Source organism: Scyliorhinus canicula, chromosome 12 (assembly GCF_902713615.1).
Source record: "Scyliorhinus canicula chromosome 12, sScyCan1.1, whole genome shotgun sequence".
Lineage (NCBI taxonomy): Eukaryota > Metazoa > Chordata > Chondrichthyes > Carcharhiniformes > Scyliorhinidae > Scyliorhinus > Scyliorhinus canicula.
The window spans coordinates 108,316,428-108,859,262 of NC_052157.1; the positions used below are offsets into that span (position 1 = coordinate 108,316,428).

General features: G+C 48.3%; 3 protein-coding genes and 1 pseudogene across 3 annotated transcripts in view; 1 reads left to right on the forward strand and 3 right to left on the reverse strand.

The window, feature by feature from the left end:
* The first annotated feature begins 32,148 nt into the window (after positions 1 to 32,148).
* LOC119975208 (ras-like protein family member 10B) lies at positions 32,149 to 274,118 on the forward strand. The gene is made up of 4 exons (XM_038814823.1): positions 32,149 to 32,432; positions 57,649 to 57,972; positions 187,425 to 187,549; positions 272,777 to 274,118. Exons 2-4 carry the CDS (start codon positions 57,757 to 57,759, stop codon positions 273,045 to 273,047), a joined length of 612 nt encoding a protein of 203 aa, XP_038670751.1. The 5' UTR covers positions 32,149 to 32,432; positions 57,649 to 57,756; the 3' UTR covers positions 273,048 to 274,118.
* On the reverse strand, positions 148,733 to 148,851 carry LOC119975334 (annotated as a pseudogene).
* Positions 274,119 to 293,307: 19,189 nt separating the features above from the next.
* On the reverse strand, positions 293,308 to 369,247 carry LOC119974889 (GAS2-like protein 2A). Its single transcript, XM_038814224.1, has 6 exons — positions 368,706 to 369,247; positions 336,417 to 336,658; positions 326,131 to 326,238; positions 322,267 to 322,363; positions 316,618 to 316,921; positions 293,308 to 296,789 (listed from the first exon to the last, which is right to left on the reverse strand). The coding sequence occupies exons 1-6, from the start codon at positions 369,070 to 369,072 to the stop codon at positions 294,983 to 294,985; spliced, it is 2,925 nt and encodes a 974-aa protein (XP_038670152.1). The 5' UTR covers positions 369,073 to 369,247; the 3' UTR covers positions 293,308 to 294,982.
* A 59,939-nt stretch (positions 369,248 to 429,186) lies between these two features.
* mmp28 (matrix metallopeptidase 28) overlaps positions 429,187 to 542,835 on the reverse strand; it is a 116,567-nt gene continuing 2,918 nt past the window's right edge. Inside the window, exons 2-8 of the mRNA XM_038814230.1 lie at positions 507,273 to 507,352; positions 490,240 to 490,427; positions 458,581 to 458,802; positions 451,510 to 451,755; positions 434,367 to 434,516; positions 432,493 to 432,660; positions 429,187 to 429,647 (exon numbers count right to left, since the gene is read on the reverse strand). Of these exons, the coding sequence (XP_038670158.1) occupies positions 429,244 to 429,647; positions 432,493 to 432,660; positions 434,367 to 434,516; positions 451,510 to 451,755; positions 458,581 to 458,802; positions 490,240 to 490,427; positions 507,273 to 507,352 (1,458 nt within the window). The 3' untranslated portion in view covers positions 429,187 to 429,243. The remainder of the gene's footprint in view (positions 429,648 to 432,492; positions 432,661 to 434,366; positions 434,517 to 451,509; positions 451,756 to 458,580; positions 458,803 to 490,239; positions 490,428 to 507,272; positions 507,353 to 542,835) is intronic.

Here is a 542,835-nt window from a genome sequence, read left to right on the forward strand (position 1 = left end):
CTGCTCCTCTCTCCCCGCTGCTGCTCCTCTCTCCCCGCTGCTGCTCCTCTCTCCCCGCTGCTGCTCCTCTCTCCCCGCTGCTGCTCCTCTCTCCCCGCTGCTGCTCCTCTCTCTCCGCTGCTGCTCCTCTCTCTCCGCTGCTGCTCCTCTCTCTCCGCTGCTGTGCCCCTCGCCCCGCAGCTCCTCCCTTCTCCCCGCTGCTGCTCCTCTCTCCCCGCTGCTGCTCCCCTCGCCCCCCGCTGCTGCTCCTCTCTCCCCGCTGCTGCTCATCTCCCCCCGCTGCTGCTCCTCTCCCCCCGCTGCTGCTCCTCTCCCCCCGCTGCTGCTCCTCTCCCCCGGCTGCTGCTCCTCTCCCCCCGCTGCTGCTCCTCTCCCCCCGCTGCTGCTCCTCTCCCCCCGCTGCTGCTCATCTCCCCCCGCTGCTGCTCCTCTCCCCCGCTGCTGCTCCTCTCCCCCCGCTGCTGCTCCTCTCCCCCCGCTGCTGCTCCTCTCCCCCCGCTGCTGCTCCTCTCCCCGCTGCTGCTCCTCTCCCCCCGCTGCTGCTCCTCTCTCCCCGCTGCTGCTCCCCTCTCCCCGCTGCTGCTCCTCTCCCCTGCTGCTGCTCCTCTCCCCGCTGCTGCTCCTCTCGCCCCACTGCTGCTCCTCTCTCTCCGCTGCTGCTCCTCTCTCCCCGCTGCTGCTCCTCTCTCCCCGCTGCTGCTCCCTCTCTCCCCGCTGCTGCCCCTCTCTCCCCGCTGCTGCTTCTCTCTCCTCGCTGCTGCTCCTCTCTCCCCGTTGCTGCTCCTCTTTCTCCGCTGCTGCACCTCTCTCCCCGCTGCTGCTCCTCTCTCCCCGCTGCTGCTCCTCTCTCCCCGCTGCTGCTCCTCTCTCCCCGCTGCTGCTCCTCTCTCCCCGCTGCTGCTGCTCTCTCCCCGCTGCTGCTCTCTCCCCGCTGCTGCTCCTCTCTCCCCGCTGCTGCTCCTCTCCCCTGCTGTTGCTCCTCTCCCCCGCTGCTGCTCCTCTCTCCCCGCTGCTGCTCCTCTCTCCCCACTGCTGCTCCTCTCTCCCCGCTGCTGCTCCCCTCTCCCTGCTGCTGCTCCCCTCTCCCTGCTGCTGCTCCTCTCTCCCCGCTGCTGCTCCTCTCCCCCCGCTGCTGCTTCTCTCTCTCTGCTGCTGCTCCTCTCTCCCCGCTGCTGCTGCTCTCTCCCCGCTGCTGCTGCTCTCTCCCCGCTGCTGCTGCTCTCTCCCCGCTGCTGCTCCTCTCTCCCCGCTGCTGCTCCTCTCTCCCCTCTGCTGCTCCTCTCGCCTCGCTGCTGCTCCTCTCTCCCCGCTGCTGCTCCTCTCTCCCCGCTGCTGCTCCTCTCTCCCCGCTGCTGCTCCTCTCTCCCCGCTGCTGCTCCTCTCGCCCCGCTGCTGCTCCTCTCTCCCCGCTGCTGCTCCTCTCTCCCCGCTGCTGCTCCTCTCTCCCCGCTGCTGCTCCTCTCTCCCCGCTGCTGCTTCTCTCTCTCCGCTGCTGCTCCTCTCTCTCCGCTGCTGCTCCTCTCTCTCCGCTGCTGCTCCTCTCTCCCCGCTGCTGCCCCTCTCTCCCCGCTGCTGCCCCTCTCTCTCCGCTGCTGCTCCTCTCTCCCCGCTGCTGCCCCTCTCTCCCCGCTGCTGCTTCTCTCTCCTCGCTGCTGCTCCTCTCTCCCCGCTGCTGCTCCTCTTTCTCCGCTGCTGCTCCTCTCTCCCCGCTGCTGCTCCTCTCTCCCCGCTGCTGCTGCTCTCTCCCCGCTGCTGCTGCTCTCTCCCCGCTGCTGCTCTCTCCCCGCTGCTGCTCTCTCCCCGCTGCTGCTCCTCTCTCCCCGCTGCTGCTCCTCTCCCCTGCTGCTGCTCCTCTCCCCTGTTGCTGCTCCTCTCTCCCCGCTGCTGCTCCTCTCTCCCCGCTGCTACACCTCTCTCCCCGCTGCTGCTGCTCTCTCCCCGCTGCTGCTCTCTCCCCGCTGCTGCTCTCTCCCCGCTGCTGCTCCTCTCTCCCCGCTGCTGCTCCTCTCCCCTGCTGCTGCTCCTCTCCCCTGCTGCTGCTCCTCTCTCCCCGCTGCTGCTCCTCTCTCCCCGCTGCTACACCTCTCTCCCCGCTGCTGCTCCTCTCTCCCCGCTGCTGCTCCTCTCTCCCCACTGCTGCTCCTCTCTCCCCGCTGCTGCTCCTCTCGCCCCGCTGCTGCTCCTCTCTCCCCGCTGCTGCTCCTCTCTCCCCGCTGGTGCTCCTCTCTCCCCGCTGGTGCTCCTCTCTCCCCGCTGGTGCTCCTCTCTCCCCGCTGCTGTTGCTCTCTCTCCGCTGCTGCTCCACTCGCCCCGCTGCTGCTCCTCTCTCCCCGCTGCTGCTCTCTCTCCGCTGCTGCTCCTTGCACCCTGCAGTGGGGCCAGAGGAGCAGGCGCGGGGGTGACAGAAGTACAGAGTGACTTTATTAAAAGGTAGATTTACGTTGTAATTCAGCTCGCCATGCAGTAAATGACATATTAGAAGCCAGAAACAACGTATCATAATGTAAATCTACAGAGGGAATCTAAGGAGTGGATGGCATGCGGAAGGGCGAGGGACTGAAAGCCTTTTTTCTTTTATCGCTACCCTCCCACTGAAAGCTCTAGAATATGAAGATTCAGTCTTCCAGTACCTAGTAAGAACTACTGGATGTGACCATGGGTGGGAAACTGTCTAATGAGTTTGTGAGGCCTATTGTATCTTCTATGCAGCGGACCTTGCGTTATTCAACACAAACCCAATCTTCATTCTGGAGACCTTAAAAAATAGTGATCAATGTTAGTATCAAATAGTGGCCAAATTTTGTGGTTAGTGACAAAGCAATGGCTCTTGCCTTTCACCTCACTGACAACTGCCCACAATGTATTTGTGGGCTTTCGAACACAGGCTTGTTTAAATCTGGCACCTGATTCAGTGCATACCCAACCAGGAAGCATTGGCATCCGAACAAGGCAAGAATCAGAGAGGCTCCTTCAAACAGGATTGAAGAATCTTCACTAAGTCTAAGCCGGGAATTATAAAGTGGGTTGTATAAATTAGATTTAAATCATGTACAGCAAACAGAATAAGGATTCAGAAAGAAAAACAGGATTGAAAGAGACGAGAGTGACATTATGATGTTTTGTATATCTCCAATGCTAATTAACCTCTGAAGGAATCTAACCTAAGAGTATTGAACGGGCGGGAACAGAGGGAAGTAGACCTTGGAAAATAGGAGACAGGTTTAGATAAAGGATCTGGATCGGCGCAGGATGGGAGGGCCGAAGGGCCTGTTACTGTGCTGTAATTTTCTTTGTTCTTTGAATGAGACTGCAGACTGATAAAATTATTATTTTTAGAGCCAGAGAGGTTCTTTGGCAAGAATAATCATGTTGTTAGTAATTCATTTACTCTGGAATGCATTAGGCTAATGGAGAACTAGTGGACAAGTGCCTCAAAGTCACACAGTTGCCTATCTCTCAACACTATGTCTTATCATTGAGGATTTTTATAAGTGAGGGGCAGCACGGTAGCATTGTGGACAGCACAATGGCTTCACAGCTCCAGGGTCCCAGGTTCGATTCCTGCTTGGGTCACTGTCTGTGCGGAGTCTGCACATCCTCCCTGTGTGTGCGTGAGTTTCCTCCGGGTGCTCCGGTTTCCTCCCACAGTCCAAAGATGTGCAGGTTAGGTGGATTGGCCATGATAAAATGCCCTTGGTGTTGGGTGGGGTTACTGGGTTATGGGGATAGGGTGGAGGTGTTGACCTTGGGTAGGGTGCTCTTTCCAAGAGCCGGTGCAGACTCGATGGGCCGAATGGCCTCCTTCTGCATTGTAAATTCTATGATCTATGATCTAATAAGTGCCGCTTGCGGTGGAGCAGGTTATCTTTGTCAGCACCTTCCAAATGTCCACATTCAGATATGCCTGTGTGGGCGTTGACGGTTCTGCCCAATATGCCCCATGATTACTGAACACTAACAACCTCACCCCATTATTTTCCCTGCAGAATCTGAGCCAATGAATCTGGCATATGGTAGAGATTGTGTTTCCTGTTAGTTCATATAAAATGTAGCTTTTTATTAATGCGCAGAGCAGCTATCATTGACAGAAGACATTTATTATAGTTTTTGACTCATGCTCACAAATTACAGCAGTCTGTCCAGGAAATGTTTGTCGAGTAGCGTCACCCAAATTGAATTAAGCCAAGGATACGGGGCAAATTCTAACTGTTTGCTCATCCTTCAAACCGCCTCACAGAATTGAGAAGTAATAACTGGAGTAAAAATAATGCTTTCAATATAAATGAGATGGAAATCTTTAAGTGGCTCAAAACAAATGAATGCCGCAGCATGGAAACAATGAGATTTGTGAGGTGTCGCAAGGCACTGAGGAGACATTGGTTGATTGAAAATGGGCTAGATTAGATTTCAAAATGCATTGGGCACACCACACAAAAGACGATTAGTTAAGTTCAGGGTTGAAAAAGGCATGTTTTATCAATGTCAGGAGTAAGTGTTGAGTGGGCTACAGGTCTGTGATTATGACCGCATTGAAGTTCTATCGTCTAGCAATTTGCACGAGTATAGTGTAAAGTTGTGTAATTTGTGGGCGGCACGGTGGTGCAGTGGCTAGCACGGTTGCTTCACATTTCCAGGATCCCAGGTTCGATTCCCCGCTGGGTCACTGTGCAGTGTCTGCATGTTCTCCCCATGTCTGTGTGGGTTTCCTCCGGGTGCTCTGGTTTCCTCCCACAGTCCAAAGACATGCAGGTTAGGTATATTGCTCTGTTTATCTGGTTCTAAATATAGCGGTCAATATGGTCGCCTTCCTTAATCCTAATTATGTTTTGCTCTAGAGTCGCCAGGTATCTTTCGATACCGCCACAAGGTTCAAACCCGAATACTGATCAAAGAACCAATGCACCAGTTAGTTAGTTCAAAGTCAATACTATTTATTTACACACACAGTAATATCTACTCATGCACAAAATACCACAAACTAAACTATCCCGAACACTAATGCCTATACTTAACTTCGGGTGCCCACTCAGCCAGAGGGACAATGGCCGTTGTTCGGATATGAGGCTGTTGGGTGCGAAGGTATACAGGAGAACAGCTAAGGTTGTCCATCTGATGGCGAGCATTGACCTTGGACTTACTTGCTTCTGGTGCAGCTGGTGGATGGGTCTCTGCGCTTCAAGAGCCGATTCCAAGAGAGTGATTCTCTCTTGGGAGCTTCTTCTTATACCTGAAGGGGGCTTCGCATGCATCTTCTTCTTATACCTGAAGGACGGGCCTTGAACTTGGCCCCAATTAATTGGACCGCATCTTGATCACTGGTATTGATCTCGACCAATAAAGGGGTGGGTGCCCTGATGGCTGGGCATGTCTTTGGTGGGCGTTGTCCTTGCTTTGTTTGTGTCTTTCTGGCACCGGGGTGTCTGCAATAGTATCGGTTACTTGAATGCCATTCCTTTGTTCCCGGAGACGGGCCATCAATATGCTAATTGACCTACAGTTTCAGTCTCGTCTGGGAGTTGCCTTCTCAATACGTATCCAGGCTCTGTGCTTGCCTGCTTTCTTAGCATTGTCCGTGTTTCCCTATAGTCTTTGCAAACATTCCTTTTGTATTCTGGAAGTGGCCATCCCAGATGGCTGCACTCCCTCCTTGTGATCCTCAACGCGAAGCGTGAAGGATCAAATTACTGCATCTTCTTTGTTCTCCTCTGAAGTCGGGCACCCATAAGCAAGGACAGGCCCCATACTACTCTGTCCTATGAAGGGAAACCTTTACCTAAATTACTTTATGTACATGCATCAATATAAAATCCTACAGGGCGCTATGACATTCAGGCATGCATTACAAAATTTAAAAAACTGGAACCTCTAACTATCCTTAACTAAACTATCCTCAATTAATCAAAAGAATTTACAACATTTTAAACTGTACAAATAGCAGCAACACAGGTCTCTCTGGCTTGGCAGACAAGCACAGAGTTTTACATTTCTTTTATTGGAACGAACAGAACACACACAAAAAAACCAGATGCACTTTAATTCACGAAAAGGGGTTGGGGGGTTTGTTGAAGTCCGACGCTAGGGGATCTGAATGTGTATCTCGGAGTGCGGGAGGCTTTCCTCCGCCATTTCCTCAGTCTTAGGGTCTGAACGACACTGCAGAGTATCGCAAGTACTAATAGTGATTCCACAATGTAGGATAGGGAATACATTATGAACTTGTCACACCAGATCGGTCTACTGGTTACTGTCTCGGGGTACAGTGTATGGCAGGGGTGTGTAACATTCACGGCCTGCGTGGTAGGGGTCAGGGGGTAGTGTCTGTGTGCAACTGGAGGGATCCCGCTAAGGTCCAACTGTAGAGCATGATGGTTGTCTTCATCTTTCCTTCTTTCTGTCTTCTTCCTTTCTTCTTCGGAGGGTCCGGAGTTCTATGGACACAAGCATAATATCTGTTATTATCTTGCTTAAGATCTCGTATGTCTGTCTGTCTATCCTTTATTGCCAATTACCCATTACAATTGATCACCATCTGTGACTCCCTCATTTTTTTTTTAACCAAATCTTTGAGACAAGACATCCGAGAAAAAACTGACACAGTGCGAGCCGTCTCGCAGCCTGTGTGATCTACGATCCCAGTGTCCGAGGATGTAAATAGCATCGGGATGCAACTGAAGGGTCGCCATAAACAAACATAAGAATTTTGAATTAAAAGTGCCAAAATGGGGTGCGTATGGGCCGCAGCGGGTAAGAATGGGTGGAATCCCCGGGTAGGACGGTGACCAGTGCCGATTGTGATCTACCCGAGCGTAGCTGACGAGGGGGTCCTCAGGCAGGGCGGGGACCAGTGCCATTACTCCACTGCCTGAGTGACCGGACAAGAACGGGTAAGAGTGTGGTTGCAGTTATGGCATCTCCTGCCTCGAAGCAGAAGAGCAGTTATGAACTGTTGTCTACGGACGAAATTGTTCCTTTAACTGCCAGCGGGCGCCAAAGGAGTGGTGTCGTGGGCCATGAAAACATTTGGCAAACAAATAACATTCAACATTGACAGTAACAAACATTTAAACAACAAACTAACATAACAAAATCGTGCAGGTTCCATCAGAAAGGACACCGTAAATCTCCATCGGTTCCTTTTTACCATCATGTGGACACCTCAGTGCTCTATAGCAAACAGAGTCACAAAGGGATTCGTTTGGTGGGAGTCAGACTCTAAATCATCATCTTCTCCCGGTTGCCATACTCTTGACTGGAGTAATCGTGCTAAAGCAGCTTGGGGCGCATTGGGGTCCATCTCATCATTCCGGATGAGCCTGAACAAATTGTCTCGGTGCCAGTATTTTGTATCAAGGTTGGAGGTGCCAGGAGCCAATCCATAATCGTCAGGCGGTGGGTCTGGATCTGGGCCTTTAATATACGTTATCTCGAAGGGGTCACTGGAATCATGTTCGGAGTCGCTGGGAGTGGGGCCTGGTGCAGGGGTGTAGGCGTAGCGTGGTTTGCTGTGGCTGTCGCTATCGCTACCACTGTCGCTGCTGGTTGGGGGAGGGGAGAGTCAGAGTCGTGCCTCAGAGGATGGAGGTGAAGTAGTGTCTGAGGATGGGCTGGACAGGTTGGGGGTGGGCAGGAAAAGGTCGTTCGTGGGCGGGGCATGTTCATCTGCTGCTGCAAGCGAGATGTGGTGTGAGTGGTTGTTCTGTGAGCCATGAGCCTTAAGCTGGTTGATGTGGAACCACACAGACTTGCCATTAGGATATGTCATCTTGTATACAGAGGGGCTGATTTTGTCAGAGTTGGAGTACGGTCTGCCAAATTTGGGGGCGAGGAATGAACTGGGGTTGTATTGGGCTAGCATGACTTGCTGCCCTACTACAAACTCCGTGGCGTGTACCGTCTTGTCAAAGCAAACTTTGCTTTGCTTCTTGCGGGTCCCAAGTCTGACAGCTGCTGCGAGTTGGACTGCCTTTACATTCTCAATAATCTGCTGTACATCTTTTTCATGCATGGGGCGGTGACTGCGGGGCTGGCCAAATCCAGTCCTAATAAATACTCTGTCCTTTCATGGGGTGTCCAGGGGGGTGTATCCTATGGACGTGGATACCGTGTTTCGAATGAACATTACTGCAAAGGGGAGAACTGTGTCCCAGCTGCTGTTGCACTATTTTTCTAAGGGTCACTTTCAAAGTTATGTTCATCCTTTCTATTATGCCGCTTGATTGGGGTGGTATGCGATATGGAACTTTTGTTTTATACCTAAATTGTAAGGACATTTTTCATTACATGTCCTGTAAAATGGGAGCCTTGATCGGACTCTATGCTGCGGGGAAGTCCCCATCTTGTAAAGATGTGCTGAGTGAGGATTTTAGATGTCGGGGAAGAACGATTATAGCTGCGAATTTTAATAATGCCATATTACCTATCTTTAGCTGTCTCTGGGATATTCCGGAGCAATGGGGCTGAGGGTAGGGGTTTTCCGTCTGCGGAAACGAATCCTCTTGATTCCCACAGGGGTAGGAATTTGGTTAAACTGTTACAGACATATAAACTGTCCGAATATATGTCGGCTGGGGTCGGGAACGAGTTGGGATGGTCTACAATGTACACTATGGCTGCCAGTTCTGCGGCCTGTGAGCCTAAGTGTCTGGGCAATTTTAACAAAATCTCTTCTAACGCGCATCCCTGTGCATCCTCTACATAGATACCACAACCGGTAATCCTTTTGCCATTTAAAACTGTGGAGGAGACATCCACATAGATTCTAAGGGGTGCGCATGTTTCTGTGGGCTGGGATCTCTGGGGTGAAGTTCCTGGTTTCGGGGGAGTTGACTTAGGTATAAAGGGTCCTGTATTGTGTTTAGTGGAGATGGTTTTGCATTTGTGTGGGGTGCCTGCATACTGTAAATTATCAGCGAGGAAGGTGTGGGTCTTTGTCCTCTTAACTGTTATGTCCCGTCCCTGTAAGAGAAGGGTCCAACGGGCTGCACGGATTTGGCTGACTGTGTCATCCTTAAGTCCCTAGTAGGAGTTGTGTAGGGGTGTGTTCAGTGAGAATGGTGATGGGGTTGAGTCCTGTAATGTAGGTGAAGTATTGTACTTCCCAAAAAACTGCGAGCAGGCGCCTTTCGCAGGCAGAAAATCCTTGCTCGACAGCATCTAACATGCGTGAGACGTATGCCATGGGTCCTAAACCATCATGTCTTTCGTGGAGGAGCACGGCCGAAAGGGTTCGGCCGGTGCTTGCAACTTCAATTGCATACGGGGAGAGTGGATCTGGGACATGTAGCGCGGGGGGCTGTGCTGAGGGCTCTTTTTAATGCATCCACAGCATCCGTGTGCTGTGGAAGCCATTCCCAAGGTGCTTGCTTCTTGAGAAGGTCGGATAGGGGCGCTGCCTTTGTGACTAAACCATCGATATGGTTTCTACAGTAGCCAACCAGTCCTAGAAATGAGCGGAGGGCTGTGCATTATGGGGCAGCGGCAATTTGACGATTGAGTCAATTCTTTTTTGCTCGATCTCACGTTTACCATGCGTGATTAGTGTACCTAAGTAAATCACCTTTTCCTGTAAAATCTGGGCCTTCTTGGGGTTCACTTTACATCCAATTTGTTGTAGGAGTCCTAATAGTTCATCGAGAAGCAAAATGTGCTCTTTCTTTGTGTCCGTCTGCAGAAGCAAGTCATCTACATATTGGACCAGACAATTGGTTCGGGAAAATTTTGCTAAACAATTTGCCAGCTGTCGGTGGAAAATGGAGGGGGAGTTGTGGAAGCCTTGTGGAAGGCATGTCCACGTATATTGCTGTCCCTGGAATGTGAAGGCGAATTTGTACTGGCCTGCTTTATCCAATGGAATGGACCAAAAGCCATTGCTAATGTCCAAAACCGATAAAATCTTTGACTGTAGTCCCTGTTTGAGCATGGTCTCGGGACTCATGGCTATGGTGGGGGCTGCTACTGCGGTTACTTTGTCTGGTGCCCGATAATTGATGGTCAGTCGCCATGATCCATCGGGTTTCCTTACAGGCCAAATCAGGGCGTTGTTCGTGGAGGCTACTGATCGGAGTACGCCTTGATCAAGCAGACTCTGTATCACTTTTGAGATTTCTCCCTCTGCTTCTTGGGGAAAACCATACTGCTTTTGGGGTCTGAGTCGAGACCTGTAATGTTCACTAAGCCAGCGATCTTTCCACAGTCGTGCTTATTCTGTGCAAATGCTGCTTTGTGTCGCTGCAGGACTCCCCTAACGTATTTGTCCTGACTAATGACTCTAGATTTAAACCAGAAGTCTCCTACTGCGCTGATCCTGGTTTTGTAATCTCCAACTGTGAGCGTGGCGGGGGCTCGTGTGGCCTTTGCAATCTTCCACACACATCTATTTACTGGGTCGAATGATAGATTGTGGGAGCTCATAAAGCCAATTCCTAAAATGTGTTCGGCTGTCTGGGGTAGGTCAACCAGAACTAGGGGATGTTTCGTTTTGATATTCCCTATCTGTATTGCTACAGGGGCTGTGATGTGTCCCTGCTGTAAGTGCCCTGTAAAACCACTGAGAGTAATGGTGTCCGTGGTGGGCCATGTGCCTCGCTGAAACATTGTGGAGGAATTTATCGTGGTACGGGACCCTCCTGTGTCCCAAAGAAATTCCATGGTGTGTTCCCGGACTGTGCCTCCAACTGCCGGTCTACCGGACTTGTCCCAAAGGGTGTCGCAGACCCAAGTTGGGGAGTCCGAACACTGTCAGTCGGTGCTGTTCATATCGTTATCTGAACGGGCGCTAACGCTGTGCATTGGCTTTGCCCTATTCCTTTTTAGGGTGCCTGTCTGCTGGTTTCTCTGCTGCTTCTGGAGGGCTTGACATTCTCGTGCGAAGTGCCCTAATTGGCCGTAATTATAACACTCCTGGGATTTGATCTGCTGTGGGCCGTTCCTTCCCTCATTTACCCATGAGGGGTTCTGGTGCGTCCTAACTGGATGCATGTCTGCCTGCTCTTCCTCTGCTCTATCGTACGCTGTTTTTCCCTGCATGGACTGTTCCCAAGCACGGGACAATCTTTTCAAAACCCATTTCTCATTGTGGGCCTCGTCTGAGGGGTCGTAATTTGCGCAAGCTCTCTGTCCTGCCTCTGTTGCATGAGAGACCAGGATGCGGGTCCATCTGGTCGCCTGCTGTTTTACTCGTGCAAAGAACTGGTGGGGGTCCGATGTGGGTAGGAATGATGTAATCTTCTCTCACGTGTCCCTTAATTGAGTGACGGTTAATGGGGTCGTGTACAGGAAATCTGGACCTCCGTCAGTTGTAGCCCTGCGCTGTGTGGTTACAGGGTTCATAGGGGTGTGTTCTGCCTGTGCAGTCGGGGGTTGGGGTGCTCTTCGTTTCTGGGGTTTGTCCTGTGTACATGTGCCATGTACATATCTGTATATATCATGTACTCCTGCCAGATGGGCCCGTTTTCTTGGTCTAACTGGGGTCCAAACATGCTCTGGACCCCATTTTGAACAGAAAGCAGGGATTGCAGTTCTGCAATTTGCTTCCGGCACTTTGCGTGGTCTACCGAGCTCTGCCTTTGTTCCATTGTGGAAGTGTGGAGTGCTCGTGGGGCTGCTTTTAAGTCGTTACACTGTTTCTGCAACTGCTCAACTTGTTGTTCAATTTCCTGTCTTACCAAGACCGCGCGTTGCGTGTTTTGGTAGGCCTTATCATAATGGGTCTGAAAACTACTCAGATGGGCGAGACAAGATTGGTGTGCCCGCTTGGCATCAGCCACCTCTTTGTCCCTCGCCGCTAACAGCTCTCTCAGTTCCCTGTTCTCTTTCTCAAATTCGCTCACATCTCCTTCACTATTCCTGTCTCTCTCCTCAATCTCTCTACAGAGCGTCCTAACGACCTCCTCTGTGCCTCGCAATTGTGCCAAGCAGGCCACGATTGCCATCAGCTTGCGAGCCTTCCCTAAGCTGCTCTTGTGAATCTCTGTCAGGTTCTCACACCAAGTATGCCCTATACTCCCGGGACCTGTTTCCTCATTAGCGCAGAATTCACTCCAAAGGGGCCAACCTTTCCCTTTGGGGTACTTTCTGATTTCCTCTTCCCATATGGGACACTGTCCGACTCTACTGGTTGCTGCGACCTCGTATTCCTGGGGTTCATAAGGCATTCCATTGCCTTCATTGCCATTTTTCTCTTGCTATCTCTGGGGTCTACTGAATTTGGAACAGGGAGTGATAAAGTGGTGATGTAAACACGGTTACGGCTTACACTAATTTCCGGCCTACAAACTCCCGACAGTTTTACGCAACAAAATCTCTCAGGTTTACCGTATATCCCTGTTAGTACGCATGCAAATAACACACTTCCGAATCTTGATGGTTTGATCAGTATTGGTTTGACGCTTGTGGGTTTTTTTCTTTTCCCAATTGAATTCTAATTCAAAGTTTGGGTTCTCTCGGAGTGACTAGGCAACTTCTAGGTCGAGTCCCGTCAGAGGTCGCCAGTAAATGTTGCTCTGTTTATCTGGTTCTAAATATAGTGGTCAATATGCCTTCCTTAATCCTAATTATGTTTTGCTCTAGAGTCGCCAGGTTCGATACCGCCACAAGGTTCAAACCCGAATACTGATCAAAGAACCAATGCACCAGTTAGTTAGTTCAAACTCAATACTATTTATTTGCACACTGTTATGGGAGCGGTGTTTTCAGAATCCCAAAATGTATCATGGAGTCCAACCAACCTCCCCCTTTAAGGTATTGTTGCTTTTGAAACACACTGCTTGTTCTCCAGGTGTGGTATTACAATTATGGACATGTGGGTTTTTAATCACAAAACAATATTTATTCCATGAACTCAACTTAACCTTTCAAATAAACATTGGATCACTTAACACCCCTTACTTCAAAGATAACCCCGAAAATAATACAAGACTAAATAATCCTTCAAAATGTTCCTTCAAATCGCCAAAAGACTTAACACCTGTAAACATAAAACATCAGGTTAAGACATTACTATTATGCGTTTAAATCACCCAAATGATTCAGATAGTCTTTCATGGCAGAGATCACAGCAGATCCAGCTTACTGCAAACACAGTTAAGAGGAAGAAGGAGACTTATGTAAGGCTACAATAGCATCATTTAAGATGTATCTAGACAGATATATGAACGGGCGGGGAACAGAGGGAAGTAGATCCTTGGAAAATAGGCGACAGGTTTAGATAAAGGATCTGGATAGGCACAGGCTGGGAGGGCCGAAGGGCCTGTTCCTGCGCTGTAATTTTCTTTGTTCTCTTTGTTCTTTGATCACTGACTTCAGGAAGCTTAGTACGGTACACGCCTCCATCTACATCAATGGCTCCGAAGTGGGGATGATCGATAGCTTTAATTTCCTGAGGGTCACCATCACCAGCAGTCTCTCCTGGTCCACTCACGTTGATGCTAAGTCAAGAAAGCCCACCAATGTCTCTACTTCCGACGGAAGCTAAAGTAATTTGGCATGTCTGCATCGATTCTGACAAACTTCTACAGAGTGCATCCTATCCAGCTGCATCACAGCCTGGTATGGCAACTGCTCGGCCCAAGATTGCAAGAAACTGCAGACTGTGGTGGACTCAGCCCAATGCATCACACAAGCTTGTCACCCTCCCATTGATTCTGTCTACACCTCCCGCTGCCTCAGGAAGGCAGACAGCATTATCAGAGACCCCTCCCATCCAGGCATTGCTTTCTTCCAGACCCCTCCATCAGGCAGAAGATACAGAAGTCTGAATACCCGCACATCCAGACATAGGAACAGATTCTTCCCCACAGCTACTAGACTCCTCAACGACTCTCCCTCAGACTGATCTATTCCCTGTAAGGCACTATTCATGATGCCCTATGCTGCTCCTGCTCATGCATTTGCTTTGTTTGGCCTTTGTTCCGCATTTTAAACAATTGCTTATTTGTCAATGCACTTTGTCAATTAGTCTTTTTGTCTACTGTGTACATGCTATGTACGTCCCTTTCTCTGCAGAAAAATACTTTTCACTGCACTTCGGTGCATGTAACAATAAATCAATCAATCATTCATACCAAACCTTTGTCACAATAAAATATATTCCAGTCGCCTTTGCAGAAACATCCTCAGACCCTGACACTGAACCACAAAAGGAGATGTGGTTCCATATGTGAAGTAAGGGGCTTTTCACAGTATCTTCATTTGAAGCCTACTTGTGACAATAAGCGATTTTCATTTCATTTCAATGTTTATGGAGTTTGGAGCTTAGACAGCTAAAATCACAGCTACTGAATGAAGTCAAGAGTGCATAAGAGGCCAGATTTCAAGAAATCGGAAAATATGTTTGAAGGATTCCTGAGCTGATTGTAAGTTTTACACTATTGTTTAAAATCAAAACTGACCCCCCAGAGATTCATCAGTGCAGGAAACAAACTTTCAAGTATGGCCGTGGGGATAGAATCCCTGTAATTATTCCAGACGTAATTGGATGTTGCAATGTCCAGGATTGAGGAGGGCGGGGGAAACTTCAGAGACTTTGTTCATGAACTAAGACAGGCTCAGATGAGTGGCATGGTGGCGCAGTGGTTAGCACTGTTACTTCACAACACCAGAGTCGCAGGTTCGATTCCCGGCTTGGGTCACTGTCTGTCTGGAGTCTGTACTTTCTCCCCCTGTCTGCGTGGGTTTCTGCCGGGTGCCCTGGTTTCCTCCCACAAGTCCCAAAAGACGTACTGGTTAGGTGAATGGCACATTCTGAATTCTCCCTCCGTGCACCCGAACAGGTGTCGGAATGTGGAGACTAGAGGATTTTCACAGTAACTTTATTGCAGTGTTAATGTAAGACACTAATAAAGATTAGAATCTTCTGATCATCTGAGATTTTATTTCCCTTTTCTGAATCAAACCCCCAAGGCTAACACAGGAAAACTGCGGAGTCTGTTAAAATCCACAAGTTTTTAAAATCTAGCTAGCATCACCTATCTCTGGATTGCTCTTTCCTCTTTCTATTGGTGGCATTCTGCACCGTGAGCTCCAGTTAGATTTCTCAATAAAACTTCCTGACATTAATACAATTCATTGCTATTATTATTCATGTTTTATATCTATCTTTACTGTCAACCCTTTTAGTTTAGTACAATTTAAATTAATATTAATAAATGTTAAGTTTATCACCACAAATACATTAGTGTCAAATATAAAATATTCAGGAGGGTTATGGTAGCTATCTTCTCCATTCAGGTGGCCTGAATAATGTGCACATTCCAGAATCCCCAGTGTTAATCCATCAAACTGAAGTCTACGGATCCCTCGAACAAAGTTTCAGCATGGGCACCTCCCCATCACCTGCTCAAGGGCAATTCAGGATTGGTGAGGAATGCTGGCTTAGCCAGCACCACCAACATCTCCTGAATGAATAAACAAAACATTGTACAGGATTGATGAATCAATGACTCAAGATATCTACTTGAACTTTATTGTGCATTGGCATTTAGTTGAGATTCAAATTGTAGGCACTAAATGATAGCCTTGTTTGCACTTGAGCATTGACCTGTATATCACACTGGAGGACATTTAACATCTAAGACTGCAACGGTTCAAAAAGGTTAGGTGGATTGGCCATGCTAAATTGCCCCTTGATGTCCAAAAGGTTGGATGGGGTTGCGGGAACAGGGTGAGGGATGGGGTGGGTAGGCCTGTATATGGGGGGCTCTTTCAGAGGGTTGGTGCAGACTCAATGGGTCGAATGGCCTGCTGCACTGTCAGAATTCTATGAAATAGGCTCACCTCCCCCTTCTCAAAGGCAATTAGGGATAGGTAATGAATGCTGGCCTAGCCAGCGATGCCCACATCCCCTGAACTAATAAAGAAAGATTGGTTACCGACCTGCTGCCTCTAGTAGCGAGATTATTGGAAATTCAGACACAAACTATCCACAGTTTGGCCATAGCTGATCAGAATGCAGGGTGCAGTACACACCTGAGTTTCTGTTCGGTCCTCTTGTTGGGCAAGATTCTCTGCAGGGAGTAAAACATTAGAAAATCTTCGCCAGAATATTAATCTCGGCTTGTCTCCAGCTATAAGCTTTCTAAAGATGATTGAGAGCCAGCAGCAAAGGTGCAGGTACCTCACGTTATTTTTACAAACTGGAAGCATGCTCTTTATTTAGCTCAAGGATCTGGGTTCACACTCAATCCGGACTGATGGGATGAAGGTTGCCCCTCTCTGTGGACTGGCAGAAGCCTGAACGAAATGAATTTGTGTCCAATCTCAACTCGCTCCCTAGCTCAAAACACATTCTGGAGTGTGATGTTAATTAGTCCTTTCAATCTGCCGCAGTCAGGGTGATTATTGTGGTGAGTGAAACAATTGCTGGTACAGAGAGAGCTGCGGCTCTGAATCTGGAGCTGTGTTGAGTTGCTGGATTACAAAGAAGGGAATTTTGCTCTCCCGTCAGCTGCTGTGTACCTAATTTGAGATTAAATATGGAAAATGTATTCCATTCATCACCACTAAAATCAGCTAAATCACACTTAGAAATCATCTGTAGAATTAGACTGAAACTGAGGAGAACATACAGTGGGCAATGTGGACTCTGCCCCTTTTACACCACCTGTTAATATCAGATGAGCCACCCATCATTGATCACTCCCATTGACTTTGATAAGAACATATATCAGGAGAGAGACATAATGAGCCATTGAATCTAAATGACCTGTTTTACACAATCAGAAACATCAACATTAATCACAGTGGCTTTTAAAGCTTCTTCTTGTTTAGTTTCCGATACCTTTTCCTGGGATGCCAACAACAGCCCAGTCCAGCTTTCTTCTGGCATCATGCCAGCCGATGAACTGATCTTCGCAATGGTCAAAAAGTGGTTCCCTGCACAATGTTCCTGGTCAGATTGGCCCAGTCTATGAGAGTTATGCACCTCATCCTGGAATTTTACAATCATGCAATCTAAAAGGCATGGTGGCACAGTGGTTAGCACTGCTGCCTCACAGCGCCGGGGACCAGGGTTCCATTCCGGCCTCGGGTGGCTGTCTGTGTAGAGTCTGCATATTCTCCCAGTGTCTGCGTGGGTTTCCTCCGGGTGCTCCGGTTTCCTCCCGCAGTCCAAAGATGTGCAGATTAGGTGGATTGGTCATTTTAAATTACCCCTAGGTGGGGTTACGGGGATAGGGTGAGGGGTTGGGCCTAGGTGGGGTGCACTTTCAGAGGGTCGGTGAAAACTCGATGGGCTGAATGGCCTTCTCCTGCACTGTATGAATTCTATGATAAAAGAGGCCATCATCCCACCATGCCTATGCCTGCTCTTTGAAAGAGCTCTCCAATTCATCCCTTTTCCCATAATCCAGCCCTTGCTTTTAAATTGTTTTTGTGCAATAGTTGACAGGCTGCTCATCCCCTGACTCTTACAGAGCTATTCGGGCTAAGGTCCAATTCCCTGATTTGTAATAAGGGGAGACTGTGGGGTTGAGGTAATGTCCCTGGACCAGAGGCCCTGGCGTCATATTTCAAATCCCATTTAAATTCAATTAATCGAATAAACTAGTCTCAATAAAGGTCACTATTACTGAGCTGCCATTATTATTGATTGTTGGAAAAACCCATCTGAATCACTAATATGCTTTAGGGAAGAAAACATGCCATTCTTACCTGGTCTGGCCTATGTGTGAATCCAGCCCCACAGCAATGTATTAGGATCCCGAACAAAAACCCAACTATTTTCAATTTGTGAAACTGTGAGGAAACATTACTGCACTACACGAGTGATAACACTGGTCAATAAGTATCTTTTATGTTAAACCAAATGTTAATTTAATCACAGAATTAATCAAATTAGCAACAAAGAATTCACTTTACAGTTAACAGTTCTTAAGTAAAAGATGAAATACTAACTTACTATCTAAACCTTGATGTGGAGATGCCGGCGTTGGACTGGGGTGAGCACAGTAAGAAGTCTTACAACACCAGGTTAAAGTCCAACAGGTTTGTTTCAAACACGAGCTTTCGGAGCACGGCTCCTTCTTCAGGTGAATGGAAAGGTGATGGTAAAATTCCATTCACCTGAAGAAGGAGCCGTGCTCCGAAAGCTCGTGTTTGAAACAAACCTGTTGGACTTTAACCTGGTGTTGTAAGACTTCTTACTATCTAAACCTGCCACTAAATTCCAATTAAGCAAACCAATATTTATTAAATAACACTCATGAATAAAGTTAATTAGGGTTTTACTTGCTTTTCTGTGTGCAGAATCTTTGGAGAGAACACCTTTCAGGACCAAACTGACATTTCAGACAGACCTGGCTCCTCCTATTAACTACATCATCTGTAGACATTATTTTGTTTCTTGACTTGTTCAGCCAGGACCAAATGCAATAACCTTCAAATGTTCTGCACCACAGGATTCCTTCAGACATAAACAACCTTCCATTAGCTAGCTAACTGTAAACAAGTAAATGGTTCTCAATGACTATTAGCAGAACATTTTACCTGCAAATCAATGATTACCTCACCTTTTATGGCACCTTAATCACAGCTCCAGCAGTCATACTGTCTGTACACATCTTAGCCCAGTTTTAATAATATTATTGAAAAAAATATAAAATATGACTATCCCTGACATTCATCACAAATGTAAGTGACTCCTAATGGCCCATCAAACCACACTTTCAAGGTCAAGGCAATTAAGAATAGGTTAAAAGCGCTCATGTCCCATTAAAGCAGGCATTTTCAAAGTTGGGGTCGTGACCCGCAGGTGCGTGGGTGTCGGGAGGATCGCGGAGCCGTCCGTCGCGGCGCTCCCCATTGCGCAAATTCACACGCAGCAGCCGGCTTTTAACAATGCCGGCTGTGAGAGGCCTTCAAAATGACGGCCGCGACCATATAAAAAATGCGGGCACACTGCTCATGCGCAGAACCACGTGGCTCTTTAAATACCAATAAGAAAAACTGATCAGCTAGCATTTAAAGGCAAGATTTCACCCAAAACGTGATGGTATATTTTTTGTAATTCTGTTATGAATTTCTTTTCTATTTCTGATCCCAAAACCGACTGAGCTACCAGCACCTAAGTAGCCAATTCCTGTGTTACACTGAATTACATTGAATATACCACCGCATTCGGCCAACCAGCCCATTTCCACATTTTTGCTTCATTCGGAACACAATTGAGCATGAGGCACTACTCATACCGGAGAGAAAACAAGTGGAGAAACAAAATAACATTCTGACCAGCCAACCAGCCCACATCTCAGAATTGAATGAAATGCAAATTGATACAGGAGCAAATACTTTATCCCTCCTGTCTTTCAAAATATGAAGCAGCTACTGGTCTGGCCAGGTGGACAGAAAAGCAGTAAATGGAATACAACCCAGGGAAGTATGAGGTGATGCATTTGGGGAGGTCAAGCAAGGCAAAGAATTACACAATTTATTTTTCAGGGGACCCATTTTTACCAACTAATGGTAGAAGGACAGGTTGTTAAGGTGGTTAAGAAAGCACCTGCAACCCTTCCATTTATTAGCCAAGGTAGGTTTGTGCAATTGGAGAAGCAGGAGAAGATTTATTTTTAAAGCAATGTAATCGTCCTGTCTGAAGGGAGGCAGAGAGCAGGTCACGCCCCCCGAACATTGACTTTGGGCGCCATTGCGATTCCTCCATTTTGTCAGCAGCAAACAAGGTAAGAGAAAATGGTAAGTCGCGAACGGCCGTCTTGAAGGTTGGTTGGCGTGGGTCGTGAAAGTTGGCTGGCATGGGTCCCGAAGGTTGGCCGGTTGGTAAAAATGGGTCCCCGAAAAAAAGTTTGAAAAATACAGCGTTAAAGCATAAATTAAGTTTTAAAATTTCAGCTGTTGATAACAGACATTCCTAGAATGAGATCATTAGAAATTATCCCACAGAGGCAGATTAGGTTAAACTGAGGATTCGCCATTTAGTTCAGCCAGCCCTTCCTCGAGAATTTGAATAATACATTTTATCCAACATTTTGAACAAAGACAAACAATAAAGTGAAAAGAAACGGCTTCATTTCGTCCAGCTGTGGGAAGCTGCCCAGCCTATCAGTTCTCCACAGTTGGCTGAGTTCCTGTCAGGTCTGTGAAATGACATTTCTGCTGATACCCGATCAATTCCTGATTGACTATCAGTGTTATGCTCTAGTTGTAGATGTTTTGATGAACCGGTTCGGACCCAGATACGTGCTTCCTGTTGACAACACATTAGCAGGGGCAGTAAAACCTCCAGACATCGCCCAACCCACTCTATCATCTCCATATTGGTACTCTGTTGTTCCCCTTTCACACCCCGCATCGTCTCAAGGAAATGATACAAACTCCCCTTCGAATTGGTGTTGGTCATCAATCGATTCATGAACAGACCCCAGACAATGACTTGTGTAAACTTTCGCAACCCAGTTGAAACTGCCAAAGAGACAGTAAGATGAGAGACACAGTTTGACCGTGTTTTTTATCCAACTGCTCCGACACGCAGGAACGAGTGGGTTTCGTTCGGTGAAGCTACAGGGGGTCCAGTATTGAGTTATGATTGTAGCTTCTGTTAGGTGATATTTTCAAACTGGTTACAAAATATAATGAAATCAAGTTAGGCATTTAAGTTAACAAAGCCAGTCATAACGAAGCTGGAGCTAGGAAAAAATCCATTTACGTTTGGGATTTGACCTCTTTAAAATATTCTTGGTTATGACTCATTGGGTTCCCAAGTATTACAAGGGACCCGGCCCCGATTAATTGTAGAACCAGGGAACTCAATAAAACCGATGGACACCAGAAGTTAAGCTGAACATATTTTTCCATCCACAACTTGAGAAGTACCCATGTGTTGTATTTATTGTAGTGATAGATTGAAATTAACCTGGTTAGCAACACTCTTTGGTGGGAATTAGGTCACCCAAGCAGGAGCTCAACTCTTTGGCAGGGAGTTTACATTTTTCATCCCAATCTTTCACGGGGCAAACCCTTAATCCATCTCCTTGCTTTCTCCAATCCAAACAATTCAAATTCAAGTTGAATCCAACTCCTGGTCTCCACAGGAGAGACATAATAGATCCAAGCTGACAAGAAAAGGCATCTCAACTTGGGCTTGATCTGCCGCTTTATCACGGAATTGGCTGCAATTGGTAAATTGGTCCATTAAGCACCAACCTCATCACGTTTTAGCCATTCAATCGCTCCATTATGTGAATTCGCAAACCTCAAACATTTGGGGAATCATTTGAAGAATTCCAGAACTAACCAATAAACCAATTTAAATATAGCTTCAATACACAGCAGAAACAATGCATCACCTTAGTTCCGATTTTAATAATCCCAGGAGGAACATAATCTGCAATATCAGGAAATCCTGAATGATGTCTCTGACAGTCAGGATAACAATCCTGTAACACAGATCCATAGAATCCCTACAGTGTAGCAGGAGGACAATCAACCCATCGAGTCTGCACTGACCATCTGAAAGAGCACCCTAACTAGGCCCACTTCCACATAACCTCAACTAACTGACACATCTTTGGACACTAAGGAGAAATTTAGCACGGCCAATCCACCTAGCCTGTACATCTTTGCACTGTGAGAGGAAACCGGAGCACCGGGAGGAAACCCACGCAAACGCGGAGAGAACTTACAAATGCCGCACAATCACCCCAGGCCAGAATCAAATCTGGGTCCCTGGCATTGTGAGGTGACAGTGCTAACCACTGTGCCACCATGCTGCCCCAGGTAATGAAACTGAGCAAAGACCCAGTAGAGCGGTTAAGTGCATAAATTGTACGGCAGTTCAGTTCAGTACTGAGGGGTTGTTGCATGGTCAGAGGTGTCATCTTTTGATGAGATATTAAACATTGAGCATAGAGCCACAGAGAGACCTGGACTTTCAGGTCCACAGATCTTTAAAAGTAGTTACACACGTGGAAACAGTGGTAAAGAATGCATATGGCATGCTTGCCTTCATAGGATGGGGTATCGAGTATAAAAGTTCGAAAATTATATTACGGCTATACAGGACCTTGGTTAGGCCACATTTGCAATTCTGTGTCCAATTTTGGTCACCACACTACCAGAAGGGCGTGGAGGCTTCGGAGAGAGTACAGAAAAAGTTTACCAGGATGTTGCCTGATATGGAGGGTTTTTGTTATGAGGAGATATTGAATAATCTGGGATTGTTCTCCCAAGAGAGATGGAGGCTGAGGGCCGACCTGATAAAAGTTTATAAAATTATTAGTAGTATAGATAGGGTGAACATTTGGAGGCTTTTTCCCAGGGCAGAATTGAAAATTACAGGGGGGACAAGTTCAAGGTGATGGGGGGTAGCTTCAGTGGAGATGTGCGGGGGGGGAGTTATTTCCACAGAGTGTGGTGTTGGCCTGGAATGCACTGCTAAGTGAGTAGTTGAGGCAGATACATTAGCGATCTTTAAGACTTACCTGGATAGGCACATGAAGAGACGGGGTATAGAAGGATACAGGTTAGATAGGACACATGATTGGCACAGGCTTGGAGGGCTAAAGGACCTGTTCCTGTGCTGTTTTGTTCTTTGTTCTTTTTATATGCCTGGTCTACCTGTTCATCATAATAATAATATTTTATTGTCACAAGTATAAGTTACTGTGAAAAGCTCCTAGTCACCACATTCTGGCGCCTGTTCGGGTAAGCTGGTACGGGAATTGAACTGCATTACAAACCAGCTATCTAGCCCACTGAGCTAAACCAGCTCTTAGCAAATTGAAGAAGAAACAGGATTGAACTGTTGCCCTGATCAGTTTACATTCAACGCAATCAAAACCAACTAGCTAGACATTAACAATCAAAACCAGATAACCAGGCATTAACTATCAAAACCAGATACCTGGTCCTCTATTCCATTTGTTGTTTGGGGGAATCCTGCTGTTTGCAAATGGGATTTATACTTCTAAAATAGTTCTTTGGATATGAAACAGTTGGGATATAAGGAAGTACTAAGATGTTGAATGAGTTACTTCTTTTCTTAGAATTTAGTTTATTGCCCTTAAAAAATAAAATAAACAAGACTCTAGATTCAAATCTATGCGGTTCACTTACAAATATGCTACATCTAACCATAGTGGGCGGGATTCACCATTCCCCGATGCCGATTTCGTAATTGGCGATTTGACGGCGAATCCCTTTTGACACCGAAATCGGGGGCGGCACTTGTTTGACACAGGTTTTGTATGATCCATCCCCTCCGAAATGGCATGATCGCGTTGCGCGCCGCACGCCATTGGGACGGCCTTAGCACGTCAGCTGAAGGCCCTCCACGATGCTCCGCCGCCAATGGGCTGTGCTCCCGACCGCGTGGTTGACGTGCGATCTCAGTGGTCGGGAACCCAGCATGGTGGCTGCGGACTGTGTCCAGCACCGCCACAGTCGGGCAGAAGCCGTGCTGCTGGCTGGGGGGGGGGGGGGGGGGACTTCCACGAGGGCTAGTGGACTGGTGGGGGTGCCAAGGGGGTGGCTAGGGGGACACTATCTGGCAGGTCAGGTCCTCGCACGGCCGGCATCATGTTTTACAGTGCATCCGCTGCAGGTCATCGCTGTGCGCATGCCACGGACCCAGGCATTCTCCAGATGTTTTTATCGTGGGAGCAGGAGTTTAACATGGCACGGCTGCTAGTCCCTCACCAGTTGCAGGATCTGTGAGGGGGGGGGGGGGAGGGGGAGGGGGGGCGCAGTCGATGATTCTTTTGACATAACATGCCAGTTTTATCTGCACTTGGGCTCAAAAACGGTGAATCCAGCCCAGCATCTCTGGACTGGATAAGGAGAAAAATTTAACCAGACTTTCAGTGTATGTTCCATGCTGTTAAGTGGTAATTTGGAGGATGTCAAATAAAACCAGGAAGAGACTCAGCCATGATGTATCCTGGGGGTGAATAGTCTGTCTATGTTCCCAAGTGAAGATTGGCCCCTTGGGAAAAAGGGATTGCAGAGCATTCACCATCTAAAGAACCATCACTCAGCAGCAATCTGTACTTCCAGTGGTGAGAAATAATGCAAGGATTTAATTCCTGCATTCCCTGAGCGATACAATCACTCAACCCCTCTTGTGTCTCCTGCTGACCAGATCAGTTGTTGTAATTACTGAGTGAAGAAACAGTCATGACTGAGTCACTTCTCATTTGCTCCGAACCACCTGAAGTGTGAGAGGCACAAACACATTCCAAAAAAATGGTTTCATGGACTCCAATTACTTTAAGTGTTATCCAATAGAAATGAAACCAGGGAGCTAAAGATATGTAATTAGCAGCTGTGAAGTAATTAACTCCACTCTTATGCAGACATTGAGACTAATTAAGTAACAGACAGAAACATTAAATATTCCTCTTTCCCTTCTCTAAATACTGCACAATCTAAATCTCTATTATGTTGGCTCCAGTCCAAATGTTTTCACCTTTTGTGTTTCTATTTAAGACTGAGGTGTTTACTTGATGGGTTGGAATTTTATACACTTCATTCAGTATTAATGGGGATTACATTTCCCACTTGTATCTTGGTTGCTGGCTTTCATCTAACCTGACCTGACAAAATTGTCTCTGCCCCTTATCTCGCCCTATGCAATTTTCAGGCAGTCTCTTCTGGGTATGCTCCACCAGTGCCCTTGACACGGCACAGATTGACAATCCCACTGGATTACAACGAGGGCTGAGGTGGGAGACTGAACTATTACTCTGGAGCAATATAAGGTTAACAGAGATCTGACAGAGTTACCTGGCCTGACTACCTGAACTTGACTGCTTGATGGGTAAAACATTTTCTGTACTCAGAATACTGTTTTTTTTTTTTTTATAAATTTAGATTAGCCAATTATTTTTTCCAATTAAGGAGCAATTTAGCATGGTCAATCCACCTACTCTGCACATTTTTGGGTTGTGGGGGCGAAACCCACGCAGACACGGGGAGAACGTGCAAACTCCACACGGACAGTGACCCAGAGCCGGGATCGAACCTGGGACCTCAGCGCCGTGAGGCGGTTATGCTAACCACTAGGCCACCGTGCTGCCCTTTCAGAATACTGTTGACCGGGCAACAGCCAAAGGATCAGGTGGACATTGCTCCAGAGACAGAGAGACAATTAGGGAGCTTGACCTCGCCAAACTTCCTTTTTAAAAGTTTTTTAAAATTTATAAATTTTTAAAAAATGTATTTTTAAAAATAAATTTAGAGTACCCAATAATTTTTTTTCCAATTAAGGGACAACTTATTGTGGCCAATCCATCTAACCTGCATATCTATGGGTTGTGGGGGTGAAACCCATGTAGACATGGGGAAAATTAACAAACTCCACACAGACAGTGACCCAGAGCTGGGATCAAACCTGGGTCCTCAGCGCCGTAGGCAGCAGTGCTAACCACTGCACCACCGTGCCGCCCTGCCAAGCTTTCAGTACTATTATTGGGAAGCTAATGTTGAAAAGGTTCTCCAGTGGTTTGGAGATTTGGATGAGCTTTGGGTTTGGGTGGAAGCAGAGTCTATGAGGGGAGCAAGGTTAGCGGCACTGGTATCAGGTCTTTTACAGGGTGTCAAAGAAATATTTGTCTAACTCGGTAATAGTCGCCACGTTAAAAATTTGGAGGCACCTCCACCATCATTTTACCTTGAAGGCCGCCTCCAGGCTGATCCCTATCTGTGTGAATCAGTTATTCGAACCTGCCAGGTCGGATGTGAAATTTAGGGAATGAAAGACTAGAGGTCTGGAGAAAGTGAGAGATTTATTTTTAGAAGATCAGTTCGCTAGCTTAGGAAGACTGAAGTAAACATGGGCTCACAGATGCTGATGGGTTCAGGTACCTCCAGGTACGCAGCTGGGTCAAAAAATACTTTTCAGCTTTTCTGATGAAGCAGCTTTCTACCTTGCTCGAGAGGATCTTATCCTGCTCTGGTTCAGAGGTGGCCAACACACCGGGTATGTACCAGCCGATGATTGGGAGGAGACAGCCTCTGTTGAGCGTGTGAAGGCAAAGTGGATGGAGCAGCTGGTTCCATTCTTGGAGGGGGAGGTTTGGAGTGAGGTACTGGGGAGGTGGGAACCAACACTTGTCCTGTGCGAGGTTGTCCCATCCAGCTGAAAGTGGTGTTACGAGCACACCTTATGAAGGCTAGAATGAGTCGATTTTTTGAAGAAGTGAATGATAGATGTCATAGATCATCATAGAATTTGCAGTGCAGAAGGAGGCCATTCGGCCCATCGAGACTGCACCGGCTCTTGGAAAGAGTACCCTACCCAAGGTCAACACCTCCACCCTATCCCCATAACCCAGTAACACCACCCAACACTAAGGACAATTTTGGACACTAAGGGCAATGTATCATGGCCAATCCACCTAACCTGCACATCTTTGGACTGTGGGAGGAAACCGGAGCACCCGGAGGAAACCCACGCAGACACGGGGAGGATATGCAAACTCCGCACAGACAGTGACCCAAGCAGGAATCAAATCTGGGACCCTGGAGCTGTGAAGCAATTGTGCTATCCACAATGCTACAGTGCTGCCCTGTGATCAGTGCTTGGGGGGTAAGGCACATCATGCGCACATGATCTGGTCATGCTCAAAGCCAGTGCACTTCTGGAAGTCCTTTTTTGAGACTATGTCGGTAATCTTGAATATTGGGTTGGAGCCTTGCCCTTTGGTGGTGATTTTTGGGGTTTCGGGATTGTTGGAACTCGGGATGGTGGCAGGGGCTGACGTCCTGTCCTTTGCCTCACTGGTGGCAAGGAGGCAGATCCTCATGGGCTGGAGATCGATTACACTGTTGTCACCGGCAACAGACGGGGGGGACTTTGGCCCATCGTGGGCCGGAGATTTCAGGCACCCACTGAGTCGTGGAACCCCGCCATTCTCTGACGTGGGCAGCGCGACTCACGCCGGGCTGGTTTTTACGGGGCGGGAGAATTAGGAGGATGGCGGGGGCGGGATTCACGCCGACCACCGGTGATTCTCCCACCCGGCGGGGGTCGGAGAATCCCGCCCCTGGTCCCACTCCAAATGTTGAAACACAGAATATAGGCTGACACTCCAATGCAGTAATGAGCGAGCGCTATCTTGCAGAGGTGCTTCTTCCAGATGAGATGTTAAATTGAGCTCCTGTTTGTTCATTCAGTTGAATAGAAAAAAATCTCATATACAATTTAGAAGAGCAGCAGAACGCTACCCAATGTCCTGGCCAATATTTACCCCTTAATTAACATCACAGAAACAGATTATCTGGTTAATAATCAAACTGCTGTTTGTGGGATCTTGCTCTACACAAGTTGACTGTCACATCATTGCAACCGCAATTGCAATTCGGAGGTACTTAGTTGGTCATGACAGGCTTTGGTATGTGCTGATGTTGTGAAAGTTGCTGTGCAATTACAAGTCTTCATTTTGGGCAGCTGCCTTCATTACTAGTCACCGCCTAGTACTCCTGAACAGCTTTTTGGCCACTTTAGTGCTTTCGCTGGCTTGGGTACCAGTTCTAATGGCCAAGCTCTGTTGTACAGTTCTATACCAGGTTCTACTAGTTCTACTAAAGAAGATGGGCACTGCTCTGAGAGCAACAGAATAGAAAGGTATATAATGTATAGAATTGGGAGAGAGAGCATTGGACGGGGAGCTATACAGTTAAAATGCTTTTTTGACCCATAAAACAATTATCTCCAGTTCACATCAGCGCACAAGGTTCCCAATAAAATATCCTGGCGACAGCCTTCGTTTAATTTCATCAATGAGAATTTATAATAGACATTCGGTTGCTATGCTACCCATTAGCAAGGGGAGAAGTTGCTATGTTACAAAGAATGAGGAGTGTAACTGACAAGAATGAAATATCAGACCTCCAGTCAGTTTTACTGGGCTTTCTGTGAGAGAGTAACATCATGGGGGACGTAAGTCTGAGAGCAACAGCTTCAGTCGGATGTAGACAGACAAGACAGTAAAATATCCCTGCGTGTACAATTCAAAGGTCATTTTCTATTTAGATGAACACATTTCGAAACGAGACAAAACCTGATGTGCTTTCCTGTCAACAAGGAGAATTGAGATGAAAAAGAGGAATCAATTTTACTCTCCAAGGCCGTTAGAGAAAGATTTATATTCATATATGCCACCTTTCACAACCCCTTTATCTCACTACTGGAGCGCAGTCACTGTTGTGATGTAGGAGATGTCCCAGCCAGTCTGCACACAACAAGCTTCTCCAAAACAGCCACGTGAGAATGAAAAATGAAAAATGAAAATCGTTTATTGTCACGAGTAGGCTTCAATGAAGTTACTGTGAAAAGCCCCTAGTCGCCACATTCCGGCGCCTGTCCGGGGATGCTGGTACGGGAATCGAACCGTGCTGCTGGCCTGCTTTAAGAGCCAGCGATTTAGCTCAGTGAGCTAAACCAGCCCCTGGTGAATGAGCAGAGAATCTGCAATGTTGATTGAGGGATAAATATTGACCAAGGGTGATACTGTCCTTCAATAAGGTGTCAGGGGATTTTTGTTTTTAACATCCGGTAAGTTCAGGTTTCAAAATTTCATCCAGAGATCAGCACCTCTGACAATGCGGCGGCGCCCCCCCCCCCCCCCAACCCCACAGTCGACATGCCATGTTTTGACTAAGGCACTACGCCCCAGAATAATGAGATGACCACTGGTTATTTTGGTGAATTGTAAAAGTTGGTCGAAGCAAGATTGGCATTTAGATTGGTTCTTTTATCAATAGTGATGTGGGATCTTTAGCGAGGATATTTCGAGATTAGATTGTTCGGGGCCGTTTTCCTAAACGCACGGATCCCGATAGAATGTGATCTCGGAACATGCTTGGTCTGTTGGCCCTGGGCAGGAGAAGCGAGGACAGTTATTTTCCCTTTGTTTTCTTCACAAGTCTCCTGATCGTTCCAAATGTGTTCAGCACAAAGCCTGGAAGCTGGCCAGGCCACTCCATCCAAAGGGACATTCTTCACCCAAGGCCATTTGGGTGATGGATAGGATTAATCAAAAGAAATTGAGCAGTATTTGATCTTCTGTTTAATTTGCTGGGGTTCGACATTGCTTCCAATCGGTATCTGCAAGAGACTGGCTCCTCATTGCAGAAGTGAATCTGAGTCAAACTCCTCTGTTAACACGGGGGCCGATGGACCAACTGCTTGCATTTACTTTCATTGAACCCGCGGCCACTCATTGAAGCATTCACTAGACTGAGTCTAACCGTGCCAGGAGCTCGCAGTGCGGAATGTAGTTCCCAAAAGAGACTGTAGCTGATAGAATCTGCAAGGTGTTCCTGCGATATCCAGCTCTTGTTCCCAATCTGAAATATTTCCTAGGGAATCGCTGATTTATATAGAGGAGACTGAGGGGGTGTTCTGACCCATTGGGGAGTGAAATGGACTTCGGCGTGGATACAGAAGAGTCGGGATTGCACCTCCCGCCTGTTAGATGACAAGATCCATTTTCAACACAGTAAAGCTGGCGAGTGGTGACACAATAGTTCGTGTTCCTTCTCAATTTCAGTTTCAATTTCACTTCCCACTGGGTTCCGACAACGCTCCAAGTTTATTCAGCCTCAAGCACCTTAACGTGACGTACCCGGTGTTCAGTAAGGGCAGAGGCGACCAACGTGTCTCCCAGAAACCAACTATAAATGTGTCTAAAATGTGGCTGGGATCAGTGCTTCCGTTTGTGAAATGAACGGGGATAAGTTTTGTCTAACTTTGGTGGGACATATTCCTGAAACCTCCATCATGACTCAGTACCTTTAACCGCCCTTCTCACTGAAAAAGCCCCCACCCCACCCCCAGTGTAACTCTGTAACTAATTAAACGTAAATGTTGAAATACATTTTTTTAAATCCCTACATTTGTTCCCGGATTTGCTCACAACAGACTCCAGGAAGTTAATATTTAACATGTGGAGTTTTCAGTCAATCACTCATCCATTCAGTCGAGAGAGTCGACAGCCTATGTTTATTGGACTTGGGTATCCTGTTGTCATTCAAGTCCCATTTCAGAGCTGGTGCTTTAGGCTGAACGCAGTGGGACATTCTGGAGTAGGAAACGAACTCTGCAGGAATGGCTGCTATTGAGCCAAAAATCGTTGTAAAGTTTCCTCTGGCTTTTTAAAAAAACTTGAGTAGGATTTTACTGGCCAAATATTTATTTCCATTCTTCTCTCCCCTTTCCTTCCCCTGCTGAAGGCGAGAGAGCGTGTCCAGATTTGACTCCACAGGAAACTCTCTCCCCCACAGATTTATGATTAGTTGGGCAACACTGTTGAACCCTCACCGGCTGCCCAACAATAGATATTGCGGTAGTTTGTGAAAAGGAAGCTAAAGTTCTTCCCTTTTCCTGGATCAGGTTTTGGGTTGACTACGCTAATTGGATATTTTCCCCGAGGTTCTGTCACATGACGTCTTGCTGCAAACCCCGGATCAACCCTCTCTGCAATATTTGAAATGAAATTAAATGAAAGTCGCTTATTGTCACGAGTAGGCTTCAATTAAGTTACTGTGAAAAGCCCCTAGTCGCCACATTCCTGCGCCTGTCCAGGGAGGCTGGTACGGGAATTGAACCTTGCTGCTGGCCTGTTTGGTCTGCTTTAAAAGCCAGCGATTTAGCTCAGTGAGCTAAACCAGCCCCTTTCATTACTACATGAATATGTTCAAAGAAGCTGAAAACTTTACATTACTTTGCTTTTTTTTTCACAAAAGAAACAGGAGATTCTATAACTCGAGGACTGTTGTTCTTGGCTTAAGGCTACCTCTGGCGCCAATTGCTACCCATGTGGTTACTTAGTTTCATGTAGACTAAGGATTGAACACATCTTTTCTATCGGGATGATTTAGGATCCTGCACAATGGTGTGATTATAGACGGAGCCATTTCTGCAACCAAAGATTAAGTTCTGAGTATATCCTGCGGACGTCACTACTGAGAAAGCATTTAGGACAGACTAACATCTTCATAAATACATAGATATAGTAGCAGAATTAGACCATTGGGCCCATCAAGTCTGCTCCGCCATTCTATCATGGCTGAGATGTTTCTCATCTGCTACCTACAATGCTACAGACCAAGAACTGGATTGCGAAATCAGCCAGAGCATCTCCGCCCTAGAACACATGACCTAGGAGCCTAAACATCTTCAATGTGATCATGGCTGATCCCATCCTGACCTCAACTCCACCATCCTACCCTTTCTCCATAACCCTTCAACTCATTACCAATTAAAAATCTGTCTAATGCCTCCTTAAATTTACTCACTGCCCCTGCATCCACCAGGGTAACAAATTCCACAGATTCACAACCTTTTGGGAGAAATAGTTTTTCCTCAAATCTGTTTTAAATTTGCTGTCTCTTATTTTGAGATTGGGACCTCTGGTTCTAGAATGTGCCACAAGAGGAAGCATCAGCTCCACCTCTACTTTATCCATAGCTTTTAGCAACTTATATACCTCAATTAGATCTCCACTCATGCTTCTAAACTCCAGAGAGTATTCGCCTCATATAGAATAATTAAGTACAGAGCAGGGATATTCTGCCCCTTATTCCAACGTTTATTATTCCAACTCTATTAAAGAGCCATTGCATTATTAACAGTCTACCACCCTTGGGCGTTTTCCTTTTCAATTATTATTTTTCCAATTCTCCGTTTGAAAGTTACTTTTGGATCTGCTTCCACCAACCTTTCACACACAGCTTGGCTCAGTTGGTGCCAATACTACCTCTGAGTAGAGTCACAGCCCTCTGTGGGGTACTGAGCTGATAATGCGGTGCAGTACTGTGGGATGCTGTTGGTTGGAGGTGTTGTTTTTTGGAAAAGATATTACAATGAGTATTTTTGCTTCGTTTAGAGGAGTGGGGAGTTCGCCCATCTCTTGCTCGATATTCCTTCTTCAACCATCAACACTAAAAAACAGACCGTTTGGCTATTTGGGTGCAAATTAGCGACTACGTAACAGCAATAATCACCATTTTAAACGTAAGACGTTCTAGGGGTGTGATAAACACCCGTTTCTCCTACCCCCGGCACACGCCACAAAAGCTGGAAAATTGAAATGAGTGTTGGGCATAATATGGTTTAGATCAAACATTTGTTGGAAAGTTTGATCTGGCCGGCTTTAGGACCACGGGGAATCTTTAGTTCCCGATTGAAGCAGCGTGCGTTCGTGAACAGGAGACGGGAATTCACCAATAAAACCTTAGAGCGCCATTCTCGCTCAAGGCAGGACAGCAAAGGAAAAATCACACTATTCCTTCACTTGAATAATCTAACCAAAGGATTCAGACACGGCACTGACGGGGTTTAAATCCCATTTGTTCATCGATTTTCCAAGGATCTGTCATTGATATTCTCATGGAAAGAATCCTCATTCTGGGAGTATTGGCTTTGTCCAGCAGGTGCCTCTCGCCTCCTGATCTCAAACTCCAGCGGTAACTGAGGACAAACGGTAAGAACTTTAGCAGATTCCTGAGGATACCTCTGTTCCTTGGGGAGATTTGCAAGGTTGGCGATTAGAGAGCTGAATGCAGATTTAGTGCATTTCTGGTAACTGGGCTGCACATTCCCTTTCCATATTAAACCGTTTACCAGTATCTAACTCAGAGCATTGACAGCCGAAAGAAAGTTTTCTGTTAACTGTAGTTAATGTTAGTATAGAAAAAATATTTCTATCACAGCGAAAAAAACCAAATCAGAATGAAGTGTTATGATAATATGGAATGTAACCGTGTCTCTGTGTGTTTTTTGTATAATCTGTGGATCGATTTGAGATGTTTACTCTGCAATAGTGCACATCTATAGTCAATGTATGTGGTTAGGTCTGTATCTATGTTCTTCTGTATGTGCAGTTTTATGTCGGTATATATCCTTGTCTGCGTTTATCACTGTCTGTGTAAATGTATGTTTATGTTTGCATTCGTTCATGTACTTGTCTGTCCGTGCTTCCATGAATATCTGAGTATGTATGTTGATGGGTGTTTGTGAACATATCTTTGCAATGGACCGATAAGGAAAGGGTGCTGTGTCTCCTGTGGCGTTCAATTTTAAAACCGAGTGCTTCATCGGAAGGCCGCTGTCGGTTTAAATTACAGACGTCAGTTGCTAACCAATAAACTGATCTTGGTGGTGAAATTTGTACTGGCCATACATTGACCGTGGTGTTAACCATAGAGCGGAGCGGCCGCTAACTTTGGAGCTGACCGTGGTGCTGAATTTAGCGCAGAGCGGCCGTGACCTGTGGAGCTGAGCATCTAGCTGAACATGGAGCAGAGCGGCGGCAACTATGGAACTGACCTTGGTGCTGAACATAGCGCGGAGTGTCCGCTAACTATGGAGCTCACCACGGTGCTGAATATAGCGCTGAGCGGTCCCTAACTATGGAGTTGACCATGGTGCAGACCATCCATAAACCATAGTGCTATCCGTGGTGCTAGCCGAGGTGCTGAATCCAGCACCCCCTCTCCGCTCGAAAACCCCAGACCTGCCTTTTTCACTACTGGAGCTGAGCTTTTGCCATTACATAATCAGAAATAGATGGTTAAACCCACTGTTATTGATAATTTTATTAATACATTATCTGCTTATTATTGATGCAGATTTGGAAGAGGGTAGAAAACTTGAATCTATAAAGTTAAACATCACAAATCATTTTCGAATTGGTCAGAATCCTTTTGGTAACTAACACGGATGCAACTGCAGGTTATTTCATATCGGGAAGGAAGAGAGGTACTGCACAAAACGGAGTATTTATTGGAGTAGTTTGCGAGTACATTGTCTCTGGAAATGAAACTGGACTTTCTTGTTCTGAATATAGCGTAGCTGTGTTTCGCATAATTTTACACGTTGTTATAATTAGCACACGAGTGATATAAAAATACTCCAGTTGCAAGCAGCAACCACTACACAGTTCTCATAGTGTCCCGCCTATTTATAGTTCCCAAGGCTGTTGTCTCTATATCTTATTTGGTGCACTATTTGTTATTATAGCTTAAGGGTTATTTAGGTGTGTGCGAGTGTTTCGATACACGCCTATATATTGTTTGTGTCCTTGCATTTATCATTCGTTAGCCTGCTGAGGATTTCAAGTGTTACATGTTAGTATTATTTATGTAATCCCATTGGTAAGGAACAGATGGGCAGGGCAAGTAGAGACAGGGGTTAAAATCAGAAAGTGAAGCAATATCTATGCCCGCATATAGCCGTCGCAAGGCTATTTTTAGTCATGGTCTAATAACAGACTCATCGTTTAACCTTTTGGGGGTACTAGTAACACATGAATAACAATTGAACAGGATATGAGGAGTTGTTTAAGATAATAACGCAATCATTGTCTCTGGATCCATTATCTTTTGGTAATTCCGGTTTACATTCTGAATGAACACAATCTGTTGTTTAGATTGTAGACGGCATATGGATATCAGAGTTGGTGCTGAGAGGGAAATTGCATTAAATGATACTGTTTCCGCGCTGTGGGTGATTTTCCCGCTGTTGAAGATGAGGGTTAAATGGGGCCGAGCAGAAAATAGCAACTGCAGCATCCGCTGAGCTTTGAAAAGCATTTTCTGCCCTGAGATCATTGACCTTATTAGCACTAACAACCTGCTGTTAGTTAATTGCCCACTGTTAATAAATGCCAATTAAGGGCTTGTCCAGGGATGCTCATGGTAATTGGAGCTGGGTGAAATAACTTCTTCAACGGGAGCCCATGCGCCCTGGCTGAGTCAGGATTATGTTTAATATCATGGTGTTTGTGATTAGATTCGAATTTTGAAACTATTGGTGCCCTAAATCAGACAGTTACTAATAAGCATTCTAGACAACATAACATTCAATTAATTACATTTATTGTGCACCAAAGTATGGAAACCTGATGTTCCACGCAGAGGGTATATGTAGACCTGATGGTGAAAGCCATATTTTACAACGTAGATTTTGCATCACAAAAACAAGGCATTGTCTCAAAAGGTTGGTTACACAGTAGTTGAGCCTCCTGTCACTATTTTCTTCATGTGATCTTATAATAATCTTTTACTGTCACAATTAGGCTTACATTAACACTGTAATGAAGTTACTGTGAAAATCCCTTCGGCGCCACACTCCAGCACCTGTACGGGTACACTGAGGGAGAATTCAGAATGCCCAAATTACCTAACAATGCATGTTTCCGGACTTGTGACAGGAAACCGGAGCACCCGGAGGAAACCCACACAGACACTGGGATAACGTGCAGATTCCACATAGACAGTGACCCAAGCCGGGAATCGAACTGGGACCCTGGTGCTGTGAGGCAACAGTGCTAGAATAGTTACAGAACAGAAGGCGATCATTCAGCCCATCACAGCTGTGCTAGCTTCCTTTAAGAGTTACTCACATACTCATACTCCTGTATCTTTGCACCATCTCACCATCTCCCTGCAATATTGTTCCTCTTGAGATAATTATCCAATTCCCTTTGAAAGCCAGGGCTGAATCTGTCTCCACCATACTCTCAGGCAGCACACTTCTGATCCCAACTACTCACAGTATTAAAACATTTTCCTCATGTTACCTCTGGTTCTTTTGTCAATCACTTTAAATCGCTGTTGTCTTGTTCTTTACTCTTCCAGCAACAGGAGCCATTCACCTCCATCTATTCTGTCTCAACCCCTTATGATTTCCAACATCTTTATCAAATCTTCTCTCCATCTTCTTTTCTTTAAAGAAAACAGCTGTAGCTTCTCCAATCTACCCATACAACTGAACTCTCATTTGCAGAACCATTCTCACAAAGCTTTTTTGCACCCTTTCCAAAGCCTTCCCATCTGTCCCGATGTGGGTGGTGCCCAGAATGGGATACAGTACTCCAGTTGGGATTGACTGAGCTTTTTGATAAGGTTCATCATAACTAGCTTTTATACTCTATGTCTGTATTTATAAAGCCCAGAATGCTCTATGTCATATGAGCTGCTTTCTCACCCTGCCCTGTCATCTTCAACAATCTGTGCCCTGTTCCCCCCCCCCCCCCCCTTAACACTGCATCCTTTACTTATTATTGCCAAAATGTATCACTTCACACTTTTGTGTGTCAGATTTCATCTGCAATATGTTGGACCATTCCACCAGTCTGCCAATGCCCTCTTGAGGTCTATCACTACCTTTCTCACAGTTTACAGTACTTACATTTTTTGTGTTAATTTCAAAGTTTGAAATTGTTGTTACGATACCCTTGGCTAGTGCATGGTCAGTTCCAGTCCCACAGACCCCAGAGTCTCAACACAATTGAATTAACCAATAATTCATATAAAGGTTCTGAGATCTTTAACCTTTGGCTGCTACAATGACTAACAGGCACCAGATTTGTAAGGAAAACACAATAACTGTTTATTTCTAATGCGAGATAAGACATGCAACAATTATGAAAGAATATCAGCCAGCTAACTTATTACGCCTCCCTTTTACTAACCCACCCTCTACCCAAACATACATAAGACAGACACACATAAGGAGAAGAAAAAGAGTAAATTGATAGGGATTAAAATGGAAGAAAAATAGATGAATGTCCTTGTAACTGATATTAAAGTTATTGTAGCAGCTATCGTCCCAGGACGTGGATTGTTGAAACCATCAGGTAGATTGCTAATGAGGTTCCTCAGGCAGTAACATTCAGGCAGCACTCTCAGGCTGTGGGATCCCATCTGGGGAGTCGCATTAACTTGCATTAACCTGGGCCTTCACGTGAAAGATCCACCTCAGGTCTATTTAATTCTGACTTGCTTCCACCTCCACTAGATTAGCTATCAGCCTCACTCAGCGAAGACTATTGTTTGCCACATGAGAGTTTCAAAAGGGTTTCAAATTACACACCATGCCTGCAGCTGATGCTGGACTGCATTTTCCTGCAGGTTAAACTGCCTGTACAGAGAGAAAGGCCTTTTCTTCAGGTGTTTAAGAGATCATCAGGTAAGAGAGAGATCAGAGCTGTGGCCTTCTGGCTTCTTGACCAAAAAATGAAACTGCTGCTCAGAATTAGGCCTGCCTGCCTTTGCAAAACATTCTGTTTTAGACAACACCAATCAGCATCGAGTGTTAGCTAAGACTTGTGTATTTTAAACAGCTGATTGACTGCCAGCCAAGTCCATCAAGATGAATCAGCAACGATGTCAGCACAGGCTGCTGAAGATTCATTTTTTTAATTAAAGAAGTGCATCTTAAAGGCATAGGCCATAGTAATTGTCCAGGTCCAAAAATTATAAAAGCCAAAAAGCACAAGAATTACAAAGGGAAACAAAGGACAGTCAGAGATTTACATGAGGGTCCTTATATTATGTCCTACACCTCAAGTTTAATTCATTAATAAAGATCAAAGGAAGAATCATGCTCACAATTCATTTATGGTTAACGTGTAGGTTCAGTCGGCAGTTAGGAAGGCAAATGCAATGTTAGCATTCATGTCAAGAGGGCTAGAATACAAGGCCAGGGATGTACTTCTGAGGCTGTATAAGGCTCTGTTCAGACCCCATTTGGAGTATTGTGAGCAGTGTATCTAAGGAAAGATGTGCTGGCCTTGGAAAGGTCCAGAGGAGATTCACAAGAATGAACTCTGGAATGAACACCTGGGGCTGTACTCGTTGGAGTTTCAAAGGATGACGGGGGATCTTATTGAAACTTACAGGATACTGCGAGGCCTGGATAGAATTGATGTGGAGTGGATGTTTGCACTTGTAGGAAAAACTAGAAACAGAGGACACAATCTCAGACTAAAGGGACAATCCTTTAAAACAGAGATGAGGAGGAATTTCTTCAGCCAGATAATGGTGAATCTGTGGAACTCTTTGCCGCAGAAGGCTGTGGAGGCCAAATCACTTAATGCCTTTAAGACAGAGATAGATAGGTTCTTGATTAATGAGGGAATCCGGGGTTATGGGGAGAAGGCAGGAGAATGGGGATGAGAAAAATATCAGCCATGATTGAATGGCAGAGCAGAACACGTTGAACACGTGGCTGCAGGGATGGTGCAGGAGGGAGGGTTTCAGATTCCTGGACAATTAGGGCTCATTCTGGGGTAGTGGGACCTCTACAAACGGGATGGTCTACACCTAGACCAGAGGGGTACTAATATCCTTGGGGGGAGGTTTGCTAATGCTCTTCGGGAGGGTTTAAACTAGTTCAGCAGGGTATTGGGAACCTGAATTGTAGCCCCAGTACACAAGAAGCTGAGAGTAGTGAGGTCATGAGTAAGGTTTCAAAGTTGCAGGAGTGTACCGGCAGGAAGGAAGGTGGTCTAAAGTGCGTCTACTTCAATGCCAGGAGCATCCGGAATAAGGTGGGTGAGCTTGCGGAATGGGTTTGTACCTGGGACTTCGATGTTGTGGCCATTTCGGAGACATGGATAGAGCAGGGCGAGGAATGGTTGTTGCAGGTGCCGGGGTTTAGATATTTCAGTAAGTTCAGGGAAGGTGGTAAGAGAGGGGGAGGGGTGGCATTTTTAGTCAAGGACAGTATTACGGTGGCTGAGAGGACATTTGATGAGGACTCGAATATTGAGGTAGTATGGGCTGAGTTAAGAAACAGGAAAGGAGAGGTCACACTGTTAGGGCTTTTCTATAGACCTCCGAAAAGTTCCAGAGATGTAGAGGAAAGGATTGCAAAGATGATTCTGGATAGGAGCGAAAATAACAGGGTAGTTGTTATGGGGGACTTTAACTTTCCAAATATTGACTGGAAACATTATAGTTCGAGTACTTTAGATGGATCCGTTTTTGTCCAATGTGTGCAGGAGGGTTTCCTGATGCAGTATGTAGATAGGCCAACAAGAGGCGAGGCCATATTGGATTTGGTACTGGGTAATGAACCAGGACAGGTGTTAGATTTGGAGGTAGGTGAGCATTTTGGTGATAGTGACCACAATTCGATTACGTTTACTTTAGCGATGGAAAGGGATAGGTATAAACCGCAGGGCAAGAGTTATTGCTGGGGGAATGGCAATTATGATGCGATGAGGCAAGACTTAGGATGCATCGCCTGGAGAGGAAAACTGCAGGGGATGGACACAATGGAAATGTGGAGCATGTTCAAGGAACAGCTACTGCATGTCCTTGATAAGTATGTACCTGTTAGGCAGGGAGGAAGTGGTCGAGTGAGGGAACCATGGGTTACTAAAGCAGTTGAAACACTTGTCAAGAGGAAGAAGGAGGCTTATGTGAAGATGAGACGTGATGGTTCAGTTGGATCGCTTGAGAGTTACAAGTTAGCTAGGAAGGCTCTAAAGAGAGAGCTAAGAAGAGCCAAGCGAGGACATGAGAAGTCTTTGGCAGGTAGGATCAAAGATAACCCTAAAGCTTTTTATAGGTATGTCAGGAATAAAAGAATGACTAAGGTAAGAGTAGGGCCAGTCAAAGAAAGTAGTGGGAAGTTGTGCGTAGAGTCCGAGGAGATAGGAGAGGTGCTAAATTAGTATTTTTCGTCAGTATTCACACAGGAAAAAGACAAAGTTGTCGAAGAGAATACTGAGATACAGGCTACTAGACTAGAAGGGCTTGAGGTTCATAAGGAGGAGGTGTTAGCGATTCTGGAAAGTGTGAAAATAGATAAGTCCCCTGGGCTGGATGAGATTTATCCTAGGATTCTCTGGGAAGCTAGGGAGGAGATTGCTGAGACTTTGGCTTTGATCTTTAAGTCATCTTTGTCTGCAGGAATAGTGCCAGAGGACTGGAGGATAGAAAAAGTTGTCCCCTTGTGCAAGAAGGGGGGTAGAGATAACCCCGGTAACTATAGACCAGTGAGCCTTACTTCTGTTGTGGGAAACGTCTTGGAAAGGTTTATAAGAGATAGGATGTATAATAATCTGGAAAGGAATAATTTGATTAGAGATAGTCAACATGGTTTTGTGAAGGGTAGGTCATGCCTCACAAACCTCATTGAGTTCTTCGAGAAGGTGACCAAACAGGTGGATGAGGGTAAAGCAGTTGATGTGGTGTATATGGATTTCAGTAAAGCGTTTGATAAGGTTCCCCATGGTAGGCTATTGCAGAAAATACAGAGGCATGGGATTCAGGGTGATTTAGCAGTTTGGATCAGAAATTGGCTAGCTGATAGAAGACAAAGAGTGGTGGTTGATGGGAAATGCTCTGACTGGTGTCCAGTTACTAGTGGTGTGCCACAAGGATCTGTTTTGGGGCCATTGCTGTTTGTCATTTTTATAAATGACCTGGAGGAGGGCGTAGAAGGATGGGTGAGTAAATTTGCAGATGATACTAAAGTCGGTGGAGTTGTGGACAGTGCAGAAGGATGTTACAAGTTACAGAGGGACATAGATAAGCTGCAGAGGTGGGCTGACAGGTGGCAAATGGAGTTTAATGCAGAAAAGTGTGAGGTGATTCATTTTGGAAGGAATAATAGGAAGGCAGAGTACTGGGCTAATGGTAAGATTCTTGGTAGTGGGGACAAGCAGAGAGATCTCGGTATCCATGTCCATAGATCCCTGAAAGTTGCCACCCAGGTTGAGAGGGTTGTTAAGAAGGCGTACGGTGTGTTAGATTTTATTGTTAGAGGAATTGAGTTTCGGAGCCATGAGGTCATGTTGCAGTTGTACAAAACTCTGGTGCGGCCGCATTTGGAGTATTGTGTGCAGTTCTGGTCACCACATTATAGGAAGGATGTGGAAGCATTGGAAAAGGTACAGAGGAGATTTACAAGAATGTTGCCTGGTATGGAGGGAAGATCATATGAGGAAAGGCTGAAGGACTTGAGGCTGTTTTCATTAGAGAGAAGAAGGTTAAGAGGTGACTTAATTGAGGCATACAAGATGATCAGAGGATTAGATAGGGTGGACATCGAGAGCCTTTTTCCTCGGATGGTGATGTCCAGCACGGGGGGACATAGCTTTAAATTGAGGGGAGATAGATATAGGACAGATGTCAGAGGTAGGTTCTTTACTCAGAGAGTAGTAAGGGCGTGGAATACCCTGCCTGCAACAGTAGTGGACTCACCAACACTAAACGCATTCAAATGGTCATTGGATAGGCATATGGACAATAAGGGAATAGTGTTGAGGGACTTTAGAGGGGTTTCACAGGACGGTGCAACATCGTGGGCCGAAGGGCCTGTATTGCGCTATAATGTTCTATGTTCTATGTTCTATGTTCAGACTCGATGGGCCGAGTGGCCTAATTTTGCTTCTATGTCTTATGGTCTTATCAAGAAAAGCCTTGGTCCTAATACCAACCTCTGGAGAACCCCACTATATATCTTCCTCCAGTTTGAAAAAACAACCATTCACTGCTAATCTTGGATTCCTGCCATTCAGTCATTGATCAGAAATCCATGCCATCACTGTCGCTTTTATTCCACAGAGTTAAACTTTGCTGATTATCCTGTTATGTGGCACTTTATCAAACTCCTTTAGGAAGTATATGCATACTAATTGCTTTAGCCTCATCAACACTCTTTGTTAGTTATTTGAAAAACTCACACAATCTGGTTAATCATCATTACCCGGGGTCTCTGGATTACTAGTTCAGTGACAATACCACTATGCCACCGCCTCCTGTGTGAAGAGATTTCTCAAGAAGCAACAGTATGAAAGATGAAGAGAATCCTGTGATGCTCTTGGAGAAAATGTCACTGGTTGAAATCGTCTTGTGGTATTAAGCTAGCCCAGGCTCTTATAATTGTTTTAAATATTTAATTAAACAAGTCCCTCCACTGTATATCTTAGCAACATAATTAACATGTCACTAACAGCTGGCCTATTGTACATACTCGGTAGTGTAATGTTACGTTCACTGTTTCTTATCTAACCAAATCGATTCTCCCCTTGACTCTTCTAGGATATCCTCCCTCTCCAACATTATAATATTATCCTTAATCACCCCTCTTTCTTCCTGACTGTCATTATCCTTCCTTGTATCCATAAATATTTAATACCCAGACATTGATCCTAGTTGAGTTCTAGTGCAACCTGTCCAGCCTGTACATATAACATCTCCCTCCAAACCCAGCCTGCTTCTTAATCTCTTCCCTAGCTCCCTAAAGTCTGCCTGCAGGACCTAATTTCTCTTTATTCCTATTTATCAGTGTCTACGTGGACTACAATTGCTGGCTTTTCACACCCTACCACCCCCCCTCCAACCATCTGAGTACTCTGCATTCAGTGACAGCCTTGACTACGGCATCAGTGAGGCAACATGTTTATAGCATCATAACAATCTGCATGTTGCCCTAACTATCACATCTCCTGTCATGATTGATTTTCCACTATATCTCCCAACCCATCAAATGCCCCCTTCCCGCCCCAAAACATTGTATAATCAGCTGTTGTTTCATGGACATTTCTCTGGCAGCTCTCCCCAGAGAAACATCACTCTCAGGGAATACTGAATTGGAGGTCAAGACACATTTAAGGGACTTCTACACTGCCTGTGTGGTCCTCTTTGACTGCCTGGCAATCATGCATTCCCTCTCTGTCTGCATAACTTTAAGCTGCCGGGTGACCACATCCAGAAAAGTGCTATCTGCAAAACTCTTGGACTTCATGGATGCATTGCAATGATGCCAACTGTGAACTTCCAGAATCCAGAGCTGCTGTCGCTCCAGCCGAAGACATTAGCTATACACGTGATTGTCCAGGACATGAGGCGTGTCTGGATGTACAACAAGGAGTAGAATGAGAAATGTCCTGGAGGTCCCACAGGGAACAGGCTGAGAGGAATTCTGGTATCCCACATGGAACAGAATTTGCTTAAACTACTCTTATGTGGTAACAAGTTCTAAATTCTCACCACCTTCTGAGTAAAGATTTTTATCCGAATCACATTTTGGATTTATTAGTAACTATCTTATATTTTTGATCTCTAGTTTTTGACTCCCTCACAAATGGAAATATTTTGTGCAAGTTTTGTTTCCCAACATTATATAAATGGCTTCTAATTGGTGGGTTTATTGTGTTCTGCATGTACACTCCCAAGGCCTATTGTACAAATTCTCTTTCTGAAATCTGTGTGCCTTAGACTACTTCTAATTTCTCTAATAGCATCAATGAAGAATGTAGAGAAATATCTGTCTCTAATATGATAAAATCCGGTGCAAAACCATCAGCAAATGTGTGGACGACTGCGTGCCAAAGAAAGCAGTACGTACGTTCCCCAACCGGAAACCATGGCTCAACCGCGAGATTGACTCCCTACTGAAGGACAGATCTGAGGCGTTCAAGGCAGACGACCCTGTCCTATACAATAAATCCAGGTACGACCTCCGCAAAGCCATCCGAGATGCAAAGAGAGAATATCAAACTAAGCTAGAGTCACAGACAGACTCTCGGCGGTTGTGGCAAGGACTAAACAACATAACGGGCTGCAAAGCGAAGCCGAGCAGTATCTCTGGCAGCAGCGCACCCCTCCCCGATGAACTAAATGCATTCTATGCTCGGTTTGAGCAGTTAACCAATAATCCGCTGTCAAGTGCCCCAGCAGCCCATAATTCACCCATACCCACCATCACAGTTTCCGAAGTCAGATCGGCCTTCCTGAAAGTGAACCCACGGAAGGCGATGGGCCCGGACGCGATCCCTGGTCGTGCACTCAGAGCCTGCGCATACCAGCTGGCAGAGGTATTCACAGACACCTTTAACCTATCCCTACTCCACTCCGAGGTCCCCACCTGCTTCAAGAAGACCACCATCATACCGGTACCAAAGAAGAACCAGGCAACGTGCCTCAATGACTACCGCCCGGTGGCCCTGATGTCAGTTGTAATGAAGTGCTTCGAGAGGCTGATCATGAAGCACATCACCTCCATACTCCCGGAACGCCTTGACCCACTTCAATTTGCATACCGTTGCAACCGGTCCACATCAGACGTCATTTCCCTGGCCCTACACCCATCCCTAGAGCATCTCGAAAACAAGGACTCCTACATCAGACCCCTATTTATTGACTACAGCTCCGCCTTCAACACCATAATCCCAGCCACGCTCATAACAAAGCTCCAAAACCCAGGACCTGGCTCTCCACTCTGCAACTGGATCCTTGACTTTCTGACCAACAGACCACAATCAGTAAGAATGAACACCAACACCTCCTCCACAATAGTCCTCAATACTGGTGCCCTGCAAGGCTGCACACTTAGCCCCCTACTCTACTCCCTGTACACACACGACTGCGTGGCAAAACTTGGTTCCAACTCCATCTACACGTTTGCTGACGATACGACCATAGTGGGCCGGATCTCGAATAACGACGAGTCCGAATACAGGAGGAAGATAGAGAACCTACTGGAGTGGTGTAACGACAACAATCTCTCCCTCAATGCCAGCAAAACTAAAGAGCTGGTCATCGACTTCAGGAAGCAAAGTACTGTACACACCCCTGTCAGCATCAACGGGGCCGAGGTGGAGATGGATAGCAGTTTCAAATTCCTAGGGGTGCACATCACCAAAAATCTGTCCTGTGTCACTCACGTCGACGCTATCACCAAGAAAGCACAACAGCGCCTATACTTCCTCAGGAAACTAAGGAAATTCGGCATGTCCACATTAACCCTTACCAACTTTTACAGATGCACTATCGAAAGCATCCTATCGGGCTGCATCACAGCCTGGTATAGCAACTGCTCGGCCCAGGACCGCAAGGAACTTCAGAGAGTCGTGAATACCGCCCAGTCCATCACATGAACCTGCCTCCCATCCATGGACTCCATCTACACCTCCCGCTGCCGGGGGAAAGCGGGCAGCATAATCAAGGATCCCACCCGGCTTACTCACTTTTCCAACTTCTTCCATCAGGCAGGAGATACAGAAGTCTGAGAACACGCACAAACAGACTCAAAAACAGCTTCTTCCCCACTGTCACCAGACTCCTAAATGACCCTCTTATTGACTGACCACATTAACACTACACCCTGTATGCTTCAACCGATGCCAATGCTTATGTAGTTACATTGTATATCTTGTGTTGCCCTATTATGTATTCTCATGTATTTTCTTGTATTTTCTTGAATTTTGTTTAATTCCCTTTTCTTCCCTGTACTGAATGATCTGTTGAGCTGCTTGCAGAAAAATACTTTTCACTGTACCTCGGTACACGTGACAATAAACAAATCCAATCCAATCCAATCCAATCCAACCCCAGAGCTTCCTGGGATGTTATTTCACCAATATCTAAAATTTAGGAAGTTTCGGGTTAATATTTGAACTAGATTTGATATTTGAATAGAAAATGGCCTGAGGGAACTGTGAAGCAACATCATATACAGTGAAATACAACAAATAATGAATATGGATTTATGAATAATATATTTTGTTTGACAAATTCTCATCAAACTCTGATATAATTGAATTACTCGGTTGGGGGGATTCAGTAGATTTAATGAATTTAAGCTAAATCTTTGATAAAATACTACAAAAAGTATTTAAAAATTAATGGAAGTATTTGGATTAGGCTTTTAAAGTTGATGGGTAACTGGTTCAAAGTTACAAAGCGTACTTTTTAAGGAAATAACTTTTCAATGATGTTATGGACAAGAGGGTGGATTAAGATAAACAGCCTAGATTTCACCTTTCACTACCCCTCCATAAACAGAAAGTTGCTTCTTGATTTTTAATTCTCTCCTTTACAAGTGGTGGCACATTCTTCCCAGCCCTTAAATTTGGAGGGTTCCAATCCCCAAATGTATAACTCACGCTGCAAACTTGAGATGAGACAAAACAAAAGGGTTGGTTTATTTAACACACACAAAATGTGGGGAAAGGGTTTCGCAACATCCACCCCTCAATGCACTCATACAATAAAAGAGGGGAAAGGGAAAGAATGGGATAAAGGGCCATAACACAATAAAGATACAAGCCCAGAATCCAGAATCAAAAGTCTACTGGAGTGCTTCTTCAGAGGGTAGGTTGGTTGACTGTCGCTGGGTGATCCAACTTTCCAGAAATGAGGCTTCCATGAGGGGAAAAGGGATGACGAGTTGAATTAGACTTAAAATAACCTGTTACAATATTTCAGTAGTTTACAGTGTAGATGAGGGCTAGGCGATTGTACCTGGACAGAGTTCCTTCTGCTGCCACCTGTTCAATGGTAAGATGGTAGACAGCAACACGCCATTTTCCTACCGTTCTGTTCTGTTCAGGACTGAAGAAAAGATCCAACAGAGTATTAATTAAAGGAATTCAGACAGCTCAAGTCTTGATCATGTGATAGTGTGGATTCGGGTTGACCAACGAGACCCTGGTTGAAACCCATTGTGTTTTGGAGCTGGTAACATCCAGGCCACTAATGCCACAGTGGATATTAGGAGTCACAAACAGCTGCCTTTGTCTTTGGAGACACATAGGTGTCAGGATTCTCTGTTCCTCACTGCTGCGATTGGGAATCCCGATTGGGGGGGAGAATGGAGCATTGGCCAAAAAATGGGATCGGTGCCAGGAGGCAGACCCATTCCCATTCTCCACTCCCCCACTGCCAGCTGTAGTGTGCACCGGTGCAAATATGCAAACCGCCGATTTGCATACACTTCAATGTGATCAGCAGGCTGGAAGCCTGATTCTCCAGCCCCATTATGCTCCACCCCTCCCAGATGGGAGTCATGCATGTGTGATTTGGTGTGAGTATTGGCAGCGGGGCCCCGGCACCATGGCCTGTGAGGGGGAGCAAGGAGGTAAGAAAACATTGTACATTGTTACATTATTCAGGCTTGCCGGTGTATGCGTGGAGCTCTGAGACTAGTGGGGACCAACTTGGAAACAAGTGTGTGATCTCAGGGTGTCCTTCTCGGATTGGCGTGCCCTGGCCGAAACTTCCATTGCTGCTCTAAAAGCATTGCAACCCACCCCGTAGGTGTAACTTACATGCTCCTGACTGTTGAGACTGTTGACTGCGGCCAGTATCCAGGAAATGCTCTGATGTCTCCTGATCATGTGGAAACCCATCCAGCCCACCCAGTTGAAGACCCTCATGTCTCAGCAGTGTAATCAAGAGGATGGGCATGGCCATGAACAATCACCAGACCACCAGTTGTTGACAATCCTCATTGCACTGCTTAGATGCAAATCTCCAAACCAGAGGAAGCAGCGGATTAACAGAGTTAACCCCAAACAAAGGACACATGTACTGGTGCCCCTGGAACACTCCCTGGCACACTACCACACTCAGAGTAACAGCCTCACGAGTGAGACGATCAGCTAACCCACTTATAAGGATCAGTTGATGTCTCCAAGCCCTGCAGCTGTACAGTGCCCCATTGGTATAAAATCGTATGAGTCTACCCATCCTGGACCCGCCCAGTAAACCTAACCATCCCCCTGTCACACCTTCTGTGTAAAACCCCAACTCCACATTACACTGGAGATATGCTCCCAGCAAAGACACACATCCCTCAGTTACCCCCATCTGTGCCACACACCAGTCTTTTCACATAGAGCGCCATGCCTGCACAGTATGAATGTCTCCACCACACAACCAGTTGCTGCCACCCTTCTAGTGGAAAGGCACAATGCTCACCCAGTGAGGTCACCCACAGTAGATCCCGCTGGGAGAAACAGTACAGGCACCACAGAGTCTTTCGCTAACACGTGTCGTGGCAGCCACTGGTACCCCAGTTGGCAGGGATGGGTTGTGAGGCTGGAGGCTCCCCACAACACGGGCTGGGTGCCTGCCACTAATAGGGACAGGGATGCATTTTGAACATGTCTTGTGAGAGTGCCTTTAAGAAATGGATGTTTAAGCAATGTGCCTTGAAGAAATGCAGTGATGTCAGAGTGTGGGTGGAGCTGGGCTTTTAGTTCAGTCATTTTGAAGTTTTTAATTTCAGTTTGAGAGAGCAGCTGAAAAGTGCCTGGCTGGTTTGCTGAGAGCTGCATGAAGGAAAAGAGCGCGTCTGGTGATTTTTGCAAATCCAAAGACTATAAATTTATTGAATGTAACCTGTTGTCATATTTTTGAAGGGTTGAAGTCTTTTGGAGGTTTAAAAGAACAGTTTGCAGGATTGGGTAGTGTTGTATTATTTTCCGGGTTATCTTTGAAGTAAGGGGTGTTAAGAGATCCAATGTTTATTTTAAAAGGTTAAGTTGAGTTCATAGAATAAACATTGTTCTGTTTTAAAAACCACATGTCCACAATTGTAATACCACACCGAGGGAACAAGCCGTGTACTTCAAAAGCATTAATCCATTAAATGGGGGGCTGGTTGGACTCCATGATACATTTTGGGGTTCTGAAAACGCCTCTCCCATAACAATTGGGGGCTCGAGGGGGTTAAAAGTCTATCTATTGGATTGGCTTTTGTGAACTTAAAGACAGTGAAAGATTGTTGTTTTTACGGCGTGGTATTTTAGTTTAAGTGGGGAGTGTGTTGTGAACAATGGCTCTTTCAGAGGCTCAGAAGTTTTTGGGGGTGAAGATGGTCACACACAGTACCTTACTGACAGAGACTAAAAGCAGACTGTTAGTTAACATTGTTAACATTGCAGTTAACATTACCTGACAAAATGCGAAAAGATGAAATAATTATGCCGGTGGTTGAGCATTTAAAGTTGCCTGAGATAGAGTTTGACTCATTGGAAATGGCAAAAAATTCAGTTGCAAATTAAACAAATGGAACATGAGAATGAATTAAAGCGGCTTGAATATGAGAGAGAGGAAAAAGAGAGAGAGAGAGAGAGAGAGGAAAAAGAAAGAGAAAGAGAGAGAGAGGAAAAAGAAAAGGAGAGAGAAGAAAGGAGAAAAGAAAGAATAGTCCTAGCAGAATAAAAAGGAAAAGAAAGGGAGATACAGATCAGGGAAAAAGATAAAGAGAGGGAGTTGGAACTTCAAAAAATGGCCATGAAACATGACAATCAGTTAAAATTGGCACACATAAAGGGAAACGTACAGTTGGATGATAGTGATGAGGATAGTGAGAAAGAGCATCATAGTCGAAGGCTTGGTGGGAATCTATTTAAATATGTCCAAGCATTGCCAAAGTTTGACAAGAAGGAAGTGGAAGCCTTTGCCCCTCCATAGCCTTGGTCATGGCCCTCTGGCACTGTGCCACATTCCTCTGGGACTGGCCAAGGTCAGAGAGTGCCAAACCAATACCCTCGAGGCCCTCAGCCATGACCCTTTGTGAATGGGTCAAGCTCTGGAGCACCACAACAGTAGCCATCTGCGCCTGGGACATGTCCGCCTGTGACTGGGCTCTCCTGTCCTGCTCCTCAGCCATGGACAGCACAGTGTGCCCCAAACCTTGGATGTCCTGACACATGGCCAGGACGTCTTGCCCCCTGGCCTTCCACCGCAGACGTCACCCTTTCAGTGCTGGTCTGGGTACCATGCATTGTCATCACAATCCCCTGCACCTGAAGACAGTTGGATCCCTCCAGCTGGATTTGCAGGTGCTGGAATGTTGCTGACAGCCCCTCCTATAGATTCTTGCTCTGCTTCTGCACCTTCACCAGTGATGGGATCATACTTTGCAGAGGTGCAATATCTGTCCGGGTGACAGCTGTTCCCTCGAATGGGGTAGTTCTCTGACCATTCGCTCCCTCAGGATCCCCTGCCTCCACCTGATGTGCTGCAGCATGTGTGTGTGGAGCTCACCAGAGGGTGACCCATGAACCTGATAACTAACATTACCCACCGAGGTGATAGTCTCTGTGATGCTGGATGGTGCAGATAGCAGCTGAACTGAGATGTTGGTGTCTTCCCAGGAGTGGTGCTCTGACCACTATGGCCCGGCTTCATCCGATGGAGATCCTGGAAGACTAAAGCCATGGGGTCAGGTCTTGGGAAGGATAGTTCTGTCGGAGAAAGGTGACTCACTTGAGATAGGGACACCTGAGTTGCATTGGACTCTCACTCCTTCGCCGCTTGCCGAACTCCATGTCAGCCACTGCCCTCTGATAGAATCAGAGACTCATACACAACAGAAGGGACCCTTCAGACCTTCCAGCCTGCATCAACAAAAAGCTACTCAAAATCAACACTAATCCCACTTCCTAGCACTTGGCCCACTTTATGTCATTTCAAGTGCTCATGCAAGTACTTTTTAAATATTGTGAGCTTTCCTGCCTGACCTACCCTCCCTCCCAGGATGAAATATGATCAACCATCCCAAGTTTGTATTGATTGATCCATCGTTCAGAATTGTCACACATAATAAGGAACAAAACAATCTGGACAGGTTGGCAGAATGGGCCACAAAGGGAGCTTTGCTATTAGCACTAAAAAAACAATTGATGGAGGTGGCGGGTGTCATACAATGAAATGCAAAATAAATGTGAGGCAGTTAGAGGATATGGCGTGGGAAGAGGAGACATTCTTAAATTGCCAGTGCAATGTACAGTGATGTAGGGATAACACATGTCCAAACTGGGCTGTGCACAACATCTGTGTCATGTTCAACCCAGCAGAGTAAGTGTTAAACCATTTATTATATCCATCATCTGAAGTACTTAATCCCTTTTCACGGCATCAGCTGTCTCAGCTCTACTTCACCCATACTCCTCCAAAACTCTTACTTACGTTTTCAATCAAATCTAGATCTAATTCCTTCACTTACCTTCCTGTGGGCCACACGCCCTCCATTCTTGTGCAGTGCACATATAATGTCCCCCGCTTAGTTTCCATTTGTCCATAGCTCCGTAACTCCTGCTGGTTGGATAATAGAATTCAGTAAAATAAAATAGACTAAAAAATGCTCGTACTTGGAATGGTGACTTTGACCAATTGGAATGTTGCAAATATTCAACTGATTCACTGATATTTTTTCAGGAAGGTGTTCTACCGTCCTTATCCAGTCAAGTCTATATGTGACTCCACACCCACAATTGGTTGACTTTGAAGGGCCTGCTGAAATGATCACTCAAAGAACAAAGGAAATTACAGCACAGGAACAGGCCCTTTGGCCCTCCAAGCCTGCACTAGATCAGTTGCACCAAATCATCACAAAAACATATGATCAGAATAACATTGGATGAACCCGGGATTTAGGTGCACCAAATGCACACGCAGTCCAGATGATCCTTCAAAGATCTGAAGATTTGAATCAAATTTGGGAAAACTGTCCCACAGACCAATCAACAGCCTGACATAGCCATACTCACACAATCGTACCTATCAACTAATATCCCAGATTTCTCCTTGGCTATGTCTGAGAATGTCCTGTCTCAATGCCTGGATAGATGATCGAGTTTTGCCGACACGGTGGTATACAGCCGGGAGTGAGTATCCCTCGGAGTTCCCAACATTGACTGTGGAGCCGGTGAGCTCTCATGGCAACAGGTCACATATGGGCAAGGACATCTCCTGCTGATTTCTAACTAACCACAATGTCCCAGGCCCCTCACCGCCCCCCCCCCCCCCCCCCCCACCCTGCCCCATAGCTGATGAGTCAGGACTTCTCCATGTCAACACCCACTCAAAGGAGGCACTGAGGGTAGTTAATGCATAGAATGTACTCTGGGCGGGGGAATTTAATTGATCACCAGGCGTGGCTTGGTAGCACCACTACTATCTGCCCTTACTCAGCTGGCCTAGTCTTGAAGGACATAGCTGGCAGACTGAGCCTCTGCCAGGTGGTGAAAGAACCAACATGAGGGAAAAAAATGACTTGGTCTCGTCATAGCCAATCTCCCTGTCATAGATGCTTCTGTCCATGACAATATTGTTGGAAGTTACTACCGCACGGAGTTTTGTGGAGAAAAAGTCTTGTCTTCATGCTAAAGAGTTTCTCTTTAGTGTTCTGCAACAAGATAGATTAAAAATAGTTCCTGCAGCTCAAAATGGACCATACATACTGTGGAGCTTCAACAAAATTGTATTCCATTACTATCTGTAACATCATGGCTCACCATATCCTTGGATATTACCAAGAAGCCAGGGAAGTGACCGGTTCAGTGAGAAGTGTAGGACAGCATGCCCGAAGCTGCAGCAGTCTATCTGAGACAGCGGTGTCATCCCAATGAAGCTACAATACAGGACTACATTCATAACTGAAGTAGCCAGCTATCTTCTGACACATCCAGTCGTGAATGTTGGTGGATAGTTAAGCAACGATTTGGAGAAGGCGACTCCACAAACAACCTCCTTCTCATTGACGGGAAGAACCAGTATGCTAGTTCATAGACATAGAATTTACAGTGCAGAAGGAGGCCATTCAGCCCATCGAGTCTGCACCGGCTCTTGGAAAGAGCACCCTACCCAAGGTCAACAACTCCACACTATCCCCATAACCCAGTAGCCCCACCCAACACTAAGGGAAATTTTGGACACTAAGAGCAATTTATCATAGCCAATCCACCTAACCTGCACATCTTTGGACTGTGGGAGGAAACCGGAGCACCCGGAGGAAACCCACGCAGACACGGGGAGAACATGCAGACTCCGCACAGACAGTGACCCAAGCCGGAATCGAACCTGGGACCCTGGAGCTGTGAAGCGATTGTGCTATCCACAATGCTACCGTGCTGGTGTAACGGACAGACTGAAAATTTTGCAACTACTTTCAGTCAGAAGTGCAGAGTGGGTGATCTCTGCCTGAGGCATCAACCTTCAGCCAATTCAATTTCACGTGGTATCAAGATATGGCTGAAAGTACTGGATACATCAAGGATTATGGGTACTGGTAACATTCTGGTTGTACTGCTGAAAACCTGTGCGCCAGAGCTAGCTGTCCCTCTAACCAGGCTGTTCCAGTGCAGGTACAACACTTGCATCAATCTGACAATGTGGAAAGTTATCCTGTCTGCAAAAAGCAGAGCAAATCCGACCTGGACAATTACTGCTCCATCAGTCCACCATCAAAAAAATAATGGAAGGTGTCAGTGTGATTAAGTGGCACTTATTCAATAATACTCTGTTTACTATTGCTGAATTTGGGTTGTTCCAGGGCCATTGGGTTCCGGACAGCTTTAGACCAGACATGGACGAAAGAGCTGAATTCCAGAGGAGAGGTGAGAGTGACTGCCCTTAACATCAAGGAAGCATTTGACTGAGTGTGGCATCAAAGGGCTCTAGGGTAAAATTGGAGTCAAATGGGGTCAAGGGGAAAACTCTTCCCTGGTTACTGTCATAGCGAGCACAGAGGTGTGGTTGTTGGACGCCAATTACCTCAGGCGTAGGACATTACTGCACAAGTTCCTCAAACATTGTCCAAGTTCCAACTATCATCATCTGCTTCATCTCGACATCAAGTTGTTGCAGACAGGGATGTTCGCTAATAATCAGTGTTGATCTTCTCATGAAATTCAATGACAATGCCACTATTAACTCTCCCAGCATAAAGATCCCGAACGACATCACTGGCCAAAAACTGAACTGGACCAGCCGTATAAAACTGTTGTTACAAGAGCAGGTCAGATGCTGGGGATTCAGCTATTAGTAACTCACGTCCAGACTTCCTAAAACCTATCCATCATCTACAAGGCACAAGCCAGGAGTGTAATGGAATGCTCTCCACTTACCTGGATGAGCACGGCTCCAACAATACTCAAGAAGCTGAACACTATCCAGGACAAAGCAGCCTGTTGATTGGCACCCCATTCGTCACCTTAAATATTCACTCCCTTGTACATTCTATTGGTGAATAAATGAAATAACATGTTTTAAAACAAGTAGCAGAGAGAAAAATAAAGTATGAGAGATAATGAATAAAGAATTTGTTGGGAAACATAGATACAAACCGATGTCCACAGCTCATCAATAACTAACACATAAACTCACTAATGACCTGAGTGTACCTTCTCAGGAACAACCTAATCCTAATGGTGACCCACATGGTGATGGACTCAGTGACTATACATCAGTCAGCTTGTCCTCGGGACAGGGATATTTATTGGAAGCATTTCTGAGAGATGAGGGGCACGATTCTCTGATTGCGGGACAGAGGGCGGGATTCTCCGACCCCCCCCCCCCCCTCCCCCCTCCCCCGCCGGGTCAGAGAATCGCCAGGGGGTGGCGTGAATCCCGCCCCCGCCGGCTGCCGAATTCTCCACCACCGGGGATCTGGTGGGGGTGGGAATCGCGGCAGCCCGATGCCGGAGTGGTTCACGCCACTCCTTCGTGCTGGAGTTGCCCACCTTGCCGATTCCCGCAGAATCCCACCCAGAGTGTCTGCGCCGTCGTTAACGCCGTCGCGTTTCACGACGGCATGACACGGGTGCGGGCACTAGCGATTCTGGCCCCCACAGGGGACCAGCACGGTGCTGGAACGGTTCACGCCGCTCCAGTCTCACTTCCTGGCGTACACTGGGGGCAGCGCCAACCCGCGCATGTGCCATGGCCTTACTGAACGCTCCAACCCCGACGCAACATGGCGCGGGAGTTCAGGGGCCAGACGCGCAACAAAGTAGGCCCGGGGGGGGGAGAGGCTGGCCTGCCGATTGGTGGGCCCCGATCGCGGGCCAGACCCCATCGGAGGCGCCCTCGGGGACGGAGCCTCCCCCTCACTCCACAACAGGCCACCCCCCCGACCCTTCGCGCAGAGTTCCCGCCGGCAATGACCAAGTGTGGATGGCGTCGGCGGGACTCTGCTTTTTCCGTGCGGCTGCTCGGCCCATCCAGGCTGGAGAATCGGTGGCCCGGCCACAGACAGCGGCCCGCGACCGCGCCTCGCCAAATGCGCTGGCGCATATGGTGCAGATTCTCCGCACCTCGGAGAATTGCGCGCTGGCGTCGGGGCAGCGTGGTGCGGTTGCGGCGATTCTCCGGCCCGGCTCTGGGCTGGGAGAATCACACCCGGTATAAATCCACATTGAGTAAAACAAAGACAGGCCCCATTGGCTTGTTCAGCAAAGGCCCCATTGGTTTGTTGGTGTCTGACCAACATGATGGAATTTTCTGAGGAGCTAAGAAGAAGAGTCAGTGAAGATTTTGATTTTGGTGTTGCCTATATAGAGTTTAGCAATGCTTTTGGTAAGGTGCCACATGGCAGACTGGTGGCCAAAGTAAGAGCCAATAGGATGTGAGGCAAAGTGGCAAAATGGACTCAGAAGCAGGAAGCGAGGGAGATGGATATTTTATGGCGGGGTGATTGTGTCCACTGGCATGTTTCAGGGCACAGTACCAACCCCTTTGTTCTTTGTTCTCTATATCAATAATTGGACTTGAATGTAGGGGGTATGATTAAGACATTTCCAAATGATACAAAAACTGGTCATGTGGTTGATAGTGAGGAAGAAGGTGCAGACTGCGGGAAGATATCAATGGATTAGTCAGGTGGACAAATCAGTACCAAATATAATTCAGTCTGGAGTAGTGTGAGACAATGCATTTAGGGAGGACAAATAATGCAAGGGTATACACAGGGAAGGATTCTACCTTTGGGGGACTATGATCTCCTGCCAGAGAAGAATCGGCTCTGATGTGTGCTCACACTGGGAGCAGCACTCACAGGCGATTCACTATCCCTTGCCATGCACAATGATGAGGGGATTGCCACCATTTTGACTGGGTGGGCCAATAGCGAGTCTGGCGGTTTACCTCCCGCCCTCCTCAACCATGGGATTTGTTGGGTCACCTCTTCCCCACAGTACACACACATGAAGGTGACCCGACTCCCATAACAGCAACCCCCACCAGAGACCCTCATAACAGAGACCCCCACCAGAGACCCTCATCAGAGAACCCTATGGCAGAGACCCCTAACCGAGGATCCATAACAGAAACCCCCACCAGAGACCCTCATAACAGAGACCCCCACCAGAGACCCTCATCAGAGAACCCTATGGCAGAGACCCCTAACCGAGGATCCATAACAGAAACCCCCACCAGAGACCCTCATAACAGAGACCCCCACCAGAGACCCTCATCAGAGAACCCTATGACAGAGACCCCCAACCCTCTGTAATTGACCCCTCCAAGACCCCATCTCCCTCACAGCAGAAACCTCTGCCTGGAAGCTAAAGAGACAGAAACAGTGAAAAAAAAATGTTGCTTTAAAACTCACTTGCCACCTACAGCTGCTGCCACATGCAGAGAAAGCAACAGGTATAAATTCCTAGAAAGCGAAAAGCACATTACCAGGGTTTAAACCCCATCAGTCCCTTTGACCTGCAAGGCTTTTACTCAAATCAATGAGAAATTGCTTTTACTAGGCTATGATCGACAGCTTCCAGACAGCCAGATGTCTGGATTGTTTAATTTCATCTCCCTTCACACTTGAACGGGTCTCAAGTACCCTGCTGTGAAACTACCTGCAATGTTTATAAACATCTAGCTATGATTGACAACTCTTGCCCATATCAAAAGCAGTAAAAGTGTTTTCTGCTGAGAGATATTGCCCACCGCGAAGTTCACCACACTAGGACCGAGGTGACAAATAGTTGCACCAATCCACGCCCACGTGAATCCGGGCCCAGAGGACTGGAGAATTACGGAGGCTTGGAGAATCCAGGCTCAGCCCGTTAAGAGGATGCAAATGTGTCAGTTTGACCTATTCGCATCCTCCCGCGGAATTTGGCACGAACCTCAATATCACCGCAAGCAGGGGACAGGAGCATTGAAAACCGATTGATCCCGTTATTTTTTGCCGATGCCAATAAACATGTGCTACCTGTCAGGGGTCTGTGGGTATGCATGCCAAGGTCCCTCTGTTGCTCTGTTGCCCCACCGTGTGGGACCATGTCCATTTCACGCTGATGGGACTGGCCAGAAACTGACGGCCCATCGGGGCCCAGAGAATTGCCGGGGGGGAGGGAGGTGCTGCCAATCTCTCTGTCCGCTTCAGGCAGTAGAGGATCCTGACCATAGAAGTATAGAGCAACAGAGGGACCTTGGCATGCATACCCACAGACCCCTGACAGGTAGCAGGACAGGTAGATAAGGTGGTCAAGGTGGTATGTTGGATACTTGCCTTCATAGTGTTAGCCATAGGAATGATGTGATTGTATTATAGAAACGGTAGAGAGGAGGTTTAAGAAGAAGTTGCCTCAATTGGAGAATTTTAGTCATGAGGAAATAGTGAATAGGCTGGCGAAACTCTGGGTTGGATTCTCCGTTTCAGCGGCTAAGTGCTGACGCCAACGGAGCATATGTGGCCTTTTACAACCACAAAATCTGCGCGAAACCCTCACCGATTCCGGGACGGGGGAGGGGCTAGCACCTGCGCCGGGTTAAACTCCCGGCTCTCGCGCCGAAAATGGCCGGAGAATGGCCAGATCCCCGGCTGCGAATGTGCACGGCTGGCGACCAGCAGCAGTCGCGCCATACAACATGGCGTCGCCCATGCACGGGTCCGACCCACCATCCGCTTTCCCTTGGTTGATGTGTCCATAACCAACGGGCATAGATTTAGGATAAGAGATAGGAAATTCGGATAGGATTCAAGGGGAAATCTTTTCATCCAGAGGGTACTGGGGATCTGGAGCTGACTGTCTGAAAGGGTGGTAGAGGCACAAGCTCTCAAGAAATTTAAAAAGCATGTTTATGTACAATTGAGGCTATGGTACAAGAGCTGGGCAGTGGGGTTAACTTGAATAGATCCTTGTCAGCCACCATAGATATAATGGACCCAATGGCAGCCTTGCATCCTATAAGTATCTATTTCTACTTAACATCCGTGACAACTAGAGCTCTGCCATTCAAAGATGAACCACCCATCCCATAGTGCCAACCAAGCCCCTGGCACGAGTATTTCCCTAAATAATGTTTAGTTGCGAAGTATTTATTATGTGTGTGTATTGAATAATGGGTCCCTAATGACCTCTTTCTCTTGTTCAGGAGCAGGCTGACGGGAACTATGTGACCATGGTTCTTGAGATTATCTGACTGGCAGTCCCTGGAATATGCAAGCCTGCCAGCAATCCACACCGAGCGTCCTGCAACGGCATGGTGACAACTTTCAAAATAGCAATCCTTGGAGCACAAGGGGTTGGGAAATCGGCAATTGTGCACCAGTTCCTCTACAACGATTATAGTGACCACTACCTGCCCACAAGAGCGCGCCATGTCTACCTGCCCGCTGTGGTCATGAACGAGCATGTGCACGACCTACAGATAATGGACTTTCCGCCCATTCCATCCTTCCCAGTCAACACTTTGCAGGTAATTGTTCTGATCCCGCCGCCTGTCACAGGTCACCGGAGCTGATGTGATTCTCTCTTTGGTGTGTGGGAGACTGTTGCGACAAAGCAAATAGCAGGCATTTTCAATTAGCAGCCTATTTTTCCAGCAAGTGGTACAATCAATCGCCTGACTGAAAACCCCGAACAGCTCATCTCGCTACTGACGGTTTTGTACTTTTAAAATATTTTTTGCTCCCTCTTCGTTTTCCAATCACTTCTCTTCCATTGATTTCTCCGCTCTGTCTAAATCGCCCATTTTCTTTCATTCCTCTTTGTCCAGTCAGCCCATTATAGACTTCTATTAAAGTTCATAAAAAGTTTGTACCTCCCTCTCCCAGTCTGGCAATTGCTGATATAACTTCAGTAACCTGTCAGGCTACCTCAGAGTGCAGTTCAGAACCATACATTTAGCCGTACATATTGGACAGCATAGTAGCATAGTGGTTAGCACAATTGCTTCACAACTCCAGGGTCCCAGGTTCGATTCCGGCTTGGGTCACTGTCTGTGCAGAGTCTGCACGTTCTCCCCGTGTGTGCGTGGGTTTTCTCCCGGTGCTCCGGTTTCCTCCCACAGTCCAAAGATGTGCAGGTTAGGTGGATTGGCCATGATAAATTGTCCTTAGTGTCCAAAATTCCCCTTAGTGTTGGGTGGGGTTACTGGATTATGGGGATAGGGTGGAGGTGTTTACCTTGGGTAGGGTGCTCTTTCCAAGAGCCGGTGCAGACTCGATGGGCCGAATGTCCTCCTTCTGCACTGTAAATTCTATGAATACAGGATGCCTTCTCTAAGGATGTTAGCGAAAATGTTTTTTTAACAGGAGTTTTATTGTCATACTTACGAACTTCATATTCCCAAATGTTTTAAATTGAATTCAAATCAGCTGCATCATGGGAAATTATTTGGTCGTTGCGATTAACTTTTCTCGCTAGCAGCACAGCCCCATCAGTGGGTTTGAAGGCGGCGTGAGGTGGTTACAATGGGAAATCCCATTGACAATCAGCGGGAAGATAGAATCTGCTCGCCCGCGAATGTCGCGCAGCCAAGAAACATGTGGCAGGGGAACCGGAGAATGCTGCCCTGAATATTTGAAGGATTTTGAATTGTATTATCAGGCCTCTGGATTGCTAGTTCAACAATACAACTTATACATTTATTGGAGTAACAATTCAGGGAATGTGAATTGTAGGGCGGCACGGAGGCGCAGTGGTTAGTCCGGCCCCGGGTCACTGTCCGTGTGGAGTTTGCACGTTCTCCCTGTGTCTGCGTGGGTCTCACCCCCACAAACACAAAGGTGTGCACGTTAGGTAGATTGGCCACACTAAATTGCCCCTTAAATTGAAAAAAAAAGAATTGGGCACTCTAAACTTTAAAAAATAATATAAAATAAATGGAGTTTTTACTGGGCTGATAATTTATTTCAACGTAATATTCTGTCTTTCATTTTTTTTAAATAAACATGTATTGAGGTATTTTTGGTATAGTGACAACAACAAAAGAGACAATATACATGAAGCCATAAACATAGTGCAAAAGGCATTTACCTCTCGTGCAGGTCCCACCCTTACTGACCCCCTACTCTAATCTAAACTACTCCCCCCCCCCCCCCCCCCCCCCCCCGGCATGCACTGACGATTAATTTTCCGCAAAGAAGTCAACGATCGGTTGCCACCTCTGGGCGAACCCTAACAGTGACCCTCTCAAGGAGAACTTGATTTTCTCCAAACAGAGAAAGCTAGCCATGTCCGATAGCCAGGTCTCTGACTTCGGGGGCTTTGAGCCCCTCCAAGCTAGTAGTATCCGTCTTCGGTCTACCAGGGAAACAAAGGCCAGAACATCTGCCTCTTTCTCCTCCTGGATTCCCAGGTCTTCTGACACCTCGAAAATCGCCACCTCTGGACTCAGCGCCACCCTTGTTTTCAACAGCATGGACATGACATCTGAAAACCCCTGTCAAAATCCCCTAAGCTTCGGACATGCCCAGAACATGTGGACATGGTTCACCGGTCCTCCTGCACATTTTGCACACCTGTCTTCCACCCCAAAGAATCTGCTCATCCGGGCCACTGTCATGTAAGCCCGGTGAACAACCTTGAATTGTATCAGGCTGAGCCTGGCACATGTTGCAGATGCGTTGACTCAACTCAACGCGTCTGCCCATAGACCATCCTCTATTTCACCTCCCAGCTCCTCCTCCCACTTGCGCTTCAGCTCCTCGGTCTGCATCTCCTCCGACCCCATAAGCTCCTTATAAATGTCCCTTCTCCTACCCACCCTCTGGAAACTACCCTGTCCTGAATCGCCCTTAGCGGTAGGAACAGGAAGGTTGACACCTGTTTACGAAGGAAGTCCCGCACCTGCAGATAACTGAAGTTGTTTCCCCTCGCCAACCTAAACTTTTCCTCCAACTCTCCAACTCCAACATACTCGGAAAGCTCCCCGCTATGAGCATATCCCCCATCCTCTCAATCTCCGCTCTTCGCCATAACCGAAACCCCTCGTTCATATTCCCGGGACAAACCGGTGATTATCACAGATTGGGGCCCAGACCAATGCTCCCATTGCTCCCACTGCTCCCACATGCCACCTCCACTGGCCCCAAACTCTCAGGGCCGCCACCACCACTGGATAGGTGGAGTACCGTGCCGGCCGGAACGGCAGAGGCGAAGTTACCAAAGCCCCCAAACTGGTGCCCTGACATAAATCGCCTCCACACGCATCGATGACGACACCTCCCCCACCACCCACTTCCTGATCATGGCTATATTCGCCGCCCAGTAATAGTTACTGAAATTTGGCAACGGCAGCCCGCCCTCTCCCCGACTCTGCTCAAGTATTATCTTCCATACTCGCGGGGTCTTGCCCGCCCAGACGAAGCCCGTGATCACTCTGTTGACCTGCTTAAAAAAGGACTGCGGAATACAGATGGAGAGACACTTAAATACAAATAGGACTCTCAGGTGGATCATCATCTTCACCGTTTGCACCCTCCCAGCCAGAGACAACGGAAGCACATCCCATCTCCGAAAATCGTCCTTCATTTGGTCCATCACCTGGGCAAGATTCAATTTATGCAGCCGGCCCCATTCCCACGCCACTTGGATGCTGAAGTACCTAAAGCTTCCTTTACTAACCTAAATGGCAGCTCTCCAAGTCGCCTCTCCTGCCCCCACGCCTGGACCACAAACATCTCACTCCTTCCCATATTAAGCTTAGACCCCAAAAACCGGCCAAATTCTCTTAGAGTCCTCATGATTTCTTCCATCCCCTCTATTGGGTCTGAAACGTACAGAAGCAGGTCATCCGCACAGAGTGAAACCCTGTGCCATTCCCCCCCCTACCCCCCCAACCAGTCCTCTCCAGCCCCTCGAGGATCTCAGAGCAATTGCTAACGGCTCTATAGCCAGCGCAAACAACAGTGGGGAGAGGGGGCATCCCTGTCTCGCCCCCCCGTGAGTCTTAAATAGTCCAATGTTGTCTTATTCATCTGTACACTTGCCACAGGAGCCTGATATAGTAACCTGACCCAGTCAATAAAGCCCTGCCCAATCTGAACCATCCCAGTACCTACCACAGATAATCCCAGTCTACCCGATCAGAAGCCTTTTCTGCATCCATTGCGATCACTGCCTCCACCTCCCTACCTTCCGTGGGCATCATGATCACATTTAACAGCCTTCTTACATTGGCCACCAACTATCTGCCCTTAACGAACCCCGTCTGGTCCTCCCCAATAACGTCCGGCACACAATCCTTGATCCTGGAGGACAAGATTTTGGCCAGCAACTTGGCATCCACATTTAACAGGGAGATCGGCCTGAAGGACCCACACAGCTCCGGGTTCTTGTCCCGCTTAAGAATCATCGGAATCGTGGCCTGTGACAGCATCGGGCCAACACTTCTCTTTCCCTTACCTCATTGAACATCCTCAGCAACACCGGCCCCAATATCCCAGAGAACCTTTTATAAAACTCCATGGGTACCCGTCCGGACCCGGGGCCTTACCCGCCTGCATGGCCTTCAGACCCTCCACTATCTCTTCCTTCCCGATTGGGGCCCCCAGCCCTTTTACCCGCTCCCCATCCATCTTTGGGAAATTCAGCCCCTCCATGAAGCACCTCATCTCCTCCGGCCCTGTAGGGGGTTCCGACCCGTACAGCTTGCTGTAGAAATCCCTAAACGCCTTATTCACCCCTACTGAATCACCAACCAGGTGCCCATTTCCGTCCTTTACTTTCCCTAGCTCCCTGGCTGCCTCCCTCTTCCTGAGCTGCTGTGCAAGCATTCTGCTGGCCTTCTCTCCATGTTCATGGATCGCCCCCCCCCCCCCCCCGCCCCTCGCCTTTCGCAACTGTTCCACCACCCTCCCTGTGGTCAGCAAGCTACATTGCGCCTGTAACCTCCGCCGTTCCCTTAAAAGCCCTGCCCCTGGGGTCTCCACATACCTCCTATCAATCTGTAGTAACCCCTTTACCAGTCGGTCCGTCTCTGCCCTGTCCACCTTCTCGCTACGGGCCCAGATTGAGATCAGCTCCCCCCTGACCACCGCCTTCAGTGCTTCCCACGCCACCGCTGCTGAAATTTCCCCCGTGTCATTGACCTGCAGGTAGCTCCGAATACATTTCCTCAGCCGTTCGCACACCCCTTCAGCCTCCAAAACACCCAAATCCAACCTCCAGTGTGGGCGTTGGTTACTACGTCTTTACTAACCTGCAGGTCAACACAGTGCGGAGCATGGTCTGGGATTGTAATCGCTGAGTACCCCATGTCCACCACCCCAGCCAGCAAGGCCCTGCTCAAAATAAAGAAATCTATCCGGGAATACACTTTACGCACGTGTGATTAGAAGGAGAACTCCTTCACCCTCGGCTGCCCAAATCTCCATGGATCCACCCCTCCCACCCCCCCCCCCCCCCCCATCAGCTCCATAAACCCTCTTAATTGCTTTGCCATTGCTGGCACCCTGCCCGTTTTCGAGCTTAACCAGTCCAAGCCAGGGTCCATAACTATGTTGAAGTCCCCTTCCATGACCAACCTGTGCGGTATCTTCCCCAGCATCCTCTTTATAAACTCTACATCATCCCAATTTGGCACATACACATTTACTAATACCACCTGCACCCCCTCTAGCTCCCCACTGACCATAATGTACCAACCTCCCATGTCCGAGACTACTCCACCCACCTCAAACCCCACCCGCTTATTGATCAGGATGGCGACCCCTCTAGTCCCGAGTGAAAGACCTGACTGACCCAGCCTTTCCTCAGTCTAACCTGATCCGTAACTCTAAGGTGCATCTCCTACAACATCACCACATCCGCCTTCAGTCCCCTAAGATGCGTGAAAACACGTGCCCTTTTGACTGGCCCATTTAACTCCTGAACATTCCAGGTGATCAGCCTAGTTGGGGGACTCATGCCCCCCCCCCCCCCCCTTCGCCGGTCAGCCATCCCTTTATGAGTCCCACCTCCAGCCCGTGCTCCCCACCTCCACCGGGCCATCCCCAGGCAGCCCCCGCCCCCAACCTCCTCTCTGTCCCTCAGCCCAAGTCCCTCCCTCGTCAGCAGCACATTCACCCACCCTCCCCCCAAGTAACAACACCCTGTAACCCAACCCCCTTACTAAACCAAACATATGGACACCCCCCATTGCGCTTCCGAGAGCTAGTTTGCCCAGCTAGCTTGGGTGGCCCCCATCCCCGGCGCCAGATAGTCTCCCACCTATTGTTCCTCCCCCCACCGCTTATACAAACAAGCTCCAACATCAAGCAATCCCCACAAAATTGCCCAATAAAAAACACCAAAATCAAAACAAGCACCCCTCCATCCCCCAACAGTGCAAATGAAAACCTTAACTCACTCAGCCCTACCGCTGGTTCCAAATCAATACAAATGACATCACAAACATCTTCCATGAAACGCAAAATATGAAACTTTTTACTAAAACAGAGAAACAAGAAGAAAAAACAAAAACATGAACGTTGCAGCCAAGTTCAAAAGTTCTCAGTCCACCACCAGCCCTTTCTTTTTCGCAAAGTCCAATGTGTCCTCAGGCGACTCGAAGTAGAAGTACTGATCCTCATGCATAACAGTCCAAACTTCACCTTTTTCTTAAAAAGGATCGACCTGATCTGGTTGAGGCCTGCTCTCCTCCTGGCCACCTCTACACTCAGTTCCTGGTAAACCCACAGGATGCTACAGTAGTCCCCCGTTATACCGCGGGTGTTCGGGTCCAAGACAGCCACCCGCGTTGTATCCGAGCCGCGGATATCCAAGATGGCGGATATCCAAATGAATGAACGAGAGGAAACATCGCTGACTGTGCTGAACATTGCTGAATGGAAGGGCGTTTTAAATAAGAAACATCAAAGTTCGTTCAAGTCTTAAATCAAGTTTTAAATTTATTAAAATATATACAATAATATATACATACAATAATATACTTAAAATTGTACTTACAAGCATATTTTTTAAAATCATTTTAAAAAGTCTGTGAGTTTCTTCTGGCACATCCCCTTTCTCATCTTGACTTGTGCTTGCCTCTGGAGGTTCTTCAGGTGTAGGATGTATATGAGGTCGAAGTCCTGTTGCTCTGTGTATGCTATGAGCCACTTCAGGTGCGTGATGGCATCCGAGTGGCTCTTTGCCACTATGGGTTGGGGTTCTTCTTCTTCTTCTGCCTCCTCTTGGGTGACCTGGTCGATGATCTCCTCCTCTGTGAATGTTTCTGCGGGTGCCATGTCATCCTCTGCTGCTGACCACCTGTTCACCCAATCCTGGAGTGTTAGGTTCTCATGCAGGTGGTCCTCTAGCCTCTCCTCAGCTGCCCTGGTCTCTGCTTCAGTAAAGCCTACGAAGTCCTCTTCATCCGGGTAATGTTGGGGTCGTGGGAGTGCTGCTCCTAGGGCCTTGTTCCAGCAGTTGGCGATGGTCTTCTCCATCACAGCTCCCCAGGCCTTCCCTGCCAGATAACAGGCATCCTTGATGGTGATGGCTTTCAGGTAATCTGGGACAGTGAGAGGAGAGTCTATCATTTCCAGGATCAGTTCCTTTTTGTACATAGACTTGAAGGTCTGAATGATGCCAGCATCACATGGCTGGATCTTGCTGGTGGTGTTCTTTGGGAGATAGAGCACTTGGATCTGCCCATCCCTGGTCTTGAGAACATCTCCCTGAGGGTGGGTTGAGCAGTTGTCCAGTAGGAGTGTGGCCTTCTGCGGTAAGTTGCGGGCACTAAGATGGTCCCTGACACTGGGTACGAAGAACTTGAAGAACCACTCCTCAAATAAGGAAGCTGTCATCCAGGCTTTGCCAGAGTTCCGGTAGGTAATGGGTAGGTTCTCCATGTTGATTTGGTGAAAGCATCTAGGAGACTTGAATTTGCCCACAATCAATGGCTTCAGCTTGTGTGTTCCCGTGGCATTGCTGGCAAACAGGATGGTGAGCCTGTTCTTGGCTTGCTTGTACCCCAGCGTCTTGTGGGCATCATCCTTGACAGCTAGGGTCTTGTCAGGCAGCATCTTCCAGTAGAGCCCTGACTCATCTGCATTGTAGAGTTGCTCTGGGGTCAGCTCCTCTTGCACCATGTAGTTCTTGAGGATGTCGGGAAAGGCTGCTGCTGCTCCTGAGTCGGCGGATCTCTGTTCACCACTGATGGTAACTGCACCTATCCCATGTCTTTTCTGGAACCGATGGAGCCAACCCTTGCTGGCTACGAAATTGCTGTCCTCTGGGTGGAGCTGCTGATGGAACTTCTCAGCCTGGGTCCTGATGATAGGTCCAGATAGGGGGGTGCCACCAGACTGTTCCTGGACAAACCAGGTGAACACAGGCTTCTCCAAGTTAATGTCACTAGCGTTCCTTGCCTTTTTCCTGCTAAGCCCTTCACTCTGAGAAACTGTCCCAACATATGTTCTTAAATTGGGCTCATCTTTCACCCACCCACGGAGGGTTGACTCTGGTACACCAGTCTCTCTGGATAATTTTGCCTTCGTTTCGCCGTTTCGAAGCCGGTCTATCAAATGTATCTTTTGCTTTACTGTGTAAGACTTGCGCTTAAACATTTTGAATGACAGTAACTGAACTCGAAGATACCTGCACTGGAAAAGGTATCCCTTTTATGGCTGGGTAATCGGGCTAATCGGTCGCGGCTACTCATCGCGGCTAATCGTTCTAATCATTGCGGGTAATCATCGCTGCTAATCGGTCTAATCATCGCGGGTAATCATCGCTGCTAATCGTTCTAATCATCGCGGGTAATCATCACTGCTAATCGGTCTAATCATCGCGGGTAATCATCGCTGCTAATCGGTCTAATAATCGCGGGTAATCATCGATGCTAATCGGTCTAATCATCTCGGGTAATCATCGCGGCTAATCGGTCTAATCATCGCGGCTAATCATCGCGGCTAATCGTTCTACAGTAATCATCGCTGCTAATCGGTCTAATCATCGCTGCTAATCGTTCTAATCAGCGCGGGTAATCATCACTGCTAATCGGTCTAATCATCTCGGGTAATCATCGCGGCTAATCGGTCTAATCATCGCGGCTAATCATCGCGGCTAATCGTTCTACAGTAATCATTGCTGCTAAGCGGTCTAATCATCACTGCTAATCGGTCTAATCATCGCGGGTAATCATCGCCGCTAATCGGTCTAATCATCGCGGGTAATCATCGCTGCTAATCGGTCTAATCATTGCGGGTAATCATCGCGGCTAAAAAAGGTGCTGTTTCAAAAAGAGTTTTAAATGAGTCAAGTAAGTTTGGGTCCATAAGCCCCCCCGCCGTATATCGCGAACCGCGGTATTGCGGAGCGCGGTATAATGGGGGACTACTGTATTGTCCCATTTACAGCTCCCTGTTTGTTTGGCCCACTGTAGAATGCGCTCCTTAACTGAGAACCTGTGGAATCTCACCACCATTGCCCTCGGGGGGGGGGGGGGGTCTCCCATTTGCAGCTTCCTCGCGAGTGCTCTGTGAGCCCTATCCACCTCCAAGGGCCGAGAGAATGCCCCATCCCCCAGCAGCTTCACAAACATGTCTGCAATGTATTCCCCAGTGCCCGTCCCTTCAGACCCCTCTGGGAGTCCGACGATTCTTAGGTTCTGCCGGCGGGACCTATTTTCTAGGTCCTCCACCTTCACTAGGACCTTCTTCTGCTGGTCCCTCAACATCCCCACCTCCAGCTCCACCGCAGTCTGATGTTCCTCCTGCTCAGCCAGCGCCTTCTCCACCTTCTGGATCGCCCAATCCTGGGCGTCCAATCTAAGCTTCAACCACTCAATCGACTCTTTTATCGGGTCCAAGCAGTCTCGTTTCTGTGCATCAAAGCATTCCTGAATAACTTGCATCAGCTGTTCCAGAGACTGCTGGGTCGACAAACCAGAGGTCCGAACCTCCGCCATGCTGTCTCCTGCTGCAGCTACAGCCTAAGCCTTTTCTATCTTTTTGTTTCTGCCCTTACAAACACTTCTAGTCCTTCTCTCCATGCACCAAAGTGGCAATTCAGTAAACAATTGCCACTAACATCCGTTCTACAATTCAAGTCCGGTAGAAAAACTGAAGGTCCAAAAGTCCGGCCAGAGCGGGAGCCCCCAAATGTGCAACTTCCTCTTTCATAGCCGCCACTGGAAGTGCATTTTGTCTTTAACTTAGCCACAGTGTGAATTACAACTAATTTCCTTCATTCAGTCCATGGTGTTCCTTTTCTATTATCCTATTCTTTTTACTTCTCCTTTTACTTGAGGTCTCTAAATCTCCTCCTGTGTCAATCACACATTCCTCTTCAAATCCTGCTGTATTTAAGTCCCTCCCCACCATATCTTTCAATCTGGTCTCAGACCTTCCTCTTCCTGGCAGCCCCATCTCCGTCATCCGCATGATCATGTGTCCTCTCTCTCTCTGCAGCAGAGGACCGTACCATCTCAAACTTGACTTCTTGACTATTCTGTTCAGTGCTCTCACAGTCTCCACTGAACCCCTAATGTGCTGGTTCCTGATTTCCTTCTTTTTCATCGCTCCCCACATCCATCTCGGCATCCACATCTTCTTAGTGTCCGGTCATTGTTCCTTTCTTCCTGATATTGCCCAGGCTTCTGCACAATGTAACTAGTCTGGCCACACAACTGTTCAATAGGTTCTTCCTTACAGTTTTAGTGATATTTTTCTGTCACAAAACACTCCACTGCACTTCTCCCAATTGTGCTAACCAGACCTAATCTGGTGCTTAATTTCCATTTCCAAACTTTGAGCTTCTGTCCCCAATGATTCCCCCAGGCACTTGAAACAATTTGTTTTCTCCACGGGCAGGATTTAATGGAAATGAAACAGACTCGTGTGGAGCACGTTATCCTGGGTGTTTCCCGGCGATTGCTATCAAACAACCGGCTTCATTCCGGGGCCTCGGTGAGGAACGCCCTGCCAAACCTACACTTCACTTTCTGCACTAATAAACTCTGCTCGCCCCGGTCCCCAGACCTTCCAATATCCCAGCTCACCTATAAAGGGGCCATCAAACCCACCAGCCCCCCCCCCACACACCTCTTAACGGCAGGGCACTCCGGCTCTGATCCCCAATGTGGGTAAATTGCCACCCTCGCACTGCGGTGCCACCTGGGCAACCTGACAGTGCCAGGATGGCACCCAGGTGACACTGCCAATGTGCCCAGATGGAACTGCAGGGGTGCTAGGCTGGCAGTCCAGTCCCAAGTCGGGCACGGGCGTTAGATTTTGCCCCATGTCTTCAGCTTTTTCTGCAGCTTCACTCAGATCCACTTCTCAAGGTGCAAACTGACAGGCCATAAATTGGGGATGCATCTACCGCTGCTCACGCCGGCGGGATATTCCGGTCCCATGCCAGTGCACTGGTTTCCCGGCGACGAGGGGTGCAGTCACGGGGAAATCCCATTGACAACGGCGGGATCAGTAAATTCTGCTGGCGAGCCGCCTCTGCTGCCGATGAACACGCAGCGGGATGGTCGGTAAATTCTGCTCTGGGTCTTTGCTCTACTGATCTTGCCCTTTTTTCCAGTACTTTGTGTTCACATCAAGAGGTAGAACCAGCCAGGGTCTTGCTGCAGGCGTGAATCCTTCTCATTGTTATGCATGAGCCCGGCTTGGAGATGGGATTTCACGTTATAGTCCCGTTGCCTCCTTCATAAAGGAACAATGCCATTTTGTTTCAAACTAATTTTTCTAAAAATGTGTTTATGAATTAACTGTATAGTTTGTCACTTGGTATAACAAAGAAATACATTGGCATATTGGGTACACATTAGTGTTGTGGGAAAGCAATTTGAGGGCAATGGCAGCTATTTGCCTTTCAGGGACAATAGGTGACTTGGAAAGAATATATGGGCCTTGAAGGACTGACAGGTAACATGAGATGCAGGTTAGGTGGATTGGCCAGGCTAAACTGCCTTTTAGTGTCGAAAGATGTGCATGTTAGGTGGGGTTACAGGGATAGGGCAGGGGAGTGGGCCTAGGTTTGTGGTAATGATTCTGTGTCTATACACACTCCCTGAGATTATGATAATTATTCTGGGTCCATACACAGCCCCTCAGAGTATGATCATTATTCTATGTCTATACACAGTCCCTCAGATTATGGTAATTATTTTGTGTTAGTACTGCTTCCTCATGGCACTGAGGACTGTTGCACGTTTTATGTTGCACGTTTTACTATGGGCGTAAAACGCGTTTATTGGAGTGTATTAACACGCCTCCGAGTTCGACGTGTGCTTAACACTGCTAGGCTCTGTTCTATGTAATTATTTAGCTCTGGAGTCGCCAGCTGCCGTATAGGCAACGTCACAAGTATTCCAAGGTCAAATTCAAAGTAATAAAGACGATACACCGATTAGTCAAGTTCAAACGATCAATATTTATTATACAGTTAATAATAAATACTCATGCACACACTAAGAGACTAAGCTACAACTAAACATAAGCAAACAGAATACTTATCTAACAGGAACAGGCAAGGTCAGAGAACGAGGCCTTCGTCCTGGTTTTGTCTGCAGCCTTCAGCAAGCGTTCTGGCACTTGGGAGTCTAGCGGGCTTGGATCGCGTAGCGAGCGTTGAACTTACGGTTTCGGCGGCTGGTGCTCAACGGCTGGAGTCAGGATACCAGGTGTCAGTCGGGGCCGGAGCACAGGTTTAACAGACCGGACAACACGAGGTCCCTATCTTTTATAGGGGTTCCGTTGTCCTTCCCTCTTCTCGGGCGGGCTCTACCTATTGGATCAATTTCTTATCGATACTGGATTAATTCCCCAATGCGAGGGGGTCTCCGTGATGGAGGGGGCGTTTCTTATGTCCTTTTGTTTGGAGGTTTCTGGTGCCTCGATGTCTGGGTCTTGATTGGAATGTGTCCATTCAGAACCAAATGTATCTATTGTGTGGGTGTTCAAGTCTGATGGCCTCATTAGCATGCAAAGCGTTTTGCCATTTGCACCTAGCTAAGGTCTTTTCACCTGAGCCCAAACTGGTTTCTGCTGCTGCAGAATGCAAACTGCTCTTTGCAGACTGCTGTTCTGGCTGAACTGTCTGTTTCCCAGCAGCCTTCCATTTTAGTTTGGCTCAGTGTCCATTTTGCGTGGCCAGCATGGCTACATTCCCTCCTTGTGATCCTCACAATCATACTATTGTGAAGGATCACCTATGTGCTTTGCCTCCTTGTGTTCTGACCTCTTGCCAGTTCCTGTTCTACTCTGTTCTAAACTATGGGAAGAAGAGAAAAAAAAATTTAACTAACATCTCTACTTGGCCCTATGTCAAAAGGGACATGCATTACTACAACTGGGAACCTCTACCTATCACTAATAACCTTAACCTTAACTTAAACATTTAATCACTCTAAAATCTTAACCATTCACACCACAACATCACACTTCCCAACTCGGCAGTCGAGTATGGAACAATATAATACATGGCTGAATTTTATTTACAGAGTGTTGTAATCAGTGAGGGGTTGAGGGGTTTGGTGGAATCCGAAGATGGGGGATTGCACTCTATAGATGGGTGAGGTGCTGGAACGAGAGGCTCTCCTCTTCCATTTCCTCAACCTGAGGGTCTGCACTAGGATGATGAGGATCGCGATCACCAACAGTGATTCGATTATGTAGGACATGGAGTACCACGTCATGAATTTAGTACACCAGGTCTGAACCTCGCTGATCAGAGCTGAGCACTGGGGGTTTGTTGTACTAACATTTACGGTGGGGGTTGTGGGGGAAACGTGTCTTGTTTCCACACATATACATATGACATTAAATAGTAATAAGTGGGCTTCCATCATTTTGCTGTTCTTCTTCTTTCTCTTCCTTCTTCCTCCGGTATTGACAATCCTGGCTTCGACCTCTGTCTCGTCCTTTGAAACCTTTGGGATCAAGCACAGTATCTGTCAATACACAGTTTAAGACCTTTACTTGTTAGTGCATCTGTCTTTCAAAACCCAATTGACCCTTTAAAATGACTGGCTAAGTCACACCCTGTGACTCCCCTCATTTTTTTTTTTTTTTCCAAAAAGCGAATTTAAAGACCAGCATACACCTAACAATCCTTCCTTCTGCGAGCCGTCTCGCAGGCTTTGCTGATTTACCATCCGAATGTTCCCGGATGTAAATAGCATGTGGGATGGTGGCCGAAGGGCTACCTAACGTAAAATGAAAACAAACTTGGAAATAAACATCCGAATGAGTTGCGTATGGGCCGCTACGGGTATGAGTTGGATGGAATCCCCGGGTAGGGCGTGCTGTGCCATACCCGAGCTTGGCTGACCAAGGGTTGGTTCTCAGACAGGGCGGGTCCTCAGTGCCGTTTGTCCACTGCCTGAGTAACCTGGAAAGAAACGGGTACGAATGTGTTTACCATGACTTGCAGCCTCTATTTCGCCGAATAGAGGGGCACCTAAAAAAAACCAAGGGAGCCAAGATGCTCCAACTGAGGACATGAGCTGGTCTTCAGATATTTTAGACGATACGGTGAGCTGCTCACCAGGCTGTCACAAGTGTTACAACTTTGGAAAAGATCTCCAATCAAACCGAAGTTCTCAAAAGTTTCGGCAGACAAGCTAACGTGTATGTGAGGTGGTCACAATCTTTTCAGCTGAAAAGAAGATGTCCATCCTCCAGCTGAACAATGTACATTCCTGAAAACAAACAAACATAAAACAAAGACAAACATACGTGCAGGTTCCATCAGAAAGGACATCGTTTCCCTCAAACGATTCCTATCTTACATCATCTGGACACCTCACTTTGATTCTGCCTCTGTGAACAGGGTCACAAAGGGGTTGCCGTGTCGGGAGTCAGACACCGTGTCGTCCTGCTCTCCCGGATCCCACACCCTTGTGTGGATCAGGCATGCTATTTTGGAGTTGTGTGACTGGGGGTCACTTTCATCATTGCGGACAAGTCTGTAGGAATTGTCCCTGTGCCATTGTGTAGCGTCGAGTCTGTTGTCGGGGTAGTCGGGGTCGGGTGGTGGTTCGGGGTTTTTGAGGTAAGTGACTTCCATGGGGTCACTGGAGTCGGGGTCGTAGTTGGTGCAGTGTGGGCTGTATGGCTGTGTGCTGTCGCTGTCTTCAGAGTCAGTGTCTGTCCTACTGTCTCTGCTGTGGCAGCTTGTGGGCGTGTCGGGGCGTGGTCTGTAGTGGTCTGTGGGCGGAGTCGTGGGCGAGTCCGTTGATGAACTGGTCTGTGAGGGGGATGGTGGAAAAGTGTCTCTGGTGGGCGGGGTGGAGTGTTCTGCTGCATCCAGCAGGACATGGTGAGCATGGTTGGCCTGTGTTCCATATGCCTTTAACTGGTTTATATGGAACCACGCGGTCTTCCCATTAGGATACTTTATCCTGTAAACGGAGGGGCTAATTTTGTCCGAAATTGAGTAGGGACCGGAATATTTTGGAGCCAAAAAACTGCTGGGGTTATAAACAGATAACATTACCTGTTGCCCAACCTGGAATTCTGTGGTGTGTACGGTCTTATTGAAACAGGCAGTCCGTTGCTGTCGGCGTTTCCCTAGCTGGACTGCGGCTGCGAGCTGTGCAGACCTCACAGTCTCAACTAGATCTTTAACTGCCTTTTCATGTGTGAGGGCCGTCACTTCGGGGCTTGTCATGTCCAGTCCTAAAAGGAATTCTGTACCTTTCATAGGGCGTCCGGTCATGAGTGTGTGTGGTGTGTATCCTGTCGATGTGGAGACAGTGTTCCTTATGAACATAAGTGCAAAGGGGAGCACTGAATCCCATGTGGAATTATTCTCTTGAACCATTTTCCTAAGGGTAGTTTTTAGGGTCCGATTCATGCGCTCCACAATCCCGCTGGACTGTGGATGATACGCAATATGGAAGTTCTGTTTGATTCCGAATATTGTCAGGACGTTCCTCATGACCCGTCCTGTAAAGTGAGATCCCTGGTCCGAATCGATACTTCGGGGTAAACCCCATCTCGTGAAGATGTGGTGGGTCAGGATCTTTGCAGCTGTCTTTGCTGTATTTGTTCGTGAGGGAAATGCCTCTACCCATTTGGTAAAGGTATCTATCACCACCAGAACGTATTTATAGCCATTCCTGCAAGGGGGCAATGGACCTATAAAGTCGATCTGGAGGTTTGTCCAAGGGCCGTTAACTGGGCGAGTATGCCGAAGTTGTGCCTTCTTAGAATACCGCTCCGGGTTATTCTGAGCACAAATCAGGCAATTCTCTATGTAGTGCGTTACATCATTCCTGAGATTAGGCCACCAACAGAGTTGCCTGAGGTGCCTCGTTGTTGCATCAATTCCCTGATGCCCGTGTCCGTCATGGAACAAGGCAATCATCTGATTCCTGTCCTGCTGTGGGACCACATAAAGTTGGTCCTTAATGATCACACCCTCATGTGTGGTCAGTGCGTGTTTAAAGTGCTCGTACGCAGGCACAAAGTTTCCCTGGAAAACCTCCCTGAGGTCTCCGTCCTGTTTTTGTGCTGCCACGAGATCTTTAATATCAGTCTGTGAGACTTGGACTGCGCTCACAGGGGCGCTAGCTGGTGCGCTAGCTGGGGGGGTCCATAAGTGTCCTCTCCTGGAACCTGCCTTAGCCAACGCGTCGGCTTTTACATTCCCAGGGGGTGATGACCTATGGTGGCTTCTTACTTTTATTATGCCGAAGGTCCTGTCCTTCGCTTTCGCTAAAATATGCTGGAGTAAGGGGGCTGATGGAAGGGGTTTTCCGTCTGCGGAGACAAAACCTCGTGTCCTCCACAGGGGCAGAAAATCTGTCAGGCTATTGCAGACATATAAGCTGTCTGAATATATGTCTGCTGGGCTGGGGAAAGAATCGGGGTGGTCCACTATGTACGCTATGGCTGCTAGCTCTGCTGCCTGCGCGCCTAAGTGACCTGGTAACTTAAGAGCTATCTCTTCGAGAGCGCGCCCCTGCGCGTCCTCTACATAGATGCCGCATCCTGTGATACGCTCACCATTTAAAACTGTGGAGGAACCGTCTACATAAATCCTCAAGGGTCCACACGTGTCTGTGGGCTGGGGGCTTTGTTTTGGGTTCCCTATCTTCCTGGGGGGTGTTTTTGCTAAAAAGGGTCCTGTGTTATGCAGGGGAGCTACAATTTCACAGTCATGGGGCTGTCCGGGGTATTGGAGGTTGTCTGCTAAGTATGTGTGTGTGCGTGTCCGTTTCACTGTAATGTCCCGTCCTTGTAAAAGTAGGGTCCACCTAGCTGCCCTAATCTGGCTAACTGAACCGTCCTTCAGTCGACCGTCTAGTAGTAGCTGCGTGGGTGTGTGTTCGGTCAGAATAGTAATGGGGTTGAGTCCGGTGATGTATGAGAAATACTGCACTGCCCAGAAGACAGCAAGGAGGTGCCTCTCACAGGCTGAAAATCCTTGCTCTACTGGGTCTAACAGTCGGGAGGCATAAGCCACTGGTCTTAGCTGCTCGTGCCGTTCCTGAAGCAACACGGCCGAGAGGGTCAGATCTGTGCTCGCTACCTCGATTGCGTACGGTGAAAGTTGGTCGGGGACTAGCAGCGCGGGTGCTGCACTAAGGGCTCGTTTCAACTCTTCCACAGCGCCTGTATGCTGCGGAAGCCATTCCCAGGGGGCTCCTTTCTTAAGGAGGTCTGAAAGTGGGGCGGCTTTTGTCGCGAATCCGTCGATGTGGTTCCGACAATAGCCAACCAGTCCTAAAAACGACCGGAGGGCTGAAACATTCTGGGGAAGGGGCAATTTGACAATCGAATCTATTCTTTTGAATTCGATCTCGCGTTTGCCGTGCGTGATGACTCATCCCAAATACATCACTTTACTTTCCAATATTTGGGCCTTTTTCGGGTTAACTTTACAGCCAATTTCAGTTAAGAGTTCTAGGAGTTCGGCCAGAAGCGAAATGTGCTCTGCCTTTGTGTCTGTCTGCAGTAGTAGGTCGTCTACATACTGTACCAGACATTCGGGTCGGGAAAATTTTCCTAATCCACTTGCCAGCTGTCGGTGGAAAATGGAGGGTGAATTGTGGAATCCTTGTGGGAGGCATGTCCACGTGTACTGCTGTGTTTTAAAAGTGAATGCGAATTTGTATTGGCACGCTTTTGCCAATGGTATTGACCAGAATCCATTACTGATGTCCAATACCGTGAAGTACTTGGCGTTGAGACCCTGCTTGAGCATGGTCTCGGGACTAGTAGCTACCGTTGGGGCTACTGCGGGGGTTACTTTGTTGAGTTCCCGATAATCGATGGTCAGACGCCATGATCCATCGGGCTTCCTCACTGGCCAAATAGGGGCATTGTTGGTGGAGGCTACCGTTCTCAGTACACCTTGGTCCAACAAGCTGCCTATAACTTTTTCTATTTCCACCTCTGCCTCGAGGGGAAATCTATATTGCTTTTGCGGTCGGGGGTCCTGTCCGGTAACATGAACTTGTCCAGTCATTCTGCCACAGTCATGACGGTGACTTGCAAATGCTGTCCTGTGTTTGTTTAGTAGGGCCTTAATTTGTCGGTCGGTGTGGAGTGTAGTCAGGTCGAATGAGTACTCTCCCACTGCGCTAATCCGATTAGCGTAGTCTCCTACTGTGAGGGTGGCTGGGGCTCTGTCTGATCTCGCCATGCGCCAGACACACTGGTTCACTGGGTCGAACGACAAGCTGTGTGTGTTCATAAAATCTATCCCCAGGATGTGCTCTGCTGTCCGGGGAAGATTTACTAAAACTACGGGGTGTCTTGTGGAAATGTTCCCTAGCTGGATCGCTACGGGTGCTGTGATATGTCCCTGCTGCGAGTGTCCGGTGAACCCGCTAAGTGTGATGGTGGAGGTGGTCGGCCACGTGTCTGCGTGTGCCGTGGTTGTGGAGTTAATGGTGGTGCGGGATCCTCCTGTGTCCCACAGTAACTCTATGGGCTTCCCTTTGACTTTTGCCGTGACTACGGGCCTCCCTGATGAGTCCCATAGTGTGTCACAGACCCAAGTGGGGGAGCCCGAACACCGTCAGTTCGTCTCGTCCACATTGGTGGGTCCTGACTGTACTGCTACATTGTGGATTGGTTTTGCTTTGTTGCGGTTCAGAGTGCCTGTCTGCTGGCCTCTCTGAGATCGCTGGGGTGCTTGGCACTCTTTTGCCCAATGCCCTAACTGTCCACAGTTATAGCATTCCTGTCCTTTCTGTTGAGGGCTGCTCTTGCCTTCATTTACCCATGCGGGCTTCTGGTGCTCTCTGACTGCTTGGATATCTGCAGCAGCCTGAGCCTCTTCTGGGGATCTAACCTTTCCTTTTGCCTGAAGCGATTGCTCCCAAGCGCGGGACAATCTTTTCAGGACCCATTTTTCGTTATGGGCCTCTTCTGAGGGGTCGTAATTATTGCAAGCGCTCTGTCCTGCTTCTGTTGCGTGTGAGATAATTGTGCGCGTCCACTTAACCATGTTTTCGCGGGTTAAATGCGCTCTATCTAGCTGTCCGAAAACTGCGCTGAAGTGAATCCACAGCCTTCCTGCGAATGCTGTGGGGTGTTCGGATCTCTTCTGCCTGCACTTATTCAAGCCTTCTACGGGGTCACCTCTATTGTACCCGATGGCATCTAAAATGGCAGTGTGCATCTCCTCTAGGCTGCCTCCTGCCACGTTCTGTGGGTCGGGGAGGGCTGCCACTACACTCTGGTCTAAGCTCAGCACGGTGAGCTTAACCTGCTCTCTCTCATCCAGGCCGTACATGGTAGCCTGCTGTTTTACTTTAGCAAAGAACTGGTGGGGGTCTGCGGTGGGGAGGAACGGAGTGATCTTTTCACAAGCGTCCCTTAGCTGGGTTACTGTTAAAGGGGTGGTGTAAGTTATGTCTGGGGCGCCTTCTGATTCGGCTTTCCTCTGTGTGGTTACGGGATTCATGGGTGCGGTTATGATCTGAGCTGCGGGGGGTTGGGGTGCCTGTCGTTTCTGCTGAGCTGCGGGCGCACATGTTCCCTGAACATAACGCTGCGCTGTCTCGCTTAATTCCTGCCAATCTGGGGCATTTTCCCCATCTAACTGAGCTCCAAAGGTGCTTTGGAAGCCATTCTGCACCGAAAGCAGAGATTGCAGTTCCGCAATCTGTTTCCTGCATTTCGCGTGGTCAACTGTGCTTTGTCTTTGTTCGGTCGTTGCAGCGTGGAGTGCTCTCAAAGCTGCTTTGAGATCGGAACATTGCCTCTGCAATGCCTCCACCTGCTTTTCCGATTCCTGTCTTATCAGAACGGCACGTTGCACGTCCTGATAGGCTTTCTCATACTGGGTCTGGGAACTGTTCAGATGAGCTAGACAAGACTGGTGAGCCCTCTTGGCATCATCCACCTCTCTACCCTTCTCTGCCAACTTCCCTTTAAGATCCAGGTTTTCTTTCTCGATGTCCCTGACATCGACCTTACTCATTCGGTTCCTTTCCTCTAAATCTGCCCGGAGCGTCCTGATGACCTCCTCTGCGCCTCGCAACTGTGCCAAACAGGACACAATCGCCATCGGCTTGCGTGCTTTACCTAAACTCTTTTTGTGTATCTGAGAGAGGTTCTCCCACCAAGTATGACCTATACTTCCGGGACCTGTCTCCTCATTTGCACAAAACTCTTTCCAAAGGGGCCATCCCTTTCCTTGTAGATATTTGCGGAGTTCCAGCTCCCACGTGGGACACTGGCCTACCCTGCTACTGCTGCTGGTCGCTGCGACCACAAACTTTGCTGGATCCATCAGACGTTCCATTGCCTGCATGGCCATTTCCTCTGACTCTCTTTTTATAATTTGGAACAGGGGGTTGTTGGGGTGGTGTTTTGAGAAAAGGGTACGGCTTACGCTATTTTCCAATCACAAAACTACCGAAAGTTTGTCGCAACAAAAAGCTTTCAGTTTTACCTTACAGCCCTGTTAGTACGCATGCACTAAACACACTTCCGAATTTCGCTTATTATTTTGAACACCTTGAATACTTGTGATCTCTTTCTTTCTCTGCAATTTGGAGTTCTAATTCAAATTTCAGGGTCCTGGACACTGTGGTGTTTCCACTTACAACAGGGTCCCGGCGGATGTCGCCACTAAATGTTGCACGTTTTACTATGGGCGTAAAACGCGTTTATTGGAGTGTATTAACACGCCTCCGAGTTCGACGTGTGCTTAACACTGCTAGGCTCTGTTCTATGTAATTATTTAGCTCTGGAGTCGCCAGCTGCCGTATAGGCAACGTCACAAGTATTCCAAGGTCAAATTCAAAGTAATAAAGACGATACACCGATTAGTCAAGTTCAAACGATCAATATTTATTATACAGTTAATAATAAATACTCATGCACACACTAAGAGACTAAGCTACAACTAAACATAAGCAAACAGAATACTTATCTAACAGGAACAGGCAAGGTCAGAGAACGAGGCCTTCGTCCTGGTTTTGTCTGCAGCCTTCAGCAAGCGTTCTGGCACTTGGGAGTCTAGCGGGCTTGGATCGCGTAGCGAGCGTTGAACTTACGGTTTCGGCGGCTGGTGCTCAACGGCTGGAGTCAGGATACCAGGTGTCAGTCGGGGCCGGAGCACAGGTTTAACAGACCGGACAACACGAGGTCCCTATCTTTTATAGGGGTTCCGTTGTCCTTCCCTCTTCTCGGGCGGGCTCTACCTATTGGATCAATTTCTTATCGATACTGGATTAATTCCCCAATGCGAGGGGGTCTCCGTGATGGAGGGGGCGTTTCTTATGTCCTTTTGTTTGGAGGTTTCTGGTGCCTCGATGTCTGGGTCTTGATTGGAATGTGTCCATTCAGAACCAAATGTATCTATTGTGTGGGTGTTCAAGTCTGATGGCCTCATTAGCATGCAAAGCGTTTTGCCATTTGCACCTAGCTAAGGTCTTTTCACCTGAGCCCAAACTGGTTTCTGCTGCTGCAGAATGCAAACTGCTCTTTGCAGACTGCTGTTCTGGCTGAACTGTCTGTTTCCCAGCAGCCTTCCATTTTAGTTTGGCTCAGTGTCCATTTTGCGTGGCCAGCATGGCTACAGGACTTGGGTTCGATCCCAGCACTGGGTAATTGTCCGTGGAGTTTGCACATTCTCCCCGTGTCTGCATGGGTCTCACCTCCACAACCCAAAGATGTGCAAGATAGGCGGATTGGCCACACTAAATTGCCCCTTAATTGTAAAAAAAGAATTGGGTACTTTAAATTGAAAAGAAAAACTGAGGGAATGTGTATAGACCCGGAACAATGATCACAAACTGAGGGATTGTGTATAAAGACTTGCTGCGGGGTCCTTCGTTGGCGGGTTCTCCTCTTCGCCAGCAGCAAGTTTCGCAACAGCGTAGGATAGCCACAATGGGAAACCCTATTGGTCGGCTGCCGGAACGGAGGATACCACTGCCGGCGGGGTTGCGCCAAGCGGAAAAACGGGGCTGGCAGGATGGAGAATCCCGCCCAGAATAATTACCGCAAACTGAGGGACTGTGTATAAACACAAAATAATTATCACAAACTGAGGGACTGTGTATAGACACAGAATAATGACCACAAATGTAGGGACTGTGTACAAAGACAGAATAACTATTGGAAAATGGGACAAGATCAAACTAGTTTTGATTAATCTTTGCATTTCTGCCAGTGTCAATGTAAAATGAGAACACCTGGTGGGAAAATTGAATTAGGCTGATAATCATAAACTGGGAACACAATGTGTAATTAACCCGTGCCAGCTTAGAGTGAAGCAGGCAGAAAATACTGCATCGCCGACAAATATAAGCGATAGTGACAATCAACGCAATGCCAAAACAAATTAATGCAAAGCTAAAACCATTCAAATCCAGCCTGTCGTACTTCGAGACAAATGGCTTCTTTTCAAGGTGAGGTGCATTTTGGCTGCAGGAGGTTCAAGAAGACATTTTGAGCAGAAATTGGAGTGAAAATGGTACAACGGTCAAGACAATATGTTCCCAGCTTCTCGAATGCAGCAACGGAGGTGTTGGGGCAGGAAATGAACAGGAGAGAAATCCTCTTCCCTCAGAGTTTCAGTAGGTTTACATATAATGAAAGCTGGGGGAGTTGGTAATCAGTGAAGTCAATGCCAGCAATCTGGTTTCAAGGTCCTCGATGCTGTGCCGCAAAAAAGTTCAATGACCTCATATGAGTGGCCAAAGTTGGTGAATACATCTTCAAATGCCATATCCTGACATATGAACTAGTGGCCGCATGCGCTCTGTTCCACTTACCACACCCTTGTCTCTCATCTGCTACCAATCGCGACTCATACCCAACACTCATTGCCTTACCTCAGCCTTACACACTTAGCACTACTGCAAGCACTCAGTCTCTCACACTGCTATTCAACTGTGACAGGAAGATCATCACATTCACTGACAGACTTCCCTTTCTCTTACAGCGTAAAGTAGTTCACAGCAGCACAGAATTGTTGGGGAAAAGGCATGGGTCATGGAGAAGAGTGTTGCCAATTATTGTTTTTCCCATGATTGAGGTTGTGGCCAGTGATGAAGTCCAAACTGTGGAAGATGACAGTACTCTTCTACTTAATCCCCCTTCAACACTGTTGGGGAGGTTTTAAACTCATGTGGCAGGGGGATGGGAACCAGATTAGGAAGTTAGAGGTCAGTAAAGAGGCAGCAACTAAAGCCAGTAAGTTACTAGATAATAAACTCAATGTGACTAAGGGGAAGAGTAGACAGGGAAGAGATGATGAACGCAAAGGGACAGGTGGTCTGAGGTGCATTTGTTTTAATGCGAGAAGTGTAGCAGGTAAGGCAGATGGTAAAACAGCTTGGATTAGTACCTGGGAATATGATGTTATTGGTATTACTGAGACTTGGTTGAGGAAGGGCAAGATTGGCAACTAAATATCTCAGGGTATAGATGCTTCAGGAGTGATAGAGATGGAGGTAAAAGGGATGTAGGAGTTGCATTACTGGTCAGAGATGATATCACAGCTGTGATTAACAAGGGCACTATGGAGGATTCGAGCACTCAGGCAATATGGGTAGAGCTAAGAAATAGGAAGGGTGCAGTAACATTGTTGGGAATTTACTACAGGCCTCTCAAAAGCGAGCGTGAAGTAGAGGTACAAATATGTAGACAGATTATAGAAAAATGTAGGAGCAATAGGGTGGTTGTGATGGGAGATTTTAACTTCAACTTTGAATGGGAATCATGTAGTGTTGGAGGCGTAGATAGAGCAGAATTTGTAAAGAGCATCCAGGAGAATTTTTTAGAGTAGTATGTAAATAGTCCAACTCGGGATGGGGCCATACTGGGCCTGGTATTGGGGAATGATCCCGGCCAGGTGGTTGAAGTTTCAGTCGGTGATTACTTTGGGAATAGCGATCACAATTCCATAAGTTTTAGAATACTCATGGACAACGACAAGAGTGGTCCTAAAGGAAGAGTACTAAATTGAGGAAAGGCCAAGTATAACAAAATTTGGCAGGAGCTAGGGAATGTGGATTGGGAGCAGCTGTTTAAGGGTAAATCCACATTTGAAATGTGGGAGTCTTTTAAGGAAAGGTTGATTGGAGTGCAGGACAGACATGTCCCTGTGAAAATGAGGGATAAAAATGGCAAGATTAGGGAACCATGGATGGCGGGGGGAATTGTGAGATGAGCTAAGATGAAAAAGGAAGCATACATAAGATCCAGGCGACTTAAAACTGATGAAGCTTTGGAGGAATATCGGGAAAGTAGGACAAATCTCAAACACGCAATAAAGAGGGCTAAAAGGGGTCATGAAATATCTTTGGCTAACAGGGTTAAGGAAAATCCCAAAGCCTTTTTTTCGTAAAAAAGGTGCAAGAGGGTAACTAAGGAAAGGATTGGCCCACTCAAAGACGAGAGAGGGAATTTATGCGTGGAGTCAGAGGAAATGGGTGAGATTCTTAATGAGTACTTTGCATCGGTATTCACCAAGGAGAGGGACATGACGGAGGTTGAGGTTAGGGATGGATGTTTAAATACTCTAGGTCAAGTCGGCATAAGGGGAAAGATTTGGGTATTCTAAAAGGCATTAAAGGTGGACAAGTCCCCAGGTCCGGATGAGACCTAACCCAGGTTACTGAGGGAAGCGAGGGACTAAATAGCTTGGGCCTGAACAGATATCTCTGCAGCATCCTTGACCATGGGTGAGGTCCCGGAGGACTGGAGAATTGCTAATGTTGTCCCTTTGTTTAAGAAGGGTAGCAGGGACAATCCAGGGAATTATAGACCTGTGAGCTTGACGTCAGTGGTAGGCAAACTGTTGGAGAAGATACTGAGGGATAGGATCTATTCACATTTGGAAGAAAATGGGCTTATCAGTGATAGGCAGCATGGCTTTGTGCAAGGAAGGTCATGTCTTGCAAACCTAATAGAATTCTTTGAGGAAGTGACAAAGTTAATTGATGAGGGAAGGGCTGTAAATGTCATATACATGGACTTCAGTAAGGCTTTTGATAAAGTTTCCCATGGCAGGTTGATGGAAAAAGCGAAGACGCATGGGGTTCAGGGTGTACTAACTAAATGGATAAAGAACTGGCTGGGCAACAGGAGACAGAGAGTAGTGGTGGAAGGGAATGTCTCAAAATGGAGAAAGGTGACTAGTGGTGTTCCACAGGGATCCGTGCTCGAACCACTGTTGTTTGTGATATACATAAATGATCTGGACGAAGGTATAGGTGGTCTGATTAGCAAGTCTGCAGATGATACTAAGATTGGTGGAATTGCAGATAGCGAGGGGGACTGTCAGAGAATACAGCAAAATATAGATAGATTGGACAGTTGGGCAGAGAAATGGCAGATGAAGTTCAATCCAGGCAAATGCGAGGTGATGCATTTTGGAAGATCAATTCAAGAGCGGACTATATGGTCAATGGAAGAGTCCTGGGGAAAATTGATGTACAGAGAGGTCTGGGAGTTCAGGTCCATTGTACCCTGAAGGTGGCAACGCAGGTCAATAGAGTGGTCAAGAAGGAATACAGCATGCTTGCCTTCATCGGACGGGGTATTGAGTACAAGAGTCGGCAGGTTATGTTACAGTTGTATAGGACTTTGGTTCGGCCACATTTGGAATACTGTGTGCAGTTCTGGTTGCCACATTACCAGAAGGATGTGGATACTTTAGAGAGGGTGCAGAGGAGGTTCACCAAGATTTTGCCTGGTATGGAGGGTGCTAGCTATGAAGAAAGGTTGAGTAGGTTAGGATTGTTTTTGTTGGAAAGATAGAGGTTGAGGGGGGACCTTATTGAGGTCTACAAAATTATGAGAGGTATGGACAGGGTGGATAGCAACAAGCTTTTTTCAAGAGTGCGGGTGTCAATTACAAGGGGTGACGATTTCAAGTTGAGAGGGGGAATATATACGGGAGATGTGCGTGGAAAGGTTTTTACGCAGAGGGTGGTGGGTGCCTGGAACGCTTTGCCAGCGGAGGTGGTAGAGGTGGGCACGATAGCATCATTTAAGATAGATATATGAACGGGCGGGGAACAGATGGAAGTAGATCCTTGGAAAATAGGCGACAGGTTTAGATAAAGGATCTGGATCGGCGCAGGCTGGGAGGGCCATAGGGCCTGTTCCTGTGTTGTAATTTTCTTTGTTCTTTGTTCTCACAACCTACTTTCACTTCTTCTTCCAATCTCTTCCGATTTACAAGCTGCAGATGGTGTATACATGGAAACATACATAGAAATTAGAAGCAGGAGAAGACCATTCGGCCATTCGAACCTGCTCCACCATTCATTGTGATCATGGCTGATCATCAAGTTTAATATCTTGATCCTGCCTTCCCCCCATAGCTCTTGATCCTTTTAGCCCCAAGAGCTGTATCTAATTCTTCCTTGAAATTGCACAACGTTTTGCCCTCAACAAATTTCTCTGGTAGTGAATTCCACAGATTCACCACTCTCTGGGTGAAGAAATTTTTCCTCACCTCAGTCCTACAAGGTTTACCTCTAATCCTCAAACTATGGCCCGTAGTTCAGGACTCCCCCACCATCAGGATCATTCTTTCTGAATCTACCCCATCTAATCCTGTTAGAATTTTATATGTTTCTATGAGATCCCCTTTGAAACTCCAATGAAAATAATCCTAACCGACTTAATCTCTCCTCATATGACAGACCCAAGCCATCCCTGGGATCAGCCTGGTAAACCTTTGCTGCACTCTCTCCTTAGCAAGAACATCCTTCCTCAGATAAGGACACCAAAACTTCACGCAATACTCCAGGTGTGGCCTCACCAATGCCCTATACAATTGCAGTAAAACATCCCTATTCCTGTACTCAAATTCTCTCATTATGAAGGCCAACATACCATTTGCCTTCTTTACTGCCTGCTGTAGCTATGCGCTTATTTCCAGCTGCTGGTACATGAGGACACCAAGGTCTTGCTTTACACCCATTCAAACAATACTCTGCCTTCCTATTTTTGCGACCAAAGTAGATAATCTCACATTTATCCACAATATACTGCATCTGCCATGCATATGCCCATTCACTCAGCCTGTCCAAATCCTTCTGAAGCATCCGTACATCCTCCTCACAGCTCACCCTCCCACCCAACTTTGTATGATCAGCAAATTTGGTGATTGAAGGGAAATCTCCGTCGATGGGGTCCTCCACCCCACTGGCAGCGCACCCACGCCAACGGGTATCCCAACAGCATGGGGTGGCCCACAATGGGAAACCCCATTGGCTGGCAGCTGGAATTGAGAATCCCGCTGCTGGCATGGGCGCACTGCGCCGGGAAATCGTGGCTAGCGGAATGGAAAATCCCACCCATACATTTAGTTCCCTCATCTAAATCATTAATGTATAACGTGAGCAGTTGGGGTCTGAGCACATATCCCTGAGTATTCCACTAGTCACTGTCTGCAAATCAGAAAAAGACCCATTTATTCCAACTTTATGCTTCCTGTCTGCTAACCAGATTTCTATCCATCTCAAGACACTTCTCACAACCCCATGTGGATTAACTTTATATTGTAATCTACAGTAGCATGTATTTCTTCCTTTCCAATCTCCACCTCCCCATCCCACTCAATTCCACCCTTTCAGAGGCTGAAGAGCTGTCACCTGTCTATAGTTAGTATAAGAATGGGCCTCCAGGAGGAGGAAGAAGAAACACTGTCATTTGATTTCACAATCTCAGCCACCCGCTCAAATACTGGCACTGAGCACATTTCAGAGAGGGTTTAGAGGGAGGATCTGTATGCGGTGAGTCACTGGGCATGACTGGGACTGGGTTTTGCTGTGGAGAATTCAGTGACTGCCTCTGATGGGACTGTGCAGAGAAAGAATGGTGGGTGTAGTAATCCAGGAGACACAAATGTAAAGGTTCAACCAGTTTTATTTTAACTCAAAAGACTCCCGGTCCGGGTCTGGGACAGTATTTAAAGGACTCGATAACGAGTCCCAACAGGATGGGGCTTCGCCCGTTACCATGGGGACCCGTACTCCACGAGCCCCACTGGGAGATCAATGAGTGCTCTCTCGTCATCCTCATGAGTGTTATCACATCCCTTCCCTAACCCCTCCCCATCCAGATCCTCCCCCTCACCCAGCGACCATGAGCCCTCCTTCGCTGCTTCGCATACGGCCTTGTGTCCATCATCAGCGGAAACGGATCTGGGCGTAAAGTGGACAGGGGATTGTTGCTTCCTAGCTGAGCGGCAAAGGGCCACTGATGGGGATTCTACCCCAACAGCGACTTCCAGCTGCGAGTCCATCACGTCAGTCTCCATGTCGGAGCCTGAGTCTTCATCCTCCTGAGGGACGACTCTTGGGTGTACCATGAGTTGAGTCCCCTGCCTGGTGATAATTTCCAAGGAGGTTGAAAGTGTCACCCCATCTAGAGTAGTTTTTGCAGTTGTGGGTCCCCTGCTCCGAAGATAGCCCGAGTGCTTTTTCTATGGTCCCCTCCCTGGTCTTGACCTTCTATGACACGTGGCCAGACTTCTCTACGACCACTCCCAGATCCAAGGAGACCAGTCTTCAAAATTGTGAATACAGACGTCATCGCCCGGCCTGAAAGTCCTATTGGGTCAGCAGGTGTCATAGTTTTTTTCTGGACCACCATTTTTGACTCCACTTTCCCACCTAAATTAGGAAATAATAGATTGAGTAAGGTCCGGAGATGTCTGTCCATCAGAAATTTTGCTAACTTCTGTCGTCACATGTGGCATGGTCCTGTAGTTGATGAGCAACAGAGCTAGTTGGGTGTCAAGCGAGCCAGTGGTCTGTTTCTTCATACTGTTTTTAAACAATGGGACCGCCCACTCGGCAAAACCTGGTAGGGCGCCCTCCAAATGTACTTCATCCCATTGGATGTTGCAAACGTCTTGAACTGGGGTCCCATTGACGAACACGAGGACACCTGGTATCCCATGAGTGCAAAATAATTATCGGAGTTTTTCATAGGGGCGCTGGAGTTTGTGGAGGGCATCCAATGTGTGTCCATCCATGTAGAATGGGCATCAACCAAGATTAAAAACGTTGGACGCCATAAACGGCTTGGTGAAGTCCATATCCACCCATACCCAAGGCCTTCCTGGACATTCCCATGGGGGTAGCAAGGTCCACAGCAGGTGCTTCTGATCCTCTGACATGAAGGGCACTTTCACCAAACGTTCAATGTTGGAATCAAGTCTGGGCCACCAGAAATAACTCCTGGTGAGCATCTTCATTTTGGAAACTCTGGGGTAACCACCGTGGAACTCCTTCAAGACAGGGCGCAGGCCAGAGCGAGGGACAACCGCTCGAGCTCCCCACAGGATGATGCCACATTCTGCACTGAATTCTTAATGTTTGGATAGGAGGAGTTTCAGGTTGTCCATAGGGCTTCCTGAATTCAGCTGCTTCGGCTCAAGTGGCGTAGTTTTGCCAAGGTGCGGTCTTTCTGGATTCATGTCAGAAGCTGCCTGGCAGGATTTCATAAAATTCAAAGTCATGATGACTTCATCCATCCTTGGTGAGAGATGGGGGTGTAGTGAACCTGTGGGTAATGGGAGGTGACTGAGGGCATCAGCTATGTGCCTTCCCAGGCGGTGCTCAAAGGAATGTTCGTATGCCACCAACAAGAGTGGCCAGCGCTGAATCCGAGCCGAGGCAATAGGTGGGATTGCCTTGTCCTCCTTAAAAAGACCCAACAGTGGTCCGTGACTATCATAAAGTGGGTGTATTCATACAACTCCTTACGGGTGTTGATGGTGATGATCCTCCTGGATGATGTATCAAGCTCCAGCTGAAGATATGCATGGCTCATGTCCAGCTTGGTAAACGTGTGGTCTCCAGCCAGCTTTGCGTGGAGATCTTCGATATGTGGCATGGGGTCCCGGTAGAGGCAGAATTCTCTGTTGACAGTCAATTTATAGTCTCTGCAAAGGCAGACCGAATAATCAGGTTTTAGTACCGGAACCTGTACAGGGCATATTATGCCAAGGTGCTCCAGGCGCCCATGTTCGGTCTCTATCTTGGTGAGCAAGGCACAGGGGGCTGAAATATTGCCCTGAAATATTGAGGTAGGGCCTCTGGGTTTCCTGCAGGGATGGCCCATGCTCACAGTGCTCAGCCAGTTTCCTGAGTCTGGCAAGGAACTCCATTACAGGTCCTCCAGGGATTCTTCTGGCTGTATTAAACCTGTCACACTGGAGAATAACCGACAGTCTTGGGTTGCAGTGGTTCACCACTAGGTGTACCAGCTCAGAAAAGGCTTTTGAGTCTGGGGCTGCTGGGTAAGTCAGGCTCTTAAAGATGCCAAACCCCTGGGCTCCACAGGCGGACAAAAGGATTGCCTTCTGTCAGTCGTCACTTTCTATGCCTTTCACACACTCAAAATAGCACATGCGACAATTCACCACACCCACATAATATGGCTCAAGTTTCCTGAATACTGTGGCTTCACAGCGCCAAGGTTCCAGGTTCAATTCCCGGCTTGGGTCACTGTCTGTGCGGAGTCTACATGTTCTCCCTGTGTCTGCGTGGGTTTCCTCCGGGTGCTCTTGTTTCCTCCCACAAGTCCTGAAAGACATGCTGTTAGGAAATTTGGACATTCTGAATTATCGCTCCGCGTACCCAAACAGACGCCAGAATGTGGCGACTAGGGACATTTCACAGTAACTTCATTACAGTGTTAATGTAGGCCAACCTGTGACAATAAAGATTATTATTATTATATTTCCAGGTTCCCTTCATACACTTCTTACCAGAGACGTTGATTATTTTATTTTTTTCAAGGAGGGCTGTCTAGAATCCTGTTCTTGCTCCTCATCGCCAGTGTAGTAACCCAGGAAAGTCAAAGATAAAGGTGAAACAATTTTTATTTTAACTCAAAAGTAAAGCCACACTCATGGCCTACAACCCCAGTGTCCCAGTCAGGGACCAACAGCAACTCGTGGTGTGGGATGGGATTTAAAGGACTGTTGCCATGGGAACTTGTACTCCATGAGTTCCATAGGGAGATCAATGAGAGATCCTTTGTGGTCCTTGTGGGTGTTCTCACAATGGACAGGCACACAGAAATGCTTGCTGCACTGGAACCGCGCTGGACGTGTGCGGATGCCATTTTGGTACCAAAATGGCACCCATAGCACTGAAGCTACAGGTGCTTAAGGAACCTATTCTTGTGTTTTTCATACTTGGTTCACCTACAGTTTCATAGTACCCGTTGACTTAAAGCAGTGTTCTTTTTACCCATTCCTCTGCATCGTGACAAATAAGATCTCACTGTCTGGATCTGAGCTTTTCAGTTGATTGTGCAAGTTTCCTTCTGAGCTGCTGATGGACTGCGGTAATGTTACATAGCAACTCAGCACAAAGAGCCGAGTCTGCTCAACATTGCATACAAGCAGCGATGTGCAGCATGTGGTAATAAACTCTCAGCGGCTGACAGTGTTGTCTAGATGTGAGGGTGACGATGGATGTTGAATTCTATCATGAAAGACATAAGAGTTTTTCTGATGGTTTCATTAGACTGTAGATTTTCACTGCGATCTTTGCTCTTTGAATACACTGAAGGTTGTCTTCAAAGAAAGACTTGCCTTTATATGGGCCCTTTCATCCCCTCAGACTGTCACAAAATAATTTACCATTAAAGTCCGTTTTGATGTGTATTCACGGTTGCAAGATTGGAAAAATGGCAGCCATTTTGCAAGCTCACACAAACAGCAAATGAGACCTATTTTAGGTCATGTTTGTCAGGCACCCAGAAAAAAATTGCCTTGCTGTTGAGTTCACAGAAGCAGCCACACAGGAAGCATAAGGAAGAAAAGATTTATTTACAGAAGGGACTACCTACACCCAGCCCACACCTTATAATAATAATCTTTATTGTCACAAGTAGGCTTACATTAACACTGCAATGAAGTTACTGTGAAAAGCCCCTAGTTCCATATTTCGGTGCCTGTTCCGGTACATAGAGGGCGAATTCAGAATGTCCAAATTACCTAATAGTACATCTTTAGGGACTTGTGGGAGGAAACCGGAGCAACCCATGCAGACACGGGGAGAACGTGCAGATTCTGCACAGACAGTGACCCAAGCCGGGAATCGAACCTGGGACTCTGGCGCTGTGAAGCCATAGTGCTCACCACTGTGCTATCGTGCTGCCTCTGGGCTGGGATTTTTATATTCCAGTTTGCTCTCCCGCTGATGAGGGTCACGCCCCCTCAGAGGGGAAGCTCGTATTCTTCAAGATTCATGGGGACCCTAAATGGCTCGGCCTATGGGTCTTGTGTAGATTACAATATTTCTCGCCCAACAAAGTCCAACAATGCGTCTGAGAAAGGAGGGCGTGGAGGAGGAGCCCTGCAGCTCTTTTCCTGTGGCTGCTTCTTGAGAGTAGTCAGGGCAGGACCAGATGGCATCTAGCGGTTAGGCATTCGACGTTTCCTCGTTCATTGTCACGTCAGTACCACCATTGGTGGCTGGTCGTCTGGAGATTCGCCACTGGAAGCGTCCGGCGGTGGCATCTGCTTTTTGGAGTCTGAATCCAGCATTGAAACCCCTATGGGACAGTTCCTGCGGTTACGGTGGCGTTGAGGCATCCAGGGACTGTGCCGGGTTCTCCAAGAGGGTATCGCACAATACGGAACTCTTACCGTGGAGATGATCAAGGTGCTTATTAGATTCCTGGTCTCACATGCAAACCTGGTACGACACCGGCCCGGTCTGCCAAACGATAGTGCCCGGAGCCCACTTGGCACCGTCTCCAAAATTGCACACATGGACCATGCAAATTGGTACGAACCATCTACTTGGGCATGCCTGACAGGGCAACGCCCCAGCTGCTCATGTCCGCAGTATACCTTCCACCAATATCGTACAATACCAGGCTGAGACAAGTCCGAAGCCAATGTCCTATAACTGCCTTTTTACCTCAGCAAACGCTGCCCAAACCTGGTGCTTATTGAGGAGACTGTAAAGGGGGGCCAACATAGTTGCAAGGCCCAGGATGAATTTCCCACAGTAATTGATGAGCCCCAGGAACAAACTTGAGTTACGTCGCTCCTCCCAGTCCGGGGGCCTGCCGGATGGTCCGCACTTTGTCTTCAATTGGGTGGAAGCCCTCCAAGTCCACACAGTAGCCCAGATAGATTACCTTGCGGGCATGAAAAACAGATTTCTCTCTACGAAGGCAAACATCAGCCACCCTGAAGCGATGGAGCACCTCATCTAGGTTATTCAGGTGGTCCTATCCAGATGTTCCCGTGAGCAACACATCGCCAGATAAACCACTATGCACTATAGGTCCCGCAAACTGTTCTCTATCACGTGCTGGAAAATGGCGCAGGGTGAAGGCACACCCCAAGCAATCTGGTGTACTCAGCCAACCTTCAATGAGTATTCACCGTTATGTATTTACAACACTCTGGGTCCAACACCAACTGGAGGTATGCATGGCTCATGGTAAGTTTGGTAAATGAGTGACCCCTACCAACTTGGCGTAAAGGTCCTCAATCTGTGGCATCGGATACCAGTCCAGCTTGGAGGTCTTATTCACTGTCATTGTATAGTCCCCTCAGGGGCGGTCAGTGCCATCAGGTTTCATTACGGGGATGACCAGCGCTGCCCAATCCACAAACTTCACTGGATGGATGAGCCCAAGCCTTCGAGCTGACCAAGCTACGTTTCCACCTTAGCTAGTACGCGTAAGGAACTGAGCGAGTACAAAAATATCTCAGTTGTGCCACAGGGTCCACGTGGATCTTCGTCATGGTCTCATGGATTGTCCTCAGCCCGGCCTTAAAAGGTAGCCAAGCAGACTGTTGCTCATAGACCACCAGGGCCATGGTTGTCCAGCTATGGCCAACGCCTCTCCGGTGCATGTGGTTAACCGAGTCAGTGTCCCGCAATGACAGGAGTTGCACTTCCGCCCGGAGTTTCTCAAAAGTGTACCTATTGACAATCGAGATGGTGGCACCTATGTCCAACTCCATTAGTAATAGGTTACCATTGAGTCAAACAGTAACCTTAATGGGGTGACCATGGGTGCAGAAACGCAGTACAGCTGCAAGCAATCATCCATGGACTCTTCCACGAAAAAGGTGCGGGCAGCGAGCCCCAGCGGGGCGATGGACAGATGGACCATTCTGCGGACGTCGCTCCCTGCGACCACATCGATCACAAGTCTCACAATGTCTGGGGCCCTCCTCTTCTGGATTGAGGGAGGGGTGCAGCCCAGTTGCCGGGGTCCTAGGTCACTGGCCCAAACCCCGGTGAGTTGCCGCTCAGGGTAGAGAACCATGGTTATCTGGTCGAGGGGGTGCTGTGCTCCGGTGAAGGATGCAGCCTAAGCTCCTCAGAATACTGCACTGGTGCATTTTGCCAGCACCTTCGAAACCCTCGTCCTCTCCCACCCAGAAAGACAAGGGCAGCAGACGCATGGGAACACCACCATCTGCAAGTTCCTCTAAACCACCCCCCTTCATGACTTGCTGACCTCTCACTGTCACTGGGACAAAATTATGGAATTCCCTCCATAACTGGTAGGCGCTGGACGAACTGTACACAGTTATAAACAACTATGAAACAGAACACCGTCTACACTGTCTCCCTACTGAAAAATGAAATGAAATGAAAGTCGCTTATTGTCACAAGTAGGCTTCAATGAAGTTACTGTGAAAATCCCCTAGTCGCCACATTCCGGCGCCTGTTCAGGGAGGCTGTTATGGGAATCGAACCGTGCTGCTGGCCTGCCTTGGTCTGCTTTCAAAGCCAGCGTTTTAGCCCTGTGCTAAACAGCCCCGTCTGAGGTGTTCAGGTCAGGCGACCCTGACCTTTACAAGAAATCCAGGTACGACCTCCGCAAAGCCATCCGAGATGCCAAGAGAGAATATCAGACCAAGCTAGAGTCACAGACTAGTGTTACAGACTCTTGGCCTAAACAACATAATGGGCTACAAAGTGAAGCCGAGCAGTATATCTGGCAGCAGCGCACCCCTCCCCGATGAACTCAATGCATTCTATGCTCATTTTGAGCAGGAAACCAACGATCCGTTGTCGATTGCCCCAGCAGCCCATAACACACCCATACCCACCATCACAGTTTCCGAAGTCAGATCGGCCTTCCTGAAAGTGAACTCTGGAAAGGTGACGGGTCCCTGGTCGTGCACTAAGAGCCTGCACGGACCAGCTGGCAGATCTGTTCGTGGACATCTTTAACCTGTACATACTCTGCTCCGAGGTCCCCACCTGCTTCAAGAAGGCCACCATCATACCGGTGCCAAAGAAAAACCAGGCAACGTACCTCAATGACTACCGTCCGGTGGCCCTGACTTCAGTCATAATGAAGTGCTTCGAGAGGCTGATCATGAACCACATCACCTCCATACTCCCAGAATGCCTTGATCCACTGCAATTCGCATATCATCGCCACCGATCCATAGAAGACGCCATCTCCCTGGCCCAACACTCATCCCTAGAGCATCTCGAGAATAAGGCCTCCTACGTCAGACTCCTATTTCTTGACTACAGCTCTGCCCTTAACACCATAATCCCAGCCAAGCTCATATCAAAGCTCCAAAACCTAGGTCTTGGCTCCTCACTCTGCAACTGGATCGTTGACTTTCTAACCCATAGACCACAATCGGTAAGAATGAACAACAACACCTCCTCCACAATAGTACTCAATACTGGGGCCCCGGAAGGTTGCGTGCTTAGCCCCCTACTATACTCACTGTATACACACGACTGCGTGGCAAAATGTGGTTCCAACTCCATCTACACGTTTGCTGACGATACGACCATAATGGGCCAGATCTCGAATAATGACGAGTCAGAATACAGGAGGGAGATAGAGAATCGAGTGGAGTGGTGCAGCGACAACAATCTCTCCCTCAATGCCAGCAAAACTAAAGAGCTGGTCATTGACTTGAGAAAGCAAAGTACTGTACACACCCCTGTCATCATCAACAGGGCCGAGGTGGAGACGCTACCACCAAGAAAGCAGTACAGCACCTATACTTCCTCAGGAAACTAAGGAAATTCGACATGTCCATATTAATTCTTACCAACTATTCCAGATGCACTATAGAAAGCATCCTATCTGGCTGCATCACAGCCTAGTATGGCAACTGCTCAGCCCAAGGCCGCAAGGAACTTCAGAGAGTTGTGAACACAGCCCAGCCCATCACACGAACCTGCCTCCCATCCATTAACTCCATCTACACCTCCCGCTGCCTGGGGAAAGCGGGCAGCATAATCAAAGATCTCTCCCACCCGGCTTACTCACTCTTCCAACTTTTCCCATCGGGCAGGAGATACAGAAGTCTGAGAACTCAAACAGCTTCTTCCCCTCCAGCAGCCCAGTGGTGACAGCCACCCTCCAATCCTGGAACCAACTGCGGCAGCAATTTGGCCTGTACAAAATGTCGGACAAGGCTCCCATCTGCAACAACCATAGGTTCAAACCAGCACTGACTGACGCCACCTTCAAAAGGTGGAGACAGGACGGGGGGACACTGACAGTCAGGGACCTATACACGGACGACAGGATCGCAACACTGGATGAACTGACAGAGAAATTTCAGCTAGCTGGGGGGAACGAGCTACGGTACCTGCAGCTCAAAAACTTCCTACGAAAGGAGACAAGGGCGTACCCACAACCGCCACGACAGACACTACTGGAAGACCTACTGGACGCAAGTATCCTAGAGAAAGGGAACTGTAGTGACATGTATGGCCGACTGGTAGATAGGGACGACACCGTACTGGACGCAACAAGAAGGAAATGGGAGGACGACCTGGGGATGGAGATAGGGTGGGGACTCTGGAGCGAAGCACTGCATAGGGTCAACTCCACCTCCACGTGCGCAAGGCTCAGCCTGACGCAACTAAAAGTGGTACATAGAGCCCACTTAACGAGAAACCGTATGAGTAGGTTCTTCCCGGAGGTGGAGGACAGATGCGAGCGGTGCCAAAGAGGCCCGGCCAACCACGCCCACATGTTCTGGTCTTGCCCCAGACTTGTGGAGTACTGGACAGCCTTCTTCGAGGCTATGTCCAAAGTGGTGGGGGTGAGGGTGGAGCCATGCCCGATAGTGGCGGTCTTCGGGGTTTCAGACCAGCCAGATCTATTCCTGGGGAGGAGGGCGGACGCCCTTGCCTTTGCCTCCCTGATCGCCCGCCGTAGAATCCTGTTTGGCTGGCGGTCAGCAGCACCGCCCAGAGCTGCAGACTGGCTGTCCGACCTCTCGGAATCTCTCCAAATGGAGAAAATCAAATTCGCCATCTGAGGGTCGGACGACGGCTTCCACAGAACGTGGGAGCCATTCATGCAACTGTTCCGGGACCTGTTTGTGGCCAACGTACAAGAGGAAGAATAGTCGGGTGGCCAAGAATCAGGGGAAAATCGACGGGAATCGGGGGAGGGTAGCCGGGGGGGGGGGGGGGGGGGGGGGGGGTTATGGGCTCGTTATGGGGGTTTGCTGGCAAGCCAAGGCCCAAAACCAAACTATAAATAAATGCCTATAAACATGTGCCTCGGCCATATTGGGGAATGTAAAATATGTATGCTGGCTAAAGGGGGCGGCCACAATTGTTGTTATGAAGATGCTTACCTGTAAATATTCATGTTAAATTTTTGTGTTTTCTTTTTTTTTCTCTCTAATAATTTGTAATTTGTCATATATAAAATATGAAAACTCAATAAAAAACATTTATTAAAAAAAAACAGCTTCTTCCCCACTCTTACTAGACTCTTAAACGACCCTCTTATGGACTGACCTGATTAACACTACATCCCTGTATGCTTCACCCGATGCCGGTGTTATGTAGTTACATTGTGTACCTTGTGTTGCCCTATTATGTATTTCCTTTTATTTCCTTTTCTTTTCATGCACTTAATGATCTGTTGAGCTGCTCACAGAAAAATACTTTTCACTGTACCTCGGTACACATGACAGTAAACAAATCCAGAACAGCACTAAGAGGGTGCACCTATACCACATGGACTGCAGTGGTTCAAAACGACAACCTGCCACCACCTTCTTGAGTGCAATTAAGGATGGGCAATAAACGCTAGCCTAGGAAGCGATGCCCGCATCCTGTGAAAGAACAAATAAAAATGAAATAAACCCGGATTATGTACCGAAGATCCTGACATGAGAAATGAACTCACAACCTCAAGGGCTGAAAGTGCTGTATATTCAGCCTATCTTCTTATATTTATTCGCAATTGGGGAGCTAGTTTAGCTCAGTTGGCTGGACAGCTGGTTTGCGATGCAGAGTGAGGCCAACAGCATGGGTTCAATTCCTGTACTAGCTGAAGTTATTCGTGAAGCCTTGTCCCTCGCATGAGGTGTGGTGATCCTCAGGTTAAATCACCACTAGTCAGCTCACCCTCTTGTGATGATAAGCAGATTGTCATCTGTATGCAAATAATAATATAGGTATAACTGTTGTAGTTCCAGCATCCGACCACCAGGTGGTGTGAGTATGCTGGCATGTGACCCAGGCACACCATGTATTCCAGCAGAAGGTGTTAGTAAGGAGTTTGTCGTGTCGTATATGAGAGTAGCTCTTAGTATCTCAGTGTAAGTTAGTATTAGACCATTATTTCAAACTGTATTAATCTTAGATATTTTAGTAATTTGTTAGTCTGGTGTTAGTAATAAATAACTTTGATTCAACATCAGCCCAATCAAAGAACATTACCCATCTCAAAGGGGATTGTGGACTATGACAACTTTACTATTGGATTGTGCTGCTGTTTTGAGAGTTTGTAAAATGTAACATAGAGCTGATAATATCATGCACCCTACAATATAATTTCTGCTCTGGATAGCCATTGCCCTTTCATTAATATTATGCTACCTCTGCTGTCGCAGGCACAGACTTTTTCAAGATTGAAACGTGCCTTCGAGCACCCATGCATTGAGCCAAGGAGAGCTGGACAACATTTCAGACGTGTCAGTGCGTGGATGGGATTCTGCCCCACACGGAGGGGAGGGGGGGGGGCATAATCAAAAAGGGGAACAGTCAGCCCTATGTTGCCTGTCAAGCTTGGGAGCAGTGGCCTTTCTCACAGCTGCAGTGTTAGTGCAGCCTGTTGAGTCAGCAGCTCATTCTGGCAGTTCTGCTACGCTTCATAAAGCAGTCAGGTTTTAACTACCCTTCTGCTCACAAGAGTACAGACGGTTAAAAAAAAACCATAATTTTTATGTCGATAATAAAAGTGAACATGCAGCACCAATCCTGGTAGACAGTGGGACAATTTTGTTGCGGGATTAATGCAGTTTTCCCATGAGCTTGTGCAGGACCCATTCACTTGTGCTACAAAACATCTTGTCAACAGTAATTTACTGATAGACAGACCTTGCAACGTTAGATGGCTGACACTTTTATTAACATTGAGGAAATGAATGACCTAAAACCAAGATGGTGTGTTTGCAACTTTGTTATTTTCCAACTGGATATCTTGTCTGCTCGGCAAATGGACTGCTTGTCTGAAGAAATGACTGGCCACCTGTAACATGATACCAGGATTGAGGAATTTTAGATGCAAGGAAAGATTAGAGAAATTGGGCTTTTCTCCAGAGGGATATTCTGTACCCACTAATGGGTAAGTCAATAATTTTAAGTTGAGGCGTCATAGTAGCGCAGTGGTTAGCACTGTTGCTGCTCGGCACCGAGGACCGGAATTCGATCCCGGCCCCGGGTCACTGTCCGTGTGGAGTTTGCACATTCTCCCTGTGTCTACCTGGGTCTCACTCCCACAACCCAAAGATGTGCAGGGTAGGTGGATTGGCCACGCTAAATTGCCACTTCATTGGAAAAGTAAAAAAAAAATTCAAGATGGTCGTCAAGAAGCTAGGAGTGAGATGAGGAGAAACTTATTGACTCAGAGAACTGTTGGGATTTGACCCCCCACCGGGTCGAAGAATCGCAGGGGGGCGGCGTGAATCCCTCCCCCGCCGGCTGCCGAAATCTCCGGCACCGGAGATTTGGCGGGGGTGGGAATCGTGCCACGCCGGTCGGTGGGCTCCCCCTGGCAATTCTCCGGCCTGCGATGGGCCGAAGTCCCGCCCGTTCTATGCAGGTCCTGCCGGCGTAAATTCAAGTTGGTCCCTTAACGGTGGGACCTGGAGGTGCGGGCGGGCTCCGAGGTCCGAGCTCCGAATTAGCACCGTGGCCTGGCCGCGATCGGGACCCACCGATCTGCGGGCGGGCCTGTGACGTGGGGGCACTCTATTCCTACGCGCCAGCCTACGCTAAGCCTCCGCGGTGGCCGGCGCGAAGGTGAACCCCCCCCCGCGCATGTGCGGGGATGACGTCAACAGCCGCTGAAGTTCCCGCGCATGCGTGGACCCACGCCGGCTGGCGGAGTCCCTTCGGCCCCAGTTGGCGAGGCGCCAAAGGCCTTCCTGGCCGACCGGCTAGGTGCAAACCACTCCGGCGCCGGCCTAGCCCCTGAAGGTGCGTAGGATTCCACACCTTTGGGGCGGCCTGACGCCGGAGTGGTTCCTGCCATTCCACTGCGCTGTTTCTGCCCGCCCCGCCAATTCCCGGAGAATCCCGCCCGAAATGTGTTGTCTCGGAAAGTGGTGGACGTGGTTTCCATAGGAAGTTTCAAAGAGAGCTGGATATATATTTGAAAGTGACCTACTTCTGTGCTGTAAAATTCTATGATCGTAACATAGTTGGTGTCCCCGGGGCAGCACGGTGGCGCACTGGTTAGCACTGCTGTCTCACGGCGCTGAGGTCCCAGGTTCGATCCCGGCTCTGGGTCACTGTCCATGTGAAGTTTGCACATTCTCCCCGTGTTTGCGTGGGTTTCGCCCCCACACCCCAAAGTTGTGCAGGCTAGTTGAATTAGCCACGCTAAATTGCCCCTTAATTGGAAAAAATGAATTGGGTACTCTAAATTTTTTTTTTAAATAGTTGGTGCCCCCTCGTGTAGCCCCACAGGCGATGGTGAGTTTAGTGTGATGGTGACAGGCTGCTGCCTTCTGAATCATATGCTTCTTGACCCAGCCGCTCCCCTCACTGGAAATCTGGGTGCTGCATCGCTGAATTGCTCGATTATTGGATTTTCTGCTAAAAGCTATTTTCAGAGTGCAAACACATTTTTCCACAGCATGGCTGTCATTTCAAATTAAAGTGGCAATACATTGTTCGGGACCGAAAGTATAACTGTCAAATCGCAAAGCTGCTCAGCCTATTATTTTGAAGACTGATAGTTGAATGTAAAGCCCTTGTTGTTTCTACAATTGAAATAGAGAAGAGATAAAAATACCAAAGCTACAAAGTCATTCTTGTTGAGGGACAAATGAAGCTTGAAGTTGATGGTAGGCTTTGGAATGTAGGACTATTTTAATGGATTGTGCCAAGGCTGGTAGAATGAACGCTCATAGATCCAACCCCTGACACGGTCAGTTCCTGACTGCCGTCAGCGGGGAGTCTCAGCTGAGGGCCAATTCTCCCACGGGCAGGAAGCAAACTGAAGGCTGAATCAACTAAAGTTCCTAAAGTGTAATCGGAGAAAGAAACTGGCATGTGCCTGGCTGAAGACATGTTGGCAGGGTCCTGGTATTGGCATAAGGTTGGCAGAGTCCTGCCTTGACAGAGGCCTGACTGAAGATGCATTGCTAACGGGCTGGCATTGTCAGAGCCCTGTGATTTGAAGAAGGTTGGCAGAGTCCTGACATTGGTGAAAGGCTGGCAGCAGAGGCATTCAGCCTCTGATCTCCGGGTAAGCGCTCTCCGAGGCAACGCAAAATCGCCAAGCAGGAACTTATAGCCAAGTTCCGCACACATCAGTACGGCCTCAACCGGGACCTTGGATTCATGTCGCATTACATTCACCCCCCCCCCCCACCATCTGGCCTGGGCTTGCGAAATCCTACCAACTGTCCTGGCTTGAGACAGTACACACCTCTTTAACCTGGGATTACCCCTATCTCTGGATCTGTAAAGACTTAATTACCTGAAAATGCTCGCATTCAAAGCATTGTCTTGCATCTTTGACTTTGTCGATATATATGTTTCTGGAACATACCTCTTCATTCACCTGAGGAAGGAGCAGTGCTCCCAAAGCTAGTATTTGAAACAAACCTGTTGGACTTTAACCTGGTGTTGTAAGACTTTTTACTGTTTATTAATGGCAGCTTTCTGTGCTTCGAGGATTTGGAGGAGGAGTTTGAGCTGTTGGGGGGAATGGTTCCGCTACCTTCAGGTGAGGGACTTTGCGCAGAGGCAGGTTGTGGTGAATGTACATCATGTAATTCACACTGTATAGTATTGCGTTCACACTATATGGCACTGTGTCCTTGTGGGCTCTGTCTGTGAGCCGGTGCGTGGCTCTGCCCACAGGGGGAGATGAGGAGCTTGTACAGGGCTCCACCCTCGGCTCCGCCCATGGCTCCGCCCATGGCCCCTCCCACTACTGGAAGTATAAAGTGCTGCAGCCTTGTGAGTCTGCCCTGAGTTCTTCTGGTCGCAGGGAGGCTCAGTTGTAAATCTATTAAAACCACTGTTTACTTCCTATCATGTCTCGAGTAAATTGATGGTCACATCAATTTAATAGACTTAAGAAAACTACTATGTAATCAGCCCTCAAATCTGATCGACTATAACTCGACCCGCAGGCTGCAGAGGCGAAGGAAATCTTTCTACACTGGCTTTGGTGTTTCAAGGCCTACTTGGCTGCATCGACTACCTCCGAGACTACAGATGAGCAGAAACTCAGCCTACTGCACGCACGGGTGAGCCATCGCATCTCTACGCAACTCAACAGTACCGACCCATACACTGAGGCCATCGCTATGCTCAACCGATTATACGTGCGGCCACCCACCCACTATGGAGCACCAGCGTGCCATTTTTGTGGCCAGCCCCAACACCCACGGCAGCACTGCCCGGCCCGCAACGCGACCTGCAGCAGCCCCGCAGAGTCGCTAGAGGACCACCTGCGCGATTTAAAAGCCCTTGCATGGGAATGTAACTTTCAGGCTGTAACTGCATCCCAGTATATGGAACTCACTGTCCGTGATGTGTATGTTGCGGGGGTCCGGTCTAATTATGTGCGCCAGCGACTACTCGAAAAAGGGGCCCAGAACTTGGAGGACTCGGTAGCGCTAGCAACCTCAATGGAGGTCGCGTTTCAAAGTCTCAACTCATTCCCCGCAGACCAAGCGACCCCATCGTGGACCCCCGACCAGCGACTGCCCCAGGCCTGCGCTGCACGGCCACCCACCCACTATGGAGCACCAGCGTGCCATTTTTGTGGCCAGCCCCAACACCCACGGCAGCACTGCCCGGCCCGCAACGCGACCTGCAGCAGCTGCGGTCGAAAAGGGCATTATGCCAAAGTATGCCTGTCGAAATCAAAACCCTCTAACTCCCCCGCAGTCCAGAGCAATCGCTCCCCCAACTCGCAGACCCCGCAATGTTGCAGCGTGTCTGCCGACTCCGCCTCCGCCCGACATGTGCGACTCATGGGGGCCGCCATCTTGGCAATCCTCCCCCACGCGGCCGGCCATATGCGAGTCATGGGGGCCGCCATCTTCCTCGTCGCCCGCCACGTGCGATCCATGGGGGCGGCCAATTTGGACGCCATCTTCTTCATCGCCCGCCATGTGCGATCAACGGGGGCCGCCATCGTGGCCATCACCCGAAGTTCACCTCGACGACTACGACCTCAGTGGACAGTCATCACAGAGCCATTCCAGCACTGCTGATCGAACCGCTGACTGCCCGCAACTCAACGCAGTCACGTTGGACCAGTCGCGTCCGAAGCACCTCAGGAGCTCGATGATGTCCGTTCAAGTCAACGGATACAAGACACCGTGCCTCTTCGACTCCGGGAGCACCGAGAGCTTCGTGCATCCAGACCTGGTAAGACGCTGTTCGCTCCCTATCTTCCCCGCACGGCAAACTATCTCCCTCGCCTCGGGTTCGCACTCGGTCCAAATACAAGGGCGCACCGTTGCAACCCTAACGATACAGGGCGCCAGCTACTCTAATTTCCAGCTGTACGTACTCCCCGACCTCTGCGCCCCACTCTTACGCGGGCTCGATTTTCAGTGTAACCTCAGGAGCCTCACACTCAGCTTCGGCGGACCCCTACCTCCTCTCACTATATGCAGCTTAGCGTCTCTAAAAATCGACCCCCCTCCACTCTTTGCTAACCTAACGGCTAACTGTAAACCAGTAGCCACTCGCAGCAGGCGGTACAGCCTACAGGACAGAGTATTAATTAGAGCCGAAGTCCAGCGGCTCCTACGTGAGGGAGTCATAGAGGCCAGTAACAGCCCCTGGAGAGCTCAAGTGGTGGTTGTCAAGACCGGGGAAAAGTTCCGAATGGTGGTTGATTATAGCCAAACCATTAACCGGTTCACGCACCTCGATGCGTACCCCCTCCCCAGAATTGCAGACATGGTCAACCAGATCGCCCAGTACTGCATCTTCTCCACGGTGGATCTGAAGTCTGCATACCACCAGCTCCCAATCCGCCAGGAGGACCGCCACTACACAGCGTTCGAGGCAGACGGCCGCCTCTTCCATTTCCTCCGGTCCCCTTTGGCGTCACGAACGGGGTCTCGGTGTTCCAACGAGAAATGGACCGAATGGTGGACCAGTACGGGCTGCGGGCCACGTTTCCATACCTGGATAACATCACCATCTGCGGCCATGACCAACAGGACCACGATGCCAACCTCCACCGATTTCTCCAAACCGCCCAGAAACTCCATCTCACCTACAATAAGGAGAAATGCATTTTCCACACTACCAGACTAGCCATCCTCGGCTATGTCGTGGAAAACGGAGTCCTGGGCCCCGACCCGGCCCCCTCTTACAACTCCCTCTCCCTCATTGTCCCAAGGCCCTCAAGAGGTGCCTGGGATTCTTCTCTTATTACGCCCAATGGGTCCCCCAGTATGTGGACAAAGCCCGCCCAATATTTAAGACCACACTCTTCCCACTGTCAGCAGAGGCCCGCCAGGCCTCCAACTGCATCAAGGAGGACATCGCCAAAGCCGCCATGTGGGCGGTGGATGAATCCGTCCCCTTTCAGGTGGAGAGCGACGCCTCAGAGGTCGCTCTCGCCGCCATTCTGAATCAGGCAGGGAGACCAGTCGCTTTCTTCTCCCGAACCCTCTCCGCTTCGGAACTTCGACACTCCTCAGTCGAAAAAGAAGCTCAAGCCATCGTGGAAGCCATACGATACTGGAGGCACTACCTCGCAGGTAGGAGGTTCACCCTCATCACCGACCAGAGGTCGGTTGCCTTCATGTTCGACAACTCGCAAAGGGGCAAAATAAAAAACGATAAAATCTTGAGGTGGAGGATCGAACTCTCCACCTATAATTATGACATCATATATCGACCGGGGAAGCTCAACGAGCCCCCAGATGCACTGTCCCACGGCACATGCGCCAGCATGCAGGACGACCGCTTAAAGACTGTCCATAACGACCACTGCCACCCGGGGGTCACCCTGCTCGCCCACTACGTCAAAGCCCGAAATCTGCCTTTCTTCACCGAGGAGGTAAAAGCCATCACCAGGGATTGCCCGATCTGCGCGGAGTGCAAACCGCACTTCTATAGACCAGACAAGGCCCACCTGTTAAAAGCTTCCCGGCCCTTTGAAGCCTGAGCAACAAAATGTGTACTTCCTCAACGTCTTAGACGAATTCTCCCGCTTCCCTCTTACTATCCCGTGCCCCGATATGACCTCCCACACAGTCATCAGAGCCCTGCACAGTGTCTTCATCCTGTTCGGCTTCCCCAGCTATGTACACAGCGACAGGGTTTCATCCTTCATGAGCGACGAGCTGCGTCAGTACCTGCTCGACAAGGGCATTGCCTCGAGCAGGACTACCAGTTATAACCCCAGGAGGAACAGGCAGGTGGAGAGGGAGAACGCGACGGTCTGGAAGACCGTCCTACTGACCCTACGTTCCAGGAATCTCCCGACCTCCCACTGGCAGGAGGTCCTCCCCGACGCGCTCCGTGCAATTAGGTCCCTCCTGTGCACCGCCACTAACCAGACCCCTCACAAGCGATTATTTGTTTCCCCTAGGGGCACTACCATGGGGGCTTCACTCCCATCTTGGTTAAGGACACCGGGCCCGGTTCTCCTCCGGAAGCACGTCCGGACACATAAAACGGACCCACTAGTAGAAAGGGTACTACTGCTACACTCAAACCCACACTACGCCTTTATTGAATTCCCCAACGGCCGTCAGGGCACCGTTTCCCTCCGGGACCTGGTGCCTGCAGGATCCACCACTACCACTACACCGCCGAGGTACCCCTCACACTACACCCCACCCGACCCCCCACGCCCTACGCCCCCACGCCTATAGGTTTCCTGCGCACCCCTTCGCCTGTCTCACCGGTCAGGAACGAAGCTCGGACCGAACCACCCCCGGAGTCCACCCTCAGATCCACACCGCCCGTCACCACCCAGTGACCTGAAGAGGCTGCAACCCTGGTGCTTCGCCGATCCCAAAGGATGACTCGGCCACCGGACCGGCTCAACCTGTAGACCCGTCACCCCAGCCGGAGTTGATTTTTTTTACAGGGGTGAATGTGGTGAATGTGCATCATGTAATTCACACTGTATAGTATTGCGTTCACACTATATGGAATTGTGTCCTTGTGGGCTCTGTCTGTGAGCCGTTGCGCGGCTCTGCCCACAGGGGGAGATGAGGAGCTTGTACAGGGTTCCACCCTCGGCTCCGCCCATGGCCCCTCCCACTACCGGAAGTATAAAGTGCTGCAGCCTTGTGAGTCTGCCCTCAGTTCTTCTGGTCGCAGGCAGGCTCAGTTGCAAGTCTATTAAAACCACTGTTTGCTTCCTATCGTGTCTCGAGTCAATTGATGGTCACATCACAGGTCTCGACCTTTCCCCACCTACCATCCCAGGGGATACAGGACAAGGTAGTGTCGAAAACAGGAGGGGAAGGTCTCAGAAATTTATAAACAACTCATGGAATAGGAGGGAGCCCCGATAGGGGAGGTGAAGTGAAAATGGAAGGAAGAATTGGGCAAGGAATTAGAGGCAGGATTGTGGGAGGATGCCCTGAGTAGGATTAAAGTGCCCTCATTGTGTGCCAGGCTTAGACTAATACAATTCAAGGTGGTCCACAGGGCGCATATGACAGTGGCCCCTCTGACAGGTTCTTTGAAGCGATGGAGGATAGGTGTGGGCGGTGTGTGGGAGGGCCCGCAAATCATGTCCACATGTTTTGGGCATGTCCGAAGCTTAGGGGATTTTGGCAAGGATTTGCCAATGTCATAGAATCATAGAATCTACAGTGCAGAAGGAGGCCATTCGGCCCATCGAGTCTGCACCGACTCTTGGAAAGAGCACCCGACCCAAGGTCAACACCTCCACCCTATCCCCATAACCCAGTAACCCCACCCAACACTAAGGGCAATTTTGGACACTAAGGGAAATTTATCATGGCCAATCCAACTAACCTGCACATCTTTGGACTGTGGGAGGAAACCGGAGCACCCGGAGGAAACCCACGCACACACGGGGAGGATGTGCAGACTCCGCACAGACAGTGACCCAAGCTGGAATCGAACCTGGGACCCTGGAGCTGTGAAGCAATTGTGCTATCCATAATGCTACCATGCTGCCACAGTATTAAAGGTACGTGTGATTCCGAGTCCAAAGGTGGCGATTTATGGTGTGTCGGAAAATCCGGGAGTACAGGGGGTGAGAGAGACTGATTTTTGTCCTTTGCCTCCCTGACAGTCAGAGAAGGATGTTATTGGCGTGGAGGAACCAGGATCTCCTGAAATCAGGGGTATGGGTCAGTGACATGGCCGGGTTTCTCAGGCTTGAGAAGAGCAAGTTCTCCCTGAGAGGATCGATGCTAGGGTTCGCCCGGAGGTGGCAGCCCTTTATCGATTTCTTTGGGGAAAATTAAGCTATCAGCAGATATAAGAGGGGAGGGCAAAGAGGGAGGCATGGGGGTATGGTTGAGGTGGGAAGTAGTGCGTAAGAGGGACTGGGGAACTGTGTATGTAAGCCACGTTGGTGGGGTTTGGTTGTTGGTTGGGTAGGTGTTATTTGTTCTGTTGTTTTTTTCTCTTAAAAAAGAAAGTACACGATGCTCTGTAAAGTTTGACTGTTAAGAGCTGGTTATCCAGATCCAATTATCTGTTCTGCTTATAACTGTTCGGCTTTCTGCTCTTTTCAAGCCTTTGCCCAGTGTGGAAACCTTGAGTAATTCATTAGTAGTCTGGCCACACAGATAAGAATTACAGCTTGATTCACAACTTCAGAAATGTATCCCTTACTGTATCAGATATTAATTTTGCATATGCATTATACACAGTGCCAATTAGAGAGAAGGGACTTTCATCTCTTCAGTTGGAGCTAGGTTCAAACTGCGCTGACATAAGTGAAAGAACAGTTAGTTTACGCACTCTACCATGACATCCTGCTATACATGTTCAATCGGGCAAAATGTCTCTGTGCAATGATTTTCTGGTCGAGTTAAATGTCATTCTTGTACAAAATTGCTTTTGAGCATGGTCCGCTCATGGAAGGGCATTGCTGAGGGCATCGACACCTTGGTGCAGATACTGGGGAACCATCAGGGCTGGCAGAACCAGATGACACAGAAGCATCCGGTGCACAATCCAGTTGACCCTCCATCCCAAGGTGCCCCGAGGGTCCTACAGGCACCATTTGGGAGGAGGGAGTGCTGGAGACCGACCCTAAGGGGTGGCAACGGCAGTCACCAGCTCTCCCGAGTCCACCACCCTGACAAAACGGCATCGCGGGGTCAGCGCGCAGAACAGGGTACAAGGCATGTCCCACCGCAAAGCCCTGCGGCCCCAGGCCCTCCACTCGCCAGAGGCATCAAAGGCCACAGGACTTGGTAAGCAGCAGGCTGACCCCACCTCTGATGTGCATCCTAGCCTAGATGTAGCGGCAGAGCACGGGTAGCAAAGCAGCCAGAAGATCACTGAGAGGGTACTGGGGGGAGTGATCGGAGAATCGCCCGTGGTCGGTGTCAATCCCGCCCCTGCCGTGTCCCGAATTCTCCACCCCGCGAGATTCGGCGGGGGCGGGAATCGCACCGCGCCGGTCGGCAGGCCCCCCGCGGTGGTCGACGGGCCCCCTGTGGCGATTCTCCAGCCCACGATGGGCCGAAGTCCCGCCACTGACAAGCCTCTCCCACCGGCGTGGATTAAACCACCTACCTATGGGCAGGCACCGGGGTGCTGTGGGGGGCATGGGGCGATCTGACCCCGGGGGGGGGGGGGGGGGGGGGGGTGCCCACACGGTAGCCTGGCCCATGATCGGGGCCCACCGATCGGCGGGCGGGCCTGTGCCGTGGGGGCACTCTTTTTCTTCCGCCTTCACCATGGTCTTTACCATGGCGGAGGCGGAAGAGAGCCCCTCCCCTGCGCATGCGCTGGGATGACGTCAGCAGCTGCTGACGCTCCGGCGCATGCGCGGACTTATGCCGGCCGGCGACGTCCTTTCAACCCCGGCTGGCGTGGCGCCAAAGGCCGTTCAATCCAGCTGGCGGAGCAGGAACCACTCTGGCATGGGCCTACGCCGGAGTGGTTCACGCCACTCTAACACGTCAGGACCCCCCGCCCCGCCGGGTAGGGGAGAATCCCGGTCAAAGTGAGAGGGATTCCTGTCAAAAATGAGTTAAACTCTTTGTACTGCAATAAACCCACTGCAGGAGTTTGCCGTCGGTGGGACTGGAAGATCTCGTCCATTATATATGACAAAGTAGCAGGAAATAAAAGTGACAACCATCAGGGAAATACAATTGGAATCCAATTAAATAGAACTAAAAGGTAAAAATAATCTATGTTAATAGAATCTAAGTCAGTTGATGAAGTCAAAGCCAAGACGCATAGTTTTTCTTTACTGAGAGTATATATTGACTTTTTTTCAGTCTCAACTCCCCTCACACCCAGAGTCCGATCTGTCCCTTATTTTTGTGTGCTCAAAGTATTTAATTCAACAATTCCTTCACCTATGTATTTAAAAAATATGATTACCATACTATTAGCAGTCTATGTATCACCTGACAGTGGAAGGGGAGTGGACAGAGAAATATGGAAACAATTAGCTAACTGAATGAAGGTATAGAATAATAACTAATGAGAGATGTCAATTAATTTGAAATTAATAGGCCAGAAGAGGCATGTCAATGGGATAAAGGAAAAGAGTTCTTACAATTTGTATAGAACTCTATCTAACTCAGTATGCAAGAAGCCCAACAAGGGAGGATTCACTACTGTATCTAGTAACCGGGATTACTAGAGAAAATTATAGAAGTAAAAGTTGGGGAGCATCTAGGCAATAGTGACCATAATATAATATGCTTTCAGATAATGACTGAAAAGGATAGTAGCATGACAAAGACCAGAGCAATTGATATGAGAAAAAATGGTTTCGGTAAACTGAGAAATTAACTAGGGAAAATTGGGGCAGCACGGTAGCATGGTGGTTAGCATAAATGCTTTACAGCTCCAGGGTCCCAGGTTCGATTCCCGGCTGGGTCACTGTCTGTGCGGAGTCTGCACGTCCTCCCCGTGTGTGCGTGGGTTTCCTCCGGGTGCTCCGGTTTCCTCCCACAGTCCAAAGATGTGCGGGTTAGGTGGATTGGCCATGCTAAATTGCCCGTAGTGTCCTAAAAAGTAAGGTTAAGGGGGGGGGTTGTTGGGTTACGGGAATAGGGTGGATACGTGGGTTTGGGTAGGGTGATCATTGCTCGGCACAACATCGAGGGCCGAAGGGCCTGTTCTGTGCTGTACTGTTCTATGTTCTAAAATAAAATGTTTAATCATATTGACAAACAAGAATCTAGAAGAGCAAAGGGAACCACTTTTTTAAATCAAAACTGTTCAATAGAGTCCAAGAAAAATACATTCTTCTAAAAAACATGATCAAATTAAACACTGATGAGACAGCATGGATGAATAAAGACATAAGGGAATAATTGAGGGTAAGGGAAGAGGCATATATATGACATCATGGAAAAGCATGAGAATGGGGCATGTAGAGGTGAGGAGAGAAACGAATAAAGCAATTGCACAAGGCAACGTGGGTCTCTAGAATTAAATTTCAAGGAACATAAAACAAAATAATGGATTATCCAATGGGTTCATAAACTAAAGAAAGGAAATTTGGGATAGGAATAGGGCCACCAAGACAGTGGTAGTAAAATGGCAGAATTATGAAATCATTATTCTGCTTCAGTGTTTACCAGGGAGACTGGTGGACATGACAGTACAAATATAATTCCAAAATTATATAACCACATTAAAATATGAAGGGAAATATTAAATCAACTAATCAAACTCAAAGTGGATGAAACCCTGGTCTGGATGGAATGCATCCGTGCATTACAAAATAATCTGGAGAAGAGATACCGAAGCATAATTACATGTCTTTAATAATTTATTTGGAAATGATGGACTGCCAGAGATGGCAGATAGCATTGCTATACCTAAATTTAAGAACATAGACCCAATGGCCTAAACCTTCTGATCAGGATCTTCTGACCCTAATCAACCAAAAACATACACACTTACCTTCGTCCGATTTTTCTGAGTGATCTCCAATGGAGTCCGACCCAGCAAACCTGCTAGGGAGCAGCGCAGGGAACCCGCCCAGAAGCCATCTAACTTTTTAATGACACTAGCTGCTGTATTACAGTAAGTAAAGAGTTTAAATGCACTAAAACTGCTTTGGAAATGGGTATGGAGAGAAGTGGCAATGGGGGGGGGGGGGGGGGGGAGGTTTGACTGAGAGCGGCTGGAGTCAAGTAGTGGGGCGGTGGGGGGAGGTAGCCAGGTTCGGTTGGGGGAGTAATTGTGGAGTTGGGGGAGAGGGAGAAGCTGTCAGTTTGAATGATTAAACGGTCAGTTGTGCAGTTACCTAGGAGTTAGACATGGATTTCTCTGTCTAACATTTCCTGAGTAACTATCCAGGTAAATAAGTCAGACTGCTTCAAAGTCTCTGGCTGGGTTTTCCCATAACAGAGCCGGCTTGTCATTGGCCACTGGCGGAGTCTTCCAGCCCAGCCGAAGTCTCTATCATTTTGAATGGCTCGCCCACCCCACCGCCAGGGAGGTCGCCTTCAGAGAAACAGGAAGATCCCAACATCGGGAAGGGCCGGAAATTCTCCTCCTCCAGCTCTAATTCAGAGTTGAAAACTTGTTTCGGAAGTTCAAACACCCCGGCAATTTTCACAGATTCCTTGCAGTAGAAATTCCAAAGAATCCCATAAAGCATCTTCCAGGATGTGTCCGGTTTTCAACTATCCAGACACTGGAAGATCTGGGTCATTATTGTTGTGTTATGTAATTTGGAATAACACAAGATGCCACTTGGTGCAGTTTTAAGTAAAAGATGCTCCAGACTTTGAAATGAGTTCAATGTGTTTATTGAACTATTAGCACAGTTCTCAATGAGTTTGACTCTCTGCTAATCTAAATGTAGTAACTCAGTCTAACTGAACCAGCCTTGCTCTAAACCACATGCTGGGGTGTGATGCTGAGGATACATCCTGTCTCACTCTGTAGATGTTGGTCTGTGGAAATAGACGGGGTGTGAGTGCCTCATCCCTTTTATAGTGAGATACCAACCCTGAGTGTCCTGACTGCTCATTGGTCGTCTCCTATTCTAAGTGTTCATTGGCTGCATGTTTGCATATCATTTTTTAAAAAATGTTTTTTATTGGATTTTTGCAGAGTATATTTTGCCGTTATTTACACAGGATATGATATATCTATATATATGTAAGTAGGCATCCGTTTGTGCCGGCGAGGCACTTCCGGAGGGCAATCCTCGAGTGTGTCTGGTGCCGGTGTTGTCCCTCGCTTCTCCTGGTCCGATTTCGCCACCGTTGGCTTCTTGTGCATGCTGCCGCTTCAGCCGGCCCTCCCGTCCTCTGCCTGTGTTCACCTTGTCCTCTGTTCCTGTGGATGTCAGGTTGGTTAACGTTTCCCTGCCTCCGCCCCCCGCACCCCCCCCCCCCCACCTCCCTGGCTCGCCCTCTCCTCTATTGTTCCCTGTCTCTTCCCTCCTCCCCTTTCATCTTTCCTTTCCTCCTGACCCCTGCCCCCCCCGTGGTTCGCCTTTCCTTCCGCTTAGAATGAGTTGTCCCGCCCCCGTCTATCTCCCCCTCTCATGCTTTGGCTGCTTTCCCCTGGTTCCTGGCTACCTGGCTATTCTTCTCCTTGTTTGTTGGCCACAAAAAGTCCCGCACCAATCGGGTGAATGGCTCCCACGTTCTGTGGAAGCCGTTGTCTGATCCTCGGATGGCGAATTAAATTTTCTCCATTTGGAGGGATTCCGAGAGGTCGGACAACCAGTCTGCAGCTTTGGGTGGTGCTGCTGACCGCCAGCCGAACAGGATTCTATGGCGGGCGATCAGGGCGTCTGCACTCCTCCCCAGAAATAGATCTGATACCCCGAAGACCGCCACTTTCGGGCATGGCTTCACCCTGTTGTTGAAAACTCACCACTATTCTTGGAATTCCCCCATACCAAAAAGGGTCGATATTCTAAATTGTGAACAGGGATTCTCACTCCCTGACTCCGATGCAGGCTTCGGTGGGTGCTATTCAGGTCAAACTATGTTTTCAAGTATAACCCATACCTTCACCGAAGAATTTTACCTACTTACCCCTTAGTAGCATTGATATCCTGGGTCCTGCATTGTTAAGTAAGTAAAGTAGGCTAATAACCACTGTTTCAGGTTAAAACATTTAAGTTATTTTATTATTATATTTCATCTTTTAAAATCTGCAATCACTGTCTTTACAGAAAGGTAAAAAAATCTTGCTTCTGGATCCTTCTGGTTAGTTGAAGGGACCTTCAGGCCCAACTTGACAATCAATCTTCTTTTTAAAATTTGGTCTTCTTTAGATGTATTCGCTGGTGAGCTCGGTTGCTATGTAGTATCTTTCTCATGTACCGAGCTGTGAGAGCTGGCTATCTCTGGGCTGATTCTGCCTCCTCTTTAAAGTCTAGTCTTCCTCAGATGTATTAGCTGTTTCAGCTCGGCTGCTATGTCTTATCTTTCCCATGACCGAGCTGGCTGTAAGCTGACTCTGCTTGCTTCTCATGTTCCTTCTCTGCTTCTCTCCTCTCTCTCAGTTCTGGTTCTGTATTTCTCTGCCCCTTTCTCAGGGTTTATATATATTTCTAACCATTATTAAGTTTTTATGAATTTATTGTAAATTAACTTTTATTTCACTTTGATTGTAAAAAGTATCTTTGATCTAAACATTCTACTACAACTAAGTATTCACTTTGACATGACCTCACCTTTCAGGTCTCCAATTATATTGTTTCCTTTCTGATGTTCAAAGTTCCTTTGTGATATTCACAAATGCTTTGGTTTCAATAGAGGTGTGAATTTTGGTTTGGTTCCTGTCATTTCTATAGTTTTATTTTCCAATTGGGTCCTCAGCTCATAATTTTGACTTTGATTTTGGCTTTAAATTATGTTTCTTGTAGACTGATAAGTCTCCAATTTTCTTTAATTTACTTGGTGTTAGCAGAATTTCATACCTAGAATTGTCACCAAATTCAACTGAACCTCACCCTTTCCTTTCTAGCTGCTTACTAAGATAGTTAATTTCAATGAAGGTGTGAAACATTGCTTTTAGTGTAATGCTAAAAATCCACTTGGTTATAACTTGAAAGGTTTACATTTATCACTTAGCTCAACTGAAACCCTCATCCATGCTTTTCCAGATGCTTACTAAGATAGTTAATTTCAATGAAGGTGTGAGCCATTGTTTTCAGCTTCATATAAAAATCCTGTTTTGTTTGTTTGTTTGGGAGACAGAATCAGCATTTTATAATCCTGCTCTTTGCAGCTGCTATTAACCCTTTGTGGGACCTTTCCCTACATGCTCTCATGTTTCTCTCAGACCAGGTATTACCAGACTTCCATGTTTCAAGTGACACATCTTTCCATATTTTCAATTACAACCCTCAACCCCACCACTTTGGACATTGCCTCGAAGAAGACAGTCCAGTACTCCACACGTCTGGGGCAGGACCAGAACATGTTGGCGTGGTTGGCTGGGCCTCCTTGGCACCAATCACATCTATCCTCCACCTCCGGGAAGAACCAACTCATAGGGGTTCTTGTTAAGTGGGCTCTATGTACCACTTTCAGTTGCGTCAGGCTGAGCCTTGCACACATGGAGGTGGAGTTGACCCTATGCAGTGCTTCGCTGCAGAGTCCCCACCCTATCTCGATCCCCAGGACCTCCTCCCATTTCCTTCTTGTTGCGTCCAGTACGGTGTCGGCCCCTTCTACCAGTCGGACGTACATGTTGCTACAGTTTCCTCTCTCTAATATGCTTGCACCCAGTAACTCTTCCAGTAATGTCTGTTGTGGTGTTTGTGGGTAAGTCCTTGTCTCCTTTCGTAGCAAGTTTCTGAGTTGCAGGTACTGTAGCTCGTTCCCCCTGGTCAGCTGGAACATCTTCGTCAGTTCGTCCAGTGTCACAACCCTACCGTCGGTGTATAGGTCCCTGACTGTCAGTGTCCCCTCATCCTGTCTCCACCTTTTGAAGGTGGCGTCAGTCAGTGCTGGTGGGAACCTATGGTTGTTACAGATGGGAGTTTTGTCTGACATTTTGGTCAGGCCAAATTGCTGCCGTAGCTGGTTCCAGGACTGGAGGGTGGCTATCACTACCGGGCTGCTGGAGTGTTTTTTGGGTGGGGTGGGCACCGTGGCGAGGGCCCGGAGGGAGGTCCCCTTACAGGAGGCCTCCTCCGTGCGCACCCACTCGGCTTCTGGCTCCTAGATCCATCCTCTTATTCACTCGGCCGTGCCGTCCAGTGGTAGAATTGTAGGTTTGGGAGGACTAGCCCTCCCCTTGATTTTGTTTTTTGTAAGACCTTCTTTGTGATCCGAGCTTTTGCTCATGTTGAGGTTGTAGCCCGAGAAGTCGCCAAACTCTTAGCACACTGGGCTAAATCGCTGGCTTTTAAAGCAGACTAAGGCAGGCCAGCAGCACGGTTCAATTCCCGTACCAGCCTCCCCGAACAGGCGCCGGAATGTGGTGACTAGGGGCTTTTCACAGTAACTTCATTGAAGCCTACTCGTGACAATAAGCAATTTTCATTTTTCATTTCATTCTTTCAGGAGCGCGATGATTCCGTCCATGCTGCTTTGTGGGTCCGAGATGTAGAGGACAGGTCATCTGCATAGAGTGAGACTCTGTGCTCTCTGCCGCCCCTTCGGATCCCCCTCCAGCTTTTTGCCGCTCTGAGCGCAATTGCTAGTGGCTCGATCGCTCGAGCGAACAGCAGCGGTGACAGTGGGCATCCTTGTCTGGTGCCCCTGTGCAGCTGGAAGTATCGGGAGTTGGTGTTGTTTGTCCGTACGCTCGCCATGGGAGTGTTGTATAGGCGTTTTACCCAGGAGGTGAATCGTGTTCCAAGCCCGAACCGCTCCAGTATCTCTATGAGGTATTTCCATTCGATTTTGTCGAAGGCCTTTTCTGCGTCTAGGGAGACAATCACCTCTGGTGTTCTCTCCCCGGGTGGGGTCATTATCACGTTCAGCAGGCGCCTGATGTTGGAGGTAAGCTATCTATCTTTGACAAAGCCCGTCTGGTCTTCTGCGACCACCTCTGGCACGCAGTCTTCCAGCCTTTAGGCTAGAATCTTGGCCAGTATTTTGGCATCTACGTTCAGCAGTGAGATGGGTCTGTATGACCCACATTCCATTTGGGTCTTTATCTTTCTTAGGTATCAGCGAGATTGAGGCTTGTGCTAGCGTGGGTGGCAGTGTGCCCTTGGCCAGTGAGTCTGTGACCTTCTCCACGGGGCAAGTGCTGTCCCAAATGTTTTGTAGAAGTCCACCGGGAATCCATCTGGCCCCGGTGCCTTCCCCGCCTGCATGGAGCTAATGCTGTCCATGATCTCTCCCAGTGCTAGTGGTGCTTCCAGGCCCCATTTTCTGCCCTCCCCCACGACTGGTATGTCCAGTCCATCAAGGAACTGTTTCATCCCGGCCTCTCCCGTTGGGGGCTCTGAGGTGTACAGCCCTTGGTAAAAGGCCCTGAAAGCCTTGTTGATCTTTTCTGGCTCTGTTTGTAATGCGCCTCTAGTATCCCTGATTTGCGCAATTTCTCTGGTGGCTGCCTGCTTTCTCAGCTGGTGTGCCAGCAGGCGGCTTGCTTTGTCGCCATGTTCGTATAGGGACCCAAGTGCATGGCGGAGTTGAAGCACTGCTTTCCTGGTGTAGAGCAGATCAAAGTTCTTTTGTAGCTCTTTCCTCTCCGCCAGGAGCTCTACGGTTGGGGCCTCGGAGTATTTACGGTCTACCTCCAGTATGGAGTCGATCAGCTGCTGCCTAGCCGTTTTTTCCTCCCTATCTCTTCGCGCTTTGAAAGCGATGATTTCCCCTCTCAGTATAGCCTTTAGCGCTTCCCAGAACGTGGAGGGCGGGACCTCCCCGTTCTGATTGTTCTCCGTGTATTCTGCTATGGCCCGCAATATCTTTTCGTTGAAGGCCTTGTCAGCTGGTAGGGCATCGTCCAACCTCCATGTGGGGCGTTGGGTCCTGCCCATTTCCAGCCTCATGTCCATGTAGTGTGGAGCGTGGTCGGATATCACAATTGCAGAGTATTCCACTTTGTCTATCCCTGGAAGCACCGTTTTCCCCACCACAAAGAAGTCAATTCTGGTGTATACGTTGTGTACTGGGGAGAAGAAGGAGAACTCCTTCTCCCCTGGGTGGGTGAACCTCCAGGGGTCCACCGCTCCCATCTGTTCCATAAAGTGACCGAGTTCCCTTGCCATGTTTGCGGTTTTCCCCGTCTTGGGATTTGATCTCAGTCATTGGGCCCTGTACACAGTTGAAGTCCCCCCCCCCCCCCATGATTAGCCGGTGCGTCGCTGTGTCAGGGATTTCTGCCATGGTCTTCGTGATGAAGCACGGGTCATCCCAGTTGGGCGCGTACACGTTAACTAGTACTACCCGTGCCCCATCCAGGGCCCCGCTAACCATGAGGTACCATCCCCCCGGGTCCGCAACCGTCTTTGTCGCCCTAAACATCATCCATTTGCTGATCAGTATTGCCACCCCCCTGGCCCTCGTCCCGTAGCAGGGATGGTAGGTCTGCCCCACCCAGCCCTTTCTTACCCGCAGTCGGTCCTGCTCTCTCAGGTGTGTCTCTTGGAGGAAGACTATGTCGGCCTTCACGTTTCTTAAGTGGGTGAGGACTCTGGATCTTTTCACTGGGCCGTTGAGTCCTCTTACGTTCCAGGTGACTATCCTGGTGGGGGGCTTCTGTCCCCTCGCTCCTGTGGGATTAACCATATTCACCTGGTGGACGCGCCCCTGCACTCCGGTGTCCCCCTTGTTAGGGGACCGTCCTGGATGGTCGCTATCACTGCTCTCTTCATGCGGTCGGGCCCCTGCGCTCCGGGGCTTCCCTCTGTCCAGGGGGCACCTGCCATGGTTGCCCGCTGTGTGGCCGCCACGCGGGTAGCCCCCTTTCACTTTGGGGTTTCCCTTTGCCCAGAGGCCGTACTGGGTGGATGCTTGCAGCAATTCCTTGTTCCGAACCCTTGGTTGCGGCACTCTGTAGGCCTATTGCTGTTCCTTTTCTAGCCTTGTTTTCCCTCCGTCCCTGTGTTCCGCCCCTCCCGTGCCCCTCCCCCAGTCCCTCCCTTTGCCCTCCCGTCTCTGTTGAGTGGTCCCACCCGCCCTCTGCCCGGCACCATCCCCTCTGTTGGGAGCGCGTTGCGGCCCTGCTTTTTTTGCATGTCCCCGGTACTAGCTTTCTTGCTTGTGCCCCTCTAGGGTCTTGCTGTCTCGCTTCTCCCCTGCCCAGCCTCTGCGTTTTTTCGCCCGCTCTTCCCCTGCCCTGTTTTCTCACCCTTCTCCACTTACTCTCATACCCTTGTGCTGGGGCCTGGTTTCCCACCTATGTTGGTTCGTTGGGTAGCAGTTTGCTTTTTGTTCAGAATGCGCCTGCCATGTTGGGGGTGGGGGTGCCTGGCATTGCCTCACCCCCCCTCCCCCATGGCGAGTTGTTGCCCCTTACCAGGGGCCCCGTGTTTCTCCCCTTGCTGTTGGTTTTTCAGCCCATGTTCTTTGATAAATATTTTTGCGTCAGCAGGGGGTGTGAAGAAATATTCTCTTTCTTGATATGTGAGTTTTGCTGGGTACAGCATATTGATGCACCATCAATTGGACACGAGACGAAGATGAGATCCAAACAAAAGGCTTTAATGCACAAGATGTGTGCCCGGCAGCAGACATACAGAAGAATGGCCGACTGCCGGGAAGCACGGGTTCTTATATCCTCCTTGTAGGCGGAGCTACCTGCCTCTCAGCCAATCAGCTAAAAGGCACATGACTTACCCGGGCCAATGGGCAGCGAGTCCTCTGCACCAATAGCAGCTCACTTCTAAGGTACCGTAATACCCCGAGTCATACTACCACATTCACCCCTTGTTGAAAAAGAAGCGGGGGGAGGGAAAACGACGGCATGGGTGGGGTGGTGTCCCGTGAGTACATGAGACTGGTAGTATGACTAGAGATGTTTAGGTTGTACCATCACATCAATGATGGCTGCCCACCGACCCGTAACTTATGTGCAAAAGGAAAAACAACAACTATGTACAGTGTGCACAATTAGGAGGGGGGGCGGGGGGGGGGGGGGGGGGGAATGGGCGAACAGGTAAAGAACAAAAGAAAATCACAAGAGTCCATCCGCAGACAGAAGTCAACCAGTAGGTCACATCGATTCAATCAGTCGAGTGGGCGCCTTCGATGTCCTGCTTGACATGCGCAGCGGTGCCGGCGACGTCGGAGTGGTGGTCAATTGTGACTCCGGGAGCGACGACCTTGTTTCTGTGTCCGTACCCCTGGTCGGAGCTAGCGGGGGCCAGGCCGAAGGAGGGGGTCCCAATCCGCTGATCTGTGGGTGCGTCGGTGCTGGGGGCAGTGGGGGTCGGGGGGGGCGCTGGTGTTGGGGGGTGTGGCCGAGATCCGGTGGGTGCCAGGTCCCGGAGGGAGACCGTGTCCTGTCGGCCGTCGGGATACTCCACATACGCGTATTGCGGATTCGCGTGGAGTAGCTGGACTCTTTCGACCAACGGGCCCGACTTGTGCACCGGCACGTGTTTCTGGAACAGAATGAGCCCGGGGGTAGCCAGCCAGGTCAGGAGCGGGGTCCCTGAGGAGGACTTCCTGGGAAAAACAAGAAGACGTTCGTGAGGCGTTTGGTTAGTGGCGGTACAGAGAAGTGACCGGATTGAGTGGAGGGTGTCTGGGAGGACCTCGTGCCAGTGGGAAACTGGGAGATCTCAGGACCGTAAGGCCAGCAGGACAGTTTTCCAGACCGTACCGTTCTCCCTCTCGACCTGTCCGTTACCCCGGGGGTTGTAACTGGTCGTCCTGCTGGAGGCGATACCCCTGCTGAGCAGAAATTGACGCAGCTCGTCACTCACAAATGAGGACCCCCGATCGCTATGAATGTATGCGGGGTAACCAAACAGGGAGAAGATGGTGTGCAGGGCTTTGATAATGGTGGTTGTGGTCATGTCGGGTCAGGGGATTGCGAAAGGGAAATGGGAGTACTTGTCAATCACATTGAGGAAGTACGTGTTGCGGTAGTTGAGGGGAGGGGACCTTTGAAGTCCATGCTGAGACGTTCAAAGGGGCGGTAGAAGTGCGGCTTGCACTCCGCGCAGATGTGGCAGTCCCTGGTCACTGTCCTGACCTCCTCGATGGAGTAGGGCAGGTTGCGGGTCTTTATGAAATGGAAAAAGCGGGTGACCCCCGGGTGGCAGAGGTCCACGTGGAGGGTTCGGAGGTGGTCCACTTGTGTGTTGGCACAGGTGCCGCGGGACAGGGCATCGGGAGGCTCCTTTAGCTTCCCAGGACGATACAAGATGTCGTAGTTGTACATGGACAATCGATCCTCCACCACAAGATCTTATCGTTCTTTAACTTGCCCCTCTGTGCATTAACAAACATGAAAGCCACTGACCGTTGGTCTGTGAGGAGGGTAAACCTCCTCCTGCCGGCCAGATAGTGCCTCCAATGTCGCACAGCTTCAACTATGGCCTGTGCTTCCTTCTCGACCGAGGAATGGCGGATTTCGGAAGCGTGGAGGGTACGGGAGAAGAAGGACACGGGTCTGCCCGCTTGATTGAGGGTGGCCGCCAGAGCATCATCTGATGCGTCGCTCTCGACTTGAAAGGGGAGGGACTCATCGATAGCGCGCATTGTGGCCTTTGCAATGTCTGCTTTGATGCGGCTAAAGGCCTGGCGGGCCTCCATCGACAGGGGAAACCTGGTGGAGTGGATGAGTCGGCATAATTGGGGACCCACTGGGCGTAATATGAAAAGAAGCACAAACAGCGCTTGAGGGCTTTGAGGGAGTGGGGGAGGGGGAGCTCCATCAGGGGCCGCATGCGTTCGGGGTCAGGGCCTATCACTCCATTACGTACTACATAGCCGAGGATGGCTAGACAGTCAGTGCTAAACACGCACTTTTCCTTATTGTAGGTCAGGTAGGGCAGCTCGGTGGCACAATGGTTAGCATTGCTGCCTACGGCGCTGAGGACCCGGGTTCGAATCCCGGCCCTGGGTCACTGTCTGTGTGGAGCGTGCACATTCTCCCCGTGCCTGCGTGGGTTTCACCCCCACAACCCAAAAGATGTGCAGGTTAGGTGGATTGGCCACGCTAAATTGCCCCTTAATTGGAAAAAATAATTGGGTACGCTAAATTTATAAAAAAATAAAAAATAAAAAATTGTAGGTCAGGTTAAGGAGTTTTGCGGTATGGAGGAATTCGCGGAGGTTGGTGTCGTGGTCCTGCTGGTCGTGGCCACAGATGGTGACATTGTTGAGATACGGGAAGATTGCCCATAAACCATGTTGGGCGACCATTCGGTCCATCTCCCTTTGAAAGACCGAGACCCCATTCGTGACACCGAAAGGAACCCTTAAAAAGTGGTAGAGTTGCCCATCCGCTTCGAACGCAGTGTACTTTCGGTCACTCGCGCGGATGGGGAGCTGATGGTAGGCGGAGTTAAGGTCCACCGTGGAAAAAACCTTGTACTGCGCGATCCTGTTGACCATGTCGGAGATACGTGGGAGAGGATACGCGTCCAGCTGCGTAAACCTGTTGATGGTCTGACTGTAGTCTATGACCATCCGATTTTTCTCCCCGGTCTTAACCACCAGCACTTGGGCTCGCCAGGGGAGGGCATAGGGCCGCCGAATTTTAACGTTAAACTGTGGAGGTTGCACTGGACATCTAACTCCAGGAGTGCTGCCGCGCAGAGGTGGGGAAGGACGAAGAGCTTATAGTTTTTAAACTTCCTCCCCTGGACCGTGAGGTCCGCTATGCAGCACCCTGTGATTTGGACCGAGTGCGAACCAAAGGCCAGAGTGATTCTTTGTTTTACCGGGTAAACGGGAAATGCACAGCGTTTTACCGTGGCGGGGTGAACGAAACTTTCCGTGCTCCCGAAGTCCAACAGGCAGCTCCTCTCGTGGCCGTTGAGAAGGATCTTCGTGGCCGCCGTGGACAGCATGCGGAGCCATGATTGATCCAATGTTATTGAGGTGAGTCGTGGCAGGAACTCCGAGTCGTCATCCGGCAGCGAGTGGTCACTTGCGGGGTCCTCGGTGCCGATCCAAGATGGTGGCACCCATCGGACGCACGTGGTGAGGGGTGAACAAAATGGCGCGCCCGGGGATCGCACGTGGCGTTGGGGGCCCAAAATGGCGGCGGCCAGTGATCACTCATGGCAGTGGGGGGGGGTGGGGTCAGCGAAGTCCGCGGGGCACACGGGGCGCGTGGGGAGCACGTGGGGGGGACCCGCGGTTGCTGCTCGGGACTGCAGCAACCGCCTTTGACTGGCAAACGGCCGTAAAATGGCCCTTTTTGCCGCAGCTTTTACAGGTTGCGGTGCAGGCCGGGCAGCACTGGCGGGGGTGCTTGGCCTGGCCGCAAAAGTAGAAGCGGGGACCCGTGGGTTTATCGGGGCACCCTGCGGCGCAGGCCTGAGGGGGTTCCGAGTCTGCGGAGGTGAGGGGGGGTCGCGTTCCATGCTGCCCAGGGGGCCACCGCGCGGTCGGGAGCGTACGCGTGGGTGTTGCGATTAGCGACATTTAGAGAGGAGGCGAGGGCCCGTGCCTCGGTGAGGCTTAAAGTTTCTTTCTCTAAGAGTCTCTGGCGGATCTGGGAAGATTGAATACCCGCAACGAAAGCGTCTCTGATTAAAGGTTCGGTGTGTTCGGCCGCAGCGACTTGTGGGCAGGCGCAGTTTCTCCCCGGAACAAGGAGGGTCTGGTAGAATTCGTCTAAAGACTCACCGGGGAATTGCTGTCTCGTGGCCAGAAAGTGCCGTTCGTAGACCTGGTTCACCGGCCGGAAGAAATGTCCCTTAAGCAAGTCCATGGCTGCCTCATAGTCTGTTGTGTCCTCTATGAGCGTGTACACGGTGGTGCCAACGCACGAGTGGAGGATATGCAGTTTTTGTTCCCTCGTCGGGCAATTTTCGGCTGTCCTCAAGTAACTATTGAAACACGCCAGCCAGTGTTTAAATGCTGCTGTAGCATTTGCTGCGTGCGGGTTGAGTCGAAGGCAAAGCTTGATACGAAGCCCCATCTTTTAAAACTTATGCATTAAATTGATGCACCATCAATTGGACACGAGACGAAGATGAGATCCAAACAAAAGGCTTTAATGCACAAGATGTGTGCCCGGCAGCAGACATACAGAAGAATGGCCGACTGCCGGGAAGCACGGGTTCTTATATCCCGCCTTGTAGGCGGAGCTACCTGACTTACCCGGGCCAATGGGCAGCGAGTCCTCTGCACCAATAGCAGCTCACTTCTAAGGTACCGTAATACCCCGAGTCATACTACCACACATACCAAATCGCACCTTGTTCCTGTGAAGGGCTGCTTTTGCTCTATTGAATTCGGCCCGTCTCCTGGCAAGGTCTGCCTCAATGTCCTCGTACACTCTCATGAGGTGCCCTTCCCATCTGCAGGTTCTGTTTTGCTTGGCCCAGCGCAGGATTATTTCCTGTCTTTGTACCGGTGCAGTTTGGCTAGAACAGCCCTCGGGTGTTACCCCGCCCTGGGTTTTGGGCGCAGCGACCGGTTTGCTCTGTCCATTTCTGGTGGGTTGGGGAAAGTTTCCCTCCCCACTAAGTTGCCCAGAATCTCGGCCACGTAGGCCGTGGGGTTTCTACCTTCGATCACCTCTGGTAGGCCCACTATCCTGACATTTTGTCTTCTTGAGCGGTTTTCCTGGTCGTCCACCCTGCCCTTCAGGCTCCCCTGTGCTGTGCCCAGTCTCGCCACCTCCTTCTCCAGGGTCGTGATCCGGTCACTCATGTCAGTCGCAGCCCTCTCCAGCTCCTTAATGGTCACCTTTTGGGTTTCCAGCTTTTCCTCCTGGGCTTCCAGTTTATTCTCTGCTCTGCCCAGGGCGAGCTGCACCTCTGCCAGGGCCTTGGCCATTGCTGTCTGTACTGCGACTTCTATGTCTGCTTTGGTCCCTGCCTTGGTCCCTGGTGTTCCCTCAACGCCTCGGCAAAAGCTGCCTTCCAGTTACCCTCTGGCCCAGGGGGTAGAAGCTCCCCAGTTCTTTTCGTTGCACCGAGGCTTCCATTCCGCCGCTTTGTGTGCCACTAGCTCGTCTGAGTGGGCTCGTGTATTGCCCCATTTGCTTTTGGTGCCCTTTCTTCTTCTGCTTTGGCTCCCTTCTGGCATTTTCCTGGGTTTTTTTTCCCCCCCTGCCCCTCTTTTTCTCTCCCCCCCCCCCCCCCCTCCCTTCTGAGGAGACTCTTTTCAGGTAAGTTTGGTTTTCTTTTTTGAGAAGCGTGGAAGGAGAGAGGGAGTGTTCCATCCCTTTAACAGTTTTCTTTTTCTAAGTCTTTATTTTCTTTTGTTTTTTTTTCTTTTTCCCCCCTCAAAAAGAGGGATTATTCATTTTCCCATTTTTCCCCTCCTCCTCACTCACCCTGGAACGGTCGGTCGGTCGGGCCGGCTTGCAGGCCGGAAGTCCGCCGTGCCATCTCCGTTCGGCAGGGGGAGGGGGCATGACTCTCTCCGGTCGCTTCCTGGTCTCTGGCCCCCGGCTTCTCCCGCGTACCTTTTCTCCCTCCGGCTCCTTGCGGCCTCCTCTCCTTCTCCCCGCTAGTCCGGCCCTGCTCCGCCTCAGAGTCCGGGTCGCTCCTCTTCCTTCTCTCCCGCCGTGCGGTGGCCTAGTCGGCCAAGCTCGCGCACCCGGGCGCGAGTACTTTGTGGGGGGACATGTTTGCATATCATGACAATTATGACCAGAGAATTGTTGCTAGCAGGAAAAATAGTGGAATCACTGCTAAAGGAGAAATTAGAAAAACAACAATAGACCAGAAATAAAATAATGAATATTCTTATGGATTTCAAAAGGTAAAGTCTTGGCTGACCAATCTCATAAAATTCTACAAAGTGGCAACAGAGTGAGTAATATAGTAAATGTAATTTAACTGGTTTTCCAATAGGCCGTCAATATTGAGCCAAATAGTAGTCCAACAAATAGGGTCAGAGCCTGCAGAGTCAGGGAACAAGTAGCAGAATGGATAGCAAAGAGTGGATAGCAAAGGGTAGCTATTCAGAATGGTAAAAGAGGTCCCACACAGATCAGTGCAGATCTGTTTTTCTCAATTTATATGAATAAATTAAACTTAAACACAATTTCAAAATTTGAAAATGAAACACATACGAGAGGTAGTTAATACTGTGTAAGACCACAAACCATTATGTGAAAATATTAGTAAACATTGGAAATAGGATCAGAGGATGTAGGAGTAGGCCATTCGGCCCTTCAAGGCTGCGCCACCATTCGACACGATTTTCTGAATCCAGTGATGAAAACGCCATCAAATCAGGTGAAATAACTTGAGTTAAATGATCTATGATACTGAAGATCTCAGAAGAAGATGAACTCAGCACTTCTGGTTGAAGATTGTTGAAATAACTTCAGCCTTCTCTTTTGCACTGATGTGCTGAGTTTCATCATTGTCATGTGAGAGTACATTTAAGAAATGGGTGTTTATAAATGAGTGTGTATATAAATATCTGTAGTGAGAGTACATTTAAGAAATTGGTGTTTATTACCGCAGTGATGTCAGAGAGTGGGTGGAGCAGGGCTGTCTGGCAGATTTTTACTTTCGTTTTAGGCTGTTTGCTGCAGGGTTTGTTTTAGTTTTGTTTTCAGAGCTGGATAGCTGCATTCACAGCCAGAAGGGGTATTCGTCTCTCTGTCTGTAATCTAAAAAGTGTAAGTCAATACTTTAGTGATTTAAAACTAATAACTGCTCTCAGAAGTGACTTTAACCTGATGTACTTCTGTTAAAAGTTCTTTTTTAAGTCTTATGGATGTTAAAAGGACAGCTTAAGGATTGCTTGGTGTTGTATTCTTCAGGAGTTGTATTTGAATTAATGGTTGCTAAGATGTTCACTGTATGTTTTAAAAAGGTTAACTTGAGTTCATAGAATAAACATTGTTTTGCTTTTAAAATGCCCATTTCTGCTGTACCACACCTGTGGAGTGGACCATGTGCTTCCCATACCACAATCTAGTAAAGGTTGTGGGTCAGGTGAAGCCCATGATACACTTTGGAGTTCTCTAAACCCTGGCCCAAAACAATCAGCATTGAGGATGAGCGAGAAAACAGACGCGAATTACTCTGGACTTACCTGGAGAAAGTTCACTGTGATTCTCTGTTTTGTAGGGGACTAGCAGGGCCCAGAGTGCTCCTCACAGCTCCGGCTGCCGATACGGGGCCCTGCATTTCTGGCCGGAGGTCTGCGCAAACGCGCGGTGGTGGCCTCGTGCAACATGGCAGAACCACATAGCAGACCGGCCCAAGAATATAGGCCCCCCCCCCCCCCCCCCGTGCGCGCCCGCACTTCGATGGCCCCCGATCGCGAGCCTGGCCGTCCTGGAGGCCCCAACCCCCCTCCCCCTCCCTGGTGACAGATCCTGGTGACGGATCCCCTGCCCCCCCCCCCCCCCCCACCAGTGCAGTCGCGGACTGAGTCCACAGCCGCCACTCCGAGTGCCCGCCGGGTGGAACCATGAGCGAACCACGCCAGCGGTAACTTGACCAGTTGCTGGCGGGGAATCGCCGTGGGGGCCTCTTTGAATGGCCCCTGACGGGCGCCCCGTCGACTGCAGGAGCAGCATTAGGCCCGATCGCGGGTCTGACGCCCATTCTCCGCCCTCGCGCCAAGCACGATCGCGGCGCGGAGACTCGGGGAATCCCGCCTAATGTAAATGTAACCTTGAATTAAAAGTTTAAAAAAATAACGGTTTTATAAAACCTCATACTTGTCACATGCTTTTTGATTGGATACAACAGGACTGCAGACCTGATTCATTGGCTGTGCTTTCGCTTAGCTCTGGCTGTAGTATGTTGCCTAAAAAAAGGATATTGAGGCACTGCAAAGAGTGCAAACAAGATTTACAACAATGATACAAGAACTGTGGGGTTATATCTATCAGGAAATAATGACCAGGCTGGCTCTCTATTCTCTGGAAAAGAAAACATCTAAGGGGTGACTTAATACAGAACACTAAAATTATGGAATGTTTTTATGGAGTAGGTATATAGTAACATAGGTAGAATGTTTCATCTTGTGGAGAAGAGCATAGCGAGAGGCCATCAACGTATAATAGTCACTAGAAACCCAATCGGGAATTTAGAAGAAACTTCTTCACACAGAGAGTGGTGAAAATATTCAACTTGCTACCACAGGAAATTATGAAGATATATTTAAAGGGAAGTTAGATAAGCTTCTGCAAGAGAAAACGATAGAGGGTAATATTGATATAGTTGGGTAAAGAAGGAGTGGAGGAGACTTGAGGGGAGGATAAATGCCAGCATGGTAGGTCAAGGTCAAATGGCCTATTTTCTTTCTCGATCGACTTGTGTGTGCCCATTGCCCATAATGTAGACTTCTCTCAGCTCTCCCTAGGACTTGGTGCGTGGTCCTCGATGTCAGCAAAACTAAAGAGCTGGTCATTGACTGCAGGAAGCAAAGTATCGTACACACCCCTGTCTGCATCAATGGTGCCAAGGTGGAGATGGTTGCCAACTTCAAATTCCAAGATGTGCGTATCACCAACAATTTGTCCTGGTCCACCCATAGAACATAGAACAGTACAGCACAGAACAGGCCCTACGGCCCTCAATGTTGTGCCGAGCCATGATCACCCTACTCAAACCCACGTATCCACCCTATACCCGTAACCCAACAACCCCCCCCTTAACCTTACTTTTATTAGGACACTACGGGCAATTTAGCATGGCCAATCCACCTAACCCGCACATCTTTGGACTGTGGGAGGAAACCGGAGCACCCGGAGGAAACCCACGCACACAGGGGGAGGACGTGCAGACTCCACACAGACAGTGACCCAGCCGGGAATCAAACCTGGGACCCTGGAGCTGTGAAGCATTTATGCTAACCACCATGCTACCCTGCTGCCCCATGTCGACGCTACGAACAAGAAGTACAACAGCGCCTATACTCCCTCAGGAAACTAAGGAAATTTAGCATGTCCACATTGACTCTTACTGATTTTTACAGATGCGTCACTGAAAGCATCCTATCTGGCTGATCACAGACTGGTATGGCAACTGCCCAAGGCAGTAAGAAACTACAGACAGTCGTTAACATGGCCAAGTCCATCACGCGAGCCAGCCATTGACTCTGTCTACACCTCCCGCTGCCTTGGGCAGGTGGGAGGCATAATCAAAGACCCCTCCCACCCGGGGTATTCACTCTTCCAACTTCTTCCATTGGGCAGGAAATACAAAAGCTTGAGAACACACACAGACAGATTCAAAAACGGCTTCTTCCCCACTGTTACCAGACTCCTGAATGACCCTCGTATGGACTGATCTGATCTTTTCAAACATCTTCTCTACTAAGTAATACTACACTTCATATGCTTCACCTGATGCCTGTATTTACATTATAGAGCATAGAACATACAGTGCAGAAAGAGGCCATTTGGCCCATCAGGTATGCACCGACCCACTTAGGCCTTCACTTCCACTCTATCCCCGTAACTCAATAACCTTTTTTGGACACTAAGAGCAATTTAGCATGGCCAATCCACCTAACCTGCACGTATTTAGACTGTGGGAGGAAACTGGAGCACCCGGAGGAAACCCACGCAGACACAAGGAGAATGTGCAGACTTTGCACAGACAGTGACTAAGACGACACTAAGATGAGTGGTAAAGCAAAAGGTGCAGAGGATACTGGAAGTCTGCAGAGGGATTGGGATAGGTTAAGTGAATGGGCTAAGGTCTGGCAGATGGAATACAATGTTGACAAATGTGAGGTTCTCCAAAAGGGATTATTATTCAAATGGCAAAATATTAAAACATGCTGCTGTGGAGAGAGACCTGTGTGTGCTCGTGCATGAGTCACAAAAACTTGGTTTACAGGTGCAACAGGTGATTAAGAAGGCAAATGGAATTTTGTCCTTCATTGCTAGAGGGATGGAGTTTAAGACTAGGGAGGTTATGCTGCAATTGTATAAGGTGTTAGTGAGGCCACACCTGGAGTATTGTGTTCAGTTTTGGTCTCCTTACCTGAGAAAGGACGTACTGGCGCTGGAGGATGTACAGAGGAGATTCACTAGGTTAATCCCAGAGCTGAAGGGGTTGGATTACGAGGAGAGGTTGAGTAGACTGGGACTGTACTCGTTGGAATTTAGAAGGATGAGGGGGGATCGTATAGAAACATATAAAATTATGAAGGGAATAGATAGGATAGATGCGGGAAGGTTGTTTCCACTGGCGGGTGAAAGCAGAACTAGGGGGCATAGCCTCAAAATAAGGGGAAGTAGATTTAGGACTGAGTTTAGGAGGAACTTCTTCACCCAAAGGGCTGTGAATCTATGGAATTCCTTGCCCAGTGAAGCAGATGAGGCTCCTTCATTACATGTTTTTAAGGTAAAGATAGATAGTTTTTTGAAGAATAAAGGGATTAAGGGTTATGGTGTTCGGGCCGGAAAGTGGAGCTGAGTCCACAAAAGATCAGCCATGATCTCATTGAATGGCAGAGCAGGCTCGAGGGGCCAGATGGCCTACTCCTGTTAAGTAATGGGTTAAGAGACATTGCAATTAGTTGTCTCATTTATGTTAAGTATTCAATGATTGTCTCATTTATGTTAAGTGTTCAATGATTGACACTGATATGTAAAGGGGCTCCAGGTGGCCTCTGGACCTGGTGATGTGATGATAGAGTTTCGTGCAGAATCTGTTAAAGTGAAATAAAGGTGTTTGTGAAAAGGAGCTGGACTTTTGTCTCTTCATACCACAGCATCGATTACGTCTCACAACTCCTGCTCCTAATTCTTATGTTTTTATGCTATGTGACCCAGTGGGGAATTGAACCTGGGACCCTGGCATTGGGAAGCCACAGTGCTAACCACTGTGCTACCTAATTATGTATTTATGTATTGATGTATGCCCTATGGTTTTTTTCATGTATGGAATGATCTGTCTGGACTGTATGCCGAACAATACTTTTCACTGTACCTTGGTACATGTGACAGTAAAACAATTCCAATCCAATCCAATAATACTTCTGGTGATGCTAAGGCCAGCAGACACCTTAAAAGAGTGCCCAGCAAAGATTCACTCCTTCTCCTTCCCTTACATATTGTCAGAGAGTTCAAATTCCTGTCATCATAGTTTCTTTCACCTTGTAATATGTGGAGAGGACATTTGTGTAGCGAACATATGGGGAGGCATTGCTACTAAGAAACCAAGATGTCTGCACCACATACTGCAGTGCATTCCAAGGTTATAATCTGTGGTGATTTATTTATAAGGATGATCTGGCTGAGTTTTATACCTCTGTTATCTAATCTAAACACATTACTCACACTGACACTCATTACATTCTTGTGCTGTGACACAATTATTACCACATCTGAGCTGTCACTTAATAGCAAACCATACAGAAATTTACCCCGCTGCTTTTAAAATGACACCACACAGCTTAAAAGACAAAAGAGACAACTAAATTCCTATAGTGCAACCAAATCCCTCTTTCAGTGTATCAGACAATGTTTTCTTTTTTAAGAATTGAAATGAATCTCGGTGAAAGCCGCTTCTAGTGTGCTGAGGAACATTGGCATCATTTTCACATCAAGCATTGGTGTCAGACACTCTTATCGTGTACGTCATGAGGTTATATTTTGTGTTACGTTCGACTTTGTCCATCATGAAATAAATGGTATCTTTGGCAGAGTAGCTAACACTCTGTGATTCACAGGGATGTGGATTCAAAGCACACTCCAGTGCATTGCCATCTAGCCTGACACTTCAGTGCAGTTCTGAGGGAGTTCTGCACTGTCGGAGGTGCTATCTTTTGGATGAGATGTCAAACCATTTCACCGTCTTCCCTTGGCACTGACTGTTTCGATCAACAGCAGGAGAGTTCTCCTGGATGCCCTCAGGCAGAATCAGCAGATTCCCTGGACATGGTGTCGATGCTGTGCATGGGAGCTTGTGGTGTGCAAATTTGCTGTGTCCTTTCCTCCACTACAACAACACATATACTTCAAAAGTGCTTCATTAGCTCTGAAGCACTTTAGAATGTTCTGAGATAATGGAAGATGCTATATAAATACAAGATGTTCCTCCTTTTAGAAACTGTGTGGTTAGATAGAAATACACTCACCATAAGTACTTGCCTGACAGCATCTGTGAAGAGTGATTGGAGTGAACGTTTTGAGTCTGGATGACTCTTTGTCAGTCATCCAGACTCGAAATGTTCGCTCCCTTCTCTCCCCACAGACGTGTCAGTCCTGCTGAGATTGTCCAGCATTTTCTGTTTTTGTTTCAGATTCCAGCATTGGGCAGCACGGTAGCACAAGTGATTAGCACTGTGGCTTCACATTGCCAGGGTCCCAGGTTCGATTCCCTGCTGTGTCACTGTGCGGAGTCTGCACGAGTCTCCCCGTGTCTACGTGGGTTTCCTCTGGGTACCCCGGTTTCATCCCACAGTCCAAAGATAGGCAGGTTAGATGGATTGGCCGTGCTAAATTGCCCCTTAGTGTCCAAAAAAGGTGAGATGGGGTTATTGGGTTACGGGGATAGGGTAGAAATGAGGGCTTAAGTGGATCGTGTCATAATATACACACAAGTATATGATGGTGCATAGACACACACTGACTGACACACTGAAAGACAAATCAACACACAGAACACAGCAGCCAATCACCAGACAGGACACGGTCACTATAAAACCAGAGGGCACTCGTTTTCCTGCTCATTCGGGATGCAGCCTCTGAGACAGCCAGAGCCCGTAATCAGTAGCACGAACATCTTCCATGTGCTAGCAGTATAGTCTGGTTAGGTTAGCCATAGGTCTTCAGTCAACCTAACATAGTGTTGACCCTCAGTGCAAGTATGTTTAACAGCTCATAGTTAAATAAAATAGCGTTGTACTTCTACAAGTGTTGGTAGCAAGTCTCTTCTACTGCTCTGGTAAATGCAGTCATCACAGACCCAGTATACCCAACACATCAGCTCGGTGCAGACTCGATGGGCTGAAGCGCCTCCTTCTGCACTGTATGTTCTATGAATCTATGAATCATTCGCAGTAATTTGCTTTTACTGTAGAAGAACTCGCTTGATTGGTCAAAGGGCACCCAGTCCTGAATTCTCTGCATTGCGACGCCGGCATTGAGAATTGTGGTCGGATGGAGAATGGTGCACAGTGGAAAAATGCACCTGGCACCAATTTCGTTGTCATGCTCCGACCCTTCGCTGGCGGTGATAACAAAATTTACGCCATGCGCCGGCGGGTCAATGCAAAACCATGATTTGCATGGATTTAAATATCATTAGCAGCTTGGACACTTCATGCTCCACCCCTCCGTGATGCTCCGTTCCTCATAGGCAGAGGTCTCGCAGGTGCAAATTGTAGCAAGTATGTTTCAAAATAAATTTAGAGTATCCAATTCTTTTTTCTCCTATTAAGGGGCAAATTAGCATGGCCCCTGCACATCTTTGGGTTGTGAGGGTTGTGGTGATATAACCACTGTAGTGATGTGTACTTGCAGTAGGGGGATGTATGCCTGTACCTGTAATACAGGTTCCTCCGGTAAGCCCCTGCCGGCTAGCTCCGCCCACAGGGAGCTTGTGTATAAATATGCGTGTGAGTCATTCAGACCTTAGTCTACAGTTGTAGATGGAGGAATAGCATCGCACAGCAATAAAGCCTCTATTGTACTAGTCTCTCCACACAGGATAGTGACCCAAGGCCAGGATCGAACCTGGGTCCTCTGTCGTGAGGCAGCAGTACTAACCACTGTGCCACCATGCCGCCCCTGGAACGTGTATTTACATGGGACAGCGTACCATGGCTGCTGAGGGGGAGCAGGAAGCTAAAAAAAAACCTCTCAAGTCTCAACGGTCGTCAGGCTTGCTGTGGGTTGACTGCCTGGGCCATGGGCAGTAGCAGGGAATGTCTTGGCGCCAAGAGCATGTACTTGGGTGATGCCCTCGGGATCGGGGTGGCCTGGCTCAGACTGCCATTGCTGCAGCGTGTGGATTTAAACACCCTTTTGGTGCTACTTACAGGCTCCTGGCTGCTCACATTGCTTATTGCTCACTCTGTCCTGCAAATGTTCAGAGAGCTTCTGGCGATGTGGAAGTCCATCCACATCACCTGTATCAGCAGGGGGAAAGGTTTGGCCAAGCTCAAACAGTAGCCCTCCAGATGTTGGCACTCCTCAGAAGTGCAGCCCCACTGTAGAGGAAGCGGGGGATTAGCAGAACTCACCCCAACCAGATGAGATCTGCATTGTGGCCTTTGGGAGCCTTCCTGCCTCTCTGCCCCTCTCAGGGCAGAGGCCTCACCAGAGACCCCACCCCTCAGATTCACCAGCTGCCTCCTCCTGGCGAGATTGGCAGCATTCACTGCCTCTGCCACCACCTCCCAGGCAGTGTGCAGAAGGGCAAGTTTACGGCCACCCTGGGGAAGATGGTATCCCTTCACTCCTCATTGGTATCGAGCAGTGGGTCCACCTCAGACTCCTGAACTCAGGGGACAGGATCATCTTCATGACTGCAATGTGTGTGTGGTAAGCGGAGCGTTTAAAATCAGCTCCAGCTGTCAGGCTCTTTAGCGCTAAAACCTGCCTCAGTGGTTACATCGTCCGCTGCTGGGAATTTCAATTCTCGCCCCTACAGTGCGAACCCATTTGCATGTCCTGAATTGCAGAATGGATAGCGCCTACAACGGGACCGCCAATCGCACGCTATTCAATCCCAGTGGGAATAGTCTCCCAAACGGAGACTCCCAGCCACAATCTATTAGCAGAGATTGAAACATTTCTAGCTGTAATAATTCTCTCCGTGGTGCAAATATGGTTGGCACTACAGGTGGTGGCTGACCTGAAGGAAGGCATCAGCAGCGCTCCTGACCATTTTTGCTCAATCTGCCCTGAGAGCAACATTGTCGAGTGCATTAGTGTGGGCATGCTGGATTATGCGATGTGGGCAGATTATGATGTCAGCCTCTAAAGACGTGCTTGTTAGGTGAATTGGACATTCTGAATTCTCCCTTGGTGTACCCAAACAGGCGACGGAGTGTGGCGACTAGGGGCTTTTCACAGTAACTTCAATTCAGTGTTAATGTAAGCCTACTTGTGGCACTAATAAAGAATATTATTATTAATGCCGATTCGACCCTTGGGCTGCCATTTCTAAACTCGCTGCTCTAGTTAACACTCTCTTAAGCATGCACAGCTGAATGTGCAGTCAGCAGGACAGGGGAACATCACACCCTGCCCCAGCCCCAACCATCAGCATTTTGTAAAGGCATCACCCATCTTATTTAAAGGTGAGTTGCTTTTTACCATCGACTTGGTCCAGCTCTATGTTCCATGCTGGGTTTCTGGAAGTCCTGTGTTGGTGGCACAGTTCAGCAAAATGGATAATGGCTGTAGGGAGGACTGCTGTACATTGGGAAAGGACTGTGTGTTTCAGAAGTGTCTCTGACTAGGCCGCTGCTTCTCAGTCCCGGGAGCTTTAGTTGCAATTTCCCCCTGGGCTGCACAATTTGATTGAGGTGGTACAGAGTAGACAAGCTGCTCATCGAGGGAGCAAAGGGAGGGTTCTTGGGAGGAGGACGTCTCCACCTAGCGTCTTCAGGGGGCATTTTTCCAACCTGTACCTAAACCAGAGGCAGGGTCTTCGGTGACTGTACTTCACGAAGGAGGTGGTCATAGAACCTGGTGGCCTTTTAGAACCAGACTTGCCACCTCAAAGCAGGGAGAGTGCGGCACTGCCAACAGTAATCAAGGTGATTGTGGTCCTTCAAGGCTGAAACAGGCATAAAACATCTGGCAGTTCACTCTCTGTTGCTTCTTCTGAGCAGTTACAGAAGTTTTGTACCCACCAGAGGGGGGATTTCATTGTCTTCTCTCTAACAGAGAGAAGCAGGATGAGCTGGACATGTGGGTTCCTCTTCGTTCAGTGGTTGCAAGAATGTGCCTTTGCATGCGCCACTCAGTAGTGAAGTGTATTTAAGCTGTGAAGCTGTTTCACTCCCTCAATGTGCAGCTGTTTAGAAGACCATGCTTAGATAATCATGCTGGTGAATGCCATTATCCTGGCAGCAGTCACAAAGTTTTCATCTCTTGTTCGTCCACTGTTGCAGCACTCATCCAGTCACCATGTCGAATTAGATGTGGTTGCTTGGAGATGGAGCTATTCACTCCACATCTGGTTGCTAACTCCCCCCTGCATCCCACCACATGTGGACAACACTCATACAAAGAGAGTCATAGAATAACGAGGAACATCATTGAGATCATCAAGGTGCTGAAGCAACAATAATACTGCCGGACAGATCGGGAGGAACCCTCCGGTACATGGCAGAGCGGTAGGTCCCAATTCTCAGTGGTCTGCTGCATCACCTACAATCTTGCCATCATGACGGCACAGTCCTTGCCAGCTGTGATTTCATGACCACCTCAAAACAAAAGACTTTGTATTTATCTAGCGCCTTTCCAGAGGTCTCAAAGTTAAAGCCAATGAAGTACATTTGAAGAGTAGTCCCTGTTTGGCCTGCAAGGCTCCTCAGGAGGAGGAAGGGAAGAGACAGCTAACATATCCACATTCCGGTTGAACAAAATCCCAGATCCGCATTGTTAAACATTTTCCCACATTGTCTGCTCTGTTACTGACCACCACTGCACCCTCCTGGCTTGAATCCTGAAACAAAAGACAGCAGAAAACAACAATCCCAGAGCAACTTTGCCTAAAAACATGTCCAATGCCCCAGAATTCTCAACTAATCACCCTCACGCATTCCCTCAGTGCCTGTCTTGTGGACGTGCCTTTACTTGTCCCAATGCTTCTATACACTGCAGTATGGCTGCTGACATTCAGAAAGTTGGACCTGTAGGTCGCCCTATGAGCAACTGTGGGTGTTGAAAGACCTAGCTTCAGACTGTGCCAGCCCAGCATGGACACTGGCATTTTGGCTGGCTGACAGGTAACAGCAAGTCACCCTGAGTGAGAGCAGCAGGCTTCTGTTGCCTGGGGCCATTGCCACTCACTTTTTTTCCGGGGACCCATTCTTACCAACTGGCCAACGATCGCGACCCACGTCAGCCCACCTGCACAGACCCACGCCTTACCAACTGGCCAAACTTCGCGACCCACGTCAGCCCACCTGCACAGACCCACGCCTTACCAACTGGCCAACCTTCGCAACCCACGTCAGCCCACCTGCACAGACCCACGCCTTACCAACTGGCCAAACTTCGCGACCCACGTCAGCCCACCTGCACAGACCCACGCCTTACCAACTGGTCAACCTTCGCAACCCATGTTGGCCAACATTCACAACCCACGTCACCCAAACTTTGTGCCCCACCATTTTCGCTTACCTTTAATGCGACAGGTGAGCCTGCTTGGTCCTCACGATCTCACTTGCTTTGTCATTCAATGTTACATTTCTGTGTGGGTTGTTCAACAGAGTTCCTGGAGCTCACTCCAGCACTGCTTTATCCTACTGTGGATTCTCCTGAGCCACTCCCTCCCAGCAGGTTTAGCTCTGAGATCCTGGCCTGTTTGTGTCTCTGGCCCTTTCTTCCTTATTCCAAAACGATCCATTTTAAATTTTACTGTCCTGTTGCTTGTTTGCTGCTGACAAAATGGAAGAATTGCAATCGTGCCCAAAGCACGTGATGTCAGTGTTCGGGACACGTTACCTGCTCTCTGCCGTTCCTTAAGGAAGGCTGCATTGAATTTAAAAAATTTTAAATTTAAAAAAATCTTCTCCTTGGTCGGCTGGCTGATGTCAGGAGGAGGCTCCCTCTTTCTAGCTGGGCCGGCTGCTGCGGCTGTTGCGCACTAATTCCCAGAATCAGGAACGCCGCAATGGATGGCTCCACGACCTTCCCAACACCCGCCCTCGACCCACCTTTGGGGTCACGACCCCAAATTTGAAAGTGACTGCTCTAAAGTGTGTGCTATGTCAGCATCTGAGCTGATGAATTAGGTGGTGTGTGTTCCTCCTCAGTCTAGACATAGACATAGAATTTATAGTGCAGAAGGAGGCCATTCGGTCCATCAAGTTTCCACCGGCCTTTGAAAGAGCACCTAATTTAAGACCACGGCCGGGATTCTCCCCTACCCGGCGGGGCGGGGGGTCCCGGCGTGTTGGAGAGGCGTGAACCACTCCGGCGTCAGTCCGCCCCAAAGGTGCGGAATTCTCTGCACCTTTAGGGGCCAAGCCCTCACATTGAGGGGCTAGGCCCGCACCGGAGTGGTTCCCACTCCGCCGGCTGGCGTGAACGGCCTTTGGCGCCACGCCAGCAAGACTGAAAGGACTTCTCCGGCCGGCGTAAGTCATACCGGCGCATGCGCATGAGAGGGGGTCTTTTCCGCGGAAGAAAAAGAGTGCCCCCACTGCACAGGCCCACCCGCCGATCGGTGGGCCCCGATCGCGGGCCAGGCCACCGTGGGGGCACTCCCCGGGGTCAGATAGCCTTGCACCCCCCCCCAGGACCCCGGAGCCCGCCCGTGCCGCCAATCCCGCCGGTCAGGTAGGTGGCTTAAACCACGCCGGCGGGAGAGGCCTGTCAGCGGCGGGACTTCTGCCCATCACGGGCCGGAGAATCACCGCGGGGGGCTCGCCGAACGGCGCGGGGGCCCGCCGACCAGCGTAGCGCGATTCCCGCCCCCGCCGAACCTTGGGGGGCGGAGAATTCGGGACACAGTGGGGGCAGGATTGACGCCGGCCCCGGGTGATTCTTCGACCCCCCGGGGGGTTGGAGAATCCCGCCGCACACTTCCAACGTATCCCCCTAACCCCGCCTAACTTTATTTGAACACTAAGGTGCAATGTAGCATGGCCAATCCACCTGACCTGCACATCTTTGGACTGTGGGAGGAAACTGGAGAAAATCCACGCAGACACGGGGAGAACGCGCAGACTCCGAACAGACAGTGACCCAAGCCGGGCCTCAAACCTGGGACCCTAGTGCTGTGAAGCAGATGTGTTAACCAGTGTGCTAACGTGCTGCCCATTGCTACCGTGCTGCCTTCAGCATCAGGCACTACTGCCGGTCAGGTGACAGTTGGGTATCTGCCTATCCAAACCCACTAAGTACCAGTCCTGATGTGCAATGCCCTCTGATGTTGAGCAGCTGCCAACTCTCATGGTCAAAGCTCTCTTAGGGGCAGCACAGTAGCACAGTGGTTAGCGCAGTTACTTCACAGCTCCAGGGTCCCAGGTTCAATTCCCGGCTTGGGTCACTGCCTGTGTGGAGTCTGCACATTCTCCCCCTGTCTGCGTGGCTTTCCTCCGGGTGCTCTGGTTTCCTCCCACAGTCCAAAGATGTGCAGGTAGGTGGATTGACCATGCTGAATTGGCCTTAGTGTCCAAGAAGGTTGGGTGGTGTTATTGGGTTACGGGGATAAGGTTAGGGTTAGGCTTGGGTGGAGTGCTCTTTCCAAGGGCAGGTGCAGACACGATGGGCCGAATGGCTTCCTTCTGCACTGTATATTCTATGAATTATGAAGAATTATTTCTTCAGGTGAGGGAGCTAAGATTTTCCTGTCCCCACAGATCCATTAGGACAGGAGATGAGCCAGATCTTGGGGATAAAGTGATTTAAAAAATGTAGTTTTTCATATAGTAATGCGTTCACTGGATCTGATCCCACCTCAAAGGGTTATGATCGGTCAACTTATTGAGATTTTTACTTTTTCACAGTCTTTCAAGTCACGTCTTGAATCCTGTCTGTAGATTGCAACAGCAGAATTGCTTTATCCTGTAGGGACTTAGTGTAGTGGAGATAAAGATATAAACTGTGAATGCAGCAAATCGTAAATCAGATCAGGAGTTGTTGAAAATGCACAGCAGGTCGATTGGCAACTGAAAGACAAAATGAGGTTAATGTTTCTAGTGTGAATTTCAGTGGAAATCTGCTGACTGAGAGAGATTAGTTCAACTGCAAACAGATTAGTTACATGGTAAAACACAATCGTTAAACTGTAAAATGCATTAGTTAAACCATAAATCAGATTAGTTACATGGTAATATAGATAATAATAATCGCTTATTGGCTCGAGTAGACTTCAATGAAATTGCTGTGAAAAGCTCTTAATTAAACTGTAGAAGAGATTAGTTAAACCTTAAAGCAGCTGAGTTAAACCTTAAACTACATGGTAGTCGCTACACTCCGGTGCCTGTTCGGGTACACTGAGGGAGAATTCAGAGAGCACGATTCTCCGATCCCAGAGCTGGGCGGGAGAATCGGCGCCCCCGCGCCACACCGCCCCGACGCCGGCGCCCTATTCCCCAAGGTCCAGAGAATCGGTGCCATTTGCGCTGGCGCATTTGGCGCGGCAACGGTTGCAGGCCACTGCCCACGGCCGGGTCACCTATTCTCCAGCCCAGATGGGCCGAGCGGATACGCAGAAATGGCAGAGTCCCGCCAGCGGGAACTCTGCGCGAAGGGTCGGGGGGGCGACCTTTGGAGGTGGGAGGGGAGGGGAGCTCCATCCCCAGGGGGGGCTCCGATGGGGTCTAGCCCACGTTTGGGGCCCACCGATTGGCGGGCCGGCCTATCCCCCCCCCCCCCACCGGGCCTAATTTGTTGCGTGGCCGGTCCCTGAGCCCCCACGCCATGTTGCGTAGGGGCGATTCTCCGAGATGCAGAGAATTGGCGCCATTTGGGCTGGCGCGTTTGGTGTGGCGCTGGTCGCAGGCCGCTGTCCGTGGCCAGGCTGCCGATTCTCCGGCCTGAATGGGCCGAGCAGCCGCGCAGAAATGACAGAGTCCTGCCGGCGCCGTTCACCCCTGGTCGCGAAGGCTCGGGGGGTGGCCTGTGGGAGGGGAGAAGCGCTCCTTCAACGGGGGGGAGCCTCCCATGGGGTCTGGCCCACGATCGGGGCTCACCGATCAGCGGGCCAGCCTCTCCTTCCCCCGGGCCTACTTTGTTCTGCTTCTGGCCCCAGAACCCCCACGTCATGTTGCGTCGGGGCCGGAGCGTTGAAGAAGTCCCCGCACATGTGGCTCGACCCAACTGCACATGCGCGGGTATGCGCAGTGACCATTTGGCGCCGGGAAGGGAGGCTGGAGTGGCATGAACCGCTCCAGCGCCGTGCTGAACCCCTGTGGGGGCCAGAATCGGTTGTCCCCGCGCCTGTTTCACGCCGTCGTGAAACGCGACGGCGTTCATGACGGCGCGAACATTTAGTCTCCATTTTGGAGAATCGCGCCCCATGTCTTTCGGGACTTGTGGGAGGAAACTGGAGCACCCGGAGGAAAGCCACGCAGACACGGGGAGAACGTGCAAACTCTGTACAAACTTGAAGCTGGGAATCAAACCTGGGATGCTGGTGCTGTGAAGTAATAGTGCTAACCACTGTGCTACTATACTGCCCACATGGTAAATCAGATTATTTAAACCTTAAAATAGATTATTTAAATATTTAAACAGATTAGTTACATGGTTAACCAGATTAGGTTAAACCTTAAAACACATTAGTCTTATAGTAAAATAGATTAAACCGGAAAACAGAGTCATTACACCATAAAACAGATAAGTTACATGGTAAAATAGATGATTTAAAACGGAACCAATTAATAAAAGATGAGACAGATTAAATATACTGTGAAGTAGTTTCAAAGGATCCTACTTCCACTTCCTTATCATTGTCTACCTTAGTTCAGTTGCTGTTGAAACCATAGCTGGCTACGTGATCTCCAGACGAATACTCTAAGGGATGTATTGTCACTTTCATTCTTTGCTATTCATAAAAATCAACTCATGCAAATCTCTGTTGCCATTGTCTTATCCGGCAGCAAGTTCCCATCTGTCCCTATCCTCCAAACCTGCAGACCAACATCAGCTCTCAGTCCTCTGACACCTGGAATTTGAACTTTCCTTGTAAATTGCAGAATGGCCTTGCCTCTACCTGACTCCCATAAACACTTCCAGTCCTTAAAACCCTCTTCCCCGGACACTCTCTGGTTCTGCCTCTTGTGTATTCCTCGCTATTTCTTCCCCACTTTTGGCGCTTGTGCCTTCTGCCTTCTGGAATCCGCTCTCCATATCCCAGCTACTGCCCACCTCCATCCCCTCCATAAAACACACACAGGAGTAGGAATTGGTCTCGATGATGTACAATGGGTGTTATTGGGAAAGCTGCCCATTCTACCCTGTACCTAATAGTTAATGCCATTTACTGAAATAGAACTGAATATCAGATGTATAATGGACAGTCAATCCAAAAATACCCGTGAACAGCCACCTGAGACAAACATTTTGTCACTCTCCACGCCAGGGTGTCAGATTGCATTTCTCTCTCCCCATGGAGCACATTGGGAGGATTTCCTGCATTCAATGATCTCTACAAATATTAGCCGTTGTTTTGATCAGAGAAGCTGGTCACAGATGGATATTTAAAGAAAGTGCTTTCTTTCTTCATTCTATAATCTTCAAGAAATGGACATTGTAGCAAAGGTGAAACCCTGTAACCTGGTGGAAGAGGTTTGTGTGAAGGGGAGCAGTCATAGAGCTGAGACTAACAAGCATGCATTTCAACACAGCACAGCATGGCTGCATGTGTGCTATCCACAGGATGTACATATGATAAAGGAGCAGTAGTAGGCCATGTGGCCCCTTCAACTTGCTCCACAGTCAATAAGGTCATGGCCAGAGTTTTACGCTTCCCCATAGGTGGGTCTGAGGTGGGGCTTAAAATTACATGGATGGGATTCCCTCCAGGATCCCACCTGATGCAATTTTATAGTGGGGTGGGCAGAATCTTGGATGGGAAGTCCGCGCATGCTTCTATTAAGGCCTCTTAAGGACCTTTTCCCACCCAGCCTCATGCTTTAGGCTGGCGGGCCCCATTGGAGCAAAGTGCCTCATAGAAAAAGCTTGCAATCTTGATTTTGGGTGGGAATGGCCGAAGGGGGCACACCTCTCAATCTGAAGGCCCTCTCCTCAGGGGCCTGGAAGGTCCAGCTCTCCATCACCTCCCCTCCCCTCCTCCCTATCAGGCCTATCTGCTGACACTGAGATCACCACTCCCAATCACCTACAGCATCCCCTTACTTCCCTCCCCCAGGACCTTTGGTACTCACCTGAAGTGTGGTCCCAGGACCTTGGCTCAGACGTGGTGTTGCAGTACCTCTTCTAGCCACTGCAGCGCTCTGGCTGGAGAGGTTGGAGAGCTGTCAGCCATCTAATTGGCCATGAACTCTACAAGACGGAACTTCCGTTGAAGGGTGGACAGAGTACCACTTAATGCCAATCAACACTTAATTGAGGGGAAATTGGCAGGAAGTCCCAGAGGGTCAGTGGGGTTACATTCCCCGCCACTCTTATGATGGCGGGCAGCGAGCGCTCACCATCCTGAAATTCAAGCCCATGGCTGATCTGTTTGCATTTTGAGTTCCACATTCCCCATCTACCACTGATTACCTTTGATTCCCTTGCCTCACAGGGAACAATCTACTTTTGTCTTAAAGTGTTTCCACCGCCATCTGAGGCAGAGTTCCAAAGTCGCACAATCCTCTGACAGAAAGAAATTCTCCTCATCTTTGTCCTATAATCCTAATTTATAAACAGCAACTCCTAGTTCTGGAATCACCCACTTGAGGAAATATCGTTTCCATGTCCACCTTGCCAACACCATTCAAGATCATATATACTTCAATCAAGTCACCCCCTCATTCTTCTAAACTCCAACGGAAACAACTTCATAGAATCCTTACAGTGCAGAATAAGACCATTCGGCCTATCCAGTTTGCACCGACCCCCTAAAAGAACACCCTACCTGGGCTCACACACCCACCCTATCCCTGTAACCCCACCTAGCCTTTGGACACTAAGGTGCAATTTAGCCTGGCCAATCCACCTACCCTGCACATCTTTGGACTGTGGGAGGAAACTGGAGCACCGGGAAGAAACCCATGCGGACTCGAGGAGAATGTGTAAACTCCACACAAACAGTTATCCAAGGCGGGAATCGAACCTGGGTCCCTGACGCTGTGAGGCAGCAGGGCTAACCACTGTGCCGCTGCTCTTGTCCAACATATCCTCATAAGACAATACGCTCGTTCCAGCCATCAATATAGTGACCCCCCTCTCTGAACCACCTCCAATGCATTTACATTCTTCTATAAGTAAGGCGATCAAAATTGCACATTGTATTTGAGATGTGGGCTGGAATTCTCCCGCCATTTGCTGGTGATGGGATTCTTTGGTCCCACCAATAGTGCAACTCCGCCTATGGATTTCCCTGCGGCGTGGGATGGTTTGAATGGGAATTCCCATTGACAGTGGCGGGAACAGACAGTCCCACCGCCAGCGAGTGGGGTGCTGCCTCCCGCTGTCGGTGAAACACGTGGCGGGGGGGGTTGGAGAATCCAGCCCGTGGTCTCCCCCAATGCCCTGTGTAACTGAAGCATAACATTACTTTTATGTTCAATTCTTCTCGTAATAATCTTCTTGATTACGAGCCATATCTACATACCAGCTTTATGTACCTCTTGCACTAGAACACCTAGACCCCTCGTCACTGTTGCAAGATTACCTAGATTGCACCTCCCAAATCTGTGATCTCCACTATCTAGAAGGACAAGGGCTGGAAGTGCTTGGGAACATCATCGCCCCTTTGTTTCCTTCCAAGTTCCAGACCACCCATTTGGACATGTATCAATATTCCGTCACTGTCGGCAGGTCGAAATACTGGAACTAACAGCAATGATTTATTCGCTCAGCAGATTGCAGCCGTTCAAGATGAAGACCTGCTATCTGTCACCTTTGCCGGGGCAACGAAGGATGATTAATAAATATGGCCTTGTCAGTGACATCCATTTGCCAAGAATGAAATGTGAAACCTCCAGCTTCAGCAGTCAAGGTCAAAATGAAATAAAAGGGTGACTGATTTCACTGCAAAGTGATAGTACAGTTCCTACTGTACCACAATAGGAAGTCCATATTAGCACTCTGGACTGCATCACGTGCATGCCTATATCCTGGTCACGTCTCAGAATTTCTGACTCTTTTTAACGGAAGGATCTAAATACAACAACTTTACTCTTCTGAGGGTCATTCAAATTCACAAAACGGCCATGCAGTCATGCATCTTGCCGATAACACTCACTGCATCCAAAATGTGCTACGTTGGGAATGTATGCTTGTGCAGAAAGGTTGGCTTCAGCTTTCTAAGACTGCTCTTCTTCACATGAACAGTTCCACCATGTTACAGGATTTCACCTTTGCTAAAAAATGCCCATTAATTGTGGGTATAAAATCCAGATAAAGATTCCAGCCATGGCTCAGTCAGAAGGTTGTACGTTCAAAGATTCTATCTGTACTGTCATTCCAGCCCACTGCTGAGGGTGGGCTAGACCAGGGTTTTTCAAAGTATGGGTCGCGACCTACCGATGGGCCACTGTCAGGGGTCAGGAGGGTCGCGGAGGGATCGGTGGCGGCATTCCCGCAGTGGGAGAAGCGCACAACTGCGCCAGCGGCATTTGAATTGAGACTGGCGGCCGCTAGTGGCTTTAAAATTGGAATGCCGGCTGCAACCAGCTTTTAAATGAGAACAAAATGAGGCAGTGTGCAGCCTTCCAACCATAAGCGGCAGCAGTGAGCAGGCCACGCGCCCTGCAGGTACACTTGACGTAAAGCACCCTGTACATACATGCTTTGGTGCCAAATCACAGAGGAGAGCTGCTTCTATTTTCTAATTGCTGACAGGCAAGACGAGCAAGGATAGTGAAACTGGAGCATTTAGTTACAAGTAAGAGATGGCCAGAGATACAATTGGCAGTGTACGTACTGAACAGGATCTCACGTCTCAATCTGCTGGAGAGAGCTGCCCAGGAGAATCCACAGCAGGACGGAACAGTGCTGAGTGTTAGCTCTGGTGAACAGCCTACAAAGAATGGTAGCACAGTGGTTAGCATAGTTGCTTCACAGCTCCAGGGTCACAGGTTCGATTCCCGGCTTGGGTCACTGTCTGTGCGGAGTCTGCACATTCTCCCCGTGTCTGCGTGGGTTTTCCCCGGGTGCTCCGGTTTCCTCCCACAGTCCAAAAATGTGCAGATTAGGTGGATTGGCCATGATAAATTGCCCTTGGTGTCCTAAAAGGTTAGGTCGGGTTACTGGGTTACGGGGATATGGTGGAGGCATGGGCTTAAATAAGGTGCTCTTTCCAAGGGCCAGTGCAGACTCGATGGGCTGAATGGCATCCTTCTGCACTGAAAATTCTATGTTTCCATGATTCAATAAAGAATCTTCTATCCCTCTGTTACCAGATTCTACCCCTCTGTTACCAGACTGCCTCTTATGTGGTTCACACGACACCCCTGTATGCTTCACCCGATGCCGGTGTTATGTAGCTGTATTGTGTACCTTGTGTTGCCCTATTATGTATTTTCTTTTATTTCCTTTTCTTTTCATGTATTTAATGATCTGTTGAGCTGCTCGCAGAAAAATACTTTTCACTGTACCTCGGTACACGTGACAATAAACAAAATCCAAATCCAAAGAAAAATAATTTGGGAACAAAGCAGTACAAGAATCATTTCTTGAGGTATAGTTTTGTCAGTTGTGCCAGTGCAAATAAGGATGCAAAGCCCATGTGTGTTATGTGCAGGAAAGTATTTGCAAATGAGAGAAGTTACAGATTTTGAAAGCAAAGTGGTGGGTGAAAAATTCCTTTTGAGGTTGAGACCCCAGAGTCAGATATGAACTTACAGCTGACGCCAAATGAAAAGAGTAGGCTGTTGGACCTGGCCTCTGACAGCACATTAAAAACACGCCAAAAGTTCATGAGATTGTCAGCATTCTTGAGCAGCATCTCTCAGGAGTATCCAGTTCTGAGTAAAACTAGTATTTTGTTGCTATTGTCTTTCACGGCGAACTACATGGGCAAGGTTGGATTTTTCATTCTCTCAAAGGTGAAGACGGCACAAAGGAACTGGCTGAACTCGGCACCTGATGTATGCATTGTCCTCTACTCTTGTGAACCTGATTGGAGTGAGATCGTGAGGACCAAGCAGGCTCTCCTTTCGCATTAAAGGTAAGTAAACATGGCCTGTGTCACGAAGGTTGGCAGAGTGGGTTGCGAAGGTCGGCTGGTGGGGGCCGCGAAGATTGACCAGAGTGGGTCGCGAAGATTGGCTGGCAAGGGTCCTGAAAGCACTTCTTATCTCTTTGCAGTGAAATCAGTCACCATTCCATTTCATTCTGACATTGCCACTTGACCATTAAAGCTGGAGGTTTCAAATCTCTGCCGGTCGACAAAGGTGGGTCCTGGAAAAAAAAACATTTGAAGAACACTAGGCTAGACTGTTGGAGATGCCATCCAGGAGGCAAGGCATTAAATCAAAACACCATCTTCTCTCTTGCATGAATGAAATAATTTCCATGGCACAATTTGAAAACAGGAGAATTTTCTCCTTGTCTCCTTTCACACTGTTGTCTATGGAACCTTGCTGTGCACAAATTGCCTGTATATGACTGTACTTCAAAAGTACGTCATTGTCTGTAAGATATTTTGGAATATCCCTTAGTCATGAAAATCATTATACAAATGTAAGTATGTTTTTCAAAGCACCTATCCAGATTATCTGAGATAATTGCAATATTTTTCACACTCGAGTGATTGTCCACATCAATCATTGTGGGGATAATCTTATTAACTCAGGAGAAACTATGGTTAGATTGGAAGGAGGGTCTGTCTGCCTGTGCTGGCGAAGTGTGTGGGAATGAGGAGGTAGTATGAGACATAATCAGCAGTCTACTGGCCAATTGCTGGAGAGTGTAAGTATCAGACATAAGGCTGATGGTCTGCCCTGCAGCCAATAGGAAAGCACATGGCTGTGATTCTCCAAAACCGCGCTGGGTCGGAGAATCACCGGTCACACCGGAAATTTCCGCCACGCCGCTCCGACCCGGGACGCAATTCTCCGGCAACCGGAGCATCGGCGGCAATCTCGCACGCGCGGTCGACGCGGCGCTGGTCGGGGACCGTTGCAAACAGCCCCCGCGGCGATTCTCCATGGTTCACCGGCCGAGTTCCCGCTGAGTTCCGCCAGCGTGGTTCCAACCTGGTAACACCCGGCGGGAGCTCGGACCCATGGCCGGGGTGGCCGTCCTCGTGGGGGGGATCAGACTCTGGGGGGGCCTGCACGACAGCCAGGCCCGCGATTGGGGGCTACCGATCGGTAGGCGTGGAAACGGCCACCACGCGCATGCGCGGACCCGTGCCTGCAGTGCAGGGCGCTATCGCCGCCGTAGCAGCGTGCAGCACTCTGGCGCCCTGCTGGCCCCCTGTGGCCCACTGAAACGCTGGGCCTGGAGGCCCGTTGACACCGGCATCAACACTTGGCTGGGATTTTGGAGAATCCCGGCCATGGTATGGAGGGCTTGTGTTGCTCAAACTGCTCAGGGAAGAAAGCACTTGAGGTCTCTTGCAGAAGAATAGGAACAAGGCACAAATAAACAGCTTGTTCTCACACATAATTGGACTCCCTTGCTATCTTATATTTTATAGGGAGCAGGTTTTACTGCTTTGTCCAGTCACATGCAACCTATACGATAAACCACCTTCTTGAAATTAATTGGTCTCATTAACCAGTTAATTAGGCTGCCTTCAGAAGACAGGAGAGGCTTTCAATGGTGATGTGCAACTTGACAGTATCTAGTTAATTTAACAGAGAGCTTTATTATCACAGCCAACGTCACACTGTTTTGCTGGTAGAAATTGCAGAATAAAGCTAACCATCTGATTGTAACATTGTCAGGGTCTGCTTATTGGAAAATGTCTAGGGCAAACCCAAAAGTAAGTAACCATGATCTTAAAATAAGAGATTCAACTTGGTATCAAATGATGAGCAACTTTGTGCAGTGGACTCGTGGATCAAAGGCCTTCAGTTTCGAGACTGCCTAAACACATCATCACAGACAGAACAAAGCCAATCATGATTAGGCAGATCTGTGAAAGACTATCGACTTGAACTCATTTCCATGCCTTTCCCCCATTACCTTTTAAGATTTTTCTTATTAATTTCTCCTTTAAAATCTAAACTCACTGGTAGCACTTGGCTGTGTCATATGTTTATAATGATATAAAGACACCAACCACTCATAACAGATTGGGTAAACACGTTGTGGGTTCATTTATTGAGACTAGGCACATGGGACCATTTATACATAGGTATAAATCTTGAAGACATCAGCGGCAGGACTGTGTTCTGCTCAAAGGCAAAGATGAAACAGAGGCTAGGTCACATGACACGTCCCTTCTAATGATGTCATGCTGCTGTCCCGTAAAGACATATTACAACACCCCCCTTAATTTTTCAAGATACTTGCTCTGCTTCCAAAGACGTATAACCATTTACAACATATGGTCATGTTTAGTTACCATTATATACGTATATAGAATGAATATCTGAGTCTCTAAGGTGTAGGGGTAATCTGCTGGTAAGCCCAGATCTTGTAATGGTAACCTTGTCTGGGGGTTTCTTTAATTGCTCCCAGTGATATGCCATTCTTGGCTGCTTTTCCATGGATCCATTAGGAATCTTGTCCTAGATGTAATAGTTGAGGAACTGGAATGGGTCTAATTCATACTGAGTTATGGCTCACCATTGTGCCTTTGTAACTAATGACTTCATATGACCTTGGTTCCGAACAAACTAATCAACTGGTTGCCACATACCGTCTGTGGGATCCCGGAGGTGAACTTGTTGCTCCAACTGTAAACTTGACAACTCTGTACCCACACTTTTATCATGCACGTTGGTCATCTTCTCTTGCAATTTTAACAGTTCCTCTCTAGTTTCTGAGAGAGCAGAATGGGTAAGATTAGACAAATTTGTAGGCACTGGTCTGCCATACATGAAACTCTGCCAAGGATGGAATAGTTGATCTTCAAGTTGTCACTCTCAGATGTGACATTGCAATGTGTGGACCTTTCTTTGTCTGTCTACGTTTGAGGATTAGGGATTTCATCGTATGCTAGTTTAGCTCAGTGGGCTAGACTGCTGGTTTGTGATGCAGAACAAGACCAGCAGCGCGGGTTGAATTCCCGTACCAGCTTACCCGAACAGGCGCGGGTAGGTGGAGATTAGGGGCTTTTCACAGTAACTTCATACTTGTGACTATAAAAGATTATTATTTGTTCAGCTAGGCTGTTAGATCTAGGGGTGATGAGGAGAAGAAATAGTGTGATTAAAGTTCCACTTCTCACATATCTCCTGAAATGGCTTGCGGATTGCTGTCTGGAATGATCTAACGAGGTACACCAAATAGACTCAGAATAGTACTTGGAGTATGCGTTACAGTTGTGTTTGACATACTATGTAATTGTGTAATAATGGGGTACTTGATAAAGCAGTCGACGATGACAGTAAGTCAATACCATCAAAGAGGCCTGATGGGATTTTGGAACATCATATGGAACCAGTGGTTCTTTGTGTTAACTTAGTGTATGCTCTTGACATGCCTCCCACTTCTTGATGCTAACTTCAAAGTCAGTGTTTATACAAGTCAATAGGCTGCCTTTCTTATGAGTCGTCTTGTCAGATCTATGATCACAAGTGAGTGATGAAGTTGTTGAAGAATATCAGGTCACAAAGATTCTGGTACAATGTCCTGCCTGCCTTTAAAAGTGACTCCCCAGGAGATGTCTAGCTGGTCTCAATAAGGCCAAAATAGTTTTGTGTGTTCGTGGACATGTAAAATTGAATTAGTCCATCCTTCGATAATGGTATTCCACAGTTCCTGGAGTGTTGAATCTTTTGCTATTTCATCTCGGAGCAAGTGGCATTTATGTTGCCCAAAATTTAACAGATCAATGGACAAACTTGCATTCTACCACAGGTGTAACGTTGCAGCTCCCTTGAAATTTCCAAATATGTTGAAACATTTTGTTGTTATAGACATAGACCATACAGTGCAGAAAGAGGCCATTCAGCCCATTGAGTCTGCACCAACCCACGTTAAGCCCTTCCACCCTATCCCCATAATCCCTTTTAACCTTTTTGGACACTAAGGGCAATTTAGCATGTCCAATCCATCTAACCTGCACATCTTTGGACTGTGGGAGGAAACCAGAGCACCTGAAGGAAACCAGGTATGCAGACATGGGGAGAACATACAGACTCCGCACAGACAGTGACTCAGTGGGGAATTGAACCTGGGACCCTGGCGCAGTGAAGCCACTGTGCTACCAATCTGCCCAGAAAGCCTACTGACCCTGGTATTCCCAGGTAGTCTCCCATCCAAGTACTAACCAAGCCTGAGTCTGCTTATCTTCCGGGATCAGACAAGATCGAGCGTTTTCAGACCAGTACGGCCATTGGCAAATGATGAACTGCCAATGACGGGCAAATGATGTCATGAACTGAGGTGATAGGAGTATTTATGAGATTGATCTTTCCTGTGAAGTTTGATTAAGTCCATGCATTGTTACCAGTGTTAGGTCACAGCATGCTGGTAGACCTACAATCACTGGACCTTTCGTCTCCATGATGTAGGATCCCAGAGGATTGATTTTCCTTGAACTCCAGGACTATGGAAGTAGTGAACAAATGTAGGCTTAAAGTTCCACAGTAGCCATGGCCATGCCTTTTAGAATTCTCTGAGGTAGTATGTTGACATTTGTCCCTGTGTCAATCGTGGCCAATAACAAATAGTTGCCAACTTGGTTAGGACAGATAACTTGAATCATGGCAAACACCTCAGATGATGTGATGATATCAATGTTTTCCACGAGATTGACAGTGAGAAACATGTGCTCGCCGCTCTTTGTCTCATTGAGCACATGATTGTCATTTTCTGGCTTGCCAATCACCTCATGTATGTTTCTGATGGGATACCGGATGATTATTCGTATTGCTCGAAGGTACCCACTTTATGCATAGAATCATGGAATTTACAGTGCAGAAGGAGGCCATTCGGCCAATTGAATCTGCACCGGCCCTTGGAAAGAGCACCCAACCTAAGTCCACACTTCCACATGTTGCTCGTTCTGGTGAGTGCGCTTTACACTCAATTGGCTCTGTTTTATTACTTAGCTCTAGAGTCGCCAGGTATCCTTATGATACCACCACGAGGTTCAAGTTCAAGTTCAGATCAATGACTCAATACACCAATTAGTAAGGTTCAAAACAAGACACGTTTATTAATACACAGTTATTCGCTACTCATGCATATAATACTAAAAGACTAAACTATTCCTACCACTAATAGGCCAATACTTATCTGGATAAGGGAACCCGCCGGATCAGTGAACAATGGCCTCTTGCTCTGTACTGGATCTGCAGGCTTCCAGCTGGTATGGACTAAGGGGTCAGGAGTGTCTATCTCGTAGCGTGCGTTGTATGACACTTACTTGGTGGTGCAGCAATTGGCCAGGCCTCTCTTCCTTACGGTCAAGTTCGTCGAGAGCTGCTGAGATGTTATGCTGAGGGGGCCGGCTAAGAGAGTGAACTGAACTTGGGATCTGTCTTTTATAGGTCCCCGCGCCCTTTTGGGCGGACCCCGAGCTTACTGTCAATCGATTGGATCTCATACCAATCGATTGGTATGAATCCCCCCAATACTGAGGCTGTCCCTTGATCGTGGGGCGGTTCTTCCTGGCTTGTTTGTCTCCTTTGTTTCAGACTCCCGTTGGCGCCGAGAAGTCTGACCTGCTATAGAATGTCCCAAATGTAGCTAATCGTTGTATCCATTGTTCCCGGGAATCGCTCATTAATATGCAAACTGCTGGTTTCGGTGCTGTCTGCTTTCTTTGCAGGCAGAATACACAGGAAGATTCTGCAACCTGCTTGTCTTTCTTAAAGTGTCCAATTTTCCCTGCATGCTTTGTAAATCGCCATTTTGGGTCGGGAAGTGGCCAACTTCGGTGGCTACACACACTAACCCCGGAACCAAGTAACCCCACCCAACCTTTTTGGACACTAAGGGCAATTTATCATGGCCAATCCACCTAACCTGCACAAATCTGGACTGTGGGAGGAAACCGGAGCACCTGGAGAAAACCCATACAGACACAGGGAGGATGTGCAGACTCTGCACAGACAGTTACCCCAGCTGGGCATCGAATCTGGGAACCGGAGCTGTGAAGCAACGGTGCTAACCACTGTGCTACCGTGCCACCCATGCGGTCTGTTTGGATCAGTGCACGGCTCGTTGGAGCTGCGCCAGACTTTGCTCTGGTGCACTGCCGCTGCCAATGGCCCTTTCTGCCACATGCTTTGCAGAACTAATGGAAAGCTGCGTGCAGAAGGCCACACCTTCCACATGTCTTGCTAGGTTTTGGTGTTCCAGTGGGCGCATCAAGAATTGAGCTTGTGCTTATCTTTGTCCCCACGTTCACCCTTAAGTAGTTCTTTGATGCTTTATGTTTTGGGCTTGTCCAGCAGAGCTTTCTGGAATGCTTCCAGAGGAAGTGTATGCGATCACCAACTCAACAATTTCATCTACTAGGTCTGTCTTTGAAACATCACAGTATGTCCCCCGTTCGCTAAATCTGCTGGCAAAATAATCTCTGGGTTCTGTGAGCTATTGTCGAAATGGCACAAACTCTAGTTGATGAATATGGAAGTTAACTTGATCCTGAACCAGTCTTCCATATTTTGGGAGGATTCTATAGCTCTTCTGTTATTAATCCGGTTGTTTTCAGCCTATGTAGGTTTCATTCCCAATTGCGATGTGAATTTTTAATGCCTTGCTTGTCTGGTTTGATGTGTTAGGTACACTGGTATAACACTGGCTGAAAATGGATGCAGCATAGATCAAAAAGATACTTGCTCCAGACCTTGAAGTTAGTTCAAACAGGTTGATTGAACTAATAGCACAGTTAGCATGGTTCTCTGTAAGCTCGACTCTCTGCTAGCTTGTGTGGTTACTCTGTCTGACTGAACCAGACTAGCTCTTAGCCACGTGGTGGAGGTGTGAGATTGTAACAACACCCTTGACTGACTCTCTAGATGTTCATCAGTGGAAAGAGGTGGAGTGTGAGTGCCTCGTGTCTTTTATAGTAGGATCCCACCCCTGAGTGTCCTGCCTGCTTATTGGTCATGTTCTGTTCTCTGTGTCCATTAGCTGCTTGTCTGTATATCATTATGTGTGTGTCTGCATATCATGACATGTTCAGACACATATAAATCAAGAAACCACAGCTCCACAAGCTGTTTAAACATTCTGAACTCGGAGAATAGATCAGCTGCATCTCAATTCAAACTGAGGAATTTTGTGAACATTCTGACAATATCCTTTGACTTTCGTCCTAGAGTCCCTAGAGTTTCACTGTGGCAGCTTTCAAGCTCTTTTTCGAAGCTCCGCTCATCATAAGCGCAATCTTTGCTGGCCAGATGTTTATGACAGTTTTAGGGTTCCTTGTTGACTGTGCCTCGCTCCCTATCAATTCATCCCACACACTGGTCACTTTGCCTGCCCCGACTGAGCTAACTGGGTCTAGTCCTCTCAATACGCTGTCCCACTCATGGAACTGACAGGCTATGTGCTGGAATCATATCACAAGGGATCCAAACCTTGTGTATTGAAAGCAACCTCTCTCTAAATGTTGGAAAGACCAAGAATTGATCATCGACTTCAGGAAACATAGCACGACACACACTCCCATCTCCACCAATGGCTCCGAAGTGGAGATGGTCAATAGCTTTAAGTTCTTGGGTGTCACCATCACCAACAGTCTCTCCTGGTCCACTCACGTTGATGCAACAGTCAAGAAAGCCCAATAACGTCTCTACTTCCTACGGAGATGTCTGCATCGACTCTCACAAACTTCTATAGATGTGCAATAGAGAGCATCCCATCTGGCTGCATCACAGCCTGGTATGGTAACTGCTCGGTCCTAGATCGCAAGAAACTGCAGACTGTGGTGAACTCAGCCCAACGCATCACACAAGCTTGTCACCCTCCCATTGATTCTGTCTACACCTCCCGCTGCCTCAGGAAGGCAGACAGCATTATCAGAGACCCCTCCAAACCAGGTATTGCCTTCTTCCAGACCCTTCCATCAGGCAGAAGATACAGAAGTCTGAAGACCCGCACATTCAGACATAGGAGCAGCTTCTTCCCCACAGCTACTAGACTCCTCAACGACTCCCCCTCGGACTGATCTGTTTCCTGTAAGAACGCTATTCACGATGCCCTATGCTGCTCTTGCTCATGTATTTGCTTTGTGCGGTCCCTTGTTCCGCACTGTAACCAATCACTGTTTGTTGATGTACCATTTGTCAATGTTCCCTGTTGATTATTCTTTTGTCTACTATGTATGTACTGTGTACGTTCCCTCGGACACAGAAAAATACTTTTCACTGTACTCTAGTACATGTGACAATAAATCAAATCAATCAATCAATCCGCTTATCAGCTCTTTATTTGTGCACTACCCAATCATTGTGTCTCCAAATCGTTTCTGTGTAGTCACTACTCTGCGCTTTCAACGTTCCCAGATGCTGCGCCTCTGTCGTGATCTGACAAGAATGTCGAGTATCTCCTCATGCCACGTAGCACAACCTAAGGCTGTTCATCATGCTGTGTCTGTACTTAATCTTGGTGCCACCTTGGGTGGCACAGTAGCGCAGTGGTTAGCACTGCTGCCTCGCGGCGCTGAGGACCCAGGTTCGATTGCTGCCCCAGGTCACCGTCCGCGTGGAGTTTGCACATTCTCCCCATGTCTGACTGTGCCCCATCCCCACGACGCAAAGAGTTTTCTTTTTTGAAAATGTTTTAATTGCAATTTTTCTTTTGATTCACTGGACAGTAGACAAGGGTATGTGCATCAGGTACAATATATAAGAAATTTCTATTGGTAGTAACCCACTCTTTCCCCCCCCCCCCCACCCCATTAGGTTCCCGCCCTCCACCCCTCCCCCCCCCCCCCCCTTTTTGGTGTTTTCAGATATTTTCTTTGGTCTCATATCATGCAGTGGACGATTGTCCTCTCTTTACATATAAGTGGTTCTTTCCCCTTCCGCTACCCCCTTTGTCCATTGACCCCGCCAACCCTCTCCTCCCCTCCATTCTGTTTCGGGGGTTCTGTGCTCTGTGGCCTTGCTATAGGCCCCCTATTATCCATCTTGGCCGTTCTCCAGCCTCCCCCTCCTCTCTCCCTGGTCCCCCCTCCCCTCCCTGTCTGGACCCTGCTGTCTCGTGGGTTACCGTGTGCACCCCACCCTTCCCCTAGCTCTGTTGGCTGTTGACTTCGAACAGGTCCTGGAACAAGTTGGTGAATGGCCTCCACATTTTGTGGAAGCCCTCCTCTGACCCTCCAGTAGTGAATTTGATCTTCTCCAGGTGGCGAAATTCCGACAGGTCTGCCAGCCAGTCTGCAGCTGGGGGTGGTGCTGCTGATCGCCAGCCGAGCAGGATTCTTCGGCAGGTGATCAGGGAAGCAAAGGGCAAGGGCATCAGCTCCTTCCCCGTGAAGAGTTCTGGCAAGTCCGATACATCGAAGACTGCCGCTCTAGGGCATGGCTCCACCCTCACCTCCACAATCTTTGACATTGCCTTGAAGAAAGCTGTCAGAACCCGACAAGTCTGGGGCAGGTCCAGAACATGTGGGTGTGGTTGGTTGCGCCTCCCTGGCACCGTTCACATTTGTCATCCACCTCCGGAAAGAAGCTGCTCATTCGGGTTCGGGTTAGGTGTGCTCTGTGCACCACTTTCAGTTGCATGAGGCCTTGCGCAAGTCAGGGTGGAGTTGGCCCTGTTCAGTGCTTCGCTCCAGAGTCCCCACCCTATTTCAATCCCTGGTGCTTCCTCCCATTTTCCCCGTGTTTCGTTAGTGGGGAGTGTGCAGTTTCTAATAGTCATCTGTACAGGTCCCCCCTGTCCCCCCTCTCCCAGATTACCCTCGTCCAGTAGTTTCTCGAGCATTGTGTGTCTCGGGGTCCGCTGTCGTCTCCTTGCAGACAAAGTTTTTAAACTGTAGGTGTTGGAGTTTGTTCCTGTTAGGTAGCTGCAATCTCTCTGTCAGATCCTCTAAGTTCTTAAGCCTGTCCTCTGTGTAAAGTTAGTGTTCCTCCGTCCCGTCTCCACCGCTTAAAGGTGGTGTCTGGCATGGCTGGAGTTTGTAGTTGCCGTATGTGGGGGCCATGGTGGATATTTCGGTCAAGCCGAAATGCTGCCTCATCTGGTTCCAGGTTCGGAGAGTGGCTACCACCACTGGACTTGCTGAGCGTTTTGCTGGCGGAGATGGGAGCGCTGCTGTGGCGAGGGCCCTGAGGAATGTTCCTGAACAGGAGCTCTCCTCCATCTTCACCCAACCCATGTCTGGTTCTTTCATCCATCCCCTCACTCTTTCTGCTGTGGCTGCCCAGTGGTAGTACTGTAGGTTTGGGAGAACCAGGCACCCCCTCCCCATGTTTTTTCTTCTCTGTAGCACTTTTTGGGGGATCCTTGGCCACTACCACCACCCATCCACACTAACACCAAATCACCGCATTGAAGAAGACCTTGCGGATGTAGATCGGGAGGGATTGGAACAGGTAGAAGAACCTGGGCAGTAAATTCATCTTGATCATCTGTACCCTCCCCACTGGGGAGAGCGGGAGTGTGTCCCATCTCTGTGGGCCCTTTTTTACTTCCTCCACCAGACTGGTCATGATCCACTTGTGAATCCATGTTCAGTCATGGGCAAACTGGATCCCCCAGGTTGCAGAATTTGCTTTGGGCTGGTTTGAATGGTAGTCCCCCCAGCTCTGCCCCTACCCTGTCGGGTTTGAATGGTAGTCCCCCCAGCTCTGCCCCTACCCTGTCGGGGTTGAATGGTAGTCCCCCCAGCTCTGCCCCTACCCTGTCGGGGTTGAATGGTAATCTCCCCAGCTCTGCCCCTACCCTGTCGGGGTTGAATGGTAGTCCCCCCAGCTCTGCCCCTACCCTGTCGGGGTTGAATGGTAGTCCCCCCAGCTCTGCCCCTACCCTGTTGGGGTTGAATGGTAGTCCCCCCAGCTCTGCCCCTACCTTGTCGGGTTCACAGGGAAGACTTCACTCTTGCTCAGGTTGTCTGGCTGCGAGAAGGTTCCAAACTCTCTCAGGAGCTTCATGTTCACTTCCGTGTCGCTTTGTGGGTCCGAGATATAGAGGAGCAGGTCTTCCGCATAGAGTGAGACTCTGTGCTCTCTGCCTCCTCTTCAGATTCCCTTCCAGCTTCTTGCTGCTCTGAGGGCGATCGACAATAGCTCAATTGTCAGGGCGAACAGGAGTGGGGACAGCGGGAATCCCTGCCTGGTACCCCTGTGCAGCTGGAAGTATTCAGAGCTGGTGATGTTGGTCCCTACACTCGCCTTGGAGGCGTTGTACAGGAGTTTCACTCATAAGGTGAACCCTGTCCCCAGCCCAAGTACCTCTATGAGGTACTTCCACTCAACTCTGTCAAAGGCCTTTTCTGTGTCCAGGGAGCTGACCACCTCAGGTGTTCTCTCACCAGATGGGATCATTATCACGTTTAGCAGTCATCTGATGCTTGCTGTTAGCTGTCTACCCTTAACAAAGCCTGTCTGGTCCTCTGCGACCACCTCTGGTACGCAGTTCTCCAGCTGCTTGGCTAGGATTTCTGCGAGCAATTTCACATCCACATTGAGCAACGAGATGTGTCTGCATGGTCTGCATTCCTTTGCGTCTTTGTCTTTCTTGGGTGTCAGCAAAAGGTGGCTTGTATTGCGCTGGAGGCAGGGTCCTCACTAGCAAGTCTACAAACATCCCCCACATGTGTGGGTCAAGTGCCGGATCGAATGCTTTGTAGAAGTCCGCCAGGAACCCATCAGGTCCCAGTGCTGTCATAATATACACACAAGTATATGATGGTGCATAGATAGACACTGACTGACGCACTGAAAGACCAATCAACACACAGAACACAGCAGCCAATCACCATACAGGACACGGCCACTACAAAGCCAGAGGGTTTTCCCGCTCATTCGGGATATAGCCTCTGAGACAGCCAGAGCCCGTAATCAGTAACACGAACATCTACCATGTGCTAGCAGTATAGTCTGGTCAGGTTAGCCATAGGTCTTCAATCAATCTAACAGAGTGTCGACCCACAGTGCAAGTATGTTTAACAGCTCATAGTAAAATAAAATAGAGTTGGACTTCTGCAAGTGTTGGAAGCCTGTCTCTCTCACTGCTCTGGTAAACGCAGTCCTCGCAGACCCAGCATACCCAACACATCAAGCGCCTTCCCCACCTGCATGGAGATGATGCTCTCCATGACTTCTCCCAGTTCTAGTGGTGCTTCCAGCCCCCTCCTCCTACTGTCCCCACCAACTGGCATGTCCAGTCCATCGAGGAACTGTTTCATCCTCAAGTCCCCGTCGGGGGGGCTTGGTGGTGTACAGACCCCGGTAGAAGGCCTCAAACGCTTTGTTGACCTTTTTTTTGGTGCAGCTACCAGTCCACCCCTGCTCTCATTCACCTGCGCTATCTCCCTCGTGGCTGCCCTCTTTCTCAGCTGGTGAGCCAGCAGGCGGCTGCCTTTTTCTCCGTGTTGATCGAAGGCCCCCATGTCTGGCGGAGTTGGTGCACTGCCTTCCTGGTGGATAGCAAGTTAAAGTGAATTACTCACCTTACGCACGGGGGGTGGGGGGGGGGGGGGGGGGCAACCCCTCCAGCGTCCACCTAGCCCCCGGAAATGCAGAGTATTTCGCACATTCGGTGGCTGTTGACACCGGAGTGGTTAGCGCCGGTTTTCCAGCCAGCGGGAGATCTTAGTCCCCAGAAGGGAGAATCCGGCCATCTATGTAAGCTTTCATATTTTGGGCGAAGACTCTAGATTTGTTCACTGGGCCGTGAAGGCCCCTGATGTTCCAGGTGACTGTTCTGATGGGGGCATTTGTCCCCCGCCCCCGTGCGGGATCAACCACACTTAGCTTGTGGCTGGGCCCCTGAACTCCGTGGTTTCTCTTTGTTACGGGGTCATCCAAAATGGCCACAATCACCGTACTCGCCATGGCGCCAGGCCCCTGTGCTCTGGGGTTTCCTTTTGACCAGGAGCCACCCAACATGGCTGCCAGCTGTGTGTACGCCATGTTGGATGAGCCTTTGCACTTTGGGGTTTTTCTTTGCTCATAGACCGTCTAAAGTAGCTTCTTGTGATGCCATCTTGTTCCACGTTTCTGAGAGTGACCTGCTGAAGCCAGTCTAGAGTCCTTCCCCCCTGTTGTTCTGTTCCCCCTCTGGATTTGTTTCCCCTCCATCTTGCTGCACCCGACCCCCTGTGCGCCCCCCGTACCCCCCTTCTGTTTACTCCTCTGCTTTCCCTCCCTGGTGTCGTGCCGCCCCTCTTACCAGATGCTTTCTCCCTGGCGTAAGTTCATTCAGTTTCTTTGATCCGTGTCCCCTAACTCATTTTCAGGAGAGGACGGAAGAGTGAGCATGAATTCAAATGCAAGGTCAGTGCACTAACTCTCTACCTCCACAAGCATGTTTTTGATATGAATTACATTACAAGCAGTGAGTGCGAGTGACGTATAGAGACCATGCTTGAAGTTCAGTGAGTTACTAAATAATCCTCATCTGTCTCAGGCAATTTGTATCAAATGTTTTTTCCAGGCATATTCTATTATTAGGATATGAACAGGCTAACCATCTTCACTTCAGTTCAAAACATGGAAATTTTGAGGGCGGAATAGTGCGGGGCGGCGGAGGGGAAAGAGTGCGTCGCTTTGAGACGCCGCCCCGACGATCAGTGGGCACCGATCGCGGGCCAGTCCCCTCCCGAGCACGGCCGTGGTGCTCACTCCCCTCTCCGCCCCCCCATAAGCCTCAAACCAGCATTTGCCGCCCATGTTCACGACGGCAGCGACCGGTATGGTTGCCTCCGTCGTGAACCGGTCGGGAACGTCAGGCCGCTCGGCCCATCCGGGCCGGAGAATCGCCAGTCGCCGTGAAAACCGGCGAGCGGCGATTCTTCCGAGCGGGGGGGATGGGAGAATCGTGGGGGGGCACCAGGGGGGCGTGTCATGAGTCGCCCGGCCCTCCCGCAATTCTCCCACCCGGAGATCTCCAAAAACAGGATGTATCTGAAAGTCTGGGACAATGGAGGGAGATTTGTTGGAGCTTGGAGAATTGTTCCCTTTAAATATATTTATACAGGGGCAGCACGGTGGCGCCTAGTTAGCCTCACGATGCCAAGGACCCGGGTTTGATCCTAGCCCCGGGTCACTGTCTGTGTGGAGTTTGAACATTTGAACATCCCTGTGTCTATGTGGGTCTCTGCCCCGCAACTCAAAGATGCGCAGAGTAGGTGGATTGGCCAGGCTAAATGTCCGCTTAATTGGAAAAAAATTGGCCACTTTAAATTCACTTTAAAAATAAATAAAAATAAAAATAAAAATATATTTGTACAGCATTCAGTCCGTTTTCCTCTTCCGGCACACACTGATTTCAGACTGATTTTCAGGTCCTGTTTGACCCAAATTAAAGATTGATTGCGTGCCCCTTTTATTTCCTGGAAAGAACCGGCAAAATGTTGCAATCACTGAAAGTCTGAAACCAGACAGAAAATAGTCAGGCAATATCTGGGGAGGAGGCAGCAGAGTATGCCATTTCAGGTCAATGAACTTTCTTCAGTAGCATTCCTTGTTTGAAGAACCTTTTCACCCAGAGGGTGGTGGGAATCAGGAAGTCGCTACCTGAAAGGGTGGAGGAGGCAGAGACCTTCATCATATTTAATGTCACAATATACATCTATGTATATATTGGAGTGCAGACAGGGAGTGATTGACACACAGGATGACCAGTGAACACACAGAACACAGCAGCCAATCACCAGACAGGACACGGCCACTATAAAGCCAGAGGGCACTAGGTTTCCCGCTCTCTCGGGACGCAGCCTCTGAGACAGTCAGAGTTTGTGAGCTAGCCAGTGCAAACACCATGTGGTAGCCAGTAAGTCTGGTCAGGCTAGTGTCAGGTCTCCAGTCAAGTCAGCATAGTGTCAACCCACAGTTGAACATGTATTATAGTTTAGATGTTAAATAAAATCGTGTTGCATCTTATCAAGTGTTGGAAGTCTATCTCTCGCTACACTGCATCAAGTGCAGTCCACATCGACCCAGCCAGCCCAACACATCATTTAAGAAGTATTCAGATGTGCACTTGCAATGCCAAGGCGAACAAAGCAATGGGCCAAGTGCTGGGAAATGGGATTAGAATAGTTAGGTGGTTGTTTTTGACCTGTGCAGGCAGGGTGGGCTGAAGGGCCTTTTCAGTGCTGTCGACCTCTATGACTCTGTGACCGTGATTTACTGGCTGCATCCTACGGGAATCAGGATGGAGCGCGGCTGGTAAAATCTGGGAGAGGCTTCCTCGAGGACCCCCCAACATGTGAGTTGGGGCATTGGGAGGATCCCGGGGTCATATTTGGTGGTCGATTCCTGACCGTAAGGAGTGTTTTTTTTTAGTTAAATCATGTCCTATGATGCCCTATACTCTCCCCACCCCACAAATGCTGCCTAATCTGCTGAGTGTTTCCAGCATTTTCTCTTCTTGTTTATTTCCTCCCATCATAGTTTGTAATTTGCATGTTGAGGACTGCAGAGAAGACAGAATTGAACAAAGCGAGGTTATGTCTGTATTGGCATTAGCTGCGGTTTAGTGGTAACCTCTTGCCTCTGAGTCAGAAGGTGATAGGTCAAGTCCTCTATGGTGACTGTGTGAGGGCTTCACTGTTGGAAGTTCTATCCTTCAAATGAGGCATTAGTCTTTGGCCACATCTGGCATCTCAGGAGGATATAAAAGATCCCATGACACTATTTCTGACTAGCATTGTTTCGCCAACCAACATCATAAAAACAGATTATCTGCTCATTATTCAATTGCTGTTTGTGGGATCTTCCTGTGCGCAGATTGGCTGCTTCAAATGCAACTTTACTGCAAAGGTATTTCCTTGGGACATCCTGAGCTCATAGAAGATGTGACGTAAATGCGAGTCTTTCTTATTTTCTCCCCAGAGATAGAACTGTAGACATTTTTGCCTTTTACCCTCATTGCTTGAAGACATTGGGCGGGATTCTCCTCTACCCGGCGGGGCGGGGGGTCCCGGCGTAGCGGAGTGGCGCCAACCACTCCGGCGTCAGGCCTCCCCAAAGGTGCGGAATTCTCCCCTACCCGGTGGGGCGGGGGGTCCCGGCGTAGCGGAGTGGCGCCAACCACTCCAGCGTCGGGCCTCCCCAAAGGTGCGGAATTCTCCGTACCTTTGGGGGCTAGGCCCGCGCCAGAGTGGTTGGCACCACGCCGACTGGTGCCAAAACCGGCACCAACGGCCTTTGACGCCTGCCGCCCGGCACCGGGGCTGGCCAAAAGGCCTTCGCCGGTTCGCGCATGCGCCGGTGGTGACGTCACCGGCAGCTGCCGCTGACGTCACCACCGGGATGCGAGCTGGGGGATTCTCTTCCGCCTCCGCCATGGTGGAGGCCGTGGCGGCGGCGGAAGAGAAAGAGTGCCCCCACGGCACTGGCCCGCCCGCCGATCGGTGGGCCCCAATCACGGGCCTGGCCACTGTGGGGGCACCCCCAGGGGTCCGATGGCCCGCGCCCCCCAGGACCCCGGGGGCCTGCTCGCGCCGCCGATCCCGCCGCCACCAGAGGTGGTTCAAACCTCGGCGGTGGGAGAGGCCTCCCAGCGGCAGGACTTCGGCCCATCGCGAGCCGGAGAATCGCCGCAGGGGGCTCGCCGCTCGACGTGGCGCGTTTCCCGCCCCCACCAATTCCCGGGTGGCGGAGAATTTCTGCCACGGCGGGGGCGGGATTTCCGGAGGCCCCGGGCGATTCTCCGACCCTGCGGGTGTTCGGAGAATTTCGGCAATTGTCTCACAGTTGGGCACAATTCCATTGGGACATACTGCCTTCCGGCCAGAAGCATGGAGCTAAAAACTGCCCAATCTGTCACTCTCACTCACACTATCCCCACCATAGCTCAGGGGCACTGAGGACATTCCTTGCACTCCAACTGAGATCAGAGATTGAACCACAGCTCTCCCAGGTTTGCATGCTACATTCCTACGTTACCCAGTATCTGACCAATGGGTTGTCGGGCAGGTTGGTATTTGCATCACTAAAAGTTGCTGCGAACCACATGTCACATTGAGCGAGTGCCAACCCTCCACATTCTCCATCCACTACGAGGATCTGTTTCCGGTTCATGGGTTTCCTTGGAGTAGTGTTGCTGCCGTGGCAAATTGGGGGAGAGTGGGGACGAGTTAACCCTTGGCGCTCTGTATTATTGTCCATTCGTGCTTGAAAGGCACTTTGTTGTGGAAAATGGCACCAATCGTGAAACACAAAGAACACACCGGGCAAAATTCTCCGCCCCCCACGACGGGTGGGAGAATAGCGGGAGGGCCTTCCCGACATTTTTGCCGCCCTCCCGCTATTCTCCCACCCCCCGCCGAAGTCCCGACCCGAATCGCTGCCGCCGTTTTTTTACGGCCGGCAGCGATTCTCAGCTGTTAGATGGGCCGAAGTCCCAGCCCTTTCCGCCGTTTTTACGAACGGCAAACACACCTGGTCTTGCCGTTCGTAAAAACGGCGTCACAAACTCGCTTTTTATAACCATGGCACCGATTGGCACGGCAGTACCACGGCCGTGCCAAGGGTGCCATGGGCCCGCGATCGGTGGGCACCGATCGCGGGCAGCGGGCCCGATGCCCGCGCACTACTTGTCCTTCCGCCGCCCCGCAGTATCCATTCGCGGGGCGGCTGAGGGGCAACCCGGACCGCGCATGCGCGGGTTTCGCGCAAAAACGCGATGACGTCACCCGCGCATGCGCGGGTTGGAGTCTTCCAAACTGCGCATGCGCGGCTGACGTCATATGACGCGTCAGCCGGCGCTAACTCCGGCAAGCGGGCTTAACGATTTTCGTTAAGCCCGTCTTGCCGGAGCCTACGGCGTCGGGCTGCTAGCCCCGACCGGGGACCAGAATCGGTCCCCGGTCGGGAAGGGGCGCGCTGCCGTAAAACCCGCCCGGGTTTTACGGCAGCTTTACGATTTCTCCCGTTTTGGGAGAATCTCGCCCACCAAATTTAATCGGGCAAATGGTTAGTAGCAGACATGCAGTTATTGCCAATCCACCCGCAGACAAATCCTGTCTTGGGCTCCCAGGAGAACACACATCGCACTGTAAAGAGCCTTTGAAACACTGGAAGAGACACTGACACAGAATCACAGCACAGAACATTCTACAATGCTCCTCAGCCTCTTCTTTAACAATGCAGCACCATCACAGTTGCATTTGTAGAAGCAATTACAGGAGATTAAAGGGTGTCTGGATATAAATACTTGACCTACTTGTAATGCAATGTACTCGTGCAAATGTTTCAGTGCTTGCAGATTAGTTTCAAAACTATTATTGAATAGCAATAATGCTGCATCTGTACTATAATATCAAATAGGAAGTTCAAGGGTAGTTTGAGGCTTCCCTGCAGAATTAAAGCAATTCTAATTTTGTATTACACTTTTATTATATGCATTTTCTGCCTTCTAATCAGATCGGCCAATTCCCATGAGTGGCTTGCATCCTAAAACCATTCTGTTCAGCTTAGCATTTGAATGTGACAGCAGTGCTGTGAGAAGCCATTTGCCCTGCAGACAGTACCATTATACAGCCTGCACCTGTTACTCCATTGCTACAAGGGCCCCAAGAAATCCAGACCACTTAGTATTCTAAATTTAGTCATTTGAATTAAAAAAGGTGTTTTGGTTGGGAGAAATGAAAAATTGAAATAAAGATGTAATTCGAATGGAGCAAATTTAAATCGAGTGAAGAGGATGTGTAGATGTCCGGTGTGAAGTAAGGGCCTGGAGCTGATTGAAGTATTCAGCCCCTCTCCTTACACTCTATTCAATGCTCTGAATGCAACACTCTATTCAATGCTCTGAATGCAACAAAGCGAGGCTTCTACATCATGCTGCGGAACCCACATCAGGATCAAAACCAGAAAATGCTGGAACGCACATTAGCCCAAACAGGACAGATAGGACGCGGGGTTAACATTTCAGGTATCACTGCATCTGGATATATTGGGCTGTGGCCTGGTAAACACACATTACAAAAACAGATGATCTGGTCATTTCTCTTTGTGGGATCTTACTGTGCACAAATTAGCTGCCGTGTTTCCCACATTACAACATTTCAAACTACATGTCACTGGCTGTGAGGGGATTCGAAACAATCTGAGACTGTGAATGACATGTCCAAACGCAGCAAATCTGGACAATACCCAGGCTTAGGCTAACAAGTGGCAAGTTACATTCGCACCACACAAGTGCCAGGCAATGACTATCTCCTACAAGAGAGGATCTAACCACCGTCCCTTGTCATTCAGTGGCATTGCCATCACTGATTCTCCCACAATTATTATCCTGGGGGTTACCATTGATCAGAAACTGAACTCAAATAGCCACATTAATACCGTGGTAACCAGGACAGGTCAAAGGCTAGGAATCATACAAGTAACTCACCTCCTGACCCTCCCAAAGCCTGTCCACCATCTACACACACAAGGCAGGTGTGGAATGGAATACTCTCCACTTGTCTGGATGAGTGCAACTCCAACAACACTCAAGATGCTCAACACCATCCAGGACAAAGCAGCCCGCTTGATTGCTCCCCCTTCCACAATCATTCAAACTCTCCACCACCGATGTGGTGGTAGCCATGTGCACCATCTACAAGATGCACTACAGCAACCCTTGAAGGTTCCTTGGAGGACACCTTCCAAACCCATCAACACTACCATTTAGAAGGACAAGACCAGCAGATATTTTGGAACCCCACCAACTGCACGTTCCCCTCCAAGTCACTCACCACCCTGACTTGGAAATATATCACCGTTCCTTCAGTATCGCTGGGACAACATCCTGGAACTCCCTCCCCAATAGCACAATGGGTGTACCTATACCTCAAGCACAGCAGCGGTTCAGGAAGGCAACTCACCACCACCTTCTGAAGAGCAACAAGGGATGGGCGAACACTTCGACTTTCAAACTTCAAACTACCAACGGTGTAAACAAGTAAGATTGGAGCCTCAGACACCACAGGTCTGCCACTCTCCTGCTGGGACACACCTGGGATATATGTTTGGGAGTCTTACAGGGTCATCCACTGAGACTCCTAATAGGCCTCACTGAGCCTCTTGCTGGCACTCCAGCAGGAATTCAGCAGAACCCGCTGCAGTGGCTGCACGGAGTCTCCACCATTTCTGGCCTGCGTTGTAGCATTTCAAGGGGTGTCATTTTGGCCTGTCCATTTATGAGGCAAATTAAAAATATGTATGGGTGGGGGCTAGGAAAAGAGGGGGTGGGGTGAGGTGGGGTGGGAGGGAGGAGTGGTGGGTATGAGGGTGGGGTGAGGGAGAATTGTCTAGCTTGATTAGAACTTAACATTCGACTGGAGGCCATTATGTTAAGTGAGATGAAACATACAAGAAGACTCCAGATGGGTGTTAAAGGGCCCCACTGGGAGGTCTTAATACAAGGAAGTGGCAAGCCCCCTGGTAACGGGGTATATTTTAATGTTAATTTATCAGATCAGCCAACTGCACGAGGAGTTGACAGGGATGTGGTTGGGGTTTTGTGGGGAAGAAGCTGTTTTTCTCCGTGGGAAGCAGGCACCAAAAGGTCCAGTTGCATCAGGCAAATGGATAGTGGAGCGGCCCAGGGACCAGAGTAGCCACAGGCCCTGACTTCTGTATTGTAGATTTAATTTAATTCTATGTACAGTGACTTCTCTTGTTCTTCAGCATTTCACCAAACTGGAATGTATCCAAACAGTCACTTTAAGTCCTATCATGGCCTGTCCAATTTGATTTATTTTTTAGTTTCTATTCTCCTGACTGTGAGGCGAGGTACGGATGAGGAATCCAAAGCATCATCTGCTCTTGTGCCAGTAACTAATATCTCAACCCTCTCGTACACATGACCTCTGTGTGCTTGAGGGTGTAAAAATGGATCAGTCGGAGAGTCAGACCCTTTAGCTTTCAAGTAGATTTGAAGCTGGAGGCTGAGTGGAGAGTGTACCTAAATTCAGAACAGTCATTCTCTCGAGTGTTATGTGGGCTAAAGTAACAGAGTGGTCCCTCATTTCAGTGTGAATGGAGTGTGATTAGATCCTGGACAGCAATTAATCAACAGCTTTCTAAGGATGGCTATCGGACTTGGTGTTCCAGGAAAATCTGGGCCCAATCTCTCTTCCCCCACCCACTGACACTCAAAAAGGAGTTGGTAGAGAAAGAGAGGGCTTTATATATTCAGCTGCTCAGGTCTCAGCCAAGTCCCCATGGTAGCACCCAATTCTGCGGGTTACTATTGACCAGAAACTGAACTGAACTTGCCATATAAATACTGTGGCTAGAGGCTCAGGTCAGAGGCTAGAAATCCTCTGGCGAGTAACTTTACTCCTGACTCCCCAAAGCTTGCCCACCATCTACAAGGCACAAGCCAGGAGTGTGATGGAATACTCTACACTTGCCCTGGGTGAGTGCAACTCCAATAACACTCAAGAAGTTCAACACCATCCAGGACAAAGAAGCCCACCTGATTGGCGCCCTTTGCACAAACATTCAATCCCACCACCACCGATGCACAGTGGCAGCCGTGTGTGCCATCTACAAAATGCCATGCAGTAACTTACCAAGACTCCTTAGACATCACCTTTCAAACCCTCGACCACTACTGTCTAATTGGACAGGGGTGGCAGAAACATGGGGACGCCACCACCTGGAGGTTCTCATCCAAGCCACTCACAATCCTGATTGGAAATATATTGCCGTTCCTTCACTGTCGCGAGGTCAAAATCTTGGAATTTCCTCCCTAACAGCACAGTCTGTGTATCTACACCACAGGGACTGCAGCGGTTCAAGAAGGCAGCTCACCACCGCCTTCTCAAGGGCAATTAGGGATGGTCAATAAATATTGGCTTAGCCAGCGACTCCCACATCCCATGAATGAATTTAAAAAGTCCCTTCTCATCTTTCATTCAAAAGTTTGTTGATTTGTTGTTCAACCTCAGATACCTGAACACAAAATGTAGGTTGAGGGAACGCTACACTGCTGAAGGTACTAATTTTCAGATATGATGTTAAACCCTCAGGTGTATGTAAAAGATCATACAGCAATATGGGCACAATCTAACAGAAATGAAACAGGGTTCTATGTTGAGCTGGGTGTTTCCCGGCGCTCGTAGTGCTGAGAAAGACCCTGCTATCCAATGGGACTCTGTTTCATTTCAGGGCCTCAGCGGGGCACACCTGGCTGAGGCCACACTTGGTCAAATTTCCTGCACTGAGGAGCTCCATTTGCCAGTGCAGGAAAAAAGTGGGGCATCATTTTCAAATGGCGTGCCGATTTCAAGACCCCCGCCCCCCCCCCCCCCCCCCCCCTCCCACCATGCCCCAACTCACCTATAAGGGGGTCATTGAGGCCCCTACACTCCTCCTAATAAGGGAAGGACACCTCCGGCCCCAATCCCCAGCATGGGCAAAATGCCACCCGGGCACCCTGGCACTGCCAGCCTCTCACTGGCAGAGGCCTCGCGTGAGATTTACTGACCGCGTCACGCCCCGGGTCAGGCACAGGGTGGCCATTAGATCGCACCCTGCATCTGAAGAAGGAAAAGGGGGAAGTTATCTCCTGTCTAATATTTAACCAATATCATTACAACAATTTATCTGGTCACCATTGCATTGCATTGCTGCCTGTGGGAGCTTGCTGTGTACAAGTCAGCTACTGCTACATGACAACGGTGACTACACTTCCAAAGTATTTTATTTTCTGTGAAGCACCTTTTGGGATATACTGATCTATACTGTGTATCTTTGCAAAACAATCTGTTTCAAATCTAAAGAAGCCTAAAGTGCATGGAAAACTGACCACATAACTTCCTTTTGGGTAGGTGAGGAGATTATAGCGATTCTGCTAACAATGGGTTGGCTGTTGATACAGGATGATACACAGGGCAGCTGATTTTCTGATGGAGATCCTCAGGTCTTTTGCTGGCGGTGAGATTCTCTGGTCCTGCTGGCAGTGCACCCCCACCCGCGATTACCCGGCCACGTGGGGTGGATTCAATTTGAAATCCCATTGACAAGCGGCGGGGGTTGAGAATCCCACCGCCAGGGAATGGTGTACCAAAATTCTCCGTCCTTGCTAGCAGCAGTAGCGGGGCGGACTCTCAATGGAGAATCCCAGCCTCTGTACCTTATCCCTTAAGCAGCCCTTGTGTCCCAGTTGCCTTGTTTGTTGAGCACATCCAAACCCTTCTCGGACTATTTATCAATTTTAGTTCAGTGTATCTGTAATATCCCGCACGGCACTAACGAGGTGGGAATGATTATCGTCCCCATGGTCCTCGTGGAATAGGAGCTCCCTCGCTGAGGGCAGGAGGGAACTCCATTTAACACTGTATTGGCCAGTAATGCACTGACCAGGAAGGGACCCGGAAGGGATCTACCAGGAAGTGTGTAGGCCGTAATTGTAAATAAATCAAAGTTTTTTTATTTTACTTGGTGTGGACTCCCCGTGTCCTTATTAAAGTAGCTTTGTGAAACAATCTGTTTCATACCTAAAGAAGGAGTGAGGTGTATCGCTCAAGCCAACATTGCCCAGCACCGTGTTGAAGAATCATCTCTGCCATTTTATCTGCAGAGGTAACGAATATGGGAAACTCCTGTCGGCTTTGTAATAACACAATAATTGTCAGTGCTGTTTTTTTCCTGGGTCTATTTAATGTGGAACTAATAGAACATGAACAAGGGATCATTTAAGGGGAAGAATTGTGTTGGTGTAACAATTTTTGATTGCCTGCATTGTGTTAAACGTAGAAGCAACAATTTCTCCCCAGACGCAGTGAGACACTCCAAAGCACTTCACAGGAGCATTGTCAGAGTAAATCAGTCAGCGAGTCAAAAAAGGAGACATTAGGACAGGGGAACAAACCCTTTGGGTGTACACAGGTTGGATGAAATTTAATGCAGAGAATTGTGAAGTGATACATTTTGATCAGAAGAATGAGAAGAAGCAGTATAAAACAAAGGCTATCGTTCTAAACAGGTACAGGGGCAGAGGGACCTGGTATATGTGCACAAATTGGCAAAAGTGAGAGGACAAGTTGAGAAAGCAGTTACTGAGACATTCATGATCCTGGACTTTGTATAGACATTGAGGATAAAAGCAAGGGAGCTTAGATGAACCTTTATAAAACACTGGGTCAGTCTCAATTAGGGTACTAGGGCAAATTCTGTGCACCGCGCTCTAGGGAGGAGGTGAAGACATTGGAGAGAGTGCAGAAAGGTTTCATGAGAATGATTCAAGGGATGAGAGACTTCAGTTTCATAGATAGATTGAGAAACTTTGGCTGTTGTCCTTAGAGAAGAGGAGATTTGATAGAAGCGTTCAAAATCATGAGGTGTCGACAGTGTAGATAGGGAGAAAATGTTTCCATTGGTGGAATGGTCTAGAACCAGGAGACGCCAATAGAAGGTGATTGGCAAAAGAAACAGAGATGATATAAGGAAAACTGTTTTTCGACAGTGAGTAGTTAGCACCTGGAATGCACTGCCTCAAAGTGCGCTGGAGGTAGATTCAATCACGGCTTTCGAAAGGAAATGGATACGTGTCCGAAGAGAGAGAATTTGCTGGACTGTTAGACAAGGAGGATTGGTATTAGCTGAGTAGCTCTTACAGTGAACCAACACAGATGTGATGGGTCGAATGGTCTCAATCTGTGCTGTAACCTCTCTACAATTTCGATTTGCCAATGATGTAGATGACACCTTGCAGCTTTACAACTCTAAGTCTAAGTCGGACAGTTCAGTCGCCGCACTCTATACTGTGAGGTGTACAAACATGAGTCCTGCAGCAAATGTTCATAGGGCATTTAATGGTCTGGCGGTTGTTTTCTGTGATATTATTGGCTCTGAAGATGTACCGCATTCACTCTGCATACTGATTCAGGTATCCAAACACCCAAACATCCATCATCACTTACCCAACTCTGCAGCTTGGTCCATTAAAAAAAACAATTTGGGAGGTGGCTCAGCTGGATAAGTTGCATGTCAACAGTTCCAGGTTTACCCTCGTCGCCAGTTTAATAAGGCACAGGAAGTCCAAAGTGAGTAGAAAGTAAACAACATTTATTTTACAACATGAGTACATACATGAGATACTGGTAGAACATCACTAAGTACTCCTGTCAGTTGATTCCATACTCGCTGACCTTTTATTCAAGTATGAGTAAGCTACACGCCCCTAGCAGAGGAGCTCGTACTCCTCAAGGAGTGTGGGGAAAACAATCATCCCCACATTGTATGTCCTGTGCAGGTTATTACAGACCAAATTCTTTTACAATGAGCTGAACAGTCTGATTTGGGTGACCACAGTAACAGGCTGTGCTGTCCTTGAAACTCTATATTTAGAGGAGGTGTGATACCTCTGCAAAGAGATTGTGGATCCTGCTGAGCGTAGGCCATGCTTTCGAGGGAGGTCAAACACTAGAGGCCCTGCTATCACTCATCCGATCTTTGTTGGCGATATTGAGGTCAGCCTAGAGGATGCACCATTTGTCGTTTTTGACGAAACCTACATTGCTCAAGAAATTTGTAGAACTCCAGATCTGGGTCACATATTCAGTGGGTTCTGAAGGTGTTCTGGGTTGGCTCAATGTGGCCAAATGGCTTTCAGCATTTTTGCCTTCCCAAGTCTGGGGTTTGGGCTCTTAGCCAGGGCTGTTGATGTGTTGATTTCAGTGTATTAACTGATTATCCACATTGATTGTTGCAGACAATGTACAAGCATTTGTGGGTTTTTACAGAGCTTCATAAAGGAGATGAGAGAGAGAAAGAGATGGAGAGGCGTAGCAGTTTATGAAGGGAATTCAAGAGCATAGAGCATCAGTAGCTGATGCACTCTCCCAGCAGAGCTGATTGCTCTGGGGGAGAGGGGAGTGTATGTATTGTGTGCTGCACAAGGCACCACGACTAGGTGCGTGCGGCTGGGTGGACCTACGGGGCCTATTCCCGTCTATCACTTCTTACCCGTTCAGAAATAGGAAAAATATAGAATTCCCAATCTCAGGCTTGCTAAAGAAGAACAGCCACTAGCCCCGCCCACACCCACCCCCCCCCCCCCCCCCCAACCCCCCACCCCCCCCAAAAAAAAACATAAAGGAGATTGACCAATTAAGGGGCAATTTAGCGTGGCCAATCAACCTATGCTGCACATCTTTTGGTTGTGGAGGTGAGACACTCGCAGACACGGGGAGAATGTGTAAACTCCATACGGACAGTGACCCAGGGCCAGGATCGACCCCGGGTCCTCGGCACCGTGAAGCAGTATGTGCCGCCCCCCCCAAGTGTGAAATAAAAGTAGTCGGGGTAGTGAGTGTATTAGATTTATTTGTATACTATAAGTATTTTTGTGAATCTATCTGCAGACTCAGTGAGAAAAGTGGACAATGCTGCTGCAAACTGATTCTAAAAATAGCTTCAATTTAAAAAGTGATTTCTGAATTCAATACAATAACCCTCGAGGACCCTTGTAGCTTTTATTTGTGAAAATTATAAACATCACATGCAATGTCACGCGATGGAAGCTCAGGAATCCAGCATGTCGAGTCAGTTCTGTGGAACTGCCCTAAATCAAACATTTGCTCTAATCTTGGTTCAGCCTGCCTTTCATTAAAAGTGATTAGGGTTGTCATTTGGGGACAGATATTGGACACGGAGCCATTGATTTTGGAGTTTATTTTCTGAGTGCAAATTACATTCTGAGGTCGACCAATTTGGTAGCTACCACTTTACAGAGGCCACCGACCAACTACACAGACGTCCAACTCACGCAGCCTCTTGTCAATGTGCTAAAAACTCCTTTGGGCTTCTGATAGGGATGCCAAACCTTCAGGATTGCCCTGGAGACCCCAGGAATTAAAGATTTATCCGCACAGCACTGATGGGTGCCATCCAGGGGGGAATTCATAGGGGTGACAAAAAAATCTATTTTTTTAACATTTTGTTTCATTAATTATTCAATTTCATTAAATGTGGGGAGTCAGTGGCATTGTGGTATTGTCACTGGGCGGCACAGTAGCATAGTGGTTAGCATTGTTGCTTCACAGTGCCAGGGCGACTGTTCGATTCCCACTTGGGTCACTGTCTGTGCGGAATCTGCGCGTTCTCCCCGTGTCTGTGTGGAATGCTCCGGTTTCCTTCCACAAGTCCCGAAAGACATGCTTGTTCGGTGAATTGGACGTTCTGAATTCTCGCCCAGTGCACCCGAACAGGCACCGGAGTGTGGCAACTAGGGGATTGTCACAGTAACTTCATTGCAGTGTTAGTATAAGCATACTTGTGATAAGAATAAAGAAGATTAGTTTTGATCCAGAGACCCAGGAAAATGCTCTGGGGACCCACCAGGATTCGAATCCCACCAGGGCAGATGGTGAAAAAAAACCATTGGGTTCACCAATGTCCTTGAGGGAAGGAAATCTGCCATTCTTACCTGGTCTGGCCTACAGGTGACTCCAGACCCACAGCAGTGTCGTTGACTCTTAAATGCCCTGAGGGGCGGATAATAAATGCTGACCCAGCGACGCCCTCATCCCATGAAAGAATAAAGAAAAAAATTATTATTATTTTAAAAAATGAACAAAGAATCATCGAGCAGGTGGTGAACAGTCTATTCACTTTCTGATTGGTAGAACAGACAGCGCGCCATGAGAATGGACACGATAGGCGAACAGGATTGCAGGGGTAGGGTGGCTGGAGATAGCAGATCATGTGATGAAATCTCCAGGAATGTTTCCAATCAGAGTTGGCAAAGCCTTATATAAAGAGAGGAACAAAACGTTCCCTTGTATTTCAGCAATTGCAACCAGAATCACAGATTTCTTAGGATGTGTTTCTCAGTGGTGCGACCTATGCTGGTGGAGGGATGTAGGAGTCAGAAATAAAGACAGAAAATGACAGGTCAGGCAAAGTTTTTAAAATGTATTTATTCTTTCATGGGATATGGACAATTTGTTGCCTATTCCTAGTTGCCCTTGAATTAAGTTTTAGCCCATTTCAGAAGGCAAATAAAAGTCTGACACATTGCTGGGGGTCTGGATTCACATATTGGTTCAGGACAGTAGATTTCCTTCCTTAAAGGGCATGAGTCAATCAGATGGATTTTTACAACAATCAATGATAGTCATCATTTGCTGAGACCAGCTTTTGATTTCAGCCACGGCAGTGCAGTGGTTAACACTGCTGCCTCACAAGGGCAGGGCCCCAGCTTCAATTCTGACCTTGGGTGACTGACTATGTGGAGCTTGCACGTTCTCGCTGTGTCTATGTAGGTTTCTTCTGAGTGCTCCGGTTTCCTCCCATAGTCCAAAGATGTGCGGGTTAGGTGGATTGGCCATGCTAAATCTCCCCTTAGTGTCCAGACATGTGTAGGTTAGGTGGGGTTACGGGGATGGGGCAGGGGTGTGGGCATAGGTAGAGTGCTTTTTTGAAGGGTCGATGCAGACTTGATGGGCCAAATGGCCTCCTTCTGCACTGTAGGGATTCTATGATTCCCTCATCCATCAATTGAATCATCTGCTGTGGTGGGATTTGAACCTGTGTCCCCCAGAGAATTAACCTGGGCCTTTGGATTACTCAGCCAGTGACATGACCACTGCACTATTGTCGTACCATCTTTGAAGAGAAGCAGGGTTAACATTTCTCGTCTTCTCTCCCTATAGGCTCTGCCTGACCAGTCAATGATCAGAAAGAATCGGAATTTAATCCAAACCTGCGGAATGTCCCAAATGTATTCACATCATGTGAATTGTTTTAAAAATCACCTTGCAATGTGGACGCAGCTGCCAATTTATTTACAGCAAGGCCCTTACAAAAAAAAACCAAATGATATGAGTGACCAGGTGGTCTCTTTTTGATGTTAGTAATTTGAAAGATCAACATCATTGAAGTCAGATGCACGTCTTCAAAAAATCACAAGTTATTACATCGACCTGAACAGACTGACAGAGGCAGCAGTTTAAAGTCTCATCAGAAAGTTAGTTACTCATCACAGATCAATGGTAATATTTCAATGTGATGCACCAAGGATAAAAGCCCAAGTAGTTTTGCTGAAGGCAGATTAATTAGTCTTATCATTCCCTCTCTTTCATTATCATTAAGATTAAAGCCTACAGCTGAAATGTTCACAGAAGATCAAAATGCACCAAGATATTAGTGCAGAAATCCCCTTACCACTTCAGATTAACGGCACGCCTGCCATTTATTTTGTTCTATTTATTTTAATTCACGTTTCAGTGATTGGAAATGTGTATTAAGATGGATTCATACCCCTCTAACCAGTGGGGTGGGGGAGGGGGCAGTGGGGTTCAAGGAGAGGTCATGAACCCTCGTCTATTTATTTTGAGGTTGCCTTACTCAGCTTTGGTTGACTATCTCACTCTCGGGATCCTCTATTCACCCATCTTCAGCCTTCAGCTTTGCTCTGGAAATTTGCAAAGTGTCCAGATTAGAGGGCAGCACGGTGGCACAGCGGTTAGCATTGCTGCCTCATGGCGCTGAGGTCCCAGGTTCGATCGCGGCTCTGGGTCACTGTCCGTGTGGAGTTTGCACATTCTCCCCGTGTCCGCGTGGGTTTTGCCCCCACAACCCAAAGTTGTGCAGGGTAGGCAGATTGGTCGCGCTAAATCGTCCCTTAATTAGGAAAAAAAATAATTAGCCCATAGCCTTGTATGCCTTGGGATTGCAAGTTCACATCTAAATACTTCCTAATCGTGTAACGCCTTTCCTCCATCAGCCTTTCACTTGTTCCTGGACCATGTTTGGTGCCAGTTAACCGCGGCTATCTGTTTACCACTAATGAAATTCCTGACCTTCTTATTCTTGTCAGTGTTTTACACTTGGCCACTCACCCAGGTTTCAGAGTTCATTCGATTATAACATGGAGTTCCAATATGCTGCATACACACTGCATGCTCCTGGTGTACTACACCACACACAGCGCTGTAAGTAACTGTAAGACGATGGATAGTTTCCTCTGTGAATCATCACTTTATAAAGTCATTCTCGGAATTTTGGCATTGCTGGCCAGTCCACCATTCATTCCCTTGACCGGGTTGTCCAGCTTGTCCCGAAATTCCTGAATTTCAGCCATCTATGTGGTGGAGGTAGAGAGTTCTAGGATAATTGACCAAGTGGCAATGAAGGAACTGCGATATGTTATCCAAATCATAAAGTATGACTCAGAGGGAATTTCATGAATGCAATGTTTGTTTCATGACTGCCACTCGATTTTCAACATCTGTAACAAAACATGGGAGTGTGGTGGGTGTGCTGCTAGCTGTCCATAGGCCACTCACCCCCACACACACACACATTGGGCTGAATTTGGTGCGGGATATTCCCGTTTGGTGCTTGGTCAATCCCGCCAATGGCAACCCCATATGGGGGGCTCCCCAGCGGCAGAGTGGGTGAACCATGCAAAATGGCGCAAACATCGACTGGGCCGAAAGCCTCTGCTGCCGGAAAACATGCCGCAGGGGAGGGCGGGGGTGGAAAATCCCGCCTATTGTCCGGTGTAGATGTAGAGAAGATAGGAAGAATTGGAAGTTTAAGCTGACACAGTTAGATGAAGAGAGGTAGGAGGAGGCTCGCGTAGAGTAGAAACGCCAGCACAGACCATTTGGGCTGAACGTCCAGTGTCTGCTGGAGGCTCTACGTAATTGTATATAATTAGGTAGGAAGTGGAGCGAGTTTGGAGCTTTTGCCGACCATCCAAATTGAATCTCTTTTTAAGAGCTGCAAATGAAATAGCAAATTGGCAAAGCTGAGATTGAATAATCAGGTAGATTTGTCATTTGCCAGAGCAAGCTGCCATGAATCATCCCCAAACTCTAGCACCGAGTTTAGTTCATAAAGCTGTCTTTGGCGGATGCACTGTAATATCAGCAAGATAAAAATAGTAAATGCTGGAAGCACTTAGCAGGTCAGAGAGCATCTGCGAAGGGAGAAACAGACATGTTTCAGTTTGATGACCTTCCATCACAGCTGGGAGAGGTGGGTGATGAACAGCTTTTAGGCAAAAGCAGAGTTGGGGAAAGGGAGGGGAACTATCAATCTCAACAGCTGCTATCCAACCTTTACCTCCAACTGTTTATTGCTTTATGGCGGATTTACAGCACCCACAGTATATAGCTTCTGTTAAAGTAAGTGATTTGGAATGCATGTCTCTCATGGCACAGTTTAACACCCTCTTTTAATCTTCGGAGGATGGCCCTCAAGATAAGCCCGCACTAAAAGCACAAAGTCACAGTATTTTATTCTAACCAGTCTGTGTGTATACAGAATACTATTTGGTCATAACCAACCAGCACAGAATTCCCTCTGAACAGAGAGAGCACAATGGACAGAATGATACACTCCAAAACAGTGATACTGGCTGCATTCTTTAAGATTTATGCAGGCTGATGTTGCTGGTGTCTGAATCTAGCCTGCAGTGCACGCACGGTGAATTTAACACAATCCACGTACACTGCTGTCGCATTGTGTGTGTGTAATGGCCCTGATCTTTTGGTCTCAGCAGCAGAAAATGCTGGAACATTTGCCTCCATCGAGGATCACAATTGCAGCGCAATTTTCAGGGAAAGAACTGCCAGAACCTGGAAGTTGCAGTTTGCGAGAAAGGGCTTTGTTAGGAGCCAAATTGATGGTCCCATGTCACTTTGTAAACTTGGGCTGTTTGCCCAGTACTTACCCAGTTATTTGCACTTATTTATTTCAGGCAGTTCGGTGACACAGTGGTTAGCACTGCTGCTCCTCAGCGTATAGGGCCTGGGTTCAATTCCGGCCTTGGGTGAGTGTCGGTGTGGAATTTGCACATTCTCCCCGTGTCTGCATGGGTTTCTTCCGGGTGTATCATAGAATCCCGACAGTGCAGAAGGAGGCCATTTGGCCCATTGAGTCTGCACCAATCCTTCGAAAGAGCACGCGACCCATGTCCACTCACCCGTCCATCGCACCCTATCCCCGTAACCTCATAACCTAAGCTGCACATCCCTGAACACTAAAGGGCAATTTATCATGGCAAATCCACCTAATCCGTACATCTTTGGACTGTGGGAGGAAACCAGAGGACCCGGAGGGAACCCATGCAGACATGGGTAGAACGTACAAACTCCGCCAGACAGTGACCCAAGGCCGGAATTGAACCCGGGTCCCTGGCGCTCTGAGGCAGCAATGTTAACCACTGAGCCACCATGCTGCCTGGTGGTCCGGTTTCCTCCCACAGTCCTAAGATGTGTGGGTTTGGTGAATTGGCCATAATAAATTGCCCCTTGTGCAAGTTAGGTGTGGTTATGGATATGGTGGGGGAGTGGGCCTAAGTAGGTGCTCTTTCAGAGGGTCGGTGTAGATTCGATGGGCTGAATGAATTTGCCCTGCACTGTAGGGAATCTAGCATGCAAATATACCCACAGCACTGGCTCTGCTCAATCCCCACCCATTGTTGGGGGCTGTGGGTGTGGGGGGATTGAGCAGAACTGATGGGGGCAACAGAGGTTGTATTGAACAGAGGTGATGGGAAGGGTGTGTGGGTGGGCAGGGGAGGAAGTGGTTGTGAGCACAGACAGGGTTGGGATGGGAGGTGGGCTTGAATAAGTTAAAAGTTAAATAAAGAGACTCTTGTAAACACCCGTATGCACACTGATTGCTGCACACACACTGCCATTTGAAGCTTAACAATTCAGTTAATGCCCTCTCTTATGTAGCAGGAATAGCCCCCTCACATCCCCCTCAACCCCCCACTCCCTCCAACCCAGCATTAATTATAAAAGTCTATATAAGCGATGTCAGAGGTACTGAGGGACTTTTTTTTACTTGAAGCTGGCAACAGGAATAGAGGACCCACAGCACAGGATAAGTTGATAGAAGAAGGAGGAAGGGGATAAGAGTGTTCAGCAGGCAGCTATATGGGTGCGCAGCAAATCAGTGTTGTCTGCTGATTGACATCATGATCTATTTGCTGTTCATACCTCGGCTGGCCATAAATGACTGGTTGGTTATCACCCTCATGGGCATGGGAACCTGGATTGTAGTTTTGGGGTACGGGAGATTGAGAGTATAGAGGTCAGGAGCACAGATTTGACTTTGCAGGAGAGTGCCAGTGTTCAGGTAGGTGGTTTGAAGTGTGTCTACTTCAATGCCAGGAGTATACAAAATAAGGTAGGGGAACTGGCAGCATGTGTTGGTACCTGGGACTTCGATGTTGTGGCCATTTCAGAGACATGGATAGAGCAGGGACAGGAATGGTTGTTGCAGGTTCCGGGGTTTAGGTGTTTTAGTAAGCTCAGAGAAGGGGGAAAAAGAGGGGGAGGTGTGGGGCTGCTAGTCAAGGACAGTATTACGGTGGCGGAAAGGATGCTAGATGGAGACTCTTCTTCCGAGGTAGTATGGGCTGAGGTTAGAAACAGGAAAGGAGAGGTCACCCTGTTGGGAGTTTTCTATAGGCCACCTAAAAGTTCTAGGGATGTAGAGGAAAGGATGGCGAAGATGATTCTGGAAAAGAGCGAAAGTAACAGGGTAGTTGTTATGGGAGACTTTAACTTTCCAAATATTGACTGGAAAAGATATGGTTCGAGTACATTAGATGGGTCGTTCTTTGTGCAATGTGTGCAGGAGGGTTTCCTGACACAATATGTTGACAGGCCAACAAGAGGCGAGGCCACATTGGATTTGGTTTTGGGTAATGAACCAGGCCAGGTGTTAGATCTGTAGGTAGGCGAGCACTTTGGAAACAGTGACCACAATTCGGTGACCTTTACGTTAGTGATGGAAAGGGATAAGTATACCCCGCAGGGCAAGAGTTATAGCTGGGGGAAGGGCAATTATGATGCCATTAGACATGACTTAGGATGTGTAGGTTGGAGAAGTAGGCTGCAAGGGTTGGGCACACTGGATATGTGTGCACTGGATATTTGGGTAGCATGGTGGTTAGCATAAATGCTTCACAGCTCCAGGGTCCCAGGTTCGATTCCCGGCTGGGTCACTGTCTGTGTGGAGTCTGCACGTCCTCCCCCTGTGTGCGAGGGTTTCCTCCGGGTGCTCCGGTTTCCTCCCACAGTCCAAAGATGTGTGGGTTAGGTGGATTGGCCATGCTAAATTGCCCGTAGTGTCCTAATAAAAGTAAGGTTAAGGGGTGGATACGTGGGTTTGAGTAGGGTGATCATGGCTCGGCACACCATTGAGGGCCGAAGGGCCTGTTCTGTGCTGTACTGTTCTATATGTGGAGCTTGTTCAAGGAACAGCTATTGCGTGTTCTTGATAAGTACGTACCAGTCAGGCAGGGAGGAAGGGGTAGAGTGAGGGAACCGTGGTTTACCAAAGAAGTGGAATCTCTTGTTAAGAGGAAGAAGGAGGCCTATGTGAAGATGAGGCGTGAAGTTTCAGTTGGGGCGCTTGATAGTTACAAGGAAGCGAGGAAGGATCTAAAGAGAGAGCTGAGACGAGCAAGGAGGGGACATGAGGGGACATGAGAAGTCTTTGGCAGGTAGGATCAAGGAAAACCCAAAAGCTTTCTATAGGTATGTCAGGAATAAAAGAATGACTAGGGTAAGAGTAGGGCCAGTCAAGGACAGTGGTGGGAAGTTGTGTGTGGAGGCTGAGGAGATAAGCGAGATACTAAATGAATACTTTTCGTCAGTATTCACTCAGGAAAAAGATAATGTTGTGGAGGAGAATGCTGAGACCCAGGCTATTTGAATAGATGGCATTGAGGTGCGTAGGGAAGAAGTGTTGGACAAGAAGAATTCTGGACAAGGTGAAAATAGATAAGTCCCCGGGGCCTGATGGGATTTATCCTAGGATTCTCTGGGAAGCCAGGGAAGAGATTGCTGAGCCTTTGGCTTTGATTTTTATGTCATAATTGGCTACAGGAATAGTGCCAGAGGACTGGAGGGTAGCAAATGTGGTCCCTTTGTTCAAGAAGGGGAGTAGAGATAACCCCGGTAACTATAGGCCGGTGAGCCTCACGTCTGTTGTGGGTAAAGTCTTGGAGAGGATTATAAGAGATACGATTTATAATCATCTAGATAGGAATAAGATGATTACGGGATAGTCAGCATGGTTTTGTGAAGGGTAGGTCATGCCTCACAAACCTTATCGAGTTCTTTGAGTAGGTGACTGAACAGGTAGACCAGGGTAGAGCAGTTGATGTGGTGTATATGGATTTCAGTAAAGCATTTGATAAGGTTTCCCACGGTCGGCTATTGCAGAAAATACGGAGACTGGGGATTGAGGGTGATTTAGAGATGTGGATCAGAAATTGGCTAGTTGAAAGAAGACAGAGGGTGGTGGTTGATGGCAAATGTTCAGAATGGAGTTCAGTTACGAGTGGTGTACCGCAAGGATCTGTTCTGGGGCCGTTGCTGTTTGTCATTTTTATAAATGACCTAGAGGAGGGCACAGAAGGTTGGGTGAGTAAATTTGCAGACGACACTAAAGTCGGTGGAGTTGTAGACAGTGTGGAAGGATGTTGCAGGTTACAGAGGGACATAGATAAGCTGCAGAGCTGGGCTGAGAGGTGGCAAATGGAGTTTAATGTAGAGAAGTGTGAGGTGATTCACTTTGGAAAGAAAAACAGGAATGCGGAATATTTGGCTAATGGTAAAATTCTTGGCAGTGTGGATGTGCAGAGGGATCTCGGTGTCCATGGACATAGATCCCTGAAAGTTGCCACCCAGGTTGATAGGGTTGTGAAGAAGGCCTATGGTGTGTTGGCCTTTATTGGTAGAGGGATTGAATACCGGAGCCATGAGGTCATGTTGCAGCTGTACAAAACTCTGGTACGGCCGCATTTGGAGTATTGCGTACAGTTCTGGTCACCTCATTATAGGAAGGACGTGGAAGCTTTGGAACGGGTGCAGAGGAGATTTACCAGGATGTTGCCTAGTATGGAGGGAAAATCTTATGAGGAAAGGCTGATGGACTTGAGGTTGTTCTCGTTAGAGAGAAGAAGGTTAAGAGGTGACTTAATAGAGGCATACAAAATGATCAGAGGGTTAGATAGGGTGGACAGTGAGAGCCTTCTCCCGCGGATGGAGGTGGCTAGCACGAGGGGACATAGCCTTAAATTGAGGGGTAATAGATATAGGACAGATGTCAGAGGTAGGTTTTTTACGCAAAGAGTGGTGAGGCCATGGAATGCCCTACCTGCAACAGTAGTGAACTCGACAACATTGAGGGCATTTAAAAGTTTATTGGATAAGCATATGGATGATAATGGCATAGTGTAGGTTAGATGGCCTTTAGTTTTTGACTTCCCATGTCGGTGCAACATCGTGGGCCGAAGGGCCTGTACTGCGCTGTATCGTTCTATGTTCTATGTTCTATATGTGACCCGTGAAGAAAATGAGCACATGTGCACCAGGTGCCATTTTGATCAGGTCTCCACATGTGCATACAGGTGTTTACAGGTGCAATCCTCCAACCTGGGTATTAATGAGGAACTAGGTGTGAAGCAGCTACCCATTGGTCAGGATGTCCTCACTAAAATCTGCCACCCGCTACAGCCCCAACTGCCCCCTCAGAGTGTTGGAAGAGTGGCATTGCGAACGTGGCTGTGGCGATGAACTTTCAAATCTTTCATTATAAATCAATGACGACAGGTTTCAAAACAATCAGTTAAATGAAGGTAACGAGAGCCCTTTTCTTAAAGGGGCTCATGCTAATGAACATTTACAACAAATAAAAATGTAAAGAAAACTTAAATCAAGTTAAAAGTGCATTCCAAGGGGTGATGATGCCCTCCAGTCATGGTGCCCACTGGTCATGCAAGGCCTCAAGTGTACCATCGCACATAGTGGGCGCATTCTTCCAGTTCCGGGATTTACCGGTGCCGTCCAAATCTATGTATTTTTGGCTGACTGGCAGCATTCGCCATGGTGAAGTTTCATCTCTAAAGACCCCTGGACTCGCACTTCCGGGCTGGGGATGTTTATAACAATTCAGTTTGCCATTGCCTTTTCCATAAGGGATATCACTGAGGCTCTCTATTTGAAGAGAACCAGCAGGGGCTGGTTTAGCTCACTGAGCTAAATCGCTGGCTTTTACAGCAGACCAAGCAGGTCAGCAGCACAGTTTGATTCCCGTACCAGCCTCCCCGGACAGGCGCCGGAATGTGGCGACTAGGGGCTTTTCACAGTAACTTCATTGAAGCCTACTCGTGACAATAAGCGATTTTCATTTCATTTCAAGAGAGCTGACTATATTTCATTGCCTCTTGCCAGAGACCAGCAGCTGATCAAGGATTGCAGGCCTTCCGATGGTGCCGCCTTGCTGCATGCAAGTCACTTTGCGGGTGCCGCATGTCAACTCTGAGATGTATTGTAAGAAGTCTTACAACACCAGGTTAAAGTCCAAAGGTTTGTTTCAAATCATTAACTTTCAGAGCACTGCTCCTTCCTCAGGTGAATGGAGAGGTAGGTTCTGGAAACATTTATATAGACATGGTCAAAGATGCAAGACGATACTTTGAATGCGAGCATTAGCAGATAGTTAATTCTTTACAGAGACAGAGATAGGGGTTACCCGGTTAAAGAGGTGTGAATTGTCTCAAGCCAGGACAGTTGGTAGGATTTCACAAGCCCAGGCCAGATGGTGGGGGTGTGAATGTAATTGGACATGAATCCAAGGTCCCGTCTAGCATCTTTGACTTTGTCCATATAAATGTTTCTGGAACCTACCTCTCCATTCTCCTGAGAGCTGCTAAGTTAGTGGTTCTTTTGGCCTTGTACCACCTCCTCATACCTGCCATATATTGCTCCCAAACCTCTTCCCACGCAACAACCAGTGATTTTATATAATTGTGTCGTTAACAAATGGCTCGATAACATGTCAATTGGATATTTCCAAATGGCGGGCGAGGGGAGAGTTGTACAGATTTCCACGGCTGCTTGCCCACCCGTAATATCAGACATTGGCATAGTGACATTGGATTACGAATCAACATCATCATGCTGTAATTTGCAGAAGCACTGGGGTGAGGTGGGGGAGGGGGAGTGGCCACCCGATTTGCAGCTATAAAATCCAGCCACTGAGTCCACTCGCCTGGAGTACTCTGCAGGAAGTCTGCAGTGTTCAGCAGTCCTTGTCTGAGACCTCTGCAAGGGAATCAGAGTGATTTCCCGCTGGCACCATGCTATCCTCGCACATCATTTTGGGTGCAGTCCACACATGTCTGGTAACTCATTTAATTTTAACTGTGATGTACTATTCCCGACAGCATAACTCAGGCATTGTCAAACTCGGGGGCGTGACCCTTGGGTGGGTCGCGGAGCTGTCTGGCGCGGTGCTCCCGATTGCGCAAATCCGCACGCAACAGTCACAGCATCCGGCTTTTAATTATGCCGGCTGCAAGCGGCCTTCAAAATGGCCACGAAGATATTTTAAAAATGCGGCCGCACTGCGCATGTGCAGCGATGATCGGGCATGCATGTGCAGTGCGGCTGCATTTTTTTTTATACGGTCGCAGCCCTTTTTTAACAAGTTTGGGGGGCCAAAGGGACAAAAGGATCATTGGGGCCAAAGGGACCCAAAACCGTTTCCTCCATTTTTGTCGGCAACAAACAAGGTAAAAGAAAATGGTGGGTCGCGCAGGTCGGCCGGCGTGGGTCACGAAGGTCAGCCGGTGTGGGTCGCGAAGGTCGGCCGGCGTGGGTCACGGAGGTCGGCCGGCGTGGGTCACGAAGGTCGACCGGCGTAGGGCTCGAACATCAGCCGGCGTGGGTCGCGAAGGTCAGCCGGGTTTATAGATCATAGAATTTACAGTGCAGAAGGAGGCCATTCGGTCCATCGAGTCTGCAGCGGCTCTTGGAAAGAGCACCCTACCCAAGGTCAACACCTCCACCCTATCCTCATAACCCAGCAACCCCACCCAACACTACGGGCAATTTTGGACACGAAGGGCAATTTGGCATGATCAATCCACCTAACCTGCACATCTTTGCACTGTGGGAGGAAACCGGAGCACCCGGAGGAAACCCACGCAGACACGGGAAGAATGTGCAGACTCCGCACAGACTGTGACCCAAGCCAAGAATTGAACCTGTTACCCTGGAGCTGTGAAGCAATTGTGCTAACCACTGTGCTGCCGCGCTGCCCACGGTTGGGTCCCGAAGGTTGGCCGGTTGGTAAAAATGGGTTCCTGGAAAAAAAGTTTGAAAAACACTGGCATAACTGGCACAGTGTATCACTCCCACTCTCTGCTCTTTCCCATTAACCCTCACCATTCTTTTTATTTCATTTTTCCAATTAAGGGGCAATTTGGAATGGCCAGTCCACCTACCCTGCATGTCTTTCCCTCACAATTCTAAACAGAAATTGAGGTGCCGGAGGCAATATGGGAAACACGTACGATTCCATAGTGGGCCTGAAGCCTGACATCGGCTGACAATGCTGCCGGTGTTGGTGGGCTATGGAAGAAGGTCCTCGACAAAATGGGAGGTCCTGCATTACGGCCACAACTTTGCTGCCAACCCCAGGGAGGGTAGCCCTGTGGGAAGGAGAAAGGGGGACAATTAGAATCTGCGTGCTTGTGTGTCCTGGGCCCATACAGCGGTGCCTGTTCTCCCGTTGTTTTGGATCCCCTTGCCACTGGACCAAGACCTTGCACTGTCAAACCCATGTTGGTGCTAGCCTCCAGTGGCCATCCCCACGTTAACATAATTCACACTCCGGTATCTCGCATCCATTAAAATGAAATTTGGACCTGGAACGTCAGGACCCTCCTGGACAAACCCAACAGTGACAGACCGGAACGGCGTACTGCTATCTTTCTCCAGGAGCTCAGACATTTTAACACTGGTGTTGCCACACTTAGCAAGATGCAATGAGCAGGGGAACGTCAACTCAAGGAACAAAGTAGTGCTACATCTTCTTCTCGAAAGATAAAGCAGGAGAGGATCGCCGCACCACAAGGTTGGCTTCGCCATTAAAAACAAACGAGTTGACCGTCTCGGAGATAAATGCATGTCTGGTGAACCTTAGGCTCAGCCGAGCCCAGAACAAGTGCTCGACCGTCCTCAGCACCTACATCCCAACACTGGAAGTTACAGACGAATCCCAAGAGGTTTATGACTCCAACCTTGAAAAATCTTTGGCCCGAGTCCCAACGGTTGACATGCCGATCCTCCTTGGCAACCTCAATGCCAGAGTTGGAAAGAAGACAGACCTCTGGGAAGTTGTAATCAGCAGAGAGGGGGGGGGGGGGGGGTAGGGAAATCTAACAGTTATCTGTTTGTCACTAAATGCCTAGAACACGGTCCTGTCATAACCAACAGTGTGGACGGCATGGTAGCACAGTGGTTAGCACTGTTGCTTGGCATCTCCTGGGTCCCAGGTCCGATTCCCGGCTTGGGTCACTGTCTGTATGGAGTCTGCACCTTCTCCCCGTGTCTGCGTGGGTTTCCTCCGGGTGCTCCTGTTTCCTCCTACAGTCCAAAGATGTGCGGTTTAAGTGGATTGGCCATGATAAATAGTCTTTAGTGTCCAAAAGGTTAGATGGGGTTACTGGGTTACGAGGATGGGATGGAGGCGTGGGCTTAAGTAGGGTGCTCTTTCTAAGGACTGGTGCAGACTCGATGGGCCGAATGGCCTCCTTCTGCACTGTAAATTCTATGATTCTATGAATACTTTGTCCCGTCAGATAGACAAATGCAAGGCCTCATGACCAACATCCTCGCTCAAAGCACTGGCACCTGCCCGACTACATTGTCTGAGTGAGGGACCACAAGGACGTGTGTATCGCCCGCGCCAAGACAAGAGCTGACAACTGCTGGACGGCCACCGTCTAATCCGCTCTGTGATCAACATCAATGTAATCTGGAAAACAGCAACACCAACAGAAATAATGCTGCAGGAAGATCAACGCTGAGGCACCCAAAGACCCTGATCAGAGAGCCCGATTCAGCCAGCGCCTCACTACCAACGTAATGATTCCTGGTGACCCAGAGACACAGTTTTCACAGTGCCTGGTCTGTCCTCAAAGCCTTCATAATCAGCCCCTGCAAAGAGATGCTTGGTTATTCCATAGAATCCTTACAGTGCAGAAGGAGGCTATTCGGCCCATTGAGCCTGCTCCGAACCAGTCTCACTCCCCCATCCTATCCACCTAACCTGCATGTCCCTGGACATTGAGGAGCAATTTTAGCATGGCAAATCCACCTGTTCTGCACACCTTTGGACTGTGGGAGTAACCAGAGCACCGGGAGGAAACCCACGCAGACATCGGGAGAACGTGCAGACTCCACATAGACAGTGGCCTGGGTCCCTGGCGCTGTGAGGCAACAGTGCTAACTACTGTCCCACTGTGTTGTGGGACATGGAGGAAAAGCACTATTGACCTGAATACATAACCTCATTTCCCTTATCTGGAATAATAATAATCTTTATTGTCACAAGTAGGCTTACATTGCAATGAAGTTACTGTTAAAAGCCACTAGCCGCCTGACTTTGACCACTTGTGTAAAGCCAATGAACTTCTTCCAACACAGCATCCAGGTCTCAAGAGCTTGATTCCTCGCTTTCACCTCCACGAATAGCTGTTCCCATTGCCTACTGACCATGTATTTGGAGGATTTTCATCCCTGCTATGCCAAAGGGCAGCACGGTGGCACAGTGGTTAGCATTGCTGCCTACGGCGCTGAGGACCCGGGTTCGAATCCCGACCCTGGGTCACTGTCCGTGTGGAGTTTGCACATTCTCCCCGTGTCTGCATGGGTTTCGCCCCCACAACCCAAAGATGTGCAGATTAGGTGAATTGGCCACTCTAAATTGCCCCTTAATTGGAAAAAATAATTGGGTACTCTAAATTTTTTTTTTTTTAATCCCTGCTATGCCATTCCTCCACTTCCTGCATAACACCTAGGACATAGTCCAAACACTACGCAGCTCCCCTTTAAGAAGTTCCGGCTAATTTTAAGCAGTGTGGGTTTTGGGAAGTTACAATTTTGGTTACCCTGTTAATGCATGCAGCCAATAAGCTACAAGGTTAATACTGACTGCTTGCAGAAATCATTATAATTAGCAAGCAGCACCAATTTTAATATGGGCGGCACTGTGGTTAGCACTGTTGCCTCACAGCCAGGGACCCGGGTTCGATTTCGACCTTGGGTGACGGTCCATGTGGAGTTTGCACTTTCTCCCCCTGTCTGTGTGGGTTTCCTCCAGGTGTTTAGGTTTCTTCCCACTGTCCAAAGATTTGCAGGTTAGGTGGATTGATCATGCTAAATTGGTGTTCAAAGGTATGCAGGTCCGGTGAATTGGCTATGTTAAATTGCCCCTTAGTATCCAAAAGCTTAGGGATAGGGTGTGGGCCTGTGTGGGGTGGTGCAGATTCAATGGCCGAATTGCCTCCTTCTGCTCCGATTCTATGAACCCCAATCATACATACTGCACAGCATGTTTGCATTGTTTGCAATAATGTGTACTGTACAACTTTGTTGCATTATATATATAAATACCAACTAAACAATAGATGTGAATAGCACACAATTTGCACAAAAAGTACGTTTCACTTTTTTGCCACATTCTAGGTGGGGATTTTTCCCAGTTAGGATTCCTAAATTCATAATGCTTGGATTCTAAAGGGGAAGTTGTGAGTCCTTCCTGAAATATTTAATTTACATTCCCAGTCAGAAATATCATCTAGGATTCCATAGATACAGCTGTGAGAGGAGGAGAAAGCAAGGTTTGGTATGGTCCCATCAAGAGTGTTTTGGAAACAATCACCCTTTATTTGATCTGCAATGTCTTTATACTGGACACTGACCTCAGAAGAGTTTTGCCTTTAATGTTTAAACTGGAAAGGTAATTGAGAATCTAATGGATTAATCCCAGTTTGCATGTCATTTCCAGGAATGGGCGGACACATGCTGTCGAGGACTGCGGAGCGCTCATGCCTACATACTGGTTTATGACATCTGCTGCTTTGACAGCTTTGAATACATCAAAACAATTCGGCAACAAATATTAGACACAAGGTAAGAGTTTAAAGTGAACAAAATATTCATTGGTTCTCTAATCCACTCTACTCCCCTTCCAAGGACACTTGTAACAATATCTGTATTGTAAAGAATACAAAGGGTTAACAGTAAGACAATAATGCTTCTCACCACCAGATGGGGATAAGGAGCAGTCTTATAAATATCTTGTGACTCCTGGGATTCTAAGAGAAGGTGGTTAGGTGTGAGATAGATTAGTTGCATAGCATAGAGTTCTGTTGTAATGATAATGAAATGAAATATTGTAAGAGATGTTGTATAGTTTAATTCAATAACTTATTCCTTGTTGACTGGTTAGAATCTTTAATTTAGCAGTGTAAATAAATCAGCTTTGTTCAATAACTCAGTTTGATGATCTTTGTTCACAGTACCTTCTCAAGACATTCTGATAGACCCAACAGAGAACATCACACTTGTGTGTAGGTCTCTTTTGAGCTTGATGGCCAGTGCAGACATGATTCCATAGACACGATGGGCTGAAGGGCCTCTTTTTGTGCTGTAAAACTCTATGACCGGTTGGCAACACATTCACCTCTGGGCTGGGAGGTTGTGGGAGGGTTGACTCCCACTTCACAGATTTGAGCAATAAATTCAGACTGGCGCTCCCACACAGCATCACAGCATCAGGTGTGCTACACTGTTGGCATAGCTGCCTTTCAGATGGTACATAAAACCTAGGCCTCCGCTTCCTGCTCAGATGGATATACAAAAACCTCATGTTCATAGAATTTACAGTGCAGAAGGAGGCCATTCGGCCAATCGAGTCTACACCGACCCTTGGAAAGAGCACCCCACTTAAGCCCACACCTCCACCCTAATCCCGTAACCCAGTACCCCCACATTAAGGGCAATTTATCATGGCCAATCCACCTAACCTGCATATCTTTAGACTGTGGGAGGAAACCGGAGCACCCGGAGGAAACCCACAGACACGGGGAGAATGTGCAGACTCCACACAGACAGTGACCCAAGCTGGAATCAAACCTGAGACACTGGTGAGCTGTGAAGCAACCATGCTAACCACTGTGCTACCCTGCCGTTCTATTTCAAAGCACACGTGAGTTCTCTCTGCTGACCCGGTCAATATTTAAATCTCAACCAATATCACTAGAATAGATCATCTGATTATTACCATGCCTCTAGTTACATGAGCTTGCTGCACATTGACTGGCAACAGCGTTTCCAATGTTACAACAGTGACTACACTTCAAAGGTACTCCGTTAGCCCCGCTCTCTCTCCAGAGATGCTGTTCGACCTGCTGAGATTGTTCAGCATGTTCTGTTTTTGCTTCAAACATACTTCATTGGCTGTAAAGAGCTGTGGGACATCTGGAGGTTTTTAAAATGTATTCCTTCATGGGACGTGGGCATCACTGGCTGGGCCAGCATTTGTTCCCCATTCCTCATTGCCCTTGAACTAAGTGGTTTGCTCGGGCCATTTCAGAGGGTAGTTAAGGGTCAATTCTGGATCTGGAGTCACATGTAGGTCAGACCAAATAAGGACAGCAGATTTCCTTTCCTAAAGAACATTAGTGAACCAAATGGATTTTTACAACGTTTGATGGAACTTTGATGGCCACCATTACTGAGACTAGCTTCAATTGCAGAGTTATGGATCAATCTTTCCCCACAGGTTTAGTCAACTCTGGCTCGTTTACAGTGAGGGGAGCTCAACTTCATTTCAGAACCTTCAATAATATCAACACTCAAGCTGTAAAATGTAATGACAGGGGCTGAGAAAATTCCACTTCAATGATCGAAGGAAAAGGTCGCACCATAGCCTTCAGCAACTGGTTTGAGAGGCAACACTCATCCTGCTTCTCACTCCAAGAGGCCTCTTCTAACAGTAGGAAACATAGAAATTTGGAGCAGGAATCAGCCATTCAGCCCTTCGAGCCTGCTCCACCATTCAACATGATCATGGCTTATCCTCCTCCTCAACGCCAGCGCTCTCTTCGTACCCCTTGGCAAATTTAGAGTCTAGGATGAGAGGAGCTGCATGTAATCATGACGAGGAGATGACCCAGAGTCACTGGACGCGATTCACCGATCCGGAACTAAGTGACCGCGCCGTCGTGAATGTAGTCGCCTGGAGTGGTTCACGTCGCTCCTGCCTTACTTCCTGGCACGCACTGGGGGCGGCGCCAACCCGCGCATGCGCAGTGATAAAACATGCGCAGTAGACTCACGGAACGCTCCAGGCCCGACACAACATGGCGTGGGGGCGGAAGCTGAACAAAATAGGCCCGGGGGGGGGGGGGGGGGGGGGAAGAGGCCGGCCTGCCAATCGGTGAGCCCCGAACGCGGGCCAGAACCCCGGTGATGGAGCGCTTTCCCCTGCCCACAGGCCGCCCCCCCCCGGCCCTTCGCGCAGACTTCCCGCCGGTAGTGACCAGGAGTGAATGGCGCCGGCAGGACTCTGCCATTTCCGCACGGCCGCTCGGCCCATCTGGACTGGAGAATCGGCAGCCCAGGTGTGGACAGAGGGCCGCAACCGGCGGCTCACCAAACGGCCGGCGCAAATCACGCGCCTGGCGCCGGGGCGGCGTGGCGCGGTTGCGGCGATTCTCCGGCCCAGTGCAGGGCTCGGAGAATCGCGCCCCTGGTTATTCTGGTGTTCACTGGGGCTACTCCAGTATTTCTCTACAGCTGATACATCTAGCCCAGAGTGTACACTCATTTTTGATTTGTGATCCAGCACTGAAATGAAATGAAATGAAAATTACTTATTGTCACGAGTAGGCTTCAATGAAGTTACTGTGAAAAGACCCTAGTCGCCACATTCCGGCACCTGTTCGGGGAGGCTGGTACGGGAATTGAACCGTGCTGCTGGCCTGCCTTGGTCTGTTTTAAAAGCCAGCGATTTAGCCCAGTGTGCTAAACCATCCCCTGGAAGTCCTAGCCAGTGAGAACAGGGACACTCTCAGGAATGCCCTCTCGGAAATAGTCTTTCAGTGTTACCGTGCTGTGGGTTTTTTTAATCATTCAATGTGATTCTACCTTTTGTAGACACAAAATTATTTATTTTATCAGCAGATAGAAGAGAAAGAAGATAGAAAGCATTTGCATTTATATCTCATCATCCGCAACCATAGGGTCTCCATGACACTCTAATACTAATGCGGTGCTTTTGCACTGATCACATTTATATATACAAAGTGCAGCACCCATTTGGATGTTTTAAGATTCGACAGCGAGCAATGAAGTAAATGGGGAGATCATTGTTTTCGTGGTTAGTTGGGAAACATTTTTTTTACATTTCTTTAGGGTATCCAAATATTTTTTTTTCCAATTAAGGGGCAATTTAGCATGGCTAATCCACCAAACCTGCACATCTTTGGGTTATGGAGGTGAAACCCACGCAGACATGGGGGGGGGGGGGGGGATGTGCAAACACCACATGAACAGTGACCCAGGGCCGGGATTCGAACCCGGGTCCTCAGCGCCACAGTCCCAGTGCTAACCACTGCACTGCATGGCGCCCTAAAAACACATTTTGACCGGGACACAGGGTGAGATTCTTCGGCTGCATTTGCCTGGCGACCGGAGAATCCCGCCCAACGTCAATGGACATCTCCATTGCCTGCGGCTCGCCCGTGGCGTTCTGCCGGTGGGTGGGGCGGAAGAATCCAACCCTCAGAGAATTGTCTAATACTTCTTTGAATATTGCCACAGGATCTGTCACATTCACCTGAGAGGACAGGTGGAGTCTTGGTTTAACCAGTACGAAGATGTGCAGGTTAGGTGGATTGACCATGATAAATTGTCCCTTTGTGTCCAGGGATGTTCAGCTTAGAGGATTACGGGAATGGGAGGAAGAGGGTGTGGGCAGAGTGCTCATGTGAAGGTTCAGTGCAAACTCAATGGGCTAAATGGCCTTCTTCTGCACTGTAGGTATTCTATGATTCTAACCTTCCACCTGAGAGCTCCACCTCAGGGGCTGTCGCATTCCCTCAGCACTGCAATAGTCAGCCTGGTTTTCCAACTCAAGTCTCCAGGGTGGGGCTTGAAGTCATGGCTTCCCAGCTCTGATTTACTGGCACTTCACCTATAATTAACTCAAGTTTCCAGATTTCCAATGCGGTTGGCACCATAGATAACGATGGGGTCCTCTGATGGCAACATGTGTGCAGGCAATGGTGCCCTGCACATGGGTGCAAACTATCATTACTGCAAGCCCCCAGGTCTCCCTTTCTGCTGACTGTTGAGGCCAATGGGGAAGATGATGAGCTGGTCAGCCTCGCTGCCATTATTATGATGAAATCACTGCAGACAATTGTAGAGAACCGCACGCACCAATCAGACAAGCAGAGGTATAGACAACAAGGATAGAACAATCTGATTGCTGGCTTGGTCTTGGGGAAGGACTTGTTACTGTGCTCCTACACAGGAAATATACTCTCAGTACAAGTATTAGAACTAGATTCAGTAAATTATTCCTCAGGAAAACTGCACACCACAAACACCAATTATACCCAAAATCGGGAAAATGTGACTTGGTAGAGAATCAATTTGATGCCAAAATTGTGGCCGGCGGCGGGTTTACGCCAAATCATAATTCTCCGGTGCCTTGGCAACGTTCTCAATGGGTCCCACTCCGCACGGCCGCCACATACTAGACCACTGGGTGAACTGGGGTCCCTGGGCCAAGCCCACCCACAATGCCTGCCCATTAGCCACCCACCACATACTGCACCCCCTCTGCGGCCAGCTCAGACTAGCCCATCCCTCACACCCTTCTGTCAGAGCACCAAAGCAGGTTGTAATATTGCGCAAGGGTGTTCAATGTGAAGAAATATATACAGCTTTGTGCGTTAGTCTTTAATGCTATACTATGCCCCTCTCGCGTGCCAACTTAACTAGTGTTTACTTTTCTGGCCTTACGGGCCCTAGCGCTACATCGAGGTGGATCCCCAAACAGTGCAGCAGGAGTGGAGGTGGCCTGCTGTGATTCCCACATTGTGAACTGGGTCCCCTTTGGCGTCTATCTTCTTGGGTGACCGGGCCTGGGATGGCCAGGTTGCTGCACAGGTGTCCCAGGTGGCATGGTGCCACCCTGTTCTGCCTGCTACCCACCAGATGCACCAGGAAGGGGGAGTCCAAGGCACTGCAGTGTTCTGGCACCTCCCCTGCGGGAGTCACCAGCACGGACCTCATCACCTCCTCCTTCCTCGGGGTGCCCGATGGCCCCTGGGCTATTCCATGGGGTGGCTCCCCCGCCACCTGTCACTGCTAGTTCTGGAGGTCTGCTCTCACCTTGACCAGGATCTGCATGCTGGCGGCCATGGAGCACAGGGAGTGGACCACCTCCCTCTGTGACTGCGCCACGTCAAACTGTGCTACCACTTTCTGGCCTTTCCCACATCAGCCGGTGTCAGTGCCATTTTTCTGTGGAACTGGGCCACCTCCCTGTGGGTCTGCGCCATGTCGCCCAGGGCCTGGGCAATACTGCTGACGCTCTCAGCCATGGCCCACTGTGACTGGGTCACGCTCGGAGATCCGCTGCAATGTGTGCCTCTGGCACACGGCTGCCTGTGATAGGGCAGCCCTGTCCTGGGCCTCAGCCACCGTCTGTACAGATTGCCCCAGGCCTTGGACATCCTGACCCATGGCTGAAACCTTCGTCCCTATGGCCTCCACAGTAGACGCCACCGATGCGGTGTTGGATTGGGTGGCATGCATGGCCGGCACCACCTCCTGCTCCTTCACGCGGTTGGCTCCTCCAACTGCACCTGCAAGTGCTGGATGCTCGCCGACATTCATGCAGTCACTGGCTCTGCGTCGGCATCTGCACGATCGATGGGACTGCCCGTTCCTGAAGCCCGAAACCCGTCTGGACGACAGCTAGTCCCTGGGGTCAGCCCGTCCTCAGACTGTCAGCCCCTTTTGGAGTTCCTACATCCATCTACTATACTGGAGCCTGTGTATATGCACACCAAATAGTGTCCCAGGAGCCTCTTCATTAAAGTGCCAAACCAAGGTGAGTGTCTCTCAGGGGGGGGTGTTGGAGACAGCTGTGACAGGAAGTCAATGTCATCCCTGGACTCGAGCTCCGGGATGTCTCTGGATGCAGGCCGAGGGGGGGGACCAGAATTCACGCAGTGTTAGACAATCTTGCAGCCCAGGACCCGGCCATGGTGGCTGGTATGGTGCTGGCATGTGGTGCAGGGTGGGGATTCAGCCACCCTCTGAGTTGGGGGGGGAGTGAGGTCGTGGGTGTGTGGGATGGAGGTTGCTGCCAGGAGCACAGTGCTGCCTACTCACCCTGGCTGCCCTGAGGAGGTCGTGCAGTTTTCTTCTGCATTGCTGGCCGGTCCGGATGGTGTTGCCCACAGTACTGACGGCGTCTGCCACCTGTGCCCAGGCATGGCGAACGGCGCCGTTCTGGTAGCCTCCTTCCGGGGCCGGTGTATGGGGTTGCCCGCCTCTCCTCCATGGCGTCCAGGAGAGTCTCTAGCTCTGCGTCTGCAAATCATGATTCTACTTTCCTCGCTGCCATCTATTTGGCTGGGGTGGTGCCTGTGGGGAGTGAAGTTTGTACATGAGGCTGCAGCTTGTCAGCCTTCTGAGAGTCAATCTCGGAAACAGCGAATCCGGCAACCATTTCTCATTGGAATCGATTGTGTTCCACAGGGTGCTGGTGCTAGCCTCTTGACAGTCACTGAATCAGTCCAGATGCGGTGCCAGTTTTGCCATCTTGGAACGCCACGAATCTTGTCCGGGCATCAAGGAAGAGAGAAACCAGCCTTACATTTCAGAATTTTCTCAAGGCTCCTATTTTAACTCTGTGCAACAATACATTTGAAATTCCAGTCTTGGCATTCTTTGCCATTGCTATTTCGACAGTAACCATCTTTGGCCAATGTTTCCCAAGTATTTAAATTGTGATACCTGTTGCAGCAATATTACCTTCCCACCATTAGTTCTTTCAATCTTCACAGCTTTCCTTTTTTTTAAACATTAATTTTCATTCCCTGAACTTTCATCGTTTCATATGTTTTATTCATTAGTCCCTGCAGATCTTCTATGCCAGACACTAGAAATTGCTCATCTATAAATCATTGCCAGTCTGTATTGATTGTCCGCCCAATTTCTCAACTGCTAAATTTGAACTTGTTCTTCTGACTCTCGAGTCCAAAATGTTTATGTTAATGGCGAGCAACAGTGGTACCAACATTTGCACGTTGGCGGACAGTGAATAGTAGAGTACCTCAAAAATCAGTAAATCCCGGCTGGTGACAACCTATATTAATAATTTCAATGAAGAGTAATGTACTTAAGCTTGCTGATGATATAAAGCGAGGTAGAAATGTAACTTGTGGGGAGGACACAAAGGGTCTGCAAAGAGGTACGTCTTCACAAAATAACCTCTTACATTGCCACGTTTCTATCTTTCATCTGGTGCTTCTGCGATCATGGCTTCCACACGGATGTGGAAGCACAATGCTGATAGTGGCCAACCCCATGCCAGATTACATCAAATTCAGTTTCACCAAATACTGTCCAGATTGTAGTAGTCTGTACCATGTGCAATCATTCTTCTACTTCTCCAATCAACTCTGATCGCCTCCAGCACTTTTAACAGCTTTTTTCAGCTTACCCGAAGAATGCTTTTTCATAATCCCCAAGGCAGGTATACAGTGTGTTCGCCTCAACTTAGGTTAGAGGTACCGTCAGTGTTTATTGATCTTCACTATTTGTTTCAAATGTACCTGAGTCTTTAGAGTGTGTGACCTTACATGCAATGGAGGAGAGGAGAAGTGCGAGGCGCAATATCAGATTGCACGATTTCTGTGGCAGCAGTAAAATTGAAACATTCGATGTTGTTTTGAGCTACGATCCTGTAGTACTGAGGAACGGTCTCGATTTGGTCACCTCTCAGCTTTCTTCATACTGGAGAAAAGAGTCTCAGCCTGTTCATCCTTTCCTGATATAACCTTTCAATTCTGGTACTGTCCTTCTGAGATGTTTTTGCGCTTTTTCCACGTGCCTCAATATCCTTGTTGTAAGATAGACCTAAATTTTCGGGTCCCGCTCACCGCAGGAAATGCCATGGGTGGGATGAAAAATTTAACAGACCAACAAAAGATCTGTTGACTTTAGGCGGGAATTTTGGAAATCCCACCCATACGTAACTGTGCACAGTATTCTAAGTGTGGTCTAACCAAGTTGCAATATTGTTTTAACAAAACCTCTCTGCTTTGCAAACTGTTTTGTAAAAATGAATCCCAGTATTTTGTTTGTATTTTTATCATCATGTTACTTTTGCGCAGTTATGTCCTATACTCAAAAAGCAGGACAAATCTAAACGAGCCAATTACCGTCCTATCAGTCGACTCTCAATCATCAGCAATGTGATGGAAGGAGTCATTAACAGTGCTATCAAGCAGCACTTACTTAGCAATAGCTCACGGATGTTCAGTTTGGATTCCACCAGAGTCGCTCAGCTCCTGACCTCATTACAGCCTTGGTTCAAAATGGGAAAAACAGTTGAACTCCAGAATGGCTTGATATCATTGCCACATTTGACCGAGTGTGGAGCCCTCACAAAACTTTGGTCAATGGGAATCAGGGGAAAACTCTCCACTGGTTGGATTCATACCTGGCACGAAGGAAGATGGTTGTGGTGGTTGGAGGTCAGTCATCTCAGTTCCGGGATACCACTGCTGGAGTTCCTCAGGGTAGTGTCATTGGCCCAACCAACTTCAGCTGCTTCCTCCCATCATAAGGTTAGAAGTGGGTGTTCATTGATGAATGTGCAATATTCAGCACCATTCACGACTCCTCAGATACTGACGCAGTCCCTGTCTAAATGGACCAAGATCTGGACAACATCCAGGCTTGGGTTGACAAGTGACAAGTTGCATTTGTGCCACACAAGTTCCAGGCAATGACCATCTCCAATAAGAGAGAATCTAAGCATTGCCTCTTGACATTCAATGGCTTTACCATCACTGAATCCCTCACCATCAACTTCCTGGGGGGTTACCATTGACCAGAAACTGAACTGGATTAGCCATATATATATGGTGGCTACAAGGGTGGATCAGAGGCTAGGAACCCTGCGGCGAATAAGTCACATCCTGACTCCCCAAAGCCAGGAGTGTAATGGAATACTCTCCACTTGCCTGGATGAATGCAGCTCTAATAACACTCAAGAAACCCAACCCGATCCTGGACAAAGCAGCCCATTTCATTGGGTTTCCACAAATATTCACTCCCTCTACTACCAGAACACAGCGGCAGCAGCATGAACCACCGACAGGAACTCACCGAGGCTACTTAGGCATCACCTTCCAAACCCACAACTACTACCATCTAGAAGGACAAGGGCTGGAGACAAATTGGAACAGCACCACTGGAATCTCTCCTCCAAGTCACTCCCATCCCGACTTGGAAATATATCACCATTCGTTCACTGTAGCTGGGTCAAAATCCTGCAACTCCCTCCCTAACTGCACAGTGGGTGTACTTACATGACTGAAGTGCTGCGGTCCAAGAGGGCAGCTCAACAACACCTTCTCAAGGTCAATTAGTGATGGACAATAAATTCTGACCTAGCCAGCGACACCCACATCCCATCAATAAATAAAAATAAACTCTTGCTTTGAGTCGGAAGGTTGTGCGTTTGAGACCAACTCAGGACCTTGAGCTCTAATTTGGGCTGACACTTTAGTGCAATGCTAAAGGAGTGCTGCACAGTTGGAGGTGCTGTCTTTTCTATAAGGTGTTCGATGGAGGCCCCACTTGCTCTCTTAGGTGGATAAATAAGATCCCATCGCAAAATTTGTAGGGGAGTTCTCAACAGTGTTCTGGCAGACAGCACCAAAACAAATTATCGGATCATTTATCTCATTCCTGAATTGAAGACCTTGCTGTGCACAAATTGAATGCCATGTTCCTACATTACAACATTGGTTACACTTCAAAAATACTTTTTTGCTGTGTAGTGCTTGAGAATGTCGAATAATAATCTTTATTAGTGTCACAAGTAGGCTTATATTAATACTGCAATGACGTTACTGTGAAAAGCCCCTAGTTGCCACATTCCGGCGCCTGTTCGGATACACGGAGGGAGAATTCAGAACGTCCAATTCACCTGACAAGCACGTCTTTCGGGACTTGAAGGAGGAAACCGGATCGCCCGGAGGAAACGCACACAGACACTGGGAGAACATGCAGACTCCACACAGACGGTGACCCAAGCGGGAATCAAACCTGGGACCCTGCTGCTGTGAAGCAGCAGTGCTAACCACTGTGCTACCGTGCCACCCTACAACCTACAAACTAGAGGTTGTGAAAGGCATTATAAATGCCTGTCTTTCTTCCAAACATTCAATTATAATACAGCTTAAATAATGCAGCTTGGTTGTAGAGATGCGTTTGATGACATCCTCCAAAATTCTATGGATTGTGGAATGTTTCCTGCAGATCGGAAGGTAGCATATATAAACCTAGTGTTTAAGAAAGGAGAGGGAGAGAAAACAGGGATCTACAGACCAAATAGCCTGACAGCAGTAGTAGGAAAAATGCTCAAATCTATTCGAGGATTCAATAACTGGACGCTTAGAAAATAATGGCAGGACTGGGCCAAGTCAATATGGAATTATGAAAGAAGATCAGCCATGATATGGTTGAATGACAGAGCAGGGTCAAGAGGCCAAATGGCCTACTCCGACTCCTATTTCCTATGTTCTTGATGTATTACGTTTGAGGGACAGCAGAAGGAAAAAAGGACAAGAACACGTCCATGAAAAGATCAAACAAGAAATGTCTCAACATCCTGGTACAGAAGCCCTAGAGTTACTGAGTGAGCTTGCAAAAATATACAACAACTGAGCAAAGGGAAGCAATTGATAGTAACAGGACCAGAAGAAAAAAAAACAATCAGATTAATGCACAAGGTAATGTCCTAGAATCCTGGACCATGATAAATCCCCAGTGAATGGAGACAAGGAGTAATTAGAAAAGGACACAGAGCTAATTATGACAAATGTGCCCCTATTATCAGTCCGGGGGATGTGTCCAAACCTAAAATAATGCAAAATAATTCAACTCGATCCCTGGTCAAAGAATGGCAAAGGTTTTGCTCTATACTTGGCCGAAAGCCCCAATAGCAATTGCTTGCTCCGGATGAGTGGAGTGAGGATAATCTTGTCAAGTCCACATTTGGAAAGAATGTCAATGTGGTTTGCTCAAATCACAAGAGTAGTGATATTACACGGTAGCAAAGTGGTTAGGACTGTTCCTTCACAGCCCTATGGACCTGGGTTTGATTCCTGGCTTGGGTCACTATCTGTGCGGACTCTGCACATGCCCCCCGTGTCTATATGTGTTTCCTCCAGGTGCTCCGGTTTCCTCCCACAAATCCCGAATGACGTGCTGGCGAAGTGAATTGGGCATTCTGAATTCTCCCTCAGTGTACCCAAACAATCGCTGTGGTGTGGCAACTAGGGGATTTTCAGAGTAACTTCATTGCAACTTACTTTTGAAATTAATAAAGATTATTATTATTACAGAACCCTATTACAGGAGAAGATGAATAATAAAAATAATAATTGCTTATTATTATTCTTACATATTTTATATATATATTATTATTATTATTATATACCGGGCAGCAGGCTGGCACAAGTGGATAGCACTGTGGCTTCACAGCGCCTGGGTCCCAGGTTCGATACCCGGGTCACTGTCTGTGTGGAGTCTGCACGTTCTGCCCGTGTCTGCGTGGGTTTCCTCTGGGTGCTCCGGTTTCCTCCCACAGTCCAAAGACGTGCAGATTAGGTGGATTGGCTTTGATAAATTGCCCTTTAAAAAGGTTAGGAGGGGTTATTGAGTTACGGGGAAAGGAAGGTGGAACGTCAGTGCAGACACGATGGGCCGAATGGCCTCCTTCTGCACTGTATGCTGTATGTGCTTATTGTCACGAGTAGGCTTCAATGAAGTAACTGTGAAAAGCCCCTAGTCGCCACATTCCGGCGCCTGTCCGGGGAGGCTGGTAGGGGAATCGAACCGTGCTGCTGGCCTTCCTTGGCCGGCTTTAAAAGCCAGCAATTTAGCCCAGTGAGCTAAACCAGCCCCGGAGAGGCCGGTACGGGAATTGAACCCGCACTGCTGCCTTGTTCTGCATTACAAGCCAGCTGTTTAGCCCACTGTGCTAAACCTGTGGTAAATCACCATTCAGTAAACTACACAAGACTGCATGCAATGCAACTAGCTTCAATTAAGTCGCAAAGTCAAAGAAATGTAAAAGTCGCTAAGTCAGAAAAATGTGAAAATAAATGTTAAATGCTAAAACAGTTTTAAATTTAAAAAAATCTACATGATTAAAAATGATAAAATTGGGGTGGCACGGTGGCGCAATGGTTAGCACTGCTGCCTCACGGTGTCAAGAACCCGGTTCGGCCCCGGCCCTTGGTCACTGTCTGTCTGGAGTGTGCACATTCTCCCCGTGTTTGCGTGTGCCTCACCCCCTCAACCCAATAATGTGCAGAATAGGTGGATTGGCCACGCTAAATTGCCCCCTAATTTGGAAAATTGTGCTGCAGTTTTGCATGTTTCAACCAAAGGACTGGTGTTCAAATTTGGATTCTTTCTCAGGAGGTATCTGTACCAGACTGCACCAAGCTTTTTGAGGGACTTTAGGTCTGGCTTCATATTGGGAAACCGCTCAAGTCACAAAGCAAGAACCACAGAACAGCTAGGAGCTGAGGTTACCATAATCTGTTTGCCACCCAGATCCTGTTCATAGTCTCCCGCTCCTTCATTTTGGGTCTGCTTTGCACTCTGCATCCATCAGTTTCAGATGGAATGTCATGGCCACCAATGCTGTTAATAGCATTCTAGCTGGTTGGGGAAGCTGAAAACAAGGCACTGAGCTTTCCTTTATCAAGAGAATTTATTGACTCATTCAGTCTTACAGCTCTCCACCCATTTCACCCAGTGTCCCAGCTATCCCCTATTTATATTCTCTTTTCATGAAACGAATGGGTAAAAAAAATTAACAAAAGTCAAATTTTGAAAGGGAATTTAACTAATCAAATTGAAAAATAATTTTGAGGGCTGATGATGCATCCCCATATTTACATACTTTTACTAAACAAAATTGACAGGAGGCAACAGCCCCTGGACAGTGTAACAAAGCTAAAACATCAAACGGAAACTGAATAAATTAAAGCAAAATGTCATACCTGGGGGTGATGATGCACCCCAGCCCTTGCAGCGCCCACCCATCAGGGAAGGCCTGGAACGTGTCAGTGGACACTGCGTGCTCCCTCTCCCTAAGCCTCTCGGAAGCAAACGTAGCCACAATAAAGGCGCAGACATTCGGACTGAACAACCCCCTCGACTGCCCGCTGCCCAGATTTGTTAGTGGCGAAGCCAAGGAGTCGGCCTACGAGGAGGTCCCCTATTTATATGATCTCACAGACAATGAATGCCAATTATCTGTTCCTCTTAATCTTAACAATGGAATTGACATTAACAAACCTCAACCAATGTAATTAACAAGACATTAACAAAAGTGTTTGAGTTGAGAGGATTATTTCACTTACATCCCATCTGCTGCTGTCACACATTCCATTTCTGACATTCGGTTGCTGATTGTCTGAATCTCAGGCATCTTTCAGCAGATTTGCTACACCCTAGAAATATTCTCTTTAAACACTGTCTTGTAGTCAGTTCAGTATTACTGTCCTTCTCTTTAAGGATCTTACCCCTTATTAACTGAGCACTGATGTGTTAGGCAGGTTGGTTCGATGTGGACTGCACTCGATGCAGGGAAGTTAGAAACAGACGTCTAACACTGGAGAAGATCCAACACTGTTTTATTCAACTATAATACTGCTATACATATTCAGCTGTGGGTCGACACTATACTAATCTGACTGGTGACCTTGTGGTAGCCTGACCAGATTTACTAGCTACCGCATGGTGTTTGCACTGGCTAGTTCGTGGACTCTGACTGTCTCGGTGGCTGGGTCCAGAGAGAGCGGGAAACCTAGTGCCCTCTGGCTTTATAGTGGTAGTGTCCTGTCTGGTGATTGGCTGTACTGCGTTGTGTGCTTACTGGTCACCCTATGTGTCAATCACTGCCTGCCTGCATCTCATTATATACATGAGTGGATATTATGACAAACACAATGGTGTTTAATACAGTAGATGATTCCCTGGTCCATGGGCTGAATCAGGCAAATGGTGATCTCCACCAAAACAACAAACTTTCTGTAACTTTCCAATCTCCAGTAGATCACACCTCTTGGTGCTGTCAATACTACAGAAAACCATATGGAACATTTAGTTCATAAAAACATAAGGGGCGGCATTCTCTGTTTCTGTGACTAACTGTTGACACTGACACAGAATTCATGAGCTTTCACGACAGCAAAACTGGCGCCGAACCTGGATCGATTCAGCAACTGTTGAGGGGCTAGCACCGGCGCAATGTGGAACACAATCAATTCCAGTGAAAAGTGGTGTGGGATTCGCCGGGCCTGTGATTGACGCTCAGGAGGTTGACAAACTGCAGCTGCAGATACACATTACAATCCTCACACACTCATTCCAGCCAACAAGATGGCACATGTTGTGCTGGTACATCCCGTACAGCTGATGGGTCGGCTGGGGCCAGAGGGCACCGAGGGGGGTGGCTTGGGGGGAGACCCATACTACCCGTGGCTCTAAGGTCACATTGGGCAGTCAGCAGTATGTGCAGCTGCATGGTTACCTTGTTGGCTGCGGCAATGGTGTTCTGTTCTCATCCGCCCCGACCTCACAGCCCACCTCCTGGCCACCCCCTGCTTGTACCCCTGGCCCTGGCGGATGCCCCCTGGCCATCGGTATGACTGTCAGCAAACTATGGCAATGTTGGATACTTTCCGTACCCCCTCACTCTTCCTCAGCAACCACAATGCCGGTTTCACAATTTTTAAAAGCACCTTCACCCTAAGCTACACCCTCCCATGCAATACCCACACCCCTTAGTGCCCAAAAATATATCAATCTCTAACTTGAATATACTCAATGACTGATCATCTGCAGCTATCTGGAGACGAGATTCTCTGATCCCACCAGCAGTTCTCCCCCGCCTACGGGTTTCCTGGTGATGTGGGCTGGCTTCAATGTGAAACCCCATTGGCAGCGGTCAGAACAGTGAATCTCGTTGCCAATGAACGGCGTGCTGCCTCCTGCCAACGAGAAACACGTGGCTGGGATGCCAGAGAATCCTGCCCCGTGAGTCCCAGTTCTAGACTCTCTAGCCAGGAAACCTCCTCCCAGCATCTATCCAGTCAAGTTGTTTAAGAACAATATTCAGCATGTTTCAATGAGATCATCTGCCAATCTCCTAATATACAGGGAACATAGGCCTACTTTGCTTAATCTCATCCCAGGAATGAGTGTGGTGAGCTTCTGTTGGACCCCTCAAATGCAATTTTATTTGGCTTAGGTAAGGTGTTGAAGGGAGGTCTGAGTAGCAAGGGGTGGGGTGGGGTGGAGTTGTGTCACATCCCTGCCCCTGAGCCAAAAGCTGTGAATTCAAGTCCCACTCCCAACATAGAAACAGAGAAAATAGAAGCAGGAGGAGCCCATTCGGCCTTCAAACCTGCTCCGCAATTCATTATGATCATGGCTGATCATCAAGTTCAGTACCCTGATCCCAAGTTCCCTCAATATCCCTTGATCTCTTTAGCCCCAAGAGTTATCTCTAATTCCTTATTGAAATTACTCAACGCTCGATCCTTATGGCACCCCACTTGTCACTACCCAAAAAGCCGAAAATGTAACGTTTCTTCTTCCTGTTTCTTTCCATTCACCAATCCTCAATCCACGCTAATATATTACCGCCAATCCAACGTTTCCTAATTTTGTGTCACAACGCCTTGTGTGGCACTTTATTGAATGCTTTTGGAAAATCTAAATGTGCTATATCCAAGGAGCCCCCTTATCCACCCTTTTAGATACAGCCCCATAAATCTCGAACAGGATTGGTTGAACATATTTTCATCACATAAATCCTTGTTGACACTGCCCAATTATATTATGATTTTCAAAGTGCCCTGCTATCACCTTCCTAACAATGGATTCTAGCATTTTCCTGATGACTGACACCAGACTAAGTGGCATATTATTCCATCTTTCCTCTCTCCCTCCTTCCTTGAATATTGAATTACGTTTGGTGTACTCTAGAATCTAGAGAAGAATGATATGTCAGAACAAGTGCATCCACGACATCTCTAGCCACTTCTTTCTAAATCTTAGGGGGATTTGCAGATTTTTACTCTCATTAGTTTCTCCAGTATTGTTTCTGTAAGAACACCAATTTTCTTAACGTTTTTATTTCCCCCTTGGTTTCCCGCTACATCCAGAATATTTTTGCATCTTCTGCCATGAAGACAGATTTAAAAATATTTGTTTAACATCTCGACCACTCTCTTTATTCCCAGGATAATTTCCCCTGCCTCTGTTTTATAGCAGATCTCAATTTCTTGTTAGGTGCCTATAGAAGAAGCTTTTACAAGCTGTTTTTATGCCTCCTGCTACTTTACTCATATCATATTTTCTCTTTCTTGATTCATTTCTTGGTCCTCCTTTGCTGAATTCTAAAATCTTCCCAATCCTCGGGTTTACTACTCTGGTAATTTTGGCAATATTATCAGCCTTTTTCTTTGATTTTATTACATCCTTTTCCTTCTCTTTGTTCAGCATGATCTTTTTTACACTTTTTAAATCCCATAACCGTTACAAATTATGAATTGATTCTGTAAATGTTTGCCATTTCCTAACTAACCATGGCATCTTTCAATTTGGTGTCCAAGTCTAGATTAACTCATTTGTCCCCTGTACCCTTGGAGTTTTTTTTTGTTAAGTTCTAAGGTCCAGGAATTTTGATTATGGGTTAGGGCGCACAGGCACGCGGAGGTCCCTGGCTCTGCGAACCCCACCTTTAAAATGACCACCCTGAGGTTGGATTTTCATCCCAGGGGAAACGGACTGGATTAAAAGTTAGGACTGCAGCCCTCAGATTAAGCGCGGAGGCTGCCGGCTACAAAGGTGGGGGATGTTGCGGGGGGGGGGGGGGGGGGGGGGGGTGGACGTTCTCCTACCTCAGTGCTCCAGCATTGTGTTGAATTACATTCTTTTTAAATGAAAAATCAAAAGACAACCTTCCAACCTTCACCCCTCACAAATGCCCCTTGTCCATTTCAACTATGTAACCTCATGCCCCATCCACCCCCGTGACCCCTTATATCCCCATACCAATCCATGCTCCCCTACCCACCACATGGCCCCTCATACATACTATGCCTACCCATGCCACTCTATCCAACCCCAAATTCCGCTCAGATCCCTATGCCCCACATATCCCCATGGTCCTTTATAGCCTTAAGCCTCATGCCTACCCATGCCACCCACCATCATCCTTTTTCTTTACCCCCTCCATGCCAACTCACATAGTATCTCTTGACGGTTCTTTGATAGTTTCTTGACAGTTCTTTGTCAGATGAACAGTTTATGACAGCTGGACAGTTCGAATGGGTTTGTGCACTTTTTACTCACCATCTTCTAACAATCCCAAAAGGTGCCTTACCTCTCTCGAAGGTGTCCTGAGACCATGTCCCAAAGGGTCCCAAATGAATCCACCAATTTCAGATCTCCTCTTATCTGGTCTAATCTGCACACTCTTGGTTTCACATTCCTGGCCTACCAAAATCTCACTTTAATGGAGGCAGCTGATAATTTAAATGGCCAGCTGCCTCTGTAAATGGCGCATGCATGAACTCCGACCCGACTCCACTCCCACCCCTGTGAAAATGCAACATGGCGTGTTTGGAAGGGCCAAGACATAGAATTTCCGGCCGTTTCTGGGATTTTCACCATGGTGGAGAGGTTCTATTGTGGCAAAAATCTGTGCCTAAGACTTAAATTTTGGAAGGAACTGAATCACTCTCAAATTCAAAACAAAATTCTATCATATTAGGATTACTCTTCACCAGATGCTCCTTTACTACAGGGTTAGTTAATAACCCTGTCTCATTGCTCAGTACTGATCCAAAATAGCCTGTTCCCTTGTTTGTTCCTTGATATACTCATCTAGATAGCAAAGGTAAATCATGCATATGAGTCGACCCAGCATATAGGTCAACTCAATATAGAAGATAACACCAGTTTTCCAGCCCCCAAAATCATGTTTTGCCTAAACACAATGTATAATATAACCTCCCTTTTCAGCCATGTCCTATTGTTCTCACATTAGTAGTCAGCCTCAAAATTTCACCACACAACTGCGTGTTTTACTCAGTGGTAGCTTATAACTGGGCACAAGGGATTAAGCGGCCGATGCGGGCCATGTGGCGAAGTTTAAGATATGCCCACTCTTAGCGTTGGATAGCAGTGACATTTCAAAATGGCGACCACCCATACCAATGCTGGCCTTTCACTTTTATAGTCCATGTATACGTCAACCCTCATTTGTGGAGGCTTCAAATGTCAAATTATAAATGTATTGAATGTATTCCAGATTATTATTGCACATTTGGTTTACACGGTTTTTGTAAAGATCAAAGTCCCATAGATTTATGTATTACCGCTGCTACATGTACCTCAATTTCCTGACATATTCTCTGCCCAGCACTACAGCTACCATTAAAGGGCCTATAACCAACTCCCATCATTGTTATCTGTCTCTTGTTTCTAGCCAAAGTGTTTCCATTCCTCGACCTTAAAGAGCTGCTGCTTGCATAATCAAAAGCAAAATACTGCAGATACGGGTATTCTGATCATGGATTCCCGGCCCAGCGGGATGCGTAACGGCTGGGGCTGGAATTAGCACACAAAGAGCCTGACAGCTGGAGCTGTTTATAAGTGCGCCACTTACCACACACTAACTTCAGCCGCAAAGAGAATACCTGCCCCTGAGGTCGGGAGCCCAAGGTGGACTCACAGCTCCATGCCAGTGAGGAAAAGAGGGACACCCTCTTCCCCAGGGTGGGCTTCAGACTCAAGGCCGCCATCCTGAACACTGCCTGGGAGGTGGTGGCGGAAGCAGTCAGGGCTGCCAGCCTCACCCTGGAGGAGACAGCTGGTGATCCAGAGGGGTGACGAGGCCTCTGCCCTGAAAGGGGCAGAGAACCAGGGAGGCTCCAAAGGACGTGGTGAAAGTGTCCTTTTGTTGGGGTGAGCTCTGCTGATCCCTGCTTTTCTGCAGTGGTGCTGTGCTTCTGATGAGTGCCAACACCTGGAGGGCCCCTAATTGAGCTTGATGATGCAGCTGGGGTCTGAGGGTTTCCGAGCGGCAGCCTGGGTGTGCTCCCAGATTACCAGAGGTTCTCGGAGCATTCGCGGGCACAGTGAGCAGTCAACAGTGTGAGCAGCCAGGAGCCTGTAAGTAGCACCAGAGAGGTGTGTTTATATCCACACACTGCAGCAATGGCGGTCTGAGCCAGGCCACCCCGATCCTTGGGGGGGGGGGGGGGGGGGGGGGGGGTGGACGACAACCAAGGACTTGGCACCAAGTCGTTACCCATTCTTGCCCCTGGCCCATGCAGCAAGCCCAATGACATTTGACGCTTTTTCAGAATTTTTCTAGCCTCCCCTCAGCAGCCATTTAGTCCAGACTCCACTTATAAATATTTGCACCATTTCATGCCCCTGAGTCTGCTGCCTAAGAGGGGCGGAGCATCGCAAGGGGGCGGAGCATGAAGTGTCCAAGTTGCAAATGATGTTGAAATCCGTGCAAATGTATTGTGAGGAGGAAATGCTTCAGTTGTACAGGGCATTGGTGAGTTCACATCTGGAGCACTGTGTGCAAAACTGGCCTCCTTATTTAAGGAAAGACGTAAATGTATTAGATGCAGTTCAGAGCAGGTTTACTCAATGAATTCCAGGAATGGATGGGTTGTCTTATGGGGAAAGGTTGGAGAGGTTGGGTTTGGAAGAATAATAAGTCACTTGATTGAAACCTTTAAGATCCTGAGGGGTATTGACAGGGTGGGTGCGGAGAGGACGTCTCCTCTTGTGGGAGAACCTGGAACAAGGCATCGCTGTTCAAAAATAAGGGCTTGCTCATTCAAGATGAGGAGAACCTTTTTTCTTCCAGAATTCTTCCACAAAAGGCAGTGGAAGCGGAATCTTTGAATATTTTTAAGGCAGAGCTAGCTAGATTCTTGATTAACAAGAGGGGTCAAAGATTATCAGTAGGCAGGAGTGCGGGCTTGAAGTTACAAGCAGATTAGCCATGATGTCATTAAATGGTGGAGCAGGCTCGAGAAGCCGTGTGAGCCTTCTCCTGTTCTTAATTCATACATTCATAACACAAACATTGTTCGGGTGGAAGACAGAAGAGATTAAATGACAAAAGAGTTGGGAGTGCAAGACCAAAATGGGAATGGGACAAGTAAAGAATCAAATGATGTGTCCAGAGGAGGTATGAATTATTTTATTCATTCATGGGATGTGGGCTTCGCTGGCTAGGCCTGCATTTGTTGCCCATCTCTAATTGTCCTTGAGAAGGTGGTGGTGAGCCGCTTTCTTGAACCGCTGCAATCTATGACAGATTGAAGACAGTTACCACCCAAAGGCAAATACAAGAGAAAAATATGAATAAAACCAAAATCTGCAAAGAAAACAGAAACAAAATAGGGGAAATGTTTAGGGTCGGAAAGTATCAAACTCAATTTTGATTCCATAAATTTGTGAAGTGCACTAACCGAACGATGAGATGTTGTTCCCCGAACTTATGTTGAGTTTCATTGGAACCTGCTGAGTAGTCCATAGAAAATGTCCAAAGAGGCCCTACAGTGCAGAAGGAGGCCCTTTGACCCATCGAGTGCACTGACCATCTAAAAGTGCACACTACCTCGGTCCGCTTCCCCATCACCCCACCTAACTTGCACATCTTTGGACACTAAGGACAATTTATCATGGCCAATCCACCTAACCTGCACATCTTTGGACTGTGGGAGGAAACCGGAGCACTTGGCGGAAGCCAACGCAGACATGGCGAGAACGTACAAACTCCACACAGTTATGCAAAACCGGAATTGAACTCGGGTCCCTGGCACTGTAAAGCAGCAATGCTAAACAGTATGACACCATATTTTCAACATTTTCTGATGTTTTAAATTGTTCTTTTACAAATATATTTTATTCCAAACACACTCAAAAACACATCCACATAACACCATTAGTTACCATAACGAAAGACAATACATATAGTTCATTTTCCCTCTTTTAATCCTCAAAACGCCCCCCCCCCCCCCCCCCCCCCATCCCCGGTGACAAACAAATTCTCAAACATGGACAGAACAGGCCCTTATGAAGAACCCCACCTACTGCCTCCCAGAAGCTGTCCAATTTCGTACATCCCCAAATCATGTGGACATGTTTTGTCGCTCCCTTCTCTGCCGACCACCCATAAATATCTCCAATACTTTTGTTCCCCCACACATCTGGCAGCAACAATTTTTCCAACAGCGTGTACTCCAGCACCTGGGGAAATGAGAGCAATTCCTTTCATGCAAAATCCCACAACTGCCAATATGTAAACTCACCTCCCCCTTGGTAACTCAAACTTCTCCCGCAACTCCTCCAAACCCACAAATTTACCCTCCAGAAACAGACCTTTAACCCGCACTATCCCTTCCTCCTCCCATTTTCTGTGTATCCCATCCATCTGCTCAGCACAAACCTATGGTTCCCTCAGGGCTGGGCCAGTACCAACACCTTTTCGGCATTTGCCGCCCAATAATAGTACAGCGAATTATCCTGCATCCGTCTAAGTCCCCTCTAACCTCCTCTACCAAGCTCGTCAGGTTCCATTTGTGCACCACCTGAATCTCCAAATGCCTAAATCTAATCCCTACCACCTTAAACGGCCGGGTCCTGAGATCCTCCCGCCATTCTGAAGCATTTACCAGAAAGATCTCACTTTTCCCCACGTTCAATTTATACCCTGGAAAGGCCCCAAATTTCCTCAACAGGTCCATGATTCTCCCCATACTCTCCAGTGGGTTCACAACAAATAACACTAAATCATCATTATATACCGACACCCTGTGCTTCCTAACCCCCTCCCCACACACAATCCAGTCACTCGGTGGAAGCTACCTCTTGGATTATCGCACCTTGTAAATCCAAGCGCTTCTCCACCCGATCCAAGGTCCCGCAAAGAAGCACAACTGCCCCTTCATCTCCTTCCGCTGCTGCTAAAACTCCTCCTTGATGAAACTCATCAACTGATCCATTGGGAGCTTTGCCATCGACGATGCCCTTCCCCCTCGCCATTTTCTCATTTATGCTGCGTCAAGAGTTCCTTCCGACTCCTGGGCCAGGCTTCTCACCGTCTTTAACCGGGTCTGATATCCCATCGACATTCCAGTCCAGGAGAGAACTGATCACCTTCCACTTTCCTCTCGACTTTCCACCAAATTCCCCATAAAAATCCGGTAATTCCCCATAAAAATCCAAAACTAAGGCCTCCAGGCAGGAGCCACCTTGTGTGCGACCGATCACACCATGGCCGCCCCTGGAAGTCCCCTATTTTAAACTGTTGTTGCTCACTCACCAGCACAGCTGCTACCGCCACAAATAAATGATGCACATAAAACTGTATAACTGCAAACTTTCAACCTGACTTCAATGAAAACAGATAATTGCGGGGTTTTTTTGGGGGGGTCCAATTCCAGCAACTACCCAATCTAAACCTGGACTGAACAATTCTTCAGCTGACTACATTGTTTCAACATTTTCTCAGGAAACTATGTCCTAATCACAGTATGAATCTCATTGAAGGAAAATGTTAGGTAAAATTCAATCTTGATCATGTATAATTATATGAATAGAGTTTCAATTTATATGGATGGCACTAGGTACGAGCGACTGACACTCAGAACAGACACCTCTACTTATTAATACTTAAATCATTGTGTTTGTCTCACAGCCAGTGTTAAAATTGAATAATGGATGTGCAGGAGAGGGCAGCTTAGTTGATTGAAGAATGAGACAAACGGACTTGTGTTTTAATCAAGTTGCTTGCCCTCAATTATAGCCCAAAGCCTCTTCATTATTGCGAGTTGATTACTTTTTTTTGTATAGAAAAATCCTGATATCTTTTGTAAAATTAACCCAAAAAATTCCTTCTGATCTGGTCCTGCTGCTGAAATAACAGGTTTAAAATGGTGCCGTCGTCAAGCCCTTGTGTAATTCTCTAACAGAGCTGCAACCCAGATTGACGATGCAAATCCGTTTCTCTCTTTCTCTTTTCCCACCTTTCTCTTCTCTCTTAAAGACTCCTCTGGCTGAGGCACAATTCACATACTCATATTTAGATAGGCATAACCGCACATACACAAACACTGCAAGTAAAAACACGTCTATAACTGTAGCCTTTGCATTATGTGTACACACCGTCTCACACACACACACATGCACACATATCCATGGACACACAGCGCATGGGGAGGGAGGGCTCACCATAGTCACCAGTCACCAGAACCTCAGCGTATTCTTCACCACTTTGGCTTAGAGGCTGGAACCTATTTCCACTGTCAGGGCCAAGATTAGCTCATTCGTCACATCTTGAGGATTGAAGTCGGGATCTTGCTAATCAATATGGCTCAGCACTCTTCTGGGCAGTGGTATTGTCAAGGGGCTAGTAATCCAGAGACCCGGATTCAAATCCCACCACGCCAGATGGTGAAATTTGAATTCAATAAAAATCTGGAATTAAAAGTCTAGTGATGGCCATGAAACCATTGTCGATTGTCGTAAAAACCCATCTAGTTCACTAATGTCTTTTAGGGAAGGGAATCTGCTGTCTGTACCTGGTCTGGAACTACACGTGACTCCAGATACACAGCAGTGTGGTTGACTCTTAACTGCCCCTTCCAGGGCAATTATGGATGGGCAACAAATGCTGACCCAGCTGGCGATGCCCACATCCCCTGAACAAATATTTTTTTTTAATTTTAAAATTAATGAAGAACAGCCTATGTTTTCAATTGCAAGTCCAAGGCTCCTTCCTGTTTAGAACAAAGAACAAAGAAAATTACAGCACAAGAAACAGGCCCTTCGGCCCTCCCAGCCTACGCCGATCCAGATCCTTTATCTAAACCTGTCTCCTATTTTCCAAGGTCTACTTCCCTCTGTTCCCCGCCCGTTCATATATCTGTCTAGATCAGTGGTTCTCAACCGGGGTCCATGTAACATTAACATTACTGGGGGTCCACACAAAAAAATTACCGAATTGGGGGTCCACGGTGATATTTTAGTGGTCCATAGAGCAATTCTACTTCAGAACAATTGTTATTACTGAGAATTAAATTTTTACAGTAATCTACACCATATTAAAATACTAAAAGTAGAAATATTCATGTAGCTATGAATTGTTTATGGCAATCAAGTAGAAGAAAAAAACTTTACATTTGACAGTGTCGTAAATTTAAAGTTACCTAGAACAAACGGAGGTGAAAATCACCCATTGTTTCTCCTTGACAAGTTTAATGAATGATTTAACACAGTAATCACTAGAAACTGTGTATATTTGATATGAATTGGTTATTTTTAGAGTAATTTAATTCAATTTAGTCAGTAAAAAGTTTTTTTCATTACTTTTCATATTAGAATAAGTTTGGCAAGGTACGAAAATACCGCTAATCCGTTTCGAACCTTCACGGTAAGGTAGATGGACTTTAGTCATCGGACAAAATATAAGGATTAGGAATGGCTATGGGGGTCCACCTAAAAAAATTAAGAGGAAAAGGGGTCCATGGGTTAAAAAAGGTTGAGAACTCCTGGTCTAGATGCATCTTAAATGATGCTATCATGCCAGCCTCTACCACCTCCGCTGGCAAAGCGTTGCAGGCACCCACCACCCTCTGCGTAAAAAACTTTCCACGCACATCTCCCTTAAAATTTTCCCCTCTCATCCTGAAATCGTGACCCCTTGTAATGGACACCCCCAATCTTGGAAAAAGCTTGTTGCTATCCACCCTGTCCATACCTCTCATAATTTTGTAGACCTCAATCAGGTCCCCCCTCAACCTACGTCTTTCCAACAAAAACAATCCTAATCTACTCAACAATTCTTCATAGCTAACACCCTCCATACCAGGCAACATCCTGGTGAAACTCCTCTGCACGCTCTCTAAAGCATCCACATCCTTCTGGTAATGTGGCGACCAGAACTGCACGCAGTATTCCAAATGTGGCCTAACCAAAGTCCTATACAACTGTGACATGACCTGCCGACTCTTGTACTCAATACCTCGTCTGATGAAGGCAAGCATGCTGTATGCCTTCTTGACCACTATATCAACCTGCGTTGCCACCTTCAGGGTACAATGGACCTGAACTCCCAGATCTCTCTGTACATCAATTTTCCCCAGCACTCTTCCATTGACCATATAGTCCGCTCTTGAATTAGATCTTCCAAAATGCATCACCTCGCATTTGCCTGGATTGAACTCCATCTGCCATTTATCTGCCCAACTCTCCAATCTATCTATATTTGCTGTATTCTCTGACAGTCCTCCTCACTATCTGCAACTCCACCAATCTTAGTATCATTTGCAAACTTGCTGATCAGACCACCTATACCTTCCTCCAGGTCATTTATGTATATCTCAAACAGCTGTGGTCCGAGCACGGATCCCTGTGGAACACCACTAGTCACCCTTCTCCATTTTGAGACACTCCCTTCCACCACTACTCTCTGTCTCCTGTTGCCCAGCCAGTTCTAGCTAGTACACCTTGAACCCCATACAACTTCACTTTTTCCATCAACCTGCCATGGGAAACTTTATCAAACGCCTTACTGATGTCCATGTATATGACATCTACAGCCCTTCCCTCATCAATTAACTTTGTCACTTCCTCAAAGAATTCTATTAGGTTTGTAAGACATGACCTTCCCTGCACAAAACTATGCTGCCTATCACTGATAAGTCTATTTTCTTCCAGATGTGAATAGATCTTATCCCTCAGTATCTTCTCCAACAGTTTGCCTACCACTGACGTCAAGCTCACAGGTCTATAATTCCCTGGATTATCCCTGCTACCCTTCTTAAACAAAGGGACAACATTAGCAATTCTCCAGTTCTCTGGGACCTCACCCGTACTTAAGGATGCTGCAAAGATATCTGTTAAGGCCCCAGCTATTTCGATCCTCGCTTCCCTCAGTAACCTGGGATAGATCCCATCCGGTCCTGGGGACTTGTCCACCATAATGTCTTTTAGAATACCCAAAACTTCCCCCTTCCGTATGGCAACTTGACCTAGAGTATTTAAACATCCATCCCTAGCCTCAACATCCGTCCTGTCCCTCTCCTTGGTGAATACCGATGCAAAGTACTCATTAAGAATCTCACCCATTTCATCTGACACCATGCATAAATTCCCTCTTTTGTCTTTGAGTGGGCCAATCCTTTCTCTAGTTACCCTCTTGCTCCTTATATACGAATAAAAGGCTTTGGGATTTTCCTTAACCCTGTTAGCCAAAGATATTTCATGACCCCTTTTAGCTCTCTTTATTGCACGTTTGAGATTCGTCCTACTTTCCTGATATTCCTCCAAAGCTTCATCAGCTTTGAGCTGCCTCAATCTTATGTATGCTTCCTTTTTCATTTTAGCTAGTCTCACAATTCTACCCATCATCCATGGTTCCCTAATCTTGCCATTTCTATCCCTCATTTTCACAGGGACATGTCTGTCCTGCACTCTAATCAACCTTTCCTTAAAAAATTCCCACATTTCAAATGTGGATTAACCCTTAAACAGCTATTCCCAATCCACATTCCCAAGCTCCTGCCAAATTTTGTTATACTCTGCCTTTCCCCAATTTAGCACTCTTCCTTTTGGACCACTCTCGTCCTTGTCCATGAGTATTCTAAAACTTACGGAATTGTGATCGCTATTCCCAAAGTAATCACCGACTGAAACTTCAACCACCTGGCCAGGGTCATTCCCCAATACCAGGTCCAGTATGGCCCCTTCCCGAGTTGGACTATTTACATACTGCTCTAAAAAACTCTCCTGGATGCTCCTTACAAACTCTGCTCCATCTACGCCTCCAACACTACATGAGTCCCATTCAATGTTGGGGAAGTTAAAATCTTCCATCATGACCACCCTATTGCTCCTACATTTTTCTATAATCTGTCTGCATATTTGTACCTCTACTTCATGCTCGCTTTTGGGAGGCCTGTAGTAAAGTCCCAACAATGTTACTGCACCCTTCCTATTTCTTAGCTCCACACATATTGCCTCGTGCTCGAATCCTCCATAGTGTCCTCCTTAATCACAGCTGTGATATCATCTATGACTAGTAATGCAACTCCTCCACCCCTTCTACCTCCCTCTCTATCCCTCCTGAAGCATCTATACCCTGGGATATTCAGTTACCTGTCCTGCCCTTCCCTCAACCAAGTCTCAGTAATACCAATAACATCATATTCCCAGGTACTGATCCAAGCCCTAAGTTCATCTGCCTTACCTGCTACACTTCTCGCATTAAAACAAATGCACCTCAGACCACCTGTCCCTTTGCGTTCATCATCTCTTCCCTGTCTACTTTTCCCATTAGTCACATTGAGTTTATTATCTCGTACCTTACTAGCTTTAGTTGCTGCCTCTTTACTGACCTCTAACTTCCTAATCTGGTTCCCATCCCCCTGCCACATTAGTTTAAAACCTCCCCAACAGTGTTAGCAAAAGCACCCCCTAGAACATTGGTTCCAGTCCTGCCCAGGTGTAGACCATCCGGTTTGTAATGGTCTCGTCGCCCCCAGAACCGGTTCCAATGTCCCAAAAATCTGAACCCCTCTCTCCTGCACCATCTCTCAAGCCACGTATTCTACTCTGACTGTTCCGTGGCACTGGTAGCAATCCTGAGATTACTCCCTTTGAGGTCCTTTTTAACTTATCTCCTAACTCCCTAAATTCTGATTGTAGGACCTCATCCCATTTTTTAACTATATCATTGGTGCCTATATGCACCACAACAACTGGCTGTTCACCCTCCCCCTTCAGTATGTTCTGCAGCCGATCTGAGACATCCCTAACCCGTGCACCCGGGAGGCAACATACCATTCGGGAGTCTTGTTTTCGACCACAGAAATGCCTGTCTACTCCCCTTACAATTGAATCCCCTATGACTATAGCCCTGCCAGTCTTTTTCCCACCCTTCTGTGCAGCAGAGCCAGCCACGGTGCCATGAGTCTGGCTACTACTGCCTTCCCCTGGTGAGTCATCTCCCCCAACAGTATCCAAAACGGTATACCTGTTTTGGAGGGTGACGACCGCAAGGGACACCTGCACTGCCTTCCTGCTCTTTCTCTGCCTTTTGGTCACCCATTCTCTGTCTCCCTCACCAATCCTAATCTGCGGTGTGACCAACTCACTGAACGTGTTAGCCACGACCTCCTCAGCATCGCGGATGCTCCAAAGTGAGTCCATCCGCAGCTCCAGAGCCGTCATGCGGTCTAACAGGAGCTCTCGCACATGAAGTAGTCAGGGCCATCGGCCTCGTCTCTGAACTCCCACATTGAGCACGAGGAGCATAACACGGGTCTGGGATCTCCTGCCATTTTTACCCTTTACCTTAACTGACTATAAATATAATATCAAATAATTAATAAGTGAAAGGAATAAAGATTTTACTTACCAATCACAATACTCACCAACACACGAAGAGTTACATTTCTCCCAGCTGCTGCTAATTGGAGCACTTTCCTTACCAGCCAATCAGGTCACTGCTTGCTGTGATGTTACTCTTCAAAGTAAGTTTTTAAAGTTTTAAAGAGGTAAACTTACCTTCCAAATGACCCCTCGCCACTGCTCCCGCCGAAAATCTGAAGGCTGCTGCTCCTCATCGCCACAGTCTTTTTTTCCCCTTTATTTCCAATTTCTTTTATTTTTCCATTCTTATTTCGCTCCATGGATGATTAATGGACATGTCTCTTTAAGGCAAGCAGCCTGTGTCCTTAAGAATCCAGGAGAGATCACTTTGCTAGTAATAATAATAATCGCTTATTGTCACATGTTGGCTTCAATTAAGTTACTGTGAAAAGCCCCTAGTCGCCACATTACGGCGCCTGTTCGGGGAGGCCGGGAATTGAACCCACGCTGCTGCCTTGTTCTGCATTACAAGGCAGCTGTTTAGCCCACTGTGCTAAACCAGCCCCTTAGTCTGGGCTGGTTTGAACAGGAGGTCCTTAGTCTGTGCTGGTTTGAACAGGAGACCACAGACTTGCTGGCACCAGTGAGAGAGATGGGTTTGATTGAGTGACTGGTGGCCAATGAATTGGCCCAAAAGGCTGTACACTGCCTGGTAATAGGCAGTGATTGGATTATATCCGAGTAAAATGCTTTTCAGAGTCCCAAGGAGTTTCAGTTTTGATTCTGGAAGCCCAGGTGTAAGAACCTGCAAACTCTCCCCAAATAGCTGCAGTCAGGGCTATATTACTGAAACTGCCGAGGCCTGATTACAAACCACAAACTGAAAGCAAAGTTTGAAGAGAAGTAAGTCAGAAAAGCTATGAGTTCTACATTTATAAACTACAGACAACCTGACTGAATGTTTGAATCTACAGAGAAGACCATAGGGGGCTGTAACAGAGACTTTAACCTGCAAAGTTGCTGTGAAGAGAGGCGTGCTAAAAACTGTCTGAAAAAAATACTGCTTTCTCTTGCTTATAATTCAATCCCTATCCACCCTCTGTGTTTGTCTGTCTTGTGTGTGTATGTGTGTGTGTGTAGAGAGTTGGAGCCAAGCTAAAGTGGGAATTAGGTATTAGTTAATAGTTAACCAGTTGTTTTTGCTGCATTGTTCATTCTAGTTCTTGTTATAAATAAATAGCAATTGTGTTTAAACTTACAAACCCAGTGATGCACGATCAATAACTCTCGAAGCGAGATTGGAGTACAATTGAAGGCTTTATTGGACTAGATGTTTCCCCCAGCAGTGCAGGTACAGAATGCGTAGCTAGGGAGATACAGACTCTTATACTCCACCTTACTGGGCGGAACCAGCAGGCAGGCTTCACCAATGATCTTACTGTCTCAGGTACCTCCCACACCAATGATCTTACAGCATCAACCTAGACACCATAATACCTCTAATACCGACTACCACATTCACCCCCTGTTAAAAAAAGAGTCCGATGGGGGTGGTGGTTTCGCATTAGACAGTGTTGGAGGTTATGGTGGTACCCGTCGGTGGTACAGATTTTTGCCTTATTACATGTCACAACTATTTACAGTATTCATTTACATGCACATATCAAAATGAAGCAATTAGTCGATCGGGGGCCCTGTTCGTCCTCTGCGATCGTTACAGTTTCGGCGGTGATGCAGGCGCTGGCTCGGGCATCCGTGACTCCGGGAGTGTGACTTCGGCTTCTTCGGTAGCTTCATCAACCCTGGGTGGGACCAGTGGAAGAACCGATCCACCTGGGAAGGGGGCAACCGTGGGGTGCGCCGGTGGGAGGGAGGGTGGGGTTGGTGGGAGGGGTGTGGGTGGGGATCCAGCGGGCCGCAGGTCCCGGAGGGAGACCGTATCCTGTCGGCCATCGGGATACGCCACGTAGGTGTACTGAGGGTTAGCGTGAAGGAGGTGGACCCTCTCGACCAATGGGTCCGACTTGTGCGCCCGCACGTGTTTGCGGAGCAGGATGAGTCCAGGAGCTGCCAGCCAGGTTGGGAGCGAGGTCCTGGACAAGGACTTCCTAGGGAAGACAAGGAGACATTCATGCGGTGTTTGGTTGGTCGTGGTACACAGTAATGATCGAATGGAGTGGAGTGCATCGGGAAGGACCTCCTGTCAGCGGGAGACTGGGAGATTTCTGGACCATAATGAATCCCTTCCCTTCCAAGTTGGGGGCGACGTGTCTGACGTTCTGTTCGCCCTCTCTAATTTTCCGTTACCCCGGGGGTTATTACTGGTTGTCCTGCTCAAGGCAATGCCCTTGCTGAGCAGGAATTGACGCAGTTCGCCGCTCATGAAGGAGGACCCCCTATCGCTGTGTATGTAGGCGGGGAAACCGAACAGGGTAAAGATACGGTGGAGGGCTTTTATGACGGTGGCTGCAGTCATGTCAGGGCAGGGGATGGTGAATGGGAACCGTGAGTACACGTCAATCATGTTCATGAAGTACATGTTGCGGTCGGTGGAGGGGAGGGGCCTTTTGAAGTCCATACTGAGGCATTCAAAGGGACGGGAAGCCTTTACCAGGTGTGCTTTCTCTGGCCTGTAGAAGTGCGGCTTGCACGCTGCGCAGATTTGGCAGTTCCTGGTGGCGGTCCTGACCTCCTCGATGGAGTAGGGCAGGTTGCGGGTCTTGATAAAATGGAAGAATCGAGTGACCCCTGGGCGGCAGAGGTCCTCATGGAGGGCCTAGAGTCAGCCCACTTGTGCGTTGGCACATGTGCCGCGGGATAGGGCATCAGGAGACTCGTTTCGCTTCCCGGGACGATACAAGATCTCGTAGTTGTAGGTGGAGAGCTCGATCCTCCACCGTAAGATCTTATCGTTCTTTATCTTGCCCCGCATTATCGAACACAAAAGCTACCGACCGTTCGTCAGTGAGGAGCGTGAATCTCCTGCTGGCCAGATAATGCCTCCAGTGCCGCACAGCTTCTACTATGGCCTGGGCCTCCTTTTCAACGGAGGAATGACGGATTTCTGAAGCATGGAGGGTGCGTGAGAAGAAGGCCAAGGGTCTGCCCGCTTGGTTGACGGTGGCCGCCAGAGCTATGTCGGACACGTCGCTCCCAACTTGGAAGGGAAGGGATTCATCAATTGCGTGCATCGTGGCCTTTGCAATGTCTGCCTTTATGCGGCTGAAGGCCTGGCAGGCCTCTGCCGACAGGGGGAAAACCGTGGATTGGAATAGTGGGCGGGCCTTATCCGCATAATTGGGGACCCATTGGGCGTAATATGAAAAAAATCCCAGTCAGCGTTTCAGGGCCTTGGAGCAGTGGGGGAGGGATAACTCCATGAGGGGGCGCATGCGTTCGGGATCAGGGCCTATGACTCCATCATGCACTACATAGCCGAGGATGGCTAGACGGTCGGTGCTGAACACGCATTTATCCTTGTTGTAGGTTAAGTTAAGGATTTGGGAGGACAGCATACCTGCAACGAATGCGTCCCGGATTAAAAGTTCTGTGTGGTCGCTGGCTGAAACTTGCGGTCAGTCACAGTTACTACCTAGTACCAGACGTGCGCGGTAGAATTCGTCTCGCGATTCCCCCGGGGTTTGTAGCCTTGTCGCTAGCAGATGTCAGGCATAGACCTGGTTTACTGGGCGAATGTAGTGTCCTTTCAACAGGGCCATCGCGGCCTCAAAATCGTCCACATCTTCGATGAGCATATAGATCTCTGGGCTCACCCTCGAGTGGAGAACTTGCAGTTTCTGGTCTTCCATGGGTGTAGTTGTGGTCGTCCTGAGGTATCCGTTGAAACACGCCAGCCAGTGTTTGAAGGTTGCCGCTGAGTTTGCCGCATGGGAGCTAAGTTGCAGACACTCCGGCTTGATGCGGAGCTCCCTTCTTCAAAATCTAGGCCAATAAATTGATGCACAATCAATAAGTCTCGAAGCGAGATTGGAGTACAATTGAAGGCTTTACTGGACTAGATGTTTCCCCCAGCAGCGCAGTTACAGAATGCAGCAACAAGGGAGACAGAGACTCTTATACTCCACTTTACTGGGCGGAACCAGCAGGCAGGCTTCGCTAATGATCTTACTGTCTCAGGCACCTCCCACACCAATGATCTTACAGCATCAACCTAGGTACCGTAATACCTCTAATACCGACCACAACACCCAGTTACTATAATTATTGGGCAGGCAAGGGCCAAAGTCTTTGGGTATTTTGATAAGATTCATTGGTTAATTTACTTGTGTTGTAAGTCTGGGACCAATGGGGCTGGAATTGACCGTGCACTTGCCCAGGGTGTCATGAAACAAGGCACTTCTTACCATCTGTGGGGCCTATCCAACTTGCATATACCAAGCTTGATTGGCCTCTCCAATGTCCCGTCTCCAGGCCCTGACTCTGTGGTGGGGAGATGGTTGATGTGGGGGGGGTGGGGGGGAGGGGGGGGGGGGGGTGAGGAGTGTGGGGAGGTCCTGATGTCCATGGGGGTGGGGGGGGGGGGGGGGGGGGGGGGAGAATCTGCCATTTTACTTTGAAATCGGGACACCCTTGCTGGATCTGCCGGTGTCTTTAGGCCCTGCCCCTCTAAATGTTGGTGCAAATCACAACCCCCTCCAAAAGGAATGACTAAGTGGGGTGGATTGCGATTAAGATCACATCGGCCCACCTAGCAGGAACAGCGGTGCACTCTGTGTTTTAATTTACAGGCCGGGCCCTGACTCTGTATTTTACTGTCAGGGGTCTGTCTCTGCTCTCGCCTTTGGCTTTAACTGCCCTTCCCCATCCAGGCCTCGAATCGTCCATATTTTATTGTCATCAGTCTATATTACCCACAAATGTCTGAGTGGAATCTTGTTGAGGAGCTGGGGATTCTAGCCTGTTGGCTGGAGAGCTGGTGAGAGACACAGGCTGCCTCTTTTCGGGAAAACCCACCATGAACCACACCAACTCAGGCAGTGATGGGCTTTCTCCTGAGATCAAGACCCCAGTTGGGCCGGAGGCCAATCAGAGGAAGCAGCTCACGTGCTCAGCAGCGCCACTGGGAAGGCTGTGGTTGCTGCCCAGAAGGGCAGGCACCTGAGTTCCAGTATCGTGGAATGACCCAATCTCCTGAGTTTCGGGGGGGGGGGGGGGGGGGGATGGGGGTGTCACAGAGAGAGAGAGGCGCAGGGGGTTCAGCTGCAAGGCAAGTAATTGGATCTCAGCAGCTCCCCCCACCTTCCCACTGCTCAGCCCCTCAATCTGGTATTTAGTGCCTTTCACCGATGGACACAAGATTCAGGCCTCTGTCTCTGAGGTAGAAATATTTCTTTTACTAAGCCCAGTAAGCTTAGTATTGGTGGCAGATTTTATCTGTACAGTCACGTGCTGCTCTTGGACATGCTTCAAAATGACTGTGTAACTGTTATTGATCATCTCGAACTAATGAAATTCAAAGTAATGCTCAGCAGGTTTGGTAAATTAGCCCTCTGTGCAAAGTCAGCCCTTGCAACTCAATCACATAGCTTTCTGTTTGATCAGCAGAGTACTGTAGGCTTATAAATCAACCATTTGCTAAGCACGTGTCTTATTGCAATGGGCGACTCGGGACTTGGGACTAGATCAACCAACACAAAGCCAAACTTTGTGATTTAATTTGTGCTCTAAACCACTGCCCTATGTCAGGGAATGACTGTGTTATCGCAGGCAGATAGAGCCGCAGTGAAAATTTTTCTTTTACCTTAAACCAAGGTCGTCCTTGCCAGCTGCTGGTTTTGTAAAAGTCTTTAAATATTCATTCTCAGGATATGGATGTCCATGGCTAGGCCAGCATTTTTTTCCACTCTCTAATAGTCCTTGAGAAGGTGGTGGTGAGCCGCCTGCTTGAATCGCTGTGCGGCGCGGTAGCACAGTAATTAGCACTGTTGCTTTACAGCTCCAGGGACCCAGTGTTCGATTCCCGGCTTGGGTCACTTTCTGTGCAGAGTCTGCACGTTCTCCCTGTGACTGCGTGGGTTTCCTCCGGGTACTCCGGTTTCCTCCCGCAGTCCAAAGATGTGCAGGTTAGGTGGATTGGCCATGATAAATTGCCCTTAGTGTTCAAAAAAAAGTTTAGGTGGTGTTACTGGGTTACGGAGATAGGTGGAGGTGTGGGATTGGGTAGGGTGCTCTTTCCAAGGGCCGGTGCAAACTCGATAGGCCAAATGGCCTCCTTCTGCACTGTAAATTCTATGATTCTTTGAAGTCTGTGTGGTGTCAGGACACTCACAGTTCTGTTGGAAGGGAGTTCTAGGCTTTTGACCCAGTGACAGTGAAGGAACAGTGATGTATGCCCATGGCGGAATGGTGTATAACAGGAATTTGGTGTTCCCTTTCATCTTTCAACTCTTGGAGGCTGATCGCCACGCATGGCTGATGTTCTGCCTTGATTCCACCTTCTCAGTCCTTTTAGTTCCTTTAGCAGCCCAAAACTCTATCGATCTCAGTCTTGAACAGATTCAGCAACTGAGTAGCCACAACCCACGAAAATAAATGATTCCAAAGGTCAGCAGTTCTTCAAGTGAAGAAATTTCTCTTCCTCTCAGCCCTAAATCGTTGACTCCTTTTCCTCAGAATGCAATCGCTAGTTCTGGACTCTCCAACCAGAGGATACATCAACCTTATAAATTCCCGAGTAGGTGGGTCGGTTGTGGTGGTGGCGGGGGGGGAGGCGGTCACCCTTTTACTGGGAGGGGATTTGCGCAGCAATTCTTGTGGTGGGGGAGAACAGAATTGCATTGTGGGGGAGGAGGGCCAGCCGCTGGACCTCAAAATGGCGGCCCGATAGCGGGATTCGGGACACAATCGCCGCCATGCATAATTTTTCATGGCAAGGGATAGTGAATCGCCTCTGATCAGCCGTTCCCACTGAGAGTACATATCAGAGTGTGATGATATGCATCACTGTAAATACACAAGGGGTTAATGTAAATACACTACTACTAAGTGAACACTAGAGGGAGCACCGGAGATGTCATGCATGATATGCAGACATTGAGCTAATGAACACATAGAATAGGATATGACCAATGGGCAGTCAAGACACCCAGAGGTGACACTACCACAAGGGGGCAGCCCATATAAAAGGACAGGGCACACATGCTCTTTCTCTTTCCACAGGCGACACTCAGAAAGGACAGTGACAGATCAGAAGCATCACACCCACCGCATGGCTTAGAGCAGATAGGTTAGTTGGACTGAGTTACTACAGCAAGATTAGCAGGAGAGTCAAACTCAAGTAGGAGAATTGTTAACTGTTCAATAATTGTTATCTAATAAATTAAACCTATCTCCAAGTCTGACCCTTCCTTTGTCAGAGCATATATCAAGGAAACAGCTTATGCTACATGAAGAAGCATAACACAACACAGAGGTGATTCATCTCCAGCGGGAGAACATAGGCTGGATTCTCCCATTTTGAAGCTTTGTCCAGAGGATGTGTCTGGTTTTACAACAAAAACGTTGGTGCCACGCCCGTACCGACCCTCCGACCAGTGAGGAACTAGCAGCCGTGCCACGTAAAACGCATAGCCTTTCTGATATAAACGCCTGGAAAATTGTTTGATCCATTGCCGCCCATGCGCATGGTGACGACCTGCAGCGATCGCGCCGTATAGCACAGCACAGCATCCAAAAACAGGCACGATTCGGTCGTAAACAGGGATTCTCCGCCCGATCGCCGATTACGATTTCAGCGTCGGGCAAAGGAGAATCCCGCCCATAGCCTCCCAAATGGAGAATTGTGTTTGGAGTGAAGTGCAATTGCTGTCTTATTGTAGGAAATGTGACAACCAATCTGTGCACTGCAATAAAAGCAAATTACTACGGATGCTGGAATCTGAAACCAAAGAGAAAATGCTGGAAAATCTCAGCAGGTCTGACAACATCTGTAGGGAGAGAAAAGAGCAAACGTTTTGAGTCCAGATGACCCTTTGTCAAAGCGATAAGACAGAAAAAGTGGGAAATATTTATACTATGGAGTGAGAATGAAAGATGAGTCATAGCCACAGAAACCCAGGGAAACGGGTGCTAATATCCACAGAAACCACGGGGAAAGAGTGCACCGCAATATCCTACAAATAGCATTGAGATATTACCCGCATGATCTGTTTTAGTCATGTTAGTTGAGAGATAAATATTGGCCAGGATACTGAGGAGAATTCCCCCGTTCTTCAAATTATGAAAGTTGGATCCCCAAATGAGAAGGGTGACGGCCTCAGTTTACCATCTCAGCTGAAAAATGGCACCTCCAACAGTGCAGCATTCCTTCAGCACTGCACTGGGATATCAACCTAGGTTTTGAAGTCTGCTATCTGCAGTGCTCTGAATCACGACTAACACTTGAAAAGTACAGGAAACACTTCTCATCTGAGCTAGGAATTTACAGATCCTCTCAGAGTGATGTTTGACTGCTGCCCTTGGTTTCCTCAGGCATTATTCTTACATCTTTACTTCATTACTGCTGGGCGCAGTAGGCTTTTCCCAGAGCTGGAAAGCAGACACTGCCCGAGGCAGGACATACTGTAAATACACCACACTTTGGAAACCTTTACTTCCTCTCATCAGTAAGTCGCGAGGCAGCCAATATCTATCCTCATTCTGTACAGTCAATCATCTTTGTTACTTCCAAAACCCGTTGGAGGACAACAACAACTAGGAAAACTGGAAAGCAAAAGAGGAACGTCAGGGACACACAACCCAGGGTGAGGGGGAGAGGAAGAGAAGAGGGAACCGGAGGGGGAACAAAAGGAACAACACAAAGAGAGGGGGAGGTGGTAAACCTATCCCCTCCTCATCCACAAGATGGACACGGACTAAATTGGTGGGGGAAAAAAGGGGGTTAAGGGGGGAAACCGAGGAGGAGGGGGAGTCTGAATCATTAAATGGTTTCAAGAAAGAAATAGATATATTTTTTAATAAAAAAACAGGTTAAAGGGATATGGGCAACAGGTGGGGAGGTGGATTTAAGACCAGGAACAGATCAGCCATGATCTGATTGAATGGCAGAGCAGTTTCGAAGGGCTGAATAGCCTACTTCTGCTCCTAATTCCTATGTTCACATCTACTGGAGTGGACAAGCCGGGTCTCAGTTCATAGTGAGATTTAAACGAGCGCTTTCTCGGTATTGCACTGAAGTGTCTGCCTAGAAGATGTGCTGAAGTTAGCAGTAGTCCTCCTGATCTATGGGACGGTTGCATAAACCTGGTTTGTTTTCCCTTGTGTGTGGAAGATTGAGGAGTGATCTGAGGTGTTTAAATTGTTAAAAGGATCGGATGTGATGTCTTCCTTGGGTCCGAGAACATCGGGAGAAAATCTTAAGATTGGAATCATAGAATTTCTACAGTACAGAAGGAGGCCATTCAGCCCATCCTGTCTACCCGACCCTCTGAAATAGCACCCTACCTAAGCCCACTCCCCCCCCCCCCCCCCCCCCCCCAATCCCAGTCACCGCACCTAACCTTTGGGCACACTAAGGGGCAATTTAGCATGGCCAATCCACCTAACCTGCACATCTTTGGACTTGTGGGAAGAAACCGGAACACCCGGACATGGCGAGAACGTGCAAACTCAACACAGTGATCCAAGGTTGGAAATGAACCTGGGTCCCTGGCACTGTGAGGCAGGAGTGCCAACCACTGTGCCCTCAGAACATTAATGCCAGAATATTCAAGAGGGAAACCAGGAAACATTTTTTTCATGCACAGAGTAATGGAAATATGTAAAAGCCTGTGCATACTGAGGCAATTGGACTACATACGGCTGAGGGGATAGATCATTTGTTGGATAAGAATATCACAGGTTATGGATCAAAGACAGGCAAATGGAGTTGAGGTGTAGGATCGACGGACTGAATGGTCTCATCCTGATCTGTACTGAACCGAGCTGATACTTTTGTTCTACTTTGTGATTCTGTTGCATCCCGTTATCGATCATGCATCAGTATCAGTTAAACACTCCTACCGACACAGTCCATGTAACCTTTCTGCATTTTTGAATTCAATCTTGTCAGGGTTCTTCTGACCGGCTCTTCGTGACTCTGAAGGAGATAATAGAAACCTAATTAATAACATTGTCCAAGGTAGCCTGAAATTGAAAGTCCAAGGCCATTTTATTTCCACGCACCGTCCCTCCTGACAGCTCAATTATCTTAGCTGTTAACTCCTTGTAAGTGAGGGCATTTGCCTGAATCACAGAGTTTACAGCTCACTGCATGCAATTATCTTCCTCATAATGGGTTGGGAGTTGTGATCAGCGAAGGGAAGATTCCGAAAAACATCTTTGAATGACACTTCATGTCCAGATCTGGACAGGTTGAGTTGGGGCACGTGGGGGTGACACGATAGTGGTGCAGCAACACAGACCTCCTGGTGCCCCGATACATGGGGATGCAATGTTAAACTAGGCTGCCAGTTGGGAAACCATAGGGCCGGGTGCAAGATTCATTTTACACCCTGTTGGGTTTTACTGCCCATTGAAGTTAATGGAGAGTATTACTGGGTGGTGTAAAATTAGCATTTTATCCGAAACTATTACTTTCCCAACCAGTTGGTCAGTTTAAAATGAACAGCCTCCCACCCCCCCCCCCCCCCCCCCTCCCCACCCCCTTGGTGCTTGCTACTCTACCACAGTGTTGATCAAAGTGTAAAGGAACTCCAGGAAGAGACCTAGGCACCAGCAAGGCCAATTAGCCCAGGGATGCAGGAAATCGCATTTGTTGCTTCCAATAGGAACAAGTGAAAATAAAGGAATTCCGTCTGTCTCGCCTCTGTTGAATCTAATTCCCTCTTGGAACCATTTTCTCCATGGTCTGATTCCTACCCATGCTGCTTATATTTTTTTCTGTGATTTAGTTGGTACCATTTCGAACACAATCAATTAACAGAGTTCAGCGACCTCTCAGAGAGGAGACATTTGTCTAACTGGGTTACCCATATGGTTAATACTTGCGTGAGCGATACACAATTCTAATACACCTTCTGCGCTACCTCAGTTACCATGGATCCTTTCATCTCTACCAGAAATAGATTCTCTACATCGAACAACAGTACAGCTGAACTCATTGATTTTCCTATAAGTGATTGCACCTGGTACATTTGACTCCATTGTTCCTCTTTGATCGCAGTATCTGATGTGTCTTCCACAACCCATCCTCGTGCTCATTCCAGGTACTCCATCAGACGATTCAGTGCTCGGTATCAGCTGGAACTGAGGTGACCCTACATCTCCGATACAGGGTCACAAATGTCTTTGCGACTGGTTTGGTCAAGTCTGCTGCAGGTGGATGGTATTTCCTGTTTTCTGCCATGCCTGCTACATTTTGAGGAGACTGTGGAGGGGCTGAAGAGAGCAGCATTCTCAGAGATCGTGACCATGTCTGTCTCTGCTCCAGCCATGCCCCAGTGCAGGGTAATCTCTCAACCTGCCCACCGATCCACATGGTAACGGATCTCTGAGCAGCCTAAATGATGGCATGATCGATCTAAATCCCCTGCATATTGAAGTCGGTCAAGACATCGATGAGCAATAGGCGCAAAGAGTCACATCGGAACATGGGTCGGAATTCTCCGGTCATCGAGATTCACTTTTCCCGTTGGCAGCGCATCGCCGCCAGTGGGCGGCATGGGGTGGTTTTGATGGCAACTCCCATTGACAGGCGGTGAGAGAACAGAATCCCGCCGCCAACGAACGGCACGTCGCCGGGAAACATGCAGCTGGCTGTCCGGAGAATCCCGCCCATGATGTCATGGTGATCAGGGAGACCTCGAGGCGGCATGGTGTCACAGTTGTGAGCACTGCTGCGTCACAGTACCGGGTTCAATTCCGGCCTCAGCTGACCGTCTGTGAGGAGTTTGCACTTTCTCCCCGTGTTTGCGTGGGCTTCCTCCGGGTTCTCCGGTTTCCTCCCACAATCCAAAGATGTGCCATGCTAAATTGCTCCTGATTGTCAAAAGGTTCGATGGGGTTACTGGGTTATGGGAATAGTGTAGAGGTGTGTGCCTGGGTGGGGTACTTTTCCAAGCATTGGTGCAAATGTGAAGGGCCAAAGGGCCTCCTTCTGCACTGAAGGGATTCTATGATTCTATGAACAAAGGACAGGATTGGATGCTGAACCTTCATGGAAAAGGAAATCGGAGAGCCAAAGAGAGTATGAGAAGAGAGTGGCAGCTAACATGAAAGGGAATCCAAAGGTCTTTTATCGGCATATAAATAGTAAAACAGCAGTAAATGGAGGGGTTGGGCTGATTAAGCACCAAAATTGCTTTTAAACGCTCCCTCACCACAGTCAACACAGAAGAAAGAAGAATGGCAGTGCGCTGACCATCCCCTTGCTTCAGTGATGTCGACTTGGACAGGCTGTTGGACGTGGTGGATGTGAGATGGGTCATTTTGTTCCCTCGAGGGGGTCAGAGGCCCAGCAGCAGCAGGGCTGGCAATGCCGCCTGGGAGCCAGTGGCAGCTGCAGTGAATGCGGGAAGCTTGTGCCGGAGGACCGCCGCCCAGAAAACCAACGACGTCCAATGAGCTGAAAGGGTAAGTCACCACCTCTCTCCTGGCATCCTTAAATTTATAACTCTCCCCTGACAAATCACTAGTTCGCGCCTCGCACCCTCCCTCCCCAAACTGATCTTCATGCTTGTTCGTCAGAACCCCCGCGTGTCCACCAGCACAACCCCTTCATGTCCAGGTCCACGCCCTTCATATGCCTCACATCGGAGGAGAGCTCCGAGTAGACCACCATCGATGCATCCCAGCTTTCAACTGCACCTTCCTCCAGCGCAGATACACACCTCAGCGGGCAACATTAGTGGACAGGCTTCTAGGGCACAATCTGGAGAGCACCACAGAGATGCTGATGCAATCAGGTGAAGGTAGGAACATCTAGGTGAGTCAGCAAACGGACGACTGCTGGACCTAGGACTCATCTAAGTCCCAATCAGATGCCGAGACCAGGATATCCCGGAGCTCATGAGGTCGATAGGGTGTGGCTATGAGATTCAGAGGGGGATGTCAGCGACACTCGAGCAAGTCCATAGCCAATTGGAGGAGTCCCAAGGGCTACATGAGCAGGAGATGGTGCCAGCACTGCAAGGCTACGAGACCAACACTACTAGGGTGGCGACCTCAGTTGAATACCTGGTGCACTACATCCGCTCCATGAGTGGTGGTGTGCAAGGCATGGTTCAGTCAGTGCCAGCCATGGCTGAGGCCCTCGACAGCATGTCTCAGTCACTGAGGGACATGTCCCAGACTTTGCCAAGGCACTGTAGAGCATGTCCCAGTCACTGAGGAGCATCGCTGATGGCATTGACACCATGATGCAGACAATGAATAGCCTTCAGGACCGGCAGCGCCAGATGACCCTAAGGCCTCTGGAGCTCACTCTAGTTGTTCTTCCATCCCATGGAGATCCAAGGGCTCAGGGTGCACCGTCAGGGTGGAGGAAGCACTGGAGGCCAACCTGGAGACTTCCACCAGGGAGACGGTGGTGGCCTTCAGTTCTCCTGATTGTCCTACCTCCTGAGACCGGCGCATCTCATGGGCAGTGGACAGAACAGGGTGACACGGCAATGCCCGTGATACTGGCCGGGGCCCTCTGACTCCAGACCCTGCAGAGGACGTCTGCCACGGGCATCAAAGGCCACAGGGCACAGAAAGCAGCAGGTTGTCACCTCCTGGGGACACACCTGGACGTAGCCCTAGATCATGCAAGATGAAGGAGAATGGGAAGCACCGGGTGGGCATTGGAGTCACTGAGGGGGTGTCACTATCCGTAGCTAGGGGAAAAGGAAATGTTTATTGAGTGCACTTTTACAACATGTTGCATCTGATACATTTTGAGGCCTCTGTCACATCAATTTTCACACCGGCCTGTCTGCACCCCCACCCCTTGTTGACCTCTACGCTGCCCACCCCCGGCCCTGGCCCCTGGGCAATCCCAGACATGGAAGACTTCAGTCCCCCAACCAAACCCAACTCCTAGGTGGTGTTGCCCACCTGCCCCCTGTGCACTGGGGCAGCAACTCTACTGCCCTTGAGCTGCATGTTGCGAATGGAAATGGGTCACCTCATCAGGTCTCCTCAGCAGCAATTGCACCAGCTTCACGTTTTTGAAAAGGAGTACTAAATAACACCAGCGTGATTTCTCGCTGAGGAGCCAGTTAAATCCTGGGAGGCCATTAGATTTAACTTCAATACCGCTAATGAGATTGAAATGAATACAAATTACGGTTTACGATTTTCCTGCCATCTTTGGGCGAGATATGGAACTCACCATCGTGAGCGAGCCGGTTAGATAGCAAACTGACTCGCACCCGGCGTGAATCTCGATTTTGGCCTTCCGCTATCTACCGGGCTCACCCAAATCTTCCCATTAGACTGCGTCCATTGTGTTATAGATATTTGGTGAAGTAATGGTTAAAAGCCAGGGTTAGACTGTGTTTGACTGCTGAAATTATGTTTTATACAATTCTCAGGTTGACAGATAACAAGGTTTTTGAGAGGTGGAGGTGCAATAAACTATTGTAAAAGCTTGGGCTAATGCAATTTTCCTTTGGTTAAGGTGATTCTCTGAGGAATTAATTTGTTTTCAGCTTGGTGAGATGATATAATTGCTGTGTAGAGCTAAGGTATCAGGGGCAGGATTCTCTGACCACCGGCAGGTCGGAGAATCGCCGGGGGGGCGGCGTGAATCCCACCCCCACCGGCTGCCAAATTCTCCGGCGCCAGGGATTTGGCGGGGGCGGGAATCGCACCGCAACAGTCGGTGGCTGCTGGCGGCACCCCCCAGCGATTCTCCGGCCCGCGATGGGCCGAGTGGCCGCCAGTTTTCGGCCGGTCCTGCCGGCGTAAATTAAAGTGGGTACTTACCAGCGGGACCTGGCTGCGCGGGCAGCCTCCGGTGTCCTCGGGGGGGGAGGGGGGGGGGTGCGGGGGGATCTGGCCCCAGGAGGTGCCCCCATGGTGGCCTGGCCCGCGATCGGTGCCCACTGATCCACGGGCAGGCCTGTGCCGTGGGGGCACTCTATTCCTCCACGTCGGCTGCTATAGTCCTCCGCGATGGCCCCCTGCGCATGCGCTGGGATGACACCAGCACACGCTGGCGCTCCCGCACATGCGCCAACTCGCTCTGGCCGGCAAAGGTCCTTCGGCGCCAGTTGGCGTGGCACCAAACCCATTCCGCACCGGATGGCGGGGCGCAAACCACTCTGGCTCCGGCCTAGCCCCTGAAGGTGTGGAGCATTCTGCACCTTTGGTGCGGCCCGACGCCGGAGTGCTTCACGCCACTCCTCGGCACCGGGACCACCCACCCCACTGGGTAGGGGAGAATCCCGCCCCAGGTGTTTTGGCGGAAAATACGATCAGTTCTGTGCTGGGTGAAGCTGGGACCACAAGTCAGGTTTTGGTCTTTGCAGTTTAGTTAAAAAGAGATCAACAGTTTTTAAAGCAGTGCAGACTTGTCTGATAAGGGGAAGCTGAAACAAGCCAGTTGAAACAGCTTTTGAAGACATACAGCCGTAATTGCTGCATGCATCTGACAGGAGTCATATATTTACTTTAATGCAGTGTCCAGAGATCACTCTTTCTCAAAGCACATCTCTGTAAATGAAGTATTCTTCTGTGCCATTGGTATTTGTTGTGGATTGAGAGTTGAGATGTTTTATTTTGTATTTTAAGTGGGAATAAACATAGCATTTAAGGGTATTGTATTGTATTCACTGTATTGAGTAGGATTGTTAAGGTGTAATTGTAAGCTATTTTTGGTGTGATGTTAAGAATGTTAATACTGTGTTCATCAGAAAGTTTGTTTTAATATATCATATCCCTATTTTTTGTGCGATCACTCCTGAAGCAAGGTGTCCTTTCCTCACAGTCTTCCAAAATTAAATACAAATATTTGGGTTGTTAATGAGAAATGTAAGGACTGTATAAGACAGTTCAAATTACTGGGGGATCTTCCATTTCAGTTAGAATGTAGTAACGTCTGCCATAGAATATTTGCCTCTCACTTCTCCTTTACCATACCCTGGCCACTTGTACTAATATCCTGAGCTGTCACTGATGACGCTTCTGTGAACTGTCTGAAGACGTTTTACTGTACATTGTTGTTTCACTGTGAGTCGGCAACAAACTGCAGTGATCAATGATGATTCCATGCAGGGGATTGTCGAGGAAGTACGGTTGTGCAACAAAGATGATTTTAAAATGAAGTCGGCTCGAAGAGACATTGCAACTTGTGTCTGTACCAAATCTGGTGGAGCTTCAATGTTAACTGACCCAGTTGGAAAGAGCTCAGCTGTGCCTGTTGCCTACTCAAGCCATTCACCTGAACAAAGTCTAGCATCCGTCCTGCTTCTCAATGGAGCTGGCACGAAACAGAAGATAAAAGCTCAGTAACAGCTGGAGACCCAACTTGGTGGGCCTGAAACCACAACAGCTTGTACACAAATATCTTTTTAAAAACATAACAACTACATCTACATTATACAGAGAACTCCCTGTTGGTTTATAGATGTGTTAGCTGCAAATAATCCCATTTCCAGAAGCATTTTATTTGATGTACAGTAAGCCCTGCTTACTGGGGGAGGGACAATTGCCAGGGGCCAAAGTGTTTCCTTACAGCGAGAAGGAGAAAATTAGAGGCATGTTGATCCAGTGAGTTTGCCCGCGGCCCCTTGTGGCCAGTTTGGGAGCAGCAACGTGGGAGGTTGTCAACATTCCTTGCTCTCAGCCTTGGGATGGACATAACAGACAAAGAGCAAAGCAGAGAGGCTATGTATGTGCATATAATAACAAAAGGAGAGCCTGGAAATCAAATATAGCAAAAAAAATACAGTTCTTGACTAAATGTAACTATTAAAATTCCAATGTGATATGTGACAACACTTAAATCTGTGATGGACACAGCATGGGACAGGATGAGTCTGTCAGCTGCTAAATCTATTGCCTTGTGGCAAACTTCTCGTTTATTTTAATCTTTAATTATAAACTGCGCAGAGAGCTGCCGTTGATTCCTCAGGTGCTGCTCACATTTCAAATCCCCGCAGGCCAGTTAGCACCGAGATCGGACCTTCATGAAATTGTATAGCATCTGCCCGGAGCCGGCTTGTTCTGTGAGATGTGTCTCCACGTTCCCTTTGTATCTTCCCATCGAATGGGGAAAGATGTTCACTGTTGAGCGCACTACCCTCTGGGAGTTAAGTTAGAATCTCTGAGCCCTCTCCATCGGTGACCCTTAAAACTCCAGCTTATCGTTGAATTCATTTGATTGGTGCACAGTGACTGTGGGGCTGCACGGTAGCACAGTGGTTAGCACTGTTGCTTCACAGCTCCAGGGTCCCAGGTAAGACCCCCAGCTTGGGTCTCTGTCTGCGCGGAGGCTGCACATTCTCCCCGTGCCTGCGTGGGTTTCCTCCGGGTGCTCCGGTTTCCTCCCACAGTCCAGAAATGTTAGGTGGGGCTACTGGGTTACGGGCTCAGGGTGGAGGTGTGGGCTTAAGTAAGGTGCTCTTTCCAAGGGCCGGCGCAGACTCGATGGGATGAATGGCTTCTTGCACTGTAAATTCTATGATCTATGACTCCTGACATTAAGGATGCGACCTGTCCCTATTTTTTGAAAATCTTGGGAATAGAAAAATTGCAAAAGGAGGGCACTTATGTCATTCCTGACACTTGTCAAAGTACAAGCCAACTATGATGATTGCTATGCGACACCACAAGGTCTAACAGCCCTGGGGGTATCTCAGGAACCGTCCTGCAGCCCCTGCATTTGTATAGCATTTTTTGTCTTCACGCACACTTTTCTTTCCATTTGGGGAATAGTGGGGAGGTGGTGGAAGGATTTTCAGGCTGGATTGTCAGTCCATTGAACCACATATGAACACTCCTTCTGTGGCCATTAAGTCCTGGTGGGGACTTGAACCTTGAACACCTAGCCCAGAGATAGGGACAGTCCCACTGCACCACAAGTCCTCCAGCGTCTTTTATGCTCTCACGCCATCTGGAATTGCTTTACAACCAGGGAAGGACTTTTGAAGTGAAGTCACTGTTGTGATATAGAAAACACAGCAGCCAACCTCTGCACAGTAAGATTCCGCAAACAGCAGTGTTGCAACAGCAAGGTAATCTGGTTTTAATAATGTTGGTTGTGGGAATAAATATTGGCCGGTACACCACGGAGACCTCCTTTGATCTTCTTTGAAATAGTGCCGTGCGATATTTTATTTCCAATGAGAGGGTAGAGAGGGCCAGAGGGCAGCATAGTGGTTAGCACAGTTGATTCACAGCTCCACGGACCTAGGTTTGATTCCCGGCTTGGATCACTGTCTGCGGAGTCTGCACGTTCTCCCCGTGTGTGCATGGGTTTCCTCTGGGTGCTCCGGTTTCCTCCCACAGTCCAAAGATGTGCAAATTAGGTGGATTAGCCATGCTAAATTGCCCTTAGTGTTCAAGGAGGTTGGGTGGGGTTACTGGGTTACGGGGATAGGGTGGAGGTGTGGGCTTGGGTAGGGTGCTCTTTCCAAGGGCAGGTGCAGACTCGATGGGCTGAATGGCCTCCTTCTACACTGTAAATTCTATGATTCTATCATAACATCTCTGTTCCCTAATGCCTTCGTGCCAAGTTATGCCCCCCACCCACGCCCTATGTTCCCTCATGCTCCTTGTGCCAAGCTCTGCCCTTCTACTCACTCTCTATGTTCCCTCAAATCCACTATGAGAGCTCATATAACTATTGATTTACAAGAACACCTGCTCTCCAGCCGAAACCTTGTTTGATTGATAATGTGGACACTCTGATGCCTGTGGTCAATTTCACAATGTTTGTTGACACAAGTTAAGTGGTTTCAAAGGTTTGTGGTTTTTGACACTTCATAGGGCCTGGATTATTGACAGTTTTATTTGCATGGTACTGAAAGTTTTTCAAGAATAGGACAAAGTTCTTAATGGATTACATTTTTAAGTTTTTTCTACATTCCACCATACTTATGGCATTGATTGGTTCTAGAAAGTGCACAGTAAGTCAATGAACATGGAAGGGTAGAGCTCTGGTCAATGGACATGAAGGAACATAGGGGATGGGTGAAAAGGCAGAGCTTTGCAATGAGGGCATGGGGACACATAAGGTAAGGCAGGATGGTAGAGCTTGGAAATTTGGGCATGAGGGGACATGGGGGTGAGTGAATGGTCAGAGCATGGCATGGGAGAATGAAGCAATATAAAGTGTGGGTGAATAGGCAGAACTTAGCTTCGGAGCATGAGGGGCCTGGGGAGTTGGGGGGGGGGGCATGGGGTAGAATTGATGGGGCTTTTGGAGTGTTTGGAGGGTGAAGGAAGTGTGAAGGGTGAGGGATGGAGAGCCGTTGTGCTTTTTCTTCACTGGGGGAAAAGTCCCATAGCACCGGTTCAGGCCTATTAAACAGCTTGCCTCCACACCCAGCAGTCCCTGTGCCCTTCACCTGCCTCCAGATTTCACCTTGGGTTGGCTGGTCTGACTGAAGCCTGCACCCAGCCCACCTTTATGGACACTGCCTCCCCTTCCGAGGTGGGCAGGCTGAGCTGGGAACATTCCCAACTCCCTCTACCCACCTCGAGAATGAAAAGCCAGGCCATAATCCAGGCTGGCATTCCATCATGACACTGAAGGAGGTGCCATTTTGAAGATGAAGTGCTAATCCCAGGTCCTGCCTGATATTTCTGGTGAATGTGAAGCTTTTGAAGACGAGCAGAGGCGTTCTGCCTGGTGTGCTAATCAATATTCATCCCTGAACCGAAATAATTAGAAAACATCCGCTCTTTAGCTGGTTGCTATTTGTGGGATCTTACTGTGTACAAATTGGCTGCTGCATTTCCTACATTATAAGCTCAAAGGGCCGAATGGCCTCCCCCGCTCCTATTTTCTATGTTTCTAATTCTAAGTTTGCTAATGGAACAAAGATAGGCAGCATTTCAAGCAATGTAGATGGAAGCATAATATTACAAAGTTTAATGGATTGAACAACTGGACAAATCTGGCAAAAAGGACGTAGGCAAATGTTTAGATCAAAAGAGGATAGAGCAGAGTACTTTCCCAATGGTTAGGTTTGAATGTTACTGCAAGAAATGAAAATTGTTGACCAGCACAGTGTTTTGGAAAAGACACTGGTTATTAACATCTGATACATAGAACATACAGTGCAGAAGGAGGCCATTTGGCCCATCGAGTCTGCGCCGACCCACTTAAGCCCTCACTTCCATCCCACCCCCGTAACCCAATAGCCCCTCCTAACTGTTTTGGGCACTAAGGGCTATTTATCATGGCCAATCCACCTAACGTGCACATCTTTAGACTGCGGGAGGAAACCGGAGCACCCGGAGGAAACCCACGCAGACACGGCGAGAACGTGCAGACTCCGCACAGACAGTGACCCAGCAGGGAATCGAACCTGGGACCCTGGAGCTGTGAAGTCACAGTGCTAACCACTATAATACCATGCTGCCCATCCATCAACAGACGATATGTGCTGTTGATGGATGTTAAATACCCCCACAGTTTAAGGTAATAAGGTGAATTTGTGTATATAAAGAGGAGTCAGCTAGCACCGTGGTGGCTGGTTTAGAGTGGAGAAATCAGTTCTGTGCTGAACAATAAACAGTCTCTACCAAAGCATCCTAGTCTCAGTGCCTTTTTCGCAACCAGGCTTGGGAGTTTCCTCGGATGCTGGTAAATGGAGTATTGCAATCTAGTTAGTCTTGCTTCTGCTAGCCTTCTTTCTCTTGGAACTTAGTATGTACCTTCTGGTTTATCTTGTGGTGTGCTGGGATAATATTTACCCAGTGTAGGTTCAGGAGTGTTTGATGCTGTCTTGTATGCACCTCGTTTGTCAAAGGTTCATTCTCCACTCTTGTGACCCTCTGTCTGACATGATGTGTGAATAAAGTTATATTTTGATTTGTGGAGTCTGAGGGATGTGCTGTGAAATATTGTCGCTATGGGCATGAAAAACATGATTTCTAGCTGAATCACAACCAATAGTTTTAAGTGGTGTTGAAATTATTCAGGAAGTAATCGGAGGAGAATGGAACGGATCAATTGGACAAAGAAGCGACAATACAGTGAGGTGCTGAGGAGAGTGAACAAACTGTTTGCTGAACAAAATGAGGAAACGATAGAGAGACTGAGCAGAGGATATCGCAAGAGAAAGCAGACGAGTGAGGGACACCATGGAAGGAAGACTTCGAGGAACAATAAGAATGTAATTGGAAAACAAAAAGGCTGACGCCAGACAGAGACATAAGAAGGCTATGAACCAAAGACCTGCCTTGAGGCAGAGCATAAATGATGATGCATTCCGACACCAGCTGTGCTGGGCCACATTGGCCTGGATTTTCCCTACTGAGTATGGTAGCTCCGACTTGGGGGAATTTCCTGACTCGCTGGGTCACCACAGTACAAAGGCCCCAAAAAGGTACAATTTCCACCATGCATAGGTGTGGGAGTCAGGTCCCCCACTCTTGGGGTGGCCGAGTGCTGATGTGGGCTAGTGCTTCACTGTGCTTCACTGGAACTTCTTCTCATTTGTATTAAAAGTGATGGGCCTTCACACCTCTGCACCCATTCACTAAGGCCCTTCATACCATCCATGCCAACTCATGTGCTCCATTCACCCTACCCCCATGCTTCCAGACCCCTATCCCCATGTCCCTCAGACCACCATTCCAAGACATGCCTGCCATGTCCATTCACCCAGTGGACACTATGTGCAGAGCAACTGAGTAAGAATGGCATGTGTGTAAATGCTTAGAAAAACGTCCATTCTCAAATCTTGTTTTTTTTCTTCATTTCTGCTCTTTCGACAATTCCTGCCCTATTAAGTGGCAGTGAAACTAAATGTCAATGAAACAGACCATTAAAGTATCAATAACAAGAGCTTAAAACATTTCACATCTCTTAATGGTGTGTGAATAAACATCAAGACATTGACAGAAATCAATTCATAACACTTGAAGATGTCAGTCAAGCAAAGTTAATAGTTGTCTCCAGTTGTCAAAACTGAACCCCCTGCTGAGATAATTCTGAGTCTGTGCTTTCAGCTGCACATACATAGTCAGTTTTAATGAATGCTGAAAAAAGGAAGTCACAAAATATGTGCTGAGGAGAGTGAACAAGCAAAGAAATTTGCTGAACATAACTGGGAAAAGGCAGAAACAAAGCAGACTTAAGAGGAAACAAACTCATCATCCTCATAATTTTTACTCCTTGAAAATCTGGGCTATTGCCTCATTTTTAAAAAAATAATCTACGGGATGTGGGTGCTCCTGGATAGGCCAGCATTTATTGTCCATAATACCCTTCACAAGGTGGTGGGAGCTGCCTTCTTGACTGCTGCAGTCCCTGAAGTGTAGGTACACCCACTATGCCGTTGGGGAGGGAGTTCTTAGATTTTGACCCAGCAACAGTGAAGGAACGGGGATACACTTCCAACTCAGGATGGTGAGTGACTTGGAGGGGAACCTCCAGGCGGTAGTGTACCCAGTTATCTGCTGCTCTTGTCCTTCTAGATGGTAGAGGTTTTGGGTTTGAAAGGTGCAACCTAAGGAACCTTGGTGAGTTCCTGTAGTTCATCTTGCAGATGGCAAACATGGCTGCCACTGTGCGTTGCAGCGGAGGAATTGAGTGCTTGTAGAAGGGGGAACAATCAAGAGAGGTGCTTTGTCCAGGATGGTGTTGAGCTCGGAGTGTTGTTGGAGCTGCACTCATTCAGGTAAGTGGCGAGTATTCCATTATAGTCCTGACTTGTGCCTTATAGATGGTAGACAGGCTTTGGGGTGTCAGGAGATGAATTACTTACTGCAGGATTCCTAGCCTTTGACTTGCTCTGATAGACAGAGTATTTATCTGACTAGTCCAATTCAGTTTCTGGTCAATGGTAACCTCAAGGATCTTATGTGGGGGTACAAGATCTTTGCTCGAATTTATATTTCCTTGTGACTTTCAATTAATCCTTGTACTCCTCTCAAAAACCTAGGGTTACTCTGGTGAAAGGTCAAAAACAGCAGCCATTTGGGTACTGTTGTATAAGTGGATTATTGTAGTTGTGTGCAGTGTCTCTTTAAGAATCAAGTCATTTGACATGCGTGATGCCTTCGGCTACTTCGCAGGCTTTTAGAGAGTCTCATGCCAAGCATTGTACAGTGAAGACCTATTCAATTAACCTCTGTCAATCTTGCATCAAATCCATGAGGATGTGAAAGCCAGTTAAAGATACAACAGTTTACAAAATGAAAATATGACGAGAGCGGGACTCAAAAGAATCGCTGGGAGTGGAGCAGCTTGAACTGATTAACAGAAGGTCAGAAATTGCTGCCGTCTGAACCGGTAAGGTTTTGGGGCAAAAATTCAAAGGAAGAACCTGTGCCGATTTTAAACAGGCAATCTGAGGTGTTTGGCTGCTTGGCTCACCATGTGCAGTACTGTAAGACATGGAGTCAGAGAATAAGATTATCAGAACTCTTATCCAAGTTAAAGCTGCTGCAAATAAAAGTTGATGAAAGTTAAAGCTGTTACAAATTGGTAATCCACCTTGAATGAACTAGACCACTGAATTAAGCAAAGGGGGAGAAAGCATTCTGATGCCGTGAAAAATGGTGGGAAACTTTGGTGCAATGTCCTCTTTTGATGAGGACTTAGAGGATTGAAGTCATATTCCAAGAAATTCCATGTATTATAGTCAAGCCAACAAAATGTCAGAAGAGATGAAGTACAATTGGAAGCAAAACTCTTGCTAAGAAGCTCGAGATCCCCAGAGATAAGACATATCAAAAACTAGTAAAAATCCTAGCAGATTATTATTCACAAAAGCCATTTATTATTGCGGAGAGGTTTGATTTTCATCGATGGAATCAGTTTAGAAGATTCAAATATTGCATAGTTCGCTGCAACCCTCCAGTGACTTGCAGAGTTTTGTGTACTTGGCAGTTGGTTGGGTGACACAATTAGAGATTATTAAAGTGTGTGGGTTGAAAAATCAGGCCACTCAAAGAAGGTTATTAATGAAACGTAATCTAAGTTTGAAGACTGCTTCTGATATTGCTGTTTCAATGGAGCTCACGACTAAGGAGCCTTCTTAGCTTGGAGCAAGAATGAGGATCCATGTGGCCCCTTTAAAGGAGCAGGCCTGACGGACCACGTTACTACTTGGAGGCCAATCGCTCGGAGTATGTAAACCTTGGGAGTACCTCATGTACCTCTATAGGGAGTTCGCAGCGGTCCCTGGGAGCAGGACCTGGACAATGTGGACTTCTGTGCCAAGGAAACAAGGCGCCCTATTGTGTTCTGAACCTGTATAATTACCAGCCTTTGCCTTTCGTTAATAAACCCCTCAGTTACTACCGGAAGCCTCCAGTGTGTTTCTCAAGTCACCACATTGGCAACGAGGTTCAATTGCAGCCTGTAGTACTTTGTGATTTGAGGGAGGAGGAAGGAGCAATTGAAAAGGGAAAAAGGACCAATGAGAGTTGGGAAGTGACTGAAAATGCTACCATTAATAAAATGAACCTGTTTGTACTGGAGTCAGTACATCGAACAGCTCTGCTATTTGTATACCACGAATGAGATCACAGGTGAAGACGAACAGAGGTGATACTTCTGACATTATGCAGGCCCCAAACTTATAATCTAATTAGGAACGTCACATCTCCAAATGCACCCGACTCTTAAGATCTTAAGAGCTTTTGATCAAATAGTCAGGTTGGTCAAAGAACACTTTTAACTCCAGCCCCTCGTCCTTCAACTTTATAAATTTTACTCCATCTTGGCCTTCATAGCCAGGCTTCACCAGCTCCCTGAGCACTAATTTCAGGCTCACGCTTAATGATATGTTGCATGACCGACTGCTTTGTGGATTCCTTAACTTCAGTATCCAGAAGAAACTCCTGGCTGAAACCACCAACGTTAGAAAAAGTGATTGAGATAGCTTGGGCAATGGAATGTGTTGAGGAAAAGCCCCACTGGGCTTCAAAGTGTAGCTGAAAGGGAGGTCAACAAAGTATGGGGCAGTATGGCTGCGAGATATGCAACAGGATCAACAGGCACAGCAGAGAACTAGACACGGTCCTCAAGACTGGACCAGAGTAAAGGATGGGGCATCAGACCAAGACAGCGGTGGACTGCTATCGTTGTGGGGGGTGAATCATCCCCAAGAGACCTGCCATTGTCATGGATTTATGTTTCCAATGCAGTCCAGCACACTGCCATATAAGGCAAAGCACGCTAATGTTTTTTTTCCAAAATAGCAGCAGTCCACAGCACCACTGAATATAGTGGAGAAGAGCTCTGAAGAGGAGTTCACAATGTAAGATGTGAATTCAATTCAGTTGAATATGACGGCCCCAATTGAAATTGTCACAAAGGTAAACAGCAAAGCTCTGAAAATGGAAGTCAAACATGTGGAGGAACAGACTTTAAAGTTTGAGTTCCATTACAGATATACTTTGAGCAGCACCACAGCCAAGCTTTCCACTTACACTAGGGAAACCCTGAAAATCCTTGGGACCACCAGCACACCAGTGGCTTAGAAAGTGCAAGAGGCCCATGTGGTGATATCATGGTTATGATGCAATTCACGGACTGACCACTAGGAGCCTCATTAGTATATAAGTGAATGTTAGAGTCAGGTGATCCCTCAGACTGGCTGGAAGGAGCTGAGAGAGGTTTGCTTGTGCATGATCATACTGTTATTCATCTGTTGTTTTGTATGTGGTTTACCCACAGTTAATGTTAATAAATCATTGAAAGCTTTAGCTACAAGTGCTCTTGTATTATAAATTAGGCAATCCGACAAGAACATTACAGGTTGTTGTGAAAGGGCATAGACCCAGACTCATGGGAAGAGTCTGGTTACAGAAGATCAAACCCGATTGGCTGGGGAAATAAATAATTTCCAACTGTGTCCTTCAAGATGTCCTGAGAAGATATGAAGACACTTTTCACAGCAAACTAGGCTGGATCAAAGACTCCAAAGCTAAAATCTATGTCAATCCGAATTTGACACCCATGTTCTTTAGAGACAGACCAGTTCCCTGTGCCCTGCAACAGAAGGTTGAAGCTGAGTTTAAGAGATTAGAAGAACTGGGCATCGCCAGAACGGTTCAGTTCTCTGAGTGGGCAGCCCCTATAGTCCCTGTTCTCAAGTCGGATTGTTTGTTAAGAGTTTGTGGAGACTACAAACTAACCATAGATCAGGCTGCCTGCGTGGAAAGATACCTGATTCCTCAGTTTGCAAACCACTACACTAAGTTGGTAGGAGGCTTCACCTATTCTAAATTGGATCTCAGCCATACATACCTTCAATTAGAATGGGATGAAGAGGCCCAGAAATTTGCCACAATAAACACACATGCGTCTTTTTCAGTACACAAAGCTGCCGGCATCTTGGATTTTGCTTTGATGCAACAGTCCTGCATCTGCAACAGGGTTTGCATCGCTTGGAGGTGAAAGCTATACGTGAAGTCCCAGCACCCAGCTCAAATCCTTCCTCGGTATGGTAAATTATTATGGAAGATTCATTTTGAATTTAGCCACGGCATTGGCAACATTGGCTACTAAAAGAAGCCTCAGTGGTGGCAATGGAGCAAACTCCAAGAGGAAGCTTTATGCGTGGTGAAGCAAGCTTTGCAATCTTCGGACCTTTTTGTTCACTTCAACCCTGGGAAATCAATCATGCTCACATGGGATGCATCCACACAGCCGAATGGGACAGTATTATCCCACAAGATGGGAGATGGTTCTAAGCACCCCATTGCCTTTGCCTCGAGGACCCTTTCAGAACCGGAGCAGAACTATGCCCAAATCGAGAAAGAGGGCTTAGCGGTCATATGGTGTGGGGAAATTCCACCAATGTATGGACGCCGATTTGACTTAGTCACCGACCACAAGCGGCTATGGGACTTTTGAGGGAAGACAAGCCAATACCACCAATAGCCTCGGCTAGGGTGCAGTGTTGGGTCTTGTTGTTGGCAGCCTACAATGATGCTTTTCAGCACTGGCAGGATTGGCAATGCACATGCATTGAGCTGATTCCCCCGGCCAAGAATGTCCCGCCTCCATCAGGACACTAGGAGATCGTCTTGACTTTGAATTTCCTGACACCTTGCTAATGTCGACTGGACTCATTCGTAACCCCCACATTAGCAAAGATAAAGAAGATGATATGACCAGGTGGCACTATGAAAGATTTGAACATTTGAGGCCCTATTTTACCCATTGGGATGAATTAACGTGCAAGGATGGCATGATTTTTGGGGGATCACCACCACTAGCCAGGGTTCTCCTCTTAGATGAGCTGCATAGTGCTACATAGTGGCCAGACACTGATAAAGCCATTGAAGAATTTGGTGCAACAGTGTCACCACCTGTCCAATGCAGCAGTCTCTGCCTCCGGCCACTCCTTACCCTTGGGAATGGCTAAGTCGCCCATGGATCAGAGTCCACGTTGGTTACCTGAGCTCTTTCATGGGCAGGATGTCTTTAGTTTGACTGACACTCCAAGTGGCTGTCGATAAAGGAGATGGGAACCATGATCTTGGCAGCCACGGTGGGTGTCGAGCGTTCGCTACTCATGGACTGCCGGATTCGTATCTGACAAGGCACCCCTTTTTCACAGGTGACCATAGCACCACAGTATTCCTACAGTACAGAAGGAGGCCATTCAGCCCATCGCATCTGCACCAGCCCTCCAAAAGATTACCCCAACAAGGTCAACTCCCCCACATCCATGGACACTAAGGGGCAATTTAGAATGGCCAATCTATCGAACCTGCATTTCTTTGGACTGTGGGTGGAAACTGGAGCACCCGGAGGAAACCCACGCACACACGGCGAGAATACGGAAAGTCCACACAGACAGTCGCCCAAGGCCGGAATTGAACCCGTTCCCTGGCGCTGTGAGGCAGAAGTATTAACCACTGTACCATCATGCGGCCCAGGCTTTTATTTGGGTTAATGGCATATGCCACACTTGAGACAGCCCGATACCACCCTATATCTAATGGATTGGCCGAGAGAGCCGTTCAGATCTACAAGAACACAATTCGGAAACAGTCAGACACATAACTTCACCAACGACTTGCCAACTTTCTGTTGTCACACAATTCAACCCCCACCCCCTCCATCACACAACCACAGGAGTCACATCTGCTGAGCTGCTGATGAGCCGTTTCCTAATTTAGCGGGGGGTGGAGGAACGTCAGGCCTCCCAGTGAAATCAACAGGTTAGGCAGAGGGGTGATGAGTCACTCTGGCTGCTGGACGTGATTTTGTTTCGTAACTTCGCCTCGGGCCACTTTTCTGAGCTGGGCAGATTGGGCGGGATTCTCCGAGGGCCCCTGTAGGGCTCCGCCATGGCCGGCGCAGAGAAGACACAGCCCTGTGCATGCGCTAGAATATGGCGGCCGGTCTGTGCATGCGTGGAACCATGCCGGCGGTTCTGTGCATGCGCTAACTCGCGCCAGCCCATCGGCGCCGGTTGGTGTGGCGCCAACCCCTCCGGCGCCGACCTAGCCCCTGGAAGTGCGGAGGATTCCGTAACTTCCGGTCGACCCGACGCGGAGTGGTTCGCGCCACATTTTACGCCAGCGTCGGGCCATCGCGGGGATTCGGGAGAATCCTGCTTATTGTGTCCTAGTCAGCATCTGTGTCATACATGGTGAATGTAAATGGAAGGACTGTCAAAAAAACACATCCAGCATTTGAGGAGCCGGGGGTTGATGACACCCAATTTGGAGCAAGCGGATCACACAGATGTTGTTGACACTCCTGTAAATGGCCCTGACCAGAGGGAGCTGAGGACCCCAAATCCACCCAACCAGCTGTACCTGTGAAGGTTGGTGAGGCCAGTTCTACTATCATTTGAGACAGTGTCTCCTGAAATATCACCAGCTACTGTCATAATATCCACTCATGTATATAATGAGATGCAGACAGGCAGTGATTGACACACAGGATGACCAATGAACACACAACACAGAACAACCAATCACCAGAGAAGACACCACCACTATAAAGCTCACAGGGCATTAAGACTCCCGCTCTTTTCGGGACCCAGACACTGAGACAGTCAGAGTGCACAAGTCAGTGGACATTATTGCCATGTGGTAGCTACTGGCAACTTAAATACCTCGGACTGCAGGTCCGGGAGGACTCAAGGACTCAGAACTGATTGACTCTTTGATAACTCTCTTCCCTGTTGCCTTTTACCGTGTATATAGAATCTGTTCATAGTTCTTGTGTAAAATGCTACAAGGGACTTAAGGGGGGAGTGATGTGGTAGCGCGGCCCCTTTAAGGGGGTGGGCCTGACTGACCATGTGACTGGCTCAGGGCGAGTCACATGGCCAATAGCGAGTTTGCGCAGGGCCCCTGGAGCAGGACCCTGGGCAGTGTGGACTCGGGAGCCAAAGAGACAAGACTCATCTTATTGTTTTCCGTGCCTGTATATTTACCAACCTTTACCTTCCATCAATAAACTCTTTTGTTACTACTGGAAATCTCCAGTGTGTCACCACAATCCATAAGCTGGTTGCTGGTCAAAAGAAGTCTACCCAACAATAGGTGTGTCATCGCTGTGCAAAAACTGGCCATTCAAAGACTGATTGGCTGTCCCTTGCTCCAGCAATGTAGAAATTGTGACAGAACTGGCCACACAGCAAGAGCTTGCTGGAGTAAAATAACTTCTCAGGGAAGAACACTCAAAGGAAGACACAGAACTCGTCCAAAAGAAGAAACAAACCAAATTCAACATGGAAAATTCATAATGTGGAAGAAAATAATGACCAAAATGAAACTAAAACAATGCATTCAGACAAAGAATTAAAGTTGAACATGTTGAACATGCTCTCAGTCCAAGAGTGAGTCGTACCGTTTTTGGGTAGTGCCAAAGTTGAATGGACAACCTATTAAAATGGAGGTCAATACAGGGACCGCCATCTCCCTAATTCCTGAGACTATCTATGAATAGAAACGTAACCACCTGCCTTTAAAACCAGCAGATTTGATCTTGACCTTTATTGAAGAGATTGCACCAGTCAGGATTGAGTGAAGTGGACAGATCACAGTTACCACTCCATGTGGTCCGAGAAAGTTTTCCAGCTCTCTTTGGCTCTTGGTTGAAAAGGTTTAAATTGACTTGGAGCGCTGTCTGTCATAATATACACACAAGTATATGATGGTGCACAGTCGGACATGGATTGACACACAGGATGACCAATGAACACACAGAACACAGCAGCCAATCACCAGGCAGGACACGCCCAATTATAAAGCCAGAGGATACTAGTTTTCCCGCTCTCTTGGGATGTAGCCTCTGAGACAGTCTGAGATCGTGAGCAACAACTAGAACATCCACCATATGGCAGTAAGATAGTCTGGTCAGGTTAGCCTCAGGTCTCCAGTCAACTCAGCAGAGTATCAACCCACAGTTAAAGTATGTTTAATAGTTAAGAGTTCAATAAAGTAGAGTTACATTTCTCCAAGTGTTGGAAGCCTGTCTCTCTCACTGCTATGGTTATCGCAGTCCTCACAGACCCAGCATACCCAACACATCACTGTCAACAACATAGTTGATTCAAAGTAAGACTTACAGACCATAATGGAAAAATACAGCAGTGTTTTTGAAGACACACTAGGGTTTCATGCAAACATGTACAAATGTCCCTGAAGATTAAGGAAAACTGGCAGCTGAAATGTCTCAAGGCTAGAGCTGTACCCTGAACAATACGTCCAAAGGTTGAAGCAGAAGCGACTTGTGGAAACAGGAGTCTTGGAACCTGTCACTACCATTGTACCCGTCATGAAACAGGAAGCTACAATTCGTATCTGCAGAGATTCTAAGACAACAATCAATTCAGTACTATGTGCGGATCAATACCTGCTACCATTGATTAAAGATTTGTTCGCAGGCCAAACAAAAGAACAAAACCTCAAGATTGACCTATCGCAAGCCTGCCTGCAAATGAATGTGGCAGCTGAATCTCAACACCTGCTCACCAACATCACTCACAAAGGCCTATTCCGCTACAAGAGGTTACCTTTTGGAATAACGTCAGCACCAGCTTTATTTTAACACTCAATGGACCAGTTGCTTTGTGGCTTACAGGGGGGACAGTGATACTTAGATAAATTCATAGCCAGCACAAATGAGCAAGGACATTTACAACACATAGAAGCTACACTGAAATTATTTCAAATGCATGGACTTTGTGTCAGGAAAAATCAGTGTGATTTTTATCCAGACATCTATACAATATCTTGGATATGTAATTGACAGTAAGGGTCTGCATGAAGCACCAAAACACAATGGAGGCTCCAAGATCAACGAACGTCAGTTAACTTGGGCCATTCCCATAGTTAATCAACTACTTTGGGACATTTGTCCAGGATCTGGCAACCCTATTGACACACTGAATACATTGTTGTGCGCCAAACAGACACGGCAAAGGCCACCAGAATGCGAAAAAGCAAACAATCAGCAAAAGAAGTACAAAGTCTGAAGTGTAGCTACATTTCAACCGGAGGTTGCCATTACAATTTGCCTGTGATGCTTTGCCAGTGTTGGACTGATGGTGTCACATTTACTGCCTTCAGGGGAAGAAATACCAATAGTGTTTGCATCTAATATGTTAATAAGTGTAGAATCTAACTGAGTATCATGTTTGGTGTACGGAAATTTCACCAATACCTGTACGGTCGTCGCTTCACATTGTTGACAGGCCACAGGCCCTTAACCGTGCATTTTGGGCCACAGAAAGATATCTCTTCATTAGCTACAAGTAGGCTCTGATGATGGACGTTAATCCTACCAGCACATCCATACAAATTAAAATACCGTCAAACTGAGAATCATGCTCACGTGGATGCATTATCACCCTTACCTTTACAAGCTGGAGTCATGATATATTTTACTGTAAGGTTCAAGAATGTTCCAGTGGCTGCAGCTGAAATCCAGAGACATACCAGAAATTATCCTGTGATGGGGAAGGTAGTGGAAATGGTATGGAAGGGGAGGATAACAGAAAAACATCCTGAATTAATACCATACATTTCCCAGGAGATTTGAATTAATAGCAGAGGGTGGATATCTGTTGTCGGGATGAGAGTAATTATTCCACCAAGGTTTTTGAGCAATTACACAAAGGACATCTAGGTATAGTTCGAATGAAGGAACTAGCACAAAGGAATTCCCTACGATCTTGAAGTGGTGTTAAAAGGAATTGTGAAAGTTGTGAATATTATGAAACACAGTGCACTAAATACTAGACTTTTCAAAGCTCTGTGTTCTGGGGGCCAGGCACGTACATTTATTGTTCCCCACAGAGGTATGTTGGCTGTCAAGGGGTCGGGTGCTTAGCAGAGTTTATGAACTGAGGCATGAAATCCACACTTTCCTCCTTGAGAAATCGTCCCTCTGGCTGATTCGTCTGGTGATGAAACTTGGGTGTGAACTATGTCTGACCTTGCAGACATCTTTTCATTCCTAAACAAACTGAACCTCAAATTGAAAGGGGAAGATGATGATTGCTTTTGGCACTGTGAAGAAATAGATGCTTCGCAGAAGTCATTGAAAGTTTGGCAAGTGCGAGTACAAAGCCAAAATGACTACATGTTCCCCACACTGCTACTAGACATTGAAGAAAACAGTGTTAGTAAGGGAACTGTCAATAGAGTAGCAAGCATTACTCAGTCGCATCTGGCTACACTGATCAACAGTTTGTGTCGCTACTTTCCAGAGGAGAAGTTTCAGATTTTGAAAGACGAGATGTGAGTGAAAGATCCCTTAGGCTTTGAGACCACAGAGTCAATTTGTAACTTACAGCTGACTCCAAATGAAGAGACTGAACTTCTGCACCTCACCTATGACAGCACATTAAAAACACGCCACAAGTCCATAAGGCTGTCAGCATTCTGGAGGAGCACCTTCAAGGAATCTCCAGTAAAACAAGCATTTTGTTGCTATTGCCCTTCACGGCAACCTACATGTGCGAGGTTGGATCTTCCGTCCTCACAAATATGAAGACGGCACAAAGGAACCGACTGAACTCTGCATCTGATATGTGCACTTCCCTCTTCTTCTGTGACAAAGATTGGAGTGAGATCGTGAGGACCCAGCATTAAACACAAGCAAAATGGTGGGTCATGAAGGTCGTCTGGCGTGGGCCAAGAAGGCCACCTGGCGTAGATCCCAAAGGATGGCCGATTGGTAAAACTGGGTCCCGTGGAAAAAAGTTTGAAAAACAAAGATCTATAGTTATTGTAAAAAATAACCTGCTTGAATTAACAAAGGATATTGACATAATTTCCACTGTGAGTATTTTTCAACTGTGAACTTACATTCTACATATACTGCTGGAAATTTCCTGAGAAACACCAGGTTCTGTTCTGATGTTGCACCTTCATGAGAGGCATGGCCAAACCTTAGGTAAGCAGGAATAGGCTCTGGGACAATCCTGCCCATTGTCTTCAATGCCCAATTTGAATAGGCTCCCACTTAGAAGGGACACTGAATATTAAACAAGTGTTGAACTGAATATCATATTCCATGCTTGTTCTGGTGTTAGCTGTACTGAGAGCAAGATAGGAATGGAATTAGGCCCTTTCAGCCCTTCAAGTCCATCAACCGTGCAATAATTTCTTCTGAATCTGAATGTTGACGCCATTTTACTATCTTCATTCTGTGACCCTTAAGACCTGCAAATAACCAAATATGTCTATCTATTTTTGAAATTTTCAATTAACCTACTTTTAGCAGCTTTATGGGGACAAAATTCCAGGTTTCCAATACCCTTTGTGTGAAGAGGTGTATTCTGACAAGATAGTTGAATCATGAAATGTATTATAATCTTTTCCTTGAGCAAGTAGGGGCCTCACGGTAGCATGGTGGTTAGCATCAATGCTTCACAGCTCCAGGGTCCCAGGTTCGATTCCCGGCTGGGTCACTGTCTGTGTGGAGTCTGCACGTCCTCCCCGTGTGTGCGTGGGTTTCCTCCGGGTGCTCCGGTTTCCTCCCACAGTCCAAAGATGTGCAGGTTAGGTGGATTGGCCATGCTAAATTGTCCGTAGTGTAAGGTTAATGGGGGGGATTGTTGGGTTACGGGTATACGGGTTACGTGGGTTTAAGTAGGGTGATCATTGCTCGGCACAACATCGAGGGCCGAAGGGCCTGTTCTGTGCTGTACTGTTCTATGTTAAGTATAATAGTTGCCTGGGGGGATTAAAATCCAACTCCAAGAATGTAATCTCATTGAAGAGTTCAGATAATATACTGTAGGATTACAAAGGTAGAAGATTTATAAAACTCAATTAATTCCTAAAATGCCTTGAGAGCATTCAATGTGTCCATTTGCCTTTTTAACAGTAATTGGTGTTAAAAAGGCCACCTTTTTATTCTCTGCTTATGTCCTGGGCTAGTGCGTGGTCAATTCTAGCCCTACTTGACCCAGAGTCGCAACGCAGGTAAAATTAGATTTTATTTAAAATACCCGAGGTCCTTGGTTGAGCTCAATAAACTACAGTCACCAGATTTGTAACTTTACAACACAGGTAGCCTTTTATTATTTAAATATTATAATTAAACAGACAGAAAGTGTAACTGACTATCTACTACCCCTTTCCCAATCCCCCCTCCCCCTTAACTCACCCCACTCTCTAAACACACATAGACAAACAACACAGAGGGTAAAGGGCGGTGGAAACGGAAAGAAAATATTAATAACAGGATCAGGATCTTCAATGCACTGGGATGACTTCCCAATGTCTTTCTGAAGCTCAGGGTTTTGTTTCGGTACTTCTTCCTTCTAGGCTTGAGACGTTTTCTCTGGCAAGGTTGTCTACTTTCTCTGCAGACTCAGTATCATTTCAGGTTCACAGCAAAAGATGTGCCAGGAACTCTCTGCTTTCAGAACAATAAAGCAGTTCTTTTACTCCGGCAAGCAGGAGAAAGAGAGAGTTCCTTTCACTTCCAAGGTCTAAGCACTTCTGCTAATTTCACTCTGAAAGTAACATGCAGGAATGAATCACTGACTGTTGCCAGGCAGAACACTGTCCCTCGCCAACCCACCAGTTGTCAGTTAACCAATCGAACCGAGTCCCTCCAAACCTGGTTCCTAAGATCCACTCGGTGCTGAGCAGTCTGGTGTCTTCAAAATACAAAACTTGGGAACAAGGTGTCCTGGAAAGTAGGCTATTTCCTTTGACTCTTCTGCTCACAGAAATATTCCAATTATGGGTCATTGAAGAGTTCAGATAATGAACTGTAGGAGTCCAAAATTAGCAGATTTGTAAAAGTCAATTAATTCCTAAAATGTATTGAGTCCATTTATCCTTTTAACAAGAATTGGTGAGGCCACCTATTTATTCTTTGCTTACGTCTTACCTTTTGCCAGACACAAGTGTGGGATGTCCCAGATAGTTAATGATTGATCAGACACTAATCCGTATCAGAACAGATAGGTTGTGTGTCTAAGTGGAAAACAAAGAGCCCATAACTATTGTGGATTTTGAAGTTATGCAACTGGAAAATTGCAGTTTAATGTTTGATTTATAGAGTGATTTACTTCCAAATCATTGGACATGACTTGATGCAGGAGCATTTAGAAGTGGCTATGTTCCCAATCTATACATCTATGTTTTGTATGGGTCAGGTTGATTGGCCATATTAATTGTCCTTTAGTGCCCAAAAGGTTGGGTTGGGTGGGGTTACGTGATGGGGCGGGGGAGTGGGTCGACTTGGTGGGCCGAATGGCCTCTTTCTGCACTGCAAAGATTATTTGATGTTAAAGGTGTTTGTCAACTTCTCTTCCTACTTCTCTACATGGAAGAGAATCCTTTTGTTGGCGTGGGATTGGTCATCATGTCTTTGCCTGATGTCCTTTCAACTGGAAAAGCAGGAATTGTGATACAAGCAATCATTGCAAGAGTTAGTACATCTCCCAAACATCAGTTGCTTCATTGCATTTGTAAAGTTTTGAGAATACATTTTCATTATTCATCAGGAAGGAATCAATCTTGAATATCAGACCAGATATATTGTACTTGTTCTTCTTAGATGAGCATTGTAACTGTGAGGAGGATGCAGAGATGCTTCAGTGGGATTTGAACAGGCTGAGTGAGTGGGCATATGCATGGCAGATGCAGTTTAAAGTGGATAAATGTGAGATTATCCTCTTTGGTTGCAGAAATAAGAAGGCAGATTATTATTTGAATGGGTGTAAATTGAGAGAGCTGGATTCTCGACGCGACCTTGGTGTCTTCGTGCATCAGTTGCTGAAGTTTGTGCGCAGGTGCAGCAGGCAGTAAAGAAGGCAAATGGTATGTTGGCCTTCATAGCAAGAGGATTTGAGTATAGGAATAGGAATGATTTACTGCAATTGGATAGGGCATTGGTGAGGCCACACCTGGAGTATTGTGTGTAGTTTTAGTGTCCTTATCTGAGGAAGGATGTTCTTGCTATAGAGGGAGTGCTGCGAAGGTTTACCAGGCTGATTCCTGTGACGGTGGGACTGTCATATGAGAAGCGACTAAATCAATTAGGATTATATCCATTGATGTTTAGAAGAGTGAGAGGGGATGTCATAGAAACTTGTAAAATTCTAACAGGATTAGATATGGTAGATTCAGAAAGAATGTTCCCGATGTTGGGTGAGTCCAGAACTAGGGGTCTGTTAAAACCTGCCTGCTTACCACTGGCTGGGGACTAATGGCAATCCCACAATCCTTTGGGAGTATGAGCTTCCCCAATGAGTGGGACGGAGAATTCATTAGCAGATTCCCTGCATAAATAAAGCTGGCCAGTTTGGAACCGGCTAGAAGAGAGTGAGCAGCAAGGGAGTTGCTGCTGCTGTTGTATATATATGTTATTGTAAATAAATGTTATTTCTTTCTATCCTTCAAATCGTGCTGGATTCTTCGTGGCCCTCACAAAAGGGTCATAGTTTGAGGATAAGGAGTAAACCTTTTAGGACTGAGGTGAGGAGAAATTTCTTCACCCAGAGAGTGGTGAATCTGTGGAACTCGCTACCACAGAAAGTAGTTGAGGTGAAAACATTGTGTAATTTCATGAAGGGATTAGATATAGCTCTTGGGGATATGGGGGGTATCGAACTTGATGATCAGCCATGATGATAATGAATGGCGGAGCAGGCTCAAAGGGCCGAATGGCTTTTTTCTGCTTCTATTTTCTATGCATGTTTCTATGTAACCATTTTGGCTTATCCATCTGGGAAGTGCCAGGTCAAAGCCAATAAAATTGACATGTGGTGATCATTTGTCAGCTAGAGATAACATTCACGATTGATGTAGAAATTTTTGACAAGGATTTTGTTGCTAAGGTCTAGGTGCCTTTTCTTTCTGTCTGAAATCTCATAGAAAGATACTTCAAATACCCACTTTACATCTAAATTTATTTTCGATGGAATCAATTTGACTTTTGCGCAGATTTTACATTGTTGCCAATTTGGCAGATCGCAGAAGCCCAGCTGGAAAACATGAAAGGCTTAAAAACACCACAAAAATGATGAACTAAAACAGTCGTCCCCTCCCTTTAATTACCAGCTGGTCCATGGATGGCCCGATGTAAAAGTTAGCCACAGTGCATGACATGATGGGCAGTGAAAGCTGGTGTTTTGCCATGCCAGAAGGGCTACTGATTAACTGAAGTGAGGGTTACCGTGACAGGATGCATAGATACCTATTGGCACAAGAGAAAGCTCTCCTTGGTGTTGGGTTGAGTTTGGGCATGTAGAGCAGAGAAAGATTCACTCTGTTAACCCCTTGGAAAGATGCAGCAATCCTAGTTCTAGAGGAAAAACCTTAAATTTAAATTCCCTAAGTTTTCCACACGTTCTTTGCAATGATTAATATGATGAACCATCAATCGAACGCGAGACAAGTTGTTGTACAAAAGTTAGACTTTAATAAGCTAGAAGTTAGCCCTGCAGTCGACTACAGTAAATGGACAACCGCCGGGCATTCTGGGTATTTATACCTCGCTCTGGAGGCGGGGTTAATTCAGCCCCTCGACCAATCGGGGAGCCGTCACATGACTGGTCTCAACCAATCGATCGAGAGGCACATGACCGACCAGGGCCAATGGTAAGCCAGTGTTCTGCACCAATGGCAGACAGCTATGCAAATCATGCCACCACATAATATAAGGTTGTTGCTGGACCTACTAACTGTATTTCTGGAAGAATTGACTATAAATGATTTTTAGTTCACAGTGTTAATAAGTTAGGGCCTGTTCAAGAGGCAAATACAATAATTGTTATGAAGTCATATTTTGGTGACTGGATCAGTTGGAGGTATGTGCGTAGGAGTTGAGATGCCATTTGCAATTGAAATTGCCAGAACCTTAATTCTCATGCTGGCCATCACGTTGTCTATCTCTCTCTCTCTCCTCATTTGGTTTGGAGGAGATTCTGAGGAAGAGTAAGGTTGGTTTTTCAGGCCATCTTTTTAGTCCACAAATCACCTGGACATGTCCGGGATTGACCCTCCATGAGAATACAGTCAGCCAAGCTTTAAGGTGAGTTCTAGGATAGAAAGACTCCATCATAGAACATAGAACGTAGAAAAATACAGCATAGAACAGGCCCTTCGGCCCACGATATTGTACCAAACTTTGCTATTGAGCTGACCATCATTCTCACTCACCACGGTAGATCATTTCTGGAAACAGCAAGGGATACATTCTATATTTCACAATAACTGCAATGATTAAGAATGTGGTGGCTGTCTTATTTGTCACTATTAACTCTTTCATCTCCATTAAAGATAGCATTGTGGTTTTTCGATGCTGAATCCTTCCCCAGAGAGTAGCATGAGTGGCAACAGTTAAAATCCATTCTATTGGGTCACAAGGTGTGAGTTTATAATTGTGCAATGACTGTGCTGCTGTGTACAGGGCGATCATAAAGTCACTGTACCAGATATTCATATCTTATTACTCTATGGCTGTGACTATTCTATCAACTAGTCCAGTGGGAACAAGGAATGAACTTGAATTTATAGAGCACCTCTCACAACCTGAGGACATTACACAGGGGGGGGCGGTTTAGCTCAGTTAGCTGGACAGCTGGTTTGTGTTGCAGAGCAAGGCCAGCAGCGCAGTTCAATTCCTGTACCGGCTGAGGTTATTTCTGAAGGCCCGCCTTCTCAACCTTGCCCATCACCTAAGATGTGGTGATCCTCAGGTTGAATCACCACCAGTCAGCTCTCTCCTTCAAAGGGGAAAACAGCCTATAGTCATCTGGGACTACAGTGAGTTTACCTTTACACCAATTAATTGTTTCTGACATGCAATCGCCATTGCAATGTAGAAATGTGACGGCCACTTTAAACACAGCAAAATATCAGAAATATTAATTAGATAAATTACCAATTAAACTGTTTTAGCGATGTTGGTTAAGAGGTTAATATTGATCAGGAAATTGAGAAATCCCCTACACTTCTGTGAACTTCTATGCACATGAGATCTGAGAGAGTTGAGAGCGCCTTGGGCTAACACCTCATCTGAAAGACAGCACTGCACTCTCCCAGTACTGCAATAGTGTGTCAGCCAAGATTTACATGCTCCAATCCTGTAATAAGGCTTGAACCTATTGACCTTCTGAATCAAAGACAAGAGTGCCATGAATAACCAACATTGACACTAACGGACTCTAACAGAACATGGTTAGCATTGTCGCTTCACAGCTCCAGGGTCCCAGGTTCGATTCCCGGCTGGGTCACTGTCTGTGTGGAGTCTGCACGTCCTCCCCGTGTGTGCGTGGGTTTCCTCCGGGTGCTCCGGTTTCCTCCCACAGTCTAAAGATGTGCGGGTTAGGTGGATTGGCCAGGCTAAATTGCCCTTAGTGTCCTAAAAAATAAGGTTAATGGGGGTTGTTGGGTTACTGGTCTTGGGTGGATATGTGGGCTTGAGTAGGGTGATCATTGCTCGGCACAACATCGAGGGCCGAAGGGCCTGTTCTGTGCTGTACTGTTCTATGTTTCTATGTAGAATGCTATCTCATTTTTATTTCAACCAGTGCGGGGGAGCAAGTGCAGAATTTTTTTTCAGTTGATTTAAATCACAGCACAAAATAAGACAGCAGAGGCTGACAAGGATTTCCTTCAAATTTAATGCATTATGGCACTTTGCCCAATGGAAGGAAGTAGCAACAACACTTCACAATGTAGGGGTAGTCAATGTAAGGGTCGACCTGCCTTAGCAGGACAGGGGCCTATGATGAATCATTGCATGAGCACACATCTACATTACAATATAGCATCTAATAGTGATATTTTAATGTGTTTAAAAAATTTACACTTGCCTTTCAAAATGTTCTTGACTCCTCAGTAGACTTCCCAAGGTGGTCACAAAGCCTCCAAGGAGGTGGTTTTTTTCTTGGGCTTTTAAAACTCACACCAGAACTTGGAAATTGTGTGTGGGATGAAGTGCAATTTTCCTATGAACTTCTCAGTGTGGACCCCAACCTGGGAAGAAGTGTGCCTGTGGAACCATTGTAGCCATGACCTTCCTAACACACAGAAAGGCTATATACAAATGGTGTGGGGTTGGCAAGACAGAGGATAATTGTTTTTCCAGGTATAAGTCCAGCATTTTGTGACCCTGATTCATAGCTCAATAAGAGATGAAAATTCGGCCCTTACTACGTTTGTGATTTTCAACGGTGTACCTTGGGAAAGGCTGCTTACCACTCTGGGTCCTATTCTGGTTACATAACCATCTGAATTATTCATTAGATTTTAGGCTCAAACTCATTCCCAGGTGCCCATTATTCTTTCCATTAACCATCTGAGCATTTCATTTAGATTACAGCCTATGACTCCTGAGTATCTTTTGTTCTGTGCATAAACCATCTGAATCACTCAATTAAATTCTAACTTGAAACTCACTCCCGATAATCTATTACTTTACGCACACGTTTTAATTAAAAAAATTCTTTATATCCTTTTGTAATGGAGGAAATTATCAGTGAAAAGATCTCCCAAGTTATTAATTTAACTTTTTGATGGACTTCCGGTGGCGGATATGAAGGAGTAAGTCGCACATTTGGCGGCTCCCGCTCTGGTCGGACTTTTGAACCTTTTCCCCCCGATTTTCTACCGGACTTGAATTGTAAAACTGATGACAGAGGCAATAGTGTACTGAATTTCCACATCCGTGCATGGAGAGGAGGACTAGAAGTACTCTGAAAGGCAGAAACAGAAAGACAGAGAAGGCTTGGACTGAAGCTGCAGCAGGAGACAGCATGGCAGAGGACCGGATCTCTGGATTGTCGACCCAACAGTCAACGGAGCAGCTGATGCAAGTTATTCAGGAAGGCTTCGCTAAGCAGAAACGGGACTGCTTGGACCCGATAAAAAGAGTCAATTGAGCGGCTGGAGCTTAGATTGGATGCCCAAGATCGGACGATCCAGAAGGTAGAAGGCGCTGGCCGAGCAGGAGGAACATCAAACTGCTGTGGAGTTGGAGGTGGGGATGCTGAGAGACCAGCAGAAGAAGCTCCTGGAGAAGGTGGAGGACCTAGAGATTAGGTCCCGCCGGCAGAACTTGAGAATCGTTGGGCTCCCGGAGGGGTCTGAAGGAGCGGACGCTGGGGCATATATCGCGGACATGTTTGAGAAGCTGCTGGGGGATGGGGCATTCTCCCAACCCTTGGAGGTGGACAGAACTCACAGAGAACTCACAAGGAAGCCGCAAATGGGAGACCCCCCCGAGGGCAATGGTGGTGAGATTCTACAGGTACTTGGATAAGGAGCGCATTCTACAGTGGGCCAAGCAGACACAGAGCAGTAAGTGGAACAATAGTATCCTGCGGGTTTACCAAGACCCGAGTGTGGAGGTGGCCAGGAGAAGAGCGGGGTTTAACGAGATCAGGTCTACCCTTTTTAAGAAAAAAGTGAAGTTCGGACTGTTGTATCCGGCCCATCCCTGGGTCACGTACGAGGAATAGCACTTTTATTTCGAGTCGCTTGAGGACTCGCTGGACCTCGCGAAAAGAGAAGGACTGGTGGTGGACTGAGAACATTTGAACATTGCTGCAACGTTCATGTTTTTTTTTTAACAAGTTTCTCGTTTTTCGTTTTGTGGAAGCTGTCTGTAATGCATTCTGTATTGATTTAGGACCAGTGGCAGAGCTGCGTGAGTTAAGGTTTACTGTTGGGGGATGGAAGTGCTTGTTTAGATTTTGGAACTCTTACTTGATCTTTATTATCGTTTTATTTTCTTCCTGTCCTTTCTGTCGCGCAATTGTGTTGGGATTGTTTGTTATATGCACAATTTTTCATAATAAAACAGGAGTAACAATAATAACAAAACAAACCAGAGTGAACATTAACATAGTGCAAAAAGAGAATATACAATAACAATTAAATATACATTGCCCCACACGACCCAGTCTTCCCACACCGTCCCAATGAAGCACTCACCCCCCCCCCCCCCCAGCCCCCCACTAACACCCCCCCCCCCCCCCCCCCCCCACCGCTACGGATTGCTGCTGCTGCTGACATTTTAATTTTCCCGGAGAAAGTCGACGAATGGCTGCCACCTCCGAGAGAACCCGAGCGTAGACCGTCTTAAGGCAAACTTTATTTTCTCGTGGCTGAGAAACCCAGCCATGTCGGTAACAAGTCTCTACACTCGGGGGCTTCGAGTCCCTCCACATTAATAAAATCCGTCTCCAGGCTAACAGGGAGGCAAAGGCCAAGACATCGCCCTCTTTCGGCCCCTTGACTCCCGGGTCTTCTGACACTCCAAAGATCGCTATCTCTGGACACGGCACCACCCGTCTGTTAAGCACCTTGGACATTGCCCTCGCGAACCCTTGCCAGAACACTAAGCTCCGGGCATGCCCAAAACATGTGGACATGGTTTGCAGGGCTGCCCTTACACCTCATACAACTGTCTTCTACACCAAAAAACGTACTCATTCTCGCTGCCGTCATGTGTGCCCGGTGGACCACCTTAAATTGAATTAGACTGAACCTGGCACATGATGAGGAGGAATTAACCCTGCCCAGGACCTCTGCCCACAGACCCGCTTCCAACTCCTCACCGAGCTCCTCCTCCCACTTGCCCTTGAGCTCCTCCACTGGGGTTTCCTCCGCCTCCTGTAGTTCCTGGTAGATATCCGACACCTCCTCTCCCCCACCCAGGTGCCAGAGACCACCCTGTCCTGTATCCTCAGAGGCAGCAGCATCGGAAAGGCCACAACCTGTTTTTCCAGGAAGACCCGTACTTGCAGATATTTAAAGGCGTTTCCTGGCGGCAGATTAAATTTGTCCTCTAGTGCCTTCAAACTGGGAAAGCTTCTGTCTATGAACAGGTCTCCCATCCTTCTGGTGCCTGCCCTCTGCCAGCTCTGGAACCCACCATTCATCCCGGGACAAACCTGTGATTGTTACATATCGGGGACCAGACCAACGCTCCCTCCACCCTCTTGTATCTCCTCCACTGTCCCCAGATCCGCAGTGTCGCCACCACCACCGGACTTGTGGAGTAACGGGTTGGCGAGAACGGCAAAGGAGCCATTATCAAAGCTCCCTTTACATGACGCCGCCTCCAGCTGCTCCCACGCACCCCCCCCCCCCCCGCCACCCCATCGTCCACTTCCTAATCATAGCTATATTGGTCGCCCAGTAGTAGTTGCGAATGTTCGGCAGCGCCAACCCACCCCCCACCCCTCCCCCGACTGCACTCCAACAGCGATCTCCTAACTTGTGGGGTCTTATTCGCCCACACAAAGCCCGAAATGATCCTACTCACCCGCTTTAAAAAGGCCTTAGGGATGAAGATGGGGAGGCACTGAAAGACAAACAAAAATCTGGGAAGGACAGTTATTTTCACGGTCTGCACCCTCCCTGCCAGTTTTCAAAGTCCCCTTCCATTGCTCCACCAACCGGGTCAGGTTGAGCCTGTGCAGGGCATCCCATTTCCTGGCCACCTGTATACCCAGGTAACGAAAACCTTTCTCTACCATCCTGAGCGGCAGCTCTTTCAGTCTCCCCTCCTGCCCCTTGGCCTGGATCACAAACAACTCGCTCTTTCTCATGTTCAGTTTGTACCCTGTAAAACTACCAAAATCCCTCAGGATCCACAGAACCTCCCCCATCCTCTCCGCAGGGTCCGAAATGTACAGGAGCAAATAATCCGCGTATAGCGAGACCCGATGTTCCACCCCCCCCCCCCGAACCAGTCCCCGCCGGTTCCTCGAGGCTCTCAGCGCCATAGCTAGCATTTCTATAGCTAGGGCAAATAGTAACGGAGAGAGGGGACACCCCTGCCTCGTTCCCTGGTGAAGCTCAAACTACCCTGACCTGTTACCTGGGTATACAGGTGGTACATACACTTGCTACAGGCGCGGGGTACAGCAATTTCACCCAGCCAATAAAGCCCTCACCAAACCCGAATCTCCCCAGCGTTTCCCACAGGTACTCTCACTCCACCCGGTCAAAGGCTTTCTCTGCATCCATCGCTGTTACCACCTCCGCCTCCCCTCCCTCTGAGGGCATCATAATAATATTCAAAAGTCTCCGGACATTGGTATTGAGTTGTCTGCCTTTAACAAACCCAGTCCTGTCTTCCTTTATCACTCCTGGGATACAATCCTCAATTTTTGTGGCCAGAATCTTAGCTAGAAATTTGGCATCCACATTTAAAAGCGAAAGCGGCCTGTTTGACCTGCAATGTTCCGGGTCCTTCCCTCGTTTAAGAATGAGTGAGATCAAGGCCTGTGACATTGTTGGGGAGAGGGTTCCTTTCTCCCTAGCCTCATTGAAGGTCCTCATCAGGAGTGAGCTCAATATATCTGAAGTTGAAGATGATGTTCAATGAGGCAAGGTCGAGAGGGGTGCTCTACCTGATGAACTAATGAAGAGGAAGACTAACCAAGTGTTCGAATGTTTGTGAAACAGTGTTGCTAAGGGAGATGCAGGCTGTTTGTTTGTGTTAAGAGCTGGATTTCTACAGGGACTATGGGAACAATTGATGTCACAGGCCACGATTTCGCTGATTCTGAAGCGGGACAAGAACCCGGAGCTGTGTGGATCCTACAGGCCGATATCTGGTTGTATGTGGACGCCAAACTGCTGGCCAAAATGTTGTCCTCCAGGATTAAGGAGTGTGTTCTGGACGTTATTGGGGAGGACCAGACGGGGTTTGTTAAGGGAAGGCAGTTGGTGGCTAATATAAGAAGGCTATTAATCGTGATCATGACGCCCCCGGAAGGTAGGGAGGTGGAAGTAGTGGTCGGAATGGACGCAGAGAAGGCTTTTGATCGGGTAGAATGGGAATATCTGTGGGAGGTACTGGGACGGTTCAGGTTTGGGCGGGGCTTTATTGACTGGGTCAGGTTGCTGTATCAGGCTCCTGTGGCAAGTGTACGGACGAATAGAACAACATCGGACTACTTCAGACTGCACCGGGGTACGAGACAGGGATTCCCCCTCTTCCCCCTGTTGTTTGCGCTAGCTATGGAGCCGCTGGCAATTGCTCCAAGAGCTTCAAGGGGCTGGAGGGGGCTGGTCCCGGGGTGGGGGGGGGTGTTGAAGCACAGAGTCTCGCTTTATGCAGACAACCTGCTTCTGTATGTATTGGACCCAATAGAGGGGATGGAAGAAATCATGAGGATTCTAGGAGAATTTGGCCGGTTTTTGGGGTATAAGCTAAATATGGAGAAAAGTGAGATGTTTGCGGTCCAGGCGAGAGGACAGGAGAGACGATTGGGGGAGCTGTCGTTTCGGTTAGTAGGGGGAAGCTTTAGGTATCTCGGCAGCCAAGTGGCGCGGGAATGGGACCGGCTGCACAAATTAAATCTGGCCCAGCTAGGGGACCAAGTGAAGGACGATTTTCAGAGATGGGACGCGCTTCTGTTGTCACTAGCTGGGAAGGTGCAGACGGTGAAGATGACGGTCCTCCCGAGATTCCTGTTTGTATTTCAGTGTCTCCCCATTTTTATCCTACGGTCCTTTTTTAAACGGGTCAACAAAGTGATCACTGGCTTTGTTTGAGCAGGCAAACGAAGGTAAAGGAAGGCTGCGAGTACGGAAGGTAATGCTTGAGCAGAGTCGGGGAGAGAGCGGGCTGGCGCTGCCAAATTTTAGTAACTATTACTGGGCAGCGCACATGTCCACATGTTCTGGACATGCCCAATACTCAGGAGATTCTGGCAGGGGTTTGCAGCTGTCCATGGTGTTACAAACAAGGGTGGCACCGAGTCCAGAGGTGGCGATTTTCAAGGTGTCGGCGGATCCGGGAATCCAGGAGGAGAAAGAGGCAGACATTCTGGCCTTTGCTTCCCTGGTAGCCCGGGGACGGATACTATTAGCATGGAGGGACTCAAAGCCCCTGAAGTCGGAGACTTAGCTATCGGACATGGCTAGCTTTTTCTGTTTGAAGAAAATCAAGTTCTCCTTGAGAGGATCAATGTTAGGGTTCGTCCGGAGGTGGCAACCGTTTGTCGACTTCTTCACGGAAAATTAATCGTCAACAGAAGGGGGGGGGGAATGGGGTGGGGGGTTAATTTCGTTTAGAGTAGGGATAGAGGACAAATGCGCTAGGTGCGCGGGAGGACCAGCGAACCACGTTCACATGTTTTGGGCATGCCCTAAGCTTAGGGGGTACTGGGAGGGATTTGCGGGCATCATGTCCTGGGTGCTAAAAACAAGGGTGGCGATGGGTCCAGGGGTGGCAATGTTTGGGGTTTCGGAAGACCTGGGAGACCAGGGGGAGAAAGAGGGCTTTGCTTCCCTGATAGCCCGGCGACAAATACTATTGGCGTGGAGGGACTCAAAGCCCCCGAAGACTGAGTTGTGGCTTGCGGACATGTCGAGTTTCCTGTGTATGGAAAAAATTAAGTTCGCCTTGAGGAGATCTGTACAGGAGTTTGCCCGGAGGTGGCAACCATTTATTGACTTCTTTGCAGGAGAGCGAGCGTCAGCAGGTGGGAGGGGGGGGGGAAGAGTAGAGTAGGCGGGATAAAATGGCGGGTAGTACCGATGGGAGAGCAGCGGGCTTGTGCAGTATGTTACGATTGAAGTATTGAATGTACGTGGATGTTTGCGCATTTTTGCCTTTTTTGCTTTCTTTCTGTTGATGTCTGTAACTGTTTACAAAGCCAAAAACTACCTCAATAAAATTGTTCATTAAAAAAAAAAAATTTGTTTAGAGTAGGGGGTTAATAAAGGTGGGACCGGTAAGGGAGAGAGACGGCCTTTGCACTATGTTTATAGATTCAGGTACATTGTTTATTTTGTTGTTGTTGTAATACCAAAAATATCTCAATAAAATGTTTATTAAAAATAATTACCTTTTTGATTCTTCCCTTGCTATGTTCTCTAAAATAGTCATTTGAGTTTTCTTGGGCGGGATTCTCCAATAATCCGCACGCCCGCGAGAAAACGGGCACGAATCACTTTGGACTTTCTTCTAGAAAGTCCAGAGTGATTCTCTGTTTTTAAGGGGGCTAGCAGGGCTCCGGAGTGCTCCACGCAGCTCCGGCTGCTAATACGGGGCCCTGTATTTCTGGCCGCGGGTCCTCCGCACATGCACGCGCCGGCCCACTGCACGACATGGCGGATCCACACAGTGGACCGGCGCTAAAGAAGCAGGACACCCAGATAGCGCTCGCCCGCCGATCGGTTGGTCCCAATCGCGGGCCTGGCCGTCATGGAGGCCTCCCCTCGGTGACACATCATACCACCCCCCACCAGGACGGCCACTGCAACCGCAACGCCGAGCTTCCGCCGGGTGGAACCATACGTGAACCACGCTGGCGGGAACTCAGCTGGTCATCCTCTTTCAACGGCCCCTGACCGGCGCCACATTGACCACGCGCGACTGGCGGCGATTCGCTGGTTGCCGAAGAGTCGCGGGACCCGATCGTGGGTCCAACACCCCACTCTTCGCTCCAGCTGAGATACCCGGCCCTTGTTTCCGAAAGTACTTAGTTTCTACATAACAATGGCACAAACTTTGAGCATAATTCAATGTACAAACAGGATTGATTAATTATCTCATTGTAAAAGATCTTGGTAAGAGTGGTTATTGCAAGAGAGAAATTCCCATTCAGCTCAGGTGAGAGGTTTGGGTTTGAATCTAGTATCTTATATGTTTGGGCCTCAGCCTAGTGTCTTAAACAGAGGCAGTTGCGAGGGTATGAAGGCAGAGTTGGCTAAGCCCAAAAGATGAGACAGCAAACTCTGGTTAGGATTAACTCCGCAGGTTAGTTTATTGCACACATTCAAAAACCTGTGAAAAGGAGTATTAGCAATGTCACACTCGGTGTTCACACAGTGAAGGGAGGATAGAGAAAAGGTGGTTTTATAATTCAAGAACCACAGTGAAAATGAATATCAGTTGACATGAGTTCCAGAGTCCAACAAGGAAGTCTTTCACATAAGCATTTGATGGTCAGCTGGCTGGGAAGAGTGTTGTCAGATTTGTGTTGTTCCTCGTGTCTTAATAAAGCTTGTAGTCTCAAAGTTGGAGAAGATGCTTTATTGTGAATTTGTTCTCTCTTCAGAGCTTAACTTACGGCTACCTCAAATGCTGCCTGCCTGTGTGTCTGTGTCCTGCTTTCAGTTCTGCCTTCCGTGAAGTGTCATCACTTCCTGTCCCTGTGTATATATATAGCTCTCCCGTGCTCCCTCTAGTGCTTGCTCAGTTGTATTGCATCTACTCAGATCTACGATCACCACAAGATTCACTTTTTCAGATAGCGTTGATGTTACACGATGACGTAGGTATGCAAAGATGGTGTCAGTTCTGTGGAAGAGGATGCAAAACCTTCCAGTAGAATCAGGTTGCAAAGGCCGATGGTCCAACCTGAACTGAGCTTGCTTTTGTTTGGCCTGCCAATTGTATGTTAAACAGCAGAGTGGCTGCACAGCTCAAAAGGTAACATTAAACTGCTCAAAGCTAGAGTTTGGGGTCATGTGACCTTCCTTCTCCACAGTGACTTTAACAAAGGATGTTTACCTAGTATCTGGAATTTGGCTTTGTTTGCAGGGCTAATAATGTCCTCTTCTTTATGGGTCAAAAGGGGCACCATTTGTGTTGAAGGTCTGTTGCTTGGGAAGCTATTGTCTCAACAGACCCACAGACTCCACTAGCACGGCTGGCTTATCAAATGTAAATGGTATTCTTATAGCTCTTTTTGAAATTGGTACAGAAGCTCCTTAGGCATAATGAGGTGCAGCTCAGTGGCTGGATGGCTGGTTCCTGATGCAGAGCGAGTCCAACAGTGTGGGTTCAATCCCATACCGGCTGAGGTTATTCTTGTCCCTCACCTGAGGTGGGAATCCTCAAGTTAAATCACCATCAGTCAGCTCTCGCCCTCAAAGGGGAAAGCAGCTTCTGGTCATCTGGGACTATGGTGACTTTATGTTATATTTCCATTCATCACAACCCAATCTGGAAACTGTAGCTCAGGGGGTAAGGGCTTTAACTTCCACAATACACCTCTGACCCTTGCCCAGTGACTCTCCAGGAGCTAGAGAAAAACATCATCCAGATCCAGATATAAACTCAAGGTTTCAGACTGAAGATCCAGTTTAGTTGGAAATGAAATGAAAATGAAAATCGCTTATTGTCACGAGCAGGCTTCAATAAAGTTACTGTGAAAAGCCCCTAGTCGCCATATTCCGCCGCCTGTCCGGGGAGGCTGGTACGGGAATCGAACCGTGCTGCTGGCCTGCTTGGTCTGCTTTATAAGCCAGCGATTTAGCTCAGTGAGCTAAACCAGCCCTTAATGGAGCAATATCCACTTGAGGCAGTGTTCAAAATGTAATCAACCAAATGTTACAGGTACATTTAATACTTTTAGGACGTCTTTTAAATGCAAAACAAAAACAGAAAGTGCTGGAAAAACTCAGCAGGTCTGACACCATGGCCGGGATCCTCCCCTACCCGGTGGGGCGAGGGGTCCCGGTGTGTTGGAGTGGCGTGAATCACTCCGGCGTCAAGCCGCCCCAAAGGTGCGGACGTCTCCGCACCTTTAGGGGCCGAGCCCTAACATTGAGGGGCTAGGCTCGCGCCGGAGTGGTTGGCGCTCCGCCGGCTGGCGTGGAAGACCTTTGGTGCCACGCCAGCCGGGGTCAAAGGGACTTCGCCGGCCGGCGGATGTCCGCGCATGCACCGGAGCGTCAGCGGCTGCTGATGTCATCCCTGCGCAAGCGCAGGGGAGGGGGTCACTTCCGCCTCCGCCATGGTGAAGACCATGGCGAAGGCGGAACGAAAAGAGTGCCCCCACGGCCCAGGCCCGCCCGCCAATCGGTGGGCCCCGATCGCGGGCCAGGCCACCGTAGGGGCACCCCCCAGGGCCAGATCGCCCCGCGCCCCCCCCCCCAGGACCCCGGAGCCCACCCGCGCCGCCTGCTCCCGCCGGTAAGGTAGGTGGTTTAATCCACGCTGGCGGGAGAAGCATGACAGCGGCGGGACTTCGGCCCATCGCGGGCTGGAGAATTGCCGGGGGGGGGCGCCGACCGGCGCGGAGCGATTCCCACCCCTGCCGAATCTCCGGTGCCGGTAAATTTGGGACACGGCGGGGGCGGGATTGACATCGGCCCCCGCGATTCTCTGACCCGGCGGGGGGGTCGGAGAATGCCACCCCATGTGTGGAGAGAGGAACAAAAGTTAATGTTTCATGCCCAATATGATTCTCAGGTCAAATTGGACTCGATATTAACTCTCTCACACCACCTGCACACAGACATTGCCATGCGTGCTGAGTTTTCCAGCAGTTTCTGTTTTTCTTTCAGACTTCCAGCACGTGCAGTATTTTGCTGTTATAGCCTTCTTAAACTATGTTTTTATTAGAAGAATTCCAGCTGTGTGCAATCACCTGAACTTAATAGCGGATGGAAACAGTGTTAATAAATTTATTGGTTGGCTAATTTTGCGGTAGTGAATACAAGGTATGAAAAGTCTGAGAGATTTGGTTATTGGCTTTCAGATGCTACCATTTTCCTCATAGGAGTTTTTTTTTTGTTCCTTCATTGCTACTTCTTGATTCTCATTTTGTTAATTGAGTATTTGATTAAAACTTAACAGATGAGTGATTATTTGGCCAGCGGTGATTTCTTGCTGTGTGGCGCACAGAGAATTACCTTGGAAAGCAAATAATGTGAGTAGTTCAATTAGATTCCAGTTTTTCGATTCTAGTTTTTAAAATCTTTTTTTTTTAAGGGATCGATCACTTTTTTAAGGGATCGCTCATTCTATATTTAGATTACCTGACTCTTTAGATTCGATTCTAGTCTATATTCCGTCACGAATAACCGTTCTTTAAATTAGTCAGCCTCCAATGGCATTCTACCCATTGAATCAGAGGATAGTTCCTCTCTGCTTTTTGCTCATGTCGCTGTGCATCATTCTTCGTTTCTTTCTGCTTCCGGCTGCTTGTGCGAAGAAAAAGACAGCAATGCCCCGCAACCCCTGCAAATCAACTCCTCCTGTTCTACTTGTGTAAGAGCTTTGTCGGTTTTGAGGACTGGATTTTAACAAAGACTTTGGAGCACAGACCATTGGGTCCAAATGGAAGTCCCAAGCCCACAGTTTCCGGCAATGCGCATTCCAGCGAAATGGCGGCACGGCGGTGAGCACTGCTGCCTCACAGCGCCTGGGACGTGGGTTCAATTCCGGCCTCGGGTGACTGTCTGTGTGGAGTTTCTCCGTGTGTGCGTGAGTTTCCTCCGGGTGCTCCGGTTTCTTCCCACAGTCCAAAGATGTGCAGATTGACCATGCTAAATTGCTCTTCAGTGTCGAGATTAGGTGGGGTTACAGGGATAGGGAGGAGAGTGGGCCTAGGCAGGGTGCTCTTTCAGAGGGTTGATGCAGACTCGATGGGCTGAATGGCCTCCTTCTGCACTGTAGGGATTCTATGTTCCCTGAAATTGGCCCTGGTCCCCTCTTTGAAGCACAAAGCCACTGACTCCGATTATCCTGCTGCAGGCAGGCTGCTCCATAGAGATGGTGGCCTTAGTCGCCTGGATCCAATTGGGGTTGTGGTCATCTCAATTGTTGCTTTCCACGTGCAACCTGTCCTACTTCCCACCGCCACTGGGAAATGCCCCCTGCTCGTAAATGTGTGTGGGGTATTTCCGGGATGGTCATTCCCTATTTTCCTGACGTTCTGCACTTCTGCCTCAGCCGCCATGAGGCTGCACAAACTATATGTACAGGGCTCTCTCGTCCACTTCCCCCATTGCCTCTGGAATGTGTGGGATGCTGGTACCTCCATTCCAACTCAGCCTGCCATTAAGTTGGTGGATGAATGTCAACTGTTCCGCCACTGAAACATGCTCGCCATTCCTTCAAAAGGTGGACGATGCCTTTTCTTTATGTATACAGAACACTTGTTACTTTCAGCCATTGGTTCATTTGACAACTATTAGAGATCCTGAGATGATTGTTGGGGTCAGTGTTGGCGTTTTTCAACAGCCAATGTCCCATTACACTGCACATTCGCCAATGTGGAATTCGCAATTTGTGGGCGCAAAAGGTATCAGTGAATAAATGTTAAGATGTTACTATGTGAACAAAGCTATTTTTCAATATTTGTTTTCGACACTTGAAATTTAAGTTACTGAGTGAGAAGATGGCAACAAGAAAAAATTTCCAAGAAGTACCTTGAGCAGTTTGAAAGGAAAAATAGATTGAGTACTTTAAATGGACAAATCTTCCGAGGAGCGACACCATCTGATTGCGACTCTGCTGCTATTTCTTTAACCCCAAGATGGAGCACCAAACCTCTAGCCTGGGCTTCATCTGAAATGCGGAGAGTATCTGTTCTGGGACTCCTTCCTCAACAGTGCAGGATCACTGGGAAAAAGCCAAGCCATGCTCCCTTTTTTATAGAAATAGCTTCTATATTCTGATAAATCTCAATTCACTAACATAGGGTTTGAGTAGGGTGATCATTGCTCGGCACAACATCGAGGGCCGAAGGGCCTGTTCTGTGCTGTACTGTTCTATGTTCTATGTTCTATAGTGAAACACTGGAACATTTGAATAACTTTTCTGACGAACTATCCAATAAAGTGAGTCAGAACAGTCTGAAGTTTCTGACTCTAACTCAGTTGGAGACATCTTCGTGGGGTTCCAGATGCAGGATAATTGCCCCTGGAAGTTTAAACGTCTACTACAATTCCCACAGAGCCCTAGGACTGGGACTTTCGAGGATGTAGGAATGTATCCTCCAGGGTACAATCATCTGGAGATGGGAAGATCTGGGATTGTAACAGAATATTTGCCACACTTACCATGAAAGTCCTGTCACAGAACCATTGACAGATGGAGCTGGGCAACTACAGCCTGAAACTCACTCCAAGATATTTATTATTCTGTATACCTGCCATCTCCGAATCTCTTGATTTGATTTCAGCATGCAACCCATTCCCAGGTGTCCATTATTTTGGATGAAGAGTCATCCAGACTCAAAATGTTAGCTCCCTTCTCTGTCCACAGATGGTGTCAGAACTGCTGAGATTGCCCAGGATTGTTTGTTTTTGTTTCAGATTCCAGCAATTTAAAAAAATGTTTTATTCATTCTTGGGACGTGGGTGTTACTGGCTGGGCCAGCATTTATTGCTTATCCCTAAATGCCCTTGAACTGAGTGGCTTGTTCGGCCATTTCAATGGGGGGTAATGAAGAGTCAAGTGCATTGCTGTGTGGGTCTGGAGTCACATGTAGGCCAGACCAGGTAAGGACGACGGAATTCCTTCCCTGAAGGACATTAGTGAAGCAGACGGATAATAGTGCCATGGTCATCATTAGACTTTTAATTCCAGGGGCGGGATTCTCTGACCCCCCCCCCCCCCCCGGCCGGGTCGGAAAATCGCTGGGGGGCGGCGTGAATTCTGCACCCGCCGGCTGCCGAATTCTCCGGCGCTGGAGATTTGGCGGGGACGGGAATCGTGGCGCGCCGGTCGGCAGGCTCCCCCCCAGCGATTCTCCAGCCTGCGATTGGCTGAAATCCTACCCATTCTATGCAGGTACCACTAGCGTAAATTGGAGTTGGTCCCTTACCGGCGGGACCTGGTGGCGCAGGCGGGCTCCGGGGTCCTCGGGGGGGGGGGGGGGTGCGGGCCGATTTAGCCCCAGGGGGTGTCCCCACGGTGTCCTGGCCTGCGATCGGGGCCCACCGATCCACAGGCAGGCCTGTGCCGTGGGCGCGTTCTATTCCTACGCGCCGGCCGTGTAAGCCTCCGCGATGGCTGGCGCGAAGGTGAACCCACCCCCCGCCCCCGAGAATGCACGGGGATGATGTCAGCAGCCGCTGACGCTCCTGCGCATGCACGGACCCGCGTCGGCCGGCGGAGTCCCTTCGGCCCCGGCTGGCGCGGCGCCAAAGGCCTTCCACGCTGGCCGGCGGGGCGCCAACCACTCCAGCGCCGGCCTAGCCCCTGAAGGTGCGGAGGATTCTGCACCTTTGGAGCGCCCCGACGCCGGAGTGGTTCCCGCCACTCCATTGCTCCGTTTCTGCCCGCCACGCCGATTCCCGGAGAATCCCGCCCCAGATTTTGTATTGAATTGAAATTTCACTATCTGCCATGGTGGGATTCAAACCCAAGACCCCAGAGCATTATCTTGGGTGTCTGAATTACTAGACCAGTGACAATACCATTACGTCACAGCCTTGCCGTGTTTCATTACATACATTATTATATATTCATATACATGCTACTGGACTTTTTTTTAAAGCTAGTAGTTGGGTGTAAAAAGCATTCATAATCCTAATTTTATGTTGGCCTTTATATCTCAGAGGGAGCTGGATTACAAAGGGGAGGAAGTTAATGTGTCAGCTTCCCAGAGCCTTGGTCAGCTCATTCAGCGCATGGACACTCCCTTCTGGGCACCATCCCTCTGGTTGAGATTCCTGCTCATGATTTTGTGCCAGGACATCCCCGAGTGCAGACATGATCCTGGCATTGGTATAATGCTGACTCACCAGAATAATACTGAGGTTAAGTGATGTATAAACTAGGCTTTTATTTTCACATGTGCTGGAGATTGATGGAGGGCGGGTGGAGAGGGGGAGGGAGGTGATCAGATTGAGGTGTTGAAAACATGAAATGGATCTGATGGAGTAGATACAGAGGAGCTCTTACCTCTGTGTGGACATTTGTGAATGCGGGGACAGAATCCGGAACTTCCGGGCAGGCCATTCCGGGACGACCTTTTCACCGCAATCTGGAACACCCTCCCCACCTCGAAACATGCTGTGGCAATCGGAGTTATCAAGACTGAGATCAGTAGACCGTTGTAACATCAAGGTAGAAAGTTTATGGAGCTGAGGCAGATAAATTTAAACTACATCCCGTATGGTTAGGTTCAACCTTGAGCATTGCGTTTGCCAACAGTGGGACCGAAGGACAAAGAATTAGAGATACTCAAATCAATAAAAGTAGCGACGTGGGTCAGCAGAACCATTAAAATGCAAACCAAGTTAATTTCCAGATGAGTGGAATTTCAGAAGCTGAGAAGTTATATTAAATAGAATCTTAAGTACTGGACAAAATTCTGGTCTCCTATATTAAAAATGATAAAGATAGTACTGGAGAAGGTGCAAAAACGATTTCTAAGAGTGAAATCAGAATTGAAAGGCTTTAACTTTTCGCAAAGTCTAAGAAGTGACCTGAAGTGACCGTCTTGCCCTCATCAGGACAGTTTGCAACATAACCAACAGTAAAGGGAACAGCAATTTATACCTGCATGAGAAAAGAATGCTGACTGGTTGCAGAATAGACTCTGATTGACAGAGGTGTTGCCATGGCGAATGCAGCAGGGAACAGTTAGCTGCAAAGCTATTGTTCAAATTAAAACCAGGCAATGCTGTACCAACGAAATGACTATTTAAAAATATCTATTCAGAGAACGTTGAGAATCTAGAATTCATTACTGCAAGGAATAACTGAGCTGATTAGTACAGATGCACTTAAGAGGAAGCAAGAAATATGGATGAGGGAGAAAAGAATAAAAAGCTTCAGTGATCCAGGGTGAGAGGAGGTTTATGTGGAGCATAAATGCTGGGATAGAGTGATTGGGCTGAATAGTGTGTTTCTTTTTATTGATTAATTTACTGGATGTGGGTGTCACTGGCTCGGCCATCATGTATTGTCATCCCAAGTGCTCTTGAAAGTGATAAGCAGCCTACTAGAGTCCATGTGGTGTAGGTACACCCATAATGCTGTTAGGGAGAGAATGCCAGGATTTTGACCCAGCGACGGTGAAGGTACGGCAATATATTTCCAAGTCAGGATGCTGAGTGACTTGGAGGGGAGCCTCCAGGTGATGGTTTTACCGTATGTCTGCTACCCTTGTCCTTCTAGAAGATTGAAGGTGCTGCCTAAGGAACCTTGGTGAGATGCTGCAGTGCATCTTGTAGATGGTACACACGGCTGTTACTGTGCGTCGGTGGTAGAGGGTTTGAATGTTTCTAGGCTGTAAATTCTGTGTATTGAGTGCTCTCCATTTGTTTCTCTAACTTCTCTCTATTCTCTCCGCCCAGAATGATTGGAACCAACGAAATCCCTATCATCATCGTCGGCAACAAACGAGACTTGCAGAGAGGCCGTGTCATTCCCAGGCGGAACGTTTCCAACCTTGTGAAAAAGACGTGGAAGTGCGGCTACATCGAGTGTTCGGCCAAGTACAACTGGCATATCCTCATGCTGTTCAATGAACTTCTAAAGACCATCGGGTGCGTGCGCTGCAGGCATGTTCACGCCGCCATACGTTTTCAGGGAGCCCTGCGGCGAAACCGCTGTAGTGTGATGTGACTCAGTCTTCTGTTGAGACTTCACAGGCTGTTCAGCGTCTACGAAGGGGCCTGGACAGGTTTAAATATTAACTGAGCGGATTTTACCGCGCATTGTGCAAAATGTGGAGCCGGCCACGTGTACAGCTGGAATTTGGTCAGGGTGTCCGGTCTACGATCATGTTCTTCTAATCACCCCATGATCTGTGCTTCAGCCCTGCAGAACTCTGCACACTTTGCGCTGGGTTATAAAGTTTACCCCCTTTTTCCCTTGTTGAACCACCTTTAATTTGTTTGGAATAAGTTTCCTATGAGTTTCTTCAGCAATAATTAATCCAAAGGTCTTCAAAGGAATCATGTTGGGCGATGTTCTGAAGTTCCGTTGTGTTCAACTGAGGGCCAGCCACGGCTCAGTGGGTAGCACACTCGGCCTTGATTCAGAAGGCGACAGGTTCGTCTCCTGCACCAGAGGCCTGAGTACAGGCTATGCTGGTACTATGGGTGCTTTACTGAGGAAATGCGGTGCTGTCTTTTCAATCAGATACTAAACAGTGCTCTGCCAGCCCTCCTGGTGGATGTAAAGCTTTGATTTGAAATAGTTGAGTGGGGCGCTTCCCACTGCTGTACTGGCCAACATTAATCCCTCAACTAAATCACTCAAATCTGACAATCTTGCTATTTGTGTGACCTTGCTGTGGATAAATTGATTCCCACCTTTCCTGTATAGGCCATGCTAAATTGCCTCTTAGTGTCCAAAGGTTAAATGGGGTTGCAGAGATAGGGTGGGCGATTGGGTGCTCTTTTGGAGGGTCAGTGCAGACTCGATGGGCTGAATCGCCTTCTTCTGTACTGTAGAGATTCCATGAGATTCCATGAGAACAGTGTTCTCCATTGGGTGTAAAGCGCTTTGGGTTATCCACTGGTTGGGGAAAGTGCATTTCCAGCTTCTAATGAGGGCATTAGACTCCTCACATAGAATCCTTACAGAGCAGAAGGAGGCCATTTGGCCCATTGAGCCAGCACCGAACCTCCGAAAGAGCACCCTACCTAACCCCATGCCCCCACCTTATCCCCATAATCAGTTTGGACACTAAGAGGCAGTTTTAGCATGGCCAATCCACCTAACCTGCACATCTTTGGACTGTGTGAGGAAACTGGAGCACCCGGAGGAAACCCACGACATGGGTAGAAAGTACAAATTCCACACAGTCACCCAAGGTCAGAATTGAACCTGGGTCCCTGATGCTGTGAAGCAGCTGTGCTAACCACTGTGCTACTGTGCCGCCTCATAGTATTGCTTCCATAGAACCCCTAGAGTGCAGAAGGAGGCCATACGGCCCATCGAAGGAGTTAATTCAGCCCACCCCTGCATGGAGTGGCTTAGGTAGAGTGTTAGGGTTAGGAACCACTCTACCCATAAAAGTGCGAACGTGTCTATCTTTCAGCTATTTGATGGTTTCTTTTGTTGTCCCAGCTACTGTAGCTGAGGATTTAGTCCAGTCTGATCCTCAAACTTTTGAATTCAAAGCTAACCTAGACTCATAAAGTGTGAACGTCTCTTTCCCACACTCTGATAACCCCACCACTGGTTGGCTATGAGTGGAATAAGAGCAGAAAACACCAGAAATCCTCTCAATAGGTTAGGCCGCATCGGAAAGTGGAAGACATGGTTTGGATCTTTCACCAGAAGCCTGGGCTGAGAGTTGAACCTTTTTCACTTCCTGACACTGAACGTCATTACTGCTCATTACCAGACTAGTCCGAACTATTGCCAGACCTCTGACTTTCAACCCTGCAATTTGTAATCTTTACAGCCATAAATTAAATGCTTTCGAGCAATAGGTTTGAGATACACTATTCCTTTGACCGTGATCAGCACCACTACCCCACATACTTATTATTCACAAATTACTGCTGGTCTGGGACATGGGAAACAATATTATTATTATTATTATTATGGCATGGCGACACAGTGTTTAGCACTGCTGCCTCAATGTGCATGGGATCTGGGTTCAATTCCAGCCTTGGGTGACTGTGTGGAGTCTGCACATTCTGCCTGTGTCTGCATGGGTTTCCTCCGAGTGCTCTGGTTTCCTCCCACAGCCCAAAGATGTGCAAGTTAGATGGGACTGCGGGGATAGGGCGGGGCAGTGGGCCTAGATAGGGTGCTCTTTCAAAGGGTTGGTGCAGACCCAATGGGCCGAATGGCCTCCTTCTGCACTTTCAGGGTTCAATGGAATCAATACAATGAGGATTGTGCGAGCTGTGCACTGTTTCCATGGCTGGCTTCTCACAGAATGTATATTTGTCTTGAATTTCACCCATCTGCCACTGATTTGTGCTGCATTAGACTGCAATTGTTCCATGCAAGAACAATGGTGCATCTTCACATTCCCCAGCCATGATCAATTGCCACCAAAAATGGCACTTCTAGAAAATGCAGGGCTTCCTTTGTATGAGGCTAGGTAGTTAAATCAATCGGACAGTGCTCAAATCCATCGGACAGTGCTCAAATCCATTTGGAATGTCCTATTTTGGTCTACGCTCAATGAATGGCCAGACTGGCTAAAGCTCGGGCTGGGGAGAGGGGTGGAGAAACAAGCAGACCAAGATGAAAAAATGGCTTAAAGTTTCTTTAATTCAAGTTCTTTTTCTGGTAAACCTGAATATCTGCGAAATGCACATACAAAATGAGAAAGCAGTATCAGGTTGGGCTGTAACCTTGTACAGACAAATCATTAATCAACATCCTGTTTAAAGGAAATATTTGCATCTCTATTGCTGCTTTCGAGATATAAGGATATCCCAGAATGCAGCTTCTGAAATGTAGTCACTCTTGTCATTTTAGATTCTTGAGGTGGAGGAGTTCCAATCTGTACTAGCAAGTCTTTAAATAGGTCCCACAATAACTGGCAGAGCCATTTAGTCCGATTTTCATAGAACCCCTACAGTGCAGAAGGAGGCCATTCAGCCAACCGAGTATGTACCCACCCTCTGAAAGAGCACTCCTCCTAGGCCCACTCCCTTGCAACCCTGTGACCCCACCTAACCTTTGGACACGAAGTGGCAATTTAGCATGGCAAATCAGCCTAACCTCTATGTCTTTTGCCTGTGGGAGGAAACCGGAGCACCTGGAGGAAAACTACGAGACATGGGGAGAATGTGCAAACTCCACATAGTCACCCGAGGCCGGAATTGTAGTAGTGCTAACCACTGTGTCACCATGCCACCCAACATCAGAGTTTTGTCAGTAACCAAAATGAATACAAAAATTCTCCAACAGGATGTGTGCTTCGTATGTCTTTCTGCGCTCAAAGGTTGGTGGGCTGGATTTAAACCCACAAACTGTGGGTCGAATACCAGGATCAGAGGTATTTACATATTGCGGTTTAAGGGACACAGGCTGTTTCTAATGCAGCTGAATCCTCCTCCTCTGGTGAGCTGGGCAGGGGAATCGCCCTGGAGCATGAGCTTGACATTGTGGATCAACCCTAACTGCCATGCAGAGAATCAATAACATTGACTCAAATTTTATCCTGTGTTCAATAAAACTACGCAAACAAAGTCAGTTAGATTTTTATCCTCTCCCCTGCTGACCACCAGGTCCATCAGTTTCTCATAGCAACCACAGAGAAAATTTGCAACACACCTACTTCATTTTTCAGTTTGAATCATAGTTACTGTCTGTGTGATGAAATCAGAGACTTGTAACCTGTTCAATGCCAATTTTTTATAAATTGGATGGCTTCTGCACAATTCTGGAGTGATAGCTATACTGGCTAAGGAATTATCTCACCGTAGATTGACTAATTAACCCCCACGTAATGGGCCTCATATTGAACCAACGTGGTGTCACTTTTGTTGTCACTAGCATTAGTGCAGTCGCTCTCTAGGGGACAAAGTTTAAGAATAATGGGTCTACCGTTTAAGACGTCAGAGAGGAAATATTTTCCGTGAGGTTCCTTAGTCTGTGGGCTTCTCTTCCCCAGAGAGCAGTGGAGGCCGGCTCATTGAAATTACTCAAGGCAGAGTTAGACAGATTTCCGATAGGCAAGGGGATCAAGAGTTATTGGGCAGCAAGGTAGCATAGTGGTTAGCACCATAAATTATATGATTTTATTGGGAGGCAGAAAGGCAAAGTGGAGTTGAAACGATAATCAGATCAGCCATGATCGTATGGAATGGCGGAGCAGGCAGGAAGGGCTGACTGGCCTACTCTTATGATCCTGTGCTAATCAGCATTGTGTAGAATCAGCTGGATAATTCCTCCACTGTAATGCACTCCTAGTCCTGATTATCTGATCGTCGTCTCACTGCTGTTTGTGGGAATTTGCTGTGCGTATGTTGGCTGCTGCATATTACCATAATGTTTAAAGTACTTTATTGGCTGTAAAGTGCATTGAGACATCCTGAAAGGTCCTATTAAATGGACTTCTTTCCACTATTTTAATCCCTGAAATCCAGTCAGAGTAAATATCATCCTAGGCATTTTCGCCCCACGCCTGATGCTGTCAAAAAATTAAGATGTAAGTTTATATAGTGCCTTTCCCGTTCACCAGATATCTCAAAGAACTTCGTAGCCAATGCTGGAAATGTGCTGGCCAATTTGCATTCAGCAAATTCCCATGATAAGGAATGTGATAATGGCCAAATGTTGTTTGAGAGATTAAGTATTGGCCAGACATGAGGGAAACTCCCCTGTTCCTCAAAATAGTGTTGTGAGATTTTTATTTCCACCTGAGAGAGCAGATGAGGCCCTGGTTTAATGTCTCCCCTGAAAGACAGCACCTCTGACAATGCGGCACACCCTCAGAAGGCCACTGGAGTGCCGGCCTGGATTCTCATGCCCAAAGTCTTGGGGTTTGAACCAAAATGCCTTCTGACTCAAGAGTCGAAAAGTGCTACCAAGAGAGCCACAGCTAATTGTGCCAGACTATGTTTTCTAAAAGAGTCCATGTTGTACAATAACCTATCTGGTCCTCTCCAGCAGAAAAATCCATGGAAATGAACGAGGCCATTAAGCAACATGCACAACATAGCTTCGTAGGCAGAGACCAGCAACTCTCACAGAACGAGTAGAGCTTCCCATCATTCCTAGTGTGAGCTAGGAGGGGGAGGGGTGCTCTTACTGAAGTGATAAGCCAGCGATGCCCACATCCCATGAATGAATAATAAAAAAAATCTCGGCAATATTTCAGTTTGTCCTGTTTAACAGTAAACCGCAGATTTTGACACAAGTTTTTGGTAACCGGTTACTGCTTTGGTGTGGGGAAGGGGGGGTGGGGGAGTGGAAATGCTGGCGAGGGGATTGGTGTGTTGTCAAATTCGTCAGTGTTGAGCACTAGTTACCTTGTTTACGGCTTCCCTCCCTCCTTGTCATCCCTACTCCAATCTATTGTTCGGATTCTGCTGACACCGTGTCCTGAACATGCTGGGGCTAAAAGGCAAGGCAGTTGATCCAGGTGCCAATTATGCCTCAGGAAAGCCACTCAATTCAAGGAAAATTGGGGATGGACAATAAATGCTGGCCCAGCCAGCGATGCCCACAATCCATGAATGAATCATAAAAAAGAATCGCGGCAATATTTCAGCTTGTCCTGATTGACAGTGGACTGCTGATTTTTAATCAGTGACTGAACTTTTGTTTGAATTGTAATGATTAATGAATATTTTGTGCAATTATTAATTAACCTGGCATAAAAGGCAATCCTTTGATTCTCCCGTTAAAAAATCTATAATTTAAACATTGAATGATATACACCCTCACCCACAAAATGCTATGATACAATGAAATAAACTTTATTTACAATATTCCCATGTGGAATTCTGAGCATTTCTTCAAACAAATTTTAGAAGAAGCACAGGCACAAAAATTGATGGATTTTATATGGATCTAGCACAACACAGGGGATTCAGGCCAGTAAAGAGGCTGAGAGAAAGTGAGAGAAAGAGACTTTGTACTATATGGTGAGAGAGATAGAGAAGAGAGGCAGCGAAAGATGGTGTGAGGGATAGAGATAGGCTGAAAAAGATGGATAGCGAGAGAGAGGAACTCAACATAGCGAGAGAGAGAGAAAGAGAAAGTCTGCAAAACATGGTGAGTGGAAGAGTGGGAGAGGTGGCTAAGGGGATGGTTTAGCACAGTGGGCTAAAATGCAGAATAAGGCCAGCAGCGCGGGTTCAATTCCCGTACCAGCCTTCCCGAACTGGCGCCAGAATGTGGCGACTAGGGGCTTTTCACAGTAACTTCATTGAAGCCTACTTGTGACAATAAGCGATTATTATTATTACATAGAGAGAAAGTGCGAGAAAGAGAGAGAGAAAGTGGCCATACAACAAGGAGTGTGAGAGGGAGAGGCTGCAAAACATGTGCAGGGAGAGAGGTCGCAATAATGGGTAATGAGAGAGAGCCGCCACGCAACATGGAAAGAGAGAAAGAGAAAATTAGGTGAGAGACTTAGGGAGGCCACTCAATATGGAAAGAGAGAAGGTGAAATAGATTGAGAGTGAACAGAGTGAGATGCTTCTCAACATGGAGAAGGGATGCTTATTTATCTTCATTTCATAGCCTTCTAGACTCAACATGGACTTCAACATCTTCAGGCTATAAACTCTATCCTCATCTTGACCTCCCTTTTTTAAATGTTTTCTTGTGGTGCCAAGATATCCCCTCCCCCACAGTGCCATCGGTCACTTGTTCTTAAGTTTTGCTTTCACAGAACGCTGACCTTTGTTCTGCTATTAACACATTTTGCGTTCTTATCTCCATGCCTCAATCAACACCTTCTTTAGTCATCAAAACTACCATTAACAGTCCGTGTGTCTTGGGCCCAAAACATCTTTGTCAAATTTTTCCTGAACTCCCACCTATCCCTGCCCTTCTATTTTGCTCCACCTACTCCACCCCATCTCTGAAACGGTATATAAAATCCTTTCTCCCTCCCCTTAGTCCTGAAGAAGAGCCATGCAGACTCAAAACATGAACTCTGTTTCTTTCCCCACAGACGCTGCCAGACCTGCTGAGTTTTTCCAGCATTTTCTGTTTTTATTTCAGATTTCCAGCACCCACGGTATTTTACTTTTACTTCTCGTTGGTATTATTCCACATCCTCTGTCTGATCGCCTGCAACCCTTGGGTTCCTTATTCACCTGGAAAACTATGTTTCCTACATTTCAACAGTGACCACAGTTCCAAAGATCGAGAATTTGGCTGAGAAGTTCTTTAGAACATGTTGATATCATGAAGGTGCTAAATGAATGCATGGTTTGTCTTCAGTGGGCACAAAACTTGAGACAAAACGTGCGGAGGAATAAACTTGCTGTGAATCATAGAATGGGCCTTTCCTTTTTTGCAACACCTAACACTGGGGGTGTTTCTATTACACTGGTATCCATAGAATCCGTAGAGTCCCTACAGTGTAGAAGGAGACCATTTGGCCCAACGAGTCTGCACCGACACTCCAAAAGAGCACCCTACCTAGACCCACTCTCCCACCCTTTTCTTGTAACCACACATAACCCGCACATTCTTAGACATTAAGGGGAAATTTAGCATGGCCAATCCACCTAACCTGCACATCTTTCCACACTAAGGGGCAATTTAGCATGGCCAATCTACCTAACCTGCACGTCTTTGGCCTGACGCTGAATGAGAATTAGATAATGATGGGGGCAGTACACTGGGGGATTGGGGGGGGGGGGGAAGGGAGGGTCTTGCTTTGGTTTCTGTTTGTACACCTGTAGGAAGAACGTGAGTTAAGTAGATTCTAATCGGACAAACCTACCATTGATTTGTTGTGTGTTTCTCTGTCTGAAACCGGAGTCAAGCAGGTACCACATTACTCTCTACCTGTACGCCTGCCGCCAGTCCCTGTTCCTGCCAACCACCCAAGTCAGGAAGTAGCTACTCCCAGTGATATTTAAAGGGATCCCAGCTGTTTTCAGGCAAGGTTGGCTGGAGCTTTTGGAGACATTGTTCTCTCAGCCCCTTGAGGGTTTTCCACCTTATGCAATCTCCTCTAGTTAAATATTGGGAAGACCAAACGCATTTTGGTACCCACACTAGATTTCCAGTTGCTAGTTGCCAATTCCATTTCTCTCCTTGGCCAGTCTCTCAGGGGGAGACCGGACCAATCATAACCTCGGTATTCTCACAACCAAACAGCCCAGTCTGGCGTGTAGCTGCAGTACTGAGAGAGTCATTTGGGGAAGAGGTTAGACCAAGTTTCCAACTGTCAGGCGGACACATGAAATAGGAACTGGAAGAGATTAAATAGCCCATTGAGCCAACACACCATTTAATGCAACCATGGTGGGTCTCGGGTTTTAACTCCGCTTTCCTGCCCATTCCCCGAGAGACCAAATATCTACCCACCCAGCCTGAAATATATTCAACGATGGAACATTTGCAATGCACTGGTGTAGAGAATTCCAAAGGTTCACAACACTTTGAATGAAGTAATTTCTCCTCCTCTCAGTCCCAATTGATCAGCCCCTTAGTCGGAGAGATGTGGAGAGCACCTGCTCTGGGAGTTCTATCCCTCATAATGTAAGAGTGTCAAGGATGCCACCATTTACTGCATGAGCTTCTGTATTCCGGTAAGTTTAAATGTTCCAAAGGTACTTTGACAAGCTAGCAGAGAAGGTAAGTGTGTAAGGCAAGTGGGTGAGGAGGTACGATGGGTTGGGGGTGTGGGGGGGGGGGGGGGGTAGTCAGCAGGGGGTTCAGCCAAGAGGGCTAATCAGGTGGGCAAGGGATGTGGATGGGTGTGGGAGGGATGATGGGTAGTTATGAGGGATAGTTATAGGTGTGGGTGTAGCTGAGTGGTCAGAGAATGTTGGGGGATAGTTTAGGGGTGGGAAAGTCAGATGGTTAAGGATATGGGGGGAACATAGGAAGGAACATAGTAACAGGAGTAGGCCATTCAGCCCATTGAGCTTGCACTGCCAGTTAATGTGAGCATGGCTGATCGGACATTTCAATGCCTTTTACACCCACGAAAGGAACATACGTTGGGTGGTTATGGAGCCCATTAGATAGAGGGTCAATAGTATCATTACCCAGGAGTTGGATCCTTCTCATTTGTCCTGGGTAACTATTTTGCTAAGTGAGTCAGAACCATCTGCAATCTCCGACTGTAACTCAGGGTTCTAAACAGAGGGAAATTACCCAACGAATGGTGGGACTTCCCGGGCAATTCCCACGGAATCCTTACATTTGGACTTCCCCAGTGCATCTTCCTGGCACCTCCGGGGATACATCCACTCAGAGAATTTTTTTTCCTTATTTGTTCTTGGGGTGTGGGCGTCACTGGCTGGGTCAGCATTTCTTATCCATCCCTAATTGCCCTTGAACTAAATGGCTTGCTAGGCCATTTCAGAGGCGGACACTTAAGAGTCAACCGCATCGCTCTGGAGTTATATGTAGGCCAGACCAGGTAAGGACGGCAGGTTTCCTTCCCTAAAGAACATTAGTGAACGAGATGGTAAGGGATATGGGGGAACATAGGAAAGAACATTGGAACATAGTAGGCCATTCCGCCCATCGAGCCTGCTCTGCCATTTTTAGGACAGTCGTCAATGGTTTCATGGTCTTCATTATACTTTTATTTCCAGATTTTTATTGAATTGAAATTTCACCATCTTCCCCATCTTCCATGGTGGGATTTGAACCCTGGAGCATTACCTTGGGTCTCTGGATTACTAGTCTAATGACAATAACAATACTCCACCTCCTCCCCGCGCACCCGCACCCGATGACTATCGCTCCCAACTACCCATCACCCCTCCAACACCCACCCTCACTCCTTGACCAGCTGATTAGCCCCTTCTCCCTTGGCTAAACCCTCTGCCGACTAGCCCCCGCACACCCCCAACCCATCGGACCTCCTCACCCACTTACTTTGTACACTTACCTTCTCTGGAAGACGTAGGTCCATCAGATGACATAAAAGATCCCATAGCACTATTTCAGGAAGAATAAAGATGTTTTCTCATGTGGCCTGGCCAACATTTATTCTTCAAACAATACCAAATTCGGATGTTGGACTGGAAAACATTAATCCTGTTCCTCTCTCCACAGATGCTTGCTGAGTGTTTCAGGAAATTTCTCTGTTTATTTCACATTTCCTTGCTTCTTCAGCAGTATTCACCTTGGACAAAATCTGGCCGTTATCTAATGAATGTTTGCTGGACAAAAGGAACTTTTACGAGCATGGCGTGGAACTCAAGAGCAAAGGACTTCAGGAAATTGTAGAGGTGTTGCACATCTGTGAATTCCGAGATGCACTCTCGGAAGTGTCCCTCTCCATTGGGAGCACCGGACTCAGAAATCACCCCTAATGACTACAAAACCGCAACAGTTTCAGATAGACTTGATCACAATATCAGTTGTTGGAAGGAGCAGAAAATGTAGGAAGATTTTAGCACCAGATTATCCCTGATCCTTCCCATAGATTGTGATGTATTTGTTATATGCAACTGATTGAATGAGCCATGGAAGCATTTTACAGATTGTTTATGTCAATCGGTGGGTACACTTTACATCAGGAAAATGTCAACTAACGTTTGACCTCTGGGTGAGCAGTGCATAGGATTCTGGGAAGGGCAAATACCCATTTCCAATTTGCAGTACTAACGATGAGTTGTTTTGTTTTACCCGCGCTGAGTGGGGCACAAGGCAGACTCACACCTGTTCCCATAGCTAGGCTTTCTCCTACCCTGCATCAAACATGTCTGACCAGGAGTCTCTCCCACTTTTACGCCTGACATTGGAATGCATCGGAAGGATTTTGCAGGTTAATACACATCCGTTTTTACCGCATGTGCGTGCACCTTCCTTGGCCATCGGGTCCTCCTGGGAATGGGACTCCAAACTGGAGCTTCTGACTCAGAGACAGAGGTGCTATCCTAATGTGCTACAAGACTGCCCAATTATTTTTGCCTTGTTAAAATGATCATTACAGGCTCAAAGCTGTAAATGGAGCACTTCCGACGCATGTTACAACAGGTGATGGTAAAGCAAAGGCGATCGGGAGTAGCAGAGGTATAGGAGGGACCAGAGGTGAAGGTGTGAAAATGACTGACTTACACGGTTCAGTCCATTAAGTAGCATGAATGCATCTTTGAACATGGGGCAGAAGAAAGATGTAGAGTGAAGGAGATCCAAGACCACAAGGACCTGGACACAGCAGTGCATGAGTAGACTGCTGCTGACAGCGCTATTTTAATATGACTGAGGAGCAGGAGGCTAAATATCATCAAAGATTGGGGGCGGGATTCCACTAATAGGATACTGCTGTGAGTTCAGAAAAACATCTACCTACCACAAACTTGAGGCATGCACTGTATTGTTGGTGCAATGTCAGGTACACAGGCTGTATGTCCCAGATATCAGCCGATCGAATCAAACAGCATGTTCCTTTGCTCACAAATTTTTTTTTATCCTTTCACTGGACGTCAGTGCTAGGTCAGCATTCGTATTGTCCATCCCTAATTGCCCTTGAAAAAGTGGTGATGAGCCAGAAGAGTGGTGATGAGCTGCCTTCTTGAAGCCTATGTGGTGTAGCTACACCCACAGTGCTGTTAGCGAGGGAGTTCTAGGATTTTGACTTAGCGACAGTGAAGGAATGGTGATATATTTCCAAGTCAGGATGGTGTATGGCTTGGAGGGGAGCTTGAGGGTGGTGGTGTTCCCAATGCATCTTTTGCCCTTGTCCTTCTAGGTGGTGTAGGGCGCGGGTTTGGCCGGTGCTGTCGAAGGAGTCTTGGTGAGTCGCTGCAGTGCATCTAATAGATGGTACACACTGCTGCCACTGTGCATTGGTGATTGAAGGCATGGATGTTTAAGGTGGTCAAGTGAGCTGCTTTGTCCTGGATGGTCTCCAGAGTCTTCAGTGTTGGAGTTGCACTCATGCAGAAATGTAGAGAGCATTCTATCACACTCCTGACTTGTGCCATGTAGGTGGTGGGCAGGCTTTGGGGTGCAAGGAGGTGAGTACCCTCTACAGAATTCCCAGCCTCTGACCTACTGACCATACTCAACGAGCCAATGCTTGCAAAACTCAAAACAAAATGTCTGTGGTTAGAAGTGTTTCTGTGATTGGGCAGCACGTGTTCAACAATCCTGAGTGCACAAATAGCTACACTAACAACCAATTTAAGATAATCAGTCAACCTCCTAATGTGGGTCATTTACGTATGCTAGAAGCGACGTCCAGGGACATGTTTTCTGCAAATTAAAGGAATATGTTCAAAACTCTTGTCTCTTTAATTTACTCAGGAGCTTGAAGAACGTATGGTTCCCTGCTGCTTTCTTCATTGCAATGTCTTGGCCAATCAAAGTCAACTTTGCCAACCAACCAGCACTTGTTCCTCCTGTAGTATAAATTGCTGTCGTCGTTTGAAATGTTACATTCTTGGATTTGGCCTGATGAGTGCAAGATGAAAAGCATTGTCTCTCAGCAATATTCAAAGGCTTGGTGGTAAGCGAGAACCTAATGAAGGATTAGTATGGTTTCTATATAGAACAATGAATTAGCTACAGACTGAAATCTAATTCATCGAGTGAAACTCAATTTATATAGAAGTGCTATTTTGTTCCCACAATCAGCTTACCATCTTGAAATTAATTCCTCGTATTGTTTTATTGATGCATTGTTGTTTGATTCAGTTTCTGCTCTCTCTGGGGCAACAGCAGCAGTCAGAACTGATGCTTCCCTCAGGATTATATGGAAAGGGTAGAGTAGGCTGGGATCTGGTCAGTGTGAGTTCCAATACTGGCGAGTCAATGAAAAGCGATAAGATACATCTCCCCCAGTAAGAGATAATTCGAGTTTATCTATTTTCCCTTGCGATAAACATGCTTCCTTTTGTGGTTCAAGGCACTGGAAAATGTATTTAATCTACCAGGATATATCAGCACCTTTCAGTCAGCTTTATTGATGGAACATCTCTGAAGGGAGAGAATGGCACAGTGGTAATGTCACTGGATGAGTAATCCAGAGGCCCAAGCTGATGCCCTGGGGACAAAGGTTCAAATCCTACCACAGCAGCTGGTTCAGTTTGAATTTGGTTAATAAATCTGGGATCCTAAAGCTAGTCATTGGTGATGGTAACCATGACAATTATCATCAATTGTCATAAAAATCCATGGCACTCACCTGGGCTGGCCTATATCTGAGTCCAGGCCTGCTTAGCTGCCCTCTGAAATGGCTGAGCAAGCCACTCAGTACAAGGGCAATTAGGGCTGGGCAACAAATGCTGGCCCAGCCAGTGATGCCTGTGGAAGAATAAAGAAAAGGTTATTTCCCCAGCCTCCACTGTTTCTTGTGAAAGCGTTGAATTCAAATTTGCTTAGCTTTATATTATATTTTATATGAGATATCCTCTAAACAGTGAGGTAATTTGAGTGATAGTGTGAAATACTGTTAGCAAGTTGGCAGCCCGTTTTACATTTCTCTCACTTTTCCTTTCCATGAAGGTCACAGGCGGTATTTCTCCTTGACTATTCCTTTCCCACCTACCATATTCAACATGACAGGGCAAGGCCCTGGTGGATTTTCCTTCTTTCCAGCTGTGCCATTGGCAATTAACAGGGAGAGGTTGGTGGTGGGTCTGGGTCATTCCATGCAGCAGAGCGGTAGGGAGTAGGGAGAAAGAGAAGGGGGTGGGGTAGAATCATGGGAGCTCGGGTACTCATGGACAGGAAGAGGCAGCAATCACCAAGGAGTTCCCAGAGAGACAGAGGGCCTTGTATTGACATGCTTTCCCTACATTTCACCCTTTTTGGTAAAGGACCTCGGGTGTGATTCTCCAACCACGCAGCACTGGAAAAGCAGCTCCCCGGGGCTGTTGAAAGCTATGAGACCCCCATTCCTGGGATCTACCTGTCTTGCAACACCTTGTGAGATTCAATGGAATCTTACCAGACGTTCCAAGGGGAATCCCGCCCACAATGGGCTGGATCACCTTTCAGCAAATCTGCATATTAGAGCGAGGCAGTAAGCCTTACTCTAATGTGAAGATTCCCGAGGTACCTGAGGCTTTGGGATTCAATCCTTTTGCCTTGGGAACCTCAGCTGAATGCTGTGTGGTACTGGTCCCTAGGCACCACATGGAACGGCACTTGTGGGGGTCTTGAAGGGGATTGGAGGCCCCCAGCTGCAAGCTCTTTGGGCAGGGTAGTGCTGCCTGGTGATGCTGGCACTGCCAAGGGGCCCAGCTGGCACTGGCAGGGGCATTCCCAAGCTGGCATTTTTTGCATGTGCAATCAAGTTGGCTGCCCTGGGTGTTGGGGGGAGCGGCGGGACCCTCCCATGTTGGGTTTGGGCTGGTGGTGGAGGTCGGGAATTCTTTTCAGGGCTTGAAAATGGTGTCCTGATCTCTCGCTATAATGGAGAGTTCTGGCGAGAGGAGCTCCCCTTTGTAAAAACAGAGCTATGTTTGACCTCGGCCACACACTCCCAATTTAGGCCCCTTATTCAAAGCAAGTCACATTGAATAGCCATGTATTTCTTAGCACTGTGGTGTGATAGCACCTCAGAGGGTCTTTCAGGCCATTAGAGCATCCCCGCCCTCGGTGGTCGGGGACAAGGCAAGGTAGTATCTTGTCACTCACCCTGGCACCTGGACACCTAGGTACTGCCAGCCTGGCACCCTGGCAATGCCATCTGACAACCCTGGCAATGTCAACTTGGCACTTGTGTGCTCGATTGACATTGTCAGTGTACCAGGGCACTGCCAGGATTCCAGGCTGGCAGTACCAAGGTGCCCAGGTGCCAGATTGGCACTGCAAAGGGCCAGGGCCTGGGGAGGCCACAGAAAGATTTTGAGGAGGGGGGGGGATTCGGAAAATGGCTGGTCCTGAAGAGGGGGTGGGGGGTGTTGAGATCAGAGCAGCCTTTCAAAATGTCTGAGGAGCCTTTCAAAATGTGTGAGGAACCGGTTCTGTTGCCGAACTCAGTTCCCCAGCATTGGAAAACATCAAAGTATGGCCTCGACAGGGAGAAACTTCCCAAGGTCCATGATAGGGCTAAGTGGTGTTGAAGAGCAGTAAGAAGTCTTACAACACCAGGTTAAAGCCCAACAGGGTTGTTTCGAATCACTAGCTTTCGGAGCACTGCTCCTTCCTCAGGTGAATGAAGAGGTGGGTTCCAGAAACATATATATCGACAAAGTCAAAGATGCAAGATGATACTTTGAATGAGAGTCTTTGCAGGTAATTAAGTCTTTACAGGTCCAGACAGAGCAACTGGAGAGAGGGATAATAACAGGTTAAAGAGGTGTGAATTGTCACAAGCCAGGACAGTTGGTAGGATTTTGCATGCCCAGGCCAGATGGTGGGGGGGTGAATGTAATGCGACATGAATCCAAGCTCCCGGTTGAGGCCCTACTCATGTGTGCGGAACTTAGCTATAAGTTTCTGCTCGCCGATTCTATGTTGTCGTGCATCCTGAAGGCCACCTTGGAAAACGCTTACCCAAAGATCAGAGGTTGAATGCCCTTGACTACTGAAGTGTTCTCCAACTGGAATGTAACATTCCTGCCTGGCGATTGTCGCGTGATGTCGGTTCATCCATTGTCGCAGCGTCTGTATGGTCTCGCCAATGTACCACGCTTCGGGACATCCTTTCCTGCAGCGTATGAGGTAGACAACGTTGGCCGAGTTGCACGAGTATGTACCACGTACCTGGTTGGTGGTGTTCTCACGTATAATGGTGGTACCCATGTCGATGATCTGGCACGTCTTGCAGTGATTGCCATGGCAGGGTTGTGTGGTGTCATGGTTGCTGTTCTGAAGGCTGGGTAGTTTGCTGCAAACAATGGTTTGTTTGAGGTTGCGCAGTTGTTTGAAGGCAAGTAGTGGGGGTGTGTGGATGACCTTGGCAAGATGTTCATCCTCATTGATGACGTGTTGAAGGCTGTGAAGATGTCGTAGTTTCTCCGTTCCGGGGAAGTACTGGATGATGAAGGGTACTCTGTCGGTTTGTCCCATGTTTGTCTTCTGAGGAGGTTGGTGCGGTTTTTTGCTGTGGCGCGTTGGAACTGTTGATCGATGAGTCGAGCGCCATATTCCGTTCGTACGTACCTTCATAGTTGGACAGTTCCAACGCGCCACAGCAAACAAAAGCACCTAGTGGGGGGGCGGGGGAACGAGCACTTGGGGGGGGCCCTCATGGGTGGCCGGGACAGCCCAGTGGGTGGCTCAGATCCGTGGGCACGCACCATCTTAGGGGGGACTACATTTTCGATGACGGTCCGTGGTCCGAGTCCGACACGGCGCACGGGGGGCCGCTGCAGGCCATGGCTTGCGCATGCGCGGACCCCCGATGCGGGCTCCCAACCGGACGTGCAGGGCTGTTTCCTCAGCCAATTCTGCGAGCAGCTCCCCGGGGCCCAGCCAGCTCCCTGCAGGTAGGAGAATCGCTCTTGACTTTTTTGAGGAAAGTCAAGAGTGAAACGCCAGCGTTTTTACGCTGGCGTGTGGACATAGCCCCATATTTGGAGAATTCAGTCCCTCGTCTCACAAGCCTAATCTGCCCAAATTGGCAGGGCAGATGCAGCTTGTAAACACTGTGCACAGAGGAACTATGAATGAAGAATTTTAATGTAAAGATTACCAGTTCTTTGTGAATAATTTCCAGTCAATTACTTCTTAAATCATTCCACTTTATTATTTGCCTTGAATTTGAAAGGTCTCATTATTATGAAATAGAACAAGTTAAATGTGAGATGAATTATAAGGTCCTGAGAGATTGAAAACTATTCACAGAAAATAAAATACTAGTCAGGTCTCAGCTGGAGTATATTATGCTCAATTCAGAGCATCACACATTAGGAAGGATATTAAGTCCTTGGAGAAGGTGCATTGGACATGTCCCAGAATAATACCAACAATGAGGGAATTCAACAATAGAGTGAGACTGGGCAAACCAGGACTGGGTTTCTTAAAGCAGAAATTAATAAGGGAGATTTTAGTCAAGGCGTTAAAATAATTAGGGGCTTTGATTGAGTAAAAAGAGAGAAATTCCACTGTCAGGAGGGTCAGTAAACAGACAACACAGATTCAAATTGGCAAAAGCATGGGCGGAAGATACAGGGGCAATTTTTACTGGCAATTTCCTGAGGTAAGGAATACAACGTTGCCCATTGACAGCGGGATGGGTGTGTGAGAGAGACAGACAACGACAGAAAGAATGTAGAAATTTATCAGCATTGAGACATTCCAGGGCAGATAATAGAGGGAATTTAAGGACACCCAATGTTCTGCATCTGAGTTAAGCTGTTCCTATATTGTTGTATTATCTGTAAATATTTGTAAAGACCTCGGACCTAATTGTTATGTGTCAGTGTTCCGGAGCCCACATTTCACAACCACACTAGAGTCATGCGATGTACAACAGAACCTGTTCAAATCAGCCCTTGTTCAGTACAAGGCAGCATGACAAATATTAAACAGAAAGAGTTTGCATCTTTCCAAGCTTAAAGTGTGATTATTAACAACGTCAAGGATCCGAAGGGTAACAAGAACACATGGGACCACCATATTAGTAAAGGCAGATTTGTCAGTGCTTAAGGCAGCCTCTAAAACAAGCGATGGGCCATTTACATATGTAAATCAGAGCCGCTTGCAGTTTTATTGAGCAACTGGACCTGCTGCATTTGGAACCTTTGAATGGAGTCGAATGCATCAACAGTCAGAGTTGTCTTTGGAGACCCGATTGGCACCCACAGCTTGGACATAAAATTTTAATCCGGCCCAAGGACCAATTTCAGGCCAGCCTCGAGCCTCCCTATCGGGGTACATGGTCGCCTGAAAATGGGCAGTAACTCAATCCCTCGTCTGTAGAGTCAGAGGGGTGTGAGTGACAGAGATTGTGCAAGAAGCAGAGGGAAAGTGAGAAGGGGATAGCTAAACAGGGTGTAAGTCACACCTCATACAGCAACAAACAAACAACAAAAACCTGTATTTCTGTAGCACCTCTAATGTAATGAACAACCCAAGGCACTTCACAGGAGTCTTGTTGTCTAGGTCCTAGGAGATATTATGGCAGGTAGGTAGTTTTTAAGGACCATTCGAAAAAGGACTGGCATTTATATAGTTATTTTCACAACTGTCAGATATCCAAAGTACTTTAAATACTGGAGTACTTTTGAAGTATACGAGTCACCATGCTGTAGGAAACATTGCAGCCAATTTGTGCACAGCAAGCTCCCACAACAGAAATGTGATGATGACCAGATTATCTGTTCATTGAAGGATAAATATTGTCCGGGACAATAAATGTCATGGGATGTTACGGGCGGCACGGTAGCACAGTAGTTAGCACTGTTGCTTCACAGCGGCAGGGACCCAGGTTTGATTACGGCTTGGGTTACTGTCTGTGCGGAGTCTGCACGTTCTCCTCATGTCTGCGTGGGTTTCCTCTGGGTGCTCCGGTTTCCTCCCACAAATCCTGAAAGATGTGCTTGTTAGATGAATTGATCATTCTGAATTTTCGCTCTGTATACCCGTACACGTTGCGGGGGTGCATGAAAATCCCACCAAGGAGAGGAATTTGCGGGGCTGTGTGTAAAGAGTAGGGGATTGGAACTCTTTCAAACAACTGGCGGAAACATGATGGGACAAATGACCATCTCCAGTGTTGTACGATTCTATTCCACAATTCCTTTCAACCTGCTTGCTCTTGTAAATCCAACTCCTCAGTTCCTGTTCAGCCTTCTGTCATTATGACTGCATCACGCTGCCTCAGGCCAATGAGGGATGGGCAATGAACATCATCACTTGCATCTAAAGATCAAATAGTCTAAAGCAAACCTGCGCGTGACAGGTGTAAGGCAAATAGGCTACCATGTTTTCAAGCCAGGTGAGTGAACAGGCTCTGAATTCTGACTTAATATCCTGCGGAATACTTGAGTGCCCCCACCCTACACCCCTCCGTGTGGCAAACCCATGGGCGTTGTCAACACATTCCCACTGTACAGAACTAAACGCCCCATCAGCCATATGTTCACATCAGGGCCTGTCAACTGTTGATGAGCCTAAAATATAGTCCATGACTATTCTGCTAGGGAAGTGAGTGAAGGCAGCACCCTGAGTTGGTTGGTGCGAGTCTCTGGAGAAGCACAGGGTCAGTTTAGGATTCTACGAGGGGGGCAAGGAGTGCCCACCAGAACGTAGAAATAGTGGATTGAACCAATAAAAAGGAGGGGCCAACCATGACTGACACAGACTGCAGCTACACCATGAGGAGGCAGGGAAATCTTTAAAGAAAAAGACATCAAAGGCTAATACAGCATTAAAGCCAAGTACTCCAAATTGAGCCAAAGGCTCCTCATAGCACATGAGGCCTCGTCAATGAAGAGAGCATTATCCGGGGATTTACAACATTGTTAGGAGGGAGGGAGGGAGGGGGGGGGGGGGGTGCAGAGACCCAGGATATTGCTCTGAGGACCCAGGTTCAAATCCCACCATGGCAGATGGTGAGATTTGATTTCAAAAGTCTGGAATTAAAATTCTAATGATGTCATAAAAACCCATTTGGTTCACTAATGCCCTTTAGGGAAGGAAATCCTTCGTCCTTAACTGGTCTGGCCTACATGCGACTCCAGATCCACAGCAATGTGGTTGACTCTTAAATGTCCTCAGGGATGGGCAATAAATGCTGACCCAGCCAGCGATGCCCACATCCCGATGAACGAATTTAAAAAAGCAACTATCTGTATAGATAGCAATTCTACTCTGGTTTCTTAAAACAATTTTTCGAAGGACACCTTTTCTACATATTACTTTTTATATATATTACCTTATATATATTATACATAATACTCAGAAATGTAAGGGAATGTTAAGATGGTGACTCAAACAGATTTCACAAATATTTTGGAGTAATTTAATTGATTTTCTTACTTGCCTACTAGTGTCTGGTAACCTTAATAATAAACAAAAAGTAATTTGATTGCTAGGTATCTTGGTGCCTACTCGTTCCCCATTGTTACTTACCAAATGAACAGACTGCCTTTGGTTCAAATATTTAGTGAATAGGATATTTGATTAACAAAATGGCAGGTAAGTCTTCATTTCAGCTGATGTACGTATGGTGCCTGAGATGTGATGGCAGTTTTAAGCTCAATATCTATGAAAGGCTAAACCTGGCAGGAGGGCATTGTTACAGTATGACAGGTTTACAGAGGCAGTGCCCATTATAAATGCAGACGTTGGAAGTTGTAACAGAAAAGCTGACAGGAATCATTTGCTCAAACCTCATTAAATCACACATTTAAATAAAAAAATCGCTTTATTGAAAATATTAAGATTGTCTCCTCATCTTCCAAAAAATAAAATTGACTGCAAGGAAAATATCAAAGACACAGCAACAAAAATAATAGCTTGTTAAGATTTGGATACCATAGAACTGAACATCTCTGGGTGCGTGGGTGGCAGGGCTCAATGAACTGACAAAACATGTTACCAAGAAATAGTCAATCTGAATTTCGAATCCTCACCTCCTTTTCAATCAAGGACGATGTGCTCGAGATTATGGCGAAACCAAACTGTGTTAATAACATCAGCACATCGAGCACAAGAGGACATTCCTCCATTAACTACATCCATCATCCCAGGCCTCGTTAACGTTGAACATAGCCTTGATATAATCTCATTTCATTATGTATCATGGGATTATTGGGAATTAGGAATAGGGCATTCAACACTTTGATGTGGTTCTTCTCATTAATTATCATGTCTGATCTGCATAATAACTCCTTCCTGAAACCCTTAGTATGCCTGCCAAACAAAATTCTATCAATTGGAATGTTTTCTGTTAATGTCGCCAATCCTTAATTGCCCTGAAACGAGAGCATTTCAAAGGGCAGTCAGCCACATTGCTGAGGTAAGGATGTCAGGTTTCCTAAAGGACATGAGTGAACTATATGGGTTTTTATGACAATCGACAACAGTGTCACAGTCATCTTTGGAGTTTTAATTCCAGATTTTTATTGAATTTAAATTTCATCATCTGCCTTTGGTGGGATTCGAACCTGGGTCCCCAGAGCATTACCCCAGGCCACTAGATTACAAGTCCAGTTGCAATATCACTACACCACTGCCTCCCCTCCGAGCCTCAACAATTCTTGGGAGGAGTGTGAAGAATTATGTGAACTCCCCTGAATGACATGCTTCTAATTAAAAGTTATTTGCTTATATCCCCTAGTGATCTACATGCCCCGGCCCTCTACACTGGCAAGTAAAGAGCAGAGAGAACAAGGTGCCAGGCCAGGCCACTGGGCTCTTCAGATCCTTATTGAAATATGAATACCGGGGATAAACTAGGGTTTTATCATCCAACAGTTTGGGAATAAAAAGCATCAGAAATGACCTGATGAAGCACGGTTTAAAAAACATAGCAAACTCCAACTACCGCTATGAAGCAGGTGACATCAGCTCATCATAATTATTAGTGAAATTATTTGTAAACAAGTTTTTTTTAAAAATCAGGATTTGTAAACAATTATTTTTGGACCCCAGCACTTTAATGGAGGCACCCTAAACTGATCACGTTAAAAAATAATGATGAATAAATATGTCAATTCATGACGACAAAATGTCTCTCACTCAACGCCCTTCTTGAGTTTCAAACATTTCACCACATTCTGGTTGAGATTAGTGCCACCTTCTCTAGCTATTAGGTATAATTAGCATAAGATAGTGCAATTTTTAATGGTTCTTGATTTCTTGTACCTTTGCTTTATGCAATTATCATCACATTTAACTTCATTAGAAAACTTGCTTGCTTTCAAAGTGACAAAGTGGGTTTTGCTGGTCTGTTTTTTTTGTCAAGTACTGGCATTTGAAGTATTTGTGTTAAGCTAAAAGAACAGCCCACACAAAAACATTGATGGCCAATAAAGAATTGCTTGAGGTTGAGATATTGATAAAGATTGTTTTTCCCCAAGCTTTTAAACCCAAGATTCTTCCTCTTCTTTTCTTTGCTCAGTGTTCTCTCTGATGGATTGTTGTACTGCTGCAGTTCGGCCTCTTGGTGGGACTCTGCGCGGAGGAGGCCAATGGTCTTCTCCTGAACCAAGATCTTCCTCAGGTTTTGCGAAGTACAAAGTTGGGTTCTGTTTCCCCTGAACTTTCGACTTTGAAATCTTGCTGTTGGCTTTGAGGGTTTTGTGGGAGCTTCCAGATTTTGTTGTTCCTTTCAACGTTTTATCTGCCGCTCTGTAGGATAACGGAGTGGGAATTTTTGATGGCTTCTTCTCAGGTCTGTTGTCCCTCCTGGGCCGTATTTTGGGCCGAAGCTTCAGCTTGTAAATGGAAGGGACTCTCTCGGGTTTTTTTAGTGATCGCCTTTGCCTTTCTTGCTGAACTCTGGCTTTCTGGGGAGCGCAGGGTGGATCTGGCCATTCCAATGATGAATTGGTATCAGATCCTTCATTTGTGGACTTGGAATTCACCTCAAGAGCACTCATATTATTCTGAGCAGGCGCTATAGAACTCTTCACACTGCCCGGATTTGTGACATTAAAGCCATTGTTTTCTTGGTTGCACTGAACAGATGTTGAGCCAGCATAACGTTCACTTTGTACTTCAACTCGGCTAGGAAACTGTTTGCTGGTTTGAATGGAGCTCAAAGCTGCTGTCTGTAGATTAGCATTAGAATCAGTGAACACCATTTTTGGTGGGCTCTTTGCAATCCAGTTCTCGATGTCCACTCGGTTGAGCTGTTGCGTTCCGCTAACAAGTTCAGCAAGAACGGCATTAAAACAGCTGCCATTCTCCGTCACTTTTATCGACTGGGTTGAAGTCATGTTACTGCAGCTGCAAGGTCTATTAGTGTTGTGAAGAGGACTGGTTGCCTCTGGGAATGAGGAAACTGAACACTTAGATGAACAGGGGGAGTCAAGTCTTTTAAATTCCTTCTGTTTTGAAGAAGTGGACAAACTGGATACGGAAGCCAATGTATTGATCGCACTCTCCTCCGGATTGTCCTCGAGTAGATCCACCTCCAGAGCTTTCATATTGGAAGCAATTTCATCTTCAAGGCTTTTGTATAGTTCTGACTCCTGTGCAGGATTAATGGGCGGAGGTGCGAATAAACACAGCTCCTTCTGGTCATTAACGCCTTTATTGTTATTATTATTTATGCTGTAAAGGTCTGGGGTCTGTGATCGAATCTGACTTTTCTGTTGTGTCCATTTCTTTGCTCCATCAGTTAGTGCTTTGCTGACACATTTTGGTTCCTGCCAACAGCTTTCTTGCCGGGTACCAGCTAGGCTAAGAGGGTGATGAGTTACTTGACCCTTCTCGCTTTTCCTCTCGGTGTCCTGAATGATTGAGAACTTACTGCCTCGGCCAGGCACAGGCGAATGACTCCTCACTGATCCTTTGGAGATTCTGGGCGTCGTTTCTGACGTAGGTTTGTGTGTCTGTGAGAAACCACTGGTGCTCTGTTTTCCCACATTCGAGTTATTTTGGTCCATTTTGGACTCAACAAACTGGGAATTAGTCCACGTCCGGTTCAACCTGTTGTCAGATTGCACAGGAACAATAAGTTGACTCGGTCCTTTCTTGTTGTCCATTGAAGGGACAATGATGCGTTTGTTCTCCTGAGCTACAGGACATGGTTTTGAAGATACTGGCAAAGTCCTGCTCCTCTCTCTCCCTGTCCTAGCTGCTGTGGTAGTAATGGAGTTGGCTTTGGTGCTGCCAGCATTGACTGACGTCTGGTAAGAAGGAGTAGATGGCCGATCTTTTTGCCTAAACCAAAAACATTTCCATTAATAGAAAGCAAAAAAAAATTGCGATTAGCTGAGATAATTGCTAATTGAGTAAGAATGTGAGGTAGAAACTGGTCCTCCCAGTGCCTGTTTTCCCGATAGGAGAGGGGTTGGCAAAATGGACCAATTTCACCCATCAATGATCTACACTGGACCTGAGCCAGTGTTATAGGCACCGCCATATTCAGGAAGGTGGCTTTGCAGGCACTCTAGTTGGCCACCTAAAGCAGGCACTGACCCTAATTCAGAGGCGGGACCTGGCTCTGAGGGAGGCATTTACCCCTCTCCGCTGTAATCAGGTGACCAGAGCAGCTGTGTTGGGCTGGCTCCACTTGGCATTTTTCAGTGTCCTTTGCAGCCACCAACAAATTTTGTCAGAATTGTTTCAAATAAATACGTCAGGAATAGTTGCCTTGATGCCAGGAAGAAAGGGGAGTGCTCTCCCCAGCACCACCGCATTGTGCACTGCATGAACATAACATCCAGATCAGAGACAGACATTGCAGATTTAAAAATATTTTCACAGAATGTGGGTGTCGCTGGCTGGGCCAGTATTTGTTGCTCATCCTTACCTGCCCTTGGAGAAGGTGGGGGTGAGCTATGTCTTGAACTGTTTGAACTGTTGCAGTACATGCCCTGTAGGTACACCCACAGTGCTCTTAGACAGGGAGTTAGTTACGGGGCGGGATTCTCCGACCCCCTGCCGGGCCGGAGGATCACCGGGGGAGGGGAGGGGGGAGTGTGAATTCCACCACGCCGCTCCGACGCCGGCAGCCAAATTCTCCGGCACCGGTTTTTTGGTGGGGGCGGGGATCGCGCCGCGCCGTTCAAGGGAGTGGCCCCCCCGATTCTCCAGTCCCCGATGGGCCGAGCGGCCACCAATTTTCGGCCAGCCCTGCCGGCGTGAATTACACAAGGTCTGTACCGGCGGGACCTGGCTCTTGAGGGCGGTCTGCAGAGTTCTCGGGGGGGGTGTGCGGAGGGATCCGTCCCCGGGGGTGCCCCCACGGTGGCCTGGCCCGCGATCGGGGCCCACCGATCCGCGGGCAGGCCTGTGCCGTGGGGGTACTCTTTCCCTCCGTGCCAGCCTGTGCGCATGCACAGGAATCACACCAGTGATTCTGGGCACACACTGGCGCTCCTGCGCATGCGCCACCTCGCGCCAGCCGCCGGAGGCCGTTCGGCGCGGCACCGATCACTCCAGCACTGGCCTAGCCCCTTAAGGTGCAGAGGATTCCGCACCTTCCGGGCGGCCCGATGCCGGAGTGGTTCACGCCACTCTTTGGCGCCGGTACGGCCCACCCGCCAGATACCGGAGAAGCCCGGCCATAGGGTTTTGATCCAGCGACAGTGCAGAAATGGTTTGGAAGGTGCTTTCGAAGGATACTCGGTCAGTTGTTGCAGTGCACCTTGTAGATGGTACACATTGCTGACACTGTGCGCTGGTGGTGGAGGGAGGAAGTGAACGCGTAAAGTGGTGGATGGGTGGACTGCTTTCTGCTAGATGGTGTTGAGAATCTTCAGTTTTGTTGGACCTGCACTCTTCCACACAAGTGGAGAGTATTCCATTATGCTACTGACTTATGCTTGTAGATGGTGGACAAACTATGGTGTGTCAGGAGTTGAGTTACTTGTCATATAATTCGTAGCCTCTGACCTGCTCTTATAGTTACAGTGCTTATATGGCTGGTCCAGTTCAGTTTCTGGTCAATGGTAACCCCCAGAATATTGATAGTGGAGGATTTAGAAATGGTAGTTCCTAGAGTGGTGTCCTAGGCCCAATCAACTTCAGTTGCTTTATCCATGTCCTTCCTTCCATCATAAGGTTAGAAGTTGGGATGTTCCTAATGATCACACAATGTTCCGGGTCATTTACGACTCCTCAGATACTGAAGCTGTCCATGTCCAAATGCAGCAAGACCTGGACAATATCCAGGCTTGGGCTGACAAGTGGCCGGTAAACTTTTCACCACACAAGTATCAGACAATGACTATCACCAGCGAGAGAATCTAACCATTTCTCCTTGACATTCAATGGATTACCATTGCTGAACTCCCACTATCAACTTGCTGTAGATGATCAAAAACTAAACTGGAACAGCTATGTAAAGGTCAGAGGCTGGGAATCCTTCAGTGAGTAACTTACTTCCTGACTCTCCAAAGCTTGTCCGCCATATACAAGGCCCAAGTCAGGAGCATGCTAGAAGATATTGCCTGGTGAATGTGGCTCCAACAACACTCAAGAAACTTTACTCCATCTAAGGCAAAGCAGCCCCCTTGATTGGCATCCAATCTACCTTCTTGAACATTCACTCCCCCCAGCACCAATGCACAGTGCCAATTGACATGAGTACCAACTACAAGATACACTGCAGCAACTCACCAATCCTTCAACAGCACCTTCCAACCCCAAGCGAAGCAGACACATGGGAACACCACCACCTGCAAATTCCCCTGTTCGCCATACACCATCCTGACTTGGAAATATATCGCCATTCCTTAACTATCACTGGGTCAAAATCGCTTGCTAACAGCCCTGTCGGTGTACCGACATCAGAGGGACTATGGAGGCTCAAACCACCACCTTCTCAAAAGCAATTAGTTGTGGACACTAAATGCTGGAATTGCCTCAATGCCCACATCCCATGAAAGAATGAAAAAAAAAAGGTAAGCAGTCGGATATTAATTTCTTCAAATGTCAGGATGTGCCAGGAATGAGCATGTTGGTGAAACTATTCAAATAAGGCTTTTAGTCTCATTTTGGCTCTATCGCTTGGTTGGGTTGTGTCAATCCGGAGCCCAGGGCAATTTCTAGTTTCTGTAAATGTGAAGAGATAAGGTGACACTGGATAGGATTTCAACACTGTATTTCCTGACAGTTTACATGTCCATGTGAAGTGTATATGTTCAGAGCAGACAGAATTTCAATATTACCATGCTGACTATTCAGAGTCCAACAATTTACATTTCTGATTAAACGTCATTAGAACGCCCTGATCTCAAAGGTTCTCGCTCCACTCCAAATCCAAGGCTCACAATGCAGTGCAGTGCTGAACAGGTACCTGTCCCCCCTTGTGGCCTGATTCAGTGAACAGAGGCTGGTGGGTTGATAATAGTAATAATCTCGTATTGTCACAAGTATTAAGTTACTGTGAAAAGCCCCTAGTCGCCACATTCCAGCACCTGTTCGGGTAAGCTGGTACGGGAATTGAACCTGCACTGCTGGCCTTGTTCTGCATCATAAACCAGTTGTCTAGCCCACTGAGCTAAACCAGCCCACTAACCCAGCCCTTGATTGGGGTCTACAGGACAATTTCAGCCTGGTTTGAAATTCTGGGACAACCCAGCCAAAGAGCAACAGGCAATTGGTAAAATGACTTCCTACATTGTTTCAATTTTTAAGCCGGCGCTGCTCCCCACTCTCTCTCCAAGCAGTCGGCCAGTGGTGCATCCTGCTGCCCCGCTTCTCCACTAGATAATGCATGTTCATCAATATCAATGCAGTGCAGGACCCACTGACAGTACGCAAACTGCCTGAACACAGGAAGCCCCAGTGTTTCAGTCCTTGTGTTCCATCACTATTTCAGCAACCCAACACTCTTGTTTTAAGTGTGTGAGATTGTAGAGACACATCTCCCACGAGACAAAAAGGGCGATCACAACTGCAGAGTGTAATGGTGACATCACACTATCCATCCCAGCTAAACAGTTTTTAACGGTTAGAACAGGTACAGGGAGACGGATCTTGTTAATGTGGAGAGACTCGAAACCCCCGAGTGTGGAGACCTGGCTTAGTGACATGGCTGAGTTTCTCAGCCTGGAGCGAATAAAGTTTGCCTTGAGAGGGTCCTTGCTGGGGTTCTCCCGGCGGTGGCAACCTTTCCTTGACTTTCTAGGGGAGCGGTAAAATGTCAGCAGCAGCAGCAATCGGGGGGGGGGGGGGGGGGGGGGGGGGGGGGGGGGGGGGCTCAGGTGGGGGAACTGTTTATTTAATGTATATTTTCTTTTTGTATAATGATAACAGCCACCTAGTTTTGTTAAATACTTTTCATTTATTTTTCTGTTATTATTTATGTAAAAATTCTGTTTGAAAAAAGTTTTAATAAAAACAAATTTAAGAAAAAAGGACAGGGACAGAAGTTCTAAACGTGTGCCAAAACATGAGCAGAGATATTGTAGAAGCTTGCTGTTCTAGTGATGCAGCCCACATTCAGACTCCCCATTCACCCTTCCAGCATCTGGGCTTCCTGTCATTCTAATGTCTCACAAAGCTCTCTAAATCTTTAGGTATTCACAGTCTTCCCTTATGTCACTAATTTTGGGTGAGATTTAACAGGAGAAGGTCGAAGTGCCGTATCGGGTGCAGCTTCCCGGGCGCTTCCCGACAGCCGAGCCAGCAAGACCGCGGCCCGCATTTAACAGCACGTAGCGCCAAAGATTATGCCCCGCGAGCTTCACGGTGGAAATGGCCGTCCTGCCAGCTGATTCACCTGGACCGACCCCCTGCCACCGCTAACAAGGGGAACGCTCCCTCTAAACACACTCGGCCATGCCACCACATAGACCTGCTCTACGTTTCGGGGATGCCAACCTGGCCAGACTGCTAGATGCCATGGAGGTGAGACGGGATACCCTGTTTCCCAGAGGGGGTCAGCCTAAGGGCTGCTAATGCCACATGGGAGCAGTGGCAGCGGCCGTCAGTTTGGGCAGGAAGAAGATCTATAACCTCCATTGGGCAGCACGGGTAGCTTGACACCATCCTCCTGGCAAAGGTCCAGCCTACCCCCACCTTGACAACCCTGCCCGACCTCTCCCCCACAACAAGTCGGCAGCTGGCACCTTGCACCCACTCCCCCACCCCCAAAGATATTACCGCATCCATGGCTCAGCGCACCCTGGCACCCACCAGCACAACTCCTCCATGCCCAGATGCCCACTTGCCATAGACGCCCCCTAATGCATAAAGCATATAGTCCACCATGACCTGTCTTTGTGCCACAGGAGAGGTTAGCCCATAATTGGCAGGAAAAGGACCAGATGGGCGGCGGGGTTCTGGACAGCAAAGTCCGCAATCCCTCCCACCAGCCCTGGAGATCACGGGGTTGGCTGAGGATAGAGCAGCTCCATTGACCCTTCACCCAGATGACCTGTCCCAAGTGAGTTGTTCATGTCAGATGAAATGGTCCTTCCCTTTCACTGACCACATGTCCATTCTCTCGCAGGATCTCCATCCGATGGGACCGGGTCACCCAGGCCACCCCGCCCCCCAACCACAAACACCCCCCCACCACCCCCCCCCACCACCACCCGCCACCCAAGACAAAACATCTCCGAGGATGCCCCCACCATCAAGACGTCACGGTCATCATCCCCACCCTCCGCCAGCATAGAGAAATATATCTCAGCGTGCGATAATAGTTTACAAGCTCCTGAGGCACAATCTGGTGAACACCACACAGATGCTGATAGACAAAACAAGCGGAGGTAGGAACATCCAAGGGAGTCAGCAGTCGGAGATCTGCTGGATACCAGGACTCCGCTGACTCACAATCGGATCCCGAGGCTGGGACAAGGTTATCCCGGAGCTAACGCGAGAGCGCGCCTATGAGATTCAGGAGGGCATGTCAGCGACATTCTGAAGTCTGCACAACTGATTGGAGAGATCCCAAAGATTATGGTGCAGGAGATGGCACCTACAATGTGTGGCACCGAGGTCAACATTGCTAGTGTGGTGGCCACAGTTATTCTGAGTCTTCTGAAATATCCTCAAATGCTTCTCTATTGATCTATCCCCTAGCTTAGTATCCCACTTTCCTTCAGCTAGCTCAGTTATCATGTCCACATAGTTGTACTTATTTAAAAGCTTCAGCATCTCTTTTTATCAGCAATACTCAAGTTTGCTCTGCCAAGTGACTATTAATAGAACTATATCAGAGATTTTATTATCCACGCTACGAATCCCAACAGGATGTTAAAGCTAATTATGCCTTGTCATCTGATTACTAATGGCCATATATCTGTGGCAGAATTCAGATCCTCCTATTATGAAAGAATGAAGCTTTCAACAGGAGGGCATCTTTTCAAATAACCTTGATTGGACTCTGATTGAATACATTTGAGATTATTTTCCAGGAAGCTGGTGATTTTCCTGTGAGATTATGATTAATCATGTTACCGCCTATTTTGTTAATAAAATACCCAATCAATGGGTGAAATAGGCTACAACAGGAGGGGCTGAGGCCAAGTTCCCATGTCTATTCTTGCTCCGGAGAATGCTGCTGTTTCCCGATGTACTGGTGCGTTACCATTCATTCCCCCTCTGGCCTTGTGTTGGCATCAGTTCCCTGAACCTGTGCTGTACTTCAATGCCTTGACCTCACACTCCCCCCTTCACTCAAAAATATCACGATGCTACAGCCCACAAATGCAGGTTGAGGGGTTGAATGGCTTAGTTTTAGAACATTGAGGAGGCCATTTGGCCCATAAAGTCTGCACTGACCCACTTAAGCCCTCACTTCCACCCCACCCCCATAACCCAATAACCCTTCCTAACCTTTTTTTGGTCACTAAGGGCAATTTATCATGGCCAATCCACCTAACCTGCACCTCTTTGGACTGTGAGAGGAAACCGGAGCACCCAGAGGAAACCCACGCAGACACAGGGAGAATGTGCAGACTCCACACAAACAGTGGCCCAGCAGGGAATCGAACCTGGGACCCTAGTACCAGCCTCCCCGGACAGGCGCCGTAATGTGGCGACTAGGGGCTTTTCACAGTAACTTCATTGAAGCCTACTCGTGACAATAAGCGATTTTCATTTTCATTTTTCATTTTCACAGCGCTGTGAAGCCACAGTGCTATCCACTTGTGCTACCGTGCTGCCCAAATCTGCTCTTATTCCATCTTGAACTCACCAGGACACTTCACAAAATACCAATACAAGGGGGAAATGACAATTTATGCTCTGTGGGAAGAGTGTGCTGACTGGTTGGTAAGTGGACTCTGACAGTACAGGCATTGCCATGAAGAATGCACCAGTTGACGGTGACTGAAAGTTAACTGTTCAGCACTGTTTGAAATTTAAAAACCTTGCTTCACTCTTATCAATGTTTCTATTATAACTCCTCCTGGACACATTTATAACGGACTTTCTCCATGAAAATGTGTCACACTGTAATTACGCCCTCCCACCAGTGAGGATTCTAAGCCAATACCAATGACGGATATAATTGCACTACTCTTTGAAAGTTGCCACTCAAGTGGATAGAGCTGCGAAGAAGGCCTATGGTGTGCTAGCGTTCATTAGTAGAGGGATTTAATTTAAGAGCCGTGAGGTGATGGTGCAGCTGTACAAAACCTTGATAAGGCCACATTTGGAGTACTGTGTGCAGTTCTGGTCACCTCATTTTAAGCTTTGGAAAAGGTGCAAAGGAAATTTACCAGGATGTTGCCTGGAATGGAGAGTAGGTCTTACGAGGAAAGGTTGAGGGTGCTAGGCCTTTTCTCATTAGAACGGAGAAGGATGAGGGGGCGACTTGTTAGAGGTTTATAAGATGATCAGGGGAATAGATAGAGTGGACAGTCAGAGACTCTTTCCCCGGGTGGAACAAACCATTACAAGGGGACATAAATTTAAGGTGAATGGTGGAAGATATAGGGGGGATGTCAGAGGTAGGTTATTTACCCAGAGAGTAGTGGGGCATGGAATGCACTGCCTGTGGAAGTAGTTGAGTCGGAAACATTAGGGACCTTCAAGGAGCTATTGGATAGGTACATGGATTATGTTAGAATAATGGAGTGTAGATTAATTTGTTCTTAAAGGCAGCACGGTAGCATTGTGGATAGCACAATTGCTTCACAGCTCCAGGGTCCCAGGTTCGATTCCCGACTTGGGTCTTATTTCAGTTTTATTTTTCATGACATAAACTTCAGTGTTCATCCGTATAATCGATCCTTATAATAGAAACTGTCATTTAAACTTAGCTAGGCACAATTGCATGTTTTCTGCCATTGGTATTGATTTAGCACCCCTCAGGTGGGAGGGTGGAATTACAGTGTAACGATTTTACATTGGCAAGGTTAAATCTCAATATGTTTATGTGGAGTTACAAAAGAAAAATTAATTAAAATGTGCAGAGAAGTAAGATTTTTAACGTATGGGTAAATATAATTCTCCTGGATATTAGAAACTCAGCAGATGGGGTTTTGAAAAACTGGGGGAATGTGCTTCAGGACACCAAACCCATTCGGAAATGAAATTTGTTTTGTGTAGCATATTCATCCTTTTATTTGCCACTATACTGCCGCAGGTTTTGAAGTTGTGGTGAAAATCCAGAATCAGGGTCTAACACGACTACAGAAGCAAGTGAAGGAATGAAACTTCCTGGAGGGGGCGCTATTAACCGTTTCAGTTTGGCCCCACATGGGCCTAAATAACAGGAATGGATACCGAGATGAAAGGTAACTGGGGCCTTTTGGACATCTTGCCTCCTATTTAAGTCAACCTGCAATTCATCTCAAATGTTCAACAGGGTGTGGAGGCTACCCACACTCTACAGGCATGGCTGTAAAAGAAGCTCAACATATTTCCCGCACCAGCCTTCCCGGACAGGCGCCGGAATGTGGCGACTAGGGGCTTTTCACAGTAACTTCATTGAAGCCTACTCGTGACAATAAGCGATTTTCATTTCATTCTGTGCATTTAGACTAGCAGGAAAACATCCATCCTCTCAAGCCTGTTTTGCCATTCCCTTCGATCATGGCTGATCTGTACCTTGACTCTGTCCTTTTCCTGCAAAGGTAGTTGTGAGGATCCCTCTGGGAGTCCCAGTCAAAGATGGCAGCCAGGTAGTCTAACACGAATACCTGCTGCTGGAACAGACCAGTAGATACAGCATAAACGCAGTCTCAGTGAATGAGATTCCACTTTCGTTAGAGGCAGGGTCGAATAGGATGTTGTTGAACACAAAGCTAATTTGTACAACAAAGTTCTGCTTTCAGCAAGCAGATTCACCGAGAGCAGATTAATGTCATGACTGGTTGGACTTTTGTTCAAAATAATGAGCTATTAAATGGATCCATCCATTTCAATGAATAACTACCATTAAATATTGTTATCCGTGGAGATGGGAAACAGCTGTTCATTTACATCATGTCGTTCGTATGCATCGTATGTAACCGAAAAATACAGGGACTCATTGCAGGTGTCAAAAAAATCTGTGCCTCTAAATGAAGCCGAGAGAACTGTGGAATCAGAAAGCATGATGCACAGGAGGAGGTCATTTGGACCAATTTTGTTTCTTTGAAGTTCCAGATCAGATGCGGCCGCACCTGGAGTACTGCGTGCAGTTCTGGTCACCACATTATAGGAAGGATGTGGAAGCTTTGGAAAGGGTTCAGAGGAGATTTACTAGGATGTTGCCTGGTATGGAGGGAAGGTCTTACGAGGAAAGGCTCAGGGAATTGAGGTTGTTTTCGTTAGAGAGGAGAAGGCTGAGAGGTGACTTAATAGAGACATATAAGATAGTCAGAGGGTTAGATAGGGTGGACAGTGAGAGTCTTTTTCCTCGGATGGTGATGACCAACACGAGGGGACATAGCTTTAAATTGAGGGGTGGTAGATATAGGACAGATGTCAGAGGCAGTTTCTTTACTCAGAGAGTAGTAGGGGTGTGGAACGCCCTGCCTGCAACAGTAGTAGACTCGCCAACTTTAAGGGCATTTAAGTGGTCACTGGATAGACATATGGATGAAAATGGAATAGTGTAGGTCAGATAGGCTTCAGATGGTTTCACAGGTCGGCGCAACATCGAGGGCCGAAGGGCCCGTACTGCGCTGTAGTGTTCTATGTTCTATGTTCTATAGGCATTGCTGGCAAGGCTGGAATTTATTGCTCATCCACAGTTGCCCTTGAAAAGAGGGATTATAGATATACACACACAAATGCTTGAAACAATGTACTCATGATAGATATTTCCCAGACGTTGACCCATGTGGCTTTCAAGGACATTGTTTCAAGATTCAAGGTTGTTTCAAGGAAAAGGTTGAGTTGATGGGGCTGCCCAGAAAGCTTGAAGGGGAGAATGAGAAAGGACAAAAGGAGAAATGACAGGGAAAGAACAGATTTGGTCTTATGTTTGTCATCTATCATATTACGATAACAACTTGATCTACAATGCAGGTTTGCCCTGAAATGATGGGAAACTGTGCGAAGGAACTTGCCTGGAGGGGAGAGAAGGTTCAAATCGTGATGGTCTTTCCTGGACATACTTCTTTATAGGGAAGCCTTGCTCAGGGCTAGGGAACAGTTTTGTTTCGCTTTGTCAAAGGGTCATCCGGACTTGAAATCGTAGCTTTTTTCTCTCCTTGCAAGAGGATGCTGCCAGACCTGCTTATATTTTCCAGCTTTTTCTCTTTTGGTAACAGATTTGTTTACCTTGTAGCAGGTACTGAAGGTGGGAATGAGAGGCAATTCAAAATTAAAAAGAAAGCCTCTAGAGATCATGCCTTCAGCTCCGAGCTTTGAACGTGCCTCCCTAAATCTCTTCAATCCTTTACTTCTCTCATTCTTCCTTCAAGACACTCCTTAAAACATCAATGAATAGATAGGAGAGCTGCAACAAGCAAGCAAACAGGTGATAAAAAAAACAAAGCTTGCAGCACCAATGTATTCCAACTGAGGTGTTCGTAGGAAATCCTATTGACAAGCAGTGCGAGTAGTGAAGCTCGCTGCCAGCGAGTGGTGCACCGTCGAGAAACACACGACTGGCGGACCGGAAAATCCCACCCATGGGCTGGAATCCTCCAGCCATTCGCTGGTGGAGGGATTCTCTGGTCTTGCCAACAGCGCACCCCCTCCTGTGGGCTTCCCAGCAGCGAAGGGTGGTTTCAATAGGAATTACCATTGGCAGCGACGGGATCAGAGAATCCTGCCCACAGCAAATGGCGTGCCGAAAAACACTGGGCTGGGAGGACGGAGAATCCCACCCAATGATCTACAGTTTGTGGCTGACTGCACCGTCTTTGCCCACTCTGAAGCAGATTTGCAAGCCACTCTCCATCTCTTCAATCCTGTACACAAGAAACTCGGCCTGCCCTTGAATGTTTCCAAAACACAACTCATATCAATCTACACTCGGTCAGCCAAATATTCCCCATTCCATATACGTTGAAAGACAGACTCTGGAATATGTTGAACACTCCCCATGCTGTAGCAGCCACCTCTCTCAAACAGCCACCATTGATGAAGAGATCCAACAATGGGTCAGTTGCGGCAGCAGAACCTTCGACAAACTACGGTAGCGACTTTTGACAACAAAGACCTCCCCAAGTCAATGAAGTCCAAGAGCAGAGAGGTGTTGGGTCACCACATTTCTGTGCCGCAGTGAGAGCTGTACTGTATATCAAGAGATTAGGAGAAATTCCACTAGCAATGCCTCCTCCGTATCCTGTGGATTCAATTTGAGGACTATTGAATAAAAGCTAGAACCTTCTTGAGGCCAGCTCCGCAAGCATTTAGTCAAAACCCCAACAGAGTCGACTTTAATGGACTGGGCACTGTCCAGATGGCCAAACCTCATTTCCCCACCTGGTGCAGTTCCCTCAGCTCTCAAATGGCCAACATTCCAGGGGAGGACAAAAAACAAAATGCTTCAAAGGCACTCCGAAACTCTGGGCAGCACGGTAGCCCATTGTGGCTTCACACGCCAGGGTCCCAGGTTCGATTCCCTGCTGGGTCACTGTCTGTGCGGAGTCTGCACGTCCTCCCCGTGTCTGTGTGGGTTGCCTCCGGGTTCTCCGGTTTCCTCCCACAGTCCAAAGACGGGCAGGTTAGGTGGATTGGCCATGATAAATTGCCCTTAGTGTCCAAAAAGGTCAGGTGGGGTTATTGGGTTACGGGGATAGGGTGGAAGTGAGGGCTTAAGTGGGTCGGTGCAGACTCGATGGGCCGAATGGCCTCCTTCTGCACTGTCTGTTCTATGTCCTTGAGCTGCAGCAGGAGTGACGTTAATGACTGGGTGAAGTTTGCTATCAATCTTCCAAAATGGCGACAACTTGTGCATTAAGCTACATCACACTTTGTGCCTCAACGTCTTAATTATAAGGTGGCTCGGTGGCAGAGAAAGAATGAAAGGGAAGCAAATCCTGTGCTCCAAATCGCACTGTCCCTTGGGACGAGCTGAATAAATATAATTTTCCAAATCGAGGGACCAGCGGACAATAAAAACATTCAACGTGACAAATCAGACTAGGAACATGGCCTCACGTGAGATTTATCAGCCTCGTCACACGTCACAATCGGGATCCCGTCCATTGATGTCAGGACCCAGATTTATATATTCAAGTGAGCAGATAGTCTCACCTGAATATGTGTATACTGGATCTACCCAGTCCTGGGACCGAATGGTCTTGCCTCAGAGACCACAAACATGGAACAGGTCTACCGGTCCTTGGGGGAGTCAGGCGACCGGGGGCTCTGGGTGGTCTGGCTCTGGTAGAGTGGTTCCCTGGCATTCCTGATGCCATCCAGGCACTGTGTCACTGCGTGCCTGGTGCCCTAGCAGTGTGCCCGGGCACTGCCACCTGGGTGCCACCCTGGCAGTGCCCGGGCACTGCCCCCTGGGTGCCACCCTGGCAGTGCCAGGCTGACAGAGACATTGCAGGGTGCCAAGTTGGCAGTGCTAAGGTGCCTAGGTGGCATTGTGCTGGGAATCGGGCCCGGGGGTGCCCTGCCCTTATGAGGTGGGGTGCAGGGGCCTTAATGACCTCCTTGTTGGGGATGTCCCGAGGCTGCGGTGGGGGGATCCAGAGATCGGAGCTCGTTAGTGCAGGAAACGGGACTAAGTGCGGCTTTGGTGGGGTGTTCCTTGGCGAAGCCCTGAATGGAGCAGAGTCCTGTTTAATAGTGGAGTCATTCTCGGCGCTGCCAGTGCCAGAAAGACCCCGCTACACGCGCTCGCATCAAGATTCTGTTTCATTTCTGTCAAATCGCGCCAGGAAACATTAGAAATTAGGACCTAAAGGTGATCAAAAAATAGTTTTTCAGCAGACTAGCAAAATCCATTCAGCCCATCCAGCCTACACCACGATCCAGAATAGTCGGCCATTTATCCTTTCTCTATTCCATTCTCCCGCATTTGTCATTCCCTTGAGAAAAAATAAATACTCTAGATGCGGGAAACATAGAATGTTCTGGAAACACTCAACAGGTCGGGCACAGCATATGAGAAGAGCTTGACATTTCAATTCTCGCCCATCATCAGAAATGGAAATATTGTTCTCTCCTTTCCACTGGGCTTGACTTGCTGGGTGTTTCCGGCATTTTCTACATTGCTTCTCTTCCTCTATCAATCAGGTCCAGCTGGAAAATGTTACCACATAAGCTTTGACCCAGAAGGAGGCCAATCTGTCCCTTAAAGTTGTGCCAATGTTGCCTCCACATTTATTTTACTTTATTCTTTCAGAAGAAGTGGACACGCTGGCTGGGCCAGCATTTGTTGCCCATCTCTAACTGCCCTTCAACTGAGTGGCTTGCTGGGCCATTTCAGAGGGCAGTTGAGAGTCAACCCCATTGCTGTGGATTGAGAGCCACATGTAGGCCAGACGAGGTAAGGATGGCAGATTTCCTTCCCTGAAGGACATTAGTAAACCAGATGGATTTTTAACAATAATTGATGATTGTTTCATGGTCACCGTTACTTAGATTAGCCTTTTAATTCCATATTTTATTAATTGAATTTGAACCCATGTATCCACAGCACTAGCCTGGACCTCTGGATTACTAATCCAGTAACATTACCATCACACCACCATTTCATCTGACATTAGCCTTAACTAATCCTAAATCCCTGCTCCTGCATTGCAAGAGGATTTGACTAGAGGAATAGGGATTTTTTACTGCAATTGTATAGGGCATTGGTGAAGCCACACCTGGGGTGGGATTCTCCCGTACCCAGCGGAGTGGGGGGATCCCAGCGGGACGGAGTGGCGGGAACCACTCCAGCGTCGGGCCGCCCCAAAGGTGCGGAATCCTCCGCAACGTCAGGGGCTAGGCTGGCGCTGGAGTGGTTTGCGCCGCGCCAGCCAGGGCCGAAGGGACTCTGCTGGCAGGCGTGGGTCCGCTCATGCGCGGGAGCATCAGCGACTGCTGACATCATCCCAGCACATGCGCAGGGTGGGGTTCACCTTCGCGCCGGCCATCGCGGAGGCTTACACGGCCTGCGTGTAGGAATAGAGTGCGCCCACGGCACAGGTCCGCCCGGAAGCCGTCGGTGCACCCCCCGGGGCCAGATCGCCCCAGGACCCCGGAGCCCGCTCGCGCCGCCAGGTACCGCCGGTAAGGGACCTAGTCCAATTTACGCCGGCGGGACCTGCATAGAACGAGCGAGACTTCGGCCCATCGCGGTTCGGAGAATCGCCGGGGGGGGGGGCCGCTGCGAGCGGCGCCAATGGGCGTGGCACGATTCACGGCGGGGGGGGGGCGGAGAATCCCGTCCCTGGAGTATTGTGTGCAGTTTTGGTGTCCTTATCTGAGGAAGGATGTTCTTGCTCCAGAGGGAGTGCAGCGAAGGTTTACCAGGCTGATTCCTGGGATGGCGGGACTGTCACATGAGGAGAGACTAAGTCGGTTAGGAGTTAGAAGAGTGAAGGGGGATCTCATAGAAACTTAGAAAATTCTAACAGGAGGAGACTGGGTAGATTCAGAAAGCATGTTCCCGATGGTGGGGGAATCCAGAACTAGGGGTCATAGTTTGAGGATAAGGGGAAAACCTTTTAGGACCAAGGCGAGAAGAGTGGTGAATCTGGAATTCAAGACCACAGAAAGTAGTTGAGGCCAAAATGTTGAGCAATTTCAAGAAGAATTAGATATAACTCTTGGGGCTGAAAGGATCAAGGTGTATAGGGGTGAAGGTAAGATCAGGGTATTGAACTGGAGGGTCAGCCATGATCGTAATGAATGGCAGAGCAGGCTCAAAGGGCCAAATGGCCTCCCCCTGCTTCTATTTTCTATGTTTTTCCATGCAAGTTTAATATTTTCTTTTACACCAATATACACAATGTTTGTTTAAATATAATGACTTTTGTTGATTTTAATAGCTCCTTGGTTAGGATTAAGGATGATTAGGAATTCTAATACATTGCCCACCACTCACACTGCCAAGCGTATCACGGCCATATACCTCGAATGGGCAGTACCAGCTGCCATTACCATCGGGATCAAATATAAAGATGCTACTTAAACTGCTACTATTTTGAATGGCTCAACAAATTGTTTCCAGTGTCAGGGAAGAAACCAAATTATGGTGATTCATCCAATCTGTTAATAGCGTTCACTTAACTGATTAAAAACCTCGACTGATTTCAAACAATGTTAGGTCTTCGAGTAGCTTCAATCAGTTGCTTGTACCTTATTAAGGTGTGATTTCGACATTGATGGATATTGATTTCGATGTTCACTATACCACAGGGAGCTGACAAACCCCTACGCGATGCTGTTGTAGATGTGTTAGTGGGCATCATGATAGCGCAAGTGATTAGCACTGTGGCTTCACAGTGCCAGGGTCCCAGGGTCGATTCCCTGTTGGGCCACTCTGTGCGGAGTCTGCACGTTCCCCCCCGATGTCTGCGTGGGTTTCCTCCGGGGGCTCCGGTTTCCTCCCACATTCCAAAGACGTGCAGGTTAGGTGGATTGGCCATGACTAAATTACCCTTAGTGACCAAAAAGGGGGAGGGGTTATTGGGTTACGGGGATAGTGTGGAAGTGAGGGCTTAAGTGGGCCAGTGCAGACTCGATGGGCCGAATGGCCTCCTTCTGCACTGTATGTTCTATGTGCTATGTTATTTTGGACTGTAACAGGCTCCGCCTCAGGTAAAACAGGGATGTTTGGGCAGCACGGTAGCACAATTGTTTCACAGTTTCCGGGTCCCAGGTTCGATTCTCGGCTTGGGTCACTGTCTGTGCGGAGTCTGCACGTTCTCCCCGTGTGTGCGTGTGTTTACTCCAGGTGCTCCGGTTTCCTCCCACAGTCCAAAGATGTGCAGGTTAGGTGGATTGGCCATGATAAATTGCCCTTAGTGTCCAAAATTGCCCTAGTGTTGGGTGGGGTTACTGGGTTATGGGGATAGGGTGGATGTATGGGCTTGGGTAGGGTGCTCTTTCCGAGAGCCGGTGCAGACTCGATGGGCCGAATGGCCTCCTTCTGCACTGTAAATTCTATGATTCTATGAAAACCTGTAAGAACAGAAAGACTCACTTTCTGCGGTGGACGATGTTCCCCCACTTCGCAGATAGCAATTCCCTTCCTTTTCTGCTTCTATTGTTGAAGGCAAGTTCTTTATCCCCCTGTTACTGATTTGCAACCTCGTGGAAATAAACTTTCACTATTTACCCCTTCAAAACCTTTTCCCAATCTTCACACCTCGAATAACCTTCCCCCTCACCCTAACCTTCTCTAAGAACTGAACTAGGCCTTTGAGCCCACTGGGTTTTCATATTCCACCTTCATTGACCACAATGCCCGCAGTGTCTTAATCAATACTTATTCCTCAGCTTATGGCTATTAGCAGGGTCAATGAATATTTCCAAGGCAGAGGTAGGTAGACTCTGGACTAACAAGGGAAACAAAACATATCGGGGGGTAGGTGGAATGTGGAACTGAGGCCACAGTCTGATCAGCCATGATCTTATTGAACTGCAGAACAGGTTCGGGGGACCGAATGGCTTACCCCTGCTCCTAATTCATATGTTTGTATGTACGTGTGTTCACAAACCAGTTAATTTGTTGTTTCCGTCAATGTTGTAGTTTCTGTTTGCTGATCACACTCTTGTTGCTGTCTTTAATGACGAGGGAACCCTTGAAATTTGCCACACAGTTCCGAGGGCACATTGTTTCAGTCCCATTTGTGGGACCTTGCATGCTGTCTGCAATTGGCCGCTACAATTCCCACATTTCAATGGTGATTTCTGTTGTCTGCATATCATGTCAATTTCCTTTTATTGGCTGTGATGCATTTTGGGATGTTCTTCAAGACGTAAAAGGCTTTTGCAAATAGAGTGTGGTGACATTTTCTGTTCACTGTCAATTTGTATGAAAATAGACCAGGATAGGAGGCAGCAAGGGGAGGCAGTGGCGTAGTGGTATTGTCACTGGACTGGTGATCCAGAGACCCACGGTAATACTCTGGAGACCCGGGTTCGAATCCCACCATGGCGGAAGGTGGAAATTGAATCCAATAAATATCTGGAATTAAAAGTCTAATGATGACCATGAAACCATTGTTGATTGTCGTAAAGCCCATCTGGTTCATTAATGTCCTTTAGGGAAGGAAATCTGCCATCCTTACCTGGTCTGCCCTACAGGTGACTCCAGACCCACAGCAATGTGACTCTTAAATGCCCTCTGAAATGGCCCTAGCAAGCCAAATTGTATCAAACTTCTACAAAGTTAATAAAAAGAGAAAGAAACCGGACTGATAACCTGGCATCAACCTTGACTCTGGAAACGACAACGGCAACCCAGCCCAGTCCACTCTGCAGTGTCCTCCTTACTAACACGTGGGGACTTGTGCCAAAATTGGGAAAGCTGTCTCACAGACTAGTCAAGCAACAGGCTGACAGCCATACTGACAGAATCATACCTTAGAGATAACATCCCGGTATGTTGTGTGTCCTGGTATGTTGTGTCCCACTGGCAGGGCAGACGCAGCAGACGTGGTGGCACAGTGGTATACAGTCAGCAGAGAGTTTCCCTGGGTGTCTTCAACATTGGCTCTGGACCCCATGATGTCTCATGGCTTCAGGTTAAACATGGGCAAGGAAACCTCCTGTTGATTACCACGTACCGGCCACCATCAACTAATGAATCAGTACTCCTCCATGTTGAACACCCCTTGGAGGAAATACTGAGGGTGGCATGTACTCTGGGTGGGGGACTTCAATGTCCATCACCACAGGCCGAGCTGGCTGGGTCCTAAAGGACATAGCTGCTTGACTGGGACTGCAGCAGGTGGTGAGGGAACAAGAGGAAGCAACATACTTGACCTCATCCTCACCAACCTGCCTGCTGCAGATGCATCTGTCTTTGACAGTATTGGTTGGAGGAATCACAGCACAGTCCTTGTGGAGTCAAACTCCCATCTTCACATTGAGGATACCTTCCATCGTGTTGTGTGGCGCTACCATTGTGCTAAATGGAACAGATCTAGCAACTCAAGACTGGATATCCATGAGGTGCAGTGGGAGCAGCAGCAGAATTGTTCTCAACTGGAATCTGTTAGCTCACGGCCCAGCATGTCCCCACTCTACCATTACCACCTAGACAGGGGACCAAGCCTGGTTCAATGAAGACTGCAGGAGGGCATTCCAGGAGCAACACCAGACATACCGAAAAATTAGGTGTCAATCTGGTGAAGCTACAATACAGGACTACTTGCGTGCAAAACAACATAAGCAGCAAGTGCTAGACAGAGCTAAGTGAGCCCACGACCAATGGATCAGATGTAAGCTCTGCAGTCCTGTCACATCCAGTCGTGAATGGTGGTGGACAACTAAACAACTCACTGGAGGTGGAGGCTCCACAAATATCCCCATCCTCAATGATGGAGGAGCCCAGCACAACTGTGCAAAGACAAGGTCGAAGCATTTGCAATAATCGTCAGCCAGAAGTGCCGAGTGGATGATCCATCTTGGTGACCTCCAGAGGTCCCCAGCATCACTGGTGTCAGTCTTCAGCTAATACGATTCGCTCCACGTGATATTAACAACTGGCTGAAGTCACTGGATACTGCAAAGGCTATGGGATCTGACAATATCCCAGCATAAGTACGAAGGACTTGTGCACCAGAACTTGCTGCACCCCTAGCCAAGCTGTTCCAGTACAGCTACAACACTAACATCTACCCGGCAATGTGGAAAATTGCCCAGATGTGTCCTGTACACAAGAAACAGAACAAATCCAACCCAGCCAATCACCGCCCTCAGTCTACTCTCCATCATCAGCAAAGTGATGGACGGAGGTAATGACCATCTCCAATAACAGAGAATCAAATAATCACCCCTAACATTCAATGGCATTTTCATCAGCCACTATCAACATCCAAGGGGTTATCACTGACCACAAAAGGAACTGGACTAGTCATATAAATACTTTGGCTACAATAGCAAGTCAGAGGTTAGGAATCCTGCGGCGAGTAATTTACATCCAGGCTCCCCAAAGCCTGTCCACCAACTAAGGCCGAGTCTGGAATTAGATGGAATATTCTCCATGATAAGTGTAGCTCCAACAATGCTCAAGAAGCTCAACACCATCCAGGACAAAGCAGCCTGTTTGATTGGCACCCCTTCCACAAGCATTTACTCTATCACCGACGAGCAACAGTGTGTACCATCTACAAGATTCAATGTAGGAACTCACCAAGGCTCCTTCGGCAGCATCCTCTAAACCCACAATCACTACCATCAAGAAGGACAAGGGCAGCAGACACCTGGAACCCCACCACCTGGAGGTTTCCCTCCAAGTCACTCACCATCCTGACTTGGAAATATATTGGCCGTTCATTCACTGTTGCTAGGGCAAAATCAAGGAACTCCCTCCCTAATAGCACATTGTGTGTACCTGCACCACATGGACTGCTGGGTTCAAGAAGGCAGCTCACCACCACCATCTCGAGGGCAATTAGGAATTGGCAACAAATGCTGGGCTAGTCAGCGAAACCCACATCCCTGAAAAAAGTGACTTTTAAAGAAGTAGAATATCATTGCCATTTGATAAGTCTTTCTCAGGGAAAGAGTGATGCTTAAGAGCCCGTACCTGGTTTGAAGGAGCTGCCGTGGCTCTGACTTGTCCCGCGGTGCTCTGGTAGCTGAATTCTCTCCAGCGGTGGTATGAACAGCTGCCGATGGGGGCCGAACAGCACTGCGACTCCTCAGCGAAAGAGCAGATGGCGTGTTTAGTCTCCACTCCACTGGAGGCATGGGACTCTGCGATCTTGACAGAATGAGCGCTGTCTGTGGCTTGTTTGTCTGGTCGCTCCTCGGTGACAAGCGAGACTTGATCTCGTGAACAGGGGTAGTGGACCTGTGTGGGCTGCTGAATCTGGCCACCTGTTTGTGAGCTGGTAGAAATTGACGTTAGCATTCAATTACTGGAAATCTATACTTGGCTGTGTAATTCAATACTCAACAGGAGTTTCATTGGGGAATTCTGTCAGAAGCATAAAGCATCACACAATATTCCAACTGCAGTCTATCCAAGGTCTATACGATCTAATATTAACTCTTTCCTTTTGTATCCAGTATTTATAGATACCACCATTATCTACATGTGCTACCGCTCTTATGACAGCATAGTAGCATAGTGTTCAGCACTATGGCTTCACAGCGCCAGGGTCCCAGGTTCGATTCCGGCTTGGGTCACTGTCTGTGCGGAGTCTGCACGTCCTCCCCGTGTCTGCGTGGGTTTCCTCCGGGTGCTCCGGTTTCCTCCCACAGTCCAAAGATGTGCTTGTTAGGTGGATTGGCCATGATAAATTGCCCTTAGGTTAGATGGGGTTGCTGGGTTACGGGGATAAGGTGGAGGTGTGGTCTTCAGTGGGGTGCGCTTTCCAAGAGCCAGTGCAGTCTCGATGGGCCGAATGGCCTCCTTGTGCACTGTAAATTCTACAATTCTATAACCTTTGCACCCCTCAATCCCACACTCCATTTAAAATCTTATAGTTTATGACAGGCATTATCAAACTCGGGGCGTGATGGGCGGGTGTCGGGAGGGTCGCGGAGCCGTCCGTCGCGGCGCTCCCGATCGTGCAAATCTGCGTGCAACAGCCACAGCAGCCGGCTGTCAAGAACGCCGGTGGCAAGCGACCTTCAAAATGGCCACGAGCCTGTAAATAAAATGCGGCTGCACTGCGCATGCATGCTGATCATCGCCGCGCATGCTCATAGTGCGCATGCGCACCGATGATTGGGCACGCATGCGCAGTGCGGCCGCTTTTTTTTTTAAACGGTTACAGATTTTTGTTTTACCAGTTTGGGGGGGGGGGGGTTATTCATTTTATTCATTTATTTTATTCATTTAATTTTAATTTTTTTAATTCATTTTATTTTTTTTTACAAGTTCAGGGGGGGGTTTATTTGATAAAATTTTACAGGAAAAAATGCAGAACTTTGGGCAGATGGAGTCTCCATACTTTCCGATACCGGAAGGCTTCACCTTCATCCAACAGGTTCCATTGGAGGATTGTGTACGAGGGCCAAAGGGACCCAAAACCATTTCCTCCATTTTTGTCAGCAGCAAACAAGGTAAGAGAAAATGGTGGGTCGCGAAGGTTGGTCGGGTTGGGTTGGTATAAAATGGGCCCCCGGAAAAAAAGTTTCAAGAATACTGGTTTATGGTGACAATTTATGGTGATAATTGTTTACCTCCCTTTTAACTTCCACATTTCTCTGCATTGAACTGTATGTGCCAGCTCTCTGCCGGGCTGCCAGTCAATTTTCTCCTACATTGCATCAGTCTTGCTCACAGTTTGTCAGACCCACAATTTGGTTATCAGCACATTTCAACGTTGCTCGCTCAACTGCGAACTCCAGGCAGATTACTGGGGCAAAATTCTCCGACCCCCAGCAGGGTCGGAGAATCGCCCGGGACCGCTGAAAATCCCGCCGCCGCCGTGGCAGAAATTCTCTGCCACCCGGGAATTGGCGGGGGCAGGAAACGCGCCGCACCGATCGGCAAGCCCCCTGCGGCGATTCTCCGGCCCGCGATGGGCCGAAGTCCCGCCGCTGGGAGGCCTCTCCTGCCGCCGACGTTTGAACCACCTCTGGTGGCGGCGGGATTGGCGGCGCGAGCGGGCTTCCGGAGTCCTGGGGGCGATCGGACCCCGGGGGGTGCCTCCACGGTGGCTAGGCCCGCGATCGGGGCCCACCGATCGGCGGGCGGGACAGTGCCGTGGGGGCACTCTTTCGCTTCCGCCGCCGCCATGGCCTCCACCATGGCGGACGTGGAAGAGAATCCCCCAGCGCACATGCGCCAGTGGTGACGTCAGCGCATGCGCGAACCGGCGAAGGCCTTTCGGTCAGCCCCGGTGCCGGGCGGCGGGCATCAAAGGCCGCTGGTGCCGGTTTTGGCGCCAGTCAGCGTGTTGCCAACCGCTCTGGCGCGGGCCTAGCCCCTCAATGTGAGGGCTTGGCCCCCAAAGGTGCGGAGAATTCCGCACCTTTGGGGAGGCCCGACGCCGGAGTGGTTGGCGCCACTCCGCTACGCTGGGACCTCCTGCCCCGTCGGGTATGGGAGAATCCCGCCCCTGATGTGAGAAAGTTCCCTTCAACCTAAATCCTTTGCTCTCTGCCCTCTAACCCACCATTGTGACACATCCTCCTTTATTTCGTGTTTCATTATTTTTGTAACACGCTGGCACAGTGGTTAGCATCGCTGCTTCACAGTGGCAGGAACCCGGGTTCAATTTCGGACTTGGGTGACGGTCTGTGTGGAGTTTGCACGTTCTCCCCATGTCTGCGTGGGTTTCCTCTGGGTGCTCCAATTTCATCCCACAATCCAAAATTGTGCAGATTCGGTGGATTGGTCATGACCAGTACGTGGGATTACAGGGATAGGGAGGCACGGTAGCAGAATGGTTAGCAGTGTAGCTTCACAGCTCCAGGGACCCGGTTCGATTCCCAGCTTGGCTCGCTGTCTGTGCAGAGTCTACACATTCTTCCCGTGACTGCGCGGGTTTCCTCTGGGTGCACCGGTTTCCTCCCACAAGTCCCGAAGTACGTGAATTGGACATTCTGAATTCTCCCTCAGTTTAGCCAAAAAGGTGCCGGAATGTGGCAACTAGGGGATTTTAGCAATAACTTCATTGCAGTGTTAATGTAAGCCTACTTGTGACACTAATAAAATTATTATTATAGGACGGGGGAGTGGGCCTGAGTAAAATGCTCTTTCGGATTTTCAGTGCTGACTTGATGGGCCAAATGGCCTCCTTCTGCATTGTCGCGATTCTAAGGATCTTATCTGTAACACCATAAATGCTATTGTAACATCATATGAATCACATACAATGAATTTCCCTTCATCTATTGCTTTGAGAGTTCTGGGAGGCCAGTGTATCACAACCTGCTTTGTAGAAATCACTGTTGACAAATCGGATTAGCTGGGATTGAGCCCCTATTATGCATCTCGCCAAATCTGCCTTTCCATTGGCTGTTTAACAGGCCAAGTTTAAAAAAAAAAAAATTTAGAGTACCCCATTCATTTTTACCAATTAAGGGGCAATTGAGCGTGGTCAATCCACCTACCCTGCATCTTACTGGGTTGTGGGGGCGAAACCCACGCAAACACGGGGAGAATGTACAAACTCCACACGGACAGTGACCCAGAGCCGGGATCAAACCTGGGCAGGCCAAGTTTTTTAAATTCAGTCTCATGATATGCCAACGCCGATATTTCTTGGCCACCCCTCATTTGCCTTAAGAAGGTGGTGCCAAACTGCCTTAATGTACCTCTGCAGTGTGTTCCCACAGTGCTGTCAGGTAGGGAGTTCCGTCATCTTGTCAGAGTGATGCTGCAGGAATGCCAATTTATTTTTCCGGGAGGATTTAAAAAAAAATTTGAGTTGACTGACTAAGAATTTCCAAAGTGTCCACTGGGCTTGGAAATGGAAGTAAGTTGTCAAGAGGAGCCGAAGAGATCGCAAAGGGTTTCGTGAGGGGGCAAAGCTTTGGCAAATGGAACATATAGTGGGAAAATATGAACATGTCCACCTTACCAGGAAAAGAAAAAACATTTATCATTGAAATAAAGGAGACCACATAGCCTGGAAATGGGTGCCCGTGAATCATAAATTGTTAATTTGCAGGTACAGCAAGCGATTGAAAAAACAAATGGAATGTTGATGTTTATTGTAGGAGGAATAGAATATAAAAGTTGAGAGCTTTTGCTGCCACATCTTTGGTCAGGCCACATCTGGAAGACTGTGTACAGCTTTGGGGTGGGTTTTAAGGCCCCTCCTGCCGACAGGATCTTCCAGCCCAACCGAGGCCAATGGGCCTTCGAAAGGCTTGACACACTTTCCAGCCCCATCCCCTCTGCGACACAGCTGTACAATTCCGCACTTGGTCTCTGTAATAACCTGCATGGAATCATACGGATGGGGTCGATTGTTTTTCTCGTAAGGCTCAAGGAGTATGAGCTTCCCCACTAACTACGGGGTTGATAGTCATGTTGTATGTAAGGTCGGCCAGATAGGAACTGACCGACAGAAGACCCGGTGAGGTTCAACCGGGCCCCTTTGTGAATAGTCTGTATTACAAATAAACATATTCTTTGAGTTACTCATCTGATTCCTCTGACCTTTACTGAAGTCTCCTTGTTTGAAAAAGATACAATTACGTTAGAAAACGGTAGAAAGAAGGTTCACTCAGCCCATTCCTGAGATGAAGGGCTTATCTTAGGAGAGGAGGTTGAACAGGTGGGAGTCTGTACACATTGGAGTTTAGAAGAATGAGTAGTGATCTAATTGAAACATGTAAAGATTCTGAGGAGCCTTGATAGGGTGGATACCAGGAGGATGTGTCCTCTTGAACTAGGGGACATGGTTTAAGAATAAGGCATGGATTGAGAATTTTTTCTCACAGAGGGTTGTTAATTTGTGGAATTCTCTTCCTCAGAAAGCAGTGGAGACTGGGTCAGTGAAATTATTCACGGCAAAGTTAGATAGATTCTTGGTAGGCAAAGGAGTCAAGGTGTCTTGACCACGGGTAGGAACTCCCCACGTAGCCAGGCAGACACGATACAACAAGGTTTATTCTACTACTCCTCAATACAATACTCTCTCACTCTCCACTCCCCCTCAGGATCCTCTTCCCCGACCTGCTCCCAGGCCAGGGTTTGTATCCTTGGGGGCTCCTCCAATTGGGTGGAAGCTCCCCCCCCCCCCCCCCCAATCACCTGCAGAGTTCGTATTCCAAGGTGCAAGAGGAAAATCTAAGACTTTTACTTAAATTTAGAGTACCCAATTCTTTCCTCCTCCCCCCCCCCCCCCAATTAAGAGGCAATTTAGCAGGGCCAATTCACCTACCCTCCACACTGTTTTGGGTTGTGGGGCTGAGACCCATGTACACGGGGGGAGAATGTGCAAACTCCATATGGACAGTGACCCAGACGCTGTGAGGCAGCAGTGCTAACCACTGCGCCAGGAGAATCCAATACAATGTAGTGTCAAACCCCTTGGGGAGATCATAACACCAGGGTTAGAGGCGGGGGGGGGGGGGAGGGAAGAAAGGAAAGTAGAGTTGAGACCCCAACCAGATCAGCTACGGCCTTATCGAATGGTGGAGCAGGCTCCAATGGCCTACTCCTGCTTTTAAGTCCTGCGTTCCTATATTCCTATTTCTGGCTGTACCTCAGTCCTGCCTTCTCTCTATCTCTTTAGTCAGCAACCCCTGAGCGACAGGCACTTACTGAGCGATGTGCAGCGGCAGGGGTCATGTTTATCGAGGTAATGCTCCAGGGTGTCCCATCCCCCACCCACTCGCACCATCACATGATTCCGTAAAATCTACAAAATAAGGAAGAAAATCAAAAGTGCGAACAATTATCTCTTCTCTTCAGCAAGATCAATAAAGTACTTTTCTATTTTTAACTTCATTTTTGGAACAAACCATTTTCAGTGCCTGAAATCAATTTGTGTAAAACTCTATCAGTCGGAGTCAGGCACAGAACTTCACCATCAGATTTTGGAATCATTTTTGACACATAAATAAAATCTGTCACCGATTTGATGGGATAAAGAGAGATAATAGTGATACCTGTGACTATGTTATAGCAGTGAATCTGTGACCTAGCTCCACTCTCCGCAGAAGAATGTTAACTCGAACCAATGCCATCCTGCAACAGGAGGGCGACACATATGAATACTGATGATAAAGTGCCATTTGCAGATGTTTGTCACGGCATTAGGTATGAATGGCTCAAACTGATTCCCGTTCCTCAGAAGATTCAGTCCCTAATGATACCATTGTCGTGCATCAAATCACAACAATTTGTGCTGGGTTTGTCATAAAAATTATCCTGCATAGTGAAGATTCCTGCATCCCCAATACATTAACTCCTTGTTTGAGCATCACTTCTATACTTCAGATACCTTTAACTCACTATCTTTAACTTTTACCTCAGGCAGTTGTTAGAATTCGCCAGCCCAAAGAATGTGGGGCTGGCGATAGTTACAGAGACAGGGAGAGACAAGGGGCGGGATTCTCCCTTCTGGAGACTAAGTCCCCACACCCGCCGGAAAACGGGCGAGAATCATTCCGGACTTTTTCCTCGAAGGTCCGGGTGATTCTCCGTTTTCCAGGGGGCTAGCAGAGCCCCCAGCGTGCATCCCACAACTCTGGCTGCCAGCGGGGCCCTGTGAGACAGGCCGCACGACTGCGCATGCGCACAGCGGGCGCAAGCAGGTACGCGCATGCGCGCGCCGCCCCATTGCGGTGCGGGCACCGCCAACATGGCGGAGCCACACAGCGCGGAGGCAGGTAGGTCCCTCCCAGGTCGCGATGGCTAGCCGATCGGTGGCCCCCAATCGCGGGCCTGGCCACCGCTGAGGCCCCCCCCCCCAGAGTCAGATGCCCCCTGCCCCCCACCAGGGCCTCCATTGCGGCCGCGGGTCCCAGCTGCCGCCGGGTGACACCACATTTAAACTACGCCGTCGGGAGTTCGGCCGGTTGACCGCGGAGACTCGCTGCTGGGGGGCTCTTTCAACGGCCCCCGACCGGCGCCGTGTCGACCTTGTGCGCGGGACTGGCGGGTCCGCGGAGAATCACGGAAGCGCTGTCGTGCCAGATTTCCGGTGTGAACGGCTATTCTCCGCCGCCGCGACGGGAGCGATTCCGGCGCGGAGTGTCAGAGAACCCCGTCCAAGGGGTTTGAAAACAAGGATCAGAGTTTCAAAGCAGAGGCTCTAGCAGTTCTGAGATCCAACGGTGGTCGGCAAGTCCGAGGAGTGGTAATCAATGTCAAAGGATGCAGAGGGTAATGGAGGGGTGCGGGTTGGCGGTAGTCAGGGCTGGAATAGTAGGGGGCAATTGGTGACCGGGAGGGTAGTCAGGGCATATGGAGGATAGTTGAAGGGTGGGGGGCTTGTGAAGTAGTCAGGGGGGTGGAGAGGCATTCGGAGGGGGGTAACTAAGGGGTCGGGAGGATAGTCAGGGCATGAAGGGTAGTTGGGGGTGTAGGTTAGCGGTAATGAGGGCTGGGTTGTGGGGGATAGATAGGGATTTGGGGGTGTCAAGGGGTGCAGAGGGTATTTAGGGTGCATGAGATGGGGTGGTAGTTGGTGGGTTGGGCAGTGGCTAGGGTTGGGGGGGGGGAAATTGGTATGCTAGTCGGATGGTTGGGGGTGTAATCCGGGTGGGCGGTTAGTCTGGGGTCCTGGAGGGTAGTCAAGGTTTCTGAGTGGTAAGTAGGGTGTGGGAAGAGGGAGTTAGGTGGTCAGGGGGCTGTCGGCAGGAGAGTCCAGCGGAGAGTTGGTGGATCATTAGTATAGTGAACAGGTTTTAATCCTTCCAACCTTGCCCCTCGCCTGAGGTGTGGTGACCCCCAGGTTAAATCACCACCAGTCAGCTCTCCGCTTCTAAGGAGAAAGCAGCCTAAGGTCATCTGAGACTATGGCGACTTTACTTCTACTTTCCCTCAGTGGGAACCGTCTGAAGTCTCCGACTTCCACTCAGGAGTTTTGTAGATTTCACAAAGGCTTGGTGCTTTTATACCTCTCTAGTGGTGGGGAGAGAGAATCAAGCTGAAATACCGACTAAAATTTGTTTATAGAGGTGAACATAATGGTGTCTCATCGGAAGTCCATAAGACTATAAGACATAGGAGCAGAATTAGGCCACTGGGCCAATCGAGTCTGCTCCGCCATTCAATCATGGCTGTTATTTTTCTCATCCCCATTCTCCTGCCTTCTCCCCATAACCCCTGATCCCGTTTTTTTTTTTTTTATTTAGAGTACCCAATTATTTTTTTCCAATTAAAGGGGCAATTTAGCATGGTCCACCCACCGAGCCTGCACATCTTAGGGTGGTGGGGGCGAAACCCACGCAAACACGGGGGGAATGTGCAAACTCCACACAGACAGTCACCCAGAGCCGGGATCGAACCTGGGACCTCGGCGCCGTGAGGCAGCAGTGCTACCACTGCGCCACCTTGCTGCCCCTGATCCCGTTATTAATCAAGAACCTATCTTTCTCTGTCTTAAAGACACTCAGTGATTTGGCCTCCACAGCCTTCTGCGGCAAAGAGTTCCACAGATTCCCCACCCTCTGGCTGAATAAATTCCTCCTCATCTCTGTTTTAAAGGATCGTCCCTTTTGTCTGAGATGGTGTACTCTGGTTCTAGTGTTTCCTACAAGTGGAAACGACCTCTCCAAGTCCACTCTGTCCAGGCCTCGCAGCATCCTGTACGTTTCAATAAAATTCCCCCTCATCCTTCTAAACTCCTATGAGTACAGACCCAGAGTCTTCAACCATTCCTCAACGCCAAGCTCCTCATTCCAAACCTCCTGGACAACCCCTGTGTAGTCAGTGCATGGGGACGTCCGAGGGGTATCGCTTCGATATGGCCATCCGGAGACAAAAAGATCTGGGCCATTACACTACTGAATTAATAATCCTGAATATTCCAATCCACCATAACACTTTGAGAATTTGAATTCAGTTTTAAAATCTCGATAAATTATAGAATAATACTAGGATCAAAGTTGGATTGTCCTAAAATTCCAACTGATTCACTAAATGTCCTTTAGGAAGGCAAACCAGGCCCCAAAGTGCCTCTTGCCCCAATAAACATGGCGGACACTTAACTGGTCGCTGACATAGCCTCAAATGCCACTCAACTGTATCGGGAAACACCACCCAGATGCAAGCCTTCCACCACATATGGACGATGAATTGCAGCCTTGCCAACACTGTACATAACCCAGGAGACCTTCCATCAAACCCAACATTGTAAGTCAACCTTTCTCCAGATAAATCCACAATAAACACAAGAGGTTTTGCAAGCCATAAATGATTCTTAAGTCCAGAGATGACGATGAACTCCTGAAAGAGTTTTTTTGATCTTTAAATGTTCAGTAATCTTTGATTGACATAGTGTTAGTTGCTCCATCTCCCCCACCGGTGTGTGTGTGTGGAGGAATGGTAGGTTTCACAAAGGCTTGGTCCTGGTACATTCCTCGCTCGTGGTGGGCAAGCCTGAAATACTGGGCAAAATATCATCTGTCGAGGTGGGCAAACTGGTTGCCTTCAATAATAAGGGAGACGAAAACTCACCCTCACGAAAATTAAAGTGTTGGAGTCTCCCACTTTATATTTCCCTTCGGAGACTTTCACCATGGGAAACTGGTCAGGACAGGTGCAGCGACTCACAAGGTGACGTACCTGCCCGGTTACAAAACAGAACGTAACATTAAATACAACAGCAAGATGTCCCAAAACCTTTTAAAATCTTTTCGGTACTTTTAGAAGCGCAGTTAGTGTTGCAATGTAGGAGCTGCAAGCAGTTAAGATTAACAGGGAAAGTTTCCACACAAAAAAGTGAAGCAAATCATTAGATTATCTGTTTTGCTGATGCTAGCCAGGACGCACCCCTGCTCTTCGTCAAATCATTCCACCAACTTTTCACAGCCAAAGGGCAAAGTGAGCCTCAATTTAACTTTCATAGGAAAGAGGCAGGTGGAAGGGGCCAGGATGGAACTGATGGGCTCAACGGCCTTTCCAAATGCCATTCTTGTGGTCTTTCTGTTTCACGGAAATTCTCCCACCGCCCGTATTCAGAAGGAATTGCTTGAGGTAAAAAGTCCACTCACAATCCTGTCACACCCATAAAATGTGTCACATAAAAAAGCATCCCTCAGCCCTCCCAAACTGTGATTTTAACAGACAGTAAATTGTAGGTTGCAGTTGTGCAACTTTGCGGTGTGTGTTTCCAGTGTAAAAGCTGAATATTTTACACAGTGATAGGCTATCATGTCTTTGGGCCATCCCAAAGCATTTTATAAACAATGGATTACTTCAGTACAATTACAGCCCTTGTTATATATTATAAATACAGGATACCAAGGTCCCACTAATATTGTTAATGGCTGTTGAAGCTCTTTTTTGTGCTTTTGGTTCTGTCAGGATGCTGTGACATGTACATTAATCTTTAATTTCATCAGCTGATCAAATCTATATTAATCTGTTCCAAAAGTACCTTAAAAAAACAAACACAGTGACTTAAGGTGAATGTCACAGGTCACCTGAATTCTGCCATTACAAGTTGACGAGTTTCTGGAAATTTCCAATGTGGATTACAATTAAGGTAAGCCAAGGCAACGTCCTGTGAAATTTCACACCTGCTGATGTCAAGAACTACTTTTAAATATGAACTGAAGTTGTATTGGCTCTTACTATTTGCATTTCTATAATGTTTCCCTTTTAGGCAGACACAGAAAGTCTACTGGGGCAATGATCATATAGAATGTTCTTCCTATCTCATTGGAATGGTCCAGTCCAAAGTTGTGAAGAGACTAATCACCTGGTCCATAAACAATAGCCACAGTCTGTCCAGACATGAGCTAATCAATTACATAAGAACGTAAGAACATACGAACTAGGAGCAGGGTTAGGCCATCTGACCCCTCGAGCCTGCTCCGCCATTCAATGAGATCATGGTTGATCTTTTGTGGACTCAGCTCCACTTTCCGGCCCGAACACCATAACCCTTAATCCCTTTATTCTTCAAAAAACTATCTATCTTAATCTTAAAAACATTTAATGAAGGAGCCTCAACTGCTTCACTGGGCAAGGAATTCCATAGATTCACAACCCTTTGGGTGAAGAAGTTCCTCCTAAACTCAGTTCTAAATCTACTTCCCCTTATTTTGAGGCTATGCCCCCTAGTTCTGCTTTCACCCGCCAGTGGAAAAAACCTGCCCGCATCTATCCTATCTATTCCTTTCATAATTTTATATGTTTCTATAAGATCCCCCCTCATCCTTCTAAATTCCAATGAGTACAGTCCCAGTCTACTCAACCTCTCCTCGTAATCCAACCCCTTCAGCTCTGGGATTAACCTAGTGAATCTCCCCTGCTTACCCTCCAGTGCCAGTACGTCCTTTCTCAAGTAAGGAGACCAAAACTGAACACAATATTCCAGGTGTGGCCTCACAATTGTGACCTTATACAATTGCAGCATAACCTCCCTAGTCTTAAACTCCATCTTCTAGCAATGAAGGACAAAATTCCATTTGCCTTCTTTATCACCTGTTGCACCTGTAAACCAACTTTTTGCGACTCATGCACTAGCACACCCAGGTCTCTCTGCACAGCAGCATGTTTTAATATTTTATCATTGAAATAATAATCCCGTTTGCTGTTATTCCTACCAAAATGGATAACCTCACATTTGTCAACATTGTATTCCATCTGCCAGACCCTAGCCCATTCACTTAACCTATCCAAATCCCTCTGCAGACTTCCAATATCCTCTGCACTTTTTGCTTTACCACTCATCTTAGTGTCATCTGCAAGCTTGGACACATTGCACTTGGTCCCCAACTCCAAATCATCTATGTAGATTGTGAACAATTGTGGGCCCAACACTGATCCCTGAGGGACACCACTAGCTACTGATTGCCAATCAGAGAAACACCCATTAATCCCCACCCTTTGCTTTCTATTAATTAACCAATCCTCTATCCATGCTACTACTTTACCCTTAATGCCATGCATCTTTCTCTTATGCAGCAACCTTTCAGGCAGACACAGAAAGTCTACTGGGACAATGATCATATAGAATGTTTTTCCTATCTCATTGGAATGGTCCAGTCCAAAGTTGTGAAGAGACTAAACACCTAATCCATAAACAATAGACACAGTCTGTCCAGACATGAGCTAATCAATTACATAAGAACACAAGAACATACGAACTAAGAGCAGGAGTAGGCCATCTGGCCCCTCGAGCCTGCTCCGCCATTCAATGAGATCATACGAACTAGGAGCAGGAGTAGGCCATCTGGCCCCTCGAGCCTGCTCCGCCATTCAATGAGATCATGGTCTCACGTATGATTAAGATAGATAGTGTCCAAGTGTGACCACTTGTCAAAGGCTTTCTGGAAATCCAGATATACCACATCCATTGGCTCCCCGTTATCTACCTCTCTGGTAATGTCCTCAAAAAATTTCACTAAATTGGTTAGGCACGACCTGCCCTTTATGAACCTATGCTGCGTCTGCCCAATGGGACAATTTCTATCCAGATGCCTCGCTATTTCTTCCTTGATGATAGATTCCAGCATCTTCCATACTACCGAAGTTAAACTCACTGGCCTATAATTACCCGCTCTCTGCCTACCTCCTTTTTTAAACAGTGGTGTCACGTTCGCTAATTTCCAATCCGCCGGGACCACCCCAGAGTCTAGTGAATTTTGGTAAATTATCACTAGTGCATTTGCAATTTCCCTCGCCATCTCTTTTGGCACTCTGGGATGCATTCCATCAGGGCCAGGAGACTTGTCTACCTTTAGCCCCATTAGCTTGCCCATCACTACCTCCTAAGTGATAACAATCCTCTCAAGGTCCTCATCTGTCATTGCCTCATTTCTATCAATCACTGGCATGTTGGGCAGAATTCTCGACTCCCCACGCCGGGTGGGAGAATTGTGGGGGGGCCGGGCGACTCACGACACGCCCCCCTGGCGCCCCCCATGATTCTCCCACCCCCGTTCGTAAGAATCACCTCTCGCCGTTTTTCACGGCGACAGGCGATTCTCCGGCCCGAATGGGCCGAGCGGCCTGACGTTCCCAACCGGTGCACGACGGCGGCAACCACACCTGGTCGCTACCGTGTGAACATGGGCGGCAAATGCTAGTTTGAGGCTTGTGGGGGGCGGAGAGGGGAGTGAGCACCACGGCCGTGCTCGGGAGGGGAATGGCCCGCGATCGGTGCCCGCCGATCGTCGGGCTGGCATCTCACAGCGACGCACTCTTTCCCCTCCGCCACCCCGTAAGATCAAGCCGCCATGTCTTGCGGGGCAGCGGAGGGGAAGACGGCAACCGCGCATGCGCGGGCTTGAGCCGTCAGCCGTTGTGACATCAGTTGGGCATGCACGGGTTGGAGCCGCCCAACCTGCGCATGCGCTGCTGACGTCACTTAGGCGCCGCCGTCGCATCATTCGCAGCGCGCCGCCTTGACGCAAGCATCAAAGCCCGGCGGCCGAGAGTTACGGAGCGCCGCTCCTAGCCCCCCGGGTGGGGGTGAATAAGGTGAGAGGAGCAGCCTCCGAGGCCACCGTGAAACTCGGCCGAGTTCACAACGGCCTTCCCGATTTATCGCGGGAGCGGAGAATTCCGCCCGTTATTTGTGTCTTCCACTGTGAAGACCGACCCAGAAAACCTGTTCAGTTCCTCAGCCATTTCCTCTTCTCCCATTATTAAAACTCCCTTCTCATCCCCTAAAGGACCAATATTTACCTTAGCCACTCTAATTATTATGGGGAGAGATCATGTGACCAGAAAAAAAAGTTTTTGAAATGGCTTTTATTAGAACACCCAAGCTGCAAAAGAAACAGTCCAGAAGAAATCTGCTAATGGAGCAGTGACACTATCTCTCATCCCTTCTCTCTCAAGTTCAAGACCGCATCCCTGTTATAATTTGAAATCCATCTCAGAGATAGAGAATTTCCATTGCGAGGAACCTCAAGTACAAAATCCTTGGCTTTTGGAAATTCCAGATTATGTTTAAAAAAAGAGACAGTGTTCAGAAATTACGGTTTATGTAGACCATAACTCTACTGGAACTTCAAGAGCACCATGGAACAGTAATAAGTCTCACAATACCAGGTTAAAGTCCAACAGGTTTGTTTCGAATCACTAGCTTTCGAAGCACTGCTCCTTCCTCAGGTGATTCAAAACAAACCTGTTGGACTTTAACCTGGTGTTGTAAGACTTACTCTCTCCACCCCAGTCTAACGCCCGCATCTCCACACCATAGAAAAGGTCTGCCTCAGTCACAGAGAGGGTGGGAAAGCCTGTCATCAGAAAAAGTTTGCCCTAGATGTGCATCACCAACCACACAGCCAGATTTTGAGAAATTGTGCCATAACTTGCATGCCCATGGGTCTCATCAGGGTCTCATCAGACCCAATAGGTACATAAATTAATGTTTTTACAGAGTACACTGATTTTTATATACACATCATGTTTTATAGGTTTATCTTTAATATGTAATATTTAGTCATGAAATACTGAATGCCACAGTGTTGTTGTTTTGTTTTAGATGGTGTCTGAGGCCACAATAATTCTCAAGCATTAAGATGGGTCATATTAGGGCAGCACGGTGGGGCAGTGGTAGCACTGCAGTCTCACGGTGCCGAGGTCCCAGGTTCGATCTCGGCTCTGGGTCACTGTCCGTGTGGAGTTTGCACATTCTCCCCACGTTTACGTGAGTTTCGCCCCCACAATCCAAAGATGTGCAAGGTAGGTGGATTGAACACGCTAAATTGCCCCTTAATTGGAAAAAAATGAATTGGGTACTCTAAATTTAAACAAAATGATGGGTCATATTGAAAAATTATTTGGGAAATGTTGCCAATGGCTCTCTTAATATCCACCTGAACAGGCCTTAGATTCCAAAGACATCTTTATCAGTGTATAACTAGCTCAATATTACACTGAAGGATCAGCCGAGCTCCCAACAGGAGTTTGTAGCATTTACATAGTGGTGTGAATTGTCCGCTGCAGGATTCTCTGTTCTGCCGGCAGCGCACTCCCGCCTGTGGGTTTCCCGGTGGTGTAGCGTGGCCACAATGCAAAATCCCATTGGCTGGGAGCGAGAATGGAGAATCCCGCTGCTGGTGACGGCACGCCACCAAGGAACACACTGGGGAGGTGAAAAATTCACCTCAGTGTCGTTAATAAAGAAAATAAACATCCCAATCATTTATGAGGAAACGATGGCACAGTGGTCATGTCACTTGTCTAGTAATCCAGAGGCCCAAGCGAATACTCACAATGGGGTTTGAATCCCACCATAATTAACATTAAGAATAAATCTGGAATATAAAGCTAGTCTCAACAATGGTAACCATGACAACAATCATCAATTGTTGTAAAAACCCATCTGGTTCACTAATATCCTTTAGAGAAGGAAATCTGCTGTCCTTACCTGATCTGGCCTACATGTGACTCCAGATCCACAACAATATGGTCAACCTTTAATGGACCCTCTGAAATGGCCTGGCAAGCCCCTCAATTCAAGGGCATTAGGGATAAGCTACAAAGGCTGCCATTGCCAGTGATGCCCACATTCCATGAAAGAATAAAGACAAAACAATACTAAGCCAAAGAAGGAGAGATTGGGAAAGACGATGAAAGGTTGAGTCAAATATTTTGTTTTTAGGGAGGGTATTTAAGAGGGAAAGAGAAGTGAGAAGGTGGGGACATTCCAAAGAGTAAGACATTGTTGACTGATGGTACAGTAGCACTTGACAGGGTCAAGAGGTGGAGAATATGGCCACAGGCTGGTGGAATGGAGAGGTCAGGAGGAGGTTTATAGGGTTGAAGGAGGTTACAGGAATAGAGAGCACAGTAGGTGGTGGATGCATTTAAATACAAGGACAAAAACACTTGTGGGAACCAGAATCCAATGTAGGTCGATGAGCACAAGGGCAATGGGACTTGATGCAAGTCAGCATTCGAGCAGTAGGATGCGCTGGAGAATGGTCAGGTGGATCAGAACAAAGGTTCATAACCTTAAAATTAGAGCTCGACTGTTGAAGGATAATGTCAGCAAAACACAAAAAGGTCGTGGAAATTCTGAACTCTCTCTCACAAAAAGCTGCTGGGGCCGGAGATCAATTGAAAATTTCAAAACTGAACATAGAACAGTACAGCACAGAACAGGCCCTTCGGCCCTCGATGTTGTGCCGAGCAATGATCACCCTACTCAAACCCACGTAACCCAACAATCCCCCCATTAACCTTACACTACGGGCAATTTAGCATGGCCAATCCACCTAACCCACACATCTTTGGACTGTGGGAGGAAACCGAAGCACCCGGAGGAAACCCACGCACACACGGGGAGGACGTGCAGACTCCACACAGACAGTGACCCAGCCGGGAATCGAACCTGGGACCCTGGAGCTGTGAAGCATTGATGCTAACCACCATGCTACCGTGAGGCCCATAAGACTGAGATTGAGAAATGTTTGTTAGGAAAGAGTATCAAGGGTTACAGGCCTGAGGTGCATCAATGGAGTTAATATCAGCCATCATCCAACTGAATGACGGAACCGACCGAAGGGGCAGAATGGCCTCTTCCTATTCCTATGTTCCTCCGTTCTTTTACTTCAGCTCTACCTACAGGAGTCTCTCTGTGGCTCCAATATATCGGGTTGCCCAGAACTGCGGAACTGCTCCAATTTTGGCCTCAGGTGTTCAGCATTATATCTTTGTCTTTTAAACACTTGACGTATAAATTCCCGAAATTATTTGCCTTTTTACCTTTAAAGATTTCTCGACTGATCTTTGTTGCTACATTCAGTAAAGAACCTTATACCAGGTAAACTCTCCTACATGGTTCTCAATGCGCTACCTGACAATTGCCTGCTTTAAACTGAGCCTGCCCCCATATGTCCATTCTGCCCATATCATTGGGCATTGATATATTGGGCAGCAGGGTAGCATAGTGGTTAGCATAAATGCTTCACAGCTCCAGGGTCCCAGGTTCGATTCCCGGCTGGGTCACTGTCTGTGCGGAGTCTGCACATCCTCCCCGTGTGTGCGTGGGTTTCCTCCGGGTGCTCCGGTTTCCTCCCACAGTCCAAAGATGTGCGGGTTAGGTGGATTGGCCATGCTAAATTGCCCGTAGTGTCCTAAAAAGTAAGGTTAAGGGGGGGGGGGGTTGTTGGGTTACGGGTATAGGGTGGATACGTGGGTTTGAGTAGGGTAATCATTGCTCGGCACAACATCGAGGGCCGAAGGGCCTGTTGTGTGCTGTACTGTTCTATGTCTATGTCTATCATCCTGCATTATTCCTAACCGTTTGCTATGCTCAACATCTAATAGTGCAGTTCAGTAAAATTGGTCTTGTGCCAATGTGCATCTTCTTTATATGAATGGAAAAAGAGAAAAGTTTGAGCACAGATCCCTGGGGCTCGCTATTACCCATAAGTTCCAACCACCACCTTCGCTGCAGCAGGTCAAGAGTAGATTCCAACCTCCACTGAATTCCTACAGTACAGAAGGAGGCCATTCAACCCATTGGGTCTGCATCAACCCTCTGAAAGAGCCCCCGACCAAGGTCCACTGCCCCGCCCTATCCCCGTAACCCCACAACCCCACCTAACCTGCACAACTTTGGATACTATGGGGCAATTTAGCATGGACAATCCACCTAACCTGCACATCTTTGGACACTATGGGGCAATTTAGCATGGACAATCCACCTAACCTGCACAACTTTGGACTGTGGGATGAAACCTGAGCACCCGGAGGAAACCCATGCAGACACGGGGAGAACGTGAAAACTCCACATAAACATTCACCCAAGGCCGGAATTGAACCCTGGTCCCTGGCGCTATGAGGCAGCAGCGCTAACCAATGTGCCATCATGCCGCCCTCCTTTAAGCTGCATGGGCTCAGGGTCTGCAACAGGCCAGCAGATAGCGCAGAGGAGACTAACAGGCCCTACACAAAAAGTGCTCTTTCGAAGGTGTGTGCATGTGCGGCTATGCAGCAGTTTTAAAGGGACTATGCAATGCAATAACTGGGTCACGCACAGGTTAAAAACAGTTTAGTGAAGGAAATATTGCTGGTATATGAATCAACCCAAAATATTCTTATTAGTCCCCAGCTGAAACTATTGAACACTTTCAAACAAGATCCAAATCCGAATGACTCCGGGGGTACCTTAAGTTCTTTCTCTGAAATCTGTAGGCTCACACAGAGGTACAGTTCCACAGCTATAAACTGGTGCTGGGGCCAAGTAGCTCAGCTTCTGCTTCATGTTAGAAACAGAGTTCCACAGATGCTGTATCATGTTAGGGTTAGGGATACAGTTCTAAAGATGGTTTGTCATGTTAGGGACACAGTTGTACAGTGACTGTCATGTTCGGGATGCAGTTTCACAGATGCTGTGTCATGTTAGGGATACAATTTCACAGCGCCTGTGTTATGTTATGGATACAGTTTCACAGATGCTGTGTTATGTTATGGATACAGTTTCACAGATGTTGTGTCATGTTAGGGATACAATTTCACAGCGGCTGTGTCATGTTAGGGATACAGTTTCACAGATGCTGTGTCATGTTAGGGATACAGTTTCACAGATGCTGTGTCATGTTAGGGATACAATTTCACAGTGGCTGTGTCATGTTAGGGATACAATGGGGAATTGGTGTCGCTCCACAAACTGAGCTAACCAACCCCCAAGCACGACAGTGCACTTGGCTCAGTGTGGTTCTAACCACCCAATTAACATGTTAGGGATACAATTTCACAGTGGCTGTGTCATGTTAGGGATACAATTTCACAGTGGCTGTGTCATGTTATGGATACAATTTCACAGCGGCTGTGTCATGTTATGGATACAGTTTCACAGATGTTGTGTCATGTTCGGGATACAATTTCACAGTGGCTGTGTCATGTTATGGATACAATTTCACAGTGGCTGTGTCATGTTAGGGATACAGTTTCACAGATTTTTAAAATATAAATTTAGAGTACTTAATTTATTTTTTTCAATTAAGCAGCAATTTAGCGTGGCCAGTCCACCTAGCCTTTTGGTTTGTAGGCGTGAGATCCAGGCAAACACGGGGTGAATGTGCAAACTCCACACGGACAGTGACCCAGGGCCGGGATCGAACCCGGGACCTCAGTGCCCTGAGGCAACAGGGTAACCACTAACCACTGCACCACCTTGCTGCCTACAGTTTCACAGATTATGCTGTAAGGGATACAGTTTCACAGATGCTGTGTCATATTAGGTGTACAGTTTTATAACGGATGTGTCATGTTAGGGATACAATTTCAGTGGTTTCGGCATGCCACAACTGAATCTGCCTCTCCCACGGTCTCCTCCAGATCCTAACCTCTCGTGATTTTGATCACCTCGATCAAAATATCCTCATAACCTTCTCTTCTCCAAGCAGAACAATCCCAATTTCTCCAATCTATCCAGGTAACTAAAGTCCTTTGTCCCTGGGCCCAATCCTGTGAACCATTTCCCAAACAGCTCCGAAGGAGTCAGCAAAAAGAAAACAAGTGGAAAATTCAGAGAATCCTTTTCATGCAGCAAGTTGTAGTGATCTGGAATATGTTGGATGGACAGATGGGGGCCGAGTCAAAAATAAGATTGCTTTTTTTTGGAAAAAAAGGGAAGTGAAAACAGACCAGAAAAGAAAACATTTGCAAGGTTATGGGGTGGGGGAGGGCACTGATTGGCTAGTTCTTTCACAGAGTTAGTACAGGTACAATGAGCTGAATGGCCTCCCGTGAGTTACTGTGAAGAGCTCATGCTGGTTCAGTGTGATTTGTGTCGGACCGTTGGAGATTACAACCTCGGGCATACTCACCATTTCATCCAAGTTTTTGAAATCACACAGCTCCTTCTGTGGCTTGGGTTTCGGAGGGATGGTCTCCGGTGGTAGGTCCATCTCCACCCGGATCTCTTCCTCGATCTCTTCCTCCAGCTGAATGAGGACCGGGGCCAACATTCCGAACTTGGAGGCTCTCCTGGCCACCTCCAGCAGGCACAGCACAAAGTTCTTCTCGTTTTTCCTCAGGACCAGGTCCTCTGTCTCAAACATCAGCACGTCTGCAAAGGGGACAAATTCTACAGTCACACCCAGCTGGTCAAAGGACTGGGAGAACAAGCAGGGGGAAGGACGTCGAGAAGGAAAGACTTGCGTTTACACAGGGCCTTCCATGATCTCAAGCCGCCGCCCTCAAAGCACTCTGCAGCCAATGAGGAAAGAAAGATCTCTGGAAGCCCAATCACTGCAGAAAACGGGATGGTCAATTTGTGTACAGCAAGATCCCAAAAACTTTAATGAGAGAGTTCACTCAATGATCTACTACAGCCATGGTGGTTGGGATAAATATTGTCCAAGATATAGAGGTGGACTCCCTTGCTCTTCTTTGTAATAGCGCCACGGGATCTTTTACGAGAACCTGACAGTGCCTCGGAGCTAAAATCGCATCTGAAGGACGGCACTTCCGACCGTGCAGCACTCCATCAGTGCTGCGCCAGAGTGTCAGATTTTGTGCTCAAGTCTATCGAGTGGACTTGGAGCCTAAAGCTTTCTCATCCAGACCTGAAACTGCAGCTGGTAAACATGCTGTAAAATCTCCTCAGGGGCCTGCTCAAGCTAGATCTTTTGACAACTGCAAAGGGAGATCAGTGCACTATGAATTCGTCACACGCTGTCTAACCTGTGGGTTGGTGTTGCAGCTCCCCCTTGTGTCGGCCTGTAGAACTGTTATCTGTAAGTGACATTTATTTGTTTTCCAGGTGGAAATTAAATTGAGGTTTCTAAGATGACAAAGCGAGTACATTCTGTTTGAGCTGGTTGCAGGTGGGGAGTTGGGGGGAAAAGGGGTTAAAGCAGTGATGGACAACCTGGGCTAGTGAGTGGGCCAAATGAGTGACCCTCCTTCATCGCAGTGGGCCGCAAGATTGTTCACTAACCATGACCCCGAGAATAAGATTAAGTACATTTAATACAGTCCAAATATTTCATAAAGAGTTATAGAAAATGTTTTAAATTATTTGCATATTAATAGAACTGTAATCAATTTGAAATGGTAAAACAAAAGAAATATTTATATTTGGACACAGAGGGAGCGCACGGCTCTCACAGTCAATGTTGTGAGCAATCAGCATTCACCTCACTTCACTTGACCTCGCTTTATGTATGGATCACTTCAGTGATACCGGAGGTAAAAAAACTACAAGGATGGAAATCAACGGAATATGACCAATCTGCATGTGGGCAATGGCCAACAAAATGTCTCTTGGGCCGCACTCAGAACCCAGATGGGCCTCATGTGGCACCCGGGCTGAAGGATGCCCATCACTGGGCTAAAGGGATAGGGTGAGATCGGCAGGAGGGAGGCCAAAGTGGTGATGGAAGGGGGATGGGAAGCATTCCTAGTGGTGGCATAGTGCTGAGCACTGCTGCCTCACAGCAGCAGGAACTTGGGTTCAATTCCAGCCTTGGGTCGGTGTGGAGTTTGCACGTTCTCCCCGTGTCTGCGTAGGGTTTTCTCCGGCTGCTCCGGTTTCCTCCCAGCATTACAAAGAAGAGCAGGGGATCCAAAGATGTGCAGGTTTATTGGACTGGCCACACTAAATTGTCCAAAGGGTCGGTGGGGTTAGGGGGATAGGGTGGGTGAGTGGGTCTAGGTAGGGTTCTCTTTCGCAGGGTTAGTGCTGACTTGATGGGCCAAATGGGCTCCTTTTGCCCTGTAACGTTTCTATGATTCTACTCCTCCTGATCCACACAGAATGTTATTTAAAAATCAGTTAGCTCACTACGAGAGCCGAAGCTCCTGTGTTCATTTTACTCCTGGGTTTCTGGCTGGAGCCTGATTTAAATGATAATGACGTGTCTTCTCTCTCTAGAATTGGACACTGTGACTCATTACCCACTGCCATTAAAATGGATCAGAGCAAATTTCATTTATTTGCATTGAGCCCTCAACACGGCGGCACAGTAGCACAAAACGGAGATTGATAAATATTTGTTAGGAAAGAGTATCAAGGGTTACAGGCCCGAGATGCATCAATGGAATTATGGGTGGTACAGTAACACAGTGGTTAGCACTGTTGCTTCACCGCGCCAGGGTCCCAGGTTCAATTCACGGCTTGGGTCACTGTCTGTAAGGAGTCTGCATGTTCTCCCGTGCCTGCGTGGGTTTCCTCCGAGTGCTCCAGTTTCCTCCCACAAGTCCCGAAAGACGTGCTTGTGAGGTGAATTGGACATTCTGAAATCTCCCTCTGTGTACCCGAACAGGCACCAAAATATGGCGACGAGGAGATTGTCGCAGTAACTTCATTGCAGTGTTAATGTAAGCCTACTTGTGACACGAATAAAGATTATTATTATGACATAGAATCATAGAATCCCTACAGTGCAAAAGGAAAGGACAAGGCAGTACCATTCAATGTTAGGATTGTAAACCAGCCTAATCAATGTCAGGGTCCTCCACCAGACTGTTCATCAGCAATGAAAGGGCCTAATTGAAGTGAAACTATCTGATGGAACATCTGGTTCTATACGTTTTCTCTTTCTTGTGGGAGGAGAGAGCGGCCGCTCCTAAGCCAATGTCCACTATGATATGTGGAAATCAGACACTCACTGTGTGGGGAACTGCCAGGACAAAGCCACACTCCACCGCAATCTGATGCAGCATTCCCAAAAGTTGGCCTTTGAGCACGACACTAGCTGTATTATGACAACACATAAAACGAGTGCTCAAGGTGATCCAGTGAAACGACAGGATATCAGTCAAAGATCACACAGTCTTCAATCCTGACCCGTTACTTTACAACACAACCCTGCCGACATGAGGGAGGTTACGGGTGTCAGATTTCCACCAGGAGGCTGAGGGTGATCTCTACTCAGCAGAGGGTCGTCAGGAACCTGCAAGAATTGACCACCGAGACGAACTTTGCCAAGACTTCTTGACTATCTTCCAATTAAAGTTATGGTGGGACATTTCAGGGAATTTCTATTTCCACTGTTCCAAAGAAACTCTGCATTAATATAGCAGTTTTCACAGCTTCAGCATGTCCCAAAGTGATTTGCAAACAGACAATGAAATGCTTTTTGAGGCGATTGCAATGTTGGAAATGTAGTAACCAGAGGACCTGGAGGAGGAATATGAGCTGCCGGGGGAACGGTTTTAGGTACTTACAGGTCCGGGATTTTGTGAGGAGGGAGGTGCCGTCCTTTCTCGGGTTGCTGCCCTTGGGGCTGCAGGATAAGGTGCCGTCAAGGAAGGGAGTAAGGGAGGGGAAGGTGTCCGAGGTTTACAAGGAGCTGATGGACTGGGAGGGCGCCCTGATAGGAGATTTGAAACAGTAGTGGGAGGAGGAGCTGGGGGGGGGGGGGCGGGGGGCAGGGGAAGGCCAGGACATGGGAGGAGGCACTGCGGAGGGTAAATGTGCAAGGCTCAGCCTTATTCAGTTTGAAGTAATTCACAGGGCGCATGCAACAGTGGAAAGGATGGGTAGATTCTTTGAAGGAGTAGATGATTGGTGTGGACGGTGCTCGGGGAGGTCTGCGAACCGTGTCCACATGTTCTGGACATGTCCGAAGCTGAGGGGGTTCTGGCAAGGGTTCGCCAACATAATGTCTGAAGTGTTGGGGGTAAAGGTGGCCCGGAGCCCAGAGGTAGCGATATTTGGGGTGTCTGAAGACCAGGGAGTGAGAGAGGCCAACGTTTTGGCCTTTGCCCACCTTAAAGCCCGGAGACGGATTTTGCTGAAGTGGAGGGACTCGGAGCCACTGAAAGCAGGTGTGTGGATGGGAGACCTGGCGGAATTCCTGAAGTTGGAAAAGATTAAGTTCGTCTCGAGAGGGTTGGTTGATGGATTCAGCCAGAGGTGGAAGCCGTTCATTAACTTCTTTAAGGAGGATTGAGGTGTCAGCAGAGGGCAAAGGGGAAGTAAAAACAAGCGAGGCAGGGCGGGATGAGGGGGGTGTGGGTGCTGTTTATTTACTGTGTGGTATAATTTTGCTTCTGCTCTTATTTGTTCTGTTTGTTGTTTATACAAGTGCCTTAATAAAATACTTTTTCTAAAAAGAGAAAATGTGGCAACCAATTTGTGCACAGCAAGATCCCACAAACAGCAGTGAAGTAATGACCCGACAAACTATTTTAGTATTTGAGGGACAGATATTGACCAAGACACTGGGGAGAATCCTTACTCTATCCCAAAATTCTGTGTGGAGTGGTGATTGCTATTCGTATCACCAGTTCTTCCGCATATCCATCCCAGAAATTGCATTGATGACTATCTAGGTTATCATTAATGACATTAGCATTGAGCATTAACTCTATTGTTGCGAGCCCAATTCAGCTTTTTGCTGCTGTGTGGCAAACATGCAGTCTTCTAATCCCTGATAACACATGAGCACCAGACACTGAAACTGCTATTGAAGAAGGTTATTAAGTTTATTGTTTAATCTACATTTTAGAATTGTGTCTGCACATTACAGTGCTTACGAATATTCATGTGCCTGTAGTCACACAAAAATCTTTCACTTCCGTTGCTGCATCGCCTCTCCTTTCTGGGACCCACTCCATGGGGTTGATTATTGACATTGATCTCAAGTGCTATCAATTTTATAACTTGGAGCTACAGAGAGATGACACTAGTTTCTATGGCTGGGACTTTCTGGTCCCATTGCAGGTCACGTTCCAGTGGATGTGGTGAGCTAGCCAAAGGTCCATTGAATTTGGTGTCACCAGTGAATACTGCCGGCGGAGAGGGGCGGCGAGAGGGGGGTGGGGAGGCCGCAAGATCCTGCTGTATGTATACGGCCAATTTTATTTACAGTGCTTTAAAGTGTCTGCTCCATGCTTCAGCTCTGGTTTCCAGCTCTTTCTCCAGTTTTTTATTCTTTTCTCTGAGTCCATGCCCAGGCTTAACCATTCAAGAATATTGAGCATCAACAGTAAACAGACTCACATAATGAAATACAGAACAGTTGAGCCATTGAAGCCAGGACGGCACGATAGCACATTGGTTAGCACTGTTGCTTCACAGCACCATGGCTCCGGGTTCGATCCGAACTTTGCGTGACTGTGTGGAGTCTGCACGCTCTCCCCGTGTCTGTGTGGGTTTCCCCCAGGTGGTCCGGTTTCCTCCCACAGTCCAAAGATGTACAGGTTAGGTGAACATGTCATGGTAAATTGCCCCTTAGTGTCCAGAAGGTTAAGTGGTATTACTGGGTTACGGGGAAAGGGTGGGGGAGTGGACCTAGGTAGGGTGCTCTTTTGGAGGGTCAGTGCACACTCTAACTCACTCTGTTTCACCTGAACTCCTTTTGAGCTGGGGTCTCCTATTGGCCTTCCAACATGAGACGGTGGCACATCATTCTGAGTTGGATTGTGCGAATGGCTCCTTGGCCACTGGTTAATCAAATTGGGGAAAACCATTATTTTTCACCTAATGTGGGGTCGAGGCCGCCATTTGATCCTGAAATCAGGGTCCTGATCCAAAACCCAAAATCCTGCCTCAACTGGTGTCCCCGTGCCTTCAACATCCCACCCCGAGCGTCTGTAGGTTGAAGGGGAAGTGCTTTAGCAACTTTCAGGATGCAGCAAGGCACTTGGCAGTACACGAATACAGCAATTGCAGGAGCACCGGGCATGTGTACAGCCCGCCATTATCAACTACATTATTTACAGCATCAGAAAATAGCTGTACTCATCACAGCAAAAACCCTGAGAATCCGGAGCCCTCTGTCCAGATCAGTTTTACATTGAAATTGCATCTCTGTGGATAAATCTGCGAGAGTTGGCATGTCTGCCACATCCTCGCTGGAAAAGAGATGTTTGACAGGTAACTGCTGTCTTCAGGATTCGGAGTTCTCGATGATGGGGAGCAAGATTAGCTGCTTCCCCTTGTCCAGGACAGCAGAACCAGATGATACAGCCTCAATTTGCTGGGGTATGAATTAGAAACTAATCCCTAGAAACAATGGGGAACAATGGAGGAAACCCACGCAGACACGAGAACGTGCAGATTCCGCACAGTGAGTGACCCAAGCTGAGAATCAAACCTGGGTCCCTGGCACTGTGATGCAACAGTGCTAACCACTTTGCTACCGTGCCGTCCCGCCAGCCGGCCATTGTGGCCACCCCCATGCAGTCGGGAAATCCGCAGGCGTGAGTGCGTTGCCGGCGAAGCGGAGGATCCCACCGACCGAGAATCCTGCCCCATATCTTAGTAAGCGGTCAGTCTGTGACACGGGACGGGGGGGGGGGGATATTGATTATTTCAATTGCAAATGAATTGGATTCATAGGAAATGGATTTATTTCAGAAAATACCGTTTTGGGATACAGAGTATGAACAATGAGTAATCTGCTTTATAAATGGAGTACAAAAGAAAGGAAATTATGATGATCCTTTATGAAAACACGGGACCAGGCTCCATTGGACTATTGGGAATTTCGGAGGATGTAAATGTTTTAGGGAGGGTGCCGGAAAGATTTAAGACTGCAATTTTGGATCCGGGACAGGTTGGTAGTAGTGATTGCAGAATCAGTGTCAGAATCCCTGGGTTTATCGGATTTAAAATCTACACGGTTCCTCGTCTTGATTACAAGTTACGGGCATGGTGCACTTCAGTTGCGAGGATAGATTTGAAGTGGCGGGACTGTTCTTTCTCAAAGAAGAGAAAGTTGAGAGGAGATTTGGTCGAGGTGTTTAAAATCACGAGGGGTCTGGGTGGAGTAGATAGGGAGAAAATGTTCCCATTGAGGGAAGGGTTGAGAATCAGAGGACACAGATTTAAGTTGAGTAACTAAAGGATCACAGGTGGCATGAAGCAATATTTGTTTTACATAATTGAGTGCGAGATCTGGAAGGGGCTGGTTTAGCTCACTCAGCTAAACCACTGGCTTTTAAAGCAGACCAAGGCAGGCCAGCATCACGGTTCAATTCCTGTACCAGCCTCCCCGAACAGGTGCCGGAATGTGGCGACTAGGGGCTTTTCACAGTAACTTCATTTGAAGCCTACTTGTGACAATAAGCGAATTTCATTTCATTTTCATTTCATTTCATATTGACTAACAATGTGGTAGAGTTGTGGTTTTCCAAAGTAGCCAAAGGGCTGGGTTATGGCTGGTGGGATTGGTTGAACTACTCTTGCAGAGAGCCGGCATGGACTCAGAGGGCCGAATGGCCTCATATAGCCATTTCTCAACCAACAATAATTTTTTAAAAAATTTAGAGTGACCCAATTCTTTTTTTTCCAATTAAGGGACAATTTAGCGTTGCCAATCCACCTACCCTGCACACCTTTGGGTCGTGGGGGGTAAGACCCACGCAGACACGGGGAAAATATGCAAACTCCACATGGACAGTGACCCGGTGCTGGAATTGAACCTGGTCCTCCAAGCTGTGAGGCAGCAGTGCCAACCACTGCGCCAACGTGTCGTCCTATCAACCAACAATAATAATTTAGTTTATCATTCAGGATGAAATTCCCTCAGTGTCTCTCATTTTTTTTGTGCATCTCTTCATGTTCCTGCGGGCATAGAGGAAATCCATCAAGGACAGGAATAGCAAGCAGGAAAAGATTAATTATGCCCTGGGAAAACTAACTGGGATGATTATAAGAAAGAACTAAATGTACTTTTCCTGTTTACTTTGTCTAGGAAATCAGAGGATAATGAATCCTGAGCAGTAACACAGGATAGTTAACAATGCATCTTTAGCATTGCTGAAAAAAGACATGTTGTCAAAGCTTTTCGTCCTGCACTCATCAGGACAATTTGCAAGAATACCAAATATACAGGGAACAACAATTTATACCACAGGAGAAGAGAGTATGGATTGTTTGGCAAATGGACTCTGATTGGCAGAGGTGTTGCCATTGAGAGTGCATCAGTTAACTGATGACGCCCAATTTAAGATTATCAGTTGGTCTCACAGGGTGGCTCACTTGTGCGTGCTAAAAACATATATTAATAACACACAGGGTCCGGTCCTCTGCGGACAGAAAAGACGCGTATAAACATTATACCTTTCTCAACTCAACAAAATGGACAACAGCCATTCTCTGGTTCATTCCCCGGGGTAATGTCCTTGTCCAATCAGACACCACCTGCCTGGTTTCAATTTAAACAAAGGTTGGCAGTTACTGTCAGTCATCAGTTAACTGGTGCATTCATCCTAGCAACACTTCTTCCCATCAGATTCCCATTGCCAACCAGCCAGCACTCTCATCTCATGTTGTTGTTCCCTATACATTTGACAATTATCCTGATGAGTGCAGGACAAAAAGCTTTGCAACATGTCTCTTTTTCAGTAATACTCAAATTCTGTGCTACCAAACAACTAATTTCATCTGAAGCTAATTGGGGTGGATGGTTTACTAAGCGATGATTTTAAAAATCTGAAGAAAGGATTGTTAGCTTTGTAAATATTTTAACACAGTCACTAATATATACATATATAATGGGCTGGATTCTCCGGTATCCCAGCCGCATGTTTGTAGGTGGCGTGCACTTCGCTGGCAGCAGGATTCTCTATTCCCACCACTTGTCAATGGAGTTCCCCATTGAAAGCACCCCACACCACTGGGAAATCCGTGGGCGAGGTTGCTCTGCTGGCAGGAAAAGAGAATCTAACGGCTTGAGAATTCCAGACATTATTTTTATATATACATCTATACATTATATACATTATGTTGGGTTATTGTACTGGCAGCTACATGTTGTCACTATATGACACTGGAGTACAGTAATGATGGATACAGGTCTGTCACTGTGTAAAATGAATACTATATAACACTGGGCAGCACGGTGACACTGTTGCCTCACCGCCCCAGGGACCTGGGTTCGATTTCAGCCTTGGGTCACTGTCAGTGTGGAGTTTGGAATGTCTCACCGTCTATGCATTGATTTCCTCCAGAAGCTCCGGTTTCCTCCCACAGTCCAAAGAAGTGTAGGTTAGGTGGATTGGCCACGCTAAAATTTCCCCTTAGTGTCCTAAAGGTGATGTGGGGTTACTGGGTCACGGGGAAAGGGTGTGTGTGTGTGGACCTAAGCAGGGTGCTCTATCCAAGGGCTGGTGCAGATTCGATGGGTGGAATGGTCTCCTTCTGCACTGTAGGGATTCTATGATATAATATTGGTGGCTACAGGTCTGTATATTCTGGTATGGTACTGGTGTGAACATGTCTGTCAATGTATAACTGGGATATAGTAAAGGTGGGAACTGCATAACACTGGGATAGAGTACTGCCGGGAACATGTCTGTCATGTGCTCCGGGTGCTCCGGTTTCCTCCCACAGTCCAAAGATGTGCGGGTTAGGTGGATTGGCCATGCTAAATTGCCCGTAGTGTCCTAAAAAGGGGGGGTTGTTGGGTTGCGGGTATAGGGTGGATACGTGGATTTGAGTGGGGTGATCATTGCTCGGCACGGCGTCGAGGGCCGGAGGGCCTGTTCTGTGCTGTACTGTTCTATCTTCTATCTATGTATAATATAACAGTATTGAATAGCAATCTATATCAATACTGTACTGAGGTACAGTACTGGTGGATATTGCTTATATAACACTACTGGTACAGCAACAGTACTGGTGGGTATAGATCTGATTGGATAACACTGAGGAGCAATACTGGTGAGGATAGTGTATATTGCTGGGATCCAGGTCTGTCTCTGTATAACACTGGGAAACTACTCGTGCATACAGGCCTATCACCGGGGGCAGTGATCAGCCTCAGGCAGGGTGAGTGCGAATGTCAGTCAATTGACCGTGGCTCATAGATTTCTTTTCCTGTGATGTACTGTTACCAATCAAATCAGTGACATTTACTGTTTAATGTCTGCTCTGGGACAAGCCTGCTGTTTTATCCAGTGTTGTGGTACAGTACAGTGATCAGATTATCAGGCTGGAATGGATCCTGGTTATCACAGATGTTAATGCTACCTGAATAATCCCTATTAACATTGCCCCTTTAAAGAGTCATACTGGTGGATTGATTATTTGTGACATTTATTTCTCATCTGCCAAGGTCTGTTGAAAATAATTAATTAGAAAAGATTTTACGATGGAAAGCTCCTAAATTTAGATCACTTCCAAACCACGCGGGTGCAGGGTGTCATTCTGTAATTCCCCGCACACTGATCACTGCCAGGCCAAAATGAGAGCCAAGCAGAACGATTAGTCACTTTTAATCGTCCCTCTCACACTTGCAGTCATACAGCAGGAAAGACAAGAAACTCTCATTCTTTACCGCCTGGACGTTGGGCATCGCCTGGGCAGAGAATGGAAGGAGGATCTGGAGGGGTGCAGCTGGTTAGCAAAACATATCCCCACCCCCCTGACCTATCCTTCCACTGATCTAAAGAGGAGGAAATGAGAGTGCTGCCCATGTGATGTCCCCTTACCCCGCACCTCGCAGGCAGTGCTTAAAGATCAGGTGCTGACACACTGTTCGCAGAATAGAATCATAGAATCAATGCAGTGCCGAAGGAGGCCATTCAGCCCATCGCCTTGAGGGCTACTCGATCTTGAAGTGCCCTCTTTGCAACTTTAGAATGTTCTAAATTTTTAAAATAGCCTCATCAACCCCAGCCACCATTGTGGACGATAAGCCCCTTCACAAGGCAGCTTGCTGACGCAACTGTGATTTCCCCCATTTCAATTACTCCAACATTACTGGCCCTGCTCTTACCCAACTCAGCCCTCAGTTCTGGAATCCCCTCCTTAGCCCTCTCTATCTCTCTTCCTTTAAGAAACTCCTTAAAACCTACCTCTTTGGCCAAACTTTGACCCCCTGTCCTACTATCTCCCAATGTGACTGAAACGTGTTGGATATTACCTGATAATGCTCCTATGGAGCATTTACTATGTTGATGACACTATATAAATGCAAGTTGGTATCTATCCTGTCTTTTTGAATCTGGACAGGGTGGTAGTAGTGATGCCAGAATTAGTGTCAGAATCCCTGGGTTTAATTGGTTTAAGATTGTCATGGTTCCTTTGTCTCAATTACCAGTTGGACACTCTTGCAGTAAGTGCTCGTGGACAGATTTGGCTGAGGACAGGTCTGTCATGTCCTTGTGCTGTGGCCAGTAGGACTGATACACAATAGAACATCTAGGGTGCGATTCTCCGCTCCCTAGGCCGGGTGGGAGAATCGCGGGAGGGCCGCTCTGGCACCCCCCGCGATTCTCCCACCCCCCCCCCAAAATGTTTTTCACGGCGACCGAGCGGGCCGAGCGGCCTGCCGTTCCCGACCTGTTCACGCCGGCGGCAACCACACCTGGTCGCTGCCGGCGTGAACATGACGCAGAAGGTGAGTATGGGGCCTGTGGGGGGCGGAGAGGTGATCGAGCACCACGGCCGTGCTCGGGAGGGGACTGGCCCGCGATCGGTGCCCACCAATCGTCGGGCCGGCATCTCCAAGGGACGCACTCTTTCCCCTCCGCCGCCCTGCAAGATCAAGCCCCCACGTCATCCGGGGCAGCGGAGGGGAATATGGCAACTGCGCATGCGCGGGTTGGAGCCGGCCAACCTGCGCATGCGCGGCTGACGTAATTAGGCGCTGTTGGCCGCGTCATTCTCGGCGCGCCGCTTTGACGCCAGCGTCAAGGCCCGGCGGCCGAGATTTACGGAACGCCGCTCCTAGCCCCCCGTGGAGGGGGGGGGGGGGGGGGAGGGAAGAATAGGGGGCAGGGTGCGGCCTCCGACGCCGTCGTGAAACACTCCGGGTTTCACAACGGCGTCGGGCATTGCGGTGAATTCCGACCCTAGTTCTTGACTAGTTGAAGTAATTTATTATAAAACACGTTGCGGTAAAGATAAGTAGAAAAAATATATTACAAAACTATTAACACTAACACATTATCCTCGAACAACTGCTAGTATAAAACAGAGATTATTCAAACAGAGATGAGGAGGAATCTTTTCAACCAAAGGGTGGGGAATCTGTGGAACTCTTTGCCGCAGAAGGCTGTGGAGGCCAATTCACTGAGTGTCTTTAAGGCAGAGATAGATAGGTTCTTGATTAATAAGAGGATCAGGAGTTATGGCAGGAGAATGGGGATGAGAAAAATACCAGCCATGATTGAATGGCGGAGCAGACTCGATGGGCCAAGTGTCCTAATTCTGCTCCTATGTCTTATGGTCTTATAACTGTCCACTAACACGACTAACTCCCAATTCCTCGAGGTACAGAGTCACAAGGTAGGTTTACACTGCCACCTGCTGGTCAGAGATTGGGTACATCGTTATCTACATGAGTGTATATCATCACAAGGTCGAGTCTGGGATCTTCCTATTCCAGGCGAGATTCTTTGGCCTCCGCGTGACGTGTTGCACAGCAGGAGGCGGTGGCTGATCTTTTGGTCCCACTGCTGTCAATGCAATTTCCATTGAATCCACTCCATGCCACCAGGAAAGCTGCTGCGCGGGGTGCACCGTCGATGGGACTGGAAGATCCCGCCAGCGTGAACAGCGGAAGGTCTCGACTTCTGTGTTTGCGGCTGATGCCGTAGGTTTTGTAAATGACTGAACCACGAATGGGTTTATAAACCACTATCAATTTGTATGGGTTTGAAAAAATAACGGGCTGAATTCTCCGCTGGCAAGATCCTCCGCTTCGCCGGCAGTGCATCCGCCTCTGGGGATTTACCAACAGCGTGCGGCTGCCCACAATGGGAAACCCCATTGCTTGGCTGGTGGTACGGAGAATTCTGGTGCGGCGGGACGGAGAATCCCTCCCAACATCTCTTGATTTTTTCCCCCCAAATATCCTGATTTTCATGATCTTTTGTCATGATTTATAATGCAGTGAGGTTGGCATTATTAACATGCTCAATTTGCACTATTGCTTTTTAGAATCCAATCCCTCCATTTTCTCAATTGTTCTGGTCCCTTTAAAATTGGTGCTCAAGCCAATAGCTCAAGTAAAAGCTCCAGTTAATGTAGAACTGAGTTACTCAGGCCAGAACTGTCATAGGCTCAGGTTTCTGGTCAAGTTAAAGCTAGGTTAGGTTGGGGTACTGGAGGTACTAAATTTCAAGGATACGACAATTGACCTTGGTGCCGCTGAGACAGTGAGGGTGAGATGCCAGTGAGGGGGATGATTATCCAGTGATCCCTGCAAGAATGCACATTTATTTGCATGTGGACGAGGACAGAGATTGCCTGCGATGTATTCTGTTGTGGAATTGACCGTAGGTATTGATGGAACCATCAATTCACCAGACACGTATTTCCGATATGAATCTAGGCTTTAATCGACTTACTTCAGAGCCAGCCTGTTACCCGTTGATGAACTCGTAGTGAACTCAGGCTAACTCTGGACAAGGGTATTTATACAGCGGCACTAGGGGAGGAGTCGTGGGCGGAGCCAAGGGTGGAGCCCAGTACAATTTCCTGAGTACTCCCAGAGCTACTCCACCTAGTGGTAGGAAGCGCCACAGTGCTTTACAAAGACAGTGTGAATTATCATATATACACATATATTACATTCACCACAGGTATTTGCTATCCAGTCTCACACTTTGGTGGGATACCAGAGTGGATCTGACACCAGTGGAACCAAATTGTCCCAGCAGAAGAAGGGAGAAGATCGTCATGTGGTCAACTTGGGACACCTGGGACACACCAGCTCCATCTCATGCAAACTGGAATTCCTCAGTCAAATCACTACAATCTGGGAATACAGCCATGGAGCAGGAGCAGCCATTCATACCACCAACATCCTCTCACTTCCCCATTTTACACTATATTATATGAAATTCATCCAGAACATTAATCATTGAGTTGAGACAATAGTGAAGGTGCAGACTCAACAGGAATACAGTGGGAGAGGGAGTGAAATTGGACTTGGGTAAGGACTCGATACATATATTTCATTGGTTGACAGTGACACACCCCTGGCCAATCCTCAATTCCGATGACTTTTCTAGATCGGAATATGGGCCGTGCATCATAAAAGGTTCAAAATTCTGGAACTCCCTCCCTAACAGCACAGTGGGTATACATACACCATAGGGACCGCAGCGGTTCAAGAAGGCGGTTCACCACCACCTTCTCAAGGGCAAATAGAGATGGGCAATAAATGCAGGCCTGGCCCAGCGATGCCCGCTTCTCATGAGTGAATTATAAATAAGGTAACAAATGTGATTCCATCTGATTTACACCTTGCTCGAGTCCAATTTCACACCAATCTCTGATCCAAAATCAATTCAATCTGACCATTCTGCTGGAGTAGAACATGTGTCATCACCAGCATAGCAACAATGTGTGGTTTGCACCAATGGTCAGGGTGTTTATTAGTAAATAAAACAAAAGTAAGATATAGCGCAAGCTGAAAATCTGAAATGAAAAAAACAAAATGCGAGAAACGGAATCAGGCTGCATCTGTGGGGCGGGAAATAAAGTTAACAAGTTGGGATTTTCCAGCCCATCCCATTGGGTCCCCCCCCCCGGCGATGGGGCGGGCAAGCTGCACAAAACGGCATAGACCTCAGTGGGATCGGAAGATCCCACCAGCAGCCAATGACAAACCACCTCCACCATTGGAAAACCTGCCACGCGAGGGAGGGGCAGGGGAGCAGGCGATGGAAAATCCCATACAACATTTCAGATGATGCCTTTACAATCAAAACTGGACGATGTTAGAGAGGGGCACTGGAAACACCGTAGCGCACAAGGGTACAGACAAAGAGGTGAAAAATGGGTTGAGAATAAATAGGTGTTTGAAGGCCGATGCAGACACGATGGGCCGAAGGGCCTCTTTCTGTGCAATAAAACTCTGTGGCTTTATGAACGTTGTCCAGTTCTAATGAAAGTGTCCACTCCCTCCCAGGACAAGGATAGAGTCCCCATCATTCTCACATTTAATCTCTCCAACCTCCGTATGCAAAGCATAATCCTCCGCCATTTTTGCCAACTCCAGCGTGATGCCACCACCAAACACAACTTCCCTTCACTCCCTCTGTCAGCATTCCGCAGAGACCGTTCCCTCCGAGATAATCTAGTCCACTCCTCCACCATACCCAGTACCTCTCCCATCACCCATGGCACCTTCCCATGCAATCGCAGAAGGTGTAACACCTTCCCCTTTAACTCTTCCATGCTTAACATTCCAGGCCCAAAACACTCATTCTAGATTAAGCAGCGTTTCACTTGCATCTCTTCCAATTTGGTCTACTGCATTCGCTGCTCCCAATGTGGTCACCTCAATATCGGAGAGACAAAACGCAGACTGGGTGATCGCTTTGCTGAGCATCTTCGGTCTGTGCGCATTCAGGACCCTGACCTCCCTGTTGCTTGCCATTTTAACAAAAGACCCTGCTCCCATGCCTACATGTCTGTTCTTGGCCTGCTGCAATGTTCCACTGAAGCTCAACGCAAACTGGAGGAACAACATCTCGGGCGGAATTCTCCGCTCCCACGTGGCATCGGGAAGGCCGTCGTGAACTCGGCCGAGTTTCATGATGGCCTCGGAGGCCGCTCCTCGCACACTATTCACCCCCCTCTAGGGGGCTAGGAGCGGCGTTCCGTAAATCTCGGCCGCTGGCCTTGACGCTTGCGTCAAGGCGGCACGCAGAGAATGACGCGACGGCGGTGCCTAGGTGACGTCAGCCGCGCATGCGCAGGTTGGCTGGCTCCAACCCGCGCATGCGTGGTTGCCGTCTTCCCCTCCGCTGCCCCGCAAGACATGGCGGCTTGATCTTGCGGGGCGGCGGAGGGGAAAGAGTGCGTCCCTTGGAGACGCCGGCCCGACGATCAGTGGGCACCGATCGCGGGCCAGTCCCCTCCCGAGCACGGCCGTGGTGCTCACTCCCCTCTCCGCCCCCCACAAGCCACAAACGAAGCTTTGGCACCATGTTCACGACGGCAGCGACCAGGTGTGCCGGCGTGAACAGGTGGGGAACGTCAGGCCGCTTGGCCCATCTGGGCCGGAGAATCGGCGGTCGCCGTGAAAAACGGCGAGCGCCGATTCTCCAAACGGGTGGTGGGAGAATGGCGGGGGGTGCCAAGGCAGCGTGTCGTGAGTCACCCGGCCCTCCCGCAATTCTCCCACCCGGCGTGGGGAGCGGAGAATCGCGCTCCTCACCTTCTGGTTAGGCACGCTACAGCCTTCCGGTCTCAACATCGATTTCAACAACTTCAGATGATCAGCACTACCCCACCTTGACCCATTTGTTTTCATCCCATTTCATGTTAACTGTCTTTTACCATTTCCTTATTTCTTAATATATATTTAATCCCCCCTCTCCCAATCTGATCCACTTTTCCTTAACCTTTCTCCTCTTTGCTTCCCCCTTCCCCTCCCCCCACACCTACAGTTCATCCTCTGATGTTAGTTTCCCTGCTGTTTGGCCTTTTACATCTTTTGTTCTCTCTGGGGACTGCCATTAACACTCTTTCCCCTTGGTTTCTGTGGCCATTAGTACCCGGTTTCCCTGGGTTTCTGTGGCTATGACTCATCTTTCATTCTCACTCCACAGTATAAATATTTCCCACTTACTCTGTCTGTTAGCTTTGACAAAGAGTCATCGGACTCGAAATGTTAGCTCTTTTCTCTCCCTACAGATGCTGCCAGACCTGCTGAGATTTTCCAGCATTTTCTCTTTCGTTTCAGATTCCAGCATCCGCGGTAATTTTCTTTTATCTGATGAAAGGTCATTGACTTGAAACTTTGGCCGGAATTCTCCAACCGTCGGGATTCCCACTTCCCTCTGGCAGCGCCCCCTCGCCCCTGGCAGCGTGTGGTGACTTCAATGGAAAACTCCATTGACAAGCGGTGGGAAGAGAGAATTCCGCCACCAGCGAATGGCGCAATGCCGAGAAACGCGTAGCTGGGGCAGCGGGGAATCCAGCCCGTTACGGCCGGTTCTCCCTCCCTCCGGGTTTTTATTTTGTTTACAAAAAGAAAGAAAGACTTGCATTTATCTGGAGTTCCCCAGGGAGTCCTCAACACCGTCCCTGGACACCATGACGTTTCATGGCTTCAGATTAAACCTGGGCAAGGAAACCTCCTGCTGATTACCACGTACCGGCCACCATCAGCTAATGAATCAGTACTCCTCCATGTTGAACACCCCTTGGAGAAAGGACCAAGGGTGAAAAGGACGCAGAATATGCTCCGGATAGGGGACTTCAATGTCCATCATCAACAGTGGTATTGGTAATACCACCACAGACTGAGCTAGCTGGGTCCTAAAGGGCATAACTGATACTTGACCTCATCCTCACCAATCTGCCTGCTGCAGGTGCATCTGTCCATGACAGTATCAGTAGAAGTGACCACCACACAGTCCTTGTGAAGACAAAGTTCCGTCTTCACATTGAGGATACTCTCCATCGTGTTGTGTGGCACTATCACCATGCTAAATGGGCTAGACTTCAAACAGATCTAGCAACTCAAGACTGGGCATCCATGAGGCGCTGTGGGCCATCAGCAGTAGCAGAATTGCATTCAACCACAATCTGCAACCTCATGGCCTTGCATATCCCCCACTCTATCATTACCACCAAGCCAGGGGATCAACCCTGGTTGAATCAAGAGTGCAGGAGAGTCTGCCGGAGCAACATCAGGCATACCGAAAAATTAGGTGTCATCCTTTTCAAGCTACAACACAGGACTACTTGTGTGCCAAACAGCATAAGCAGCAAATAATAGACAGAGCTAAGCTATTCCATAACGAACGCATCAGATCTAAATTCTGCAGTCCTGCCACATCCGGCCGTGAATGGTGGTGGACTATTAAACAACTCACTGGAGGAGGCTCCTCAAATATCCCCATCCTCAATGATGGAGGAGCCCAGCATATACGTGCAAAAGACAAGGCTGAGACATTTGCAATAATCTTCAGCCAGAAATGCCGAGTGGATGATCCAGTTTAGCTTGGTTTCCTCCGGAGGTCCCCATCATCACAGATGTCAGTCTTCAGCCAATACAATTAACTCCACGTGATATCAAGAAACAGCTGAAGGCACTAGATACTGCAAAGGCTATGGGTCCTGACAATATTCCGGCAATAGTATTGAAGACTTGTGCTCCAGAAGTTGCCGCACCCCAAGCCAAGCTGTTCCATTACAGCTAGAACATTGGCATCTACCCGGCAATGTGGAAAATTGCTCGGGTGTGTCCTGTACACTGAAAACAGAACAAATCCAACACAGCCAATTACTGTCCTATCAGTCTACTCTCCAACATCAGCAAAGTGATGGAAGGAGTCATCAACAGTGCTATCAAGCGGCACATACTCAGCAATAACCTGCTCATGGACACTCAGTTTGGGTTCCGCCAGGGTCACTCAGCTCCTGACCTCATTACAGCCTTGGTTCAAACATGGACAAAGGTGAGGTGAGAGTGACTGCCCTTAACAATCAGGGTAGCATTTGACAGAGTATGGCATCAACTGGAGTCAACGGGAATCAAGGGGAAAACGCTCCGTGGTTGGAGCCATACCTGGCACAAAGGAAGATGGTTGTGGTAGTTGGAGGTCAATCATCTCAACTCCAGAGCATCACTGCAGGAGTTCCACAGTAGTGTCCTAGACCCAACCATCTTCAGCTCCTTCATCAATGACCTCCCTTCCATCATAAGGTCAGAAGTGGGGATGGTTGCAGACGACTGCAAAATGTTTAGCACCATTCACGGCTCCTCAGATAATGAAGTAGTCCATGTCCATGTGCAGCAAGACCTGGACAATAACTAGGCTTGGGCTAACAAGTGGTAAGTTACATTCGCGCTACACAAGTGCCAGGCAATGACCATCTCCTATAAGAGAGGATCTAACCACCACCCCTTGACATCCAATGGCATTACCATCACTGAATCCCCCACAATCAACACCTTGGGGTTACCATTGATCAGAAACTGAACTGGACTAAGGCTAGGAATCCTATGGTGAGTAACTCACCTCCTGACCCCCCCCAAAGCCTGTCCACTATGTACAATGCACAAGTGAGGAGCGTAATGGAATACTCTCCATTTGTCTGGTGGAGTGCAGCTCCAACAACTCTCAAGAAGCTTGGCACGATCCAGAACAAAGCAACCCACGTGATTTCTCCCACTTCCACAAACATTCAAACCCTCCACCACCAACGAACAGTGGCAGGCATGTGTACCATCTACAAGATGCACTGCACGAACTCACCAAGTTTCCTTAGACAGCACCTTCCAATCCCACGACCACTTTCATCTAGAACGACAAGAGCAGCAGATACCTGGGAACCCCACCACCTGGAGGTTCCCCTCCAAATCACTCACCACCCTGACTTGGAAATATATTGTCGCTCCTTCACTGTCGCTGGGGCAACATTCTGGAACTCCCTCTCCAATAGCACCTACACCTCAAGGACTACAGCGGTTTGGGAGGCAACACACCACCACCTTCTGAATGGCAACCAGGGATGAGCAATAAATGCTGACCTAACCAGCGAAGCCCACATCATGTAAATGAATGCATAATTTTTTAAAACCAGGAGGCTGTTGGCCAATTTAATCAAGCATAACCTCCTAGACACAGCATGTGGTTTCAATAATAGTTTCACACTCAGACCTGAATTCATCAGGTACAACAACACCAGGAATCTCTTCTTCCTCTCAAGCCGGGAACTTGCTACACGTGGACAGCAACCTGCCGAGGTAGAAGCAAACTACCCTTAATAAAATCTCGAGAGGCCTCCACAGCGCGATAATTGACTGGAGAGCCTAATATGGATGTCAATTCTAATCAGTGCGGGGACAGAGAGAGACACAAAGGCTGAATCATCTGGATTTATAGACATTCTTGGAGTGGTGCCATTTTGGGACCTGACCCTGCTCAGGTCAGCCGCGTGCCCTGCTGCATAATCTGTTCGACTGCGTTAATGCACTTTCCTCAGCTATCGAGTCCTGGGGTGGATCTTGAACCCAGAGCGACCGGCTCCGAGGCAGCAAGCCACTGTGCCACAAAATCTCCCCCTGTACCCCAGTGGTGACCGTCATTTCTGAGAGAGTCAATATTACTTCACACATCTGCTCCCCTGGCTCTCTCACTACTCTCGGAGATTCATTTGTTTTCCGCTCTTTCAGACTGCTCCAGGCATCCTGCTGATTTATGCTGAGGTCAGTTACGCTCAGAGCATCACTACAATACTGAGAGAGAGAGCACGGTGCTCTGTACTTTCTCCTTGCATTCACTAGGAAAGGAATGATTTATTATACTGCATTAGACTCATCCTCATTTTCTATTTCGTTTGCATTTCCTCACCTACTCTCTCACTGCTGTACAATGTTACAAATATACTAAAGTACTGTCATGGTTCATGCCTCTGGCTATAGTTTCTACTGGTCCTTCTTTGAGCCTCTGTTCATCATTTACTGTATCTTGTTTCCGAATAGTCTGTATTTGGCCGCAATGAATCCTTTCTCCTTTCGCGCTACAGGATTTGTATTGGTTATTCTCCCTTCTTGTTTTGGTGCTCGGTTTAATTTGATCAGTCGAATGATGCTGCCCAGAGCCCTGCCATTTTGCTTCCTTTCCTGACCTGAGGGCCTGTTAGTCGAAGGGATGACGATGACACTTGCTCTGATTCCTGACTCTGCTCTTTACTTGTGCGGCATTTCTGTTGCTCCACTCATGCACCCAAGTGGGCCCTGATTGAAGTTTTCACCTCTTCGGTTGGTGGCCTGCGGCTGCCAGACGGGTAGCTGTTGCTGGTGAGAGCCCTCCTCCAGCGAAAGCACAGGGAAGTGGGGGATCATGTAGGCAAACGCTGTTCCCATTGGTGGAAGGATCGAGGGCAAAAGGCAGAGATCTGAGGCAATTGGCACAAGAAACAGCAATGGCGGCGTGAGGAAAATAGTTGGAACGCAGCGAGAGGTTAGGATCTGGACTGTGCTGTTGGAGAGAGTGTGACGGAAACAGGTTCAATCAAAGCATTTAAGAGAGACTTGGATTATTATCTGAAAAAAAAAGGCAGAGTTTCGGGGAGAATCGGGGGGAGCGGGACTGGATGAATTGCTCCTCTGAAGGGCTGCGTCTGACACAATGAGCTGAATGGTCTCCTGCGTTTGTAACATCATGCGTTTGTGAGTTTGCGAGCCGTCTGGTGTAATTCTTCAGTGGCGCTTCTTCCATGTCGCTGGGAAATTCCCAGGCATAATGCACAAGTACACTGGGAGTAGGCCATTCAGCCCCACAAAGCAGTCAAGTACTAATCTGTAGCTCATCTATTCACTCACCAATGCTCAGATACCCAATAAAATCCTGATCATCTCAATCTCGAATACCCCCACTGTCCCAGGAATCTACGGGGAGGTTGGGGGGGGGGGGGGGGGGGGGGGTGGAATGAGGAGTTCAAGAGTTCTGTGTGTGTGAGAAACATTACTTCCTGATTTCCCTCCTGAATGACCTGGCTCTCATTTTTTGATTCTGTCCCCTTAATGATCCTCCTCGCAAAATATTTTGTTTTTCTGTAACTACCCTCTTAAACCAGATAGTCTTTTAATTAAATGGCCTCTCAATCATTTAGACTCAAGGAAACACCAGTCAAGATTGTGCACATTTGTGTACATTTCTCCTCAATGTCACTCTCTAAGCCTTTTTCTTATTCTGGTGAATCTGCGATGTACCCTCTCCAGAGCAACGCTCTCTCCCCTGGGATGGCGTGGAGCCAAAACTGAGTACAGTACATGAGGTCTGACCAAGGCTCGATACAACTGAAGCGTAACTTCCTTCACTTTGTGCCCCAGCCTCCTTGATAAAAACAAACATTCCATTAGCTTTTTTGACTGCTCTTTGCTACTACCCAGAAAGCTTTAAATGACACTGGTGCGCACAGACTCTCAAGTTTATTTTCTCCTACGATAGCACACCTTGTTGTGAGATGGCTGTTTCAATTGTGTTTGCAAACAGAAAAGTAATTTGAAAAACTCTCCTTTGGTAAAGACAGTGCCGTTTTAAAAGCATCGACAGCATTGTTATTTTTTAAAGCAATAACAAAGACTTCTGTCCTTTCAATTGCCTCACTGAATTACAGGAAGGGTGGTTCCATCCCCACCATAGTGCACGGTGCTGAATGAGTGCTCTTTATTGGCTCAGTTTTTGCATTAGATCGAACAGTAAATAAAAGCTATCGGCCTCAACAAGAAAAATGTGCGTTTATATAGCACCTAGGAAACCATCCCAAGACACTTAATTTGAACGTCACTGGGCAGACGTTAGAGCAGATGATCAAAGCTCAGTCAAAGAGGTGGGTTTTAGAAAGGGTCTTAAAGGAGGAGTGGTAAAGAGGCGGAGAGATTTAGGGAGGGAATGCCACATCTCAGTGTCTAGGCAGCTGAAGGCATAGTGATAAAGTGGGAGGTCACAATTAGAGGAGTGCAGAGGTCTTGAATGAGCGGCGGTAGATTTAGAACTGAGATGAGGAGGAGCCATTTCTCGAGAGGGTGTATTTGTGCAGCTCGCTGCACCATAGTGCGGTGGAATTTGAGTCATTAAATGGTTTCAAGAAGGAGATCGATATATATAATGGGTTAAAGGGATATGGGCAACAAGTGGGGAAGCAGATTTGAGACCGGGAAGAGATTAACCATGATCTTTAATAATAATCTTTATTGTCACAAGTAGGCTTACATTAACACTGCAATGAAGTTACTGTGAAAAGCCACTACTGATTGAATGGTGGAGCAGGCTCAAAGTACTGAATTGCCTACTTCTGCTCCTAATTTCTATATTCTTATGCTGAGGCGAGGGGATGTAGAGTTATAAGACTGGAGCTGGTTTACAGAGATTGGGAGACCAGAAGGAATTTAAAAATAAATCCATTGGAAGATGATAGTGTGGCCAACTGCACTGAAGACCGTGGACAGGACAAGAAGGATAATTTCCCACAGTCACAGTGAGATAGGGTGCTGTATGTGACTTTGACAGAGGCTGTTTCAGTACTATGGCAGGGGTGGAAAGACAACAGGAGGTTTCCAACACAGAAATAATCGGACATTTTCTAAAGTTAAAGACTAAATTGTCAGCAACTCCTGCCAAAGGCTAATCTGCAATTAAATATGGAAACGGGACCGATGTTAACTATTGGTTCACCACAAAATTTTTAATTCTTATTCTCATATACAGAGCCTTCCAGAGCCTTGCCCTTTGCCCAGCTCAGTGACCTCCGCCATCCATAAAAAGCTCCAAAGACTCATTCTTTCAATTCAGGCCTTTGGTGCCACCTCAAATCCATTTCTGGTATCTTCGGGGACCATAGAATCCCTACAGTGCAGAAGGAGGCCATTTGGCCCATCGAGTCTGCACTGACCATCTGAAAGAGCACTCTACCTAGGCCCACTCCCCTGCTCTATCAACCCCGTACCAATATTGGAGGATGTGCCTCAACAGGCGAGGCTTGACATAGATTTTTGTCCGATAGCAACCCTGGTGAGGTACCTTTGGACATTTTTCTATGTTAAAGGTGCTATCTAAATGCAATTATGTTTTTGTTTGTTACACTGCTTTTCAGACATTCAGTACAGGATTAGCCATAATCTCCTCCTCCTGGCGCATTTTCCTGTGGTGGAGGCAGCATTGGCCACCGGTAGGATCTTCAGGTCCCGCTAATGTTAACTGAGTTTTGAGTGGCTCTCTCACCCCACAGCCGGGGAAACCACCATGGTGTGGGTCAACTTCAGATGGCACTGGAAGATCCCGCTGGTGGGAAGGCTGAAGAATCCCATCTATTGTCTTCTTTCCCCACGGGAATCTGTATTCAATACTGGCTGAGCTCATCAATCTCCCTGCCCAGAATGTTTGTAGCATTCGTCTCACTTTTGACCTTGACCTGGATTTCTGATCTAATTTCCTCACCTCCATCAAGTTCACCTACTTTCACGTTTCTAACATCACCTGATTCTCCTCGAGCCTCAGCTCATCTGCGCTGAAGTTTACATCCAGGTCTTTGTTACCAATGCTTTCGTGATCTCTCACCTTGCACCCTCTGTAAACCAGCCTGAGCCCATTCTGCCCAAAGTGCCTTAACTCACACCAATACTGTTCAACCTGTGCTCGCTCACCTACACTGTATCCCAGCCCAGCAATGACACAATTTGAAAAGTCTCATCTTTTGCATAGCCTTATGAAATGAAAAAAAAAATGAAAATCGCTTATTGTCACAAGTAGGCTTCAATTAAGTTACTGTGAAAAGCCCCTAGTCGCCACATTCCCGCGCCTGTCGGGGGAGGCTGGTACGGGAATCGAACCGTGCTGCTGGCCTGCTTGGTCTGCTTTAAAAGCCAGCGATTTAGCTGAGTGAGCTAAACCAGCCCCTTATCTGTAATGTCCCCCCATCTCTGTAATCTCCACCAACCGACAACCCTCTGAGATATCTTCATTCCTCCAATTCGGACCTTTTGAGCATCCCTGGTTTCCATCACTCCACCACAGGTGGAGCATGACTTTAGCACAGTACGGTGAAACAGTGGTTAGCACTGTCGCCTCACAGCGCCACGGGTACGGGTTCGATTCTGACCGTGGGTCATTATGTGGAGTTTGCACGTTCTTCCAGTGTCTGCGTGGGTTTCCTCCCGGTGCTCCAGTTTCCTCCCATAGTACACCGATTTGCAGGTAAGGTGGGTCGGCCATGATCAATGCATGGGGACAGGGGAATGGCCCTAGGTAGAGCTGCTTAGGTCCTAAGATCTGGAATTCCCCCTCTTAAAGAACAAGAGGTGCAGAGGTTGAAACCGAAACTTATTTCTTCGGCTGTGCTTTTGGTCATCCGTCCCATATTTATTTGAGTTGCTCAGTGTCAATTTTTTAAATATATGTACATATATTTTTTTATAAATTTAGAGTATCGAATTATTTTTTTTCCCAATTAAGGGGCAATTTAGAGTGGCCAATCCACCTAGCCTGCGCATCTTTGGGTTGTGGAGGTGAACCCCACACAGACGCGCGGAGAATGTGCAAACTCCACACGGACAGTGACCTAGGGCCGGGATTCAAACCCAGGTCCTCAGTGCCGTGAGGCAGCAGTGCTATCCACTGTTCCACGTAATATATGTATATATAAATTTGAAGTGTCCAATTCTCTTTTTTTTCAATTAAGGGACAATTTAGCATGGTCAATACCTACCCTGCACATCTTTGGGTTGTGGGGGTGAGGCCCACGCAGACCAGGGGAGAATGTGCAAACTCCACACGGACAGTGATCCGGGGCTGGGATTGAACCCGGGTCCTCGGTGCCGTGAGGCAGCAGTGCTAACCACTGTACCACCGTGCTGCCCTTCGGTGTCAAATTTTGTTTGATAATTTGCTCCTTCCAAGTGCCTCAGATGTTTTACTGTTAAAAATGCAAATTGTCAAGATCTTGACCTCATTAACTCGCAGTGAACTGCAACTAGGCCCCTGTGGTTATCTGTGGACTTTACCGTTTCCTGTGTACCTCGAGGAGTTGGGACTTAGTCCTGTTAGTGGACACAGTCCCAGAATAACGGAGGAGGTCATTTCTGAGAGGAGGAGGGTGGTGGATCTTTGGAATTGACCATCCCAGATGGTTGTGGTTCAATCATTGAGGATGCTCTGGACAGACATCAATTTCTGGATACTAATGACATCAAGAGACACGGGGATCGTGCAGGAAAATGGAGTTGAGATAGAACATCAGCCATGGTCTCATTGAATATTGAAGCAGGCTTAATGGGCCTAATGGCCTACTCTTGCTCCCTATGTTGCTATTGGACAGTAAGACAACAAGAGAGTCCTAGTTAGCCACATGCATGTAAAATTGTATGTTGCCATGGCAACATGAACCCCTTTGCAGGGGGTGCAGATGGCTGGTGTGGATCAGATTTGTGCCAACCACATGGGATCCCATCCCCATTCCAGCTGGGGTGAAATTTGGGATCTGCCTCCTTGCCCTACCTGCGGTGCACGTTGTGGTCCATTTAGGTGGGACCTGCCCTCAGGGCAGAGAGCTGATGAAGGTTTTATACTCTACTTTGCAATACTGCTGTGTGCTCTCTGACCAGCTTAAAGCAGGTTTCCCTGAGAGTACGGCACAAGAAAACACAACAGTGCCGATACTTCCTCAGGAAACTAGGCATGTCCACATTGACTCTTACCAATTTTTACAGATGCACCATAGAAAGCATCCTATCTGACTGCATTGCAGCCTGGTATGGTAACTACTCGGCCCAAGACCGTAAGACACTACAGACAGTCGTGAACACAGCCCAGTCGATCACGCAAACCTGCCTCCCATCCATTGACTCCGTCTACACCTTCCGCTGCCATGGGAAAGCGGGCAGCATAATCAGAGACACCTCCCCGCTGAGTTATTACCTCTTCCAACCTCTTCCATTGGGCAGGAGATACAAAAGTCTGAGAACATGCATAAACAGATTCAAAAACAGCTTCTTCCCCGCTGTTACCAAACTCCTGAATGACCCTCTTATGGACTGATCTGATTTCTCCATGCATCTTCTCTACTGTCCAGCACTACACTCCGTATGTTTCACCCGATGTCTATGTATTTACTTTGTGTATTTTGCTTTGATTTGATTTATTGTCACACGTACCAAAGTACAGTGAAATGTATTTTTCTGCGGCCGAGGAACGTACACAGTACGGACATAGCAGATACAAGAATAATCAACAGGGAACATTGACAAATGGTACATCGACAAAACAGTGATTGGTTACAGTGCGGAACAAGGGGCCAAACAAAGCAAATACACGTGCAAGATCAGCATAGGGCGTCGTGAATCGTGTTCTTACAGGGAACAGATCAGACCAAGGGGGAGTCGTTGAGGAGTCTAGTAGCTGTGGGGAGAAGCTGTTCCTATGTCTGGATTGTCGAGTCTTCAGACTTCTGTACCTTCTGCCTGATGGAAGGGTCTGGAAGAAGGCAATGCCTGGGTGGGTGGGAGAGGTCTCTGATAATGCTGTCTGCCTTCCTGAGGCAGCGGGAGGTGTAGACAGAATCACTGTGGGGGGTGGCAAGCTTGTGTGATGCGTTGGGCTGAGTTCACCACACTCTGCAGTTTCTTGCGATCTTGGACCAAGCAGTTGCCATACCAGGCTGTGATGCAGCCGGATAGGATACTCTTTATCGCACATCTGTAGAAGTTTGTGAGAGCCGATGCAGACATGCCAAATTTCCTTAGCTTCCGTAGGAAGTAGAGAGTTGGGCTTTCTTGACTGTTCCATCAATGTGAATGGACCAGGACAGACTGTTGGTGATGGTGACCCTCAGGAACTTGAAGCTATTGACGATCTCCACTTTGGAGCCATTGATGCAGACGGGAGTGTGTGTCGTGCTGCGCTTCCTGAAGTCGATGATCAGTTCCTTGGTCTTTCCAACATTTAGAGAGAGGTTGTTTTCGGTGCACCATGCAACCAACTGATTTATCTCCCTTCTGTAGTCTGATTTGTTGTTGTTTGAGATGCGGCCCACCATAGTCGTATCATCCGCAAACTTATAGATTGAGTTGGAGTTAAATGTTGCCACACAGTCATGTGTGTATAGGAAGTACAGTAGAGGACTGAGCACACATCCTTGCGGGGCTCCGGTGTTGAGGGCTAATGTGGAGGAGGTGCTGTTGCCTATCCTGACAGATTGCGGTCTGTTGGTGAGGAAGTCCAGGATCCAGCTGCACAGGGAGGGGTGAAGTCCAAGATTGCAGAGTTTGGTTATTAGTCTTGTTGAGATAATGGTGTTGAAGGCGGAACTGTAGTCTATGAACAGCAGTCTTACATAGGTGTCCTTGTTGTCGAGGTGTTGATTGCAGAGCCAGTGAGATAGCGTCTGCTGCAGTGAGTGGCAAACTGCAGTGGTTCGAGACCGTCTGGGAGGCTGGCAGTGATCCTTCTCATGACCAGCCGCTCGAAGCATTTCATGAGAACAGAAGTTAGGGCCACCGGGTCGGTAGTCGTTGAGACAGGCTACCTTGTTCTTCTTTGGTACTGGTATTATGGTGGCCTTCTTGTTTATCATTATTTCCTATGTTTTTCATGTATGGAACAATCTCTCTGGAATGTACACAGAGCAATACTTTGCACTGTATCTCGGTAAAAGTGACAATAAACCCAAATCCAATATTGGGAGTGTCATTTTTCAGATGAGCCATTTAAGCGAGGCCCCATCTGCCCTCTCAAGTGGATGTAAAATAATCTTTAAAACCTCTCTCTTTGTCCAAGCTTGTGGTCATTCAACCTAGTACCTGTATCTCTTTATGGGACTCACCATCACATTTTGCCCTATGCTGCTGCTATGAAGCCTCACATAGTGTTTTATTATATTGCTGGTGATTTATAAATATAAATTGTTGGTGTGAACGATTTGGAAAGTCATATGGTTATTTCAAAGTCAACTGGGGGAGCTGACCTTGCTGTCCCAGGCAAGATTTATCCCTCAGCCTAACTTTGAAAACAGTTTAAACAGTATAAAGACACAAGAGGTTATGCTGCAGCTTTACAGATCCTTGGGTAGACCCCACTTGGCGCACTGTGAGCAGTTTGGGGCACCTCATCTTAGGAAGGATATTTTGGCCCTGGAGGGAGTGTAACGTAGCTTTACTAAAATGATGGACGAGGGGGTTGTTACAAGGAGAGATTACACAAATTAGGCCTGTCTTCACGAGAATTTAGAAGGTTAAGGGCTGATCCGATCGAAGAATTGAAGATATTAACAGGGAAAGACAGGGTAGATTGGTTAGGGATTCTAAACCTTGGGGGCATTGTCTAAAAATTAGGGCTAGACCATTCAGGAGAGAGGTTCAGAAGCATTTCTTCACTTTGCAAGTCTCTCCCACAAAAGCAGTTGAAGCTGGAAAATTAGTAATTTTGAATCTGAGATGAATACATTTTTATTAAGCAAAGATATTAAGGGAAATGGGCCAAAGGCAAGTAAATGAGGCTGGATTCTCCGAAAATGGGGCTATGTCCCCATGCCGGCGTAAGAATGCAGGCATTGCACTCCCCAGTTTCCTGAAAACAAATCAATCCGATTCACTTACCTGCAGGGGGCTAGCAGGGACCTGGAGTGCTTCTCGCAGCTTTGGCTGCGGATATGGGCCCCCGCACTTCCGGTTTGGAGTCAGCGCATGCGCAAAGCGGCGGCCTCGCCGATTGCCATGGGGGACTTGGATGGCGGATCCACACAAAGAAACTAGGCCCACCCGATCGGTCGTGTGCCCAAGGATCCGTCCAGTCCAATCTCTCCCCCGGCCAGCCATAAGGCCCACACCCCCCCGGTGCCCGATCCCCCCGCCGCCAACCACACTAGCATCCCGACCGGCCATACCATGTTAGTTCCACACCGTCAGGAACTCGGCCGGTCCAGAGCGGAGTATCGCTGGGCGGGCCTCTGGCAATGCCCCCCCCCCCCCCCCCCCCCCCCCCCAGCTGCGCGGCGTGATTCACAGACGCGCGGATATTCAGGGCCCAGAGAATCGGCGTAGTGGCGCCGGGCCTGATTCCATCGGGAAATTTTGGCGTGGGGCTGCAGAGAATCCAGCCCATGGAGTTAGGCCACAGATTGGCCATGGTCTCATTAAATGGTGGAACAGGCTCGAGGGTTGAATGGCCTACTCCTGTTTCTATGTTCCTAATTTGCCTGGTCATTGATCACATTGCTGTTTGTGGGCACTTACTGTGAACAAACTGGCTGCAGCATTTCTTACGTTTCACACTCCAAAATACTTCATTGTTAGGGTGATCGGGGGTGTGAAAGACGCAATATAAATGCAATGTTTTATTTCCCCCTGACTTCTTTTTTCATAACCAAACTGCTAAAATTAAAATGCGGACATCTTCGGAAAGAGTTGGGAGGTCAGGGCTCATCCGTGGAGAGAACGAGGCAAGTTAATGTTCCCGGAGGATGACCTTTGATTGAAACCCAATGACGTTTTGGGTGAGCAACTTAAAATGGAGGGAACCAGAGGAAAGAAGAAAGGATCATATCTTCTGTGATGCCTGTCACAGTTAAATAGCATACCACCCTTTATAGGTCCTTTAGAGGATGAGAAGGGAGATTGAATAATGGGAGATGAGGAAATGGCTGAGGAATTGAACAGGTTTTTTGGGTCGGTCTTCACAGTGGAAGACACAAATGCCAGTGACTGATGGAAATGAGGCTATGACAGGTAAGGACCTTCAGATGATTGTTATCACTAAGGAGGTAGTGATGGGCAAGCTAATGGGGCTAAAGGTAGACAAGTCTCCTGGCCCTGATGGAATGCATCCCAGAGTGCTAAAAGAGATGGCTGTGGAAATTGCAAATGCACTGGTGATAATTTAACAAAATTCACTAGATTCTGGGGTGGTCCCGGTGGATTGGAAATTAGCAAACGTGACACCACTGTTTAAAAAAGGAGATAGGCAGAAAGCGGGTAATTATAGGCCTGTTAGCTTAACTTCAGTAGTAGGGAAGATGCTGGAATCTATCATCAAGGAAGAAATAGCAAGGCATCTGGATGGAAATTGTCCCATTGGGCAGATGCAGCATGGGTTCACAAAGGGCAGGTTGTGCCTAACTAATTTAGTGGAATTTTTTGAGGACATTACCAGTGCGGTAGATAATGGGGAGCGAATGGATGTGGTATATCTGGATTTCCAGAAAGCTTTTGACAAGGTGCCACACAAAAGGTTGCTGCGTAAGATAAAGATGCATGGCATTAAGGGTAAAATAGTAGCATGGATAGAGGATTGGTTAATTAATAGAAAGCAAAGAGTGGGGATTAATGGGTGTTTCTCTGGTTGGCAATCAATAGCTAGTGGTGTCCCTCAGGGATCAGTGTTGGACCCACAATTGTTCGCAATTTACAGAGATGATTTGGAGTTGGGGATTAAGTGCAATGTGTCCAAGTTTGCAGACGACAAGATGAGTGGTAAAGCAAAAAGTGCAGAGGATACTGGAAGTCTGCAGAGGGATTTGGATAGGTTAAGTGAATGGGCTAGGGTCTGGCAGATGGAATACAATGTTGACAAATGTGAGGTTATCCATTTTGGTAGGAATAACAGCAAAAGGGATTATTATTTAAATGATAAAATATTAATACATGCTGCTGTGCAGAGAGACCTGGGTGTGCTAGTGCATGAGTCGCAAAAAGATACAACAGGTAATTAAGAAGGCAAATGGAGTTTTGTCCTTCATTGCTAGAGTGATAGAGTTTAAGACTAGGGAGGTTATGCTGCAGTTGTATAAGGTGTTAGTGAGGCCACACCTGGAGTATTGTGTTCAGTTTTGGTCTCCTTACCTGAGAAAGGATGTACTGGTGCTGGAGGGTGTGCAGAGGAGATTCACTAGGTTAATCCCAGAGCTGAAGGGGTTGGATTACGAGGAGAGGTTGAGTAAACTGGGACTGTACTCGTTGGAAGTTAGAAGGAGGTGGGGGGGATCTTATAGAAACATATAAAATTATGAAGGGAATAGATAGGATAGATGTGGGCAGGTTGTTTCCACTAGTGGGTGAAAGCAGAACTAGGGGGCATAGCCTCAAAATGAGGGGAAGTGGATTTAGGACTGAGTTGAGGAGGAACTTCTTCACCCAAAGGGTTATGAATCTATGGAATTCCTTGCCCAGTGAAGCAGTTGAGGCTCCTTCGTTAAATGTTTTTAAGATTAAGATAGACAGTTTTTTGAAGAATAAAGGACTTAACGGTTATAGTATTCGGGCCGGAAAGTGGAGCTGAGTCCACCAGAGATCAGCCATGATTTCAGTGAATGGTGGAGCAGGCTCAAGGGGCCAGATGGCCTACTCCTGCTCCTAGTTCTTATGTTCACCCCTATAGCTCAGGAATAGTGACTCGGGCGGACCCTTATTGGTATTATTGGCATGGGAGTGTATCCTGGCAAGATGGGTGGGCGGAGGGGGGGGGGGGCACATAGGATAGAAAGAGATTGGGAAAGAATATTACTTGCACAGAACAGGCCTCATAGAAATCCCCCACCTTAACCCATGTCACTCAAATAAATGCAAAGCACTACAGGATGTTGGGATTTGAAACAAAAACAGAAAATGCTGGAAAAACCCAGCAGTCCTGGCAGCATTTGTGGAGGGAGAAACAGAGTTAACCTTTCGGATCTAAGTGATCCTTCGACTAGGATACCTCTGAAAGCTACAGGTTAAAATCTAAAGTCAGCGCGCGGGTGTGCTGCTCACCTTTAATCTCCAGCTCCTTACGGCACCATTGGATAAAGTTGGAGACGTTGTCCCGGGCCAGGAAGGTGCCAGGCTGGGCAGTGGTAGTGTAGGTGACCCCGCTCTGTGGCAGCTTCAGTTTGGACAGCAGTTGGGGGTAGTCCCGGGAGAAGTCCTGGGCCACCCTGGTCACATTGTTGGCATGCTGGCACAGCACCCAGCCTGTTTCCAGCCCCTCCATGAAGCCCTCCAGTGCCATCTCCAGCCCGTACAGCTCATTCAGCCACTCGGCCAGGTCCTCCTTCATGGCGAACAGGTACTCCTCGCTGGATTTAAAGGGACGAATGCTCTTGGCGGTGGCTGATTGGATATTGTGAGCGTTGGCCATGCCTTGTGCAGTTTGACAAGAATCACAGCATATTTCCACCTGGGGCGGGCGGGGGGTCTTAATATGCCCTTGGCTCCAACTCACATTACACTGGGCCTCGGAGACCTTTCCCTTTAATCGCAAACTTTGTCCAGAGTCTTTCCCTGGGGTCCAGGTGCTGATCCCGGAGCCTGGAGCCACCGTGCCGAGGTCGGGGAGAGGTGCTTAAAGGGGCCTCACGCCCTCCTGGACACGGTGTTTACAGTCACATACTTGTGTTTCCTACCGATCCCTCTCCCTAGCGACGGAAAAGGCGTCCCTCCTCCTCCTAACTTAACCCCTGCCTGCCCGGGCTGACTGCAGACAGCACAGCGCTTCCTTCTTCCCTTTCACAACCCCGCTCTCTTTCTCTCTCTTTTTACAGCAGCTCTCGGGTGATTCTCTCTCTCTCCCCGCAAGTCTTTGGTTGGATTCTCCCGCATTTTCCTCCCTCTGTCCGGTCAGAACTTTCCCCTCAATGGTCTGTGTCTCTCTTTCCCTTGTCTGCTCAATGTCTCCATTCCCTTTCTTTGGTCAGTGTCTCATCGAACCCCCACAGTGCAGAAAGAGGCTATTCGACCTGTTGAGTCTAGATCCACTCCATCCCCACAACCCATTGTCCATAAGACCATAAGATACAGGACAGCGACCCAAGCCCGGAATCAAACCTGGGTCCCTGGCGCTATGAAGCAACAGTGCTAACCACTGTGCCGTCCCTCGTTCCTTTCAATGGCCAGTTTTGAACACAAAGGGGCAATTTTAGCTTGGCCAATCCATGTAACCTGCACATGTTGGGAAACTGGAGCACCCAGAGGAAACCCACGCAGAAACGGGGAGAACATGCAAACACCACACAGTCACCCAAGGTCAGAATCAAACCCAAGTGCCTGGCACTGTGAGGCAGCAGTGCTAAAGACTGTGCCATCATGCCACCCCTCTTTCCCTTCAATGGTCAGTGCTCCATTTCTTCTCTATGGTCAGTTGCCCATTTTCCTCTCTATGGTCAGCTTCTCTCTCTCTCACTTCACTTTCTTGTTAAAATATTAACTTTCAGTGCATAATGATTTATAGCCCTTCAATAAAGCTTGGATGGAAAAGGGGGAAAATGTGAGACATCAGCAATCTCAGCTCGTGATCAGAAATGTCCAGTGCGTGTTTTGTCTGTCAAATTCTGCTTGACACACTGTTACAGATGCAGAATCTTTAAGAAGTATAAAAGGTCAGTTACCCACAGCCTGATATAAGCAATTTTCTGACCAAACAACAGTTTGCATTTATCAAGCACCTTTAATGTAGTTAAACACTCTTATTGTCTAACTAAATCTGCATTGCTCCACAAGGTGATTTCGAGACAGGTGATTCAAAATCTTGATTCAAAATTCCTCCTTGACCAGATGTAAGGGTGAACGATTGATTTGAGTGTGAGTGGTTGCCATTTTGAAATGTCATCAGCATCTGGGTTAACGCAGCCTGTATCATCTGCTTGTGCCTGGTTATAAGATAACAGGAAGTAAAGTGTGCATTTGTGGGGCGATAAATTGATTATTGAGTATAGCAATTTATTTATTGGTTGTGGGCGTCGCTAGCTGGGCCAGCATTTATTGCCTCTTCTCTTGAACTTAGTGGCAGATATGGATGGCAGAGTTCCTCAATGAAGGAGATGAGTCAACAATGGTCATCATTAGACTTTTAATTTTAAATGTTTATTGAATACACATTTCACCGTCTGCCATGTTGGGATTCAAACCCATTACGTTGGGTATCTGGTTACTACTCCAGTAACAATACCACTGTAGCAGCACCTCCGCAACAGTTACATGGTTGAAAAGAGGGGCTGATTTATATGCCGAGTATGTGCAAAAACAATGGGCAGGATTCTCCATTGCCCGACGCCAATATCGTAATTGGAGATTGGCCGGAGAATCACAGTTTACGACCGAATCAGGGGCGGCACCTGTTTTTGGATGCTCCAGCCCCTCCAAAATGGCATCATCGAGGAGTACATAGAACATAGAACAGTACAGCACAGAACAGGCCCTTCGGCCCTCGATGTTGTGCCGAGCCATGATCACCCTACTCAAACCCACGTATCCACCCTATACGCGTAACCCAACAACCCCCCCCTTAACCTTAACTTTTTAGGACACTACGGGCAATTTAGCATGGCCAATCCACCTAACCCGCACATCTTTGGACTGTGGGAGGAAACCGGAGCACCCGGAGGAAACCCGCGCACACACGGGGAGGACGTGCAGACTCCGCACAGACAGTGACCCAGCCGGGAATCGAACCTGGGACCCTGGAGCTGTGAAGCATTTATGCTAACCACCATGCTACCGTGTTGCCCCATGCTGCATGCCTCAGGACGTTACCTGAAGGCCCTCCCTGATGCTCCGCCTCTGATGGGCCGAGTTCCCGATGGCACGGGGGACGTGTGCACTCAGTTTTCGGAACCCGGCATGGCAGCTGCGGACTGTGTCCAGCGCCGCCACAGACGGGGGTGGGGGGGGGTGGGGGGAGGTGGGCACAGGGGGGAGCAGTGCTTCTGGCCGACGGGGCTTCGGCAAGGGCTGGAGGGACTGGTGGAGGGTTGCCCAGGCATTGTCCAGGGGGTGTCCAGGATGGCACTGAATTCCCCAGGTAGGAGCAGGAAAACACCTTTCATAATGTCCAAAATTGCCCTTAGTGTTGGGTGGGGTTACTGGGTAATGGGGATAGGGTGTAGGTGTTGACCTTGGATAGGGGGTAGGGTGCTCTTTCCAAGAGCCGGTGCAGACTCGATGGGCCGAATGGCCTCCTTCTGCACTGTAAATTCTATGTAATATTGCCCAGGATCAGGGCCGCAGATTCCCGTTCATAAAATTCTTTAGAGACTAAGCCGAAAAGACCCTATTAATAATCCCGGAAACAGTTAAAATGTGTGAAATCATGAGCCAAAATATCGAGGATAAACTCCTCAGGCTAAGTTTGAAAGGAGAAATGGGTAACGAGTAACAATAATGGGCCTTGATTCACGAACTGATCCCCCACTTTTAATATTGTTCAGTGGGAAAATCGGATCCGACCGATGACATTCCGACTTGCAAAGCGGTTTTCAAGACCCAAGTGTGTCGTAAGTTTGAGGGCTGCCTGTGCAAAGAATTTTAACATGATGCATTTTAGCAGAAGGAATTGGGTACGTCTATATAGACTTCCTAAATAGAGGTATTGAATACAAAAACAAGAAGTTTTACTGAATCTGTATAAAGCTTTAGTTAGGTGTTAGGTGACAACTAGTGTATTGCAGTTCTGGGCACCACACTGTAGGAAGGATGTGTGTACGGGTCCTTGAGTGGCAGAGATGATTTACCAGAATGGTTCCGGGGATGAGATGGACTTGGGGTGGGGGAGAGGGGGGGTTGTAGTTACAAGGTCAGGTTGGAGAAGCTGGGGTTGTTCTTGGAGCCAATGAGATTGAGGGGGGATTGGATAGAGGTGAACAAGATTTTGACAGGTTTCAATAACATAAAGAAAGAAAGGCTGATGGTAGAAGGACTGGAGGACACTTTAAAGATTTTGGACAAAAGGCGTGGGTGCGTGAAGAACTTTTTCACTCAAAGAGTGGTAATGACCTGGAACTGGCTGCCTATGGGCTGGGGGAAGCGGAGATGATAAGGCCGGGAACCTGAGGGGGAAAAACAAATCGCAGGCCTGGGGAAATAAAATGAGGGAATGGGCCTGACTGCATTTCTCCAAAGGGGTGGTGGTGCAGTGGCTTAGAAGGACAAGGGTTAGAAGGTGGTGCAGTGGGTTAGAAGCATGGTAGCATTGTGGTTAGCACAATTGCTTCACAGCTCCAGGGTCCCAGGTTCGATTCCCGGCTTGGGTCACTGTCTGTGTGGAGTCTGCACATTCTCCCCGTGTGTGCGTGGGTTTCCTCCAGGTGCTCCGGTTTCCTCCCACAATCCAAAGATGTGCAGGTTAGGTGGATTGGCCATAATAAATTGCCCTTAGTGTCCAAAATTGCCCTTAGTGTTGGGCGGGGTTGCTGGGTTATGGGGATAGGGTGGAGGTGTGGACCTTTGGGTAGGGTGCTCTTTCCAGGAGCCGGTGCAGACTCGATGGGCCGAATGACCTCCTTCGGCACTGTAAATTCTATGATCTAAACGGAGATAGTAAGAGGGGCGAGCAGAAGTTCATTTGTGGAGACAACCTCAGCATCCGCCCAGGACTGGTTAATATCTTCTCTCTGGAGCCCCACCTCCATCAGTTAACGTGTCTGTGAACTTGTCTGGGATGGAAGCCCTGTCTCTTTGTTGGCAGCTGTCTGATTTTCAACTATGAATCACACGAGGGCCTCCTGGGAAAATGAGTGGCGTAATAATTGCGACAGTGAGACTGAACAATACATTCCCAACCCAGCCCCACTGCAAGGCGAATGGGAATGTCAAGGTAGCTTTAGACTTTGGAGGGAAGCCACCTTATATTAAAGGGATGCAATTATCAATTACCAAAGCCTTTCACTAACCTCAGGCACTCTGACAAACCACAAGTGCAAACATACCTGTTTCTGGAACCTTCATTCACTCTTTGATTGTTGCCTAACACATATATTCCACAAGATATCTGATAGAATTAGGCCCCTCTTTGATCCTTTCACTGCCTATATTTGTCACACTAATTGTCTAACAGCCTTTATTGTCACAAGTAGGCTTACATTAACACTGCAATGAAGTTACCATGAAAGCCCCTAATATCCACTTGTGGATGAGCCACCATTTCTCCAGTTAAACATTCAAAGGATTTGGGTGCGATTCAGCGGACTTGAGTTAAAGTTGTGGGGGGCTGCTGGATCGGTCATGCCCCAAATCCCTGAAGATATCGGGGGTGGCGAAGGAGTTGCTTGGGTTCATGGAGCGGATGGGAGGTATGGATCGGTGAAGGATCGGACGCTCGAGAGTGAAGGAGTTTTCCTTTTTCGCGTGTGTACACTGAGTATACTCCCGTATTGACTTTTTTATTGTGGGTAAGGCACTGCTTCCAGTGGCGGTGGGCTTGGAATGTTCATATCGGACCATTCGCCACACTTTGTGGATCTGTGCGAGGAGAAGCGGGGCGTGCACCCAGCAACCACTGTGGCGGTTAGATATGGCATTGTTGGCAGATAAGGGGCATGTGAGAGGATGCTTTGCGACCGTCCACGTTCCTTATTGTAAGTGGCCATCCCAGATGGCTACAGTCTCAGCACCCAATGGTCCGGCTGATGACCGTTTAACAGGGCACCTGAGCCCGCCCCAGGTGTCCCATCTCTGATGGTGTGGGCTGCACATGACCTGTTCCCATATAAGGTAACAACAGAAACTCTGGGTGACAGAAAGTCTGGCTCGATCTGAGCTACTGACAATAGACCTGTGCATATCAATAGGTTGCAATGATCTCCAGATGGGTGATTGACGGGGCAGGTCCAGACATGTTCTGGCAGCTTGTCTGTTGGTTGTGTATTTAACTTTGGTCAAGTCTGAATTCCAACAGCCTGCCTGAGGTTTGACTGCAGTATGATTTTAAAATTCTTTAATTTAGCATCCAATTTAATTGGCCTTAAAGCTAGTCCATCCTCTTGATCAAGTGAGCGTCAGCGAACCGGATCACGCAATCTTTACCAAATCATCTAAATGAGCAAGTATCCAGATCTTGGGTTTACAATGTTATCCGTAACCCACAATAGTGCAACAAATTTTATAAATATACTGCATTCAACTGGTTACATGAGGTAATAATAATAATGTAAGACTTCTGTAAAAAAGAATTATAGTAATATAAAAGAAAAATGATAAATCAATAAATACATTACACCAATCAATTAAATTCAAACAACACAAACAAATTCAAAACAGCACAAACGAGGGGGATATATACATTATGGTTCTTCGTCGTCTATCCTTCCATGATGTTGGATGGCTCCCTCTGAATCCAGTTCCTTCTTCCACTGGGCGAATTTTAGTGTGAGGATAGTTTGGTACACTGCCAGACGTAGGATGTCTATTACGGTGAGCATGATGTGGAGATGCTGGTGTTGGACTGGGGTGAGCACAGTAAGAAGTCTTACAACACCAGGTTAAAGTCCAACATGTTTGTTTCAAATCACTAGCTTTCGGAGCACTGCTCCTTCCTCAGGTAGGTGAGACAGGAGGTGGGCCCAGGGGTAAATTTGAATATTTAAACGCCAATCCCAGAGGTCCTCTCACCGTGTCGTGATTTTAATCTTACTAATGTTCTTTTTTATTTCCCCTGTTTGTTGCATTATATTGACAAAGGTCTTATGTGTGGTGATCAATTGCGTCCGAATTTTCTCGGGAAGAAGTGTTATCCCGGTGTCAAGTTTTTCAAAATACTCTCCCAAACTTTGCAGTAGATGGACTCATTATGAATAACCTTACCAGGGTGTGGTGAATGAGATTCACATGGCATTATAGTTACCAATGTCACTCTGTTCCAAGTATATACATGTATCAATATTGTAAGTGCAGTTGCACTACCTGACCACCAGGGGAGTAGCTCAGGGAGTACTCGAGAGTTTGTACTGGGCTCCCCCCTTGGCTCCGCCCAGAACTCCTCCCCCTAGAGCTGCTGTATAAACATCCGTGCCACAGAGTCAGCCAGCCAGTTCACCGAAAGTTCAACGGCTAACAGGCTGGCTCTGTTGTAAGTATATTAAAACCGCTATTCTAATCCTACAAGCACGTGTCATTAGAATTGATGGTTCCATCAATTTAATATACTTACGAAACAGTCAAAGTAAATCATGGAAGCAGCCCTCAAGCCCGGACGCCTAGAACTCGACCCGCAGGATGCAGAGGCTAAGGAAATTTTTTCCCACTGGCTGAGATGTTTCAAGGCCTACCTGGCAGAACCCAGCACCGCTGGAACAACGGAGGACCAAATGTTCAGCCTACTGCACGCGAGGGTAAGCCACAGAATCTCCACACAGTTAAACCCGGCCGGTTCTTACACCGCAGCGCTGGCGATATTGGACAAAATGTACATTAGGCCCATTAACGAGGTTTATGCACGCCACGTGTTTACAACTCGCCGTCAGCGGCCTACAGAAACGCTAGCCGAGTTTGTACGTGAACTGAACAATCTCTCTAATGACTGTAATTATCAAGTCGTTACCGCGGCTGAACATAGGGAGCTTGCTGTGCGGGACGTTTTCGTAGCAGGCCTTAGATCTAACTATGTGCGCCAAAGACTGCTAGAAAAGGGGGCCCAGGACTTAGATACTACTGTGGAAGCTGCTACCACTATGGAAGTCTCCTTCCGCAGCCTCACGTCGTTTCCCACGGACCCCGCGACCTCATCGTGGACCCCCGACCAACAACTCCCCCAGGCCTGTGCCGCACGGCCCCCCAGCTACCGCGCTGCCAAAGCCAGTTACTCTGCTGCACCAGCCAGTTACTCTGCTGCCCCAGCCAGCTACTCGGCTGCTCCAGCCTGCCATTTCTGTGGACAAAGCCAGCACCCGCAGCAGCACTGCCCAGCCCGATCCGCGACCTGCAGCAGCTGCGGGAAGAAAGGCCACTATGCCAGAGTGTGCCTCGCGAAAAGGGCCCCAGTTTTTAACTCCCCAGTAGAGAGAAAAATCGCTCCCAACACCAGCGGGCCCGCGGGGTCCGAAACGCTGCGGCCTACGCCCCGACTCCGTCCCCTCCCGCCACGTGCGATCCATCTTGGCAAACCCCCACCATGCGGCCGGCATCTTCCTCGCCGCTCACCACGTGCGATCCACGGGCCCCATCTGCATCGGCATGCTCAGAAAGCTCATCTGAAGACTACAAATTCCCCGGGCACTCATCACGCGGCCCGCAACACAGCGCAGCGATCCTGCATCAGGCTCGCCAGAACATACCGGCATCTACTCGACCGGACGCCCACTCGGAAGACTACGACCTTCCCGGGCACTCACCACGCGGCCCGCAACTCAATGCAGTCACCCTAGATCAATCCCACCCCAAGCACCTACGAAGTACGATGGCGGAGGTCCAGATCAACGGGTACAGCACGCCATGCCTCTTTGACTCCGGGAGCACCGAGAGCTTGATACACCCAGAGTTGGAAAGACGCTGTTCGCTTCCTATTTTTCCTGTGAGCCAAACTATCGCCCTCGCTTCGGGCTCCCACTCAGTCCAAATCCAAGGACGCACCGTCGCTACGCTCACAATTCAAGGCGCTAGTTATTCAAAATTTAAACATTATGTCCTGCCTGACCTTTGCGCGCCACTCTTATTAGGCCTGGATTTCCAGTGCAACCTCAAGAGCCTCACCCTCAGCTTCGGCGGGCCCCTGCCCCACTCACTATCTGCAGCCTAGCCACGCTGCGCATTGCCCCCCCCCCCCCCCTCCTCGCTTCGCCAATCTCACTCCAGATTGCAAACCAGTAGCTACTCGCAGCAGGCGATACAGCCTACAGGATAGGGTCTTTATCCGATCGGAGGTCCGAAGGCTGCTCAGTGAGGGGATCATAGAGGCCAGTAATAGTCCCTGGAGAGCTCAGGTGGTGGTCGTCAAGACCGGGGAAAAATTTTGCATGGTCGTCAACTATAGCCAGACCATAAATCGCTTTACGCTCCTAGACGCGTATCCCCTCCCCAGAATTGCAGACATGGTTAACCAGATCACCCAATATCAGCTATTTTCCATGGTGGATCTGAAGTCTGCATGCCACCAGCTCCCAATCCGCCTGGAGGACCGCCACTACACGGCGTTTGAGGCCGATGGCCGCCTCCTCCATTTCCTCCGGGTTCCCTTCGGCGTCACTAATGGGGTTTTGGTGTTCCAACGAGCAATGGACCGAATGGTAGACCAGTACGGGCTGTGGGCCACGTTTCCGTATCTGGTCAATGTTACCATCTGCGGCTATGACCAGCAGGACCACGACGCCAACCTCCACCGTTTTCTCCAGACAGCACAGAAATTAAACCTCGCTTATAACAAGGAAAAATGCGTTTTCCGCACAAACAGACTGGCCATCCTCGGCTACGTCGTGGAGAACGGAGTCCTGGGCCCAGACCCGGACCGCATGCGCCCCCTCTTAGAACTCCCCCTCCCTCATTGCCCCAAGGCCCTCAAACGGTGCTTGGGGTTCTTTTCATACTACGCCCAGTGGGTCCCTCAATATGCGGACAAAGCCCGCCCACTCTTTAAGGCCACACGATTTCCCCTGTCTGCTGAGGCGCGCCAGGCCTTCAGCTGCATCAAGGAGGACATTGCCAAAGCAGCCATGCGGGCGGTGGATGAATCCACTCCCTTTCAGGTTGAGAGCGACGCCTCAGAGGTAGCTCTAGCAGCTACTTTAAATCAGGCAGGGAGACCCGTTGCATTTTTATCCCGTACCCTATCCGCTTCAGAACTCTCCGACACTCCTCAGTCGAGAAGGGAGCACAAGCCATCGTGGAGGCTGTTCGTCACTGGAGGCACTACCTCGCAGGTAGGAGGTTCACCCTCATCACCGACCAACGATCGGTTGCCTTTATGTTTGACAACTCGCAAAGGAGCAAAATAAAAAATGATAAAATCCTTCGGTGGAGGACCGAACTCTCCACCTATAGTTACGATATTAAATATCGACCAGGGAAGCTCAACGAGCCCTCGGATGCCCTATCCCGCGGGACATGCGCCAGCGCGCAGATCAGCCGTCTGAAAGCCATCCACGTGGACCTCTGCCATCCAGGGGTCACCCGGCTCGCCCACTACATCAGATCCCAAAACCTGCCTTTCTCCAACGAGGAGGTAAAAGCGGTCACCAGGGACTGCCCGATCTGTGCAGAGTGCAAACCGCACTTCTATAGACCAGACAGGGCCCACCTGGTCAAGGCTTCTAGGCCCTTTGAACGCCTTGCGATCGATTTCAAAGGGCCATTCCCCTCCACTAACAAGAACATTTATTTCCTCAACATCATCGATGAGCTTTCCTGATTCCCTTTTGCCATTCTGTGCCCCGACATGACCTCCCACACAGTCATTAGGGCCCTGCATAGTGTCTTCACCCTGTTCGGTTTCCCCAGCTACGTGCACAGCGACCAGGGTTCGTCATTTATGAGCGACGAGCTGCGTCAGTACCTGCTCGACAAGGGCATCGCCTCGAGCAGGACTACCAGTTACAACCCCAGGGGGAAACGGGCAGGTGGAGAGGGAGAACACGACGGTCTGGAAGACCGTCCTACTGACTGTCCGGTCTAGAAAACTCCAAGTCTCCCAATGGCAAGAAGTCCTTCAAGAAGCGCTCCACGCAATTAGATCCCTCCTCTGTACAGCGACAAATCAAACCCCTCACGAGCGGCTCTTTATTTGTTCCAAGGGCACTACCACGGGGGTCTCACTTCCGGCGTGGCTGAGGACACCAGGCCCGGTCCTCCTGAGGAAACACGTCAGGGGACACAAAACTGACCCCCTTGTCGAAAAGGTGCACCTCCTCCATTCCAACCCCCAGTACGCATTTGTGGAGTTCCCGGACGGTCGCCAGGACACAGTATCCCTTCGGGACCTGGCACCCGCTGGATCCAGCCCCCCCCCCCACCCCCACTGAGGAACCCCATACCCCATTCCCTATGTTGCCCCCGATTCCAGAAGCTCGCCCCACCTGTTCCACACGCCAGCACCAGCCCGCCCCCAGCGCCCCCAGTCTCCGGTCGAGCCAGAGGTGTATGAAGTTTGGACGAGACCCGCCCCGGAGTCTGCCATCGTACCCCAGCTCTCAACACCCACCCAGCCACCGCAAGAGGCTGCAACCCCGGTGCTCCACAGATCGAAACGAACAATTTGTCCACCGGACAGACTAACTATGTGAGCCACCACCCCCGCCGGACTCGATTTTTTACACAGGGGGTGAATGTGGTGAATGAGATTCACTCGGCATTATAGTTACCAATGTCACTCTGTTCCAAGTATATACATGTATCAATATTGTAAGTGCAGTTGCACTACCTGACCACCAGGGGTAGTAGCTCTGGGAGTACTCGAGAGTTTGTACTGGGCTCCCCCCTGGCTCCGCCCAGAACTCCTCCCCCTGGAGCTGCTGTATAAAGATCCGTGCCACAGAGTCAGCCAGCCAGCTCACCGAAAGTTCAACGGCTAACAGGCTGGCTCTGTTATAAGTATATTAAAACCGCTATTCTAATCCTACAAGCACGTGTCCATAGAATTGATGGTTCCATCACAGGGAACCTCTGTCCTAATTCCAGCCTTTCTCCGGGCAAAGGGCTAGACAGGCTCGCTTATTACACCCATAGTTAGGCTGTCCTTGGGGAGCAATAATCGGAGCTCTCGTTATCCTTCCTGTACACCACACTTTGGTTGTTGCACCCAGAGGTGATACTCTTATTGGAGTGTACCCATTAAATGCCATCCTCACAATCACCTGCACTTGGTGGGGTGAATCACATGTATCTGGGTATTGTCGGCTGATCTTCTGATCTTCGGTTGGTGTGGCATCTGTAATCCATGGTTGCTGCGGCCATTCTGGGACGAGGAGTCTGATTTTGTTTTTTTCTCCTCTTGCCATTCTTTTTTACAAAAACTCCCCAAAAAATGAATATTGTTATCTGGAGGATTGTTTATCAATCCGTGTTTAAGGGATCGAGTTTCCCTGGAGCGGTGTCAATGCCACAAGCAGGATTGTTTTAGAATCTGTGTTACGGGGGTTGAGGGTGAAGGGGTTCCTGGGGCAGGGGTCAGTGCCACCCACAGGAGAAGGGTGTGGGGTAGGGTAAAGTGTTGGCAGCTGGAGCTGTGTGGGCTCGGTTGAAGGGGCACCTTGGAGTGTTCTCCTGATGTGAGTGGGTGCAGAGTTCCGCAGCTGGAAAATTGAGCCGCAAAGGAAAAATCACATATAAATGTGTAAATATGTGAAGACTCAATTGCAGTAGGAATGGATGCATAAGATTTTTATCCCAAAACCAGACTGCTGTTGATTAGAGGGTTATGACACAGCATAGCGTGGAGTGGGCAGAAAAAGCTTTTGCAATTGGGTGGATGCGTGGAGTGGGCGAAGCGGCTATTTACAATTGGGACTGGAATGCCCTGATGCCTCCTCAGAGGAGGGAAGCTACGTCGGCGGGCTTTGGCTACCGGATACCCACGGTGCTACCACCTCTGGTGGTGAGCGCTGGGTCAAACGGTTTTGGGAGTCCCGGGACCAGGGGTGCCATTGGGAGTAAGGTTTGGTCGGAGTCCCCTTAGGCGGGGTTTTACTTCTGCGGCCCTGTGAATTGGAGCTGGAACCAGGCAGGCATGGGTTGGTCCCGTAGGCCCAGGGCGAGGGTCTGGAGCCTGGGGTACAGGGTGTGAACCGTGGTGTGGGTCTGGTAGTAAGCCACTTAACAATGTTATTTTCCTGGTCGGCCAGGAAGAGGTGCTTACGGCCTGTCTGGCAGGTCCTTCCAGTGGTATCAGTTGTCAGTCCTCGTCGGGAAACCGTTGGTAAGGTTGGGAATGTTGACGTGGTGCCACACGTTCCCTGGGAAAATGGCCGATCTGGCCGCAGTTGTAACACTGGGCTTGTGAGGGTTTTGGGCATTGTGGCTCATCTTGGTATTGCTCCACAGGTGGGGGTGCGTGCCTGGTATTGGTTCAGTGTTGTTCCCATTGGCTAGGGTTGGGAGGGTAATGGGCTCGGCTTGGGGCTGGGATTCCCTGATCCAGCATTCGGCGTGGGTATACGGAGGGTGGGAATCCTTGGTCTCCAGGTCCCCTGTTTGGGGTTCCTCCCTCATTGAGCCACACCAGGCCTGGATTTGAGCGGATGGGGTTCATTTTGCCTGGTTTGGTGGCCTTGGGCGCGCTCATCTGTTTAACATCCTGTTCCCAAACGCAGCTCATTTTCCGGATGGCTCAGGCTTCAATATGAGTATCAGCTTCGGATCGTAATTCTCACACGCTTTCCAGCCGTCGTCGGTGGCATGGATTATTAGGGTGCGGATCCATGAGGATCATAGAATCACTACAGTGAAGAAGGAGGGCATTCAGCCCATCGAATCTGCACTGACCCTCTGAAAGAGTACCGTACCAAGGCCCATGTCACCACCCTATCCCGTAACCCAGTAACCCCACCTAAACCTTGGGACACTACGGGGCAATGGCCAATCCACCTAACCTGCACATGATCAATGGTGTGGGTCTAATTGAGCTCTATTTAACAGCCTGATAAATTGATTCCAGATTCGGCCAGCGTATGACATCAGTTGTCCCCCCACCCCCAGTTTCTGCTGTGTACAGGGTCGTCCCTATTATACACCATAGCAGTCAGAACGGCCGCCTTTGTTACTGGTAGGGTTCCCCCAGCTACGTTTTGGGGTTCAAGTAGGGTGGAATGGATTGCGGGGCTTAAACCTAATAAGATTAACTTGACCTCCTCTGCTTCGTCTAGGGCGTTTAAAATGCGGTATTGGGTGATGCTCTCAAAGAGAGTCCCTGGAGGGCTCGAACACCCTGATTTCTCTTGCGATGTCGGTGAGTTGGGTCATGGTGCCAGGTAGATCACATTGGGGTTCTGTCTGTCCTGTCTGCGGGTTGTGACTGGATTTTCATGGGGAGGGGGACGGGATGGGGTGGTGGGGTCAGTTCTGGTGCTTCGTATGTGGGTTGAGGTCCCCAGTCTGTAACAGGGCTGGTCATCGCATAGACACAGACATCCTCCTCTAATTCATCCCATTCTACTTCTGGGTCACTGCCCTGGAGTGTGCAATAAAAGCGCACATTACTTCCCTTTTGATAGTTAATTGGGATTTTAATTTTTCTACCTCGCACAGGTGGTCCATTGTGGTCCATTGCGTGGGCACTATGTTCTTTTCTTTTTTTTTAAATTTAGCGTACCCAATTATTCTGATCCAATTAAGGGGCAATTTAGCGTGGCCAATCCACCTATCCTGCACACCTTTGGGTTGTGGGGGTGAAACCCACGCAGGCACGGGGAGAACGTGCAAACTCCACACGGACAGTGACCCAGGGCCGGGATTCGAACCCGACTGTTCTTTTCCTGCTTTGTACAGAACTCCCATTGCCGCTTGCAGGTCACTGCATTGTCGGTTAACTTCTATTGTTCCAGCGTGGTGACCCTCTCACGGACTGCACACTGAGCTTTTTGATGAGCCTTATCGCCCTGTGATTGAAATTGGCTCATATGGATTACGTTAATACCGTTCCTTTCCTCGAACTGCTGGATGCGCACAATAGCACCCTCTAGATTATGTTTGATTAGTGTAATCTGAGTTTTGACTTGCATCAGCTCCTTTTCTCTTCCTCAGAGCTGCTCTAAACAACTGACAATCACAATTGTTTTACTTAGTTTGGTTGCTCTTTTACCCAATTCTTTATGTGCATGCCTCCAACAATCCTCTCCTTCGGATCCCTGATCCGATTTTGGGGTGTCGCCCCAATGTATCCATCTGGGTTTGTTTATTAAATCGGTGCGGAGGACCGCCTTCTAATCAACTTGACTGGCTATAACAATTCTTTTAACTTTCCAGGCTCACAACAATGGGTATAGAAATCAATCGAGATTCGGGTCTGGTTTACACTAAGTTCTCTCCCAGAGTATTCCCAATTCTCTCGGCTATCCTAACAGAAGACAGTTTGTAAACCTTGTGTTCCAGACAGCGAGTTTATGGCCCAATTTGCTGGTTGAAATCTGTATTAGCCCTTCACTCACTTAAAACTGACTATCACATGGGGTATTTGTCCTCTTGATTCAGGCTGATGGGTGAATCTCCTGATGGGTGATTGACGGGGCAGGTCCAGACATGTTCTGGCAGCTTGTCTGTTGGTTGTGTATTTGAATTTGGTCAAGTCTGAATTCCAACAGCCTGCTTGAGGTTTGACTGCAGTATGATTTTAAAATGCACAATTCTTTAATCTAGGATATTCAATTTAATCGGCCTTAAAGCTAGGCCCTCGTAGGTCACTACAGTGGTAATCAGCTGATTTCGATAAAGGCGCGGAGGGAAAGATGGGGAGGATGGAAAGGCAGAGGTTGGTGGAGGCCATTTTGGCAGTGGACCAGCAGTATTTCGCCATCCCAAAGGAGATTTGCTGAAGGTTGGAACTCCAGATGGCGTTGAACTCTTGTCGACAATAGCACTTTGTGACATTCTAACATCATGGATGGTGCAATATAAATTCAAATTATTTCTTCATTGACGGGTGAATATTCAGGGCTGAGCCCATTGCTGACTATCCAATATCTCCTGTTGGGCAAAGACATAATCTGATTGTGCTGCTTTCCATGGTCAGATAGGCTGCTGATGTTTATCGCAGCATGTAAAAGATTATTAAATAGAGTGAAATCAATGGCAGTGTAAATGGGGCAGCACGGTGGCACAGTGGTTAGCACTGCAGGATCACAGCGCAAGGGACCTGGGTTCGATTCTGACCTCGCATGACTGTTGTTTTTTTAAAATATTTTTATTCTCCTTTTTCTCATTTTCTCCCAAATTTACACCCAACAATAAACAACAATCGGTAACAAATGTAATGTCAATCCCCACATCAATAACAACGATCCCATCCTCCCACCAAACCCCAAAACATTAGCCCGCATGTTAACATAAACAAATGAAACAAAAGAATCAGGAATCACCCATAGTCACCATTAACACACACAGTCCCCCTCCCCCCCCCAACCCTCCCAATCCCTCCCCAACTAATGTTCGATGTAATCCAATTCTCGAAAGTGCATAATGAATAACGCCCATGAATTGTATAACCCCTCCATCCATCCCCTCAGTTCAAGATTGACCTTCAAGTGTGGATGGTGAGACCAGCCTTTTTATCCATCCACAGTTGTGCTTGAGAGGAGAATGGTGAGCCATTGCCTTGATTTGCTGATTCCATTTGCACCTGCAGTGTTCCTAGGGTGGGGTTCTGGGATTTTGACCCAGTGATGATCAAGGGGTGGCAACATATTTCGAAATCAAGATGATTGGTTTTTTTAATTTGGGGCAGCAGGGTAGCATGGTGGTTAGCATAAATGCTTCACAGCTCCAGGGTCCCAGGTTCGATTCCCGGCTGGGTCACTGTCTGTGTGGAGTCTGCACGTCCTCCCCCTGTGTGCGTGGGTTTCCTCCGGGTGCTCCGGTTTCCTCCCACAGTCCAAAGATGTGCGGGTTAGGTGGATTGGCCATGCTAAATTGCCCGTAGTGTCCTAATAAAAGTAGGGTTAAGGGGGAGGTTGTTGGGTTACGGGTTATAGGGTGGATACGTGGGTTTGAGTAGGGTGATCATGGCTCGGCACAACATTGAGGGCCGAAGGGCCTGTTCTGTGCTGTACTGTTCTATGTTCTCAAGAGTCAAGAATTCCAGCAGGTTCCCCCGCCACGCCAGGGCACAGGGTGGAGAGGTTGATCTCCACTCTAACAGGATTATCCTTCGGGCGATCAACGAGGAGAAGGCTACAACAACTGCCTCCATGCCAGTTTCCAACCCCGGCTGGTCCGACACCCCGAATATGGTCTAGACCTCGGGTGACTGTCTGTGTGGAGTCTGTACTTTCTCCCCGAGTCTGCGTGGGTTTCCTCCTGTCCTCCGGTTTTCTCCCACAGTCCAAAGATGTGTAGGTTAGGTGGATTGACCATGCTAAATTGCCCCATGTGTCCAATGGTTAGGTGGGGTTGCAGTGTTACTGGGATAGGGTGGGGGATTTTAACCTCAGCATTACATTCCCGATAACCCTGATAACCGTCCACCCTCTTCCTAATCATGAATCTATTCACCTCTGCCTTAAAACTATTCATAGACTTTGCCTCAACCATCTTTTGAGGGAGAGTTCCAAAGTCTCACAGCCCTCAGAGAGAATTTTCTTTCCCTAATCCCTGTCCGAAATGGGTGACCCCTTATTTTTAAACAGTGCCCCGAGCTCTAGATTCTCGCACAGGAGCCAGCATCCTCTCCACATCCACCCTGTCAAGTCCCTCAGGATCTTATAGGTGTCAATCAACTCTTACTCTTCGAAACTCCAGCGGATGCGAGACTAGCCTGTCCAATCTTTCCTCAGCCCACCAATTCCGGGTATTAGTCCAGTAAACCTTCTCCAAGCTCCTTATGAAGTACATGTTTCCTTAAATAAGGAGACCAATAATGTACACAATGCTCCAGATATGGCCTCACTAGTGCTCTATATAACTGAAGCATGATGTGGAGATGCTGGCGTTGGACTGGGGTGAGCACAGTAAAAAGTCTTACAACACCGGGTTAAAGTCCAACAGATTTGTTTCAAATCACTAGCTTTCGGAGCACTGCTCCTTCCATTCACCTGAGGAAGGAGCAATGCTCCGAAAGCTAGTGTTTGAAACAAACCTGTTGGACTTTGACCTGGTGTTGTAAGACTTCTTACCTAACTGAAGCATAACCACCTTATGCTTGTATTCAATTCCCCTTGCAATAAACAATAACAATCTATTACCTCTGCTAATTACCAGGAGGCCCTCAAGGAGAACACTGTGAAGGGAATGGGAGCTGGTGATCACGGTGGTAACCATGGAGATCAATTCAAGTGGTCTGGCTCCAAGAGAGTGCTTGCAGTGTGTGCTGCGTACGGTTTAATGACCTCAAAGGAATGGTCAAGGTTAATGAATGCATTTACAAACGTCATATCCTCCTCAATGCACCACCAGCCTCACTCTCGTCCTCATCACCCACTGTAAGCAATCTCTAGCAATTAGGACTTACCCCGAATATTCAAATGCTCTGCCTCACCCTCACCCACTTACCACTGCCACATGCTTCACACCTACATCTCAATTCCCACATACTGCCAGCTCTTCAGCCATGACAGGCATATCACCCAAGCACATTGGAACCCATGCACTGACATTCTCTCCTTGGTCACACATAGCCAAAGGGTGAAGCAGAGAGACAGCAGGAGACAGGCACAGTTACAACTCCTGAGCCCCACAGAGGAGAAGACACTCTGGTTCATTAGGCAGGCAGTGACTGGGACCACCATGATGGCTTGTCATCAGTGGAAGAAACCAGAGATCGGGACTGATTCCAGACCTGAGCCCGCCGGTGTGGGGAAACCTCTCATTGGGATTTTGGATGGCCCCTAAATTGACTTAGAGGCAGGTTCTGTCTCGAAGCTGAAGGGAAAATCAGAGATCTACCAACTAGGCCACAGCAGCAGACTGTAATGGGGGAAGATGGTCATTGTTTTTTCTATTCATTCGGAAGTTGCGGGCATTGCTGGGTCAGCCAGCATTTACTGCCCATCCCTATTTGCCCTTGAACCGAGTGGCTTGCTTGGACATTTCAGAGGGGCATTTAAGAGTCAACCACATTGCAGTGGATCTGGAGTCACATGTAGGACAGAACGGATAAAGACGGCAGATTTCCTTCCCTAAAGGACATTAGTGAACCAGATGGGTTTTTGAACGATAATTGACATTGGTTTAATGGACATCATTTGACTTTTAAGTCCAGATTTTTATTGAATTCAGATCTCAACATCTGTTGTGGTGGGATTTGTACTTTGGTCCCCAAAATATTACCCTGGTCTCTGGACTACTAGCCCAGTGATAATACCACTAGGCCATGGCCTTCATAGCTAATGGCAATGTCACTGTGCTAGTAATCCAGAGACCCAGGCTAAATGCTCCAGGGACACAAATTCAGATCCCATTAAATTCAGTTAACAAACCTGGAACAAAAGCTAGTATCAGTAATGGGAACCATCAATTGACATAAAAAACATCACTTATGCCCTTTAGAGAAGGAAAACCTGGTCTGGCCTACATGTGACTCCAGACCCACAGTAATGCAGTTGACTCCTGCCTCAATAGTATTTATAAGGCTGCTCCAGTTCAGTTTCTGGTCAATGGTAACCCCCAGGATGTTGATAGTGGAGGTGACGTTCGACAATGATAATGCCATTGAATGTCAAAGTGAGGAGTTTAGACCTACTCTGGTCAGGGAAGGTGTTATGGGCCAGGGTTTAGAGAACACCAAAGTGTATCATGGAGTTTTTGTTTCAGGAAGAGGTCCTATGCAATCAATTAAGACCCTTGTAAAAGGTTCCTCAAACGCTGGAATGGGTATTAAAGGCGCTGATTTTATCACTGCTTGAGGTTTCCCTATCACCTGACGTGTGTAACATGATTGACAAAATTTAACTACATGTTTACATAATCCAGGCCAATAAAAATGTTTCTGGATTTTAGCATGAGTTTTCCTTATTCCCAAAAGACCTCCAACTGGTACCTCATGTGCAACCCGCAACCCCTCCTTTCTATACCCTACCGGCAATACTACTTGATGAACTTCTGCCCACTTTTCATCCGCCTGCATATGTGAAGGTCTCCATTTTGTCATCAAGACATCACTTTTACAGTAATAACACTCTGGTATACATGCAGGTTCCTCTTCCATGTATGCTTTCTGATACAACAAAAAGATATAGAAATAAAATGGATGTATCGCCGCCAATTTTCCTGAACTAAAAATATCCGCCTCATCCTCCACATGTTCTTGTTCTTTTTCAACCATCTGATCAAAACTCGTTTCTAATAATTGCACTTTAACGCCATCTCCACTCTTTCATTTCTCCTCTTGTCTTAACCTGTGACTTTGTGACCTTGTTACTACACAATCCGTAAAAATCCCAGGATATTCGTCCTTTAATACTTCAGTTGTCTGATTTTCCACTGGCTTATCAACCACAGTAGGCATCAATCCTACCTGCGACCCAGCTATATCATTACCCAAGATAAACTGTATTCCTGGACAAGATAGTTTCTCTATTACTCCTACTACCACTTCACCACTCTTCACTGGACTTCCCAATCTTGCCTTATATAATGGAACACTACTCCTCTCACCCTGAATTCCACATATTACCACCTTTTCTGGCAACAGTCTTCCCAAACTACATAACTCCTTTTCTCTTACCATTAAAGATTGACTCGCTCCCGTATCTCTTAAAATTGTGATTCTTTACCTGCTCCTCCTGATACACATGAGTAAACTTTACCCACACAAGTAAATTATTTATAGAGATCTGGCACCTTCTTATCAACCACCTCTTGATCAGGCTGTACAATCTTTTGCACCTCCTTTGCTTCCCTTGGGCTTTCCTTCACCAGTTTAACAAACCCCACTGTCTTATCCTGTTTTACCACATCAGCCTTCCCATTGCTTTTCTTCAACCACCAACATTGACTTTACATGGCCTAGTTTATTACAATGAAAACATTTGAAACTTTTAATTTATTTTCCACCCTCCTGGATTTCTTTTTTAATCTGAGGTGCACTCTCCTTATTATCTCCCATTAGATCACCTTTACCACTTGAGTATTTCCCATGACCCCAGTTTCTATTCCTCACCGGCTGAAACTGATGTCAGAAACCAAGCTTTGATTTATGAACTAATTCATAATCATCTACCATTTCTGCTGTTAACCTCACTGTTTTAACCCTCTGCTCTTCCCCATGAGTCCTCATTACATCAAGAATTGAATTTTTAAACTCCTCCAAAAGTATAATTTCTCTGAGAGCTTCATACGTTTGGTCTATTTTCAAAGCCCTTATCCACCTATCAAAATTACTCTGTTTGAGCCTTTCAAACTCCATGTATGTTTGACCAAATTCTTTCCTTAAATTTCTAAACCTTTGTCTGCAGGCTTCAGGCACTAGTTCATGTGCACCTCAGATGGATTTTTTCACCTTCTCATACGTCCCAGACACCTCCTCCGGTAGTGATGCAAACACTTCACTCACCCTACTTACTAGCTTTGTTTGAATCAGTAATACCCACATGTCCTGTGGCCATTTCATTTGTTTAGCTACCTTCTCAAATGAAATGAAAAAGGCTTCCACCTCCTTCTCATCAAACCTTGACAATGCTTGGACATATTTAAATAGATACCCACAAGCCTTTGACTTTGACACTCTTTCTCAATATCCTCATCACTATCCAACTGTACGTTTCCCTTTACGGCTGCCAATTTTAACTGATTGTTATGTTTCATAGCCATTTTCTGAAGTTCAAACTCTCTTTCTTTTTCCCTTTCCTCTCTATCTCTTTCTTTTTGTTCTGTTGGGGCTATTCTTTCTTTGTTTCTTTCTTCTGGCTCCTTTTCTTTTACCCCGATCTGTGTCTCTCTCTCTCAATCTTTTTCTCTCAATTCATATTCAAGCTGCTTTAATTCTTTTTCATGTTCAAGTTGCTTAATATGCAACAGGATCATTACCATTTCTAATGAGTCAGACTGTATCTCAGGCAATTTTAAATGCTTAGCCACCGCCATAATTACCTCATCTTTTCACATTTTGTCAGGTAATGTTAACTGCAATGTTTTTGCCAAATCTAACAGTCTGCTTTTAGTCTCTGTCTGTAAGGTACTGCGTGTGACCGTCTCCACCCCAAAAACCTCAGAGCCTCAGAAAGAGCCATTGTCCACAACACACTCCCCACTCAAACTAAAATGCCACACCTGAAAAACAACCACATAATGCTCACCCCTCACTGTCTTAAGTTCACTAAGCCAATCCAATAGATAGACTTTTATCCCGGACGAACCCCCAATTTGTTAGAGAACCCCAAAGTGTATCATGGAGTTCACCTGACCACAACTTTTAATAGATTGTGGTATGGGGAGCAGATGGCCCACTCCACAGGAGTGGTACAGCAGAAATGGAAAAGTATTTTAAAGCAAAACAATGTTTATTCTATTAACTCAAGTTAACCTTTTTAAAACATACAGTGAACGTCTTAGCAACCATCAATTCAAATACAACCCCCAAAGAATACAACATTAAGTAATCCTTAATAACTTCCCAAACAACAGCCAGAAGACAAAAGACCCTTTTAACACAGAGATCAGGTTTAAATTCCCTAATGAGAGCAGTTATGCCTTTTAACATCACCCAAATGAACACTCTTTAGCTTGTAGAGATATCCATGCACATCTGCTGGCTTTCACTGCAGCTTCAACACTGAAACTAAAAAACACAGACACACCCAAGCTTTTCTTCAAATTGAAACGAAAAAACAGAGCCAAGCTCAGCTCCACCCACACTCTGACAGCACTGCAGTAACATGAGCAGCTGAACGTTTCTTAAAGCGACATTGTCATGATAAAGGTCACTGCCTGCCAGTTGTGTGACACCGATGTTACTTGTTGTTGGAATTCAGGCTACCCCTATGGGCAGTGCTGGAATGGAGTAGGCGTGAGGGGGATGTTGATTCTGGAATTCCTGAAAACAGACGCATTGCAACACTTAGGACCATAGAAATGTTAGGGTGCAGAAAGAGGCCATTCAGCCCATCGTGCTGCTGCTGTGTGTCTAACTCAAAATTTTATGGCAGTTTGGAGGTTGCCAAAACAAATAATTCAAGGCTGAAAGATTGTGACGTGTCAGTGCCTCATCAGAGACAATCCTGTAAAGGGGAGACAGTGGGTGTAGTGGTAATGTCCCAGGTTAATGTTCAAAACCCATGTTGGCAGCTGGTGGAATATCAATTCATTTAATAAATCTGGAATATAAAGATAATCTCAGTAATAGTAACCATGAATCCCATCTGGTTCACTAGTGTTCTTTAGAATTATATAATCACAGAATCCTTACAGTCAGAAGGAGGCCATTCGGCCCATCGAGTCTGCATCGCCCCTTCGAAAGACCACCCTATCTAGGCCCAATTCACCACCCTATTCCTGCAACACCACTCCTAAGGGGCAATTTAGAATGGCCAATCCACCTAACCTTTGAACTATGGGAGGAACCTGGAGGAAACCCACACAGACACGAGGAGCATGTGCAAACTCTACACAGACAGTCGTCCAAGGTCGGAATCAAACCGGGGTCCCTGGAGCTGTGAGGCAGCAGTGCTAACCATTGTGGCATTGTGCTATCACCTTCCCTTTAGAGAAGGAAATCTGCTGTCCTTCCTTGGTCCGGCCTACACGTGACTCCAGACCCACAGCAATGTGATTGACTCTTAACTGCCTCTCTGAAATGCCATAAGAAGGCACTAAGTTTAAGGGCAATTAGGAATGAGCAACAAATGCTGGCCTTGCCAACAACGCCCGCATCCCGTGATTGAATTAGGGGAAAAAAATCAACTGAAAGGGAATACTGGGGTTGAACCTCGAGGCCTGCTGTTACTCATCTAAGCAACTCGTAATGATTGGGTTTCCCTGTACTACAATACGCAAGCATTGTAAATCCATTTATCCACGCTTTTGTTCTCTCCATAACTATACCGAGAACCCTATGTCTCTCCAACAGTGGCATCATGTGCTTTACCTTCCTTCCATCTTCGGCTGCCTGAGGATCCCAAACTCTGGAATTCCCTACCTAAACTTCTCCATCCCTCTCTCTCCTTTCGAACAATCCTTAAAGCCTACCTCTTTCACAAAGCGTTTAATCTGTTGTCCTAATCGCTTCTGCTGCAGTTTGCTCCGATTTTCCCTGACTGTATTCCTGCCAAGTGCCCTGGAATATTTTACAATATTAAAAAGCTATATAAATGCAAGTTGCTGCTGGATGGGAAGGAATAAATGAAAATGGAAATGCTGGCCCTCCGGCCTTTAGCTCTTTGTCAATCAGCCCTCTATCCAGCATATCCTTACAGAGCTGGACCCTATTTTACCGAAGATGTCAGGTCCAAATGAGTCACAATGGAGTAATTCCCATTCATTCTGAAGTGTCATTATAATAATGGTAAAACTAAATCATCCAGAACATCGGACGTCACCCCGCAGCTCCCTGGGAACTCGGGAAATGTAGATTGCAGGTTGTTGGAGTGGTAGAGACTGACTTCAGACAAAATTAATTATTGTGAAGCTCTTCCGTTTTCCAACAGTCGATGGCACAGAATGGTGATAGAGTGCAGGATGAATGTGTCTTTGTTAATTATTTTTACGATTGTGAGACTGGATTGATTCCCATTTTGAATGAAATCGCCTGATTGAAGACGTTAAAGTTAAAGCAATGTCAAGAAGAAATTACAACTATTTAAAACACAAGACTAAATCTTCCCCTTGTTTTATCACGGGGTTTCTGCAGTCTCTCCAGTTAAAGGAAGTCTGTCAGCCTGGGTCATAGTGGTAAATTTAGATGAGCACTCAAAATGCCACAAGCATAGAAGGGCACGGACTAAGCGCTGGTAAAAGGCACTTGATGATGGCACAGCCACAATGGGCTGAAGGGCCACTTTCTGTGCTGTAAACTCTATGGCTGGATTCTCCGTTCTGAAGCTTCTGCCAGCGGAGATTTGGGGCTGGTCTCTGTCGGCACGCGGAGTGGCGCTCAGGTGGACTCTCACTCCTCAACCATGCAAATGTATGCTGGGTGGAGAGCTCACCAGTTTCCATTAGGATCCTGGTATCTAGCCGCCATTTTGAGGGGGTAGCCCGATCACAGTGTGGTGGCAGATTTCCCTCCCCCCTACAACTCAAATCCTGATGTTGCCTTCCCCCCCCCCCCCCTCACCCCACTTATAAGCAGGGGTATCCTCCCCCCACCACGGAAATAGCACCCTTCCCACCACACTCACATCCGGGTGACCCATCGCCCCTCATCGCCCAAACTGCCCAGACATTAACCAGCACCTGCCCATGAGCCACACCTTCAGCTCCCCCTTCAGCCATCCTATGCAGCCTCTGCCCCCCGGCATTGTAATTGGTGCACTGCCCTCTGGCACCATGGCACCTACACCCTGGAAATGAAACGCAGGCCTGGCGTGAACCCCAACAGGGTCAGACCATTGCTCATATGCCCCTCTGCTGCTGCCAGGCTGCAGAAGGAGGATCCCCCAAGGGGGGGGTGGCTGGACGGGCTCAACCTGTGGGTGACGGGTTGACTCCCAGACCTCCCTCCCCAAGGAAGTGGGTCCTGTGCCTGGTCTGCCCCTTCCAGCCTGGGAAACCTGAAGATCACCATTGGCATGGTGATCTCACACAGCCCTCTGCTGAACAGCATCTTCCTGGTCTGAGTGTTTTATTTCACAAGTGACCTCCTCAGCCTGAACTGCTCTGTTTGACAGCTGAAGAGAAGTCCAGGCAGTTTAGTGAAGAATCAATGAAGGAACACTTACCCTTCCCTAACATCTGCTCCCTCAGACAAAAGCCTTTAAAACAGCAGCTGTCACAAGTGCCAGAGGCTTCCTGGAAAGCCCACAATACTTAAAAAGGCTTCCAATACCTTTCACTAGCCTGTGATGGAAAGTTTCATGATTCAGGGGCAGATGCTAGGTGGATTGTTTATTTATATTTCCCTTCATGCTTGAATGTATCTCAACTACCCTGCTTTGATGCTAATGTTTATAAACACTCTTGCTGTTATTTGACAGCTCCTCACCACATCAAAGGAGCTTAATGGCTTCTGTTGCGAAAGAGGAAGTAAAATCATTTAGCTCCTTTGACGTGGTGAGGAGTTTCCAGCCCGTTAATTGCATGCTTATGCATACTTATCATGAATTTGCATTTTTCACCGGCTTTAGGATGCTGGTGCTACAGCCGCAGCAGTGTAGCATTGGGTCTGGTGCCCGGCATTGATCCCATTTTGTGAGTGAAGCTTCATTCTCCACCCGATAGGGATTCCTGATCGTAGCGCAAGGAATGGAGGATCCCAGTCTATGGCTCTATGACTCTAAATTTCCTCCATACCCTGGTAAAAGAACAGAGAATCCCGCTGCCTGCGATGGTGCACTGCCGAGGAACACATGGCTCAGGAGGCAATGGATTCATCCCACTGTTTCAGTTTTCTGCGCAGTTATTTGTCCTCTGTCTCTCCTGACGGAATTGGCCAAGGGTCAAGGCCTTTTAAACTTTTAGATATGTTTAAGAACATAAGAACTATAAACAGGAGGAGGCCATTCTGCCCCTCAAGCCTGTTCTGCCATTCAATTGGATCATGGACCATTTGTATCTTAAATATCTGCCTTGGTTCCATATCCTTGAATACCCTTACCTATAAAGATCTATTAATTTCAGTTTTGAACTTTTCAATTTACCCCCAGCCTTGATAAGGGATTTTTACGAATCTAACATGATCTGGTGTCTCCGAATGAACTATTTCTAACTTAAAAGTTCTTCTCTTTGTTTTGAATACCCCCACCAGAGGATATAGTTTCTCTCCATCTAGCATATCGATGCCTTTAATCATAGAGTCATTGTGGAACTGAAGACCATTTTTAAAACATTTGTTCATGGGATGTGGGCATTTCTGACAAGGTCAATGTTTGTTGCCCATCCCTGACTGCCCCTTGCAAAGCCCCATGAAGTCCATGCCAGCCCCCTGTAGAGCAATCCAGTCTAGCCCCATTCTCCCGCTCTATTCCTGCAACCTTCCTGCTCAAAGCGCCCATCCAACTTCCTTTTGAAATCATTGACTGTGTCCACTTCAACCATTGTAGGCAATCAGTTCTAGGTCATCACCACTTGGAGTGTGATAAAGTTCTCCCTCACATCCCCCCTTTATCACTTGACCAAAATCTTAAATCTGTGTCTCCTCATCCTCGGACCGCTAATGGAAAATGCTTTTCTGTCGCAATCTAGTTCACCTCTATCCAAGCTCGCCTCAATCTCCTTCACTCCAAGGAGAACAACCCTAGCTTCTTCGCCCTAACATTGTAGCCAAAATCTCCTTGTCTCTGGGACCATTTCGGTAAATCCTCCTCTGGGCCCTCTTAAGGACCGTGACATCCTTCCCATAGCGTGGACGCAATATTTCAGTTATGGGAAGATTCAACATGTTCCTGCTTTTGTACTCAATGCCTCGATTTATGAAGCCCAGGATTCCATATGCTTTTGCTAACCACTCTCTAAATATATCCTGCCAACTCCAAAATCTAGCCACGTAACCACAGGGCTTATTCCCTGTACACTCTTTAGAACTGTGCTATTATCTCCTCACCCCATCGCTTCTCTCAAATTGCATCAGCTCACATTTCTCTTTATTAAATTCCCGCTGCCACTGTTTGCCCTGAGAGTCTATCTGTGTCGCGTTGCAGTTGATTGGGATCATCCTCATTGCGTGTCACACCTCCGAGTTTGGTATCTGTGGCATATATTGACATTTTACTCTTATATGTACATATGTATCAAAAAAGCACTGACTCTTGGGGAGCACCACTGTCTCCCATTTGCCGTTTGAAAAATAATCAATACCTTGCTGTTTTATGCCCCTCAGTTAATTATTTTATCCAACCTGACACTGGCTCAATTTTGTTAATTAGTTAATCAATTGGTAATCATGCAAATAGTCAAAAGTGTTGCATGTTGCCAATATTGAAGAGGTGTGGTTTTCATACCTGAACACCTTAGTGTATAATATTTGCCCTTGGAAATTGATGTGTTAGGCAAGTTAGTGCGATGCAGGGATGTTAGAAACAGACATCTGTTTTATTCAATGATAGAACTGCTATACATATTCAGCTGTGGATCGACACTATACTGATCTGACTGGTGATCTTGTGGTAGCCTGACCAGACTTACTAGCTACCGCATGGTGTTTGCACTGGCTAGCTCGTGGGCTCTGACTATCTCAGTGGCTGGGTCCTGAGAGAGCGGGAAACCTAGTGCCCTCTCGCTTTATAGTGGTAGTGTCCTGTCTGGTGATTGGCTGCACTGTGTTGTATGCTTACTGGTCATCCTATGTGTCAATCACTGCCTGTCTGCTCCTCATTATATACATGAGTGGACATTATGACATCTCCCCCCTTTTTTGTTAGTTAAATGAATACTGAGGTATGTATACGTGTATATATCTATTTATACCTGATTATATACAAACGGTGCTTGAACAAACGTATACATACATGGGAAGGTGTCGACAGAGCAGATACATGGCAAACAAAGCAATATTTACAAAGGTTACATCGATGAAGTCAGTCACAAAGTTTACAAACGTTCAGTCTACAGATTCAGTCTTTGTGGAGGGCAACGAATTCTTGTCGATCGCCGCAGAGGTGGACAGGAGCCGCCTGCACGTGGATAGGTGGGATCGCTGCCATCGCAGTGGTCGCGTGGGCCGGCAGGATCGCTGGCAGATCGGTGGCCTCGTGGCAGGGTACGTCCGGAGGAAGCATGATGGCCGGCGGAACACTGCGGTCAGGTGGTGGGCGTGGAACTCTTCGCAATGCCCGTCTGTTGCACCGTAGCAGGGAACCATCAGGCATGCGGACAAGGAAAGACCTTGGGGCAACTTGTTTGACAACAACAGCTGTGGTTGACCAGCCGCCCTCAGGCAACTGGATGCGAACATGATCGGCTGGAGCCAGCTCGGGTAGATCCGTGGCATGAGCATCATATGTGGCCTTCTGTTGGGCCCGGGACTGCTGCACTGTTTGTAAAACTGTGAGGTGGTCAAGGTCTGGAACATGGATGGCTGGAACTGTGGTCCTCAGAGTGCGATTCATGAGCATCTGTGCTGGAGACAACCCAGTGGACAGTGGGGTTGCCCTGTATGCCAGCATTGCCAGGTTGAAGTCAGAGCCTGAGTCTGCAGCTTTGCACAGCAACCGCTTGACAATATGAACCCCTTTCTCAGCCTTCCTGTTTGACTGCGGGTAGTGGGGACTGGAGGTTACATGACGGACGTTGTAGGACTGTGCAAAATCAGACCATTCCTGGCTGTAAAAGCATGGACTGTTGTCGCTCATTACCGTGAGCGGTATCCCATGCCTGGCGAACGTTTCTTTGCAGGCTTTGATGACTGCCTTCGACGTGAGGTCGGACAGTTTCACCACTTCGGGGTAACTGGAGAAGTAGTCGACCAGGAGTACGTAGTCACGCTCCTTGGCGTGGAAAAGGTCTACACTGACTTTGGACCATAGAGAGGTCACGATCTCGTGCTGTTGCAGCGTTTCCTTGGGTTGAGCCGGTTGAAACTTCTGACAGGTGGAGCAGTTGAGGACCATGTTGGCAATGTCCTGGTTATTGCCCATCCAATAAACCCGCCTCCCAAGCTCTGCGTCGGCATTTCTCGACCCCAAGGTGACCATCATGGAGTTGGCCCAGCACGATAGCCCGCATGCTCTGAGGAATAACGATCCTGTCGAGTTTCAGAAGGATTCCCTCCACAACCGTCAGCTCGTCTTTCACGTTAAAGAATTGGGAACATTGTCCCTTCTGCCAGCCATTGGTAAGGTGCTGCATCACACAGTAGAGGATTCTTGGCCGTTTCCTCACGAATTTGGACCACCTGCTCATCAGAGGCTGGTGGCACACAACTGCACTTGCGCTTCTATGTGGCTGATGAAGTCACCTTGTTTACACGGTGTGGTGATGGGCTAGCATAGGGCATCTGCAATGATCAGCTCTTTGCCTGGCATGTAGACAAGTTCGAAGTCATAGCGGCGGAGTTGAAGAAGAATTCGCTGTAACCGAGGTGTCATGTCATTTAAATCCTTTTGGATTATGTGGACGAGAGGCCTGTGGAGCGTTTCCACCGTGAATTTCAGCAGGCCGTAAACGTAGTCATGAAACTTGACTATTCCTGTCAGGAGACCCAGACACTCCTTTTCGATCTGGTCATACCGTTGCTCAGTGGGCCTCATGGCCCTGGAGGCATATGTCACTGGAGCCCAGGACGAGGAGTCATCCCGCTGGAGGAGCACCGCCCCAATGCCTCCTGGCTTGCATCAGTTGATATCTTGGTTTCCTTGATTGGGTCGAAGAACGCTAGAACTGGGGCTGTGGTGAGCTTTGCCTTCAGCTCACGCCATTGCGTTTCATGTGTGGGCAGCCACTGGAGTTCCGTTGACTTCTTGACGAGATGGCGGAGGGCCGTGGTGTGGGATGCCATATTGGGAATGAATTTCCCGAGAAAGTTGACCATCCCGAGGAAGCGGAGGACCGCCTTCTTGTCCTCCGGGGTCTTCATGACATTGATCACCAAGACCTTGTCGGCGTCGGCCGCACACCCTGCTGCGAGATGTGGTCACCTAGAAACTTAATATCCGATTGACCAAATGAGCACTTGGCCCTGTTGAGCTGGAGACCATGTTCATGAATTCGCTGGAAGACCTGCTTGAGGCGAGCGATCTGTTCCTGGGGCGTTGTGGACCAGATAATCATGTCGTCCATGGATACTCGCACCCCCTCGATGCCCTCCATCATCTGCTCCATGATGCGGTGAAACACTTCAGAGGCAGATATGATGCCGAAAGGCATCCGGTTGTAGCAGTAGCAACCGAACGGGGTGTTGAACGTGCACAGCTTGCGACTGGACGCATCCAGCTGTATTTGCTAAAAGCCCCGGGAGGCATCCAGATTAGTGAAGAATTTGGCATGAGCCATCTCACTGGTCAACTCTTCACATTTCGGGATCGATGATGTTGCGGTTTAGATCCTTAGGATCAGTGCAAATGCGGAGCTCCCCTGATGGCTTCTTTATACAGACCATGGAGCTGACCCAGTCTGTGGGCTCTGTGACCTTCGAGATGATGCCCTGGTCCTGGAGGTCCTGTAATTGCTTTTTCAGACGATCCTTGAGGGGTGCCGGCACCTGGCGTGGTGCATGAATTACAGGGGTGGCGTTCGGCTTGAGCAAGGTTTTATATCGGTATGGGAGCGTGCCCATTGCATCGAATACGCTGTGATACTGCGTGATAATGTCATCTATGTCGGCTTGCAAGTTTCCATCAGGTGAGGCCGTCGCCGGTGATGATGACATGGTGTGGACTCGCTGAACCAGGTACAGGAACTTGCAGGCTCGAGCACCGAGCAGGGATGGTCTGTCAGGTCTGACAATTTCAAATCGTAATGTTGCCTTGATCGCCTTGTTGGATACCCCTAGTTGACACGAGCCACTGGCAGCCATTGTACACTTGCCATTGTAGTCAAGGAGCTGGCAGGCCGGTGGAAGAATGCTTGGTCGGGCCTGGATGGTGTCGAGGTCGGATTGTGAGGTGAGGTTCGCAGACGTGCCGGTGTCCAGTTTGAATCGAATGCGAGCCTTGTTAACTGTGAGGACAGCACATGACTCATCATCTGGATCCACACTGTGGATCGAGAGGCGTTGCGCAGGTGTGGTGGAGGCCAGCTTATGTGTGGTTATGATGCCCACACGATATGGAGACTTGAGGCAGTCAGCATCAGGGTCCGTTGGGCTGTCGGGATCGGAATCTGGCATGCTTTGCTGTATTGAGCGGACACTTCTGGCCCGTAGCTGGGATCGCTGGCTGCTGAGCAGTGGAGCAGATCTGCAAAGTGCTGCGTAGTGGCCAAGCTTGCCACACTGGAGACATCAGTGTCCTTTTGCCGGACATTGCCGCTTTAATGGGCGGAGCCACAATTCGGGCACGTCATGACGCTGATATCAGCGCGTTCCGTGCGCCATCGCGCATGCACAGTGCGGTTGGTCGACGTACGCACCTGAGCAGTCGGGTCGTCGGTCTCGTCGTCCACTCGGTCGTGGCGCGCCTGCGCAGGGATCCGGGGAAAGCGCGCGAAACGGCCACTCTCCTCAATGCTCAGGCCCTGAATCTGTGCGATGGCCTGCACCCTTTCCACCTCATGGGAGGCCAGCTTTGCAGTTTCTACCACACTGATGTGGGAGTAACGATTCTTGGCATGCTCATGGACAACGCACATCACAATAGCGACAGAGAGGGTCAAATGTTTGATTTTAAGGAGCTGCTGCCGCAGGGAGTCGGAGTGGATCCTGAAAACGATCTGATCCCGGATCATGGAATCAGCCGTTGAGTCATAGTTACATAGAACATAGAACATAGAACAGTACAGCACAGAACAGGCCCTTCAGCCCTCGATGTTGTGCCGAGCAATGACCACCCTACTTAAACCCACGTAACCCGTATACCCGTAACCCAACAATCCCCCCATTAACCTTACACTACGGGCAATTTAGCATGGCCAATCCACCTAACCCGCACATCTTTGGACTGTGGGAGGAAACCGGAGCACCCGGAGGAAACCCACGCACACACAAGGAGGACGTGCAGACTCCACACAGACAGTGACCCAGCCGGGAATCGAACCTGGGACCCTGGAGCTGTGAAGCATTGATGCTAACCACCATGCTACCGTGAGGCACTGCGCTAGGATGCGGAGATGGGTCAAGAAGGAGTGAAAAGGTTCATCCTTACCCAGAAGCCTCTGCTGGAAGATGTACCGTTCAAAGCTCTCATTCACCTCAATGTCTCAGTGGCTGTCGAACTTCAGCAGGACTGTTTTGAATTTTGTTTTGTCTTCGCTGTCAGTGAACGTAAGGGAGTTGTAGATATAGATGGTGTGATCCCCCGCAGTGTAGAGAAATAGCGTGATCTTCCTGGCATCCGATGCTGCCACCAGGTCGGAGGCCTCGATGTACAAGAGGAACTTTTGCTTGAAGATTTTCCAATTGGCGCCGAGGTTGCCGGAGATGAGGAGCTGCGGAGGAGTCTGGATGTTTTCCATTGCACCGGATGGCTGCTTGCTGGTCAATGCTGATTCACTCGAGGTAGGTCCGTCAAGATCAGTTTCACTCTGGTACCATGATGTGTTCGGCAGGTTGGTTCGATGTGGACTGCACTCGATGCAGGGAAGCTAGAAACAGACGCCTAACACTGGAGAAGATACAACACTGTTTAATTCAACTATAGAACTGCTATACATATTCAGCTGTGGGTCGAAACTATACTGATCTGACTGGTGACCTTGTAATAGCCTGACCAGGCTTACTAGCTACTGCATGGTGTTTGCACTGGCTAGCTCATGGACTCTGACTGTCTCAGTAGCTGGGTCCCGAGAGAGTGGGAAACCTAGTGCCCTCTGGCCTTATAGTGGTAGTGTCCTGTCTGGTGATTGGCTGCACTGTGTTGTGTGCTTACTGGTCATCCTGTGTGTCAATCACTGCCTGTCTGCATTTCATTATATACATGAGTGGATATTATGACAGAAATTGCTTTAGCAGGGGTTATATGGGGGGTATATGTCCCTCCCGGACATATAATGTGTAATGTGGCCCCTGCCCAGAAGGCATAGAGATCACTAAGTGCATTTAGTGCCTACAACAAGCTGAGTTCAGCTCTATCAATGTGCCTGCATTGTACCGGGGACCAGTGTGAGAGTGCCTCTCTGCGTGGGAAATCAGACTGATTGATCTGAGTCCTGCATTCAGGGTGTCAGCAGTGCCTCAGGGGTTAATATAGAAAGGAGAATTCCTATCCCGACTACCACATGTCAGATAGTTAAACTTTCCTCCTCTCACGCAAGTCACTGCAATGTCAGGAGGTTGAAAGCAGAGAGATCAATACTCCCTCAGTTGCTCCATTCATATAGGTCACAGTTCACAGACAGGTCAGGTCTCGTTTTCAGTGATTCTCGGCCAAAGCTTTTTGAAAGAATACTCAGTCTCACTGTGCCAAGCACCGTGTTCTGTAAAGAGGCATGTGTATAATTTGGGCATAAAGGAAATACCAAGCATAAACAATGGAGGTCAACGCAGTTGGCCCGTGTGTGTTATGCATGTAGTCAAGCTGTTGCTCCGTAGAGGCGCAATGGGGGAATGTTGCTGTCTAAGACCTTTCAGCCATAATGCAGCGAAGGGAGGAGAATTTTATAGAAACCCCTCGGGCTGCATGACTCACATTGAATGTATACTGGGCAGCACGGTAGCGCAGTGGTTAGTACTGTTGCGACACAGCTCCAGGGTCCCAGGTGTAGTGATCTCTATATGTGAATGTACACAAGGGGTTAATGTGTAATCAGTAGCACCACATGATCACTAGAGAGCCGGACCAACAGGGGTAGAAAAAGCAACCACAATGGGTCTCTCTCTTGGGTGCACTGTGACCAGGGCACTATTAGACTCGTTCAGATGGCTAGTGGTGTTACGTCTAGTTACCGTAGTTAGATCTTGTTAACCTTATCACTAGTACCAAAGTTAAGGTAAAGAACTCATGCAATTATTCTTATAGTTACTCAATAAACCCTTTGTTACTACTGGACGAGTTTGAGTCTTCTTCATCGAGATTCAGAAGACCTCATCACTAACCAAGGTTTGAGTAGCACATGCTACCTACCACACAGGTAACAAAACATGGTACCAGGCGTGTTGGCTTTAACAGAACTAGTTAGATTAGGTTAGACAAAAAGAGAAGAAAATTCAGAACGGATATTCGACTGTGGAAGACTTCACAGCAAATGGATCCTCGACAACTAACTATGGGACTCATTGGACCTCTAGGGCAGCTGGAAACAACCGGTAATTTAAGTTATGACTGGAGAAGATTTGAACAGATATTCCAAATATTTATCGCAGCTCATGATTTAAACACAGTCTCTGACGCAACAAAAATAGCACAACTACTCTCAACAGGAGGGCATGAAGTTAGAGAAATCTATAATTGTTTGAATTACTTAGAAGGTGAAGACAACACCAAATTAGAAGTAATATTCAGAAAATTTGATGAACACTGTAAGAGTCAGTCTGGTGAGATGCTGAAAAATTTAACTCTTGTCATCAATGCCAGACAAACAGAGGTTTCATTGATTTTATTACAAATCTCAAGTTAATACCACAAGGCTGTGATTATGCTGATTTCAGAGACACTATGATAATGGATCAATTAATTTATGGACTATCTGACAAAAGTTGAAGGAAGAACTTTCACAAGATAAGTATCTAACTCTAGAAACTGCTGTACAAAAATACCTTGCTTATGAACAAAATCAAAATCAATACTGTGAGTCTTTACAAGCACAGAATCAGTATCGAGAAAACAAAATCGGTAAAAATGGCACGAATACTCACCACGAGACAGAGGCAAAGTTGAAATTTAAGAAGTCGGAAGTTCTGAGCGGCAGCCATCTTGCGCATGTGCAGTCTGACCAGTCCGCACATGCGCACTTCCCTAAAAGACGCAAACCGGCGAGAAGCCGCGCATGCGCAGTTGCTGAAGGAGCACACAGTAAATGAAACTCGGAGTGCGCAATTGAGTCCTACGCATGACGTCACGAGCGTTGTGACATCAGAGGACCTGGACCACGCCCACCTAAAAGGGAAATGCACGGAAATGAACAAAAAGAAATGTAAAGCTGCAAAACCCAATTTTCTTACCTCAAAAGACAGAACAATGCCCAAACGTACACCAGCAGTTGAAAATAACTTTCACACCACCCTGGAACAAGTAGTCTGCACCACCCAAAGTGAAGAGCACAATGACAAATCCAAAACCCAAGAAGTTGATTTGTTCATTGAACATGAAGAGAACGATAACAACTCCGAAACAAAAAGCGATGATTTGTCTACCAAACAATACTACTCAGACATGGCTGAGTTATTCGGATATGCTGATCACAGCATCAGCAACACGGTTGCAAAGCTCAACACGACTCTACTCATGGTAGATGATTCTAATGCCATGATGCCATGGCAGATCGTCCATACATTGGATGACAGCATTACCCAAGAAGAAGAAGACGATGCCACACAGAGAGCACAGATTGACTCGACAGTGAAAACACTGCACGACTCACCAGAGGGAGTGATGACAGATTCCACACAGAGAGTGATGACAGACTCCAGAGAGAGCGATGAAGGACTCCACAGAGTGAGCGATGAAAGACTCCACAGAGAGCAATGAAAGACTCCATAGAGAGAGCGATGAAAGACTCCATGGAGAGAGCGACACCAGCCTCCACAAAGAGAGCAATGCAAGCCTCCACAGATAGCTCGGTGACAGACTCAAAAATGGGAGCAAGCTAATACTCCATACCAAATGCCATACATTAACAAGACTATGAAAGTCTACCAAGCTCACGTGAAGAACAAAAAGACTATGACAGTCTACCCAGCTTATTTGAGCCACCAGAGCCCAGCTCATTTAACCAACAAGAAGGCAGTCTACCCAGCGTATTTGAGCCACCAGAAGAAGACTATGAAAGTCTACCCGCTCATTTAACCAACAAGAAGACACTGAATATCTACCCACTGTATGTGAGACAAGTGACGAAGAAATCACAATTCACATACAGGATGTGTAGGATCACAGCGACACTGACAGATCTCAGCTCGTCTGCACAGAAGCACTCAACAATCAGAGGAAGGCTACTCATGAGTCCAGAGAGACCATGTCAAATGAAATCCTGAAGATTTTGACTCCAGAAGAGGAGCACCAAGAAACCAAAGATGATTCAAATGAACCAGAAATAACTCCAGAAAGAGGAGCGCAAAGAGATCACAGATGATTCAAGTGAACCAGAAATGACTCTCGAAGAGGAGTACCAAGGAAGCAAAGAAGAGGAATCAAATCCACCACAAATGACTGATGTCACCAACTTCAATGCAACATCAGCTCATTCTCACCATTCTCACGAAGAAACGGTCAATGTAACAGATACCACATAGGACACTGACACCAATAACTGTGACAATGACTCACATCATCCACGAGGAACACTCATTGAGCGCAACAGGAACAACAAAAACCGCAAGAAGCACAGCAGAAACAAGAACAACAACAGCAACAACGAAAACAACATGCAGCGCAACAACAGCAACAACAACAAGAAGCGCTGCAGAAACAAGAACAACAAGCAGGGAACTTGAGGCCCATTTAAGTGTGAAGGAAAATGAAATTAAACAATCTAGCCAGCAGGGTGTGTGTAAGCTGTCAATCACAGCCTAGTGCAATCAATTTTCCATTGATGTGAATGAATGCCTTGCAGATCAAGACAGCTGTGGTTTTCACTTTCTTGGAAATTACAGCTGCTGCTCTCTCTGCCTGAGCCAGTAGGTGTAGAGCACAGGTGAGTTTTAAAGCAGTGTTTTTGTGCACTGTCTCTGTCTGGACTGCTCTCCAGCTTCCAGGCTGGAAGCTCTGTAATGGTGTGGTGGGGGGGAGGGTGGCGGGGGAGTGTGCTCTGTTATGGGGGTCTCTGATAGAGGACACTCTTTGGTGGGGTATCTCTTACGGGGCTGTCTCTGTTGGTGGGCTCTCTTATGGGAGTCTCTGGTTGGGGACCTGGTTTTTGGGGGGGGGGGGGTGATCTGTTGGGGAGGGAAGGATTTGCATTGTGGGGGTGAAGGGGGCCATCCGATGGACGTTGGGGCACCCACCTTGAAGATTTACCCCTTGGCTCACAGCGAGGTCCATCTCGCCAGGGCCATGCTGGGAAATACCTGTACCAATCCTTGCCTGCGTGAATTCTCTGCGGGAGATGCTGATCTCCCATAATAGGTGGGATTCTCCTGCCTCTCAGCTGCTGTCTCTCGGAAGCAGGAGGCGGCGCGCTGTCCGGCGGCGGCAGGGTGCTCTGCTCCCACCGCTGTCCAGGGGAATTCCCGTTGGAGCCGCCCCAAGCAGCCGGGAAACCCGTTGGCGGGGCTGCGCTGCCGGTGGCACCAGAGAATCCCGCCACTCGGAAAATTCCAGATAATAAGTCAAGTTCAATTTTTATTTAATAAAATTCTGCAATTTCTACCAATGTATTGGTGAGAATTCTGCATTCTCGGCAGATTTACAGCACTCCATTATCCAACTCATGGCAGGACAGCCTGGAGGGGCCGAATGGTCAGCCCCTGTTCCAACTGTAGTTGGTTACCGAGGCCTCCCATCCTGCTTCCAGGAAACCTGGTCATCCATCTCCAGCCTTCTGGTTCAGCCTGTAACCTGTAGACTTCCCAAAGGAGCCTCTGGACTGCTGGGCACATCACCAATCCCCGGTTCCCATCTCTGTCACCCTCCTGCCTGGCCAGCCAAACCTCGAGGGTGGCTACAATGTCCAGGTCATCCCCCAAAATCCTGCAGAGGCTCTAATCTTGGAAAATCGGGTGCAAAGATCCAGCTTCCGTTTTGAATCTGCCCGCAGCCTGTTATTCAGACAGGGTTGCCAGCCCTCCTTTAGTGTGCCGGAGGCTCCGGGAATTGAAGTTTAATCCTGTGGAAACTGTTACGAGCAAACCCCGGAAGGAAATTGTCTGTCTTTTGACTTTCCTTTAATATTGGAAAAGGATGCAAAAAGAGGTGATGCGACAGGGTGGGGCAGTCGAAGACAGGAGGTGATGGACAGGAACCTCCAGAAGTATGAAGGTGGCAACACCACGTTCAAGCCTGAACTGCACTCATGTTTAAAAATCTGTGGTGCGGTTCTTTTCCCTGGGATCTTTTGTCAGCGAGCTCCTCAGGTGTTCTCCACCTGGCACCTGAATTTGCTCCTAATCTGCCCAGCAACCACCATTGTCATGTAGATGATGGGCAACAGACATAGAGCCACACTATTGGTGGAAGGACACTAAGTTCAGGGAATTCGGAGGTCTTGAAGGGTCAAGTACAGTAAAAGCTCCGCCCCCAAAAATAAACGTGTTTGAATGTTTATGCATTTTAAACGTCACCATCCATGATTACACCCAAACTTAAATGTTTAACGGTATCTGCTGCTCCCAATCGTTATTACAGGCCCAACATTGGACTGCATTTGTATTGCTGTGTATGAGGCTGAAGTGTTAGTCACAGCCTAGGAAGCCTAAGGCCTCTGCAGTGTGTCCTAAAGGAAGCTGGGAAGAGGGTGCCTTTGATAGAAGCATGAGCTGGAAATTTTGCTGCTGCGAATGCGTGAACATTTATTGATCATCTACACTATTTACGGAGACAGACTTGAGCAGGGATTCCATTAGAACGTTTATCCCTCAGGGTCTTGAGCCGGTGGTGTCACCCTCTGACTGTGTTCCCACTTCTCTTTGAGGTTGTGTAGGCCGTGCATACTCTCCAGAATCTTCCCCTTGGTAAAGCACCGATCTCCTCAGACAGTGATTTCTGCTTCTGGTCCGCAGAGCAAAGCCAATGAACAGAGATTTTCATTTTCTTCTCTTCTTTTCTTTGCCTTCTTTTGTGAGGGCCACAAAGAATCCAGCACGAGTTGAAGGATAGAAAGAAATAACATTTATTTACAATAACATATTATATATGTGTATATATATATAAATATACACACACAACAGCAGCAACCCCTTCGCTGCTCACTCTCCTCTAGCTGGTTCCATACTGGCCAGCTTTATTTATGCAGGGAATCCGCTAATGATTTCTCAGCCCCCCTCCCTCATTGGGGATGCTCATACTCCCACAGGATTGTGGGATTGCCATTAGTCCCCAGCCAGTGGTAAGCAGTCAGGTTATAACATCCCTCCTCTCCAAATGTCCAAGGAATCCACCAAAGACCCTAGCGAAGGAGAGCGTCGGACTCGTTTTGCCGCAGGCCGGACACCATTTACATAAGGCGCTGGATTGGGCGGCATGTAACGAGACGGAGAACGGCGCTTCCGTGATGAACGGCGTAACGGTTGTACATCGACGGCCCGTGGGCCCGAGGATTCCCCCTCTGAGGCGTTCTGTGTCTCCATCTCGGAGTCGGAGTCCGCTGCCTCCATCATCTCGGCATCTCTATCTCCACGCGGTTCTGCAACGACCTGCGCAGGCTTTGAGTGCGGCACCAGAGGAAGATTGTGAGGAATACTTTCCACTGTGTCTGGTCTTTGCGGCTGTAGAAATGAGCTCCGGGGTGGGGAATCTTTGGAAGTGATACTCTTCTGAACTGAACGTGGTCTACATGTTTGCGCTGGAGATGACCCGGGGCTTGCACCTGGTAAGAGATAGGGCCCGTTTGGCGAAAGATTACGCCAGGGACCCACTGGGCACCACCAGCAAAATTCCGAATGAACACTGGGTCACCGGGCGCAAACTGCCGAATCGGCCGATGCCGAGAAAAACTATGTCCCTGCTGTTCTTGTGTGCGGCGTACTTTTGCAGCAATGTCTGGGAAAACCATGCTAAGGCGGGTGCGAAGTCTCCGGCCCATTAGGAGTTCCGTGGGAGCTACCCCAGTCACCGCATGTGGTGTGGTCCTATATGACAACAGAAAACGAGCCAGTCTCGTGTCCATCAACCCAGAAGACTGCTTCTTTAGGCCTCGTTTGAATGTCCGCCAACCCATTTGAAGCCGAGTGGTATGGGGCGGTGCTGATATGGTGTATGCCGTTCATCTTCATGTACCTCGCAAACTCCTCATTTGTGAACGGAGTGCTGTTGTCCGTGACCAACACCTTAGGAAGGCCATGCGTACTGAAAGACAAATGCATCTTCTCGATTGTTGCGCAGGACGTTGTGCCTACCATCTTATGCACCTCTAACCATTTAGACTGGGCATCGATTAATAGCAGGAACATGGATCCTTGAAAAGGGCCGGCGAAATCGGCAAGCAAGCGCGCCCAAGGCCGCCCTGGCCATTCCCAGTGATGTAGGGGCGCGGCCGGCGGAAGCTTCTGATGTTCCTGGCAAATGGAGCAGTTTTGGGCCACCTTCTCAATGCTTGTGTCAAGGCCTGGCCACCAGACATAACTCTGGGCCAACACTCGGATGCCCATTGTGCAAGTCTGTTAGGATCAGCTCCTGACCTTTTTCCGGAACAATCACACGCATCCCCCACAAGAGGATACCGTCTTCCACGCTAAATTCTGACAGCTTGGAGGAAAATGCCTGCAACTCGCCTGGGAGCTGTCTATGCTGCCCACCATACAGGACTATGTGCTGAACCTTTGACAGGACTGGCTCCGTCTGGGCCCACTCACGGATCTGTGATGCCGTGACAGGCAAGGTGTCCATAAAATTTAGGGTTGCAATCACCTCACCGGTTGTGGGGGTCGACATGGGGCCGGTCGATAAAGGCAATTGGCTCAGTGCATCGACATTTGCTATCTGGGTTCCTGGTTTGTGCTCCAGAGAATACTTGTAGGCAGCGAGCAACAAAGCCCAGCGCTGGATCCATGTGGAAGCAATGGGCGGTATTGGCTTATCCTCTTGGAAAAGTCCCAACAGAGGCTTATGATCAGTCACTATAGTGAAGTGCCGGCCATACACGTACTGTTGGAAACGTTTCACCGCAAAGACCACTGCCAGGCCCTCCTTCTCGATCTGCACGTACATTTTTACCACTGCAGTCAATGTGCGGGAGGTGAAAGCTTTCGGCCGCTCGGCCCCGGTCTCCAACCTGTGGGACAGGACAGCCCCAGTACCATACGGGGATGCATCACATGTGATGAGCAAAGGCTTTCCAGGATCATAGTGGGTTAGTAACCCAGACGACGACAATTGTTGTTTTACCCGCCGGAAAGCGGTTTCTTGCAGCTGACCCCAAACCCAGGTGTGATTCTTCTTTAGCAGAAGGTGCAACGGGGCCAGCGTAGTTCCCAGATTGGGGAGGAACGTCCCGTAATAGTTTACAAGGCCGAGAAAAGAACGAAGATGCGAACTGTCAGTCGGGGCGGGGGCCTGTTGAATTGCGCGACGGGGTGCAAACCTTTGTGGACCACACGATAACCCACGTAGACTACTTCCTTCGCTTGAAAGGCGCACTTTGTGCGATGTAAATGGACCCCATCCTCCGAAAAGCATCTAAGGACAGCCTCCAAATTTTCCAAATGTTCCTGCTCCGACGTCCCTGTAATCAAAACATCATCTAAGTAGACAGCGACACCCAGTAAACCTCTCAAAATGCCCTCTATGACGCTTTGAAAAATATCGCAGGCAGAGGATACTCCAAAGGGCAAACGTGTACATTCATACAGGCCCAGTGTGTATTAATTGTTACATATGGCCTGGAGGCAGGGTCCAGCTCCAACTGCAGGTAGGCGTGACTCATATCTAATTTCGTGAACGAGAGTCCGCCTGCAAGCTTCGCGTAGAGATCCTCTATGTGAGGCATTGCATTGTATTCACTGTAAGTTTATAGTCGCCACACAAGCGAACTGTGGCATCTGGCTTCATTACAGGTACAATTGGTGCTGCCCAGTCAGCGAAACCGACGGGCCTGTTAATACCCAAAGTCTCCAAATAAATGAGCTCCCCTTCTACCTTCTCGAGCAAGGCGTAAGGCACCTGGAAATAGCGCGGCATGGCTCCTGGTTTGACTTGGATATGGGCTACGGCCCCTTTTGTTTTCCCCAAACCGGGCTGGAACCGGGCTGGAATACATCTGGGTATCATCCTAGCACCTCAGTCAACCCTCCAGAAACTGTTTGGAGGATGTGCTGCCACTGCAGCCGCAAATGGCGCAACCAGTCCCGACCTATCAGGCTGGGCCCATGGCCGCGCACCACGATAAGTGGGAAACGCCCCTCCTGGCGTCCATAAGCAACAGGGGTCATCGTAGTTCCTGCAATGTCCAATGGTTCCCCCGTGTAGGTGGCCAACCTGACCTGTGTTTCGGTTAATGTAACGGTCTGTATACACTGTCTGATGCGGTTGAATGTCTTCTGGGCAATCACAGAGACCGCTGCGCCAGTGTCCAACTCCATCTCAAGCGGGTGACCATTGATCCGTACTGTCACCTTAATGGGGGCCACACGGGGAGCTGCCACACAATGCAGCTGCAGGCAGTCATTCTCCATCTCTACGTCCTCGGGAGTAGTCACCGCAGGTTCATCCAAATGAAAGGTACGGCCCCTGGGCTGGCCCCAGTTTCGGTTGGAACGACGGTGCCTCTGGCGCCCCCAGGACTGGCGTCCGCGACGGGGTCGGCGCCCACAAGTCTGACAGGGACCTGGCTCCTCATCCATTGGTTCTGGAGAAGGTTCCCTTTGGGGAGGAATGTCCGACGGCCACTGGCATAGATCCGGACGCCGTCCCGCCCAAGGTACCGCAGGAGTGCAGGGGGACGCTTTCGGACGGAAGAGGTTGTGCCCCAAGGCATGCACCTCCATTCCCTGTAGCTCCTGCACCCCCCGTTATGCGCTCTCTCAGGACAATACTATTTGAATGGCCTGTTGAATAGTCAATGTTGGCTCAGCTGACAACTTTCTCTGGGTGACCGCATTGTTGATACCACAAACCAAACGGTTGCGTAACATTTCTGACAAGGTCTTACCATAGTCACAGTACTCCACAATCCTACGTAGCCTGGATAGAAAGTCGGCAAGGGATTCTCCTGGGGTCCTCTCAGCGGTATTAAGCCGGCAACGCTGGACTACGGGGTTGGGTTAAAATGTTGGGTTACTGTCTGTGCGGAGTCTGCACATTCTCCCTGTGTCTGCGCGGGTTTCCTCCGGATGCTCCGGTTTCCTCCCACAGTCCAAAGATGTGCAGGTTAGGTGGATTGGCCATGCTAACTTGCCCTTAGTGTCAAAAAAGGTTGGAAGGGTTATGGGGATAGGATGAAAGTAAGGGCTTAAGTGGGTCGGTGCAGACTCGATGGGCCGAATGGCCCCCTTCTGCACTGTATGTTCTATATTGCAATGTCTCATCCATCAACAAATCAGATGGACGAAGAGAAGATGGAAGAATATTTCTGCTAATACTGTACAAAATGTTGTTTTCTGTAGGTAGTGGTTCAATTTGTACACGCTCTTCAATGCGAGTTTGCTCCCCAGCAGCCTTGAACATCTCAGGAGCGTCATCAGAATGTACACTGTCACCAGTGTCAGCAGTGATAGAAACATATAGAAGCGGGGAAATTACAATTTCTTGTTTGCTTATGGGGTTCGTAAGATCTATAGTCAGCACCTCTGCTGTTTTTTTCATCTCCGGATTTAACTTCGGATTCAATTATAACAGGGATAGTATTAACAACGACAATAGTAAGAACTCTCAGTTTTTCACCATACAGAGTGCCGCATGGTAGCACAATGGTTAGCACTGCAATTTCACAGCACCAGGGACCCGGGTTCGATTCTCGGATTGGGTCATTGTCTGTGCGGAGTTTACACGTTCTCCCTGTGTCTACGTGGGTTTCCTCCGGGTGCTCCGGTTTCCTCTCACAAAGATTTGCAGCTTAGGTGGATTGGTTACGCTAAATTGCCCCATAGTGTCCAAACATTAGGTGGGGTTGCTGTGTTACGGGGATAGGGTGCATTGAGGCAATACATTGAATGGGGTATTTTTTAAAGGGATTTGAGACAAAGGAGGAAGGTTACAACCTAAAGCTAAAGCCTGGGGTCTCCGGCTTCAAAGGGACATAATCCGAAAATTAGAGTAGGCTGTTCAGGAGTAAATCGAAAGCACTTGTTCACACACAGGATAGTGGAAATCTGAAATTCCCCCTCCCCCAAAAGTGCCCCCAAAAGCCCCCAGCTCAAAGAAGTGCAGGCTAGGTAGATTGGCCATGCTAAACTTCCCCTTAGTGTCCAAAGATTAGGTGGGGTTGCAGAGATGGGGCGAAGGATTGGACCTGGATGGGGTGCTCTTTAGCAAGGTTGATGCAGACACGATGGATAAAATGGCCTCCTTCTGCACTGTAGGGATTCCATGATTCTATGAAAAGGAGTGTAGACATTGAGGGACCATTTATTGTTTTCAAGATTGAGGTTGATAGAGATTTGTTAGTCAAGGACATTAAGAGAGATGGAGCAAAAGGTATCTACAGCTCAAAAACTTCCTACGAAAGGAGACAAGGACGTACCCACAGCCGCCACGACAGACACTACTGGAAGAACCACTGGACGCAAGCATACTAGATAAAGGAACTGTAGTGACATGTATGACCGACTGATAGAAAGGGCCGACACCATACTGGACGCAACAAGAAAGAAATGGGAGGAGGACCTGGGGATTGAGATAGGGTGGGGACTCTGGAGCGAAGCACTGCATAGGGTCAACTCCACCTCCACGTGCGCAAGGCTCAGCCTGACGCAGCTAAAAGTGGTACATAGAGCCCACTTCACAAGAAACCGTATGTGGAGGATAGATGTGAACGGTGCCAAGGAGGTCCGGCCAACCACGCCCGCATGTTCTGGTCTTGCCTCAGACTTGTGGAGTACTGGACAGTCTTCTTCGAGGCAATGTCCAAAGTGGTGGGGATGAGGGTGGAGCCATGCCCGAAAGTGGCGGTCTTCGGGGTTTCGGACCAGCCAGATCTATTTCTAGGGAGGAGTGCAGACGCCCTGGCCTTTGCCTCCCTGATCGCCCGCTGTAGAATCCTGTTCGGCTGGCAGTCAGCAGCACCACCCAAAGCTGCAGACTGGCTGTCCGACCTCTCAGAATCTCTACAAATGGAGAAAATCAAATTCGCCAATCGAGCGTCGGACGACGGCTTCCACAGAACGTGGGAGCCATTCACGCAATTGTTCCAGGACCTGTTTGTCACCAACGAACAAGCGGAAGAATAGCTAGGTAGCCAAGAATTAGGGGAAATTAGCCAAAGCATGGGAGGGAGAGATAGACCGGGAGCGGGGGTGGGGGTCAGCTAAACCTAAGAGGAAAGAAAGGCGAAACCTAGGAGGGGGGGGGGGGGGGGGGGGGGGGGAGAGACAGGGAACAAGAGAGGAGAACCAGCGAGGTGGGAGGGAGGCAGGGAAATGAGAGTCGGAAGGAAGGCACAGGATACAATAACGAACATGGCATCTCCAGGAGCAGGGAACGAGGAGAATAAAGACGAAAGATGGGAGGAACGGCAGAGGCGGAGGTGAGCGCGAGACGGCAGCGAGATCCGTCTGGGAGAAGCAAGCGACAAGACCAACACCAAACCCATTCGTGTATTGCCCACTGTAATTGTTTCTCCGGCACCCGAATGTATATTTACCTCCCCAGTCTCCACCCCCCCCCCTTCCCTCCATCCCCCCCTCCACCCCGCAAACAGTCGCCTACTTATGTGTTGTAAATAATTTTGCCAGGTGTACAGAGTTGCTGCTGTTGAGCTGGTGCACAATACCCTACCAGTTATTCTATTTAATTTTTTATTTTTTTTTTATTATTCACTATTTTATTTTCTTTGGTACGTCGGAGTGTGCCCTTCTCTTCTATATATGTTTATATATATGTTTTTTATCCTGTGTACCTAACGATAAATATACTTAGTTCAAAAACCCAATAAAAAACGTTTATTAAAAAAAAGAGATGGAGCAAAAATGGGTGAACGGAATTGAGTTGAAGATGAATCAGGCTTTATTTGAATGTGGGAATAGGCTCGGTGAGCTGAATGGCCTCTTCCTATTCTCATGTTCTTTTCCAATGGTTCATGGATCTGAGCTTGGATAACCCAATCACCCCCTCTCGTGGACTTCAGACTGCATTACAGTTAAGGAAAAGCCATCAAGAAGTGACGTGGGTTTATATTAGAATTAAACAAAAATGTTCCAAGTTAATATTGATCTATTTGTGTGAAACTATTGGTTTGTGGGGAAATTGAGATTAAATATATAGAAATAAAGTGTTGTATTGGCCCATTCTCAAATCTGAAGGATTTAGTGAAAATTCCTTCAATTTTCCCATTTCTTTATAATATTCTTTATTAGTGTCACAAGTAGGCTTACGTTAACACTGCAATGACGTTACTGTGAAAAGCCCCTAGTCGCCACACTCCGGGGCCTGTTCGGATGAGGGAGAATTCAGAATGTTTAATTCACCTAACAAGCACGTCTTTCGGGACTTATGGGAGGAAACCGGAGCACCCAGAGGAAACCCACGCAGACATGGGGAGAATGTGCAGACTCCGCACAGACAATGACCCAAGCCGGGAATCGAACCCGGGTCCCTGGCACTGTGAAGCAACAGTGCTAGCCACTATGCTACCTTGCCACCCATCTGGTCATTCTGATGTATAAACAATGCAATGTTTAAAAAAATGCAGAGGCCGATCTTTGCCTTAAAGAAACTCTTCTCACTGTTTCACTGATGAGGCACTCTCAATTACTACGCGAGAGCGAGGTCGGTAATCAAAGGCTTTAATATACAGAGAACAGGACAGCATTCGACAGCTCGCCACATGGAGCCTTATCCTATATACTGTTTCCTGGGGGCATAGCCAGAGGCGGAGTCCCCCAGGGTTCCAAGCCTCTTAAAGGGGCAAGGTATTAAAGGTAAATACCGTTCATCACAACTGATCTGCTGATTTTCATCTACGACTCATGCGGATTATCATGAAATCTTTCTCCCCTCCGTTTTCTCCCTGAGCAGTTGGGCCTGGTGGATTCCATGTATACTTGCTCTGCCAGCCTCACTGTGTCTCCGCCATGGGGCAACCATCAGGTGCGTCATCGGCTGGACATGGAAGGACCACCAGCAGAACTCTGAATTATCATCTTCAGACCCTGAGCATGAGGTAGCAGCAGGATTGAATCTCAAGCCTGAGGGAAGCTGAGGAAATCTGTGAGCCATCCTGAGATTTCGATCAGTTACTGGAAGATTGCAGGCTCTCTCTTTGTTCACAGTGAAGGCTGCCAGCTCTTGGAGGTTTTATTTCATGACAGCCGTGGCACTGCTGGCAGCACTCTTTGTGAATCAGAAGGTTCCATTTCAAGTCCCACTCCACTGATCGAGCACAAAAGATTGGCATTGCATTGCAGTACTGCAAGGGTGCTTCACTGTCAGAGCTGCTGCCTTTCAGATGTGAGTTTAAACTGATATCCCAGGTTGGATTTTTTGTGTTGGGCTTGGGAATGAAGTTGGGCCATTTTTTGAATTCAGAAATCTGGGTGTGTCACTGCTGCTCATATATGGCATATTTTCATCTCCTGGCGATGTAGGCCGCAGGGTTTGAGTTTCCTGAGCCCTAAGGCAGTCTCAGAGGAGTTTGTGTGCCAAGGCAGACTGTTAAATGGCCTACCACAATTCACTATGATTCAGCTCTCCACATAGTTCTTGTGCCAAGCATTCATAAAATGCCCAGCTATCAAAAGCAAACACTGGACAATGTTAAAATGCAGTCCATTGAAATTGAAACACCAGATGGCATTTTTAAAAAGTTGGAAATATTGTTCATTTCCAATTCAAAGCAGATTGCCTTTCAATCAATGGAGTGTAAAGGATGCTTAGCTTTTATTTACTGTCAACAACAGAGCTATGTTTTTAAAGATAAAAATCACTGGACCATTTAAATTCCAATCCAAAAAATGCCAGATTTACACAGCACATTTGTCTACAGGTTTGAAGGCATAATCACACTTTCTCCTTTGACAAAAGTACTGTGATGCATGGTAACACTTACACAATGGTAGTCAATGTAATGATTAACTTACCTTTGCAGGAAAGAACCCTGCATTAAAAACACATCTACATTACAGCCAATATCTAATAGTGACATGGGAAGGTTTACAAAACATTCAGAACATTATTGATTCTCCGCAGGCTTCCCCCAGTGATCACAAACTCTCAAACCCATGGTATTATTTTTAGTGCTTCCAGAACCTGTGGCAGCACACAAAAATGGTGCGGGGAAGAAAATTTGAATTCCCTATGAACGTTACTTCAATGGAGCCGAATGTAGGATTTGCACTCAAGGCCCTCCCATCGCTAAAAAAGGCCACATGAAAATAGCCCGGGACGGAAAGGTGTACAAAATTATGAGAGACATAGATGGAGAACATAGGAAGAAACCTTTCCCCTTGGTAGAGGGGTCAATAAGCAGGGGACATAGATTTAAGGTAAGGGGCAGGAGAATGAGAGGGGATTTGAGGTAAAACATGTTTTTGAAAGAGTGGTAGAGGCCGGAACCCACACAACATTTAAGAAGCATTTAGATGAGCACTTCAAATGCCACAGCGTACAAGGCTATGGACCAACGGCTGGAAAATGGGATTAGAATAGATGTTGCTGTTTGATGGCTGGCACAGACACAATGGGACAGAGGGCCTCTTTCTGTGCTGTAAAATTCTATCATCCTATGACCACGATGCCATTATCTCTGCTTCTCCAGGGACCTACTGCATCCAGACGCAATAACTTCGTCTCATTCAGACTTTAAATCCAGTGCTTCTAGTGTTGACACTGCACAATTTGAGTTTACTTTATGAGGGCATTGTGAAATGTCCGGAAAAAAGCAGCTTTTCAGAAGCTCGCCCAGTTAAGGCGATAAGAATGTTTGGAACAAAACAATGAGTCAATTCACTGCAGCCATCCTGAGAAAGTGAAGGTCTGGCTCTCCAGGGAGTGAGGAGATAAGGTGGTGAGTGACAGGAGGAAGTGTGGAGGTGTTGACAGCTGACCCTTCAACAGACAAACATTATTGGCTCCTGGTTGAGCCCCAGTGTATGGCAAGTCTCTCTCAGACAGTTAGCGATAAATCACACATCACTGGAATGAAAGTAAAGCTTTCGACATTATAAGCAGCTCAGTCCAGAAGAGATGGTTTCTGATTATTCTGTCATTTCCCTTTTCTTTGCTATTTTAATACAGTCGTTAAGCTGGTTTGTTTACATGGGGTTGATGCCGAGGGTCATTTTCTTCAGAATGTACTAGCAGCTCTAATGCAATCACTGCGGAGGGTCATTTCAGGATTATAAGTGATTATTTTCACATTATGCATTTAAATAAAATATACTGTGTGCTGAATGATAAGGAATTGTTTCTATTAAGTTGAAATGCGTTCTGCTATAACGCGATACGCTCTCATTTGGCGAGGTGAGATGCAAAGAATGAAGACGGAGACAGGAGAACGTTTGCTCGCTGCTGGTTAACGTCAGGAGTGTGCCTGCTGAAATATCGGGCACGGGAATCAATCAGGAACGGATCACCTGATCTTGGGCCATAGCCCTCATTCATCAAGCCCGTCAGGTGAGGAGGCCTATCGGGACAATCCGGCAAAGTCCTCCTCGCTGACACATGGGAATCTGTGCCAAAATTGGGAAGTCTGTTCCGCGAATGTTACTTTCCACCTCGCAGTCCAAATATGAATGCTGCCCAGGTCTTGCTGCATGCAGGCACGTATCTGGGGAGTAGAAAATGGTGCTGAACATTGTGCAAACATCAGCGAACATCCCCCACTTCTGACCTCAGGATGGAGGGATAATCATAGGAGCAAGAGGAGGCCATTCAGCCCCTTGCGCATGCTCCAGTACTCAAGCGGATTATGGCTGATCATCACCTCTGACACCATTTTTCCCACTTTCCCACATCCCTTGTTGTCATTAGTCACCAGAAATGTATTAATTTTTGTCTTGAACATGCCCAATGATTGAGTTTCCACACCATCTGTGGTAGAGAATTCGCCAACCTCTGAGCGAAAAAATTCCTCCTCATTTCAATCTTGATTGTCTGCTTCGTACTCAGCTATGGGGCGCAATTTAACAGGAAAAGAAATTAGAGTCTGTGTTTGGGGGTTTAGTGGTGTGTCCCTCGGTGGCTGCAGCGCCGAGAAACACCCGCTATTCAACAGCACTTTGCTGGGTTTGTTTGGCCTCAGCGCGGAACGCCCCATCGAGGCTGCACTTAAATAATTTCCTGCACTGATGAGCTCAACACGTCAGCACCAGACGACGACTCGTGGATTGGGGGCCATTTTTAAAGGCGGCTTTGATCTTTTGACAGTCCCCTCAGCATCCCCACCATGGCCTCTGGCCCTGCACCCGGCCCCATCCCTCCCACTGCACCCAACGTAGAATCCGAGACGCGCCACACCAGAAACCTAGCGCGGCCAGACGAGAATCTCGCCCAGATATGGTCTCACCAAAGGATTATACAAATGCAGCATGACATCTTCTTCCCTGCACTCAAATCCTCTTGCGATGAAGAGCAACATACTATTGACCTTCCTTATTGTTAGCTGCACCTACTTGCTAGCTTTCAGTGTCTCATGAACAAGGTCTCACCCAGGTCCCTTTGGACGTCCACACACCCCAACCACTCACCATTCAATAAATACTCTCCCTTTCTGTTTTTTTTACTAAAGTGAATAGCTTCATATTTATTCACATTATATTCCATCTGTTCTAACCATTCACTTAACCTGTCCATTCCCCTTGAAACCGCCTCACAACTCACATTCCCACCTAGTTTTGTGTCATCAGCAAATTTGGGAATATTAAATTTTTCTTCCCGCACATAGATCATGAATAGCTGGGGCTCAAGCACTGATCGTCCCCACTAGTCACAGCCTGCCAACCTGAGAATGACCCATTTATTCCTACTCTCTGTTTTCTGTCAGCCGTTGATGAAGCAGCTGAAGATGGTTGGGTCTGGGACGCTGCCCTGAGGAACTCCTGCAGCAATGTCCTGAGATTGTGCACACAACCGTGTGCAGGTTTAGGCTATTGAATTGGACGATCAGCCATGGTCGTGATGAATGGCGGAGCAGGCTCAGATGTGTTAGGCAGGTTGGTTCGACGTGGACTGCACTTGATGCAGTGAGGCGAGAGACAGACCTCTAACACTGGAGAAGATCCAACATGATTTTATTCAATGACATAACTAATATACATGCTCAGCTGTGGGTCGACACTATACGGAACTAACTGCAGACCTGGTACTAGCCTGACCAGATTTACTAGCTACCGCATGGTGTTTGCACTTGCTAGCTCATGGACTCTGACTGTCTCAGTGGTTGGGTCCAGAGAGAACAGGAAACTTGGTGCCCTCTCGCTTTATAGTGGTAGTGTCCTGTCTGATGATTGGCTGCACTGTGCTGTGTGCTTACTGGTCATCCTGTGTGTCAATCACTGCCTGTCTGCACTTCATTATATACAGGAGTGGATAATATGACAGGCTCGAAGGGCCAACAGGCCTCCTCCTGCTCCTATCTTCTATGTATAACCTCTTCTTGATATCACGAGAAGTGAATCAAATTGGTTAAAGGTTGGCGCCTCTGATGGTGGAGATCTTTGGGGGAGGCCAAGGTGGATTATCCAGTTGGCACTTCTGACTGAAGATGATTGCAATTGTTCCAGTCCTGTTATTTGCACTAATGTGCTGGACTCCCTCTTCACTGAGGATGAGGATATTTGTGGAGCCTCCTCCTCATGTGAGTTGTTTAATTGTCCACCACCATTCACGACTGGATATCGCTTGCTGGTAATGGTAGAGTGGGGGATATGCCGGGCCGTGAGGTTGTAGATTCTAGTTGAGTACAATTCTGCTGCTGCTCCCACAGCGCCTCATTGATGCCCAGTCTTGAGCTGCTAGATCTGTTTGAAGTCTATCCCATTTAGCACGGTGGTAGTGCCACACAACACGATGGAGGGTATCCTCAATGTGAAGATGGGACTTCATCTTCACAAAGACTGTGCGGTGGTCCCTTCTATTGATACTATCATGGACAGACGCATCTGGGAATGGTGGATTGCTGAGTATGAGGTCAAGTAGGTTTTCCCGTTTGTTGATTCTCTCGCCACCTGCTGCAGTCCCAGTCGAGCAGTTATATACTTTAGGAATTGTCCAGCTCAGTTAGTAGTGGAGCTACCGAGACAGTCTCGATGATAGACATTGAACAGAGTACATTCTGCACCCTTGATATCCTCAGTGCTTCTTCCAAATGGTGCTCAACATGGAGGAGTACTGATTCATCAGTTTGGGGGGGGGGGGGGGGGGGGGGGGAGGGTAGAGGGGGAAGAGCGGATGGGGAGGGAAGTTGCAATGGATCGAGGAAAATGAAATGAAATGAAATGAAAATTGCTTATTGTCAGGAGTAGGCTTCAATAAAGTTACTGTGAAAAGCCCCTAGTCGCCACATTCCGGCGCCTGTTCGGAGAGGCTGGTACGGGAATTGAACCGTGCTGCTGGCCTGCCTAGGTCTGCTTTAAAAGCCAGCGATTTAGCCCAGTGTGCTAAACCAGCCCCTGGAAGGTGGATGGTAAGTGGTAATCAGCAGGAAGGTTCCTTGCACATATTTGCATTGATGCCATGAGATTTCATAATGTCCAGAGTCGATGTTAAGGACTCCTTTGGCAACCCCTCCCAACTGTATACCACCGTGCCGACACCTCTGCTGGGTCTGTCCTGCCGGTGGGACAGGACATACCCAGGAATGGTGATGGTGGTGTCTGGGACATTGCAAGTCATCACTTGGTAAGTATGATTATGTTAGGCTGTATGTTTGACTAGTCTGTTGGAGAGGTCTTCCAGGCCCCCAGATGTCAGTAGGGAGGACTTTACAATATTGACAGGGCAAGGCTTGCCATTGTTGTTTCCGATCCCTGGGTTAATGCTGAGTGGTCCATGCAGTTTCATTCCTTTTCGACTTAATGGCTTGATACAACTGAATGGCTTGTGAGGCCATTTCAGGGAGCAGTTGGGAGTCAACCATGTCACTGTGGTTCTGGAGTCGGTTAAGGATGGTGGCATTAGTGAACACGATAAGGTTTTGTAACAATTGACAATGGTTTCCTGGTCACCATTACCTAGACAAGCTTCATACTCCAGATTTATTAATTGCATTTAAATTCCACCAGCGACCTTGTGATTTGAGCCCGTTTTCTCACAGCATTAGCCTGGACCTCTGGATTCGGAGTCCAGTGGCATTCCCACCAGCTCCCCATGCAGGAGTCAGAGATAAGTGCAGGAGAAGGGGACTGGTCACATGTGATTGACTCATAAATCGAATATATCTGGTGCTTCTAGAATGGAGGGTGACTCCACGCTTAAAAGCAGGCTTCAGTTTAATTACAGCTCAAAATGATTAATGCAAATACGCAAACTCTCCAAAACTTTGGTTAAGTAAAAATTGCCATAGGACTAACACGGTAGTGCAGTACATGCCCCAGGGTTGCCAACTCTCCAGACTGCCCTGAAGTCTCCTGGAATTGGCACTACTCTGAGCAAACCTGTCGAGCAATCCTCAGGGAATTAAAAAATTGTGCTTTATCTTTGGCCCCATTTTTTGTTAGAACCTTTCCTTATTAGCACTTGCCCAATCCAACCAGTGCTCTCTGATTGGCTGTTGGAAGGCAGCGCCCTGTAAAGATTGGCATGCTCAGCCACCAATGGCAGGAACGTGGGGGCGGAACAGTCGGAAGCAGAAGGACATGTGATGGAACCTCCGGGAATACATCCAGAATTGGCGCCTTCCTGGCAATGCAGGGAGGGTAAAATTCAGGGCGTGGACAAGTAAGGAAGGATTTTGTGATGTTAAAGTAACATGGGACTTTGCCAGCGAGCTCAGAAGATTACTGTTCAACTGTCCACAAGATGATAACACTTAGGAGCAGAATTAGGCAACTTGGCCCATCGAGTCTGCTCCGCTTTTCAATCATGGCTGATATTTTTCTCATCCCCATTCTCCTGCCTTCTCCCCATAACCCTTGATCCCCTTATTAATCAAGAACCTATCTGTCTCTGTCTTAAAGACACTCGGTGATTTGGCCTCCACAGCCTTCTGTGGCAAAGAATTCCACAGATTCACCACCCTCTGGCTGAAGAAATTCCTCCTCATCTCTGTTTTAAAGGATTGTCCCTTTAGTCTGAGATGGTGTCCTCTGGTTATAGTTTTCCCTACAAGTGGAAACATCCTCTCCACGTCCACCCTATCCAGGCCTCGCAGTATCTTGTAAGTTTCAATCAGATTCCCCCTCATCCTTCTAAACTCCAACGAGTACAGACCCAGAGTCCTCAAGCGTTCCTCATGCGACAAGCTGTTCATTCCAGAGATCATTCTTGTGAACCTCCTCTGGACCCGCTCCAAGGCCAGCACATCTTTCCTTAGATACGGAGCCCAAAACTGCTCACAATACTCCTAATGGGGTCTGTTCAGAGCCTTATACAGCCTCAGAAGTACATCCCTGGTCTTGTATTTTAGCCCTCTTGACATGAATGCTAACATTGCATTTGTCTTCTTAACTGCCGACTGAACCTGCACGTTAACCTTAAGAGAAACGTGAACAAGAACTGCCAAGTCCCTTTCCTAAACATTTCCCCATTTAGAAAATAGTCTGTGCCTAAATTCCTCCTTCCAAAGTATATTACTTCACACTTTTCCACATTGTATTTCATTTGCCACTTCATTGCCCACTCTTCTAGCCTGTCCAAATCCTTCTGCAGCCCCCTTGCTTCCTCAATACTACTTGTCATTCTACAGATCTTTGTATCATCTGCAAGCTCAGCAACAGTGCTTCAGTTCCTTCTTCCAGATCATTAATGTATATTGTGAAAAATTGTGGTCCCATCACAGACCCCTGAGGCCACTAGTCACCGGCTGCCATCCTGATCCCTTTATCCCCATTCTCTGCCCTCTGCCAGTCAGCCAATCCTCTATCCATGCCAGGATCTTACCCTTAACACCATGGGCTCATAACTTATTTAAAAATCTCCTATGCGGAACCTTGTCAAAGGCCTTCAGGAAATCTAAATAAATCACGTCCACTGGTTCTCCTTTGTCCAACCTCCTTACTACCTCCTCAAAGAACTCTAACAGATTTGTCAGACATGACCTTCCTTTGACAAAGCCGTGCTGACTCAGTCTTATTTTACCATGCACTTCCAAGTACCCCGTGATCTCATCTTTAATAACGGACTCTAAAATCTTACCAATGACCGAAGTCAGACTAACCGGCCTATAATTTCCCATCTTCTGACTCCCTCCCTTCTTAAACTGTGATGATACATTAGCTATTTTCCAGTCCTCTTGGACCCTTCCTGCCTCCAGTGATTTCTGAAAGATCACCACCAATGCCTCCACAATCTCCTCAGCTATCTCTTTTAGAAACCTAAGGTGTAGTCCATCCGGTCCAGGTCACTTATCCACCTTCAGATCTTTCAGTTTCCCCAGAACCTTCTCCTTAGTGATGGCCACTGCACTCACCTCTGCCCCTGATTCTCCTGGAGCTCTGGCATCCCACTGGTGTCTTCCACCGTGAAGACTGATGCAAAGTAACTATTCAGTTCATCTGCCATTTCTTTCATACAATTAATAAAAGGACAGGATATGAATGAAAGACAGCATGAAAGATAACCAATGAGAGGATGCAGGGATAATGCATTTTAAACAATTGTCAATGAGGCCAAAAAGTTGATGCCAACGGAGGATCCGTGGAGTATCACAATGGAAAACTCAGTGTCACACCCGCACCGATTCCACTAGAGGCTAGCACTGGCACTGTGTGGAACACCCAGGGAACACACGAAAAATGGTAGGAGACTTGCCATGTCTGTGCTAGACATGCGCAGGGCTGACAAGCTGCAGCCGGGTCTACACTTAAACCCCCCCACACAAGCACCGACGGTGCCCGAAAAAATGGCACCAGCTGTACTGGACCACATCCCCATCCACCCCGACCACACAGCCCCCCCCCCCCCCCGGCCACCTCCCACTACTCCCCCCAGCCCTGGCAGAAGCCCCCCGGCCAGTGGCACAGCTCTCGGTGGAGTATGGCGGTGCTGGACACTGGCCGTACGCCCTCTCTCTCTCTCCGCAGCCACCACGCCAGGCTCGCGACTGCTGAGACCACTCGTGGGCCACGCCCTCGGGAACTCGGCCCATCAGAGGTGGAGCGTCGCGGATGGGCCCAATAATGAGATGCGAACGCGGTCGCAACTGTCCAGCACGCACGTCACAATGATGCCGATTTGGAGGGGGCGGAAAATCGCGATTCAGCGCCAAACCACCGCCTGCCGCGATTTCATTGTCGGGAGCTATTCTGCGCTCAATCGTCGTTCCTGATTTCAGCGTCAGGTAACGGAGAATCCCTCCCATTTTGTTTCAAAAGGATTTAGGAATTACAAGAGCAGCTGACATTCTTGCAGCTTTACTCATTGACACATTTAAATGCAGTGATATTCTGTCGCCCAACATGGTAATTGATACTGGGGATGGGGCAGGGGAGAGGGGTTATCTAATGAGGAAAGATTGGACAGGTTTGACCTGTAGCCATTTCCGTTTAGAAGTGTAAGAGGTGATTTATTGAAACATGTAAGATCCTGAGGGGACTTGACCCCTTTTTGGGAGAGACTAGAACTAGGGGGACACGGTTTAAAAATAAGGGATTGCCCATTTAAGACAGAGATGCTGACAATTTGAGGCACTGGAATGATGCATTGAGAGCACTTGCTATTATTAGTGTATTAAAGAAAAGTGCAGCTATTTGCAGAGTGAGACACACCCTGCGCTTGTTTTGGCCATTGCTTTATGCCAGTCTTATCATCAGTGCTGGTATACCCTAACAGGTGCTGGAGTGTGGAGACAAGGGGATTTTCACAGTAACTTCATTGCAGTGTGAATGTAAGCCTACTTGTGGCAATAATAAAGATTATTATTATTATATTTCAACATTCAGAACAGTGCTGTACCGAATGCATTTTCTAATTGTGTTTTGGGTACTGCATACACTGGTGTGTGATTTCAGATATTAGGGGGCGGGATTCTCTCAGCCCAGGGCCGGGCCGGAGAATTGTCGCGACCGGCGTGAACCGCTCTTCAGGGCCCCCTCGGCGATTCTCCACCCGGGTTGGCCCGAACGGCCGCACCGAAAAACCGGAGTCCCACTGGTGCTGTTCTAACCTGGTGGGACCTCGGCGTGGAAGGGTCCGGGGGTGGCCTGTGGGGGCGGGGGGGGGGGGGGTCCAACTCCGGTGGGGGGGGGGAGGCCTCCGCTCTGGCCTGGCTTGCGATTGGGGTCCACCGATCGGTGGGCCAGCCTCTCGGGCTGGGGCCTCCTTTGTTCTGCGCCGGCCCCGGTAGCCCTACGCCATGTTGCGTCGGGGCCGGCGCAGAGAAGGGAGACACCGCGCATGCACGGAAACCGTGCCGGTCCCCCAAATAAAGAGACCCCACAGAGACACCTAAGTAAATAGACCCCCACAGAGACCCCAAAATAAAGAAACCCCCACAGAGACCCCAAAATAAATAGACCCCCACAGAGACCCCAAAATAAATAGACCCCCACAGTGACCCCAAAATAGAGACACCGTAAATAAAGTGACATCCCCAAATAGAGATTCCCAGAGACCCTCAAAATGAAGTGACATCCCCTAAATAAAGAGACCCCCACAGAGACACCCTGAATAAGGAAACCCCACACAGACCCCCCCCCCCCCCCCCCCCATCCCAGAAGAGAGATAGAGAGATCCCTGTCTGGAAGCTAGAGAGCAGTCCACACAGCGTAGTGTAAATAATCATTGCTTTTACAAACACCTGGCTCAGGCAGAGGAAACAGCACCTGTCAATTCCTGGAAAGAGTGGTAGAGCTGTGAAGAATGCCTATGGTGTGCTAGCTTTCATTAGCAGAGGGGTTGAATTTAAGAGCCGTGAGGTGATGATGCAGCTGTACAAAACTTTGGTAAGGCCACATTTGGAGTACTGTGTGCAGTTCTAGTCGCCTCATTTTAGGAAGGATGTGGAAGCTTTGGAAAAGGTGCAAAGGAGATTTACCAGGATGTTGCCTGGAATGGAGAGTAGGTCTTACACGGAAAGGTTGAGGGTGCTCGGCCGTTTCTCATTAGAACGGAGAAGAATGAGGGGCGACATGATAGAGGTTTATAAGATGATCAGGGGAATAGATAGTCATAGACATTTTCCCCAGGTGGAACAAACCATTACAAGGGGACATAAATTTAAGGTGAATGGTGGAAGATATAGGGGGGATGTCAGAGGTAGGTCCTTTACTCAGAGATTAGTGGGGGCATGGAATGTACTGCCTGTGGAAGTAGTTGAGTCGGAAACATTAGGGACCTTCAAGCGGCTATTGGATAGGTACATGGATTACGGTAGAATGATGGGGTGTAGATTAATTTGTTCTTAATCTGGGACAAATGTTCGGCACAATATCGTGGGCCGAAGGGCCTGTTCTGTGCTGTATTTTCTATGTTCTATGTTCTATTGAGTATCCCATACACAATGATTAGAGTATAGAGTATCCCAGACACAATGATCAGAGTATAGAGTATCCCAGACACAATGATCAGAGTATAGAGTATCCCAGACACAATGATCAGAGTATAGAGTATCCCAGACACAATGATCAGAGTAGAGGGTACCCCGTACACAATGATCAGAGTATAGAGTATCCCGTACACAATGATCAGAGTATAGAGTATCCCAGACACAATGATCAGAGTATAGAGTATCCCATACACAGTAATCAGTGCAGAAGGAAGCCATTCAGCCCATCGCGTCTGCATTGGCCCTTGGAAAGAGCATCCTAATTAAGCTCACGCCTCAACCCTATCCCAGTAACCCAGTAATGCCACCTAACCTTTTTGGACACGAAGGGGCAATATTGCATGGCCAATCCACCTAACCTGCTAATCTTTGGACTGTGGGAGGAAACTCACACAGGCATGGTGAGAATGTGCAAACTCCACACAGTCAGCCGAGGCCAGAATTGAACCCTGATCCCTGGAGCTATGAGGCAGCAGTGCTAATCACTGTGCCGCTCCATATTTAGCAACGGTGTGCACCTGGATCTTGGAGCATAGATCCGTTGGCATAGATTCTTGATAAGCAGGAGGGTAAATGGATGTTGGGGAACTTAGAGCTGATGTTACACTCCGATTATGTTGGAGTTGGCTCTCTGGGCTGAGTGGCCTATTCCTGCTCCTGAACTGCATTTGAGCTCATGTACATTGACATTTTTACGGATGTCTTGGATTGGTTTAGAATGGTGTGGATTGTTTTGGAATGTAATGGATTGTCTCAGGTGTCAACATGTGAGCAGAGTTTTCAGAGCAGGTTGATGAGTGTGGATTGGCCTGCAGCCTCCTCAGTGAGATAGAACTCTTAAATAAAAAAGATTTATTTTTTCAGCTTTTCAGTTACAGAGCACCAACCAAGCAGGGAAAAACCTCAGGGAAGAGCTGCTCAATTGTAATAATGTTGAACTAATACACAGGCGGGTGTATGCACTGTACCGAGTGCCCACTTCACTTGCTGATATGGGATACTCGATACACTTTTATTTCAAGAGGTACTATTTAATGCGTGTTTTTGAGTACTATATACTCCTATTCCTGTGTTAGGGAAATTAGATATCCTACCAGTGAGTTTTGCGTTACTTTAGGCCCTGCCTATATGACTGATATACTCAATCCACAAGCTCCGGTATAGAATCCCTGCAGCAGGAGGCCATTCGGCCCGTCGAGTCTGCACCAACCCTCTGAAAGAACACCCTACCCAGGCCCACTCTGCCACCCTATCCCCATAACTCCACCTAACCTGCACATCTTTGGACACGAAGGGGTAATTTACCATGGCCAATCCATCTAACCTGGACATCTTTGGGGGGGAAAACCCACGCAGACACGGGGAGAACGTGCAGACTCCACACAGACAGTCACCCAGGGCCGGAATTGAACCTGGGTCCCTGGCGCTGTGAAGCAGCAGTGCTAACCACTGTGCTGCCGTGCCACCCATTAGGGTATATGAACCCTATCCCTGTGTTTGGGGTTTCTCTATAGACTCTCCCTGATTTTGCTGTCTCTCTGCATTGAGCTGTGAGCTCCGGACACCAATTCCCGCAAGGCTACCTGGCAGGAAGCTTCATTTCCCTGAAAGTGAGAACAGGAAGGAGTTCAGAAGACAATTGCACTTTAATTTCCAAGTTCTGTCAGAGTTTGTGCTGCTGGGGTCACGTCTGCAGGTGTCCATTGTCTGTGTTATTCCTGTGGTGACAGCCAGTCCATTCCAGTTCCTCGGCCCACTTCCCCTGGTGCATCACCTTCAATCTGCTATTGTCAAATTTCCAAAAAGTCTCGTCTTTGAAGAAATAGGTCCATTTCTCGTTCCAGGTGAAGACTCCATTGATACCAACCGGGACACCTTTCCAATCGCTGAGCGGTCTGGGGTAATATTGCTCCACCTGCATCAGGTCTTCATTTAAGACAAAGTATTTTGACCCTTTGAAAATCACCACGTGACTCAGTGGGCGAAAGTAGAAGGCTGCATCAGGGTGGCGGGGCAGACCCATGGCCTTAACCTTCTTCGGGAAGCCCCTGTCCAGCTGGTTTTCTGTGTACCTCCAGCAGCGACCACCTGGTTCAACAGAAAGGGATTCATTAGACTGGTTGTACGAACACATGAAATCGGAGCAGAAGCAGCCCCTTCGGCCCCTCTAGCCTATTCCACCATTCAGTATGGTTGATCTGTCTGTGTTTTGAGTTCTACATTCTCATCTACTCCTCGATAACCTTTGCCCAACAAGAATCTATCTACCTCCGTCTTAAAAATATTCTGTGCTGCCACTTCAACCGCCTTCTGAGGCAGATTCCAACGTTGCACAACCCTCTCAAAGTCAAAAAAAAAATCCTCATCTCTGTCCTCCAAGGGCGACATTTCAAAACTGTGCCCCCTAGATCTGGACTCGCCCACAAGAGGAAACATCCTTTCCGCATCCACCTTGTTGAGACAGTTTAGGACAGGGGTGGGCAAACTTTTCCGTGCAAGGGCCACATTCAGAAATTCACAATTTTAAAGGGCCGCATAGTATATTAAGTAAACTAATTAATATTTTAAATAGCCAAAAAAAAGGTCTTTAAAGAAAAAAAAGCACATTTATTTGAAAAACAAAGTAACTCAGTAAGTAACAGAACAATGTCAATGAGAATGATGCATCTGACTACAGTCATTTACCAGTTTGTTGAAATCAGGTGTCAAGTTGCTTGTGCTGATCCTTAACACTGACAGAAGCACAGCCTAGCCGAGTCACCGATAAAAACGCGCGTAGTGGGGTGGATGAGTGGGGCTGCCTTATTGGTCGGTTTAGTTGGGTGTGCGACCAATAGGAGTCCAGGTTACAAACAATAATAAGGCTTATTGTTTGTAACCTGGACTATTGGTCGCACACCCAACTAAACCGACCAATGAGACAGCCCCACTCATCCACCCCACTATGCACGTTTTTATGCGGCCCGCCAATGAGGTGCCCGGAATCATAACCGGCATTTTTGAAAAGCCGCCGGGGAAAAGCCGCTGAAGTAAATGCGCTTATTGAATATTCAATAAGCGCATTTACTTCAGCGACTTTTCCCCGGCGGCTTTTCAAAAATGCCGGTTATGATTCCGGGCACCTCATTGGCGGGCCGCATAAAAACCTTTGTCGGGCCGTAGTTTGCCCACCCCTGGTTTAGGATCTTTCAGAACTACGGCTTTACCGGTTACAAACAGCAGGGGGCAACACAGTGCAAGAATCTGCTTAAAGGCAGAGACTGTTGCAATGCTCCCCCACCTGCCTCCTTAACCCATCCAAACTTCTGCTGTCTGTACCCCGTCTGCCCTCTGGCTCCACTTCACCCATCGCCCCTGTGCTCACCGACGCTAATCGATTCTCTCGGCACTGTTGATATGACTGGCCAAACTGGGCAGTGAGGCGGCGGAGGGGGGGGGGGGGGGGGGGGGGGGGGGAGGGGGGGGGGTGCTGGAGGAGGCAGAGATGCAAGACCAGGGGCTGGAGGAGGAGAATCTGGTGAGTTTGTGTCGACAGTGCCAAGAGAATGTGAAAATGAAATGAAATGAAATTCGCTTATTGTCACGAGTAGGCTTCAATGAAGTTACTGTGAAAAGCCCCTAGTCGCCACATTCCGGCGCCTGTCCGGGGAGGCTGGTACGGGAATCGAACCGTGCTGCTGGCTTTAAAAGCCAGCGATTTAGCTCAGTGAGCTAAACCAGCCCCTTGTCCAGGGGTTTGTGCTTCTGCTGTGGGAGCTGGCAGGTAGGTGATGTTTTTTTCCCTTTATTCTTTCATGAGATATGGGCATCCCTGGCAAGGCCAACATTGGCTGCCCATCCCTAATTGCCCTTGCATGTCTGGCTTGGTCATTTCAGAGGGCAGTTAACAATCATCCATATTGCTGTGGGTCTGGAGTCACATGTAGGCCAGACCGGGTAAGGATGGCAGATTTCCTTCCCTTAAGGGCGTTATTAAACCAGTTGGGTTTTTATAACAATCAATGATTGTTGGCATGGTCACTATTACTGAGACTAGCTTTGCATTCCAGACCTATTATTTCAATTTCAATTCCACCAGTTGCCGTGGTGGGATTTGAACCTGTGTCCCTCAGAGCATTAGTCGGGGCCTCTGGATTACTAGTCCAATGACATTACCACTTCCCCAATATTAAAAAGATCTAAACAAGGCTCGGAGACATAAATAGATTCAGTCTTGTCAAACATTGGACTGTTAGCACTAACTGTGATCATGTGACCTCAAGCAATAACTGACAAATCAAATATCGCTCCAGAATGATTTGGCAGCGTGCCATTAACTGCATTTGGCTGTCTTTGAATTTCTCATAGAATTTACAGTGCAGAAGGAGGCCATTCGGCCCATCGAGTCTGCACTGGCTCTTGGAAAGAGCACCCTACCCAAGGTCAACACCGCCACCCTATCCCCATAACCCAGTAACCCCACCCAACACTAAGGGCAATTTTGGACACTAAGGGCAATTTATCATGGCCAATCCACCTAACCTGCACATCTTTGGACTGTGGGAGGAAACCGGAGCACCCGGAGGAAACCCAAGCACACACGGGGAGGATGTGCAGACTCCGCACAGACAGTGACCCAAGCCGGAATCGAACCTGGGACCCTGGAGCTGTGAAGCAGTTGTGCTACCCACAATGCTACCGTGGTGATGAATCTTGGAATTCTCTGCCCCGGAGGCTGGTGGAGGCTGGATCATTATTTGAAGTATTTGAAGTGGAGATGGAATAATATTGGCCAGATCAAGGACTAGAGGCCTACTTGGAAGTGACACAGAAAAGAAGTTGAGGCCTGCATAGATCAGCCATGATGGTATTGAATGGTGGGGCAGGCTTGAAGGGCCTGCTGGTCTAACTCCTGCTTCTATTTCTTGTGTTCCAACGTGTTCTTGTGGTTTACCTCGGAAGAAGTAGAATTTTCCTTCCTTATCCGACACTGCCACTGCTTCAATAGCTGGGGGCAGTTCTGGCCATCTCTTCTGCAGTGACAAAGGTCCTTTTATAGTCCCGTCTCTCGAAATTTTCCAGTAGTCAGCTCCCCGGAATATGTAAATATTTTGTTTTAAATCTGTAGGGGGGTTAGTGGGAGGGGGTGGGGGAAAACAGAAGAATTATTGAGAATATCGCGGCTCGAAAGGGCTTTGTACTTCGTGTTTGCAGATCTTTCCCAAGGAGCTCTGGCTCCCCTCTCAGGCACGTAGAGGTTTACTCGCCAATACTGGGGCTGGTTTAGCACAGCGGGCTAAGGCTTGTAATGCAGAACAAGACCAGCAGCGCGGTTCAATTCCTGTTCCAGCCTCCCTGAACAAGCGCCGGAATGTGGCGACTAGGGGCTTTTCACAGTAACTTCATTTGAAGCCTACTCGTGACAATAAGCGATTATTATTATTAATAGATTTTGAGAGCTTTGACTGCATCTTCCACGGGGAGATTGGCAGCAAGTAAGAAAAGGACAAGCTTGCAATTCTACGGCACCTAACACGAACTCAAGACATCCCAAAACACTTCACAACCGATTCTGTACTTTTGGAGTGCGGTGGCTGGTTTGTGCACAGCAAGATCCCACAATATCAGTAGTGTGAAAATAAGCAGATCATCTGTTTTTAGGTTGAGGGATAAATATTGGCTGGATCTCTAATTTGAGTAGTGCCGCTGGATCATTTATGTTCACTTGAGAAGGCAAATGGTTTAACAGCTTGGGCAAAAACCAGCACCTATGGCAGTGCAGCACTCCCTCAGGATTAACGCCGGAGTATTCGCCGAGGTTAAGTGCTTGGAGTGGGACATTAACTCTCAGTTTTCTGATTCGGGGAAAATGTGATATCAATTGAGCCAAGGCGAGAATGGCAGAGAGCCCCCAGCCAGCAATGCTTATGCCGTTGCGCCAGTGTTTCCATGGAGGTAATGGTGGGAGATTCCTGGGGAAACTCAAACCCTTTTGAATTTGGACTCAATCTGCTTTGTCAGGTTTTTTAATGCTTCATTTTCCGCACTCACTGTCAACAAAATAAGCCTTCTTGCCGCCTCGTTCCAATATCATGTCTGCAATTCTTCCTGCTTCCACTAGATGGCGATTTGGTTTCTTTTCATAGGTGTGGGCCTGCTTGTGCCACATCTGCATGTGTGCGCGCTCATGTGTGCATACACATGTGTGTTTGTGCCTACATTGTGTGAATATGTGTGACTGTGTGTGTGCGTGTATGTATGTGTGCGTGGTAGTTCTCCTTGCCTTACCCCAAGTTTATGTGGCATTTGCCCACAAACAATTTATAACCATTGTCTCTCACTGATGGAAGGGTCTCCATGGTCCTTTGTGGACCATGGCTAATTATCAAAATTACCGTAATCCCTTTATTCCATCCCTTTTTAAATACTGTTGGAGTGTATCACCTTTTGTTCCCCACCCAGATCCTGTCTGACCCCGCGGAGGGTCTCCAGAACCTTCTGTGTTTGTTTCTGTATAAATGCAAGTTCCTTTCTCTTCCATAACGGTTGCTATCTCAGGAGACGGCGTGCGGGAGTGGTGGGGATGGCGCGGGGGGGGGGGGGGGGGGGGGGGGGGGGGGGGGGGGGGGGGGGGGGGGGGGGGGGGGGGGGGGGGGGGGGGGGGGGGGGGGGGGGGGGAGGTGGTGGGAGAGGGAGGCACTTCCCTTATCAAAGTGCAGACTTTCAAATCCAGCCAGTTTTAGATTTCGGAAATATTGGGTCAATCTGGGAGGAACCCAGAAGGCCGTTGGAGCGGTTTCCCAACCGGGTTGAAAGCTGAACTCTTACCCTTGGTGAGGGTGTCGAAATGGGTCTGGCAGTAGGAAGGCGGCAGACGGCTGTCCGATGGGATTCCGCGGTTGGCGTGTTCTGCTGGGTTCTGGAAGGACGTCAACAGTTCTGCTGGCAGCTGTAGCATGGGCACATGAAGCGGTTCCCCTGGAACACAGAGAGAGAGAGAGAGGGAAGATCTCGTGAAGTTTTTTCATTCCACACTCGGCTCAGGGGAGTTCCAGGCTGTGTTTCTGTGAACTGAGCATGAACGAAGGCAGTGACTGGAACACCTCATTATCCCACACCAACCGTGACAAAGTCTGCTTAACATATAAACGGCTTGGTGAGAAAACCTATCAACTACCGCTTTAACCCCTGGGGTACCACAGGCATCTAAGAAAAGGTCTCACTCCCTCCAGACAGAGTGAATGCTCCTTGTTTTAGAAGCGAGATAACCCAGAGACACAGTTCCAGGTGCCAGTTCTCCCTCCAATACAACCAACATCATGGTTGTTCAGGGCAGAGCCTGGGAGTCAGTAGGTTATTCATACCTGGCGGATGGTTGCGCCTCTGCCTGATTTTCAGTGTTACTGTTTGCATTTTTGCAGCAGCGTACAGCAGACATGAAGGGACAGGACATGATCAGCACAGGGCCGGACTTCCCAGCCTCCACACCCCACGGCATGAGCTGCGGCGATGGAGATGGCCCGTCGAGGGTGCTGGAAAATCCCACCCATTGACTGTTTCCTGCAACAGAGATCTAGGAGAACAGGATTGGATGGAAGATTCAATGTCAAAGAAACGGGCGGCACGGTTGTGCAGTGGCTAGCTCTGCTGCCGCACTGCTGCCAGGGACCCTGGTTCAATTCCAACCTTGGGTCACTGTCGGTGTGGAGTTTGCACTTCCTCCCTGTGTCTGCGTCGGTTTCCTCTGGGTGCTCTGGTTTCCTCCCACTGTCCAAAGATGTGCAGGTTAGGTGGATTGGCCATGTTAAATTCCCCTTGGTGTCCAAAGGTTAATTGGGGTTCCAGGGTTACGGGGATATGGTGGGGGAGTTGGCCTAGATAGATCTCTTCCAGAGGGTTGGTGCAGAATTGATGGGCCGAATGGCCTCCTTCTGCACTGTAGGGATTCTATGAATTTGGGACAGAGGTGAACAGGGATATTTCCTTTTATACTGAGGGTTCTGAGGCTGTGAGATGGAGTTCGTGATTGAAACAGAGTCCAAGTCCACATTAAAGTACAAGTTGGATAGTTGGATTAAGGAAACAGAGACAGATGGGGATTTGCAAATAGAGTGGGCAAGAGAGATTAACACCAACAACCTCTGGACCATAATTTCTGATTTGTACCGGGATAGAGACAGGACTAAGAATGATGATTTTAACATTCACCCATCCAAAGTCCAATTTTAACCCTCTCATTCGGCACAGAGAGGATTAGGCCTGAAGCAATAGCTTTCTTGACTCTCAAACAAGAGTGTTGCCAACTGATGATCCATGGGGCCAATGTTATGAGCCAATCCTGTCATTGCTGGCATCCATGTGATGGAAGGCTCAAGTGGTCATTTCATGAATCTCAGGGTGAACAAGCTAACCTCTGCCCCCAAACCCCTCATGCAGCAGTCACAGGATTACCCTCAGTGCCACATGCTGGTGAGTATGGGAATAGGAAGATTGAGCAGTTCAACACGGGACTGGAGAAATGGAGTAGGAGTAGATTTCTGAGGCATTGTGATAGGTTTTGGGGTAGGTGGGACCTGTATAAAAAGGATGGGGTTACGTCTTAACAGGACTGGGACTAATGCCCTGGTGGGAGATTTACTAATGCTGTTGGGGAGGGTTTAAACTAGATTGGCAGAGGGATGGGAACATGGAGGGGAAATTCAGAATGGAGAGAAGAAAAGCTGGCAGTGGGAAGTAGCGAAGTATTGGCTGACAGGGTGGGTATATTAGATAGTAGTTTGAGATACATAAATACCTGGAGAGTTTGATAGAACTAGAGCAGGTTACAGAAAGTTATTAGATGTGGCCAGAGTACGGGGGACAGTTTAAAAGCATGAATCAGGATCAATGTGCATGTGTGTGAATGCACTGAGAGAGTAACAGAGACCCGGCTAAAAGGGCAGAGAATGGAAAGGAGGAAAATGGTGTGGGGTGGGGATGGTGGGGTCGGGTGAGACGGTGGGGTACGGTGGGGTCGGGTGCGGGGGGGGGGGGGGCAGTGGATGGCAGTATCGAATAAAGATGGCAATTACAGTACTGGAGAGAGAGGATGTTCCAGAGGGGTCAAGAAAGGAATCTCTCTGGCTGGAGGTAAGGAGTGAGAAAGGTACAAATAACATTGACCGGTGCAGCATACAGACCAACTAGTGGAAGTGATGTAGAGAAATAAATTTGCAATTAAATCACAAAGAAGTGCTAGAATTATAGAGCAATCACAATGGGAGTCTTCAATTATCCAAATATAGACTGGGATAGGAATAAGGAAAAGGGATAATGGTGCCAGTTCCTGGAATGTGCTCATGCTAACTTTCTGCAGCAGTATGTTTCTGGACCAATGAGAGGCCAGGTACTGGTGGACCTGGTTCTGGGGAATGAGTTGGTCCAAGTGCATCAGATAACATCGGGAGACCATTTAGGGCACAGTGACTATTCTATCATTGGGTTTACATTGATGTGGAGATGCCGGCGTTGGACTGGGGTGAGCACAGTAAGAAGTCTTACAACACCAGGTTAAAGTCCAACAGGTTTGTTTCAAACACTAGCTTTCGGAGCACTGCTCCTTCCTCAGGGGAGTTGGTGTTGTAAGACTTCTTACTGGATTTAGAACGGAACATGGGATGACATGGAGCAATCCAGAGCAGGGATAATTAATTGGGGGAAATGAAGTTACTGTGAAAAGCCCCTAGTCGCCACATTCCGGCGCCTGTTCGGGGAGGCTGTTACGGGAATCGAACCATGCTGCTGGCTTGCCTCAGTCTCCTTTCAAAGCCAGCGATTTAGCCCAGTGAGCTAAACAGCCCAGGGTTGTACCAAGTACCAGGACCAATGAAATGCATCAAAGGATGCTAAGAGGTGAGAGTGGAAATTTGCAGAGGTGCTGCTGGTAATCTTCCAGTCTTCCTTACACACAGGGGGTGGTGCTGGAGGACTGGAGAATTGTGACCGTTACACCCTTCTTCAAAAAGGAGAACAAGGATAATGCCGGCAACTACAGAACAGTCAGTTTGCCTTCAGTGTTAGAGAAACTTCCAGAAACGATGGTTCGGGACAAAATCAGTAGTCAAATGCAGGATTGGCAGGGAAACCCAACTTGGAGCCATTAAGCAAAAATCATGTTGAACTAACTTGCTGGAGTTTTTTGAAGAGGTAACAGAGAAGGTTGATGAGGGCAATGCTGTTGCTACAGTGTATATGGATTTGCAAAATGCATTTGATACAGTGCCACACAACAGACTTGTGAACCAGCTTCTAGCTCATGGAATAAAAGGTAAAGCAGGCACTTGAATACGAAATTGGCTGAGTGATAGGAAACAGTAGTGATAAATAGTTGTTTTCAGATTGAAGGAAGGTTCACAGTGGAGTTAGCCAGGGATCAGTGTTGGGACCCTTGCTCTTCCTGTTATATATCAATGATCTAGACTGTGATGTTCAGGGCATGAATCCAAAATTTGCGGATGATACGAAGATTGGAAATGTTGTCAACTGAGATGAGGATAGTCTTGAACTTCAAAAGGACATAGAAATGTTGGTGGATTGGGCAGACAAGTGGCAGATGAAGTTCAATGCTGAGAAGTGCAAGGTGGTTCATTTTGACAGGAAGAATGTGGAGATATAGTAAAAAAATAAAGAGAGCAACTCTAAAGGAGGTGCAGGTATATATATATGTACATAAGTCATTGAAGATGGCAGTTAATTGAGAGAGCAGTTAATAATGCACATGGAATATCAGACGTTATTAATAGAGGCATTGAGTATAAGCGTGAGGAGGTCATGCTGAATTTGTATCAGGCACGAGTTAGGTTTCATCTGGAGACTCCATCCAGTTCTGGGAGCCATACCCAAGGGAGGATGTGAAGGCATTGGAAAGAGCACAGAGGAGATTCACAAGAATGATTCCAGGGATAAAGAACTTCAGCTATGAGGATAGATTGGAGAGGTTGGGGCAGTTTTCCTTGCAGAGAAGGCTGAGAGGAGGCTTGATAAGAGGTATTCGAGATCCTGAGGGAAATGGACAGGGTAAATAGTGAGAAACTTCCCTCAAGGGAGCATCAGGAACGAAAGGGCACAGAATCAAAATAATTAGCAAAAGGAGTAAAAGTGATGTGAGCAAAAACCTTTTCACCCAGAGGATGTTTGGAGTCTGGAACAAACTTCATGAGAGGGTGATGGAGGCTGGCTTGATCGAGGTATTCAAAAGGAAATTGGATTGATATCTGAAAAGAAAGAATGTGAAAGTCTACAGGGATAAGGAAGGGGAGTGAGACTCGGAGGAATGTTCCTTCAGAGAGCCAGCGCAGACTTGGATGGGCCGACTGGCCTCCTTCTGCACTGTAAATGTTCTGTGATTCTGAGATGTGCACCCTAGTCATGAGAAACCCCAACATAAGGAGTATTAAACGGTCAGATTGAACAGGCATATTTAACCTTTGAAGTGAAGCCAGGCTAAATTAGAGGCTAAATTTGGATCTCAACTCTAAAAAATGGATACATTTAAAATAAGGAGTAATATCTGAACACTGTCTATATGCTGTAGCCAGTATAACTTCACCATAGACATTCTGATGTGTGCTGGGGTAAGGGGCCAATGTGTGTGTGTGTACATATAACTGTGAGGCAATGTGTGGGGGAATGGGAGCGGGGGGGGGGGGGGGGGGGGGGGGGGGGGGGGCAGTGAGTGTCAGGGATCCAAGTGCCCCAGGGACCCAGTCATGAATTCCAAGCCCCGGTCCATTTTGAGTTGCCAACTCGGAAGAGCTCTGGGCTGCGAATTTTCTCGGAGCTGATCCTGGTCCAACCTCATGGGAGGTCGGCCTACCAACACTGGCTAGACATATTCCTGACCCCTCCATCACTGACGTCCCATGGCAAAAGACCTGCCTCCGCTATCCCGCTGATCGACACAACGAAAGCACTGGAGAAGGTGGTGCAGTTAAACCGACCAGATATCAAGCAGTGAGTTTGTACAGAATAAGAGTCCCAGTTTTGAAAGCGCTTGCATTTATTTCCTACAGGGCCTGCCAACACTGGAGTGATCGTAGGGAGTATGGAAAGGACAGACATTGTCTCAGATGGCATTTCTAAAGCGCCGCCTCGTGTTTTCGGAATGCGACCTCCTCAACACCCCTCCTCCTCCTGAAATTCTTTAACAGTCTCATAATTCTCAAGACCATCTGCTGTGTCATTTTTAAGGCACAGTTGTGTTTTTTCTCCAGAGATCCACAGGCTGTAGCCAATCCAATATTTTACTGAACTGCCCCTCCTCATCAGGAGTCGACAATGGTTGGAATAAACTGGTGTGAAGATTGACCTTCAGCTATCGAATACTCAAATATCCCTTTGGATCTCAACTCTTTAAAAATGTCGATCCCGGCTCTGGGTCACTGTACGTGTGGAGTTTGCACATTCTCCCCGTGTCTGCGTGGGTTTCGCCCCCACAACCCAAAAATGTGCAGAGTAGGTGGATTGGCCACGCTAAATTGCCCCTTAATTGGAAAAAATAATTGGGTACTCTAAATTTAAAAAAAAAGAAAAAAAAAAAACTCTTTAAAAATGGATAAATTTAAAATAAGGAGTAATATCTGAACACTGTCTATATGCTGTAGCCAGTATAACTTCACCATAGACACACTGATGTGTGCTGGGGTAAGGGGCCAATGTGTGTGTGTGTGTGTACATATAACTGTGAGGCAATGTGTGTGTGTATATATCTGTAAGGTTATGTGTGTGTACATCTGTGAGGGTGTGTATATGTCCATGAGGACGTATGTGTATACATCTATGAACGTGTGTGTACATCCGCGAGGGAGTGAGCATCTGAGTGTGTGGGTGTGCATGTGTGTGGTGTTCGTCTGCGAATGTGTATGATGTGTGTATGCATGCGCATATACATATGGTATATGTGTGTGAGTGGTGTGTGTGGGCGTGCGTGTGTGATGTGCACGTGTGTGTGTGGGTGGTGTGTATGCATTTGTGTGTGTGGTCTGCGGTGTGGTGTGCGCATGTGTATGTGCGTGTGTACGCATGTATGTGTGTGTGAGTGGTGAGCACATGTGTGGGGGAGGGGGTCTCCTTCACCAGGGTGGGCCTCCGAAGGTGTCTGGCCCGCGATCGGGGCCCATCGATCGGCGGGCCGGCCTCTCGCCCCCCCCCACCCCCCCCCCCCCCCCCCACCCCCCCGATCCTACTTTCCGCCGCGGCCGGGCCCTGAACACCGACCCCATGTTGGTTCGGGGCTGGCACGCGTAAGAAGTTCCCCGCGCATGTGCAGGATGGCGCGGCCCAACTGCGCATGCACAGAATTGAGCTAGCCCAACTGCGAATGCGCGGGTTGGTGCGGCGCCCATTTGGTGCCGCGAAAGGAGGCTGGAGCGGGGTGAACCGCTCCAGTGCCGTGCTGGTCCCCTGTGGGGGCTAGAATAGGTCGTGCCCAGGCCCTGTTCGTGCCGTCATGAAACGCGCCGGCTTTCATGAAGGTGCAAACGCTTGGCCTCAATATCGGAAAATCACCCCCATGGTGTATGTGTGGTGCGCGTGTGCGGTGTGCATGTGTAGTCTGCATGTGCAGTGTGTGGTGTGCATCTGTCAGGGCAAACACACACATGCGCACACCACACACACACCATACACTCACACCACACCACACGCACACACACCACACGCCACAGACACATATTCACTTTTGCATCCACCATTTAACCCTGTGTACTATAGAACATATAGAACATAGAACAGTACAGCACAGAACAGGCCCTTCGGCCCTCGATGCTGTGCCGAGCAATGGTCACCCCACTCAAACCCACGTATCCACCCTATACCCGTAACCCAACAACCCCCCCCCCCCCCCCCCCCCCCCCCCCCCCTCCCCCCCTAACCTTACTTTTAAGGACACTGCGGGCAATTTAGCATGGCCAATCCACCTAACCCGCACATCTTTGGACTGTGGGAGGAAACCGGAGCACCCGGAGGAAACCCACGCACACACGGGGAGGACGTGCAGACTCCGCACAGACAGTGACCCAGCCGGGAATCGAACCTGGGACCCTAGAGCTGTGAAGCATTTATGCTAACCACCATGCTACCGTGCTGCCCCATTAGAAGCCTCATTTTGGTTAGAAAAAGGAAAATTGTGAAGGACAAGCTGAAAATGATACCGAGCATAGAGGGCGAGATTCTCTCAGCCCGGGGCCAGGCCGGAGAACCCCCTTGACCGGCGCGAATCGGGCCTAGCAGCTTCGACACCGGCGCACAATTCTCCGCAGGGGCCGTAAAAAAGACGAGTCCTGCCGGCGCTGTCCACATCTGGGGGCGGCCTGTGGGGGGGGGGGGGGGGGGGGGGGGGGCATCCGACCCCAGGGGGACCTCCGATGTGGCCCGGCCCGTGATCGGGGCCCACCTATCAGTGGGCCAGCCTCTCTGGTTGGGGGCCTCCTTTCTTCCGCGCCGGCCCCTGTAGCTGTGTGCCATGTTGCTTCGGGGCCGGCGTGTGGAAGGGAGCCACTGTGCTTGCGTGTGTTGGCATGGTGCCACTGCGCATGCGCCGATCCCGCGGCGCCCAGTTGACGCCGGGATTAGCAGCTGGAGCGGCATGAACCGCTCCAGCGCCGTGCTGGCCCCCTGTACAGAATCCCGCCCAAAGTACAACCAATAAGAGAGGCAGAAGTAGAAAAAGATTTGGATAGCAAGAGAAGCAGAGGGATTGGGAGAGGGAGACTTAGAAAGACAGGTGGAGAGAGAGAAAAAAAGGTCGAGAAAGAGAGAGCAGCAGAGCTTTGGATGGAGGCAGAAAGTGTGGCACAGGATCAGAAAGACGGAAAGGGACTAAGATACTCTGACACAGCGACATGAAGAGAGATGGTTTCAGAATGATAGAGGCAGAGTTCAGTGGAGATAGGGAGAGGGAGTATGTGTGAACATAAGAGAAAGTCAAAGAGCAAAAAATTAAATACAGCTTGTTGCTTCTTCAGGGACCACTCTGTGATTACTGTTAGCATGTCCATGTGGCCCTATCTTGCAGATATTGCCCTTTCTCCTTTATCCAAATGGCCACACGATGACAGAATTTTCAATGTATCCCAATTTAATATTTTACAACTGTTTACCCAAACTCTCACTGAACCAGAGCAAGCTAGTGTCCCCAGGCCTGTTTAGATAATGGTGATTGGGCTGTGTTAACAATAACAGCCCAAGACCTCACAGCACAATCCCAAAACGGAAAGAGGCTCACAGGCGCCAGGCCGCTCCAGGAACCCCAGCCTTCCACGAGATTGCATCCGCTACGCTACAAAGTGCCACATATTTCTCGTCGGGATGTTTGCTGTTTAGCTCTTCCTAATTTTACCACAAAATCGCCTCCACATGATGGAAGTTAACCTCTTTGCTAACACTGGGTTAAGTAAAACACACTCCAGTCAGCTTTGGCTAAAAGATGCGACATTCCGATTCCGTCTGATGCACTTATAATGTTTATTGTCACAAGTAGGCTTACATTACATTAACGCTGCAATGAAGTTACTGTGAAAAGCCCCTAGTCGCCACGCTCCGGCGCCTGTTCGGGTACACAGAGGGAGAGTTCAAAATGTCCAATTCACCTAACAGAGTTCGGGGTGAGAGGAACAGGAGTTGAATATCTGACGTGAGAGGGAGTCAAGCAGGGGGAGGGAGATGGGAGCCTTTCATCAGAACCCAGACCCCAGACTACCTCCATGACAGTGTCTGCATCGCTTACCATCAACAAAAGTCCATGCAAACACCAACAGCAATGTACATTGATATAGCACCTTTCAGACGAAAGAAAATCCCAGGCCATTTCATTAAAAAGGTGCAATAAGAATGGACACCAAGCAGGAAGGGTGTAGGAATGGTGACTGAAGACAAGGTTGAAAGCCTGGCTTTGAAGAGGTTTCCGAAAGATGGAGAGAGTGAATGGGGGAGATCCCCATAACTAATTGCTTTTGTCTCCAGATCCTCGACCCTATTCCCTCAGAGAATAACAATTAATACAAGGGGCACCTCGGAGGATAAATGTCGCAATGGGTTTACTCCCATCAAAGGGACATCTGGTGTTCAGTTAGCAATACACATGTATGGCAGCAGGGTGGCACAATGTGCCAGGAACCCGGGTACAATTCTGGCCTTGGGTAACTATCTGCGTGGAGTTTGCACTTTCTCTCAGTGTCTGTGTGGGTTTCCTCCGGTTGCCCCAGTTTCCTCCCACAGTCCAAAGATGTGCAGATTGGGTTGATTGGCCATGACAGGTTGCCCCTTCGTGGGCCAAAGATGTGCAGGTTAGGTGGATTGGTCATGATAAATTGCCCCTTAGTGTCCAGGGATGTGTAGGTTCGTGATTGATGTGTGGGGTTACGGGGATAGGGCAGGGGATTGGGCCGAGGTAGAGTGCTCTTTCAGAGGGTCGGTGCAGACTTGATGGGCCAAATGAACTTCCTTCTGAACTGTAGGGATTCTATGGAAAATAAATTCCTCCTTGTTTAGGTCTCAATAGCAGTGCTACCAGTGAGCTAGATGCGACAGCGAAAGGTGCACAAACTTGTGTCGCATTGACACTGCTGCTAACCAACACGCCCCAACAGTGGCAGCAATTGGAAAATTAAGCAGGTGGAGATACGTGTCAAAATGTTGCAGAGCGCATTGGGGGTCTCCAGAGGATCCCAAACAGATCTGTTAATGAGGGAGCGACAACACAAGGCTAAACACATAAATGGTCAGCCAAATTTTAGCCCCTAATTTCTGACAGTTCCTATTTCTTTGAGAAGCTTCTGCAAGAAGGCCCTTTAACCCAAGTCTAATGCGGAGGTCATTAGCAAGTAGACCTCACGAATTTGCAGCACTGAGCTGCCTTATCGGAAGCTCAGTCTAATCTGCCATCTCACTCAGTAATACAGAAGCAATTTAACTCTAATCTCCTGGAATGTGGCTGAGCTCAGGAATTCCTGAAGAGACAGTAGCCCATTCACAGACGCCAATCCAGATGGTGCCTTGCAGTTTTTGTTTTGTAAAGATAATTGTTCCATAAATACCGATGGTAATTTACGTGCAGATTTTCCACTCTGACACACATGCCAAGGACGCGAATGGGGAAGTTTCATACCCAGCTCCGCCGCCCCAAAGTATGTGATTGCCCTCTCCACCCAGCACCCTATAGATTAAGCATCATGGGTTGTTGATACCCAGGTTCACAGCGATGTGATCTTCCAATACTAAAGATGGCTCTTTTACCAACAGACCGATGAGGGTCTAGCGGTGGACTTGAACTCGAGGAGAATTCTGCTTCTTGTCAGTGTCAGTGCTTTAGCTTTTCCATCTCAGATGAGTTGCTCCCCTTCGTCCATCCACACATGCAGATACGCTCGGGGAGTGGATGGAGGGGGGTAGGCAAAAGTGAGTTTCAGCCACCGTTACAGATTTGACCAGTGCCATTTCCTTGTTGGCAGTAGGCATGAGTGGCACAAAGCTGCCATGCCAGTGTTTAAAGTTCACCTGTTGATCTACTTACATTTTTGCTGAGCCTTTTCCAAAATTGAACGCCCTACTTGGTGTACAGATCGACTGAATTAGCCTACATGGGATCGGCATTTCCACCCACCTGTCCTCCCCCCCCCCCCCCCCCCGCCCACCCGCCCGCCCGCTCCTTCTACAACTGGGTACCACATCACAATGCTTGCTCATCCTCAGCAACATTCTTCACCCGTCCAATCGGTCTCGAGTCCTTCCGATTACTGTTCGAGCCAACATTAACTAAACATATCCGTTAGAGGTGGGCTTCAGGTCTGGATGTTATAGTATATTGAAAATTGCATTGTGCATTCTGTCCGCTTGAGTCTAAGATACACACTTGTACCAGCAGAGGGAGTCTGTTTGGAAGGGAACAGTAAATAACAAAGCATCCATGCTGAACAGCTTGTGCAGTTCTGATTCAAAATGTCTCTGGCTGAATATAAATAAGTTTCTGTACCAAGTATTTCACGCCTGTCTGTAGTTTAACACTCCATTCTTGTACACTGACCAAAATTCAATTATCAGCTGCATTTTTCAGGCAGTTTTGGAAATCTTGTAGGCTGCAATCATTGAAGAACTGGTGGGAAAGAACCCCTCCGCCATGTGATCTGATATTTTTGACATGTCAAAGAACTATAAAAAGTCTGTTGTACACAAGCCACACGAGGGAGTGCTCCATGAGATGAGGAAGGCTGAAGAAATCCGGAGTAGAATTTCCTTGGTGTTCAAATCTTCCAGGGTAAATTTGCAGAACCTCCCAGAGAAAAGGCAGATGTGGGCACAGATGCAGTTTCTCTGCGGCTTATGCTACTGGCCAGCTGAAAAAGTTTCAGCAGGCGATGAAACCAAATCTCGGAGAAATTCCCTGTCTTCGTCTGTTCAACTACGCTGAGCGGTGAACCGATACAAACGTATTACCTACATTACAACACTGAATAGACTTCCAAAGCCCTTCATTGGCTGAAAATCACTTGGGGGCGGGGGGGGGGGGGGGGGGGGAGGCAACGTGGGTGGCAGCAGTGGTTAGCACGGCGCCTGGGACCGAGGCTCAATGCTGGCCCTGGGTCACAGTCCGTGTGGAGTTTGCACATTCTCCTGTGTCTGCGTGGTTCTCACCCCCACAGCCCAAAGATGTGCAGGTTAGGTGGATTGGCCACGCTAAACTGCCCTTTAATTAGAAAAGTTAAAAAAAAAACAAAATCACTTTGGGACATCCTGGAATCAATAACAGTGCTAAATAAATGCAAGTTCTTTATTTATTAATGGAACAGGGAAAAGTAAGATCCAGAATATTAACTCCAATGACAAGGGATATTAATCAAAATTAGGAAAAGGTAAATTCAACCCTGTTTTCAAGTTGTTTTCTGGACACACGCACAGAGCGATCCATATTTATAATTCCAGATAATGGAGTGAAGGCAAAAATCATGAAATCATGTATGAGCTAATTGTATGCTGAAATGCAGGGGTGGGGGTCATTGTGGATGGATAGATTAGTCCAGGCCGAACTATATCTACATCTGTAAGGATTATGTGATCAAAGAAAGCAACTTAAACATCATTGGGCTTCAATTTGAACCATTTGGGAGTGTGCACGGCAGTACTGGAGACTATTACTGATTCCTTATCTAATGCCGAGCTGGTTTAGTTTAGTTGAAAATGGGAACAGTTTGGCTCAAGTATAATATATAAAACATTTGTGATTTGTAGGGCTCAAATTACTGAGATCCTGGGCGGGATTCTCCGGCCATGCCCGCCCGGCATCCGGAGAATCCCGCCCGAGGTCTATGGACTTTTCAATGCCCGCGTCTCGCCTGTGACGATCTTACAGTGGGCGGGCGGAAGAATCCAGCCCCCTAGCTAGATTTGTGCCTTGTGAGGGAGTTGGTGGTAAATGTCACTGAACTAGTAATCTAGTAGGCCCAGGCCTCTGGGGGCATTAGTGTTCAAATCCTACTACCGCAGCTTGTGGAATTTGAATTCAATTAAATCTCAAGCCCCTTCAGGGAAGGAAATCTGGCATTCTTACCCAGTCTAATCTACATGTGACTCCAGATCCACAGCAATGTGGTTGGCTCTTAAATGTCCGATACAATGCTCAGCTCAAGGGGCAACGTAGGAACAGGAGTGCGCCATTCAGCCCCTCGAGCCTGTCCCATCATTCAATGAGATCATGGCTGATCTGTGGCATAATTCTATATACCTGCCTTCGGCCCATATCCCTTATTATATTTGCTTAACAAAATCTATTTACCTCAGATTTGAAATTAACAACTAATCTAACTTCAGCTGCTGTTTGTGGGAAAGAATTCCAAATCTCTGCCACCCTTTGAGTGGAGAAGTGCTTCCTAACATCTCTCCGGAGCGGTCTGGCCATAATGGTAGTTTTGCCATCGATGCCCACATCCCATGACAGAATAAGGGAGGATAATCTCGCTCTCTGGCATTTGGGAGTATTTTTTTAAAAATGAATCCTTTTCCCAGAGTTACAAAGCCAGTGCGCAGAATGGACAGAGCAAGCCCTTAGTCCATCTGCTTGCTTGCTCCAAAAAACAATTCAAATTCGAATTGAATCCTATTCATGATCTCCACCAAAGAGACATACTATTGAGGCGGACAAGAACGGGCATTGTACCTGATCTCGGGCTCGATCCTACATCTTGAAGACCGCCGTGAGCAAAAACCATAGAATCAGGTGGACAACTCCTCTCTCATGTGTGAAGCCTACCAACAGCGGGTCACCATATTGTCAGGGGTTTAAACAAGTAGAAATCTGTCATGATTTCCACAGCCCCCTCTCCCGTGTGTAAGTTGTCAAATCTATGGTAATCCAAGCTGCTTCTGAAGTATCTAAAAACATGAAGGATATTTGAGATGACTGTGTGCAATTCTGGTTGCCACATTACAGGAAGGATGGGATTGCACTGGAGTGGGTGCAGAGGAAGTTCACTTGGATGTTGTCTGGGATGGAACATTTAAGTTATGAAGAGAGGTTGGATAGGCTTGGATTGTTTTCCCCGGAATAGAGAAGACTGAGGGGTGACCTGATCGAGGTGTACAAGATTATGAGAGGCATGGGCAGGGTGGATAGGGAGCAGCTGTTCCCCTTAGTTGAAGGATCAGTCACGAGGGACACAAGTTCAAGGTGAGGGGCAGAAGGTTTAGGGGGGACTTCAGGAAAACCTTTTTTTTAACCCAGACGGTGGTGACAGTCTGGAATGCACTGCCTGGGAGGGTGGTAGAAGCGAGTTGCCTCACCTCCTTTAAAAAGTATTTGGATGAGCACTTGACACGTCATAACATTCAAGGCTATGGGCCAAGTGCTGGCAAATGGGATTAGGTGGGCAGATCAGGTATGTTTCATGCATTGGATCAGACTCGATGGGCCGAATAGCCCCTTCTGCACAGTATTATTCTGTGATTCTCTGACTGACAGGAAAATTAGTTTCTGTTCAACAAGTGGCTGTGGGAAATGTCAAGAGCAGTACCCCTGAAGAAGCGTACCCCTTCAGATTGTTCAAAGAGGCTGGGCTAACATGATTCAATCCTGTTTATTATTTGCTTTGCCCCCTATCTCAGGTCCCAGCCTTGCCATCTTTCACCCATAAATCCATTAATTATTTCCTTGCTCCGATTTGTGCTCTCTGACTCATATTCATGGCTAAACGGTGGCAGATTAACCTCGGCTCCAGGTCCATTGTGCCGCAGGGGGGGGACTTAATAAAGTTCTGAGGGGAACTTCAAAGCTCCAGTTTTCAATAATCCTCCCACAATCTATTGACCTTTTCCAGGCACGTTCAGTTGACTGGGTGGCACAGAGGATTTCACTAGCAATCGTTTGTTCTTTTAAACCTTGGATTTAAAACTCTGGGCCGGGATTCTCAGAGCCTCCGTGCTGAAATCGCGCTCGGCGCGGGGGTGGAGAATGGGGTCTCAGACCCGCAGCACTGGGACGCGATTCTCCGTGGACCATAGGATCACCATCAGCCGCGCACGCACGGTCGACGCAGTGCCGGTCGGGAGCCGATGAAAGAGGCCCCAGCAGCGATTCTCTGCGATTAACCGCTGAATTCCCACCGAGTTCCGCCGGCGTGGTTCCAACCTGGTTCCACCCGGCGGAAGCTCGGACTCGCGGCCGCACTGGCCGTCCTTGTGGGGGGGGGGGGGGGGGGGGCGGCGAGTCTATCTTCTTCCACGCTGGCCGCTGTGTGGCTCCGCGATGTTGCGCAGGGGCTGGTGCGAAAACGGCCGCCGTGCGCATGCGCAGACCCGCGGCCGGACGTGCAGGGCCCCGTATCGGCAGCAGGAGCTGTACGGCGCACAATGGGCCCTGCTATCGCCTTAAAACCAGAGAATCACTCCGGACTTTTTGAAAAAGTCTGGAGTGATTCCTGCCCGTTTTCCGGCGGGCGTGGGGACATAGCCCCATTTTCGGAGAATCCCAGCCCTGGGCCAGGATTCCCCCCTATGTGGCGGGGCGGGGGGTCCCGGCGTGTTGGAGTGGCATAAACCACTCCAGCGTCGGACCGCCCCAAAGGTGCAGAAGTCTCCGCACCTTTATGGGCCAAGCCCTCACATTGAGGGTCTAGGCCCCCGCCGGAGCGGTTCCCACTCCGCCGGCTGGCGTGAACGGCCTTTGGTGCCAAGCCAGCCGGGGCCGAAAGGACTGCGCCAGCCGGCGTAAGTCCGCGCATGCGCCGGAGCGTCAGCGGCTGCTGACGTCATACTGGCACATGCGCAGGGGAGGGGGTCTCTTCTGCCTCCGCCATGGTGAAGACCATGGCGAAGGTGGAAGAAAAAGAGTGCCCCCACGGCACAGGCCCTCCCGCCAATCGGTGGGCCCCGATCGCGGGTCAAGCCATCGTGGGGGCACCTCCCCGGGGTCAGATCGCCCAGCGCGCCCCCCCCCCAACAACCCCAGCGCCTGCCCGCACTGCCAATCCCGCCAGTCAGGTAGGCGGTTTAATCCACGCCGGCGGGAGAGGCCTGTCAGCGGCGGGACTTCGACCCGTCGCAGGCCGAAGAATCGCTTCAGGGGGCCCGCCGACCGGCACAGGGGACCCGCCGACTGGCGCAGCGTGATTCCCACCCCTGCCAAATCTCGGGGGGCGAAGAATTTGGGACATGGCGGGGGCGGGATTGATGCCGGCACCGGGCGATTCTCCGACCCGGCAGGGGGTTGGAGAATCCCGCCCCTGGTCTTTGACATATTGGGCCAAATCTTTATTTTCCCATTTTCTCTCAAATCTAGCTTCCAAATCTAATTTTCTCCTCCGTAATCCTTCTTGTCCGACCATACTGTGGACATTACTTCTCAGAATTTGTCCCTGTAGTTCATACTGAGCTCCAAATTTGCCAGCCTTTCTTCCTCTTCCATGTGTCAAAAACATGGGTGGGTCATCGCCCAATCCTGGCCACCTTTCCTAATCCTTCAAACGGTGGAATCTCATTTCAGTCTCCACTCCTTCTGCCAATCTGTCGTTTGTAGCTTGGTATCATCACCTTGGCAGGACATCCTGACTTGGCGCACCTCGCCCCTCCAATTTAGTGGGGACCATAGCACAGTGGAAGATGCGTTCATAATGTGGCCAAACAGGTCGAGTGTGTCAATCCGCAAATCCTTTCAAACAGGCTGGCAGTGAGGAGGGGAGAGATTCCTGGGCAGCCACGCTTGATGTGGAGAGGTGCCCCATAACCTATAACCCCAGGCGACACACTAGCGACCTGTTCTGGGACTAACTAACTGTGGAAACAGACAAAAGTTTGCAATAGTGCACCATTAGGTGCAGCAAGAGAATAAAGAGAGAGGTAGCGTAGTGCTAACATTACTAGACCAGTAATCTGGAAGCCTGGACTAATGCTCCAGTGATAAGCTGAAACCCAACAAAGCTGCTGTCGAATTTAAATTCAATTAATTTGTAAGCCTGGAATAAATTGCTGACCTTATTAATAACGATCATGAAATTATTGGATTGATGTAAAAACCCATCCTGTTCACTAACGTCCTTTTGGGAAGGAAATCTGTCACGCTTACCTGGTCTGGCCTACATGTGACTCCAGATCCACAGTAACGTGTTTGACTCTGAAATAGCCTAGCAAGCCACTTGCTTGTATTAAACTGCTGCAGGAAAAGATCTGTAGTGTGCCCAAACCACAGGGGAGTACTGCTTCAGGAAAACAACTCACCACCTCCACCTCAATGGGCATTAAATGCTGGCTTTGCCGGCAATCGTCCTGTCCTAAGAACGAATATTTTAAAAAACTTGGCAGCCATGGTTGTACCCTACATTATCGATCTCATCCCTTCGCCCATGTTTCTAACTGACGCCAAACACAAGGCCTTCCTGCCGCGTGTTGACAAGTTTTAAAGATGAAATGAGGTAGAATAAAAGTAGACGCGTCAGCCGCATCTAAGGCTTACCATACAGATTCTGAATGGCCATCTTGTCATCCCAACTTAGGATGAAGTCTCGGCCTAGCTTTTTGTAAAATGGAGACATCAAGGCATTTTTAACAGGAGAGTGCTCGAGGCCCAGGGTGTGGCCAATCTCGTGTGCAGTGACGATGAACAGATTCCTTCCTTTACCGCGGTTCAGGGACCACCTCTCGTCATTGTCAAAATGGGCTTCGCCTCGTCGGGGGAAGAAAGCGTGGGCCAAGGCTCCACCTGCAACAGACACAGAGAGTAATCTAAGAACAGAGCAGAATTGGCAGGAACCCAAACAATCTCATACAAAGGTTGGAGAAAAATGACACATGGAATGAATTCATACAATGTGCAATGAATCAGTCAGCAGGCTGTGTGGGGCGAGGTGGATAATAAAACTCTCCATCAGTTTTATATCTTTCTAAGTTGCTCAATGCCACTCCAAGAGTTCTGATGCTCACTAACCAATGTTGCCGCAAGGCCGCACACAAGATGGTCTCTTTAAAATACTGTGTGGGCAGAACCATGTGAACATATTAAAACGCCTACACACTCTACAACAAAATTAGACGGAAGTTAGTGTTGGGTGGAGAGATTGAATCAGTTCTCTAAGTGTTGGGTTGAGGGATCAAGTCAGTTCCCACAGTGTTAGAGAGATAGATCGGGTCAGTTCTTTCAGTGTTGGATGGAGAGGTCAGGTCAGTTCTTGAAGTTTCGTTTTGAGCGCTGAAGAAGAGTCTTTGGGACTCGAAATGTTGGGTGCGATTTTGTGCCCATGCTAGCAGTCAGAGCGATGTGGGCACAGACTGTTGTATCAGGAAATGCAATTCTCGCCGGCGGGATCGTGCATCCCGATTTTCCAGGCCCGGGCCTGTGATATATGAAGGTTCCCACCCACAAAGGGCGAGGACCTCATTGCAATACATATACCATATAATTAGTGAGCCACCTCGCCACATGATCCCGCTCACTGAATATTCATAGTCACGTCAGTGAGGTTTACAACAACTATTTAAAAACATGCACCAGTTGTGTGGATCCTCCCGGGGCATATAAGGTAAATATAGCCCCGGTACGAGAGGGACATACCCCTGCAGTGCCTTAGCACTGCCCTGGCACAGGTTGGCACTGCCAGGATGCAGTTCCCAATTTCCACTACGCTTCATGTAAAGAGGTACTTCCTGGCATCTCCCGATTAGACTCTTCCCTCATTAGGCAGCCTCTCGGAGCAGAGGATGACTTGATTCCACACTCAAAATGAGTTCTCAGTTGACTGTGGATTCCAATTCGTAACCTACAGTCTCTGTTACTGGTGGGCATTTGGTGGTTGGAGGAGCGGGTGGGTGGTGTGCCCGAGTTGCCACACGCTCCTTTCACCGTTGAGGCTGGCTTCCGCTTGCTCTTGGCGATGAGACTTGAGATGGTCAGCTCCTTCACAGATTCTTTTCCTCCACTTCAGGCGGTCTTGGGCCAGAATCCCCAGATATTGATGAGGATGTTCCATTCCCCCCCCCCCCCCCCCCCCCCCGGCGTTCACTTGCCAGGCTGCAGCTCCTAATAGAGTCTTGTCTCGGGAATCTCGTGTCAGGCATGTGGATGATGTGGCCTGCCCAGCGGAGCTGATGGAGCATGGTCAATGCTTTGACGCTGCTGGCCTGAGCGAGAACACTGATGGTGATGTGTCTATCCTGCCAATGGGTTTTCAGGATCTTGCAGAGGCAGCACTGGTGGTACCTCTCCAGGGATTTGAAGTACCTGCTGTACATAGTCCACATCTCTGAGCCATATAGGAGTGTGTGTATCACAACTGCTCTGCAGACTATGGGCTTGGTGGTGGGTCTGAGGTCCTGGACTTCAAGCACTCTCTTCCTCGGTGACCGAAGGTTACTCTGATACACTAAAGGTGGTGGTGAACCTCACTGTCAATGTTCACCCTTGTTGACAGTAGGCTCCCATGGTATGGAAATTGGTTCCTGTTGTCCAAGCATGGTTGTGGATTTTGATAACTAGGGGACGGTGTGTGGCAGAGGCAGGTTGGTAGAGGACCATTATCTTATGGATGTTCAATGTAAGGCCCATGTTCTTGTACATCTTGGTGAAGGTATTGACAATGGTTTGGAGCTTGGCCCTATGCACAGACACAAGCATTGTCTGCATAATATTGTTCAATGACGGAGGTGGGACGTCCTTGGATGACCTTGGATCTGGGCTGGAGGCGACGGAGGTTGAACAGATTCCCATTTAGTCGGTGATTTAGCTCCACTCCAGTGGGGAGCTTGCTGAGGGTGAAATGGATCATTGCAGCAAGGAAGATCGAGAAGAGCATTGGTGAGATGATATAGCCTTGCTTGACGCTGGTCCAAACATGAATTGGGTCTGTGGTGGATCCGTTAGACAGGATAATGGTTTGTATGTCATTGTGGAGTAGGCGGAGGCTGGTGACAAACCTTTGAGGGAAGCTGAAGCAGAGTAGGACCTTCCATAATCCCTCACGGTTGACAGAGTCGAAGGCCTTTGTGAGGTCAAAGAAGGCCATGTACACGAGTTGGTGCTGTTCCCTGTATTTCTCTTGTAGTTGCCAGTCAGTGAAGATCATGTCTGTTGTGTCCCTTAGTGAGTGGAATCTGCATTGGGACTCTGTGGGAGGAGCTCTTCAGCCACAGGGAGATGGCGATTAAGGAGGACTCTTGTGATGACCTTCCCTGTGGCTGACAGCAGGAAAATTCCTCCTTAGTTACTGCAGTCGGACTTGTCACCTTTCTTGAAGATGGTCATGAATAGAATGTTGCTGAGATCTAAGGGAAATGAGATAACGTGTTCATGTCAATAGTGCATCTCCTTCATGTGCTTCGATATCTCCTGATGCCTTGTTGATCTTTAGCTGTCAGATGGCCATTTCTCCCTTGTGCAGGATTGGGGTTGTGCTGAGATGGTGGTGGGTAAGATGCTGCGGGATGGCGTTGAGGACACTCGCATCGAAGACACAATCTCTGTTAAAAAGGTTTTCGAAGTGCTCCTTCCAGCGGGCACTGACTGCCTCCCTATCCTTAATGAGTACCTCTCCATTCTTGGCCAGCAGTGGGGTGTGGCTTTTCATGCTTGGGTTGTAGATGGTCTTCGCTGAGCTAATGAAACCTCACGCGTCATGGTTGTGGGCTGACTGGATCTCCCGTATTTTCTCCATTCACCATCTGTTCTTGAAGTCATGGTTTGTTTTTTATTTGCTGGGCCTCAGCCTTCAGTCTGTAGAGCTGTTTTCCTGTTGTCGAGTTGGTTTTGCTGTTTCAGGTTCAGAAAAACCTTGTGCTTGCAGCTCATCAGATCCTGGATCTCCTGGTCATTCCCATCGAACCAGTTTTGGTGTTTCCTGGTCGAGTGACCGAGTTTCTCTTCACAGCGGTTGATCACGGAGGCCTTGAGGGCAAACCAGATGCTGTGAAAACTGTCTGGAATTGTTATGTTGGCAGTGAGGGGCTGGCTCAATAGGGCTCTCTGGTCAGGGTCTTTGGCTGCTTCAGTGTTGATCTTCCTGCAGCATAATTTCTGTTCCATTGCTGCTTTCCGGGTTACATTGATGTTGATCATAGAATGAATTAGAGGGTGGTCCGTCCAGCAATTGTCACCTCCTGTCGTGGCGCAGGTAATACTCAGACGATTCAGTCGAGCAGGTTCCAGTGCTTGGAGCGAGGGCGTTGGCCATGAGCCCCTGTATTTTGTTTATCTAATGGAACAAAGTATTGGTTATGACAAGGCCGTGTTCTAGGCATTTAGTCACAAACAGGTTACCGTTGGATTCCCCCCCCCCCCCCCCCTCTCCCCTTTCTACCGATTCCAACTCCCCAGTGCTCTCTGTTCTTTCCAACTCGTGCATTGAGGTTGCCAAGAAGGATAAGCATGTCGACCGTTGGGACTCGGGCCAAAGATTTTCAAGGCTGGAGTAATAATCCTCTTTGGACTCGTCTGTAACTTCCAGTGTTGGGGTGTAGGTGCTGAGGACGGTCGAGCACTTGTTCTGGGCTAAACTGAGCCGAAGGCTCACCAGGCTTCGTTTATCTCTGAGATGGTCAACTCGTTTGTTTTTAATGGCAAAGCCAGCCATGTGGGGTGGCGAATCTCTTCTGGTTTGTCTTTCCAGAAGATGTAACCACAACTTTGTTTTTTGGCGTTCCCCTGCCCATTGGGTCTCGGTTAGTGAGGCAATATCACAGTCGGACGTCTGAGCTCCCGGGCAAATCTTTCCTCACCGACAACTCACATTTTACATCCCACTCTCTGACAACTTCCTCTTTCTTCACCTCTCTTCTCGCAGAAGTCTCATTCTTTTTCCCCCGCTCTTCTCGCTGAAGTCTCGCTCTTTATACCCCACTTTCCCTTTGTCTGGAATTCTCCCCACCACAGGAAATGGTTTGTCTCTATCGACCCAATCAAATCTTATAAGCACCTTAAAATCTTATTCAGGTGAGCTCTTGTTTTTTTCTATAAACCTGAAAGAGCCCATTATATCTGACCGGTCCTCATAACTGAACGTTTCTGACCTATGTCTTTTAATGTTGTTCCCACACAGAAACTGGTCATTCGGCCTAATCTATGTTGCTGATCACCCTTCACATGAGCAAATAGTTCAGACGTTATTCATTTGACCTGTTTGATATTCCTGCAACTCCTTATCCCTTTCGATTCAGACTCCCATTCAACTTTTGGGTGTTGATATAAGGGATTGATTTCATCCCAGCATCTCCCATTTCCCAACTGGAACCGCGTACAAATTTAGTGGAAAACCTATATCTGGTGCTAAACTGGGGTTGGGGGTTGATGTTAAGGAATTTTACGGCTCTGTCGTGGCTCCAGGGGCGGTGTCAGAAAACGCGTTCAAATTTCTGTTGACATCGGCAGGATTGGAAAGTCCCGGGAAGGGTTTCTGCCACAGACTTTCCGGCTCCCCACCGCTGGGGAGAAAACATGCCGCGAAGGGGCTGGAAAATCCCACCTCAAGATACAGAGGCCGTGCAGGAGAAAGCATGGGGAACTTCTGCCTTAACCACTAACATGGGAAGTGGATTCCACTTTAAAGCATCACGCGGAGAGGGTTGTCCTGCCCTCTGTTTGAGATCTCTGCCATTTCATTTTGTGTTCTCCTCGATCCAAATCGATCAACCTCTGCAAATAATCTGTTTCTATCTACCTTGTCCCACTCTTTTACAATCTTTAACACACAGTCCGTCACCCTGCATTGTCCAAAGGACAACTGTCCGATTTTTCAAGGCTTTGTTTTTCCATTTCCTCGTGCCAGGCATCCTTGTAATGAACCAGCCTCAATATCTGTCTTACAGTGTGAAGCCCAAAACTACAGGCAGTCGTTTCATGAAGGTCTTAGTAAATTTTCATGGAGACTTCCCATTTCTTCTTGGCTTCTTAAGCCATCTTCTTTTTTTTTTTAAATTTAGATTACCCAATTATTTTTTCCAATTAAGGGGCAATTTAGCATGGCCAATCCACCTACTCTGCACATTTTTGGGTTGTGGGGGCGAAACCCACGCAGACACGGGGAGAATGTGCAAACTCCGCACGGACAGTTACCCAGAGCCGGGATCGAACCTGGGACCTCAGCGCCATGAGGCGGTTGTGCTAACCACTAGGCCACCATGCTGCCCTACCATCTTTTTTTAAAAAAAATTTAGAGTACCCAATTCATTTTTTTTCCAATTAAGGGGCAATTTAGCGTGGCCAATCCACCTAGTCTGTGCAACTTTTGGGTTGCGGGGGCGAAACCCACGCAAACACGGGGAGAATGTGCAAACTCCACACGAACAGTGACCCAGAGCCGGGATCGAGCCTGGGACCTCGGCGCCATGAGGCAACAGGGCTAATCCACTGTGCCACCGTGCTGCCCTCTTAAGCCATCTTCTTAATGTCATCTCAAACCCATCTTATCATCAGTAAGAGCTCAACAGAATTTCACAAACACAACGTTACATGAATATTTCAGTGATTAAAATTTTAAGAACTGCACCTCGTCTTTTGTCCAGCTTGGTTCCAGCCCCTTGTATTCAGAACCATGAAACCATAGAGTTCCTAGAGTGCAGAATCACACCATTCAACCCACCGTGTCTCTACCGACCCTCTGAAAGAGCACGCTACCTAGGCCCACACCAATCCCCATAACTCATTGATCATCAATCCACCTAACCTACCTAGGTCCCATTCCCCTGTCCCATCCCCGCACATCTTTGGACTATGGGAGGAAACCGGAGCATCCGGAGGAAACACGCACAGACATGGGGAGAAAGTGTAAACTCCGCACAGACAGTGACCCAAGGCCAGAATTGAACCTGGATCCCTGGCGCTGCGAGGCAGCAGCGCTAACCACTGTGCCACCATGCTGCCCCATCATCCAATAAGGGCCTGAATTGATGTTGTACCCATTTCTATCCACCCCCATCCTTAGCTAAGGGAGCAGACACATGTTCAGGTACACATACTGGCAGCCATCTTCTACCTCACCCCAACTTCATCTGCTGACCTAGACAGCAAGTGCAGGAAGGCTATTCGACTGTGACAGGTGTCAAAAACGAGTCTCGTCTCCTGACTGCGACACACGAGCTTTCAGAGGGTTACTGGATGGAAAACCGAGGAATCATTTCTCTCATCAGGCAAACACTGGGGTCAATCTCTTCAAACAGTCCCGTAGATGCACGTTGTTTAGGGTTGTGATATTGGTGGAGTGACTAATGGAATCTGCTCATTGGCCATTCAGCCCACTGTGTTTATACCAGGTCTTTAAAAGAGCTATGAAATTAGATCCCTTCCCCCCCCCCCCTACTTTTTCCGCACCACCCAGAATTGTTTGCTCTTTTTAAGTACTCCAATTGCCCTTCGACAGTCACTATTGAAGCTGCCTCTGCCACCCTTTCAAGCAGTATATTCCAGATCATTAAAAACTTGCTGCATGAAACATTTCTCCTTCTCTCTCTTCTGGTTATGGTCCCTGAGCTGAACCCAGTGGCGAGGGAACTAAGTAGGACTGCATGTTAAATAGGAATCTTACGATGAGACAGCAGTCAGCACCTGGTCCATCGAAAGCGTTGCCAATCCCATCATTGTGTTCGCCCTGGTAGAACGCCAAGCGGATGTCCGCAGGGCCATCAGTCACCTCCCAGAAGGTCAGCGGCGATACATTGCTCCACAGCTCGAAGGCTGTCCTCACGGCCATTTTCACTCGGTTTTGCTCCAGGTACCGGGGCCAGTTTATGATCTTGTACGTCAAGTGGTGCTTGTACCATTTCTCACCTAAAAGGGGAACAGGCAAAACCAGAGGTTAACTCAGGCCCTCATTGGCCAGTTACCTTATTGATTGCTTAAAATGCTTCAGCGTGTGTACTTAATTTGTGAACCTCTGCACTTCCTTGAATAGAAAGATTTGCATTTCTATAGCACCTTCCAAGACCCCAGGTTGTCCTAAGGTACTTTATTGCTGATTAAGAACTTGAAGCGTAGTCACTGTTGTAATGTAGGAAAAGCCAATTTGGAAACCATTGTCGATCTCCCCGTAGGGCCCGTGGATTACGAGCTTCCCAGGTAGGGGGTGGAGGCCCCCCCAGCTGGAGCTTGTCAAAGACTATACATAAAAGCCGGCCCAACCAGGGCCCAGTGTGGTTGGCTCTCCCAACAAGGACTGAATTGGGACAGAGTGGCAGATGGTAAAGTGGAGCTGGATCCACGGCTGGATCCACCATGATCTTATTGAATGGAGGAGCAGGCTTGAAGGGCTGCAAGGCCTACTTTTGCCCCTAACTCCTATGCTTCACAGCGCCACAGTCCCAGGTTTGATTCCCCGCTGAGTCACTGTCTGTGCAGAGTCTGCACGTTCTTCCCCTATCTGCGTGGGTTTCCTCCGGGTGCTCCGGTTTCCTCCCACAGTCCAAAGACATGCAGGTTAGGTGGATTGAACATGCTAAATTACCCTTAGTGTCCAAAAAGGTTCGGAGGGGTTATTGGGTTCCGGGGGTAAGGTGGAAGTGAGGGCTTAAAGTGGGTCGGTGCAGACTCGATGGGCCAAATGGCCTCCTTCTGCACTATATGTTCTATGTTCTATATTCCCAAGGTCTAGGCAACTTAAGGCATGGCTGCCGATGGGATGTGAGGAAAATTGGTCCAGCACAAGATTCCAAAGGTGGAGAAGAACAGACTTCTCAGAGGGCTGTGGGGCTGGAGGAGGTTACAGGTCATAGGAAGGGGCCAGGCCATGGAAGAATTTGACCACAGGAGTGAGAATTTAAAAATGGAGGTGTTGGTGGATTGGGTCAGCGAGCATCGGCGTGATGAGTGAATGGGACCTGATACAAGTTAGCATTCAGGCAGCAGGATGGGCTATAGAAAGTAGAAAATGGGTGGCCGCCCAGCATAGTGCTGGAATAGTCAAGTTTAAAGGTAATAGAGGCTTGGATGAGGGCTCCAGCAGCTGGTGAGTTTAGGCAGAGATGCTTAATCCCGGATTCGGGCTGAAACACTATAACCCCAGAGATCTACTCCCTTGCTCGGGATCCCCACAATACAAGTTCTTCATTTAAGCCTGAAAAAGCATCAAATGAAGGACATGGGCCGGGATTCTCCCCTACCCGGCGGGGCGAGGGGTCCCGGCGTGTTGGAGTGGTGTGAACCACTCCGGCGTCTGGCCGCCCCAAAGGTGCAGAAGTCTCCGCACCTTTAGGGGCCAAGCCCTCACATTGAGGGGCTAGGCCCGCGCCAGAGTGTTTCCTGCACCGGCGGCTGGCGTGAACGGCCTTTGGCGCCACGCCAGCCGGGGCCGAAAGGACTTCGCCGGCCAGAGTACGTCTGCGCATGCGCCGGAGTGTCAGCGGCTGCTGACGTCATACCGGCGCATGCGCAGGGGAGGGGGTCTCTTCCGCCTCTGCCATGATGAAGACCATGGCGAAGGCGGATGAAAAAGAGTGCCCCCACTGCACAGGCCCACCGGCCGATCAGTGGGCCCCGATCGCGGGCCAGGCCATCATGGGGGCACCCCCCAGGGTCAGATTGCCCCACGCCCTCCCTCCCCAGGACCCCGGCGCCCGCCCGTGCCGCCAATCCCGCCGGTAAGGTAGGTGGTTTAGTCCACACCGGTGGGAGAGGCTTGCCAACGGCGGGACTTCGGCCCATCGCGGGCCAGAGAATCACCACGGGGGGCCCGCCGACCGGCGCGGCACGATTCCCGCCCCACCGAATCTCGGGTGGCGGAGAATTCGGGATATGCCGGGGGCTGGATTGATGCCGGCCCCAGGCGATTCTCCGACCCGGCCGGGGGTGGGGGGGGGGGGGGGGAGTCGGAGAATCCCGCCCATGGGGTGGGGAATATGATCATGAAGAGGCTAGTTAGGATGTAGAAGAGTTGTGGCTCTGGTCAGAAACATGTGGGCAATATACGGTGTCATTGTGTGAGGGAGAGAGGACAAGCAAAAGGGAATGAGAAGAGGGGCCAGGTTTATTATTAGCGATATAGCATTCACCATACAGTTCGATTTTTTAATCATCATAACCCCCAGCGGCGTAGCTGGCAATAGAAATTAGGCCCCACCGATGGTGGATGGGCAATGGCCAAGGGTTTTTCTCATTCATATGGTTGGCTTTTGGGGTTTTATCCTATTGAACTGAAGAGCAGCAATACAAAAATCAGGACAAAGATAGCTTCCTAAGGACAACCACAGACATCAAATGCTGAAGGATACTGCCGGAAATAAATACTCCAACAACACAGCTTATCCCATTTCACACACCCCCACCTTCGATGTCCCCTGGGGCTAACACCAAAACACTCATTAATACAATTTGGGTGAGAAGGTAATGTCACTGGGTTAATAATCCAGAGGTCCAGGCGAATGAGGTCTGAATTCCACCACGGCACCTGGTGGAATTTAAATTCAGTTAATAAAAATCTGGAATATGAAAGCTAGTCTCAGTAATGGTGATTGTGAAACTATCATCGGTTGTTGTAAAAATCCATCTGGTTCATTAATGTCCTTCAGGGAAGGAAATCTGCCATCCTTACCTGGTCTGGCCTACATGTGACCAGATCCACAGTAATGTGGAGTGTTTCCCACCCTATCTCCTCCTCTAACCAACCCCCCCACCCCACGGTGGTTGGGAAGCGGGAGCAGGGGCCTGTCGTGAAGGTGAGTGAGTGCCTTTAAATTTGCTTAACTTTCAGCGGGAGCAGGGTTTGAGGTAATATCAGGTAAGCTCTTCCTTTCTTTTTCTTTTTCTTGTTTTTTTTTTTAAATCTAGAGGTGATGTCATGGAAGGCAGTACAATGCTCCTCCTGCAGAATGTTTGAGGTGAGGGACGCCGTCAGTGTCCCTGCTGATTTCATCTGTGGGAAGTGATGCACCATCGATTGCACGCGAGGCGAGTGATTTACCAATGTCAGGCTTTAATTAACTAGAACACAGCCTGGCGATCGTCTACAGTGGAAAGGAACGATCGTCAGGCTTCTGAGCATTTATACCTCGTTGATAGAGGCGTGGTTAACTCAGCCTCTCGGCCAATCGGTCGAGAGGCACATGACCGACCAGGGCCAATGGTAAGCCAACGTTCTGGCCCAATGGCAGACGAGTATGCAGATCATATCATCACAGGAAGTGCACCCAACTCCAGCTCCTCAAAAACCGTGTTAGGGACCTGGAGCTTGAGCTGGATGAACTTCGGATCATTCGGGAGGCAGAGGGGGTCATAGATAGGAGCTTCAGGGAAGTAGTTACACCAAAGACTGGAGATAGATGGGTAACTGTAAGAGGGACTGGGAAGAAGCAGTCAGTGCAGGGACCCCCTGCGGTCGTTCCCCTGAGTAACAAGTATACCGTTTTGGATACTTGTGGGGGGGGGGGACTTACCAGGGGTAAGCCATGGGGTACGGGCCTCTGGCACGGAGTCCGTCCCTGTTGCTCAGAAGGGAAGGGGGGAAAGGAGTAGAACATTAGTAATTGGGGACTCAATAGTCAGGGGCACAGATAGGAGATTTTGTGGGAGCGAGAGAGACTCACGTTTGGTATGTTGCCTCCCAGGTGCAAGGGTAAGTGATGTCTCGGATCGTGTTTTCCGGGTCCTTAAGGGGGAGGGGGAGCAGCCCCAAGTCGTAGTCCACATTGGCACTAACGACATAGGTAGGAAAGGGGACAAGGATGTCAGGCAGGCCTTTAGGGAGCTAGGATGGAAGCTCAGAGCGAGAACAAACAGAGTTGTTATCTCTGGGTTGTTGCCCGTGCCACGTGATAGTGAGATGAGGAATAGGGAGAGAGAGCAATTAAACACGTGGCTACAGGGGTGGTGCAGGCGGGAGGGATTCAGATTTCTGGATAACTGGGGCTCTTTCTGGGGAAGGTGGGACCTCTATAGACAGGATGGTCTACATCTGAACCTGAGGGGCACCAATATCCTGGGGGGGAGATTTGTTAGTGCTCTTTGGGGGGGTTTAAACTAATTCAGCAGGGGCATGGGAACCTGGATTGTAGTTTTGGGGTACGGGAGATTGAGAGTATAGAGGTCAGGAGCACAGATTTGACTTCGCAAGAGGGTGCCAGTGTTCAGGTAGGTGGTTTGAAGTGTGTCTACTTCAATGCCAGGAGTATACGAAATAAGGTAGGGGAACTGGCAGCATGGGTTGGTACCTGGGACTTCGATGTTGTGGCCATTTCAGAGACATGGATAGAGCAGGGACAGGAATGGTTGTTGCAGGTTCCGGGGTTTAGGTGTTTTAGTAAGCTCAGAGAAGGGGGCAAAAGAGGGGGAGGTGTGGCGCTGCTAGTCAAGGACAGTATTACGGTGGCGGAAAGGATGCTAGATGGGGACTCTTCTTCCGAGGTAGTATGGGCTGAGGTTAGAAACAGGAAAGGAGAGGTCACCCTGTTGGGAGTTTTCTATAGGCCACCTAATAGTTCTAGGGATGTAGAGGAAAGGATGGCGAAGATGATTCTGGAAAAGAGCGAAAGTAACAGGGTAGTTGTTATGGGAGACTTTAACTTTCCAAATATTGACTGGAAAAGATATAGTTCGAGTACATTAGATGGGTCATTCTTTGTACAATGTGTGCAGGAGGGTTTCCTGACACAATATGTTGACAGGCCAACAAGAGGCGAGGCCACATTGGATTTGGTTTTGGGTAATGAACCAGGCCAGGTGTTAGATCTGGAGGTAGGTGAGCACTTTGGAAACAGTGACCACAATTCGGTGACCTTTACGTTAGTGATGGAAAGGGATAAGTATACCCCGCAGGGCAAGAGTTATAGCTGGGGGAAGGGCAATTATGATGCCATTAGACATGATTTAGGATGTGTTGGTTGGAGAAGTAGGCTGCAAGGGTTGGGCACACTGGATATGTGGAGCTTGTTCAAGGAACAGCTATTGCATGTTCTTGATAAGTACGTACCAGTCAGGCAGGGAAGGGGTCGAGCGAGGGAACCGTGGTTTACCAAAGAAGTGGAATCTCTTGTTAAGAGGAAGAAGGAGGCCTATGTGAAGATGAGGCATGAAGTTTCAGTTGGGGCGTTTGATAGTTACAAGGAAGCGAGGAAGGATCTAAAGAGAGAGCTGAGACGAGCAAGGAGGGGACATGAGAAGTCTTTGGCAGGTAGGATCAAGGAAAACCCAAAAGCTTTCTATAGGTATGTCAGGAATAAAAGAATGACTAGGGTAAGAGTAGGGCCAGTCAAGGACAGTGGTGGGAAGTTGTGTGTGGAGGCTGAGGAGATAAGCGAGATACTAAATGAATACTTTTCGTCAGTATTCACTCAAGAGAAAGATAATATTGTGGAGGAGAATGCTGAGACCCAGGCTATTAGAATAGATGGCATTGAGGTGCGTAGGGAAGAAGTGTTGGCAATTCTGGACAAGGTGAAAATAGATAAGTCCCCGGGGCCGGATGGGATTTATCCTAGGATTCTCTGGGAAGCCAGGGAAGAGATTGCTGAGCCTTTGGCTTTGATTTTTAGGTCATCATTGGCTACAGGAATAGTGCCAGAGGACTGGAGGATAGCAAATGTGGTCCCTTTGTTCAAGAAGGGGAGTAGAGATAACCCCGGTAACTATAGGCCGGTGAGCCTAACGTCTGTGGTGGGTAAGGTCTTGGAGAGGATTATAAAAGATACGATTTATAATCATCTAGATAGGAATAATATGATTAGGGATAGTCAGCATGGTTTTGTGAAGGGTAGGTCAAGCCTCACAAACCTTATCGAGTTCTTTGAGAAGGTGACTGAACAGGTAGACGAGGGTAGAGCAGTTGATGTGGTGTATATGGATTTCAGTAAAGCGTTTGATAAGGTTCCCCACGGTCGGCTATTGCAGAAAATACGGAGGCTGGGGATTGAGGGTGATTTAGAGATGTGGATCAGAAATTGGCTAGTTGAAAGAAGACAGAGAGTGGTAGTTGATGGGAAATGTTCAGAATGGAGTTCAGTTACGAGTGGCGTACCACAAGGATCTGTTCTGGGGCCGTTGCTGTTTGTCATTTTTATAAATGACCTAGAGGAGGGCGCAGAAGGATGGGTGAGTAAATTTGCAGACGACACTAAAGTCGGTGGAGTTGTAGACAGTGCGGAAGGATGTTGCAGGTTACAGAGGGACATAGATAAGCTGCAGAGCTGGGCTGAGAGGTGGCAAATGGAGTTTAATGTGGAGAAGTGTGAGGTGATTCACTTTGGAAAGAATAACAGGAATGCGGAATATTTGGCTAATGGTAAAATTCTTGGTAGTGTGGATGAGCAGAGGGATCTCGGTGTCCATGTGCATAGATCCCTGAAAGTTGCCACCCAGGTTGATAGGGTTGTGAAGAAGGCCTATGGTGTGTTGGCCTTTATTGGTAGAGGGATTGAGTTCCGGAGCCATGAGGTCATGTTGCAGTTGTACAAAACTCTAGTACGGCCGCATTTGGAGTATTGCGTACAGTTCTAGTCGCCTCATTATAGGAAGGACGTGGAAGCCTTGGAACGGGTGCAGAGGAGATTTACCAGGATTTTGCCTGGTATGGAGGGAAAATCTTATGAGGAAAGGCTGATGGACTTGAGGTTGTTTTCGTTAGAGAGAAGGTTAAGAGGTGACTTAATAGAGGCATACAAAATGATCAGAGGGTTAGATAGGGTGGACAGCGAGAGCCTTCTCCCGCGGATGGAGGTGGCTAGCACGAGGGGACATAGCCTTAAATTGAGGGGTAATAGATATAGGACAGAGGTCAGAGGTGGGTTTTTTACGCAAAGAGTGGTGAGGCCGTGGAATGCCCTACCTGCAACAGTAGTGAACTCGCCAACATTGAGGGCATTTAAAAATTTATTGGATAAGCATATGGATGATAAGGGCATAGTGTAGGTTAGATGGCCTTTAGTTTTCTTCCATGTCGGTGCAACATCGAGGGCCGAAGGGCCTGTACTGCGCTGTATCGTTCTATGTTAATGTGGTTGACTCTTCACTGCCCCTTGAAATGGCCGAATGAAACAGTCAGTCATAGAAGATTGGGGATAGGTGACAAATGCTGACCTTGCCAACAATGCCCATGTCCCATCAAAGAATATATTAAAAAACACTGGGCCGATTTCTGAATATTTACAGTTCATGCCTTAAGCTGACGGGGTCTGGCTTTGGGAAAGTAGTTTCCCAATATAACACAGCCGGTTCATTCGCATATTCAGTCAATCTCTCTGGTTCAGTGGTGACTGGGATAAAACTCTCGGTTAATAGCTTGACCTATTCTTTACATCATTACCCTTTACCCTTTGAAGTTGAAGCACTTTCCCTGAAAATGATAGCAAGCTCAGGCTTCCAATGAATTAGAGTGGCAGTTGTGTCTTACGCCTGGATAATGATACCAACGCCGAACCACACTTTATAATGTTGTCAATGGATAGGAATCAAACCGCTGACCGTGGGGTAGCCGGGAAATTACGGCCAAGATTCTCCAATCCTGCGGCCAAGCTCTGACGCCGACGTGAAAAGTGGCGCGAGCCACTCCGGCGTCAACAGGCCTCAACTGGCAGCTACCCACCCCTTCCTAGGGGGCTAGTACGGCGCCGGAGTGGTGTCCGAAAGCTGGCGTGCCACAGTTGGCTCGAGTTCGCGCATGCGCATGGGTTCCCGTCTCCGCGCCAGCCCCCGGGCAATATGGCGGAGCCCTACAGGGGCCCGGCGCGGAGGAACATAGGCCCCCCACGGAACTAGCCCGCCCTCCGATCGGTAGGCACCGATCACGGGCCAGGCCAACGTGGAGGCCCCCCCCCCCGGGGTCGGAATCCTCCGCCCCCCCACCAGGACGGCCCCCGCAGACAGAACTCAAAGGTCCCGCTGGGTAGGACCATACGTAACCCACACCGGCGGGACTCGGCCGAAGTCGGCGGACACTCAGCCCGTCGAGGTCCGGAGAATCGCCGGTCGGGGGCCGTTGAAAGCGGCGGCGATCCCGCAGGCACTCGAAAATCAGCGCCGGAGAATCAGCGAGCCGGCGTCGGCCCCCCGGCAATTCTCCGACCCAGGAAGGAGTCGGAGAATCCCGACCTACATGTCTGTGTTTCATACCTGCAAATTTTAAAACTCATCACAGCAGATAGAGTCTCACGTTAACTTCTTCTCCTTGCAAATAGAGGTCAGGATTTTCCAGTCGTTCACGCTGGCAGGATCTTCCAGTCCCTCCAGCGGAGGGGGGCAGTCAGTGGGAAACCCCATTGACAACGACAGGATCAGAAGATCCCGGCACCGGTGAATGGTGGGCGGCCTTCGCTGCTGTAAAACTCGTAGCGGAGTGCGCGGAAAATCCCGCCCTGTCTGCTGGATGTCCTCATCGGATCCAAAGAGACGGCAAACTCCAGTTTAAACCCGGTTATTTTAAAATTACACAGAATAAAGATATAACTTGCAGTTTTTGCACGTCAACCCTCACTTTGAAGGGGGCCAGGCTGCCCAATGGAAGGAAATAAGGGCAGGAGTAGGCTACTCGGCCCCTCGAGCCTGCTCCACCATTCATTAAGATCGTGGCTGATATGGGGCGGGGTTCTCCTGGCGGGGGAATTCTCTGATCCCGCTGTTAGCGCACCCCCACCTGTGGATTTCCAGGCGGCTTCAATGGGAAATTCCATTGACAAGTGGCAGGAGTTTAGCAATCCGCTGCCAACGAAAGGTGCAGCCAAATTCTCCATCATCGCTAGCAGCGGTAGCAGGGCGGACTCGCAATGGGCTCGGACTGTAACTTAGTCCCCACATTCCAGCCCATTCCCGATAACCTTTCCCCCTTTTGTTAATCAGGAATCTATCTAGCTCTGCCTTACAAATATTCAAGGAACATTGGAATGTACAGCAATTTCTGTAAGATAATTGCTACAAAGTGACAGGAAGCACTCTTTTGATTTGGGAGATGACAAATCCAGTTGTACTTCTTGGGCAATGCAAAAGTACAGAAGTTTTTATTTATTGGCTGAGTTTTTCTTTAAAGTGGGCCACTTCAGCCAATTTGAGTACGAGCAAAAGGTTAAATGTTGACCGCGGTGCCGTCTGGAAGATCAGCGTGGAACGGTTCCCAGTTGGAATGATCAGAGCTCTGCCGAAGATAAGGCAGTTCCTGCACTTTTACTGGAAGCTAAGTAAACAATTAGTTTAGTGCAGAATTCTAAATTGTACAGATTCCCAGAGAAAAGTAAATCGTTGAGCTTCATGTTTATCTAACCTACACCAACCCCCCCCACACACAACAGAGAATCAGTAACAGTTTCAGATTTAGTTTTTAATGTGTGAATTATTGTGTGAACGGAAGAAGGATGTCACTGTTGAAGGGAAGAACACATTGCCACCCATCGAGCCCCTATTAACTCCAGGTCAAACTGTGTATCAGGCATGGTAAAGCTCCCTTTACACTGCCTCTGAGGACCCCCTCTCCTGCACTGCACCAAGGATGTGTCCGGCCTTTGTGCCACTTCCCGGTGAGCCGCTCCTTTAGTGCTGCTTCTTGGCAAGTGATCTGCAGGGACTGAGAATTCGCTCTTTTTTATTTCTGACCCTTACAGCGGTCAAAAATGAGAGTCCAACAGTCAATTTGCGCAAAATTGAGTCCAAGGCTTGAATCATCATAATCATAGAATCCCTACAGTGCAGAAGGAGGTCATTCAGCCCATCGAATCTGCACCAATTCCCCACAGGAGCACCCTATCTCGGCCCACTCCCCGCCCTATCCCCGTAACGCCATAACCCCCACCTAATCTTGGACATGAGGGGGCAATTTAGCACGGCCAATCCACGTAACCTGCACATCTTTGGATTGTGGCAGGAAAGCGGAGCATCCGGAGGAAACCCATGCAGACACAGGGAGAACGTGCAGACTCCACGCAGTCAGTCGCCCAAGGCTGGAATCAAACCCGGGTCCCTGGCGCTGTGAGGCAGCAGTGCTAACCGCTGTGCCACCGTGTCCCGGCAGCTCACTCAGCCACTGCATTGCTTAACCATCAACTGATGTTTTTTTTCAGGCAATTGTTTGGGCCCCTTTGTGGCCAAGGTGAAATGTGTAGCTATGGTTTGACCCCAGAAAATAAGAAAACTGCTTTATTCCCCTTCCCAGCTTCTCCTGGTGTTGTTTACTCGTTGTTGGAAGACAGTGTCTGGGCAGCCGCACCCCTTTGATACTTTTGTAACGGGGCCCCCAACAGCAGGTGGCGATGTTAGGAAACTGCACCTAGTAGGGGAACTGGTCGGCCGCTGTGGGCCCCCTCCCTCCAGGGAGAAGTGTCTTTGACAAGCTGAGGGGGCAGAACCAGGGAGACAGCAACCTGGAGAAGACCAGGACCTGTGAGGGGCAGGGGCCAAGGGCTGCTTGAAGCCCCTGAGGAGCCAGGAAGGGGAATTAGGATCTAGAGGCAGCACCTCCAAGTCTATGGGCAGGAATGAAACAAGGAATTGGGCAGGTGGGCAAGCTTGGACACACCTGTTGAGTGCTGCACTGAGGTGCCAAGGCCCAACTAGGACGTGAAAAGTGATAAATATTCTCTGTAAATAGTTGATATCTAGAGCTGTACTTCCCTTGACAATTTACAGTTTTGATACCGGCGGAATAAAGGAATCTTGTTTTCTTCATCCTTCATGCAGACAGTGTGCTTAAACTACTTGTTACACTTGCTCACTTGGTCATTATTCAGCTATGAGCGCTTCCCCAACAGGACCACGATCTCAACCCCAAGAGTAAAGTTGTGGTTTACTGGGCAGCTGTGATCCCAGTGTTCTTATATCCTTCAGAGACTTGGATGGCCTATAACAGGCATCTCAAAGCACTGGAGAAAGACCATCAGCGTTGTCTTCGCAAGCTCCTTCAAATCTGCCGGTAAGAAATTTGATCCAACAGCAGCGTCCTCTCCCAAGTCAACCTGTCCAGTATCGAGGCGCTGGTTACTCACAGGCAGCTCCACTGAGTGAGATGTGTGGCTCGAAGGCCTGAAACCAGATTCCCAAACAATTGCAGGAGGACAACGGAAACGCTTTGGGAATGTCTTCAAAGCATCCCCAAAGAGGTCAAACACCCCCCCCCCCCCACCACCACCACCCTCCCACATAGTCATGGGAGACTCTGACTTGTGACCAACCAAAATGGAGAAGGTTGAGTCGCGAAGGCATTGAGAGCCTCATCAGGATTCATCGGGAACGTGCAGCAGTGGAGCTAAAGCGTCGGAGAGAGTGGACAAAACTTCAAACAACTTGTGGGTGCGATTCAGCATACCCTGTTGCACCAGCCGTGGATCTGGGCACAGTGGGCGAATCGCATGCGAGACCCAGACCATTGGGGGGGCCTCCCAGACCATTGGAGACCCCTCGGGTGGTCGGGGGCCGGGTAAGGTGGTGCCCTGACACTCCAACTGGCACACCGGTACCGTGGCACTGCCAGCTTGCTACCCTGACAGTGCCACCCGGGTCCCAGTAAAGCCCGAGAGCGGCTAACCCATTCCTGGCGAGTTGAAAAGCACCCACCAAAGACCAAACCCCTGTCTTTTTAAAATCAGAACTCAACTCTGAAGTTTGAATTTCTAACCTTTCAATCTCTGGCTAAATCAGAGGTGTCTTCTTTGTTGTTCATGAGACATGCACCATCTCTTCAAAAAAATCAATTACTGTCAAAGCATCTAAAAGCAAGCTCAAAGAATACAAACCTTTGTCTGGGCCCAAAGTGTTTACCTCAGCACAGTAAACGGAAAAAGAAAATCACCTCCTGACTTTAATTCCAGGCTCATTTCCACTAAGGAGCGAGGCAGATAACCTCTGCTAACTTCAGAACCGTCTGCAGAGGAATAAGCAGTCAGTGACTGAATTATGTTTTGCGGCTGAATTATTACAGAGGAAACTGAGGGAGAAGCCGGATGGCAGAAGGAAGGTAAATCAGAGTGATCACTCCCGATAGGCCTGCAGTCCCTCTGGTTGAGCCACCTAAGTTACATTGTTCCAAAACAATATCAATCTCCTGGACAGGATCATCCTGGCAGTTGTCTGACCTGCATGATCTACTGAGACCTGGACCGGGTTGCCGACCCTCCAGAGACTATTAAAGATTAACCTCCTGGACGCTGCTTCCAATAACCAGAGGAAAGTTTATTGTTTTTCATTTTTTTTGAACATTTTTGTTTATCAGTTCTAAAAATGTTAGAGATCATAGAATCACTACAGTGCAGAAGGAGGCCATTTGGCCCATAGCGTCTGCATCGACCCTCTGAAAGAGCACCCTACCTAGGCCCACTCCCCCGCCCTACCCCTGTAACTCCACCTAACCTGCACATCTTTGGGCACTAAGGGGCAATTGATCATGGCCAAACCACCTATCCTGCACTTCTTTGGACTGTGGGAGGAAACCAGAGCCCACGCAGACAAGGGGAGAAAGTGCAAACTCCACACAGACAGCCATTCGAGGCCAGAATTGAACCCGGGTCCTTGCCGCTGTGAGACAGCACTGCTAACCACTGTGCCATCGTGCCGCCCGTGCCGATGGGGCAGGAGGTAGGAGAAACTCCTACTTTAATTCAAACTTGACAGCCAATAATCATCCGATCGAGTCTGTCTGCTTCCCAATGACCATTGCTACATGAAGATGGTTGTGCTGGTGACACATCAGAATGTGGACTCGGGACAGTTGAAGGTGGGCATTCCTGTGGCAATATGTCTAATGATAGTTGGTAACCCCAGAGCTGGACTTTTACGTTGCAAACAACAAGCAAGGGTGATGAAGAGGTCCAGGAAGATTGAGATCTCCACTCCAACAAGCTGCACCAAAGTCACGGGGGGAACCCCCCCCCCCCCCCGGACCAGGCCGGCCCCGCAGCATGAACGCCGAGGTCCCGCTGGGGAGGACCACGCGAGAACGGCAGTGGCGGGACTCGGCCTAACTCGGCGGGCACCGAATCACCGGGGGGGGGGGGGGCGGCGGGTAGAGAAGCTCCCGACCAGCACCCCACCAATGGCGCCGATTCTCCAGTCACCAGAGAACCGGCGGAGCATCGCGTGATCCCCCCCCCCCCCCCCCCCCCCGGCAATTCTCCAACCCGGCGTGGGGTCGGAGAATCCTGCCCATTACATCTGCATTGCTCACAAATAAAGAATTTTCATTTTCCGCGAGAGAACAGGCATCACTATCGTTAGTTCAAAGACAAATACATTTCCTGTGTTCACGAGTTGCTTGGACCAGCCAATTCATCCCGTGCTTATCTCCCCAACTCTAGTGTTTTCCAGGGCAGGCTGGCATTGTCCATCATGTGCTTGCCATCGGTGTGCCAGTTATCTTCCTATTAAACGTACTCTCGGAATGTAAATGCCGCTGGTAATATCGCCTGTAACTAGATGCCATTGAGAAGGTGATGATGGAACTTTGAACCGCGGTGTGGGCGGCTTCAGAGGGCCGGAGTTACATGTAGGCCAGACTGAGTAAGGACGCCAACGTCCCTTCTCGAGACGGTCATTCAGGAACCTGCTGGGTTCATTATTCCTTTTACTGATTTCCACAGTGATTTAAAATAATTCAAATTTAAAATTCTCACCCTTGTGTTTAAACCCCTGATGGATCTGTTCTCTCCCTGTCTCTGTAACCTCCTGCAACTTTCTAACCCTCCAAGAACATCGCCCACTCTCTTTGCCCCACCGTTGGCAGACGGTCCTTCAGCCATCTCTGCTGCCTCACAGCTCCAGCGACCCGTCTGCATGTGTTTCCTCTGGGAGCGCCTCCCACAGTCCAATGATGTGCAGGTTAGGTGGATTGGCCATGGATCGGGCGAAGCATACAGAGTGTAGTGCTACTCAGTGGAGAAGATGCATGGGGAGATCAGTTCAGTCCATATGAGGGTCATTCAGGAGTCTGGTAATTGCGGGGAAGAAGCTGTTTTCGAATCTGTTAGTACGTGTTCTCAGACTTGTGTATCTCCTGCCTGATGGAAGAGGTTGGGAGAGAGAATAACCCGGGTGGGAGGGGTCTTTGATTATGCTGCCAACTTTCCCCAGGCAGTGGGAGGTGCAGACAGAGTCAATGGATGGGAGGCAGGTTTGTGTGATGGACTGGGCTATGTTCACATCTCTCTGTAGTTTCTTACTGCCTTGGGCCGAGCAGTTGCCATACCAGTCTGTGAGGCAGCCAGATAGGATACTTTCTATGGTGCATCTGTAAAAGTTGGTAAGAGTCAATATGGATATGCCAAATTATTTCAGTTTCCTGAGGAAGTATAGGTGTCGTTATGCTTTTTTGGTCGTAGCATCAAGGAGGGTGGACCAGGACAGAATGTTGGTGATGTGCACACCTAGGAATTTGAAGCTGTCAACCATCTCCACCATTGGTGCAGACAGGGGTGTGTTCGACACTTTGCTTCCTGAAGTCAGTGACCAGCTCTTTAGTTTTGCTGAGATTGAGGGAGAGATTGTTGTCATTACACCATGCCTCTAGGTTCTCTGTCTCCCTCTTGTACTCTGATTTATCGCTGTTCGAGGTAGATGTGCAGGTTAGGTGGGGTTACAGCGATAGGGTGAGGTAGTGGGCCTAGGTAGGATGCTCTTTTGGAGGGTCGGTGCAGACTCAATAGGCTGAATGGCCTCTTTCTGCACTGTAGGGATTCTGTGGATTCTATCTAGCATCCAAGTTAGAGAAACTCAGCAGGTCTGGAAGCATCTGTGAAGAGGGAAAATAGAGTTAATGTTTTGAGTCAATATGACTGAAGAGTAAACTTGAAATGTTAACTCTATGTTCTCTCTCCCCAGACTCTGCCAGACCTGCTGAATTTTTCCAGCATTTTCTGTTTTTATTTCAGGTTTCCAGCATCCGCAATATTTTGTTTCAATTATGTAAATTTTAGAATTTCCTCTTAACTTCCTCCAGTTCTTCAACTTGCTATCTTCCTCTCCCACCTACTTGGCTGAGCTCTTAGTAACCTCTCATATCGTCTCCTTCTTTGGCTTGTCATTGATTTTTTGTGACTTGCCTAAGGATGGATTTGTGTTAAATATGGTCTTGTAAAGCAAGTCGTTGTTTTTAGTGCAAAAACCTCCTTCGGTCTCCAATCTGAGGCAGTTGCACAGGTGTGTGTAGGATTGCAATATCTGCAGCCTCCACATCCATTGGAACCAGCTCCAAGTAGATTGTGCTGCCGACTCCAATGAAGTAAAAGGCTCTTCAAGGACGGCCACATCCTTGGCACTTTTTTCTTCTCCCCTGCTAAAAACTCTTGGGGCCTATTCCAAAGGCTCCAGCGACCCACCTGATACTTTGTCTCAATGACCATCCCTTTTACACGAACCCAGCCTGTGAGAGTCAGCTGGTTAATGGGCTAAAACCCCACACCCAATACTGCAGGTGATGGAAATCTGAAATTAAAAGCAGAAAATGCTGGAAATACTCAGCAGGTCTGGCAGTGTCCATGAAGCGAAATGATGACCTACCATTAGAAATTATGAAAGCTCGTTGAGCTGAAATGGCCTGGATTTTCTCTCCCAAGTCGGCCAGCGGGAGCCAGGAAGTTTTCCCGCTCCTGTATCCAACTCGGGTAAAAGTTCACCGAATGGGGGTATCTTCCATCTCGGGTCAAGGGAAGGAAGTGGTGGGTGCTCGAGGGAGTTGGTGGGTGCTGGATGGAGTCGGGTCCATGCTCTGGAAACAGTTTGGAGGCAGCTAGAGGGGATGTTTAGAAGCCCTTCTTCTGTTCTCTGGGACTTCATCACAGTTGATTTCTTAAACATTAGGCCTTTCAGCCCTTACCCCATCCCAGCTCAACCATACCACATGCACATACATGCCGACCCATTCCTCCCACCCACCCCCATAGCTCCTTAGTACCCCCAATGTCAACTTAGTGCGAGCTCATGACATCCCACCCACCACCCTTTGCTCTTCCAACTTCCCTTCCAACTCACCAGCATCTATAATGGGCATGCCACAGGAGCCATGCGGTGATTAAATACAGTTCTAAATATCTATTACGGAAGTCACAAGTCAAAGAAGTTCCATTCATGAGAGCCTATTCAAAACATTTAAATCTCCACAAGTGCTTAATCCCGTTTCAACACAAACAGATCCGTATTCATAGCCCTACATCAAAGACAGCTAATCTATTAATATCCTCTTTGAGCCGTCAATCATATTGTGAATTCACAACACTTCCCCTCTTCCCACAGTAATAATGATTGGTTGTAGTAAGTAGCCAAGCATTAATAATGATCTAACTATAGCACTTGGGGTTATATCAACTAAAGGTTATTGAACTGCTGAATAGGTTCTTTCAACTCTCAGGGACAGGGATTTTTTTTATTTTTAAAGGGCTGGTCATTTAAATAACTTGACATCTTGACAGTTCTATAGACCTACCTTCCAAGAGTATTTGTGACTTTTCTAAAGATTCGACTCTCGTACATTACAGGGTAAGGTTCTTGCTCAGGCGAAAATGAGATCTGTGTGAACTCAGCACTGAGTTCAAATGGCCCTGTTGAGTTAGAGATTCCCAAGTGCGGGAATACTCCTGGTTGAATTAGGACCTGTTGGAATTGGGGGCAGGACATCTGGATCTGCGGCCCACCTGCTATTTTTGAAAGTCCTCAAAGTCTCAACAATGCCATGAAAATCTAGGCCATTAACTCTGTTCCTCTAAACATGGCTGCCTGACCTTCCAGCGGTGGTACCTTTCCTACTGTGACAGCTGATAGCAGCACAGGGGGTTGGGGAAGGGAGGTGGAGGGAGTGGGGATCGGGGCGCTGGGGAAAAGTGGGGTTGGAGAAGGTATGTAATTGAATCTATTACTTCATACAAGGTTTGCAATTTGGGCGAGTTCCTAACCACAGCACTGATGGGATCAGCTAAGTATGATTTTCAAATAAAGCCTCCATTGTAGAACTTGCAGTACATGATTCTTGTCGAAGGTTTTGATTCTGGCAGTTTTCTCCTGCTCTAGGAAATGAGTTGCTTACACAAAGATTCCTGCGCTGTTCCTAATCAGTGACCACAAACATCCTTTCCAAAAAATTCCCAGGGATGCTTGGACACCTAGATTCCTGACTACAATTCCCCAAGCTCCAGAATTAATTGGTTTTGACATTTTCCTTTCAACAGCATGGTTTTCATCCGTTTTGAGAGCCTGCTTACTCCCTCGGGCCTAGCAGCTGCTAAAGTAATCTCGGACAGCCTGTGAGACCAGAGGCGGAATTTAATGGAGCCTGCGGCACTGCGGGGATGATGGCGGGGGAGGAAGGAGGGGAGGGAGGGAGACAGGGGGCCCAGGCAGCAGTATTCTCATCGGATTCCTGGCATCGGAAAATCTGTCACCAAATAAATTGGGTCAGGAATTAAGTTTTTTTTAAATGTGGAAATGATAGCTAGCCTCACCATGACATCTGTCATTGATTGCGGTAAAAATCTTTTCTGATTTGCTAATGTCCTTTAGAGAAGGAAATCTACCATCCTTACCTGATCTGACCTACACTTCAGACCCACGGCAATGTGATTGATTCTTAACTGCCCTCTGAAATGGTGCAGTAAGCCATTAAGTTCCATGTCAAGGGCAATGAAGGATGGATAACATATTCTGGCCTTGTCCAAATCCCATGAAAGAATCTTTTAAAAAGGCAGACAGCAAAATGAGATCGAGAACAGTAAGAGGTGTTAGGCAGCACGGGCGGCACCATTCGCTGGGGGGTGGCGGGATTCACCACCCCTGCTGCTTGTCAATGGGATTTCCCATTGAAGCCACCCCACGTCACCGGGAAACCCACAGGCTGCCAGCGGTAAAAGAGAATCCGGACAGCCAGAGAACTCCGGCCCATATTTCTGGGAAGCAGAGCTAGGAAGGATTGCTAGGGGAAAGGGAGGAATAGGAAGCGGAAGACACCATATTGCTAGCTGGATCAACTACCTCAGCTCCAAGTCAGCCCCAGATCAGCGATACAATCTGCAACTCGGAGTTTGAAGCTGGAAGATTGAAACTCAAACTTCAGGGAGATGAGTGTAAAATCTGGGTCGACAATCCTGTAATGTCCTGAGGGAGTGGTGCACAGTTGGAGGGGCCAGCTTTCAGATGAGACGGTAGACAAAAGTCCCCTTCGCCCTTCCAGGTGGATGTAAAGAAATCCCATGGTGCTACTTTGAAAAAGAGCAGGAGGGTGTCATCCCTCAAATCGGGCCATGCACCACATTGCTGGTTGCTTTTCACAGTAACTTTATTGCAGAGTTAATGTAAGCCTATTTGTGACAATAATAATTATTATCATGTATTGTTTACCGACATTACAAGGGGCGGGAACTGGGGAGGTGTATGTACATCGAGGTACTGGAGAGACAATTACAGTATGCCTGTATACATGTCTTGTGTATTCTTCCATTTTTATTTTTTTTCTAAGACAAAGAGAGCACATACAACACCGGTAATAGCCCCTGGTGGTTGCTTGCTTCACCCGGTCGGTTTTCGCTGTTGTTGTTGTGCATTTGCCTCTGTTTCGGCCGTTCGTCGTTTCTTCCTCCTATACTTTGTTACTCTCTGTTGCTGTGTTTGCCTTGGTTGTTATCATTTTCTGTGCTCTCCTTCCAGTTTGTGTTCCCTCGACTTCCCCCGCCCCGCCCCCGGTTCCCCTCTGTTGTTCTTTGCCTCCTGTCTTTCCTTTCTCCCCCCTCCTTCACTACCCCCCCTTGCTCCCTGCAATTCACTTTTCTTTTCTATAGAGTTTAGCTACCCCCCAGCACTGCTCCCTGCTCCCTGCTGCCCCCCCCCCCCCCCCCCCCCCCCCCGGGGTCTTTACCTCCTTCCTTCTCTTTCCTCATTAAGTCCAACAGGTTTGTTTCGAATCACTAGCTTTCAGAGCACAGCTCCTTCCTCAGGTGAAATTTGTGTGATCCTTGTTTGAACGGCAGTCCCATTAGTGCTGCCCCTCCCCCTTATGGGTGAGAAGGCACCCAATTCTTTCAGGAGCTCGATGATTCCGTCCATGCTGCTTTGTGGGTCCGAGATGTAGAGGCGCAGGTCATCTGCACAGAGCGAGACTCTATGCTCTCTGCCGCCCCTTTGGATCCCCCTCAGTTTTTTGCTGTTCTGAGAGTGATCGCTAGTGGTTCTGTCTCTAGGGCTAACAGCAACGGGGATCCTTGTCTGGTGCTCCTGTGCAGCTGGAAGTACTGAGAGTCGGTGTTGTTTGTCCGTACGCTCGCCATGGGAGCGTTGTATAGCAGCTTCACCCAGGAGGTGAACCCTGATCCGAGCCCGAACAGCTTCAGTACCTCTACGAGGTACTTCCACTCGACTCAGTCGAAGGCCTTTTCTGCGTCCAGGGAGACGCTCACCTCTATTGTTCTCTCCCCGGATGGGGTCATTATCACGGCCAACAGGCGCCTGATGTTCGATGTTAGCTGTCTACCCTTGACATAGCCCATCTGGTCCTCTGCGACCGGCTCTGGTACGCAGTCCTCCAGTCTTTTGGCTGGGATTTCTCCAGTATTTTGGTGACTACGTTTAGTGGCGAGATGGGTCTGCATGACCCACATTCCAGTCGGTCTCTGTCTTTCTTAGGTATTAGTGAGATTGAGGCCTGTGCTAGTGTGGGTGGCAGTGTGCCTCTAGCCAGTGAGTCTGTGAACATCTGCAGGTGCGGGGCCAGTGCTATCGCAAATTGTTTGTAGAAGTCTGCCGGAAACCGTCCGGTCCTGGTGCCTTCCCCGCCTGCATGGAGCTAATACTGTCCATGATCTCTCCCAGTTCTACTGGTGCTTCCAAGCCCCATTTTCGTCCTCCCCACAACTGGCATGTCCAGTCCATCGAGGAACCGTTTCATCCCCGGTTCCCCTGCTGTGGGTTCCGAGGAGTAAAGCCCTTGGTAAAAGGCCTCAAAGGTTTTGTTAACTTTTTCTGCGCCTGTTTATAATGTGCCTCTGTTGTCCCTCATTTGTGCGATCTCTCTCATGGCTCTCGGCTGGTGTGCCAACAGGTGGCTGGCTTTGTCTCAGTGTTCGTATAGGGTCCCCCATGCCTGGCGAAGTTGGTGCATTGCCTTCCTCGTGGAGAGCAGGTCAAAGTTCATCTGTAGCTTTTTCCTCTCCGCCAGGAGCTCTACGGTCGGGGCCTTGGCGTATTTACGGTCTACCTCCAGTATGGGGTCGGCCAACTGCTCCTAGCCGTCCTTTCCTCCCTGTCTCTTTGCACTTTGAAGGCGATAATTTCCCCTCTAATCATGGCCTTTATAGCATTTACAGTATTGATATGATGGAGAATTACAAATCTAAGAAAGATTGCATCAGGTTGCACACCCTGCTGTGAAATGTGGTCACCCAGAAACTTGATAGCGGACCGACCAAATGAGCATTTGGCCCCGAGCTGGAGACCATTCTCGTGGACCCTTTGAAAAACCTGTCTGAGGCGAGCTATGTGATCATCGGGCGTCGCAGACCAGATTATCACGTCATCCACACAGACTCGCACCCCCTCGATGCCCTCCATCATTTGCTCCATTATTCGATGAAAGACTTTGGAAGCTGAAATGATACCGAAAGGCATGTGGTTGTAACAATACCTGCCGAACGGAGTATTAAATGTGCATAGCTTCCTCCTGGTCTCGTCCAGTTGTATCTGCCAGAAGCCACGTGAGGCGTTCAGCTTGGTGAAGAATTTGGCATGAGCCATGTGGTGAATCATATTAGCATAATTCACACTGTTATCACACATGTTGTACCATGCCTCTGTAAGCTTGGCACACGAGCAGTTGCGCGGCTCTGCCCCTAGGGGGAGGTATACTGGGAATGTACGGATGTTTATACTGTGCTCTACCCTTGGCTCCGCCCATGACTCCTCCCCTCCACTGGTTGTATAAAGCTTGGCAGTCGGAGCCTGCCTGCCAGTTCATCTAGAGTTCATCTCGTCACAGGCAGGCTCTGTTGTAAGACAATTAAAACCACTGTTCACTTCTAACCATGTGTCGCGTGAATTGATGGTCTCATCAATTTAATCGTCTTAAGAAACAGTAAGGAACGACTATGGAATCGGCCCTCAAGCCTGATTGACTGGAACTTGACCCACAGGATGCAGAGGCGAAATAAATCTTTTCACATTGGCTCTGATGTTTTAAGGGCTACCTGGCTGAAGCAAGCACCCCAGAAACGACAGAGGAGCAGAAACTCAGCCTACTGCACGCAAGGGTGAGCCATCGTATATCTACTCAGTTAAATTGTACCGGCTCATATACAGAGGCCCTGGCCCTACACGACAAAATGTACGTGAGGCCCGTCAATGAGGTATACGCGCGCCACGTTTTTACTACTCGCCGCCAGCGCCCCACAGAATCGCTAGAAGATCACACATGTTGTACCATGCCTCTGTAAGCTCGGCACATGAGCAGTTGCGCGGTTCTGCCCCTAGGGGGAGGTGTACTGGGAATGTACGGAAGTTTGTACTGGGCTCCACCCTTGGCTCCGCCCATGACTCCTCCCCCCCCACTGATTGTATAAAGCTTGGCAGTCAGAGCCTGCCTGCCAGTTCATCTAGAGTTCATCTCGTCACAGGCAGGCTCTGTTGTAAGACGATTAAAACCACTGTTCACTTCTAACCACGTGTCGCGTGAATTGATGGTCTCATCAAGCCATCTCACAGGTTAATTCTTCCCGCTTCGGGATCGAGTAGTGCTCACGCATTATATTGCGAATCAAGTCTTTGGGATCGATGCAAATTCGTAGTTCACCAGAGGGTTTCTTGACGCAGACAATGGAGCTGACCCAGTCTGTTGGTTCCGTGACTTTTGAAATGATGCCATGGTCTTGGCGCTCTTGCAGCTGCGTTTTTAGACGATCCTTGCGAGGAGCTAGCACCCGGCGTGGTGCATGGATGACTGGGGTGGCATTCGGTTTGAGTGGTATCCTGTCGCGATATCAGAGCGTGCCCATCAAACACATTGTGATATTGCGTGAGGATGTCATCTATCTCAGCCTGTAGATTCGCATTGGGCGAGGCAGTCGCAGGTGCAGAGGACATGGCATCTCCACAACCCAAAGATGCGCGGAGTAGGTGGATTGGCCACACTAAATTGCCCCTTAATTGGAAACAAAAAATTGGGTACTCTAAATTTATTTTAAAAAACAAATTGCGTGGGTGAAATGTGGGCGGCACTGGCAAGGTCAGCATTTGGTGTCAATCCTTTATTGCTCTTGAACTGAGCGGCAGTTAAGAGGCAACCACATTGAGGTGAGTTTGGAGTCACATGTAGGCCAAACCGGATAAAGACAGTTGATGTCCTTCCCTAAAGGACCTGTAGTGAACTAGATGGGTCGGTACCACAATCAGTGATAGTTTTGTTGTCATTGTAACGGAGACAAGCTTTATAACTCCCAGATTTATTCATTGAATTCAAGTTCTACCAGCTACTCCTCTGGGATTTGAACCCAGGACCCCAGAACATTGGCCTGGGCCTCTGGATTTCTCATCACATTACCACGACATCACTGCCTCCCTGTTATTGTAAAAGCAGATAAGCAACCAATTTATACACAGAAAGATCCCACAATAGATAAACAATAGGAATAATTGGCCCATATGCTTCTGGTGTTGGTTGGGGAGAAATGTTAGCCAGGGTTACCGGGATAGTGGGCGTAAAAGACATTGAAATGTCTGATGAACCATGACAGTATTGAATGGTGGAGGAGGCTCAGTGGGCTCAATGGCCTACTCCTGTTCCTATGATACCAGAAGAACTCCTTGTGTTTCACTTAAGATTGCTACAGGACTTTTTACATCCACTTCTGGAAAGATTTCACCTCTTCCGATTCAGCAATCTCTCAAACACTAGAGGGAAGCTTCAGCAGAGATTATCGGCCTGTGTAGTGCAGCAAGGCTTAAAGTGCTACCAACTGAACCAAGTTAATAATAGAAAGGGAGGACTGGGAATGTTAAGGAACCATGGACAGACCATGGGCCATGTGGTAATGCCACTGTATATATATATGTGTGTGCCTCTATTAGGGGATGTACAATAGTACCGGCTATTACAGGTTTGTCGGTAAGCCCCTGTATAGTTTGTCGGTAAGTTTTGCCGGCTAGCTCCCCCCACAGGAGCAGTATAAATATCCATGAGGTCTCCTGAGCTGCCATTTTACAACTCCACTTGAGGTGATAACATCTCACGGTAATAAAGCCTCTTTTGTACCATTTTGTGCTTCTGTGCACCATTGTTAGCGCAACAGGCCACATTTTCAATTGCGGGTGGCGTCAGGACAAGTCATGGAATGGCACTGAAAATCATGGCCCCGAAGATCCTGTCGGGATCCTGATGACTCCGAGACAGTTTCAGATTTTCAAAGAGACTGCGGAGGGAGCGTGGAAGTGAGGAAGGTGCCTGGCACCAATTAAGAGCTTCTTAAATTCCTCAGGGAACTTTCTAAGAAGGCCGGTGCAAAGCAGAATGGGGTTTTGAAAACCTTTTCTGGTGAGCATGCCCAGTCTTGTGCATGTTGGCAATCCACCATTGAATTTCCTTTGGCCCTGTAAGAGTCCTTCCATTTTGCTCCTGTTTATTCCCTTATTTTCCCTTTCTTTCATTTTTGCCATTGCATTTTTGATTCATGAATAATTTATGGGCATGTGCCTTTAAGGAAAGTGGCCTGCGCGTTTAATGCAAGCAGAGGATTCCAGTAGTAGGAGAGATCAGTGATGACTCGGTTTGACTAATTTGGCTGGTGACCAATGAATTGGCCGAAAAGGCTCTGCTCTGCCTGGTAACAGGTGATGATTGGATCTGTTCCCACTGAAATGGTTCAGAGGCCTAGACGGCTTTCAGTTTCACTTTGGCAGCTAAGGGAGGAAGTCTCTCTTTTTCCCACTCTGTTTTCTCCAGAAATAACCAGCTAATTCACACCAAGAGGTTGCTGTGGGAACCAAATCTCTCTGCAGAAAAGGTTGATGCAAGCAGAATCCAGAATCTGATAACTCTTTCTGCAAAACAAGTTGATGTGAAGCCAGGGGTCTCTTCTGGAAAAGCTGAGAGTAAAATACTACGAACTGCAAGGAATGTCATTGCAGGTTCTAAACCCGGGACTTTAACCCACACTCATACTGTGAAGAAAGGGTGCTAAAGAAACCAGCATCCGAAGCAAGGACTCTTATCTTTTGATCTTATTCCTTATTATTTTTATCCCTTTCCACCCCTCTGTGTGTGTCTGTCTTGACTGTGTGGGTTGAGGGTGGGGCAGTTAAAGGGGGAAGTCAGGTATTAGCTTGTTGTTAAGCAGCTGCATGTACTGCCTATTTGTTCTTTATACAAATAAACAGTAATTGTGAGGAGACACGGTGGCGCAATGGTTAGCACTGCTGTCTCACGGTGCAGAGGACCCGGGTTCGATCCCGGCCCAGGTCATTGTCCGCTTGGAGTTTGTGCATTTTTTCTGCTTCTGTGTGGGTCTCACCCCCACAACCCAAAGATGTGCAGGGTAGGTGGATTGGCCACGCTAAATTGCCCCTTAATTGGAAAAATTTAAAAATAAAATAAATAAACTGTAACTTATCAACCTGGTGACTGTAATTAGTGGACAGCTAAGAGCCAAAGATTTCAGGTATTTTTATAAGAATCATTGGTTAATTCACTTGTGTTGTGACTCCGGGAAATGTGAGACTGGGATTGACTACGCACCCGCCCAGGGTGTCGTAACAGCCCAAATAACTTTATTTGCTGTGGTTAAATTTTCATCAGATCAGTAGGGTCAACCAGAACCAGCACAACCCCCAGGGGTTGCCTGCTCAAATCAGCAATGCAGCAGCAGCCCCCAACATGGTTGCCATTTGGCCCTGCCAACAGAGCCAAGCACTCGGCTCCTGTCTGCAGGAGGCGGTTGGTGTGGTGAATGTTATTCACACTGTATATAGTTGCCAATATCACTCTATGTATATATGTTCATTATCTACCCGTTGTAAGATCAATGCTGTATATAGTTGCCAATATAACCCCGTGTATATATGTTCACTATCCACCATTGTAAGTGCAGTTACACTATCCGACCACCAGGGGAAGTCGCTCTGGGAGTACGCAAGAGTTTGTACTGGGCTCCTCCCTTGACTCCGCCCAGGACTCCTCTCCCTGGGACCGATGTATAAAGATCAGTGCCTTAGAGCCAGCCTGCCAGTTCATCGGAAGTTCAACGACTCTGTTGTAAGTGTATTAAAGCCTCTGTTCAGATCCAACTACACGTGTTCGCTGAATTGATGGTTCCATCAATTGGCACCTCCAACTGGGGACCAAACATGCCCCTGGCCAATTAAGCTATTTAAATGTTAAAATTGCGTGCAATAGCAGCGCAGCTGGGGAACAGGATTGAGTCCCAGAATTAATCTAAGTGTTGGATTCAGGACCCGGCATGGAAAATCTAGCACCCCAACATAAAAGGAGGACTGGTAATGTTAACATAGCACCAAAATCATAGACAGATCTCGACTTAAAGGAATGAGTGGGAATGACAAAAGGCAGACTGGTATTCTGGGCTTGACAGGGAGCCTGTGTCTTCTCCCCTGTCCTCTGACTGATGATTTACATTTTTGTTGCAAAACACATTTCATTCAGGTGAAAAGGTGAAGAATGCAAAGATGCCTGCAGGACAGGAGCTCTATCTCCTGATGATGCAACATAAAACAGAGCTTGTCCCACAAGCATAGACACTTCAGGGAGGTACAGGCTCAAACAGGTCTGAAGGATGTGCTGTGGCAGCACACATGATGGATGAAATCCACACCAGCTAAGGATTGAGAAACACTCGTTGGGGGTGGGGGGGGGGGGGGGGGGGGGGGGGACATTCATGAATTTTCCACCAGAAGTTGAAAAGCCGAAAGCCGATGTGAACTCCTCAGGTTTGACGGGTCTCGTCTACAGGCAGACGTGAAATCCCTTTAACGGATTAAAACTCCAAATGCGAATACTAGCCCTAATGGAACAGTTCAGTAGCCTACGAGCCAGGATAGATCCAGGAACAGTGAATCACATTGGCCGGAGATTCCCCCCCAAGTCTATTGCCTTTTCTTGTCAACGTGGATCTAGGATGTCTCTTCTGTGGGGACCATGAGTTGCACTCAATTTGAAGCATTTTTTGGAACAAGCAAGGAGGTGGATTTTAGGGCTTCCCCTGTCCGCTCTGTGCATTGGCTTTGTAACTGTGAAAGTCTAAGGCTGGGCAATAAATAGCAGCCTTCCCAGCATTGCCCACTTTGCAAAATGAACCAAGTGTCACAGGCCAAGGATTACAAGTCAAACATGGAGTCTGAGTGAACCTCCCCGCTATTCCTCCTGAGCAAGGGTCCTTAAACCAAGGCAGCAGATCCATTGCGACTTTGATTTTACATAGAATTTACAGTACAGAAGGAGGCCATTCAGCCCATCGAGTCTGCACCGGCTCTTGGAAAGAGCATCCTACCCAAGGTCAACACCTCCACCCTATCCCCATAACCCAGTAACCCCATCCAACACTAAGAGCAATTTTGGACACAAAGGGCAATTTATCATGGCCAATCCACCTAACCTGCACATCTTTGGACTGTGGGAGGAAACCGGAGCACCCGGAGGAAACCCACGCACACACGGGGAGGATGTGCAGACTCCGCACAGACAGTGACCCAAGCCGGAATCGAACCTGGGACCCTGGAGCTGTGAAGCGATTGTGCTATCCACAATGCTACCGTGCTGCCCACAATGCTACCGTGCTGCCCTTGAGATCAACTGGTTCAGCTATAGGGCAGAATTTACTGGCTGTTCACGCTGGCGGGATATTCCAGTCCCACCGACGGCGCACAGGTTTCCCGGCGACGAGCGGTGCAGTCAACAGGAAATCCCGTTGACAGCAGCAGGCCCAGAAATCCTGCTGGCAGGCCGCCTCCAATGCCGAAAACCACGCAGCAGATTGGTCGGTAAATCCCACCCATACATTGCGATTGAGAATTGTACTGTCCTAAACTCACCACAATTTAACCAAAACTTCCCTTTACCTGTCTAGCTCGGTGAGTCAAAATAGAGAAGATCCAAACGTATGAATTAGGAGCAGGAGGAGGCCATTTGGCCCCTCGAGCCTGCTCTGCCGTTCAATGAAATCATGGCTGTTCGGATTGTGGCCTCAACTCCAACTACTTTGAGAACACAAAAGAACTAAGTAAACAAGATCAAATTAACTGGGGGATAAATTAAAGAGGCAGTTACAAATGGTAACAGCCATAAACAAACTCGAATCTCAAATTAAACTTAATACATCAAATCAAAATGTGATCAATGGATCAATAAGGCACCCCAGCCCCTGCGGTGCCCAACGTAAGGCTTCGAGGTTGCCCGTGAATACAGCATGCTCCCGCTCCAGGAACACCCGGTCGTGAATGTAGCTGCGGAACTGGTGCACGGTAGCACCAGTGATTAGCGCTGTTGCTTCACAGCACCAGGGTCCCAGGTTCGATCCCCGGTTTGGGTCACTGTCTGTGCGGAGTCTGCACATTCTCCCTGTGTCTGCGTGGGTTTCCTCCGGGTGCTCCGGTTTCCTCCCACAAGTCCCGAAAGACGTGCTGTTCGGTAATTTGGACATTCTGAATTCTCCCTCTGCGTACTCGAACAAGTGCCGGAATGTGGTGACTTGGGGCTTTTCACAGTCACTTCATGCAGTGTAAATGTAAGCCTACTTGTGACAATAAAGATGGTTATTATTATTATAATAATAGAAGAGGGGCGGAGACTAGGCAGATGACCCCTTCGAACGCCCGCTGCCCGGATCTGTTGATGGCAAGCTTTGCCAGGCCCAGGAGCAGATGCACAAACAGGTCCTCCTCCTTCCCGCCCCTCTCCACACCAGGGGGGGGCGATTCTCCAAGCCCCGCGCTGGGCCGGAGAATCGCCGCAACCGCGCCACGACGCCCCGACACCGGCGCGCGATTCTCCGAGGTGCGGAGAATCGGCACCATTTGCGCGGCGCCGGCAGCGGCCATTGGAATCGGCAGGGCCGCCGATTCTCCAACCCGGATAGGCCGAGCGGATGCGCGGATATGACAGAGTCACGCCGGCGCTGTTCACCCCTGGTCGCTGCCGGTGGGAGCTCTGTGCGAACGGTCGGGGGGCGGCCTGTGGGAAGGGGGTAGGAGGGGGGGCTCCTTTACCAGGGGGGCCTCCGATGGGGACTGGCCCGCGATCGGGGACACTGATCCGCGGGCTGGCCTCTCCCCCCGCTCCCCCCCAGACCTACTTTCTGGCGCGGCCGGCCCCTGAACACCGACTCCATGTTGAGTCGGGGCCGGCGCGCTAAAGAGGTCCCTCGTGCATGCGTGGGTTGGCGCGGCGTGAACCACTCCAGCACCGTGCTGGCCCCTTATGGGGGCCAGAATCGGTCGTACCCAGGCCCGGTTCGCGCCGTTGTGAAACGCGAATACTTGGGCTCCATATTGGAGATTCGCCCCTCAGGTGTCCATAAGTCAGGAGCATGGGACTGAAATGCAAAGGAAACTGCAACAAAAGGCTTGTCAAATAACAAAACACGGAGTGCAGCCTACGGCAACCAATTGTGCATTCCTGCCTATTGTTCTGACAACAAATTATTCAAAGCAAAAAAAACGTTGCCAAGTATATTCCAACGACTGAATTGACCATTCGTTTACCAGAAGGTGGAATCTGTCCGACATCACTCACCAAAGCAGATTTCCTCCACACGAGCTGTCCTTTTGAATATTATTCACAGTGAGTGAATGGGTGTGTGTGATGAATGTTATCAGTAGCTGCTATAACGGTACCTTACCTTTAATGCATTGGCCCTTTAAGACCGGGCTTGGAACCCTGGGGGACTCCGCCTCTGGCTCCGCCCCCAGGAAACGGTATATAAGATAAGTCTCACTCGGCAGCATATGATGAGCACACTTCTCGGCTGCTGTACAGTTCTCAGATGATTAAAGCCTTTGAATCATCTATCTTCTCTCCTGTGTCGTGATTGAGGGTATCTCAGTGTGTAAACGAGGGGATGGAAGATAGCTCAAACAGATTTGAGATGGTTTCAGAGCCAGTTGGTCCAGTGAGACTTGAATCTAGTCAGTGTGTTCAGGCACAAAAACAAGGGGCAGCAAAAAAGATGTCCCGAAAATGCTTCTTAAAATACGTTTATACCATCACATGATTTTCAACTACTTCTCCTTCCTGCTGGTATCTGGTCCAGATTGGAATTGATTAAACTGATAAAAGGGGGGAGTTCTCCACCAGAGAATGACGTGGTGATGCTGACTGTCACAGTCTGTATGTATCTCAGATAGCTGAGCATTTAGAGAATTCACAAACGACAGCAAGGCACCAAAAATCCATTTACTCCACAGGCAACTGCTTCCTCATAATATACTTGTGATATTTCACAGGATCCCAGGGAAGCAGTCAGAAATAACATCTGCACTAACTAGACCAATAAAACTGAGAAGTGTCACCATTCTATCATTCTGTTTTTTGTATCATTTTGAACATCTGTTTGAAATGCAACACTCAATGTTCACAATACATTTACGATTTAAAATGTAATAGGTGTAAATGTTTGTATCGAAAAATTTCAATAAAAATTATTTAAAAAAAAAATGTTCACAATACCAGCAATAATTAAATCAATGCCAAACACGTACCCTGGCTTTCTTTCTCCTCTCTCTTCCTCCCTCACACTCACACTCCCTTCTTCCTCCCTCATGCTGGCACTCTTTCGCTTCTTCCTCCCTCACACTCACATTCTCCTCCCTCACTCACTCCCTTCTTCCTCCCTCACACTCACTCCAATCCCTTCCTCCTCCCTCACACACACTCCACTCCCTTCCTCACACTCCACTCCCTTCCCCCTCCCTCACTCTCCACTCCCTTCCTCCTCCCTCACACTCACACTCCACTCCCTTCTTCCTCCCACACACTCCACTCCCTTCTTCCTCCCTCACACTCGCATTCTTTTCCTTCTTCCTCCCTCACACTCACGCTTCATTTCCTTCTTCCTCCTTTCCCTTCCTCCCGCACACTCCATTCCCTCCTTCCTCCCTCACACTCGCAATCCTCTTTTTCCCGGACTCTCACTCTTTTTCTTCCTATCGTCTCTCCTGACCTCATGCTCTCTGCCTTCCATCATTGATCACCCTATCATGCTCATGGAGCTGATCGAAAGGCTGGTTTCTGCTGACAGTGAACAGTGAGCCCATTAACACTGCCCAACTACACAAGGAAGGATGACCAAGCTCACTCTGTAACATCTCTCTGGGAAGAAATTCATGCCTGGAATTCTCCATTAATTCCAGTTGAACACGTCAGCTAGAAGAGTTTGTTTGATGGAAGAAGGAAGCTGTCAGAGGGCCTCGCAAAGTACTTCGGAGCCAAGAAAGTTACTTTTAGCTGTCGCCACTGTTGTAATGTGAGAATTGCGGCTGTCAACTTATACACAGGAAGCTCCCAAGGACAACCATAAGATAAGTGATGAGATAATCTCTTTTTAATTATCTTTGTTGAGAGAGAAATATTGACCAGGACTGTGAAGAATTCTGCAATTGTTCTTGAAAATGGAGTCATGAGATCTATGAAATTCACCTCAGAGAGCAGACAGACAGTGTGGCACCTCTCCAGTACTGGTTTACGTGTGGTAGCTGATCAATTCCATAGAATTCCTACAGTGCAGAAGGCCATTCGGCCCATCGAGTCTGCATCGACCCTCTGAAAGCGCATCCTACTTAGGTCCACTCCCCGCCCTATCCCCATTGTCCCACCTAATGGCAGCCTCGAGTAAGTATCAAATTCATTAACTCTACAGTGCAGAAGGCCATTGGACCCATCGAGTCTGCACCAGACCCTGGAAAGGGCACCCTACCTAAGCCCACATCTCCACTCCATCCCCACAACCTAGTAACCCTACCTAACCTTTTTTGGACACAATTTAGCATGGTCAATCCACTGAACCTGCGCATCTATGGACTATGGGAGGAAACCGGAGCACCCGGAGGAAACCCACACACACACAGGGAGAACGTGCAGACTCCGAACAGACAGTGACGCAAGCAGGAATCGAGCCTTGGGGCCCTGGCGCTGTGAAGCAACAGTGCTAACCACTGTGCTGCTGTGCCTCCCTAAGTGCTCAAATCTTTGGAATGGGACTTTGGAAGCGTAAAAGTATGATGGGGGAGCAGGAGAGTGAAAAAAGAAAGCAATGACGATGGATGAACATTATCACATTCAGCTTTGAAAACGTATTGTGCACCAGGATTATAAGGAGAACAACGATACCCGCTGCAGACATTATTTACCTTGTTGCAGGAAACGCTTGCCCCGCCTTGGTTTCCTGCCCCGTCCCAGGAAGAGGGCTTCCACGTGCCCTTCCCAGGCGTTGTGACTCCCTACGTCCTTGACCCCGCATCGTGGTTCAGCCATCTGCCGGACTGTGGGCTCATCCAGCGCTCCACTGACGGTGAGGTGAGAAATCCATTGGAACTCCCTGTAGAAAGACATCACAGACACAGTCAGCCCACAGGGAGGCCGTAAACTCAAAGCAGGCATCGCAAATCCGTCCACCTGGGCAAGGCGGGATTACAGGCTACAGAAATGCTCACTCAAATCTTCAAATCTCAATTTCAATCCATTTTGCTGGCTGTGATTTCAGGTCCCCAAAGAGCATGCTGGGAGTGGGGGGGGGGGGGGGGGGGGGGGGATGGGGCTTAAAAAAGGCCGAATGTTTGGGGGGAGGGGGGGGGGTGGGGGGCATGACTGTCAGTTTCCGCCTCTGCTGGAATTTTACCAGTGTCAGGAAAGGTGACAATCTCCTGTCCCATTGCCCTTAACCTACCCTGATCGATTGAGGCCCTTAGGTGTCAATTGGGAGACTTTCCCCGCTTCCCCTTGGTATTTTACCAGCAGCAGGTGAACACCACCACACACCTGACTGCTTCACTCCAGGCTTGGGGGATAGGGGCAGTTGGCTCTCTTGCTCAGGCACTCTATGGCCTATGGAGGTCCACGCACACCAACCCCCCCCCCCCCCCCCCACCTTTCTGGTGGCAAAGAGCACCCCTACTGAAAGGTACTCCCTCCCTCATGAACAACCCACCCATCCTCGCTGGAGTCACCCATGCAGGTCCCGGGGAGCCCAACCCCACTTAGGTCTATGCCAGGAGCTCCTCCATCACTGCTGGTCCTGTCAGGACTGAAGAGCTGCCAAGCCTCCAATTAACAAGCGGACTTGAAGGTTGCACATTGTCCCGTAAAGGGGCAGAGACCTCGACTGCAGGCAATTAAGTGCTTAAGTGGATAACAGTCACGTGAAATGGTCGAGCCGCTTTGGTTGGATGAATCAGCACATGTGAATTTCTGAGCAACTCTAGTACAGAGGCATAGAAATAACAGAACTAGTTTTGGTGGAGGTTACGCGAGTAGACATTGAAAAATGAAATGAAAATCGCTTATTGTCACGAGTAGGCTTCAATTAAGTTACTGTGAAAAGCCCCTAGTCGCCACATTCCGGCGCCTGTCCGGGGAGGCTGGTACGGGAATCGAACCGTGCTGCTGGCCTGCTTGGTCTGCTTTAAAAGCCAGCGATTTAGCCGAGTGAGCTAAACCAGCCCCAGTTTATAGTTCTATAATTCTCTATATCACTGGTGGGTTGAAGGGAGTAGATGCATTCTGCTGCTTAGAGAGTTAGAAACCCAACAGCTGTAGAGCTCTAGGGGACAAAGATGCGATTTGGTTCAGTGGTAACATTCACAACTCTGAATCACCAGGTCGTGGGTTTGGATAAGGACAGGGGAGTCCACACCGAATAAAAATAAGAGCAAAGTTTTTTCATAGAACTCCCTTTTTCTTAGACTTTACAGTGCCGATGGAGGCCATTCGGCCCATCGAGCCTGCACCGGCTCTTGGAAAGAGCACCCTACCCAAGCCCACACTTCCACCGTATCCCCATAACCCACTAAACCCACCCAACTCTAAGGGCAATTTTGGACACTAAAGGCAATTTAACATGGCCAATCCACCTAACCTGCACATCTTCGGACTGTGGGAGGAAACCGGAGCACCCGGAGGAAACCCACGCACACACGGGGAGAACGAGCAGACTCCGCACAGACAGTGACCCAAGCCAGGAATCGAACCTGGGACGCTGGAGCTGTGAAGCAATTGTGCTAACCACTATGCTACCGTACTGCCCTTCTCTGTACTAACGCCAATGATATGTATTTTCTTTATAAGGGGACCAAAACTGTACGTAGTATTCTAAATGTGGCCTTTCTATGCCTTGCTTTTCATCTAAACTAATTCAGAATAAATACTGGGCTAGAACATTGCAGGGCAGCCTCTGCCAATACGACCATGCCCAGCAGAGGACGAACACTTGGAAACTGCACCCACTAAAGCACGCCTGGGAAACTGTACCAAGCCAGGTGGCAAAAGATCTTAAACATGCATGAGGTTGTGACTTGTTCAAAGTTTTCAGCAAGTGTTCCTGTTTCTTGTTTGCTTCATTGCACAAGAAATATGGACATCTTTTGCCTTAAGCAAAGTTAAGCAGCTGCTGTGCAGTGAGCCGAGTCAACCCCCAATATGCTTTCTTATTGGTATTTCACATCACAAATGAAAATAAAAATCTTTGAAAGACGTTCTTCCTCCCTCCCTTGTATAAAAGGTAAAATATATAATACCAAACAGAACACCCACTTCATTTTCTCGTCTGTTCAGATTAGATGCATTCGCTGAACTTCTAGAAAATGGCAGTGTGGTGATGATTTATTGCCCATTCCTATTTTTCATGTAGCCAATTGAATTTGTGCCTGCTTCCATCAGCGTTCAAGAGGCGCGACACAATCCAGGACAAAGCAGCCTGCTTGACTGACACCCCATCCACTGCCTTCAATATTCACTCCCTCCACCACCAGCATACAATGGCAGCTGTGCGAACCATCTACAAGATGCACTGCAGCCACTCGCCAAGGTTCCATAGACAGCATCTTTCAAACCTGTGATCCAAAAGGATGCCTGGGAACACCATCACTTCCAAATGCCTCTCCAATCCACACTCCATCCTGCTTTTGAAATATATCGCCGTTCCTTCACTGTTGTTGGGTCAAAATTCTGGAACTCCTTCCCTCGCAACACCGTGGGTACGTGGGGGCCGGTTTCACTCAGTTAGCTGGATGGCTGGTACTGATGCAGAGTGAGGCCAGCAGCGCGCGTTCAATTCCCATACCGGCTGAGGTTATCAAATTCCCATACCGGCTGAAGGCACACAATTAGACTTCTCAACCTTGTCCCTTGCCTGAGGTGTTGTGAAGCTCAGGTTAAACTCCCTCTCAAAAGGGGAAAGCAGCCGATGGCCATCTAGAACTATGGCAACTTTACCTTACCACGTGGACTGCAGTGGCTCAAGAAAGCAGCTCACCACCGCTTTCCCAAGGGCAATTAGGGATGGGCAATAAATGCAAGCCTAGCCGTTGACTCCCACATTTTAAAATCATGGATGTATTGGCACAGGCCTCATATGATGTTGTTGGGCACAGATATAGGTGGTCCAGGTTGGTTGTGGAGAAAGGGGAAATGACCTCCTCCATAGGTCATGTCTGTGAAAGATTGAGCATCAGGGCGGTCGGTTTTTGGTGAGATCTTCTTTCTGGGCCAACAAAAGTCATTTGAAAAGCTCTTTGGATAAAAGTATTTTCTTTGGAGTGGCTGTGTTAGACCCTTGGCATCAATTTATGAATGGGAGCACAGGTTCCACACCTTAACACTGTAAAACTGGGGTCCTGTCGTGCTTTCTTTTCCTCTGTCTTTCCTATGGCTCTGGTCCAATTATGGTAATCAGTGAGTTTGCCCACCTTTCTTTTGATGTCTATGTTCTAATGCCAGGTATCAAATGATACCACCACACGGTTCAACCAGCTATCGATCAAAGAGCCAAACACCAATTAGTTAGTTCAAGGTCAAGGGTACTTTATTTACACACAATTAGTCATGCAACATAAACACTACGAGTTAGCTACACATATCAACTAAGACAACCTGTACTTAACTTCAGGCACCAGAGGAACAGTGGCCGCTGTCCGATTCTGGAACTATTCAGTCTGGAGAAGTAACTGATGCTCAGCTAGGCTCATCTGTCTGGTAGCGAGCGTTGAACTTGGACTTGCTTCTGGTGTTGCTGCAATTGGAGATGGCCGTAGCCAGGGTACCAGGTCCAAGAGAGCACAAACATGTGGTGAACTCTACTTCTTATACTTGGGGGTTTTCACGCTCTTTTGGGTGGTCCTTCAGTTTGGGCCCCACTAATTGGGTGATCCCTGATCACTCTCTTCGATTCCTAACCAATAAGTGGGGGGGGATCTTGATGGCTGGGCCTGTCCCAAGCGGTCACTGACCCTGTTGTTTTCGCTTCCCCTGAACAGGGAGTGGCGCCTCCCTGGTTGCTCGAGTACCAGTCCTTTGTTTTGGAGAAGTTGGGCCATCAAATGCCTGCCTGAGTCTTGCCTTATCCATTTTACCCACCAGGCTTTGTGAGTTTCTGTGTTCCTAGTTGTAAGTGGCCATCCCAGCTGGCTACAGTCCTGCTGTCATAAATGATCTTGATTCTCAAAGGAAACAAAGTTCCCACCTGATTATAGTTCCTGAGATTCCAGCTGAGTGGCAGAAGGTACAGATTAGCTCGTCATTGTCACCGCTTACACAGAGAGGTGGGCTGTACCCATTCAAGGCTGCAATGCCTGGCTCCAAACTCCAGCCAACTGATTGAGACATAAATGTATGCTGATATCCAACAACAATTCGCACCTCACGGAGGAAAATGTCCCAAGGTGTTTCACTTGCGCATAATTTTAAAACCGGCACCAACCAAAGAAGAGCCATTCGGGGAGCTGACCAAAAGTTTGGTGAAGGTGGTAAATTTTAACGCAGAGTATAGCAGAGGAAGAGAGAGACAGGCGGACATGGGAATTCCAGAACTACGGGCCTAGGCGTTTGAAACCACAGTGGCTAATAGTGAAGCAAAGGGTTATCAGGGAAGCCAGAAGCGAATCCTGACAAGATTGCAGGGCGGGAGGAGGTTGCAGAGATGTGGAGGGGCAAGGCCACAGAAGGACACGGATGAGAATTTTACCCACATGCGAGGTATTGATGGGTCAAGAGCCAATGTAGATGAGCGAGTAAGGAAGTGCTGGCGAATGGGATTTAGAACAGTACAGCACAGAACAGGCCCTTCGGCCCTCGATGTTGTGCCGAGCAATGATCACCCTACTTAAACCCACGTATCCACCCTATACCCGTAACCCAACAATCCCCATTAACCTTACACTACGGGCAATTTAGCATGGCCAATCCACCTAACCCGCACATCTTTGGACTGTGGGAGGAAACCGGAGCACCCGGAGGAAACCCACGCACACACAGGGAGGACGTGCAGACTCCACACAGACAGTGACCCAGCCGGGAATCGAACCTGGGACCCTGGAGCTGTGAAGCATTGATGCTAACCACCATGCTACAGGAGTTAGTGCATAGTCAGCAGAGCACTGGAAGAACGCAAGTTTAAGGAGAGCAGAAGGTTGGAGCCCTGCATCCAGAAGACCGAACCACCGTCTGGAGATAACAAAAACATGAGTGATGATTTCAGGAGTAGATGGGCTGAGACAAGGTCAGTGGCAAGTAATATCACAGAGATGGAAGTCAGCCAGCTTGTCGACTCAGAGGTCATGGGGTTGGAACCTTGCCTGAGGGTAAAACAGAATGCCAAGTTTGCAAACAGTCTAATTCAGCCTGGGACTGTGGCTAGGGAGATGGATATAATACAGGATGTGGAAGGGGTTAAAATATAATGGACCATCCTTAGCTGACTCAGTTACTCAGACCTAGATTTCCACTCATAAAATGGCGTATGAATTAGAGCTGTCGGAAGTCACTCTATCTTACTGCAGCAGCCTCAGTTACTGATTGGGCTCCCTACACTGGTTCAGGTAAGGTCATTGTTGGAGATTGAGAATCAGCCCCACCCAATTCTGGATGAGGCAGAAAGGTTTCCGAATGCTACTCAAACATAGCCTGAAAAAACAAATACTTCATCCAAGGACGTATTTCACTGTCATTGGAAGAGGCCAATGATCCGAGTATAACATCTCTCCAGCAACCTTTTCCCAGCGATAAGGAGCTTACTGGCCCAAGAAACCATGTCTGGATATATAACCGCCTATATAAAAATCTATAACACCCAAACTCAGATTCAGGAGGGGCACTTACCTAGTCCCACTCCCCACCCTAACCCCACCTAACCTGCACATCTTTCGACCATGGAAGGAAACCAGAGCACCTGGAGGAAGCCCACGCAGCCACAGGGAGAACTCCACACAGTCACCCAAGACTTGAATTGAACCTGGCGCTGTGAGGCAGCAGTGCTAACCACTGTGAGACCATGGCAAACACACAGACAAACATACAGACACGTGCACACAGACACACTCACAGACGCGTGCACACAGTTACACACGCACAGACATATGCACACAGAAACACACACAGACGCACAGAAGCACAGGTACACACAGACACAACAAACAGACACCAACACACACACCGACCAACACACACACACACCGATAAACACACACACACACACACACCAACACACACACACACACCAACACACACACACACCAACACACACACACACACATGCACAATAGTTGGGCCTATACAAAAATGATCCATGTAGCTGAAGTCAGATATTTGGAAAAGAATGGTATTTTTCAGGATTTAAATGGCGCAGGTCTCTCATTACGTGTAAACATGATATTGAACGTCTAGAATAGACTTGTCCAACCCACGGCCCGTGAATGCCCTCTATGTGGCCCCCAGACTGATTGTTGAAAATGTCGGTCAGTGGGCATGAAGATTTCTGCAGAGGATTGTTCCTTCAATCACAGCCTGTTTCTCTCCCACCTTTGCTGGTGATTGAACCTATCAACAGGGCAGGAAACAGGCTATGATTAGACAAATAGTGAACATTGCAAACCGTGAGTATGTGAAGATAGAGAAAGAGACACTGTGGAGAGCACAAGGCCTTCTCTTCACGTGCTTTCCCAAGTCTCCGGTGCCTGGTGCTCTGGCCCGAACCTGGCTGCTTTCCCCCAGCTCACCCTGCGCTCGGCCTTCCCCTCAGTGGGTGCCTGCATTTGGGCGCAGTTAGGCCTCAGGCCTCGCTGTAGGTTTCTCTTCCTCTCTCATCACACACTCACATAACCCGCACCCTCTTGGCCAAACCAGATTTAGAGACTGATGGTGAGTAAGTGAATGTAAGGGTGCGTGAGTGAGTATGAACATGGGTGAGGGAGCAAAGGTGAGGGTGGGTGAATGACGGTAAAGGTGGGTGAGCAATGGTAAAGGTGGGTGAGAGTCCAAGAGTGAAGATGTGATTGTGCGCAGTGAGTCATGTGTGTGTGAGGAATGAGGGGTGAATGTGTGTGTAGTGTGTGTAGTTTGGAGTGTGTGTAGTGTGTGTGTACTGTAGTAATCCACGGGAGGCAGGAGTTCCGTCACCACACCAATATTTATTTACAATAACGATATTACAGGAGCAGCTACAAACAGTGCTGCTAGCAGTCCAGTCAACTTAAGACTGGCTCACAAAGCCTACACATGTGATTATATGGGCCCCCTCAATGAGCTATCATTGAGGGAGCTCATACTCCAATTGGCCAACCAATAAAGCCAATTGGAGTTCATTACAGTGTGTAATGTGTTTAGTGTGTAGTGTGTGTAGTGTATGTACACATGTGTGGAGTGACTGTGTGAGGGTGCGTGTATGTGTGTGGAATGTGTTTGTGTGTGTGAGAGGGGTATGTGTGGGTATGTGAGAGAGAATACGGGGACACACTCATCCTTTCGCACTGTAATGGTCGTCTTTATTTATTTCACATTTTTTAAATTATCAATTTATTGTTGTGAATTCTTTGCTCAGTAATTTGTATTTTTTTATTATCAGCTTTTTTTTTTTGAAAAATTCATGTTTAATGTTGTGCCAAACTCATTCTGAAGTTAGCTCAACAGCTCCTGCCATGTGAGAAAAATTGAAATGTGGCCCCTACAGGAAAAGATTGGGCAAGCTGGGCCCAGAACCTTCGACTAATCCAGTCCGAGCCTTGCTTAGGTTAATCCACCACATTGAAGACAGATGTCTGTGGTGTGTATGGATGGGAAGGGAAATCTGGGGCGCGATTCTCCGACGTCGCTCCAGAGCGACCTCGGCATCGTGAACTCCATCGAGCGAAACGCCCGATCGCAAACGATTCTGGCCCAGGGAATGGGTTAGCATCGGGGCTGCGAGGAACACGGGGGGGGGGGGGGGGGGGGGGGGGGGGGGGGGGGGGGGGGGGGGGGGGTGGGGGGGGGCATGGCGTAAAATGCGCGTCGTCAGCGCGTGACGCCCGAATGACACCGCGTCGCGTCTTAAAAGGCGCGATCCGCGCAAAGAAAGGCCCGCAGCAGAGGAAGGAGTTAAATGTCGGAGCCACGGAGGGCCGTGCCGAGGTTCCGAGATGCCGACCTCGAGACTCTCCTAGATGAGGTGGAGCAGCCCAGGGGCATCTTCTGCCCAAGACGAGGCATCGCCACCCTTCCAGCGCTGAGCGACAGGCCTGGCGTGAGGTGGGCACGGCAGTCAGTGCTGTGGGGCAGACCCCTAGGTCCGGGGAGCAGTGCCACAAGAAGCTCCACGACCTCACCAGGGCTGCCAGGGTAAGTGCCACGAGGGTGCCGCAGGTCACAAACACCCCCCCCCCATGTCCCTCATCAACCCCCCCCCCCCCCCCCCCAGGCACGAGGGGGAGGGGGCAGATTGAGTGGAGGGGGGTGAACAACGTTGTCACAGACCCACATGTGCGCTGCGACCCCCTGGAGAGATGATATGGTGTGGCTCCAACTTTCCCCCCCCCCCTGCACAGCATTAATGTAGCCTATATCTGAACGCCCTGATGATACCCGCCTAATTGTGATGCTCTATCCATGCCCCCCCAACCCCGCAACAGAAGACTGCCCACAACAGCCGGGAGCGCAACAGAACCGGAGAGGGTTTGCCCATTCTGCACCCCCTGACAGTGTTCGAGCAGAAAGCACTGGACCTCGTCGGGGATCCGCCACCCGAGAGGTCGTGCAATGCGAGGTTGGAGGCGCAGAAGCAAGTGAGACAACCCTGCATTCCCCCCACAGCCCATCCTCTCTCCCCTCACACTCTATCCACTGGACCACCTTACACCCGGCCGAGCATGTTTAACGAACCCCGTATCATTCTGTTCCCCAGGGCCAGCTGACGAACGTCCAAGACCGTCTGGTGCCACTCACAGCCGACCATCCGCGACGACACCCGCGCCTGGGATCGCACGACAGAGGGTGGCAGGAGGTCGGCCAGAAGGCCCATCATCTAAAACCGGGACTCTCGAGGGGGATGTAGAGGACTGACAGCGACGACCTTCATGTCTGTGCGTTGCCCGAAGTACGGGACGCGAGACAGGACAGGATGGGGTCTGTGGAACCAGACTCACAGAGGATGGCAACGCAGTCAACGGACTCACCTGACGCTGAACCGTACATGGTCCGCGTGCGCCCTGCGCTGGGTCATGACTGGGACCAGGACACGATGGACGTACTGACGGACGAGGACCTAGAGCTTGCGGCACTGCTATCTCCCACATCTTCCACCATCCCAGATACACTCACCTCGGTTGGGCAAATAAGTGATGAGGCTCCTGGGTCACGGTCTGGTGTGCACCGCACAGCTGAGCCGGTACAGCAGGTGGAGGTCGGAGCAGCCGAGGGGCTGGACGGTCGGAGGGCAGCCCAGGCCCAGCATCCAGCTGCCGCCCAGACGGTTCCCGGGTTCCTGGAGTTACTCGACCCACCTGGACAGCCGATGCATTTGGAAACCCAGGGACACAATGACGGGGTGAGGGCCATCTTCCAGCAGCTGCAGACGCAGTTAGAGGAGTCAAACCGCGTCCAGGAGCAGGGAGTGGTGCCGCTAATCGCAGCCACCCAGGCCGACACCGCACGGGTTGCGTCCGCGGTCGAGGCAATGGGTGAAACGGTTTCGGCCATGGGTCAGGTTATGCAAGGCGTTGGGTTTCATGTGCACGCGTCATCCATGGCCCAGGAGAGGGCTGCCCTCTCACAGGCAGCAATGCGCCAGAGCCAAAACAACATTGCCGGTGCGCTACGGGCCCTAGCATATTCTCACCAGGCCATGGCACAGTCCAACAGTCAGTCGCGGAGAGCATCGACCACCTGACCCACCTGCTGGATGTCGTCACTCACTCACAGGATCAGGTCGCACAGTCCCTGGCGGGAATGTCTCACTACCTGTACTCTGTCTCAGAAAACATTCGGACCCTGATCGATACCGTTGCAGGCCTCCAGGACTGGCAGCGCCAGGTGTCGGTGGGGCGACGGGGAGCCATGTCGCGGGGCGAGATTCTCAGCAGTCCGCCTTCACTCCCGCTGTACCATCTGAGGATTCACTTAGACGTAGTGGTAGGGCCCGTAAGGCAATGAAGAGGGACACAGAGTAAGTTGGCACGGGTGAAGGGCACAGTTTAGTTGTAGGGGCTAGGGCATCTGTATATAATATTCACCGTTAAACTCACTGTTGCACCGAACTTGTAAGACTGTGTGATTTATTCCGTTTGCACGGGGATCGTGATGGTGACCGAGTGTCGCTGAGGTTGACGAGCGGTGAAACTTCGGTGCCGGGTGTGCAGTCCCTCTCCCCCCCCCCCCCCCCCCCCCCTCCCCCCCCACAGTCGGACACCGTAGTCCTCGGCACTCCGACGCCAGCTACCCCACATGGGCACGTGATGGAGTGTCCCTGACGAACGCAGCGACCACCGAGATGGATGGTTCAGCTATTGCCATGAGTCAGACTTTGTCCAATGATTCTGAGCTCACAGCTCATCGCAGATCAGGCTGTCATCATTCAACATGGCACTGATCACACCCGCTGACACTGTCATCAATGTAATGCTATACCGTAGTGCCGCAGTGGTAAGGTGATGTCGAATTGGAACAGTGTACGCGGAGCGGGGGTGTGGGGGGGAGGGAGGGTGGGGGGGTGTGCTATCCGTGTGCACGACTGACGATGCAAGTGGTACAGTTCAGCGATCCCCTCCCACGCGATGCGTAAACCTTGCGGACACCAACGCGTCGCGTGCCCGCTGTCCAGGACGGTGCCGCCGTGCAGCCTCCTGAACATTACCACCACCCGGGTCGTGTCTGTCTCCAGCGCCCTACGCCCCACCCTGCTGCACGACATGCTCCTCGCCCTCCTCCTCCTCGTCCTCATCCTCGTCCTCATCCTCCTCCTCGCCCCCGTCCACGTCGACATCAGTGCCCGCATCCTGTGCAGTCCTCAGCGTTTGGGGATGAATGTTCCCCTCGGCATCCCCCTGGACATATCGGCCATGAGCGCCTGCGGCCTGTACGGCGACGACGGGCCACTCCGCGGCCATTCCTTCTGCTGCTGCAGCTGCCCCTGCATCTGCATCCACTGTGGGACGTCGCTGTCGACGCTGCTGGATGGCCAACTGCAGTGCAGCGGCTCCAACCACTGTGGTGAACATCGCTGTCTGATTGGCATACATGGTGACCTACAGAAGGGTGGTGGGGGGCAGATAAACGACATGTTACACGGAGGCTCTTCGACACCTCGGCAGCCGGCTGCCACGGGATACCTGTGTGTCCTGGTGGACTGGTCGCGCTGCTCACACGTGGCCAGCCTAACCCCTGGTCACTATCTGCGTCCAACGGTCACTTAAGAACGTCCTCCTCATCGGTGTGTCAATGGGCTCTGCCCATCAGCCACAGGGCAATCTGCCAGCGTGTCCTCTTCACCGTCCTGCCATGGCAGGGCGGCTGACATGTTGCATCCGCAGGTGGACTCCCACCTCCACTCCCTCCCTCTCCCTCTCCCCCTTCCGCTCCCTCCCTCTCCCCCTCCCACCTCCACTCCCTCCCTCTCCCTCTCCCCCTCCCACCTCCACTCCCTCCCTCTCCCTCTCCCCCTTCCGCTCCCTCCCTCTCCCCCTCCCACCTCCACTCCCTCCCTCTCCCTCTCCCCCTTCCACTCCCTCCCTCTCCCCCCTCCCACCTCCACTCCCTCCCTCTCCCTCTCCCCCTCCCACCTCCACTCCCTCCCTCTCCCTCTCCCCCTCCCACCTCCACTCCCTCCCTCTCCCTCTCCCCCTCCCACCTCCACTCCCTCCCTCTCCCTCTCCCCCTCCCACCTCCACTCCCTCCCTCTCCCCCTCCCACCTCCACTCCCTCCCTCTCCCACTTCCTCCCTCTCCCACCTCCACTCCCTCCCTCTCCCCCTCCCACCTCCACTGCCTCTCTCCCACCCACCCTCCCCCCGTTGGCTGCAGTGTTCTCGGGGAAGCCTTCCCCAGTCTGCAGAGACTCCGGGACAGTCCGCTCACCTCCTCAGTGTCAGCGTCAGCCAGCACGACTGGCTCACGATTAAAAAAAGCAGGTGTGGACGGCGGTGGCGTGAACTGGGGTCACGCCGTCAGGACTTCGGCCTATTAGGGCCGGAGAATAGCGGGGGTATCGGAGAATCGCCATTTTGGGCGCCTCGGGCGATTCTCCGGCTTGTGCCGCGCAGAACACGACGGGACCTTTTTCGCCGGTTGGGAGAATCGCGGGAGCGCGTAGAACCGGTGTCGCGGCCCGCGATTCTCCCAACCAGCGCGACATCGGAAAATCCCGCCCCTGAACTTTGCCCATGAGTGAGACTGCAAGAGATTATTTGGAGGTCAGATAGGATTTGGTGAACGCTCTGCATGTGTGGAGGAACCAATGTGTCCAGAAGTTCAGTGAGGTCCGATATAGGTCCATGCTATGCTTGGGGGATGCTTGCAATGAAGCCACGCACTTTAAGGAGAGTTGTGCTGTTTACTGTACCACCCTTGGGGGCTGCTGGTATCTGCTGGCCACTAAGCAACGGCTTAATCCCACACTTTGCCTCTGTCTCACGAGTAATTGTTGACCGTCCTCTATTGGAGGAGGGAAGGAGTAAATGGAGTTCTTTTGGGGTTGAATTGGTTTTAAAGTAAAGTTTATTTTTGACTGGCGCAGTCTTGATGGTCTGAATTGTTTGTACAGGTTTAAAGGAGGCCTTGTGGTAGAGTGGGTGGGGTCTCTGCCTCTGAGCCAGTTCGAGTCCCACCCCAGGACTTGATGGCCAAGGAAGGTGGGTTCACAACGCGGCCAAACAGGTTGAGCGTCAACCTGCGAATCCTTTCACTACGCGCCAATGGCTGCCGGTAAGAGTGGGAGTGGCTCCTGGTCCGTGGTGCTTGATGTGGAGTGGTGCCCTTCAAGCTACAAGTCTCTGGTGACAGACCAGCAATCTGTTCCAGGAATAACTAGCTGTGGAAATGGACAAACGTCTGCCTTAGTGCTCCACTCGGTGTGGGAAGCGATCTGGAACTGGAACATTTCCAAAATAGGGAATATTACAAACTGGAGTCTAATTCAATCTGGTTTTGATGGTTTATGTATAGGATAAGAATAGAACTTTTGAGAAAATTTCAGCAAGCAGACTTCAAGAATGATCTGTGCTTTATTGATAAAAGATGTGATGCCAAGTCTCAACCACCCGCGTCAAGGGGCTGTGTGGGAGGACCGGGGCCTTCCAACGGACTTCAGGGGTCACCTCAGTGATGCACTGACCCCCTTTACCCACCAAATGGTCCAACAGGTCAGGGCTATACTTGGGCAAAATTGCACAAGTCCCATCCAGAGGATTCCCCAGTGCAATGGAGGGAAGAGGGGTCGGGGAGACTGGGGCTTCCAAACCGTTAATCAGATGGAAATCACCGATTTGCATCCACCTGCCGGTATCGGCAGGGCGGGGTAGTACACCGAGGCCACAGGAGGGGGAGTCGGAGCATTGTGGATGCCCGACGCTTTTTGCCCTCGACGCTCCATTCTTCGCCCAATCAGAAATTCCGATACTGGTGTCAGGCAATGGAGAATCCACCCCATGATCGAGGCTAACACTTCTGTGCACTATTGGGAGAAAACTCCAGGGAGATGAGATGTTAAACTCAGCCTGAATTAAAGGATCCCAAGGCACAATTTTGAAGAAGAACAGGGGAGTATTTATTCTTCAAGCCACGCACATTGTTTTCAAGATCATTCGTTTTGTTGTTGTTTGTGGGATCTTATCATGTGCAAAATGGCTGTGGCTGGAAGAGAATTAGAATTATGGGTGCAATCAAACGGCCTCGCTGCGCCCAAAAAGCAAAGTGGCTGTTAAGAACCAGGAGATCCTGTGTGGTGAATGTAACTCCGTAATTCACACTGTATTGTATATACATGAGACCATGCATTTGTAACCGCAGTTGCATTGCCCGTCCACTAGGGGGAGTAGCGCTGGGAATGCTTAGGAGGTTGCACAGGGCTCCACCCTTGGCTCCGCCCACGACTCCTCCCCCTGGACTGCTGTATAAATACCAATGCTCAGAGCCAGTCGTTCAGTTCATCGAGAGTTCAACGCGGAACAGGCTGGCTCTGTTGTAAGTAGATTAAAACCACTGTTCATACCTTGAAGCACGTGTCTATTGAATTGATGGTTCCATCACCCTTCTCCCAGGATCTACCCAGCTCGCAATGCCAGGCACCCAGAATGCAATGTGTATCACGGCCATTGTGGTGGGATCACTTTTTAGAAATTCTGCATACTAAAGCGAGACAACTAGTCTTACTTTAATGTGCAGATTCCCGAGGTACCTGAGGCGTGGGATCAATCACCCTCGCCTCAGAGACCTCGGATGAGCGCCATTCAGTACTGGTCTCCATAAACAGGAACCAGATGGAACTGCACCCATGGGGGTCTCCCATTGGATCGGGGGTCCCAAAGGGCATGCCCTTGGGATGGGTGATACCCTGACACTGCTGGCCCTGCAGTGGAGGGAGGCCAAAGTGACCCTCCCATAGTGCACTGGGGCTTGGAGGGTCTGGGGGACGCTTCGGGGGCCTTGGAGATTGAGACGCCATTTTTAAATGGCGAGTGGAGCTCCTCGGTGCAGAAAACAAGGCTATGTACGGCCTCGGCCGTGCGTTCCCCGCTGAGACCCCTTATCAAATGCAAGTTGTGTTTTATAGCTTTTTGATTCTCGGTGCTGCGAGTACCGGGAAACACGTGGCTCAATGCGCTCCCTACAGGACTTTGTTCCCATTCAGTAAAATCGCGCGATGGGATTCTCTGCTCCAGCCGCTATAAATGGGAATTTCCATTGAAGCCACCACACCCGGCCGGATAATGTGGGGCCAGAGAATCCCGCTGCCAGCAACTGGCCGGAGAACTCCAGCCGATGTGTTGAATGGAGCTCACCGCTGATATTGTCCAGCAAGGTTTGCCCCAATAATAATGCCCTCCGATGTTTCATGAAATTGTGTCATTTGTGTGTTAATTGCCAATTAAACGTGCCTCAGGAAATTAGAATTGTTAGTTAACATCACGAGTGCCGGGCGCAGAACCTCGCGCGAGTCACCCGACTCGCTCTGCCAGACAGGTCTGGATCACACCCTTGCCGGGCGAGATCCAGATCTGAATATATAAATGAGTTATAAATACCCGGGCACCGGATTCACCTGATGCCCAGGACTCACCAGTGCAGGGTGCCTGGGAGACATCGACGGGGAGCTTTTCAGTACTGGTGCACCCAAACGTGGACCAGGCGGAATTGCATTGGTTAAGGAGTTGGTCCGATTGCCCACCAATGCCCTGTCGGTGCCATTACCAGCTCAAAGTTGCAGCAACTTACAATGAGAGGTTCATCTTCAGATGCCCCTTCCCAGCAAAGCCTGGTACGTTGCTTTTTGTTCCCCACGCCCCACCCTCAAAGCCACTTACAACTAGTTTGCCCTTTGTCACAGGCGTATTAGTTGAGCTCTATTTACAGTCGACAGATTTTGAGTTGTTTGCCGTTTCTGGTTTGTGTCAAACTATCCATTGCCAACCTGTCCAAATATAGCTGACTGAACAGAACAGGCCGGTCTGGATCTTGACAAAGTCTTTTCTTGACTCCTTTAGCTGAGGTCACTGCCAGTTGAAAGTTGAAAATCACCCAGCAAAAGGTCAAGGCCCAGGCGATAGGAGAAGTACAGGGCAGGTTCTCTACCTCCGAAACGGAATCTCAGCTTTAGTAACCTGAAATCTGCCTCCATTTGTATTCCTCTCACCTATCCCACAATACCAAGACGAAAACTCAAACTCTCTGAATAAAAGTCATATAAAATAAAGAAGGTGATTTCCCAACTGGTTTTACACAGCACACAACTCGGGTGGGAATCTCCGGTCCCCCAGTCATGTGTTTCTTGGATGTGCGCCATTCGCTGGTAGCGGGATTCTCGGGATGCACTGCCAGCAGGAAAAGAGAATTCCAACAACTGGAGAGTTCCGGGCCATATGTTTGCCTGTTCTTCATTATAACAATTACTCTTGGAAAAAATCCGGCACAAAATGAAGGTCATGGTTGAGGGGTGGGATTTAATGGTAGCGACGGTGCATTTCTTCACCGGCTGGAGAGCTGGTGGCAACCCCACCATGGCTGCCGTCAGGGCTCCCAGCTCCACTGGGGACCAGTCTTCCTACTGTGGGCTGGGTAATGCACGCCAAGAACTGTTGGCTAATTAGAGGCCAGCAGCTCTCCAGTACGAGCAGTGTATAGGGAATGGTGGCCAGTGCCGGTACTGCAGTGGGCCCAGGCTGAAGATTGGCACAGGAGTCCAGAAGTGAAGGCGAGTGGGGCAGGATCGCTGGGGTCAGTCAGCGAGGCCCTTGAAGTGAGGTTGGTAGGAGGGGATGTTTCCAGGGTAGGAGAGCCCCTTCCAGTGGGTCGCAGGGTTTCCGCTGGCAGCTCTGTCCGTGAGACTAGGGATGGCAGAGAAGGAGGGATTTCCCCCCCGAGCTGCAGGCACACCTGCCAAGTCATGACCTCTGCCTACTTTGGGTGAATACCAGCGATAGTGGGGTGAGGTTCTTAAGTGGGTGGCTTCGGGCCTCACTTGGCTTCCAGGCAGGAAGGCCAGTCTCAAACCTTCTCTTCCCAGGCTGGGATCAGTCAGCAAGGCGACTACGTCTCCACCCCTAGCCTGTCCCATAATATGCTCCCTGACTGCCTCCCAACCTGCAGCCAGAGGCAGCAATAAATCCCATATTGGTTTCAAAGACCTTGACGCAACAACTGATCGATGAACCCTTACGTTTGCAGTGTTGATGTTGTCCTAACACCATTTCAGTGTCTGTCGATGAAAACCTTACCTCACCGCCTCTTTCACCTGAGCTGAAGTCAATTCCTCGGTAGGACCAGGTTCAAGGTAGCCGTATTTTTCCAAGAATGCCTTGGGAAAGAAAAGGAAAGAGATATTCAATCCTGAGCAACCAAATGAAAAAGAGCAATGTTAGTTTCTATTAAATATAATTCTGAACACATTCCACCAGTCATTGTAAGTCAATGTTGTCCTTCCAACTTTGTCTTGACCTGCCAGACTGGTTACTGGATCCAATAAACTCACAGCAGGTGATCATGTCTGTCCAATATTCCTTCCCTTCTTCTTCTGGAGAAAGCCTCTGTACAGTTACTATCACTGATGGCAGGAACATGATATGGGGGATGAATTTCTCTGCACACTGTGTGTAGTAATGAGTGAACTCCTTGTAACTTACCATTTTGCCACACATAGGCTGGAATTCTCCGCCGTCCACTGGCGGCAAGATTCTCTCGACCCAACGACAGTGCCCCCCCGCCCCACCCCCCCCCCCCCCCCCCCCCCCCCCCCCCCCACCCCCACCCCACCCCCACTCGCGGATTTCCCGGCGGTGTGAGGTGGCTTCAATGGGAAATCCCATTGACAGCGGTGGGAGCAGAAACGCCCACCACCAGCAAACAGAGAACCGCCTCCCGTGGCCGAGAAACAGGTAGCTAGGAGGCTTAGGAGTCCTGCCAGTTGTGTAGAAAGAAAACCTTCCCTTCTGAACCACAGATCCATAGAATCCCTACAGTGCAGAAGGAGGCCTTTCAGTCCATCGTATCTGCACCGATCCTCTGAACGAGCACCCTACCTGAGCCCACTTGCCCCCATATCCACAAACTTGCAAATCCCTCGCACTGAGGGGCATTTTTGTATCATGGCTAATCCACCTAATCTGCACATCCTTGGACTGTGAAAGGAAACCCAAGCAGATACAGGAGTATGCGCAAACTCTACACAGACAACCACCCGAGTTCAGAATTGAACCCGCGTCCCTGGCGCTGTGAGACAGTAGTGCTAACCGCTGTGTGCTGACTGCACACATGTCCGTGATGCACCATCAATTACGACGAGACGAGAGTAGAGAGTAATCGAGGATTTGTTACGCAGAGATGTGGGGCGGAATTCTCCGCTCCCCTCGTGGCGTGGGAGAATCGTGGGAGGGCCTCCCGACATTTTTCACGGCCCCCTGGTGCCCCCAGCGATTCTCTCCCCCCCCCCCCCCCCCCCCCCCCCCGGCTCGGATTAATCACCGCTCACCGTTTTTCACGGCGAACGGCGATTCTCCGAGCCCAATGGGCCGAGCGGCCGGCCCGTCTCGCCCATTTCACCACGGCAGCAACCACACCTGGTCGCACGTTTGGGGCATCTAGGGGCCCAATTGGCACGGGAGCACCACGACTGTGCTCGGGAGGGGACAGGCTCGCGATCGGTGCCCACCGATCGTCGGGCCAGCGTCCAAAACGGACGCACACTTTCCCCTCTGCCGCCCAATGTGGGAACAGTGACTACATTTTAAAAGCCCCTCATTGATTGTAAAGTATTCGGATGTTACAGAAGTCTTGTATAAGTGAAAGATATTTTAAAATTTTAATTAACGGAAATTTGACTTATGCAGTCACCATAAATCAGGGAGCACAATGATGCAAGCTGAATTGTAGCAACTCAGTGACCCTGCATTCCTACGGAATAACATCAAGACTTCTGAGTCATCGTAAACACTGCTTTCCTGCAATCCAATAGCAACTACATATTATAATTGATTGTCTATTGTTACAGTACTAATTATGGTCAGAGGTTTTAATGAAGGGCCCAGCCCAAGTTGTTAAGCTTTCTTTATCTGATGCTGCTCAATTTCAATTCATTATAGTTGCACACTTTTCATTCTTGGAACTAATCAAACCATTGAGAAGGGTGACCTACCCAGGGTCAGGAAATGTCGAGCACCGATCCATCTCTCAGATTCCCTTTGAAACTTGAACTAAGATGTCCCTTTCCTTTTAACTCAAGGCCAGTAAAGAGGGTGGTAGAGGTTTGTGCTGTGTGGAGAAATAACCCACCAGACAACCAGGAAAGAGGATCAAACAGAATTAAAGCCGGAGGACCAACTTCCATCAATTTTTCTTCCAATTTACTCTCCTTCCGGCTCTCCAACAAAGATTTAAAGACGCTGCCTCATGGGCAGCAACCCTCCAGCACCTAGGCCGTGTGACCAATCTTTGTGCCCAAGCCTATTTTGACCAGTTATTCATTCCCAGGGATCATTCATCACAGTTGAGTGTGATCGTATACATGACCTGCACGCTCAACTTTCGACAAGGACTCTGTAAACTGGAATCTGGAGTGGGAACACCATCTGAAGTTTCCCCTTCCATAGCTCAGAGACCATTCGCTGGCAGCAGGATTCTCCGGTCCCATGGGCAGCCCCACTTCCCCCCCCCCCCCCCCCCCCCCGATAGATCAGGCAGTCCCACAGTGACCCAACTCAGGTTAAGATGTTTCAGAGGTTAATCCTGTATCAAGTTCAAATATTCAGTCAATATGGGATTCCCACACTTCCAAAATGGAGGCCTTGTGGCACAATGGGGACCATTCCTGCCTCTGAGCCAGAAACTCTGGGTTTGGTCCCACCCCAGGACTTGGTGGCCAAGGAAGGTGTGTTCATAACACGGTCAACCAGGTTGAGAGTCAACCTGTAAATCATTCCACTACGCCAATGGCTGGCGGTAAGATCAGGAGAGACTCCGGGTCAGCCACGCGTGATTCATGAGGCCTTCTCAACCTTGCCCCTCGCCCGAGTTGTGGTGGCCCTCAGCTTAAATCACCACCAATCAGCTCTCTCCCTTCAAAAGGGGAGAGCAGCCTAAGGTCTTCTGGAACTATGGTGACTTTGATTGCATCTAAGTACTTCAGCGATTTGCAACGCAAGCCTTTTCGTTTTTTCATGAGGCAGACTAAACGTATGAAGCAAAGCTTTGCCACAGTAAATTTCTGGGAAGCTGGATCTTTCAATGGGGCTACCCACAGTGGGAAAAACAGCTGGCTTGCAATGCAGAACAATGCCAGCAGCATTTCTCCCCGAACAGGCGCCAGAATGTGGCGACTAGGGGCTTTTCACAGTAACTTCATTGAAGACTATTTGTGACAATAAGTGATTATTATCATTATCCCTCTTTATTTTTGTTGCTCTGTCTGTGGGCGAGTAAACAAGCCCTCAAAAAGCCCTGGCTAGGCCACAAAAGAAGTACGATTTACAAGAGCAGTCCAGGATGGAACTCTTTCCCCCCCCCCCCTCTGATTTCTGTCCACACTGGTACAACTGGGAGCAGAAACCCAGTAGGCTGGCACTTGGGGAACAATGCGATGGTCACCAAGAGGCCACGTGGAGTTGTGCAGATAAAGCAAATTGGCAACAGGGAGAAGGGCAGAACGACAGGAAAGGAACCATCTCACATTATCACCTGTTGCCCAAAGAATTGGGGAGCTATTCATACTTTGTACTTCCTGCCTTGTTGGTGTGCCTGGCCTCCCCGAACAGGCGAATGTGGCGACTAGGGGCTTTTCACAGTAACTTCATTGAAGCCTACTCGTGACAATAAGTGATTATTATTGTTATTAACTAATTGTGCAGTAATCACAAGAATGACTGGTTTCCACCACACTGTAGTGTTTTGATGCACTGATCTATGCTGCCCAGGAGTGGAAAACTAAGTGAAGAGGCTATTGTACCTTGCACTTAACCCCCTTGTTAAACTTAGATCAAAGTCTCATACTGAGCATAAAAGTTGCAAGAATGCAATACTGGAATGGAGTTCTTCCTTAAAACTTAGAACTTTCTTTTCAGCGCTGAAACACTAATAAAATCAAACCAAGCAGTTCAATGATTTCCTGCCTGTGTTTAAAAACAAAACAGTGCCTAATATGGGGTGAGAAAACAGGGGCAGTACACATGAGGCATGTTTCCCACACTCAGAAAGGTCAGCTGTAAATGCAGATTTATATAACCTTCACCTCTCCCTCCCATTCATGCCCCTCTCCTGCTGCAGTCATGGTCAGCTAGGGGTCAACGTCAGTAGCTGGTCCGTCATTTATGAGCCTGCAAAGTGAGAAAATTCTGTTCAGCCACGGGGAGAGGATTGGGGCGAGACAAGGTTACCCCCTGTGATTAAATGTATTGCTGGAGACTTCATCACATGACTCCCCATTCCCATCCCCCCCCCCCCCCCCCCCCCCTACTGCTCCAGCCATTATCCATTTTTTTGGTCAACACATCCATCTGTGTGACACACGGCCATCCTAAACCAATTGGAAAGCAAAAAGACTCATTACCCAACTGTAGGATCATAGAATCCTTATATTGCAGGAGGAGGCCATTCAGCCCATCACGTCTCCAGCGACCCTCCGAAAGAGCAACCTACCTTGGCCCACTCCCCCGCAACCCCACCTAACCATTGGACACTAAAGGGAAATTTAGCATGGCCAATCCACTTAACCTGCACATCTTTGGACTGTGGGAGGAAACCGGAGCACCCGGAAGAAACCCACGCAGACACGGGGAGAACGTGCAAACTCCACACAGACAGAGACCCAAGGCGGGAATTGAACACCTACCAATTTCTGCTCACTAAGGCTGAGTTAGACCTGTAATCAGATAGTTCAATGAAAATCAGAGTAGCTGAGATTTCAGAATATGTAAAGTGACTCTCTACTTCATATCAATATTTCACCTCAACCCCAGCCCAACCTGGATGTCATAACTCCCACGAGGACCACGGTGAAACCATTGTTGATCTTCCCGTGGGACCGGTGGAGTATGAGCTTCCGAGGTAAGGGCTGGAAGCCACCAAGCTGAAGCTTGTTACAGGCTTACATATAAAAGCCGGCCCAAGCAGGGCCCGGAGTTGTTGGTTGTTGCAACAGGGATTGGATTGGGAGAGAGTGACTGCCACTGGCAGAGTATTGTACATAGTTCAATAATTCCTTGTTCCACTATTGCTGGCTTCCTCAAGTTACTAAACTGGCGATAAGGACAAAGGAGACTCCGGACTCATTTGTGGGACCACCTAGCTGCCCAAACGATTACATTCCTGGAACGTGTGTGTCATATTATCCACTCCTGTATATATAATGAAGTGCAGACGGCAGTGATTGACACACAGGATGACCAGTAAGCACACAACACAGTGCAGCCAATCACCAGACAGGACACGACCACTATAAAGCCAGAGGGCACTAGGTTTCCCGCTCTCTCTGGACCCAGCCACTGAGACAGTCAGAGTCCACGAGCTAGCAAGTGCAAACACCATGCGGTAGCTAGTAAGTCTGGTCAGGCTACTACTAGGTCTCCAGTCAGATCAGTATAGTGTCGCCCCACAGCTGATCATGTATATTAGTTATAATGTTGAATAAAATCGTGTTGGATCTTCTCCAGTGTTAGAGGTCTGTCTCTCGCCACACTGCATCAAGTGCAGTCCACGTCGCACCAAACTGCCTAACACATCAGTGTGGACATAAACGTTCAAGATGCCACTGTTCTGTAAGCTGGAAGTCTTCGATGCAGGCCTGGAAGATCGGAGCTAGTATGCTGAACTCATGAGGTACTTATTCCAGGCGAGTTGTACTTTGGGAGAAGACCGTCAGAAAGTCATCCCCCTTAAGGTCACTTACAAGGTCGCCTACAAGGTCCTGACTTTTGGAATTATAAAGACTCTCACTTAACCGGCCGCACCAGACTCCAAATCGTTTGGTGAGCTGGTGCATTGGTAGCTGAACATTATGGCTCTAAACCTTGCATGATCATGCAGCAGTATAGGTTTAATTCAGAAATGCGGTCTCCAGGTGAATCGGTCACTGACGTCTGGACCTGCCTTAGGCAATTGGCAGAGCATTGCGAGTTAGGGCCGTCCCTCTTTGAAATGTTGAGGGATAGGCTGGTTTGAGGGATAAACAACACGGCCACTCGGGGGAAGCAGTTGGCGGAGCCCACCTTAGACCTAAAAAGGTGCCATCGACCTGTCACTGTCCCATGAGCACGCAGAGCTGCAGGGATCCATGGACTATAGCATCTCCATAGTTTAGCCCGCCCTCCATTTTGAGCTTTCCCTGGATCACCAGGCAATGTTGGTCAGGTGATCACCTCCCAAATGGCAGCCCCACAGGCCCCATACCCAGCTGGCAGAGGTGTTCGCGGACATCTTTAACCTGTCCCAACTCCACTCCGAGGTCCCCAACTGCTTCAAGACGACCACCATCATCCCAGTGCCAAAGAAAAACCAGGCAACATGCCTCAATGACTACCGTCTTCAAAAGTACTTAGGCCCTGACTTCAATCATAACGAAGTGCGTTGAGAGATTGATCATAAAACGCATTACCTCCATACTCCCAGAACACCTCGACCAACTGCAATTCGCATACCGTCGCAACCGGTCCACAGCAGACACCATTTCCCTGGCCCTACACTCATCCCTAGAGCATCTCGACAACAAGGACTCCTACATCAGACTCCTATTTATTGACTACAGCTCCGCCTTCAACACCATAATCCCAGCCAAGCTCATATCAAAGCTCCAAAGCCTAGGATTTGGCTCCCCACTTTGCAACTGGATCCTCGATTTTCTGACCAACAGACCACAATCAGTAAGAATGAACACCAACACCTCCTCCACAATAGTCCTCAATACCGGGGCCCCGCAAGGCTGCGTACTTAGCCCCCTACTCTACTCTCTGTACACACACGACTGCGTGGCAAAATTTGGTTCCAACTCCATCTACAAGTTTGCTGAAGATACGACCATAGTGGGCTGGATCTCAAATAATGACGAGTCAGAATACAGGAGGGAGATAGAGAACTGAGTGGAGTGGTGCAGCAACAACAATCTCTCCCTCAATGCCAGGACAACTAAAGAGCTGGGGCGGGATTCTCTGACCCCCCGCCGGGACGGAGAATCGCCGGGAGCCGGTGTCAATCCCGCCCCGCTGTGTCCCGAAGTCTCCGGCACCAGAGATTCAGCGGGGGCAGCGACCGTGCCGGTTGGCGGGCCCCCCCCCCCCCAGCGATTCTCCGGCCTGCAATGGGCCGAAGTCCCGCCCGTGTCATGCCGGTCCCGCCGGTGTGGATCAAACCACCTACCTTACCGGCTGGACCAGGCGGCGCGAGCGGGCTCCGGGGTCCTGGGGGGGGTGCGAGGCAATCTGCCCCCCGGGGGGGGGGGGGGGGCAGGTCTTCACGATGGCAGAGGCGGAAGTGACCCCCTCCCCTGCGCATGCGCGGGGATGACGTCAGCAGCCGCTGACACTCCGGCACATGCGCGGACTTCCGCCGGCCGTGGCACCAAAGGCCGTTCCCACTAGCCGGCGGGGCGCCAACCACTCCGGCGCGGGCCTAGTCCCTCAATGTTAAGGCATGGTCCCTAAAGGTGCGGAGACATCCGCACCTTTGGGGCGACCCGACGCCGGAGTGGTTCATGCCACCCCATCACGACGGGAACCACCCCCCCCCCCCCCCCCCCCCCCCACCCCCCCGCCGGGTAGGGAAGAATCCCGGACCTGGTCATTGACTTCAGGAAGCAAAATACTGTACACAACCCTGTCAGCATCAACGGGGCCGAGGTGGAGATGGTTAGCAGTTTCAAATTCCTAGGGGTGCACGTCTCCAAAAATCTGTCCTGGTCCACCCACTTCGACGCTATCACCAAGAAAGCACAACCGAGCCTATACTTCCTCAGGAAACTAAGGAAATTCGGCATGTCCACATTAACCCTTACAAACTTTTACAGCTGCACCATAGAAAACATCCTATCGGGCTGCATCACAGCCTGGTATGGCAACTGCTCGGCCCAGGACCGCAAGAAACTTCAGAGAGTTGGGAACACCGCCCAGTCCATCACACGAACCTGTCCCCCATCCATTGACTCCATCTACACCTCCCGCTGCCTGGGGAAAGCGGGCAGCATAATCAAAGATCCCTCCCACCCGGCTTACTCACTCTTCCAACTTCTTCCATCGGGCAGGAGATACAGAAGTCTGAGAACAGGCACAAACAGACTCAAAAACAGCTTCTTCCCCACTGTCACCAGACTCCTAAATGACCCTCTTATTGACTGACCTCATTAACACTACACCCTGTATGCTTCATCCGATGCCGATGCTTATGTAGTTACATTGTGTACCTAGTGTTGCCCTTTTATGTATTTTCTTTTATTCCCTTTTCTTCCCATGTACTTAATGATCTGCTGAGCTGCTCGCAGAAAAATACTTTTCAATGTACCTCGGTACACGTGACAATAAACAAATTCAATCCAATCCAATCCAATTCTGAACCAGGCCAAGCACTTGGGAGCCACAGCTGACCTATGGGATACTTCGCCCTGAGGGCGAAGGGGAGAGCCAGCCACAGCGCTAAATCTGTGGTTGGAAAATGCGTGATGGCCAGAGCCACCAAATTCGATGCAGTGAACATTGTCCAAGAGAGCTGCTGAGATCACTGCGAGCAGGGCCTTGCACAAGGGCCCCCCGGATGAGGAGGACTGCTTGATGATGCTGAGCTGCTCACAGCCCCGAAGGTAGTGCTGATCTGGGTCACGTTGTTAGCTTCCGGCTGCTGCTGAGTAAAGATTCAAGAGTTGTGGGCTCCTTCTCACAAACACCTTTTATTTTCCTTGAACACAGCTCTGTACAAACCTCTATCATCACATCACATGCTCTCAAAGACCACCTTCAGCCTCTTCACGTATCAGTCTCAATTATTGGATACTTAACATCAATGAAACATTTAGAACATAGAACATAGAACATAGAACAGTACAGCACAGAACAGGCCCTTCGGCCCTCAATGGTGTGCCGAGCCATGATCACCCTACTCAAACCCACGTATCCACCCCTTAACCTTACTTTTATTAGGACACTACGGGCAATTTAGCATGGCCAATCCACCTAACCCACACATCTTTGGACTGTGGGAGGAAACCGGAGCACCCGGAGGAAACCCACGCACACAGGGGGAGGACGTGCAGACTCCACACAGACAGTGACCCAGCCGGGAATCGAACCTGGGACCCTGGAGCTGTGAAGCATTTATGCTAACCACATGCTACCCATTGGAATGACTCTTAACCCATTCCTTAACATGCATTAAAAGTAAATGGTCATCCTGGAGTGATGGAAATGGACACTGGAGCTGCCGTCTCCATCGACAACCATCAGGCGTTTCAACAGGTTGGATTCTCCGCCACTTTTCAGCCTTGACCCACCAGCGGGATTCTCCGTTACGCTGGCCGGTCAATGGGGTTTCCCATTGTGAGGCAGTCCCACGCTGTCGGGAAACCCCGGGAGCTGGCAAGTTGGAGCATCCTGCTGGCGGACTATCCCACCCAACAACTTTGCATAGGCATCATGCCGCTGACAATACACGACGCCAAAGCAAGGTTGGCTACCTATACCGGCAAGCCATTGAGCATTGGGGGGACCACCGTAACTCCGGTAATACAGGGGCAACGGTCTGTCTTCCCTTGATTGTGTTAGGGAGACTGGGGCCCAATTTGCAGACGTGTGACTGGTTGCGAGGCCTCCAGTTCAATGGGCAACAGATTTTTTGGATGGGCACAGGGAATCTGTACGACGTACTGAGCAAATATCCCAGAACATTCCCGGAGGGTCTGGGCAGATTAAAAGGGGCCAAGGCCCGTATCTACATTGATTCTGATGCTCAGCCCCAGTACTTTAGAGTGAGATCTGTCCCCTACTCATTGTTTGGCAAGGCTGGATCGGGGGATTATACACCCTGTACAATTTGCGGAGTGGGTCACACCCGTGGTGCCGTTGTGAAGCCCGACAAATCTGCCTGACTCTGCAGGGATTACAAGCTCACGGTAAACAGAGCTTCACATTGGACCAGTACCCGATGCCCAGAGTGGATGATTTGTCAGCAAAACTAGCTGGAGGGAGTTCTTTTATGGAACTTGACATGAGCCACAACTATTTACATGTGAACTAGAGCCAGCATCCAGACAATTTGCGGCCACAAACACCCGCAGGAGATTATTCGAATGCACCCGCCTCATGTTTGGGGTCTTGCTTGCCCGGTGATTTTCCATGTAATGGAAAGCATCCTGCAGGGTCCTAAATTGGGAAAGACGGTTCTACTCCTGCAAACCTCAAAAAGCCCTTGTTCCTGGTCATAAATTACAAAGCATATCTGGGCAGGCCTCTGCTATTAGGGAATGAGCATTTCTGCTCTGGTCCTGAAGCCTCTTTAAGTTACATTGAAAGACACCAATAATTTTACGTTTCATTGCATGAGATTCACTTTTCTGCTTCCTGCTATCCTGTCTCTCCGCTCTCCCCCCCCCCCCCCCCATCACACTTCCCACATTGTGAATTTGAAAAAAAAAAAATTTAAGATAGTATCAGTGACCATGGCATATTGTTGTAAAAAACTCAAACAGGTTCAGTGATATCCTTTGGGAAAGGAAATCTGCACTTCTTACTCGACCCGAGCCTAAAAGTGACTCCAGTCCCACACCAACATGGTTCTGTCTGGGTGAGGCCTAGCAAGCTACTCAGTCGTATCAACCCACCTCAAACTTCATAGTTCAAGTAGGGATGGGGCTGACCAGTGATGTTGTTATCCTGAGATTAGGCCCAAATCATACCCGTGTAAAACGCATAGAAATGAAAGATGATCTAAATGACACTTTGCACTAAATCATTGGAGTAATGGGTCAGGGCATGAAAATTTATTTATCTAGCATGACGTAATCTAGCATCTAGGCCGTCGGTGCATCCAGGCTGGAAAGAGTGAGAAATGAGGCAAGTCGTTAGGTGTAACTAAGTTTGGGTTTTAAAAGGTTGCAGATTATAAGCGTAATGAACTCCAATTGGCTTTATTGGTTGGCCAATTGGAGTATGAGCTCCCTCAATGATAGCTCATTGAGGGGGCCCATATAATCACCTGTGTAGACTTTGTAAGAATCTTAGGTTGACTGGACTGCTAGCAGCACTGTTTGTAGCTGCTCCTGTAATATCGTTATTGTAAATAAATATTGGTGTGGTGACAGAACTCCTGCCTCCCGTGGATTACTACAATAAGATTTAAAAACATAGACAGCAGCACCAGCAACAATATGGTCTCGATTGCCACACTGGGTCCTTTACTCTGGAGAGCAAAATGATAGTGGCCTCCTGCCACCTGTTTCCTCACTTAGATTCATGTAGTGTAACTTTGTATTAGAACCACAACACAACCTTCATCTTACAAGATCCACAAGACACTGCGCCGGCACTGCCATTGACATAAGGGGCTGGTTTAGCTCACTCCGCTAAATCGCTGTCTTTGAAAGCAGACCAAGCAGGCCAGCAGCACGGTTCGATTCCCGTACCAGCCTCCCCGGACAGGCGCCGGAATGTGGCGACTAGGGGCTTTTCACAGTAACTTCATTGAAGCCTACTCGTGACAATAAGCGATTTTCATTTCATATATCTCCTATTTACATCTCCTGGTGCAGGAAACGTTCGGAGAACGTGCTCCAAGGGATGTCTCAATTCTCTAATCTAATTTGCCAACTTGAAGCCAAATGGAGGAGGAACAGCAGACACGCTGACAGATTTGGTGCTTAAGAAGCAACAAAGAGCAAAGTTGAGACCAGCAATGCCGAAAGGAATACCAATAAACAGCTCAAAGACAAGGAAGGTTGCGTTGGAGAGAAAAGTTGGAAGCCAAGCATTGGGAACAATCACATTTTAGACGAGCTGTTTTGGGCTGCTTAAAATGTTCTGATCTCACCATATAGCACACTAGAACATTCATGGAAATAACAATCAAATTACTGCGATGAAATAAATGAATCGTGCATGCGCAGCAAGCTGACATGTTTGAAAATTATATACAAAGCATCGGGGCCATGTAATTAAGAAGCTGTACAATAACGCATCTTACATCAGAGAGATATTCAGTGGCTGTATGGTCCAACTTCTATTTTCAGCCCGTTGGCTGAATATATGCTTTGTTTTGATCAACAAAGATCTGAATTGCTTGCCAAAAAATGTCTTTACCACCACAAACAATTAAATTAAGGTTTTTTCCCCCAAAGAAACACTATGAATCATTTTAACCAGCATCCAGGCTCCATGGATAATATTCTCTCCTCTAAATAAAGAGGTTGTGGGTTTAAACCCTTCCCTGGAGACTTGACTTCATAATCCTGGCTTCAGAGCAACACTGAGGGATGTCTTCCAGATGAGATGTTAAAACACAGTCATATTTTCTGTCAACTATGGATCTGAATTCTTGTAGATGAAATGTTAAACCCAAACCCTGGCTGCCCTCTCTAATCCTATGGTACTACTGAAAGGAGCAGGGTGCCCCGGTATCCTTCAATCAACATCACTACTGCAAGGAGAAAGAATACAGAGATCCGGCAGAATTCTCCATTCCAGAGAAAAGTGTTGACGCCATAGCATGATTCGCGGACGTTCGCACCAGCCAAACTGGCGCCGCACCTGGACCGATTCAATGGCAGTTGAGGGGCTAGCACCGATGCCACATGGAACATAATCGATTCCAATGAGAAACGGTGCGGGATTCACCGGGTCCGTGATTGACACTCAGGAGGCTGACAAGCTGCAGCCGCATATACACACTTGATTCCCCATGCACAATCATCCCAGCCACTGGCTGCGCTGGTGCACGCCCATCCCGCTGATGAGTCAGCTGGGGCCAGAGGGAACCTGGGAGAGTTACAAGGGGGGCACCCATACGTTCACAGTGGGAAGTCAGCACCATGCACAGCCTCATGGCTGCCTTGCAGGCCGTATCCACCCTGACCCCACTGCCCACCTCCTGGCCACCCCCTGCTACTCCCCCCTATCCTGCCAGAAGCCCCCTGGCTAGCGGCACAACTGTGCCGATGTTGGATACTCTCCGTACCCCCTCTCTCTCCCTCAGCAGCCACGGTGCCTGTTTCGCAATTTTTAAAAGCACACGCGAACCTTGCCATCAGGAATTCATCCCGGTGGAGGCGGAGAATCGCGAAGGCCCCAGAGAATACCGGGTCAGGCCTGCGAATGATATGCCAATGGCGTTTACTGCACGTGCAGAGTGCATTGGCATCGGTGTCGAGGCAACGGACAATTACAATTTGCCGTGAAATTGGCTCCGGCCACGATTTTGGCGTCAAATCTGAATTTCTGGCCAATCACGTTTCCCGATTCCGCTGTCAGCTGATGGAGAATCCTGACTTGAGAGATGTAAGTTTGGGTGGGGAAGAGGAACAAATGGATCTTATGTACAAATACACCAATCTCTAAAAGTTGTCCCTCAGGTTAACAAGACCATTAAAAAAAGCAAATCAAGAATTATTTCTGGAGGAATAGAATTGAAAATTAGGGACGCTATGTTGAACCATTATTGAAGCTTGGTTAGACCACACTTAGGAGGTGGCCAGGGTGTAGTTCTGACCACCATATCATAAAAAAGGACATCAAGGAATTAGGGATGGTGCAGAGAGGATTTACAAGGATGATATCAGAAATGCCTGGGTATACGTATCAGGAAAGGATTGGCAGGCTGGGACTTTTTTTCTCCTGCAGAAAAGGCTGAGGGGTGATCTGATGGAGATCTTTAAAATGCTGAAATGTTTCGATAGAGTGGAAAGAGAGAGAGAATGGGCTGGATTCACCAGTACCCCAGCTGCGTGTTCTCCGGCGGTGCGCCGCTCGCTGGCCACGGGGATTCTCTACTCCCGTCGCTTGTCAGCGGGATTTCCCATTCAAGCCACCGCACGCTGCCAGGAACCCGTAGGCAGCCAGCGGGAAAAGAGAATCCCAACGGCCGGAGAATTCCGGCCAATATTTCCTCTTGTGGGGGAAAAGCATAACCAGAGGCTATCAATAAAAGGTAGTCATCAAGAAATCCAACATGGGATTCAGAAGAACCGTCTTCACCCAAAGAGTGAAACTGGCTACCACAGTGGGTAGTTGAAGTGAATAGACAAACCTATGACAGAGATGGGAATTACAAAGATAAAATTCAAAATTCCTTCATTAGTTGTGAAGCACTCTAGGACATCCTAGGGTTGTTAAAGGTACTACATAAACACAAGCCTTACTACCCATTATGAAAAGTGGGTTTAATATGCAAAAGAAAATGTTGATAAGGAATGGAATCTTCCTCTAATATAACTGACTAGGGCCATCACACATTTCCTATTTCCAGATCGATCTAAGTGAGGTGGCCATTTTGTGCTGAGTGAGACCGCCGACTGAGATTGGACAAGCTCATTTCACACTGGAATCATAGAAACCCTCCAGCGCAGCGGAAGACTATTTGGCCCATCAGGTCTGCACCACCCCTCCGAACACTCTCCCTAGGTCCACGTACCCTAACCCTAACCCTAACCCTGCTCTCTCCCCGTAACCTAACCTGCACATCCCAAGACATTAAGGGGCAATTTGCATAGCCAATCCACCTAACCCACACATCTTTGGACCGAGGGAGCAAACCGCAGCACCCGGAGGAAGCCCCCGCAGACACGGGGAGAACGTGCAGACTCCACACAGTCACCCAAAGCTGGATTCAAGCTCCGGTCCCTAGCGCTGTGAGGCAGCAGTGCTAACCACTAGGTCCTGACAAGCCAACAGATAAAGTGGGTTTGTTTCCAACTTATGTCGGACAACCACAATTAGTTCAAAGCAGTTTACCTTGTGGTATAACCAGTGTGTAGTTCAAATGCCCAGGGTTGGCACTCAAACCATCTGGAAGATTTGGATAAGACCATAAGACATAGGAGCAGAATTAGGCCATTTGGTCCATTGAGTGTGCTCCGCCATTCAATCATGGCTGCTATATACCTCATTCCCATTCTCCTGCCTTCTTCTCATAACCCCTGATCGCCTTAGTAATCAAGAACCTATCTATCTCTGTCTTAAACACACTCAGTGATTTGACTTCCACAGCCTGCTGCGGCAAAGAGTTCCACAGATTCACCACCCTCTAGCTGAAGAAATTCCTCCTCATCTCAATTTTAATGGATCGTTCCTTCAGCCTGAGACTGTCATGTCAGGTTCTAGTTTTTCCTACACGGGATATAGGACCTAAAACTAACCTTGATGCTGTAGTTAAGCACCACTCTCTCAAATATGACCTAACTGTTGACTGGCACACTCCATAATATAAGACAGCCTCAAATCAGAAACAGATCTTTATCTAAGCCTTAAGCTCGTGGTAAATATTGGTACTAAACACATCCCTTTGAGATTACCAGTCAGGCAATGAAAACCAGAACATGAAGAAGTTTGCATCTTTGGGAATGAGAAGCGCGGTGTCTCATTTATTTAACTATCGTAATCATCACATTATGTTTTATAAAGAATTTAATGTTTTATGAAAAATTTAACCACGCAGGCGGATTTTTTCACTGTCCCACTTTGGCAGAATTTCCACAGTAATCATGCACACCTGGCCAAAAGGAAGAACATTTACTGTAAGATCAAGTGAGGAGTGAGGATTACTCCCAAAAACTTGCCTCTTACATTTACAATCACAGAAAGAGGTCAGCCTCATCCATGTCACACAACCCTCCTCTCAACAGGGCAGCACGGTGGCGCAGTGGTAGCAATGCAGTCTCACGGCGCCAAGGTCCCAGGTTCGATCCTGGCTCTGGGTCACTGTCCGTGTGGAGTTTGCACATTCTCCCCGTGTTTGCGTGGGTTTCGCCCCCACAACCCAAAGAGTAGGTGGATTGAACAAGCTAAATTACCCCTTAATTAGAGAAAAAAAATGAATTGGGTACTCTAAATTTATTTTTTTTAAAAGCCTCCTCTCAAACACTTTCCATCTATCCGCATCATCTTTTTATCCTTTCTCCTTCATCATCACAGTGGTTAACACTGCTGCCTCACAGCTCCAGGGACCAGAGTTCAATTCTGGCCTTGGCTGACTGTGTGGAGTTTGTACGTTCTCCCCGTGTCTGCGTGGGTTTCCTCCGGGTGCTCCGGTTTCCTCCCAAAGTCCAAAGATGTGCAGGTTAGGTAGATTTGGCCATGCTAAATTGCCCCTTTGTGTCCAAAAGGTTAGGTAGGGTTACTGGGTTGCAGGGATAGGGTGGGGGCATGGGCTGAGGTCGGGTGCTCTTCCAGAAGGTCGCTGCACACTCGATGGGCCAAATGGCCTCCTTCTGCACTGTAGTAATTCTGTCAGCTCATGTAGCTTCTCTTAATCCTCTTTGTTGAAGGTGTCACAGTGGCAGGGACAAGAGGAAGTGACATACTTGTTACTACAAAACTGCTGGTTTGCAGATAGAAACTGCTTTGTGCTTGAGCAGTTGCTCTTTTAAATACACTGACTTGGTACTCACTCTTTCTTTCTCGCAGTCTCTCTCTTACATTCTTTCTCTATTAGACATGAGTGTCATATGTGGTTAAAAACAACTTTTATCCACCACAGAAGTGACTTCATTGAGGCGAGGCCAGTGGAACAATGTGGAAAAAGGAAATTTTATTCACTTCTAAGCAAATCAAACTTTGAAGTATCGTTTATGAACTCTTACACATTTCCCCAACCATTGCTGCAAATTCTAAAGCAACCATGGCCTCCTCAGGAGGTCCCCCTGCTTTACCAAGTTTATTTTTCTATTTTAGATCACACTTCAAATAATTTCCGAAATTGAAATTCTCCTTGTGCTTCCTTCAGGGTTGAAGAAAAAAAAAACCCTAATTAGTGCAATTACGATAATACTTTGCCAAATTTAGCAGAGCGGAAGACTGAGTGGAGCAGGGTTACCAACAGATGTCAAATAAATAGACAATTCCAGCATGTTCGGGGTCTTTTTCTAAAATACCACAATAAGGACTAAAAACTGAGGGAAAGGTTCCTTGTAACAAAGACCACTACGACTGTAATTAGAAGATGAATATACATAGGGATGAACATAGGTTGAGAGACTCTTTAGGTCTACAGTGGCATTAACTGAAGATCTATAGCTCAACTCGATTTACCTGCCTTTACGCCACAGTTGTTTTTATTTTTTTGTGGATTGGAGTGTCACAGGCTGGGCCAGCATTTACTGTCCATCCCTAATTTCCCCAACACTGAGTGGTTTCTTCGGCCATTTCGGAGGGCAGGTCAACCGCATTGCTGTGGGTCTGGAGTGGCATGTAGGCCAGACCAGGTAAGGGTGGCAGATTTTCTTCCTTAAAGGGCATTAGTTGGCCATGTGGGTTTTTACAGCAATCAGCAATGGTTCCATGGTCATCATTAGACTCCAGATTTTGACTGAATTCAAATTTCACCATCTGCCATGGCGGGATTCGAACTTGCGTCCCCAGAGCCTCTGGATTACCAGTCCTGTGACAATACCACATACCCGAATTGACCCCACAGCAACCACAGGCTTTTGCGGGCAGGAGTTCCAGATTTCCACTACTAGCTATCAGGCAGTTTTCTCACCAAATTCCAGGTTCAAGGCCCATTCGAGGGGTCCCAAATTCAAAGGTCAAAGCCCACATTCCCTGTGCAGTACTGAGGGGAGGGAATGTTGCACCGTCAGAGGTGCTGTTTTTAGGTGAGATGTTAAACAGAGGCCAGCTCGGATGGTCGTAAAAGACCCCATGCCCTTATTTCCCCTGTGTCCTGGCCAACATCACAAAAACAGATTATCTGGTCATTATCCCGGACAGGCGCCGAAATGTGGCAACTAGGGGTTTTTCACAGTAACTTCATTGAAGCCTACTCGTGACAATAAACCAATTTTTTTTTTTTTTTAAATCACATTTCTCTTTGTGGGCGTTTGGTGTGTTTAGGTTAGCTGCTGTGTTTCATACCTTCAGCAGTGATTACAGTTCAAAAAGTAGCAATTGACTGAAAAATGCATTGACACATCCAGTGGTCATGAAAAGCACTGTCTTTTGTTCTCTGTGCTAAAAAAAAATGCTTCCTTATTTCAGTCCTCTGCAACTAAGGTCTAATTTTAAGAATATGGGGTGGGATTCTCTCAGCCCAGGCCGGGCCGGGGAATTGCCGGGACAGGCGCGAATCGCGCGACGCCGCCCCAACGCCGGTCCGCCGATTCTCCAGAGAGCGGAGAATCGGGGCCATTGGCGCCAGCTCGGTCGGCCACTCTATGCGGCCACCCCAGTGATTCTCCATCAGAGATGGGCCAAGCGGCCACGCAAAACAAACCTGAGTCCCGCCGGCACGTTCACACCTGATCTTACCCGGCGGGACCTCGGTGTGCATGCATCGGGGGCGGCCTAGTGGTGGGGGAGGGTCCGACCGTGTCCGGGGCGGGGGGGGGGGGGGGGGGGGGGGGGGGTCCGCTGTGACCTGGCCCGCGGTCGGCGGGCCATTCTCTCGGGCTGGGGGCCTCTTTTGTTCCGTGCCGGTCCCTGCAGCCCTACGCCATGTTGCGTCGGAGCCAGTGTGGAGAAGGGAGCCACTGCTCATGCAGCACTGCAATCGCGACGGGCCCACTGCGCATTCGCAGACCCACGGCACCTATCTAACGCCGGGGATTGGCTGCTGGAGCGGTGTGGGTCGCTCCAGTGCCGTGCTGGCCCCTGTAGGGGTCAGAATCACTGCTCCTAAGGCCATGTTGACGCCATCGAGAAACGCAACAGCGTTTACGACGGTGTCAACACTTAGCCTCAGCATCAGAGAATCCCGTCCATGCTTTCATATTCTTGACTTCCCCCACCAGAGGAAATTGTTCCTCTATATTCCCACAATGAAATCCCATACCTTTTCTACTTAAGGGAATACAATCCAAATTTATGGGAAGTCACCCTCATCTCCACTATAACTTCAACAGAAGAATCATGGCATTGGCAAAAATAAGATAAATGTTTTTTATCTTCCCACGGTTTCCATAGATTTTTCCCCATGTTCTGACAGACCAGCAGGGGAACGTCCCACAGAAATTAAAGGGCGACGTCACACCTTTGCCCCCCCCCCCCCCCAGTTCCACACGTGCTTCCCAGCAGCTCAATCAGGCTGAATCCAGTTGTGTGTGACTTAAAGTGACCTTAAAGTTCTGTTTGCCTCTGAACTGGAGTTCAAAACTCACGGGCGGGATTCTCCGATCGCCGACGCTGGAATTGCGTTCAGTGATTGGCTGGAGAATCCCCGTTTGCGGCAAAATCGGGGAGGGGGGACAGCGCCACTTTTGCATTGCTCCTCCCCCGATGGACCCGAGTTTCGACGGCGCGGAACACTTATTGTATTTATTATCGTGGACCCCATGAGGCGACTGCAGACTGTGTCCAGCGCTGCCACAGTCGGGGGGGGCGGGAGCCACGCCGCTGCCCATTCTCCGGCCTTATCCACAGGTAAAGCCGGGGGGCTTTATGCTGCGTGGCTGCTAGCCCCCCCCCCCACCACACCGGACGGAGGATCGGTGCAACTGTTGCGCCGTTTCTTTCTGGTGTAAAACGCCACTGTTTCCACACTGGCATCAGCACTGAGTCTGGAAATGGGAGAATCCAGCCCCACATCGCTTCCTGGTTTAGCTCACTCGGCTAAATCGCTGGCTTTTAAAGCAGGTCAGCAGCACGGTTCAATTCCCGTACCAGCCTCCCCGGACAGGCGCCGGAATGTGGCGACTAGGGGCTTTTCACAGTAACTTCATTGAAGCCTACTCGTGACAATAAGCGATTTTCATTTTAATTTTAACCAATTTCCTTTGGTTAAAACCAGGGGAACTCTCAGTTCCGGGCAACTCTCAGTTCCAGGCAACTCTCAGTTCCAGGCAACTCTCAGTTCCAGGCAACTCTCAGTTCCAGGCAACTCTCAGTTCCAGGCAACTCTCAGTTCCAGGCAACTCTCAGTTCCAGGCAACTCTCAGTTCCAGGCAACTCTCAGTTCCAGGCAACTCTCAGTTCCAGGCAACTCTCAGTTCCGGGCAACTCTCAGTTCCGGGCAACTCTCAGTTCCGGGTCACAATGCTGAGGATAAAGGGATGATGCCTTCAGCTCCCTGATCTGCCGCCTGTAATGATATGTGTATGGGCACGCCAGTGAAGGGTTAATTATTACATCTCAGTGTAAATCAAACACTAGGAGGGCACCACCACTTCTCAGTATATAAATCAGACCTCAGGGAATGCTGGGTAGTTAGTAAGAGTATGCAAAGGTGAAAGACTGATTACCAGCATGAGGAGTGGTTTAGATTAGAAAGAGTTAACTCGAGGATATCATTAGTGACTTCTAGATTATTGATTATTGCTAGACAGAGTCAATATTACTTTATTACTAGTTATAACTCAGTAGCATGAGTCAACTTCATTTATTTAATCGTTATCCAATAAATTAGTTTTGATTCAATCTAAAGATTGGTGGTTTCTTTGTCATCAACTGAATGGACCATTCTGCATCAAAAGGCAGAGAACAACGACATATTACACCAAAGGTAATAAGCGCTGCCCTCTTTGAAGTGCACAGATATATCCTGGAGATCAGGGTAGGCACACACCTGGAAATCCTGTGTAAAAGATGAACGAGTAACTGAATCGCAACTTATTTACCTTTGTTTACTATGGTAGGTGCTTATTTGGAACTTGGCCCAGGATCTGAGCATCTCCAGGGTCCCAAATACTTAAAATAGCAGGGATTATTACACATCAGTTTAATATTACTTTAACTGACAAAGTTTTATACTCATGTATAGTTAGTTACATAACTCCAGTGTTATACCAGAATATATATAATTTTATAACTCCTCTATTATATTAGTACATAATTAGTTACATAACACCAGTATTATACCGGGATATATATAATTATATAACTCCAATGTTATATTAGTATATAATTAGTTAAATAACTATGCTGTTACACCAGAATTTATATAGTTATATAACTCCAGTACCCATAAAATAGAATCCATAGAATCCCTATAGTGCAGAAAGAGGCCATTTGGTCCATTGAGTCTGCACCAACCCTCTGAAAGAGCACCCTACCTAGGCCCACTCCCCACCTAACCTGAACGTCTTTGGACACGAAGAGGCAACTTTAGCATGGTCAATCCATCTAACCTTCACATCTTTGGACTGTAGGAGGAAACCGGAGCTCCCAGAGGAAATCCACGCTTACACGGGGAGAACATGCAAATTATACACAGTAAGTCACCCAAGGTCGGAATTGAACCCTGGTCAATGGCTATGTGAGGCAGCAGTGCTAACCACTGTGTCATCGTGAGAGTGTTATATTAGTGTATAATTAATTTCACAACACTGGTAGTGTACCAAAATATATACAGTCATAAAACTTCAGGGTTATATCAGTAGTTATAAGACTCCAGTATTGTATAGGATATAATTAGTTTCACAACACCATGAGTGCCACTCAGGAACAGTTCATAGTTAATGGTTGTGGACCAGAGAGGTGTGTGGAGAATTGCAGGTACAGAACTATATTTTATCCCTTCATCCTACTTGTGAGCAGCATGGTAGCACAGTAGTTAGCATTGTTGCTTCACAGTACCGGGGTCCCAGGTTCGATTCCTGGCTTGGGTCACTGTCTGCGTGGAGTCTGCACGTTCTCCCCGTGTCAGCGTGGGTTTCCTCCGGGTGCTCCAGTTTCCTCCCACAAATCCCAAAAGACGTGCTGTTAGGTAATTTGGACATTCTAAATTCTCTCTCCTTGTACTCGAACAGGTGCCGGAATGTGGCGACTAGGGGCTTTTCACAGCAACTTCATAATGAAGAATATTATTATTATTATTAAGATACAGAATAGATGAATTACTAAATCTGTCCTGTTCTCTCTAAGCAAGAAGAGGCGAGAATGTCCAACACTGGAATAAAATGTGGCGAAAACTCTCCATGTCTGTACCTCTTTCTGCCTCCCTGCTGCTTCTCACTCCCAACTCCCTTTTCCCACTACATTCATCTTTTAACACAAGCAAAGTTTGCTGCGTGCAATTGGCTGCCACGTTCCCTACATTACAGCAGCGACTACTCTTCAAAAAGTACCTCACTGGCCGTGAAGCAATTTGAGACGTTCAGTGGTCGTGAGAAGCGCTATTTAAATGCAAGTCTTTCTCCAGTCGAACTGAAAAGTGGAGCAGGAGGATAAGTGAGATCTCAAAAAGGGGGAAGTAGTTGGAGGAGCAGGCTGAGATAGAGTGACTGAATCAAAATTAAATCCTTCTGATAATAGGGGTTGACTATAGGCAGTAAACAAGAAAAGGAAAATATGCGTTCGGGAGCTTCACCTGATTACTGTCGAAATAGTTCATGGCATGCTGTCTGATTGTTCTCCAGAAACTCCTGGATTCAGGAGGCAGGTCTGATCAATTCCTTAAAGCAGTCAGTCTTGATTTCTACATTATTCATGCACAGGAGAACATTGATAAATTACCTTATATACAAGAAGAAGAGACTAATAATGGGCAAGCCCAGAATACACTGCCAAAATCATAATATTAGTGAGAGTTTTAACTTCTCAAAAAGGCCAGGACAAAAAAGCCCATAATATGATAATAATAATCTTTATTAGTGTCACAAGTAGGCTTACATTAACACTGCAATGAAGTTACAGTGGAAAATCTCCTAGTCGTCACATTCTGGCACCTGTTCGGGTACACGGAGGGAGAATTCAGAATGTCCAAATGACCTAACATTGAGTCATTCGTGATTGTGGGAGGAAATCGGAGCACCTGGAGGAAACCTACACAGACACGGGGAGATCATGCAGATGCCACACAGACAGCGACCCAAGCCAGGAATCGAACCCGGGACCCTGGAGCTGTGAAGCAACAGTGCTAACCGCTGCGCAACTGTGCCTCCCCACTGTGGGAGATGAGGTCTAATTTCCCAACAGTTCTCCAGCAAAGCTGAGGAATGATCTGGTGCAGACAAGCAGGGGGGTGAAAACTAGTAGATACAATGCCTCAAGCCCCTTTCCTCTAGTCTGTTACTGACAGAGTTTAAATAAATCCCCGATGTACTCCCACTCTTCCTCCCCTATAGCATGTACTGCCTACCTCCAACAAACATGGCTACAACGTGCGAGGCCCAAACAGATATTTCTGTCAAGAATTGTGAAGTCCAACACTAAATGGACATAAAGTCATCCTGTCTGAATGATTAAGGCTTTTGGAAGTGTTGCAATGTAAAGAAAAGCGGCAGTCAGTTTTCCACACAGCAAGCACCCACAGGTAATGCGATAAATCTGTTTTAATGATGTTGGTCGAGGGATTGATCCTGCCCAAGGGATCAGGGACCAAGCTCCTGCTGCTCTTTGAAATGGTGCCCCAAGATCTTTCATGTCCTTTCGAGAGGGCACACTGCACCAGTTGAACACCTCATCCTGACGGATCCACAGATACTGGAGTTGACAAGAAAATGTGGCACAGTGATTAAGTGTATTGCCCTTTCACCTTTGAACCCGAGTTCAAATCCAGCTCAGGCTGAAAGAATGGGTGCCCTCTCTTGCTAGCTTACGTGAGAATCCAAAGTGAAGTGGGATGAAGCAGACTTGAGCAAACTAGCACAAACAACATCATCCAAAACTGAACAGCAATCCACCTCATCAATAAATTCCACAGTTCGCAGTAAATAGTCCCACTGCTTAAAACCACCCACAGTTAATAATTAATTTGGAAATTTCAATGAGCAGGAATTTGACAGCTGGTGCTGAAAAAAAACTTGTCACACTGATAGTAAGGTGTGCTCTGATATTAGGGAGAAGAATTTTCACATGTTACTGAATAGGGAACGTAGAGTTAGATATTCGATACGCTCAGAGGGCAGCACAGAGGCGGTGGTTAGTACTGCTGTCGCATGGCGCCAAGGTCGCAGGTTTGATCCCAACCCTGGGTCACTGATGGTGTGGAGTTTGCACATTCTCCCCATGTTTGTGTGGGTTTCGCCCCCAATGACATGCAGGGTAGGCGAATTGGCCATGCTAAATTGCCCCTTCATTGGAAAAAATGAATTGGGTACTCTAATTTTTTTTAAAAAGATACATACTCCAGCATATGAACATGCCTGATCTGATGTAAGCCGACTTGGAGCACTGTGAGCAGTTCTGGGCAGCACACCTTAGGAAAGATATTTTGGCCTTGGAGGGCGTGCAATGTAATTTTACAAAAATGATACTTGGGTTACAGGGGTTGAGATACGAGGAGAGATTACTCAAATTAGACCGATTTGTGCTAGAATTTATAAGATTAAGGTGTGATCTGAACAAGGGTAGATAAAGATAAATTATTTCCACTGGTTGGAGATTCTGAAACTAGGGGGCATGGTCGAAATGTAAGAGCCACACCATCCAGGACAAATGTTAGGAAGCACGTCTTCATGCAAAGGGTGGTAGAGGTTTTGAACTCTTTCCAACAAAAACAGTTCAAGTGTTTGCATTGTGACTCAGTCATGGTTTTGTTTTCCCACCCCCCGCAATCAAAATCTCTGCAATACCTCCGCATATTGAACTGGCAAATAAACAGCTTGGGGGATGTAGGTCGACCATTTAGCCGCTCGAGCCTAAGCCACCATTCCATAGGCGATTCATAGATCAGCTCCATTTGTCTGTTTCTCCTGCTAACCTTATCCATAAAGATCCGTCAGTTTTGAACATTTTGATGCACAATCAATGGACACGAAACATAGATAAAGTCCAAACGATAGGCTTTAATACACAAGAAGTGGACCTGGCAGCAGACGTACAGAAGAATGGCAGACTGCCGGGGAACTCGGCTTCTTATACCCCGCCTCGTAGGCGGAGCTACTTACCTCTCAGTTAATCGGCTGAGAGGCACATGACATACCTGGGCTAATGAGCAGCGAGTCCTCTGCACCAATGGCAGCTCACACTTCCAGGTACCGTAATACCCCTAGTCATACTACCACACATTTCAATTGACCCAACCTCAACAGCCTCTGGTGGAAGAGGGTTCTAGAATGCCATTACCCGTTATGTGAAAAACTGTCTCCTGATTTCACTCGTAAATGGTCCTAGGCCCCAGGGCATTGAAACTGGGCTCGCTAGTTCCTGTTCTTTGGATGCTACTGGTGCAGTTTGGGATTTAAAATGGCGTTGATGTATCCACATGCACTTTGGCCATGAATCTTGCCAGGTGCCATTTTGGCAAAAGGCACAGCATATCCAGCTAACACTCATGGGAATTATGCAGGGCAGGTAGATCTGGATACCAGGGCCACCATTTTATTTGGAGCTCAAGCTGATGCCTCTCTTAACCTCCCAGAGCTGAACACAAGTCAACATAAGGTTGCCAACTTTAACTACAAGTATTCCTGGAGGTTTCATTGGACGATTTCCCCCATGCTCCAGTCATTTGTTGGCCAACACATCTCATCCTTGTGACACATGGCCTTCCTACGCCAGTTGGACAGCAAAAAGATTAACTATTCAATTGGATGATGCTTGGCTGTCAGCAAAACAGCCTTTTTCCTTCGGGCGGCATGGTGGCACAGTGGTGCCCCGGGACACTGCCCGTGTTGAGTTTGCACATTCTCCCCGTGTCTGCGTGGATCTCACCCCCACAATTCAAAAGGTGTGCAGGGTAGGTAGATTGGCCATGCTAAACTGCCCCTTAATTGGGAAAAAATTAATTGGGTACTCTAAATTTGTGTATTAATAATAAACAGCCCTTTTCCCCATTTTCAATATTTTTATATCTGCTCAGAGAGAAATATTCAAAGAAAAAATGACAAAAAATATATATATTTTAATGCCCTGATGATTTTTTCCCAGGGTTGCACACAGCACCGGTCTGGAGATTAATCTTTAATTCCTGGAAACTCCAGGCCAATCGTTGAGGGTTGGCAACCATAACAGCATGAAGGACTACCTCCCCTTTACCTCACCCGTGCTATTTAATGGGATCATCAACCATTTACAGCTTTGTTGCCGATTCATTTATTCGGGTTGTTGGTGTAATTCTACATGTGTTTGCTGCTTTCCAAAGTATCTACCAGAATAGATAGGTGCTCGATTCCCGCAGCAGATACGATAGGCCAAAGGGCCTCTTTTTGTGCTGTAAAACTCTATGATAAAATGGCAGAAGTTCATCGGGGTTGGTGACGTAGGCACTGAAGGACACTTTGTTGAATTCAAGGCTTCCGTACAACCCAGTTGCCGCCAGACATGGGTGTCATGATATGCAAACATGCAGTTAATTAACACATAGAATAGGACACGACCAATGAACAGTCAGGACACTCAGGGGTGGTATCGCACTATAAAAGGGATGAGGCACTCACACCCCGCCTCTTTCCACAGACCAACATCTACAGAGTGAGACGGGGTGTACCCTCAGCATCACACCCCAGCACGTGGCTTCGAGCAAGGCTGGTTCAGTTAGACTGAGTTACTACATTTAGATTAGCAGAGAGTCGAACTGATTGAGAACTGTGCTAATAGTTCAATAAAACACATTGAACTCACTTCAAAGTCTGGAGCATCTTTTACTCAAAACTGCATCAAGTGGCAGCTTGTGTTATTCCAAATTATATAACACAACAATGGGTGCACCAGCAGGAATACATCATGACCAGGGGAATGACCAGAGAGTGAACAGAGCTGCTAGGAGCAGGAGGGAGAGCAAGAGGAAAAGGGAAGGAGGGGATAGTCTGCACAAACCCTTCCTTCCTGGACTATACACGGAGAACCACATGGAGTGCCCTACCTATAGACATAGACCTCTATTCCCCCTTCACCAACCCTCCCACACTCCTTACCTTCCCTATGGCACGGACCATTGCAGCGTTGCCTTGGCCACAATGCAAAAATAAAAGTCACTGCAACCTAAACATTCTAAATCTAGTTTGTAAACAAAGTCACATGACATTGTGTACAAACATAAACTAATCACTCTTTTATTACCTGTTTTCCATAGACCTTTGTCTGCACCAGTACTTTGACACAGTGTTACTCCAGTGACTGCAGCACAACTGGCTGGAAGACTCCTGGCTCTCACTGTAGGTGACTGCGGATGAGCTTTTGTGGAGCTTTCCACTACTTCCCACAAAGGGTATGATGAGCTCCAAAGTCCTGTGCCGTGTTCAGTGCCGGATTCCTCTGTGATCGTTGACCATAGGTTTCCTGGTGAACCTTCCCGACGCACTAAGATACCCATCAGCATTCTTCCAGAATCTACCCATTGAAGGCTTCATTTGATGCTTTTGAAACAGAAATCCTGTGTGACTGCCACCTCCAGCGAGCTGGCTTGTGGCGCTAACAATTGCACACAGAAACACGAAACGGTACAAAAGAGGCTTTATTACCGTGAGATGTTATTACCTCAAATGGAGCTGTAAAATGGCAGCTCAGGAGACCTCATGGATATTTATACTGCTCCTGTGGGCGGAGCTAGCCGTCAGGGGCTTACCGACAAACTATGCAGGGGCTTACCGACAAACCTGTAATAGCTGGTACTATTGTACATCCCCTAATAGAGGCACACACATATATATACAGTGGTATTACCACATGGCTCATACATTATCCTTACTCAATACCCAGCTTCAAGCCCCTCAGCTGACTCCAGCACATGCAAATCCTGCCTCTGTGATCTCCATTGAATGATGCACAATATCAGTCGCTGACCTAGAAAGCCAGTGGTGCTTGCTCACTGACTGTAGCCTGCAATCAGCGGAGATCACGGGATGAGGTGGAAGTGGGATGTCGATGAGGTATGAGAATACAGTCATCTTCGACGGATTCTGCCCGTTGTTGGCCAAGGACCCAGCAAGTAATCGACATTCCAATGATGACCAACACCAGCCGTCTCCATGGGATTTTGGACATGCAACTGTTTCCCTGGCAGGTTAACGCCTTCCACCTCAGCTTGGACAGCATGTTGCACAATGGGAGGGAAAGGTGTCAGCGAGCATGGTACAATCTGTTTGGGTGGCATGGCTGTCATTGTAGAATAGCTGGCTGTGTCTGCGATATAAGCATGGGGCTTGCAGCAGTAAGCGTGTCAGGGTGAAGTGAAGCTACGAATGTGGGGCGATTAACTCCTGATGGACAGATATTGTTGGTAGGAGAATGATGGGCTATGATGAATTACGCAGTAGCTGGGATTAGTGGTGTAGCTGATGGGATATGGTATTTGAAGACACTTTCACTGACTTTGACCACTCAAGGTGTGAGGTAATTTAACTTTTTGCAGCACTGCATTCACATCGTTGAGACGCGAGTCCTGGGGGTAACCTTCATGGTTATCCGGTCACGTTGCCTTTCTGAGAATGTGTGTGAAAGACCATCCAGCAGATACAGAACCGTACATCTATTTTCCACCTCCTCCCAATGAGGCCTCAAGGGCAGCATCTGAGAAACTTGAAGGTCTGCACCTTCCCAATGTCCTCTCTAAGCCACAGCAGTAGAGGCCATGCACAAGGTATCCCCTTTAAGATGTCGCATGTGCACAGTTACGTAAAGGTACTGCACACTAAAATGAATAGGACACACAGAATAAAAACAGGTCGTTGGAAGGGTCATTGTGCTGTTTCTCACTGTTTCCCCAAGTTAGATTCACCTCCTGCATGGCTCCCAAACACCCGCTCCAGTCACAGCACCTTCCCGATAAAGGAGTTACAAAGCTGACCCCTGTAGCCAGTGCAACAGCATGGTCAGCACTAGGTGCAAACCTGAAATCATTATACTGAGGGGCAGCATCAAGTTGGCATGCTGCCCACATTTCAATGTATAGGCAATTGATGCATTGTGATTCCCCCATTCCCCGCTTCCCCGCCCCCCCCCCCCCCCGTTTCTCTGCCCCCCCTCCCCCTTTTCAGGTTTAACCAGTTTAACCTCCTTCCCCAGCTCTTTCATTCTGGATTCACTCGCCGAAGGGCGGCACGGTAACACAGTGGTTAGCACTGCTGTCTTACAGCACCAGGGATCCAGGTTTAATTCCCCCCTTGTGTGACTGTGTGGAGTTTGCACTTTCTCCCAGTGTCTGCGTGGGTTTCCTCCGGGTGCTCCAGTTTCCTCCCACAGTCCAAAGATGTGCAGGTTAGGTGGATTGGCCATGCTAAATTGCCCCCTAGTGTCCAAAAATGTGCAGGTTAGGTTAAGGGGTTGTTGGGATAGGGGGAGGTGAGTGGGCTTGGATGGAGTGCTCTTTCCAACGGTCGGTGCAGACCCGATGGGCCAAATGGCCTCCTTCTGTCGGGGGCCTATGATGTAGGGATTCTATGAGGAAATAGGAGGAAGAGGACATTTGTTATCACTGACTGTAGAAAACATCAAGCGAGTGTCCGACCAAGTAAAACCTACAGTGCATTCTATTCTAGGTGTTGGCTGGTTCAGTAAAAAATACGACAGACAGCCATAATATTTTGACCATGCAAAAGAATTTGTTCCTTTTCTACTCAACATTCATTGCAAAGAAAACCAAGGGTTTAACCGCATGCCAGTCCCATGATTCCCTGCTTGGCTATTTGTTCCCACATTGTGATAGTGAGAGGGTTCACTGGAGTCAGGCTCCCAATGTTACTTTCACGGAGGGTTCCACCGTGGCCTGGCCCGCGATCGTAGACTACCGATCGGCGGGCCGGCCCCTCCTGGTGGGGGTCTCTTTTGCTCCGTGCCGACCCCTGTAGCCCTACGCCATGTTACGTCAATGCTGGCGTGGAGAAGGAGGCTACCGTGCATGCAGGCATTCGCACCGGTCGTAGAGCGCAAGCGCAGACCCGTGGCGCCCATTTGACGCCAGTATCAGCAGCTGCAGTGGCGCGGGACGCTCCAGTGCCGTGCCGGCCTCCTGTAGGGCAGAGGATCGCTACACTTAGCGATCTGATGACGGCATCGTTAAACTCTCCAGTTTTTACAACGCCGTCAACACTCTGCCGTCTGAAGGGAGAATCCTGTCCCGAGTTCCCGACAAATAATAGCACACTTGACCGACACCGTCGGGAACTCGACCGGTCGAGTGCGGAGCATCAGGGAGAAGGCCTCAGACAACGTTCTGAGGCCGTCGATATAGCATGCAGCTTACTCCTAGAGTACGCCACTTTGGTGGAGGGGGAGCATCATGAAAGCGGCGCCACCCCCGATTTCATCAGAAACTTTGATTCTCTGGCCGATCGCGATTTTGCCGTCGACCACCAGAGAATCCCGCCCATGATGTCAGGTAAAATGGACATTCTGAATTCTCCCTCTGTGTACCCGAACAGGCGGCGGGGTGTGGCGACTAGGGGCTTTTCACAGTAACTTCATTGCAGTGTTAATGTACGCCAACTTGTGACAGTAATAAAGATTATAGAGATTATAATGAATATTTGACTCTCACAATATACTAACTGCTCCAAAGTAAGAGAGTTCAGGGTCTTGGCAGTCATGTCATTTTAAGAGTTAATTTGAACTTACCATGGATGCAGGAAGTTAGGATCTGGCAGTGAGAAGTTTGATTTTCCACTGGAGACGTGTGCTCGATGAGCAGCCCATCCGCACTTCCAGCACACATCATTGTGGTTTCTGTGGGGCCTGTCATGAGTTATCACATTCACGGTGCACTGAGGGCAGCATGTTTCAAATTGTCGGGATTCTACGAAGTATGGATTCTACTGGGGGTGGTGAAGTCACTCTAAAGTAACAATAGCGGGTTTGTACTGAGTCAGCATCAGATGATTCACCGCAACAGCCTTTAGTTTACACATTGCATTGAAGATCCTCAGGATGAAGGGCAGTGGGGAGTGGGGGGGGAATCATCCTATGATGAGAGGTTGAGTAAATTGGGCTTATCTTCACTGGAGTTTGGAAGAATGAGAGACGACCTCATTGAAACCCTATAGAATTCTGAAGGGGCTAGACCGGTTTCTTGCTGGTGGGGTGTCTAATCCATGGGGGAGGAAGGGTGGTACAATCTCTGGACAAGGGGCTGGTCGTCTGGGACTGAGATGAGGAGAAATTACTTCACACGAAGGGTTGTGAATCTTTGAAATTCCCGACCCCAGAAGGTTGTGGATGCTCCATCAGGGAATACATTTGAGGTTTCGATAGGCAGATATCTGCACTCTCAGGGATGTAAGGGATATGAGTGGGTGGGAAAATGGAGCTGAAGTCCAAGTTCACCCAGGATTGTATTAAAGGGGTGGAGCCGGCTCGAGAGGCCCTGTGATTCACTCTCGCTCTTATTTCTTGCGTTCTTTCCACTGACAGGGAAAATATTGCAAAAATGTTTTATTTCAACCATATAAAAGTGACAGTGAGAGCAGGAAACCCGTCTCCAAATGGGATTTGAATTATTGTTCAAAGAACTTCAGTGGAAATAAGAGCAGGAACCGATCAGCTGCTGATTCGTGACAAGCACCTTTCGCGATACCAGCAGCAACTAACTTCACTCTCTTCCCCCCCTCGTCCTTTTCCACTTCTCCCATTGCAAAATTAAATTTCAGCTTTCTGCAATTCACCTCAGGTATCAATATTTGAAATGTAACATTCTTCAGTCAGTCAAGTCATGACATCGAGGGTAATACTACCCTTCTGTGGTCTGTGTAATCCATTGCACACAGCTCTTCGCCCTCTGGGTATATACAGAGGGGGAGCAGAGGTAAGGGTCACAGGTTGCAAATCAGAGCTGTCAGAATGTGAAGCAATGCTGGGAGCACCGGCTATTGCATCATTGGTGAGCTAACCCGCAAACTTGTTTAAACAACAAGGAGTGTGCTTATTCCTTAAGAATTTTGCACATCAAAATAGCTTGGATTTTTCAATCAGTTTGAGTGGTTTGCTTAACGGTTGCTCATGACCAATTCTTGGCAGCTCTCCACAGAGTCTGGGGATGCAGAGATTGATGAATTAGAGTACGCTATGGCCTTGGCTCCGGTGGTTTTACAAAAGTATTCAAAGCGTGGGATTACATTATAGCCTCAAAGCCAGAAATCAATGAGTCAATGTCCAGCGAGGGGTATTGCGGGTTGGCACCAATATTTGGGAGGTCTGCAACAAATGATAGGACATATGGGCGGCACGGTGGCACAGTGGTTAGCACTGCTGCCTCACTGCGCCAGAGACCCGGGTTCAATTCCGGCCTTCAGTGACTGTGTGGTGTTTGCACTTCCTCCCTGTGCCTGTATGGGTTTCCTCCAGGTGCTGTCCCACAATCCGAAGTGCAGGTTAGGTGGATTGACCATGCTAAAATTACGCCAAAGTAGCACAGTGGGTAACACTGTTCTTTCACAGCGCCAGGGTCGATTCTTGGCTTGGGTCACTATATGTGCGGAGTCTGCACGTTCTCCCCGTGTCTGCGTGGGTTTCCTCCGGGTGCTCCAGTTTCCTCCCACAAGTCTCGAAAGATGTGCAGTTAGGTGAATTGGGCATTCTGAATTCTCCCTCTGTGTGCCCGAACAGGCGCCAGAATGTGGCGACTAGGGGATTTTCACCGCGTCTTCTTTACAGTGTTAATGTAAGCCTACTTGTGACAATAAAGATTATTAAATTAAAGTGTTCAAAATGTGAAGGTTAGCTGGGGTTACGAGGATGGGTCAGGGGAGTGGGCCTGGGTAGGGTGCTCTTTCAGAGGGTCGGTGCAGACTCAATGGGCCATAGCCTCCTTCAGCACTGTAGGAATTCTACAGACATTAATGAATAGGCAGGTTGGGAAAAATACGTGTTAAAATGAAGTTCAATGGAGAAAACTTGAGGTAGTACATTTTGGGAGGAATAATAGGGAGGTACGGTAGCACAAGTAGATAGCACTGTGGCTTCACAGCGCCAGGGTCCCAGGTTCAATTCCCCGCTGTGTCACTGTCTGTGCGGAGTTTGCACTTCTCCCCTTGACTGCGTGGGTTTCCTCCGGGTGCTCCGGTTTCCTCCCGCAGTCCAAAGACGTGCAGGTTAGGTGGATTGGCCATGCTAAATTGCCCTTAGTGACCAAAAAAAAAAGGTTAGGAGGGGTTATTGGATTACGGGGATAGGGTGGAAGTGAGGGCTTAAATAGGTCGGTGCAGACTCGATGGGCCGAATTGCCTTCTTCTGCACTGTCTGTATGGTCTATGTATCTATGTAATAGAGAGGTTATTTATTGCCTGGATTGAGCAAGTCTAGGTGGGGTTGGGGAACAAAGGCATCTCAGAGTGCAAATACACCAATCATTACAGTTGTGCCACACATTAGCAAGACCACAAAAAAGCAAACAGGCTTTGTTTCCAGAGCGGTAGAACTGAAAAGTAGGAAAGCTAAGCTCAACCTATAGCAAACCTTGGTTAGACCAAGAGACCAGAGAGGGTGTGGAGGAGATTTACAAGGATGATACCAGAAAAGTGTGGCAGGCTTTTCTCTTGTAAAAAGATTGCAAAGGAAGGTCTTTAAAATGCTGAAAGTTTTTGACAGAGGGGATACAGAGAGAATGTTTCCTCTTGTGGGGAAAGAGCATAACTAGAGGCATCAATGTAAGACAGTACCCAAGAGGTCCAATAGATAAACAAACGTGGACCTTGCTGCCACAGGGAGTGGTTGAAGCGAATACAACAGATGTATTAAAGGGGAAACTAGACAAGCATTTGAGGGAGAAACAAGTAAAGGGTTACAGTGGTAGACTTAGAAGAGGAACGAGAGGAGGATGCTCGAGTGGAGCATAAAACATCAGCATGGACTGGTTGGGCTAAATGTTCTGTCTCTGTGCTGGATATCCTGTGAAAATCCTATGTGTTTACTCACTTCGACGCAGCAGGGGACACAGAACAAACTGCCCACAGTAATCAAAAAGAATAATACTGCAAATACTGGCCATCTAAAACAAAAACAGAAAATGCTTGAAATGTCCAACAGCTCAGGCAGCGTCTGTGGAGAAGTCTGTGTTTCTCTCTCCACAGATGCTACCCCCTGCTGGGCATTTCCAGAATGTTCTTCTTTTGTTTCAAAACCGTCTAGCCTATAGGTGACTCCCGTCCCCCACAAACTTGTTTGATTGTTAATTGGCCTCTGGAGAACGACCCAACCTGTTGCAAAGCTTTAGACTGCCCCAGTTCCAGGCAGGAACGTGGAATTATGGTCACAATCAGATCAGCCATGATCTTATCAATTGGTGGGGCTGAATGGTCTCCTCCTCCTTAAGGCTGGCTGTGCTCACATCCCAAAGACGAATTTAAAAATACCATTATCCAACCGTCCATTGGAAATGCTTTGGTTAGCAAACCCAGAGATGTTCTCATACAGATTAATTGGTGTTTCAGTAATGTGAAAGTGGATTTGGAGTATGATAATGGCATATAATAATATCAGTTTGTTCACATCGAACTCATTTCTCATACTTAATTCTGAGAATTAAGACAATTTTCCCAAAAGTCCACTTGATTCGAGAGCACAGGAACAATTGGGATTGCTAAATATTTGCACAGTTTTGCAAACCTTGATTTTTCTCCCCTTTTGCAGCTCTTGCCTAACTTGTTAACGGGCAAGATTGGTCTTCAGCCTCTACGCACCATGTCAGTTTATAGGCAGAAAGCTGTTGCGACTGCAAAGTGCATATGCATTGGGAAAGGGTGGGACGGTTGTGCTGTGCAGTATTCAATCCTTGCCCAGTTATAAACGTACAGAATTTTACCCAAGGCCTGTTAGATACCACAGGAATTTATGTTAGTGCAGGAAAACAGCACTTAAAATCCACTCTGCACCAAGACAGCCCTCTATTCACGGTCAGTCTTCCCATGGTAAATGGGAGTTCTCCATTTCAGGGGAAATGGGCTCTGCATAGTCCGAAGGTGGCAGTTTTCAAAACAAATTGACTGTGAACGGTAATCAGCCAGGAAACATTTGAGAACATAGTTTTTAAAAAACAGGGAAAGTTATCCACACACAACTAAATATTCTCCCCTAATTTTTGATGGCTGGCCAAGTAAGCTAGTTGTCTTCTGGTACTTGGCCCTGATAGCTATCATTCACATGTCGGCTTCGACAGCAATTCCCAAAGGATTCTCCCAATCTCCTGCCATAACCTCAACTGTTCACACAACATTTTCCAAAGTTTCTATTAATCCTTTGTTGTTACCCCCGATTAGCATGAGGCAGTCAGAGTTCCAGAATTTCACACACACCCCTCCCCACACACACACACCCCTCCCCCCACACCCACACACACCCTCCCCACACACACACACCACCCCACACACCCCTCCCCACACACACACACACCCCTCCCCACACACACCCCCCCTCCCCACACACCACACCCCCCTCCCCACACACGCTCACACCCTTCCCCACACGCTGACACCCCTCCCCACACGCTGACACCCCTCCCCACACACACACCCCCCTCCCCACACACACAACCCCCCTCCCCACACACACACACCCCCCTCCCCACACACACACCCCCCTCCCCACACACACACCCCCCTCCCCACACACACACCCCCCTCCCCACACACACACCCCCCTCCCCACACACGCTCACACCCCTCCCCACACACACACACCCCTCCCCACACACACACACCCCCTCCCACACACACCCCTCCCCACACACACACACCCCTCCCCACACACCCCCTCCCCACACACACACACCCTCCCCACACACACACACCCCTCCCACACACACACACCCCTCCCCACACACACACACCCCCTCCCCACACACACACCCCTCCCACACACACACACCCCTCCC

Bases quoted from the DNA above. Each gene is read 5' to 3' on its own strand.
- LOC119975208 (XM_038814823.1), top strand. From the start codon at position 57,757: ATGGTGACAACTTTCAAAATAGCAATCCTTGGAGCACAAGGGGTTGGG. The intron at 57,973-187,424 runs GTAATTGTTCTG...TGTCATTTCCAG, and splicing joins TCCCAGTCAACACTTTGCAG to GAATGGGCGGACACATGCTG. The intron at 187,550-272,776 runs GTAAGAGTTTAA...CTCTCCGCCCAG, and splicing joins CAACAAATATTAGACACAAG to AATGATTGGAACCAACGAAA.
- LOC119974889 (XM_038814224.1), bottom strand. From the start codon at position 369,072: ATGGCCAACGCTCACAATATCCAATCAGCCACCGCCAAGAGCATTCGT. The intron at 326,239-336,416 runs GTGAGTATGCCC...GTAACCGGGCAG, and splicing joins TCAAAAACTTGGATGAAATG to GTACGTCACCTTGTGAGTCG. The intron at 296,790-316,617 runs GTACGGGCTCTT...TTTTTGGTTTAG, and splicing joins CGGCAGCTCCTTCAAACCAG to GCAAAAAGATCGGCCATCTA.